This window comes from Homo sapiens, chromosome 12 (assembly GCF_000001405.40).
Source record: "Homo sapiens chromosome 12, GRCh38.p14 Primary Assembly".
Classification (NCBI taxonomy): domain Eukaryota; kingdom Metazoa; phylum Chordata; class Mammalia; order Primates; family Hominidae; genus Homo; species Homo sapiens.
The window spans coordinates 46,176,053-46,752,768 of NC_000012.12; the positions used below are offsets into that span (position 1 = coordinate 46,176,053).

A 576,716-nucleotide genomic window follows, 5' to 3' on the forward strand; every position below is an offset into this window, starting at 1 on the left:
ATTTTTTTGTAGGGGCAGGATCTCACTTTGTTGCCCAGGCAGGTCTCAAACTCCTGGGCTCAAGCGATCCTCCTGCCGATATTACAAGCATGAGCCACTGCACCTGGCTGATAGTATTCTTAACAAAAATAATAAGACAAAGGCCACACACAGGCAATCTGAAGTAGGATGGTAAAGCTGGTTCAAAGAACATTTTGAGGCCAGGTGTGGTGGTTTGCACCTGCAATTCCAGCACTTTGGGAGGCAGAGGCAGGAGGATTGCTTGTTCTTATATCTTCTTGTAAGTTAGTAAGACCCCATCCTTACAAAAAAAAAAAAATTGACAGGTCTGGTGGTGTGTGCCTGTGGCCCCAGCTACTGAAGAGGCTGAGGTGGAAGGATCACTTGAGCCCGGAAACTCAGGCCTGCAGTTAGCCGTGTTCTAGCCACTGTACTCCAGCGTGGGTGACAGAGTGAGACCCTGTCTCAAAGAAAAAAAAAAAAAATTCAGAGCATTTTGAAGAACTGGATGTTTACAGGCATATAGAAATAATAGAAAAATATAACAAGATTGTTAAGTTAGATACAAACCTTTGAGGTTATTTTTCTACTGGGCAGAAATCATTTGCATCTCTACCAGATAAAAATCTGAACAAACAAAAGTACATTCCTCTAGATAATTAAATAACCCTTGGCTAGGACTGGTAAATAATTTCCCAGTTTCATATTATATCTTCTCTTCATCTTAAGTTTGGAGTAATTTTTTAAAATAATTTTTTTAATTTAACTTTTAAATTCAGGGGTACATGTGCAGGTTTGTTACATAGGTAAAGTTTTGTCACTTGGGTTTGTTGTACAGATTATTTTGTCACCCAGGTATTAAACCATTGGTTATTTTTCCTGATCCTCTATCTCCTCCCACCTTCCACCCTAGAAGATTTTGAAAATATCTCTGACTATACCACTAGAGATTATGATTTAATTGGTCTGAGGTAGGGCCCTAGCATAATTATTTTTTAAAGCTGTCCTAAATTCATAAATTTCATAAAAACTACCCCTATCATTTTGAAACTGGCTATGCGGAAACAAACTAGAGTTGAACAGGGATTTACCAATTAATATTTTCTGATGCATATGGTCAAATACCATCTCTAGTTTCTATCTGTGGTAGGGAGCTGGGCTAACTGCGAGCTTGAATATGGAAAACAGGGCTGGGGCTGGGTTTAGTTAGGGGAAGTATAAATATAAGGACTGTTGAAGAGCTTATTGAAAAAACAGAAGTGGTGAAAGAACAGCTAGGAGGACTACAGAAACATAAAAGAAGAGAGGCTGGAATATGAACTGAGGTAAACAGACAAGATGTGAATCTGACATTCTATCGTTCATATGTTCTTATACCTTCTTGTGAGTTTAGAAAAATTCACAGACACAGAATTGATGGGACAAAAGTAAAGAGCACTTACAATATTCATAGATATTGCCAAATTGCTCTCCAAAAAGGTTGCAACAGTTTACATTCTCACCAACTGCATACACAAATGCCTGTTTCTTACATCCTTACCGGAACTATAACAGCAACCATTTTGGTCTTTGCCAATATGAAAAAGAAATAAAAAGGTATCATATAGATATTCTAATTTGCATGTATTGATTTAAGAGTTAGAGCGTTAGATTGAACACATCTCAAGTGTTTATTGTATTTCTTTTTCTGGTGGCTCCTTTTTTATTTTCTACAGCTTATTTTTTTCCTTCTTAGTGATTTTTAGAAGCTCTTGATTTATTAAGGAAATTAGCCTTATGCTACGTAGCCAAGGGCTGCTTAGGGAAACTTTAAGAAGCTTCTAGGTGCTTCTTTGTGAAGACAATTAGCCACTTTTAAACAAGAGAAAAGTCGAATGGCCCTTAAATTCTGAATAGCAGCCAAATTTTCTTGAAAAGGGGATTTTTAAAAAAGGAGCCAATCAGGCAAGCACCACTCCAAAGGAAGGATGTGACAGTGTTTCTGTGGTTTAACCTGAGTGCCCCAAGTCAGACATTTCTGCACCAAAAATTATTGAGTCAGGCAAAGTTGCAGAGGCACCAGGACAGCTCCTGGGAAAATAATATTGTCTCCTACTCAATTTTTTCCCTTTTGGGTTTTGCTACTTTTCATACTTCACTTGTGGATTAAGATAATCGTGGAAGGAGCAAGAAACAGTAAGAGTTCTACAGAGGAACTCACCATGAGGACATCAGGAGTAGAACCTGGAATCAGTATCAAGTTTCAACTCCCATGCGTTGGGGGAAAGTGAGAGGGTTGGGGGAAAGTGAGAGGGTTGGTTTTAACACAATGTACAGCTGTAAACAAAAGGCCCCCCTGAGCCAGACAGGGTGGAGGGTATGGATTGGGAGTGAGCTGGTGGCAAACTGAGGAGCCATTCCTTGCTTGGGCTCCGAAAGTGACAGCTACCATAGCACTGTGTGGATTGGGGTCAACCTTCCTCTGCTGCTTCAGCCCTCCTCAAGTTGTGGACCTATGAGGACATGATTGCAGCAGCAGACACAGATGTAACAGATTACACAGGGCCGGTGTTCAACAAGGACATCATGTGGCAGTGGCGGAAATGAATGAGGTGGGAAGGAAGCCTGCTGTGAAGCCTACATTCACCAGTTCTCTCTTTGCCTGGAGTTTGGAAGCAGACACCTCTGGGTTCTTGCACCATTTGGAAGTGGGAAAGAAAGAGGTGTTAGGCATCCTGGAAATTTGGCCAGGGGAATATTTTGAATAATTTGAACCTCAAACTGAAGAGGCAGGTCCCATCCATTGCAACATATGAGTGGCAAATATTAGTTTTGTATCCCATTTGGATTTTCAGATTTTTTTACATGTTAGCACTATTGTATGTCATACAGAGTTTTAAAATATTTACTGATCAATTACTTCCTCTGTGGCTCCTATGTTTTGTAACAAGAGAGATCTTCTGCACTCCAAGGTATTATCTATATAAGATATAGATATATATATTGCAAGAGAAAAATTGCAAAGGACTTTGAAATGGGCAAAACAGATTATTAGGTGACCTTTCAGTGGAATACCACGTGGTCCTTCAAGGTTATCGGTAAGGATACCTAAGATATAATGGATAACTATTAGTTACTGAGGTAAATTAACTACAACTTTTGGTCTTATTATCAAATAGGTTTCTGCTTCCTGAAACTAACCTTAGTCTCTGCTATTAACTACAAGCCAAAATTTGGTTCTTCAGCAAAGAAAGAGCCTCAGAGTCTCATGGAAGAAGATTGCACCAAGTACTTTAAACTATCGAAGTCTATTCAAAGAATAGACTCTTGGGTACAAACCCTGAGCTGATGGTATTTAGACAATTTTCAGTCTGTACCTGTGTAATGAGTATGAATTTACAGGAGTCTTTTCAATGCAGAAGCACATAGCTTTCTGAATGCAGAAATGCCAATCCAAAATTCAGCAAAACACAATTACAAAGGACAGAATGAGCTGATGAGGAAAATTTTCACTGTGGTTGTATTGATGTTGTTTTAAGGCTGTATTTGCTGGATATATAAGGAAGACATTTCTCTTTCTTCTTAGGCTATCTTCAGTCTACAACAATTCAGTAGACTCTGCTTTTGTAAAATAAAACTAAACATTTTCTTCCTGCTTTTCACTGAACTCTCCCCCACCCCGAGTTTAAACACTGTGACTGAGTTACCTTTTTGACAGCAATGTAGTTATTTGCATAGGTTCAACAAGAGTCTTTTTCTTTCCCGGTGCATAACTGGACAAAATTGAATGTCACCATGGCCTTACTTGGAAGATCATATGTGAGGATGATGGTCATTTAACAGGTATGTCAAACAACTCCAAGGAACAAAGGTTAATTTTATTTCTGTAGCCAATGCCTACAAAACCCTGGCTTAGTACCAACCTTCTAGGGTTGTAACCTAGAGCCTAGTACCTAAACTGGTCTATAGGATCCTATTATGATGGGTGGTGACAAAGAGCACTTCCTGGCAGGCCATGAACCTTAGTAAATTTAAGCGACCTCAAGTAGAAAGGAATTCATCCAAATCTATAGATGGTATAGGTGAATACGGTGGAGTCTCTCGGGCTTGCTTTCCTAGCCCTGAGCTAGCAAATGATGGAGACTTTTTCCCCCTCAACCCATAGAGACTTTTAAAAGTGCAGTTCTGTGGCTCCAGTAGCTGTTCAATAGTACATAGCTCTAGAATTGCAAACCAAATTCAAGGAAGCTTATGTGGTTAATTAACACCCTTGCCGCACCCATGCAAATAATCAGGCCAAGGCTAATGGGACCATTCTTTTTATGACCAAGAATAATCTTTGAGATTTTTATAGTCACAAAGGGGAAGTTGTTACGGAAACTGGAAAGACTTTAAAAGAAGCAAAAAAGATTACTGGGTGGGTGTACTTTCAACGAAATATTATATGCTGCTTCTGGGTTATCTGATTCTATAAGAGTTTTGCCTCGCACCCCCTTTTTTTGTTTTTTGAGCTACTTTATAACCCTCTAAATTGTAGAAAACTGAGAGATGGAAATGATTATTGTCCAGACATACAAAATAATTCTGTCTGATTAAGATGCAATTAATTAGATGACGAGTTAGTGGGTGCAGCGCACCAGCATGTCACATGTATACATATGTAACTAACCTGCACATTGTGCACATGTACCCTAAAACTTAAAGTACATTAAAAAAAAAGATGCAATTAATTTCCCCCTGTGGACAGGCCAGTTTTGCATCTATTAGCAAATTCATTTTAGAATTCCTGATTGCTGATATATGTATCTGTTCTTTGAGTTCTCCTTTGGACCAATTTTTAAACATATTACTTGTTCCTTAATTAATAAGCTAACTAAATTTTTTGACACATACTTTATTTAAGTCATGGTTTCATGCTTATAAAAATAGATATATTTACACATGTGTTATTTAAAGTCTTTAATATATCTAAGTTCTCTTTAGACATAAGGGGTAATATAGAAATCTGGTTTCATTTTCTTCAAAAACTATGTATTTTTTCCTATCATTTATTAAGTAACCTTTATTTTTCCCCATTGATTTGAAAGGCCACCTTTCTGGTATTTTTTGGATCATTTATGCATTCACTATTATGATCTATTTATTTATTTGTACCCAGTTCAATTCTAAGTGCTATGGCTTTATATAATTTGGGTAATTTGTCAGGTTATTTTGGTGGTGTACTGACTCTCCCAATGAGCAGATTATTCTACCAACTTGGATTAGCCTAACATGTAAACTAATAAAAGATTTTTAAAAATTGATATTCAAAAATTGGCCTAGTTATTTGGGCCTCATCCACCCTTTCCAAACTAGGTAGAACACAATTATAAATCTAGAAAGTAAGAAAACAGGACATCTGAGTTGCAAAGTTATCATTAAGCCCCGTGATGGTTAATATTAGGTGTCAACTTGATTGGACTGAAGGATGCCTAGATAGCTGGTAAAGTATTGTTTCTGGGTGCATCTGCAAGGGGGTTGCCAGAGGAGATTGACATTTGAGTCAGTGGACTGGGAGAGGAAGACCCATCCTCAATGGGGGTGGGCACCATCCAATAAGCTGCCAGCATGGCTAGAACAAAGCAGGTGGAAGAAGACGGGCTAAGCTGGCTTGCTGAGTCTTCTGGTGTTCATCTTTCTCCCATGCTGGGTGCTTCCTTCTATTCCTCCTGCCTTTGGACATCAGACTCTAGGTTCTTTGGCTTTTGGACTCTGGGACTTACACCAGGGGTTTGTTGGGGGCTCTCTGGCCTTTGGCCACAGACTGAAGGCTGCACTGTCAGCTTACCTACTTTTGAGGCTTTTGGACTCGGACTGAGCCACTACTGGCTTCTTTCTTCCCCAGTTTGCAGACGGCCTATTGTGAGACTTCGCCTTGTGATCATGTGAGCCAACTCTCCCTAATAAACTCTCTTTCATATATACATATATCCTATTAATTCTGTCCCTCTGGAGAGCCCTAATACAAGCCCATAGTTAATTCCATGGGAAAGGCAGAGAATAGCTCTTCCCTGACAATTCTGTGTAAAAAAGGACGGAATGGAACAGTATTAGCAAATACTCATGGAGGGAGAGTAGAAGGAAGAAGCCAGAACTATCAAAGGCACTGCAGGACTGGCCCTTTCAATTTGGAACAAAATCTGCTCAGATTCTCAATAGTCTTTTAACTTTTACCACTGCTTGAGTTTAAAAGTGCTAATTACTCACTCACACCCTTTGCCCTTGGGGTTTTGATCAATTAAGAAGTAGGCATAGGAAGCATGTAAGGATAAAAATATCAGCTTTATTCCTAACGAAGTTATATTGGAGAACATGACTTGGACTCCCGTACCCCAGGTTTCTACTTTGAGTTTTGCGTGTGTGCCACCGAGGCCCTACAGAATGCACTGCTGTCACCTGGGTAGGCCAGAAGAGTTCATCAAGGGGGTCTTCATTCCCAGCCACACCGTAAAAGACCCAGGCTATTCCTGTGCTAGCCCTGTCCACAAGAAGAACTTGGATATCAGACTTTGGCCATCTTGCTGGTCTGGTAAAGCCTTTCTAAGATGCTGGAGAGGAGTTGGTGATGGATAAAAAGACAAGGCTGCACTAGCTTTGACCCAATAGTTACTGAGAAATGAAGTGTTGATAGAATTTCTTCTTTTATAGGTGGCAGCAATGTGGGTAGAGGAAGACTCAACTCCTTCCTACAACACAGGGCAGAAATTAATACTTATAAAGGTAAACTTGACTTAAAAAAGAAAATATTATGGTGAATCTACTCTGATTATGAAGAATGGAGAAATGTGGTATATGTTTCAGACCAGATAGATTTCTATCAGAAGTATTTTTAAAAATATTTACGTTAGGGTGCTTAAATATATAACCTTCTATGATCTAGAACACTGACAAATATGTATAACCCTTCTCCAGCAATCCTGAATAGTGTATATAGTACACAACTGCCCCATTTTAGTATTGCATTGCAAAAGAACAAACACAACATTTTTAAATACTTTTAGTTCACATTTTTTAATGTTTAAAAACTATGTTAACAGAGCAGTTATAGAACAGAACTTCTTATATTTCTTTATTTACACCACACTCTGAAAAAAAAAACCCAGTTCTATTTGATTAACTATGAATAGCAAAGTTTTGTGACTTGTGACTCACTTAAATCACCCATCTGAAATTCATTTACAAGGTTTTTACATTAATAAAACAGTAGTGTGGTACATGTATTGGACTCAGATGAAGTCTAAAGTACACTGGACTCTAGAGAGTGGATTACATACCAACGACCAAGATTCAAGTGTTTGGGGAAAAAAATACCTTAGACAGTCTATGTTGGCGTCAACACTAAAATAAAAGGCAAACATGCAGGACTTTCAAAGCTTGATTAGATAATGGTTCTTTGTTTTCTTTCCTTCAAATTTGTGCTCATAATTAATATTCAGGTTCCCTCTCCCCGCTTTCATAGATCCCAAAGTTTGAGAAATGCAGCAATTCAATTGTGAAAAAAACATTCTTCTCCCCAGCTTCTGTTTTCATATGTACTGTGTAGTGGTATCAGTGTTAAAAATGGAAGATCATTATGAAGAAACAATTTGTCATTTGGGTATATCTGTTTCTATAGGACAAGGATTTGTGTCTAAATATTCCTTACTTGTATCTCAGAGGACTATCTGTTAAATAATTGATCTTAATGCCAGCATAAGAAATCAAGGGAACTATTTCTCAGACATTTCTTTCTCTAAATTAAGTAGGGTTTCAGGTTCCAAGTTTACATTGAGAGAACTATGTTACCTGGGAGAGAATGTAAATTTTTCTAATTCCCAAACAAAACCACTAATTTCTAGGAAACATTTATTGTTTATATGCAGATCCTAGAGACTTCTATTTCAGTGCAGATCAACAACTTCAAAAATATACAGCCTCCTATTTATTTACAATAATATTTACATACAAATGAAGTATTTCCTGCAATAAGCCTCAGCTGCATAGATTCTTCCTTTAAAAACGTAAATTTGAGCCTGTATACAGATGGGCCCAGTTTCATAGCCCTTCCTTAGATAAAAGCCTAAAGAAGGAAAATGTCTGCACCTTGTGAACTTTACATATTTTGCAAGAACTTTCTCTTTGAGATTTAGTGATAGTTTTTAGTTGTTAGACACCCCACCTTCAGCTTGTACCTGAAAGCTTTATCTCGTTATAAATAATTCACTGTAATTTAGGGGAAGTATGTCCTGTTGCTAAAGGATTCTCAAACCTGCCATCCCCAAGGAAAATCATGTATTAGTATTGCTAAATGATGGTCTGTATATTCTTTGTTTTGAAGGTGGCTAGATGTTTGCTGTAAACTTGAATGGGAGAATTATATTCTTAAAGTTTACACCCCCTATAAGCCTAAAGCCATTTAAATTGATAAACTGAGAGAGACTAATAGATTTTGCTCTAAGGTATAAAATCCATTATCTGATCATATTCCTGACCTCCCCCCGACTCCAACTAAATGTGCCATAGTCCAACACTGTGCCTCACTGAATTGGAACTCAGTATTTCATTCTTTTGAGAGCAGTTTGTAGCTCCTTAAGCAGAGCAGACCTTTCAGTAGAGAATTCGCTTTAAAAGGAGGACAGGATTATCACCACACGATTAACACAAACACTGGAGAACTTCTGACACAAATTCAGTATTTCTTCTAAGTCTGCATTTACAAAGGGTCTTTTATTTTAATTTCTTTCACAACTGCCTCGCCCCAACCAAAGCCTCACTTTCATTTCCTCACAGCTTTAAAAAATAAAATATTATCATGCCTCAGCCCGAGGTAACACCGAGTGCAGGCAGCCTGTGTTTAGGAATTTGCACCTGCGCTGCTATTTTCAACGAGAAGGGGATAACCAGGTGGCAGCGCTGGATTCACTCACTTTCTTGCCATTGCAGAGACCCCTGCCGCCAGGCTCCTTTCCTCCCCTCCCTAAAGCCTGGCTCCTGTATGTTGCACCATGAGTCCTAGGAATCATCTGGTGAGGGAGGACTAATGGGAAGTAAAAGGGAGACTCATTGGCTTAGGGTGGTTCTCAAACTTGATGCGCTTTAGAATCATTTGCTGAGTCCCTCCCTGAGAGCTTCTGACTTCACCATGTCTGGGAGGGGGCTGAGAATCTGCATTCTAATGAGGTCCCCGATGATGCTGATGCTACTGGTCTAGGGGCCACACTTTGAGAACCACTGGCTTAGAGGCATGAATCAAGCTCTAGAAAGCAGTCAGTTCCAGGGTAATAGTCTTAGGTGCTCGCCGAAGCACTGAGGAATCTTACCACAACCCTGTGTCCACCACAAGCCCTATCACCATCACCCATCTGGGTGCTTCTTTTTCTCAACAGGGTCTGTAACTGTAAAAAAGGAAAGTGGGTGGAGAGGTTTTTTTTTCCCCCTTTTTTCTTGTTTTCTAACCTCCCAGCTTATTCCTGGAGAGTTAAAACACAGTTACTAGCACTAAAAACATTAAAAGTGCTGCGCGCTGGCCTCAATGACTGGTACATTGGAGAAGCTATGCAGCAGCATCCTTTTCTGTGGTGGGCAGGGCAGGAGATGAACCATAGGAGCCAAAAGTCAGACAAACAGAAGAAGGCACACCAAGCCTGAACCCTCCGGACAACAGCAGAGTTACCAGCTGAGGGATGTCCCTGGAGGTTTCTGACCCATGAGAGGCCCCCTCACCCTCCTTCACCCTCCTCCTACCACCAAGCTCTCCAGCAGTCATGGACTTATTCCTCCCCGTTTTTACTGGACACCATGTTTCAGGCCAATCTGGTCACCTGTAGTCTGGTGGCATCTCTACCCCTACTGTCCAGTAGGTGGGATGTGGCTGGGATGGACAGTCCAGATTCTACTAACAGGCAACTCTGAACAAACACCCTCCCTGGAAACAATATTATATTTGATGGTTAGATTCTTTAGCAAACCTATTACATTATTCGATGTCAGCTAACCTATTGGTTTGATCATCTTTTCCAGCTGCTCTAGGGGCCTAACCACCATGGATAACCTGGTCTCTAAAGGAAAATACATTCCAGGTTGCAAACAACCAACTGACAACCTTTTGGAATATGATCTCCTTATACACTGGGGCTGCCTGTGCCTAAACACAGTAGATTTCCCTCCTGTGCGTATTTCATCAGCCCCACTTCCAATAAGTAACATTAAGTAAATTAGGGATTGACAGTATTCTGTGTTACAATAACTAGAGAACAGTTCTAAGTCCAAAGTGTGGAACTGGCACTGTTCACTAGTATAGAGATCCTACCTACCAAAGGAAAACGTGCTGCTCCCCATGCCTAGGGTATAGTATTCTTTAATCTACTAATTTAGCAGAAAAACTTCCATAGCACTTGACTGTGCTGTTTAAATTCGACCTAACATCTGTGATACATGTATTTTTGGCTACCAATTAACTATTCTGAATAAGAATAAGAGCAGTATACTTTACAGCTAATCTCACACAAAGGATGTAACTAATCAGTGATATTTGACGAATTATGGTAGGGTCTATTATATTCAGTCAACAACAAATTTAGAGAAACATACAAAGGTTTTTAAAAATATGGGTGGTGTCACACAGATCAACAACACTGTGCCTCCTCTAAATAAATCTATTTTAAATAAATATTCCTTGTATTGACACATGAAACCCAGAGGCCCAAAAATATCACTACACATCCCAGTTAATGATAAGGTTCTAAATTGACTTTGTGAGGGTAAAATGAATTGCTATAAAGTAACAAGGAAAATAGAAAGTAGCATAATATAGCTTGCAAACTAAATTATGTATTTTTAAAGGTACAGTCATCCCACTACCTGGCTATTTCATTACTTGGTGCTCTAGACAAGCTCCCAAGAACTGACTGGATCTTGGCTTGTTCTGTTTCTGTCATTGCTAATATAATATGGAAAACATTGCTGAAAAGAACAGAGATGGCCATGGATATGGCTAGGTTAGGTATTCATATCCAAATATCTGAACTCTAACCTAATGTGGATATGATTCTGTAGCATTATATTAAAAGCTATGATGATGCAATGCAGGAAATAACCTTTCATTCTCCCCCCTAGAGGATCACGACAGGTGCTTCAATGCCTGCCTTATCTATGGGACAGTAGTGTGATTCTCAGTGAGAGTGAAGGCCTTTGGGGATTTGAGTCAGGAAGGGAACATGGCTAAGTGCCTGGAAACTCTGCCAACAGTCTGCGGTTAGATTCTACTTGTCTCTGGATAAGAAATCTGTGCTCAGTGAACTTATGTGTTTGGAAAATTTAACCAGAATATAGAGGAAGCATAAGTCCTGTTTCAAGAGACCAGCTCACGGAGCATGCACATTTCTCACCATAGGCAAGCTATGGACAATTCAATCACATGGGATGGCCCCACTTAGGGGAATGCAGTTCTGGGTTTCCTTGCTATCCCTATTCTTTTTCAGCTACAAACTCTCTTCTTTTTCAGTCTCTTCAGTTTCCTTGTGCTCCCTTTAGGAGAGGGACAAGGGTAAGAGTACCAGGCAACTCTGTCCTCCTGCATGGACAGTTGAGACGGGCAGTAATGGCACAGTCCTTGGTTGGGGAAGAGAAGAGGAGACAGCACAGACACTGAGACCCCCTTGTCTTCCTCATCTGGGGGAAGGAAGGTACTCAGTGATTCTGTCAGAAGCTCTTCACAAAGACTATCTCTGAGGGTTTTTTTTTTTTTTTTTTCACAAGACTAGATGGAGAATTAATGAAGAAGAAATAGAAATGAGGCTTATTTAAGGTACAAAATTCTTGTATTTGTAATAACCTAGATTTATAGATATAAAACAAGTCTTTTAAAGACTTCCCTAAAATACTCAATATAAAACAGGAGTTACTTATCCTAGATCATCCTTAGTTAGGTACACATGATTCTCTGTGCAACTAGCTGGTGGACATGAATAAAAGCTGCTGGGCCTATAATGTACTAAAACATTTTTCTCCCTTCAGCAAGACAGGTAGGGTTGAAGGCTAAATGCATCAGAGGAGTATTTTCTTAGGCATTTTGGACAATCTTTTTGCAGTAGGTTCCATAGGTTTTCCCCAGCGAAAGTTGACTCAGACCAGAGTAACTCTGACACAAGTTGCCAAGAGGGAAAAAATACTTCATTTGCTAGATTACCCAAATGTGTAGCTTCATTTAATTACCAAGGTAAGAATCATCCCCAACCACTTTTCAGCTGAGAACACTTGCCAGAGAATGTCTCTGGATGGGAATAGATGTGGTACCAGCTAGGCCACTGGACTACCCGAGTTCAGCTGCCAGGAAATCAGAGCCACCTCAAATATTGGGCATGCTCTGATTCAGCAGTGGCAGTGCCCTATAACTTTCAGATGATTATCTCCATGTGCTATGTTAACCAAAATAGGCAAATTATTTACGAAACCATTTTTTTCTGTAAAGCAAAATAAATATATACAATTCAAGATTCTTTTCTCTTCTAAAAAGGTACAGATAGTGTGAGCTGAACATCAGTAGGAAAATTATTTCAGAATCTGGATGTATAATAAATAAACATTATTGTATATCATGTTTTCAAAGTTCTAAGAGACCGGGAAGCCACAAAACATAGAGTTAGATGGGTAAAAAATGATTGTGAAAAGTACTGGGAAATATGATTGTATGAAATTTGAAAAAAAAATTTCACAATCCCTAAATTGATCTCAAATCTTGGAGGGACATGAAGCATTATAGAACCATGTCTCTGTTTTGCAACCAAAAAGTTATTCCATTTTAAGTATCCTGTACATTTCTGTTTGCTTCTGTAAACTTGCAAAAGAAGTGGTGAGAGATTGCTGATGTGTGGGGACTTGACTGAGCAGACAACAGGGATGTTTCTTTTTCTCGGCGGGTTTCAGTGGCCTTCGTCACTACTCGATGAGCAGGCCCAGTCATAGATGACCAAGGGAATGCTGACCAAGGAGAACAACACCCCCAGGCCCAAGAAAAGGGCAGCCTGGAGCAAGAGAAAGGCAAGGGTTATTTTCAGTGCAGCAAAATTTTTCCACATGTACCTGGGGAAAAAAAATAGAACAGTTTTTCCTCTCCCTTTGTGTCCTCTGGTATTCAGAGTTTGTCACAACCATGGCTGAACTGTGAGAATCTTTCTAAAATTTTATGAATCTGATTCTGCAAGGATGGGAAAATAGGAAAAAAAAAAAACTAGCTAAGCAGAGTAGTCCTCTATGTCCCATTCTTTGACTTCATGGTCACCTCAAGTGTATGTATCCATTCTACAAATAACTGGGTATCCTTATGGCTTCTCTCAAACTAAGATTACAACCAAGGGGGAATAAAGGCCTTAGAAAATATCCAGGTCATTTTGTTATTCATTACCTACCAACTTAGCTTATCACTGGCAAGCAAACATTTCTGTTTGAAAAAGTGGAAAAAAAACATACAAAAGCAAAATAGATTTGATTAAGTGAAATAGGAAACAGGTGTCAAAAACTAAGTTACCTGAAGGGCTGATGAAGGCCATAGGTGGACAGATGATGATATGGTTTGGCTGTGTCCCTACCCAAATCTCATCTTGAATTTTAGCTCCCATAATTCCCACGTGTCATGGGAGTTACCTGGTAGGAGGTAATTGAATCCTGGGGGCGGGTCTTTCCCATGCTGTGCTTGTGATAGTGAATAAATCTCATGAGATCTGGTGGTTTTATAAAGGGGAGTTACCCTGCACATGCGCTCTGCCTGCCACCATGTAAGACGTGACTTTGCTCCTTGTTTGCCCTCCGCTATGATTGTGAGGCCTCCCCAGTCATGTGGAATTGTGAGTCAATTAAACCTCTTTCCTTTATAAATTACCCTGTCTCAGGTATTTTTTTTTATTATTATACTTTAAGTTCTAGGGTACATGTGCACAATGTGTAGGTTTGTTACATAGGTATACATGTGCCATGTTGGTTTGCTGCACCCATCAACTTGTAATTTATATTAGGTATTTCTCGTAATGCTATCCCTCCCCGGGCCCCCCACCCCACGACAGGCCCTGGTGTGTGATATTCTCTGTCCTGTGTCCATGTGTTCTCATTGTTCAACTCCCACCTATGAGTGAAAACATGCAGTGTTTGGTTTTTTGTCCTTGTGATAGTTTGCTTAAAATGATGGTTTCTAGCTTCATCCATGTCCCTGCAAAGGACATGAACTGATCCTTCTTTTATGGCTGCATACGATTCCATGGTGTACATGTGCCACATTTTCTTAATCCAGTCTATCATTGATGGACATTTGGGGTTCCAAGTCTTCACTATTGTGAATAGTGCCACAATAAACATACATGTGCATGTGTCTTTATAGTAGCATGATTTATAATCCTTTGGGTATATACCCAGTAATGGGATTGCTGGGTCAAATGGTATTTCTAGTTCTGGATCCTTGAGGAATCGCCACACTGTCTTCCACAATGGTTGAACTAATTTACACTCCCACCAACAGTGTAAAAGTGTTCCTATTTCTCCACATCCTCTCCAGCGTCTGTTGTCTTCTGACTTTTTAATGATCGCCATTTTAACTGGTGTGAGATGGTATCTCATTGTGGTTTTGATTTGCATTTCTCTGATGACCAGTGATGATGAGCATTTTTTCATGTGTCTGTTGACTGCATAAATGTCTTCTTTTGAGAAGTGTCTGTTCATATCCTTTGCCCACTTTTTGATGGGGTTGCTTTTTTCTTGTAAATTTGTTTGAGTTCTTAGTAGATTCTGGATATTAGCCCTTTGTCAGATGGGTAGACTGCAAAGATTTTCTCCCATTCTGTAGGTTGCCTATTCACTCTGATGGTAGTTTCTTTTGCTGTGCAGAAGCTCTTTAGTTGAATTAGATCCCATTTGTCTATTTTGGCTTTTGTTGCCATTGCTTTTTGTGTTTTAATCATGAAGTCTTTGCCCATATCTATGTCCTGAATGGTATTGCCTAGGTTTTCTTCTAGGGTTGTTATGGTGTTAGGTCTTACCTTTAAGTCTTTAACCCATCTTGAGTTAATTTTTGTATATGGTGTAAGGAAGGGATTCAGTTTCAGCTTTCTACATATGGCTAGCCAGTTTTCTCAGCACCATTTATTAAATAGGGAATCCTTTCCCCATTTCTTGTTTTTGTCAGGTTTGTCAAAGATCAGATGGTTGTAGATGTGTGGTGTTAATTCTGAGGCCTCTGTTCTGTTCCATTGGTCCATATTATCTGTTTTGGTACCAGTACCATGCTGTTTTCGTTACTGTAGCCTTGTAGTACAGTTTGAAGTCAGGTAGCATGATGCCTCCAGCTTGTTCTTTTTGCATAGGATTGTCTTGACTATGTGAGCTCTTTTTTGGTTCCATATGAATTTTAAAGTAGTTTTTTCCAATTATGTGAAGAAAGTCAGTGGTAGATTGATGGGGATAGCATTGAATCTATAAATTACCTTGGGCAGTATGGCCATTTTCATGATATTAATTCTTCCTATCCATGAGCGTGGAATGTTCTTCCATTTGTTTCTGTCCTCTTTTATTTCGTTGAGCAGTGGTTTGTAGTTCTCCTTGAAGAGGTCCTTCACATCCCTTGTAAGTCGGCTTCCTAGGTATTTTATTCTCTTCAGAGTAAATGTGAATGGGATTTCACTCATGATCGGCTGTTTGTCTATTATTGGTGTATAGGAATGGTTGTGATTTTTGCACATTGATTTTGTATCCTGAGACTTTGCTGAAGTTCCTTATCAGCTTAAGGAGATTTTGGGCTGAGACAATGGGGTTTTCTAAATATACAATCAGGGATCATCTGCAAACAGAGACAATTTGACTTCCTCCTCTCCTAATTGAATACCATTTTCATTCTTTCTTGTGCCTGATTGCCCTAGCCAGAACTTCCAACACTATGTTGAATAGGAGTGGTGAAAGAGGGCATCCTTGTCTTGTGCCAGTTTTCAAAGGGAATGCTTTCAGTTTTTGCCCATTCAGTATGATATTGGCTGTGGGTTTGTCATAAATAGCTCTTTATTATTTTGAGATATGTTCCATCAATACCTAGTTTATTGAGAGTTTTTAGCATGAAGCACTGTTGAATTTTGTCAAAGGCCTTTTCTGCATCTATTGAGATAATCATGTGGTTTTTGTCATTGGTTCTGTTTATGTGATGGATTACATTTATTGATTTGCATATGTTGAAGCAGCCTTGCATCCCAGGGATGAAGCTGACTTGATCATAGTGGATAAGCTTTTTGATGTGCTGCTGGATTTGGTTTGCCAGTATTTTACTGAGGATTTTCAAATCAATGTTCCTCAGGGATATTGGCCTAAAATTCTCTTTTTTTGTTGTGTCTCCACCAGGCTTTGATAACAGGATGAGCTAGCCTCATAAAATGAGTTAGGGAGGATTCCCTCTTTTCTACTGATTGAAATAGTTTCAGGAGGAATGGTACCAGCTCCTCTTTGTACCTCTGGTAGAATTTGGCTCTGATTCCTTCTGGTCCTGGACTTTTTTTTGGTTGGTAGGCTATTATTTATTGCCTCAATTTCAGAACCTGATATTGATCTATTCAGAGATTCAGCTTCTTCCTGGTTTAGTCTTGGGAGGGTTTATGTGCCCAGGAATTTATACATTTCTTCTAGATTTTCTAGTTTATTTGTGTAGAGGTGTTTATAGTATTCTCTGATGGTAGTTTGTATTTCTGTGGGATCGGTGGTGATATCCCCTTTATCATTTTTTATTGCATCTATTTGATTCTTCTCTCTTTTCTTCTTTGTTAGTCTTGCTAGTGGTCTATCAATTTTGTTGATCCTTTCAAAAAACCAGCTCCTGGATTCATTGATTTTTTGAAGGGTTTTTGTATCTCTATCTCCTTCAATTCTGCTCCGATCTTAGTTATTTCTTACCTTCTGCTAGCTTTTGAATTTGTTTGCTTTCGCTTCTCTAGTTCTTTTAATTGTGATGTAGGGGTGTCGATTTTAGATCTTCCTTGCTTTCTCTTGAAGGCATTTAGTGCTATAAATTTCCCTGTACACACTGCTTTAAATGTGTCCCAGAGATTCTGGTACATTGCGTCTTGGTTCTCATTGGTTTCAAAGAACATCTTTATTTGTGCCTTCATTTTGTTATTTACCCAGTAGTCATTCAGGAGCAGGTTTTTCAGTTTCCATGTAGTTGTGTGGTTTTGAGTGAGTTTCATAATCCTGAGTTCTAATTTGATTGCACTGTGTCTAAGAGACAGTTTGCTGTGATTTCTGTTCTTTTACATTTGCGGAGGAGTGTTTTACTACCAATTATGTGGCCAATTTTAGAATAAGTGCAATGTGGTGCTGAGAAGAATGCATATTGTCTTGATTTGTGGTGAAGAGTTCTGTAGATGTCTATGAGGTCCGCTTGGTGCAGAGCTGAGTTCAAGTCCTGGATATCCTTGATAACCTTCTGTCTCGTTGATCTGTCTAATATTGACAGTGGGGTGTTAAAATCTCCCATTATTATTGTGTGGGAGTCTAAGTCTCTTCGTAGGTCTCTAAGGACTTGCTTTATGGATCTGGGTGCTCCTGTATTGGGTGCATATATATTTAGAATAGTTAGGTCTTCTTGGTGAATTGATCCCTTTACCACTATGTAGTGGCCCTCTTTATCTCTTTTGATCTTTGTTGGTTTAAAGTCTGGTTTATCAGAGACTAGGATGGCAAGTCCTGCTTTTTTTTTTGCTTTCCATTTGCTTGGTAGATCTTCCTCCATCCTTTTATTTTGAGCCTATGTGCATCTTTGCAAATGAGATGGGTCTCCTCAATACAGCACACTGATGGTTCTCAACTGTTTATCAAATTTGCCTTTCTCTGTCTTTTAATTGGGGCATTTAGCCCATTTACATTTGAGGTTAATATTGTTATGTTTGAATTTGATCCTGTCATTATGATGTTAGCTGGTTATTTTGCTCGTTAATTGATGCAGTTTTTTCATAGAGTCACTGGTCTTTACCATTTGGCATGTTTTTGCAGTGGCTGGTACTGGTTGGTCCTTTCCATGTTTAGTGCTTCCTTCAGGAGCTTTTGTAAGGCGAGCCTGGTGGTGACAAAATCTCTCAGCATTTGCTTGTCTGTAAAGGATTTTATTTCTCCTTCACTTATGAAGCTTAGTTTGGCTGGATAGGAGATTCCGGGTTGAAAATTCTTTTCTTTCATAATGTTGAATATTGGCCCCCACTCCCTTCTGGCTTGTAGGGTTTCTGCAGAGAGATCGGCTGTTAGTCTGACAGGCTTCCTTTTGTAGGTAACCCAACCTCTCTTTCTGGCTGCCCTTAACATTGTTTCCTCCATTTCAACCTTGGTGAATCTGACAATTATGTGTCTTGGGGTTGCTCTTCTTGGAGTATCTTTGTGGTGTTCTCTGTATTTCCTGAATTTGAATGTTGGGCTGCCTTGCTAGATTGGGGAAGTTCTCCTCGATAGTATCCTGAAGAGTGTTTTCTAACTTGGATCCATTCTCCCCCTCACTTTCAGGAACACCAGTCAAACGTATATTTGGTCTTTTCACATAGTCCCATATTTCTTGGAGGCTTTGTTCATTTCTTTTCACTCTTTTTTCTGTATTCTTCTCACTTTATTTCATTAATTTGATCTTCAATCACTGATATCCTTTCTTCCACTTGATCGAATCGGCTATTGAAGCTTGTGCATGAGTCTCGAAGTTCTTGTGCTGTGGGTTTCAGCTTCATCAGGTCATTTGAGGTCTTCTCTACACTGGTTATTCTAGTTAGCCATTCATCTAACCTTTTTTTTTTCCACAGTTTTTAGCCTCTTTGCGATGGGTTAGAAGATGCTCCTTTAGCTCAGAGAAGTTTGTTATTACCAACCTTCTGAAGCCTACTTCTGTCAACTTGTCAAACTCATTCTCCGTCTAGTTTTGTTCCCTTGCTGGCAAGGAGCTGCGATCCTTTGGAGGAGAAGAGGTGCTTGTTTTTTGGAATTTTCAGCTTTTCTGCTCTGGTTTCTCTCCCCATCTTTGTGGTTTTATCTACCTTTGGTCTTTGATGTTGGTGACCTATAGATGGGGATTTGGTGTGGATGTCCTTTTTGTTGATGTTGATGCTATTGCTTTCTCTTTGTTAGTTTTCCTTCCCACAGTCAGACCCCTCAGCTGCAGGTTTGTTGGAGTTTGCTGGAGGTCCACTCCAGAATCTGTTTGCCTGGGTATCACCAGCAAAGGCTGCAGAATAGCAAATATTGCTGCCTGATCCTTCCTCTGGAAGCTTCGTCCCAGAGGGGCACCCACGTGTTTGAGGTATCTCTCAGCCCCTGATGGGGAGGTGTTTCCCAGTCCAGCTACATGGGGGTCAGGGACCTGCTTGGGGAGGCAGTCTGTCTGTTCTTGGAGCTCGAATGCCATGCTGAGAGAACCATTGCTCTCTTTAGAGCCATCAGACAGGGACGTTTAAGTCTGCAAAAGCTGTCTGCTGCGTTTTTTTCTGCCATGCCCTGCCTCCAGAGGTGGAATCTATAGAGGCAGTAGGCCCTGCTGAGCAGCGATGAGCTCTGCCCAACTTGTGCTTCCGGGCCTCTTTGCTTACACTGTGAGCTACTCAAGCCTCAGCAATGTTGGATGCCTCTCCCTGCATCAAGCTGCAGCGTCGCAGGTCGATCTTAGACTGTTGCGCTAGCAGTGAGCAAGGCTCCGTTGGCATGGAACCCACTGAGCCAGGCACGGGAGGGTATTACCTGGTCTGCCAGTTGCTAAGACTGTGGGAAAAGTGCAGTATTTGGTCAGGAGTGTACCGTTTCTCCAGTTACAGTCTGTCATGGCTTCCCTTGGCTGGGAAAGGTAAATCCCCTGACCCCTTGTGCTTCCTGGGTGAGGTGACGCCCCACCTTGCTTCAGCTCACCTTCCATGGGCTGCACCCACTGTCCAACCAGTCCCAGTGAGATGAACCAGGTACCTCAGTTGGAAATGCAGAAATCACCCATCTTCTACATCGATCTTGCTGGGAGCTGCAGACCAGAGCTGTTCCTATTTGGCTATCTTGGAAGCAACCTCAGGTATTTCTTTATTAGCAGTGTGAGAACAGACTAATACAGATTACTAAATCCAGAATCCAGAGAACACAAGATTATAAGTTCCTTGCGCTTGAGCATGTTCAGTGAGAGCGCTGCAGGGAGAAGGATGATGCATTCTGAGAGCCAACAGGGCTGGACTGGAAACTGGAGGAAGAGAAAGAGCTAAGGAAGGAGAGGAGCAAATTGGGGGTTGACATGGCTGCACATGGCATACCATCCTGGGTCCAGTCTAACTCCCAGTGGTCCTTACACAGATGGAACCCTTGTCTAATGCCATTTGGAAGACCCTACTACTAGTTTCATTATGGGACCAGGGTTGGAGAGGCTCAGAATTCATGGGCAGCAGGCCTCCACCATTTTCAGATTTAATCTGAATATATTGTCCTGTTGTGCCAGAGTGACTGTTTCTTCCTCTCTGTCCTCATTAAGCCCCTACAGATAAGGCTTGGAAGGATTTGGGAATTAAGGCTTCAGGGGTGATCATGTTGGGGAACTGGATGCTCTACTAGCATCAGTGCTGCTTTTCCTAAATGCACAGAGATGACCCTCCTGCCTACACCTCTCATCTGGATCTGTTGACTCAGGTAACAGGTACAATTGCAGTGCTTACACTAGCTGGGAGGGCAGCTGAGAAGCCTTCTCCAAGACCAAGCAAAATGGAGCTCCAGAAGGGACTCAGGTAGCAGCCACTTCACCCCTGCTTCCCTCACTGTCTCCAAGTGCACCACGTTCAAGATGCCCTTGAACTTCACCAGACCTGGAAACAAGAATCCCAATATAGAAAGGTAGTTTTTGAATCCAGGTCTGTTGTTCCAAAGCATATCTGTCAAATAATAAAAAAGACTATTTAAGCTAACTCAGACATTTTAATTAAGGCATTGCATGTTCCCTGGGCTGTAGGGAGGAGTTACATGACTAGAAATCATATGGAAACAGTGGACTGCATAACATCTGTGAGTCCCTCGTCACTTCCTCTCTTGCTGAAGACTAGACACTGTCCTATAGAGACACAGGAGGATGAATGTCCATTCTTCTGACTGGCCATGCCCTGGATCAGAACAAAAGCTGAGGCACAATAACAGTAAAACCAGAGGGCCGGGCGCGATGGCTCATGCCTGTAATCCCAGCACTGTGGGAGGCCGAGGCAGACGGATCATGAGGTCAGGAGATACAGACCATCCTGGCTAACATGGTGAAACCCCGTCTCTACTAAAAATACAAAAAAGAAAAAAGAAAAAAGAAAAAAAATTAGCCAGGCATGGTGGCGGGCGCCTGTAGTCCCAGCTACTCTCTGAGGCAGAAGAATGGCATGAACCCGGGAGGCGGAGCTTACAGTGAGCTGAGATCTGGCCACTGCACTCCAGCCTGGGCGACAGAGTGAGACTCCATCTCAAAAAAAAAGAGTAAAACCAGAAAAGATATTTGGAGGGATGGGAGAAGATTCTGATATGATATTTTAAATATCTCCCAAGTAGCAAAGCTACAGGGCTTCTGCCTCCTTTCAAGGCAACTGAAAGTAGTCTTGATAGAGAGGTGGACTATTTATTTTGTAAATTTAAATGGAAAACTAATCAGAAAAGTTAGAGTGGCTGGCAAGAGACATACCCAAATTCTTTGAGTTCCTTTATCTCCATCCTGGTCTGTGATTTTTAAATAAAGAGATGAAGGAAGAATGAAAATAAGCATGTTAGCAGATGTAACTCCTGTAAAATAAGACAAAAGAGAAAGTTTAGCATTGCTATTGTGAAAATTTCCCTGCAAACAGCTACTGTAGAATGACAAGCACAAAGTCATGAAGCCATACCTACGACTCCAAAAATATCCTTCATGGAGGGTATGAAGATCACCAACAAGTTGATAACAACCAAGAGTATGCAGGTAACCACGGTATGACGACATAAATTAAACTTTGTTTTCTTAGCCAGTTCAAATAAAGATGAACGAACCTGCAAGAAAAGAAAACAAAGATTCTGTAAGTGCCTACAGCATGCCAACATTGACATTTCTCTGCAGAGTAACTGATTTATTGGTGCACAGGAATTCATGAAATGTTTTGTAATGCCTAGTGAATTTATAGATAGCTTAACAGTTTTGGAAGTACGGGGGCTTGACTTAAGAGGGAAAGTATTTTTATTTATGAGTAGTAGAGTTTTCTTGTTGGGGGGTGTAATTTCTGTCTTTGGTTTATCTAAGACTTGAATGTTCATTTCTGTTCTTTTTATATTCTCTCTTCATGTCTACTGAGATTTGAACATTCTATTGTCATTTCTTTGGAAAGAACAGGGTCAGATTAATTAGAATGGAGATTCACTGCATCAGAGGCTCCCTGACGCACTGAATGCCACTTGCTTTTCAAAGAGCCTGAACCGAGTCTTGGGATCTTTCCCAGATGCAGATTCAATAACCCAGGAAAGTTACCTGGGGCAGGCTTTCTCTGCAACGGGCTCCTGCAGGCAGAAGGAAAGCCGAGACCTCAGCTTTTCTCATATTGCACAGAGGCCCTTACTCACCGTGAAAAATAACACCGGCACTGTGAGGATCACAGCAACAATGACAGCCAGCCGCACTGTCAGGATGAGAATGTCATCTTTACTCTGATATTTGTGAAGGAGGTCGGACTGCACGTTGTCTAAAATGAGGGAAAAGCAAGAGGGTTTTAAAAGGAGACAAAGTATATAGCTGAATGACAGTTTTTCTGAAAAACAAAGAATCTGTAAACTAAAGGGCAAGAAAAGCAATGTTTCGAAATGTCTATTAAAACAATCAGGTTGGAAAGAAAAATCTCTATGTAAGACATGCTCCACTGTGCATACGCGACTTAGCAAAGAAATTTAAAGTAATCACTGGAAGAAGCTACATGGAGTGGGAATGCTTAATTTAGACTAAATTAAACCTAGGAGTACACTGGGCTCGAGAATGAAACATACAGTTGAAACGCGAAGCTGCTCTTAATCTAGACTTTCCCTCCACTCTTCAAACCACACCAAACTGCCACAGGCTTGCTCAGGGAGGGGGTGGGGTGGGGAGAGCTACAAGCCACCTTGGAGCTTGTTTCAAACTCTTCTCTTGTTAAGTCAACTTCAAGTGGCCAAGCAGCAGAGACACTAGTTGAAATTTCACCATCAGGAAATAATTCCACTCTTTCATGTATGTTGTTCTTGTAAAAAAAAAAAAATTAGTTTATGTACTACTTTGTGTGTGTGTGTGTGTGTGTGTGTGTGTGTGTGTGTGTGTGTGTGTGTGTGTTGAGACAGGGTTTTGCTCTATCACCCAGGCTGGAATATGGTTGCCATAGTGCCATTTTGGCTCACTGCAACCTCTGCTTCATGGGCACAAGCAATCCTCCTGCCTCAGCCTCCTGAGTAGCTGGGACTACAGGCATGTGCCACCATGCTTGGCTAATTTTTGTATTTTTTTTTTTTTTGTAGAGATGGGGGTCTCATTATGTTGCCCAGGCTGGTCTCGAACTCCTGGGCTCAAGCTATCCACCTACCTTGGCCTCCCAAAATGCTGGGATCACAGGTGCAAGCCACCGTACCTGGCCTTATGTACTACTTTGAACTTTTTCTCAATCCAGAACTTCAGAAAGTGTTATTTCAAAGACTAACAAAGCTAGAATGGCAGTCACATAGAGTATGGAACTGCTCACTCTTTTGACAAGAGGTAATTTCCCCTCCTGTCTCCTGCAAGGGCCTCTCACTGCACCAGTCTCAAGGTCCTCAGCATGGAATTCAAATGCTAATCTGTACCATAGAGCTTAGCTTGGTCTCAGTTTCCAAAAAAGAACCATAAGTTATAATACCAATCTCACTAGTTCTAATTTCCTTAATTCAAAATAACTAACCACTTAAAAAATAGCTAATCCTTTTTCTTTAATCCAAGAGTAATAAAAGTGTTTGGTGTTCTATTCTATGTGAAAAATAATGCATCTACAAAGAAAAATTATAGCTTCAACAAGACAACAGTGAGACTTCAACTAACATTAAGTTCTCCGCCTCTCTCTCCCTGTACAACTCTGTATGCACCTTAGCAACACCATTTTTATGTAAAAATTAAATGTGGTATTTATGAATTCATTAGACAATGCCATTCTCTATTGCTAGTGAAAACAATAATAATATCTGTATAATCAGAGTAGCCTTTTTCTCCAGGCTGAATTAATACTTTTTAAATGTGTTTAATTTTGAGACATTTGTGTTTATGAAAAAAAGTCCCAAAGAATTATTATTTAGTAGAGAAGATTGTGAAATACATACATATATATATATATACACACACATATATATACACATATATATAGACACACATATATATACACATATATATATTTAAATTAGGTCCCCAATTATAAAGATAATGAAAGATATTAAATCAAGCTTCAGGATAATTTGAATAGGAGAGGATGAAGAAGCAGTAAACGCCGGTAAACTGTTCATTCAGGGTCAGTAAAAGTTACATATGAAAACTTGTTCCCTTTTTCAGATTTCATTTTTTAAAATTTTCTATCATTCCTTTGGATCTTTGCAAGGCTTCGACTTCCAGTGAACAATTAGAAGTTTCATTTTTAATTAACTCAGAGTGTCATGAGTGTAGCACTCTGCTCTTTCTCACTTTCAGCATCTGTCTCTGTCTCTCCATTCTATTAATGGAATCTGACCCAATTTGCGGTGTCAATTAGGAAAGCCTTCTCTGATGTAGTTTTAAACCTTCCTCAGTAAAGGTAGCATGCTTCTAAAATGCAATTTCTATTAAGGACACTGTTAGGAGAAAAAAATTATAAATATTGTTTGAGTAATTATTTTATTCGGCAGTCTGCATGAACATGAAAAGATCACCATTGCTTTAAGTCGAAGAAAAAACTAGAAAAACCAATGGATAGCTTTGTTGCTTTCTTTGCCTTTCATGTTAAAAGTTATTTCAACACTAATTTTTACTAATTTGTTTACAAATATTTATATTTATGTACCAGTAGAAATTACTTACCATAGAATGTCAAGTAGCCAAAAATGGCAGTCAAGAAGTACATAACAAACATGGCGAAAAAGGAGATGTTTGAAACCATCTGCATTTTTTTCTGTGATCGGCTAAAAACAAATAAATGTTAAAAATTAAAAATCATATGACTGAATTTAAGCACCAGTGTTAACATTGAAGAATACTAATTTAACTTTGCTTCTGTCAGGTTAGGGAAGATCTGAACAGCTGAAATTACCCCTGGCAGTTATGCCAGTTGAAAATAACCTCTCTTATACTGAATTGGTATTGAGGGTGAGATCTGTGGAACTACACTCCCGTTAGCGTTCTTCCCCATTCTTTTAAAAGAATATCGAGTTCTCATCGGAAGGGCAGACAGCATTTTTTTAATATTTGTGCTTGATATTATCTCCACACTAGCTGGGCAAAGGAAAAAAGGCAGAAAAAAATCAATGCTGTTCTCCTAGCTCCAGAGATTAGTGGCAGAGCTGGAACTTGACCTCAGGTGTTCTGTCTCTAAAGCTGCTGTTTCAGGTTCTGATTTTCCCATTGGGTGGCCTCAGGGATGCACCTGGAAGTCTGTAGGTCTCCAGCGCAGCAAGTGCCCAAGAGATCACAGCTGGAATGATGAAGGGCTCCATCTCTCAGGTCAAGTTCACTCTGGGGTTGGGATGACCCTCTAAGTTTCTTTAACTGCCCAAACAATTAATCTGCAACACTTGTATTCAATAAATAACAGACCACAGATAGTCATAACATTTGGTTATGTCAAGGAATCTAGGATGCCATAGAAGTATGGAAAACAAGAAAAACGGAGAAGTAGGCCCCGCGCGGTGGCTCACGCCTATAATCCCAGCACTTTGGGAGGCTGAGGCAGGCAGATCACCTGAGCTCAGGAGTTCAAGACCAGCCTGGGCAACATGGTGAAACTCTGTGTCTACAGAAAATACAAAAGTTAGCTGGGCATGGGGCATGTGCCTGTAGTTCCAGCTACCTGAGAGGCTGAGGTGGGAGGATTGCTTGACCCTGGGAAGTTGAGACTGCAGTGAGCTGAGATCACACCATAGCACTACAGCCTGGGTGACAGAGGGAGACTCTGTCTCAAAAAAAAAAAAATAAATAAAGAAAAATTGAGAAGTATACGCTTGAGAAAATTAAAAACTAAAACTAAAAGCTGAACTATTAAAAGACGCCAAAGATATATGAGTGGATTCAATGCTAAATGACATCAACTTTGTTTCAAACTGGAAATAAATACTGATATTGTCGATCTTTTCTAAGTTTTTAAGATACGCTATTGTGACTATTTTTGTTTATGTTTGATAACCATAGGCTAAAAAGAGACATGAAGAAGTTTATAAGCAGGCCTTAATTTTCTCAAAACCAGCAATCAAAAATAAATCAATAAATCCATAGAATTTTCTTAATAGTTAAAAATGAACAGCAATATTCTCTTTTCCTAGTTTGTGGTCTTAATATTGATTTCTTATTGTCTGATTTACTAGCCTTTTCACCCAAACCCACAGGCAAATCAGAGACGATGTATTTAGCAGTTTACAGATAAATCTGAAGATTATCACCCACTTGCAAAATACGCATACGTAATGGAAAGCAACACAAATACTTAAACTTTCCTCGGTGATACAATATTTGAAAAACCAAATTAATGAAAAAGCCCACATGGTTGGCTACTTTTTATGTTTATGGCCCCCCAAAATACTGCAAGTTTCTGATTTTTCTTGCTTTCTTGTTTCTTAAAATACAATGCTTGTTTAAGAATGGCACAATGTGAGTAAATGTTGAAGCTGGGTGATGAATCCGCTGACGTTCATTAGACAAGTCCGTTTATTTTAATTGCATACTTGCCTATTAATGAGGGGATGTAAAACGATTAAGATAAAAAATTAAACAAATTTCTTACTCTTTAAGCTCACTGTAAATTGGCAGGACTGACGGGTGGCAAACAAATGCAAATGCAATGGTGGGTAAAGCATACACGGTCTATTTGAGAGAAAAGAATAGACATTAGGAAAAACACTTTTACCATAAAAAGGACATAGCTCCAGTATTTCTGAGCTGTCTTTTTATCTGACAGCTCTTCAGAATCCCTGGATTATTCGGTTATTAGGGAGGTTTTGATCTCTAAAGTAGAAGCAGCTTTTCTAAGACAGCTTGTCTAGCTCGAGCCATTAGCCACTTGTCACAGAGGGACTTCGGATTTGGCTCACCTATGGTGTATTTTATATACTCCAGGTATACAACACCCCCTGTTTATACAGCATGAGCCAGTTACATGGCACTCTTCCTAGGATAGCTCGCTGGGTCCCCACAGCAATCCCAAGCAGTAGGCAGACTGTGGCTGTTCTCCTGGCTCCCTCCAACAGGTCAGGCGACTGGCCCAGCACTCCCACCTCTAGTTTACTGCTCTTCGCTCTACATCAGGTGCATGGAATCGGACTTAAAAGATACCCTCTGAAAAGAAAATCTGTTCCATATTGCACTACTTTGGCTATATCCTTACAATCAGAGAGAAGGAGAAAGATCGCGATCTATTTAGTTTTCTTAGATAAGGCTCTTTGAAACTCTCACACTCAATCTAACTTCCTATGCAAAAAGAAGTGAAAACTAACCTATCTTATGCCCTAACTCTGCTGATGCACTATGCCAGGCACATTCTAACAAAACCTTGTAAGATACAGAATAGAATACTTATTTTTACTCAAGGGGTTGGGTGACTTGCCTGAGGATTCAAATCCAAGCCTGACTGACTCCATAATCCTCTGTTTCCCATTGTATCAACAATATTTTAATAGTATGAGAGTTTTTTAAGTGCCAGTTTGTGGTGGCATCTATATTTCAACTGTGCAACCTGAGGAAGTCTGCAGTATTCCTTTCTGTCATCGCCAGAAGAAGGGAGCTAAGGATGTTGTTAGTCTGTTTTTGAAGTATCACCTAGCACTCTACACAGAAAAAGCTGAGACAATTATCCAGAATGGGATTTTCACAGAGAATGCTTAATGGTAAGAGAGAGTGTAAAATATAATATTTGTATATTTCTCAAGGATCTCTACATAGATGTGTAATCTGGAAGCAATGGTATCATGTGTTCTTTTGAGAACTAATACATTCAAACCAGTGCAATTACAAGCATGAGAAATAGAATGTCCTTAATAAAAATGCTTGTTTCATCTGCAAAGGATCAGGAAACTTACCTTTGAATTGAAGGTAACATATTTTGGCGTACACGTGTCAGCATTTGTTGAATTAGCACTTATTGTTGAATTTAGCTCTGGAACAATGCAGGGAATTTGAAATTTCTTGTAAATAACCTGGTATTAAGAAGTATAGTAGAAGCAATATGGACTTTAGTAAAGCCAATGAATAATTATTACATGCCATTGTACTATCACAAAACCAAACCAACCATTGCAATCAGCACTTACCACAATTAGGAAAAAAACCATACAGCTCAAGGAAAATCCACTAGTATAGCCAAGATACCCTTTAAAAAAAAGTAAAAAATAAATTATTTCATTTTTTTCCATTTTTAAAAATTTTGGAGCTACCCATCATAAACTGTTATTATTTCAAAATTCATCACCTCACTTATTTCAGTGCATTATTTGAAGCATATTTTAGAGATCCAATAATAAACATACATGCCCAAGTGAATACAAGATTTATTATTTGACAGTGCTACTTTATTTGGCAAAAAAATGGGGCTCTGAATAGAAACATTATATTACGTGTTTTGATTCCAACTCTCCCTGGCACACTAGAGAACACAGATTCCCAGAATCCAGCAGAAAAGAGCCTTCCAATTTTTGCTGTAAGTCTGTGTTGGTGGACCCTGATGGAGTCCTATGGGCAAACCCATTTACTCCTTGATCCCCTCAATAGCTCTTTATTATGCACTTATTGTGTGCATACTGAATGTCAGTTATAATACTTTTCTCCCCAGATGACAGAGAGTAGATGAAGCGAATTTCTAGTGGTAAATTGAGTATCTGGGGCTCTTTAGTAGCTCCCCTTAGAATGCCTGGGAGATCTCCAATTGCTACCATGACCTCCAGAAAGGTAGAGTTAAGTAGCCTCTCGGGACTGCATTATTTTCAACCCAGGGGAAGAGCTTTTCTCTACTTAACTGAAAAGAGCTACCTCTATAGGTACAGAAAACACAGAGGCAGAAACCAGAAAATTAAGTAGTTAAAAAAATCTATTTATAAACCTCACAGAACAACTACAGAGCTGTTTTGTTTTGTATCCAAAACAAAACAAAAAACTAAGGCTCATAATTATTGTTTGGAGAGCTTTTATCCAAACTTCTGTTTGAATTAGCCCAGAATTAAAGTAAATACATTTTATAGGTTTTTGACTAGATGGCAGTCTGGTCACATTATTCAATGTATGAAATTCCCTTAACATCAGGCATCCTTGTCTCCAAATACAAGCATAAAAACAAGTAGTAGATCAAAGCCAAATGGATATGACTTGGAGATTATCCGCCATTTCTGACTTTTGATTTCTCTCTCCCACTTCGAAGAGAAATAATTGAGGCTGGTCAGACTCTCTAAATTTATAATACTTGTGGGTATAAATCTAGGCAGCTTTCTGTCTCCATATTAGATTTGAAAATGTATTTATCTAAATAATGAGGGTATTTAAGACTTCGTATGAAGAGAATTGCATTTTCTGGACTTTTCTTAGAGTAGCATATAAGTTGTACTACTGAAAATAGCCCTGTCTGTCCTGGCCCCAGGACCTCCCTTCTCCCCTCCACAGCTCAGTAGAGGGATTGTTTAGGAGGTCACATACTGACTGTTATTTTTATCCCATATTAAAGTTGGGACCGATTAATACTTGCAATTTATCATGTACTTAATCTTTGAGTGCATGCAGAGGGGAAGCAGAGGGCAACACTGTCCATTTTTATTCAGTTTCTGATTCACTTGGGCACTGCAGAATATGATAAAAGCAAAATCTGTCCTTACCTAAGTTCTTCAAGAGACACAGAGGGAGAATTATGCCAAAGGTAACTATCACCACCAGAACGCGGCCATCCACGTACCAGGCTCTGAAAGGCATTTAAGTGATTAGGTTATATTTTTTTAGAAAGTGACTTTTTTCCCCTCCAATGTAAAATTTCATGATATCATGATATATATTTTTATTAATTTTTACTATATGCATTAATTTTTAAAATCATTATTCAGGTCTTATCCAAACACTTTAACCCAGCCCCTACTTATATACTACAGCTTCACTCCCCTGTAATGGAAGAGGGAATATTGGTTTTTTTTTTTCCCATTGGCTAAATGTGGCATTCTTTTGAATTATTTACATGGTTTCAAAGCTGAATGCACACATTTCATTCTGTCAGATTACAACTTGTCCTATCAATTATTTAAAGAGAAAGCTCCTTTTTGTTTTGCTGGGCTAGTATCAGTGAGAAACAAGTCACTACAGGTAGACATTTCTCTCTCCCTGATCCCTTGGATTTGACCTTGAATCCTGAGAACACTAGAGACTCTGGCTTCTACGATTCTCCCTTGAAAGAAAACAGAGAAACTAAGACTGACAAGAACTGTTAAACAAGAGGGAGTCAAAACACAATTGTGCCAAATGTAGCTGCAACATTTTCCAGGGTTATCTACATCTTTAATGAGGTTGGCTCATGTAAATTTCGCCCCCAAAATGCTATGTCCCTTCTTTAAGTAAGAGGCTAGGGTCTTAATTTTTGTTGCACGTTCCACTTTTGTGTTAAAAATACTGCATATCTGTTCTATTTCACAGAAACTAGATATAGATTTCAGGCTCTGGGGAAAATGCAGTATCTACCGCTCATAGCATGACAGACAAATCTACTTTTCAAATGTGCATATGCAAATGGCTCTCCTGCTTTTTTCCTTTATATAGCCCCAAAGAAATTTATTGTTGAAACAACAAACAAACAAAACGCAGCCTAGGAAAAACTTTCTGCAATATTCACAAGCAAGAATTTTGATTGGCCCATATTTAAATTAAAAACATTTTAGTTATATCATAAAAAAATGGTCTATAACTTACGAAAATGTCTCTTCCTTTCCCATTAGAAACTTTATGGCAGAGGGTAGTTCATTTTTTACGATGAAGAGGTAGCTCAGCATTGCTGAAGGAAAATGAGAACATTTTTAGAAAGAAGATACGAAGGCTTATGTTGCAAGCTACATAAAAAGTTATCAGCCCGTTCTTAGACCAACTGTCAGTAAGACACAAAGGCAACTTCAGCTACTCTAGCAGGATTTGTGGCTTTAAATAAGTGACTGCTGTCTCTGCTTTACTTTCCCTGTGCCATTTTAGCAATGAGGATGATAACTGCTTGAATTATGTTAAAATTCATGTGGCCGCTCATCCACCAGAATTAGTTTCAAGTTATGTAAAGAAAAGCATGTTCTTTTTACCTCCAGTGTTCTGTAGAGAGGTGGCTCCAAAGATTACGAACTTCCCTGTGGTGCCAAAGACTTGTTCCCCCAGCTTTTCATACACCATGCAGCCTATTTAAAAATCAAATTTGAGAACACAAGAAATGACAGGGTTCAGAAAGTTAAAATAGTCAAGATTTTGTCATTCTATTGACTGTTCCCCAAGTTACTATGTGCCTTTCTCAAACTCACACAAATAGTCATTTTGGCCTTCAGGGGTTAAGGTATCCTCATTACAAAACAAATTCTTAACATTTTAAAATGTGAGATGCAACCATCATTTCTCCTTTTTCAAGTTGGCTACCAGAGCATTACAATTAACCTATTAGGTCATAAGGCTTATTTTTAACTACCTCTATCTTACAAAGGGGAAATTCCTTCTGTGATCTTTTTCTTCAGGTCTGGTGTACACCATTAAAATACATATTTGATTTAAAAAGATCCTAATAGTTGAAACAAAAAGATTCCTTTTGAATTAATGACCTGAACTGATTAGGCAAACAAGGAATTATCTTAATAACATCCCATCAATGCCTCCACGTTCTAAATGTAATAACAAGCTTAGAAACATTTTAATAGCCACGACATACAAAACCTAATTATTCATAAAATGTAGTTCAAATACATGCAACTCACAAAAGAGAGCAGAAGACTAATCTGTCAAAAGCATAATTTGTCTGTAGCAAAATTTGAAAGTGTTCGACTAGCTCATCTCAATAAATACTGAAACTCTAAAGCATTCACTTTTTAAAAAGTGTTTATATTTCTTTATAACTGTTCAGTTCATGTTTTCAAAAGGTTCACGGAGAGCAATATGGGACAGGCTATAATTAAACCTTTGTTTAATCTCTCATAAGACTGGTGTTTAAACTAGACAATGGTTAGCTCCTCAATTTATTATAAAATGTTCCAGTTAAATGGAGTCATGTATATACAATAATAGTTGACCAATGTGGTTTTAGTTAATGTAAAAGTCAAAGAATTACAAACATAATCCAGTGTCCCAGAAATAGAAAATAAACACTTCAGGTATTACACTGCCCAGAGTACTTGAAGTCTCTTCATAGCTTGCTCACTCCCACATTGCCTCAGGAGTAACACTTTCTCCTTGGAATATGCACAAGAGAATGACAGGTCTGTTTACTTTTAAAACCTTGGAAGTTATAATATAAAAACATGGGATCTTTGTTCTGGATTTATAAAGACCTAAGGAAAAACAAGCTTTTAAAATGAAGTCATTTTAAACCAGAAAAACAGGTATAATTGAGGGTTCACTTTAAGTGACAACATTATTTTCTCATTGTCCATGACAATTTAATTTATATTTTGCTGCAACTGTTTCTCTAGATAAATACTACTATAGGTCTTCCAATCACTCTAGGTCAAAATAGTCTTTCTTTTTAATAATCAAATTGCTGTACAGAGAGAACATCATTGTTCCACAATGCTACCATAAAAATAATTCACCCTGGTTTTAACAAAATCAAACACGTCCTCAGCTTACCTGTTTCTTTTGAACAGATCAATAGGAGGTTTATTGAATATATAGACAGCAATGTCACTGAAGTCAAAAGTACCCTAAAGCAAAGAAAATAAATCTTATTGTAATATCTAGAAAAGAATATATTCTGGCATTACAGTTTAGAAGGGCAAAGGTTTATTTGTATGGTTAACACTATTTGTTAATAGTATCCAAATTTTGGAACCTATTAGTCATCCCTGCTTTAAAATCCTCAACAAAAATGTCCTACCAAATAAAGAAGTGCTCATTAGAATCTGAGTAACAGTTCAAATCCTTTATGTAATTCGAAGCCCAAATAGCTCTCTGGGAGCATTTCGGTTGAGATGACTTTAAAACAACATTATGAAAGAAGGCTTTTGTAGTCTATGTTGCACTCTCTGTTACATCCGGGTGAGAAAGTGTGAGAATGGGGTGGGAGGGGCGGAGGGAAAGGCTGGCAGTGACCTTAGGAGAATGACCACCTGACTTTGGGCAACTTGCTTAACATTCCCATCTCTGGATTCCTTGCCCATAATATAAAGATACAAGCCAAATGATGTCTAGGGTTCTTTTCATCTATTACTTCATGGCTATTTTAAAATCTATATATTGGGCTACTAATGTAATTCACTTTTTTTGCACCTGGTTCCTCTTAGATGAATAAGCACCACTTGGTAACCAGTGGGAAAATTTGACAATCAAGTATAATGAAAAGACTTTTTTGAATGATGAACTCATGTTTTTGTTTTAGTACATCTGGGTCATTATCACACCCTTCTCAAGAAAAAGTGCAGTTAAAATGATGTGGGAGATTATATAGATGATTTCTGAAACATTTGGTTAAAACAGACATGATAATTGAAAATAAAGCCTATTTATTAAAAAAGAAGAAAAAAAATCCAGTCCCCAGATGAAACCGCTCACTTCCTGATGTGGGAAAATATATCCCTAGAACAATACATAACTGCAATTGACTCTATGTTTGAGTCATGAAAGGCAATTATTTTTCCACCAAGTGCTGTTGAGAGGCACTTGGCACATCATGCCGTTCGCTCTGCGTGGGCTGCTTCCTCCTGGCCCTTCCCCCTCCCAGCACACCTGTTGAAGGCTGCTCTAGGCCCCAGCTCAGATGCCAACTCCTCAGTTGCCTTCCCTGGCCCCAGGCAGAATGACTGCTCCTCAGCTGTCTATGATCCTACAGTGTTTTGTTTCTCCTGCATACGGGGCAACCATGAGGAGATAAACCAGGAGTACAGAATGGTCAACAGCAGAACAGATGAACTGCCAGAAACTGGCCAGCAAACAAAAGAGGGGCAGAGCTCAGCAGAGGCAAAACAAACACTAGGAGAAAGAACAGACCTAACACTTTGGGTAGAGGCCCAACTGATCTGCCAATAAACAGGAATTTAGGTTAAGATATGATTGGTAAGGAAGTACATTCAGATCTATACTTATTTCCCTAAAATCCTTGAGTGAGGAGGCTGATTGATATGGTTTGGCTGTGTCCCCACCGAAATCTCACCTTGAATTGTAACTCCCATAATTTCCACGTGTTTTGGGAGGGACCCGGTGGGAGATAATTGAATCATGGGGGCAGTTCTCTCATACTGTTCTTGTGGTAGTGAATAAGTCTCATAAGATCTGATGGTTTTTTTATAAGGGGAAACCCCTTTCACTTGTCTCTCAATTCTCTCTTGTCTGCGGGCAAGTAAAATGTGTTGTTCGCCTTCCGCCATAATTGTGAGGCCTCCCCAGCCACGTGGAACTGTGAGTCTGTTAAACCTCTTTTTCTTTATAAATTACCCAGTCTCAGGAATGTCTTTATCAGGAGCATGAAAATGGACTAATACACTGATTAAGAGGGTAGGTCTCTTATCTCTTCAGGTTGAGGGATGTGAGAAACGGACAGCAAGCATTTATTAGCCAACCCAGTAGTTCTGAGATACGTAATGGAACAGGATTTGATATGCTCTGCCACAGAATAAGATATGGGACCTAATTGTGGCATGATTTTTTTTCCCGTCAAGTAAGATAAGCAATATTTATGTCAAAGAAGCAAGCTTTCGGTTTCTTGCAGAGTTCACTTGTTTTGAGGGACACAATGCTAAGTAGCCACTTCTACACGAACATGTGACAGGCCCTAGAGGATTTCCGTGTGGCACAGAAGAGCACAGGCTTCCTAGTGGAGTAAAATGAGTGACATCTTAGGATGAGCCAGATGCTATTCTGGAATGACTATGTGCCCTGTTGGGTCTACTCTGCTAGGACCAAAGGGATTTTCCCATGGGCCCAAGGCTAATGTATAAAGAGTATGACCTTGTAGGAACTATCTATGTGCCTAGCAGGAGGGGATAATTATGAATATCTACACAATTATTTACAAAAGGCCCTAACCCTGGAGAACTTGGTATTTATTAGCAAAAGAAACATTCTAAGGAAACATTTGCTGTGTTCCCTCAGTCAGTAGCCTCTGCAACCACGCGGTTCTTGCACATGGTTGTGTCTTAACACAATCTATGTGTTGAATCTCTTTGCAGATGATGCTCAGTGGCATCTGGCCCTTTGAGCATCATAAACTGCTATCCCCCCTTTTCAAGCCGGAGAAAAGTGTTGATTAGGGAAGATTTTAGTAGTGTTCACTTATCTTCTTCCCCCCACTTAAACACAACAGAATGAGGTGCTCCCACAGTGGTGAAAACAACCCCCTCCCATGTTTAAGAGACGTAACATTGCACCCCAGAGTACTTAGAGTCTGATAGTTTTTGCCTTTAACTGTCTGATCTGCAAAGGATCTCTTCTTAGTCCTTTCCCAAATGTAGATCTTCTCTTCCAAGACTGAAAATTAATATAAAGCAAAACCCCCTTTTCTATCAGATCACTAAGAGGCAAACTGTAAAAGTAAAATTCTAAGAATACTTTAGCCTATACAAGAATCTGGCATTAATAGGATTAAAATTTAGAAAAGTATACCTCCTTGTTCAGATTCTTAGAAAGAAGGAATATGTTGTCTAATTGACTCTAATAGAACCTAGAAAGGGTTAGAAAAATCAAATCATAAATGTCTTGAGACACAGAAACCATGACATCTAAGAGAAAGAAGAAAGAGGAATAACTGGAGAGAAGGTGTTGACTTGTTTGAACACTTCTATTTAGAGCATGATTATGCCCCTAATTGTCCGGGTAGATATTTGTACATATAATTATGGTTTCCTGGAAGAGAAACACATGCTGGGATTCCTGTGTTAACACAGAGGAACACAAGTGATTCCTTTTTAAAATTTCATCTGGATATAATTTAAGCTTCAACATTGTTAACCACTGACCACAAGTATTAATATGGCTGGGACAAAAACTGGTTGCTAAAAAAGGCGTACTTACATGGGGACTACAGATCAGCAATTGATAATAGGGCTGCCAAGGTGTTGATATTTCAGACTTATGTTCATCTTTGAGGAGAAGATCTAGAGCATGTAATTGTACATGGGTCATGGGGAAGGGGTGGCAAGAGAGTTAGAATTGCGAATAATGTGGTCAGGAGCCTTCAAGAGTCTTTGAGTCAGCAACATTATGAAAGATGTGGTTCAGGACATTCTAGTAAATTTTGGAGTCTCCTGAGAAGAAACTTAGAATTCTAGACTCCTGAAGCAGGGAGAGACTTTCAGAGAGAACCTAGTCCAGCACAGCATGTTTACCCAGGACAGGAAACCTCTATGCTCCATGCCAACACACAGGCATCCAGGTCTGCAAAGTGTCTTTTAAAAGGGGACATATTATGCAACCCATTCTGTTTCTGAAAAGTTCTGTGCTTGGAACTGAGGCTCAGCTGAAATCACTGTCGCTACTTCTATCCTTGGGTCCTCATTTTACCTTCTGGACCTATTTGTATCTACTTGAAATCTAACACCTCTCCTACCTAACAGTCCTGAGGGTGCTCATTTTAAGATTGTGCTCTTTAACTCAAACATCTTTAATTCTTTGAACTGTTCATCTTGTGATGAAGTGTTTGGGCTGTTTACATCTCAGTCATGGTCCAGTTCCTCAACCATCCTTTTTAAAGGCTGTGTGCTGAGATGAACACAATGCTATAACATCAGATTTGGTCCAAACAGCGCAAAGCATGATAGGATTTTTAATTTCTCTGAGTCAGACATCTTTCTTCTTTCAAGGTAATCTATTTTGGAATTCATTTTTACGGCAACCACACACTTTTCATTCTTTTTGAGCTTCTGGTGTGAATGCTACTAGGCTGTCTTCCTGATTCTATCTTGTGTACTTTTTTTGTCTGTTTCTGAAGCTAAGTGCCAGTCCTATATTTATTTACATTACATTTTATCTTTCAAGTCTCATGATCTCTTCTTAAATTGTTGATCCTTTTTACTTATATATCAACCACTGCATCTAACTTCATATCTTAAGTGTACCTTCATCCAAGTCACTGGCATCAACCTTGAATAGAACAAGACCATCTGGAAATGGCCCATTGTCCAGCCAACTGCTTGAAGCCTGGAAGTCGACCTTATCTCTCACCCATTCCCTCATCCTTTATATCTAGTTCATTGGCAAGTGCCCTATCATTTCTATCTCCAAAATTTATCCCAAATCCATAGGCATTTTGTTCCCATCTCCACTCTAGTGTGAGCCATCGTCCTTAATTTCTGGATAACTGTGATCATCTTGTCTCCTCACATCCGTCTTCCACCCAGCAGCCAGAGTAATCTTTTTATTTTATTGCTTTATTATGTGTCTCCATCACTAGACTGTAAGACAGACAACGACAGTTTAATTCAACTATTTACCTATTTACCTTCAACATCAAACACACACATAACAGAGTCTTCGCTGAGAATCAGTGAATTTAGAAACATTAGAACCTCATTGGCAAGTTATGTGAGACTATGCCAAATATCTTAACTAAAATCAAGACTCCCTCTATGAAGATAGTCCCATGATCTACTTAGCTCACTGTATCTCAAAAGATGATATTAGTTTAGTGACTATTTAGAAAAACTTTGTTGGTTTCTACAGAGTAATCTTTTCTGCAGTCATTGCACATAAACAAGCTGTTTAATAATTTTCTCTACACTATTCCTTGGCATCTACTTTTTGCCATTTTTGAAAGTTGGGATTAAATTAGCCTATTTCTAATCCTCTGGGGATACTCTTGCTTTCCATGATTTTTAAACAGATTCCTGAGAGTATCTTAGACAAAGTGGCATGAGCAAAAAAAGAAAAAATGAAAAAGATTTGTCACAGTGGTCCTAGATATATTTACTCTTTTTGCTGCAAGAAAATTTTGACTCATCTTTTAAACAACGAACATCTAAACATCGATTTGAAAAACGTTATTTGTCAATGTTTTGAATCATATTAACAGAATTGTAATTATTTGGTCTTCCATAATTTACCCAAAGATTATATGAATAATGTTATTATTTTCATATTTAAAAGTACCATATGCTAATAAAGTGGAAAGCTGTGACAACAAATAAAACCAAAACATTTAATGTGATTGAAATGTTCTATACCATGATTGTGGTGGTGATTTCACAACTGTATTTGGGTAAATTTAACAAACCTCACCCTTTAAATTGGAGAATTTTATTGTATATAAAGTATACCCCAAAACAAACAAACAAAAAAACAACCAACAAACAAAAACCAACCTCAGGACACTTTAAGGGAGATAAGACTATATTTTAAAAGCCTAGCTACACAGCAACAAATCATATGACATCCTCCCAACACAGCATCAGAACCTTTGGTAGGGGTGGAGGTAAAGCAGCCGTCACTGCATCAGATCCAGAAATAGCTCAGATGGGGGTGTTTGGGGCTGCCTTGCAGCTGAGTGCTTTCAACTTCTCCAGGACCCATTCCTCCCAAAAAAAGAGAGAACCGTTGCCAGCCCTCCCTAGCATGACTCTCCCTTGCAAAGTTGAAAGCAGCTATTCTCAAACTTTAACGTGTGTGCAAATTAGGATCTTGTTAAAATGGATGGGTCGGGACCTGAGATTCAGCATTTCTAACAAGTTGCCAGATGCTGCTGCTGCTACTGGTCCACTGACCTCCCTGGAAGCAGCAAAACTGAAAGCCCTAAGCTCTGGCCTTGTGGTGTATACATTCCAGTTCTTTCTGTTTCTCACCACACTGTGCTGTGCATCACCCGCCACACTGTCTGTGGTGAGGTGCTGTGCCAACACTGCAGCTCAGTTACCTGTAAACACAGACCCCACGGCTACCCAAGTAAGGTGACAGTGACGAAAAGCACTTACAACTGAATCATTCTCATTGCTGTGGGATGCTGACTAGCTTCCAGTGTGAAAAGTAAGATCTCATCTGCTTCCTTTGGTTGACTTCCTCAAGCATTACTTTTTTTTTTCTTGAGACAGAGTCTTGCTCTGTCACCCAGGCTGGAGTGCAGTGGCACAATCTTGGCTCACTGCAACCTCTGCCTCCCAGGTTCAAGTGATTCTCCTGCCTCTCCTGAGTAGCTGGGATTACAGGTGCATGCCACCACACCCAGCTAATTTTTGTATTTTTTAGTAGAGACGGGTTTCACCATATTGGCCAGGCTGATCTCAAACTCCTGACCTCAGGTGATCTGCCCACCTCAAGCATTATTTACTTCAGCAGGACATATATTTAAATTCTATTTTCAACCTCCCCTCCCCCATGTTTCACTCCTTCCAAAAGGGATCTGAGGCTTACTAAACTATGTAATTCTTCCTCTTCTAGATCCAGTTAGAAGTATAAAACTTTTACTATCCTCAATTAAACAAGCAGGCTAGTACATATAAAAACTCCTTGAGCTGGGGTAAAAGTGGTCTTTATTACTAGTCCTCCTTTGATCTATCACTGTCTCCTAATAACCCACAGCCCTCACTCCAAAACTTACAGACATACTGCTTGTTGAGGCAGAGTATTTACAAGAAAAATTTAAAATCCAGGACAAGGAACTTAGACAAACCATAGGAAATGCATCGGTTCTGGGCTAGCCTATCTTTCTCCACTCCTTTCTGCTATTGCTGGCCTCTCCCTCACCCTCTTCTACCTCTTACTTCTAGTCTACCTTTCTCAAGGGTCTCAACCCTCCTGCATCTTCACCTTGCACTTTCCCATTCATCTTTCATCTCCACCAACTCTCCCTGCTTCTCCATCCCCACCCCCAATTATTCTAGGGGAAATACCTGTATAAAGATTTGAAAACATTGTTGAAGAGACTAGAACACTAGCTGAAAATGATGGAGGGGCTGGACTGTGGGGAGGACCCAACTGAGAATGCAGACCAAGAACTTAGTGTCGCCGTGTCTGTGTGGTTGGAAAGCACAGCTTCAGGGGTTTTCCAGGCAAGTGTGACAGCCAGCCAGTGGAAACAGGAAGTAGGGCATGAGTAGAAGGTTTAAGTGAGGGACCAGAGGCTCTCAGTGAGGCTCGAGGACAGGAATAGTGGTTTCTGGCCTAGGGAAGCAATGCCAATGGAAGACTTAAGTGGTGAGGAAAGAGACACAGAAGAAGAATCCTGGCCAGGCGCGGTGGCTCACACCTGTAATCCCAGCACTTTGGGAGGCAGAGGTGGGCAGATTGCCTGAGCTCAGGAGTTCGCGACCAGCCTGGATAACATGGTGAAACCCCGTATCTACGTTATCTACTAAAATACAAAAAATGACCTGGGCATAGCGGCGTATGCCTGTGGTCCCAGCTACTCGGGAGGCTGAGGCAGGAGAATTGCTTGAACCCGGGAGGCGGAGGTTGCAGTGAGCTGAGATCATGTCACTGCACTGCAGCCTGGGTGACAGAGTGAGATGCCGTTTCAAAAAAAAAAAATCCTTTGTTTAATGAGAGCTCAGATGGAAAGAGGCAGGCCCAAAAGCAAAGAGACAGGGACAAGGTGTTCTGAGTCCCTAAATTCATATGAAAATGTTAAATATTTTGAAAAATTCAAAATGATCTTTTATATGAAAATGGGTTTTGTCAAGCTCTTTAATTTACCTTAAGGGATTCAATATAATTAATAAAACACTTTACTGATCATTAATAGTACCAAATGTTGGGGTATTCATTATATATCAGGCCCTTTCTAAGCACTTTTTAAAATACTTCACTTATGAGTAGTACTATTACTATCCTTATTTTACAGATAAGGTAAATAAGGTAACAAGGAGGTTAAGTATTTTGTCTAAGGTCACACAGCTAGTGTCAGAGCACTCAAACCCTGGTAGTATGACTCCAAAGTCCCTACCCATCACGTTGCATTGTCTATCAAAGTCAAACATCCAGAGTGGAATAACACTGTAAAAAATAAGACCAAACAAAAATCTTAGAATGAAATACATTGAAATGTTAATGGAGCTTGTCTAAGGTGAGCCTGAACACTCCGAACAGAGAGACTTTGCGTGTTTTCTTTATACTTTATTTCATTTATTTTATGCATTTTCAAAATGGTTTAATGGTTATCTTAGTTTTACAATAAAAATATAAAGAACTTTTCAAGTGACAGTATTATTATTTTAACCCCTTTTTAGGGGAGAGTTGCATTTGTTTAAGTCTTAAGCTCATTAATAGAATCCCTGTTTGATTAAGGAGCTCACAAAATACTTACAGAAAGGAGTAGAAACATAATTATTCAGTCCTAAAGTGGACTTCTTAGTCACTAAATTCTGATCAAATTTCAAAATTCTGAGGGTCAGAAGACCAGCACACGGTGACCTTGTAGCATGTGATCATGTATAATGCTTACAAATTAGATTAGGGAATTAAACGGGTGGTTTTAAAAGGCCAGGCAGGAAACAGGTGGAGAGCAATTATTTGTACCGTTCTTTCCATTTCTTTCCTTGTAGGTAAATCTAAGCTCTGTGGTGCAAAGCTTTTCTTAAACTAGCCTCACTGTCAGTTAGGTATTTTGTTTTGTCTAGAAAAATAAATATGCATTGCTGATGGCCAATTCAAATAGTATCTAATATAATCCTCAAAAGAAAGAGGAATCTAAAAGAAGTATCCCAGTAAAAATAGAATTTTAGTTTAGTTGGTTCTTTGTAAAAAAGTTAAAGGGAGGTCTGAGCTTAAATGAGGATGTTGTACCAGTGAGAAAGAGCGCCATGTACCACTACCACTTCCTGTTTTTAACCTATAGTGGGTAGAGGGCTGTGGGTTTTGTGGGCACTCCATTTATAACTCTTGACACTCTTGATGTGTCCTCGTTCCTCTTTTCCCACTCCACAAGGACAAGTCGTTTCCCTTCTCCTCAAACCTAGATCCCTACTCTTTATCATATTCTAAAGATGTTAACTCTTGAGTGACAGAAAAATCCCATGTGACTGTTGAAGTAAAGGAATATGCTGTTCTCGGTGGGTATTTGGGACTTTTGTTCCGGTAGAAAGGTGGATTGGGGGCTTCATTCATATTTTCCCATTCTGTTTTTGTGGTAACAAGACACATTTAAGGAGAAATAGGCGGTTTAAGAGGAGCACCCAATGGACTTGTTGCTCTCCTCCCCACAGATGTCAGTCATCTTGGGCAAGTTGCTTAGCCTCCGTTAATTTTAGTTTTGTAGTCGCCCAATGGGTTCACCTTGCCTGCTGCCTAGACAGAACCACTTTATTGAGACAGGGGAATTGCAATGGAGAAAGAGTAAGTCATGCAGAGTCAGCTGTGTGGGAGACCGGAGTTTTATTATTACTCAAATCAGTCTCCCAGAGCATTCGGGGATCAGAGTTCTTAAAGATAATTTGGCAGCTAGGGGCTTGGGAAGTGGGGAGTGATGATTGGTTAAGTTGGATATGAAATCATAGGGGGGTGAAGTAAGATTTTCTTGCTGTCTTCTGTTCCTGGGTGCAATGGCAGAACTGGTTGGGCGAGATTACCAGTCTGGGTGGTGTCAGCTGATACATGGAGTACAGCTCTGCAAAATATCTCAAGCACTGATCTTAGGTTTTACAATAATGATGTTACCCCGAGGAGCAATTTGGGGAGGTTCAGACTCTTGGAGCCAGAGGCTGCATGACCCCTAAACTGTAATTTCTAATCGTGTAGTTAATTTGTTAGTCCTGCAAAGGCAGACTGGACCCCAGGCAAGAAGGGGGTCTTTTTGGAAAAGGGCTGTTACCAATTTTGTTTCAGTCAAACCATGAACTGAATTCCTTCCCAAAGTTAGTTCGGCCTATGCCCAGGAATGAACAAGGACAGCTTAAGGGTTAGAAGCAAGATAGAGTTGGTTAGGTCTGATTTCTTTCACTGTCATAATTTCCTTGGTTATAATTTTGCAAAGGCAGTTTCAGTTTCTTTATCTATAAAATGGGGGTAATTAACAGGGTTGTTATAAAGATCTCATGGAACAATGTACACTTTACAACTATCTTTTCTTTTTTAAAGTCCTTTATAAAATTAAAAGTCAATCTTACCTAGCCAGCCACACAAAAGGAGGCTGCGGGTGGCTTTGGTCTGCAGGCTGTCCCTTGCTGACCCCTGATATAGATGCAGATCTTTGAAATCATGTGCCTGACATAAGGTAAAGTCTGTGGCCAGAGAACAAAGCAAAACTAACTGGCCCACAAAGGAGTAGTTTTCTAATTAAACCAACTACCACTCTGTGAGTAATAAAAGTTCAAGCTAACCTTGAAAATCCAACTCTCTGCACCACACTTAACCTGCTCTACTGTGATAACTCCAACCTGGCCTACTGTAAACCAGATGAGTGAGCAGAGAAGGCATTCTACCAATCATGGAGGTAAATAATGCTGTAAAACCATAGCCAGTATAGTTAAGTTGTCTGTTGCAGGCTAAGAAAAATACACTGTACCAAAACAGAGATCACACTGCTGTCCTTGGATAGGACCAAGGCACCTGAGGCAACTCAGCATAAATAGGACTGAGTGAACTCAGGGTATACACTCTAGCGCATGTGCGCGCACACACACACGCACACACACCCCTACCTTTCTGGGGCTAAGAGAATTGAATTCTTAGAACCCCCTTATCAGATGCATCACAGACGACTCATAAACTAGCAATAGCTGCTCAACTTCTAAAAACAATGAGTGGGACTCATCTCCTACACATGCCAACTATTTCTGTTTACAAAATAGGCACTCATTGTTAACGCAATGCTAACCACTTTCCCATTTCCCTATTTCTGAAAAGCTTCTTAATCCAGTGGATTTCAATAGAGTTCAATGGCACTGCCACTGTCCCTTTTCCATGTATTTCAAATGTTGGCAAGCCTGAATGTGCCATTTCTCCCTCTCCCGGGTTATTACTCCCAAACAACAGACTCTGATGTCAATGATTTTTGCTGCCAGCCAAAGGACAATTTTCTCTTCAAATCATTTCTAAGGAACTGTGACTATAACTCAAAGAATTCTAAAAACAAGAAACTGATTGGCAAGAGGAAAGATGAATGTGACTAGTCCGATGGACCTCCTAGGATCATCCGGAAGAGTAGGGTTTCCTTATTGACTTCCTCTTAACTGCTCTGTCTTTAGATCACAAGATCCAGTTTGGTATTTCCTAAGGAGGCAAAGAACTGCTCACTTAGGAATGCACAGAGGAGATGACTTACCATTTATAAGGAATAACTTGATAAATAGCACACAGACCATCTTCGTTGCCACTGAGAGCAAAATTATTATCTTGGTAGGTGTCATTCAACCTTTTTGGCATATATGTAAAGTAATAAAGCAACGATAGCTTAAGAGCAGGCCAAGTTTGTATAAAGGTATGCTGCAATCTCACTGCAACTTAGTAGAATTTGCTGAAAAATATTTAGAGACATCAGAAAGTGATGCTGGTGCAATTGGTTAAGAATATAATTCTCCCGATAGAATGAGAAGACTATTTTTTGTGATGGGATAATAATGATCAAATTCCCATAACATACAAGCAAGGACTTAGGGCAACGTGCTGATGGGTCTATACTTTTACTTCTATTTCTATTTACTCCTTATGTAGGCTCAATTGTAAAACACTAAATTTAAAGAGAGAAGGGACCTGGTAGTCTGATCTCAGTTTACAGAGACCCTTATATTTTTCGACTTATCCTTACTGGAAGGGGTACTAACTGATTTGTTTGTAAACATGGATCATAGACAATACAATGGTGCATAGTTTTGCTGGTAGGATAATTACAAATGGCCCACAAAGGAGAATATTGAGAGACAGACAGAGAGACAGGGAGGGAGAGAGGGCCAGAGAATTCACCTACAATTAAGTGAACAATCCACCAAAGTGAAGATAATTGCTGTAACTGACAATGACAATTACTGTCCTTTTCCCAAACAGCAATTTAACAACAAATGCCCTTTTGCAATACCAACCTCATCTAGTATTTCTTAGCAGTCTCAGAACTATTTTGAATTTTCAAATGAAGGAGGCATTCCTAGGAAAGTAGACAATGAGCAGCCAGTCCCATGCTGACTCTGTGATTATTATCACATCTCCACAGCCTACTAAAAGTCTGAGGGTGAACTAAACCTTTCAGTTGATCTTTTTTCTCTCTGATAAATTTGCAACAATAATGAAAGCCACTGTTTTGCCCTAAAGCCTTGTTTCTGGTTTTGCAAAATCTAATTCTTACATATCCATTCACTTATTTCAGTAAAACTTTGCTGAGGAGCAGCTACGTGCAAATGCTGTTCTAGATCGTGTTAGCGGGAGGAAGATGATTTCAACAAGGAAGAATTTGGCATTAATCCTGCCCTTGTAGGGCTCAGCATTCAATAGGGAAGGTAAAATGTATGCTTAAATAATGGAAGTGATACTTACTATTAGAAAGATACAAATGACACTGAAAAGGAAAGGAAGAGAGACCTCCCTTCCACCTGGGAGGATCAGACAAGCAGTTTTGGAGGAGATAACATCTGATCTAGGCCTTCCAGGACCATGAGGATTCAGAAGACAGAGATGAGACAGGGTACGGGTGGGCTCTGGAAAGACCAAGGTAACAGTTTTAAGGCAGGCAGCCTCTACAGAAAAGGGAAGGTTAGTGTGGCAGAAGCTGAGGTCATCTGAAGGGAAAAGAGGTTGAAAATACAGTCTGGAACAAGTGGCACAGCATTGACAGAGTCCTCATTCTAGCTTCATGGTCTAACTATCTACACCAAAAATATATTTTCTCTCTCAAGTTTTTAGCAGGTAAGAGGAAAAAGAAAAAGTCTTACTGCACTGGTGTTAAGTTCTTCAAAAAACCAATTTTTTCAACTAGCTTTTTTTTTTCCTCTAAAAGCAGGTTAAAAATAAATTCAAAGAGTCTAAACTTTCCATCTCCACTCCACCTCTAGACCCTTTCTCACTCTCCAGAAGTAACCACTGCCAACAGTTCTCTTGTGTACCCTCCCCAAATATTCTGGGCAATATAATGTATACATATAGACACACCCTCCTTCCATGCTCACTTCCACCCAATATTCAGTTTGTATTCATGTAATAGTACTATGCTACACAGTATTAATAATACTATGCTACGCAGTAACATAGTGCTACACACTATGTTCCCCGTTACAACCTAGGAGATTTTTCCTCACCTGCCCATATAAGTCTATTTTACTCTTTTAAGTAGTAGTCTAATACTCTATTTTATGAAAGTACCATGGTTATTTAACAAGTTTCCTAGGGTTAAACTTGGTATTATTTGATTTTGCTATCACTTGGTGTTTAATTCTTAATAACAAAATGTTTAGTTACTTCTTTCAGGAGTTCAACAGCTCCTGAAAGCAATGGGAAATCTTAAATTGCACATGCAGGAACCCACATGACAAATATGAAGCCACTGAGAGGTTTATTGGTTTCACAATATACTTTAAGCATACATTTTACTTGTTGTGAACAGGAACCTGACATCCTCGGTCTACAGTTTGGTACACTTGATATTGCCAAGCTGTTTTCATGACAGTAAAGGGGATGGTTATTGGTGGAACACTAGCAAGATAATTCAGGAACACTGGCTGATTTTATAAGGTGATTTTAAAGGTACATTATATTGGAAAGTAAAAGGTAAGTACTAACTTGCAAGCATCCGTTGATAAAAATAAAGTTTTTCTCAAGTTGTAGAGTAATAATGCAACTTTGGTGTCTGAAGAAGGCATCACCAAAGGCGGTATGGTGTTTTAGATCACGCTGGCTCTAGAGTCAAGCAAGCCTGGATGGGACGCTGGCTCCCCTACTTTCTAATGTGTGATCACAGGTAAGTTATTAAGCCTCAGTTACTTTATCTGTAAAATGGGGCTAATACCTACCTCATAATGTTGTTGGTGGGGATTAAGATAGTGTAGCATATATAGATACTGTTCAGTAAATGTTAGCCATTATTTAGTGACTACCTAATACTAACTGTAGTATTTTAACAAATATCTACAGTGTGTACTATGCACCACGCACTACTATCACTCTCTCCATCTCTCTTTCTCTCTCACATTCACACACACACACACACACACACACACCCCACTCATTTATTCTTCCTAGTAGCTCTATGCGTTGGTACTAATAAAAGTCTCCTTGCATGCCACTTTTCAAAGTCTGTTTTTAGATAAATTATCTTTTTCACTCCCACAACCACAACACAAATGAGATAGAAAATGGAAAAAAAGAATCCAAAAGGTCTGGTATTATAATCAACCAAATAAAATTTAAACTATTGTTTTACACACATTGTACTTTTGTTTCACAATTAACATTTCAAAGAGATTGTTCACAAACTCAGTGTTAATAATAAACTGATATCTCAGAAGTGTCGTGAATTCTACTTTTGTTTTTCATGGTTTTCAACTTAAGGACTACATTATTAAAATAAAAATAATAATACATGTTAAGAAGTTATGGAAAAATAAAAAGCATTTATTGCTTTATCAGATTCTGTGTAGTGTAATAAACATCATACTTACCTAGTACTATGAGATGTGTTCTAGAGATTAATTTCCTGTAAAATGTATGCCTTTAATAGAAATCTTCAGAAAATGTAACAAAATGTAACAAAACAAAACCCACCATTCTTCCATGTCAATATTGATTTCTAATTCCTACTTCTGCTATGATGGAGTTATGGGTAAGACTCAGATAAAGAGGAAGTTATGGTGGCAGGAAATTCCTTTAGCATCTATTGCCTTTTATTTGGGTCCTCACTCCCAGGAAAACAGCTCAACAAGTACTCTTTACCCTGAGGTACTTGTGCCTCAGTACATCCCTGACTTGCAGCCTCAGGGTCCAGCCTCACTTTGTTACCCATAGAGGATATATACCTGCAGAACTATGATAAATCGAGAGTGCCCACCAGCATCCTCAGAATTCAGAAAAATGCAAAATCCAGCACCATTCTTACAACAGGACAGGACTCACTGAATCTAACTGAATTAGAGTGTGTTAAACAGGGATGACAGCCATTATGGATAGGTTAAAAAAAAATGAGCTGCAAACTCATCCAAGAAAAAGAAATCGCACCAACAAGTTTCCAGATGACTGCAGAGAAGGCTCCACACCCAGCCTCAGGGAGACACTAAGGAGCCTTCCCAGCTGCTGGTCCAAAGAAGCCTGGACAGTCTTGGACTCCTTTCCTGTGTTGGCCAATGTGAGTCTGGAATGGAGCCCTGTACCAGATGAAATATCTTGATCCTGCCAACTGCTTCTTGGCTTTGAGCAGTTGTAGGAGCAGCTGGTTTTACAAGAGTCACAGAGTGAATCCTTGTCCTGAGGTAGGAGAGTCCTAAGTTTAGTGAGAAACTTAAAGTTTGAGCCTTTGTACAACTACCTTCATGAGATTTAGCTGAAGACTTGGTGTGTTGCGCTTGTTATCCATGAATCTTACAAATAACTAAATGATCTATAATAGTTTCATCCAGGAAAAATCTTCCTTCAACTACAAAAGTAAATTTTTCCACTTCCCCGCTTTAATCAGACACTAAAGTGTCATGAGATAGGAGGTCAATTATCCCTCAGCCAGTATAGTTAAAAATCAATTGAATTCTAGGAATAGTAGATTGAATACAAGGACTTACTCCCTCTCCCTTGATATCCCAGTAAAAAGATTTTTTTTAAGGCGTAAAGCTGCTAGGATAAAATATAATAGTAGACAATAATGAAATTTTGAAAGCTGGAAAGCAGACAGACCTGAACCATAAATCGGCAGTGGAAAAAGCCAAGACCAACTCAGTTTACCTCAGAGAATCTCTAAAAGGCACTGCTGGCATGACTGAAAGTTGGGGATAATGGAAGGGGTGAGCTAAAATAGTGAGGATCTGTTGAACTTTTTTCAAGAAATAGCTAGATTCCCCAGACCAGGTCCTACTCCATAAAGCTGACTGGTTGGTCCTCCCCTATCCTGGCAACAATCTGAATATATGTTCTCTGGAAAGTATACAATATATGTTTCTAGGTGAGAGACTAGGCACAATTTGTGGGCAAGAGGCATACTCTAATGAAAATTGGGAACTGAGTGAACACATGCCTGCTGGGATAATCATTCCAGCCCTTTCCCCCTACTTGGTTCCCAGAAAGATGGCGGTGAGGTCTAGGCCCCCAGAACAGGGGATTGGGAGCTGTTCTCTGGGTGATCTGAACAGCCAAAGAAGAGGGTCTTAGACAAATGACCCTGGTGGTTCCCAAGTAAAGGAACATCTTAAGTAAATAGCATCTTAAGTGAAGCTATTGCGAACAAGCCCCACTCATGTGCGCCAGGCTCAAATCAGCCTTGTTTTCCCCCCATTCTTGAAGACAGCAGATAAAGAGGAACTATCTGACATCTGGGCAAAGAGTCTAAGGTGAAAGACCCCAAAACAAACAAAAATCAGCTTGTACCTCAGGGATACAAACAGCAAAATCCAGATTGTGGAAAACTTTACACAAATGGCCCTGTTTCTTAAATAAGTGGCACAGAATAAAAGGAAAGAAATGGGAAAATATAAATTAAAAAAGACTTAAAATACATATCAACCAATTGCACTGTGTGAACCTTATCTGAGTACTGATTTGAACAACCCATATGTTTAAAAACATAACATAATCAAAGCAATTTAAATACTGATTGTATATTTGATGATATTAGGGAACTGTTGTTGACTTGTTTCTAGGTATGACATATTGAGTTAAAAGAGTCCTTATGTTTTAGAGATATATACTAAAATATTTAGGGATGAAATAATAAAATAGCTGAGATTTGCTTCAAGACAATCTTGGTGGGGGACTGACTAAAACAACCATCCATAGAAGGAAGGAAACATACAAATCTTTTTCTACTATTCTCTCTACTTCATGTTTTAAATTTTTCATAATGCAGAAAAAAAACTATCATTAGAATCCTCAGAGAAGATATTGAAATCATGAAACAGAACCAAAATAATATTAAAAAGAAACATTCTTAGAGTTTTTAAGCTCCTATAAATATAGTAACAGAAATAAAAAATTCAATAAAGAGGGGAAAAATTGAGGACATATCCCAAAAATTACAGTGAAACGTTATAGAAATGAAAATAAAGGAAAGATTAAAAAAATTAGAGGACTAGTCTAGAAGGTCCAAAATCTGGGGGTAATAGGAATTCATCAACACAATAATGTAAAAAAATTTCCCAAACTGAAGGTCATGGATTTCCTTTTTTTTTTTTTTTTTTTTTTTTTGAGACGGAATCTTGCTCTGTCCCCCAGGTTGGACACAATCTCGGCTCACTGCAACCTCTGCCTCCCGGGTTCAATCGATTCTCCTGCCTCAGCCTCCTGAGTAGCTGGGATTACAGGTGCCCGCCCCTACACCCAGCTAATTTTTTGTATTTTCAGTAGAGACGGGGTTTCACCATGTTGGCAAGGCTGGCCAGGCTGGTCTCAAACTGCCAGGTGATCCACCGGCCTCAGCCTCCCAAAGTGCTGGGATTATAGGCATGAGCCACTGTGCCCGGCCAAGGCCATGGATTTCTAAAAGAAAAGATTGCACCCAATGCCTGACACAATTGATGAAAACAGGCCCACATCAAGGCACGTCATTGTGAAACTGCAGGATACTGGGAACTAAGAGATTTGACAAGTTTCCAAAAAAAAAAAAAATTAACAAAACCTGGCTATATATAAAAGATCAGGAATCAGAAGCATATAGGACTTCACAACAGAAAAAAGCTAGAAGGAAATAGAGCAATACCTTCAAAATTCTGAAGGAAAATTATTGCTAGTATAAAGTTCTATATCCAACCAAACTACCAATCAAAGGTAAAAGTAGAATAAAAATATTTTTCAGAAATAAAGGTCTCAAAAATTTTATTTTCAGTCACCTTTTCTGAGCAATAACAGCACATAAGTAAATCCAGAAAGAATAATAAATGGAATATAGGAAACAATGGATCTAGCAAAGAAGAGAGGTAGAGGAAATCCTCAGAAGGGTGATCAAGAGAGATTCCAAAATTAAAGCTACCCTTTATGCCTCAGTTTCCTTATCTGTGAAACAGGAAATTAATGATAGCAGCTACTTCATAGAGTTATTGTAAGGATTCTGCATAAAACACTTGGAATAATGCCTGGCACTACCAGATACTACTTGTATCTCTTGTAGAGATACAAGAATTACTGTTGTTACAACCATCAAAGAATTGACTTTTTACACTAGGTTAATTTATAACTTGACATATTGCAATAACTTTTAAAAAAAGAAATCAATGTAATACACATTCTGAAGTGAACATATTCCCAGCTTTGGAATGACTGAAAATAGTCACAGAACCATAGCGTTTTGGAGGTTGGCCTGGTTCTGAAATTTTTCTTGCACAATTTCCTTGTTTTGAAGAGGAAGGAACTGAAGCTCAGAGTGGCTAAGAAACTTGCTTAAAACTACATAGCCATTTAGAAGAGGAGTTGGGAGTAGCGCTCAGGTGTCTCATGTAAATGCACTGAAAACCAGAAGTGTAGCTCCTCAAGCAGTCTACTATCCTCAGAGAGTCAGAATTTCACATATACTCAAAAAAATCACCATAGAAATATGTTGTCCAATTCTGCCATATTACCCTAAAACCTGGCACTCAGCTCAAGCGGAAAGGCAACTTAGAAAGATGCATTCAGAGTGATCAAGAGAGGAGGCTAGAGTTAGGTTCACTGAATTAGGCTGACAATATGGAAGACAATGTATCGAATTCACCATCTTACACAGTCTTTTAATTTTAGAAAGGACATGTTAATTTACACACACACAAAATTAATGCCTAACACAGGGCAGCATGGATGGGCATTTCTGTTCCTGGAGTAATGGAATGGGCAGTAATATTCTTTTATCTCAGTTTTTGATGTCTTTTTTGAAAGGATATCCACAGTTTGTAGGATTAGTAACCATTTCGGTCACTGCTTGTAAGGAAATGATGCTCCTGTCAAAAGGACATGGCAACAAGGACTATCTAGCCAGGCCAATGAAAAGCGTGAGTTTCAAGTCAGGGAACAAAAGGCAAGATCCTCGGAGAAGTGCTTTCTCCCTCACCTCACCACTGACACTCGTGTGACATTTGAGAGGGAATCAGGCTGGGCGAGAATTTTCTTAGTACAAATTCTATCATCTCTCTTAATCTTGTTCCAACTAAAAATAAGCCCTCCATACATTTGCAGAAAGTCCCATTCAACAGTTTGAGATAAAGTTATTTAAAAAGAAAATTGCCCATTTTCTTTTCATTGAATCTCAGTGGGAAAGTACATGCTAATTTCTCATCTTCAAAACACTGAAAATTTCTATGCTTCTTGAATATTTATTACAAACAAATTTGTAATTGCCCTTTGATGTAGTACACGCTTCACAGCAATCCAAATGCCAAAGTGGTGACTGGCTGGGGTTAAACACCTCTTAATATTTTAACTGAGATTTAAAGTCACAGGTAGACTCCAAAAATACCAAAAAAAGTTATTTTCAAATGTTTTAATCCTTTTCACAAATGCTTATTTCAGTATTTTTGATTAATAAAAAGATTTTCTCCTTCCTCTTTGTTGTAAGCATTAGGTACAGTTTGGAAAATCACTCAAGCAATAAATATCAAAGTATGTACTTGTAACTTAGCCAAGTTAATAAAAAAACTATTTATAAATATTTCACATTTCTTCTATGTAATAACAGAAACATACAAAAAGTTCAGTTTTAAAATGGAAAGTACCGGCACGTCAATACTCACAGAAAAAGTAGGATTCCAGTGTTTGCCAGGGCAAAGGCGAGTCCCAAAATCCCACTGCCCATAATGGCGTTGCTTAGGTTAAAAACAGACATGCCTAAGGAGGTTGTACCTGGAATCTGAACAAAGAAACAAACATTGACACTAAGCAAAATAATCCCCAAGAAAGTTCATCAAGCCAAAGCCTTTAATGCACTCTCAGGAACCAATATGGAAGTAAAATTCAAGAAAATCCATTCTTAGTTATCTAGTTATTTCCTTGAATGGATTTCAAGAGAAAATACATAAGGTATGAGGAATATCCTGGTGAATACAGGTAGTTATGCTTTTGGTACTATGCTACTTGAATTAAAAAGATTTGTCCCAATTTATATGATTAAAAAAATAAGCATACTTCATTATAATGATACTTACATACTCATCACACTTCTTTTTTTCCAAATGGCTGTTTGTGAGACTTCTTCTACTTTCACGATCAGAAATAAACTTGCTGTAAAGACATGCGTAATATATTTAACCTTATGATAATGATTTGAAGCTTGACATCTTTACTAAATGATATGTTACTCATCAAAACATACATGAACAGTTACCAATCAGCTCTCTAAGAGTTTACAGCCCTATTCAACCACCAACTCCCCCCACCTTTTTTTCTTTTGCCATTATGAGTTGTCTATATTCTCGTTTTACCAAATAAACTATAAGTGCCCCAAGGGCAGGCACTTTGCCTCATTCATTTTTATATCCTGCACTCTACCTTGTACAAAACAATGCCAATAACAGGTGCTCATCTTGAGATGAAATGAAAGACAACCGTAAGTCAAAAACAGCTATACATTTTGAATCATTTTAATAATAAATTTAAACACTATATGCAACATAAATTAATTTTTGTATAGTTTTTCCCTAAGTGGAAAATTAGATAATATCAAGACTACTATAAACCTGGTATTTAAAAGGATACTAGAGGCAAGTTTTCTTTTGAGCTCAGGTTCTTGGACTACAAAATTGTTAAATAGAAATTCCCTCTCCCTTGCAGAAAAGAAAAGAACTGTTTCACCGTCAGACATTCCTTCAGCGCCTGCTATATGCAAGTCACTGGAACAGGCACTGGGGAGACACGGGGGTAGGTAATAAGTGATGCAAACAGGAGGCTACAGGAGTTCAGACTAGGAAATTACGGTGGGAGGCAAGGCATATGGTCGATGGTGAGGGTCAGAGCCAAGGCTTTGAGAAAGCAAGGGACTTAGAACTTGAATTCAAATCCTCACTATCTCTGAGGGCCTGAGCATGCTACCCTAGTTTCCTCATCTGGGAAACAGAAGTTAACACTATTACATCATCTTATCAAGTTATTGGGAGACTTAAATGAGAGAGTACATGTTAAACATCAGTCCAGCACCTGGCACAGAGTAACAGCAATAGATGTTAGACAGTCTTCTCCATGGGGAAAATAGGACTTGAGATGGGAACAATTCAGCCAGGCTAAATGGAGTAAATGATGTACAAATATACAGAAGTAAGAATTTAAAATGCTTTCTTTAAGAATCATCAAATATATTCAGGGTGAGTATCAAAACTTTATAGCCTAAATTTCTAATTTAAAAAAATTATCCAACAAATGATTTTGTCAAAGAAAACTCCAACAGCAGATGTTGGCGAGGATGTGGAAAAAAAGGAATGCTTATACACCATTGGTGGGAACTTAAATTAAGACAGTCTCTATGGAAAACAGTATGAAGATTCCTCAAAGAACTAAAAATAGAACACCATTCCATCTAGCAATCCCACTACTGGGTATCTACCCAAAGGAAAGGAAACTATTATATCAAAAAAATACCTGCATTCATATATTTATCACAGCACTATTCACCATAGCAAAGTCATGGAATCAACCTAAGTGTCCATCAACAGATGACTAGATAAAGAAAATGTAGTGTAGATGTATACCACGGAATACTATGTCACCATAACAAATAATAAAATCATGTCTTTTGCAGCAACGTGGGTAGAGCTGAAGGTCTATATGAAATGACTCAGAAACAGAACATCAAAACCTGAATGTTCTTACTCATAAGTGGGAGCTAAACAACGGGTACACGTGGACATAGAGAGTGAAATAATAGACACTGGAGACTCCAAAGAAGGGGAAGGTGGGAGGGGGCAAGGGATGAAACACTATCCAATGGGTACAACGTTTACTATTTTAAAAGCCCAAACTTCACCACTATGTATTATATTTGTGTAACACAACTGGACTTGTACCTCCTAAATCTATAAAAATAAAAAATTAAATGAAATTAAAAGTCCAGGCATAGGCAAACTGCTGCATATATTAGTAAGATATGTTAAGGATGCTTTTTGGCTCTTCTAGTCTGGAAATTCAATTACCTGATCATGGTTAGAACAAATGACAGTGAATTTTGCATTAATAAATATAAAACCACTTGAACTGGACTAGTTTAATGAAGCAATGATGCATGCCTATTTAAACTGTACATTAGATTTTAATAAACTTTTTTCTGAGACAGAGTCTCACTCAGTCACCCAGGCTGCAGTGCAGTTGTACAATCTCCACTTCCCAGGCTCAAGTGATTCTAGTGCCTCAGCCTCCCAAGTAGCTGGGATTACAGGTATGCACCACCACGCCCAGCTAATTTTTGTATTTTTAGTAGAGACGTGGTTTTGCTATGCCAGCCAGGCTGGTCTTGAACTCCTGGCCTCCCAAAGTGTTGGGATTACAGGCATGAGCCACCGCACCCAGCCTCATACACTTTTTTCAATGATGCTATATTTCACAATAAAACATTTTTAAATGAAACATATGTATCATTGATGTTGATTTTATTCATTGACGTTTTTCATCTTTATCCAAGGGATCTGGTTCTTTCAGGCATTATTTCTCCAAGTTTGTGTTATTTCAAACAAAATAACCAAAGTTAGGCAATACACTTACTACAAACTTACTCTGGGATCATCAGTTGGTATAAGCTATACAATCTGCAGACACTGCTTTTGGCTAGGACCTGCTGGGGACCAAAAGGATGTGGAAGAAAAACCTTGGTCTCTTGAAACACAAGAGCTGACATTCGGACAAGGAGAGACCATACCAGGTAACACCAGTATAGGAACGTCAGGCTGTGCAGATTAAGATGAGGTAAGGAGTCCAGAGAAGGAAAAAACCAGCACAGACTGGGATTAGCCAGAGGAAACTAAAAGACAAAAGCCTAAGAAATAATATAGAATGTTCTTAGCAAGAGATTGACATAATAAAAGCAATATATTTGCAGGCAAACTCTGGTGGTTGTATATAGCATTGCTGCTAATAACTGCTTTGGCTTTTCTTTTGTCTTTAATGTTTTGAATCTTTCCACAGAACTAAGGTTTACAGATCTGGCTGCAGAATGGCAGGGGAAAGCAGCCTTCCCTTTCACACAGGCTGCCCTAAGAAAAGTGGGGACTGGACTTTCCAAAATGAAATTGAGTCAAAATATTTAAGTGTTGTTGTCAAAAGACTGTACAGTGTCCCTTGGTATTTGTAGGGGATTGGTTCTAGGATACCCCTCTCTCTTCTGAGATACCAAAATCCAAGGATGCTCAAGTCCCTAACATAAAATAGTTATAGAATTTGCATATAACCTATGCATATCCTCCTGTATACTTTAAGTCATCTCTAGACTACTTATAATACCTAATACAAATGCTAGGTAAATAGTTGTTATACTATATTTTTAAATTTGCATTTTTTAAATTGTTGTATTGTCAATTTGTGTTTGTTTTCTCAAATATTTTCAATCCTGAGTTAAATCTGCAGTTGCAGAACCCAAGGATATGGGCAGCCAAATGTATTTCGTCAAGCTAATTTTATTATTATTATTATTATTTTAGAGACAAGTTCTTGCTTTGCTGCCCAAGCTGGAGTGCAGTGACACAATCATAGCTCACTGTAACCTGGAGCTCCTAGGCTCAAGTAATCCTCCTGCCTCAGCCTCCCAAGTAGCTGGGACTACGGGCACACACCACCACACCCAGCTTATCTTTTAAAAAAAATTGTGTAGGGATGGAGTCTTGCTATGTTGCCCACGCTGGTCTCGAACTCCTTGGCTCAAGTGATTCTTCCAAACTCGCCTTCCCAAAGTACTGGGATTACAGGTGTGAGCCACTGTGCTTGACCTAATCTGGCTAATTTTCATAACCAACTCAAGTCTACTAAGTCTATCCAGCAGTTTTCCTTTGCCTTTCTTGTGGAGGGACTTGTTTTCCAGAGAATTTCCATTATATTTAAATTAATAGAAAAGCAAATATTTTCAAACAAACCAAACAAAACACCAATAAACTGCCCGTTATGGAAGATCTAAATTCCAGGCCTGGTAACACTCCCCTGGGTTGGTAGCAAAGCATAGGTGAGCAGAGAAGAAAGAGATCCAGGCACTGTGACATGAGGGGGCATTCAGCCAGGTCAAACATTGTACAGTTGAAGCAGATAAAGAATAAGTCCCTGTATGACTGCCAGCTGTTTCCTGCAGAACTTCTGCATAATGAGAATAATGATACTGACAGAGCTATTTTAATGAGTAACCGTTAAATAGCACATTAAAACACATTATTTGTAGAGTGTCTCCTTGGTTCTGTCTCTTTCAGTCTACTTTCTGCAACAAGACTTAATAGGTTTTCCCAAAAATCTTCACTGCCTCACCCACTGAATTAGCTTCAAGCACAAATTCCTCACCCTGCAATTCCAGGTACTACTTAATTTGCTTTTGCCTCAATGTTCCAATCTTAGCTCCCCCTGCTCCTCCTGAGGTGCTGAGGGCTGAGATACAATCAGTGCATTCTGAGAGCAGAGAATGAAAAACAAGATGGCAGTAGGAATTCACTTTCCCTTGAGGAGGTCCTCTTTCTTCCTCTCAGCCAATCTTTCCCTATCAGTTCAAAACCCTCATCATCCACAAGTCTTCCACACTCTGGTTTGGAATTTTTGGACTGTGACCTACTTATTACTTTATCTGTACTACACTCTGTCAACACTGAACTCATCTTGAATTGTGGTTGTCCAGTGCTGTCTCTCAGCTCCTTCTAATATGTACCTAACCACACATTAGCAACTCAGAGGAGCTCTCCATAAGCTGAACATGCATCTTCTGTTTAGAAATTAGGGAGTAGCTTAAGCTGGAGGGAAATTTAGCTCAATAAGAATGAAGTACTTAAAGCGTCCCTATTCTCTTTATGGTGTTTCAACTTTTTCTTCTCTTTAAGTCTTTACATCTTTGCTTTGTATTTCTTTTTTTCTTTCTTTCTTTTTTTTTTTTTTTTGTTGAGACGGAGTCTCTGTCTTTCGCCCAGGCCGGACTGCAGTGGCGCTATCTCGGCTCACTGCAAGCTCCGCCTCCTGGGTTCACGCCATTCTCCTGCCTCAGCCTCCCGAGTAGCTGGGACCACAGGCGCCCGCCACCGTACCCGGCTAATTTTTTGTATTTTTAGTAGAGACGGGGTTTCACCGTGTTAGCCAGGATGGTATCGATCTCCTGACCTCGTGATCCGCCCGCCTCGGCCTCCCAAAGTGTTTGCTTTGTATTTCTATACATTTAAAAAATACATAAAACTAACTAACTTTTTGTAATGGAAAATTCCATTCAAAATAACTGGGTCAAGCAGCGTATCACAAGTTTCTGCTGTCTCACCATTTAAAAGATGCACTTGCTTGTTAAAAAACACGACCTCTGGCAAAATAGTTGATGTAATATTTCTCTTTATTGACTTTAAATATGCTATGGAAGAAGGTGCCTTTGACATGTTATCTCAGGATGATAAAATATTATTAAAAAAAGAGTTCTCATTGGGTGTGTCTGTACCCATAAAACAGAATTTAATTAACCATTAGGTAGCCAATTGCTCTGTGAACAAACAAAACAAAACAAACTCCACAATGGGTGATTGGGTGACCCTGAACAGACAAAGCCTTAAAAAATGATGTAAGCTGTTATACTAAGGTACATTGTGAAGAGAGGCAAGAAACAGAGAGGCAAGAAACAGAGAGGTTCTGTTATTTAAAACCAGAAACAAATCAACAGTAACAATCTAATTAAGGATGAGTTGTACAACAGAAAGATAATCTTCCTATTTTAATCAGGTTCTTACTAGATTATACTGTTTCCTCTGAGAATTCATAACATAAAAGAGATGAGTGGTTGAACTTAAATGACCTTTCCTACTCCTTTCTCTGAAATGCTAACATTGTATTAAAAAGGAGAATAAAATGAAAGGGAAGAAGCAAGTAACAAAGATATTGGAAAACATGAAAAGGGAGAATTGAAGAAACAGGAATCTAAAGAGAAGAGAAGACTGAGAGGTAAGCAAAGCCTTATTTGATGGACAAATTCCACTGAAAATAGGAAAAAAAGACTTTAATTGTAACAGGAGAAATGAAAGCAAGAGAAGAATTTTCTGACATGAAAATTGAATACAGAAAGAAGTTATGGAATCTTCTTCCCTAAGGTATAGAAAACATAGAAGAAGAGGGATAACTTTTCAAGGGTGCTCTCAAGTGATAAAAATTTAGCCCACAAACTCCAAAAGATATATAAAGACAAGTGGGTTCAGGGTGTAGTGACAAGAGTTGCCTCGAATTCTTTTAAAAACAAATCTTAATGAAAAAATCTCAAATTTTGTTAAATAGTTCCTGGGTCATAATAGCAATAAGTATACAGAAAGAACAATAGCAGATAAATATTAAAATACAAGCATATTTGTCTGGGTACACCTAGAATAATCTACTAATGTTTCACCAAATTTAAGGTGGCAATAACCAGCAATCATCCAAAACCTAGAGCAATGTCATTGCTTCTTGAGGTGAAGAAGAAAGAAGTGCTTGCCAAAGAAAGGGGACTGCATTTTTACCGATAGACTTTTCTCATACTAAGAGGCTTACTATTGCCAGACACTGTGCCAAGTACTTTACATGAATTTCCTCATTTATTTTCACAATAATTATATGTGGTTGGTATTATTTTTAGCCCCAGTTTGGAAAAATTAAGTAACTTGACCTAAGTTACATTACTATTAACCCATTTATGCCAGGGGTTGCAATTTTTTATGTGTGAAAAATTAGACCTTGGCAATGACCTTGAGCAGTAGGATATAAATAAGTCCCACAAGCTTAGCGTTCCAATAATGGAACACTAGGCATAAATGGGCTAACTAACCTGTTGTGGCAGGATTTGAATATAAGCAGGCTAAGTGCAGAGCCTATGTTCTTAACCTACAGATAATAGTGCATTAAACATTCCCCAACAATCCCATGAGGAAAGGTATTATTATTATCCCCATCTTAAAGGGATGGGATTGAGGCTCAGAGCACAAGATCAATAAGATCTATGATAGAGCTGGGATTCAATGCAAGTCTAAATCCAAAGCCATGTACTTTACTCTCTCTCTCAGTCAACACATAATTTGTAATGTCCACCCTGTAGACATTACCTAGACACTAGGATAGGCAGTCCACCCTGCCTAGACACTAGGATAGGCAGAAGGAATATAAAGATGATTAAGACAGTCCCTTTTCACAAGAAGTTCACATTTAGAGGAACAGTCTAGAGCTTTCTACTCAAAGTTTGGTTCATGGATCAGCAGTTATGGGCGTCACCTGGGAATTTGCTAGGAATCAGAATTGCAGACCCCACCCCAGACTTACAGAATCAGAATCTGCATTTAACAAGGTTTCCAAGTGTTTCATACACACATTAAAACACCAGTTGGCAGCACTGGTCTAATGGATATTTTAAAAGGTATTGCCATTCCAGGTATAGGTTTCTATGACTACAACCCCAAAATTTGGGCATGAAATAAAACAACTGAACTGGAATAACGGCAGATGTCTGAATGCTCAAATGACTCCACTTTTATTTTCAACCAAACTTAAAAGAATAAAAGGTTCTTATTGTATCCAATTGCAAAGTTTCCAGGCGGAGCTATCAGCTAGATGCCAAGTAACACACCATCAATGTTTGTTTTCAACATTTTCTCCAGCTTCCTAAAAGTTCACTGTTTGGGGAGAAGTGGTTTTCTTAGATTCATATAATTGGACCTACCTTCCTCCCACAAATTTGAGAAAGCCGCAGGAAGAATGAGGGGTATTTAGGTGTAGTTTTTGCAGGAATCATGGACTACTAAAATATGCCAATACAGTAAGCCAGATAACCCAGTAGGGACCTTCAATAAAATTGGCAAGGGTCTTTTTCTTTATTAGCTTCATGCTATAACATGTTGTTTTTAATTGTGTTAGAGCGAGAAATGAAGCAAGAGTCATGAACTGAGTCAGAGAAGGAGGGGAAATAAAGAAAAACAAACAAACAAACAAAAACTCATCACACTGCATTTGCAATACAGGAACCAAAAGCCAACAGACCTCCCTCTGTACCAACGCTTGCCCTGGTTGGAGCCTATAGGGAAGTGAGCTCATCCAGGCAAGGTGCCTAAGTTGCGGGTGAGAATAGATGTTTCTCCCATCTACTGCAAGTGGTAATCATCTAAAAACTTGACATTTTTAGTAAGTGACACTTTTAAAAATCAAGTTCAGATTCTAAACTGACTATTATAAATGACTCCCACCTTTAAGGCCCTTGAGGTTTGGATTGCTTTGATAATGGATTGCTTTGATAATTTTATAAAACCACAATGTCCTACTTGTGGTGAGAATTCCTTCCACTGTTCAGTGGAGGTCAGCAGGGACTACTGAACTGTCCAGGAGTACAGCACATAAAATGGCCCTGGTAGCATTTAATAGAACTATTAAAGACTAGCTTTTTACCAATGCCCAAGCATTATAACCAGAGGGAGGAGGGTAGAGTAAAAATACACAAATTTTAGACAGACCTGTGTGTACCCTTGGATAAGTTATTTTCTTCCTCTGAACCTTAGTTTCCTTATTTGTAAACGGAAACTTTACATTTTTCTCACTTGCAGAAGAATACTTGTGCATGGCAGTTATTAAGGATATGTGGTAGCTTATGTAAAATACCTGGCACTCAAGAAATGGGTATTATTATTAAGAATTACTCAAAAAAGATGAAAGAAGTAAGTACACTTGAGCCCCATAGTAAGAAACATCACCTAGCACAGTTGACCGTACTTGGATAATAATGAGGAAAAGTGTCTGAGTTGGGGACTTAACCTCTTAAGAACATTTAAAGGAGGAAAAAAGGAGAACATCTGTGTTAATAAATGATGGTAGCTAAATCCTATGCTGGGCTTTTAATCACATACTTTATCAGAATGTAGGCCATCAGAAATGATTTCTACAAAGATGCCTGGTTAGTTGACATAATGTTCTTATCCTCTTCCATCCCAATTTCCTTTTGACCCTCCCAAAGTATAACATTGTAGGTGTTCTAACAGTCCTGCATATGTCACTCTCTTCTCCTAATCTTTCAGGAGGCTGTGCCGCTAACTCCCAAGCTGGAGGCTTCCTGCTAAGCCACCTAGACAATCAGTGGGTCTAAGAATGCCACAAATCATTTTTTTAAAAAGACATTTGGTTCTACTCTTGTGATGTAAGCAATAAAGACCCAAGGGTTGGAAGGACTTGCCTGAGGACACAGCTAGTGGCTGGGAGCTTCCAGGCCAGCACTCTTCCTACCCTGACCCTCTACTTCTTCCCCATTGCTTCTCTCCTCAGTTGTGGTCGCTTTCCTTCTCTTTTTCTTTTATGTACTATGTCTCTATTATAGTTCCTCACAGAGTCATTTGGGCTCAACCATTATTATTATTTAAAATCCATACTACAAATGATGCTTATAAGGATGACACACTTGTAGTTTAACACAGATTCATTAGCAAATGCAACTTTGACCATTTCTTGATTAAAATATGTACAGATGACTGTAGTACACATTTGGATATGGGATGCAGTGAAATTCCAGTAGTCTGTTTAATTCATAACACAGAGCTTGGTTGGGGTTCAATGTATTCATACATTTTTATTAGTCTCAATTGAAAGATTTTAAAAGATGAATAAATTACTTTCCTATTTGCTTCATTTGCTATTGCAGACTATGCCCAACAGATGTCACATAAGAAATTCAAATTATATCTTCAAATGGAACATAACTTTAGTAATGAATAATTCAACAGAATAACTAAAAACCAGAATAATTTTTAAAACCATTTCTTTTTCTTTACTTTTTTTTTTTTTTTCTGAGACAGAGTTTCACTCTGTCATCCAGGCTGTAGTGCAGTGGCATGATCTCGGCTCACTGCAACCTCCGCCTCTCAGGTTCAAGCGATTCTCCTGCCTCAGCCTCCCAAGTAGCTGGGACTACAGGCATGCACCACATGCCTGGCTAATTTTTTGTATTTTTAGTAGAGACGGGGTTTCACCATGTTGGTGGGTTTCACCATGTTGGTCAGGCTGGTCTCGAATTCCTGACCTCAAATGATCCACCCACCTCGGCCTCCCAAAGTGATGGGATTACAGGTGTGAGCCACGAGCCATTTCTTTCACTGGATAGAAATGTTAGTGGAAAAATACTCACCTATTTATCTGACCATTTTCTACTTCGGTGAAATCATTGGAGTCATTGCTAATGTTATCATCCTCGGGCACTGTCATGTTTTGCAACTCAGTTAATTCGAGTCCACTTTTGAAATGCATCATGATTAGAAAGTGTCTGTAGTTTGAAAATTAGTCCAAATTTCTCCTGTTCTGAGTGTATTTAGAAGTAGATACCAAAATGGAAGCTTGACACCCCTAAAATATAGCAAAATAAAAAAATAACTAAACATATGAAACGCTACTGATTAAAAATAAATTACCACAAATAAACAAGTAGTTAATTTACTGATTATACAATTTTACATGTTGCTACTAGATGCATTAAAGCAATCTTTGTCTATCAAGTTATGGAGGTGTATCTAAATTTTATGCCTTTTATAGATTTCCTTCCATTTTTAACTATACAGTGAATCATGCCCCATAATCTTACTGATCAGGTTTATAAGAATATCATGTTAGCTGTAGGTAACAGAGACCCCCTTTTATGATATGAAGCAGTGTTGTTGTTGTTCTTTGAGATGGAGTCTCGCTCTTGTTGCCCAGGCTGGAGTGTAATGGCACAGTCTCGGCTCACTGCAACCTCTGCTTCCCTGGTTCAAGCGATTCTCCTGCCTCAGCCTCCCAAGTAGCTGTGATTACAGGCATGCGCCACCACGCCTGGCAAATTTTTGTATTTTTAGTAGAGACAGGTTTCTCCATGTTGGTCAGGCTGGTCTCAAACTACTGACCTCAGGTGATCCGCCCTCCTCAGCCTCCCAAAGTGTTCAAATTACAGGCGTGAGCCACCGCACCCGGCCTGAAGCAGTGCTTTTAAAATGAAAGTGATTCAGTTATTTTAATGTGTCAGATCGCAGAGCACACACATAGCTGGTACAGACTGCACAGACACAAAAGCACCTTCGGTTTAGCAATCCCAGCTTAAAGAAAAATGCAAATCCTGGGATCAAGCACGCAACCCTGGTAGTCAACCAGTAAACAACAAATTTATGTTTTGAAATTTTGCAAGTAGTGTATCCATCAACTGCAAGAGATTAAATCAATCTCTTCAATGAAATCACTTTATGTCAGGGAATTAGGGAATTAAAAACTCATACTCAAAGGATTTGGTTTAATCCAACTGCTACTATATTACTCATCAGAAATGAAAAACCTCCAGAGTTCACATTTTCTCCCATATGGATGACTGTGGTTTAAGTTTCTGAGGGATCACCCATAGTAAGTAGGGAGGGAGAAAAAGAATTTTGGGGGCACAGCAGCCTCACGAATTAAAAAGCAGATGGCTTGTCTATGGCCATGCCACCCTGAATGTGCCCAATCTTGTCTAAAAAGCAGATGGCCACAGAGGCAAATGCAACTTCAAAAGCAAGGCGTATAATGCATGGGGAGCCTCACCGTGATACTCTCAGCAAAGTGATGGGGACCATGGAATCAAGCAGAATGTCAATGAGCTGGTTTTTTTTAAAAAAAATGTCATTAGCAAATCCCCTTGGACAATGTTTTGAATTTTGTCTGATCCTAAATTCCATAAGATGGCTATAGCCTAGTTAAGGGTCAAACCTCAATGCGCCCAACTAAGTAATATTTCAAGAAGCATCTTACTAATTTCTATTATTTTGAAGACCCACAGAAAGTGCCTTAGAATGATAACTTTTCCAGGTATCCCCCTCTTTTCCTCTTTCCACAGCCAGGCCACACATTATTCTTTTCATTCACACAGTCTCCTATCTAGAATAAAACTTCCCTGGTTTCAGGATCCTGTAATGTGCCATAATATACACATGTTTATAACATCTCAGATTCTAGGAACCTTGTCTTGTCTTCAGGGCAAGGCACTTCCTCAAGAAGGAGGAGAGCCAGGACAGGGAGATTTGACCTCATGACTCCTGGTCTGAGGCTGATTCCTCTAACCACAGTGGTGGTGCTAGAGACGGCCCATTTCTGATTGTTTCTGGTACCTTCATGCAGTGGTGATGTTTTACCATCTGCCTTATGTTGCAAAAGCTGAAATGAATTAAAATGGTTGAACCCCACTCTTACCCCTTGGCCCTCTTTGATGAAAGCTGTCCAAATGGGCTAGACTGGGTAATTTCTAAAAGTCTTGCCACACTGACTCCCTCTTGTGTGACTACATCCCAGGCTACTGAAGTGATATTACAGGGCTGATAGAAAGTTAATTCAGCGGATGGCATTTCCAATCTGGGTTAAGGAGACTTTTCTCTCTACAAAATGGAAGGAAATAGGGCACCAGACAAAAAATTTTCTGCGGTAAGAAAGGATTGACTAATAATAGATCCCGAGTCTACTGTTTAAATTTTCATATTAAAAATACATATGTATGTATATATATGTGAGTGTGTGTATGCATATCACACACGCGTGCACGTGTGTAAAACTAGTAAGAAACAGAGAAGAAGGCAAAAGAATGAAAACAACAGATGAAGTCCTGGTCACTAAAATTAGGTCAATATTATGCAAATACTAGTACAAATTAATCACAAAGAATAATTTTTTATTATTATTAAATAACCTCTCTGAAACCTAACTTGTTCTTGAAAATCAAAATGGAAATTGAAGAGAAAAATTAACAAAATTAATGACACCTATCACCAAGGCCACACTTGCAAAAATAGTATCAGTTCAACTTATCATATATTTATTGAGCACTAAGTGATGAAGGGATTGAAAAAGCTTAAAAAATGTTAAATGCAGGGATCTCAGGCAGCTTCATAGAAAAGTCACATTTGGATTGGACCTTGAAATTTTTTTTTCCTAATTCTAAAAGTAATACAATGGCTGGGCATGGTGGCTCATATTTGTAATCTCAACACTTTGGGATGCCCAGGCAGGCAGATCACTTAAGCCCAAGAATTTGAGACAACATGGCAAAACCCCGTCTCTACAAAAAACAAACAACAACAAAAAAACAAAACAACAACAAAAAATCAAAACAAAACATTAGCTGGGTGTGTAGCACGTGCCTGTGGTCCCAGCTACTTGAGAGGCTGTGGTGGGAGATCATCTGAGCCTAGGGAGGTCAAAGCTCCACTGAAATGTGATCATGCCACTGTGCTCCAACCTGGGCAACAGAGTGAGACCCTGTCTCAAAAAAATAAATAAAAGCAACACATACTCACTGTAGAATCTTTAGAACAGATATTGTAAAAGAAATTCTACCACCCCCAAATGGGCCACTGTTAAGATTTTTCTTCCTTTTCTCTTTTCCTTTCCTTTCTCTAGCTCTAGCTCCTCTTCCTTCTCTTTTTTAAGTTTAGCATTGGTGATTTTAGATTGTTTTTAGCCTACTTTTTTCATTGAGTATCATATTGTAAGCATTTTGAAGAACAGAAGTGATTATTCTAAAAAATATTAGTTATTTATTAATAAATACTAATTTATTAAAAAATAAATGAATTAATTAATTAACTAATATAGGTTTGGTAGAAAAGTTAGAAAATACAATTTTTCAAATGGAATAAAATGAGCAAAAAGAAAAAAGTTCACCTGTTAGCTCAGCAAGCAGAGACGATCACTCTATATATATTGTTGTATGGCCTTCCAGGGTTTTTCTATGCACATAGATATAGTGCCTGGCACACAGTAGACACTCAATAAATATCTGTCAAATGAAAGAATGAGCACAAATAAAAAATATATACACATTTACAAAAATGGAAATGATACCAAACATTGAGTTTTTAAAACATTTTTTTCACTTAACAAGATATCATTTCCTATCCTGAGTTATGTCAGTAAGCACAGGTCTACACCATTACTGTTGATACTTGGTTAACTCTGCCAGAAATTGACATCTAACTGGTTATTGCTGGACATTCAGACTGCTTGGTGGAGAGAAGACTGACAGATGGAGATGGGGCCTGAGCTGAGACTTCACAGTGGAGGGAGAACATGGTCAATGGCACAGAGGCAGGAAGTGCAGATTGAGTTCAAGAAACAAAGAACTATAGTTTCACTGAAAAATAGAAATAATCATCAGGCTATACGATTAATTAAAAGGCAGACTAGGGTCATCATGTGAAGATCTTGGTGTTAACACAACCGTAATTACTATCTGTCAACATTTATAATAGGTTACGAATTACAATTTATTTAGCACAGAACATTTCTGATCCTTACCACAACCTTGTGAGGTACTTAAGGAAGGCATCAATTTCTTGTTATGCTTATTGGTACAATTTATTAATAGTACCAATGTAAAATACATAATCTTGCTATTTATACTGCATGGCGTTATAGATCAAAGGAGAGGATACACAAAGAAACTTATCTGGCCTTAAGTCAATTAGAGCCTATTTAACCAAGCAAGACCAACCCATCTAAAATGACACTGTACCTCAAAACAATTGCATGATATAGACTAAACTACATGGCAGAACGAAGAATAAGTCTGGTTCAGAGACACACATACCTACACAGTGCATACATGCATGAAGGAGGGAAGGAAGCAAGGAAGGAAAGAAGAAAGGAAAGTAGAACGGTGGAGAAATCAATGAGGCCAGGAGAGATCAGGTAAGTCTTAATTTAATAAAGAGATAGGACCTGAACTGTGTCTAACAATAGGTAATATTAGACTGGGGGAGAGAGAAGACTTTCCTTGTACCAAGGACAGTACTGGCAGCCTAATTGCTAACACTTTGTGGTGGATTGGTCCACTCAATATTTGTTCCCACCTCTTTTCAGTCCAGTTCTATAAAGGACAGAAAGTTGAAAACTACATTTCCCACACTCCCTTGCAGCTAGGTTTCTAGATATAATTTAGATTCCACCAATGGGAGAGTGGTGGTGGCCAGAGCAAGGCATCCACTTTACTGGTACCATTCTAGCAGGTGCTGCAGCAGCAGGTAGCCCTGGAGCCAACAGTTGTGGCTATGATTCTTGATCATCAGATTTGGCTCAAGTGATGTGTTCCTCTAGCATGCACTTGAGATAATGGCTTCCTGATTTCCAGACTTCCTGAAGGAGGCACAGATAGCATTTAACCTTAGCAAGCCAGTTGAATGTGTTATGTTAATTATTCCTAGAGGCCCAGCCTAGGGCCTGCACTGCCAGTAATTTTAACAAATTTTTAGGCACTGAATTCCCTGTATTAAATCTGTTTTCCTTAGCGTAAACAGATCTCTGTTAAATGAAACTAAACCCTGACTGATATCCTTCATTTTATTTCTCCCTTAAAATTTTTTTTATTACTGGAAATTTTAAACACATGTAAAAGTAGACAATGGTATAATGAACTCCCATATACCAACTTCAATTATCAATTCAGGCCTGTCTTGTTAGATTTTTTTATGCCCACCATCACCTGGAATTATTTTGCAGCAGGTCCTTGATAACATATCATCTATAAATATTTCAGCAAGAATCTCTAAAAGGCAAGAACCTCCTTCTTAAACAATACCACTGCATCACTATCAAACCCAAAAAATAACAAAAATTGGGTAGCACTACATATCTTGCCACATACACTTAATTCTAAAACTTGTTATGAATCATCATTGGTTTTTTATTGTGAAGAACTAATATAATCAGACCTCTGCTAGCTCAACTCCTGAGAATCAATTATATAAGCTAGGTCAGTGGTTTTGAGAAAGTATTAGTAGACATTTCTCCAAAGAATACATAAAAATGGCCACAAGTATGTGAAAAGGTGCTCAACATTATTAACTGTCAGGGTAATGCAAATCCATACTGCAATGAGCTATCACCTCACAGCTCTTAGGACAGCCATTATCAAAAGTCAAGAGATAACAAGTGTTGGCAAGGGTATGGAGAAAAGGAAATCTTTGTACACTGTTGGAGGGAAGGTAGTTTGGTGCACCATTATAGAAAACAGTATGGAGGTTCCTAACAAAATTAAAAGTAGAACTTTACTGTTTCATATGACACAGTAATCCCACTTCTGGATATACACCCAAAGAAAATGAAATCACCACCTCATAAAGACATGTGCGCTGAGCCTGGGGAGGTCAAGACTCCACTGAGCTGTGATCATGCCACTATGCTCCAACCTGGGTAACAGAGTGAGACCCTGTCTCAAAAAATAAATAAAAGTAACACATACTCACTGTAGAATCTTCAGAACAGATATTGTAAAAGAAATTCTACCACCCCCAAATGGGCCACTGTTGAGATTTTTCTTCCTTTTTTATTTTTATTTCCTTTCTTTAGCTCTAGTCCCTCTTCCTTCTCTTTTTTAATTTAGCATTGGTGATTTTAGATTGTTTTTAGCCTACTTTTTAAATTGTGTATTGTATTGTAAGCATTTTCAAGAACAGAAGAGGATCTTTTAAAAAATATTATTTCTTGATCTCTGTCACGGTCCGTTCAAAGAGGGCCAAATAGGAACAGCTCCCTTCTGCAGCTCCCAGCGTGAACAAAGCAGAAGACAGGTGATTTCTGCACTTCCAACTGAGGTACCTGGTTCATCTCATTGGGACTGGTTGGACAGTGGGTACAGCCCACAGAGGGTGAGGCGAAGCAGGGCGGGGTGTTGCCTCACTCAGGAAGTGCAAGGGGTCTGGGAATTTCCCTCGTCAGGCCAAGGGAAGCCGTGACAGACTGTACATGGAAAAACAGGACATTCCCACTCAAATACTGCGTTTTTCCAAAGGTCTTAGCAAACAGCAAACCAGGAGATTGTATCCTGCGCCTGGATCGGCAGGTCCCATGCCCACAGAACCTTGCTCGCTGCTAGTGCAGCAGTCTGAGATTGACTTGCCAGGCAGCAACCTGGCAGCGGAAGGGGTGTCCACCATTTCTGAGGCTTGAATAGATAAACAAAGCAGCCAAGGAAGCTCGAACTGGGTGGAGCCCACCACAGCGGAGCAAGGCTTGCTGTCTCTATAGACCCCACCTCTGGGGGCAGAGCATAGCTGAAGAAAAGGCAGCAGAAACTTCTGCAGACTTAAACGTACCTGTCTGACAGCTCTGAAGGGAGCAGTGGTTCTCCCAGCATGATGTTTGAGCTCTGAGAACAGACAGACTGCCTCCTCAAGTGGGTCCCTGACCCCCGTTTAGCCTAACTGGGAGACACCTCCTAGTAGGGGCTGACTGACACCTCATACAAGCAGGAGCCCCTCTTGGACAAAGCTTCCAGAGGAAGGATCAGGCAGCAATATTTGCTGTTCTGCAATATTTGCTGTTCTGCAGCCTCCACTGGTGATACCTGGGCAAACAGGGTCTGGAAAGAACCTCCAGCAAATTCCAACAGACCTGCAGCTGAGGGACCTGACTGTTAAAAGGAAAACTAATAAACAGAGGGGAATAGCATCAACATCAACAAAAAGGACATCCACACCAAAACCCCATCTGTAGGTCACCAACATCAAAGACCAAAGGTAGATAAAACCACAAAGATGGGGAAAAAATGGAGGAGAAAAGCTGAAAATTCTAAAAACCAGAGCGCCTCTTCTCCTCCAAAGGATGGCTACTCCTCGCCAGCAATGGAACAAAGATGGACGGAGAATGAGTTTGACAAGTTGGCCAAAGTAGGCTTCAGAAGGTCGGTAATAACAAACTTCTCCAAGCTAAAGGAGGATGTTCTATCCCATCACAAGGAAGCTAAAAACCTTGAAAAAACATTAGATGAATGGCTAACTAAAATAAACAGTGTAGAGAAGACCACAAATGACCTGATGGAGCTGAAAACCATGGCACGAGAACTATGTGATGTATGCACAAGCTTCAACAGCCAATTCGATCAAGTGGAAGAAAGGGTATCAGTGATTGAAGATCAAATTAATGAAATAAAGTGAGAAGAGAAGTTTAGAGGAAAAACAGGAAAAAGAAATGAACAAAGCCTCCAAGAAATATGGGACTATGTGAAGAGACCAAATCTACGTTTGACTGGTGTACGTGAAAGTGATGGGGAAAATGAAACAAAGTTAGAAAACACTCTTCAGGATATTGTTCAGGAGAACTTCCACAACCTAGCATGGCAGGCCAACACTCAAATTTAGGAAATACAGAGAACACCACAAAGATAGTCTTCAAGAAGAGCAACTCCAAGACACATAATTGTCAGATTCACCAAAGTTGAAATGAAGGCAAAAATGTTAAGGGCAGCCAGAGAGAAAGGTCGGGTTACCCACAAAGGGAAGCCCATCAGACTAACAGCAGATCTCTCAGCAGAAACTCTACAAGCCAGAAGAGAGTGGGGGCCAACATTCAACATTCTGAAAGAAAATAATTTTCAACCCAGAATTTCATATCCAGCGAAACTAAGCTTCATAAGTGAAGGAGAAATAAAATCCTTTACAGACAAGCAAATGCTGAGAGATTTTGTCACCACCAGGCCTGCCATACAAGAGCTCCTGAAGGAAGCACTAAACATGGAAAGGAACAACCAGTACCAGCCACTGCAAAAACATGCCAAATTGTAAAGACCATCGATGCTGTGAAGAAACTACATCAATTAACGAGCAAAATAACCAACTAACATCATAATGACAGGATCAAACTCACACATAACAATATTAACCTTACATGTAAATGGGCTAAATGCCCCAATTAAAAGACACAGACTGGCAAATTGGATAAAGACTCAAGACCCGTAATTGTGCTGTATTCAAGAGACCCATCTCACGTGCAAAGACACACATAAGCTCAAAATATAGGGATGGAGGAAGATCTACCAAGCAAATGGAAAGCAAAAAAAAGTAGGGGTTGCAATCCTAGTCTCTGATAAAACAGACTTTAAATGAACAAAGATCAAAAGAGACAAAGAAGGCCATAATGGTAAAGGGATCAATTCAACAAGAAGAGCTAACTATCCTAAATATATATGCACCCAATACAGGAGCACCCAGACTCATAAAGCAAGTCCTTAGAGACCTGCAAAGAGACTTAGACTCCCACACAATAATAATGGGAGGCTTTAACACCCATTAGACAGATCAACGAGACAGAAGGTTAACAAGGATATCCAAGACTTGAACTCATCTTTGCACCAAGTGGACCTAATAGATATCTACAGAACTCTCCACCCCAAATCAACAAAATATACATTCTTCTCAGCACTACATCGCACTTATTCCAAAACTGACCACATAGTTGGAAGTAAAGCACTCCTCAGCAAATGTAAAAGAACGGAAATCACAACAAACTGTCTCTCAGACCACAGTGCAATCAAATTAGAACTCAGGATTCAGAAACTCACTCAAGGCCAGGTGCGATGGCTCACGCCTGTAATCTCAGCACTTTGGGAGGCCGAGGCGGGCAGATCACGAGTTCAGGAGATCAAGACCATCCTGGCTAACACATTGAAACCCCGTCTCTACTAAAAATACAAAAAATTAACCAGGTGCGGTGGCGGGTGCCTGTAGTCCCAGCTACTTGGGAGGCTCAGGCAGGAGAATCGCTTGAACCTGGGAGGCAGAGTTTGCAGTGAGCCAAGATCGTGCCACTGCACTCCAGACAGGGTGATAGAGTGAGACTCCGCCTCAAAAAAAAAAAAAAAAAAAAGAAACTCACTCAAAACCGCACAACTACATGGAAACTGAGCAACCTGCTCCTGAATGACTACTGGGTAAATAACAAAATGAAGGCACAAATAAATATGTTCTTTGAAGCCAATGAGAACAAAGACACATCATACCAGAATCTCTGGGACACATTTAAACCAGTGTGTAGAGGGAAATTTATAGCACTAAATGCCCACAAGAGAAAGCAGGAAAGAGCTAGAAACAACACCCTAACATCACAATTAGAGGAACTAGAGAAGCAAAAGCAAACAAATTCAAAAGCTAGCAGAAGGTAAGAAATAACTAAGATCGGAGCAGAATTGAAGGAGATAGAGATACAAAAAAACCCTTCAAAAAATCAATGAATCCTGGAGCTGGTTTTTTGAAAAGATCATCACAATTGATAGACCACTAGCAAGACTAATAAAGAAGAAAAGAGAGAAGAATCAAATAGATGCAATAAAAAATGATAAAGGGGATATCACCACCAATCCCACAGAAATACAAACTACCATCAGAGAATACTATAAACACCTCTACACAGATAAACCAGAAAAATCTAGGAAAAATGGCTGAATTCCTGGGCACATACACCCTCTCAACACTAAACCAGGAAGAAGTGGAATCTCTGAATAGACCAATAACAGGCTGTGAAATTGAGGCAATAATTAATAGCCTACCAAGTAAAAGAAGTCCAGGACCAGACAGATTCACAGACGAACTCTACCAGAGGTACAAAGAGGAGCTGGTACCATTCCTCCTGAAACTATTCTAATTAATGGAAAAAGAGGGAATCCTCCCTAACTCATTTTATGAGGCCCTCATCATCTGATACCAAAGCCTGGTAGACACACAACAAAAAAAGAGAATTTTAGGCCAATATCCCTGATGAACATTGATGTGAAAATCCTCAATAAAATACTGGCAAATAAAATCCAGGAGCACATCAAAAGCCTTATCCACCACAATCAAATTGACTTCATCTCTGGGATGCAAGGTTGGTTCAACATACGCAAATCAATAAACCTAATCCATCACATAAACAGAACCAACCACAAAAACCACATGATTATCTCAATAGATGCAGAAAAGGCCTTCGACAAAATTCAACAGCGCTTCAGGCTAAAAACTCTCCATCAACTGGGTATTGATGGAACGTTTCTCAAAATAACAAGAGCTATTTATGACAAACCCACAGCCAATATCATACCAAATGGGCACAAACTGGAAGCATTCCCTTTGAAAACTGGCACAAGACAGGGATGCCCGCTCTTACCACTCCTATTCAACACAGTGTTGGAAGTTCTGGCCAGGGCAATCAGGCAAGAGAAAGAAATAAAGTGTATTCAATTAGGAAAAGACAAAGTCAAACTGTCCCTATTTGCAGATGACATGATTGTATATTTAGAAAACCCCTTCATCTTAGCCCAAAATCTCCTTAAGCTGATAAGCAACTTCAGCAAAGTATCAGGATACAAAATCAATGTGCAAAAATCACAACCATTCCTATAAACCAATAACAGACAGACAAACAGAGAGCCAAATCATGAGTGAACTCCCATTCACAATTGCTACAAAGAGAATAAAATACCTAGGAATCCAACTTACAAGGGATGTGAAGGACCTCTTCAAGGAGAACTACAAACTACTGCTCAACGAAATAAAAGAGGACACAAACAAATGGACTAACATTCCATGCTCATGGATAGGAAGAATTGATATTGTGTAAATGGCCATACTGCCCAAGGTAATGTATAGATTCAATGCCATCCTCATCAAGCTACCAATGACTTTCTTCACAGAATTGGAAAAAAAACTACTTTAAAGTTCATATGGAACCAAAAAAGAGCCCACATTGCCAAGACAATCTTAAGCAAAAAGAACAAAGCTGGAGGCATCATGCTACCTGACTTCAAACTATGCTACAAGGCTACAGTAATCAAAACAGCATGGTACTGGTACCAAAACAGATATATGGACCAATGGAACAGAACAGAGGCCTCAGAATTAACACTACACATCTACAACCATCTGATCTTTGACAAACCTGACAAAAGCAAGAAATGGGGAAAGGATTCACTATTTAATAAATGGTGCTGGGAAAACTGACTAGCCATGTGTAGAAAGCTGAAACTGGATCCCTTCTTGACACCTTATACAAAAATTAATTCAAGATGGATTAAAGACCTAAGTGTTAGACCTGAAACCATAAAAACCCTAGAAGAAAGCCTAGGTAATACCATTCAGGACATAGGCATGGGCAAGGACTTCATGACTAAAACACCAAAAGCAATGGCAACAAAAGCCAAAATTGACAAATGGGATCTAATTAAACTAAAGAGCTTCAGCACAGCAAAAGAAACTACCATCAGAGTGAACAGGCAACCTACAGAATGGGAGAAAATCTACCCATCTGACAAAGGGCTCATATCCAGAATCTACAAAGAACTTAAATAAATTTTCAAGAAAAAAACAAACAACCCCAGCAAAGAGTGGGCAAAGGATATGAACAGACACTTCTCAAAAAAGACATTTATGGAGCCAACAGACACATGGAAAAAATGCTCATTATCACTGGTCATCAGAGAAATGCAAATCAAAACCACAATGAGATACCATCTCACTCCAGTTAGAATGGCGGTCATTTAAAAAGTCAGGAAACAACAGAGGCTGGAGAGGATGTGGAGAAATAGGAATGCTTTTACACTCTTGGTGGGAGTGTAAATTAGTTCAACCATTGTGGAAGACAGTGTGGCAATTCCTCAAGGATCTAGAACCAGAAATACCATTTGACCCAGCAATCCCATTACTGGGTATATACCCAAAGGATTATAAATCTTGCTACTATAAAGACACATGCACACGTATGTTTATTGTGGCACTATTCACAATAGGAAACACTTGGAACCAACCCAAATGTCCATCGATGATAGACTGGATTAAGAAAATGTGGCACATATACACCATGGAATACTATGCAGCCATAAAAAAGGATGAGTTCATGTCCTTTGAAGGGACATGAATGAAGCTGGAAACCATCATTCTCAGCAAACTCTCACAAGGACAGAAAATCAAACACTGCATGTTCTCACTCATAGGTGGCATTGAACAATGAGAACAGTTGGACACAGGGAGGGGAACATCACACACCGGGGCCTGTCACAGGGTGGGGGCCTGGGGGAGGGATAGCATTACGAGAAATACCCAATGTAAATGACGAATTAATGGGTGCAGCAAACCAACATGGCACATGTATATATATGTAACAAACCTGCACGTTGTGCACATGTACCCTAGAACTATAATATATATACCCTAGAAGTATAATAAAATATATATATTCATTCTTTATTAATAAATAAATGCTAATTAATTTATTTAAAAATAATTACATGAATGAATTAATTAATATAGATTTGGTATAAATGTTAGAAAATACAATTTTTCAAATGGAATAAAACAACCAAAAAGAAAAAAGTTCACCTGTTATCTCAGCAAGCAGAGATGATCACTCATATATATATATAATTGTTGTATGGCCTTCCATGGTTTTTCTATGCACATAGAAATGTTCTTTCTATGTTCGTTGCAGCATTATTCACAATAGCCAAGATATGGAAACAATCTAAGTGCCCATGGATGTGAATGGATAAGAAACACAGGCACATATAAAATAAAATGTTATTCAACCTTAAAAAAGAAGGGGATCCTCTCATTTGCCACAACCTGGATGAATCTGGAGGACATAATGGTAAGTAAAACAATCCAGAAACAGAAAGAAAAATACTGCATGATCTCATGTATACATGGTATCTTTTTTTGAAAAAAAAAAAAAAAAAGTCTGATACACAGACATAGAGAATAAAACAGTTGTTATAAAGAGTTTGGGGAGGAAATGTGGAGATGTAGGTCAAAGGATATGAAGTTGCAGATGTGTAGGATGAATAAGTCTAGGGAGCAAATGTACAACATGAGGACTGTAGTTAATACAGTTTGAGTATTTCTTATCAAAAATGTTTGGGACCAGAAGTGTTACAAGAAAGGGGTCCTGATCTGGACCCCAAAAGAGGGTTCTTGGATCTCAGGAAAGAAAGAATTCAGGGCAAGCCCAAGGTGCAAAGCAGAAGCAAGATTATTAAGAAAGTAAAGGAATAAAAGAATGGCTACTCCACAGACAGAGCGGCCCCAAGGGCTGCTGGTTGCCCATTTTTATGGTTATTTGTTGATGATATGCTAAACAAAGTGGATTATTCATGCCTCCCCTTTTTAGACCATATAGGGCAACTTCCAGATGTTGCCATGGCATTTGTAAACTGTCATGGCACTGGTGAGAGTGTAGCAGTGAGGACGACCAGAGGTCACTCTCATCACCATCTTGGTTTTGGTGGGTTTTAGCCAGCTTCTTTACTGCAACCTGTTTTATCATTAAGGTCTTTATGACCTGTACTTTGTGCTAACCTCCTATCTCATTCTGTGACTTAGAATGCTTTAACCATCTGGAAATGCAGCTCAGTGGCTCTCAGCCTCATTTTACTCAGCTCCTATTTAAAATGGAGTTGCTCTGGTTCACATGCCTCTGACATTTCCCCCCTCCCTTTTATAAGAGAACCCTTAATCCTAAGGGCTGCACAGGGATGAAAATCCATCTTTAGTAACTTCTTCAGGCTGAATAGGGGTGATGGTATTCCTACCTAACTATGAGAATATCTTGTGTTCAGGGTAGAGACGCGCTCAGTCAGAAAGCATCAGTATGGTGAGGGACATTTATGACTCTTAAGTTCTGACAAAAAGTAATATTTGGAAGATGAATAAGTGTTCAATTTAAGAAAACATTGAGTAAGCTTATCCTTATGCCTATACAGAGTGCCATAGCAATGTATTCCACAAGAGTAAAGCAAAATAAGTAAAAATTATCTCAAGTAAACTAAATTATAAGAAGTTCCAAATTATAAGGGCAACTGTTGGAACCAAGCTGATATGACATTGCTAGATGATTCCAATATGTCCAGAATTGGAATATTGATCCAGATTTTTACATTACTCATCCCTCTTGTTTCTTCTGAGCAGCAGCTAGAGATCACTGGTTGGTTCACAGGAATAAATTGCAGCAACTAACTTAAAAGCAACTGATGAGACTAGAATTTAATAACAAGTGTAGCATAATTCTTGAAACACAGTTTCTCTCTCCAGTTTCCCATTTTTTACTAAAGACAAATCATAGTAACACTGATTTGCTTTATTATACTTGGCCTGATTTTTTGTATAAAGTGCAGCAAGAATAATTATTTTTCACATAAGCCTTTTGTAATTTCGCTTTGATGGAACTCTGCTCCATAGAAGGAATCTCAGATAAGACTTTTTAGAACCAAGCCTTGCAATGAGTTTGAACCCTCAAATACCTATGAGTTGGGTAAATTTCTCTCCTTTTGAGGTCTGTGTAGGCAAGTATGAGGCCAATTCCCCAAAGGGATTTGCTTGGCTTTACAAGTCAGGTTTGATTCCTTAAAGGAAAGCATGCTGTTCCAGTCAAAGCCTTGGTAAAATAACCAGTTTCTCCAATTGTGTCCTGTTACAAAAGAAAACAGATTCTTATTGCACTTATGCAAATAACTATATTGCTAAAAGTTGAGAATACTCACAGATAGTTTCCAGATTCTGGGGAAATCAGGTAGAGAGAAACAAACATGCTCCAAATTTTGTTCAGAGGAGTATACTTTACATAATTGCTACAAGCTGTAAATAGCTCAAAAGTTTCCTTGACTCTGAAAAACAAAACAAAGGGTCAGCAACATTTTAAGCAAAGTCAAAAAGATTACTTTAGTCTTCCATTGTTTCGGTTAATTTAGTTAACCCCTGTTCTTGATATTCATGAACATTTCACCTCTCTGTGAGAGTTCTGAAAGTTTTTCTTCTATTCTAATGTCACAATTTCCAAAGTTATCAGAAGCTTGCATTTTAGAACATCTGTCAAAGTCCTATTGTTGATTATAAAACCACCTTTTAAAGAGGATTAAAACAAGAAAACGATTGTCTGTGGATAACAAAATCTTTTAGGACAGCCACTATTAAAGCCACGATTGACTAGGAAATTTGGGTTACCTCTGTGCACACAGTAATTTTATGTAACAATTATAATTATTAATAACATACAGATCATGAGAAGGTTTTTCCTCTAAGAAAAACCTGTTGTGCTTTTACTCCAATGTCTAACTTATGGAAAAAATGAATAATACCCCTTTAGTTTTAGCCAATGTCCACATACAGAATCCTTTTTTACAAGATTAGTTTTTTACACTTTCCATAACTTGCTTAAACCTTCAGCTTTATTCTATCTAACTGAAAACAATTCTTTAATCCTTTAATTTGGGCAAGAAAAATCCACATTCCCATACCTTCTTATAATCTTTCACCAAAAACACATTTCACTTTTCTTACACACTTTGCATGTAGAACTGTTCTTTCAGTAGTCTTAATTATATGTTACAATGCTAACTCTTTTACTTTTGATGAAAACCTTGGTAAGTTTGGGATTTTAATTATGTACTAGGTGTGCAGCCTAGGATAGCACACAGAAGTGCAGATAAGGACTGACTTTTTCCAGCATAGCTACGGGGTGTGGCTAACTCCACATGTCCCTGGCCTTATCTAGAATCTAATGCTCCAAAGTAGCCAAAGTAGGTAAACTGAACAATTTTCAAAAGTCAAAGGGCTGGGTGTGGTGGCTCAAGCCTGTAATCCCACCACTTTGGGAGGCCGAGGCGGGTGGATCACAAGGTCAGGAGATCAAGACCATCCTGGCTAACATGGTGAAAGAAACCCTGTCTCTACTAAAAATACAAAAAATTAGCTGGGCATGGTGGCAGGCGCCTGTAGTCCAGCTACTTGGGAGGCTGAGGCAGGAGAATGGCGTGAACCTAGGAGGCAGAGCTTACAGTGAATCGAGATCACGCCACTGCACTCCAGCCTGGGCAACAGAGAGAGGTTCTATCTCAAAAAAAAAAAAAAAAAAAAAGTCAAAGCAGCAGTTTATGACCTTAAGGCATTTAGCAAACTTAATATCTGACCTGCATAATTTAGACCAAATGTCTTTATTTTACCAGTAATCTTTAAAACTGTTTTTATTTCCCAAAGATTACTTAAGTCACATGAACTAAAAGGCATTACACTTTTTACTTATGTGACAAAATATTTGATTTAAGCTTATTATTATTAAAGCAATTAATTAAAATTCTTTTATATTACACACACATACTACATATAAATACATAGACAAACAGAAGACAAAGGATGATCCCTTAAGCTGGGAATTCAACCCCGAACCCGGGCTGCCATTGTGATGGCAGAGACCAAGAGAAAGTACTGCCACGTGGTTGCAAGGTCAAGCTCCCAAGGACATGACTGACCGGAAGGAAACCTCATCCAGTTTGCGCGCGCGCGCGCACACACACACACACACACACACAGAGAGAGAGAGAGAGAGAGAGAGACCAGAAGTCTGGCTGGTAAGAAATTCTTACCCTTTGGCCAGCATGCCAGGCTTCTGGGTTCCCTCTCCCTGAGACCTGGCTGGCTGCATCACAGCCCTGGGGGCCAAGCTGCAACACAAAGGAAAATTATCTTTTTCCATCTGGCCAGAACAAAATATGTGTGACAAAACATAGACATTACCACTGTGCTTAACACCCAATATCAAACTGGCAAGGCTCAAACTTGCCCCCATCATTGTTAATCCAACCTCCAACCAAGAGTTTCAACATGTGGTGTCTGGGTAAGATGGTCACCCTGAGTAATAGAAAAGATAATAAAGGGAAAGGAGAGAGAGAAAAGCATTGCCTGTGGCAGGGTGGAGAAGGCGAAATGCTCAGGGAGGCCAGAAAAAGACCCACCCATTGCAGCACCACTGAAAAGTTCAGGCGGCCACTTGTCAGTCAAGAAGTGATCTTTTCCAGCAGTCCCATCAGCTCTCAAGTTTCCCCTTTTAGGGAGGAAAAAGCATTCCGTGTCCCAAGATTCTGTACATGCCTAATCCTGTCACCCACAGCCATCAGCAGAGACTGCCAGGCAGATTAATCCAAAGAGAATAGCAGTTAACAGGCTGTAGTACCAAGCCCATTCTTAGCCAAGAGGGATTTTATGAGAAGGACTTTACTGAGAGGGACTTCTAACCCCCTAAATCTTGGAAGGATTTCTAACACTCCTAATTTGGGCCTCTAACCCATTTGGGTGTCCTTGTCTTTTATCAAGAGGAGGCTTTAACCCTCTCTGTCTTAGGAGAAACTCTAACTCTCCTAAGTTGGGCCTCTAACCCAATCCCATTCTTTACCCAGGTACCCCACCACTTACCCCAAGTCGGCTGATCAATCTATTGCCTTTGGGTTGGGAGGCTTCTTCGGTATTGTACCTTCCGGGTTTGGCAGAAAAATGTTACCAGACCCCACCACTTACTCAAAGTTAGCTTTTGAGTTGGGGGTTTCCTCACTAGTTGCTTCTGCGGTGGCCAGAAAGATGTCACAGGACCCCACCACTTACCCAAAGCTAGCCTTTGGATCAGGGGTTTCCTCACAATAGTCGCTTCCACAGTCGCCAGAAAGATGTTACAAGACCCCAACACTTACTGCGGGTTTCTGCACTATAGCCCCTTCGTGGTTGCCAGAAAGATGTTACAGGAAAAGGGTCCCAATCCAGACCCCAGAAGATGGGGTTCTTAGATCTCGCACAAGAAAAAATTCAGGGTGAGTCCATAGAGTAAAGCGAAATGGCTACGCCATAGACAGAGCAGCTTCGAGGGCTGCTGGTTGCTGATTATGATTATTTCTTGATGATTTGCTAAACAAGGGGTGAATTATTCATGCTTCCCATTTTTAGACCATATAGGGTTCCTGACATTGCCATGGCATTTGTAAGCTGTCATGGTGCTGGTGGGAGTGTAGCAGTGAGGACGACCAGAGGTCACTCTCATCATCATCTTGGTTTTGGTGGGTTTTAGCCATCTTCTTTACTGCAACCTGTTTTATCATTAAGGTCTTTACAACCTGTACTTTGTGCTAACCTCTTATCTCATTCTGTGACTTAGAATGCTTTAACCATCTGGAAACGCAGCTCAGTGGCTCTCAGCCTCATTTTACTCAGCTCCTATTTAAGATGGAGTTGCTCTGGTTCACATGCCTCTGACAGAAGTAGTTCAGATTTTTGATTTTTTGGATTTTGGAATATTTGCATACATATTATGAGATATCCTGGGGACGAGACCCAAGTGCAAACTTGAAATTCATTTGTTTCATATACACCTTACAAACATACCCTAAAGGCAATTTTACATAATATTTTAAATAATTTTGTGCATAAGACAAAGTTTTCACTGCATTTTGACTGTGACCTATCACAGGAGGTTAGATGTAAAATGTTCTACTTGGGCATCGTGTCAGTGCTCAGAGTTTTAAGTTTTGGACTTTTGTGGGTTTTGGACTTTTTAAAATGTGTTTATTTATTTATTTATTGAGATGAAATCTCACTCTGTCACCCAGGCTGGAGTGTAGTGATGAGATCTCTGCTCACTGCAACCTCCGCCTCCCAGATTCAAGAGAATCTCCTGCTTCGGCCTCCCGAGTACCTGGAATTACAGGCACATGCCACCATGCCCAGCTAATTTTTATATTTTCAGTGGAGATGGGGTTTCACTATGTTGGCCAGGCTGGTCTTGAACTCCTAACCTTAGATGATCCACCTAACTCAACCTCCCAAAGTGCTGGGATTACAGGCGTGAGCCACTGTGCCCAGCCAGGGTTTTGGATTTTTGGATTAGGGATGCTCAACCTGTAATATTGTATTATATATATGGGATTTTTGCTAAAAGAGTGGATTCTAGGTGCTCTTGCCACAAAAAAGAAGTGACCACGTGAGATGATGGATATATTAATTTTCTTGACTCTAGTAACCATTTTACCACGCATATGTATACCAAAACATCACGTTGCACACCTTAAATACATATAATTTTTAAAGCGGAGAAAGTGTTAAGCCTAAGGTCAACAATGGTTCTATAATTCCGGGCCAGCTAGTCCCATAACTGACTGTGTCTGTTTACCCACTTGGGGTTCTTGGATCCTCAGGGTTCATAGATGATAGTGATAAGGATCTAAGAACTAACATGGATCTATATTTCAAAAGGCCTCAAACAGGCTAAACAGGTTAACTAAATGGTGAGGTATCCATACTGTTAGCAAGGCTTCATTAACTTGATGTGATAATCCTAAATTTGATTGGCAATTTTATATACCTTTGAGTAATAAAAATGGGAAATGAATTAATATATTAAAGTCAACACTCAAAACTCATTAAATAGTATACTTAATATCTGGACACTGCATTGCATATAATTTATACTTTAATTAAAATAAAAAATTAAAGCCGATCATCAAAATCTTTGAAAATCTGGGGCTTTTGGAAGGTGGGGAATAATAAAAATGGCCTTTGGTAGTGAAAAACCTGGGAAGCTAGTAAGTGGTCTCAGAAAAATAAGTGGTTTTACTCTCTTCTTGCCCAAGACTAATGGTTTAACCTGTGCTTAAGGTCCTGGCTCTTCTGCTAGGACCTTGTTTCTCTACTTCCTCTCTCTGCCTTCCCTTCTTGACATCCATCATCCTCAGAGCTCTTTATCTGGAACATAACTCTGTCTAGAACCTTGAACTATCATCACACCCCTCTCTTTACTGCTAGCAGTCTCTAAACTACTTGCTCCTGCCACCACTCCCCTGAAATCATGCCTGATTAGGAAATTCTGGCTCCACCACTTAGAAGCTGTGTAGCCCCAGGAAAGAAGGTTAACTTCTCTTTGCCTTAGTTTCCTCATCTGTAAAATGGACTTAAAGCAATACCCATCTGATACAGTCATAAAGATTCCATGACTTGGTCCATGTGCAGCACTTAGAACAGCGTCTGGCCCGGGTTTTGTAAATTATTGTGACCATTGTTCCTGTTTTCTGACTTCTCCCAAATAACTCCACACTGCATCCTCCCAAGACCTTCTTGGTCTCCTCTGCCAGATCCCTCCTCCTCCCAACTTTCTGTGTAGAAGTAGCTCTTTGGGCCTCGACTCTTCTTGCTCCACATATTCCAAATTCTTTCCTTTTTAGGGCTTCAGGGCTGTAGTGTCAAGTTTCATTCTACAAAGGCATCTTTCAGATCTTTCTTCCCAGTCTTTTTCACTTTATAAAACTAGAATTCCTTTGCGTTATGAAATAGGATCTCCCTCATAAATACAACTTGATCATGATCATGCCACTTAACATGTCACATGTTTCTTCATCTGTAAAATGAGAGGGCATGAAAGAGAGGTTATCTCTCAGGTTCTTTCCTTCTCAGAAACATTTCCATAAATTCTTTTCAGACTCCTGCTGCCTTCTGGACTGCTCCATTAGGATGTTTATCATTACCTCAGATTCCACATGCCTGAAGCAGAACGCATCACCTGACCTCACATGCCAGCATTCTATTTCTGTTAAAGATATAATGCACCTTCTCCTTGTCACTCAGACTTGAAACTTGAGTATGGCTTTCATACAACCTCATATCTAATCAGTTGCCAAGTCCTGCCAACATTCCTTCACAAAATCCTTTTCCTTTCCCTTATTCCTTACAGTTTCACAGCCTGAACTTTGCCACAGTCACTCTCCGCCACGCTACCTCCTGCTTCTTGCCCTCTCCCACCTATAGAGGCAGATTCTTCCTGAAAAGACAGTCTTGCACATTCCTCTTTCTGCCTTGCCAATCATAACTGTTCCCTCTACAGGATGAGGTCTAATCTCTAGAACCTCAGACAGCTTTCTCTTTAATTTATGCTCCCACTATATTCCTTCTAATTTTCCATTCCTGCAATGGGTCTACTCTTATGCAGTTTTCTGCTTTGTTCACACCATCCCCCTGATCCTGGACACACCCTCTCCACCTTCCCATGAAGCCTATGCTAACTTAAGTATGACCTTTCTTTCAAAGCCCAGCTTGCTTGCTTTTTTAAAAAATTCAAGCCAACTCTTCTGTGATGCCTTTCTCCAATGACCAACGCAGGCATTGCCAAATACCTCCTGGGGGCAGGGAGAGGGACATAATTGTTCCAGTTGAGAACCTGCTTGACTGTTTACCTGTGATGAATTCTTACAGCAGTTTCGTGTAGATTACTCACTGGCTTATAGCAAGGGGGCTCATATTTCAGTAATCTTTTTATTTACAATTTCAATTCCTTGGGGACAAGGACCATACATCTCAAAGGTCTAGTATATGGTGACAGTAAACACATGTTAACAATAAAAATGAGGACTAAATTTAAAAAGAAAGCTATGATCACCTGCCTGCAGACAATATATTCAGTGAGCATCACAAACACCATCTTCCCATGGAAAACAAAACAAAAATGGGAACATGAAGCAATGTGGATAGCCCTACCTCATAGTTTTCATTAAGTTTACCACCTGATCTCCTTTACATTTGATCTGGGCGTGTGGGATTTATGTAAAAATGCATTTAGTATTGTAAAGAACTATATAAACGGAAGGTATTTATCATTACTGTCCCAGCCACTATGCTTGGAATGTTTAAGAATTCTTGGCATGATTTCTAAAAGTCCAGAGAAGGAGTTGTATTAAAGAAGTGGTTCTCAACTGGGGACAATTGTGTCCCTCTCCCTGCCCCCAGGAGGTATTTGGCAATGCCTGGAGACATTTTGGGTTGCAGTAAGTGAGGGGGTGCTGCAGGCATCTAGTTGAGAAAGACCAGGGATGCTGGTAAACATCATACAATGCACAGGACAGCCACACACAACAAAGAGCTGTCTGGCCCCAAATGCCAGTAGTGTGAAGGGCAAGAAGCCCTGTGTTACAGAAGCTCACAGGGGATGAGTATGGACCCCCTCTTTGTGGGGCATGGAGATGAACCGCTAACTTCCTTGGACAAATTGCCCAGTGCATCCTATCTTAACAGGATCCCAAAACCTGCTCTTAATCGTTCCATAATTCCTCTTGTCTTCAAGTTCCCATATGATCTTTTAAATGTCTGTTATCAACATGACCAGCTTATGATGTTGGTAACTAACCTATCTATATCAGAAATTTTGAAACAATTCCAATTTATTCAAGACAGAAAAAATAAACTCTAAAGTTAATGAAGTCAACCTATAACTGGATATAGGAGGACAGACTGTATATTACATTTAAAAAAAAAACACCAAAAGAATTGAATCTTAATTAATTAGAACAGTGAGTGTATATGAGTAGTGTGAATACCAACAAAATTAAAAATATTTCTTGTCAATTGAAAATTAATGGATTTAAATAATTACTAAAAACTCATGCAGTTGAAAACAGCCTGGAATATTTCAGCCCTTGAGAAAAATCTCTTTATTTGCATATATGTTTTTTGTTCTAAAGATATTTCTGATCAAGGATTGCTATTGTACTAAAAAAGATGGATACAGTTTTGTGTGTTTGTTTTTAAGCCCTAGCTAAGTTATGACTCCTAACAAAATACTCAAGGAAAAACAGAAATAATAAGAACTTTAAAGCATCACAAAGTGCTGCATATAAAGAGGATCATTTATAAAAAGAAATCTTAAAAATAGACTTTTATTTGAAAAGAGAAAATGTAATAAAAGACACTATATAATTCAATACCAGATGATGGTTACAGTCTCAGAACAATTCCTTTCTCCTCTCTGGGTCTCTGTCTCCTCACCTTAAAATAAGAAGATTGGATTAATGGCTGCTCTCTCAAAGACCTCTCCCAGTTCTCTGAATTAATGATTCTATACACTATTTCTTAATGAATCACTTCCAAAGATAAGAAGGTGGACTTGTAGACAAATCTCTTGAATAGTTGCCTTTGTAGGCCAATAGGCCTCAGTTCTAACAGGACATTGGAACAAACTGGGGAGCTTTAAAAAAATAAAAGTGATAAGGGGACACTACACACACAACAGTCTCTGACTTAATTGGTATAGGACAGGATCCAAGCATGGTTATTTTAAACGCTCTCCAGAGGAGAGCATTCTTATGTGCAGCCAATGTTAAGATCCCCAGATTGAGAATAAAAGTTAAAACAAAAGAAGCTAGTGCTCAGGTAGGTAAGATAAATGGGCAAAGCAGACTGGGCATAAGGAACTAGAGAACACATGTCCCATCTATTTCCCTCCAACTAGTGGCAGGAATGAGCCTGGTCTTTTTATTTTTATGTTTTTCAATAAATGCCAGAAATCAAAATTCTAAGTGAAATTCTGATATTTAAGAGTTGGCAACTAATTTCAAATAATTTTAAAAGAAAGCGTAAGTCACATAAAATATGCCCACAAGCTTAATTTGGCTCTCTAGCCACCAGTTTGCAACCTAAACAAAACCGGTTCAATAAATTAAACACAGTGTTTTCTCTGTGCTCTGACCTGTCTGTCTCCTGCTCAGAGCCTCTTTCTCCTATACCTTGGTCCATAGCCTATCCCTTTCTTTTTCCTTTCCATTGTCGCTTTCTTTTCCAACCTTCGCCATTCCTAAGAGATGGAAACTGAGATCTACACATTAAATCTTCATGTGGCTCTGGCTGTATCACTGGACAGGCGTCTATGCCTGGGAAAATTCAGGTTATAAACTGTAACCTGAGGCTGTGGCTCCATGATGTCAACAAATGGTTGGTTTAGTAAAATCAGGGGGAAAAGTCAGTCAAGCTCATAATTTCACACTACTAAGACTAAGACTTTGTCAAGCAACATATGGAGGTCCTCATTTAATTTCTGATGTTTGTTTTGTTTTCCTTGCTTTAAATCTAAACCAATGCATATCAAAATCACCCCTGATATTTTCTAAGCTCCCATATTTGGGCTCCATCCCAGGCCAACTAAATCTGAATCTCTGGAGTTGAAGTCTTGGCACTGACAGCTTTTAAAACACCCTAGATGAGTCTAATGTGAAGTCTGCTCTGAGACTCACTAATCTAAAACCATCACCTGACCCTGAAGATTAGCAGCATGCTTAATGCCAGATGACTATCATCTTGAATAGTTTTTTTAAACTTGTTCAAGGACTTTCTCAGCTCTGCTCTCATTGTATCTTCACAACTCTGAGGTACGCAGCACTGATACTATTATTAGCATTGGACAGATGAGAAAATGAGGCATAAAAATGTGAAATGAGTTGCTCAAGGGTACCCAGCTAGTTATTGCCAAAGACACATTGTAACCTCACTTGAAACAGAGTTACTTACTAATAGTAGAGGAATTCAGTGATTGGGAAGGTAACATGGTTAGGGGAACTCCTCTGTTATTAGTAAGGTTATCACTAGAAAACAAATATGTGATCAATTTTCAGAAATAAGTACAACAATATTTTTAAATTTAAAATCTTATTTTAAATCTAGGGTCAGTGTCTTTTTTTAGGTTATTGAAGTTAATCTTTTAATTTTACTTAAAATTTTTTTATTTCAATAGATTTTGGGGTATCAGTGATTTTTGGTGGTTATATAAATGAATTGAAAGTGATGAAATCTGAGACTTTAGTGCACTTGTCATCTGAGTAGTACACATTGTACCCAATCTGTAGCTTTTTATCTGGCATCCTCCCTTCCAACCTCTGGCTTCTGAGTCTCCACAGTCCATTATATTACTCTGTGTGCCTTTGCATACAAGATGTCTTTTTCGAAGTCTGTCACACATTCTTCAAAGTACTTCTGTGCACATACTTCTCCTACCTCCTCACCACCTTTCATAGATGTATATTCTCCCAGAGACTAAAAAGATCCAGGTAGTTTCCATCAAGATATATTTTCAGAAAAGTATTTTTAAAAGATTACATAGTCACAGAATTTCAGAGGTAAAGGGAACTTTACTGATCAACTTTCTCTCCCTCCTCTGGTAGATATGTTTAATTCAATACATATGGAATGCTAACACTATACCAAATACTTCACATTCATTATCTTCATTAAATCTTTACCATCACTCAGTAAAGTGGGTACCACCAACACTACCACCAGCATCATCATTCCCATTTAGCAAAAGAAAAAACTGAGGCTTAGAGATGCCAAACACCTTGCCCAAGATTCCTGGGTGAGTAAGCTGAGGCCTGATATTTATATTTGACTCAGAGCCTAAGCCCCTATTCACCACCTTCCATCACCTGGAGTAACAACAGTCCAAAATGTGAAGGATAAACAAATACTTATGAAAATGCCAGTGAGGTGATCAGTGAACACTTCTCCCAAGAGGTGGAAAAGTGGCATCAGGGATAGGCCATCACAAGTACACAGGATTTCAGTAGGCATTCTGGACTGGAATCCAATCCACACAGATATTGAAGCAGAAAAGTGATAGGGAGGGAATAGGGTGAACTGTGAGAAAGAAAATATCAAGAGAAAAAATTGGAAAGAGATGAGAAGGCAGATTGTGAAGGGTCCTAAGTGTATGGCTAAGGAATTTAGACTGTATTTGTGTGCAATGGAAACCCTCAGAGGTTTTTAAAAGCAAGGTCCTTTAACAAAATGTGAACTGAATTTTAGAAATATAAACCTCATGAAAGAATGGAGATTTAATTAGGGGAGCATAACTTGATATGGAGGAGAGACCAACAGGAAAGCTGTTCCACCTCAGTAACTGGCTGTTTCACTCTTAACCATATGTTGTGCTTGCATTTTTCTCCACCGCCCACTCCCACTGCCCCTAGGTTGTTCAAGGCACCTCTATATCTGTTTCATATGTCTCCAAGTCTAGGTAAGGTGACAGGGACCTGAACTTGGGCAGTGGAAATGGAGACAAGAGGACAAGTGTGAGGGGTATTTTCAAGGGCCTGGTCACTGCTCAAAGTGGGAAGGGCAGTACGAGAAGGAGAAGCAGAGAAGAAAAAGACTCTCATTTTCAAACTTAGGAGAAGGGGAACAGATGAGATATAGAACGGAAGGGATGGCCAATAATATCACAAAGAGATGAACAAGATGGCCTGATCAAGGTCTCAAGGTCTCGATCCAACAAGTATTTATTAAGCAGGTACTATGTGCTGGACATTAGAGGAACAATGAGTAAAATCGGTTTTTGTCCACAAGCATCACCCAGAGTAAAGAAAAGAGTAGCAATAGTCAGATATCAGAAACATGGTGCTCCTTTCATTAAATGGCCTTAATTCATGAAGCATCATAAAAAATATACATAAACAACATACATATAGGTTTAAAGCTCCAAAACACCTTTAAAATCTATTCATCTATCTGTTCAATTATATTACAGTCAAAGAAGAGTGCAATAAGTACTTGCTGTTCCTTCTTCCTGTTCCTTCCGCTGGCCTTCTTCCCTCAATTATGGAAATAGCTGATCCCTTTTCATCATTCGGGTCTGAGGACAAATGTTATACCCTCACACCGCCCCTCCCGGTGAGTCACTCTATTTCAAGCATCCTCCCCCATCACATGATCCTGTTTTATTTCTTCATTGCACTAAGAATACCTGAAATGTATATGCCTACATTTATATAGTCTATTTCCCCCTGAGAACGGAAGCTTCATAGAAGGTGAAACAAATCTTGTTAGTTGCTGCCAGTCGCACAGTAAGCCCTCTGTAGAAAATGTTTATTGGCCACATTTTTTTAAAAAGCGAATAAACCTCAAGATTAAGACCTCAAACCAAACTATTCCAGTTTCCAATTGCTTACAGCGACATACTGAGAAATCGAGTGACTCTCAAGAGAAAGGCCATTTTGAGGCTGGGGTCGAACCAAAATCCAGGGGGTCCACACCAGGTCAGTACCCCGGAATTGGCTGTTTTGCAAGATTTCGGGAGTACCAAATTGGCATGAGACATTTGACAACGAGGCCAGCCATGCACCGAGCTCAGGTTTTATTTCCGTTGTCCTTCTGACGTCAGAAAAAGCACGAGTTGCTGCACAGTTTCTTTTATCAAGGTGACAAATTACACCCTCGCTGGGCCCTGCATTCTGCAAACCATAAATTTATTTTCCTCCTCCCCCTTATATTGAAAAATGTAAAAACCCACTGCAGAGAGGTCAAAACCCCTTCCAAACGCAAATAAATACCGTTTTCTAGCAGAGGCGTCTTTTTTCACTTTTGCTACACACATCACCGCGGATTCGTCCGAGAAAGTACGTGATCCTGGCGGCAGTTAGGTTTCTAACAGAGAACGAGGGTTTGTACAAACCCCGGGTCCGCGCCGCAGAGCAAGACAAAGGACTCTGAATTGTAGCACCACCTTCCCCAGCCCAAGGCAGCCTGTGAAAGGCACTGGGAGCGGCGTGACGCGGGTACCGCGAAATTCCTTTTGCTGCCATATGCACTTGTGCCTTCTCTAACTACAGTTCAGCACAAACCTCAGGCGGGCGATTTGGCAGGCAAACGGTGCCCAGGCAGCCGGGTAACCTACTGGGTCCCAGTGGGTGCTGGGGAGCCCCATGCGCCAGGAGGTGGATAATTTAGGGGGCAAGGGGCTCGCACAAGGGCGAAGATGCGCTCTCCTCCCGGCACCGACCCACGCGTTTAAAGGCCTCTGCGGCAACGTTTAGGGACGCGAACTAGGTGCCGGGGGTTGGGGAGGAGGTGGGACTGGAAGCGAGAGCAGTCTGCGCCCAAGACCGCGCAAGAGGTGGCCTTTTGTTCGCTGGCTCCAGCACATCCCGGCTCTCGAAAAAACACTACCTCTGTCCCCTGCCACCCTCTGCATTTTAGAAAATCCTCTTCAGGGCAGGAAAGGACAGTGAGTCACTGCAAGCATCCTTTAGTAATTTCTCCCCGCGCCCTCCTACTTCCCCGCGTTACAGAGGGGCAGAGCACCAGGAAGGACGGCAAACATGCCCCGGTTTAGTGGTGGTCCGCGGCCGCTACCCAGCCGGCCGCACGCAGCACCCCCCGGACATCACACGATCTCCTCTGGGCCTTGCGGACACAGGAAATTTTCACCAAAGGCCGGGGATTCAAACACTCCCAGAACACGGTCGCGCCCTCGGGTCAGCTGCGCTCTCCCTCCAGACGTGCGTGGTTCCTGGCTCTCGTAAAAATGGAACCAGATCTGGTACCACACTCTGCCACAGCCACAGGAAAACACACCAAAGTCACAGGAAAACAAACCAAAAAGTAAGCCACAGCCCACGCAAAGGTGAACTCGGGGGCCCTGGCGCTTCCTCCCGCTGCCGCGTGCGTTCGGGAAGCACAGGAGACCTGGACTTTTCCTCTCCTAAAAGCAACATCCGAAAGCATCGGGCACAGCCGAGCTCTCTCTGCTTTCACGCCCGCAGAGATGATTTCTACGTTACCTCCTCCTCCGACATCTAAATCTCCCCTTGCCGCTCGCCCAGCCCTCCCCGGGAACGGATAATCACCTTACCTCCGGAAATAAAGGGAAAGGTGGCAAAAGGCGATGTGGAGGTGTCCGCCCTTCCGGGGTTTTTACCCTCGGCAGTTTGATGTCCTTTGTGTCAAGGTCTGGCTGCGGAGGCCGGGAAAATGTGGCCCCCGTCAGTAAGGGTTGGGCAGGGAGCTTGGCGTGGCCTGGCGGATTTCGGAGGAAGGTGAAGGGCGGAGGCTCCTGGCGACCTTCTGGCGGAGTGGCGTGGCCGCCCCAGTCCGCGCTCGCCTGGCTCTCCTCCTTTCCGGGCCGATTGCATCAGAATCTCCCCTCACCACCAACCCCCACTCACACTCTGCTCGCCGGCCTCGCACTTACATCGACATGCACCGGCGCTGAGGGTCACGAATCGGAGTCATTCTCCTACTGGGGGACGCGTGGCCCTTCCGCAACCATGGCTTGTGATGGTTTAACGCGGACAGGCCATTCCTCCCCGTCCCGCGCGCGGTCTCCTCCCCTCCTGTGCGCCCGCTCTTTAACCAAAGCTGCGTGTCAGTGAGCCGTGCCGGTCACATGGTGTCACTGCTGGCGGCCGCACCTTGCTGCCTCCCTCTTGCAGCTCTCTGACGATGCAGCGACCGCGGCTGGCGGAGATTGAGCAACGGGGAAAGGGTGAGGGAGGGGTTGCGGGGCGCGCGTGTGCCCGGCGCACTGAAGCTGGCACCGGGAGCAGAGGCTGCGCGCCGCCCTGGCACCTGCCCCTCTCCCTCCCGGGGCCCGGCGGCGTGTTCGGAACCCAGCTGCGGCTGCAGCTGGAGAATGAGAGCCCTTAGGGATGGGGGTGGGGCGGCTAAAGGGGCACCGGCGGAGGACAGGAGGGCTGTGCGTTCCGCTGGGGCCTGCATTTTGGGTACGCCAGAGCCCCGCCGGGGCCGAAGGAGCGAGGGAGTTGCATTGTGGGAAGGGCGCAGCATGAGGATGGCCGCGGGAGTGGCAGGTCCGAGCGCAGCCCGGAGAGCCGCGGGCAGCGCCTGGGACTACGGGCAGCGTTGGAGCGGAGGGCTGGCCCTGGGCACAGCCTGCAGATGGCCCGGGTTGGCGGGAAGGGGACCGAAGTGGCAGGGGCGGCGGGGAGCTCGGGCACCTTTAAAAACCCTTTGTCCCTAACCTGAAGCGGGAGGCACCTCCCCTCTTCCGGATCCAGCACCCGCAGACCTGGTCAGCCCTTCCTGAGATCTGCCCTGTGGAGCTCTGCTTTGGGGACTGGGTGTGAGGTGAACCAGAAGGATTTGCTGAGCACCGAGAAAGCACCGGCCTAGGCGCAAAGAGCCGGGGGCCAGCTCTTGGAGGGCCTGGAGACCCCACGTGGTCCCGACCGAAGGACCTGGTGCGTCCAGGTTAACGGAGCTGGGGCGCTCCAAGTCCGGGGGACGAGGGAGCGGCATGGAGGGGAGCAGGGGCAACTGGGCCTGGTTCCCTTTTTTCCCGCTTACTCTTTGTTTCAGACACAGCCCCCTTTCACTGGCTGGGCACTTGCTTGCAGAGGAGTTGTGTCTTAAAATGGCGACAGGAAATCCCACCTGCGCCTCAGCCAATTAGACTGTCATAGCGCGAATTTGCAGGGTGGAAACGCGAGCTTTTTATTGATAGGGAAGGTTCAGTCTCCTGTTCATGGTTCATCAAAACAGGAAAGGGAAGGTGAATCATAATTCAAAAATTAACTACCTGGAGCGTTTCAAGTAGACAGTAGTCATTGTATTTGGGTGAATTTTGCTTTTTCATCACCACTGGAAAAGCAAGATGATAACCAAATTTGAAACTCATCACGGACTAAACTTCTTATTCCCTTCGAATGGCAGTAAATGGCCTTTATTAGTTCAACAGTGGCTTCCTGAGAATCCTATTTAGAAGGCATGCTCTTGAGAAATACTGAAAAACAGAAAGTTCAGAGCAAACCAAAAGGGCAAACACATGGGCAGCCTAGCTCAGACAGACCTGCATTCAATTTCTTCCTCTGACACTTACTGCTTCCCTCATCTGCTTTACTTTTGTCCTAATCCTGTTTTCTAAATTTGTGAAAAAGGGGAGAAGAGTACACACAACATAGCAATATTCTATAGGTCATCAAAAAGTTGGTTCTTTCTACCTTACTAGAGGAAGCTAATTTATTGTGAAATTAATGATTTTAAGTAGTGTGCACCTTGCCTGGCACAAATAATTCTTATCAATAAGGTAAGAAATCTGAATAGGTAAAGTAGATGAACTGTGAGCCATAGCTTAATAGGCCTGTTGGAATATTTACCTTATTAAAGGCAGAATGTGTATTCATCGCTGTTTGGAGATTATCTGAACCAAGCTTGTCTTTTGGTTCCAATTTTAACTTACTTGCTAGTTTCTGTATATCAAAACGACTGCAGTTATTTAGCACTTTTTGAATTGGAATCAACAGTTATGAACTGAGCTCCTATGATATGGCAGCTATTGTGCTAAGGACTTTACATGTAAATATCTCATTTAAAGCTTTCAATCCCTCAGTTGGGTATTATCCTCTTTAAGAAAACAAGTACAAAGTTGAATTGGCCATGTTCACCTAAGACAGTAATTAGTGAAGGGGAAGCGATTCCCTTTCAGGTCTGAATTCAAAATCCGTGCTCAGTCTTCACAGTGGTGCTACAACCATTTGCAATCAGACATTCTTGGGCCTAGAGTTAGAAGGATCTTCACCCCTTCTCTGGATTTTAGTTGACAACCTAGAACCAGAGTAAACATCAACATGGAGGCTGCTGTTTTCTCAAATTGAGGCCAGGGATGTCTAGATGATTCCTCTATTCACTGTGTGCTTACTGAGAGACAAACAGCAGGTTAAACACTTCACAGATGGTCTCTCGTTTAATTCTCATGACATTCCTGATAGGGCAGCCTATCCTAATCCCTGACTCAAAGGTTAGGGAATTTATCCCAAGTCCACACAGCCCTAAGTGGCACATCCAAATCTTGCATCCAGAGCTGACTGGTAAGCCAGTTTTCTGTGGCTGGATCTAAAACGTTCCCTGATTCTGGAATAACCATCTTTGGAGGGTTAGTGGGTGGAAGGGGTCTCGGGCCACTCTGTCTCTGAATAGGAACCACTGCCCTATTTCAGTAGAGTCCAGGGAGTTAGTTTTCTCAGTAATAGGGTTGTGAGGTCCAAGAGACTTGTCGATAGTATCTAATGTTATTTGTGGACCTTTCCCATTTGAACAGATTTCCAATGTTATTAAGGTATTCAGGACACATTACCAGGTTTGACTGCAGACTGCCCTATGGAACTGAGAAAATTCTGTATCTGCTCTGAAAGTGATGCCAGGGAAGGAATTTGTACTATGAAAATAGAATTGGGTAGCTTTAGGTCACCTGAGAGTTTTCTTGTAGCCCCCATAGCTTGTTTTTGTATGGTTCCAGGAAGGTGGGGCAGCTTTGTGAAGAAAAATCAATTATACCCCAAAGAGGATTCAGCCTGAGCTTAAGCCACATCTGCTCTCATCCCAGCTTCACCCTGTACTCACCCGGGTTGCACTTGCTCCCTACCTGGGTTGCCCAGTAGGACAGCTGCAGAAGGGGCCACTACCAGCTGTGCGCTTACAGAGAATATGTGTTTTCCTGCACTGGTGTTCAAAGCTTTCCAAATACATCTGGTTTGATACCAGCAGTCTTCTTGTATAAGAATTTTTGGGTAATAAGATCAAAACTATTTTCTGAATACAGTGTTTTTTAAAAATCTGTGAAGGACTATCAGTGGAAAATCTGATTTTTAACGATGATGAAAAAGTAGGAAAGTCAGCTGGTGAGATTATCTCAGAACAAGTGTCCTGCATATCTCCTACTTGTAACAGAAAACACTGCAGCTGTTAGATGAACAAATCCAATCTCACTAGAAAATAAATTGTTTATTCTGCAGTCTTTTGTTCCTATTTATAGGGTCTACCCTAAACAACAAATGGTCTTTAAGATTACTGGTTTTCCTTGACTTTCACATTTCTTTGCCTGATTAACCCTTTTTATCATCCTTGATGTTCTTTGAATCTCATCCATAGATGACAATATTTTGACACTAGAAATTAGTAAAGCAGCCATAGGAAAAAGCGCATTTGCAATTAAAAGAGCTCCCAAATTGTGTTGGTCAGCCTTCTGCAGATACATGGCACTGTGTGCCCTAACATTCCTTGGTGGGTAGCACTGTGTCAGGGGCAGTTGTTGCCTCTTCCACCATTGAAATGAACATTCTACCTCACCAGATTGAAAATTGGTTCTTGCAAGAGGTCAAATACCCCCACTGATTCTAAACTGAAGTTAAATTAAAATCCCAGAACAAAACTATCTTTTATTATCTTATTAGTTAATTAATTTTAGAGACAAGGTCTCATTCTGTTGCCCAGGTTGGAGTGCAGTGGTTCAATCATAATAGCTCGCTGCAGCCTCAAATGGAATCAGGGATCTTCCCGCCTCAGCTTTCTGAGTAGCTGGGACTACAGGTGCGTGCCACTATGCCTGGTTATTCTTTATTATTATTATTGTAGAAACAGATTCTCATTTTGTTGTCTAGTCTGGTCTCAACCTCTTGGCCTCAAGCCACGCTCCTGCCTCGGCCTCCCAAAAATACTAGGATTACAGGCCTGAACCACCATACCTGACCCGAGATGCTTTAAAAATGTCTGCTGTCTCTGATTTTGGCCTGAGTCATATTTGTAAGGTCACTTATTTATTTTTTATCTGTTAGGGGAGCTGGGAGTGGAGTTTATTAGGAATTGCAACTGTATGGCAATACTGTGACATTTGTTCAAGTTAACTAAAGACCCAGGACCAAATAATCAGTCCTGGAAGTTTAATGTCTAACTTGTCTGATATGCAACATTCTGCAGGTCAACTGTGAGTGCAACTCCCTAGCTTGTTGCAAAATGGGGGAAATGATATGGACATAGTTTGGACGTGTGTCCCCACACAAATCTCATATCGAAATGTAACTCCTAATGTTGGAGTAGGGCCTGGTGGGAGGTGACTGGATCATGGGGGCAGATTTCTGATGTATGGGTTAGCACCATCCCCTTGTGTGCTTTCCTCATGATAGTGAGTGAGTTCTCTGGAGATCTGGTTGTTCTCACTCTCTGGCTCCTGCTTTCACCATGTGAAGTGCCTGCTCCTGCTTTGGCTTCTGCTACGAGTAAAAGCTCCCTGAGGCCTCCCCAGAAGCAGATGCTCCCATGTTTCCTGTACAGCCTGCCGATCTGTGAGTCAATTAAACCTCTTTTCTTTACAAATCACCCAGTCTCAGGTGTTTCTGAGACTGGGTGATTTATAAAGCAATGCAAGAATGGACTAATACAGATATCCATCTGGTGATCAGATGACTCAATGCCTACAGAATACCTAAGCACAATGCTTGGTATATAATAAGTGTCCAATAAATGGTACCTGTTATTATTTTGCACACTTTGCAGAAATAAAAATGGGGCAATTAAGTTTCAAAGTCCAAGTTTATAGGCACAAAATATTCTATTATGTTCACTTCATGCTGAAACAGCTGTTAAGCCCACACCTCCACTCCCATTTCTCCTACAGTGGGAATGAGGAGAGAGAAGGTATTAAAGAAGAGTTAGGCCTCCAATTCAACTCTCAATCTTAACTTTAAGGTGGGAAAGATAAGTTTTGAACCTATAAGAATGTGTTAATTAAGAAGTAGAAGTGGGCCGGGCGCGGTGGCTCATCCCCGTAATCCCAGCACTTTGGGAGGCTGAGGCGGGCGGATCACCCGAAGTCTGGAGTTTGAGACCAGCCTGACCAACATGGAGAAACCCTGTCTCTACTAAAAAAATACAAAATTAGCTGGATGTAGTGGTGCATGCCTGTAATCCCAGCTACTCAGGAGGCTGAGGCAGGAGAATTGATTGAGCCCAGGAGGCAGAGGTTGCGATGAGCCAAGATCACGCCATTGCACTCCAGCCTGGGCAACAAAAGTGAAACTCCATCCCAAAAAAAAAAAAAACAGTGGAAGTGTTCCAAAATGGAGAATAGCATTTGTATTTACTAATGGTGGCAATATAAATTGGTACCACTTTTTGTGAGGTAGCAAATTTAGGGGTTAAGAATGTGGGCTCTGGGGCCAAATTTGCTGAGTTCTAATCTTGGCTCTTACAGCCTGTTAGCTTTGTGACATTGGGCAAGTTACTTAACTTCTCTGTGCTTCAGTTTCTTCATATTTAAAATGGAAATAGACAATAATACCTACTTCATAAGGCTTTGTGAAATATATATGTTAATACATGTAAAGCATTAAAAATAATTAACAATATATCTTAAGTATTCAGTCATTAATAATTATTATTACTGGAAATCAGTTTGGCAATAAGTAGGAAGAACTTAGATACCATTGGTGTCACTTCTGGGACTCTATACCCTAAAAATTATGCACAAAGTAGTTTCCTAATAACACAGGATCTACAAGCACAGGCTTTGGAATGAGTCAAGTAAAGGTAAACAGCATGTTTAAAATGTTTCTCCAAAGCAAGTATAACATAAATCCATAAATTTACAGTCCAAATTAAATATGCATTTGAGTAGACTTGAGGGCAGCTGTAACACTTCCATAAGCCCTTAGAGATACTTTGAGAAATAGGATACAGGGCTGACTGTTCCTTAGTTCTGATCCTGTGTGATAATCCTTACTTTCTCATTTATAAGTGGACATCCAAAGGTGATACAGCTGGAAAAAGGATCTTCATCCAAGACAAAGAGAAACAAAGTCGATAGGAAAGTGATGAAAGGCATCAAGCAAAGTGAAGATGCAAATGAGAAAACAAGATCAGAAGACAGGAATATCTGAAACAAGTCACAAATGCATAGTATGACCTCTCAGGTAAGGACCAGGGCTGGATCATCCCAGGATGTTCAAGGCATACTCTCAGGGGGCGCTGTGTTATACTGAGATCTTGCTAGGCAAAAACATGGTTTTTGTCTTTTCTGTTGAAAAGGTACCTTTTGGGAGGCCAGGCGCGGTGGCTTACTCCTGTAATCCCAGCACTTTGGGAGGCTGAGGCGGGCGGATCACCTGAGGTAGGGAGTTCAAGACCAGCCTGACCAACATGGAGAAACCCCTTCTCTACTAAAAATACAAAATTAGCCAGGTGTGGTGGCACATGCCTGTAATGCCAGCTACTTGGGAGGCTGAGGCAGGAGAATCGTTTAAACTCAGGAGGTGGAGGTGGCGGTGAGCCGAGATCATGCCATTGCACTCCAGCTTGAGCAAAAAGAGCAAAATTCCGTCTCAAAAAAAAAAAAAAAAAAGAAAGAGAAAGAAAGAAAAAGAAAAGAAAAGGTACCTTTTGGGAAGAAGCATTAAAAAAATTTTTTTTTTCCGCTGGCAGTATTTAGGAAGAAGAATTCTATTTATTACTTCAGTAGAGTAACATGCTTTACTAAAATAAGCTTCCATTCTACATGGTTTTTTTTTTTTTTTTTTAGACAGAGTCTCACTCTGTTGCCCAGGCTGGAGTGCAGTGGTGCGATCTCGGCTCACTGCAACCTCTGCCTCCTGGGTTCGAGTGTTTCTCCTGCCTCAGCCTCCCGAGTAGCTGGGACTACAGGAGTACACCACCACACCCGGCTAATTTTTGTAATTTTAGTAGAGACGGGGATTTCACCATATTGGTCAGGCTGGTCTCGAACTCCTGACCTCAGGTGATCCACCTGCCTTGGCCTCCCAAAGTGCTGGGATTACAGGCATGAACCACTGCGCCTGGCCCATGATTGTTCTTAAAATAAGAAACACCACATAATATTCAGTGTTCCTTATTTTGAAGGGCTCTTTATTTGGTTATATTTTAGGCATATGAAGCTATTTCATAATCCCAAAAGGGGTATTTAATGAGATTTAGAATTGATAGTCTTCTGTTGATATATATTTATAGTTATTTATACACATATTTGTATGTTCTTAAAATAAAATGTTCAAAGTTTTTGATTCAAATGTAACATGTCTAAAATTGAAATCATTGTTTTTTTGTTTTTTTTTTTTCACAACTCAAACCCTCTTCTTTTCCCATAAACACCATATTGGGAAATGGCACCACCATGGGCATAGTTGCTCAAGCTAGAAGGATGGGGGTATTTTGGCTCATCCCCTTCACTCTTCACATCTAATTAATTCCCTCTTTTGAGTAACATTTACTAAGTGCCAGGCCTTCTGCTAGTCTTTCGTGAAGCTTGGAGTTAGAGTGAGAGACCGATATTACTCAAATGATCTTGCCAGTGAATGTACAAGTTACAGGTGGAGATAAGTGCTCTGCAGAAAGGAGCATGACTCTTGTGAGAGAAACAGAAGACCATGTTCTGAACTGGGAATCAAGGAAGACTTCCCTGAGGACGTGACCCTTGTTTGGACTCTATTCTGTTTATGCTAAGGATTTTAATAAGGAGCAGGTGATGGACATGATCCAGCGTACATTTTTAGAGGAATATCATGAGTCCTATCACTTCATCTCCTAAATATTTCTGACATCTGTTCTCTTTCCTCCATCCTCACGACCTTCACTGGCATGGGCCTCCAACAGCTCACTGTGGGGGAAGTTTCCCTCAAAGGGCACTGATAACACATCTTATTAAAACTATACCACATCATTATACCTCCCCAACATAATATGTACATGTATGTATTTGACAATAATATATATGTATTACTGTCCTATTTATTATATACATTAAAAACATTCACAAAAAATTAAAAATCCAAATGGTAAGATTTTACATTTTTGATTTGATAACAATACTTTATTATATTACTAAACATATATTCCTAATTGTCACTAAGATATTATCATGTTAGAGAAATTTGCTTCACTATACTATATCATTTTTTTAAATCTTAGTTTAATACTCTCTGATACAGCAATTCACAAGTCTACTTCCAACTCTGGCTTATTTTGATTCTTTCATGTAATGGCTGTCATAGCTGAAAAGGGACCTCACAGAGACCCAATGGAGGCAGTGTCCTATTGGCTATACTTCCCAAATCAAGCCATTCATTTCTCAATCCCATTCACTAATTTACAGAGATTTACTTATTTTTCATTGCTAGTCTGCAAATGTACACTTAAATGAAGGTCATCCTTAATAATTATGAATGTGAACCCATGAAACCTACTTCATAATTCTGAATTTGTTTTGACAGATTCTTTTCCACAGTTAGAGGGCCATTGCTATACCTGACATTGTGGCTGACAAAAGAGCTCTTATTAGGACTGGAAGTGTCAGTTCTACTTTTTCTTCTTTCTTTATGCTCATGTTATTATTATTTTTTAAATCTGAAGTTTAGAGGAATCTTTTAACTCTACTTGTCTATTTGGGAAGACACACTAAACTAGATAATATAATTTATAAATTCCCTCAACTAAGCACACAGAACTGTAATACATTGAAATCTGCCAAAGAGAACAAATCAGTGAGGGCACGACTGTATTCCTTTGTGTCTTTTTCAAGACACCTTGAGTACTGTAAGTGACAGGGAGCCATCTGATGTACAGGCTGAAGGGGGCCACCATCAACCTAGTAACCTAAACAGAAGTTCCAATATTTTCACCCTGCAGTCCACTTTGTAACCTTTTCTTAGCCTTCCACAAGAGTCTCCTAACTGGACTCCCTCCATCCACTTCTGGGCACCTAATGTCTCTACTACAGATTAGAAATTACTTTCACAGAAGGCCATTTCTGAAACCCAAACTAGCTTATGTGTTACCCTACATTGAAATTATTCAGACGCTGTCTTCCCCAGTAATCTGCAAGTTTCACAAAGGTAGATGCCATGTTCTTAATGGTTTCCCAGCACATAGCACATAACAGAAGCTCAATAAATATTTGTTGAATGAATAAATGAGTAAACAGAATATTTTTACAGTTAAATACCTTTAATTCTTTTATTTTTTTTAAATTTCAAGTCCTTAGAGGAGGAAGAATTGAAAAAATATGAAATATCAAATATACATTTAGCTAAATTTTTAAAGTTTAGTAGGCTATATGCATAAATCAAATGAATAGCAATATTTGGAACTGTAACTATTTTTGGAATCTTGTATGAATAAATTACAAGTTTAAAACATCAAGAGTAAGTGCCTATTGAATGTCATTTTTAAAGGAAAAAAGAAACCTCAGTCTGTATTTAAAAAGTAACATACCTCATTTAACAGTTTTCTAATTTATGCAAATTATCTGGAAAATTCAGAACCCCAATCACCTAAAGATTACCTTCCTTAAGAGTAAGTGTGGTTTTTGCTTCCAGAATCGTCTGGATAAGTGTCAGCATTCTCCAAGTCACTTTCTTGGTATGAAATGAACATTTGTGGCCAGGTGCAGTGGCTCACACCTGTAATCCCACCACTTCAGGAGGCCGAGGTGGGCGGATCATGAGGTCAAGAGATCGAGACCATCCTGGCCAACATGGTGAAACCCCGTCTCTGCTAAAAATGCAAAAATTAGCCAGGCGTGGTGACATGTGCCTGTAATCCCAGCTACTTGGGAGGCTGAGGCAGGAGAATCGCTTGAGCCTGGGAGGCAGAGGTTGCAGTGTGCCGAGATCGCACCACTGCACTGCAGCCTGGTGACAGAACGGGACTCCGTCTCAAAAAAAAAAAAAAAAAAAAAAAAGAAATGAACATTTGTAAATGGAGTCTAATTAAATTTTGTACTTTAAAAGAAAAGTTACAAGTTAATTTGTTCTGTTGTTTCTCCTTGCTATTTTTATAACAATTAGTATTTAGGAATAACACTGTGGTTCAGATATGAACTATTTCACAAAATCAACTTAATAATGAAGTCAACAATTATTTCTCTTTATTCAATCTTGTCACTTAGCTCAAAAAAGAACTGCACTGCTCTTTCCTTTTCAGTGATGAAAAGGAACAGAATGCTAGAAAACCATCTTACAGCTTGGCATTTTTTCATTTGTTTATTTATTCATTTATTCAATGAATGTATTCCAAGCTAATTCCTTTTGCAACATTCTTTATCTGATTCATGTCTCCTCTGAAAACTTCCTCCTTTTATTTATTTTTTGCTTTTATATGTTCATCCTCATTTCTATTGACTGTAAAGTAGTCAAACCTCTCATTAAAAAGGAAAGAAAGAAATGGGGAGAAGAGAAGAAAGGGGAGACAAGAAAAGAAAGAGAGGAAATATCCCTTGATTTTACATTTTTCTCTATGGCTTTTGTATTTCTTCTATTTAAGAGCCAAGATTTTCCAAAGAATAGTTAATAATATAAGTTTCAAAACTTTTATTTCCCATTCACTCTTTAAGTACCCACACCAACTCGCAAAATTAATTTATTCTCACTGTAGAAAACTTGGAAAATGCAGCAAAATGTAAAAAAGAAAATCAAAACCATCTATAAATTTATATACTGCAGTTACCATTGTTGATTTTTAGTTCATTTTGTTTATATGCATGTCTTTTTTACATTCAGAATCATGTCCAATTTCAGATTTGTATATGACATTAAATTATGATCATTTTATTATATCATTAAAATTTTTCAAAAACATAAATTTTAATAACTACAAAATATTCTACCATATAGTTTTACAATAATTATTAATTTCAGATTTTCATTTTGTATAAGTGTGTGTAATACTTTGTCCCTGTCTCTGATTATGTCCATAAGATAAATTTCTGGAAGTAGAATTACAGGGTTAAAAGAGCAACATTTAAAAATACCTGATACGGAGGAGTGGCTTCTAGATGGCTGACAGAAGTACCAGGTACTCACCTCCTCCTAAAGAAAGGACCTAAACAGCAAGTAGATAATCACACATCAAACAGCGTGTCTATGAGAGAACACTGGAATTCATCAGGAAAGTGACAGGGAACATCTGAGGCATCGAAGGAAAGAGAAGCAAGGCAGCTGGTCCGGCTGGCATCAGCTGGGAGCCAGGAGATGCTCCTCGGTGCAGCAAAAGGTTAAGTGAGAGACTCCCAGTGGTCCACATTCCCACCATGGACTACTACAGTGCTAGCCATAGGAAAGCCCCTCAGCCCTCACAGGCCCTGAGACTAGTGTAGGGAACTGCCTGAGGTCCATACCACAGCATTGTTCCAGACAGATAGTTCGTGCTGGGTCCCACACATCCCTCAAAACCCAAGCAGCTAGCCAGGTGCAGTGGCTCATGCCTGTAATTCCAGCACTTTGAGAGGCTAAGGTGGGCAGATTGTTGACCCCAGGAGTTTGAGAATAGCGTGGGCAACATGGAGAAACCCCATCTCTACAAAAAATACAAAAATTAGCCAGATGTGGTGGTGTGCACCTGTAATCCCAGCTATTTGGAAAGCTGAGGTGGGAGGATTGCTTGAGCCCGGGGGATCGAGGCTGCAGTGAGCCATGATTGCACCACTGCACTCCATCCTTAACAACAGGTGAGACTTTGTCTCAAAAACAAAAACAAACAAACAAAAAAACCCAAGCAGCTGCAGCACCATGCCATTTTGAGAGCCCAGCCCCCACAAGACTGCATCCTGCCCTGGGATCCAACAATCCCTGCATCTCCGCATTCATGGAGCCCTACTGACCCCCTCCCAAGTCTGCCTAGAAGGCTGCAGTGGCACAATGCTGACTGGACCCAGCAGTGTGGCCAGGTCCCTAGCACTCTAGCCCACGGTGTCCTACACCCAAGAAAATGGGCAGCATAGCACACCAGAGAAGTTGCCACCAGGACAAAAAGAGCTGAAGTTTGCATTCCCCAGAGTCTAAGGCCATGGCCACTGACAGCAACTCTGCTCTGCCACACCCCCAGTAGTGGGCCTGCCATGCACCTGCACATGCCTGCAGTGGGCCTGAGGACTGACCTGCCCAAATGCCATCCTGGGGCCTGAAGACAGGCTTACGCTGCTCACTGCCACCACCACTAGGTGCCTAGGGATTGCCTTGCTCTGCCCACCAAGCCTGGCCTATGTGCACCATTGGGGTACCTGAGAACAGGCTTACCCTGCCCTGTGCTACCCTCTACAGTGCCTAAGTGTTCAGGGCCCTAGGGATCAACCTGTCCTGCCTGTCATACTGACACATGCATCTGGGGGCCTAACACAGGCCCAGACTGCCTGCTGCCAGCATCCAAGCATGCAATGCCATAGAGGAGCCTGAAGAATGCCCAAACCCAGCCACCACAGTTGCCCCTGTGTGCACCATTAAGGGACCTGAGGACAGCCCACTTCTATCTGACATAGCTCCCTGCATTCCCTGAGTGTGGCATCTGGGGGCCCGGGGATCAACCTACCCTGCCTGCCACTTCTGATATGTGCCTACACCATCAAGGGGCCTCATAACAGGCCCAGACTGCCTGCTGCCAGCACCCAGGCATGCTATCTGAGGGGCCTAGAAATCACTTCACCCTGCCCACCACAGCCCATGCCTGAGCGCATTATCAGGGGCCTGAGGACAAGCCCACCCCACATGTACTACTCAAACCCCCACCTGCACAAGCATGTTGTCCAGAGGGATGGGGATTGTCACATCCTGCATACCACCACTACATAGACACACACACACACACACATGCACTCACACATCCCAGGGGCCTGAGGATGGGCCTGCCCAGCATGTTGCCACCACCACCACCAGCACCCACCTGCACCATACCACAAGGGCTGAGAACAGGCCCACTCAGCCCATTGCTGCCACCATTGAAGCTAATGTATGCTGACTGGGAGCCTAAGGGTTGGCCTGCCACCACTACTGCAATTGCTGATGCCATGCATACTGTCCAGGGGCCCAAGAACCTGCCCACCCACCCAACTTACCCCTGTCATTGCTGGTACATAAACAAGCAACCTTGAGGCCCAATAATTGTCCCCCCAGAACCAGCTAAAACTGTACCCAAGAGCTCAAGGAAAGGCATGTTGGCCTACTTCCACCACTACTGGGGCCTTAGAACAGGTCCATTTGGTATCCCCATCCCCAGCAAAGCCTCATTACAGCCTCCACTAACAACTGTAGCCTAAGCCACTGAGGAAATCACATGATGCTGTCTACAGCCAAATAAATCATACAGAGATTACACTGCTGCATCCACCCAGAATCAAAGCTAAAGTGCCCTACCCAACCAACACTATAGATACATCTACAGGAAAAAATATTTACCTGTGAAAGCCAGACCAAAAAATTAGATGAGGTGACTGTCATAACAGATTGAGTAGATATCAATGTAAGTACAAAAATGAAAATGAAAAGCCACAAAACAAGATAAATTCAGAGAAACACAATAATTCTCCAGTAGCAGGTTCCATCAAAAAATTTATGAAATGCATGAAACAGGATTTAAAATAATAAAGAAGCTCAGTGAGATACCAGAGAACACAGATAAATAACATGAAGAAAGCAGAAAAACAATTCATTATGTGAATAAGCAATTCACCAAAGAGATAGATGTCATTAAAAAAGAAAAACAAAAACAGAAATCCTAGAACTAAAGAATTCAATAAATAAAATAAAAAATACAATTGATAACCTCAACAATAGACTAGATTAAACTGAAGAAAGACTTTCTGAACTTGAAGACAAATCTTTTGAAATAACTCAGTCAGACAAAAAAAAAAGAAGAAAGGAAGAAAGAAAAGGAGTGGAAAATCATAGACACCCTATGTGACATGTGGGACACCATAAAGTGACCAAAAATCAAATTATAATGTTCCATAAGAAAAGAGATGGACAAAGGCACAGAAAATCTATTTAACAAAATCATAGGTGAAAAATTCTCAAGTCTTGCAGAGATATAAACATCTAGACACAAGAAAGTCAAAGAACCTCAAATAGATTGAACTCAAAAAGGTCTTTTTAAATGCACATTACAGTCAAACTGTTGAAAGTCAAAGACAAAGGAAGAACTCTTAAAAACAGCAAGAAAAAAGTGTCAAATCACAGAAAAGGGAATACCAATCAGACTAACAGCAAATTCTCAGCAGAAACTTCACAGGCTAGGAGAGAATGGAATGATATATTAAAGAGCCAAGGGAAGGCCATTCCAAGATGGCCGAATAGGAACAGCTCCAGTTTGCAGCTCCCAGCGTGATTGATGCAGAAGAAGGGTAATTTCTGCGTTTCCAATCAAGGTACCTGATTCATCTCACTGGGACTGTTTGGACAGTAGGTGCAGCCCATGGAGGGCAAGCCAAAGCAGGGCGGGGCATCGCCTCATCCGGGAAGTGCAAGGGGTCAGGGGATTTCCCTTTCCTAGCCAAGGGAACCCGTGACAGACTGTACATGGAAAAATGGGACATTCCCACCAAATACTGAGCTTTTTCCAATGGTCTTAGCAAATGGCACACCAGGAGTTTATATGCCACACCTGGCTTGGCAGGTCCCACATGTATGGAGCCTTACTCACTGCTAACACAGCAGTCTGAGATTGACCTGTGAAGCAGCAGGCTGGAGGGATAGGGGTGTCTGCCATTGCTGAGGCTTGAGTAAGTAAACAAAGCAGCCATGGAAGCTCAAACTGGGCGGAGCCCACCGCAGCTCAGCAAGGCCTGCTGCCTCTGTTGATTCCACCACTGAGGACAGGGCATAGCTGAACAAAAGGCAGCAGGAACTTCTGCAGACTTAAACGTCCCTGTCTGACAGTTCTGAAGAGAGCAGGAATTCTCCCAGCATGGTGTTTGAGCTCTGAGAACAGACAGACTGCCTCCTCAAGTGGGTCCCTGACCTCTGTGTAGCCTAACTGGGAGACACCTCCCAGTAGAGGCCGACTGCCACCTCATACAGGAGGATGCCCCTCTGGGACAAAGCTTCCAGAGGAAGGATCAGGAAGCAATATTTGCTGTTCTGCAGCCTCTGCTGGTGATACCTGGGCAAACAGCGTCTGGGAAGAACCTCCAGCAAACCCCAACAGACCTGCAGCTGAGGGACCTGACTGTAAGAAGGAGAACTAACAAACAGAAAGGAATATCATCAACATCAACAAAAAGGACATCCACACCAAAACCCCATCTGTAGGTCACCAACATCGAAGACTAAAGGTAGATAAAACCACAAAGATGGGGAGAAACCAGAGCAGAAAAGCTGAAAAGTCTAAAACCCAGAGCACCACTTCTCCTAAGGATGGCAGCTCTTTGCCAGCAACAGAACAAAGCTGGACAGAGAATGAGTTTGATGAGTTGACAGAAGTAGGATTCATAAAGTTGATAATAACAAACTTCTCCAAGCTAAAGGAGGTTGTTCAAAACCATTGCAAGGAAGCTAAAAACCTTGAAAAAACATTAGACGAATGGCTAACTAGAATAAACAGTGTAGAGAAGACCTTAAATCAGCTGATGAAGCTGAAAACCATGGCACAAGAACTACGTGACGCATGCACAAGCTTCAATAGCCAATTCGATTAAGTGGAAGAAAAGGTATCAGTGATTGAAGATCAAATGAATGAAATAAAGCCAGAAGAGAAGGTTAGAGAAAAAGGAGTAAAAAGAAATGAATAAAGCCTACAAGAAACACTGGACTATGTGAAAAGACCAAATCTACATCTCACAGGTGTACCTTAAAGTGACAGGGAAAATGGAACCAAGTTGGAAAACACTCTTCAGGATATTATTCAGGAGAACTGCCCCAAACTAGCAAGGTAGGCCAACATTCAAATTCAGGAAACACAGCAGACACCACAAAGATGGTCCTCAAGAAGAGCAATCCCAAGACACATAATTGTCAGATTCACCAAGGTTAAAATGAAGGAAAAAATGTTAAGCACAGCCAGAGAGAAAGGTTGAGTTACCCACGAAGAGAAGGCCATCAGACTAACAGCAGATCTCTCAGCAGAAACTCTACAGGCCAGAAGAGAGTGGGGGCCAATATTCGACATTCTTAAAAAAAGAATTTTCAACCCAGAATTTTATACCCAGCCAAACTAAGCTTCATAAGTGAAGGAGAAATAAAATCCTTTACAGACAAGCAAATGCTGAGAGATTTTGTCACCACCAGGCCTGCCTTACAAGAGCTCCTAAAGGAAGCACTAAACATGGAAAGGAACAACCAGTACCAGCCACTACAAAATCATGCCAAATTGTAAAGACCATCAATGCTAGGAAGAAACTGCATCAACTAACGAGCAAAATAACCAGCTAACATCATAATTACAGGATCAAATTCACACATAACAATATTAACCTTACATGTAAATGGGCTAAATGCCCCAATTAAAAGACACAGACTGGCAAATTGGAAAAAGACTCAAGACCCATCAGTGTGCTGTATTCAGGAGACCCACCTCATGTGCAGAGACACACACAACTTCAAAATAAAGGGATGGAGGAAGATCTACCAAGCAAATGGAAAGCAAAAAAAACCAAGGGTTGCAATCCTAGTCTCTGATAAAACAGACTTTAAACAAACAAAGGTCAAAAGAGACAAAGGAGGCCATTACGTAATGGTAAAGGGATCAATTCAACAAGAAGAGCTAACTATCCTAAATATATATGTACCCAATACAGGAGCACCCAGATTCATAGAGCAAGTCCTTAGAGACCTACAAAGAGACTTAGACTCCCACACAATAATAATGGCAACCTTTAACACCCCACTGTAAATATTAGACAGATCGAGACCGAAGATTAACAAGGATACCCAGGAATTGAACTCAGCTCTGCACCAAGCGGACCTAATAGACATCTACAGAACTCTCCACCCCAAATCAAGAGAATATGCATTCTTCTCAGCACCACATTGCACTTATTCTAAAATTGACCACATAGTTGGAAGTAAAGCACTCCTCAGCAAATGTAAAAGAACAGAAATTATAACAAACTGTCTCTCAGACCACAGTGCAATCAAATTAGAACTCGGGATTAAGAAACTCACTCTAAACCACACTACTCCATGGAAACTGAACAATCTGCTCCTGAATGACTACTGGGTAAGTAATGAAATGAAGGCAGAAATAAAGAGGTTCTTTGAAACGAATGAGAACAAAGACACAACGAACCAGAATATCTGGGACACATTTAAAGCAGTGTGTAGGGGGAAATTTATAGCACTAAGTGCCCACAAAAGAAACAGGAAAGATCTAAAATTGACACCCTAACATCACATTTAAAAGTACTAGAGAAGCAAGAGCAAACACATTCAAAAGCTAGCAGAAGGCAAGAAATAACTAAGATCAGAGCAGAACTGAAAGAGATAGAAACACAAAAAACCCTTCAAAAAGTCAACGAATCCAGGAGCTGGTTTTTTGAAAAGATCAACAAAATTGATAGACCACTAGCAAGACTAATAAAGAAGAAAAGAGAGAAGAATCAAGTAGATGCAATAAAAAATGATAAAGGGGATATCACCACTGATCCCACAGAAATACAAACTACCATCAGAGAATACTATAAACACCCCTACACAAATAAACTAGAAAATCTAGAAGAAATGAATAAATTCCTGGACACATACACCCTCCCAAGACTAAACCAGGAAGAAGTTGAATCTCTGAATAGACCAATAACAGGATCTGAAACTGAGGCAATAACCAATAGCCTACCAACCAAAAAAAGTCCAAGGCCAGATGGATTCACAGCTGAATTCTACCAGAGATACAAAGAGGAGCTGGTACCATTCCTTCTGAAATATTCCAATCAATAGAAAAAGAGGGAATCCTCCCTAATTAATTTTATGAGGCCAGCATCATCCTGATACCAAAGCCTGGCAGAGACACAACAAACAAAGAGAATTTTAGACCAATATCCCTGATGAACATTGATGCAAAATTCCTCAATAAAATACTGGCAAACTGAATCCAGCAGCACATCACAAAGCTTATCCACCATGATCAAGTGGGCTTCATCCCTGGGATGCAAGCCTGGTTCAACATACACAAATCAATAAACGTAATCCAGCATATAAACGGAACCAATAACAAAAACCACGTGATTATCTCAATAGATGCAGAAAAGGCCTTTGACAAAATTCAACAGCCCTTCATGCTAAAATGTCTCAATAAACTAGGTATTGATGGAACCCACCACAAAACAATCAGAGCTATTTATGACAAACCCACAGCCAATATCATACTGAATGAGCAAAAACTGGAAGCATTCCCTTTGAAATCTGGCACAAGACAGGGATGCCCTCTCTCACCACTCCTACTCAACATAATGTTGGAAGTTCTGGCTAGGGCAATCAGGCAAGAGAAAGGAATAAAGCATATTCAATTAGGAAAAGAGGAAGTCAAATTGTCCCTGTTTGCAGATGACATAACTGTATATTTAGAAAACCCCATTGTCTCAGCCCAAAATCTCCTTAAGCTGATAAGCAACTTCAGCAAAGTATCAGGATACAAAATCAATGTGCAAAAATCACAACCATTCCTATCCACCAATAACAGACAGACAAACAGAGAGCCAAATCATGAGTGAACTCCTATTCATAATTGCTACAAAGAGAATAAAATACCTAGGAATCCAACCTACAAGGGATGTGAAGGACCTCTTCAAGGAGAACTACAAACCACTGCTCAACGAAATAAAAGAGGACACAAACAAATGGAAGAACACTCCATGCTCATGGATAGGAAGAATCAATATCATGAAAATGCCATAGTGCCCAAGGTATTGTATAGATTCAATAACATCCCCATCAATCTAGCAATGACTTTCATCACAGAATTGGAAAAAACGACTTTAAAGTTCATATGGAACCAAAACAGAGCCTGCATTGCCAAGACAATCCTAAGCAAAAAGAACAAAGCTGGAGGCATCACGCTACCTGACTTCAAACTATACTGCAAGGCTACAGTAACCAAAACAGCATGGTACCGGTACCAAAACAGAGATATAGACCAATGGAACAGAACAGACACCTCAGAAATAACACCACACATCTGCAACCATCTGATCTTTGACAAACCTGACAAAAACAAGAAATGGGGAAAGAATTCCCTATTTAATACATGGTGCTGGGAAAACTGGCTAGCCATTTGTAGAAAGCTGAATCTGGATCCCTTCCTTACACCTTACACAAAAATTAATTCAAGATGGATTAAAGACTTAAATGTTAGACCTAAAACCATAAAAACCCTAGAAGAAAACCTAGGCAATACCATTCAGGACATAGGCATGAGCAAAGACTTCATGACTAAAACACCAAAAGCAATGGCAACAAAAGCCAAAATAGACAAATGGGATCTAATTAAACTAAAGAACTTCTGCATGGCAAAAGAAACTGCCATCAGAGTGAACAGGCAACCTACAGAATGGCAGAAAATTTTTGCAATCTACCCATCTGACGAAGGGCTAATATCCAGAATCTACAAAGAACTTAAACAAATTTATAAGAAAGAAACAACCCCATCAAAAAGTGGGCAAAGGATATGAACAGACACTTCTCAAAAGAAGACATTTATGCAACCAACAGACACATGAAAAAATGCTCATCATCACTGGGCATCAGAGAAATGCAAATCAAAACCATAATGAGATACTATCTCATGCCAGTTAGAATGGTGATCATTAAAAAGTCAGGAAACAACAGAGACTGGAGAGGATGTGGAGAAATAGGAACACTTTCATGCTGTTGGTGGGAGTGTAGATTAGCTCAACCATTGTGGAAGACAGTGTGGTGATTCCTCAAGGATCTAGAACTAGAAATACCATTTGACCCAGCAATACCATTACTGGATATATACCCAAAGGATTATAAATCATGCTACTATAAAGATATATGCACATGTATGTTTATGGCGGAACTATTCACAATAGCAAAGACTTGGAATCAACCCAAATGTCCATCAATGATAGACTGGATTAAGAAAATGTGGCACATATACACCATGGAATACTATGCAGCCATAAAAAAGGATGAATTCATGTCCTTTGAAGGGACATGGATGAAGCTGGAAACCATCATTCTGAGCTAACTATCACAAGGACAGAAAACCAAACACCACATGTTCTCACTCATAAGTGGGAACTGAACAATGAGAACACTTGGACACAGGGTGGGGAACATCACACAGCATGACCTGTAGTAGGGTGGGGGACTGGGGGAGGGACAGCATTAGGAGAAATACCTAATATAAATGATGAGTTAATGGGTGCAGCAAACCAACATGGTGCATGTATACCTATGTAACAAATCTGCACGTTGTGCACATGTACCCTAGAACTTAAAGTATATAAAAATAAATAAATAAATATAAGTGCCAAAAGGAAAAAAAAGCTGTCAGTGACGACAACAAAGCTGTCCTTCAAAAATGAAGGATAAATAAAATCTTTCCCAGATAAGCAAAAACTGAGGGAATTTATCACCACTAGAACGATCCTACAAGAAATGGTTAAGGGAGTCCTACATCTGGAAGCAAAAGGACAATATCTACATTTATGAAAACACACAAAAATATAAAACTCACTAGCAGTGTAAAACTCACAGAGATACAAATGAGACAGAGAAAGAATTCAAATGTTACTACTAAAGAAAATCACCAAACTTCAATGATAAACAACACAACAAAAATAAAGGGAAAAAAGATACACAAAACAACCAGAAAACAATTAATAAAATGACAGAAATAAGTCTTCAGCTATAAATAGTAACCTTGAATGAAAATGAATTAAATTCCCACTTAAAAGAGATAAATTGGCTAAATGGATTAAAAAAAAAACTTGACTAGATGCTGCTTACAAGAAACTTACTTTAGGTGTAAAGACATATATAGACTGAATGTAAAGGGAATGGATAAAAATACTTCACACAAAGGGAAACCAAAAGCAAGCAGTAGATATATTTACATCAGATAAAACAGGTTTTAAGTATAAAACAATAAAAAGTGACAAAGAGTATCATAATATTGTGTTAAATAGATCAATTAGCAAAAGGATACAAAAATTCTAAATATATATGCACCCAACATTAGAGCACCATGATATATAAAGCAAATATTATTAGTTCAAAAGGGAGATAGGCTCCAATACAATAATAGTTGAGGACTTTAATAGCCCACTGTTAGCATTTGACAGATCATTTAGACAGGAAATCAACAAAGCAACTTTGGATTTAAACTGCACTTTAAACCAAATGGGCCCATGAATGGAGCTGGAAGCCATTATCCTCAGCAAACTAACACAGGAACAGAAAACCAGACACCACACGTTCTCACTTATAAGTGAGAGCTGAATGATGAGAGTACATGGATACATTGTGGGGAGGAACACACACTGGGCCCTGTTGGATGGGTGGGTGGGGGAAGGGAGAGCATCAGGAAGAATAGCTAATGGACACTGGGCTTAATACCTAGATGATAGGATGATCTGTGCAGCAAACCACCATGGCAACATTTACCTATGTAACAAACCTGCACATCCTGCACATGTACCTCTGAAGTTAAAAAAAAAATGGACCTAACAAATATTTATAGAACATTTTATCCAACAGTTGCAGAATACATATCTTCTCATCAGTGCATAAAGCATTCTCCAGGATAGAACATATGTTAGAACATGAAACAAGTCTCAACAAATTTTTAAAAATAAAAATTATGTCAAGTTCTCCTCAGACTACAATGCAATAGAGCTAAAAATCAAGAACAAGAGGAACTTTGAAAACTGTGCATATACATAGAAATTAAACATGTTCCTGAATAACCACTGAAAGCACAGCTAAGAGCTTATTGCTATAATTTTATGGCAATAAATGCCCACATCAAAAATGTAGAAAGATTCAAATAAACAACCTAACAATCCACACCAAGGAACCAGAAAAGCAAGAACATCCAAACTTACAATTAGTAGAAGAAAATAAATAACAAAGGTCAGAGCAGAACTTAATGAAATAGAGACTAAAAAACAATGAAAAAAAGATTAAGAAAAGTTGATGTTGGTTTTCTGAAAAGATAAACAAAATTGATAAACTGATAGCTACACTAACCAAGAAAGGAGAGAACACCAATAAACAAAATCAGAAATGAAAGAAGAGACATTACAACTGATACCAGAGAAATACAAATTATCATCAGAGACTATTATGAACAACTATATGCTAACAAACTTGAAAACTCAGAGGAAATGGATATATTACTGAATACATATAATTTAACAAGGGTGAATCAGGAAGAAATAGAAAATATGAACAGAACAATAATGAGTAATGAGATTGAATCAGTAATGATAAGTCTTCTAATAAATAAAAGCCCAATACTGATGACTCCGCTGATGAATTCTGCAGAAATTTTAAAGAAGAATTAATACCAATTCTTCTCAAAGCATTACAAAAAAACTAAAGAGGGAGTTCTTCTTAACTCATTCTAAGGGCCAGCATTACTCTGAAACCAAAACCATACAAGGATACAATAAAAAAAAGAAAACTACAGGCTAACATTCCTAATGAGCATAGATGCAAACATCCTTGATAAAATACTAGCAAACCAACTCCAACAGCACATCAAAAAGATAATACACCATGATCAAGTAGGATTCACCTCATGGATGCAAAGATGATTCAACATACGGAAATCAATAAATGAGTGAACCAAGAGTAGAGAACCTGGATGTAAATCCACATGTTTTTGACAGCTCTATTAGTTTTCATGCTGCTGATAAAGACATGCGCGAGACTGGGAAGAAAAAGAGGTTTAATGAACTTACAGTTCCACCTGGCTGGGGAAGCCTCACAATCATAGGAGAAAATAAGGAGGAGCAAGTCACATCTTACATGGATGGCAGCAGGCAAAGAGAGAGCTTGTGCAGGGAAACTCCCCCTTATGAAACCATCAGATCTTGTGAGACTTATTCACTATCACAAAAACAACAGGGGAAAGACCCACCTCCATGATTCAATTATCTCCCACCAGGTCCCTCCAACAACACATGGGAATTGTGGGAGCTACAATTCAAGATGAGAGCTGGGTAGGGACACAACCAAATCATATGATTCTGCCCCAGGCCCCTGCCAAATCTCATGTCCTCACATTTCAAAACCAATCATGCCTTCCCAGCAGTCCCCCAAAATCTTAACTGATTTCAGCATTAATCCAAAAGTCCACAATCCAAAGTCTCATCTGAGACAAGGCAAGTCTCTTCCCACCTGTAATCCTATAAAATCAAAGGCAAGGTGGTTATTTTCTAGAAACAGTGGAGGTACAAGTATTGGATAAATACAGCCATTCCAAATGGGAGAAATTGGCTAAAACAAAGGGGCTACAGGCCCCATGCAAGTCTGAAATCCAGCAGGGCAGTCAAATCTTACAGCTCCAAAATGAGCTCCTTTGACTCCATATCTCACATCCAGGTCACGCTGATGCAAGAGGTGGGCTCCCAACATCTTGGGCAGCTCTGCCCCTGTGGCTTTGCAGGGTACAGCCTCCCTCCCAGCTGCTATCACAGGCTAGCATTGAGTGTCTGCAGCTTTTCCAGGTGAACAGTGCAAGCTGTTGGTGTATCTACCATTCTGGGTTCTGGAGGAAAGTGGCCCTCTTCTCACAGCTCCACTAGATGGTGCCCCAGTAGGGACTCTGTGTAGTGGCTCCAACATTTCCCTTCTGCACTGCTCTTGCAGAGGTTCTCCATGAGGGCCCTGCCCCTACAGCAAACTTCTGCCTGGGTATCCAGGCTTTTCCATACATCCTCTGAAATCTAGGCAGAGGTTCCCAAACCCCAATTCTTGACTTCTGTGCATTGACATTCTGTGGCTAAACACCACAGGGAACCTGCCAAGGCCTGGGGCTTGCATCCTCTGAAGCCACGGACTGAGGTGTACTTTGATCCCTTTTAGTCATGGCTGGAGCAGCTAGGACATGGGGCATCAAGTCCTAGACTGTACACAGCATGGGGACCCTTCCCAGCCCATGAAACCACTTTTTTCTCCTAGGCCTCCAGGCCCGTGATGGGAGGGGCTGCTGTGAAGACCTCTGACATGCACTGGAGATATTTTCCCCATTGTCTTGGGGATTAACATTTGGCTTCTCATGAGAAGCCAAATAAATGTACTTATGCACATTTCTGCAGCAGCTTGAATTTCTCCTCAGAAAATGGGATTTTCTTTTTTATCACATTGTCAAGCTGCAAATTTTCTGAATTTTTATGCACTCCTTTCCTTATTAAACTGAATGCTTTTAATAGCACCCAAGCCACCTTGAGTGCTTTGCTGCTTAGAAATTTTTCTGCCAGATATCCTAAATCACCTCTCTCAAGATCAAAGTTCCACAAATCTCTAGGGCAGGAGCAAAATGTCACCAGTGTTTTTGCTAAAACATAACAAGGGTCACCTTTGCTCCAGTTCCCAAAAAGTTCCTCATTTCCATCTGAGACCACCTCAGCCTGGATTTTATTGTCCATATCACTACCAGCATTTTGGGCAAAGCCATTCAACAAGTCTCTAGAAAGTTCCAAATTTTTCCACATTCTCCTGTCTTCTTCTGAGCCCTCCAAACTTTTCCCTCCAAATTGAATCATGAAGGGTGGGGAAAGATCTGCCCCCATGATTCAGTTACCTCCCCCCGGGTCCCTCCCATGGGAATGTGGGAGCTACAATTCAAGATGAGAGTTGAGTGGGGACACAGCTAAACCATATCAACAGCCAACTTATTTATTTATTTATTTTTGGGACCAGGTCTCACTGTCTTGTCCAGGCAGAAGTGCAGTGGCACAATCACAGCTTACTGCAGCCTTGACTTTCCAGGCTCAGCTGATACTTCTGCTTCAGACTCCCAAGTAGCTGGGACCACAGGCATGGACCACTATGCCCAGCTAATTTTTAAATTATTTGCATAGATGGAGCCTCCCTTTGTTGATCAGGTTCCAACTGATTTTTGACAAAGGCAAGAACATACATTGGGGAAAGGACAGCCTCTTCAATAAAAGGTGATGGGAAAACTGGACAACGATATGCCAAAAAAGGAAATGAATTTCCTGTCTCTCACCATATAAAAAATCAAAATGAATTATAGACTTGAGGGTATGATTCAAAACTGTCACACTACTAGAAGAAAACATAAGGGAAATGCTTCAGGACATTGGTATAAGCAAAGATGTTGTGGCTAAGACCTCAAAAGCACAGACAACAAAAACAAAACTAGACAAATGGGACTATATTAAACTAAAAAGTTCTGCAAAGCAAAGGCAACAATCAACAGAGTGAAGAGACACCTGCAGAATGAGAGAAAATAGTTGCAATGTATTTATCTGACAAGGGACTAATATCCAGAATACACAGGAATTCAATTTAACAGTGAAAAAAACAATATCAAAACATGAGCAAAGGATATAAATAGATATTTCTCAAAAAAAGACATACAAGTGGCTCATGCGTGTAATCCCAGCACTTTGGGAGACCGAGGAGGGTGGATCACGAGGTCAGGAGATTTAGACCATCTTAGCCAACATGGTGAAACTCCGTCTCTACTAAAAATACAAAAATTAGCTGGGTATGGTGGTGTGCATCTGTAATCCCAGCTACTCGGGAGGCTGAGGCAGGAGAATCGCTTGAACCTGGGGGGCAGAGGTTGCACTGAGCCGAGGTCGTGCCACTGCACCCCAGCCTGGTGACAGAGCGAGACTCCATCTCAAAAAAAAATCAACAGAACTAATCATCAAGGAAATACAAATTAAACTACAATGATATATCATCCCACCCCAGTTAGAATGGCTATTATAAAAAAAATTAACAAATTCTAGCAAGGATGTGGAAAAGAGAACTTACCCACTGTTGGTGAGAATGTAAATTACTACAGCCATTATGGAAAATAGTATGGTGGTTTCTCAGAAAACTGAAAATAGAGCTATCATATGATCCAGCAATCCCACTAATGGGTATTTATTAAAAAGAAAAGAAATATCAAAAGAACACCTGCACACCGTGTTGACTATAGCACTATTCACAGTACTTAAGATATGGAATCAACCTGTGTCCATCAACAGATGAATAAATAAGTAAAATGTGGTATATAAACATAATGGAATACTATTCAGACATAAAAAAGAAATCCTGCTATTTGCGGCAACATAAATGGAACTGGGAGTCATTATGTTAACTGAAATAAGCCAGGCACAGAAAGACAAATAACAGATGTTCTCACTCATATGTGAGAGCTAAAACAGTTGATCTCATGGAAATAAGAGAGTAGAATGATAGTTACCACAGGTTGGGAAGGGTCAGGGTAGGGGGATGAAGAGAGATTGATTAATGGGTGATCAACATTAGTTTGATAGAATGAGTAAGTTCTGGTGTTCAATAGTACAGTAGGGTGCCTATAATTAACAATTTATTGTATATTTCAAAATAGCTAGAAGAGATTTTCTATGTTCCCTGTACAAAGCAATGATAAATGTTGGAGATGATGAATATCCTGAATACTCTGATTTGATCATTACACATTGTATGGATGTATCCAAATATCACATGTACCCCATAATATGTACAATTATTAGGTATCAATTAAAATTTTTTTAAATAAAGAAAGCAGACTCGAATCAGGCAGTCTGGTTTCAAACCTAGGCTCTGCCCCGTGCTGGCTGCATGACCTTGGGCAAGTTACTTTACCACGTTGTCCATCAGTTTTCTTGTCTGCAAAGTGGGGATTAAAAGAGTTCTTGCTCAAAATGTCCTTGTGAAAATTGAGTTAATGTATGTAAAGCCTCTAGAATAGCACCATATAGAAACAGCCAAATGAATCTTAGCCATCATCATTATCATTACCACTTGGGTAGTTAAAGATATATGCTCCTCTGATCAGTTGAAGTTGCAAAACACACAAGCTCTCAGGCACACCTGCACACATTGGTATGTATACACACACACACACACACACACACACACACACACACACATGCTACACATAGTCCAATTGGCTACAGCTCCTTCTCTGGGGAAACCATCAATGCACTACTCTCCTACTAAAATCCTCTCCACCTCAGCTCTTTCTCTGAGAAAGGGAGATAACTCCTGTAACAGAATCTATGGGCAAGATAACACAAGAGGAAAGGGCAACCTGTGGCACAGCCAACTCTGGACAGAGTATCCTGGTGCCCTCCTTACCTCCCTTATCAGCCTATTTCCTTCGTTGTGCCACTCCTACCCTCCACTGCCACTCCAGGGCCTCCCCTATGTCCAGTGCCTGGATTCAGTGAATTTCAGAAGAGTCCCTGCTAAAGTATGAACTTTGATTAAGGTATTTGCTGATAAATTCAACTAGGAAACCTCACAGGGGAACTTTTCCTTTTTTAGAGGAGGAAGGAGCAATGCTTGCTTCATGGCTTCCCTGCCTCCAGTCCTTCTGCTTTTCCTCAATACCTGTCCCCATTGTGGTGAGAGCCCACAGCAAGTGGAGCAGGGGAACCATTCCGACTCTACCTGCCACTCCTCTGGAGGGGCTGGGGTTATATATGCTGGGTTAGGGAGACACAGCCCACATCAGCTGTGGGCTCTGTTACCAGATTATAAGTCAAAGCAGGGCTTCTTATATTTAGCTTAGAAAATGTTATCACCAGACATCTAGTCAGTCTCTGTGACTTCTGTTCCACAAGAAACTTTCACATTTTTAGGTGGAGAAAAGGAGAAATGGGCCAGAGGGCACACTAAAAAGAGGAAGGAGGGTGGGGTGCGGTGGCTCACACGTGTAATCCCAGCATTTTGAGGCTGAGGCAGGTGGATCACTTGAGGTCAGGTGTTCCAAACCAGCCTGGTCAACGTGGCAAAACCCTGTCTCTAATAAAAATACAAAAATTAGCCGGGTATGTTGGCAGGCACCTGTAATCTCAGCTACTCAGAAGGCTGAGGCATGAGAATAGGTTGAACCCGGGAGGCGGAGGTTGCAGTGAGCCGATTAGGCCACTGTGCTCCAGCCTGGGCAACAGAGCGAGACTCTGTCTAAAAAAAAAAAAGAAGGAGAAAGAGATTTACTTATGGGGTTGAACCTCTCAAGAAGCTTGCAAAGTCCCTGAAAAGACTAGACTTACCAGTGGCAACGCAGGTGTCAGCTGAATAAGTGGCCAGATCTTGAAACCATCATAGAAAGACAGCAATCCAAGCTGGGATGCTGGAATTTTCTTCATAATATATTCCTCCATATGATAATTTCCTATAATCACTTCCTGATAAATAGTCTTTCAGCTCCTTGGACTGGAAATAAACAGTTATTTCATGAGATGACACATACTCCAGATATTTGAGGTAGCTTCTCATGTATTCTCTCTGCAATGCCCTTCCCCTCTCCTTCCCTGCCAATCTGTCTTTTTTCCGTCTTCCTCAGCCTAAGTACCTCTAGTCTCCTCAACTATTTTCTATATGTGTGTGGACGATGTGTCCCATGCTTTAAATTTTCAAATATATGATCTGTGCTCACTTTGGCTATTCTATTGTCAGATCATTGGTCCCAGATTTTGTTTGAAGATGTTTCTCTGGACCATCACCTTACTTCCAAAAATCTCTAATTCTAACTCCTGATCTTGTTCTTTTCCTCCCGCTTCATCCCATTACAACTTCCTAAATTCTTTGCACGTTTACCTATAAAAAGTTCTGACGTCTAGAGGCCTTTAAACATTATTCTAAAGCGCTAGTGGACATGGAATGCAGGAGTGACCAGAAAGTGCTAGGAGACAGTGCAGATAATAAATCCTATGTGACGGAGAGGTGCATGAGAGGCGTGCAGAATTTGGATCTAAAGTTAATATAAAAGATGAAAAGTACATCCAGTCAAATTTATTCCTGAAATCCCTTAAAACTTTGGGTCTTTCTATTCCTTGACAAATATTTGTCATTTGTAGGTTACTTTTGCTTTTTATCTCTTTATTAGTTAGTGTTTTTCTATGGTTCTCGATTAGAGTTTTTCCATTTTTTCCTTGAGAATGTCTCCTCAACCCTTGCTACTCAAGAATCAACAGCATCAGCATCATCATCACCTGAGACTTTATCAGATATGCAGAACATCAGGCTCCACTCTAGGCCTGCAGAATCAGAATCTGCATTTTGAGCAGTTCCCTAAGCGATTTTAACCAGTTCCCTAAGTGATTTTAGCCAGTTCCCTAAGTGATTTTAGCCAGTTCCCTAAGTGATTGCTTTGCACACTGAAGTCTGAGAAGCTTTAAACCATCACTGCCAGCTTGGCCACCTCAGCCATCTAAACTATGCTTCTCTGTCAGTGGCTGGAAAAATCTTAAAATCACAATGTCTTGTTCCAAAATTTCACCAACATATACCAATCATTTTATCTTTGACCACATGCATTGATTCTTTTTAAAAAGGTATCCATAGTTAAATTAGGGACCTTCAATGTGAGTGAAGTACTCCAAGAAGTACAAGAACAGAGTATTTCACTGCACTTCTAGAAGAAGGTGAAGATTTAAATCTTTTCTTATGATAGAAAATGGTAATAAGGAAAGGAAGGAGCATGAGCAAAATAAAAAGGAACCTCAGGACTGGAGCTGAGAAGGCAGAGAGATAGATTTGGAATGGCTACGTTGTGTTGCAGTGAGAATGAGTTAACAGACACTAACCCAATATCTGTGATTGGAAAACTGAAGTAAGGTGTGTGAGAGTGGTGTGTGCAGTTAATAGAATATCTTAGGGACATTTGAGCAAAGAAATCATGTGACTAAAATGGATGTTGCAGTTTTTTAATGAAATTGTAAAAGATGGATTGTAATTTTTTTCAAGTCTGTTTTCCCATCTGTAAAACGGAGCATAATATCTAGTGGACAGAATGTTGTAAGGAATAAAAATAAAACATGTATTGAGCTTAGGCACACAGGAGGCAAACAGCTGGCAACAGAGGTCACTATAGTTATTCTTGTGTGTGAGTTGAGAGCCTAAAAGCAGAGAAAACATTGAGGGAGCTCCTCCAGTAGTAAGAACAATAGCAATATTGGTCAAGTGCTCACTGTGCTGGGCACTATTTTAATAGTGCATTACAGAAAGTAACACGTACTCCTCACAACAGTCCTATGAAGTAGGTACCATCATCCCCATCTGTCAAATTGGAGGCTAAGGGACAGAGAGGATAAATTATTTGCATAAGTTGCCACAGACAGAATTCAAAAGCTCAGCATGACTTCAAACCCCACATTCTCTATCACCATGTTATTCCACTGCAAGTGTTCCAATGAAGACAAGGAGGAGATGAGTGGTGGGAGAAGTAGAAAAAAAAATGGAAGAACAAAAACTCATCAGTGAGAAGGAGATGACAATGTGTGAGCAAACAGCTCTGGATGAATAGAAAGAGTCAAAAATAACTGAGCTGATAAGTAGGGCCAGGAGGAGAATGGCACTATCACCAGAGGTGGAGGTTTGTTTTGTGTTTGGCTTAATGTCCTTGAAATGTTTAAGATTTGATCAAAATCTCTTTTGTTCATTTTGGAGCTATAAAGCTTATTTTGAAAAATAGGATTGCTTTTGCTTTGTGAACAAAGAACACTTAGCACCCATCATTCACCTGAAGCTTGTGTGTCCAGTGATTAGTTCTGTACATAGGTAAGCATTTCTTTCAAGTAGCACATATTTAAAGAGCATAAGTGCCTTTTTTTCACACCCCATTTAATTTACACTGGTTTTACCTTCCTGCACAGATGGCCTGCTTTTCCTTTTCCTGTGCTTAATTCTCACTGAAGCCAGAGAGTGTTAAATGCCCATGAGGATACAGTGGAGTTAAGGAATACAGGAAGAGGAGTCAGATGGTGCTAATATTACAACAAAACTGTAGGGGGAATGGTTTCTAAAGTTATGATATTATGCATAACACATTAAAAATGTAATTTTGCAGCTTAGTTAATAAAATGGGAAGATCCAAGTAATGTTAACTGAAAATAAATTAGGAAACTGGTATATGCAGTATGATTCTCAAATGGCAGAATTTAAAAGTGCATGTAAATGTATGTTTTTGAAAAATACATATAATCACATAGTTTTTAAAGGTCAGGATTCTTAAAAATATGTATATTATTAGAGGCTATTTCTGGGTGAAAGCACTTACGGTGATTTTATGTTCTTTAAACTCATTTTCATTTTTGCATTTTTCTACATGAGGCATTAATTTTATAATCAGAAGAAAATTATACTTTTAAAAAAGAGGAGTGGCATTTAGAGTTTGTTTTCCCTGTTAGGTGTTTTAAGTCTGAATTAAAGCTACTGTTTTGGCCAGGCGTGGTGGCTCACTCCTGTAATGCCAGCACTTCGGGAGGCCAAGGCAGGTGGATCACGAGGTCAGGAGATCGAGACCATCCTAACATGGTGAAACCCCATCTCTACTAAAAATACAAAAAATTAGCTGGGCATGGTGGCAAGCACCTGTAGTCTCAGCTACTCAGGAGGCTGAGGCAGAGAATCGCTTGAACCCTGGAGGCAGAGGTGGAAGTGAGCCAAGATCGCACCATTGCACTCCAGCCTTGGCAACAAGAGTGAAACTCTGTCTCAAAAAAAAAAAAAGCTGCAGTTTCTGCTGAGATTTTACCCAGTGGGGGCAATATTTGTCCCCCAAATTTCTGCAGTTGCATTTATGTTTGTGAGAGCCTTAAGTGCGGGGAAGAAGTCAGGTGCCGCCTCTTTCACCAGCTGTTAGTTGTTTAACAACAGTAAGTAGAAGTGTTCTTCCTATTAAGTGGGAAAGGGAAGCCGGCCTGCAGGGACAGGCAGAAGTGGGGGGTGATAAAGAGGAATCTTCAAAAGGGCCTTCCTCTTCAGCATTTTTCAGTGATGATTATTTGAGAGATTTGAACAGCTGCATCCTGCAGCTGTGTTTCCAGCTGTGCTAAGTGGGGTTGAGCAAAGCACCCCAGTGGCTTTTTTCTGGGACATGTAGACTAGCCAGTAAATACAGTAAATATGGTAGAGCTGGGACTTCATTGAGCCTTGAGGGAATTAGCTTTCTGGACAACTTTCAGAAAGTTGAAGTTCTAACTTTCAGGCATTGGAAAGATCAAGTGAGCCAATGTACATAAAATAAAAACCTACACAGCACTATATTGATGAGTTTCTGTGAGATTATCAATATTTCTCCCCTTAAGCTCTAAAGCTTCAATGCTTAATCACCATTACTTTCACATATGTTGTGGAAAACATTTTTAATTGCTTAGCATATTTTTAAAATGTGAAAACATTACAATGACCATGATGAATGTTTTAGAGCAAGGAAAGAATGATTCATCATTTGAGAACCCAAAAATTTTCATTTTGGCCTTAAAATATTTAAGCTTATAAGAATAAACTATATTACAAAAAAATTTTGAAAAAATTAGCATCCCATTACCCTAAAACAACTGTCATCAATCCTGTGTATTCATTTCCAAGATTTTTTCTAAAGGCAACATCTGTCAAGTTTAAATTGTAGTGGATATAATAATTTTGTAATCTAATTCCTTTTTGCTTTTCCGTTTAGTATCATATTAGATAGGAGACAGTTTAGGATAGTGGTTAAACTCCCAGGCTCTGGAGTCAGCTATGAGCTTCTATAAGGAGTTCTCTTTTCATCAAGTGGAAAAGGAGACTAGCTAGATAGGAAGAGGGAAGCGAGCATGAAGGAAGAACCTTTAAGGGAGCCTTAAATAGGCTGGGAGCGGTGGCTTATGCCTGTAATCCTGTAATCCCAGCACTTTGGAAGGCTGAGGAGGGAGGATCACACGGTCAGGAGCTCAAGATCAGCCTGGCCAACATGGTGAGACCCCGTCTCTACTAAAAAAACACAAAAATTAGCCAGGCATGGTGGCATGCACCTGTAATCCCAGCTACTCAGGAGGCTGAGGCAGGAGAATTGCTTGAACCCGGGAGGCAGAGGTTGCAGTGAGCCAAGATTATGCCACTGCACTCTAGCCTGGGCGACAGAGCAAGACTCTGTCTCAAAAACAAACAAACAAACAAAAAAAAAACAGCAACAACAAAACGAGAGAGCCTTAAACCCTGCTTCCTAGGGTTATTGTGAGACAGAAAGGAAGTAATATCCATACATATCTAATATACAGCTTGGAACATAGTAAGCATTTAATAAATGGTAGCTATTGTACCATGCATATATTGTAACATAGACTTTATGTAAATTATTTTAATATCAACATAGAATTCCATTGGATAAAGGTAGTATAATATCTTTAATCTATTATTGGCTTTTAATTCTCTTTCTTTCTTTCTTTCTTTTTTTTTGAGACAGAGTCTCGCTCTGTCGCCCAGGCTGGAGTGCAGTGGCGCAATCTTGGCTCACTGCAAGCTCCGCCTCCCGGGTTCACGCCATTCTCCTGCCTCAGCCTCCTGAGTAGCTGGGACTACAGGCGCCCACCACCACGCCCAGCTAATTTTTTTGTATTTTTAGTAGAGACGGGGTTTCACCGTGTTAGGCAGGATGGTCTCGATCTCCTGACCTCGTGATCTGCCCGCCTCGGCCTCCCAAAGTGCTGGGATTACAGGCTTAAGCCACTGCACCCAGCCAATTTTCTTATAATTTTTAACATTATAAATAATGCAGGACATATCTGTCCCCACATTTTAGATGATCTTTTGAGACCACATATAGGTTAACAGAATTACTACGTCAGCAAACATTTTTTAGAATTTTTGATACATTTTACTATATTGCTTTCCAAATACGTTCCAATATCATCATCAATATTTGAAAGCAACAGTTTTACTGTACCATTGCCAGGATTGAATATGAAAGTTAATTTGTGTGTGTGCATGTGTGCATGCATGTACACACATGCCTGTGTTTGTGTATGCTTACTAATTTGGTGGGAAGCTAATGATGATGTAAGATTATTTTTTGCTAAGCCAGAGCAAAGTCTCTGATAGGCTGGCCTGTGGAACTAGGAAGTACTGCCCCCTAGAGGTCATCTGCATGATCCTGGCTGACTGACTTCCTAACTGTGTTAGAAAGTTCCAGAAATTTAACTCCCTTGGAATGTTGTCGCTAGATGTTCAGTTTTATCTCTCAACTTACAGTGATCCGGAAACTCAGGGTAAATGAACTAAATAGAATACAGCTCGCAAATGGGGCTTACGATGTGTAGAAAGTTTTAATGTAAAAGAGAGAACCTCCCCCCAAAACAAAAATCATTAAACTTCAGGAAGAGGCAATTGAGCCTTTAAGGAAAAATCATCTTAGTATAAAGATATATATTGCACAGAGTGGTTCAGGCTTAACTGCAGAGTCTGGGCTGCTGGAAAGAGTTGGTGTTCTGCGGGTTTAGAAAGAGAAGATGGTGATTAAGGAGTAGAGGAAGGAGAAGAACTGTATCATGTGTGGCACATCTCTGCTGTGGTTACCTTTCTCTGAAATGGCTGGTCTCCAACTAGGAAAAGCAGATGTCTCTAACCAGCTGCAAAGTGAGAAAAGATCTAGAGTGAATAGGACAGGCAGGGGTCTGTGGGTAGTAGAGCAGTAGCCCTCGGTGGAGCAGGGATGGCTCCAACAGCAGACACTGAGGCAGGGAGAGCATTGCTCTAGGCACCACTAAGTATATGTGAGGCAGTGGGCCTGCTCATTAAAGCTTACTTTCCTCCTTCTGAATTGCTACTTCTGATCTACTATAGGCTTGGATACCAGATACTTAATCTTGTCAGAATTGTGTGTAAAATAACAATAAAAGTTCCCTGAAAGGAGGATTCTGGGAAAATGGCAGAATAGGAAGCACCAGAAGTGTGTCTCCCCACCTACACAACAATCACAATGGCAGAATCTGGCTAATGTAACTATTTTGGAACTCCGGAGTATCTTCAATGCTTGCAACTTCCAGGGAAAGGCTCAGAAAGTAAATTACAGTTTCTTTTGGTCCATTTCAGTTCTTGGCACAGTAACAACTACCTCAACCCTCTGGCAGGCAGCTGTACACATGTTCCTGGAGCAGATTGCACACAGCTTGAGGGAGCTAGAGAGGGCAAAAAGGACCCTGTCCTAATGTTTGGGACCTGTTTGCTGATCGCTGCTTCTGATTACAGAGATATAAACAAAGGGGCAGGAAGCCCCTATTGTTGCACCTCTCTCTATTATTCGAAGTCCCTCTTTCTCTGGCTGAAGTGATTTTCAGAGCATTTAAATGGCTGGCACATTTTTTCCCCTTCATTTTGTCTTTTTCCTCTTTGGGGACAATACATTAAAAACTAGAACGTCCAAAAGCGACTACATATACAGAGAAATTAGAAAGTCGTAGTGCCTGCCCAGGGAAAGGCAGAGGCTCAGAAAAGGACTGAGAGGACTTTAGGTTTATGCCTCAGGCTGATCCTCAGCACAGAGATAGCCTACAATAATCAATAGACAAACAAAAACAAAAACCAAAACCCTGGAGAAGGGGGAGAATCTGATATCCAGAGTTACTACATTATTCAAATGTCCACTTTTCAACAAAAAAATCACCAGGTGTACAAAGAAACAAGAAAGAAAGACTCATTCAAAAGAAAAAAATAAACAATAAACCAAGAGAAACTGTTCCTGAAAAACACCTAATTCTGAATGGACCAAAAACTTTAAACAACCATCTTAAAAATGCTCAAATATTTAAAGGAAGACATAAGGAAAGTCAAGAAAACAATGTATGCAAAAATGGAAATATCAGTAAAGAGACAGAAAACCTAAAGAGAAACCACAAAAAAATTCTGGAGCTTGTAACCTTGAATATAGGACAAAAGAAATTATCTACTCTGAGGAACAGAAGTAAAACAAATTGAAGAAAAGTGAACATAATGTAAGGGACCCATAGAACGCCATCAAATGGACTGATCCATGCACTGTGGGAGTCCAAGAAGAAAAATGATAAAAAACAGAAAGAATATTTGAAGAAATAGTGGCCAAAGCATTCTAAATTTAATGAGAGACATGATTATAAACATCCAAAAGCTCAATGAACTTTGAATAAGATAAACTCAAAGACACTGATATGGTTTCAATCTGTGTCCCCACCCAAATCTCATGTTCAGTTGTAATCCCCAATGTTGGAGGTGAGGCCTGGTGGGAGGTGATTGGAGCATGGGATCAGATTTCTCATGAATTGTTTAGCATCACCCCCTTGGTGCTGTTCTCCTGATAGTGAGTGAGTTTTCGTGAGATCTTGTTGTTTAAAAGCATGTCACACCTCCCCACTCACTCTCTCTCTTGCTGCTCTGTGCTTGCATCCCCTTCACCTTCCACAATGATTGTAAGTTTCCTGAGGTCTCCCCAGAAGCCAAGCAAATGCCAGCATAATGATTCCTGTACAGCCTGCTGAAGTCTAAACTTCTTTTCTTAATAAATTACTCAGTCTCAGGTATTTCTTTATAGCAATGCAAGAATGGACTAATACAGACACCCACACCAACACATACTGTAATTAAACAGTTGAAATACAAATATAAAAAGAGAACGTTGAAAGCAGTGAGAGAGAAGTAACTAATCACATACAAAAGATTCTCCATAAAAATATTAGCAGATTTCTTATCAGAAACTTTGGAAGCCAGAAGGGAGTGGACTGATATATTCAAAGCGCTAAACAGAAAAAAACCTGTCAATGAAAAATCCTATACCTGTCAAAATTATCCTTCAGAAGTGAGGGAGAAATTAAGACATTCACAGATAAATAAAGCTGAGGGACTTTGCTCCCACTAGACCTGCTCTACAAGAAATACTAAAGTAAATCTTGTAGGTTTAAATTAAAGGGTACATAAGTTAAGAGACTAGTGCATTTAAAAAATATTAGTTTATGTTTTGGAACACACAATGTATAAAGATGTGTCACATCAATAACTGAAGGGCATGGATGGAGATATAAAAGATAATTTTTGTATGTCATTGAAGTTATAAATTCAAATTAGAGTGTTATAACTTTAGTGTGTTAAATGCAATCCCCATGGTAACCACATAGAATTAGCTATAGAATATACACATAAAGAAATGAAAAAGAAATTTAAATATTTTACTACAAAAAAATTGATTAAACACAAAAGAAGATGTAATGCAGAAAATGAGGGACAAAAAAGCTGTAAGGCACGTAGGAAACAAACAGCAAAGTGACAGAAGTAAGTCCCTCCTTATCAATAATTACTTTAAATATAAATGGATGAAATTCTCCAGTCAAAACACAGAGATTGGCAAAATGGATTAAAAAAGAAACATGATCCAACTATATGCTGTCTAAAGAAACTAACCTTATATCCAGACAAACAGATTGAAAGTGAAAAGATGGAAAAAGCTCCTTCATGCAAATAGTAACCAGAAGAGAGCTGGGATGACTATAACTAATATTGGAGAAAATAGACATATCAAAAAGATTACAGGAGACAAAAATAACATTATATATGCATAAAAAGGCCAATACAGCAAAATGATATAACAATTATAAATGTCTGTGCACCTAATAACAGACTATCAAAATTTATGGATCAAAAATGTACAGAATTGAAAGAAGAAATTGAGACTTCAATATCCCACTATCAATAACAGTGCAACTAGACAAAAGATAAGTAAGGAAATAGAAGATTTAAACCACACAATAAAACAACTAGATCTAGTAGATGTATATAGAGCAGTCCACCCAACAACAAAATGCACATTCTCCTCAAGTGGACATGGGACATTTTCTGGGATGGACCATATGTTAGGTCACAGATTAAGTCTGAATAGATTTTATTATTTTATATATATATATATTTATTATACTTTAAGTTCTAGGGTACATGTGCACAACGTGCAGGTTTGTTACATATGTATACATGTGCCATGTTCGTGTGCTGCACCCATTAGCTCGTCATATAAATTAGGTATATCACCTAATGCTATCCGTCCCCACTCCCCCCACCCCCCCATCCCACAACAGGCCCTGGTGTGTGATGTTCCCCTTCCTGTGTCCAGGTGTTCTCATTGTTCAATTCCCACCTATGAGTGAGAACATGCAGTGTTTGGTTTTTTGTCCTTGCGATAGTTTGCTGAGAATGATGGTTTCCAGCTTCATCCATGTCCCTACAAAGGACATGAACTCATCATTTTTTATGGCTGCATAGTATTCCATGGTGTATATGTGCCACATTTTCTTAATCCAGTCTATCATTGTTGGACATTTGGGTTGGTTCCAAGTCTTTGCTATTGTGAGTAGTGCCGCAATAAACATACGTGTGCCTGTGTCTTTATAGCAGCATGATTTATATTCCTTGGGTATATACCCAGTAATGGAAAGGCTGGGTCAAATGGTATTTCCAGTTCTAGAACCCTGAGGAATCGCCACACTGTCTTCCACAGTGGTTGAACTAGTTTAAAGTCCCACCAGCAGTGTAAAAGTGTTCCTATTTCTCCACATCCTCTCCAGCACCTGTTGTTTCCTGACTTTTTAATGATTGCCATTCTAACTAGTGTGAGATGATATCTCATTATGGTTTTGATTTGCATTTCTATGATGCCCAGTGATGATGAGCATTTTTTCATGTGTCTGTTGGCTGCATAAATGTCTTCTTTTGAGAAGTGTCTGTTCATATAATTCGCCCACTTTTTGATGGGGTTGTTTGTTTTTTTCTTGTAAATTAGTTTGAGTTCTTTGTAGATTCTGGATATTAGCTCTTTGTCAGATGAGTAGATTGCAAAATTTTTCTCCCATTCTGTAGGTTGCCTATTCACTCTGATGGTAGTTTCTTTTGCTGTGCAGAAGCTCTTTAGTTTAATTAGATCCCATTTGTCAATTTTGTCTTTTGTTGCCATTGCTTTTGGTGTTTTAGACATGAAGTCCTTGCCCATGCCTATGTCCTGAATGGTAATGCCTAGGTTTTCTTCTAGGGTTTTTATGGTTTTAGGTCTAACGTTTAAGTCTTTAATCCATCTTGAATTAATTTTTGTATAAGCTGTAAGGAAGGGATCCAGATTCAGCTTTCTACATATGGCTAGCCAGTTTTCCCAGCACCATTTGTTAAATAGAGAATCCTTTACCCATTTCTTGTTTTTGTCAAGTTTGTCAAAGATCGGATAGTTGTAGATGTGTGGTATTATTTCTGAGGGCTCTGTTCTGTTCCATTGGTCTATATCTCTGTTTTGGTACCATTACCATGCTGTTTTGGTTACTGTAGCTTTGTAGTATAGTTTGAAGTCAGGTAGCATGATGCCTCCAGCTTTGTCCTTTTTGCTTAGGATTGTCTTGGCAATGAGGGCTCTTTTTTGATTCCATATGAACTTTAAAGTAGTTTTTTCCAATTCTGTGAAGAAAGTCATTGGTAGCTTGATGGGGATGGCATTGAATCTATAAATTCCCTTGGGCAGTATGGCCATTTTCACGATATTGATTCTTCCTATCCATGAGCATGGAGTGTTCTTCCATTTGTTTGTGTCCTCTTTTATTTTGTTGAGCAGTGATTTGTAGTTCTCCTTGAAGAAGTCCTTCACATCCCTTGTAAGTTGGATTCCTAAATATTTTATTCTCTTTGAAGCAATTGTGAATGGGAGTTCACTCATGATTTGGCTCTCTGTTTGTCTGTTATTGGTGTATAAGAATGCTTGTGATTTTTGTACATTGATTTTATATCCTGAGACTTTGCTGAAGTTGCTTATCAGATTAAGGAGATTTTGGGCTGAGACGATGGGGTTTTCTAGATACACAATCATGTCATCTGCAAACAGGGACAATTTGACTTCCTCTTTTCCTAATTGAATACCCTTTATTTCTTTCTTCTGCCTGATTGCCCTGGCCAGAACTTCCAACATTATGTTGAATAGGAGTGGTGAGAGAGGGCATCCCTGTCTTGTGCCAGGTTTCAAAGGGAATGCTTCCAGTTTTTGCCCATTCAGTATGTTATTGGCTGTGGGTTTGTCATAAATAGCTCTTATTATTTTGATATACACTCCATCAATACCTAATTGATTGAGAGTTTTTAGCATGAAGTGCTGTTGAATTTTGTCAAAGGCCTTTTGTGCATCTATTGAGATAATCATTTGGTTTTTGTCTTTGGTTCTGTATATATGCTGGATTCCATGTATTGATTTGCGTATGTTGAACCAGGCTTGCATCCCAGGGATGAAGCCCACTTGATCATGGTGGGTAAGCTTTTTGATGTGCTGCTGGATTTGGTTTGCCAGTATTTTACTGAGGATTTTTGCATTGACGTTCATCAAGGATTTGGTCTAAAATTCTCTTTTTTTGTTGTTGTGTCTCTGCCAGGCTTTGGTATCAGGATGATGCTGGCCTCATAAAATGAGTTAGGGAGGATTCCCTCTTTTTCTATTGATTGGAACAGTTTCAGAAGGAATGGTACCAGCTCCTCCTTGTACCTCTGGTAGAATTCAGCTGTGAATCCATCTGGTCCTGGACTTTTTTTGGTTGGTAAGCTATTAATTATTGCCTCAATTTCAGAGCCTGTTATTGGTCTATTCAGAGATTTAACTTCTTCCTGGTTTAGTCTTGGGAAGGTGTATGTGTCGAGGAATTTATCCATTTCTTCCAGATTTTCTAGTTTATTTGCATAGAGGTGTTTATAGTATACTCTGATGGTAGTTGTATTTCTGTGGGATCAGTGGTGATATCCCCTTTATCATTTTTTATTGCATCTACTTGATTCTTCTCTCTTTTCTTGTTTATTTGTCTTGCCAGCGATCTATCAATTTTGTTGACATTTTCAAAAAACCAGCTCCTGGATTCATTGATTTTTTGAAGGGTTTTTTGTGTCTCTATCTCCTTCAGTTCTTCTCTGATCTTAGTTATTTCTTGCCTTCTGCTAGCTTTTGCATATGTTTGCTCTTGCTTCCCTGGTTGTTTTAGTTGTAATGTTAGGATGTCAATTTTTGATCTTTCCTGCTTTCTCTTGTGGGCATTTAGTGCTATAAATTTCCCTCTACACACTGCTTTAAATGTGTCCCAGAGATTCTGGTATGTTGTGTCTTTGTTCTCATTGGTTTCCAAGAACATCTTTATTTCTGCCTTCATTTTGTTATGCACCCAGTAGTCATTCAGGAGCAGGTTGTTCAGTTTCCATGTAGTTGTGTGGTTTTGAGTTAATCTCTTAATTCTGAGTGCTAGTTTGATTGCACTGTAGTCTGAGATATAGTTTGTTATAATTTCTGATCTTTTACATTTGCTGAGGAGTGCTTTACTTCCAACTATGTGGTCAGTTTTGGAATAGGTGCAGTGTGGTGCTGAGAAAAATGTATGTTCTGCTGATTTGTGGTGGAGAGTTCTGTAGATGTCTATTAGGTCCACTTGGTGCAGAGCTGAGTTCAATTCCTGGATATCTTTCTGTCTCATTTGTTAACTTTCTGTCTCATTGATCTGTCTAATGTTGACAGTGGGGTGTTAAAGTCTCCCATTATTATTATTTGGGAGTCTAAGTCTCTTTGTAGGTCTCTAAGGACTTGCTCTATGAATCTGGGTGCTCCTGTATTAGGTGTATATATATTTAGGATGGTTAGCTCTTCTTGTTGAATTGATCCCTTTACCATTATGTAATGGCCTTCTTTGTCTCTTTTGATCTTTGTTCGTTTAAAGTCTGTTTTATCAGAGACTAGGATTGCAACCCCTGCCTTTTTTTGTTTTCCATTTGCTTGGTAGATCTTCCTCCATGCCTTTATTTTGAGCCTATGTGTGTCTCTGCACGTGAGATGGGTTTCCTGAATACAGCACACTGATGAGTCTTGAGTCTTTATCCAATTTGCCAGTCTGTGTCTTTCAATTGGGGTATTTAGCCCATTTACATTTAAGGTTAATATTGTTATGTGTGAATTTGATCCTGTCATTATGATGTTAGCTGGTTATTTTGCTCATTAGTTGATGCAGTTTCTTCCTAGTCTCGATGGTCTTTACAATTTGGCATGTTTTTGCAGTGGCTGGTACTGGTTGTTCCTTTCCATGTTTAGTGCTTCCTTCAGGAGCTGTTGTACAGCAGACCTGGTGGTGACAAAATCTCTCAGCATTTGCTTGTCTGAAAAGGATTTTATTTCTCCTTCAGTTCACTTATGAAGCTTAGTTTGGCTGGGTATGAAATTCTGGATTGGAAATTCTTTTCTTTCAGAATGTTGAATGTTGGCCCCCACTCTCTTCTGGCTTGTAGAGATTCTGCCGAGAGATCAGCTGTTAGTCTGATGGACTTCCCTTTGTGGGTAACGTGATCTTTCTCTCTGGCTGCCCTTAACATTTTTTCCTTCATTTCAACTTTGGTGAATCTGACAATTATGTGTCTTGGAGTTGATCTTCTTGAAGAGTATCTTTGTGGCATTCTCTATATTTCCTTAATTTGAATGTTGGCCTGCCTTGCTAGTTTGGGGAAGTTCTCCTGGATAATATCCTGCAGAGTGTTTTCCAACTTGGTTCCATTCTCCCTGTCAATTTCAGGTACACCAATGAGACGTAGCTTTGGTCTTTTCACATAGTCCCATATTTCTTGGAGGCTTTGTTCGTTTCTTTTGATTCTTTTTTCTCTAAACTTCTCTTCTCACTTCATTTCATTCATTTGATCTTCCATCACAGATACCCTTTCTTCCAGTTGATTGAATCAGCTACTGGAGCTTGTGCATTCGTCACGTAGTTCTTGTGCCATGGTTTTCAGCTCCAGCAGGTCCTTTAAGGACTTCTCTGCATTGGTTATTCTAGTTAGCCATTCATCTATTCTTTTTTCAATGTTTTTAAACTTCTTTGTGATGGATTCGAACTTCCTCCTTTAGCTTGGAGAAGTTTGATTGTCTGAAGCCTTCTTCTCTCAACTCGTCAAAGTCATTCTCCGTCCAGCTTTGTTCCATTGCTTGTGAGGAGCTGTGTTCCTTTGGAGGAGGACAGGCACTCTGATTTTTAGAATTTTCAGTTTTTCTGCTCTGTTTTCTCCCCATCTTTGTGATTTTATCTACCTTTGGTCTTTGATGATGGTGACATACTGGGTTTTGGTGTGGATGTCCTTTTTGTTTGTTAGTTTTCCTTTTAACAGTCAGGACCCTTAGCTGCAGGTGTGTTGGAGTTTGCTGGAGGTCCACTCCAGACCCTGTTTTTCTGGGTATCAGCAGCAGAGGCTACAAAACAGCGAATATTGCTGAACAGCAAATGTTGCTGTCTGATTGTTCCTCTGGAGGTTTCGTCTGAGAGGGACACCTGGCCGTGTGAGGTGTTGGTCTGCCCCTACTGGGGGGTGCCTCCCAGATAGGCTACTTGGGGGTCAGGGACCCACTTGAGGAGGCAGTCTGTCTGTTCTCAGTTCTCAAACTCCATGCTGGGAGAAACACTACTCTCTTCAAAGCTGTCAGACTGGGACATTTAAGTCTGCAGAGGTTTCTGCTGCCTTTTGTTCAGCTATGCCCTGCCCCCAGAGGTGGAGTCTATGGAGGCAGGCAGGCCTCCTTGACCTGTGGTGGGCTCCACCCAGTTCGAGCTTCCTGGCCACTTTGTTTACCTACTGAAGCCTCAGCAATGGCAGGCACCCCTCCCCCAGCCTTGCTGCCACCTTGCAGTTTGATCTCAGACTGCTGTGCTAGAAATGAGCAAGGCTCTGTGCCTCTGAGCCAGGCATGGGATATAATCTCCTGGTGTGCTCTTTGCTAAGACCATTGGAAAAGTGCAGTATTAGAGTGGGAGTGATCCGATTTTCCAGGTGCCATCTGTCACAGCTTTGCTTGGCTATGAAAGGGAATTCCCTGACCCCTTGCGCTTCCCAGGTTAGGTGATGCATCGCCCTGCTTTGGCTCATGCTCAGTGTGCTGCACCCACTGTCTGACAAGCTCCAGTGAGATGAACCCGGTACCTCAGTTGGAAATGCAGAAATCACCCATCTTATGCATCGCTTAGGCTGAGAGCTATAGACTGGAGCTGTTCCTATTCAAAGTCTTAATAGATTTTAAAAGCTAAATATTTTACAAAGCATACACTACAAACACAACACAGGACCATATGTTAGGCCACAAATAAAGTCTTAATAGATTTTAAAAGCTAAATATTATAGAAAGCATATACTACAAACACAACATAATGAAGTTAGAAATCAATAAGAGACGGAAAACCATTCACAAATTTGTGGAAATTAAAACAATTATATTTTTTTTGAGATGGAGTCTTGCTCTGTTTCCCAGGCTGGAGTGCAGTGGCACAATCTTGGCTCACTGCAACCTCCGCCTCCCAAGTTCAAGTAATTCTCTGCCTCAGCCTTCTGAGTAGCTAGGATTACAGGCACCTGCCACCACACCCAGCTAATTTTTTTATTTTTTTTATTTTTAGTAGGGACAGGGTTTCACCATCTTGGCCAGGCTGGTCTTGAACTCCTGACCTCATGATCCACCTGCCTTGGCCTCCCAAAGTGCTGGGATTAGAGGCATGAGCCACCACACACAGCCTAAACAATACATTCTTAAACAACCAATGCATTGAAGAAGTGACAAGGGAAGTTAGAAAAAACTTAGAGATTAATGAAAATGAAAGGACAACATACTAAAACTTATGAGATTCAGTGAAAGCAGTGCTAAAGGGGGAAATTATAGCTATCAATTTTTTTCATTTTAAAAAAAGAAAGACCTCAAGCCAACAACCTAACTTTAAAACTTAAAGAACCACAAAAAGAAGAACAAACTAAACCCAAAGCTAACAGAAGAAATGAAATTGTAAAAATTAAAGCAGAGATAAACAAAATAGGGAGGAAAAAATGACAAAATCAACAAAACCAAAGTTAGTTTTTTGAAAAGATCAACAACATTAACACACCTTTAGCCAGATAAACTAAGAAAATGAGAGCGAAGATTTAAATTACTAGACTCGGAAATGAAAGTGAGGACATTACTATCAATTCTACATAAATATAAAGGATTATAAGAGAGTAAATGAACTATTGTAGGGCAAAAAATTGGTTACCCTGGATGAAATGGACAAATTCCTAAAAACACAAAATCTTCTAAGGCTAAATCACTAAAAAACAGAAAATTTGAATAGACCTACAACTATAGCTTCCGTATCCCTTACCTGAAATACTTGGAACCAGAAGTGTTTCAGATTTTGAATTTTGGAATATTTGCATATACATAATGAGATATCTTAGGGATGGGACTCAGGTCTAAACATGACATTTATTTATGTTTCATATACATCTTACACACATAAAGTGAAGATAATTTCTCCACTATTTTAAATAATTTTGTGCATGAAATAAAGTTTTGACTGAGTTTTGACAGCAACCCTCACATGAGAGTCAGGTATGAAATTTTCTACTTGTGGTGTCAAATGAAGGGTCAAAAAGTTAGATTTTGGAAGATTTTGAATTTTGGATTTTCAGATTAGGGATGCTTAACTTACAGTAAGAAGATTGAATCACTAATCAAAAATTTTCACCAAAGAAAATCCCTGGACCTCATGGCTTCACTGTTGAAATTTACCAAGACTTTTAAAAAGAACAAACACCAATACTTGTCAAACTTTTCAAAAATTTGAAGAGGAAGAAGTACCTCCTAACTCTTTCTTTTCTTTCTTTCTTTTTTTTTTTTTTTGAGACAGTTCCTCACTCTGTCACCCAGGCTGGTGTGCAGTAGTATGATCATAGCTCACTGAAGCCTTAAACTCCTAAGCTCAAGCAATTCTCCTGCCTTAGCTTCATGAGTAGTTAGGACTACAGGTACGTGCCCCCTCACCTGGCTACTTTTTAAGATTTTTGTAGATACAGGGTCTCACTTTGTTGCCCAGGCTGCTCTCAAACTCCTGGGTTCAAGAGATCCTCCTGGCTTGGCCTCTCAAAGTGCTGAAATTACAGGTGTGAGCCATTGTGCCCAGCCCTAACTCATTTATTGATTCCAGCATTACCCTGATGCTAAAACCAAAGACATTACAAGAAATGAAAACTACAGATTCATATTTCTTATGAACATGGAAAAATTTTCAACAAATTACCGGCAGATTGAATTCAGTAGCATATTGAAAGGATTATACACCATAACCAGGTGAGATTTATTTGTGAAATGCAAGGATGACACAGCATATAAAAATCAATCAATATAATACAGATCTGGTGTAATATACCATTAACAGAATGAAGGAAGGAAACCACATAATCATGTCAATTGATACAGAAAAAAATCATTTGATAAAAACATCTCTTCATTATAAAAACCTTCAAGAAACTAGCAATAGAAGGAAACTACTTCAACTTAATAAAATCCATGTATAAAAATCCACAGCAACCATTGTGCTCAATGGTGAAAGATTGAAAGTTTTCCTCTAAAATTAGGAACATGGCAAGGATGCTTGTTTTTGCCACTTTTATTCAACATTGTACTGGAAGTTCTAGCCAGAGCAATTAGGCAAGTAAAAGGAATAAAAGGCATCCAAATTGAAAAGAAAGAAGTAAATTATCTGTTTGTAGATTATATAATCTTATAGGTAGAAAACTCAAAAACTCTACCAATAAATGTTAGAACAAATAAATAAATTAAGAAAATTAGCAGGATATAAATTCAACATACACACACATATACATACACACAAACAAAAATCAGTTGTATGTCTATATACTAAAAATAAACAATCCAAAAATATTAAGAAGACAATTCTGTTTATAATAGCATCAAAAGGATAAAATATTTAGGGATTAACTTAACCAAAGGGGTGAAAGACTTGTACAATGAAAACTATAAAACATTGCTGAAAGAAACTAAAGAAGGCAAAATAAATGGAAAGACATTCCATGTTCATGGATTGGAAGACTTACTATTGTTAAGATGTCACTACCACCCAAAATGATCTACAGAGTTAATGTAATTCCTATCAAAATCCAAATGATGTTTTTTGCAGAAATGGAAAAACCCATTCTAAAATTTACATGAAATCTTGAGAGACCTTGAATAGCCAAAGCAAAAAGAACAAAGAACAAAAAACAAAGCTGGAGGACTCATACTTCCTGATTTCAAAACTTACTACACAGTGGCAGTAATCAAAGTACTATGGTATTAGAATAAAGACAGACATATTAACCAATGGAATAGACTAAAGAGCCCAGAAACAAACCCTTGCAAATATGGTCAAATGATTTTCAGCCAGGGTGCCAAGACAATCCAATGGAGAAAAAGATAGTCTTTTCAACAAATGGTGTTGGGAAACTTGATCTCCACATGGAAAAGAATGAAGTTAGACCTTTACTTAACACTGTATGCAAAAAATAACTCAAAATGGGCTCATGATGTAAAATGTAATGCCTAAAGCTATAATTAGAAGACATAGGGCAAAAGCTTTATGACATTGGATTTGACAATGATTTTGCCAAAATCATTGAAACACAGGCAACAAATAAAAATTAGACAATTGGATTTCATGAAAAAATTATAAAATTTGTGCATCAAAAGTCATTATTGGTGGTGATGCACAACATTATAAGTGAATTTAATGTCATTGAACTGTATACCTAAAAATTGTTAAAATGGTAAATCTTGTGTGTATTTTGCTACAAAAAAATGGAAAAAATGGCAATATTATCAGAGTAACAAAGCAGCCCATAGAATGGGAGAAAATATTCATAAATCACATATCTAATAAAGGATTAATGTCCAGAATACATAGAGTGCTTCTAAAACTAACAACTTGATTCAGATATAGGCAAAGAACTCGAATAGACATTTCTCAAGAGACAACATTACAAATGACCAATAACCACACAAACCGCTCAACACTAGGAAAAGGCAAATCAAAGCTAAAATGAGTGCCAACTCACACCCATTAGGATGGCTACTATTAAAATAAATAAATAAAGTTTTGGTGAGGATGTGGGAAAATTGAAACCCTTGTGCACTGTTGGTGGTAATGTAAAATTGTGCAGCCACTGTGGAAAACAATATGGCTACTTTGCAAAAACTTAAGAATAGAATTACCATATAATCCAATAATTGCACTTCTGGTTATATACCTAAAATAATTGCAAGAAGGGTGTTAAAGAGATGTTTGTACACACATATTCATAGCAGCATCATTCACCATAGCTGAAATGTGGATGCAACTCCTTGTGTTCGTGGATGGATGAATGGATAAGCAAATATGCTCTATACATACAGTGTTATAGTATTCAGCCTTAAAAACGAGAACATTGACATATGCTGCAACATGGAAGAACCTTGAGGATATTATGCTAAGTGAAGTAAGCCAGTCATAAATGACAAAACTGTATGATTTCACTTATATGAGGTACTTAGAGTAGTCAAAGTCATAGAGACAGAAAGTAGAATGATAGTCGCCAGAGGCTAGGGGAAGAATATATTAGGGAGCTATTGATATAGAGTTTCAGTTTTGCAAGGTGAAAAGAGTTTCCGAGATGGAAGGCAGTGATGGTTGCACAGCAGTATAAATATACCACTGAACTGTACACTTCAAAATGGTTAAAATGATAAATTTTATGTCATGTGTCTTTTACTGCAATTTTTAAAAACTATCTGAGAGGGAATCCGAGAAATTTTCCTGTGAGCAATGAGTGTGAATTTTAATGCATGAAGTTTATAAAATCTACTTGGACTATTTATACATCCTTTTTGTTTCTTTCCCGATTCCCGGCTCTATTTTATTCAAAGAAGCTTGCCAAATAGTTGAGTCCTAAACAGATGAAATTCTTTCACAATTTGTTTTCCAGGTTTCTTTGCTCTTATCTAGATTCATAACATATAAAGTTACTATAGTGGAATGGGTAAAAACTTACGCTCTGGGGTTAGATCTGAAAAAGTCGGAAAGACCTGGGTTTGAATCTGAGCTCCACAGGTGACTTTGGGAAGTTAGGCAACGTCTCTAAGCCTCAGTTTGTTCATTTGTGAAATGAGGATAATGTTTCCTTTGTGGTCTCTTGTGGGTATTGAAGACAAAATGGATATGTAATGATAAAATGCACAGTGTCTGAAACCAGTAAAAGATAATGCACGTTGTTATACTGAGAAGCCCCGGCAGGAAGTGACAGTATTGACTCGGTCTCTTTCTGTCTGCTGATGAGTTGATTTTGTCAGTATAATATAGCCAGCTCGCTTTGCAATGTGAATTGGAAATTTTGCCCAGAGCATTGTTCTATTGACTATAGACAAAAGCAACAGAACAAGAATTTTGTAATAGGCTTTATAAAAGCAAAAACAATTTAGCAATTAAATTTACAAAATAAGCAAGTAGAAAGTATCTTTATTTCACTTGAGTTTATCCTATAAAACTGGGCCTGAGTGGGTATATGGTTTCTTAAAATAAGGGTAAAATAAAACCTTTCAAGACCTAGTTGTATAAAGTTGGTTTTCTCAAAAAGGCCTAGAAATTAGATATTCAAAAGAGATACTTTAAAAAAAACATTAATGTATAGATATGAAAATCTTCTTTACCAATTACTTTTTATTTGCTTTTTGGATAAAGCCTGTACATACACATATACATATACACACTTATGTATTATATATATATATATATAAAATATATAATATGTATATTATATATAAAATATATAATATGTATATTATATATATAATATATAATATGTATATTATATATATATTATATATAATATGTATATTATATATATAATATATATAATATGTATATTATATATATAATATACATATAATATGTATATTATATATATAATATATATATAATATGTATATTATATATATAATATATATATAATATGTATATTATATATATTATATATATAATATGTATATTATATATAATATAGATTATATATACATACATTATATATGTATACTATATATATTCATATGGGTGTGTGTGTGTATTTTTAGTTTGCTTACTTACATTTTTTTCACAGAAAAAAGAAGAAATGTGCCATTATAAGACAATTGTGGTGAACTCACCCTTGATTCTACATCAGAAAAAGTGTGTTTGGGGTTTCAAACCCCTCTTCCTTTCACCTGCCCCCATCCCCAGTACCTTCTCTCTTCTTTATTCAGGCTCAAAGACAGCATATGAGAGTGTAAATGATTATGAAAGTATCTTTCTCACTTCTGAAGGCACAGAGAAGAAAAAAAGCATATCAACAACCTATGCACATGTGCATTTAAAACATGACTGGGATTGAAAACATATGTCCAAAGACTTGCCCAAGAATTTTCACAGCACCATTATTCATAAAGACAAAAAAGTGGAAACAACCCAAATGTCCATCACCTGTACATTATAAATAAATAAAATGTGGTATATCCATATAATTAAATATATTTATATATAAATATGTGCATATTTATATTGAGTATATTAAACTCTGTGAATATACTAAAATCCACAGAATTGTACACTTTATAAGTATGAATTTTTATGGTATATGAATTATATCTAAATGAAGCTGTTAAAAAGAAAAAGAAAAACACAACTGGCTTCTGGCAGAACAATTCTAATTTTTTATCATATAGATATTTAATTTCACCATAGAAGAGTTATAGCATTTTAATAAATGATCCTGAGGTTATTTATTAAAATTTATGTATTAAAATAACCCTGGGGTTATTTATTAAAATTGCATAAGGCTGAGGCAGGAGAATGGAGTGAACCCGGGAGGCGGAGCTTATAGTGAGCTGATTTCGCCTCACTGCACTCCAGTCTGGACGACAGAGCAAGACTCCATCTCAAAAAAAAAAAAAAAAAAAAAAAAAAATGCATGAAACCAGTAAATTTTTTTCTGAAAACATCTTTACCTTAGAAATCAGAGTTTTCTAGGAATAGCGGGGAACGTTAACAATAAATTTGCTTAAACCTTCTTGAAGGATTATGGTTTGCACTCTCTATTCACATTCACCAGTTGAAGCTTCTGAGGCATTGTTTGTTTTCTGAACGTTTAAAGCTTCCTAGAGAGGTTGAAGAATTCTTATTCTTATTAAGAGTGATGCCAAAACAGCCTTACACAATTGACAGGAAGAATTAAAGAGAATGACTAATGAAGTTCTAGAAAAGCTGTTTCTAAATTCTACCTCTGCTCTCTACCAGGATGAATAAGCCTTGTTTTCCTATGGCCAATTTATTTAAGCAACACATTATTCCAGAAATTGAGAAACTGGCAGGCAGTGATAAAAGTCCACTCTAAAAACAAGTTTGAGTTTTTTATTGTTTTTCCGTTTGATCCTCTTTAAGAATTAAAATGAACAATGTCATTAATATGCTAAAGTAAGGGAATTGGCTGAATAATATTACAGGCTTCAAGTTATGCAATATTCTAATCTCACAAGTATGGAAACTGATATTTTGGGGCTAGGGATCATTTCTTAATTTTCTATAGTAAAATTTCTACACACAAAAAAATACATAATGTGATCAGATTCAAAGTTTATTTGGATCACACATTTAATTATAATTATTGAGAAAAACTTATAAAACAGATTAGCAATTACTGCACAAATCTCCTTGGCCTGCTAACCATTATTACTATTAGTTATCAGAAATTATCTCTAATACTCAATGTGCTAATCCATTGCTAGTTCCTTTAAAAAAAAAAAAAAAAACTTCCAGCATTAAACAAACATTAATTAAAAGAGAGATCAAGACAGAATCAATCCTTGGCAACTTCTTTAAAGCCAAAAGATGATTCCTTCCTGGGTCCAAACAGCCCTCTTTTCTGCTGCTATCACCCAAGAATTCCATGCATAGCAATGCCTGAGGGCTATCGTGGAAAGAAGGACAAAGAAGCACTACTTGGTCAGTAACTAAGGAATAGCTGTACCCACTTCTGATACCCTGGGACTCACTCAAGTCAACTTCATTTTCATCAGGTCTGCTCCTATACCATTCTAACATTTGTAGTTCACCAGTGATGTACTGTTCTTCTTTACAGCCTGTGCTTCTATTCTCACTACCTCTATTTTGCTTGTCAAGGCATATTTTTTCCATCCATGGACTTCACCTCTCCATTACCCACTTTGCACGCCAGTTTTGAAGAATATTTTCAAAGCTTTCTAGTATCCACTCACCACTCTCAGCCTGATGGAACATGTTAACATGGTCATCACATGGTAGATCTTTCACTTGCGTCACGTCTGTGTGAAGAGACCACCAAACAGGCTTTGTGTGAACAACAAGGCTGTTTATTTCACCTGGGTGCCAGTGGGCTGAGTCCGAAAAGAGAGTCAGTGAAGGGAGATAGGGGTGGGGCCGCTTTATAGGATTTGGGTGGGTAGTGGAAAATTACAGTCAAAGGGGGTTGCTCTCTGGTGGGCAGGGGTGGGGGTCACAAGGTGCTCAGTGGGGGAGCTTTTGAGCCAGGATGAGCCAGGAGAAGGAATTTCACAAGGTAATGTCATCAGTTAAGGCAGGGACTGGCTATTTTCACTTCTTTTGTGATTCTTCACTTGCTTCAGGCCATCTGGACGTACACATGCAGGTCACAGAGGATACAATGGCTTAACTTGGGCTCAGAGGCCTGACATTCCTGCCTTCTTATATTAATAAGAAAAATAGCATAAAATAATATTGAAGTGTTGGGGTAGTATGGAGAGATAATGGGCGATGTTTCTCAGGGCTGCTTCAAGCAGGATCAGGCATGGCATGGGAACCTAGAGTCAGAGAGGTCAAGTTGAAGGAGGATTTTGTGGTAAGGGGTGATATTGTGGGGTTGTTAGAAGGAGCATTTGTCATATAGAATGATAGGTGATGGCCTGGAATGGTTTTGGATGAATTGGGAAACTAAATGGAAGATACAAGGTCCAATTAAAAGAAGGAGAAAAACAGGTATTAAAGGACTAAGAATTGGGAGGACCCAGGACATCCAATTAGAGAGTGCCCAAGGGGGTTCAGCATAATTACTTGCTTGGTTGGTGAGTTTTTGGGCTCTATCATTGAGTTTTTTTATGTCATCATACACCAGGCCAGATTGATTTAGGTAAAAACAACACCTTCATTTAAGAATATACAGAGTCCTCCTTTTTCAGCAGTGAGTAAGTCAAGGCCTCAGCCGTTTTGGAGGACAACTGCAGCTAAAGAGTCAACTTGGGCCTGGAGGACTGACAAAGTTTGTGATATGTCTGTGATGCTAGCAGAGAAGTCATTAGAGAGGCTACGGAAGGTCATGACAGAGGTTGAAATGCCTGCTATTCCAGTACTGAGAGCAATAATGTAGGCAGAAAGTCCTAAACTGACAAGCAAGGGAATTAGTGGCATAACTCTTTTTTGTCATGTCAGTGTTATGAGGGGAACAGGGAGCTCTTCGGTCCCATTTGCAAATTGAATTTTGGGAGTAAGGAAAACTAGTGTGCATGTGGCTGTCCAATTAGCAGGTAGACACATGTAGGTAGAGGATCCAGAGAGGAAGAAGAGATCTTGTGCGAGGCAAAACTGGAGATGCAAAGTAAAAAGGTGAGAAGGAGTGCTGAAAGAGGTGTCTTGTACCCAGACTCCTAGGGATCCAGCTAGGGCGGCAGCCATCAGAGGTTGTAATGGGGACTGATGGGGTAACTGTGTAGAGGGGGAGGTTCGATTTTCATGGTGTATGAGAAAATGTTGAGTGTCTACAAGCAAATTTTCACTGTTATTTATGGGGCTGGGTATAAGTAAACAAGAAGAGGACCTGGGAGCAGGGTCTGATGAGCAAGGGGAAGGTAGCCAAGGATGGAGTGAAATACAAGGTAAGTGTCTTCTTAAGCAATAATTACTGCTAATGTTTTTAAGTTTGCCAGTATTGATAGAGGGCTTGTCTGTAATACGGAGCTGGAAGGCTCCAATTGTTTCAGTGATGTGTGTAGTTGGGCTTTGGAGATGAAGAGTGAAGGAACATCGAGAAGGTGAAAGGTTACCTAGGGGAATGCCAGTGGGTCTTTGCTGAGAAATACATAAAGGAGCAGCCACAGGAATAGTAGTTTTTGGTGTGAGGGGTCCAAATATGGGGGGAGTAGAGTTGATATAAGAAGAAAGGTTTTTTAAGTATGTGCAGAGGAGGGTGGCAGCTTGCTGATGTGAAATGTCTGGAGAGGTCTTGCTGGACCTGTCTAGAAAGTAAAGAAGTTCTTCAGGAGGGTAAAGGTGAGGGCTGTTAAAGAAGTTCAGAGGTGTAGGGAGACAGGAGATGTTGCCCAGTCTGTATGTAAGGCAGGGACAGCTGTGTAGGGGCTGGAAGAAAGGGAAATGCAAAGCCAGCAATTGTTCACGAAGGAGGGATTAAAAATGGCTGGGGAGAGGTAGAGGGTGACATAAGAATGAGAATGAGAATAAGAGTGAGTATAAAAGTAAAGAATAGAACTTCATCAGGGTGAAAGTATTGGAGGGTGCCCTGCCAGCAAAGATCACCTATCCACCCTAAGAGGGAGTTAAGAGTGGTGGTTTGGGGATAGCACCAGGAGATATCAGCTGCGATGGCTTGGAGAAACAGTGTAAACCAGCAGTGTAAACAAGAGTAGGGCATTTATGAGTAGTTGAGAACAATGAATAGGAGTATGACTAGAAAGAAGATAGTAGGGATGACTAGGTTTTCGGGGGGCTCAGTCCAAGTAGTGGGGGTGACTGCGTAAAGCCCTGTTGCAAAAAGTAGGGTAAGGATGAACAGACCTAATGGAATGAAGGGATGTATTAGGCTCATAAGTGCTATTACTGTTCTTCAGAAATGCGAGTGAGTTTAAGGGAAGTAGGGGAGAGTACTTGAGACTTCCAGGAGGAAGAGGAGAGATTAGGCTGTCTGTCTGATGGACACAGCTTTATTCTGGAATGGTGAACCCAGTGGGTAGGATCCTGCAGGCAGATAGCAATTGGGGTACTATAGATGACTAAGTAGGGTCCAGTCCATGGAGGTTGCAGAGTTTGAGGGGTCAGATTCTTAACAAGAACTGATCGTCCAGCTAGGGTGTCTTCATATGGCTGGGAATCTGGAGTAGGCAAGAGAAGATTAGCAGCCTGGTGAATTTCCTGTCTAGCGTGCTTGAGGACTGGAAGATAGTTGCCTAGAGGGCTGGTGTCTGGGATGAGGTTGGGGCCGAGCAAGAAAGTGCGTCCATAAAAAAGTTCAGATGGACTGTATCCTGTAGCATCTTGAGGACAGGCTGTAATTCTGAGAAGGGCAAGAGGTAAAAGTACTAACCAGTCCTTTTTAAGTTGGAGGCTGAGCTTGGTGAGGTGCATTTTTAAAAAAAACCATTAGTCCTTTGTTCCTTTCCTGAAGGTCAAGGACGGTAAGGGATATGAAGGTTCCACTGAATACCAAGAGCCTGAGAAACTGCTTGGGTGATTTGACTAGTAAAGGCCAGTCTGTTATTGGACTGTATAGAGGTGGGAAGGCCAAACTGAGGAACTATGTCTGACAGAAGGGAATAAGTGACCGTGGTTGCCTTCTCTGACCTTGTGGGAAAGGCCTCTACCCATCCAGTGAAAGTGTCTACCCAGACCAAGAGGCATTTTAGTTTTTTGACTCGGGGCATGTGAGTAAAGTCAATTTGCCAGTCCTGGGCAGGGGCAAATCCCTGAGCTTGATGTGTAGGAAAGGGAGGAGGCCTGAACAATCCCTGAGGGGTAGTAGAATAGCAGGTGGAGCACTGAGAAGTTATTTCCTTGAGGATAGATTTCCATGATGGAAAGGAAATGAGAGGGTCTAAGAGATGGGCTAGCAGCTTGTAACCTACATGGAAGAGGTTATGAAATGATGACAGAGCAGAATGGTCCTGTGAGGCTGGAAGCAGATATTTTCCTTGGTCTAAGAACCATTTGCCTTGTGTGGGAAGAGATTAATAGGAGGAAGTTTCAGCAGAGAAGTAGGTGGGAGTGACCAATGAGAAGGAGGAAAACTGACTGTGAGGGACAGAAGTTGGAACACTAGATGCTTCTTTAGCCACATTATCAGCATAAGCATTGCCTAGAGCAATGGGATCTGATGCCTTTTGATGGCCCTTGCAGTGAATGACTCCAGCTTCCTTTGGAAGTAAAGCGGCCTTGAGAAGAGTTTTTATTAAAGAGGCGTTAATGATAGAGGACCCTTGTGTAGTGAGGAAACCTCTTTCTGCCCATATAACAGCATGGTGGTGCAGGATATGGAAGGCCTATTTAGAGTCAGTATAAATATTGACACCTAGTCCCTTTGCAAGAGTGAGGGCCCGAGTTAAGGCAAAGAGTTCGGCTTGCTGAGAGGTAGCGGAGGGGGGCAGAGCAGTGGCCTCAATGATAGATGTGGAAGATACTATAGCATAGCCTACCTTTGCTGGTGAGTAGTGATTAGGCCTGGTGGAACTGCCATCAATAAACCAAATGTGATCAGGGTGAGGAACAGGAAAGAAGAAAATATGGGGAAATGGGGTGAATGTTAGGTGGATCAGAGAGATACAGTCATGCGGGTCAGGTGTGGTATCTGGAATAACGTGGGAGGCCAGATTGAAGTCCAGGCCAGGAACAATGGTAACTGTGGGAGACTCAACAAAGACTGAGTATAGCTGGAGGAGCCAGGGAGCAGAAAGTATGTCAGGTATGAGGAAGAAAATAGATTTTGGAAGTTATGAGAGCTGTAGAGAGTGAGTTGAACATAGTTTGTGATTTTGAGGGCCTCTAAAATATTAGGGAGGCAGCAGCCACTGCATGGAGACATGATGGCCAGCCTAAAACAGTATGGTCAAGTTGTTTGGACAAAAGGGCTACAGGGTGCAGTCCTGGTCCTTGTGTAAGAATTCCAACTGCACAGCCTTGCACTTCAGCTGTATGTAATGAAAAGGGTTGGGATGAGTCAGGGAGAGCTAGTGTGGGGGCAGTCTCTAAACCTGTCTTCAAGGAATGGAAAGAGGAGTGGGGAAAGGATTTAAGATCTATGGAGTCAGCTAGGTTTCCTTTTGTGAGTTTATATAATGGTATTGTTAGGATGGCAAAACCAGGTATCCAAAGGTGAAAGTATCCAAACATGCTTAGGAAGGAAAGGAGTTGTTGTTGTGTAGAAGGTGTTGGGATTTGGGAGATCAGTCAGAAACAATCGGCAGGAGAGCACATGTGTTTTTATGAAGAATTATGCTGAAGTAGGTAATGGATGGAGAAGAAATTTGAGCTTTGGAGGGGGATACCCGATATCCTTTGGAGAATAAATGTTGAAGGAGCAGGTGGGTGTCTTGTTGAGAACTCCTAAAAAAGTTAAAAATAGAGTGCCATATGACCCAGCAATTCCACTTTTAGGTGTATGTCCCATATGGCACATGGAAAATTGTACATGGATATTCACAGCAGCATTATTTGTAATAGATAAAAAATAGAAACTACCCAAATATTTACTAGCTGATGAATGGATGAACAAAATATAGTATATCCATACAAAGAATATTATTCAGCCTTAAAAAGGAGTGAAGTATTGAGATATGCTATAACATAGATGGACCTTAAAAACGTTAGGCTAAGTGAAAGAAGCCAGTAACAAAGGGCCACATATTGTATAATTTCACTGATGCAAAATGTCAGAATAGGCAAATTTATAGAGACAGGAACTAGATTAGTGTTTGCCTAGGGCTGGGGAAAGAAAGGCATGGGAAGTGACTGCTAATGGGTATGAGTTTTCTTTTTAAGGTGATAAATGCTCTAAAATTAGATAGTGGTAATGGTTGTACAACCTTAAGAATTTGCTAAAAATTACATAATTATATACTTTAAAAGAATGAATCTACGTTATGTGAGTTACATATCAATTTTTTAAAAAAGATGTTAGATTCCTGGTGACATGTTGTTCAGCTCTAGCACCTGATTCACTGAGAAGATTTTGGGCAATAAGGAAAAATGGAGCTCACCTCCAACTGTAAGAAAGCTTTAGAATGCATTAGTCCTACAAAAAATTAAGACTGTCCATCCATGATCTGATGAACCAGAAAAGTACCATCCTAGACTGACGGAAGTTGCATCCATGTAAAAGTCAGCTGTGGATGACAGCTCCTGTCTTGTACATTTGCTCATCAACCTTCCCCTTTTTCTCCTCAACCCACCTGTGCTGATTAGTCTCCATTTGCCCTACTCCCAACCTTAGTCCATTATGTTATCTTTTCCACCTTGAACTATGATTCCAGAGAATAATTTTCAACAGTGCATCTCCTGGGCTCCCCTACCTTTTGGAGTCCAGTTGGGTTTGGCCAATGGAAGGAATCAAAGGTTTGATTGGAGGGTGAAAGCAAAGAGGTTGAGATATTTATTCTCCTGTCTTCTCCCTGCTCCCCTACTCCCAGTGCTTGCCTCCTTACCACCCTGGCAATAGCTTCATTCCTCTGCACTTATGGCTCCTGTCAGGCAATCCCCCTTCCACATCTCCAATGTTCACCAGGCTCTACTTTTCCCTCCCTTTGCCTTTTCAGACCAAGGAGTGATAAGGCTTCCTCCTTGTCATTTCCTTTCCTGCCCATGTCAGTTTCTTGTTGTAACAAAGGCTGATATCCTACCCTTTTCTCTTTGTATCTCCCTGACTCTAACTCTAAGGCTTCTTGAGAAAACTGCTGATACTCACTTCTGAGCTCCTTGTTTATTCTCTAGGAACAACCACATTGATGGACGGGTGAGTGAGGAAAGGATTGCATATTTATAATTCCTTTCCTTCTATGTTATTCTTCAAATATAATTGAGAGATGGCAGCTACCTGGGACACAGTGCAGGATTTGCTCTATCCAGGGTCTTGGTGTCTTAAAGATATGGAGACAGGAAAGGGCTCACTGGGCAGCTTGGCCATGCACCAATGGGATTTTTAGAGATGGCCTGGTACCCAAGTTGCCCTGAAGCATTTAAGACTTCATCTTTCAGCCATTGTTATTTCTAAACACGATTGCCTTTGTGAGTGAGAATTCATGTTATATGGGCCAGCTAGTTTCAAGCTAAAATAGTTTAGGGTCAAGGCAGAGCCTGAAAAGAACCTATAATTATTTTATTATATAGAATACAGAACTTCTGACATCAAAAGTTTATAATGAGTTCAGTCTGTCTGAGTTTGTTCAGGCCAAAACCACTAAAAATGAACCTTTTGTCAGGCAAAATCAGATATATTGACCCACTGCAATAAGGGAGACACACATACTAGAGGAACCATGAAGCATCTCACCAAAGGGCAAGATAGAGTTAGGATAGATAGAATTGGGAAGAAGAGTAGAATTTAGGTGAATTTCAATGCAGGAGTGTTTTTGTAGGCTCAAAGAAAAACAGGGCTGTGTAAAGTGGTCAACATCACATCCAATCTGCAAACTAGACCCAGGGTTTTGTTTCCTTGGAAGAAAAGAAAGTTAAGATAGATGTGGAATTTTGTGTGCAGAAACCCCTTATCTGAAGCTCTGCACCTGGGTTGTAAATGGCGACTATTTCTATGTGTCAGAGTAACTTAGGTCTCCAAGGCAGCATGGATTGTTTCATTTTTACTGATATACTTTCAAACAACAATTTTAATCAAATCATTTAAATTTCTGAAAGTCTCAGATTTTAGAGAACAAAGTTTCTCAGTGCCTAAGAAAATAGTAGACACTTAAAGAAGGGGGTTGTTATGACAGCTTCAGTGTGTCCTTGGGTGAAAATATTGTTTCCTGTTAACTTTGCAGCTGGTTTTATCTGTGTTTTTTTATTCCAATCTGAAGAACAGTAGGGCAGATTTTTATAATCTGAGCTAATTTTTACTTTCATATTACCTTGATGAATTGCACTAGACATGGAGCATAAGCAAGAAATAAGCTTTTGTAAAATTAAGATGTTGAGTTTCTGAGGTGTTTTATTTGTTTTTGTTTTGTTTTGTTTTGTTTTGTTTTATCATAGCATAACTAAGCCTACTCTGTATGTCACATAAAATTCTGTTTTAGTTAAATTTCCATAAAATGAAGTACTGGCTTAGGAGCTGGCAGCATGTGGCAGAAAACTGTTATTGGAGGATGAAAAGATGTATATCCATTATTACACAGTGGCCAAACATTTGGTAAAACTTGGAGGACACATCATGTTCCTCATAAATTTGTAGCCTTAGAAGAAGAGGTTGAAAAATAGAATGTTGGTAGCCTGTACTGGCTGCTGATGACTATGTTTGGCAAGGTAATATAAGAAATAGATGGACTCAGAAAAGAATTGGCTAATTTAAAAGCAGGAAAGAGAATAGAAAATGTCCACAAACTTGGAATTTTATAGGGTTGCAAAAGGCAACCATTTCTGAGCCCCAAGCAATGAAAAATAGCATTAAGAAATGCCCTGATTACAAAGTCTGATTAAAACTTATTGCTGGCTGGGCATGGTGGCTCATGCCTGTAATCCCAGCACTTTGGGAGTCCGAAGTGGGTGGATCATGAGGTTGGGAGATTGAGACCACAGTGAAACCCCGTCTCTACTAAAAAACACAAAAAATTACCCAGGTGTGGTGGCGGGCACCTGTAACCCCAGCTACTCGGGAGGCTGAGGCAGGAGAATGGCATGAACCTGGGAGGAGGATCTTGCAGTGAGCCAAGATCACGCCACTGCACTCCAGCCTGGGCGACAGAGTTAGACTCCATCTCAAAAAAAAAAAAAAAACTTATTGCTGAAGCAAGGATCAAATCAAGGTAAAGCCAGTGGACATATTGTTAAAACTTCCATATGGATTAAGATAGTACCTGTGATATCTTTTTAATCGGCTGAAATAGTTCAGGGTAAAAAACTAAAGATGCAGCCCTCCTACCAAAGACATTCCCAAAGTAACTGCAACTGAGAGAGGGAGAGGAAGAGGCATATATAAAGCAAAGAAATATAGCAAATTGCAAAGAGAAATGAAAACGTATGTTCATACAAAAACTTGTACACAAGTATTTATAGCAGCATTATTTATAATAGCCAAAATGTAGAAAGAACCCAAGCATCCATGAACTGATGGATAAATATAATGTGGTATATGTATACAATGGAATATTATTTGACAGTAAAAAATATTAAGTACAGATATGTGCTACAACACGGATGAACCTTAAAAACATTGTGACTAAGTGAAAGAAGCCAGTCACAAAGGCCATATGCAGTATTGTATGATTCACTTTATATGACATGTCTGGAATAGGCAAATCCATAACAGGAAGCAGATTGGTGGTTGCCTAGGACTGGGGATAGAATGGGGTGAGGTGGGAGAAGGTGGGGAGAAATGGAGAGTGGTTGCTAGTGGATATGCTGTTTCTTTTTGGGGTGACAAAAAGGTTCTGTAATTGGTGGTGATAGTTACACAATTATATAGTCACGTATCACTTAGCAATGGGGATATGTTCTGAGAAATATGTCATTAGGTGATTTGGTCTTTTGGGGACATCATACACTGTAACTACACAAACCCGGATTGTATTCCCTACCACACACCTACACTATATCACATAGCCTATTGCTCCTAGGCTACTACAAATCTGTACAGCAAGTTACTGTACTGAATACTGTAGGCAATTATAACACAGTGGTAAGTATTTGTGTATCTAAACATATCTAAACATAGAAATGTTACAATGAAAATACAGTATAAAAGATTTAAAATGGCGCATCTATATGGGACATCGTATTAGTCCATTCTCATGCTGCTAAAAAGAACTGCCTGAGACTGGGTAACTTCTAAAGAAAATAGGTTTAATTGACTCACAGTTCTGCAGATCAGTGGAGGCCTCAGGAAACTTACAATCATGGTGGAAGGGAAAGCAGACATGTCCTTCTTCACATGACAGCAGGAAGGGGAAGAATGAGAGCTGAACAAAGGAAGAAACCCCTTATAAAACCATCGGATCTCATAAGAAGTTACTCACTATCATGAGAATAGCATGGGGGAAATCACCCCCATGATTCAATTACCTTTAACTGAGTCCCATGACGTGGGGATTATGGGAACTACAAATCAAAATGAGATTTGAGTAAGGACACAGCCAAACCATATCAGGCACTTACCATGTTGGAGGTTGCAGGACTGGAAGTTGCTCTTGGTAAGTCAGTCAGTGTGTGGTGAGTGATTGTGAAGTCCTAGGACATTACTGTACACTACTGTAGACTTTACAAACACTGTACACTTAGGCTACATTAAATTTATTTAAAAACTCTTTTACTTCAATAACAAATTAACTTTCTGTAACAGTTTTACTATATAAACTTTAATTTTTTTTTTCTTGAGACAGAGTCTTGCTCTGTCACCAGGCTGGAGCGCAGTGGTGCAATTTTGGCTCACTGCAACCTCCAACTCCCTGGTTCAAGCAATTCTCCTGTCACAGCCTCCCAAGTAGCTGGGATTACAGGCACATGCCACCATGCCCAGCTAATTTTTGTATTTTTAGTAGAGACAGGGTTTCACCATGCTGGCTGGGGTGGTCTCGATCTCCTGACCTCATGATCCACCCACCTCGACCTCCCCAAGTGCTGGGATTACAGGCGTAAGCCACCACACCCGGCCTAAACTTTAAAATTTTTTAACTTTTGACTCTTTTATAATACAATTTAGCTTAAAACACAAACACATTGTACAGCAATACAAAAATATCTTCTTTCTTTCTTTCTTTTTTTTTTTGAGACGAAGTCTCGCTCTGTCGCCCAGGCTGGAGTGCAGTGGCGCTATCTCAGCTCACTGCAAACTCCGCCTTCTGAGTTCACACCATTCTCCTGCCTCAGCCTCCCGAGTAGCTGGGAGTACAGGTGCCCACCACTATGTCTGGCTAATTTTTTGTATTTTTAGTAGAGATGGGGTTTCTCTGTGTTAGCCAGGATGGTCTTGATCTCCTGACCTCGTGATCTGCCCGTCTCAGCCTCCCAACGTGCTGGGATTACAGGCATGAGCCTCCTTGCCCAGCCTTCTTTCTTTATACCTACATTCGGTAAGCTTTTCTCTATTTTTAAATGTTTTAATTTTGTTTTACTTTTTATACTTTTTTGTTGAAAACAAAGACACAAACACATTAATGTAGGCCTACATATGGTAAGGATCATAAGTATCACTGGTCTTACACCTCCACATCTTGTCTTACTGGAGGGTCTTCAGGGACAGTAACACATAGAGCTGTTACACCTATGGTAACAATAACTTCCTCTGGAAGACCACCGGAAAGACCTGGCTGAGGCTATTTTGCAGTTAGCTTTTTATTTTCATAAGTAGAAGCAGACTCTAAAACAATGAAAAAGTATAGTATAGTAAGTGCATAAGCCAGTGACATAGCATTTATTAAGTCTTACGTATTTTATATGCTAAACTTTAATACAACTGGAAGCTCAGTAGGTTTGTTTATACAAGCATCGCCACAAATATGTGAGTAATGCGTTGTGCCAAGACTTCATGACAGCTATGATGACACCAGGCAATAGTCATTTTTCAGCTCCATTATAATCTTATGGGACTACTGTCATATATGTGGTCTGTTGTTGGCTGACAGCATTATGTGGCACATGGCTGTGCTAAAAACCACTGAATTGTACACTCTAAATAGATGCATTGTATGTTTTATGAATTATATCTAAAAATTAAATGATACAATTACATCTAGAAAAGAACTGTAGATGTGACTATTGGCATATAGAACTGACTGGAATCAGATGAGAAGATTATTGAATTTTTGAGAGAGTTAAACTGCTAAAGGGATCACTAGCTTAGAAAAAAAAGAAGCTGACTGCACAGAATTTTACACAAGCCTTAGCCCCAACTTTCTGTGTAGGAAGTGGGCTAAGATATCTTTCTAACCTCTAAAGAAGATATTCATTAATTCCCACTTCTGATGAGGCCAAACACGATATCAGAAAAAGAAGAATCTTACAAAAGGTACATGCAAGGGCTGTGGAGATAGGTGGATTGAGGAATCCCTTGTGGTGGAGGGGGCAGAATTGGAGCCTAATAAAGGAATTTATCCCTCTTCAGTGTAGGAAGTCCTTCTAAGGTTGGCCCAAGAGGGCTTTAGAATTGCTACAGACCCTGACTTCCAAATGGCAGCATTTAGGGCACGTATCCTACCCTGATCCACTACTGTATGATATATTGAGGGCTGATAACTTGTCTTTTTAGCTTGTTGGACTTGGAGCAAAAGGCGTGCCATCCAGACGTTATGTAGACATAATGGGGTGTCAGCCCACGATGCAGAGAATACCACACATCTCCTAGGGGAGCTAGAATTTAAGTTTAATACTGAAGAGGAGACTTTTGGGTTGTCTCCCTCGGGAAGAGTGTATTTTAAGTGCAGGTGGGAGAGGGAACCAAATATTTGGTGACTAGAAAGGTGGACTGTGATGTCATCAGTGATTTTCAACAAATACTCTGGTTCTCCCTGCTTCCTGCCACATGTTGGGATCACAGTTCTCAGGTACATTGTATAAGACCATACGACTTATCTCATTGCCAATGAAATGCAAGCAGAAGATATGCGTGTATTTTGCAAGAGAAATTTTAAGAACCAGTGCACAATTCACCTCATTCTCTTCCTTTTTCTAAAGTGGTAAGCATGAGCTGAGATGGAGCTTCAGTAAGCCTGGGTCCACCCTATTGTCACACATTGGATATATCACATGAAGGAGAAAGAAACCTTAATTGTGTTAAGCCACTGAGATTTGGAGTGTTTTGTTACACAGCATAACTTATACTGTCTGATATACATAGTAAGATCAAATGCCTCAGGTAAGCAAAGTGCATGCTGCCAGGTGTACCTTATATTATTAACTAGATATCAATAACTAAACTGCCTCCAATACAGGTTATTTATTTTCTTTTATTTCATTCCATCACAAAGTCATCTAAGCTTTCCTCTAAGCAGAACCAGTGGAAGAAGTGTATCCATACTCGTTAAACTACTCACATACATACGTAAAAAGACTCATCGACGTTTGATGCATTAATCTTTGATACATTGTGCTGCCATATGACTGTGACTTCAGGTAGTCCAGGAATGCTCTTCTCCACTTGCACCAATGCCTATAGAATTCATTTGCACATTAAAATTTTGAAAGTGGAGACAAGGCATGAAGTATCGATTTAACTATTTATCATTTAGTTTTGGAGATTAATTCACTCTTTCATTTAATAAATATTTATTGAGCATATAATATAGGCTGCTCCAGAGATATTTCTAAATATGAATCTCTTATTGTCAGCCTCCTTTTAAAAACCCTTTTGATGATTTTCCAAGTACTGCAGCAAGATGTATTTTATTACTAGTGCAGGATTTTGCAGCCTGGAATCCAATTATAAAAGTATATGCAAAATGTAGTGTATTTGGATTGTTCTGGGAAGAAGATATATAGCACATCAGATTGTCAGCTCAGACACCTCTGCGGGCTGCCTCTCCAGACACTCTTGTTGAGTTAGCTAACCCTCTTTCACATTCCCTGGGAACCCTATGCTTCTCTCTACTGCAGCTTCTATCACACTGTATGGTAGTTGATGGCCCACTTATCTGTTAGCCTCACCAGAGTGTGAGTTCTTTAATTTTAAATTTTTGTGGGTACATAGTAGGTATATATATTCATGAGGTATATGGGATATTTTGATACAGGCACATGCAATGTGTAATAATCACCTCAGGGTAAATGGGGTATCTGTTACCTCAAGCATTTATCCTTTGTGTTATAAACAATCCAGTTATATTATTTTAGTTACTTTAAAATGTACAGTTAAATAATTATTGACTACAGTCATCCTGTTGTGCTATCAAATACTAGATATTATTCATTCTTTCTAACAATTTTTGTACCCGTTAACCATCCGCAATTCCCCCCACCACCCCCCTACCCTTCCCAGCTTCTGGTAGCCATCATTCTACTCTGTATTTCCATGAGTTATACTGTTTTAATTTTTTAGCTCCCACAAATAAGTGAGAACATTTGGTATTCTTCTTTCTGTGCCTTGCTTATTTCACTCAACATAATGACCTCCAGTTCCATCCATGTTGTCGCAAATGACAGGATCTCCTTCTTCTTCATGACTGAATAGTACTCCCTTGTGTATATATATCATGTTTTCTTTATCCATTCATTTGTTGATGGACACTTAGGTTGCTTCCAAATCTTGGCTATTGTGAATAGTGCTACAATAAACATGGGAGTGCAGATATCTCTTCAATATACCGATTTCCTTTCTTTTGGGTATGTACCTAGCAGTGGGATTGCTGGATCATATGGTAGCTCTATTTTTAGTTTTTAAAGAACCTCTACACTGTTCTCCATAATGGTTATACTAATTTACATTCCCACCAATGGCATACAAGGGTTCCCTTTTATCCACATCCTCACCAGCTTTCACAGTTGCTTGTCTTTTGGATAAACCATTGTAACTGGGGTGAGATAATATTTCATTGTAGTTTTGACTTGCATTTCTTTGATAATGAATGATGTTGAGCGCCTTTTATATGTGTTTACCATTTATGTATCTTCTTTTGAAAAATGTCTATTCAGGGCCGGGTGCAGTGGCTCATGCCTGTATTCCCAGCACTTTGGGAGGCTGAGACGGATGGATCACCTGAGGTCAGGAGTTCGAGACCAGTCTGGCCAACATGGTGAAACCCTGTATCTACTAAAAATACAAAAATTTAGCTGGATGTGGTGGTGCATGCCTGTAATCCCAGCTGCTTGGGAGGCTGACACTGGAGAATTGCTTGAACCTGGGAGGCAGAGGTTGTAGTCAGCTGAGATCACGCCATTGTACTCCAGCCTGGGCAACAAGAGCAAAACTCTGTCTCCAAGAAAAGAAAAAAGTCTATTCAGATATTTTGCCCATTTTAAAATAAGATTATTAAATGTTTCCATTTTCCTACAGAATTGTTTGAATTCCTCATATATTCTGGTTATTAATCCCTTGTCAGATGAATAGCTTGCAAATATTTTCTCCCATTCTGTGGGCTGTCTCTTCACTTTGTGGATTGCTTCCTTTGCTGTGCCGAAGCTTTTCAGCTTGGCGTGATCCTATTTGTCCATTTTTGCTTGGCTGTGGGGTATCACTCAAGAAATCTTTACCCACTGTTAATGTCCTGGAGAGTTTCTCCAATGTTTTCTTTTAGTAGTTTAATAGTTTGAGGTCTTGGATTTAAGTCTTTAATCCATTTTGATTTGATTTTTGTATATAGCAAGAGATAGGAATTGTTTCATTCTTCTGCATATGAATATCCAGTTTTCCCAACACCATTTATTGAAAAGACTGTCTTTCCCCCAGTGTATGTTCTCAGCACCTTTGTTGAAAATGAGTTCATTGTAGATGTATGGATTTGTTTCTGGATTCTGGATTCTGTTCCATTGCTCTATGTATCTGTTTTTATGCCAGTTTCATGCTGTTTGGGTAACTATAGCTCTGTAGTACAATTTGAAGTCAGGTAATGTGATTCCTCCAGTTTTATTCTTTTTGCTCACAATAACTTTGGTTTTCTGCTCTTTTGTGATTCCGTGTATCTATTAGGACTATTTTTTCTATTTCTGTGAACAATGTCATTGGTAGGTTGATTAAGATTGCATTGAATCTGTAAATTGCTTTGGGTAGTATGAACATTTTAACAATATTGATTCTTCCAATCCATGAGCATGAAGTATTTTTTAAATTTTTTTTGTATCCTCTTCAATGATTTCACCATTGTTTTATAGTTTTCCTTGTAGAGATCTTTCACTTCTTTCCGTAATTCCTAGGTATTCCATTTTATTTGTAGCTATTATAAATGTGATAACTTTCTTAATTTCTTTGTCAGATTGCTCTCTATTGGCATATAGAAACGCTACTGATTTTCATATGTTAATTTTGTATCCTGCAATTTCAGTGAATTTCTTTGTCAGTTCTAATCGTTTTTTTGGTGGAGTTTTTATGCTTTTCCAAATATAAAATCATATCATCTGCAAACAAGGATAATTTGATTTCTTCCTTTCCAATTTAGATGCCCTTTCTTTCTCTTGTCTAATGGCTCCAGCTAGGACTTCCAGTACTATGTTGAACAACAGTAGTGAAGATGGCCATTCTTGTCATGATCCAGATCCTAGAGGAAAGTCTTTCAGTTTTTCCAATTCAGTATGATACTACCTGTAGGTGTGTGGTATATGGCTTTTATTATGTTGAAGTATGTTCCTTTTATACCCAGTTTTTTAAAGGGTTTTTACATGAAGGGATATTCAACTTCATCAAATGCTTTTTTGGCATCAGTTGAAATGATCATACGGTTTTTGTTATTCATTCTGTTGACAGGATGTATCATATTGATTGATTTGGATATGTTGAACCATTCTTGTAACTATGGAATAAATCTCACTTAGTCATGATGAATAATCTTTTTAAGTATTGTTGAATTCTGTTTGCTAGTATTTTGTTGAGGATTTATGCATCAATATTCATCAGAGATATTGGCTTGTAGTTTTCTTTTTTTGATATATCTTGGTCTGGTTTTGGTATCAGGGTAATACTGGCCTCATAGAATAAGTTTGGCTATATTACCTCCCCCACCATTTTTTAGAATAGTTTTAGTAGGATTAGTATTAGTTTTTCTTTAAATGTTTGATAAAATTCAGCAGTGGAGCCATTGGGTCCCGGGCTTTGCTTTGCTGGGACACTTTTTACTGCAACTTTCATCTTGTTACTTGTTATTGATCTGTTTGGGTTTTTGATTTCTTTGTGGCTCAATCTTGCTTAAAAATTTATCTATTTCTGGCCAGGCGTGGTGACTCACTCCTGTAATCCCAGCACTTTGGGAGGCCGAGGCAGGCATATCATCTGAGGTCAGGAGTTTGAGACCAGCCTGGCTGACATGATGAAACCCCATCTCTACTAAAAATACAAAAAAAAATTAGCCAGGCGTGGTGGTGGTTGCCTGTAATCCCAGCTACTCCAGAGGCTGAAGCAGGAGAATCGCTTGAACCCAGGAGGTGGAGGTTGCAGTGAGCCAAGATCACGCCACTGCACTCTAGCCTGGGCGACAAGAGCAAGACTCCATTAAAAAAAAAAATCATTTCTTCTAGGTTTTCCATCTTATTGGCATATAATTGCTCATAGTAGCCTCTAATGATCCTTTGAATTTCTGCAATATCAGTTGTAATGTTTCCTTTTTCATCGCTGATTTTATTTATTTGGGTCTTCTCTCTCTTTTTCTTAGTCTGGCCAAAGTTTGTCAGTTCTGTTTATGTCTTCAAAAAAAAAAACTTTTTGTTTTATTGATCTTTTGTATCATTCTTTTCAAATTAGTTATTTCTGCTCTGATTTTTATTATTTCTTTTCTGCTACCAACTTTGGATTTGATTTGCTCTTGCTCTTCTAGTTCTTTTTTTTTTTTTTTTTTTTTTCTGAGACTGAGTCTTGCTCTGAGGCCCAGGCTGGAGTGCAGTGGTGCAATTTCGGCTCACTGCAACCTCTGCCTCCCGAGTTCAAGAGATTCTCGTTCCTCAGCCTCCTGAGTAGCTAGGATTACAGGTGTGCACCACCACACCTGGCTAATTTTTTTGTATTTTTAGTAGAGACAGGGTTTCACCATGTTGGCCAGGGCTGGTCTTGAACTCCTGACCTCATGTTAACCACCCACCTTGGCCTCCCAAAGTGCTGGGAGTACAGGCATGAGCCACCACTCCAGGTCCACTCTTCTAGTTATTTAAAATGGATCGTTAGTTTATTTATTTCCAGTTTTTTTCTTCTTTTTTGATGTAGGCACTTATAGTTAAAAACTTCCCTCTTAGTACTAATTTTGCTGTATTCCACAGATTTTGGTATGTTGTGTTTCCAGTGTCATTTGTTTCAAGAAATATTAATTTTTAAAATTAATTTCTTCATTGACCCACTGTTCATTCAAGAGTATATTGTTTAATTTCCATGTGTTTGTATAGTTTCCAAAATTCCTCTTGTTATTGAGTCTTAGTTTTATTCCACTGTGGTTAGAGAAGATATTTGATATTATTTCAATTTTTTGAACTTTTTAAGAATCTTCTGTGACCAAACATATGGTGTATCATTTAGAATGATCCATATGCTGAGGAGAAGAATGTGTATTCTGCAGCTATTGGATGAAATGTCTGTGAATATGGATTAGGTCCATTTGGTGTATAGTTCAGATTAAGTCTGATGTTTCTTTATTAATTTCCTGTCTGTAAGATCTGTCCAGTGCTGAAAGGGGGTTATTGATGTCTCCAGCTATTCCTGTATTGGGGTCTATCTCTCTCTAATAATATTTGGTTCATATATCTGAGTGCTCCAGTATTGGGTGTATATGTATTTACAGTTGTACACCCTCTTGCTGAATTGACCCCTTTGTCATTGTATAATGATCATCTTTGTCTGTTTTTATAGTTTTTGTCTTAAAATCTGTTTTGTTTTATGTAAGTATAGCTACTTCTGTATTTTTTTGGTTTCCATTTGCATGGAATATCTTTTTCCATCCCTTTATTTTCATGTGTGTCTTTTGTGTATTTTATTTTTATTTTTTTATTTGTTATTTCCATAGGTTTTGGGGGGAATGAGTGGTATTTGGTTATATGAATAAATTCTTCAGTGGTGATTTGTGAGATTTTGGTGCACCCATCACTCGAGCAGTATACCGTGAACCCAATTTGTAGTCTTTTGTCTCTCACCCCCTTCCCCCCTTCCCCTAACCAGTCCCCAAAGTCCATTGTATCATTCTTATGCCTTTGCATCATCATATATTGGCTCCCACATGTGAAGTGAGAACATACGATGTTTGTTTTTCCATTTCTGAGTTGCTTCACTTAGAATAATAGTCTCCATTCCCATCCAGGTTACTGCAAATGCCATTGATTCATTCCCTTTTATGGCTGAGTAGTATTCCATTATATATATATATATGGTGTGTATGCATATATACATATATATATGGTGTGTATATATCTATACCATAGTTTAGTTATTCACTCATTGATTGATGGGCATTTGCACTGGTTCCATATTTTTGCAGTTGTGAACTGTGCTGCTATAAACATGTGTGTGCAAGTATCTTTTTCGTATAATGACTTCTTTTCCTCTGGGTAGAATACCCAATAATGGGATTACTGGATCAAATGGTAATTCTGTTTTTAGTTCTTTAAGGAATCTCCACACTCTTTCCCATAGTTGTTGTACTAGTTTACATTTCCACCAGCAGTGTAGAAATGTTCCCTTTTCACCACATCCATTCCAACATCTATTATTTTTTGATTTTTTGATTATTGCTATTCTTGTGGGATTAAGGTGGTATCACTTTGTGATTTTGATTTGCATTTCCTTAATCATTAGTGATGTGGAGCATTTTTTCATATGTTTGTTGGCCATTTGTATATCTTCTTTTGAGAATTGTTTATTCGCGTCTTAGCCCACTTTTTGATGGGATTTTGTTTTTTTCTTACTGATTTGTTTGACTTCCTTGTAGATTCTGGATATTAGTCTTTTGTCAGATGTATAGATTGTGAAGATTTCCTCCCGCTCTGTGAGTTGTCTGTTTACTCTGCTGACTGTTCCTTTTGCTGTGCAAAAGCTCTTTAGTTTAATTAAGTCCCACCTATTTATCTTTGCTTTTGTTTTGTTTTGTTCTGTTTTGTTTGCATTTGTTTTTTTGGTCATGAAATCTTTGCCTAAGCCAATGTCTAGAAGGGTTTTTCCAATGTTATCTTCAATAATTTTTATAGTCTCAGGTCTTAGATTTAAGTCCTTGATCCATCTTGAGTTGATTTTTGTTTAAGGTGAGAGATGAGGATCCAGTTTTATTCTCCTACGTGTGGCTTGCCAATTATCCCAGCATCATGTGTTGAATAGGGTGTCCTTTCCCCACTTTACATTTTTGTTTGCTTTGTCAAGGATCAGTTGGCTGTAAGTATTTGGCTTTATTTCTGGGTTCTCTATTCTGTTCCATTGGTCTAGGTGCTTATTTTTATACCAGTACCATACTGTTTTGGTGACTGTGGTCTTATAGTATAGTTTGAAATCTGGTAATGTGATGCCTCCAGATTTCCTCTTTTTGCTTAATCTTGCTTTGGCTATGTGGGCTGTTTTTTGGTTTCATATGGATTTTAGAATTGTTTTTTCTAGTTCTGTGAAGAATGATGGTTGTATTTTGATGGGAATTGCATTGAATTTGTAGATTGTTTTTTTATTTTTGTGCATCTCTTGTATGTTTTTATATTTGAGATTACCATGAGGCTTACAAATAATATATATAACCCATTATTTTAAACCGATGAAAACTTAACATTGATTGCATAAACAAAGAAACTAACAAGCAAGCAAAAGGAAAACTAATAAAAACTCTCTCCTTCAACTTTGTCTTACCACCTTTTAACTCTTTGTCTTTTCTATTTATATCTTACTGTACTAGGTCTTAAAAAGTTATAGTTATTATTGTGATCAGTTCTTCTTTTTGTCTTTCTACTTAAGATATGAGTAGTTTATATACTACAATTACAGTGTTTTAGTAGTCTGTGTTTTTCTCTATACTTACTATTACCAGTGAGTTTTGTATCTTCAGATGATTTCTTACTGGTCATTAATGTCCTTTTCTTTCAGATTGAAGTACTTGCTTTAGCATTTCTTGTAGGACAGGTCTGGTGTTGATAAAATCTCTCAGCTTTTGTTTGGGAAAGGCTTTATTTCTCTTTCTTGTTTGAAGGATGTTTTTGCTGGCTATTCTTTTGTAGGATAAAAGTTTTTTCCTCCTTCAGTACTTTCAATATGTCCTGCCACTCTCTCCTGGCCTGTAAGTGTTCTACTGAAAAGTCTGCTGCCAGATGTATTGGAGCTCCATTGCATGCTATATATTTCCTTTCTGTTGATGCTTTTAGGATCCTTTCTTTGTCCGTGACTTTTGGGAGTTGAATTATTAAATGCGTTGACGTAGTTTTCCTTGGGTTAAAGATCCTTGGTGTTCTATAACCTTCTTGTACTCGGATATTGATATCTTTCTCTAGGCTTGGGAATACCTCTGTTCTTTTCCCTTTGAATAAATTTTCTGCCTTTATCTATCAACCTCCTCAGTAAGGCCAATAACTATTAGATTTGCCCTTTTGAGGCTAGTTTCTAGATCTTGTAAATGTGCTTTATTCTTTTTTCTTTTTTCTCTTCTGACTTTGTATTTTCAAATAGGCTGTCTTCAAGCTAACTAATTCTTTCTTCTGCTTGATCAATCCTGCAATTAAGAGACTCTGGTGTATTCTTGAGTATGTCAGTTGCATTTTTCAACTCCAGAGTTTCTTCTTGATTTTAAAAACTTATTCTATTTCTTTATTAAATTTATTTGATAAGATTATGAATTCCTTCTCTGCATTATCTTGAATTTCTTTGAGTGTCCTCAAAGTAGCTACTATGAATTCTCTGTCTGAAAGGTCATGTATATCTGTCTCTCTGGTATTGCCCCTGGGTGCCTTATTTAGTTTGCTTGGTGAGGTCATGTTTTTCGGGATGGTCTTGGTGCTTATGGATGTTTGTCAGTGTCTGGGCATTGAAGAGTTGTGTATTTATTGTAGTCTTTTCATTCTGGACTTGTCTGTACCCGTCCTTCTTGGGAAGGCTTTCCAGATATTTGAAGCGAATTGGGCACTGTGATCTAAGTTTTTGGTCACTGCAGCCATATCTGCATTAGGGGGCACTCCAAGCCCAGTAATGCTATAATTCTTGTAGCCTAGTAGAGGTACTGCGTAGTGGTCTTGGATAAGATCTGCAATGATTATCTGGATTACCAGGCAGAGACTCTTGTTCTCTTCCCTTGCTTTCTCCCAGAGTCTCCCTCTGTCTATGCTGAGCTGCCTGGAACTAGGAGTGGTTGTAGTAACACAAGCACCCCTGTGGCCTCTACTACTGGGACTGTGCTGAGTCAGAACTGAAGCCAGCACAGTGCTGGATCTTGCCCAAGGCCCACTGTAATCACAACCTGACTACCACCTATATTTGCTCAAGGCCCCAAGGCTCTACAATCAGTAGGTGGTGAAGCCAACAAGTCTTATGTCCTTCTCTGCAGTGCAGCAAGTTCCCCCTGGGCCCTGGGTGGGTCCAGAGATGTTGTCCAGGAGCCAGAACCTACAGTCAAAAACCTTAGAAATCTACCTGATGCTCTATTCTACTGTGGCTAAGCTGGCACTGAAACTACAAGACAAGGTCCCTTCCACTCTTTTCTCCCCTTTCCCCAAGCAGAGGAGTCTCTCCCTGTGTCCACCAGCACCACCACAAGCCCAAGGGAGTACTGCCATGGTGCCACCAATGTTTACTTAAGGCCCATGTGGTCTTTAGTCCGCTCTTATAATAAATGCTGCCAGGCCTGTGACTCACCCTTCAGGGCAGTAGTCTCCCCTCTGGCACAGTGTAGGTCCAAAAATGTGATTCAAGAGCCAACACCTGAAACTGGGGACCCCAGCACCCCAGTTGGTGCTTTTCTCCACTCTGGCCTATCTGGTACCTAAGATGCAAGACAAAGTCCCCTTTATCGTTTCTCTGCTTTTCTCAAACATAAAGTATCTCTTCTTGTAGCCACAACAGCTGTGAGTGTGCTGTATCACACCTGAAGCCAGTACATCTCAGAGTCTCACCCATGGGCCACAGTGAGTACTACCTGGTTACCACTGCTGATTATTCAGAGGCCAATGGCTCACAGTCAGCAGGTGATGAATTCTTCCAGACTCAGTCTTTCCCTTCAAGGCAGCAGGCTCTCTTCCGGCCCAGTGTGTGTCTAGAAATGACATCCAGGAGCTAGGGCTGTAATGGGGCCTCACAACTCTGCCTGGTGCCCTACCCTACTATGGCTGAGTTGGCATCCAAGTTGCAAACATGAAACACAGGCCTTTTCTTTAACTTTACCAACCATCACCAGCATAAAGCAATTAAAATGACCTAAAAAGAAACAAGCAGTAGGTTTCTTGCAGAACAACAAACAACATAAAATTCAGCATTAACCAGAATATCTCTGACAGAATACATTAAAAACTGCCAATAGCAGTTGCCTCTGGAGAACGGAACTAGAGGTTGGGGGATTATGAGTAAAAGGTGGGCTTTTAATTTATACATGAGCTTATATTGCTTTTCTCAAGGAAACAAAATACAATTTTAAAAATTGTTTTAAAAGTATTACTGAAGTTTGTTCTTCTTAAAAGTTGCTTGACCAATCATACTCTGAAACATTTCCTCTGGCTACCTCTTGTAGTATCACTTATAATAAGTATCTCAGCTTCCTGCTGTGTAGCTGGGCCCTCTCCTTCCATCCTACTACTTCTGCCCTCAACTGTCATTTTTTTTTTTTCTTTTTGAGATGGAGTCTCACTCTGTTGCCCAGACTGAAGTGCAGTGGCATGATCTCGGCTCACTGCAGCCTCTGCCTCCCTGGTTCCAGCAAGTCTCCTGCCTCAGCCTCCAGAGTAGCTGAGATTAGAGGCACATGCCACCACACCCGGCTAATTTTTGTATTTTTAGTAGAGATGGGGTTTCACCATGTTGGCCAGGCTGGTTTTGAACTCCTGACCTCAGGTGATCAGCCTGCCTCAGCCTCCCAAAGTGCTGGGATTACAGGCTGGAGCCACTGCTCCTGGCCTCCTCAACTCTTTATTCTCTACAATCCCCACCTCTTTTTTGATTCTTCCTTAATTTTATCCTCTTCTCCAGCTTTCCAAACCATGCCCAATAGGGGGTAAAAAAGGAAGCTTTATCTTTCATGTCCAAAGAGGTCATCCATCTTCTCCATGAATTATGCCATCAAATTTAGGAAGGTTCAGTTAGTTCTTATTTTAAATCATACCTCCTAGGATGTCCATAATTAAAAAAAAAGACAAGTGCTGGCAAGGAGGTGGAAAAATTGGAATCCTTGTGCCTTGCTGGTAGTAATGCAAAATGATGCAGCGGCTATGGAAAATAGTTCAGCAGTTTCTCAAAAGGGTAAACACAGAATTACTATATGACCCGGCAATTCCACTCCTAGGTGTATATCCCAAAAATTGATAGCAGGGACTCAAACGGATATTTGTATACCAATGTTCATAACAGCATTGTTTATAATAAAGTGGAAACAGTTCAGTGTCCATCAACAGACGAATGGACAAATTATAACTTATACATACAACGGAATATTATTCAACCATATAAAGGAATGGAATTTTGAAACATGTTACCACATGGATGGACCTGGAAAACACTGCTTAGTGAAATAAGTCGGACACAGAAGGACAAATATTACATGATCCCATTTATAAAAGGTACCTAGAAGAGACAAATTTATAGAGACAGAAAGCAGAATAGAGGTTATCAGGGCTGAGGGGAAGGGGGTAAGAGGAGTTACTCTTTAATGAGTACAGAGTTTTTGTTGAGGATGATGAAAAACTTTTGAATATGGATAGTGGTGATAGTTACATGACGTTATGAATGTATTTAATGCCACTGAACTATATTTTTAGGAATGATTAGAAAATGATAAATATTATGTGAGATATATTTTACCACAATACTCCCTTCCCCCAAAATACCATGTTTTTTCTAATTGCTATGTATTATTTCCCCTATGCAGAGTTTTATTTTCTTATTTTTTATGCATTTTTTTCTAAATATTGTATGTCATAAATTAAATGGATAATTACATTTAAAATCTTAAAATAGGCCGGGTATGGTGGCTTACACCTGTAATCCCAGCACTCTGAGAGGCCAAGGCGGAAGGGTCACTCCAATCATGATTTCGAGACCAGACTGACCGACATGGCAAAACCCCTCTCTACTAAAAATACAAAAAAAAATTTTTTAAATTATACTTTAAGTTCTAGGGTACATGTACACAACGTGCAGGTTTGTTACATATGTATACATCTGCCATGTTGGTGTGCTGCACCCATTACCTCATCATTTACACTAGGTATATCTCCTAATGCTTTCCCTCCCCCCCTTCCCCACACAACAGGCCCTGGTGTGTGATGTTCCCCTTCCTGTGTCCAAGTGTTGTCATTGTTCATTTCCCACCTATGAGTGAGAACATGTGGTGTTTGGCTTTTTGTCCTTGTGACAGTTTGCTGAGAATGATGGTTTCCAGCTTCATCCATGTCCCTACAAAGGACATGAACTCATCCTTTTTTATGGCTGCCTAGTATTCCATGGTGTATATGTGCCACATTTTCTTAAGCCAGTCTATCATTGTTGGACATTTGGGTTGGTTCCAAGTCTTTGCTATTGTGAATAGTGCTGCAATAAACATATGTGTGCATGTGTCTTTATAGCAGCATGATTTACATTCCTTTGGGTATATACCCAGTAATGGGATGGCTGAGTCAAATGATATTTCTAGTTCTAGATCCTTGAGGAATCTCCACACTGTCTTCCACAATGGTTGAACTAGTTTACAGTCCCACCAACAGTGAGAAAGTGTTCCTATTTCTCCACATCCTCTCCAGCACCTGTTGTTTCCTGACCTTTTAATGGTCACCATTCTAACTGGTGTGAGATGGTATCTCATCGTGGTTTTGATTTGCATTTCTCTGATGGCCAGTGATGATGAGCATTTTTTCATGTGTCTGTTGGCTGCATAAATGTCTTCTTTTGAGAAGTGTCTGTTCATATAATTCACCCACTTTTTGATGGGGTTGTTTGTTTTTTCTTGTAAATTAGTTTGAGTTCTTTGTAGATTCTGGATATTAGCTCTTTGTCAGATGAGTAGATTGCAAAATTTTTCTCCCATTCTGTAGGTTGCCTATTCACTCTGATGGTAGTTTCTTTTGCTGTGCAGAAGCTCTTTAGTTGAATTAGTTCCCATTTGTCAATTTTGTCTTTTGTTGCCATTGCTTTTGTTGTTTTAGACATGAAGTCCTTGTCCATGCCTATGTCCTGAATGGTATTGCCTAGGTTTTCTTCTAGGGATTTTATGGTTTTAGGTCTAACATTTAAGTCTTTAATCCATGTTGAATTAATTTTTGTATAAGGCATAAGGAAGGGATCCAGTTTCAGCTTTCTACATATGGCTAGCCAGTTTTCCCAGCACCATTTATTAAATGGAAATCCTTTCCCCATTTCTTGCTTTTGTCAGGTTTGTCAAAGATCAGATGGTTGTAGATGTGTGGTATTATTTCTGAGGGCTCTATTCTGTTCCATTGGTCTATATCTCTGTTTTGGTACCAGTACCATGTTGTTTTGGTTACTGTAGCCCTGTAGCATAGTTTGAAGTCAGATAGCATGATGCATCCAGCTTTGTCCTTTTTGCTTAGGATTGTCTTGGCAATGCAGGCTCTTTTTTGGTTCCATATGAACTTTAAAGTAGTTTTTTCCAATTCTGTGAAAAAAGTCATTGGTAGCTTGTTGGGGATGGCATTGAATTTATAAATTACCTTGGGCAGTATGGCCATTTTCATATTGATTCTTTCTATCCATGAGCATGGAATGTTCTTCCATTTGTTTGTAACCTCTTTTATTTCACTGAGCAGTGGTTGTAGTTCTCCTTGAAGAGGTCCTTCACATCCCTTGTAAGTTGGATTCCTAGGTATTTTATTCTCTTTGAAGCAATTGTGAATGGGAGTTCACTCATGATTTGGCTCTCTGTTTATCTGTTATTGGTATATAAGAATGCTTGTGACTTTTGCACATTGATTTTGTATCCTGAGACTTTGCTGAAGTTGCTTATCAACTTAAGGAGATTTTGGGTTGAGACAATGGGGTTTTCTAAGTATACAATCATGTTGTCTGCAAACAGGGACAGTTTGACTTCCTCTTTTCCTAATTGAATACCATTTATTTCTTTCTCCTGCCTGATTGCCCTGGCCAGAACTTCCAACACTATGTTGAATAGGAGTGGTGAGAGAGGGCATCCCTATCTTGTGCCAGTTTTCAAAGGGAATGCTTCCAGTTTTTGCCCATTCAGTATGATATTGGCTGTGTGTTTGTCATAGATAGCTCTTATTATTTTGAGATATGTCCCATCAATACCTAACTTATTGAGAGATTTTACCATGAAGGGCTGTTGAATTTTGTCAAAGGCCTTTTCTGCATCTATTGAGATAATCATGTGGTTTTTGTCTTTGGTTCTGTTTATCGGCTGGATTACATTTAATGATTTGCATATGTTGAACCAGGCTTGCATCCCAGGGATGAAGCCCACTTGAACATGGTGGATAAGCTTTTTGATATGCTGCTGGATTCGGTTTGCCAGTATTTTTTTGAGGATTTTTACATCGATATTCATCTGGGATATTGGTCTAAAATTCTTTTTTTGTTGTGTCTCTGCCAGGCTTTGGTATCAGGATGATGCTGGCCTCATAAAATGAGTTAGGGAGGATTCCCTCTTTTTCTATTGATTGGAATAGTTTCAGAAGGAATGGTACCAGCTCCTCCTTGTACCTCTGGTTGAATTTGGCTGTGAATCCATCTGGTCCTGGCCTTTTTTTGGTTGGTAGGCTATTAATTATTGCCTCAATTTCAGAGCCTGTTATTGGTCTATTCAGGGATTCAACTTCTTCCTGGTTTAGTCTTTGGAGGGTGCATGTGTTGAGGAATTTATCCATTTCTTCTAGATTTTCTAGTTTATTTGCATAGAGGTGTTTATAGTATTCTCTGATGGTAATTTGTATTTCTGTGGGATCGGTGGTGATATCCCCTTTATCATTTTTTATTGCATCTATTTGATTCTTCTCTCTTTTCTTCTTTATTAGTCTTGCTAATGGTCTATCAATCTTGTTGATCTTTTCAAAAAACCAGCTCCTGGATTCTTTGATTTTTTGAAGGGTTTTTTGTGTCTCTATCTCTTTCAGTTCTTCTCTGATCTTAGTTATTTCTTGCCTGCTTCCCCTATGCAGAGTTTTAAATTTAGGTCTAGGAAAGTAATATTCTCAAGGCCGCACATCTAGGAATGCATTGCAATTTAAATCCAGGTGTGGATTCAAGCCTACTCTCTGAATCCTATACTACACTAAATCATTATTCCATCATTTACTGTACTGCTTTATGATAGCACTTCTAAATTTAAGTTATAGTTAACTATTTTTCCCCTACCTTGATTGTGAACTTCTTAAAGGACAAAAAAAGCCTTCTCTATTTTTGGGTGCTTAATGTTTATCTCAGGGTCTGACACGTACAGCCATCTGAAAGTATTGCTAAGGGTTGGGGTAAGACTCAGCTGAAGGCTTGGTCTGAAATGGGGCTGTAATGGTTTCCATCTAGTAACTCAGCAAACATTCATGTGGCCGCTATTCCTGGCACTGTTAGGTGCTGGGGTACAGGAAAAAAGAGCACACAGTCTCTGACCTAGCTTCAGTCTAGTGGGTTAGGTGGACAGGGATAGTCTCCCACTAGCTTTAGTCTAGTGGGTCGGGTGGACAGGAAGACAAAGTCAAACATGTGCTTGGCTAGAGCACAGGAAACCCTGGGAGCCCACGAGGAAAAACACAGGCAGGATGTTAGGGGAGGCTTTTTGCAGGAGGTGGTGCTTGATTTGTGTGTTGATTAAAAATGGGTATTACCCAGCAGAAGAGCAGGAAACAGCATTCCAGGCAGAAGACAAAGCATGTACAAAGGCATATACAAAGGCATGGAGGTGTAAGAGGATGGTGTGTCCAGAGATCTGCAAACAATTCTTTGTGATTGGGACATGAAGTAAGAGGTGATAAAATGCTATGATGCAGAGCTGGGGAGGAGGGAAGAGTCCTGGTCATGAGTGCTGTGAAGATTTGAAAGTTTATACTGAGAGATACAGGAAGCCACTTTAAGATTTTAATAGAACTGACATGATCACATGTGTTCCATGGAAAAAATCAGCCTGACTGCCATAAGGGAAATGAATTGGAAGGGGGCAAGGCTGGAAGTCAAGAGTAGATTGTAGAAATGCCAGTGGCCTGAAACTAACTGAACAGGGTTGCAAGCCAAGGGCTACAGGAAGGGTCCTGTCTACAGATGCCAGAAATGGAAACAGCCTCAGAGGTCAAAGACAAGGTCTAGGAGTAAGGCTGACTAGGAAGGCAGAAGTGGATGCCAGTATGGAGTATGGATTTCAAGATTAGGTCCTTGGAGGGGCTGCAGAGCCTTTAGCATCTTAGAGGAAACCTCAAAGCAGTAAGGCATATCTCCTCGTCACAATGGACAGGACTAGAAGGAGCCAGCTATTTGGGTCTGTGATCTTTTCTTTCTTTCTTTCTTTCTTTTTTTGAGGTGGAATCTTGCTCTGTCGCCCAGGCTGGAGTGCAGTGGTACGATCTCGGCTCACTGCAACCTCCGCCTCTCCAGGTTTAAGCAATTCTCTGCCTCAGCCTCTGGAGTAGCTGGGATTATGGGCACGTGCCACCATGCCTGGCTAATGTTTTGTATTTTTAGTAGAGACGGGTTTTCACCATCTTGGCCAGGCTGGTCTTGAACTCCTGACCTTGTGATCCACCTGCCTCGGCCTCCCAAAGTGCTGGGATTACAGGCGTGAGCCACCATGCCCGGCCGGGTCTGTGATCTTTTCTAATATATTTCTCTGTCCCTAGACTTCTGAACCTATTCTTTATCTATTGTAATCTTTTTCTTCTCTCATTGAACTACTTTGAGATTTTGAGTGATCATTGATTCAATAATTATTCAGCATGCTAGATGAACCTGTCACTTTGATAAAACCTTTGGGACTCAGGCCAATAATTAGTATTGGGATTGGAAATCACCTATCTGACTCATAGCCCACATTGGGGAAGCTGATGGGTTCAGGGCACTGTGGAATTATGTAGGCACCTCATTATATCAAGCAAGCTAGAGAAAGGGTCAATAGAGGAAACCAAAATTTATTAATACATATCAGGTCAAACCATATAAAATTTCATTTGATAGGTCAAAAAATGACAGAAAATTGGAAATTTCTTATGATTCAGGCTGAATAAAAGTCACTTTTTTGTGGACTTCAAAAATACATAATTGGAGTAATCAGTCTGCTTCACAGCACTCTCATGATTGGTCCACATGGGTCCTCTTTTGTGTGTCTATTTTTCTCCATCTTTCCCCTAGGAACACCAACAAACTACAACATTGACAGTAACTTGCATCTGCCTACGTGCTCTCCCACCATACCCTTTCTCTCCCTCTCCAAACTAACCACTATCTTGAATGCTGTGTACATCATTCCTTTGCTTTTTTCTGTAATTGTTGTATCAAATATATAAGTATACTAATAAAGATATCATTTCATTTTAGTTGTTTTGAAATTTACAAAAGGATATAATACTAGACGTTTGTGTTATTGTGGGACTTGATTTTTTTAAAAATTTTGTTTATTACAAAAATGAACTGTAGTTCACTCATTTTCAGTGCTGTATAATATTCCATTGTGTGGTATACACAGTTAAAGCTACTTTTTGGGTTACTTCATTTAACATCCAAAATAACCCTGAAAATGGCTGTTTAATATTCATACTTACTTTTATTTTTTTGATAATTTCTTATTTTTATTTTTTTAATCTGTAGTCTTTTATTCCTCACTCCCCTCCCACCCTTTCCCCCAAGTGCCCAAAGACCATTGTATCATTCTTATGCCTTTGCATCCTCATAGCTTAGCTCCCACTTATAAGTGAGAACATATGATGTTTGGCTTTCCATTCCTGAGTTACTTCACTTAGAATAATAGTCTCCAATTCCATCCAGGTTGTTGTGAAAGCCGTTATTTTTTTCCTTATTATGACTAATTAGTATTCCATGGTGTGTGTGTGTGTGTGTGTGTATATATCTCCACTCATTGATTGATGGGCATTTGAGCTGGTTCCATATTTTTGCAATTGCAAATTGTAAAGTAAGTGGATTAAGAGCATGAGATAAGGACTAGGGCTTTAGTTTCAGCTGTACTGCTTTCTAGGCAAGTTACTTAACCTGTTAAGGTTGAGTCTCTAACCTAAAAGCTTTAGTTTCTTCTTCAGTAAAATGCAGATTAAAAAAGTACCTGCCTTAGGGGATTAAGGTGATTACCTTCTGTGCAGTACCTGAAGCACTAAATCATGTGAGTTACATTAAATTTTATTACAAAGTGAAGCAACTGAAGCATGAGTAGGTTAAGGAGCTTGCTGGAGATCACACAACTGATAATGGCAAACCAGAGCTTGAATCCATCTCTGCACAACTACAAGATCATTCTCTTTCCCCACGAAGGGGAGAGCTTTCCAGAAATAGTGTGGCATTGTGAAAACTAGTGTGGAGCAATTACTGGCATTGTAGATAATTAACTCCTTTGCCATAAATATTACAGTAAAATCTGTGATAGTTTATTGGGAATTATAGGCTTCCAAGTGTATCATTGTTTACATTTTTTTTTTTTAAAAAAAAGAAAGAATGCTTGTTTAAAATATAATTCACTGTCTCTCCCCCACAAGAATGAAGCAATGCTCTCTTGCTCCATTGCCTTCAATATAGGCCGTAAGTACTAAACATTTCTTTTTGGAGCAGTTTATGAGAGAAGAATGTTTCCAAATTTATGAGGCTCTCATGCATTTTGAGAAGAGATTTTCATATTCCACATATTTCCTTCTTTGGATCTTTCTATTTAGGGATCAGTTTAAAAATACAATTCCTCTATCTGAAGCAGAAGGGTTGTGAACCATGAGTTCCACATCTCTTGAGACTTTCAGTCACTTTAAAGGGAAATACGGAGAAAATGAAAGGAAATAAAAAGAAATACAGTTTATTTTTGGTTTAGAACATACCATGATTCCATGATAAGATATAAACTGGTGACACTGGAAGAAAATTTATCATTTACCAAAACTTAAGGGGCATATTTCCCATTTAGAAAAATAAATAGGTCATGCATGGTGGTTCATGCCTGCAATACCAGCACTTTGGGAGGCTAAGGAGGGCAGATCACTTGAGCCCAGGAGTTCAAGACCAGCCTGGGCAACATGGCAAAAAAAACCCGTCTTTACAAAAAAATACAATAATTAACTGGCTGTGGTGGCATGGGCCTGTGGTTCCAGATACTTGGGAGGCTAGTGTGGGAGGATTGCTTGAGCCTGGGTGGTCCAGGCTGCAGTGAGTTATGACTGTGCCAGTGCACTCCAGCCTGAGCAACAGAGTGAGACTTTGTTTAAAAAAAAGAAGAAAATAAAAATAAATAGTTGCTTGTTGGAATTGTATCCTTAAAATGGGCATCCTTGATATATTATTTGGCTTCTTTCATTGCCTTATTGACCAGATATCTCTCTTTAAAAAATGACTGGTGTGCAATTTTGCTACATTTTCAGGAAGAATATATGATAACTTTGAAAGTTCAAGTTGCACATTTAGGACCCAGGAATAATTCCCCACATCCCTGAGAAACAAATGATTCAGTATTGGTTTATGATTACTTGTCATAAACCATTAAAGATCTTCAGAAATGAATCTAACTGAAGGTCAACACATTCTTCTTTAAGATGTCTTCCCTTTCCTATTTAAAAAGACCATCACTGTTGACTAGGGAACAGGAGGTAGATTACATGACATCTGTGTCTATTTTCCACTTTGACTTCTTCACTTGCCCTGCTTTGGAGATACCTGGAAAAACTTGAGTATCTACTCAGCAACACATCTGCAGTCCAGGACACCTGGCCTCTATGTGAACCTCACGTCAATCTTGAGGTTAATGCGTTATACCGAGCTAAAGATAATCGTGTTGTATAGGGAGGCTAAGGCCACCATCCTGTCAGTAAGGAGAGAAAGAGGCTGTTCTCAGAAAATGGGGACTCAGAAGCTAAACGTCAGGCTGGTAGGAATCTTATCATCATGAGGTCTTGTTCTCTTGAAATAATTTAGAGCCATGTTTTTCAAATCACATTCCATAGAGGCCCAGGTTAAGGCAGCACCTCATGGACCATTATGGGTAAATGGAGGGATGAAGCAGGTGAAAAGCAGTTGGGAGGCTGAGTTCTCAGTCTCTAGATTTCACTCATAACCCTGTTTCAACAAGCAGAGCTCTCTCTTCACCTACTTTTTAGATTAGGATCTACTGTAGATATTTTTAAGGTAATCTGATGAAAAAGTTGAATTTATTTACCAGAGCTCCTTTTAGAAAAAGTACTGTAAGTTGCTAGATAAACAATACTTAGAAAAGTCATTTAGGAAGGGTTGGAGTAGAAGTGAGGTCTTCAAGAGCAGAATGGAAACAAAAATGTATGGCCAGTAAACTCTCATCTCAGGAAGGTAAATTCTGATAACTTCAAAGCTTTTGTTTTTCTGAGAAGAATAGGCAGATTTGAAGGCAGAGTCGAACTACCCAGAAGAAGAGGGGACAGGCCATAGATGGTGTGGGAGGAAGGGCAGACAGAGACAATCTCTAATTCACACCACCAGAGGGACTTGGAAGATCTGTCAAATGGGATTTTATAAAGTTGCATGCAGTAAGGTGTGCAATGTAAAACCCTCCTTTGCTATCTAATCCTCCTGACCCCCAGTATTATTTAATAAAACTTGCACGGTAATGCTTGGAGCTTTTACTGAGGATAGATTCTTTTTGGAGAAGCCAAGAGGCACTGAGGTTTCTAAACTGATGGTGTAGAGAAAAAACAGAAACTACACACATTTCATTTGCTGATTCGCCAGGACTCCCACGGCTCAGTAGCAGGTAATACTCACTGCTAAGATTTATCACAGGAAAGGATACAGAGTAACAGGAAAAATATATGCAACTGTGGAGTCTAGAGAGGTCCAGCACAGGCTTTAATACCTTTCTTATCCAAGATCATACAGGTGTGTTCTTTTTCTAGCAGTGAACTATGAGGAAATGTGTGGATTTTCTCTGCTCAGCGAAGCCCAAATAAGTCTCAGGGATCCATGTTTTTGGAAGGGTAAGGAGGTGGGGTGCTAGTTAACATAGGCATATCCAGCTGTGCAACCATCCTTGGCCACCCAAAATCAGGACCCCAACAATGAAACCAGGTGTACATGATTAACCTTGGTGTTTGTGCAAAGCAAACTGACAAACCAGTTCAGCATGGTCCATTGCTCCAGGTGAATATAATAAAATCATCAGTCATTAACATAAAGAACCTTCTGAGGGCCACATTCCCAGGAGTTAGTCAAGGGTCACTCATGGTTCCCTTGAAGACATAGGAGGGAGCCACCGGACTTGCTGTGTTAACTCTTTCCTCACAATATGTAGAGCAGAACCAAATCTGGCTAGAATTTGAAAAAGGGATTTCACTGCCACAAAATCACTTATGTGGTAGAGGTTAAAGATGGCTTTGCCATCTGGAGGCCGATCACAGGTGAACTAAGAAAGCCTTCCTGTTGTGGGCCTCTGGTTGAAGGTAAGTGAGCGATATTATATCTTTTAAGTCAAAGTGTCTAATTTCATGTCACATGCAGTATTTATCTTGCAAGCGTTTAGTAAATTCTTGCTTAAAAGTTTGAGCCTCACCTCCACTATACTATAAGAAACTATAAGAAATCAAGGGTACCTTTATTCCAACAATTATATTGAGTACCTGTGTACCATTTGCTAGATACTGTTCTGAGTGTTGGGGATAATTTTTTTGTTTGTTTGTTTGTTTTTGAGACGGAGTTTTGTTCTGTCACCCAGGCTGGAGTGCAGTGGTGCGATCTCGGCTCACTGCAAGCTCCACCTGCTAGGTTCATGCCATTCTCTTGCCTCAGCCTCCCGAGTAGCTAGGACTACAGGTGCCCGCCACCACGCCCGGCTAATTTTTTGTATTTTTAGTAGAGAGGGGGTTTCACTGTGTTAGCCAGGATGGTCTCAATCTCCTAACCTCTTGATCTGCCCACCTCAGCCTCCCAAAGTGCTGGGATTAGAGGCATGAGCTACCGCGCTCGGCTGTGTTGGGGATAAATTGATTAAAAGATAGATGTCTGTTCCTATGAAGCTTATAGCTGTTGTGGTGGGGAAGTCAGAAAAAATGTGATTTGAGGAAGCAATCAACCATTGAATTGGGGCAAAGTCATAAAAGAAGGTTAGTGTCCTGCATGGAAGCCTAGAGAAAAGAAATCCAAAGAAAATAAATGTATCAATATCTCTGGACTGTTTCATTAAACATTTTGGGGGTTGCCTTCTTAGCTAGGGTTACCAACCATTCCCAGTTTGCCTGGGACTGTGGTTTCCAGGATGCAGGACTTTCAGTGTTAAAACAGGACAGTTGGTCCCAGTTTTCTAGCCTATTTCTAGTGCATGACCATTGTACCTCTCCTCTGAAAACTATTCTGCCCACCATATGGGTAGGTCCTGGCAGCTATTTGTACTGTGTTACCCTGCCCACCAAACTACATTTGAGATTAGGGTGGAATCTTGACCCATTACTGGCCGATTTGTATTGAGAAATTGAACTGAAAACAAGAAGCTCAGAATCTAGTTGCATAGTTCTATAGTGAAATTTCACACATTTCTGTCATTGAGGTCTCTAAAACAAAGACAGTTTTTGATTTTTGGAAGCTGTTTATCTTTTAATTCTCTGAGGCATCCCAATCTTTTAAGGAGTTCTCTCCATCTGCCATTCTTGCTTAAACTAATTTAAACGGATTTTTTTGTTATCAGAAATTTGACTAAGCCAAATGTCCAGGTGTATTTCTAAATTTCTACGTCAAGACAAACAGCTCTGGTTCTTTATTTAGAAATGTTCCTAGAATATTCCTTAAGCTTAATGGAAATCTCTCTGGAATAGCTAGCTCCCTGGTTAGAGTACCGTATTTTTATATTCAGTGGACATGTCAACCCAATTTCTTTCCTTTCTCACTCCCTTCCTGCCTTCCTTCACTCCCAATTTTTTTTTTTTTTTTTTTTAACAGGGTCTCACTCTGTCACCCAGGCTAGAGTGCAGTGGCATGATCACGGCTCACTGCAGCCTTGACCTCCCTGGGCTTCCAAGTGGCAGGGACTACAGGTGCACACCACCTGGCTGATTTTTGTATTTTTTTGTAGAGATGGGGTTTCACCATGTTGCCCAGGCTGATCTTGAACTCCTGGGCTTCAGCAATCCACCCTCCTTGGCCTCCTAAAGTGCTGGGATTAGAGGCATGAGCCACCACGCCTGGCTTCACCCAGTATATTTCTAATTGTAGATAAATAAATTTGCATTCTGGTTCACTTTGGTAATTTTTTGTATTTTATTTATTTGAGACAAAGGGTTTCACTATGCTGTCCAGATTAGTCTCAAGCTCCTGGGCTCAAGTACTGCTATTGCCTAAGCCTCTGGAGTAGCTAGGACTACAGGTATGTCACCACGACCAGCTGGTATCATTTTTTTCTAAAAAATAGCACATTTGAAAGTGTATGGATTTTGTTAGAACTCGTCTGACACATAACCCTACCCTCTTTCCAATGAGCATGTTAGTTGCATATGGTAGGTGTTCAGTTAGAGCTTGCCTATGAATACTTGAAAATTCCACAAGTCATTCTTCAATTGATTTGTTGCAAATTCTGCTGCCTTTCCTAATCCTTCTCATTTGACCATCATTAGTAACTGCATATTAAGTTTCTTGGAGACGTTTCCTGACTTTGGAACTACCATCAGGCATACTTGACTATCCCAAGGTGTGGTCTTTTCTGTTTCAGCTCTGGTTATTTCATTTCACAAGCCTCAAGCTTTTCGGACTTATCAGTAGGCCATACCTAAACTAGCCTGTGTATCTTAGTAACCTTCCCACTTCCACTGTTGCTCAAGTAAAACCATGCTGTTACACGCACCAGCTTGTCCATTAATTCCTCTTTTCCTGTGACTTTTTCACCAAACTGAACATATCCCAACTTCTTTCCAGGCCACTTGATTGCTCCTGGAGTTTGTGCATCATTATCACCCGAGTGGCCTTCTTAAGTAAAAAACCAGATCCTGGGCTACCCTACAGCTGGACCTTTGCAATCAGACAAACTAGGCACGTTTCAGAAAGCTGTGGTTTTAAAAGGCTCTCCAGTTGATTCTGATACATTATTGACCTATTTATTTCCATCAGCAGGGCTGAGCCTGGGCTCTTATGATGCATTTTAGCATCTTCCCCCAACTCTCCAAGACTTTCCATTCCTTCTCACTTTGGAAACTTAGAATCTCTGGGAACCTAAACTTTTTTTCCTGACCATTCATCACAAACATATGGACACCTACTAGGTGCTAGGTACTGCAGTTACAATGCAATTTGCATTAGACACTGCCTATCCCATTACCTGAAAAAAACAAAACAAAACAAAACAAAAAACACTGCTACTCAGGATTAAGCATGTATTTATTTTAGTTCAGTTAAAACAAACATACATTGTTTCATTGAAACGGTGTAGCACTCTTTGCCAACAAGCCATACTAGAATTGTTGGCCTCTAACAGTACAGTGGGGATATTTACACTATATACACAAAGTTAATACACCCAGGTTCTCAAAGGTCTTCCATTACACTAGATCACATTTTATTTCATTACACTAGATCACATTTTGATTACTGCATTTTGAAAATGTATTCCTTATTTAAATTTTAAATAAGAGATCTGAATTTGTACCAAGATTTCATGAAAAAATTTGATGTTGTTTATTGCAAATACAATTTAAACAAGTTTTTTTTAGTGTTTGTACACAATTTGTCAATTTTTCAATATTCAATTTTCTGTACAGGTACTTTTGGGACAATTCTTATAGTTACATAATGTGAATTCATCAAAATGCAGTTAAGAAACTTACAGGAATATATACACTTGAACCCAAGACCCAAACCTGACATTATATACAACCTATTTACAAATACATATGGACAGACAATATATGTACATAGATTATCATAAATATTGAAAAATAGGTTAGCTTTAATGGATTAATGTTGTTCTATAAATAACATTACAGTTGTAACTGAAACATCCACGGAAGACAGTAATGCAAAATGAGGTGACAAGACAGTGGTTTTAATACTGAAGACTGCTCATTAATGGGAATTCATTGTTCAGGAACCTCAAGGTAGACAAGATAGCTCCCAGAAAATCATCCATTGGAATTTTCCCTAGGCACTTGATTTTGAACCTTAAATAGCCAGAGGATTGGAGGAGCTTCCTCACATTAATTTGCTGTAGAGAAAAGAATTTTTTTTCCATTCCTTCCTGGTTGCCACAGTATCTTCTCCCATACAAAAAAAAAAAAAAAAGTCTGTAGAAACAACTCTTGGTATTCCCTGGCAGGTCTTAGATACAAAGTCAGCAACTCTTTCCAGGAGCTCATGCAAATTTGCCAATTCTTGGTCTCAACTAGAGGTGAGGTTCTGCATTCGAATGGAGTGCCTAAAGCCCAATTAAATGAAAGCAGTGCCGTAGAATCTGTCTTCCCACTGCCTTTCTATTTCTAGATGGCCCCCAATTATTTTATCTTCATAGAAACAGACAAAAATGGACCAACGGTTTCACCCAATGTAGCACTACAAGACGTCTTCCAGTTCCATAAGGGTCTTTAATTACACATGTATCTTGTTTGTAAATTTAGTCACATATAATACAAGAATGCGTAACAAAAACCATGTCTCCACATTTCTGGCCCTTGCCCCAAACAACATTTTTAGTTCAAGGGCAAACCTTACAGCCAGATGACCAATTGACAATTCCATTATTTGCTTCCTTCAACCACTTAATGGAATTATGTATATTAGATTTTAGACATTATGCCTGATGAGCGAAGTACCACATTATTTAATAATATATTCACCATACACTGTGACGTACGATAAATGTGCTCTTAAAGCCAAGTTTCAAAGTAATTATTTTCATTTCTAACTGGGATTGAAATGGAAGGGTTGACATGCAGTTGGACCAAAATGACTACTAACACTCAGTTTGCACTGTTTTCCCTAGCTAACCATTTGTTGGATGTAAACAAGTAATTCTACGTTGTACAAGAATGAGATGACAGTCCAGTGCAAATGAGTTTTTATAAAGCTTACTGCATGAGAAACCCAGTGGCCTACGCAAAGAGAACTTATATCATATCAAACATAGGTGTAACCTGTGGATTAGACCTCTACTGTAGACAAAACATGAACACAACTAAGCCATACATTGTCAAGTAATTCACACTTCCAGTAGGTGAGCATTTTGAAAAAGTGTACTCTCTGGACACAATAATTTTGGCCTATTGCCATCAAATGCCCATTTTCCACTGCTGGAAGCAATGTCAAAAAAGGGCTGGCCCAAAAAAAGACCCAGAGCTGTCAATACAACACTGGAGACAGATGCAACTGAATAAACCCTGTTTTACCCAATTGCACTATTTGGTACCTCAAAATTAGTTATTTTATTTCCCACAGAAATATCTGCATTATCTTCCATTCTAATAAGTTGAAGACACAAACATTTCAGTCTGAATGAACCAAATTGTTTGGGGACAGAGAAGAAAAGTGATGAACAGAGTTCATCTGATTTGGTATAGCAATAATCAATCATCTTTTAAGTAATGGTGACGTTTAAATGGAAAAAACTATGCTCCTAATTCATGGTACAATTTTTCATTACATCATTTTCTCTAAAAATTATTTTGGGTAAAAAAGTATTTGGCTTATTATGCCTACAAAAAGGCAAACCATTTCATTATATTAATATTCATTTTTAAATACCAATGACATTATTTTATGGAATTTATTGATAACTGCTTCTGAATAAAGTTCAAAAAAGCAATTTCTTAAAAGTAAAAGAGTGCTTCTGAGGTCTTTAAGTATTTTTGGTACAAAAAATAATAGTGTTTTTGTCAATGGTTATTCAATATTTTGCTGTAAATTAAAAAGAATTGTTTCTCACATCAAATGGTTCCATTAGGCACATTCAAGTAAAATCATAAAATATCCAAGTTAAACAATGACACAGCCAAGCATGTGGCTTGATAAAAGTTAAGAGTTTGTCCATTCTCTGGAATGGAATAAAATTGTCACTTCCCTTAACCCGAGACTCGTGGTTTTGTTGTTCATATCCATTTCTAACATACAGATAAGTTTCTTAAAAAAACAAAACAAAACAAAAAAGTTCACTTATTCTGCACTCAGAAGAACCAGCGAGGAATCTGCACTTCAAAAGGAAGTGAAACTGAAAACATTAGGTGAAATTTCATAGTAGTTGAGTTTACTCAACACTGGCATCAGATGGACTGAGTTTGAGTTTGAGTGGTGCCAATTAATGGCCACCTCCAGGTGCATTGTGTACCCAATCCAAAACAATCAAGGCCATGCTTCCGGTCATCACCAGTACACCACTTAACAGGAAGAACAAAGCCTGCAAAGAGCATAGAGAAAATTGATCAGCAAGTAATAAAACATATATGCTAAACATTTCTTCTATTTTTTGAAATGTGCTTTAATTACTAAAATCTATCCACTATATAATCTATAGAAAGAATATTTAACTTGCTAAATATAAACTCCTAAGTGATCAGTATGTTATCTGCAGTACACAATAACTACCTTTGAGGCCTTCTGAACTTTTTCACTTTTTCATTCCTTTGTCTCAAGTGACAGGGAATTTTCTTGCTAAACAAACTGCTTCATATAGAACTGGACTGGATTTTTTTTTGCAATTTTTTAGAATGAAAGTCAAGTCACAAAATCAAACCCAAATCATCCTAAAATGCAGCAAAAGTCAAAGCCAGAGGTCTTTCCAGGAAATACTAATTCCTAAATCCTACCCTTCAATACTGCCACTATGTAATTTAGAGTAAAACAAGATGACAGTTGTTGGTTTATAAACAATTCTAGTACTTTAATCAGAGCAGAATGAAGGAGAAAATAATGACTAAAAAGCAGTCTTTTTCCTAAATATCACCACCAGGATTCTGGTTCTAGGAACCACATCATTTGTGGTTAGCACATCATTCTCTGTCACCAACTGGTACTACACTTTAGAGTAGATACATAATAGTAAACACCATGAAGAGACGGCCTCCCTGAGAGCTTCGCTCTGAAGATGGTCAGTCTCATTCAACTAAACAGCCCTTCCTTCTCTTTTATATATTCAATGCCCATTTAAGTGCCTGTCACACAGTAGGCAGTCCAGTGAAAACTGGTTGAACAAATGTTGAAAGCTGAGTATCTCATCTAGTCTTCATCCCTATTCCTATCTCCAAAGTATCTAATAACTTTATTGCAATTAATTTAAGTGTTCATTAGATGGCAAACTATCTTTCCCCTTCCCTCTGCAATCTTCCATCTGTGAAGTATACCATTACAGAAATGTTTGCTGGAAACTTAAAAGTGAAACCATAACAAATAACAGCTATGAGAATAAAATTAAAATCAGTTGGGGAAATTTATGATATTATTACTGTTTCTATGGTTATAATCTTTCACTCACCCCAATCTTTTGTACAGATTTCATAGGTTCTTTCTTCACCAACTTGATATAGAAGGCAGAAGGAAGAATAAAAATCAACATAGAAGCTGCAGATGCACCTGTAAAACAACATTTATGTTTCTTGAGGATTCAATGAACCACTCGTCATTCATTCTTTAAATCTTAAAATCCCTGATGTTTGAATCCACTTGGATACTTTCTAAAACTTACCAATAAAACCAAAGATATCCCTAATAGTTGGGACAAAGATGACAAGTAAATTGGTAAATGCCAAGATAGACACTGTAATGAGACTATGACGCCACCAACTGAAATCTTTTGATGCACACAACAAGTGAGTTACAGAACTCCGGATCTGCAAAAAAAATAAATAAAATGTATTTTAAAAATAGCAGCAATATAAAATTTAAAAATCCAGCTTCAATGAATGAAAAGAATGCCCAAGTAACAAGGAATCTATCCAAAATAGTAACTATTTCTAAATAAAACTGTGCCTCTTTCTCTGCTGTTTCCTGAACATCTGAACACTTAAAGATCATTTTATATCTTATGGTGAAAAAAATGTCCCCAGGGTATTTTGAAAATATACACTGTATTTTTAAAAAGCCCCTTCAAAACCACCACCAACTTAGTATTGTTCTACTGGTGTTTCCCTTCTTCCAGAAGATGAAAATCTCACCAATATTCACATGTCTAAAAACTCCTTCCTACTGAAAGCAGAGCAAGTGATTACTTACTGGGAAAATAACTACTGGTACTGTCAGGGTCACAGCCATTAACACAGCCAGACGGACAATGAGAAGAAGAATATCAGTTCCCAAGATAGAAGAGTAGGTATGAAGCAATTCTGACTCAACATGTTCTACAGGGAAAGACCAAAAAAACTTTGATTGGCTGTTTTCATTGGACACCAAGTAGAAAATTTAACAGCAAAATGTGCACCAGTTATTTAGCTACTCACAAAACGACTATAAACTAAGAGGCTAATAAGATTTGTTTGGAATTATAGTTAATGCAATTAAAGTAACATTGAAGGAAAATTTTTCTAAATACCACAGAGATTTAGCCACATGACTCCCATTAAAAACAACAGGAGTTAAGCAGCTAAATCTCCTGGCTTGGCTTGCAATTTGTGTTTGTGTTACATAGTCTGAAGGTGATGGGAGAGGAGACAGGCAATATGAACTCAGAGGCTGGCATATCATACAAATATGCCATCAAATGATTAATGATATTTTCAAACCTGGATTCTAGAAATTACTGATTAAATACACTACAGAAAATTCTAAGCTCTAAATTTAATTTCTCATCACAAATATGAAATATATTAAAACAGACTATTTTTAAAGTGATGGAACTACACATAGAAAACTAGCAGCTTCATTTCAATAAGCGTTTTTTTTTGTTTTTGTTTTTGTTTTGGTAAAGGAGGCGTTACTTACCGTAAAATGTTAGGTATCCAAAGAGGGCGGCAAGCAGATACATGAGAAACATAGCAAAAAATGAAATCTTGGACACATTCATCATTCTTCTACGGCTGCGGCTATGTAATTCAAGAGAAAATTCAAATATATATTTCAGCAGCAGTTACAGCAATTGTCTAATATTTTCTCAAATTTATGTAAAAATGAAATACTCACTCTTTCAGTTCTTCATAGATGGGAAGAACAGCAGGATGACAGACAAATGAAAAGATCAGAATTGGCACAGCATAGACAGTCTGAAAGAAAACGTAAAAATCTACTTAATCTGATGTAACGAACTCATGCTGTCACATTTCCGCAGCATATATTTTATGTAAACAATCTTAGAATCAAAGCCTAAGTTTCCTTTGTGTAATTAGCTTCCATTCTTCTAATCTGTTCATGAAGTATGATCAATATCCTCACTTCTGAATGTGTCAATTATTAGCACCATATGATTATCTCAATTCTCAATCTATTTTCAGATGTAAACCAAAACTTTCTTCACAGTCCTCAATAATTAGCTAATCACATGTTTTCTATAAAGCACCTATTATCCTCCTCCCTTTACCCTGGGAGTGAATAGCTTCCCTCTTTTCTTCCCTAAACTCTTCTTTTGAGAAAATAAGCATATTTAGTTACCTGTGAGTTGAAAATAAAATAGTGAGGTCTGCAAGAGTCATTTTCAGTCACGTTATGTGACAAAGCAGGTACAAGAGCTGTTGGCTGTGTTAAGGTGGTGTTTATTGTTTCGTTAATTATCAAAGCAGCTTCCACAGGACACGGAACCTGAAATTTCTTGCAAATGACCTAAAAATATATTATTTTGCATGTGTTAAACTAAGTGACATGGCAGGGCTTATAAAAAATTTTTTCTAAAAAAAAAATCATACCCACCACAATCAGAAAGAACACCATACACAACAAGGAAAGGCCACTGGTATATCCCAAATATCCTATAAGGAGGGGTGGCAGGAATCAGTATTAGTTTAATGAAACAGATTTAAGGCAAATATCTTTTTCCCACTGAATAACTCAATTCTGCTGGGAAGACTTTAGGCACTAAAGTATGTGTATAGCACTAAATTTCTAATTCTTATGATACTAAATTATAGATTTATTTAAATATACTTGTCATAACCCAAGCTAATAAAAACTATCATTTGCATTATTTCTTACAAAGCACAACATATAGTGTCAATTAAATATTTTGGCTCCTAAATTTTGCATGCTGTAAGTCCCAAAGATATACCTTTCTACTTTCTAGGGCTTTTTCATTCTGATTAATTTCTATTCAGAGAAAGCCCAACTAACTGGTGAGAGGCTCATTTCAATTCTCTTTAGAGATGAGTTTGCTCACCTAAATTTCTAAACAGCGACAAAGGAAGAATGACCACCAATGACACCAACAGAACCAAATAGTTCCCGTTCAGATACCACAATCTAAAGAAAACAGAAACAAGGTCAAAACAGTCACAAATATCCTCTGAAAAATATACACATCTTCTAACAGGACTCATTTCATAGGAATACCATGAAAACAAACACACAAAAAAGACATGTTTGGAAAAAGTTTCCCCTGTTCAAGATAGGAATAACTTTTTAATTTTGTGTGCTAGATGAACATTTACTCAGGTTAGAAGTCGGGTATAAAACAGTGTAACTTTTGTCCCACTACTTGCTCTGGGAAGGCTGCCAGCTGATTCATAACACAAAATGCTTCTCAAAGACTTGATACTAATGCAGGGAACAAAGCTTGTTTGTTAAGCCAGTAATCTTATCTTTAAGCACTTTCAGAAAAATTGTACACCAACTTTGGTACAGCTTTAGCATGTAATTTCTAATGCTGGAAACTAAAAAATTTTAAAACAAGTTTTTTTCCAGATGCGTTAGCAAATATTATTAAATATTTCAATGAGGAAACGTTTTCATAAAATGCACAGGCAAACTGCCCCCCCCATAAAAAAAATTATAAAACTCAGTCCCCCAAACCAGGACTTATTCCAGGTTATCAGAGTATGTTGTGACATCTTGACCCACCTTTAACTCCAAAGACAGCCAAAAATATCCCTTTTGAACTTTAGAAAACATTATGTATATCCTCTAAGCCTTTTTCTTTTTAGGTAAATCATGAATTGCACTGTCTTCTAAATCACTATTTTCAAATTCTAATTGCCTCATGAATTCTGTTCACTTCAGCAGTAAGCACTCTGCAGAACACCAACACTTAAAGATCAGCTTAAAAAATTAAATTTCTAAAGCCACATCTGAGATAACAGCACTTCTCTATTTTGACGTAATGAGCTGCACATAGGGTGGGAAGTAAATTATCCTTCCCCATGTTTACTTTAGATAAATACCTGTGAGTTCACTGGGATGAGTAACTTTGCTAGAAGAAAATGGTTTCTATAGCATGCCCAAACATTTTCTGGCACATGTTGAGTATCCCTTATTCAAAATGCTTGGGACCGAAGTGTTTTGGACTTTGGAGTACCTGCACATACATATTTGAAGTATCTTGGAGATGGCACTGAAGTCTAAACACAAAATTCACTTATGTTTCCTATACACCTTCTTAAACCCATAGCCTAAAGGTGATTTTATACAGTATTTTAATTAATTTTGCACACCTGTCACGAGATCAGGTGTGGATTTTCCACTTGTAGTGTCATGTTGGCACTCAAAAAGTTTTGGATTTCAGATTAGGGATGTCCAGCCTGTATTTTGCATTGAACAGATTAAGTCTTAAGAATTCCAAACTTACAAAAATAAGACGGATTAATTTTTAATGTAATTCAAAGCTTCAGTCCTCACTTAGGATATATATTAAAAACACCTATAACTTCTTTAAGTATGAACATAAAGACAGAAAGCAAGTTCTAGAAAACCTGTTTTAGAAATTAAGATATCCAAAATTGTAGGGCTAGCTACTATCTTTCGGCCTTTCCTTCTCCAAAGTTCGAATCAGTTTACGGGGATGGGGGGCCTTCTTGGTCAGTTTCAAAAGGAACATTTATGGATAATTAACTAATCATTTTGTATACAACTTTGATAAAAATGTATCTAACCACTTTTGACTATAATTGTTTCTTATGAGTAACCTTACTTAGCACCTACCCAGTTTTATCTTCAATGTTCGTTAATGCCTGGATCACCAAAGGCAACTCATATTTCACTATGAAGAGGTAGCTTGACATAGCTGGAGGAAAACAAAATTATACCATTACAAGTGCAAAACGCGGCACGTGACACTAAAACGCATGTGTCACCATTCTGTGCTCCACAATGAGCATAAAGTCTACCCAAATAATCTTTTGAAAAATTCTTACCTCCAATGTTCTGCATTGTAATTGATCCAGATGCTGCAAGCTTTCCAACTAATCCAAATGCCTTATATCCCAATTGTTCATATAATAAAGACCCTACAATTTGAAGACAGAAGCATGAAGCCAAGGATTTTAAAAGAGAAATAAAATGATAGGTATACATTGTTTTAGAAAAATCAAGAATGCTATCATACCTCCTTCATTGGCAGTCTTCAAAAGGAGATGAACAGAATACAGGGAAAATATTGACACAAATGTCAAGAGAATTCTGGTGAGAGAAGGAAAAGGCATAGGGTTATAAATAAGCATGGCTATATTTAAAGACAACTCTTTCTGGATGTTTAAATAACATTATGTGTGCAACTTGTCCTATTTGTGTCAAAATGCCCTGAAGAACTGGCATTTCCTCTCCTACTAACTGGAATGGCAACACTGTCTCTTGGCTGGCAGTAAAAACTTGCATCATTTCTCAGGTGATAGTTCTACAGCATTGGTTAGGAACAAGGATGTCTACCCACTGAGCCAAACATAGCATGAGACACTGGAAAGCTCAACTTCCCAGTGATGGAGTTTGAAACTTGTATTTTGATTCTGGCACCACAATAATGAGCTGTATGCTTGCCACCTTTCTGCATTTCAGTAGTTCCCCTTATCTGTAAAATATTAGTAATATCCGCCACTAAACCCAGCCCACAAGGTTCTTGGGAAATTCAACTGAGACACGTTCAGGAAAGGTTTTAAGACCACATGGACCGTATACACAAAAACAGGAATGACAGGCCAGGTGCAGTGGCTCATGCCTGTAATCCCAGCACTCTAGGAGGCTGGGGCAGGATGACTGCTTGAGGCCAGGAGTTCGAGATCAGCTTGGACAACATAACATAGGGAAGCCACATCTCTACCGAAGGAAAAACAAAAAGCCAGCTGTGGTGGTGTACACCTATAGTCTCAGCTACTCAGGCTGAGGTGGGGGTATCACTTGAGCCCAGCAGTTTGCCACTGCACTCAGCCTGGAGGACAAAATGAAATACTGTCTTTTTAAAAAAAAAAGAAAGAAAAGGAAAAGAATGGTAAGGGGGAAATGACACTAACATGATACTAACATTTTAAGAGGCACTACAAGCTTTACTAACAACTGGGCACAAATCAGAGAACTAACCATTGTGATGACATACTACATTGCACCCCATGGCAAGGAATACAGGCCCACTATTGTCACAGTTAAACAATGTCTGTGCTAGAACAAGTAGGCTATCAGCTTGACTGTCTCTAAGCCTTTCCTCCCTTGACCCTTTCACTTGGATTGAGCAACAGAAAAAAAATAAATAAATAAGGTAACATAGAGTGACTAAAGGGACCCTAATGTCACCTAATTTTCCTTTAGGGTAAGGGTTCTCCCTCATTCCAGCTTTACTTTCCTTCCACCTAGGAGAGCCCAGAGATACAGACTAATTTTTTAAAGAAATTAAATAACAAAACAGGGAAACTCATAGAAAACCTTGCAAAGGAGAAGAGTTACATGTTTTTTAATTCCGTATGAACAAACTGCACGCAGTACCATGTAAGGTGCTGACAAAGAAACTGATGTCTATTAGTTAAACAGAGGAAGTGGCTTTACACTACCATTCTAAATGCCAGAAGTTTTACAGGACCTAGTCTGAAGTGACACTATCAACCTCACTTCTAACTGGAGAAAATATGTTGGTTTAATTAAAAACAAACCAAATTAAGTCCTTCCATGTCTTATACTGAAATGACAAGGGATGAATAGACTTTATAACCTTTGAGGTCACTTTCAACCTTCAGATTGATTCTACTTAAACAGGTTAGCTACAGGGTTGCTGAAGTGCACCGTGGCAGCCATGTGGTTTTTGGCCCATTTTCCTCTATACCTCTAAATATAAAGTAAGTACTGATGAATAAAATCACACTTTAGCAATCTTATTTAGCCATTAAGCAAAATGGTAAATCAATGACATAAGCACCTATTAAAGTATAATTCCAAGAGTACAAGGGTTACATCAGAATTTGACCTTCACTTATGAAACAGAGGTGCCATTTAGTATCATTTCAATTCTTACTTTAACTACACTGGCTGCACTCTAAAACTGCCTCCAGTTTTTATACCAAGTGCTAACAAGGATTTCAAATATTCGACAGTGATGCCATTCAGGTTCTCCACTAAGAACTCCTGAGATTCTAGGATTCTACGTAAATCGCTGGTCCTTCACCTTAGTAAGAGTTCTCTCAAAAAGCCTCATCCTAATTGAAGCAAGCCAGAGTGAATCCTAGCATCTAGTACTCAAAGCCAGGCTTAACCTCAGTGTGGAATTTCACAAAGCAGAGATTTGCAAAGGTCTGCTTTTCTTTTCATGAACATTCTATCGTGCTGGAGAAAATAACTTGAGTAGAAGGCACCAATCAGCTAAGTAAAACACATCTGTCACAAAGGGACAATTCCATGCTATATACATATGGTTTCCTTATCTGTACAATGAAGGTATTAAGTTACACAATCCTCCACAGAAATTGCCTTAGCCAGGGGTCCACGGGTACTTAAACTTAAGGGCTATGACACAAACATCACTGAAAAATACATGCTTAAGATTGCATGTATTTTTGTTTTGTGCTTTTTCCCTGGAAATAAGATCCACATTTTTCTATCATATTCTCCAAGAGTCAGTGACGCAAAAATGGCTAAGAACCACTGCTCTGAAGTCTTCTGTACCTCCAAGAGTCTATCCACGTATTTATGCTGGAAAGCACAGAAGTAATTAAGTCTAACTGTGCAACTGTGGGGGGAACCATTTAAAAATAAGTACTTACTAAAGTATTCATTTTTTGCCACAACATGTGGCAATCGAACAGGTCTGACAAAAGCAAACATTAAAAAAACATGTATGGATTGCTTTTCAGGGTCCAGAAAATTATGACCTCCTCGTCTTAAAACAAACATGTTCCAGGCTGGGTAAATACCACCACACCTTGTATGTTTAGAGAAATTTTCTTTTCCTTATTCACGTAAGGGGCCACAGGTCCTTAAGAACTGTGTCGATTTACCAAAATGATTTGGAGCTTATTAGGATTTTCAGCTTCTGATTTGCCAAAACAAAATTTATACCTACCCTGGCTTTAGCCATAGTTTTTTTAATATCTACCATCTGTTACAATTTTGTTTTAACTATTCCCACTGACTTAGAAGACTTCTGGCTTAATTTGTCAGTTTTAAGGACTGCCCTATTTTTTTCTAGTTGGCTTTCTTGATATTGTGCAGTATGTAGTAGAATAAAGAGATTTTTTGGGGTTTCTCATACTTTTAATTTTAAGCAAGTAACTTTTGAGTCAGCTACTCCAACTGTAAATTCAGTTTCTGGAGCCAAAATATGTTTTACCATAGTAACTGCCCTGCATGGCAGACTCACTACTTACACATACTTACATAAAAAGAGCAATTCCAGTATTAGCCATGGCATAAGAAAGCCCAAGGATTCCACTGCCCACAATCGCATTGCTCAGATTAAATACTGACATTCCAAAGGAAGTAGTACCTGGATGCTACATAGAGGGAAAACGATAACCAAACATATAACAATAATTAAATGGAGAAAACCAGCTTTGGGCAAGTTAGATTTGAATTCTAAAAGTAAAACTATTCTTTTACTCCATAAAGCCACTGACAGACAAATTACTATTTTTAACTTACAAATTCTGTTTCATACTTCTTCTTCCCCAAATTCGATTCAAGTAAAAAGTTCTGGTTTTCAGGATCTACATCTGCATAATGGCTGCAAAAAATATAGACATATATAATTGTAAACTGGATTGAAATATCTATCATTACACACAAGACTGCTTTAACATAAAATACCCTCCAACAGCATAGCTCTGATACAACATCTTTACTTAATGTATAAATATTAACTAGGAGTTGACTTTCACACCAGCTATCTTGTCATTACAACAAGATAATCGGATACTCTTTCAGAGATTACGCACCTTCTCTAAATGCTATAGCAAATTAAAGCAATGGAAGCAGAGTCCTAGGTAACTCCCTGAACCCAACCCATGCAAGCCGTTTTTTCAAAAGTGTCACAACTTCTCCCACCTTTTCAGAGCAGCTTGCTTGGTGGGGTAGGAGTAGTTGAAGTCGCTGTTGGAACTGTAGCTGCTGCTGTCTTCATCCGGGGAAATACTGAATCGTCCCATTTCGGCCTTCTTCATGCTAAGCACTGGGAGGAATCGGGTGCAGCTAGTAGCGCTGGGCTCCTTTTGTCCTTGGCGGTGGGTGCAGCGGCCCGCGAGTCGGCCTGCGAAAGTAGAGGCGGCGCGTCAGGACCGCAGCGCCAGCCCGCCGCGGTCACGTGACGCCGCCCGGAGGCGCAGCGCGGCTGATTCATCCCAGGCCAGGCGAGTGGAAAAGTACCAGCCGCGCGCGAGGGGCGGGGGCGCGCCGAGGGGCGGAAAAGTACAGACGGCGGAGCCGCGGGGAGAACAAAGATGATGCCACCGCTGTGTTGCGGCCGTCGAGGCCCCCTACTCCGGCAGATTTCAGTATTTCACCCTCTCTATTGTCCCTCGTCGGAGTGGAGGGGGCGAGGGGGGGTTCTGTTTTGCTTTTTCCCAGTCGCTCCAAACTTGCACAGGCACTCAGGGCACACATCCAGCCCCGACCCTGGCTCGTGTGCATGCAACCTAGGCGCACGGCTTTCCGTTTCTAGCATTTGGAACAGCAATGCTGCGTAATCTGTCCTTTACTGCCCGGAGTCCCCACACGGAGAAATGCCTCTGCCGCAGACAGCCTTCCCCAGGAGGCGGAAAGGGCCGACACTACTCCTCTCTCGAGGGGGGCGAACGCCCGGGCCCCGGGAGCTGGGGGTTTGTTTACACACGCGCGCCAGTGCCCTCAAGCACACCCGTCCACAGGCAGCTGGCCCGCGAGTGCTACGCCCGCCCAGCCCCTCCTATGTCCGGAAAGAAAACTGATGCAATATCGATCGTCGATTGTCAAATGTTCCCAACTCGTCTTCCCCAATCTTGGCCTCTCCTGTAATACATGCCCAAGCCCACCTCCGCCGCCCCCAGATTCCTGGCTCCCTGGACTTAATTTTTTTTTTTTATTAAATGCAAATCAGTCACAAGACTTGCCGCAGCAGAGCCGCTGGCCGGGCTAGCTCCCCTCCCCCTAATGGGAAGATGCGGCTCCGCACCGTGCAGGCACGCGGCCCCCGCCCAGCGCCCGCTCTCCTACCCACGTCGCGGGCGCGACACCCGCGCGGCGGGCCAGGGTGGAAGGCTGGCCAGCCCAACCGACAACGCCCGCCTCGAAAGGAAACGGACCCCGCGGCCGCCTTCCCGCGCGGCCCCTCCCGGAAGCCCCTCCCCCACTCTCGCCCGGGCCCCGCGCCCTTCCCACAGACGCCCCCCCGCACGCGTTACCTCGGTGGTCTCTATTCTCACGCAGACGTCTTCAGTGGGTTTCTCTCAGTCAAATACAAATCATAAAAAACAAACAAAAAATTTCCCCAAATCCAACAACAGGCAGGAAAAATAATTTTAATAAAAAAGGAAAAGACAAATTGCCGCCCCAATCCTCCGGCGTCCGCCGTGTCAAGGGAAAGGCGCGAGCGTGCGGTAACGCGTGGTCGGGCTGCTGCTAGCAGTACTGGAAAGGCGTTCTAAGGCGGCGGCGTCGCGCGGCTGTGGAGCAGCCCTGCGAGCGGCGGGTTATAGCGGCACCCCGGGGACGCGTCAGTGGGCGGGACCGCGGCCGCCCGGGCGCCTTCTCTTTGTGTATCAACACCACCTGGGCCCCGCCTCCGACCCGCCCAGACCTAGGCCCCGCCTCCCTGCCCCTCCCTCTGCGGCCCGCGCCCGCGGCCCAGCCCCGCCCGCAGGCGCCCCCAAGACTCTCCCGCAAAGCCCAAGCCCACTCTCTCCAGCTTTCTAGATAGTCTGGAAAGACCCCCAGATGCTTCCCCTGCCTATCCTTTTCAGCCAGGGTTGGTGCTCAACACATGCGGTTGTCTTTGAGGAGCCATCTCCTTAAAATTTTCTCCTGTCCGAGTCACCAGCAGTCCTTGCTTTCGGGGGACACATCAAGGCTTTTGGGGGACACCACCCTCCCACCAAACACTTTCTTGATTGTTATTTTTGTGATTTACAGTGAAGTTTTGTCTCACAAACTTGGGCCAAGGCAGCAAGGTTGTCCTGATGGTTTGTTGTTCTTTCTTTTCCACCTAGACCTGCTTTCACTCTTCAAAACTAGCCGGAGGTCGGCGAGCAGCTCCTTTTCGGGATGTGCTTTTTGTACGGCCATGGAAACTGGACTAGCGGAAAGGCTACCTTTTGGCCAGCAAGCCAGGCCCCTTAGAAAGAGGCCCCAGTGGGGAGCCCGGCGCTCCTAAGGCCGTTTGGGAGTCCCCAGTTTTCCACTCGCTGACACGTTGCTTCTCTTATCCCACCACCGCCGCCCCGGGCAAAGGCACTGCCTTGTCTGAATGCGGGTCTGAGGCGCTTTCTGCGGAGCCTGGTCCTTTCCCTTCAATGGTGATGTGTGTGGTCTTGCTGAGCCAGGCAACTAGGGGGACCCTTCGCTGTGGAAAAATTGGTGCTGCGGGAAAGGCAAGACTCACTCCCTTGCAGGAAACAAAGACCCCTTAGGAGAGAGAAATGTTCATGGAATGAATGAATAAACAAGTTTGACCTACTGCTCTCTTCCTTTTGGGGACTTGGGAGAAATTGGGCAGGGCATAGAGGAAAGGGCTGGGTGTGATCGCAGTTTTTGCTTTCAATGTTTTACTGAGGAAATCCGTACAACTGCCTATTTCCGCCGCACGTGAGGCTTCGGGTGCCCTCGCCTGCACCAGTGTTTATGATTGACAAGCGAGGTCCCGATTTCCCCCATCACACTCCTGTGTTCCCTACCCCAAACCTTCTACTCTGTTCAGGCCAGTCTTCCCTACCGCAAACCTTCTACTCTGTTCAGGCCAGTCTTAAATAATAGCCATTCTTGCTTTGGTGTCCAATCTCCTCTCATCCCCTTAAATGCCGCTGTCATGCAAGGCTTAGTCTTCGAGCCACAGGAAAGCGCCCCGCATGCCTTAATCCCTCCGTACTCAGCCCTCTTTTTGCAGGTACTATTTTCTAAAACAATATGGTGACGGACTTTTAAAAATCCGTGCTGTCATGCACTCAAAATCGTTCCAGACTATTTGTAGTATCATCTGCCCAAAGATTGTGAACTCCCCAAGGGCAGGTTTGGAATTTGACACACAATTAGGGCTGAAAAAACTATCTTCCTTCCACATACATTCCCCAATAAAATCAATCAACTCTTCTTGTCACAACAATCTTGGTAGTGGTAGGTTAGAGAGGAGTCCCAGGAAGTTTCTTTATATTAGGTTTCAACTGATAACAATCAAAAGGTCTTAAACCACTTTTTCATTCCAGATGAATCTCTGGTCGTTTCCTCTGCCCAGTTAGAGGTGCTAAGGAGGCCCTCAGGGTTGGTAGTTATGGGTGGCAAGTGGCACTATAAGTAAATCTCATGTCTTTTGGACTTTTTGGTGGTTTGTATTGCAACACATATTTAGGAGAAGCACAATACCTGTACAGCTGAGGGCAAAGTGGAGGGCAGGGGCGGGGGGGGGAGCTGCAATATTGATCTGGTCTCTGTATGATCAGAACTTGAACAGTAAATGACAAAAAAAGAAGGGTGGAGGGGTGAAACTTCCATGTTTTTATTGCCAGTTTGATTGGTCTTTTCGAGGGCCAAACTGAGGCATGCCTGCTAACTCCATCAGACTTCCAACTGAGGCCTGATGTGCTCTGAGCAATTGCTGTTATGCTTTGGGCTTGAATGCATTGGACACAGTGTCCTCATTCAATTTCTGGGAAACGATATTGCCAAATACCTATTGGTCAGTGCGCTATAATTTTGTTTGATTTCTAAGCTAATGTTCTAGAAGAGCAGCATTTTTTAAACTTTCAGAATGGGACCAAGTGGTGGATAGTGATGAATTCAGTGGATTAGTACTAGCTTTCTATTTTCTTCAATGCAGTAGAATAGAATAATTTTTTTTAAAAAATCAGTATGCCATATGTACTATTATTCTGTAAATCTTTTATCTTGATTATGTGTATATATATGTGTGTATATATGTATACATATGTATACATATATGTGATTATGTGTGTCTGTATATATATGTGTGTGTGTATTATGAGTTGTGATGTAAAACAGGGGTCCCCAACCCCTGGGCAGCAGACTGGTACCAGTCTGAAGCCTGTTAGGAACTGGGCTGCACAGCAGGAGGTGAGTGGCAGTTCAGCCAGCATTTGGCCTGATCAGTGGTGGCATTAGATTCTCATAGGGGCACGAACCCTATTGTGAACTGCACATGTGAGGGATCTAGGTTGCATACTTCTTATGAGAATCTAACTAATGCCTGACAATCTGAGGTAGGACAGTTTCATCCTGAAACCATCTCCCCCAATTTTTTTGTGGAAAAATTGTCTTCCACAAGACTGGTCCCTGGTGCCAAAAGGTTGGGGACTGCTGATGTAAAATGTATGTCTTGCTGTGGTTTGGGGGGGGGTCAAAGAATTTTGAAAGCTACTGAAATTGAATCTTATTTCCTATCCTAAGACAGAAAAACTGTCACAAAAATCAGTTATCAATTCTGGATTTTCAGGAATGCATTGTCAGGATAGATTGTTAGAACTATTTATTGAAGGTAGGTAGCTATGTTCTGTACAATTTTTTGACCATTATTTCCTGATAAAATAGAGTGGTTCTGTTTCCTGGAAGCTGTCATTGGTTGACATTTTCTACTTGTTGTTAAACAACTGGTTTTTAAGATGACCCTCAAAATTCTATTTATCCAGCACTACAATTTGCCAAAAGTGGGCTTACACATAAAATTTGCTTTTCTCTACCCTCCATTTCCAACTGTATAGTTTCATTCGCAGATTAGCTTCTATGGCTTTCTTTTATCTGTCCCAGCCCATATTTCCAATCTTATTTCCCATTATTCCTTGTGGTAGGCAGCTTCTAGGATAGGCCCCAATAAATCACCACCTGCTGGTATTCATACATATTTGTAATCCCCTCTCCTTGAATATGGGCTGGACCTAGTGATGCACTTCTATGTGGCAAAAGTGATGGCATGTCACTTCTGAGGCTAGGTTACAAAAAGACAGACTGGGCGTGGTGGCTCATGCCTGTAATCCCAGCAATTTGGGAGGCCGAAGAGGGTGGATCACCTGAGGTCAGGAGCTTGAGACCAGCCTGACCAACATGACGAAATCCCGTCTCTACTAAAAATACAAAAATTAGCTGGGCATGGTGGTGCATGCCTGTAATCCCAGCTACTCGGGAGGCTGAGGCAGGAAAATGGCTCGAACCTGGGAGGCGGAGATTGCGGTGAGCCGAGTTCACGCCATTTCACTCCAGCCTGGGCAACAAGAGCGAAACTCCTTCAAAAAAAAAAGAAAAAAAAGGACTGTGGCTTCTATCTTGTTCTCTTGTTCACTTTCTCTGGTTCACTCCTTCATCTGCTTTGAAGGAAACAAGCTGCCATCTTGCGAGCTGTCCTATGGAGAGGCCCACATGTCAAGGAATGGGTGTTTCTGGCAACTACCAGGTAGAACCTGTGGCCTGCCAATAGTCATATGAGTAAGTGTGGAAGCAGATTCCACCCATTTGAACTTTGAGATGACTGTAGTCCCAGCTAATACCTTAGCCAGAGGACCAGATAAGCTCAGCCCAGATTTCTGACCCACAGAAACAAGTGATAACAAATGTTTATTGTTTTAAGCCACTACATTTTGGCACATTTTATTACTCAGCCATAGATAACCAATATATTCCCCTTCATATACCCTATGCTTTTGCCAATATATGTTGCTCAGTGTTCTCAATATAAACTGTTTTCCATTTAAACCATTTCTGCTACTCGGAATGTTCTTCATACCTCCTCTTCCCTGCCACTATATATTTAAATTATATCCTTCCTTTGAAGCCCAGCTTAAATATCACAACTTGTATCAGCTCCTCTTTATTTGGTGATCCCATTTGAAACCGATCTCACTTTACTTTCAACTTAGTGCTTTATAAATATCCTTTTTTTTTGGTGACACTTCTTTTCCTGTTGTCTACATATTAGATTTGATGTTAGTGTCTTTGCAGGGCAGCCTCTTGCTAATTACACCCAGTCCAGTTACTTGTAAAAATAAGGCACTTTTTGAATATATAAATGAATTAAATACTTTTTTCTTTATAGTACTTATCACCACCTGAAATTATGTTAAATATGTTTATTTATTTACTTTTTCATTGTTTGTCTCCCTCACTAGAACGTAAGTGCACAAGGGCAGGGATTTAATCAGCTTTGATCACTGCTAGTTCCAGCACCTGAAATAGCTCCTGACAATACATGTGCTGAATGAATAAATACAGGGTAAATAGTTTTGAGTTTCTCAAGAACCAAGAGAAACCTATTATATGTTATGTTTAAAGGGCATCTATCCTATCCCTTACTGCCTAAAGCAGAACTCTTGATTTCTCTATCAAAACTATTTTTCCTCGAACCTTTCCAAGTCAGAATAACACCATGATTCATAAGGGAGCTCAGGCCCCAAACCAAGGAACCATGTTGAGTCCTCCTTTTCCTCAAATAACCAACCCATCACCAAGTCATGAGGGCTCTGCCTCCACATATATTCAGAATTCTGTTGCTTCTCACCATCTGCATTGCTCTGGCCCTAGTGAGACTATCATCTCTCTCAAGACATCTCCTGAATCATAGCCTAACTCATGTGTGGGTTTCCATTCGTGGTGCTCACACACAGTCCATTCTCTGTGAGTCATTTAGTAGCCATATTGGTAATCGGATTGAAAAAACAGTACATAAAGGGTTTGGTACTATCCGCAGTTTTAGGCATCCACTGAGGGTCTTGAAATGTATTTCAAGCAGATAAGGGAGAACTACTGTATCTTTATGCAGCTCCCTTCTTATCATTTAGATCTTATCTTAAATGTTACTGACTCAAAAAAATCTTCTTTGGCCATTCCAGCAAAAGTTGCTCCTTGGACTCAAGCTCCATTCCCCACTGTCCTATTTTATTTTTTAGTGCAATGTGTGAAAACACATTATTTGTTTGTTTGCTTATGATCTTCTGCAACATTAACTCCATGAGGAAAAGACTGGTTTGGCTCATTATTAAATGAATCTTCAGTGCCTAAAACAGTGCCTGATACATAAAAAGTGTTCAATAAGTGCTTGTTGATTTAGTACTTTCAACTTTTTCCCTCAATGCCTAGCACAAAATAAACTCTGAATCCATATTTGTTGCAATGCCTTGATGATAGAAAAGACAGTATTTTTTTTCTCAGACCCAGTCTTGTCTTGTCTTTTCCTTCCCTCCCTCCCTCCCTTTTTCTTTTTTCTTTTCTTTTCTTTCCCTTTCTCTTTTCTTTTCTCTTTCTCTCTTTCTTTCTTTTCTCACTCTGTTGCCCAGGCTGGAGTGCAGTGGCACCATCTTGGCTCACTGCAACCTCTGTCTCCTGGGTTCAAGCTATTCTTGTGCCTCAGCCTCCCTACAGCTGGGATTACAGACATGCGCCACCATGCCTGGCATTTCAGACCCAGTCTTTTGTAAAACACAAGCATGAGGATGAATTCCAAGGCTTGCTTTCTAATGGCTTTTTTTCACCTAATTAAATGCCCCTTTGCTATGCACACAGCCTCACTCCTTTGTCTTAGGACAGTGTTATTCAAAATTCAAGTATGAACACTGGCATTGTGGAGAGATAGTGAAATTACTTTTTCTTTCCTCCATCTCCCTTCAAACCACACCCTTCCCCTTATTCCAATGACTTCCATATTTTCTTACTGCTTTTTTTTTTTCTTTCTTTCTTTTAAGAGACGGAGTCTCACTCTGTCGCCCAGGCTGGAGTGCAGTGGCGCGATCTCGGCTCACTGCAAGCTCTGCTTCCCAGGTTCACACTGTTCTCCTGCCTCAGCCTCCTGAGTATCTGGCACTACAAGTGACCGCCACCACGCCCGGCTAATTTTTTGTATTTTGAGTAGAGACGGGGTTTCACTGTGTTAGCCAGGATGGTCTCAATCTCCTGACCTCGTGATCTGCCTGCCTTGGCCTCCCAAAGTGCTGGATTACAGGCACGAGCCACTGCGCCCAGCTTCTTATGTATTTAACTTAATTTTTTTCCTCAAATAGTGAAGACTGGAGAATAATTAAATGTTTAAAATTGGCTAATAAAAATTGTATCTATCATGTACAACACGATGTTTTGAAATATGTATACACTGTGGAATGGTTAAATCGAGCCAAATAACATAGGCATTACCTCACATACTGATTTTTTGTGGTGAGAACAGTTAAAACCTATTTTCTTAGCAATTTTCAAAATACAATACATTGTTATTAACTATAGTCACCATGTTGTACAATAGAGCTCTTGAACTCATTCCTCCTATCTAACTGAAATTTTGTTATCTTTTGACCAACATTTCCCCAAACCTCCTCCCCTCCACTCCCTCAGTCTTTGGTAACCATCATTCTATTCTTTACTTCTATGAGTTTGAGTGTTTCCGGTTCCACATACAAATAAGATTATGTGATTTGTCTTTCTGTGCCTGACTTTTTTCCACTTAGCATAATGTTCTTGAGGTTCATCCATGTTGTTGCATTTCCATATTTTTAATATTAATCTTTCCAGGTGCCTGAGGAAATTCTTGTCTCAACTCTTTTTTTCTTTTTATCATTTTGTATATATTATTCTTGGGATCATATTTAGAAAGTGCTTGATAAATGAACGGTTGTATTCAATCTTGTAAGATAGCTCTCAAGTCTAAAGCAACAGTACGGACTCTGGGAGTGCTTTGCTGACTTTGGCATGTTTTTCTGGTGTTGACAGATACTCTATTAGATATCAATTGCTATGTAACAAATTATTCCAAGACTTAGTGTCTGAAAGCAACAATAATTTATTATCTCTCGAAGTGTCTATGAATCAGGAATTCAAGAGCAGCTCTGTTGGGTGTTCTGGCTTTAAGTCTTTAATGAGGTTGCAGTCAGCTGTGAGAGGGCTCTAGTCATCTGATGGCATGACTGGGGCTGGAAGATCTTCCAAGGTCATTCACATGTTGGTAAGTTGGTGCTGGCTGGTTGCTTCCTCTCCAAGAAGGTGTCTGCACAACCCTGACTGAATGTCTTCATGACATGGCAGCTGGCTTATCCCAGAGCAAGTTAGCAAGAAAGAGCAAGGCAGAAGCTGCAATGCCTTTATGAACTAGCCTTGGAAGTCACACTTTATCATTTCTACCATATTCTATCAGTCACAAAGGCAAGCCCTGATTCAACATAGAAGGGGACTACACAAGGGAGTGCATACCAGGAGGTAAGCATCACTGGGGGCCATTTTGGAGGCTGGCTACCACAGAGAAGTTGTCAGCAGCAAGAATATTTTTATTTTATTATTTTATTTTATTTATTTATTTATTTATTTATTTATTTATTTATTTATTTTTATTTTACTTTGAGACAGGGTCTCACTCTGTCGCCCAGGCTGGAATGCAGCAGTGTGATCAGAGAGCCCAGGTTCAGGTGATTCTCCCACCTCAGTCTCCTGGGTAGCTGGGACTATAGGCACAGGCCACCACGTCTGGCTAGGCTAATTTTTTGTAGAGACAGGTTTCAGCCAAGTTGCCCAGGCTGATCTCAAACTCCTGGGCTCAAGCAATCCACCACCTCAGCTTCTCAAAGTGCTGGGATTATAGGCATGAGCCACTGTGCCCAGCCAGAAAACATTTTATGGCAATAAACACAATATGCAATTGAAAGTGGCTTAAATAATGACACTATCTCACATAATAAGAAGTATGTAGAGAGCACAGTTCTGGGGTTAATTCTTGGCCCTGATACCTCCCTCCAAGACAAAGAGCTCATTATATTTTCACTTTGCTTTCTTCAACATGCTGGGGATCTCTCCCATCATGGTCACATGTTGGCTGCAGTGGTTTTAGGGGTCATAGGCAGACAGGACCACATCCATTGCAAAAGAAAGGAGCGTCATTTTGTGAGTTAATTTTATTTTGAGAGATAACATTTCCTGGAAATGCTGTTATTGTTGTCTCAGATCCCACTGGCCAGGACTGGAAAACATAGTAATGCCTAAAAAATATATTATATTGTAAATCCATATATTTGCAAGCATCAGTATTTTGTAAATGCATACCTCATTTTTCAGCAAGAAAAAGAAAATTAAGGGGCCCACAGAAACTCAGTCTTAAAAAAATTTAGAAATATGGCTGGGCGCGATGGCTCATGTCTGTAATCCCAGCACTTTGGGAGGTCGAGGCAGGCGGATCACCTGAGGTCAGGAGTTTGAGACCAGCCTGGCCAACATGGTGAAACCCCGTCTCTAGTAAAAATACAAAAATTAGCTGGGTGTGCTGGCAGGCGCCTGTAATCGCAGCTATTTGGGAGGCCAAGGCAGGAGAATTGCTTGAACCTGGGAGGCGGAGGTTGCAGTGAGCCAAGATCGCGTCATTGCACCGCAGCCTGGGCGACAAGAGCAACACTCCGTCTCAAAACAACAACAAAAAATTTAAAAAAATTTAGTTTTACAGATACTTTAGTACAAACATACCCAATTCTGTCAAGACTGAAGAACTTTCCAGGGACCTAGTATCAGAACTCTGTTTCTCCCATCTCCTTCCCAAATAAAAGAGGGGAAATAACGGCTTGACTAATGACCTTCTTGTGATACTTACCTGTTGGCCTTTTCATTTGACCCTGGAATGGTCTATTTTGCTAGGTGTAGTATATGCCAATGAATGTGAAAGAAAACAATGGCAGAGAGATGAAGGATTTATAGACAATGGTTCTTTGGCTAGGTAAACTGACACCTGCTAATTACCAATAAGTGTCTTGGAAAGTGAAATGTGAAAGCAAAATCACAGATACGATTCTCATATACATGCTTAAGGTTATTCAGAATGTGGTAAGGTCACAGCAACAATCAAGAATTAAGCTAAAAAACAAGCTGTGTATATTCTTAGTAAAGAAAATAGAAGTTTTATTGAAGTGCTCCATTGTTTTAAAAAATTAAAAATTTCAGATCCTTACAATTTTCCAAAACAGGATCATTAAAAAATACCTTTATTTTAATACTTGTTAGGGGTCTTCTTGTCTAAAGAGAAATGACAGTGACTGAAAGAAGGTGTGCTACCCAAAGCACTCGTAGGCCACGATGAACCTACATTCCTGGCCTTCAGTCAGTTTCCGGATCTTTCTTTGCCCAGGGCTAAGATACTGAAATAACGATTTATTAAAATTAACACACCTGCAATTCTGGTTCTTAGATGGGAACCATTTAATATATGGGCTTGGTTCTGAGATCTTTACTCAATAAAACTCCCAACTGTTTTGACTGACATCGTTGGCACTTCGTGACTGATTAAGGCACCTGCCTCCGGTTCCATGTCACTTCGTCTTGGGACACGTGGCGCTAATGCCACTTTTCAACCCCCCACCCCATTCAGCGACATTAACCCGGGCGACAGTCCAGGGCTAAACAGTTGCTGAAACAGTTAAATGTGTGTTTTATTGAGGTGAACCACGTACACAACAACCCCCTTTGAGTGAAACAATTTTGTTGTGTAACCATTTGTCACTTCTACATGGATGAGGTCAACGAAATCCTCAAAGTTGCTGTCTCAGGAATAAATTTTGTTCGTGGTTGGGAAAACGAAGTGGAGAATGTTATGGGATAGAGAAAATAGCTTATTTTCTCAGTGGTTAAGTGGGAGTGGGTAAAACACAATTGGCCTTGCATGTGCTTTGTTTAAACGGCGGTGCAGTAATTCTAAATGAGAAGACAAGACGCCCATCGTCACCGTCTTCTCCCTTTGTCTCACATTCCGCCCGGAGATGTGGGGGGTCTCACTCAATGCGGAACGGAGGTGGCGGGGGTGCGGCGCCCCAGAGGCGAAGGCGGAGGCGCCAGGACGCCGCTCCTGGCCTCTCAGGATACCAGCAGGCTACACGCAAGGTCGGGGGCAAGGCCGCGTGGCGGCTTGGAGCCGCGCGAAGGAAGCGAGGGCTGGCGGCCCCAGGGCAAAGGGGTCTGGCGGCGCCAGCCTGGGGCGCTGCAGCGGGCGGGGCGTGCGCAGCGCCGCTCCCCGGAGAGAAAGGAACCTCCGCAATGTCGGGGCCCGGCTGCGACCGGAAAACGGCGGGGGAAGAGAGAAAAGGAGGAGGGAGGGGGAAAAGGAGGTGGGGATACGAAGGAGCGGGGAGGCGGCGGGCGGGGCCTGCGGCGCGCAGCCCCAGTAGATCTCCGGAAATTTTCCACTAACGCTCCGAGCGCCAGAGCCGCCCGGGCGCAGCCCGCCTCTGCGCGCCCGCGACCCACGTGACGGTGATTCATTCGGCACCGCCTCCCCAGCCCGCGCGCGGACTTGGAGCCAAGAGTGGGAGCAGGGGTCGGGGGGAGGAGAAGGTGGAGGAGGAGGCGAAGAGGAGGCGGGGAGGAGGCGGGGAGGAGGGGGGAAGGGTTCGGGGAGAGGGAGGAGGGGAAGCAGAGGGGACGATGAGGTGCGGAGGCGTTGGCAGGTACCTGGGCCCCGCCGCCCGGGTGTGTGGGGGTCGGGTCGGGGGTCCAGCAAAGCCCCATCCAGTCGAGCCTGGGCAAGCTGAGAGGCTGTCGGGTGCGCTCCAGTTACGCTCCCCTGCGTCGTGGAAAACCTAGAGAGCCCTACAGCGTCAGGGCTAATCCCGGGACGCCTCGAGGCCCCGCGGAGTTTTCGCGAACGCGCCGGGCGGTGCAGGGATGTCCTGCTTGGGAGAGTGCAGGGTTGGAAGCGGGCACGCCCTGTTGGCAGCTGCCGGCGCTTGTGTACGTGGCTGCTGACGTGGAGAACTGTAGCTGTGGAAAGCCTGCGCCCCAAGGAGGGACGCGGGGGTGCAGTCGCGGCCCATTATCTGTGCCCGGGAAGTCCTGAAGGCTCTAGGAGCTGTCAGATTAAACCCCCAGACCCACAAGAAAATCCCTGAAGCTTCGGTGAGCGTGGGATTTGGCGTGCAGTTGGTTCCGTATGGTTCCCCATTAAGACTTGGAAGTCGGCTTACCAAGATTTCCTCTTACCCTTCGGCTGTGTTGAGTAGATATTACACAGACACCCCGCCCATGACTCTGCTCTTGCAGGAAAACATTTATTTCAAAAATACTGCAACGGTTTCATCTCTCATGTCCTTTTAGGTTCTTTCTAGTAATTGTGAACTTTTCCTCTCAAGTCATTCCATCAAAGTCTTGGAAGCAAATGAAAAAAACATACTACCCTGAAATAGAGTTCACATCTTTCTTTACCAACTTGCCTTTCCCAGGAAGACATCGTGGTGGGTTTGCAGTTCAGGTTTCCTCACAGCCTCTCCTGGGGGTCTTTTTCCCTCTCTGGTACCTTGAGGCATAGGACAGAAGGGAGCTGCTGAAGTTTCTGGATGTCGCTTATTTTTCACATTTGTTTTAACTTCTTTTGGCCAGAACTGTGTATTGTTTTCGCATAGATTTCTGCAATTAGAATTATTGTAATTAGAAAGAATAATAATCTTCATATAAGGCTTAGGGTACGCACTACTTTAAGGTCTTTGTAAATGTGTGCATATTCATTTCTCTCATCAACTCTGAGGTAGGGGCTATTCTTACCCCATTATTGACCTTTTACAAATGAGGAAACTGATGCTTGGAGAAGTTAGATAACTCGCCCAAGGCCATTCCTTCTCTAAGAGGAGGAACTGGAATTTGACCCCAAACTGTCAGGTAAATCCAATGCTTTGTTCACTATGCAATAGAAATTCTTTATTAATAAATTTAATTGTGTTGAAATATTAAGTTTACATTTTGGTGGGATTTTCCCCCTCGTTTTATTAAAGTGGCCTTCCTGAATTTTATTGTGGAGGGATGTTTAAAGTTAGTTTGGGTAGAAAGCCACACACAATTGTAAAAAGGAAGTCTTATGAAGAAATCATGCATTCCAAGGCAGTGTTACATTTTTCTTAAAGGGTAGATTATTGAAATATTTGACCTAAGAACTCATTTTTTTTCTCAGGAGAAAGGTTTGTCTTCATACACCTTTAGCCCCGAGCAAATGGTGAATCCTCCAGGAGAATGACGATGAGGCTTTTTAGTCTTCAGGGTTCGATAAATATATATCGATTGAAATGTATTCAAAAAGTGAATACCCTTGAAAGGACGATGACATAATGCCAAATGAAAAGGAAATTTCCCAAAGAAACCTAAATAATGGATAGATTTGATAGCAAGATACTACTGGTTTTTTCCTTCTGGAACCTTCTTTTCTGCACTTGAAACCTTCCCTGTCCAGCCAAGACTGGGTTAGAAGCTCCTTTTGTGTGTTCGTGTGGCACCCAAGGTCTGCCCCTGTAGTGGTACTGACCACGGTGTATTCTCGTGGCCTGTTCACCTGGCTGTGCTTCCCAGGAGAGTAAGTGCCTGGAAGAGCAGGCATTCTGTCAGGCTCAACAGAGTGCAACAGCGTGTCCCCAGGGCTCAGGACAGTTGTTTGTCCTAGAGCTATGGGAGTTATTGAGCTAAGCAATACTTGTTAAAAGCATGAGCTTACACAATTGATCAGCCATGTCTTGTTAGGATGTACTGAATTGGAATTTAGCAGAAACTGGGAGAGCAATGTCCCCGTCAGGAAATGTCTGTTCAATCTTGGTCTGTGTATATCCTACTTACCCACATGTTATTTTGCACATAATAGTTTTTTTGATGTTTATTAAGAACAAAAACAGCCTCTTTAAAATTGTGTGTTCAGTTAGCTAACTGTATTTCAGCATCCAATTAATAATCAGAGGTTTAATAACTACAGCCTTAATTCTGGCCTCACAATGATAGAATGATAAAATCATAGGTTTTTTTTTTTTTTTTTTTTTTTTGGCTGAAGGAGATCTTATAACTGCTCTGTCCAATACACAACCACTGGCCACATGGCTATTTGAATGAATTAAAATTAATAAAATTGACAATTAAGTTCTTCAATAGGGCATTTTAATTGCTCAGTAGCCACATGTGACTACTTAAATAAAATTAATTTTATTAATTCATTCAAAAATGGACAGCACTGACAGATAGTTCCATTATTGTAGGAACTGTTATTGGACAGGGCTGATAAGTTACCGAAGGAAAAAAAACAGGTAAAAGAAGATATTTGAGATAGCTTAGCATTAGCATTGTTACATACAAAGAACATTACACTCATATTCAAAGTGTCTGCTGTTAGGTTGGTGCAAAAGTAATTGCGGTTTTTGCCATTACTTTTAATGAGGAAATATTTCGTATATGATAAACAGTTTTCCTTAGCAGTTGTACCTAAATTAATGCACATTTAAACATATTCAGGAGAATGAATGGTTCAAAAGGATTCCTTTTTGCATTCCTTTAAAGTGAATACTCATTCCAGTTGATCCTTTGTGAGTTCTATTTTTTTTTCTGTTTAAACATACTGAAATCAACTTGAGTCACTACACAAGTTTGACATTCATTAGATTTGGCTGTGCTTTTTAAGCTCGCATGATTGAGAAACTAAAATACTCAGTAATGTTGGTAAAGGACAAATGCCAGATAGTTTTGGACAGACCAAATATATATTTAATGACATCACACATGCAATACAGACAGTTCTCAATTTACAAACACTCTTGAGAAGCAGCCATAGGTTAAATATAAAACATACTGGGTGTACCTTCTTTAAAATCCTCTTAAGAACAGTACCACCTGGATATCCATTGTATGAACAAATTAGTATTTAAAAATAATAAAAATAAGTCTTAGAATTAGAGAATGTATAGTTTTGAGCTGTGGAGGCAATAAAGAGGCTGTGTAAAACTCAGGGGGAGTTAGTTGAGGTTATTTCCACAGTAGAGCAGATTTGCTTAAGTAACCCCCTGACAAAAATAGCTTAGTTCCGCCTCCCCGCAGCATGCCTGCCCCTCCCTGCTGTGTGCATTTCCCCCAGTCCTTCAGTCGTTAAAAATTTTCCCATTTCATTTATACTCCAGTTTCAGTTCCGTTGATTCAAAGTTTTGGGACTTAGGACAAGTTTGCTAGCTTCTCTGAGCCTCAGTTTTTTAAACCGTTAAATAGGAATAACAGCATGCTGAGTGCCAAGAATTAAAGAAAAATTTATGTGAAAATATAGATTAGAAAGAAAACTAATATAAATGCAGGGGATTATGATCATAATACTCATAAAACTTCAGTACTCCCTGGGAAGATCCAATGGCCGTCAGTCATGTGCACGTGATCAGAATCTGGGCCATCATATTTTTTTAAGCAAGTTGATGGCCTGAGGGTTCTTGGCCAGGTGGGAGGAGGCTGCTCTGGGATGTTGAAGAGAGATTTTAAAAAGGAGATGGAAGGCTGTGAAAACATAGTTCAAATTGGAGGGAGCTTGGGCAGATACCACCTTTTCTTTTAAGGAATGAATGTAATTGCTTGCATTTTGTCTCTACTTCCTTCCTCTCATTGATTTATTCCGAAGGCTAGAGTTTCTACTTTACATTCTAATTCATCTGACATAGCGTGTTTTTAAAAAACTTAGCATTGCTTGCTTTGATTTTCCAGTTGACTTTTGCTGATGGAGCCTCTCTGAAGGGCAAATTCAAAGTACAGCTGGGTGCTGCAGCACTGGAGTGCGAACTTGTGGCTGTGGTTATGAAGGAGCCTCGTCAGCTATGCCTTTAGCCCCTGGTGAAGCAGTGCCAGTCACACTTTGCCAGTCAAACGGAGAGGCAGCAGTAGTAAGACCAGACCAAATCAAACCAAACCAAGCAAACCACGGGGAATGGAGGTAGGTGAATAGCGCCAAAGAGAATGATGGCTCACAACACTTCTAAGCATGGTGCATATATCAGTTCATTTAAGCCTTATGATGACCCTATGGGGTCAGTACTATTATCGTTATTATCCCCAACTGAGGCACAGAACAACTGTGTGACTAAGCGACTGTACTCAATGTCACACCACTGTTAAGTGATAGAAGTGACATTTTAACTCAGGCAGCTGGATCTGGAGTTTGTCCTCTTAACTACTACATTAGCAATTCTCAAACTTTTGGTCTCAGGACCCCCTTGCAGTCTTAAAAAGTATTGAGGACCACAAAGAGTTTTGTTTATGTGGACTATATGTGTTGATATTTATAGTAGAAATTAAGACTAAAAACTTAAAAGATAGTCAATGTATTTAAAAGTAATAACCAACTCACAATATGCTAATATAAATGACATTTAAAAGTGAAAATAGCTATGTTTCTCCAAGTGCAAAAGGTTGAGAATGGCATCGAAGAATGAAGAATCAAAGAATGGTATCATTTTATAGTTTTGCAAACTTATGCACCATACTGTACCTCTTTTGGTGTGACAGTGGTTAAGAAAAGAGGAAATGAGAGAGACTAAAAGGTACAAGTGAGGGGAACTCAAGACCTGTCTCAGTGAGCCCCTCACACTCTTGTATGAGGAAGAAATGATAACTAAAGAATCGTCTGTAAAGTGTACAGCAGCATCTGGATTTTCATGCCTGGTTTAATCTTCGATAGATTGTCTGGATTCATTCTCTCTCTGTGTGGGTGTGTGTGTGTATGAGCATACACACACATATTTGAGGTTAGGTAAAAAACTTTGTCATAAAATATATGTAAACTGGAAAGGATTTTAGAGATTATCTGACAGTTCTTTTTTTATGGATGAATGCATCTGAGGCCAGACAGGAAAATGACTTATTGCTGGTTGAATTGCTGATTAGTGGCTGGATTGGAGGTAGAACCCAGATCATCTGCCTCTTCATTCTACTCATGTCCTGTCATGGAAATTAGTCAATCCAATTATTATTATTATAGAAGTCTGTTTTCACCAGAAAGTTTGTGAACTGACAACCGTAAAATCTGTGGTAAATTCACAGGCTTCATCAATGACACTATGAAATATTGACCCTCAGCTTCCCAGATTGCAACTCCCCAAGTCTTGGTCTGTTTGCTGTTAGGATTTGTTACAACTTCTTCCTTATTGCCTTTTGTTACACAAGCAGTGCTGAATATGGGCTGGATATTGGAAAGAGGGCAAGAAAATGAGAACCCACAGTTCTGTGACGTGACAACACTGATTGGCCAGTCACTGTTATCTGCAGGATGTGCTTTTCTTAAGGATGAACATATTTTGGTCCACAAGTTTCCAAGACAAGCACATTCCTGCCAACATGATCCTTGGACAAACTGTTCTGGAATTTGAACTTGCTACTGGAAGAGGGTTAAGTCCAGGACACACACACACACACACACACACACACACATTTCAGTGGGGGGCAAGCCATAGTTGGTTATGTTAGCACCTCATTATACAACAGTTTCAAGATAAAGTGATTCCAGATGTGCTCTCAGTAAGTACCTAGTACTTATGTTTTTAACCCATTAGGCTAAAAATCTACTTTCAGAATTTTGGGGAAGCCAGAGTTAGTTAATTAACTAGTCATTCCTAGTTACTTCATAAAGTTGATTCTAAGTCGACTATAATTTGCAGTATGTTTCATGTTAGAGGATACCCATTATAACCATATGAAACATACATATTTATAGACACATATATGTATTTTCACACAGACTTGCCTTTGACAATGATTAGAAGTTCATCTGAAGTACTGGTTTAATGATCATTAGGTTCCTTTGTCCCGGAAATTTCATTTAGAAACATTAGGAAGATATATATCTAAGAAGTAGTATTCTAGTTTCTTCTTATTAATGAAGCTGCAGTGATAGTCATTGTGATTCTGAAGCATAAATTTCATGAGTAAGTCCTGGTTAAAAGGCTCCCTCCCTTGTTTAAAAAACCAAGATTTGAAATTTTTTGCTTTGTAACTTAAATTTACAAAAAAGAGTTAAAGAGAAAAGATGATGAATGTTTTCCTTGATAATTCATATTATTGTTAGGAATATGGAATTTTTGCATCACTTGGCCCTAGAAGGTGGAGAGCTAAAGGTGAACATTTCATTTTGCTTTCAAATATTTTAAATTTGTCTGCAGAAATTATGTTTTCTGCTGAATACAATGGAAGCCTTCTTAGCTGGTCTTACTTGAGAATATTGCATCTTAGTATGCTCTTTTGATTTTATTTTGCTCTACAGTAAATTTTTAAAAATTTAGGTATGATATCTGGCATCAAGGACAACACCATTTATTTGCCAAAGGCTGTAACCTAGGGCATTATACACTAAATGGGAATATTGGCAAACATACTGTTCAGAGGTACCTGTTGTGCTGTAGGGCAGTACCTACAGCAAAGCAGTCTGGGTATGATGGACTCTGGATCCAGACTGTTTGGTTTCATTTCGCTTCTGCTTTTTACTAGCTGTGTGCTTTAATTTCATGAATGTGAAAGATAAATAATAACTCATGAAGATTTAGTTAAGTCTGAACTTGTAAAGGAAGCACTTAGAACCATGCCTGGCATATGTTAAGTACTTCTCAAGTGTTAGCTTAAACAAACAAACAAATCTCAAATTTTGTCTTTGTCATGTCAGAGAGGCTAACATCAAGTGATGGCTGAAGCAGCAAACAGCTAGTTAAATTTAAAAGAAAAATGATCTTTGGGATTAATCCTATCTTGTGAAAAGTTTTCTAGAGCTTCCATCCAGCTGTGGCTAAAGCTAGAGGACAAGAAGGTGAGGAAAGTGTGGCAGAGTGAATGCCATTGATTAAAGAAAGGCCAGGACCTTGCTGTATAACAATTGTTTCTATTATTTCTATTTTGAGAGAAAGACCCTTGATGTTACCCGTCAGCAGGAGATGGATGGTAGTCTTTGTGTGGATTGACAAACATTGGTAGTTTAACAATGTGAAGGGCTTCCTTTGCAGGAAATGAAAAAGTTGTGATTTTCCATAAGTCATTTAGAGAGTCACTATTGAGCCAGCCAGGCTGGGCCCGCTAGTCTATACAATGGTTTTGTGACAATTAGCCTTGTGCTGTTGCAGCATTTCAGACTCATGGAGCGTTTTGCTTAGAAGACCTCTCTTCCTTCTGGCTGACACAGCCCCATCCCAGGGTGCAGGGCCTGATAAGTGGAGTACAGGCTGGATTTCAGCCCTAACCACCCGCTCCCCCCAGGACATGGTACAGTACACAAATGGCACATTGAAGGTGGTAGCCATGAAGACAGGTTTTTGAATTTTACTTTCTGTTCTTCAGCTCAGGAAATATGTTGTTTATTTTTGTTTTTCAGTCATAGTCTACTTCAATAGCTGGAACTGGGGAAGAGATGGTTCAGTATTTTTTGTCATTGAATCCAATGGTTGATTGTTAATTATTACTTAAGATAATCCACAAACATCCTGCTGACAGTCCAAGACTGTTTTCTATCAGAGGTTTTATGAAGCCACTTAATTTAGGGTTAAGGTCCTGCTGAACCTTACAGGAGTCTAAAAGCAAGGAGAAAGGCATCAGAATATCACACCCTTTTAGCTATAAATCATATTTCTGTAATGCTGTTGCTACTTTTTTTCTATGTGCTCTTGCAATTTAAGATGATGCATTTTATTTCCAATGGTTTGCAATCTGTAACTGAAAGACAGAATGCTCGGAAAAGCCTCTGGCTAAAAACCAGTCTATTGACATAGAATCATGTCAGGAGTGGCCCCAGGAGATTTGTGGGTTTTGGCCTGTCTTGTTTCTCATCCAATATTTCTTTTCAGTATTATCACAGTTAAATTCCTCATTGGATATGCAATAGATTAAAATCACATTAAAGTTTGGACTTAAATCAAGCATAGCAAAAAATGATTCTTTGACATTAGCTCCCAAGATTCTTCTATTATGGTTTCAGTGGTCCTGAACTTTGGAAGATGCTGATCAGGTAATAACTGTTCTGTGCCCTACAAGGAGGATGCCACCTGTAAAAAGGCACTGAGAAGTTTTATTGTCTCAAATATATTTATTCTGATTCTTAAGAAAACTTGAAATAACTTGTGTTGTTTTGTTCTTATTTATTTTTGTTTAGAAATCTTTAATTTTCCTTTCCCTGCCCTGAGTCTTTCCCATTCTGAAATGAGTACAAACTGCTTTTTAGCTCACACATAGGCTCTAGAAACAGTTATTTCGATTATTAAATTTTTATCTGACAGTAAGTAACATGCACTTAATACATTATAGTTTATAAAGTACTTTTTCGAATGCATTACACATTTAATATCATGATGTTTTGAGATGGACATTAAAATTTTCTCCTTTTCTGCAACCTGGGAAACTAAAGCTCAGAGATCCGCATACTGTGCTACCCAAAGAATATAGGAAGAGAACCCGACTTTTTACCTTTTATTGATTAAAAAATGAGACGTGTCCTCACAATTTCCATGTGATTAACCAGTCCTAAAATTATAAGACATCCTTTCCTCACTTAATTACATGTAGTGTTGTTGCGGGACTTTTCCTTAGTTCAGCTGAAGATGGGGTTCTTGTCACAGGGCATTGAAAATTTAGGCTCGCAGACAATTTAAAGGGTGACTAAGGCAGGGTTTTATTGGGTGAAAAGGAAGACAAGGGGAAAGGGAGACTATCAGCAAGGCGAAAGAGTGTGCTTCTTGCCCCTGGGCTTCCTGCCTTGCAGATTGAATCCCAGGTTTCACCCAGAAAGAGGAGGGGCCAGGCTCCTCCCTGCAGACTTCTGTGGCTCCACCCCAGTGTGCAGGCCTGTAGGGGTTTTGCCGAGTAGCCTTTCCCACGTGACTGTCTCAGTGTAGTACATGTGATGTGGCCTAAATTGGGAAATACCTAAATTAGTAGCTACCTGTGAATTTGTCCTAACTTAGAGAATCTTTTGAAATGACTTAAAATTCTTTGGGTTTTCAGCTCAGACCACACACACACACACACACACACACACACACACACACACACGAATTAACAACCCTCAAGCAAAATTAATGGTAGTGCATCTGCAGCTTTTCAAAGTAATTGGAGAACCTTGAACCCCAGCTAATTTGACATTTTCACCTTTTCTAACTTTTTTTCAGAGTGTGTTGACATTCAGGTCAATTTTGAGCTGCTTTTAAGAGTACCCAGTGCCTAGTATAGTATAGGCATTTAATGCCTTTCAAATAAATGACTGAATTGTTCACTATATGGGCAAATGACAATTTGTAAATAATATCCCTAAATGCAGAGTACCTAAATGCAATACAAATAGTAGTCACATTATGTTTATTGTTTTAAACTAGAAGGTTTTGGCGTAGTCTGAAATGATATTATAGAAGGAGCAAGAACTTTGGAATCTGAAAAGATCTAGAATTGAATCTTTACCTTAACATTTACTGCTGGTTACTACACCTTCCTTAGGCATTCCACACAACTTCTCTGATCTTCAGTGTCTTCACCTGTAAATTTGGGATTATATTATCTACCTTACAACATCTCTGGGAGGACCATCTAAATTAATATATGCAAGGTACCCTGCACAATGCTTAATTCATAAAATGTGCTCAAAGTTCATGCATTTTTAGAATTTGTGTATACAACTTTGTAGCCAATTAACAGAGCCCCCAAGTAACAGATTGTGTGTTTTCTGATTAACCTTTGTATATAAAAATCCAGCTGTATAATCTGTAGTATAAAAGACCCATGGTGATAGTAGCAGTTCAACATGCCTGTTCTAAACTCTATACAAAGAGTAAAGGGCCAAAAATAGTTAAGATAATTTTGAAGAAGACCAAGGTACAGGTTTTTACATTAATAGATCTCAAGACTTATTATGAAGCCATAGTAATCAAGGAAGGGCAGTGATGGCAAAGGCATAGACATATATGCTGATGGGACAGAAAGGACAGTTAGGAAACAGACCCACACACAGATGGAAACTTGTTATATATAAGAAGTAATATAGAAGAAGAGTTTGATGATTCAGTAATGGATTCTGGTACAACTAGTTATCCATATGGGAAAAAGTAAAATTATATCCCTATATCATGCCTTGTACAAAAATTAATCACAGGTAGGTTGAAGACCTAAATGTGAAAAGTATAATTTTTAAACATCTGAAAGGAAATCTTGTATCACCTTTGAATACCTAAGAATTTCTTAAACAATGTACAAAAACATAAACATTAAAGAAAAAGATGGATAAACTTGACTGTGTTAAAATTAGAAATTTCTGATGTTAAACAATACCTAAAGAAGTGAAAAGTGAGAAAGAGATTTAAACATATAAAAAATTTTATACACACTGTGTATAAAGAACCCCTATAAATCAATGAGGAAAAGACAACCCAATAGAAAAATGGGTAAAGGATATAAACAGGCAGTGGACAGAAAAGAAAACCTGAATGGCCAATAACCATAAACATAGTGATCAGGGAAACACAAAATTAAAACCACCAGAAAGTAGGATTTTACATTCCCCAGAGATCAAGTATTGGTGAGGATGTAGAGCAAATAAATTTTATGCACTGCTCATGGGAGAATTTCACTGACATCACCACTTTGGAAAACAATTTAACAAAATCTAGTACAGTTGAAGATGAGCCTATTGTATCATCTGCACCTCTACTGCTGGATCTAGTCCCTACAGAAAGTCTCCCAGTACCTGCCACGGTTCCTAGTGCCAAGTAAGAGCTCAGTAAATAGATGTTAAAAGAAGGAAGAAAGGATGGAAGGAAGGGAGAAAGGATGATAGCAAGGAGAGAAGGAAGGAAGGAGGGAAGTAAGGAAGAAGGGAGGAAGGAAGGATAGATATAAGAATATTTGTGTCATTGACTTCTTTTTGCTTTGTTTTGGGTGTTGTGGGACTGCTGCTTTCTTGTCTGTATGGTCTCAAACCACCCTAAAGGTTTGTCAACTCCAGTGGAACTTTGGGAATCTCAGACGATTCACCTCTACCTCTCAGATTTTACTATGAATGGCAGTAAGGATTTTCATAACCGATAAATACATTCTGTAAATGCATTTCCTTACAGAATTCACAATGGTACTTCTTTAAATGGTAAGCTCTGATTGCATATTTGAAGTGAATCTATGTAAGGTGTAAAATGAGATGTACTAGTATATTATGGGTAGCATAAAATATTAGTTATTACTGGATCTTTAAAATTCTATTGGCAAAGAAAGATGAGGACTGATGCCCTGAAAAGATAAAATATTATGTTTTTTTCAGGCATATGAGTAATCAAAAAGCATTTCACTGGTTTGTGAAGAAATGGGTATTCTTTTTAAATAGTAAATAGTCATATGCACTAAGCCAATTTTTAAAATAACATATATTCCCTAGAGCATAGAAAACATGGCAGCTCTTCCCATAGCTGGAAGAATGTGTGGTTACCCTGGCAACACCATTTTAGTTCCTGCTTCCAAGTACCACCTGGTGATTTAAAGTCTTAACAGCTGTGCAGCATCTACATTTCCATTGAGGAAATAAAACGCATTCATGCATCATCTAATGCAGAATTTAAGAAGAAACGAGCTTGCAAATTTGGGGAAGGAGGGAAAGAAATAGCACACATGCCAGCAAAGCCGACTGAGGTTTAAAAACCCTAGCTGCAGTCTTGGAAGTATTCCTGAAGCAGCTAAGTCCACTGCATTAAGGATATGGGATTATAGGCCGATTTCCCATCAGAACTCTAATGTACACATAGTCTCAGTAGCCTATGAACATTTTGTTATCCCATACGCAAAATATGTATTTGTAAGTGGAAATTGGCACTCTCCATCCTAACAGGCATTTTAACAAAATGGTTGTGTCCCCATCACTGTGAGAGGTAGAGAAATATAAAGAAAACAGTGTCCTCAGCTTCATGTTTGTTTCTCAGTGCTTCTAATTTCACCCAAAGTTTTGGGACCTTCCTTAGATCTAGTCATATTGAAAAAGCCAGATCCTTCAATAATTTCCAGTAGAATGAGTTTTTAGGTACTTGAGTGCTGTGGGGAGGAATGACATTGCTGGGCTGTAAGGAGGACAAGGGGCTAGGAAATAGTTTTCCTCTCACAAAATAGAAACTAGGAATAAGCAGTTTAAGGTATATAAAATTATTACTTTCCATTTTTCTCTTTGATTATTGTGATTTATATGTATATTATTAAAAGTTTAGAATAGAAGAAATATATAAACAGGAAAATCACTGAAGATGCTGACATTAATATATTGGGAAATTTCTTTTTTTTTTTTCTTTTTTGAGATGGTATTTCGCTCTTGTTGCCCAGGCTGGTGTGCAATGGCATGATCTCAGCTCACTGCAACCTCCGCCTCCTGGGTTCAAGCGATTCTCCTGCCTCAGCCTCCTGAGTAGCTGGGATTACAGGCAGGCGCCACCATGCCCGGCTAATTTTGTATTTTTAGTAGAGACGGGGTTTCTCCATGTTGGTCAGGTGGGTCTTGAACTCCCGATCTCAGGTGATCCACCCGCCTCAGCTTCCCAAAGTGCTGGGATTACAGGTGTGAGACCCCTGGGAAATTTCCTTTAATCTTGTTTATGTATTTTTTTCACCTTTATGCATTTTAAAGGAGCTACTCAAGTTATCTGTCCACATCACAATTGATTTTCTGCAGTACAAATGGTCTTTACTGCTTGAAAGGAGTACTTTAATTCTGGTATGGCATTTTGTTTTTCCTTGTGTTTTTTTCTTATTCCAGTGGCTTCATGTTCTTTTCTGTTTTCATTTTAGCCTATTCGTTTTTGAATTTTTTTCATCTTCATAGAAATGTGTTTTCATACATCTCTGTTTAGGGCACCAAACAGATGTTACTTAAAAGTTTCTATGGTATTGTAGAATCTTTTCAGAGATACTGTGGCGGCTGTGTCCTACCTTACCCTGGGACAGGGAGCGGTCTTTCCAGCCTAATATAAATAGGGTGTACAGAATGTCCCTAGCACTGTCCACTTGTATTCTGAGAACTTCGCCTTCTCTGAAGCAAACATTGAAGGCTGGTTACGTGCCCATACTCTGTTCAGTTTCCAGGACTTAGGATTCCTTCCCTAGATCGCTCCATAAATACTTGACTTCCTACTATGTGCCAGATAGTGTTATAGGTGCTGCCAATATGGCAGTGAACAAACCCAGCTTATATAAAATAAGTAAACCTGTGATTATATAACATAGATTATAATATGAAGCTCCTGGAAAGGGACATAGGAGGGAGTCTAGGGAGGCAATTAATTAATTAATTAATTAATTTTTATTTATTTTTGAGATGGAGCCTCGCTCTGTTGCCAGGCTGGAGTGCAGTGGCGTGATCTCGGCTCACTGCAACCTCCGCCTCCCAGGTTCAAGTGATTCTCCTGCCTTAGCCTCCCAAGTAGCTGGGATTACAGGCATGCACCACCATGCCCAGCTAATTTTCATATTTTTAGTAGAGATGGGGTTTCACCATGTTGGCCAGGATGGTCCCGATCTCTTGACCTCGTGATCCACCCACCTTGGCCTCCCAAAATAGGAGGCGGTTATTTTATATGGACATTAGGGAAAGACCCACAGGCTGATAAGGTCATATTTGAGCTAATAGAATTGAGGGAATGAGTTCTGTAGTTATCTAGAGTAAGAGAATTCCTAGAAAAGAAATCAAAGAAAGCCTTTTGAGCCATTCTAAGGCTTTGGTTTTTATTTAGAGTGAGATGGGACACCATTTTGGGGTTCTGAACAGAGTGATGGCCTAGATGCCGAGTGCTTTAAGAAAGAGGGAGTGCTAACTCATTTTATGAGGCCAGCATCATCCTGATACCAAAGCCTGGCAGACATACAACAAAAAAAGAGAATTTTAGACCAGTATCCCTGATGAACATCGATGTAAAAATCTTCAATAAAATACTGGCAAACCGAATCCGGCAGCACATCAAAAAGCTTCCCCACCACGATCAAGTTGGCTTCATCCCTGGGATGCAAGGCTGGTTCAACATACGCAAATCAATAAATGTAATCCATCATATAAACAGAACCAAAGACAAAAACCACATGATTATCTCAATAGATGCAGAAAAGGCCTTCGACAAAATTCAGCAGTCCTTCATGCTAAAAACTCACAAGAAACTAGGTATTGATGGGACGTATCTCAAAATAATAAGAGCTTTTTGTGACAAACCCACAGCCAATATCATACTGAATGGGCAAAAACTGGAAGCATTCCCTTTGAAAACTGGCACAAGACAGGGATGCCGTCTCTCACCCCTCCTATTCAACATAGTGTTGGAAGTTCTGGCCAGGGCAATTAAGCAGGAGAAAGAAATAAAGGGTATTCAGTTAGGAAAAGAGGAAGTCAAATTGTCCCTGTTTGCAGATGACATGATTGTATATTTAGAAAACCCCATCGTCTAAGCCCAAAATCTCCTTAAGCTGGTAAGCAACTTCAGCAAAGTCTCAGGATACAAAATCAATATGCAAAAATCACAAGCATTCCTATACACCAGTAACAGACAAACAGAGAACCGAATCATGAGTGAACTCCCATTCACAATTGCTTCAAAGAGAATAAAATACCTAATAATCCAACTTACAAGGGATGGAAGGACCTCTTCAAGGAGAACTACAAACCACTGCTCAAGGAAATGAAAGAGGACACAAACAAATGGAAGAACATTCCATGCTCATGGATAGGAAGAATCAATATCATGAAAATGGCCATACTGCCCAAGGTAATTTATAGATTCAATGCCATCCCCATCAAGCTACCAATGACATTCTTCACAGAACTGGAAAACAATTCTTTAAAGTTCATATGGAATCAAAAAAGAGCCCACATTGCCAAGACAATCCCTAAGCCAAAAGAACAAAGCTGGAGCCATCACGCTACCTGACTTCAAACTATGCTACAAGGCTGCAGTAACCAAAACAGCATGGTACTGGTACCAAAACAGACATACAGACCAATGGAACAGAATAGAGCCCTCAGAAATAATACCACACATCTACAACCATCTGATCTTTGACAAACCTGACAAAAGCAAGAAATGGGGAAAGGATTCCCTATTTAATAAATGGTTCTGGGAACACTGGCTAGCCATATGTTGAAAGCTGAAACTGGATCCCTTCCATACAGCTTATACAAAAATTAATTCAACATGGATTAAAGACTGAAATGTTAGACCTAAAACCATAAAAACCCTAGAAGAAAACCTGGGCAATACCATTCAGGACATAGGCATGGGCAAGGACTTCATGACTAAAACAGCAAAAGGAATGGCAACAAAAGCCAAAATTGATAAATGGGATCTAATTCAACTAAAGAGCTTCTGCACAGCAAAAGAAACTACCATCAGAGTGAATAGGCAACCTACAGAATGGGAGAAAATTTTTGGAATCTACTCATCTGACAAAGGGCTCATATACAGAATCTACAAAGAACTTAAACAAATTTACAAAAAAAAAAACCCATCAAAAAGTGGGCAAAGGATATGAACAGACACTTCTCAAAAGAAGACATTTATGCAGCCAACAGACACATGAAAAAATGCTCATCATCATTGTGCATCAGAGAAATGCAAATCAAAACCACAATGAGATAACCATCTCACACCAGTTAGAATGGCAGTCATTAAAAAGGAAACAACAGGTGCTGGAGAGGATGTGGAGAAATAGGAACACTTTTACACTGTTGGTGGGACTATAAACTAGTTCAACCATTGTGGAAGACAGTGTGGTGATTCCTCACGGATCTAGAACTAGAAATACCATTTGACCCAGCGATCCCATTTCTGGGTATATACCCAAAGGATTATAAATCATGCTGCTCTAAGGACACATGCACATGTATGTTTATTGCAGCACTATTCACAATAGCAAAGACTTGGAACCAACCCAAATGTCCATCAATGATAGACTGGATTAAGAAAATGTGACACATATACACCATGGAATACTATGCAGCCATAAAAAAGGATGAGTTCATGTCCTTTGTAGGGACATGGATGAAGCTGGAAACCATCATTCTCAGCAAACTGTCGCATGGACAGAAAACCAAATACCACATGTTCTTACTCATAGGTGGGAACTGAACAATGAGAACACTTGGACACAGGAAGGGGAACATCACACATCCGGGCGTGTCGTGAGGTGGGGGGAAGGGGGAGGGATAGCATTAGTAGAAATACCTAATGTAAATGACAAGTTAATGGGTGCAGCACACCAACATGGCACATATATACATATGTAGCAAACCTGTACATTGTGCACATGTACCCTACAACTTAAAGTATAATAAAAAATAAATAAATGAAAAGAAAATGCAGTGAGCCATGAGCATACTGTTGCTCTCCAGGCTGGGCAACAGAGCAAGACCCTCTCTCCAAATTTTTTTTGTTTTAAAAGGAAGAAAGTTTAAAAAAAAAAAGACGGAGTGATGTAGTGTGCCAGGTACTGCTGACAACGTGAGGGAGAGGAGGCCTGAGAACTGACTATTGGATGTAGCAACAGGGAGGTCATTGATGACTTTGACAAGAACTATTTTGATGAAGTAATGAGGATGAAAGCTATTTGGAATGGATTCCAGAAGGAATGGGAGTAGTTGGACTGGAGGCAGAGTAGAGACTACACTTTAGAGGAGTTTTACTCTAAAAGGGAAGAGAAATAGGGTCATATCTGAAGGAGGATGTGGAGCCAGGAGAGTTTTAAAGAATCTTTCAAGTGGAAGAAATTATGACAGCACATTTGTATGCTGGGAATGATCCAGTAGAGAATAACAACTTGATGATACAAGAGCAGGTGGACAATTGCTGGAGCAATGTCTTTAAGTCGGTAAGAAGGATGGGCACCAGTGCACAAGGGGCAGGATGGGTCTTAGCTCAGAGCCTGAGCTATTCAACCATGGCTACAGGAGGAGACACGGTAGGTGTTTGGACACAGAGATATATACATGGATTGGAACATAGGCACCCACTCTGGCTCATCAGGCCTCTTGCTGGCAGTTAGTACATTTGACAGATGAAAGTGTGGTCCGTGGTTCTTGTGCCATGTGCACCAGTGTGCTGCATGAAAGGCCAGCCCTCTCACTCTCCCCTCATGGGCACACACAGACATGGGCTCTTTCCAGGCCTTTCTTCTTGTCCTCACCACTTTCTTTTGGTAACATAGCATTGCATTTATGTCCATTCTGCAGTTTAAAAAATCTTGAGCTGAGACCAGCTTAGCCATTAACATAAGGTCACACACTGATAAATGTTAGATCAGTCTCTTCAGAGATTTGATGTCCATTCAGGTGCACAGGGTTGCCTTTTACCAGATGGAGGGGAGCTCCAGGTGTGTACAATGTGCACATGGCCTTTGCCCCATTTGCTGAGAAGGGGCTTGGAGCACTGGGGAGCCTTCTCTCCTCATAACCTTTGAGGGACCGCACTCTGACCACATTTTGCTGTCTGCTCATCCTCCTCCATCTTTAAGTCAGCACTCCGCTTTTCCCTTTTGCTCATTATATTTGGGGAGAAGCAGGGTTTATGTGCACATTCAGTTGCCCCAATCAGAGACTTTTTGAACCTGGAAAAAGCCATTGTAGGACTTCTGGGCTAATCCTCTCCATATCTACTCCACCTTCTTCATTTGCCTATGTTGGCATCTCAGGCACTATCTACTATCTACTTCTAGTACTTTCTACACTCAAAACAGAAAACATACACACATGTGTAGGGGCGTATACACACACACACACACACACACCCACACACACACGCAGAGCTGCTTTGTTCCCTTTTGGAAGGAGCTGTAAGAGAAAAATTGTGAGGGTTTAGCCTGAAAACAACTCTCCCTGCTGTTCCCAGGGCTGTCATTGCAATGATTATTTGGGCCGCTGGAGGCGGGGCTTTGGCATGCATCTGGCAGTCACTGTAAAATGCATTCCCCTTAAAATCTGCTACTTTATATTAGGTGAGCTGTACACTCCAAGTAGTAGGTGTTTTCTGTTATACATACATAGTGTATTAAGTCTCTGTAGATGATTGTCATGTTATGGCTAACCAGTCTGAACTCTTAATTATAATGAGGCATTATTAAAAAGGTTCAGAGGTATATAGATGGATGAAAATGGTGTTTCACATATTGAAATAGGAATCACTTAACCAAAGAATATATTTCGATGAATCTTAAACTTGCCTTAAAAACAGAAGAGGTTAAAAAGAATTTAGAAAAAATAAAGTTTTAGAGTGTTTGAGAATGTGTATATAAAATATTTTCAAAGCCATAATATGGATGCTCTTATGGCTCAGAAGCATGCCTACTAGAACACGTCTCGGAATGAGAGATGTTTAATTCTGTCACCTCCCAGAAAGTTTTGCAGGGTTTCTCACTTGAATTTGCTTCCCTTTGCAACCTCTTGTCCTGAAGGCCCCCTTCCCACCTGGAAATGCTGAGGCATGGGTGTGATAAGAATCAGTCATTTTGAAGAGAATAAGATGATGACTTTATTAACATTTCCATATATGCTGATTGTGTGTGTGGCGGGGTGGGGGCTGGGGTGGAGGCTTAAGGCAAAAGCTAGAATTAGTCATATGAATTATGGGCTTGTTTGGAGACTGGGCCGCTCCTGTTCCCAATCAGTGCCAGTAAATCCTGCAGACAGCTTCAACACCACTACTCTGTTTCTATCCCACTCATAAAATTCCATGCCAAGGTAAAAACCACAATCCTCCCTTTCTTGGTTTTTCATGCAAAAACTATTTTAGAATAAATTTAAATGTCAAACCTTGAAGAACTTTGAATAGTGGAGGCTTCAGCTCATTTAGTTCACAGCATAGCTAAAAAATTTGAAAAAAATAAGGATGAAAGTACTAACATTTTAGAGGCCTATATTTTTCACCGAATTTCAGTTCCAGAGGAAGACAAAATTGCTATGTTGGAAGAATAGGATAAAAGAAGAAATACTGAGAAAAGCATAAATGTCAACAGCAGCACTTTCATGCTCGGGAGAAGCCCAGAGGCCCCATGTGTGAATAACATTGCAATGGCTGCTTTATGCAGTATGTAAATAAACACAGTCCCCACACCATTTAAAGTATTCAGCACTGACCTAAACAGGCCTAGACATAAAATGCCAGTCCAGACAGACGTTTGTGAATATACACACATAACACATTGCAGGAAGAACTTGGTGCCTTTTTCCAAATATTTTATTATGTACACATTTCAGATTAGAAACACTTTCAGTGTTCATAGTCTGAGCAATGGAAAACATTTTTAATCAGTCCTAGACAGCAGGAAAACTTCCTGCAGGAGTTCTACAAGGTTTATTCTTCATTTAACAGATGTTTGTTTATAGTAGAAGGCAGGAAGCTGTATGGTATGTCTCTAGCTTCAAAGAGCTTAAAATGTGGTAGAGACCTTTAGGGGAGTTTGGTCATCAGGGAATTAAAGATAACTTTCATACAGCTATGTGAGAAAAGTATAAAATCATAAAGAACAAAGAGGAGGCCACAGTTATGATTCCAAAATGACAAACTAAAGAAGAACGCCCAGGCAAGAACCAAGAACCAACAATACCATGCAATAATTATTCTGGTGTCTCCTATGTTACAGAATGTGTTCCAATGAACTTTGAGAATCTAATGAAAGTAATGGGCCCAGAATATCCATATATCCTCAAACATTTGCACAAAATGTCAGGGATTTTATGTCCTTGACAATGTCTGAGTCCATGGGCTTTGTATTTTAAATCTTTTATAGTTACATTTACCATGGTTAATGTGTTACAACTATTTATACTCCTGTCTCCTCCACTAGAGTACAAGCACTTCTAGCACAGCAGTACATTATGTTGTATATTTTATCCACACCCCTTTCTGTTTTGCATTGTGCCTGATGCATAGAAGGTAGTAAAAATGCTGACCACTCACTTGCCTACCTACCTCAGTGTTCAGGTGTTAGGTTAATGCAGCATCTTCCAAATATCAGTCATTTGAGTAACACCCTCACAATTTTTGCAGTAGTTGCTTACCACCTGTATTATTTTACAAGATAATGGTTTTTGGTGATAGACAGCATTAAATACTATCAAATTTCAAAGTTGAGCATGTTATTTTCATTCCATTTCCTTTTAGCTTAACTCACACCAAGGAGGCAGTCCTCATTTAGTTCTGGTGTATCTTTAATATCTCTCTGACATTTGGGGATATTCCTTTGGAAGGAACACAGAGACTTTTGTAGGCAGGAGTATGGCTAGAAGTAAATAACATTACTTTGTTTCTTCTTTCATTGTGGTTAGTTTTATGGAAAGTGATAGTAATTTTCTATTTATGGAAGTGAGAAAAAATTTTTTTAACACTGACTTAAGTTTAAAAAAATGTTTTAAAGAAAGGCATCACATCAGCTATCTGTTGCTGTATGGACTACTTCCAAAACATACTGGTTTAAAAAACAATGACTTATTTTGATTCTATGGGTTGGCTAGGCTCTGCTAGGCAATTCTTCTCTCCATGAGGTCTGCTGGGGTCATTCCTGTGGCTCGAGAGTTTGGTTGAGGCTGGAAGGACCAAAATAGCTTTATTCATTGCTGTGGTCTGAATGTTGGTGTCCTCTCAAAATTCAAATGTTGGAACTGAAGACTCAATGTGAGAGGTGAGACCTTTAGAAGGCTCTGCCCTCATGAATGGAATTAGTGCCCTTATAGGAGAGGCTTGAGGGAGCCTGTTTGCCCCTTCTGCCACGTGAACATGCAGCAGGAAGGCTCCATTTATGAAGCAGAGCCTTCACCAGACACTAAATCTGCTGGTGCCATGATCTTGAGCTTCCCTGCCTTCAGAACTGTGAACAATAGATTTCTGTTGCTTATAAATTACTCAGTCTAAAGTATTTTGTTCCAGGAGCCTGAATGGACTAAGACACGTACATGTCTGGCAACGTAGCTGAGGTGGCCAGAATGGCTGCAGGTGGTCAAGCCTCTCCCTGTTTAGTGGTGTCTCATCACTTCCCAGTGATGAGAGACCACGTGGAGCTTTTTAACATCATGGCTGGCTCCAAAGACAGTAAAAAAGAAAAGTACAAAGTCTCTTAAGGCCCGGACCTAGAAGTCACAGTGCATTACTCTGGCTACATTTTGTTGATCAAATCAAGTAACAAGACGAGTCTGGATTCAAGGGGAAGAGAAATAGACTCAACACCTTTTTGGGGGTTTAATGACACATATGTTCAGAAATGGGAATAATCTTTGATAAAGATTTTACAAACAATCTACACAAATGGTTAAGTAAATAATAGGACAGGTTGTAGCAGATATGGCAAAAATTGTGAGGGTGATATTCAAATGACTATTTGGAAGATGCTGTCTTCACCTAACATCTAAATATTGCAGTAGACAGTAAGTTGATGATTTTTAGTACCTTGTGCTAAGCATTATACACAAAGGAGTTTTATGAAAAAGATAACATGGTACAAACTTGTCCTAGAACTTTTTACATTCTAGTGAAGAAGACAGATATATAAATAAATATAACACAATTACCATGATGCATGTTACAGTAAAGGGTTTGAAATATAGAGTGCTGTCATTTTATGTAAAAGTCTGAGTGCAAATGGATTTTCTTGGGCCCATGATTTGTAGCAGATCTCAAAAAAGTGTGAAACCCTAAAAGGACCTAAAAACACTGAAGAGACACGATGGTGTGAAGCACAGAGATCAAAGCTACTAACAGTAGTGGTAAGGAAAAGATTTCACGGAAGTGGTAACATTTAAAGGTAGGAAAGCGGGAGGATTGAGGAGGAATTGGCACGAGTTGGACGCCAGTTAGATGTGGGGAGGTGAGATGGATGTAGAGGAAGGAGAGGAAGAATTAGGAATGTGGGGGAATTGAAGAAAGGGAAAGGGGAACAAGTAATTAAAGGATGACAGTTTTCTAGCTGGGGAAAATGGTAGATGGTAGAAAATATAGGAGGAAGAATGGGTTTTCTAAGTACAGCTTTCCAGAATTCAGTTTTGTCCAAGTTGTGATTGAGATGCCCATGTGATAAACCAATAGACAATTGGGCATGCAGGTCTGGAATGTACCTATCTTGTGCCAGGCACTTTTATAGGAATTGCATATAGAGCCGTGAATATCCTAAAGATATTCACATTCTAGTGAATGTGAATACAAAATACAAATGTTATCAGAATTCTTAGATTCTAATGTGGTTGGCAGGGAGTGGGGGGTGGGCGGCGTGGAGACAATTAGTGTGGAAAAAAGCCAATATAAATTTTACCCAACGTTAAATACTAAGAATAAAGTAAATTTAATTAATGGGATAGAGAGGGTTGGGGAAGCTACTTTATCTAGAGTAGTATGGAAACTGAAGGCAGCTTTTTGAACTACAACTTAAAGCTGGGAAAGAGGCTGAGCCTCTTTAGCTTGATAAGGTAGGACAATTGTACCAGCAAGAGATTAACCTTTGTGATTTAACCTGGTGTCCCTCAGAGACCACATTGTTGTGAGGAACCCTTCCCCCAGCACCTCCACCCACAGACATCTTAATCTTCCCCATCTAGCAACAGAACCATGTGGAGCAGATAATGAGTATAAATAAAAATCCATTCATGTGTCCAGGACACCAGAGGAGTGGAAACTTCAGGGAGAGAGGAACTATGAGAGATAAGAAGAGAATGTAAGGAAGAAAATGGCAGGGGGAAGTCACTCACTGACCTCTGATGGTATGGACACAGATATGGGGCTCCCAAAAGTCTGGGATTGAGCCCCACTCCCATAGTTAGTATCGAGGAATGAGTTAGTCTAGAGATAACACTCCTCACCACACTTTGGATGTTGTACAAGATGGATTACATCACTGTCTGAGATGGGTTACCTCACTTGAACTTGAGTGAAGAGACTTGAGTGAACTTAGATTGTACAATATTCTGGGTTTTGGGTATACTGATTTGAGGTAGTGATAGGACACCATCTTCCCTCCCCACCCACTTGCACATGTCTAGACCCCTCCACTGGGGAAGATAGGGTGAGAACAGAGTTGTCTCTGGACCAATATACCACCAGGAAGACTTTGTCTCCTGACATCTCCCACTTCACCCATACTAAGGTAAAGGTATTCAATTTTTAAATAAATTGTTTATTATAATATTATTCTGATTTTCCAGTTATTTATGAAGATGCGTGCCCCCACCCCATGAAGAATGTGCACAGTGTTAAGTAAATCATTCTATTTCAGTGATTCTGACCACATCTACCTTGCCTGGTCCAACAATGTCTCTAGATTTAAAGTGAACAAGGATAAATTAGTTCATGATATGTATTGAAATGAAAGAATCTCATAAAATAAAACCTTCAGTGATTGGAACATATCATTTTAGAGCTTGTAAAGTTGTCAAATATTGGGCAAAAAATAATTTAAATGATTGGATCTATTATCTTTTTTTTTTTTAACCGTAGGTAGAATATTAGTTCAACACCACAGCCTTTGAGTATTACTGGATATTGTGGGCAGAAGTGAGCGATGTGGTAGCTTACTCATCACAGCTCTACACCTCTTTCTGATAGAAGAGGTTTGGGTTTGGGAATATTTTAGACCATTATTTTTCTGCCATTTCCTGTTGTCACCCTGATTCAATCTGTAACTGGGGTGTTATTCAAAATATATATGTTATCAGAGAGGAATTAATTCCTCAAACATAGGCACTCTATAGGACTCTAAAATGCTAAAAAGTACATATTAAAGAAAAGTTGGAGAAAATTCAGGATTGTTGGTATGGTGCTGCTGTTTTCCTTTAGCCCATTATTTGTGACCTTGACTATCTCAATTATGATGTAAATCCATGGAATCAAATCACTGACATGTTTATGATTCTTAGTTGCATTTGATAGTTATTTATACTGTAGAGGTGGCAAGGACACTTTTCCACATAGAGTGCCTCCTGTCAAGAGAAAATGAAAACCTTCCCGGAAAGTCTCAGAGCACTGGCAGGAGGCTTTGTGAAGTCCAATGGGGCTCTTAAAGTGGGAATCAGAACCATACTTTCCAAACTTAGTGAAGTGAAAAGATAAGGGAAAGATAGTAGTGTTGGGATCCCTTGTGTTGGTGAGAGAGAACGCTACTACTACCAGCAGTAATAATAATACACCCGGTGTTTCCTGTATTCTGGGGACTGTTCTAACACATTCCATGCATTAACCAATTCAATCTTTGCAACAGCAATTGATGTCATTAGTGTCTTCTTTTTACTGGTGAGGAAACTGAGGCCCAGAGAGGTCACACATCTACTAAGTGGAGAAGCTGGGATAGGAGTGAGTGCTGACAGGTGAATGTTACTGATTGTAAAAGTGAGGAAGATAGGATTTTTCTGTAAGTGAGAAAAATCACTTGAGAGAAGGTTGCTCCCCTGCTGAAGCCAATGTTGGCTCTGAGGAGGGCAGATGCCAGCCTCCTAGCCCCAGGCCTTACAGCTGCCGGGGCTGGGCCTCCAAATCTGAGAAGGGGCTCCTGACTAGGATAGAGGCTGCAGGGGCTGCTCCTGAGACTCCTGTCATCTCCAGCCTCATACATCCCAGAATTAGAAAATGTTTGAGCTGGAAGGATGCCTAGGGATACACTGAACTCCCTATTTTGCAGAAAGGGCCCCAAAGCAGCGCATAACTTTACAGGGATTATTTTTATTCCTTTGGTCCTGGGAAAGGAGGCTTTTTCAGGGGGGGGTTGCGATGAACTGAGCAACATCTGGAGCCCCGTTTATTTGTACCTCTTGTCCTTGATGGACAGGAATCACAAGGATAAAAGTTAAGATAAAAGGAAAGAGATACTACCAAGTTTTATGGAGAAACGTGAACAGGAAGGAGACCTTCAGGCAGGATTTATTTATAGTTCTGTGGGGACTGTATGGATCTGTGTTTATGGGTATGGAGCATTAGGAACTGTGAAGTTTCAATTTCTTTAATGTTCTTAGTTGGTGCCCAGGAGGATTCATTATTTTAGTTTTCATAATGATGCAATTAGGAAAAGTCAGAAACATCAGAATGTTTCATTTGCTCCCAGAAATTCTTGTTGCCACCTCTTCATGAGTGTGGCTGTCCTGGGCATTCCTTGATGTTCCACATTTTGGACGTGGGAGCATGACTATGCCCTGGACCCTTGGTGTGGACTGGGGCTCCACTCAGGCACATTGGAGAGAAGGCAGCTTCCATTGCTGCTGGATTTCATCTCAGCCCTGTTATTACTGTGCCCAGGAAATCATTCCCTTTGCCACTTCTTAATTATGCCTCTGGGTACTTTATGGTAAGGGTGACATTTTTCTCTTGACAGGCAGTATTATAGTATAGAACTGTCCTTGTCACTCTTTGCTGCTTTTAATAACCACGAAATCTCTTACAAGATGTCTGGAGCTTCATAAACATATGTTTATGGCACCATTTTATCCATCCTGAAATGGTCAAGGTCATAGATAATGCACCAGAGGAAGGAAGACAATGAACACACTATTATAAATAGATGTGTAGCTTGAAAATGACCCTTTCAGACACGGGGACATTAGTTGGCAATAAGAAAGGAAGTGATGAAATGTAATAATAATTTTATTTTATTTAGGAAAGTCTCCAGGTGTATGCCAAATGCTTGCTATTGTGTTTAACTGATTGGCATTTTAGCGTGTTAGAGGTTTAAACATGTATTACAGTTATTTCATTACAATGAAAAGTGAATTAAAAGATAAGAATGAAGCAGAAGTGCAGTTTGAATAGTCAAAAATTAGCATATGATACATAATTTTATTTTAAGAAATCTAAGTGACACATGTAAGAACAGTGTACCTTTCATTTGTTATTCTGAATTTTTAAAAACTTAGGCATGGGGGATCATTTTAGTTAGTACTGAATCCCATTTCTTTTTCTCTTCCTCTCTCATTCATGCTCAACAGAAATATTTTAATAATGAAAGATCTAAAAGGTATATCAGCTTTGTTATTTGGTGCTCAAAAATGTTCCCATGACATTGGTTTACACTTGCCAGTATATGGGTGGATGGTCTGTGCTTATTTGATCTTAGAACTGCTAGTATCTGGGGAGAGAGAAAAGCAACAAAAACAGTATCATGCTCAGCAACATCAAAAGCGATGACAATAGCATTAATTGGTGTGTCCATATATGTTAATGTTAACCCTTTCAATACCTTGTTTAGGCAGTTATTATTATAGTAGTAGAAAGGGTCAAGAGTTAAGGCATTGAGGTTAAACCTTGGGAAAGTTAACTCCTCTCAGAATTTCAGTTTCTTCATCTGTAAAGGAGGACTACAATTGCAGTAGTAATAATCATGAATACTGCCCATTACATAAATAATGCATGTAAAGCACTTTGCACAGTGCTTGTTTTACGATTACTAGCTGTTACCATCATCATCCTCATCCCCATTTTTCAGATGAAGAAGCTTGGTGCACAGATTAATAAAGCTCTGAAATGAAAAGCAGGAGTTGAGCAAAGAGTTACCTGACTCCTAAACTCTTGCTGTTGTTGAAATCCCACCACCTTATTGCATTAGGGAATATTGCTTTGTGAGAAAGGAGGGTGTGGGAGTGAGGTTTAGCCTTCAGGCCAGGAAGCTAATTCTAATTTTAGGAAGAGGTGACAAGGACGTGAGGAAAAGCAATTATTTATAGTCAGGCCACAAGGGCCTCGGATTTTGCCTCTGATTGGCACTTGTCTCCTTCTGCATTCCTGCTTTCTCCCACTGGTGTTGTCCTTTCCATGCATCATGATTTCCCAATGCCGGGAGAATGTTTAATTGGGTAATTACCCAGGTTCAGTTCTCTGAACTTGCTTAATTCCCTGGATAACAAAAAAAAGGAAAGAGGGGTAACTTACCAGTCAGATATCTACTCCCTTTTTTAATGTTATATAGACCTGGATGCTTAGCTTGTTTGTGCAACCCTAGTCAATTTGCACAGCTTCGTTTGTACCATTTTTTTTGGAAGAGGCAAAATAAGTTCTGTTCTCAAAATAGAGTCACCACAGGTGGAAACATAACACTTGTAAGTAGTTCCTCTGGTTTTCTATCTATTCAGTTACTTTTGTGCTAAAGAGTAGACGTTTGAGTTAACTATAACTTATTGTATATTTCAAAATCAAGATTGGAATTGAAATGTTCCTAACACAAATATTAAATGCTTGAGGTGATGAATATACCAATTACCCTGATTTGATCATTATGCATTGTAAGTTATCAAAACTTTACATGTGCCCCATAAATATGTACAACTATTGTGTATCTATAAAAATTAAATAAAAATATACTGAGCCAAAAAATAAAGAATAAGCATTTGTACTGTGCAATTCCCCACCCTGTGCAAAAACTTGAGAGGAGAGATGCTCTTTGAGCTTGAGGATTCCTTGCATGACATCCAGTGAAACTTAATTTGCACTTTGGTCTTCCTAAGTGTTCTTAGAAAAAAATTTCTCTGTAGTATAATTTCCTGGTAGGGATTAGTGAAACTATCTCCTCATTGGCATTTAGTTGCTTTTCCCTCTGTGTTCCTATCTCTTGTATTAGATTTAGTTGTTTGCATGCTTGTTTCCCCCCTTTGGAGTGTAGACTTCTTGCAGGCAAGGATGAAGGCTTCCTCCTCTTCGCTTTCACTGCATCTAGTACAGAGCACTACTCAGTAAATATCAGAGCACTTAGATAAGTTGGTTAGTCTACACTAACTTGGATTAAACCTTTTTGCTGCCACTACCTGACGAATGAAAAGGAGAAGGGAACAGAAATAACTTTACCAATTGTGGTATCTTTGGCAGTCATTGACAGAAGCATAGGGTGTGGAAGGGGTGGAAAGGGAGAAAAAAGGGTAAAAGAGCAGAAAAATACAGAAAGAAACTGAAGATAGAAAAGGGTAGGCTAGGATAGGGAATATATTTTGCATCACCAATTATTTCTGGTACAACCCATCTTGAGCCAGTATACCCCGCTATTACCCCAGCCACAGGTATCTTCTTCTTTTTTTTTTTTTTTTTTTTTTTTAAGCTTAACCAAGATAATGGATTTCAGTGGGCTCTCAAATCAGAAAGAAATGGGGCTGAAACATTTAGGCAGTGAAAAGTGTGTCACTATTTTTCCTTCCTGTAACCAGGTCAAGAGTTCCGGTAGGAACATGGAGCCTGAGCTGGTAAATTTGAATATCTGATCTTCCAGGCTCGGAGCAATGAATAGTGGTTATAGGGAAAGGAATCGCAGGAGGTAAGATCAATTATGTAATGAGGGGTAATTATGCAACAGGTCATACATCAGTTTGGGAGAGTTGTACACATTTTATGCAGAGCAAGGCTGGGTAGACCTACTACTGCATAGGTAAATGTAAATTACCCAGTTGACTTCAGTGGGTAGAGTTCTTGTCTGAGCACTGCTCGGTTCTCATAAACCTTTCTTCTTTCATTCTCCTCTGATGTCTTCCTGGATTAATAGCAAGAAGGAGAACAGGACAAAGGAATACTTGGTCTTTAAAAGAATAAGCAATTTTCTATAGGTAGGCAGCAAAGTGTTAACCTTTGGTCCTTTCACCCTAGAAAGAAAGAAGTCCTCAGACTTTTGCCATTCATGATGCTTTTAGCAATACTTTTATTTAAATCCAACTCAGTTTCTGAATTATCATGACTTTAATAAAGAGTCTGCATTGGGGCGCTTAAGCTTTATGGTAAACGAAGTAACTTTGTATCATAGAGGTTACAGAATTTAAGTGTCAATTGGATGAGTTCCATGTATTTCCATTCTAGAGACATCTCCAAAGAGAAAAGAAGGTACATGAAAAGAAAGAGGAAAAAATAATGAGCAATAATGACTCAAGTTAAGGGGAAACATTTTTTAAAAAGCGAAACACTAATGGCAATTGATAGATTTGATTTTTATTTTAGTGGAAAGTCCATGAGCTTCTTCTTAATCTCAAAGGATAGTACAATTCATTTGGATTGTCTTGTATACACAGTGATGGTCCACTCTGGTCTACTGCCAGCATTTTGTTGCCAACTTCATTCTTGGATGGTGGGGATGATGAACAACGCGGCATTCCACTCCTGTTCCCAGTGTGGTCCATCTGTGGCACTTTCTGTCATTCAGTTTCCAATTTGCTTTAAATAGTTTTATTTACTCTAAACGAGGATGGTGCTATGTTGCCAGTGACAGGCTCTTCACCTCCATCATCACAGAAAATGTTGTCAATATAGAATTAGAGAATAAAAAAACTAACAGGTAGAAGTCAGATAAAGCCAGTGACTTGCACAAATGGCAGCGTGAAAATCTTAACTTTATTAATTTTGAGTGTGCTTTGTATTTCCAGACTTTTGCTAATGTGGTACATAGCTTCTTAAAAGCAAGGCTCATTTTCTCCATACTCAAGGAAGAAGTAACTCTAGTATTTTATTTTAGTGGTTTAGTTTCAGCATTTTAAAAAATCCTTCCATATTATCTGTTACCCAATTTGCTAAAGAATAGCACAATAGGTACTAAAGTTCAGTGAACTGGTCCAAAGTTTCAGTTCACCTCATGTTTATTGACTCTTCTTATTGTGTTCTGACACTGGGGTTATAAAGACGACAAAAGTGTAGTTCCTGACCTCTCTCACCAAGCTCGTAGCTTAACCAAGAGAGACACAAAAAAAGAGACAGTCCAAGTTGAGACATTGTTTATGCTTCATAATAATTTTGGAAGAAACAAATCAAGTGCTAGATTTCCTCTTGGCAAGAAAGAAGGAGATGGAAAGCCACAAGAGTAAGTGGGAGAGGGGAAATTTGGTGGTGGGTGCTGTGTTAGAATTATAGGAGAGTGAAGTTTTATAGGAGAGTGAAGTTTTTTTAGCATTTTTTTTTTGCCTTCAACTTTATATATAGGAAAATTTCAGGCTTACAGGAAAGTTAGAAAAATAGTACAGTGGGTACCCATATGCCCTTTATGTAGCTTCAGCAGTTGTTAACCTTTAGTCACATTCATTTGCACTATCCCTGGGTATACTTTTTTGAACCATAAAAATAAGTTGCAGACATCATGACTTTTCACCCCTCAGTTGTTTAACGGCATCATTACACTTATAAAATAAATAATAATTCCATGATATCATCTAATACAGAATCCAGAGTTTGGATTTCTCTTATTGTTTCAAATATATCTTTTATAGTTTTTTTCCCTCCCTGATTCATGATTTGACCAATATTCTTACATTGTACTTAGTTGTTGTGTCTCTTAGTCTTTTTGGATTTATGTTTTTAGTTTCCTTTGTTTTATGACATGGAATTTTTTGAGTCTATGCTGGTTGTATTGAAGAATGCCCCATATGTTTGATTCATCAGATTATATCTTCATGAATAGATTCAGGTTAAACATTTTTGGCAAGAATCCCACAGATAAATGTTGTAGTACAACAGCTATAAATTTTAAATTTATGGACTTCATGGTTATATGTGTATGTATATGTCTTCTACTGGGGAAAAGGTTGTAGTTCTTACCAAATTTCCAAAGATTCCATAAGACCCCCAAAGGTTAAGAATTAGAGATGGAGTAAGTTGTTATTAGTGGGAGGTAAGTAGGTATTTAGTCTACACTTATATCTTAAATCATTAGATTTTATTTATTTTTAAACACGGCATTTTTACTGGTAGGTTTTTTAAAAAAGTAATTCATATACATGATAAAATTCAAGTAATACAAAAATATTAGAGTGCAAAATGTCTTCTGACTCCAGTTCTCCAGATTCCTTGTTGTTCTTGGCAAAAATAACCTGTATTTCCAGTTTCTTGAATGTACCTCCAGAAAAATCTGTGTATAGCTGGGTATATTTGTGGATATGTGTTCTTTTATTTATTTATTTTACACAAATAGGAGAATTTTACAGTGGAGATGTTCTATAGGTGAATTGACTTATATTATTGTAATGCATATATGTGACAAAACAAAAATAGTATAAAACAAAACAAACCAAAGCAGGAAAGAATCAATGCTGCTGATCCACATGACATTCTACTTGATGACTGAGCAGGAGACAGTCACACCAGCATGTTGCTCCTTTAGCTGGACTCACTCTTAGCATGCACAGCCCTGAGCCTGGGGTGAGGCTAGCTTTTTTTTTTTTTTTTTTAAAGTGTATTTTACTGTGGTAAAAACATTTTTTAATCTTTCTTTCTTTTTTTTTTTTTTTTTAGAGACAGGGTCTTGCTATATTGCCCACACTGGACTCAAACACCTGGGCTCAAGCTATACTCTTGCCTCAACCTCCTGAGTAGCAGGGACTACAGGCATATGCCATTGTGCCTGTAGGTCTCACATTTAATGTGAGATTTGCTCTCTTAACAGATTTTTGAGTATACAATACAATACAATATAGGCACAGTGTTGTACAGCAGATCTCTAGAATTCATTTGTCTTATATAACTGAAGGTTTATACCTATTGAGTAGCACCTCACAATTTCCCCTTTCTCCCAGCCCCCAGAAACCCTTCTGCTCTCTGTTTCCATGAGTTTGACTGGATACTTCATATAAGTGGAATTATACAGTATTTGGCCTTCTGTGTCTGGCTTAATTCACTTAGGATAATGTCCTCCTGGTTCATCCATGTTGTAGCAAATGGTTAGATTTCCTTCATTTTTAAGGCTGGATAGAGGCTAACTTTTAAAGACTGTATTTATCACAAACGTGGTCCCTGTGCGAGCCAGCTTCATCTGGTGTGCAAATGAAGAAATACAAGAGCCTTTTAGTGCCAAAGGAAACACTAGCTCTGTGCAACATTTACTGAGGGAGTGTTCGTAATGCTTCCAAACTGGCATTACCCTGGGGGATCTTTGAGGGACATTAGGATTATATTAAATTTTAGCCTTACACACTGACTCGAGAGCCCCTGGTAAGGTGCATTCCATGGCTCCTTGTTCAGCTCCATGCTTTTTGAAAGTTAACAAGATATCTTGGTTCTTCCACATCAGCACACAGAGATCTACTTTATTTTTTAAAATAACTAAATGGTATTCCATTGCATAAATGTACCAGGATTTGTTCAGAATCTGTCCTCCATTGATGGATATTTAGGGTTTTTTTTTAGACTTTTGCTGCTATAATTATAATGCTACAATGAATGATGTGTCTTTTTATAATACATTTTGGGGATTTTGTATGACCAAGTGACCACAGGAGAACAATTAGAATATTTTTGCTATATTTACTTAAAAATATAAAATTTATTTCCTTTTTTCGTTACTTTTGAATTGAAACTTTTGGTCCTGATTCCTATAATTTCAGCTTTTCAAAATTGAGTTTAAAAAATAATACTAATTAATTACCTTTAAAAAAATCCCACATATTAGCATAATGTCTAAATCCATTCAGTGGCATTAGGACTCCAAAAGACAATTTACCAAATATCTCTACTACTTACTATTTATTCAACAAATATTTCTTGAGTGCGTGCCTCTATGTGCCAGGGATTATATTAAGGATTTTAGTAGATTTTATATTTCCTAGTTTTATTAAAATTGTGCTTAATTTAAGATTAAAAGCTACTTGTTAGTTGTTCATTTATTCCATTTATAATTGCTCATTTATTCCGTTAAGTTAACGAGGTATTTGTATATCAGTGAGGTGGAGAGGAGGGGAAAGGTAATATATTTATATTAAAAAGTTCACTTAATGTATTTCCTAGATAGCAGTTATAAAAGGTAGGGTTTCTTTTTTTCTCCTTTCCCTCCTTCCCTCCCTCTCTTTGTTCCTTCTCTGTCTCTCCAATTTTAATAATTGGTATTATCAGTCCTTCCTCATTCATCTTCTTATTTTTCCCTAGATGCTTTTTCCTGGCTCTTATTGCTTTTTTAGATTTACGTAGGAACTTTAAAATCAACTTGTTTAATTTGAAAATCCTACTAATAATTTTGGGGATGTGATTCACAATAGAGTATTTATAAAATAGCTCTGAAAGAATCAACATCTTTTTTTTTTTTTTTTTTTTTGAGGTGGAGTCTTGCTCTGTCACCCAGGCTGGAGTGTAGTGACTCCATCTCGTTTCCTTGCAACTTCTGCTTCCCAGGTTCAAGCAATTCTTCTGCCTCAGCCTCCCGAGTAGTTGGGACTACAGGTATCCACCACCACTCCTGGCTAATTTTTGTGTTTTTAGTGGAGACTGGGTTTCACCATGTTGGCCAGGCTGTTCTTGAACTCCTGACCTTAAGTGATCTGCCCGCCTCGGCCTGCCAAAGTGCTGGGATTACAGGCATTAGCCACCGCACCGGGCCTAAGATGCCAAGTCTTTAAAATGAAAAACATAATTCAATTTGCTTCAGTCTTTAAAAAAATTACTGTTAAGTTTGTCTCTTGGAATTTTTTATCTTTTTGCCCTCTTTGTGAATAGAATGATTCCTTCTATTATGTCTTCTGGTTGTGGTTCAAATGTAAGAATAGTATTGATTTTTCCATATTATATTTCTTACCTGGGCCCCATGCTGGATTCTTTCACTATTTGTAATAGTTTTTCAGCTGATTCTCTTGAGTTCTCCAGCTAAGCAATCATTTTATCTGCACATATCTCTAAACAATATTAAATAATGGTGATGCTAAGTTGTATGATGAGGTTAACTTTTTTTTTCTTTAGACAGAGTTTCACTCTTGTTGCCCAGGCTGGAGTGCAATAGTGTGATCTTGGCTCACTGCAACCTCTGCCTCCTGGGTTCAAGCAGTTCTCCTGCATCAGCCCCTGAGTGGCTGGAATTACAGGCGCCCACTACCACAGCTGGCTAATTTTTTCTATTTTTAGTAGAGACAGGATTTCACCATGTTGGCCAGGCTGGTCCTGACCTCAGGTGATCCACCTGCCTTGGCCTCCCAAAGTGCTGGGATTACAGGCATGAGCCACCACACCTGGCTGGCTAGGTTAACTTCTTTATGTGCACATTCTCTAACAAAGTCTCCCTGGCTAATTGCTTGACCGAAAGCAGATATAAGCTGTTAAACATGAACACAACCAAACCTGTCACTACAACAAAACAGAACAAAACAAAACATGCAAGTAAAGAAAAACTGTTCTCCAAAGGCTTTGAGAAATATGGGATTATGTAAAGCAACCAAATCTGTAACTTATTAGCATTTCTGAGAAGAGAAGGTAAGCAACTTGGAAAACATATTCAAGGATATAATTGAGGAAAATTTCCCCAATCTTGCTAGAGAGATCAACATGCAGAGACAAGAAATCCATGGAACTCCTCCAAGATACTATATAAAATGACCATCCCCAAGGCACATAGTTATCAGACTACGCAGGGTCATGGAAAAGAAAAAAATCTTAAAGGCAGCTGGACAAAAGAGTCGTATTACCTGTAAAGAGAAATCCATCAGACTAACAGTGGACTTCTCAGCAGAAACTTTACAAACCAGAAGAGATTGCAGGCCCATTTTTAGCATTCTTAAAGAAAATAAATGCCAGCTAAGAATTTCATATCCCACCAAACTAAGCTTCATAAATCAAGGAGAAATAAAGTCTTTCCTTGATCTTCAATCGCTAAGGGAATTCATCACCACCAGACTGGCCCTACGAGAGATCCTTAAAGGAATTCTAAACAAGGAAACAAAAGAACAATACTTGCTGTCACAAAACCAGACACAAGCACATAACTCATAGATTCTATAAAGCAACTACACAATTGTGATTACAGAGCAACTAGTTAACACCAGTGTGACAGGAACAAAACCTCACCTATCAATATTAACCTTGAACATAAATGGCATAAATACTCTATTTAAAATATATAGAGTGGCAAATTGGATTAAAAAAAAAAAAGATGCACCTTTCTAGTGTTTTTAAGAGACCCATTTGACATATAATGATGCCCAGAGTCTCAAAGTAAAGGGATGGAGAAGGATCTATCACACAAATGGAAAGAAAAGAGGAGCTCTTCTTGTATCAGATAGAATAGACTTTAAACCAACAACAGTAAAGAAGGACAAAGAAGGGCATTACATAGTGATAAAGGCTTGAATTCAACAAGAAGACTTAAGTACTCTAAATAAATAGGCACCCAACATTGGAGCACCCAGATTTATAAAACAATTACTTCTAGACCTAAGAAAAGACTTTGACAGCCACATAATAGTAGTGGTGGACTTCAACACCCCACCGACAGCATTAGACACTCATTGGGGCAGAAAACTAACAAATTCTGGACTTAAATTCAACACTTGACCAATTGGACCTGATATATACATCTACAGAACACGCTACCCAACAACCACAGAATGCATTCTTCTAATCTGCAGATAGAACATACTCTAAGATTGACCACATGCTTGGTCATAAAGCAAGTCTCAATAAATTTTTTTAAAAACCTGAAAATCAAGCCAAGTATCTTCTTAGATCTCAGTGGAATAAAAATAGAAATCAATACCAAGAGGAACACTCAAAACTACACAAATACATGGAAATTAAATAACTTGCTCCTGAATGACTTCAATGAAGTTAAAGCAGAAATAAAAAAATTCTTTGAGACAATGAAAATAGACACAACATACCAAAACCTCTGGCATATGGCAAAAGCAGTGGTAAGAGGAAAGTTTACAACACTAAATGATTACATCAAGAAGATACAAAGATCTCAATTAACAACCTAAACTTGCATCTAAAGGAACTAGAAAAACAAGAGCAAACTAATCCCAAAGCTTAGCAGAAGAAAAGAAATAACTAAAACTAGAACAGAACTAAACAAAATTGAAACCCAAGAAAAAGTACAAAGGATCAATGAAATGAAAAATTGGTTTTTTGAAAGGTTAAACAAGATTGATAGACTGCTAACTAGACTCAAAAAAGAGAGAAGATCCAAATAAGCACAATTAGAAATGAGAAAGGTGACATCATCACTGATTCCATAGAAATACAAAAGATCCTTGGAGACACTATGAACATCTCTATGCACATAAACTAGAAAATCTAGAGGAAATGGAGAAATTCCTGGAAACACACAACCTCCCAAGATGGAAACAAGAAGAAATAGAAATCCTAAACAGACCATTAACGAGGAATGAAATTGAATAAATAATAAAATACCTACCATGCAAAAAAACCCCTGGACCAGATGGATTCACAGCTGAATTCTACCAGAAGTACAAAGAAGAGCTGGTTCCAATCCTTCTGAAGCTATTCCAAAAAATCAAGGAGTAGAGGCTTCCCCCTAACTTATTCTATAAACTCATTATCATCCTGATACCAAAATCTGGCAAAGACATAACAAAAAAGAAAAACTACAGGCCAATATCGTTGGTGAACATAGATGCAAAATCCACAATAAAATACTAGCAAACCAGATCCAGCAGCGTATCAAAAAGTGAATTCCCTGCAATCAAGTGGGCTTTATTCTGGGGAATGTAAGGATGGTTCAACATATGCAGAATTAAAAACATGTAAACAATTAAAAACCAAAATCATATGATCATCTTAATAGATGCAGAAAAAGCGTTTGATAAAATACAACATCTCCTTTTTTTAAAATTTTTTATTTTTTTATTATTTTTTTATGTTCTTTTTTTATTATTATACTTTAAGTTTTAAGGTACATGTGCACAATGTGCACGTTAGTTACCATATGTATACATATGCCATGGTGGTGTGCTGCACCCATTAACTCGTCATTTAGCATTAGGTATATCTCCTAAAGCTATCCCTCCCCACTCCCCCCACCCCACAACAGTCCCCAGAGTGTGATGTTCCCCTTCCTGTGTCCATGTGTTCTCATTGTTCAATTCCCACCTATGAGTGAGAATATGCAGTGTTTGGTTTTTTGTTCTTGTGATAGTTTACTGAGAATGATGATTTCCAATTTCATCTGTATCCCTACAAAGGACATGAACTCATCATTTTTTTTTAATTTTTTTTAATTATTTTATTTTTTTATTTTTTATTTTTATTATTATTATTATTTTTATTATACTTTAAGTTTTAGGGTACATGTGCACATTGTGCAGGTTAGTTACATATGTATACATGTGCCATGCTGGTGCACTGCACCCACTAACTTGTCATCTAGCCTTAGGTATATCTCCCAATGCTATCCCTCCCCGCTCCCCCCACCCCACCACAGTCCCCAGAGTGTGATATTCCCCTTCATGTGTCCATGTGTCTCATTGTTCAATTCCCACCTATGAGTGAGAATATGCGGTGTTTGGTTTTTTGTTCTTGTGATAGTTTACTGAGAATGATGATTTCCAATTTCATCCATGTCCCTACAAAGGACATGAACTCATCATTTTTTATGGCTGCATAGTATTCCATTGTGTATATGTGCCACATTTTCTTAATCCAGTCTATCATTGTTGGACATTTGGGTTGGTTCCAAGTCTTTGCTATTGTGAATAATGCCGCAATAAACATACATGTGCATGTGTCTTTATAGCAGCATGATTTATAGTCATTTGGGTATATACCCAGTAGTGGGATGGCTGGGTCAAATGGTATTTCTAGTTCTAGATCCCTGAGGAATCACCACACTGACTTCCACAATGGTTGAACTAGTTTATAGTCCCACCAACAGTGTAAAAGTGTTCCTATTTCTCCACATCCTCTCCAGCACCTGTTGTTTCCTGACTTTTTAATGATTGCCATTGTAACTGGTGTGAGATGGTATCTCATTGTGGTTTTCATTTGCATTTCTCTGATGCACAGTGATGGTGAGCATTTTTTCATGTGTTTTTTGGCTGCATAAATGTCTTCTTTTGAGAAGTGTCTGTTCATGTCCTTCGCCCACTTTTTGATGGGGTTGTTTGTTTTTTTCTTGTAAATTTGTTTGAGTTCATTGTAGATTCTGGATATTAGCCCTTTGTCAGATGAGTAGGTTGCGAAAATTTTCTCCCATTTTATAGGTTGCCTGTTCACTCTGATGATGGTTTCTTTTGCTGTGCAGAAGCTCTTTAGTTGAATTAGATCCCATTTGTCAATTTTGGCTTTTGTTGCCATTGGTTTTGGTGTTTTAGACATGAAGTCCTTGCCCATGCCTATGTCCTGAATGGTAATGCCTAGGTTTTCTTCTAGGGTTTTTATGGTTTTAGGTCTAACGTTTAAGTCTTTAATCCATCTTGAATTAATTTTTGTATAAGGTGTAAGGAAGGGATCCAGTTTCAGCTTTCTACATATGGCTAGCCAGTTTTCCCAGCACCATTTATTAAATAGGGAATCCTTTCCCCATTGCTTGTTTTTCTCAGGTTTGTCAAAGATCAGGTAGTTGTAGATATGTGGCATTATTTCTGAGGGTTCTGTTCTGTTCCGTTGATCTATATCTCTGTTTTGGTACCAGTACCATGCTGTTTTGGTTACTGTAGTCTTGTAGTATAGTTTGAAGTCAGGTAGCGTGATGCCTCCAGCTTTGTTCTTTTGGCTTAGGATTGACTTGACGATGCGGGCTCTTTTTTGGTTCCATATGAACTTTAGTTTTTTCCAATTCTGTGAAGAAAGTCATTGGTAGCTTGATGGGGATAGCAATGAATCTATAAATTACCTTGGGCAGTATGGCCATTTTCATGATATTGATTCTTCCTACCCATGAGCATGGAATGTTCTTCCATTTGTTTGTATCCTCTTTTATTTCATTGAGCAGTGGTTTGTGGTTCTCCTTGAAGAGGTCCTTCATGTCCCTTGTAAGTTGGACTCCTAGGTATTTTATTCTCTTTGAAGCAATTGTGAATGGGAGTGCACTCATGATTTGGCTCTCTGTTTGTCTGTTATTGGTGTATAAGAATGCTTGTGATTTTTGTACATTGGTTTTGTATCCTGAGACCTTGCTGATGTTGCTTATCAGCTTAAGGAGATTTTGGGCTGAGACAATGGGGTTTTCTAGATATACAATCATGTCATCTGCAAACAGGGACAATTTGACTTCCTCTTTTCCTAACTGAATACCCTTTATTTCCTTCTCCTGCCTGATTGCCCTGGCCAGAACTTCCAACACTATGTTGAATAGGAGTGGTGAGAGAGGGCATCCCTGTCTTGTGCCAGTTTTCAAAGGGAATGCTTCCAGTTTTTGCCCATTCAGTATGATATTGGCTGTGGGTTTGTCATAGACAGCTCTTATTATTTTGAGATACGTCCCATCAATACCTAATTTATTGAGAGTTTTTAGCATGAAGCGTTGTTGAATTTTGTCAAAGGCCTTTTCTGCATTTATTGAGATAATCATGTGGTTTTTGACTTTGGTTCTGTTTATATGCTGGATTAGATTTATTGATTTGCATATATTGAACCAGGCTTGCATCCCAGGGATGAAGCCCACTTGATCATGGTGGATAAGCTTTTCGATGTGCTGCTGGATTCGGTTTGCCAGTTTTTTACTGACGACTTTTGCATCAATGTTCATCAAGGATATTGGTCTAAAATTCTCTTTTTTGGTTGTGTCTCTGCCTGGCTTTGGTATCAGGATGATGCTGGCCTCATAAAATGAGTGAGGGAGGATTCCCTCTTTTTCTATTGATTGGAATGGTTTCAGAAGGAATGGTACCAATTCCTCCTTGTACATCTGGTAGAATTCGGCTGTGAATCCATCTGGTCCTGGACTCTTTTTGGTTGGTAAGCTATTGATTATTGCAACAATTTCAGAGCCTGTTATTGGTCTATTCAGAGATTCAACTTCTTCCTGGTTTAGTCTTGGCAGGGTGTGTGTGTTGAGGAATTTATCCATTTCTTCTAGATATTCTAGTTTATTTGCGTAGAGGTGTTTGTAGTATTTTCTGATGGTAGTTTGTAGTTCTGTGGGATCAGTGGTGATATCCCCTTTATCATGTTTTATTGCGTCTATTTGATTCTTCTCTCTTTTCTTCTTTATTAGTCTTGCTAGCGGTCTATCAGTTTTGTTGGTCCTTTCAAAAAATCGGCTCCTGGATTCATTAATTTTTTGAAGGGTTTTTTGTGTCTCTATTTCCTTCAGTTCTGCTCTGATTTTAGTTGTTTCTTGCCTTCTGCTAGCTTTTGAATGTGTTTACTCTTGCTTTTCTAGTTGTTTTAATTGTGATGTTAGGGCGTCAATTTTGGATCTTTCCTGCTTTCTCTTGTGGGCATTTAGTGCTATAAATTTCCCTCTACACACTGCTTTGAATGTGTCCCAGAGATTCTGGTATGTTGTGTCTTTGTTCTCATTGGTTTCAAAGAACATCTTTATTTCTGCCTTCATTTCATTATGTACCCAGTAGTCATTCAGGAGCAGGTTGTTCAGTTTCCATGTAGTTGAGTGGTTTTGAGTGAGTTTCTTAATCCTGAGTTCTAGTTTGATTGCACTGTGGTCTGAGAGACAGTTTGTTATAATTTCTGATCTTTTACATTTGCTGAGGAGTGCTTTACTTCCAACTATGTGTTCAATTTTGGAATAGGTGTGGTGCTGAAAAAAATGTATATTCTGTTGATTTGGGGTGGAGAGTTCTGTAGATGTCTATTAGGTCTGCTTGGTGCAGAGCTGAGTTCAATTCCTGTGTATCCTTGTTAACTTTCTGTCTCGTTGATCTGTCTAATGTTGACAGTGTGGTGTTAAAGTCGCCCACTATTAATGTGTGGGAGTCTAAGTCTCTTTGTAGGTCACTCAGGACTTGCTTTATGAATCTGGGTGCTCCTGTATTGGGTGCATATGCATTTAGGATAGTTAGCTTTTCTTGTTGAATTGATCCCTTTACCATTATGTAATGGCCTTCTTTGTTTCTTTTGATGTTTGTTGGTTTAAAGTCTGTTTTATCAGAGGCTAATATTGCAACCCCTGCCTTTTTTTGTTTTCCATTTGCTTGGTAGATCTTCCTCCATCCTTTTATTTTGAGCCTATGTGTGTCTCTGCACGTGAGATGGGTTTCCTGAATACAGCACACTGATGGGTCTTGACTCTATCCAATTTGCCAGTCTGTGTCTTTCAATTGGGGCATTTAGCCCATTTACATTTAAAGCTAATATTGTTATGTGTGAATTTGATCCTGTCATTATGATGTTAGCTGCTTATTTTGCTCGTTAGTTGATGCAGTTTCTTCCTAGCCTCGATGGTCTTTACAATTTGGCATGATTTTGCAGTGGCTGGTACCGGTTGTTCCTTTCCATGTTTAGTGCTTCCTTCAGGAGCTCTTTTAGGGCAGGCCTGGTTGACAAAATCTCTCAGCATTTGCTTGTCTGTAAAGTATTTTATTTCTCCTTCACTTATGAAGCTTAGTTTGGTTGGATATGAAATTCTGGGTTGAAAATTCTTTTCTTTAAGAATGTTGAATATTGGCCCCCACTCTCTTCTGGCTTGTAGAGTTTCTGCCGAGAGATCCGCTGTTAGTCTGATGGGCTTCCCTTTGTGGGTAACCCGAGCTTTCTCTCTGGCTGCCCTTAACATTTTTTCCTTCATTTCAACTTTGGTGAATCTGACAATTATGTGTCTTGGAGTTGCTCTTCTCGAGGAGTATCTTTGTGGCGTTCTCTGTATTTCCTGAATCTGAATGTTGGCCTGCCTTGCTAGATTGGGGAAGTTCTCATGGATATTATCCTGCAGAGTGTTTTCCAACTTGGTTCCATTCTCCCCATCACTTTCAGGTACACCAATCAGACGTAGATTTGGTCTTTTCACATAGTCCCATATTTCTTGGAGGCTTTGTTCATTTCTTTTTATTCTTTTTTCTCTAAACTTCTCTTCTCACTTCATTTCATTCATTTCATCTTCCATCACTGATACCCTTTCTTCCAGTTGATCGCATCGGCTCCTGAGGCCTCTGCATTCTTCCCGTTGTTCTTGAGCCTTGGCTTTCAGCTCCATTAGCTCCTTTAAGCACTTCTCTGTATTGGATATTCTAGTTATACATTCATCTAAATTTTTTTCAAAGTTTTCAACTGCTTTGCCTTTGGTTTGAATTTCCTCCTGAAGCTCTGAGTAGTTTGATCGTCTGAAGCCTTCTTCTCTCAACTCGTCAAAGTCATTCTCCGTCCAGCTTTGTTCCATTGCTGGTGAGGAGCTGGGTTCCTTTGGAGGAGGAGTGGCACTCTGCTTTTTAGAGTTTCCAGTTTTTCTGCTCTGCTTTTTCCCCATCTTTGTGGTTTGATCTACTTCTGGTTTTTGATGATGGTGACTTACAGATGGGTTTTTGGTGTGGATGTCCTTTCTGTTTGTTAGTTTTCCTTCTAACAGACAGGACCCTCAGCTGCAGGTCTATTGGAGTTTGCTAGAAGTCCACTCCAGACCCTGTTTGCCTGGGTACCAGCAGCGGTGGATGCAGAACAGTGGATTTTCATGAACCGCGAATGCTGCTGTCTGATCGTTCCTCTGGAAGTTTTGTCTCAGAGGAGTACCTGGCTGTGTGAGGTGTCAGTCTGCCCCTACTGGGGGGTGCCTCTCAGTTAGGGTGCTCGGGGGTCAGGGGTCAGGGACCCACTTGAGGAGGCAGTCTGCCCGTTCTCAGATCTCCAGCTGCGTGCTGGGAGAACCACTGCTCTCTTCAAAGCTGTCAGGCAGGGACGTTTAAGTCTTCAGAGGTTACTGCTGTCTTTTTGTCTGTCTGTGCTCTGCCCCCAGAGGTGGAGCCTACAGAGGCAGGCAGGCCTCCTTGAGCTGTGGTGGGCTCTACCCAGTTCACGCTTCCTGGCTGCTTTGTTTACCTAAGTGAGCCTGGGCAATGGCAGGTGCCCCTCCCTGAGCCTCGCTGCCACCTTGCAGTTTGATCTCAGACTGCTGTGCTAGCAATCAGCGAGACTCCGTGGGTGTAGGACCCTCCGAGCCATGTGCGGGATATAATCTCCTGGTGTGCCATTTTTTAAGCCGGTCAGAAAAGCGCAGTTATTAGGGTGGGAGTGACCCGATTTTCCAGGTGCCATCTGTCACCCCTTTCTTTGACTAGGAAAGGGAACTCCCTGACCCCTTGTGCTTCCTGAGTGAGGCAATGCCTCGCCCTGCTTTGGCTCGCACATGATGCGCTGCACCCACTGTCCTGTGCCCACTGTCTGGCACTCCCTAGTGAGATAAACCTGGTACCTCAGGTGGAAATGCAGAAATCACCTGTCTTTTGTGTGGCTCACGCTAGGAGCCATAGACCGGAGCTGTTCCTATTTGGCCATCTTGGCTCCCGGGCACATCTCTTTATGATAAAAGCCCTCAACAATCTAGGCATTGAAGGAACATACCTCAAAATAATGAGCCATCTATGACAGACTCACAGCCAACATCTTACTCAATGGGAAGATGGAAGCATTGCCCCTTAAGAACTGGAATAAAACAAGGATGTACACTCTAACTACTCCTATTCAACATAGTACTGGAAGCCCTAGCCAGAGTAATCAGACAAGACAAAGAAATAAAAGGTACCCAAATAGGAAAAAATAAGTCAAATTATCTTTCTTTGCTGACAATAAGATTCTATACCTAGAAAATCCTAAAGATTCTCCCCAAAGACTCCTAGATCTGATAAACAACCTCAGCAGTCTCAGGATACAAAATCAATGTACACATATCAGTAGCATTTCCATACCCAATGACATTCAGCTCAGAAGCAAATTAAAAATGCAATATCATTTATGGTAGCCACACACACAAAAAATAAAATATCCGGCAATATATCTAACCAAGGAGGTTAAAGATCTGTACAAGGAGAACTGCAAAACACTACTGAAAGAAATCGCAGATGACACAAACAAACGGAAAAACATTCTATGCTTATGGATTGGAGGAATCAGTATCGTTGGAATGTTTATACTGCCCAAACACATCTACAAATTCGATGCTATTCCTATCAAATTGTGAGTCACTGTTCACAGAATTAGAAATAACTGTTCCAAAATTCATATGGAACCAAAAAAGAGCCCAAATAATCAAGACAATTCTAAGCAAAAAGAATAAAGCTGGAGGAATCACATTACTTGACTTCAAGCTATACTACAAGGATGCAGTAACCTAAACAGCATGGTACTGGTACAAAAATGGACACATAGACCAATGAATAGAATAGAGAACCCAGAAATAAAGCTGCACACCTACAACTAACTAATATTTGACAAAGTCAACAATAACAATGTGGAAAGGACACTCTATTCAATAAATGGCTAGCTATACACGGAAGAATGAAACTGGACCCGTACCTCTCACCATATACAAAAATTAACCAAGATGAATTGAAGTCTTAAATGTAAGACCTCAAATTATAAAAATCCTAGAAGAAAAACTAGAAAATACTTTTCTAGACATTGATTAAGGCAAAGAATTTATGACTAAGTCCTTGAAAGCTAACATGACAAAAACAAAAATGGACAATTAGGTCCTGATTAAACTAAAGAGCTTTTGCACAGCAAAAGAAACTATCAACAGAATAAACAGACAACACACAGAATGGGAGTAAATGTTTGCAAACTATGTGTCTGACAAAGGACTAATATCCACAATCTATAAGTAATTTAAACAAATCAACAAGAAAAAACAAATAGCCCCATTAAAAAGTAGGCAGAGGACTTGAACTGACACTCCTCAAAAGACATACAAGTGGCCAACAAATAAAAAAATGTTCAGCACCACTAATCATAAGAGAGACACAGGCCAGGTGCAGTGGCCCACGCCTGTAATCCCAGCACTTTGGGAGGCCGAGGCAGATCACCTGAGGTCAGGAGTTTGAGACCAGCCTGGCCAACATGGCAAAACCCCATCTCTACTAAAAGTACAAAAATTAACCGAGTGTGGTGTGGTGGTGCATGCCTGTAGTCCAAGCTCCTCGGGAGGCTAAAGCAGGAGAATTGCTTGAACCTGGGAGTTGGAGATTGCAGTGAGCTGAGATCGTGCCATTGCACTCCAGCCTGGGTTACAGATGGAGCGAGACTCTGTCTCAAAAAAAAAAAAGAGACACACACACAAATGTAAACCATAATGAGATACTATCTCACACCAATCAGAGTGGCTATTATCAGAATTTCAGAAAACAACAGATACTGGCAAGAATGAAGATAAAAGAGAATGCTTATACACTGCTGGTGGGAATGCAAATGAATTCACCGCCTGTGGAAAGCAGTTCGAAGATTTCTCAAAGAACTAATAATAGAACTACCATTCAACCCAGCAATCCCATTACTGGGTATATACCCAAAGGAAAATAAATCGTTCCACCAAAAAGACACCTGCACTGCTATGCTTACCATGGCACTATTCACAATAGCAAAGACATGGAATCAACCTAGGTGCCCACCAGCGGTAGACTGGACTAAAAAAATGTGGTGAATATCCACCAGGTTCACAATGCAGCCACAGAGAAGAATGTATTCATGCCCTTTGCAGTAACGTAGATGCATCTGGAGGCCATTATCCTAAGTAAATTAATGCAGAAACAAAACCAAATACCACATGTTCTTACTTTTAAGTGGGAGCTAAACATTGGGTACACTTGGACACAAAGATGGGAAAAATAGACACTGGGGATTCCAAAAGGAGGGAGAGACAGAGGGAGCAAGGGTACTATGTTCACTACTTGGTTTATGGGATCATTAGAAGCTCAAACTTTAGCATCAGGTATTATACCCATGTAATAAACCTGCACATATACCTCTTGAATTTAAAATTAAAAGCAAATAAATAAATGAAAGAATTGGGCATAACCCTCAAAAAAATTCCAGAATGTGGGGCACTACTCTGGTCTCTTCAGGTCAGTGGGATGGGAAAAAGAGCAGGTGATGGGGCACAGGGGGAGCTATATTAAGATAAACTAAACTTGAGAGATGTAAACATGAAAACAATGTGTAATTCCGTATTGGATCCTGTTGGGAGAACAAGTTTGAGGGACAATTGGGATTCTGAATAAGGACTAGATATTAGAATTATTATTATAGGAATCCCTAAATTTTTAGGAGTGATAATGGTATTGTGGCTATGTTAAGAAAACTCCCTAATTTTTAAAAGATGCATGCCAAGAGGTTTACGAGGGAGGCATGCTATTATCTATAATTTACTTTGAAATGGTTCAGTAAACAAATGAAAAATAGAAGGATGAATGGATGGTTTGATGAATAAATGGAATAAATGTGGCAAAATATTAAAAAACTGTTCTCATATGCAATTGCTTATGAATCAGACTTAGTTTAGTAAAAACCAAACAGCAAGATAAAATAAATTGGATACTGAGGTTATTTTTAGATTTGTTATTACTGTCATGAATAATCTTCAATTTCAAATTTATGTTCCTTAAAACTTATTGTTACCATTGATTAATCTTATAATATATGTTACAAAGTTGAACTGATAAAATATTCTAATAAAATATTTATTTTGCTGTCTTTTATGTTGTAGATCCACATAAGGTATTCTTTGAAAACCCAGTTTAGTTCACAAGAAAAATGGAAAACAGATTTAGTCTTCTTGCCTTTTACGTTGCAGACATAGAACTTGTCATTGTAAATGCAGTGTCAGTAGGTCAATGACCCAAAAGTCCCCGTTCTTTGTGCTGAAAAATATCTGCAGAGAGGGAATGTTAGATTTCTGTAAGTGAAATTCTGAACAATACTAATTGTTTGCTTACCTGCAATGTATGGGTTGTTAAGATAAAACAGGGTGGGAACCTGATCTACCCAGGCATATCTTTCATGTGAATGTGAAGGAAATGATTCATTGACAACCCCAAAGACCTTGCTGGGAAAACACAGCTCAGTATTGCATCATCAAGCATTTGAAAACAAAGTGTCAGGAAACAGTTTAGAAATCAGTCTCTATCACTTTCTCTTATTAACTAGTTGTTTGTATTAATAAGAGTAACCACCACTTGTGTTTTGTTTTGTAGTTTATTAAGTGTATTTGTGATAACTTTTGGAAGTAGTAAGGTAGGTCTCATTACTCATTTTTCAGGTGAGGAAAATGAGGCTCCCAGATTTTCAGTGACTTGTTCAGGATTACACAGGCTGAAAGTGGAAGATCCATGTATTACTACATCTGGGTCTACCTAGGAAATGGGAGGGCATCAATTGTGTAATATAATCTCATAGAAACTCGGTTTTCTGAGCTCTAAGGAGGGCATAATGCTTATTTTACAGTATTGTTATAAAAATAACATGAAATTATATAAAGAAGACATCTAGGTCAGTATTTTCATATACATGGAGTTCGGTACATATTTAGTCCTTTTTTTTTTTTTTTTTTTTAGATGGGGCCTTGCTCTGTTGCCCAGGCTGGAGGGCAATGGCACAATCTCAGCTCACTGCAACCTCCACGTCCCAGGTTCAAGTGATTTTCCTGCCTCAGTCTCCTGAGTAGCTGGGATTACAGGCGCCCACCACCACGCCCAGCTAATTTTTGTATTTTTGGTAGAGATGGGGTTTTCCATGTTGGCCAGGCTGGTCTTGAACTCCTGACCTCAGGTAATCCGCCTGCCTTGGCCTCCCAAAGTGCTGGGATTACAGGCGTGAGCCACTGCGCCCGGCCCTTTTTTTTTTTTTTTTTTTTTTTTGAGACAGGGTCTTACTCTGTTGCTGAGGCTGGAGTGCAGTGGTGTGATCTCGGCTCACAACAGCCTTGACCTCCTGAGCGTAAGTGATGCTCCCACTTCAGCCTCCCAAGCAGCTGGCACTACAGGCACATGCCACCACACCCAGCTAAATGAGGCACCTGGCCTCATTTACTTTTTAGTGCCATGTTTATAGTCCTGTAGCTGTAATCTTAATCTGTACCTTAAATTTTCCACTGTCTAATTCCTTATATACCATCTTAGTAAGTTACAGTATTGCTATATTGAATCTTCAGTATAGTACTTTTCCAGGAGACTAACTGACAGCAAGCTTCTCTTGCTATTTTAGTTACTAATTCCTTCCCCCACTTTTGGGCAAAAGGCCAAGAGTATTTTGAGGAGATTAAGATGAACCTACAATTTATTGAATCATACCATTAAATAGAGTCAGAGTGAAGTTATAATACATTTGCAAAGTGACATATCTAAAGGGGCAGTAAGCAGCAGACGTAAGCAAAGTCATAGAAATCCATTTATCTGCCAACACATTTATGTAAGAAATTACACTACTGGTCAGGAATTTCCTGCTGTATGTCATTTTTTTTTTTTCTTATGGAACTTTTCAATAGCTTGTAATGGGCTGTTGTGCCTCCTCTTCAGGCTTGGCTGTTATCAGTGCCACTCAGATATCCCTTCCTATTCAGTGTGGAGTGCTTTGTGACACTTATGAATGGGTGCACCTATTTTTTAACTATTAGAATGTTGATTTATATCACAGAAGACTCATCATTTCTGCTTCCCTACACATAGGCCTGTTGTAAGAATTTACTGGTTTCAAACATGTATTAATTATATGAACTTGCAGGAAAAGAATGCCATAAAATTGAAAGCTACATGTGAGTTTTATAAGAGATAATTTTCTACCAAAATAATATGCAAAGGTAATAATTGGGGAAAATTTCTAGGCAGATGGGGAAAGAAATTCAAGTGTTTCTAATTATGTAGATAATGCTGAGTGAAAGGAAGAGCACTGTAGAAGGAATACTTGATGTGTAGCAGAAAACCAGAGTTTGAGTCTAGGCTCTGCCGTCTGCTAGATGAGCGTGGGCAAGACACCTAGGGCTGCAGTCTCATATACTTCAGCTGTAGAAATGGCCACTGAATCATATTTCTTAACCTCTGTTTTATTTTATTAGGAAAAATGTAACACCCCAGGAAATTTTAGTTTGCAGACGTGGTGTAAAACTTTACTTATGCAGCCTTATTTCAGTACGCTTGCGTATACAATCGAAGTATTTAGCACTTCAATGTTTGCAGAGATAATTGGCAAATAGAAAGTAATATAAAATAAATAAGTAGATTTAATGTTTTCTAATTTTCAATGGAGAAATATGGTTATATATATTTTTAAATTAGATTCAGCAGTAGGAGATTCAATGAATTACTTAGCCTCCTAAACATAAATCAGCTTCATCCTTCTCCTTTTTTTTTTTCAATTTTATATCAACAAACTGCCAGGAATGAGAGAAAAATTAATATTTCCTGAGAATGACTTTTGCATCAGTTGCATGCAACTGTTGTAAATTGTATCCTATCAGATATTTTGATTCACCTGAATTAAAACTTCTGATATATTATACCGGCCTAAAGATTAAAAAAAATTTTCTGACTTTCTTTCAGACCTTAAAAATGGATTTAATTTCCAGAAATGCAAGTGTGGGTAAATACAGAGATTATAATGAAATGCTTCATTGTGCTAATGGATAAAAGGGGAAAATCAACTAGAAGTATGTGCTTTTGGGAAGGAAAGGACAAAATTATTACTCTCAGTAGGTGATACAATTGTCTATTTAGTAAAACTACAAAATCAATTGTAATACTTTTTGAAACAATAAAAAATTTAGTAAAAAGACAAGTTAAAAGTTAAAATATATGAAACTCAATAGCTTTCTTATATACCAAACATTACCAATAATAAAATATAAAGGAAAAAGAAATTTATTCTCACTAGAACATACACTGCATGAGGACAGAAACCATTTTTTTTTCACAGCTGCATCCCCAGCTCCTATAACAGGGTCTGACACATAGTAGACACCATAAACATTTGTTGTGTAAATGAATTCGTGGTAACAAAATATCACAAAATTATTAAGAATATTCTTAATATGAAATTCATAGGATCTTTAATCCTATATTTCATGGAAAACTGGTATGTGAATTGAGTTGGTGAATTCTCAGAAAGAAGGATAGTGGTTATATGTAGAATGTTTTTCTCCACCAGACATGGATTCATTCAATAAATATGTTTGGGGATCTACTCTGTGCTTGGCGGTGTTCTAGCCACTGTTCTAGGCACCAATAGACAAAAATAGACAAAAATCTCTGTTGTCATGGAACTTATCATCTCATTTGGAGATATAAACAATATGCAAATGAATAAGTAAAATAGATAGGATGTCAGATGGTGCAAAATGTTAAGGAGAAGAATAAAGCAAAGAAGGGGCTGTAGAGTTCCAGGGTTTGGACAGGGGATGGAAGTAGACGGAAGTGGCAGCTGTGAATAGGGTGCTCAGGCAAGATCTCACAGACAAGGTGGTATTTGAGTAAAGACCTGGAGAAGGTGAGTCATGTGGCTATCGATATTAAAAGCTACAGTAATTAAAACAGTGTGGTCGTAACTTCAAAGAGACACAGAAAAATAGAACAAAATATTGAGTTCAGAAATTGGCTCAAATATATGTGAAGATTTAGCATGTGATAAAGTGGCCAAGAAAATGGACTGTTTTTAAAGAGTGCTGGAACAACTTGCTAGCCATTTTGGGGGAAAAAGGTAAGTTGGGATCTCACCTTATCCAGACAAAAATTACAAATGGATAAAAAGTTTTCATGTTAAACCACACACATTAAACAGCTGAAGAATGTTTAAGTATATATTTTTATACAGCCTTTGACTAGAGAAGGCCTCTTAAAGCATAATAAAGCCAGAAAATGAACAGAATGGTCCACAGATTAGACCATATAAAAGTTTGAGGTGGCAAAAATAAAACAAAATAAATAAAAAATTAAAATCACCACCAATAAAAGTTAAAAAAATACATATTACAGAAATACTATATTTCCTTATTCTAGTCCCCACTCTCTTTCAAAAAATGAACAGAATGGTCCACAGATTTGACAATATAAAAGTTTGAGGTGGCAAAAATAAAACAAAATAAAAAATTAAAATCACCACCCATAAAAGTTAAATTAAAAAAATACATATCACAGAAATACTGTATTTCCTTATTCTAGTCCCTGCCCTCCTTCTGAAGTTAGTGTATACATTTAATGTGGTGATGTCTCTTTCTCCTTGCTCTTAGGAACTATTAAATTGATAGTATATATTCTAATAAACTGCCTGTTAGAGAGCAGACTAAGGTATATAGAAAGCTTTAAAAAGCAACATATTTTTGCATACTCAATAGCAAAAGTAAAAAGCCTATGAACACAGTTCACAAGGAAAGAAATGCAAATAACTAAAAAAAGGGAAGAGATGTTAAACCTTTTGGGTAAAAAGGAAAGGTCAGCTGAAATTGCATTGATATGCAATGTTTTACCCATTGGATTGGTAAGCCCTAAGAGGATTGTTATGGGAGGCAATGGGAATATACAACATTCTCATTTACTGCTAATGGGAGTGTGAATTTGTACAGCCTTTCATTAAAACTGAATATGTTTATGCCTTTTAAATTTCCTTGGATTTTTTTCCCTAAAAGGATATAATTGCACAAGTGTTCAAAGATAAGAATGTATGTACAAAAATGTTTATCTCAGCATTGTTTGCAATAGTAAATAACTGGAAATGATCTTGATGTCCATTAATAGAGAAATGGTTAAATAAGCTACAGTAGAATGCTATGCAATGTGGAATGCTATGGAATGCTATGCAGTTATTATTTATTTATATGGGAAGATGCCCACAATAAATTGTTTATCAAAAGGCAGATTACTACAGCCATTTTGGAAGACAGTTTGACACTTTCTTACAAAACTAAGCATCCTCTTATCATATGATCCAGCAATTGTACTCCTAGGTATTTACTCAAACTTAACTTCACACAAAAACCTGTACATAAATGTTTGCAGTAGCTTTATTCATAGTTGTCAAAAATTGGAAGCAACCAAGATGTCCTCAAGTAAATGAGGATAAAACAAACTGAAGTATATCCAGATAATGGAACATTATTCAGTTATAAAAATAAATGAGCTATTAAGCCATGAAAAAACACTGAAGAATCCTACATGCATATTGCTAGGTGAAAAAATAGCATTTGGCATTCTAAAAGGCTACATACTCTATAACTACAAGTATATGACATTCTGGGAGGGGCAAAACCATGGAGACAGTAAAAAGATCTGTGATTGGCAGGGATTGGAGGGAAGTCAGGGAGGGATAGATAAGTGGAGTGCAGAGAATTTTTAGGGCAATGAAACTATTCTGCATGTTGCTGTAATGGTGGATACCTGACATCATACATTTGGCAAAACCCATAGAGGAATGAATCTTAATATACATTTTAGGTAGTAATGTATCAATATTAGTTTATCAATTGTAGTAAATGTACCACACCAAAGCAAGTTGTTAATAATAGGGGAAATTGGTGGTGAACAGAATGGGAATATATAGGAACTCTCTACACCTTCTGGTTAATGTTTCTGTAGTCCTAAAACTGATCTAAGAAATAAAGTCTGTTAGTTAAAAAAAATGCATGTATGATCCTCTTTTTATAGTTTGTGTGTGTGTGTGTGTGTGTGTGTGTGTGTAGGGGGATGTGTAGAAATAAGTTTGGAAGGATAGCATCAAAATGTTAAGAGTGGTATCTTCCAGTGGTGAGACTGTGAGAGATTTTCACTTTTTAATTTATGTCTTTTTATACTGTCTACAATGTTTTATATTCTTATGATCAGAAATAATACAATTTCATTTCAAAAGCAAAAACATAAGACAACAGCACCAACTAAAAAAGAGAAAACTAACAAGAATAAAGTAAAATGAAAAAATAACCCGTAATTCTACCATCTAAAGATAACTACTATTAACATTTTGGTATATATTTCAGGTTATTTACAATAAATTATGTAATATGTGAAATATATAGATAGATAGATACACACATTAAATACAATTTTACAACACAATCATAGTTTATATATGTTCCACAGTGAGCACATCTATAGGGACCTATCCCAAAGGCTTAAAAGTTATCCAACTGAAAGTTGACTTATACATTTTTCATTTACAAAATACAAGGCTCCTAAGTTGTCTAACTTATCCTGTGATGACTAGTGGCTGCCAGGATTATGCAAATATTTTCAGAAAAACAAATATGCTTAATACGTCTCTTCAAGGTAAAAATGACATTTTAATAGTGAATGAGAAAGCAACTGCTTTTCTAACTTAATTTGCTGTTTTGAAAATGGATGTGGTAGCAGCCTCTGAGGTTGCTGCCACTGATCCCCTCTTCCTGGCATCCATGTCCTTGTCTAATCCCCTCCCCTTGAATATGGGCTGGACCTGTGACTCTAACAAACGTTTGAATGTGACACAGGACTTCAGTTCGTTTCAGCATTTCAAACAAAACAACTTCATATTCACATAATATTTCATAAAATTCTTTCCTATGCATAGTTCCATTCAAGCATCCCAACCTCTTGAAATAAAGAAGAGATATAATATTTGTTTCTGTTTTAAGTGAGAAAATTAAGGGCTCAGAGAGATATTAAATGATTTGTTCAAGGCCTGTCTGACCAGACGGCTTGTACCACAATTCAAATCCTGCTCTGCTGACTTTAATTCTCAGTCTCCTTCATTCTAAAGGACGATTCTACTCTTCAGTCTTTAGACTTTCCAGAGTGGAGTAAAAAAGTGGCTGGCTAGGCTTTTGTGGTCTCAGATTCTGGTACCTGTGTCACTATAGCACAATATTCTAGTCTATATAGAGTGATTCCTCAATTGATGTTTGTTGATAATATGGAAATTTCATTCATAGCAAATTGTGGTGGTGTTAAATACTGTCATTACTTTACTTATCCACGTAACTCTATGTGAGATTAAGATTTTGGTAACTATCTGGCTATTTTGATCAAGGCAGATACCTGGTAATTGATATGTTAAGGCATTTTTCTCCCTGAGTTATTGGATGATGAAATCATAGAAAATTAAACCTAGTAGCAAACATTAGATGTGCATATTTGAAGACAGATTTTTTTTATAGCTGTACTATGAGTTATTTTTTTTCTGTCAAATATTATTTATGAGGAATGTTGAGGTAACTAGAGAGGAAAAATGTCATAGAAAACAGTTCCCTTCAGATGATCTAAGAGGTTCATGTTGTATACAATGCACCTCTTATCAGAAAGTTATTGGTGATACCATTTCTTTTCCGGTAAAGCAAAGCAAGTCTTCATTTTTACATATTTGACATCTCTGAGTTACTTACTGATGTCAGAGAGGGCATCCTTGATGTATGTTTATTCATATATTTTCAAAAAACAGTACAGAAAATTTTCCATTACTGAAGAAATAAATCCACAAAAACCAAAGGCTTGAGAATATTCCTTTAAAAAGATAATTTATTGACTTTTGTGCATTGGGGATTAACCAAATCTGTAACTAGAGATTAATCTGGAGAAGGGGGAGAGAGGAATAGAATGTGAATGGGACAGAGGCAGAGGAGGGAATGTGAGGGAATTAGGGCATTAGTGCTGCTGGAAGGGTGTGAATATGACTTGTTGAGGCTTTCTGAGTTTCAGGCTCTGTGCTACGTGCTCTGCATATATATCTTCTTCTTAATCTCTGTAACAGACCTATGAGGTGACAGACATTATTATCCACAGTTTTCAAATGAGGAAACTGGCTCAGAGAGGTTTCAATAAATGACCCAAGATCACACAGCCAGTAAATAGCAGTCAGGATTTGAACTCACAGATGTTTGTACTTCAAGTCTGTGTGCTTTACCGTACTGCATACGTCTGTCTACAGAGTGCTGATTTTACAGATATTTTCCCCAACTTGGCTATTGGTTAACTGTCCAGATTTGTTTTTACATGAGTAACGCATGCTCCAGTTTATTTTTATTCAAAGATAAGTATATATAAAGAGATGTAGATCCTTTTATGGTTTGCTGAAATTTATTTTGAACTTAGTTCTCGTGCATCAGAAATACCTTATTAATTGAAAATAGACCCATTAATTACTGTGTGGGATGTGAAAAAATGCATTCTTTGTAAATTTCTAGTTTTTCCTTTGGACTATGGTAATTTGCATTTGTCCTATGCTTTTGGCAGTAGCCACAGATTTCAAGTATTAAACATAAGTGAAATACTGTATGTGATTTTCTATATTGTATGGGAGGAAAAAAGTCAATCTGGGGGACAGATCCAAGTGATGTGAGACTCCAGCTGAAGGCTCAGGTCCCTCTAGGGAAAGTCACAGCAGCCTGACGGTGTAGGAAAATGGCACTCTGCTGCTGTCAGTTTACTTGGCAGTGCCTGGCAAAGAGCACAGGAAAAACACCAGAGCAGCAATGAGCAGTTTTTCAGCTGCCAGAGAAAAAGTTTCACAAACTGGGAATTTTACAAAGGTACACTAATGTCTGATACTAATTTATTCATCAAATATTTGTTGCATAGTATATGCTGAAAATACAATGCTGAATTAGTCATTGTTCCTGCTTTCAAGGAACACACGGGCCAGACGGGAAGACAGTCTATAAATTTCAGTAAAGGGCGTCAAGGGCCATAGTCACAGGGCCTTATGTGAGCACCTAGGAGAGGTACCTGGTTTCGCCGGAAGTATTGGGAAATGTTCCAGAAGAGGGAATATCTATTCTAAGCCAGACTGTCTATATAATTTGCGGAGTCCAGTGCGAAATGAAAATGTGGATCATTTGTTCAAAAACTATGAAGAATTTCAAGATGGTGACAGCTGAGCATTAGATAAAGCACAGACACTTCTAATTGAATTTCCTTCTACTTAGACTGTAATACCCACAATGGGAAAATTCGAAACCATTGTTTAACAAAATGAACCCACTCTGGGCATTTATGCTGTTTGTTTCCTTTGAAGTATTACTACATAGCAAAAATCTAAGGGTCTACAATAATGTATTTAAATCAGCCTGGTGTGGCCATGATAATTTTGGAAGAACAATATTAGAATGGGTCATGAATGTTTAGTATTTGTTGCATTTCCCCCAGAAAAGGAAAGTTTCTGGGAACTTCAGGGAATATTTAAATACTTTCTCCAGCAGCCTGTTGCCTCTGAAACAAATAATTTATGGAAATGATAAAAAGCAAGTGTTAGTATGTTTGTTGGAAACGAAAACAGAAACCCTACCTGTTGATTACAAAAGCAGAGAACATGGTATCCATGGAATATTGTATTACAGTATTTTTCACAACTACTCACTGTACCCTTTAAAGGTTGTATAATGCCTGCTGGTAGCAAGGTAGCCATACGATTTATAGTAATTCCCTGAGGAAGGACTCTATCTATCCTTCTCACTTGGCCATGTGACTTGCTTTGGCCAATGGAGTGAAAGGACGTGATGTAAGCCATGTCTGAGTAGAAGTTCCAGGCAAATGCTTTAAGGGCCATGGCAGTTGGCACTCTGCTTTCCCCCTGCCACAAGTTCAGCATGTTCCCCGGAGGAGTTCTTTCTTCAAGCCTGGATCCTGAAAGAAAAAGCCATGTGGAGCACAGTCATGGCCAACACATGAAATGTGAATGCGAAGTAAACCTTGGTTGTTAAAAAGCCAGTGAGATTTTTTGGGGTTATTAATGACCATAACTGGGTGAAAATTGGCTAACACAGTGTTTTTATTTATAATAGGGCAATGAGTCACAAATACATCATTTGTCTAAAGGACATTCAGCGATCTCACTCCTCTGGGGAATGACACTGCTCTAATAATGATGATCATATAGGTTTTTCCAGAGGCAGATACACTGGGAATTCTGCTAATGGTAATCTGATCTGCTGGGAAATCAAGCTGAGTCCTCCAGGCATGAGTTGGGTCTAAATGGCTAAACCCCTGTCCTCACTTCCCCACCTGGTCCAGCTGCTTGCTGCCTACTTGATCTTAGACAAGTTGCTAAGCCTCAATTCCCCAATTTGTAAACTTGGAATAGGACTATTTACTTCATAAATTTGTTAGGACAGGGTCAGCTTCTATTTCTTCTGTATCAATGCCATTTTCCCACACAGTTTCTACCCCTCTGATTAAATTAGCTCTTGTTTGACTTTGTCTATCATTTTTAATGTAAAAGAAGTAAGACATTTGTAGATTAATATTGAGCTTCTCTTTGTTTCTCCCCAAGTATCTATTCTTTCTTCAGTGACAACAACTACCTCATAAAGGGTATATACTTTATTTTGATATTGGATATATATGCATATACATACATAAGTTAAAATATGCATAAAACCATGTTCTGTACACAGGAAAAATTTAGGATAAAAGAATTAGTGAAATCTTCTTTTCTTAAAAGGATTATGGTGGGGGAAGTGGGTTCACTTCTCCCTATGAAGCTGTTAATTCTTTTATGTTACTTGGCAAAGCTTGCTTGCTTTCTCTTCCTTTTTTCTCTCTCTTTCTTTCTTTTTCCTCTTTCCTTTCTTTCTTTCTTTCTTTCTTTCTTTCTTTCTTTCTTTCTTTCTTTCCTTTTCTCTTTCTTTCTTTCCCCTCCCTTCCTTCCCTCCCTCCCTCCTTCCCTCCCTCCCTCCCTCCCTGCCTCCTTCCTTCCTTCCTTCCTTCCCTCCCTCCCTCCCTTCCCCCCCCTCCCTCCCTCCCTCCCTCTCTCTCTTTATTTTTTTATTTTCTTTCTCCTCTCTTTCTTTCTTTTTTTTCTTTTTGAAGCAGGGTCTGGCTCTGTCATCCAGGCTGGAGTACAGTGGTGTGATCTTGGCTCACTGCAACTTCCACCTCCCAGACTCAGATGATCCTCCTGCCTCAACCTCCCAAGTAGCTGAGACTAACAGGCATGTGCCACCAAGCCCAGCTAATTTTTGTATTTTTTGTAGAGACAGGGTTTCGCCATGTTGCCCAGGCTGGTCTTGAACTCCTGAACTTAAGCAATCCGCCTGCTTCATCCTTCCAAAGTGCTGAGATTGCAGGCATGAGCCATCGTGCCTGGCCTGGCAAATTTTTCTAATTGTCACTATCGGTCAAGTCCTGTCCTACGAACTGAGAATAAAGAGTGGAACTGGATAGAAAAAGGCCTGCTATCTTTTAGCTTACCTTCTAGTAGGAGGAAGCAGACAATAAACAATTAAGCCAATAAGTAGACCCAATAAAAGGCCAAAAAACATGAAGTAAGAGTCCTTGGGAGAGCTCTCTACTGAATGGATAAGAATAATGTGTTAATTTATAGCTGTTTCAAGGAAGAGTAGCAACATTTATTGAGCACCTGCTAAGTTTCAGCTAGTTTATCTGTACTCTTTCATTTAATAATTGTAATAACCCTGTGAGTAGGTCCATTTTATAGGTCAAAAACTGGACATTCACAACTAGAAAGTCAACTAACTTCCCCTCAATTACCCAGCTGATAAATTCAAGAGTGGACCTCTAATTCTTACCTCCTACTTCTTCCTCAAGCCCAGTAATCTCTTTTAAGTAGGAAAAACATATCTCTTTCTGCTTACCCTCACCTATATCCTCAGTTAGGCTTTTTTAGATTATAAGTGATATTTTTCTTAGAATAAAGTTAAATTTCAGCTTTCCCTGCATTTACAGGAAATATTCTTTAAAAACAGAGCACTGGACTTAAATTCTGGAGAACTACCTTCAAACTACTGTCCTGCTACTCAATACCCATGTGGTTTCCGGCAAGTCACTCAACTTCTATGAGCCTGTTTACTCATCTGTAACAGGAGATAGTGCCAGGTATAAGGTTTTATGATCCCTAGTTTTGAACTAGTGGGGTCTGGCTTCACAGATTTTACTATACTTTGCACACTAATATTGCACACTGACATAGAGTCTCTCTCTGGTGATGTGCACAAGGATTTATATAACTCAGATCACTTCCACAGCACAGTGACTCAGAGCCCCTGGAGTATGAAAGACTGAATCCCTAAGTCTGGCTCACGAGCAGTAAGATCTCCTTTTCCTCTGCATTTTACCTAAGTGTTTTTTTTTTTTTTCCAGGCTGGGAGAGTTTGCCTCTGGCGTGCCTCTGCTCTTGAGGGTGAAATGGGCTCAGAGTGACTTTAAAGGCTGCTCAACAAAGGCAGGAACACCAGAGAATTATCATTTTCTTTTTCTTCAGCTGACTGGATAAGTGTAGCTGTAATAGAGTATGGTTCAGGAGGGCAAAACCACTTTGGAAGAAACCTTGAAAGTGATTCAATTTCAAGTCACAAGATCAATTATGTGAGGTTCTAGAACTACTGATACTGAGTTTTACAGCAGATTCATGGCACAGGTTCAGAAGGTGATTCAGGATGTCTCTTTCCTTGGACATTAAAGCTCATTACCTGAAAATTACTCAGCCTTGGCCCTTAGGGAAATTTTAAGTGCCCAGCCCAAACGGCATAATCCTATTTAAAATACCAAGATTGCATGATAATGAACAACATCGAAAGAAAACACTTGTCTGGGTCAGATCTCATCAATTAGACAATTTCCAACAGAGAACACATCTCTAGATAACTACATGTCTGTCATATAAGGGATATGTGGACTTCCGGCTATGTGCTTACAGTAAATTATCTCAAGAAAACTAGGCAGCAGGTAGAAAAAGAGCAATGCAATCCCACTTTTTTAATGCTCTTGCCTATAGTCTTTGATGGACTGAACTTCATTTGATGACCATTTCTATTCTTGCCTGCAATTTGGGAATGTTAAATCCTATCTCATAGGAGTGTGTATGGGTAGCATGAACTAAGGTAGATAAAGGCTTCACGTGGTGTTTGGCATGGCGTAGGTGTAGATTGGACCTCAGTTTTCTGCCCATGTTTGCTCTTCACGTACCTGTCTGGTATCTGTATGTGCTAAGCTCTGAGCCTTACAAACCATAGGGAGAGATATGCAAACTTGCCCTCAATGAGCATGTTGTCTAGCGAGGAAGATGAAATGCATAGACAGACAACTAGAGGTGGGGTTTGAGGGAGCCCAAGAAATAAGCACGCTTTTCCTGGCCCAGTTGCTGACAAGGAGATTGAGAGAGGGTCCCAGAGGTCAGTGGATTCTGGAGAATGTGGCATGGATGTGTTAGCTCAGGGGACTTGCCAGTCCTTCAGTCAGGCAGTAAGAGGACATCCCCAGTTGCCAGTCATTGGAAACCTAAAGAACTACAGGCTTCCTGGGGTAGGGGGACAGAATGGGTGCTGCAGGCTGGTCTGCAGAGGGCAGGCAGAGGTGCTGAGCAATCGCACTGGTTGAGAGAGGGGAGTATTGCTATTGTGGAACCTTCTCCACATGGACACATGAAACAGCAGAAAGGGAGAAGGAAAAAACCCTAATAAATTTAGCTTGCAATTTAAATTGAAGGGCTAAGAATAACTGACATTAATACTCATGCCTCATTACTGGTTGATTTATTTGGTTCTCAAACCATGGCTGTGTGTCAGAATCACTCGTGGAGATTTAAAAAATTACAAATACCTGGCTCCACCTGTTGGAGATTCTAAACCAGAGGATTTGGGAAGAGGTTTAGATATCTACATTTTAAAATCCCACTACAGGTCATTCTGATGGGCATCCAGGGTTTTGACCCACAACATTAATTAAGCAACGGTAGGCTTGGTTAATCTTTAAAAATACAACAGTCTTTAAAAAGGACCAGTGCTAATTGCATTATGCTTCTGTGTAAAAAAAATACAAAACCCTCAGATTTATTTGTCCTTTCTGCCAAAACAGAGATAAGAGAAGATCAAGGGAGTAGACAGATAAAAAGGTAAGTCCTGTGTCTTCTGTCTTAGGTTTTCATAGAAGTAACCAGAAGATATATATTTTTTTGCTTATCTTTTTTCTATAGTTAGTATGATCAAAGCTAACATTTCAAAAGCTGATCTTCCCTGGAAACATGAATAGGAACATAATACATTCAGTTGAAATTTTATCTAACTTTTAGTGAGTGCCTACTGTGTGCTAGAACTATGCTTGGCAGTTTCCTGTGTCTTCCCAGGTGAGGAGGTCAGGCCATAAGTGTAGTAGGATTAATGACGGCATTCTGAGCTAGTGAGAATGTTTAGGAACCATGACTTAAACGTTTATCTGCATATGATTCTCACTGCTGATGAAGATATGGTGATGCTGCAGCACGTATGTATTGTGGAGACACTGAAATTTAATACAACTTTTTGAACAAAAATTTGATAATGTATCCTAAGAACCAGATCTATATAAATGTTCTTAACATTGCACCCATTATTTCAATTTCTGAGAATTATCTTAAGGAGATACTTTTTTAAAGTAACATGTTTCAGGTAAGAGGAGAATAATTATAATGTATTTTAAATGTAGCTATATCTGGAAATTACATAAATTTTAATCATTAAGGAAATGATAGGTGAATTATTGCATAATGACTTTTAGACACTTAAATCTGGTCATTATAAAGCCTCTGGAGGAACAGGTAAAATGCTTAAGACAAAAAGCCAAAAGAAAAAATATGTACCAGGATAGTAATTAAAAGTTATTCATTAATGTTGGAAGGAAGTGTGAAGATGAGATGTAGTTTGTGTGTGGTAGTAGAATTCTGAGCATGTTTTCCTTTTTGGATGTGGTGGATGCACATTGTCCGGTCTTCCCAGCATCCCTTCCCACCCTATATGCAGCTAAGAGGAAAGGAAACCTTTCACCTCTGGCCAGTGAGCTGGGATGCAGTTTGCTTGCAGTCATTTGCAGCCTTTCTCCCCCTTTTTTTTTCCACTGCCAAATCAAGGAAACTTGCCCGTAGTAAGAGATAAAAAACTAAAAATCTAGAGAGAGGCTGGAGTCAGAGGGATGAACAGATGTGTGGAGAAAGGGGTAGAGAGATGGACGGGCCCACCTGAAGAGACCTTTAAGTTGGCGAGACAGTCTTCTAAATTTGGCACCTATGTGACACCGTACAATTTCTTTCTTATACTAGTTAATCTTGTTCTAGTCTGCTGACAATCAAAAGAATTCTGACAATAGAATTGGTTTAATTTTTAAAAGTTTTTAATTCTATGTTAGAGTCTGCCAAGGTTGTTGTTTGTTTTTAAATGAACCTTCTTTACTTTCTGAAGTACTAGAACATTTTGTACTTGTGTGTAAATACTGCGTTTATGAATCATTTCCCATTATTTTACTGATAGAATGTTGGTCTTTATTGAACTGTCATTTCCTTTCAGGTCTTCTTCTCAGCTTTTCCTGCAACATAACCACATTAACTGTTTTTCCACATCCTGATTCTGACAATAGCCATCCTGAGAATGCTTTTGGAAAGGGTAGTCTGAAACTACAATGTGGATTCAAATCTGTATAAGGCAGAAATGTATGGGGAATTCTGAAATCAATCAACAAACAGTAATTGAGCACCTATTATGTGCCAGGTTCTAGGGCTACAATGAAAATAAAAGTAGACAGAGCTCCTGTCCTTAACATGCTTATCTCTGTGTGTGCTGTGTGCATTCACTGGAGGTCCAGGGAGGCTTAGTCTGGGAGTATATTTAGCACTTAATATTTATTTAATACATCTGCAAAACGTCAACAGGATAACAAGCAACATTTATGGACCTTTAATAAGATAAGGTCTGTGCCATATCTTATTTTCCCCATTTTACCAGATGAGGAAATGGAGGTGCAATGAGGATATTTAATATATCCAATATTACAGAGTTAATAGGTGCCAAAGGTGGATTTAACCTGACACAGTCTGGCTCCTTACCATAGGATATTGCTGCTTACACGGTTGTAAGAAATCTGCTCAGAAATGCTGAATCTGTTACTTAAATTAATTTTTAATTTTTTTTGGAAAAATAATTATTAAGTTAAATGTTGGTGGTGAGATATACAGATATCTGACTGGAATAAGACAGGAGATTCCCTTTTCAACTTGCTATAGTTTGAGCCACAGGAAAAAAGTTCTGAAAAAATTAGTTCATCCATTAATTCATGTATTCAACAGCATTTTCAGCATACTACCTGCTACTAAGCAAATTTTGTAGAAAGCCCTTGGTTTGTTAAGGGTAAATGGAACAGAAACAAATCCTTAAAATATAACATAGGATGGTAAGTTCTGTAATAAAAGGGTTAAAAAGGAACTTTGAGAGCATTAAGAGGTGAAAGGAGGGGAAGGAGGGAGGAAATGTTATGAATTGTTTGACAAGTAAGCTAGGCGTTGAAATATGAGGAGGAATTCTTCCATGGACTTGGGAGTGGGTATAGGAGTAGTGGTGTAGAAAGGGACTTCTGCAACAGGATCTGCTTCTAAGCTCAGTCAATCGTGTCCTGAGAATTGCAAGTGGCTCTAAGACCAGGACTAAAAAGATAGGTTGTGCCAACTGAGGGAAAGCATTTGGAATTGTCTTTGAGGTCAGGGCTATATAAACTCTTTTAATTGCATACACCTACCAGTAAAAATAACTTGAGCATATACTCTTCAAATATGTGTTTATTTGCATATATTTATTTTTATATATACACTATCAGATTAGTTTCTTATATCCCTTCGGAAATACACACAGATGTAATTAAATAGGAAATATTTAAAGATAATGTTAGTTTTTGCTCCTATAAAATTTTCTTAAACATTAGAATGAATAATGTGTTTGAAAATGCAGATATGTTTTTGAAAAATTTGATTTAACACTTTATGATGGGGTAATTTAAAGGACTGGTTCTAAGTTCAGTTTATTTTGATTTCTAGTTTTAATTAAATCAAGACACTTCACAAATAGTGAAGTGCAGTTCCGATTGAAGGAGTGTTTGTTGGCATTATAACTAAGTCATAATGCAGTTTTTGCAGTTTTTTTTTTCAGTCTTAAACACTGTACTTAGGTTTTTCTTGAAATGTAATTAATAACTTTCTGTTTTTCCTGATATCATTTAGTCATTCTTGTAAACTCTTTGGAAGATGTTGCATTTTAATATTTTTAGTAGTTGGTTCAAATTCATAATCTGAATTATTTAGACACAGGCTAGAAAATTCTGTTTCTCATCTTTTTTTTAATGTGCAGATAGGAAAGGTTTTTTTGTTTGTTTTGTTTTTTTTTTTTTTTTTTAATGAGACACAGTCACATTACTTTTAGCCATTAAATCAATGATGAGGAAACATTTCCCCAATTGTATGAGTTATCTCTTGCTGCATAACAAATCATCCCCACAATTAGTATGGTAAAACAACAGACATTTCTTTTCTTTTCTTTTTTTTTCTTGAGACGGAGTCTCGCTCTGTCGCCCAGGCTGGAGTGCAGTGGTGCGATCTCGGCTCACTGCAAGCTCCGCCTCCCGGGTTCACGCCATTCTCTTGCCTCAGCCTCCCGAGTAGCTGGCACTACAGGCACCCACCACCATGCCTGGCTAATTTTTTGTATTTTTAGTAGAGACGGGGTTTCACTGTGTTAGCCAGGAAGATCTCCTGACCTCGTGATCTGCCCGCCTCGGCTGGGTTTACAGGCATGAGCCACCGTGCCCAGCCGACATTTCTTATCTCATAGTTTCTGTGGGTCACAGATCCCAGGAGTGGCTTAGCTGCATTATTTTGGGTCAGAGTCTCCCACAAAACTGTGACTGAGGGGTTGGCCGGCCTTCCAGTCAGCTCAAGGCCAAATTGACTGAGGCTCTGCTTCCAAGTTCCCCCACGTGCCTGTTGGCATGCCTCAGGTCCTGGTCAGCTGTTGGCTAGAGGTGGTAGTTCCTTGCCATGGGCTTCTCAATAAAGAGAGAGTAAGAGAGGGTGAATAAGATATAAGTCTCAGTCTTTCTGTAACATAATCTCAGAAGTAACTCTTTACATAATCCTATTTATTAGAGTTACTAAGTCCAGTCCATATTCTAGGGCAGGGAATCACACAAGGACATAGATACCGGGAAGAGAAGATCAGCAGGGGCAACCTCAGAAGCTGCTAGCACACCCATTTTCAAAGCAACAAATTAATTTAGAAAAGCAGTTACTTTCTTATTCACTATTAAAATGTTACCTTTACCTTGAAAAGACATTAAGCATATCCGTTTTTCTGAAAATATCTGCATAATCCTGGCAGCCACTAGTCATCACAGGAAAGGTTAGACAACTTGGGAGCCTTGTCTTTTGTAAAAGAAAAATGTGCAAGTCCACTTTTAGTTGGATAACTGTTAAGTATTTGCTTACAAAATAACTAGCCAACTAGTAAGGACAGTTAATTTGATACAATTAAGCCCTTTATAAAGTAGGTTCTTGGCAAGTCTTTTAAGTTCAATAAACTTTTTCATCAAACTTAAAAGACTTGCCAAGAACCTTCTTTATATATAAAGGGCTTAATTTTATCAAATTAACTATTGATAACATCCTCTAGCATGTAGAATGCAATTCATTCCAATATTCTGAGAGTGAAGAAATAAATGTGGATCCCCCCATCACCTCTCACTTGTGGGACCCTTTAAGAGTTCTTCCTTCAGGGAAACTCAGCTGGGTTAGGTGAGGGCATCAGTATCATTCCATACACTCAACATGCATACATTTAAATTACTTTCTAATTATTTTCTTTTTAGTTTTGCTAAAGAGTAGGAATATGGAAAAATCGGAATGCTAACATTGTTTTTCTATACCATATGTATCATCTGGTGCTTACCCCTTTGGAGACCTCTGCTCTAGGCCAAGGGTTCTTAACTCAGGATTTATTGCTTATGGGTGATTTGTTTTCAAGGGATGAAAAAAAGTGACCAAAGCTGTAATCAGATCTCCAAGAAACCATTAAGAACCACTGCTATAGGTAATGAATAGATAATGAAAAATGGTACAAAGGAGAACATGAAGGGATTTAAAGTTTAGGATGCTACTTGGGTGGCAGAATGGAGGGTGGCTTGGAGAGACCAATCCTGGAGGTAGGGCAGTGGGGTGTTCGCTCCCTCAGTGAGGCAAAAGGTGACAAGGGATTGAACCCAGGCATTGTGAGTGGGATGGAAAGGGGAAACTTGTGGCGCATAAAAGTCAGCATGTGCCACAGTGAAAGGCTGCAGGATCGTGAAGCCACTAAGCGGGTGTTCATAAAGGCAATTTATAAAGAAAACATGTCTACAAGAGGAAGTCAGATCTCAGATCTAAGACATTTCAGGTCTTCTGTCCCCACTTTTTTTTTTTAAACCACACTGTTCTTTCTTTTATTTTTTATTCTTTTGTTATTTTTTTCCCCTGGAGATTCAAGCTGAGAGAGAAAGGAGAGATTCAGTGACAAGTTATCAATATTTTCTAAAAGAAACCTAACCATTTAGTAATAGAAGAAGGGTGTTTGGAAAGAGGGGCTGTGGAATAATATTGGAGCCCCAAATAAATCTGTGATCTGCTAAACATCTTCTGGGTTAGAAAATAGAATTGATCTGAATTCCACAGTTGTGGCTTATTTAAGAAGGGTAAGACGTTTTAAAGTCCACCCTCTGCCACCCCCTCCCCCCGGCTTTCTTCTGGAATTTTGATTTCTTTCCTTCTATTGTGATGAGCATTGCTTTGGTTTTGTCTAGGCTGAGCTATGTCTCCTGATCAGTCTCCTGTTTCTGCTTATATCATAAAGGCACATTTCTGTAGTGCTTCATACCTTACCCAGCCTCTTCACATAGGCTTTCTTATTTAACCAGCTCCTTGGGCATTGCTCTAAGTGTCCAATTCAGCTGAAAATATCATCTGCATGGCATTGCTGTTACAGTGGATTCTCAAAGTTGTAGTTGTCATTTTTTGGAGGTTCAGATAAGAAGATGAGTGGGGCACAGGAGCAGTGCACTTCCCCCTTGAAGTAGTGTGGGGAAAGAAAAGAGGCAGCTCCATTTCAACAAGAGCCTCTTTCAGTCCTTGCATGGCCTCATGTTCCCTGACATGCTAACCAGTCCAGAAATAACAATGTCAGTGCAACTGGCCTTTCCCCACTGCTTCTGTAGAGGCTGATGTTGTTCCTGTGGCCCAGCCAGGGCACCATCCTAAAGAACACGGAGCCAGTGTGCTGTGGGAGTTGAGGCTGCTGTCAAAGTTGGCCAGTTCCTTTCCAGACACAGTCACTTCCCACTGGAAGTGAGCCAAGCTGGGGGATGGGCAGGGACAGGGTAGGTGTTCTGTACAAGATCTACCTTTCTAAGTGGCAAGAGGCATTGTGGATTGTTGCTATGAGATTTTGTTGACTGGTAAGATTTCTTTTATCAGTGGCAATAAAGTGAGACCTTATGCTGCAATTATTTCCAACCTGGTTGATTTTCTCTCTGTAGCAGAACTCCTGGCACATGGCTGCAGGTGTGTAGGTAACCCGAAGATATCTGACTCAGTGATCACTGTTTTTTGGGAAATGGAGAAAAAGAGCTCTTAGCTGGCTTCAGAGTCTGGTTTCAATCTTGTGTGGTGACTGTTGGGACTTATTTACTGGATATTTAATTTTTCATTTGAAAAACTATTGTAGAGGTCTATGAAGACGGTCCCTCCCTCCCTCCCTCCCTCCCTCCCTTCCTTCCTTCCTTCCTTCCTTCCTTTCTCCTGCTCTCCCTTCCTTGCTGGGAGAGAAGGGAGACATTCATTGATGAGTTACCAATATTTTCTAAAAATATCCAGTAATATATAGTAATAGAAGAAAAAGGGTGTTTGGAAAGAGGTGCTGTGGAATAATACTGGAGCCCTAAAAAATCTGTGGTTTGCTAAACATTTTCTGGGCTGGGAAATATAATTGATTTGAATTCTCAGCTGTGCCTTGTTTAAGAAGGGTGAGTTGTTTTTATGACTTTTTTCCTCCCTTTTTCTAGATCTATCTATCTTTCTCTCTGTGACTCTCAAAATTTGAGGTATAGTTCTCTTTTCCCTCCCTCCTTGTCTCTTTCTCTTTTTTTTTCTTTCTTTCTTTCTTTCTTTCTTTCCTTCCTTCCTTCCTTCCTTCCTTCCTTCCTTCCTTCCTTCCTTCCTTCCTTCTTTCTCTCTTTTTTTCTTTCTTTCCTTCTTCTCTCTTTCACATTAGGTAGAGCTGGACTGTAGTTTCCTCTCAGTGACATACTAATTGTGTGCCTTGAGGAAGTTGCTTCTCTTCTCTAAGCCCTTGTTTTCTCATCTGTAATGACATCTGCTTTATCATACAGTGATATTCATTAATCATCAAGGATTGGAAATGATGAGTAAAGCACTAGAATAGTGCCTGTCACATCAAACGAGCTCGCTAAATGAGAATTATTATTTTCCTATATAAATTTCACCGATGTGGCCTGCAGTGACTTTGTAGAGGAGCAAATCAAGGTTTCTGAAAGGGATATGTGTGAGTGTCATGACTGTAGTAAGAAGAACAGCCAAGTTAGTCAACAAATGTTTATAAAAGTATCCATTGACAACATGGTGCTGTTGTATTAAACGCTGTACAAAAAGCAAAAATATAAACTTTCTAGTTATTAAAAACTTGCCGTCATATGTGGCAAGACATGGTAACAAAAACATTTAGAATTAAAAAAATAAGTATTTCTGTAATTTTCTAGATCCTCTTCTTATAATTTTTAATAATTTTTAAAGAATCCTGTCATTCCTAGATGTCTCTAACCTTTCAGAGATCTCTATGGGGCCAATAATTCACTTCTGGACCTTTGAAGTTATATGTTGGGGTTTGGCTTTGGAACATTCTCATTCCCATTCGTGATAACCGTGAACAGAAAGCTGACTCATTACCTGATGAATACAGATAAACAAGTAATGGGGAGAGAATGCAATATAATTCACATCTGCCTTAATAAATCAGTTTTATTTAACTCTTTGGTTTGCTCTGACTGTGTGAGTACTGCAGTGTTCTGGAGGAATTTGCAAATCCCCTCACCTTTGCTCTCTGCTCTTAGAGGGTTACTTTCCCTGTTATCTCCTGACATCCCTGCTTTGTTATTTCTTTTCAAACCTGAAGCCACCTCTCTGTTCATCACCCACTGCCCTTCAGAACTCTTCCCTTGAAGTCTTTCCAAACAGGTGCTGTCCTGCTTCATTTCTGACCAACATTCTACTAACTCTTGTTTCTTATAGATGTTCTCCCTCCTGAACACTAACGTGCCTGTCTTTATATAGCCCTAACTGCCTTTATGTTTCCATGTTCACTACTTGGTGTTTACCAGTATTTATTCTCCCTCCTCCAGGAGAGCTTGTGAGGGTAAGGATCCCGTGTTGCTTTTTAATGTAATGCCCTACATTGTTATAAGTTAAATGAATTATAAAGACAATGGATAAAGGGCATATCTAGGAAAGCTCTCAGTATACTTTTTTGTTTTTTAGTGTAGCAGTTTTCATCTTAGTCTGATAATCTTACTATTAATAAAAACTTATTAGGCAAAGGTTCCAAATTATATCTTGCAGGAACGTGTACAAGTTTGGACTGGTGGATGACTGATTGACTCTGAAGAATTAAATAGCAGTGGTTTACTGAGATAGCCTGAGAAATTGAGAGAGAGAGATTGAGAGATACTAAGTCCTGCTGCAGGCAGAACCCATTAAGTGAGGCATTCCTGGGCCCCTTGTAACTTACCAATAACTCTCCCCATTTGTGTGGTACAGATGGCAGGAAGGTGAGGACTCTAGGCTATCTGATGGGAGAATGAAGAAAAGGGACCACAAGTACTCCTCCCTCTGTCAGCCTCATGTCAGCCAGTAGTAGTGGTAATTACCACCATTGCTGAGCCCCTTACTAGAGTAATAGCAGTATAGTAATAGTATAGTCCAGACACTATGGTATTTTAAGAAAATAAAGGCTATCACATTTAATCCTCACAAACCACCTCTGAAAAATTTTCACAAAATTTTATACAAGAGAACACAGAAGCTCAAGGTCACACCATTAGTAAAGCATAGAGTCAGGCTGTGTGTCCAGGTCTGTCCAATCTTAAAGCCTGTGCTAAGTCTTGTCCTCACCTATTTACCTGTTTATTTTGACTATTTTTGTTGTTGTTGTTGTGTTTCCTTTGGGAAGGGGGAGGATGGAATCTTACATTTTTTTGACTTATATCCGGGACTTAGCATGTTAGGTGTGTTCTCAGTACATTTTTGCTGAGTGAATGGGCGAGTCCAGTCCAGTTGCTCTATGATGGAATGTGGAACTGAGCAGTGTGGTGTCTGGGAAAGGGCCATGTTGAGGAGGTAGGAAGGAGGCCTAGGTCCTAGTTCATTCTCTCTTACTAACACATGATCTTGGGCAAGTCACATACATTCTGTGGGCTTCAGAGTGTTACCTGTGAAACATAAGGGGGCTGAAGAACAACGTAATTTCTCCAGTGCCTGATTCTTGTGAGGCATGGAGAAAAGGCCACTAGATCGCTTCAAACATGTGTTACAGAAAAGAGGCCGATTTCATGCTTGGGATCAGGAATTCTGCTCTCTCTTTTTATCTTAGAAACCTATATTTGTGATTTATGATAAACTCTTTGATTTTCCTGTGCCATTCCTCCCATTTGCTGATGAAGATAGAGCAATCCCTGCATCCTTCCTGGCTATTTCATGATCTTAAAGTTTTATAGAAGACAAAAATTTAGTAATAATGTAGCAATAATATGATTAAGCACAATAATCATAAAAAAGACCACAAATATTATCTAATGAAAACTCAGCCTCCTCTTCCTTCAGCTTCCTCTTCCTCAACTAGAGAAATGCTGAATTGGGATAGCATTTAATGTTCTGGTTTAAAGACAGGTATTTTAATATCATGTAAATATCAGTGCTTATTGCAGTTGAAGAAAAGTATCAAGAAAATAACAGATTATTCAGACTTAGACTGATATGCTACACAATTACCCCAAGTCTACATTTTAACTGATTTCGCTGATGATTCCTACATTGAAATAATTTTCAATCACAAAATTACTCTTGTTTCTTAAAGTGAATTATTTTGTGAGAGGCTAGATTTCAGATATATATATATATATGGCTATGTATGTGTCTGTGTGTATATACATATATACATGTTTATACATATACAGATATACATAGATACATTTATTTAAAGTTAATCCTCTATAAGTCAGCCAACATAATGTTAATAACATAAACACACACACACATATATATGAATATTATTAACACTATGTTGGCTGACTTATAAAGGGTTGACTTTAAGCAAATTGAGTGTTGAACTTGATGGCCTTGACCATCTCTTGGATTTTTCCTGGGCTCATAATGATCAGAATATACATATTCCAGAAATAAAAATGTCCTTAGGGAATGACATGAAACCTTTAACACGAGTGACCCGTGGAAATGTTGATTATTGATGCCTTCCAGGTGCAGGAGGAAGAGAGACAATCTGCCAAGTGCCACATTCCGACATTAGTAGGTTTTTATGAGGGAGAAAGCAGGTAGAGAGCTGTCGAGTCACTAACACAAGGCCACACAAATGGCAAGTGGCAAGGATGAAATGAAGGCCCAGGTCCTTTGAGCTTCTTCTTCTTTTTTTTCTTTTAGACACAGAGTTTCATTCTGTCACCCAGGCTGGAGTGCAGATGCAGTGGCATGATGATAGTGCACTACAACTTGGAACTCCTGGGCTCAAGCCATCTTCCCTCCACTGCCTCCAAGTAGCTGGGGACTACAGGTGAACACCATCCTGCCTGGCTTTGAGCTTCTCTTTAACTACTTGCTCTCTCTACCACACGCTGACATGGTTTCCTGTTTCTATAAGAGCTGACAACCCTTTCTTGGATTTGCAAGGTTAAGATAGAGCATAACAGAACTTTGCCCACTGCTTAAATAGTTATTAAGTGGGACTATCACTTCATCCACTGATGGGAGATGGTAGGAAAGGGGTGATGCTTTTGAGAAGCTAAGTAGGGTGAAAAGCTGTGCTGGAAGAAATTGGTTTCTGGCATTATATTCAGGAATATAGCAATTTATTTGCAAAACAAGTGTTAGTGGGGTGTCGTAGAGGGCAGGGATGAGAGAACTTAAGGGTTGGATTTTCTCTCAAAGGTGCTTCGTTTGGCTGAAGCCTGTTTCCTCCCAGATAATTTTAGTATTGGACAGGCTCGTGATGGATATATTTCCAGGTGTCTACTTTAGAGATCTATGTAGAGATCTACTCTTTTTCCTCCAACATGTTCTGAAGTTCTCCAGTCTATCAGACCAGCATTCTTTCTGCTGCAATTTAAGCTTACTTCCTCTCCTACTTCTGTTTAAACTGATAACCTTGCCCAACACTGGTTAATCCCAAGAAAGATATTGGGACAAAGGTATCTATTGGAACACTCTCTTTTGGCTTAGTTGTCTTCATAATTCCTCTTGTAGGTGACTGGTTATCTTGATCTCTCCCACAATTGGTTTGGAAGCCTGCTCAGCAGCCCCTGTCACTCAACTCTCAAAGATCACTTTTGTTTTCAAGCAAATACTAAAACAGGTGGAACCTGCCACCAGTAATATGACCCACTGAGTAGAGAAGGTGACTCAGTCTTGGCAGCTCAAGTCAGGCTTGGGAGAGGTGACTGTGGGAATCCAAATGAACGGCTTATTTCCAAAGAATGTGCAAAATTCCAGTGTCAAAAATGTGAACAATTCAGTGCAACTGGACACACCTGACACACCTCTGCAGTCTTCCTCACACAAAGCCACCTGCTCTAAGTCAGCTTCAGGAGAATCTTGTTTTCTAGCACCCACAGGAGCAGTTCCTACAACTCAAGGGAGAGTTCAGATGGAAGGAGTGTTTGCTCCAAGGCTTGATATGCAGCTCAGAGTTGGAAGAAGAGTTTCCAGTGAAGCCCATGATGAAAGTTGATTATGAAACACTGATGTTTCTCACTTTTTTTACACTTTCATTTTGCTGACCTGTTATCAGTAATTTACGTGTTCCTCAGTGTCAAAAAACATGAATAGTTCTTATAGCCTTGCTTCCCTCTCTTCCAAGTCTCAGAGCTTCTGCTGGGTCAGGTTAACCCAAGCTCAAAAAAATCTTGGAGTTTTTCCAGGTAGTCAGTTCTTTCTGCTCAGCTGCCACCATGACTTCTTAAATTTATATAAAGGAAGAATAATCTAGTGGGGAAAAACTTGGCTGTATTAAGAGAAGACATGAGTTTGAAGCCAAGTTTCATTAAGTTGATAATTATGTGACTTTATCTCCTTTGAGAAAGCTGCTTTGTCTCCTAGTACATCTGGTTTTAATTTTGTATGATACAGATAAGATACTGGTCACATGGTGATGTACAAGGATGCTCTGAAAATGAAATAAGGCATACTAAGCTCCAAGACTCTTTTGATATAAATCCTACATAAAGTCAGCAGATTGAGGTTATCATTATAATGATGTAAGTGGTTGTAAATGCTCACCAAGGCTTAACTACATAAACACAGGGAAGAGGAAGAGAGACTTTTTTTTAGTTAAAAAGAATAAGTGGCCAACACCCCAACCCCCTTTTTTTATTTTTACGGTGTGTGTACATTAACATTTCTAAATTACTCAATTCCTTCTTGTGAAGGTTTTGCTAAAACCTGTAAGTTTAGACTATCTGGTGAAAAATCATATCCTCTTGTTATTGATGTTTTAAAACTTTTAAGTATTTTGACCTAAATGCTAAAGAACAAAGTCAATTGTTCAACTAAAAAGGCAGAATGTAAATATTTATTTGGCTTAGGTACTCTCGGAGCATCTATTTTCACAATCAAAATACTTCCTCCCAAATATTTGAGAAAGAGTTATAATATGGCTCTTTGAAAAGCGTGGGAAATTAAGGATGAAATAAAAACGTGACTATAGACTTCCTCAATTTTGAATAAGATTTCAGTGAGGGTCTCTTATGATTGGATGTTGATTTTATTAGCTTTTTATGTGACTTCATACTGCTTACTTTTGAAAAACGTTAATTGCATTTAATAGAGACATGGTTTACAGTGAATTAAGTGAAATATTGAAAAACAATTCTTAGAAAATAAAAAAATGTTGCTTTCCATTTTATTCCTTTTTTATTTATTTATTCCCAGGCTCTGCAGATTAATTTAAGTTTCATAATTTTGTTTGCTTTCATAATTTTGTTTGTTACATATTCTTTTTTATTTGGAGACGGATTCTCACTCTGTTGCCCAGGCTGGAGTGCAGTGGTGCGATCTCTGCTCACTGCAACCTCTGCCTCCCCGGTTCAAGCAATTCTCCTGCCTCAACCTCCTGAGTAGCTGGGACTACAGGCACATGCCACCATGCCCAACTAATTTTTTGTATTTTAGTAGAGATGGGGTTTCACCATGTTGCCCAGGCTGGTCTTGAACTCCTAAGCTCAGGCAGTCCACCTGCCTCGGCCTCCCAAAGTGCTAGGATTACAGTTGTGAGCCACCGCGCCCAGCCACTAGTTATTCACTTTCTTGTTTGAACTTTTGATCGTTTATTCCTTTACTCGGCTGCCCATTCATTTGTTAATACACTTATGAAATATTCAATGACCTAATAATTTGTGCCAGTCGCTGTTCTAGCGACAATTACATTTCATTAATTTAAAGGCATATATTTTCATTTAGGTGTATTTCTTTTATATTTGGCAAACTAATTTGTTTTGAAGCACATTGTAAACACTAGAAAGAAATTGATGACTTAGTGTGGTAATAAGGGAATGTCTACAGTTCAGGTTTTTGACCAGGTCAGGGCAACAGCAGTAATGATAACAGCTTACACCAACAGAACCCTACCATGTACCAGGTGCTATTCCAAGTGCTTTTCATGAATAAATGAGTTGAATCCTTAAAATAACTGAAGATTAAAATAAGAGAGGAGGAAACTGAAGTAGATGCCTCACTTTAAGTGATGCTGTTAAAGTTACAGAGCCTAATAAATGCTGGTGCCAAAAGGACAATATTACAAATCTCAAAGTGTTTTTCTGAGGATTAAAATAAAAAAGTCATGCAACGTGTTTATATCTCAATAATCATTAGGGAAAAACCCCCAGATCATAGAATAATTGTTTTTGTGATTGCACCAAGTGACTCATTTAAAATGCAGTCTCTAGGGTGGACTTAACTCTGTCACCTACTAGCTGTGTGACCCTTCAAAAATTGTTTTACTTCTCTGTGCCTCAGTTTCCCATCTGTAAAATGAGCATAATTCCTGCACTATCTAAGTAGGTAACTATGAGGCTCTAGTCTAGGAGATAGGTTCATGACAGTGTGTCGCAGGCCATGAAGAACTCTGGGAGTGTAGGAATTTTGCAGCAGTGTCTTTTTTTTAACGGTCCTACCTGCTGGTAGGACACCCCCCTTTTAAAAAAAATGCGTAGTCTAAATAGTACACAAATCAACTTTTACCTCATTAGCATTTTTTTTTCCATTAAACACTTCTGGATTCTTGGTAATTCTTTTGTAAACCACTTCCTCCTGTTGAAATCTTGAACTAATTTTGATATAGAAACTAGCTGTTGGGGTGATAGTACATGAGCCAGTTTATTAAAATCATCACCTGGTCTTTGGAGAATGGTGGTCTCTTCTGATTCTTTGTCCTGGATTACAACTCCCTCTTGTCACCTACCCTCATCATAGAAACTCATCTTTAAATACTCTTAATTGACCACATCTCTCTATTCTGTAATTCTAGTTTGCAGAATAAGCTCTCCTAGATATATCATCTGATGACTATTCCAGTTTGCTGTGCTTTCTATTTTTCACATCTTGTGTTATTTGAAGACGTTTATATTTACCTAATCCCCCTAGCAGCCCCAGGGGAAAGCAGGATGCCATGAGGCTCCGAGCACGCTGACTGTCTACATTCATTGGTCAGAAGGAACAATATTCACTCCTCTTTGGTTTTCACACAAGTCACTACTTTCTTGACTCAACCACACATCCCTTCCTTTGTTATGCTTGTATTTGAGTCATTGCTCCTGCTGATAACCAAATGCTGTTTTGCCATGTTCTTTTCTTTTTTCTACTCTTTGGAAAGTCTAACGACTTGCTCCTTTTCTGTCCCCTACAGAGAGGGCAATGGCTCATGCCTGTAATCTCAACATGTTGGGAGGCTGAGGTGGGCAGATCACATAAGGCAACAAGATCGAGACCAGCCTGGCAAAACTCCATCTCTATTAAAAATACAAAAATTAGCTGGGCATGGTGGCGTGCACCTGTGGTTCCGGCTACTTGGGAGGCTGAGGCAGGAGAATCGCTTGAACCCGGCAAGTGGAGGTTACAGTGAGCTGGGATCGCTCTACTACACTTCAGCTTGGGTGACAGAACAAGACTGTGTCTCAAAAAAAAAAGTAAAAACTAATATTAAGTTGACCTATTACTGTGGATTTAACTAGTACAGTTAGTGTGTTTTCTATGCAGGAGGGGGATGGAGGAGGGAGGAAAGCAGCTGTTATTATAAAACTGTAGTATATGTTTTAAAAACAGTTATAATTTTTATCTTTTTTCTATTCTTAGAAGCAATACGTCTCACACTTCAGGGCTAAAATGTACTTCTCTTCCTCTTCTAAAATCCTGGATACAAATCCTTGGTCTTAAGTTCTCTTTTCCATTCCAGGACACTTTCTAGCCAAAAGTGGAGGTTGCGTTGATCAGGAAGGGTTAGGCAACCTTTGTTGTTGAAGGACAATTTTGATGGAAGGATCCTGTCCCAGTCCCTCCCCTCCCCTCTTCTTCCTCTTCCTCCCCCTTATGATTTGCTGAGCTCTTCAAACACTTTGTCCCTGGGATCACCCTCGCCTCTGGGATGGAGCGCTCCATTGTGGCACCCTTATACCTTGCAAGTGCCTTCAGCAGTGCTTCCGTCAGCCTTGGAGGGTATAATCTGGAGCTGGAGGTTTCTAAGCAGTCAGGCTGCTGTGAGCATGATGTTTTGGTGTGTTTGCACCAGCTTCCTGTTGCAGAGTTTGGGAAGTGAATCTGGTAACTGCCTGAACAGAAACACTTCCCCTTACTTTCTACATCAAAGAGAAGTTATGAAGTTACCTGACATTGGTGTCACTTTTTAGGAGTAAGGACAAAGCATTGTGTTTTAAGGAGACTACATAAATAGGGAAAGGACCTCAGCTTCAGCTAAAAGAGGTCACACAATTTCTTTTAGCCTCAGTTTCCTCTTATGTAAGATGAAGTGATACTATGCCCCTTGCATGGTTGTTATGAGAAGGCAATGAGATAATTTAAATGAAGTGCCAGGTACCTTGCGGGGGGCACTTAATAAGTGGTAGCCATTTCTGTTATGGAGAATAGGTTCTGTTTTGTATAAGTGTTGTGGACTATGTCTTCTGAAGTTTGTTTTGTGAGTTGCAGTCATGTGATTCATATTTCCAGTATAGCCCCTGTACACTGTGTAGGTGTTTATACCCACTTTTGCCAGTGGAGTGAGAGCTCCTGCAGGAAAGAGAGGCATGGTGTGCTTGCTTATCTACGTGCTGGGGTAGAGAGGCATGGAAGGAAGGGCCAAAGAGCTCAGGCTGGAGCTAGGCTGTCTGAGTTTAAATGCTGCTGCTAAGTTAGTAGCTGTGTAAACTCAGGCAAGTTACTCAGCTTCTCTGTGTTTCAGTTTCGTCATCTGTAGAATAGAGACACTACTGTATACTACCTCATAGAGAGGTTGTAAGAATCAAATGAAAAAATTCACAGATATATGTAAAAGGCTTAAAACAGCATCTGGCTCAGGGTATACTGTTACTATGTACAGCATACATCAGACTCACTGTATGGTGAGTGCTCCCTAAATGCAAGCTTGCAAATGAGTGGGAAGTAGAGCATCCCTCTTTCTCTGTGTTCTATAGGGATCCCAAATAGAGGTGTGAACTACACGTGCTTATAAGAGATAGAATATCAAGTAGAATTTAGATTCCTGTATATGGGAGAACATTCCTCTTCTGCTGGACTCTGTTTCTGCTGCACCCTTGATTTCCCTCCCGTTTGGTATTCCCAGGGTTCCTGTTCATATCTCTTTGGTCATATCTCCTGGTCATATCTCTGGTGGTCAGTTCTGTGGGGACAGCACTATGTCCAACTTGTTTAATGTTATATCAGTAACTCCTAGCCTCTGGCATGATAGATTCTAAAAGCATGTTTAACAAATGATACATGGAACACTAGAAAGTGCTATTGAATGTAAGCAGTTTCCAAGAGACACTATTTGTGCACTTAGTAAGGTCAGTACACTGGGCCAGGGCGGGGACAGGAATACGTGAGAACACAAGTGTAGTGGGAACATACTGTTAATTTACAACCACAGGAAAAAAACAAATATGCAGGGTCATAAGCCTTGATTTAGAAAATAGTCCCATTATATATAGTGGTAACCCCAAACCTCGGTATTTAGTTTAGGGTAGAATCTGGGAAGAGAAATTGAACGGGAGATTCAGCCCGGAGGAATCACATGATAAAGACTGACTAAATATTGTAAATTTTTCTCAGAGCAAACTTTTATAATGCATGTTTCTCAAATATTAATTGATGGTCTAGTGTCTAAAAGAAATAAGCCCAGGAAGGCTATGCCATTGTATTTTTAGAAGTACTTAAGTGACCTCTAGCCACTCTAACAACTCCTTGAGAGTTATGGCAATATCCAGGATGTTTTGTGTCTTTGTCAGGCATATGATATATTACTGTCTGCCTGGCCCAGTGTCTTTTAAGGAATTCTGTGGATCAAGTGTCAGGCCATGGCAGGAGACTTGTTCTAAAACAATCATCAGCCTGGTTGAAACAACATAAAAAAAAGTTTCTAAGTTTACTATGAGTGTTGTTCATTGCACCTCACTGCAAAGCTATTTTCCTTTGCATCTTGCAGTTGTTTTCATGGTGGCAACTCCTGCAAAGCATATATGACACCCGACAAAGGATGTCATGGCAGGTTGAGTGTTCTATCTGTAAGCCTTTCTAATTTAGCAGTAAAATTTTAAAGCAAAGCCCAGAAAATCCTTGTTGATGTTTGACTCTATGCCCATTAAAGTCTTTTATGCCCCCAAAGAATTGAGATCTTCAGATAAAATGTGAAGTGCAGCACAAACGAAAACACGTTTGTCAAGTATTAAAACATGCTGGGACTTGGAGGCGTTGCAAGACCTTTTACAAACTGCATATAGTTTTATAAATTTAACAAATGACATGAAATTTTATCTTTATAAGTGAAACTCCCAATTCTTGTTTTTCTTTCTCAACTGGAGGCAACTAGAAAAAGAAAGACTATTTTTGCTTTAGGATTGGATTTATTTTAGGGCTATTTGTTGATTTTTGGATGTATTACAAGCCCTGGTGGGAGAGGGAAGTTCTGGAGCCAGAAGGACCAAGTTTTTTATTCTGCCTTTGGCATCAATCAGGCACATACACTGGGGCAAGTCTCTTAACTTTCTGATGGTCAGTTCCTCATCTGAAAAAGGAGTAACATACCTACCTCACATGGTAGTGTCCAGCACATACTGGGCAACATTAATTTTAAAATCTGAATTTAGGTTGCTTTTTAAACATACATATCGGTGGAAAGAAAACTGGGCTTAAGCCAGAAAACCAGTCTTTGTCCTGCTGCTTCTTAGTTTTCAACAAATTAACTCAGAAACAGAAATTTAGAACTGAAGGGATTTGGAGGGAGCCCAGCCCTCTTGACTTTCAAATAACAAAACTGAGGACCAGAAAAATGATAAGCCTTGCTTAAGGCCATGCAAGCTAGTGACAGGGCATTGAACATAAACCAGCAGTCAGGGTGCCAGGTCCCAGCCTTCTTCAGTCCTACGGCCCTGTCTTTTGGTAAAAAGCTACACAGATTTGTTATGATTTAATCACGTTTGTTTCCAGTGTCAACCTAATTTGATATTCTTAGTGCCAAAAAGACTTCTTCAGACTAAAAGAACAAAATGACAACCATGACTATTTGACCAGAAGAGAATTATAGAGCAGAGGATCTTAGAGTTCTGACATAGCTCAGAAAGTTAAAGATCAGGACGGTGACTATCGGCCTGGACTGATGCATGGACATGCAGTGTCAGAACTCCTCAAAGATTCTCAATCTTTCCCCCCCATATCACAGCTGACTTATTCTGATGGGAAAATAGAAAGGTACCTCTTTGAGGGAAAAGCACATGTATTACATATTGTTTGAAACCTCCACAGGGGCTTGTACAGTGCTTAGCACCCCATTGATTTCTTTAAATGCCTTCTAAATAGTATGGACAATGAAAAACTACTACTAGAATTTTCAGTATAGGGTATTGATGGGATTTACAAACTGAATGCACCTGTGCAATCAGCACCCTGATGTATACATACAGAACATTATCAGCATTCCAGAAGCCTCCTCCATGCCCCCAGCAGGGGTACCTCAATCCTTGCTTCTAACAGCATAGATGAGCTTTCTCCTGTTTGTCTACATTTTGTACAAATGGAATGATACAACAGGTACTCGTTGCTTTTGGATTCTTTTGGGAAATATTCAGATGTTGCTTTGGATCCACAGGAAGTAGGATTCCAAATTGGGGGCCCTCAGTGGAGGACAAAAGCATTTTGCATATTGCAGTTTCATTTTAATGATGGAAAGTGGTATCAATATAGCAGTTGATTAGTAAGAGTGTGTAGGTGTAATTAGGTTAAAACTTGTTCTTATTGCCAAGATCAAGATTTTTGTACCTTAAATGATTCACTACATTTTACAGCAAAGTATAATTTTAGTTAGGCAAATTGATGTAAATAATACAAAATTGAGGAGAGTGAAAAATAAAACCCTTTCCCTTGTGTGCTTTCCTTTGAAATTGTTTTTAAGCAAATTTTTATTTTTTATGGAATGTTCAGAAAAGAATGATAAATTTTCTAAATAAATAATCCAAATAAAAAGAAACTCTGAATGATGAACCCAGATCATTCTGTCTTCATTATCTTTATATTCCTATTATACAACTAAATGTCTGACACATAGTATGCATTCAATAAATGATGACTGCTAGAATAAGTGAATGATTACGTTAAAACATGATGACAAACAAAGACATCACAACTTTTTCTAGAGAATATGTACCAGCAGAGTAAACAGCAATACTGGGAGACTTAACACTCTGTACATAAATGAAGACCATTTGGAAGCAGTTTTGCTTTTCAGATTTGGAGTCATGCAGTTGTAATCCTCCAATTCTCATGGTGGAAGAGGTTGCTAATTATGTCTCAGTGTCCCTTTTCTTCTTCTTTTAGTAATAGAATTCCTGACTATTAGCAAGGCACATGGCTACTTGACTAGATATAATATTTCACAGCATCCTTTGGAGCAACAAGACTAAGTCCTTGTCAATGGAAAGTGACAAGAAGTAATGTAGGCATTTTCTGGATTTTACTTTTAAAAAACAATTTCTGCTGGCTGGGAAATGATAACAATAGAACAGCTGAAGAGAGTCCATAAATGAGTCCCATATCTGTAGTAGAGTCTCTGCTCACCTCTGGATTGTTAGGTAAGAGAGAAACAAATTTCTATGTTATGAAGACATGATACTTTGGGGTGGGGGTGGGGGTCTTTTTTTTAAAGAAGACCTTAGCGTATACCCTAATTAATATAGAAATTTGAACCAGAAGTGGGGCGTTGCCATAACAAAAAGCTAAATTTTGTGTCATTGAATAGCAACAGGCAGAGGGTGACATGGGCATGAAATTTGATCTAGAAACATTGGTAATACTTGTTATTCTGTGATACGTAATTTGCTAAAACAGTTGCCTATCATAACTTGGAAGACATGCCATACACCTGCTGACCTTTAGCTCAGTGAGAAAAACTTTGCATATAGATATATATTGGCTAGTCCTCACTACTTTTAACAATGTATTATAAGAAGCAATGGAAGTTATGGAATTATTAGCCAGCAAGCAAAGATAGAAGAGAATATAGCTCTGATAAGGGAGGTTCTTATTACCTATGGCTTGTAATCTAATGTGCTTGAAAGATTCAGTCATGCAGAGTTGGAAAATCTGTTTGTATTGCAAACAGCAGTAGATAAGTTTGATGATGGTGGCCTTTTCCATGTGCCTTCTGTTAAGTATTCAACTGCCAACTATTCAGTGCCTTCAGTTAGCTGGACAATTGAAGCCAGTCCAGAGCAAAGATTACACTGAAGATGCTGCCTTCCTGTTTCACATGGTTGCCACTAAAGTTAGCCAACATTAAATGAAAGGAAAGAGAGACAGGCTGAGCACAGAGACCAGTAGATAAAAGAGAAGACTTGGCTTAAAAACTGTGACCAGGGACAAACTTTGGCTATTCTGACTTTCACATAGAAGCCAATAGATTAGAATCCTACTCAAAGATAGGGGTGACTGTGGTGTTTATTTGCAAAAAGAAGTGTGTACATAGATATTGGGAGGAGGGGTAGACATGGCAGAAGTGGATAATTTACCCTAGTAACCATTCTTGCTTTCTTTATCTAACAAAATGCACCCCCCACCCACCTAGTTTTAGCAGGATGCATGGTTACCTACCTAGTGACTATATTCTCTTAGCCTTCTTTGTGACTAGGGATTGCTCTGTGACTCAGTTATAGCCAGTAGTACATGAATGGGAGTTTTTTTTAAGTATTGGAACATCATTGGGTATTTATTCCACTTCCCTTTCTGCAACTGGCTGAGAAATAGCAAACAATTGGAGTTGCCTTGGGCCAAAGAGAGATGTTGCATATTGATGACAATACAGCCACTCCACGTCTGTGATACCACCCACTTCTGTATTGTTACATAAAGAAGCATAAATTTCTGTCTTATTTAAGCCACTCTATTTTTTGAGTGTCTTTGTTTCAGCAGCTTAACTGTAGTCTAATGAGCATATAGGCTTCTGCACACTCTCAGGTTCAATATAAGAAAAGATAAACAACTTTAAGTATTTGAAACGGAAAGATATTTTACAAAACTGGCCGACCAGGGGAGCTACCAACTCTGAGACCAGCAATGGAGCTATGCCAGGGTCAAGAACCTAATGCTGCTACTATTGTTGCCATGGCTTCTGAACACTGGGTCCTGGGACGTGGTGCTAGGAGCCTTACCCTGTTTGTCAGCAGAAATAGCCAAGAAGGGATAGGAAGGTGGTGTCTGCCTTCTATATCTTCATGCCACACTTGTGTGTATCCACCTTTTGGGACCCAAATTCCTTCCAGGACTCTAGCTGCAGGGAGATCTTGAAAATGTTGTTTTTGTCTTTGCAACCTCACCAGTGAGAATGAATGGAAATTGAGTGAACAAATCCATAGTTCCAGCACTCATCTCATCGTTAAATGGAGGTGGTATGTTACCCACTTCAAAGGGCTACTGGAAGAATTAGATGAGATTTAATAAATGGGAAGTACATATATATGTTTGGTACATATTAAAAATTAAAAAAATACAGATACTATATTATAATATCATTTAGTTACTTAAAATATCATGCCTGTTTGCCACATTCTTGTCTCTTTCACAAAAATGATTGGCTGGCTAGGGACTGTTAAGTTTGATAAGAATCGCTTTTTCTGTATAATAATATAAAAGTAGCAACATCTCTATTATTACAAAAACTACCACTTGAAGGTAAATTTTTTTTTTTTTGTGAATGCTAAATAAAGGAAGTGAGAGCCCTCCATGGTTTAACAATAGAGGAGTAAGACTAGAGAAAGCAGCAGGGGTGCAATCATTTTTACCATCTTCAAGAATCAGCATTCTGTTTTGGAACAATGGAAATCTATGGAAGGATATTAAGTTGGGGAGAGGCATTATCAGATTTGCCTTTCAGGAAGCTGTCTCTGGTGAAATGGAGAATACATTAGAGGAGGGATGGTTAGTGGGCAGTTGCAGTAATTTAGGCAAGCAATGGTGGTAGCTTAGACCACAGGAGCAGTGGCTCTGGGAGGGGAGACAAGCAGTTTGGGAGGTGTTCTCAGCAGAACTTGGTGATTGCTACCTCTGAATCCCGTCAAGGAAACTTTGGAGTAATAGAAAAATTTATGTTTCTCAATTAATATGTGCACAATGTCTGTAGGTGCCTTTGGATACTTATTACCTGGTATGAATGAAAAGCCTGATTCTGATTCATACAATTAAATGAGAATAAAGGAAGATGATGTCGTCATCTTTTGTTGGTTTACAACTATGAAGGAAGGAAATATTTTATAAAGTTTTCTATGAACTGGGACCAAAGTTATTTAATGTCTGAGTGTGAAAGGCTTTGAAAGCATAATTATGCTGCACTGTTAAGTGTTAGTGACCAAAGTGTTGATAAATTGCTTCATGTTAAATGACCAGACATTTTAATGATTTAGACATTTTACTCAGGCTACCCTCACAAGATACCTTGCACAGGGAGGCCCCATGTTAAAGTATAGAGAACGATCTGGCTGCATATACTGCAGATAATCTTCCTAGAGCCTCATTTCACCAATCTGTTTGGATCTTCAGTCAAGGGTAACAGCATTATGATAGTATTCTTATGGTTCCTTTTTTTTTTTGGAGATGGAGTCTCGCTCTGTCACCAGGCTGGAGTGCAGTGGTGTGATCTCGGCTCACTGCAACCTCCGCCTCCCGGGTTCAATCAATTTTCCTGCCTCGGCCTCCTGAGTAGCTGGGACTACAGGCGTGCGCCACTATGCTCAGCTAATTTTTGTATTTTTAGTAGAGACAGGGTTTCATCATGTTGGCCAGGATGGTCTTGATCTCTTGACCTCGTGATCCACCCGCCTTGGCCTCCCAAAGTGCTAGGATTACAGGTGTGAGCCACTGTGCCCGGCCTCTTACGGTTTCTTTTAAGTGGAGTGGATTATAAAGTGTGGCATACCCTGTTTTAAAATGGGTGATGTCTAAAGTAATTATAGGACATTGCAAAACTACAGGGATAGATATCAACTCAAGTGAAAAGAAGCTGTTCAGTTCCGTAGCAAAGAGTTCCTGTCATCTCTATCCCCACGTCACTGGTGGCGAATGTTGGCATTGCTGGTATCATTACAGGTAAAAGGTCAGTCACATTCCAACTTCCTTAGTCTTTAGTATTTCCTGTGCAGACTAAAAATATACTGGGAGAAAGTTGGCTGAGTTCAAAGGGTAGGAGAAATCTATTTCGTCCTGAGGAGCAGTGGCTGCACTTTTTTCAGTGTTTAATAGTGGAACATTAAAATAAATGAAATTATTTAAACAACTCCAGACTGTTTAATTCAATTAAAAAGCATTCATTGGATTTTTGCTTATGAAGATGTTCCTGATTCTTTTCTGCCTGCTCTGATAATCTAAGAGTTGATTTCCATCCTCCCAATCCTTCTTGAATCTAGCAAAAAAAGTACAATTAAGAATAAATCTGGGTCTTTGAAAGAGTATCTTTTTAGCTGTTACAATTTTTAGAAGGTTAATTGTTAAATATGTCATTTGTCTGTAAGTGTGGCTAGTAATTTTACCAATTTTATTTATTTACTATATATTTATTGAATGCCTACTACGTATAGGACTCTCTTGAGCAGTCAAAGTTTTTCAAGGACGTACTCTGCTGAGGACAAATTTTTCTAAATTCTCACAGTCCCTATTTTACATATAGGGAAACCGACTGTTCTCTAGTCAGGAAAAAATGAGTTACCCTTGGTGACAGAGGGATCACCTGATCAGAGATCCACGGATGAGCCAGATGAGTTGTTTCTCAATCTACCCCTCTTCATTAATTTTCATGTCATGTGTGATTACATGACTTAGAATAATGTAAAATAGCCACAACACATAAAATATTATTTTAAATAGGTATTCTTAAATAATTTTAAATAGGTATTCTTAAATAATTTGACAATAATCTTATGCTTTGCCAAGTCTTTAAAAAAATACAAGTTTAGATTAGATTCTTTAAAATAATATGCAAAGAAATAAGAGATATAATTTAAAAAGGCAAGCTTATTTCTAAAGATTTTCAACTTTTTGTGTGTTGTTATTAACAATGAATAGTTTATTAAAGTTTTTAAGGAATCTATTTCCAGCTTAAAATCATAGAAAAAACAAGTAGGAGAATTCAGGAGTGTGATTCAGAGTTGCTTAAAGAGCATGCTAAAAGTCAACTTTTTTATTCCTTAGACTTGATATTCACAACACATTTCCTTAAATGTCAGCATTTTAGTTCAATTTATTTTTTCCATTCATAGTTTATTTTTCTTTTCAATTGCAAAGTAATACATGTCCAGTCTCATGATATAAAAATGGATAATATAAAGTATGTAGAATAGAAAACACCATAATAGCAACCCCCCGTCTCCCCCATCTTTCTACCAATTCCACCTGGGAACTCTTTATTGTTTATAGTTTGGGGAGTACCTTTCCAAGGCTTTTGTCTGAATTTGCAAGTAATTCTATTTCTAAAATGCGACTGCATTTTGTGAAGAGAATACTGCATACCCTCATCCCACTTTCATGAGAAAGACCCTGCAGGTGAAATAAAGAGTGGAAGGTAAGAGCAAATTCATATTGGATTAAATAAAATCTCCTCAGGTCACTTTTGTTTCTGGGATTAGCTTTAGAGTATTCTCATTGTCTGCATTGTCTGCTATGGGCTGAATTGTGTCTCTCCAAAATTCATATGTTGAACCCCTAACCCACAATGAAACTGAATTTGGAGATAGAGCCTATAAAGTAATGATTAAGGTTAAATGAGGTTATAAAGGTGGGGTCCTGACATGAGTGCTTGAGCTCTCTCACGCTTTCTCTTACACAAAGGTCATGTGAGCACACAGCATAAAGGCAGCTGCCCACAAGCCAGGAAGAGAAGCATCATCAGAAACCGACCATACTGGCTTCCTGATCTCAGACTTTCAGCCTCCAGAATGGTGAGAAATAAATTTCTGTTGGTTAAGTCACCCAGTCTGTATTTTGTTATGGCAGCCCAAGGTGACAAATATTGTTTCTCCTTGATGGCTGTGCATTTGGAGGGAGCCTCTGTGAGCCCTGACTTTCCTCTAGGAGCAGGTTGGGTAGGAAAGTAACATCGACCAGCTGAGTGTAGTTCATACAGATGTGGACCAGACAGGGCGTGAAAGGTGGAAGGAGAGGACTGGTCCCAAAGGCCAAACACCAAGACTGAAAGGCAAGCTTAGGAGAAATCGACACTGTTAGGAGGAATTGACAAAGTAAATCTTATGACAAATTTCAAAATTAAAAAATTTAAAAACCCTAATAGAAATAAAACGTCTCATTTGGATAATGTTTTAAATCTTCTAAGTGCTTTTCTATCTGTCTTCTCATTGGATCCTCAGATTAACGTTTGAAGTTAGAGTTTATAATTATTATTTATCTAAGCTTGTCAGATGAAGAAACTAAGAGCCTAATAATTTAATTAAATGACTTGCGTAAGTTTTAACAGCTAATTTGCAACAGAGTAAATCTTATGAAAATTTCAAAATTAAAATATTGTCATAATAATGCAGAAAGTCTATTTTGGGAAGGCTGGCCAAAATTATAATGGAAATTTTTTTTATTTAAAGGGGCCCTTATTAATTTGCAAGGCTTTGCTATGGTTACCCACATGCTAAAAACTCCCACATGTCCATCCCCCTCTGACTTCGGTGAGCTCCAGGCTCATATACCCAGTGCTTATTTGAAGCTCCTCTTGTATTCCTCATAGGCATCATAAATGGAATGCAGAGTTAGCCAGGACTGAAGAACCCTCAAAAAAGGCTGTGGAAGAGTCCCCTTGCTATTGCACTTCCCCTGATTCTTCTGACCCCAACCCTGGGCATGGTCACCATGGCTCATAGACATGAGTCACTGAGTGTATAGGTGTGGATCTGAGGGATTTTGGATTGGTTTCCAAGCTTGTTTATAGATTTGACTTCATAATGGTGATTTGTGTTTATTTCAGTGCTTGAGTCAGGAGGTTTGCCTGACATCCTGAAGACCAAGGTCTTCTCTGTGGAGAACTATCTAGCACATGTGACAGCTCTGAGAGTGTTTTTAAGAACAGGTTGATGTGTATGCTCTGTATTAATTTTTTTTTATAGATTTGAGGGTGTGTAGTCATCCATGCTCTTTTTGATCTTTGGATCTTTTGCTGCATTCTTAGTTAAGTTTGTAATCTACATTAATGGCAACAGAAGGGTAAACTGACTAAGAGGGTTATTACACACTGGTTTGTATTGCCAAGGGAGGCAGCACAATCCATTTTCCTGACGGTTTTGGCACGATCCTTCCTGGCACCTCAGAGATGGGCAATGTGATGTTATATACACTCTTGTGCTTGGTTATTAATCTGGGTGTTTTGGATGAACATAAAGTAAAACATGCAGGGAACCATTAATGTATTGTATGGGGAGGTGAGGTGGTAAATCATATCTCAGCTTCTCATCCATAGTGATTCATTGGGAACATTTTTCCCCATGCTTGGTTCCATGAGCAAATGAATGAAATTTCAGTCTCATGAAGATTTCCACCCATGAGCAAAATTTTATTAATTTTTTGCCTGTTCCAAATTACAAATTAGCTTTATTATTCTTGTTACTATTCAAATAGAACACCATACAATACATTCAGTTTCTCTACTTGATCCAATTTCTTTGAAAATTTAACAAATATAATCAAATAGACTAAGCATAACAATTTTTATCAAATTCCACATGGTATTTATTTGGATTGGTGTGTGTTATTTGGTAGGTCTCTATTTACCTATTTTGGAGGAAACCATTATTTCTTCCTTTTATTTTTATATATGCAATGTCCAATTTCAGAGTCTCATTTGCCTGTGAATTGAGAGAGTTCAGTGGACTCATGGAAGACTTGGGTTCTGGCTTTCGACTGCTTTTTTGCTTCCATGCATCTCTGATATTCTTACTCCTAGTAAAGATATCCTAGTAAAGATAACCTCCCACTAAGAGTCAGCAAACAATCAGCAGAAAAGATTGAGTTTCTCCCTTTCCAAAGCCAGTTAGTCAGTCAACAAACAATTCCTAAGTGCCCACCAAGCATTGAGCTCACCCTGGAGACACTGAGGCAGACAATCGTGATTGTGCAGAATCAGTTGGAACGAGGTTATCTGGATGGTGGTAAGGGAGACAGAATGAGAGGAAACAGAGGATTTGCACATAATTGATATTTTCAGTTAGATGAAAAAAATACATTTGAAGTTTGGGATTCAGCATCCCAAATCTAGAATAAGGGACCAGGAAGGCCCCTGCGTGCTTTATGAAGATCACTGATAGATTGTTACCGTGGGGCCCATGGGAGTATCAGCAGGAGGGCAAGCCACACAAAAATAGAAAAGAGAAAAAATGTCCCCAAAGTATGTATATAATTGCAGTTTTACACTTAAAAAATTTTTTCTATATATGCAAAGAAGGTATGTTTTAAAAAAGATTGATGATTGTTAGAGCCAGAAGTGACTTTAGGAATGCTTGGATTTAGGAATTTTCTAACTTTGGTGTACATCAGAATATCTTGGGAGTTTGTAAAAATAAATACCAATGCACAGATCCTAACCTGATGGCCAAGATCTGCTTTCCTAGGTAACTCTAAAATATACTGAGGTTTGAAAACCACTTATTAGTCCAGTTTTTATTTTACAGAGAAGAAAACTGGCATCCAGAGGGGTTAATATACTCACCCACGGTCATATCAATTCCCTTCCTAGTTTAATCTCTATTGGCTGTGTGCCCAGACAAGAAAAAAATGCATCCACTTTGGGAATTGTCCAGAGATAATTTTTTTTCCTGTCTTATGATAGAAAAGAAAGGAAATGTACAAGCAATTTGGGAAAAAATTACTACATATGTATTTGTGAGTATAGTTGCTAGACATATAGATATATATTGCAATCAGGTAGCATAGATTCAAGTTGCCCTGAATATACACTCCCCTTAGATATCTTTTATGGCTATAAAATTTTATGATAGATGAAACTATTAATAGATATTTTCTATTTTCTCATTTTTGCCTACAATTAAGAAAAAGATATTTATTTTTCGAACTATCCACGCCAGGGATTATACGGTGTTAGGCATAGTTAACTGAATTTCATCATCACCCCTAATATAGGTAAGTATGCCAGGCTTATTGTTTTAGATGAGGAAACAAAGAGAAGTGTCATACTTATCACATTAAAATATTAATAAATTTATTAGAATTATAATGGAAATGGAAAGTTCCTGACACTCTTGTTAGTGCTGGGCCTACAACCTCAGTTTTCATAAAAGATCTAGAGTTCAAGGTACCAAATTTTATCAAAATAAGTTTGGGTTTAAGTTCACCAACTCGCCTGTGGCCTACTCGTCCTTTCTGGCAATGATTAACACTAGTGTTTAATGCACGTTTTAAAGTGTGTTCTTTAAACTCTTTTACCAAACAGAACTTCCTTTTTATGTAATGAGTCAGCTCTCCGGGTATTTGTAGCCCGGGGAATTGCCTCTCCAGTGGTGGAGATACGGAGCCCAGCTGCCAGGGTAAACAGCCACTTCCTAATATAATTGCTCAGAAATGCTGGAGGAGAAAATGTAAGAAAAGAAATTGCTCTGTCTTGTAAACAGTCAACTGTGTTTTACAATAGCGTACCAGCACTCCAAATCATTCATCAACTTGAGTAACATGGCTGGATTTCACTGTTAGGTTTACTTGGTAGTCACATTAATCCTTCTCTTCTACATAATGTGCCAGATTTCTTTGATGACAAACAGTACACCAAGGGTCTAAATATGGTTTTAGGAGCAAGCTTTTAACCAGACTCAAACTTATCTCAGAGGCCATTTTCGCTTTCTCTCTTCTTGAGTGGGGCCAGAGCTCAAGTTTGACTCAGGACCATTTAGGGACTTTTTTCTTTATTTTAATTTTTCTAATGATATCATTACAAATTATTTTTTAAAATAGCAGTTAATTAAGATGGGAACTAAGCCAGAATCACATAATCATGGCCTGCAAAGAAGCTCCTAGGTTCATACATCAGTGATTTGAATTGTTCTGTTCCTCTCCGCAGGAGCAATGGTGCTGTTACCACTGTATGTGTGCTTTCTGTGCACACAAGAATGTTAAGCGTTCATCCAGAATTCATATTTATTTATTTATTTTTTCTTTTTTGAGACGGAGTCTGGCTCTGTCGCCCAGGCTGGAGTGCCATGGCTTGATCTTGGCTCACTGCAACCTCCACCTCCTGGGTTCCAGCGATCCTCTTGCCTCAAACTCCCGAGTAGCTGGGACTATAGGCATGAGGCACCATGCCTAGCTAAGTTTTGTATTTTTAGTAGAGACAAGGCTTCACCATGTTGGCCAGGCTTGTCTTGAACTCCTGACCTCAGGGGATCTGCCCGACTCGGCCTTCCAAAGTGCTGAGATTACAGACGTGAGCCACTGTGCCCAGCCCAGAATTCATATTTAGAGAAAAACTTTCGGAGGTGATTTCAACTGATCATTGATCAGTCTTCCCACAGTTGTATACTGTTAAGTGAGCTTTATGTGTATGTGAGTTGGCGGTATCTTCATTTAATTTGCTGGATATTGATATTTTTAACTTGTTAGCAGCTGTTAAAAAATTCAAAATGTGCACATACAATATGTTGAATACAAATATCCTTCTTTCTTTTATTTTCCAGCCATCTTATTCCTTTCCCAATCACTGTTACTCGTTTCTTATATATACTTATAGGGGTATGTTGCATATTTACAATCATATGCATATATAAGGATATGTGTATATATTTTTTAATACAGGTGATCGCATACTCTATACACTGTTCTGAACCATACTATTTTCCCCTTAACCATGTCTTGGAGATCTTCCCATCTCAATATTTAATAATATTGTCTTAATCTTCCACCATGGGACATTTAGTTATGTTTAATCTTTTGCTATTACAAAGATGCATTTTCATCTGTGGGAATATATTTATGGGATAAATACCCAGAAGTCAATTTCTGGTTCCAACAATATGTGTACTTTAAATTTTAGTGATTATTGTCAAATTGCAAAAGGTTACAATAATTCATATTCCCACCAGCAAAGCAAGAATGTGCCTGTTTCTATAAATACTTGCCAACACAATTTGTTAAATATTTTGATCTGCTTAAATTTACATCTTTTTTATTATGAATAGTATAGTGCCTATTTATAATCTAAGTCATTTGTTTTTTCCTTTTCTGTGGGTATTCCAATCCTTTGCCTTTAATTTTTTTTATTGATTTATAGTAGCTCTTTATTCAGGGAATAAATTAGTCCTTAGTTTGTCATGTAAAGTACAATTTCTTTTGATCTTACCTATGATGTTTTGAGGTATACAGAAACTTTTATTTTTTATGTAGTCAAATGCATTTAATATTTGATATTATAGCTTCTGAATTTTATGGAAAAATTTAGAAAGGCCTTTTCCACTTTTTTGAGGTTATGAAAAAATTCTTCAATCTTTTCCCCTCCTGGTACTCTTATAGCTTTATTTTTCCATTTTAAATCTTGGTGTTACAGGAAAGGGGTCCCGATCCAGACCCCAAGAGAGGGTTCTTGGATCTCACACAAGAAAAAATTCAGGACGATTCCACAGTGCAAAGCAAAAGCAAGTTTATTAAGAAATTAAAGGAATAAAAGAATGGCTACTCCATAGACAGAGCAGCCCTGAGGGTGCTGGTTGTCCATTTTTTTGGTTATTTCTTGATGATATGCTAAACAAGGGGTGGATTATTCATGCCTCCCTTTTTAGACCATATAGGGTAACTTTCTGACATTGGCATGGCATTTGTGAACTGTCATGGCACTCGTGGGAGTGTAAGCAGTGAGGATGACCAGAGGTCACTCTCGTGGCCATCTTGGTTTTGGTGAGTTTTGGCCAGCTTCTTTATTGCAACCTGTTTTATCAGCAAGATCTTTATGATCTGTATCTTATGCTGACCTCTTAGCTCATTCTGTGACTTAGAAAGCCTTAATTTGATGCAGCCCAATAGGTTTCAGTCTTATTTTACCCAGCTCCTATTCAAGATGGAGTTGCTCTGGCTCACATGTCTCTGACATTGGTGTAGCTGGAATTTTGGGGGTATGTAGAGTGAGGTAGGGATCCAGCATTTCCCACCAGATGGTTGTGAGGACCTTCAGCATGTCTACTGAGCTCTATATTTAGGTCAGCCCTGGGCTAGGCAGGGTGTGGCTGGAGAGCAGGTGTAACCCTGCCTTGTAGAGCTACACTGGATTCTGGAGGGCACATTCCATTGCCCGTGTGTCTGCAATAAAGGCACTGGGGGGCTCTGCAGAGATGTTAGGGGACTTATGGGAAGAGGAGAATATTGACTTATTGGAACAGAGTGGGGGTGAGTGGCTATGAGCATGGTGGTATAAATGGAGCAGTCAAGCATTTCAGATAAAGAAAAATAAGAACCTGCTTTTGCCATTGGGAATGAAATTAATGTCAATATTTTGTATCCCTGTTACCTCACTACACAGTGATAGAGGGCATTTAAAAATTTGATTTAGGACAACTCTGAACAGGTTTTTGAGGGTTTATGTTTATCTAACTTCAAATAAATCTAGTAATACTAACATCATCTTATGCACCTATAAATACAAGATTGGGAACTTCCAACAAATGCATAAGGCTCAAATGAGGGTGGTGCCAAAAGGCTACAACTTTGCTTTAGATTTTATACATTTGAAGGTCCAATAAGTCCCATAAAATGGCTATGTTTTTGTATTTTTCTTTTAGTCTGTGCTGGATGTTTGTTTCTTTCAGCTTTAAGTGTTCACAGGAGGGATGAAGTAAGATTCTTATTACTGAAGTCCTGATGTGTTAAACAGCCCAATTAGAGTAAGAGATTCTCCAGTCATTTCCAGGACATTTGCTGACTGGTGTCACTAGAAGTTCATGGGCTCCACCTTCAACTGGATCCTCTGTGCTGCCCCATAATCCGGCTTTCCTGGTCCGCTCCCTCCTCTGTTCTCACCTGACTGGAGTACGTATCTATCAACATTTTGCTTTTCCATTCCTGCGGTGCCCTGTGATGGAGAGAAGTTTTGGCTTTCTGATTTTTGGAAAACTAGGAACAGGCTTCTGAGGGTTTATGCTCATCCAAATGTAAATACAACCTTGTTTATTTTTTTTTTAATGGAGGCAATTCCACACATTCCCTACCCTCTCTTCATTCACAGCACAAGCTCTCCTTCTGTGTCTTAGAGAAAAAAGAGGCCATCAGAGAGGAGCTCTGGCAACATCTTGCTATAGAGCCTTGTAGTTTGTCTCTGCATTTACCTTTTCTCCCTTTCCCCCTCATTAAACAAGAGAGCATTCCTTCCTTTATCCAAGGCCAATCACCCCACCTCTTACCTGGATTTTGTCACCTCTCATCTTCTCAAGAACCCTGCTCCTTTAACTATCCTCTCTCAGTATATCAACTTTTACATCAGTATATAGTCACCCTCAGAATGTCCTATCTTACAAGTAAATAAATAAGCAGAAACATTGCCTTGACTGTGTCTTCTTCCCTCTGATTCATAGCCAAACTTCCTGAGAGTTGTCTATATTTACCTCTCCTTTACTCTCAGTCCTCAGTGTTCTATAAGTTCACTGAAATGATTCTTGCCAACATCTTTAACAAATTTTCAGTCTTTATTCTTCTTGAAGTTTGGGCCTTTTCACAACTGGGACCTCTCCCTCCTTCTTGATGTGCTCCTTTTCCTTCCCAAGACTCCTCTCTGGCAGCTCCTCTGGTGTCTCTGAGACTCTTCCTCCTGTGCCCATCTTCCAACACCAGGCTTCTTCGGGTTCCCTCCGAGCTTCTCATTTCTCCTGACATTATGTGAGCCAGCCTATGTCCAGTGCTTCAAGAACAACCCATCTGTGGTTAAGATCCTTGAATTTAGAGCCAGCCACATTTGGATTTTACTCTCAATTCCTACTCTTACATGTTTTGTTATCTGGACAAGTCACTTAACCCTTATAGTCTTAGTTTTCTCATCTTTAAAATGGGCACAACAATTCCTACTTCACAAGGCTGTAGTTGGGGGTAGATTTTATTAAATCAAATAAATTTTATAAAATCACTTCATTTATCCATTCAACAAACACATTGGAGTCTATATTATATTACAGGTACAGGTACTTTTTTTTTTTTACTGTGACATACAATAAATAATACAATTTATAATGCCACCTAGGACACACATACACAAGCAAATTTTCATTAAGAAATTCCTGGCTAGGTGTGATGGCTCATGCCTGTAAACCCAGCACTTTGGGAGGCTGAGGTGGATGGATCACCTGAGGTCAGGAGTTCGAGACTAGCCTGGCCAACTTGGCAAAACCCCATCTCTACTAAAAATACAAAAATTAGCAAGGTATGGTGGTGGGTACCTGTAATCCCAGCTACTCGGGTGGCTGAGGCAGGAGAATCACTTGAATCCGGAAGCTGGAGGTTGCAGTGATCAGAGATCATGCCACTGCACTCTTCAGCCTGGGTGACAGAGTGAGACTCTGTCTAAAAAAAAAAAAAGTGCTGAGCAAAGAGGGAAAAGCCCCTTATAAAACCATCAGATCTTGTGCAAACTCACTCACTATCATGAGAACAGCAGCATGGGGGTAACTGCCCCCATGATTCAATTACCTCCCACCAAGTCCCTCCCATGACACATGGGGATTAGGGGAATTATAATTCAAGATGGGGTTTGGGTGAGGACACAGCTGAACCATATCATTGGGCCTGATTAATCACCTTATTGCTGAATATTCCACCTGAGAGCTCTGTGGGCATTTCAAACTCAGCTTATCCTGTATTGAACATTCAAAGGTTGTTCCTCTTCTGTGCTTCCTATTTCAGTGAGTGGCACTACCATTTAACCTGATGTTCATTTTCCACTCCTTTCTCTCCCTCATTCTACCTTCCTATCAATTGCAAAGTCCTGTCATTGTCATTGTCCCTTCTAGATATCTGTAGAATATGTCCACTGGTCTACATCCTTGTAGGATATCTGTTTAATTCATAGACTCATAGTGGTTTCTTTGCTTAGTCTATTTTTTTTTACGCTGCAGCCAGAGTTATTCTAAAACATAAATACATCCAAACCACTCTTTGGCTTGAATCTAACCATGTTTCAGGTAGTTCTCAGATTAAAGTAAAAACTTTTTTAACAAGAACTTGCAAAACCCCTTTTTACCAGACTTTGTGCCATACGCAAACCTATTTTCTGCAACTTGAGAATGCCTTGCTCTCTATTCTTCAGTTATCTGCAAATAGTATTTCTTCTGCATAGGATTTTCTTTACTCCATCCTCCCAACCTTTTGGATGACTTCCTTGATCCGTAGCTTAAGCATCACTTCTTCCAAGAAGCCTTCCTGACTCCCTGGGCCATGTTTGATTTTCCATCCGGTTGCTCTCAGTGCACTCTGAACTCTTCCCATGGTAACATTTATTATGCCATACCATAATTACCTATTTACAAATATGCACAAAGATAGGAATCAGTTTACCATGTTCATTTGTGCATCCCCAACTTCTAACACAAATCCTGTCATCAAGCAGATGCCCAATTAATATTTGCTGGATGAATTAAAGAGAAATAACTTGGATTCAGGTATTAATGATAATTGATTATTATTAGCTATTGGTTCATATGAATAGTTGGTGTTCGTTGAGCATGCTTAACATTTTATTCTATCTCTTTCATCCTTAAAACAACCAATTAAAGACCGGCAGTATTATCCTCACATTACAAATTAAAATCTGAAGCCCCTGAAAGTTTAGAATAACTTGCCCAAAGTTATGTAACTGCTAAACAACAAAATCAAAATAACCTGGGGCTACCTAAGTGAAACACTCATTCTTTTAATTTCTATACCAGGTATGATGAACTTTCTGGATCTCTTTGTTCTCATAGAGCCTTCACAGAAGGTGGGTAACCAGAGAGGGATGTTGCTTAAGTCAGAGTCATCCTGAGCTGAGCCGTTATCTGTTCACCTATAAGGCCAGCTTCCATTTGCTGGGCCTGAAATGGAGCTCAAGACTTCAATATTTTCTTCAGTTTGTTTGGATGTATGTCAAAAAGCTTTTCTGAGAGTAAGCCTCCTAGTAGGTGCTGACCGAATGCTCCAGCAGTGGGCTCCTGTGTACCAAAGGGACATTGATTGATGGTGTCCACAGAGAGAGGGACACGAGGAGTCTGGAAATTGAGGTGTTGATCATGCTTTGTCAGGAGGCATTTTGCATTCTCTTTGTGATTACTAATCCATTTGGGGAGTGGCCTTGTTTTTCATAATATTTCAGGAACTACCACAGTGAATTGTGATCCTGGGATTTACATTATCATTGTAGCTCAGTGGAAATTCTGATAGACTATTGTTTCAGGACATTTTGGGGATTCATAGTCTAGTGATTTGATGTGACTTTAGGGATTTTGATTATGCCATTTTGGCCTGTGCCAGTCATCTTTATGATGGGTTGAACAGTTAAATAGAATGTCTTCCTCTTGTAAAACTCCAGACATATGCCAGATTTCATCTCATGTATTCTTCACTGCATCCGTCTTGGGCAAGAGAGTGGCAATTGTTCATTCTTTTACAGTGAGAAGGACAATGGGGGCCAGAGAGGTTAATTGGCTTACCTCATTGGGACATCCAGATTACAGTAGCTCAACATCATGAGTTTATGTTTCTGAATCAGACTATTTCATCTTACTGGAAGTGAAATGCACACTTTATATTTAAGGGTCCACAATTCTTCCATATATTTGCATTCATTCATTCATTCATTCAATGACTATGGAGAAACTACTCTATGCCAGGTACTGAGGATAGAGCAGGAAATAAGACAGACAAGCTGTTAAGGAACTGATATTCTTATTGAACAGAGGGAACAGAAAACATCACGTAAACATATTTAAATTTTTCATTTCAAATAGTAATGTTCTATAGATAAAATAAAAACAGAATAACAGGATAGAAGGTACCTGGGATAGATGAAGAAACAATCACCAAAAAGCTTCCATTAGTTGGTATCATATGAGCTAACAGCAAAAGGATGAAAAAAGCCAACCTTGAAAAATCTAGAGGAGACCATTTCAGACAGAGAGAACAGCAAGGGCAAAGGCCCTGAGGGTAGAATGAGACTAGCATGGTCAAGGGCCAAAGAATAGAAATGCCAGATCTTACAGACCATGGTTCAGAGGGATACCTTAGAGGATTTTTAAGCAGAGAAGTGATGGGGAGTTCATCTTTGTTATGACAAGATCTCTTCGATTGCCATGCAGAGGTGGACTGAAGGAGGCAAAGTATGAAACAGAATAGGAAGAGATTATTGCAGTGGTTCAATGGAAGATCATTTTTTATTTTTAGTACTTAATTATGTGTCAGACATTGTAAGTGCTTTCCACACGTTTCTTATTTAATGCTCACAAAATTCTACAATGTAATTATCTTCATTTTTTTAGATAAAGAAATAGAAGGTTCAGAAGTTTAAATATCTCATACAAGGCCACTTAATCTAAGTGGCAGAACCAGGATTTAATTTCAAAGTCTGTACTGTTAAATGTTCTTTTCTAGCCCTGGCATATCTTAATTGTCTGCTGGGCCATTCCCCATGGATGTCCCTAAGACACTTTCAACCTATTATATCCAAAATCAAACTCATTGTCTTCTTCCCTAAACCAATTTTTTCCCCTTAGTTCCTCAATTATATTAATGGCATCACTCAGACTCAGTAATCCAGGCTAGGAACACTAATGTCTTCTTAACTGTCTTCACACTGTGCTTTTCTTCATTAATCTGCATCAAATTTGTTGCATCCTTTTATCCATTTAAAGTATTATCTATCCCATTTCTATTCTTACCCTCATTGCCTTGGTTTGGGTCAGTTCAACAATTCCAATTCCAACTGACCCAATTGGGGAAATTTATTAGTTCCCCAATTCCTATTTCTGTCCTCTGTAATCTATATTCATCTTGCCTTTGGGTTTAGTTCTTATCCTAAACCCAAGTTACATTATCCTCTTCCTTTTCAAATTCATTCCCCATTGGTCCCCATTGCTCTTAGAATGGAATTCACTCTTTTTAGCATGGCAGTCAATTTACTAATAATGGGTAGTTCATTTGTTGCTCTGAAGATTGCTTATTATTTTAGCTTTGACTTACTTTTTTTTGCCACTGATAACTCTCACCACATATAACCAGTCATGCAAAGAGGAAGGTTAGGAACACGCAGTCCAGCAATTCCTGATTGAACTGTTTAGATGTCCAGCATGAGCTATGCTAACCAATGGATGAGACACAGTGTTCAAGGGCCAATAGGTGTTTCCATAGCCTCCTGGTAGAGCTTGTTGACCTAACAGGTCTGGGAAGCCACTCAACTGGATGCATTTTTGTTGGATTGAATTGCATGGAAGGTATACAAAGAAAGACCTGAGTTTTAATGACACACCAAAAAGAAAAGGCAGCCAATTCTTATGGATAGGAGTCCTTTTATTTAAAAAGTAAATGGAGATTTCTGGACAGCAGGAAATGCCCATTGCGTGTGAGATTTATCCTAATTCTATATTCAGTTTTGTTTATAGGCAACAGGTCCCTGTGGGTTTAAGTACTGAATAGAGGGCTAAGAAACAGGGGAACTGTGTGGTTATTTTCTGAGTTGAATTTTCAGACTTATAATTTAGGGATTTAATTCTGGTTGTTAGAAACCAGCCAGCATTCTCTGTCTTTAAGCACTGGTAGTCACCAGGCAAATATAAGGTGAAGTCTTTTCTGGCTTAACCCCAGTAAAGATTTCTCAAATGTATGGTGGTTTTTTTTTCAGAGATGTTCTCTGGCCTACTAGATAATGAGAAAGAACATTTAATAATAAGTTATTTTGTTCTACCATTTCTCATTAAAGAAATAAGAATTTTTAGTCTGTTTTCAGTGATGCTGAAGGAGATAAATTGTTTTCTGCTAGTTTTAAGAACTGTGCTAGCAGTTGTTCCCTTTTTTATTTCACAGAATAAATAATAGTTTTTAAAGATAAGGTAGCAAAGCTCCGTATTTTCTATATTTGATTTTAAGGTGGAGGATAATTTTTTAATGTCTGTAGTATAAGTGAATTATAATTTTAAGCAAAATATACATGTTTAGCTGACAATCTTGTATTGTACAAATAATACTATAACAACAATAACAGAAATCAACCAAGAAAAAAAGAAAAGAGAAAAAAGTCTCTTATCTTGCCATTCTAAAATCAGCTGTTTTAATGTTTCCTTCCAGTTACTGTCAATATGTTATCTAATTTTCACATAGTTACAATCTTAGCATAGACAAGACTTTATAATCTTTTTTTTGCGTCTAATGTTACATAAGCCTTTTTTTTCCACACCCACTTCACATTTTTAAACCCTAATGTGCTTTTGTAATAAAATTGCTAGACAATAATAGATTTCTTCAAAAAGGGTCACTAAGTTCTGGAAATGAAAGGTTTTCCTTGGATTTCTCAACATTACCATATTGTGGTGAATCACACTTTACTGTTTCAGCTAAAGACAACAGTCTGCCAGGGGTCAAACAGAGCTCCTAAGATAAACAGTCCTAGGACACAAAGGGCCATAACATCATCTGTGAATGCTGAGACCTCAATTCTCCTTACCTGTTCTAACAAGAGTACAAAGCTCATTAGATTTTACCCTTATGTCATTGAAGCTACTGCCTAATTTAATGGCAAGTAAAGTAAATGCATCTCGGGCCTTTGGTTTGCTACATTTACTAGGTACTCAATAAAATAAAGGCCATTGATAACTTTAGCATAGATTCTAATGACAATGCAGAACCTACTGTGCATTCAGTCTTCCCAAAGCTCCCAAGCTATTCCACCAAGGGAAAGACCGTTTTGTCATTAGAGGCAAAGGGAGGGTTTTTTCTTTTTTTTTAAGAGACAGGGTCATGCTCTTTCACCCAGGGTGGAGTGCAGTGGTGTGATCATGGCTCACTGCAGCTTTGAACTCCTGGGCTCCAGGGACCCTCCCACCTCAGCCTCCTGAATAGCTAGGACTGCAAGTGCGTGCTAGTACTCTTAGCTATTAGTACAGGCCTGGCTAATTTTTATTTTTATTTTTTTTTGTAGAGATGGGGGTGTGAAAGGAAATGAAATCTTGGGACCCTAAACTCATTAAGCCAAAGGGAAAAGCTGGGCCGAGAACTGGATGATGCAACCTGCTTCCACCTTTTTGCTTCCTAAATAAGATGGCTACAAGATGAAAAGCTATACATCTCTGCCATATTTTGCCCACAAGGAAATTCCTAGTGAGCTTCAAGATCTTTTAAGGTGTTTCTGTTAAAATTTCACAATTTCGCCATTGCAATGTAAATTTATAGCTTATCCTTACAGGTGCAGTCATCTCCCTGCCCACCAGACACAAAGGCATATCTGATTGTTCTCCTGCCCCATTTTGTCTATGTTATCTTATGTAAAATACAGATACCCTGCATTTTTCCTCTGCCCCATTTGTCTATATCACCTTATATAAAAAAATGCAGAGTCACTGAGCCGGACAAAGGCATGAACGACTATTTTTCCCTACCCCCGCTCTTACATGAAAATTGTGTACTTCTGAATATCCTGCCCTTTCCCCTTTAAATTTGGAGCCCTCAGAATCATCTTCAGAGAAAGGCATAGACCTGTCTCCCGGGCATACATCCTTAACTGTGGCAAATAAACCTCCTAAAATGATTGAGACTTGTCTCGTCATTTTTCTCGATTGATATTGGTCTCACTATGTTGCTCAAGCTGGTCTCAAACTCCTGGGCTCAAGTGATCCTCCCACCTCAGCCTTTCAAAGTGCTGTGATTACAGGTGTGAGCCACTGCACACGGCCAGGAGATGTTAATCAAAGGGTTTACATGCTGTAAAGGCGATGTATAAAGAGTTATAGGGATCTTTCGTTTGCTTTTCCTCATATTTGTTGAGAACTGTGTAGGAATTTCCCATGGATTTGATATTTGCCCATTAACAGACACCAAGAGAAGTAGTCAGAAAACATTCCCTAAAATAAAGTGTGAGCCAACTCAGTGGTCTTCTTTGGAAGAGACCTGAGGGGAGGGAAGGTCACGTAGTGATAAGCAGGGATGCAGACTATGGGGTCTGACTCATGAACTTCATATGTCACAGTTAATAGTCAGAAGACCATGGAAGGTCACATCCAGGCACAGGGACCTGGTGAGGCGTGTGTGTATGTATCTACAACACAGAAATTAAGATGCGCCAAAGAGAGCAAGTGACAGGGCTCTCTCCCTATTTCTCACTTGGCATATGAGATGACCTTCAGGAGCTTCTGTTCTGTATGTCCCATTTATTAGACCAAAGTGTTCTAGAGTTTAATGTGCTAATATTCATAAGCTTTGTTAATTACAACATTATCATCTCTGCTGTCATCATCTTCATCAGCCTCAGCCAGGGAAGACCGAATGTCCTTGGCCAACGAGGCCTGCAAAAATATGAATTTTACCTCAGGCTCGCCTAGTTTTTAAAAAATAAATATTGCTGATAATGATTTACTGGCATTCATAGATGAGATGACAAACTGCTCATCAGGCCCCCACTAATGCAAGGACGCAATGGCCAAATGACCAAATACTGGGCTGTTGCTTACAGGACAAGCTGGATATGCTTACTTCCACTCTAACCACAGCTGGGCTACTGTGGTTTGCTCATTCATTCATTCCTTCATTGAGGAAGTACTGGTAGAGTGTCTACTCTGTGTCAGGTATTGTGCTAGAGGCTGGGCTCTCTGCACGAGCAAAGCAGGCGAATCCTGCTGTCAATGAGCCTTCTGGTGGAGAAGACAGGTGTATTCTAAAAATCTCATACGTAAGTGCAGAAGTAAATCTGTGTTGGGTGCAAAAAAGGAGACTGCGGGTGCAGAGGAAGGGGTGGTGACCTGGGCAGAGGCTTCTTCATGAAGTGATGATTGACCCATGGCTGGAAAAAAGATTAACAAAAAATTGCAGACATTTACGAAGTGGGCATTATGTGCCAGTCTCAGATTTTAGTGCTTTCTATGAATAATCTCTGTGAAGTATGGACTCATGTTAACATACAGGTGAGAAACTTAGGCTTAGATACAGTATATAACTTGTTTAGGACCCCCCAGTGGGTGAGTAGAGGAGTGGGTTTTGGAACTCAGTTTGATTCCAAAGCCTGGGGTCCTAATCACCATGATATAATGCTGTCTTCTATTCTCCCTGAAGTAGAAGTTAACCAGGTGGAAAGGATGGTGGGAAGGAAGTACCAGGCAGGTGGAACAGCATGTGCAGAGCCCAGAGGTGGAAGAGAACTGGAATTATGTGAGGAAGCACAGAGAAGACACACTAGCCAGGGCATGTGGGTGGGGGAGAATGTGGGGTGAGGCAGGGAGGTGGGCAGAGCCAGGCCACATATTGCCTGAACAGTCAAGTCAGACTGTGGCCCTGCCCAAGAGGAAGTCACTGCAGGGATCTAAGCAGGAGTGACCATGATCAGAGTTGAGTTTTGAAAAGGTCACTCTAGCTGCAGTGCAGAGCTTAGAAGGGGGCAAAAGCAGATTTGAGGAGACAAATTAAAAGCCCTTTGGTTGGGGGTGAAGTTGAGAGCAATAGAGGTGTAGAAGCAAGTCCTGACTTTTGAACTTTGGCAGTTTTGATGGATAATGATATCATTTATCGGGCAGGGAACAGTACAGGATGACACTGTTTGGAAGAAAAGGTCATGAATTTGATTTGGGCAGGTTGAAGTTGAGGAGCCTTGAAGGTATCCACGTGTTTTCTAGTAGGTAGTTTTATATATAGCTTAGGAGCTCAGGAAGAGGTTAGGGCAGCAGACAGACAGACATTTGTGGGTAATTCCAGGAGAGGCGGTAATTGTGCCCATAGGCATGGGTGACAGGGTCTAGGGAGAGAATCTTTGTATTTTCACTGCCCCTTCCTATGCTTTCTTCTTTCTAATTTGCTTCTGAGGAGTATGTGTCCTTTTTCTTTGTCAGGTTAACCCCTCTAACTGCCAGCCTGATTCCCTTGACCTTTCCCCATCAATTCTTCCCTTGTCATTTCCATCTTCATTCTATAATCCTCTATCAAACTCCCTAAAGTCCATTTCTGTGCTGTGTACCTACTCATTTTTCACTATCTTGAATGCTGACTTTTCTATTCTCAGCCCCACTAAAGTGTCTTTTTCAGAGGCAACTGTTGACCTATGCACTGGATCCAAGTGCTCATCTCAGGCTATGCGTCTCTGGCTTCTTCTTAGCATTTGATTGTTGCTTCTCTCATTTAAGCATCCCCCTCTCTGCTTCCCTGGCATTCTTTTCTCAGTTCTCCTTTCTCTTTACATACTTCTCTTTCTACTTCTCTATACATGTACGTGTCCTCCGGAATGTTTTCTTCTTCCTGCTTCTAGACCTACACTTGCTACCTCAGCTATCTTGTTCAATCCTGTGGCCTTAACCATCACTCCCATGAGGATAGTACTCATATGTATCTTTCTTGCCAGGACCCGAGTACCTCAGACCCGAATATCCAACTGATGGCTAGACACCAATGGCATCTCAAACTCAGCATGGCCCATACCAAATATTTTCTTTTCCTCTGAAACAAGTCAGTGTTCTACACTGTCAATTTCAGTTGAGTTCCTCTTTTTTCATTAATTCTCTTGAGTGCTACCATACTTCCTTTTACTTCTTACCATATTTCCTCTTACCTCTTGCCTGGGTGCTTTGCAGTTGTCTCGAAACCAGTCTTTTTCCTTATTCGATTTTGCTCTGAATGAATTGTCTCTCTCTCTCTCTCTACACACACACACACACACACACACACACACACACACACACACACACACATATATTTCTTTTTTTTTTTTGAGATGGAGTCTTGCTCTGTCACCCAGGCTGGAGTGCAGTGGCATGATCTCAGCTCACTGCAACCTCCGCCTCCCAGGTTCAAGCGATTCTCGTGCCTCAGTCTCCCAAGTAGCTGGGACTACAGGCATGCACCACTATGCCTGGCTAATTTTTGTATTTTTAGTAGAGACAGGGTTTCACCATATTGGCCAGGCTGGTCTTGAACTCCTGACCTCATGATCCGCCTGCCTTGGACTCCCAAAGTGCTGGGATTATAGGCGTGAGCCACCAAGCCCTGCCGAATTCTATATTTTTACTTTAAATGAACTGTATACTCAATCCAGATGATATTACTCCTTAGCCTAACAACTTTAATGATCCTCTATTGTCACTGAATTAAATACTAACCCTTAGCCTGTTTTTAAGGACCCTCTTAACATGATGCTGGCATAGCCTCCCACCTTTATCTCCTAATACCATCTGACATATATGAGCCACATATGGCAGCCTTTCCTACAGACTGTGTTACACTTGAAGGCAGACATCTGTGCCTCAAAATCCTTGTATCACCTATACTTCACACTTAGAACACAGTAGTTACTCACTAAAGTTTTGTTGTGTGCATGGAAAATTATGTACTAGTTCATATGACTGTCTGATAATTCCCAGTCCTTGTGTTTGCTCGTGGGGTGCTTCTGACATGGAGGGACCTCACCTTTTTGTATGCAAAAGTGGATGATGTAGGCAAAAGTGTCATTTAAAATTGTGAATTTATATCTGTATCTATAGCTATATTACCAGTTTATTAAAAGTCTGCTCAACCTTTGACTTAAGAGCCATTCCATTTTGGGAACTTCAAAGTGCCTCTCTTTCTTACTTTAAAAAAAAATTATTTTAAGTACTATAGAGCAAGAAAATTTCATGTGGTCCCTAACCTTATATCTGTGTTGTATTTGATCATGAGGTTTACTTCTGTTAGACCTTTGATTCTTAAGAGTAATTTGAAGACTTGCCATCCCCTCTGGTTCCCCACAATCTGTTTCTGATCCCTAGTTCCCTGCAGTATTTCCCAGCAATCGGCCACTTCATTTAGCATTTTGTGAACTGGGGTTGCGTCTTGCTCAGATTTAGGTCCCTGAAGCACTTAACATGATGGCTTACCCATAGAAGTTTCTCAATATTTGCGGATCTGAATTAAGTGAAATGATATATATGGCTACCAATATCTTCCATTCTAAGTGAAAAATGAGTCAAAGATTCAGACCTATGTTTATTTTGTTTTCAATAGCCAGAGAAAAAGTGACAATGATCTTCTCATGGAATTGGCAAAAGGAGCAATGTAACCATGTGTACCACAAAGAGTAGCTGTCTCTGCCATTTGGTTTGGAGAATAAATGAAATGAAGCCATTATGAGGGCGGAAACATAAATATTATGCAAAAACAGGCATGTTTCGGTGGAGTTAATCTCTGTGCAATCCTTTCCTTCCAAGCCCAGCAGCTCTGCTGGATTCTAGTTACCAACCAAGCCCTGGGCAGGCCCTTCAAATGCATCATGGCCTTGTTTCTATCCCCAGGCTGGTAAGTCAGTTACATAAAATTACATGTTGTTTTCAGGAACCTGTATTTGTGATTTGAAGTTGGTCACTCCTTAATTGGCTAACAGGTATAATTCTAGAATTTTCCTAATTATTCCCATGAATATAAAATGTTTTGAACCTTGTAGGATTTTTTTTTTCCTCTGGGATGTGATTTACTCCTGGCTGCTCTTTTTCAAAAAATAAACTGGATGATGGCCAGAATCATAGGGTGAAAAAATAGCCCTGATGAAAGTGTTCTGGACAACTCTTCCAAAGCAGCCACTGGATTATGGGAAAAACGTTTACAGGGAGAAACCACAGAGCATGGTAAGCAGGTTCAGATTTGGTCATCAATAAGTCTATTGTTCTTATCTGGGAACCTTTTTGTTCATGGAAGTCCTTCAAAAGGGCCACACCCCTTCAGTTCTGTAGAGGTTCCCAGACAGTGACTTGGGGTGGAAAATAAAAGGAGGACTTTTTGTTTCTGACGGGGAGCTTCGCCAGGCCTTACTAGGGACTGATCTTACTTATAGCAGTGAGGCAGGCACATGGTCGATGTGCATATGAGCTGCAACGCAGAGGTCACTCCCAGGCTGGGTCAGGTGTCATCTGAGTTAGGAGATCCAAGTGTGAGGACCAGCAGCTCTAAGTGGGAAGCAAGTTATTTTATTTAGTCCCCAGGATATTTATTTGTAATATGAGTACAATAATTCCTGGGTCTAGCCTCTTTCACAAAGTTGTTACATTGATCAAATCAGAAGTGAGAGAAATAAAAAAAAAGGTAACATTGTTATCACAGCATTTTGAGATGCTGAGAATGTTATAGAAATATAGCATGCTCTTATACTTTTATTTCATTTTGAAAGAGGCAATACCCTTTTATCTTTATTAAGTGCCCTCAGAGATTAATGAGAGATGTTTAAATGAGTGTGAATATGTGAATTCACAGCCTTTCTCCACTGCAGAATGGTGAAACGATTCCAAGATGTTCTTCCTGGGTTTGAAGTCTTTGCCTGAACACAATTATGCAATGATTTGAAAGTCAGTTCCAAGATCTCTTGAACTGCTTATGAGACATTTTGTTTATTAAATAATTTTCTGAAATTGACTAGGTTTTAGTGACTCATGGATTCATGCAAACATATGCATGACATTTAGAATTATAGAACTAGAGGGGAAGAGATCAGCTAATGCACCCTGTGTTTTACAGTAAAGGAAATGGTGCCAAGAAGTCTAAATGACTTGCCCAGAGCTATATGAAGGTGTCCATGAGAAAACTGGGGCTAGAACCCAGACCTCCAATTCCCGGCTCGGAGTTCTTTCTTTTGAACAGATTTTCCGTGAATATTCTGATTACATATGCTATTTCCATGGTCAATGCTAAGCCCTTGGAAAAAAACAAAAATGACATTTTGCCCCCCAGTGATCTCAAGGTAAGATAAATATTTTATAATTGTAATGCATGGTGTCTTTAAAGAATGTACAATTCTCTGCAAAATTTATAACCCAGAAATGCTTTCAGGTACATTTAATCTTTACAATTCAGGTAAAGATTGTTATTTAATTAATTAATTAATTTTTTGAGACAGGGTCTCACTCTGTTGCCCAGGTTGGAGTGCAGTGGCATGATCATGGCTCACTGCAGACTTGACCTCTCGGGCCCAATTGATCCTCCCACTTCAACCTCCCAAGTAGCTGAGACTACAGGCACAAGCCACCACACCTGGCTAAGATTGTTATTTATGCTATATATGGAAACTACCAAGTAAGAGAGAGTGGCTTGGTCAAGGTTTCTAAAAATTGAAACAGACTTAAAAAAGATTGGGTTTTCAATTCCATTCTTGGAGTTTTTAAAAATGCAACATGAAAATTGATATTTAAGTATTTTTAAAAATGAGTATTAGTCATGGAGATAAGACTGTCCCTACTTCCCTCCTTTGTTTGGCTCTAAGCTGATGCTGGACTCTGCCCTAGTGTATCCTTAAAAGCTGATGTTCATGTCACGGCAACATTCCAATCCACAATGGATTGAGTTTTCCAGTTCATCAACAAAATCTCACTTACTTGAGAAAGGCTTGTCTGAAATCAGTAGTAGTGGTAGTAATAATAATAATAATGATAATAAACAATTGATATTTATCAAACACTGATTGTTTCCAGGTTCTGTTCTAGACACTTTACAGGTATTAACTGATTTGATCTTTCCGGCAAGCCTATGAATAGACACCATTATTATCTCAATTTTGCAGATGTTGAGACTGAGGCACAGAAAGCTTAAGTAACTTGCTCCACGTAACACAGTTAGCAAATGGCCGATAAGTTACATTTCGATTTTTGTTGTTCTTATTAAAAATGTTTACAATGATCATTTTTATATAATAACTCTAGTAGTTCAGTTATTTGTTTTGGGGCAAAGATTCTCCTTGAACCTCAGTTTTCAACTCTAAAACAATTGGGTTGAAGTGGTTGACCTTGAGGGTTTGCTCTAGTTCTACATGGTTACCAATTTATCACATCCTCTCACATCCTTCTTATGCTCTGTGGACCTAGGCTGTCCTGTCACACTCAGTTCCCTTCCTTCCCTGCCTTGCTCGATTTCCAGGGATAAACAAAAGTCACACATTTTTATCAGTTTTATTTGTATATAAACATAAGATGAGCTAGTCCTTCAAGACTTTTTAACTTGGGGAAAAACAAGGAAACTAAATAACCACTCCTGCTCTCCCTCTTTTCTCTCTCCCACTTCTTAAAATATTTGTTTTAGCAAACCCGTTTATCAAAGGTAATACAAAGTCCTCCACTAAGGAATATGAGGTCCAAAAATCCTACAGTTCTTTCCTTTATCCCAACATGTTTATACAGACAAAACCAGGTTAAAATCGACACAAGGTCAACTTGAAATGGGGAAAGAGGAAGGTGACGTCACAAAATAAACATGAAGTCTTGTGTACAAGCATCTGCAGAAGAGTTCAGCCTCACCACTTGGGTAATGCTGTTGGAATGTGGTCTGGGTTCACTGTATTTGAATGTAGGGCCGTTTAATATCAGCTAGTTCAGGACCACCCTTCTCACCCCCCATAAAGTGTGAGTCCCAGAAATTCTGCCCATATGTGAGTTTAATGGTAGGTTTGGGTACGGTTTGAAATGGAATCATCAGAAATTGTAACTTCCTTGACTCGGAATCAATGAGCTTTTCAAATAGTTACAGACATTGGAATTTGTAACTTTTCATATATAAAACTATCTTATGAGGTGCATATTTACCAAGCCTTGAAACAAACCCAAGTACTGAGATAAAAGTTCAAACTATATCGAGTGCATTGATGCTGAAAGGAACAGAAATAATTGTTTATATGTGTATTTGACATTCCACCCAGAAGGGGTTAAATCTCTGCTCTAGTTGATGTATTTTCTTCCTTATGAATTAAACACTAAAGTATGTCCATTTCATCACTTTCTTTACACACCTAACTCTCCCTTTATTGTGCCTTGTCTCCACTTGTCTGCAGAAAGATCTCTCCATATTTTGCTTCTGACGCCAAATAACCGTGATCACTTACGATGAAAGAGTATTGGTTAATAAGATTGTTGAGAAAGTTCTGTTTTGTTTATAAAGTCATTCCTATGTTTTTCATAATGTATCTTTTATCTTTGGACCAAGAGCATTGATCCCACATCTTTTTTTTGCTGAGTGTTTTCATTTGAGGTTGATTGTAACTATTTAAGGACATATGGTAACTACTTAAGGGCTTAATTATTCAATCATGGAGAGTTGGGTGGAACATGGGGACACAGAGGTTCGTTGGGAGATAGATGGAGGTTTCTCCTTACTACCTATGTGTCTCCCACAATCCTTTTACAGAGGGAGAGTGGTGAACTGTCTCCTGGAAAAGAGAAAGATTTATCCTTACATAATTTACCTATGTTTGTGCACTGAGCTGACATGTACCTCTGTATCAATGCTAACATCATTTCTCCCTCCCTTTTAGATAGGACTTTTATGAATCAGAGCGGGATTCTGTTAATTAGAAAGATGTGTGTGTGTGTTGAGCTTGGCACACCCTCTTTTCATTAGTGATAGAAGTGCCCGATAAGGGGCGGGGTGGGGGGGGGTCATGATGACCTTAACCTGGGTTCTAGTTCAATCCATAACCCAGAGGCAAAGGTAATGACGTGTGTATAATCACCACTTGAATTTTCTGCTCCACTGTATTTACATTAGAGGGAAACAAATCTTGTAATATGTACGTGCTTTCCATTAAGGATGCAGCACAAATATCAACAGTGTCCTTCTAAGTCAATATTTGCTAGGAAAAGCACAGGATGTTCTTGTTGTCATCATGGTACCAAGGCTTCACAAACTAATAAAAACATTGAAATTGTTACATATTCATACACAAGTACTATGAAGCATAACAGGAAAAAACAGGTCTACATTTTCATAAAATTAAATTCACACATGCTCTGATAGGCAAAAAGTTTTGTACTTACATAGATCATGGATGGAATTTCTGCTCTGTCTCTTGTGGGGTAAAGCAGCTTTAATATTTTATTGGAAAATAAAATTTCTTCTTTGTTGGATTCTCTTCAGATGAAACTGAATAGATGAATAATGTATATGTTTTATGACAATTAAAAAAAAGCCCTGTAATTTGTACAACTATGAGTGAGAGGAGTCAATTGACATTTGAAGCAAAAAAGATAGATAATGAGAGGATAAATGGATGGAAAATTCCACAGCTCAAAATCCCAATGGTTTCTTCAGGACAAGATTGTTACTTGAGAAGGCTCTGCTGAATTTTTGGCATTCCTGCATTATCTCACTTTGAAGATGGAATGTAAACTATGGTTTTCAGCCAGTACCACTGTTCTCTGAAGTAGATTCAATTTTATTTGCTGAAAGTTTTTGGTAACACCGATTTCTCTAAATTTAAGTAAATAGTTAATGTTTCAAAGGCCATTATTAGTCTCTCTTAGTGGAAAAGAGCAGTCTCATTTTTGGGAAGTCCATGGCAAATTTCCTTTCATGGGACTCTTACCATTAACCCAGAGACTCACTTTTATCTACAAAGGCTTTGTTGAAAATTTTGGCTACTTGTATATTCTACTGCAAATCCTTATGGGATATTGTTAAAAATTCATTTGCTATAGAAATCAGGAGGATTGCCAACAGGTATGCTCAGTGGAGGCTGGGGAAGAATCCGGTGCTGATGGTGAAGATGAGTTCCTTTGTCCATCATCCTGAGCAGAGCAGTTTCATGGATACATTTGGTGCCACTGATAACACACAAGACTTGCAAGTTTAAGTTACTTTTACTACTTTCTGCTGCAGTGTACGATTCGATAATTTTCTAAGTATCTTAAGCATTTTCAAATCAAAACAAAAATACCAAAGGAAACATCTAATAAAACTTCAATGTCTTCTTACTTGCATATTTATTAAAAATAAATAGAGGAAAGATTTTCATGAGTTATTATTTATTATTTTACTTTATTTTATTTAATTTTAATTTAATTTTATGTTTTTGAGATGGAGTTTCACTCTGTCGCCCAAGCTGGAATGCAGTGGTGTGATCTTGGCTCACTGCAGCCTCTGCCTCCTCTGCCTCCTGGGATCAAGCGATTCTCCTGCCTCAGCCTCCCCAGCAGCTGGGATTACAGACATGCACCACCATGCCTGGCAAATTTTTGTATTTTTAGTAGAGACGGGGTTTCACCATGTTGGCCATGCTGGTCTCGAACTCCTGACCTCAGGTAATTCACCTGCCTTGGCCTCGCAAAGTGCTGGGATTTACAGGCGTTTAATGGGTTTTTTAAAAAATAAAATATTCACTCATACATGCAGAAATAAAATTTTTCTTCTTGTGTTTGTATCAATAAATATCAGATACTGAAAGTTATCCTTAAACATTGGTTGTTAGTAAGATTATTTCAACTAACTAGGGATTTTGATATATGATGCAAAAAGGTCAGTTTTAAGGACACTTAAAAGATCCTTTAGCATCAGTAACATAAAAGTATAAACTGCATATATGGTAGAATAATACATTATTAGAGACTTTTATACTCCAGAATTTAGAAACATTTCTTATTGGCTTACTACTGTGATTAAATTATAAAATCAAGTTTGCATGTATATATATATATACATATATATATAATATATATATATACATATATATATATTATATATATATACATATATATATAATATATATATATACATATATATATATTATATATATATGCAATATAAAATATATAGTCATGTGCTGCTGGGTGCAGTGGCTCATGCCTGTAATCCCAGCACTTTGGGAGGCCAAGGCAGGTGAAATACCTGAGTTCAGGAGTTCAGGACTAGCCTGGCCAACATAGTGAAACCCCATCTCTACAAAAAATTAGCCAGGTGTGCTTGTGGGTGCCTGTAATCTCAGCTACTTGGGAGGCTGAGGCATGAGAATTGCTTGAACTAGGAGGCGGAGGTTGCAGTGAGCCAAGATTGCACCATTGCACTCCAGCCTGGGCAACAGAGCGAGACTGTCTCAAAAAAAACAAAAACAAATACAAAAACAAAACAAAACAAAATATACATATATATATATATATATAGAGAGAGAGAGAGAGAGAGAGAGAGAGTCGTGCTACATAATAATGTTTCAGTTAAAGTCAGTCTGCATATTATATGATGGTGGTCTTTTAGATTATAATGGAGCTAAAAAATTCCTGTGGCCTAGTGGTGGTAACATCATAATGTAATGCATTACTCATGTGTTTGTGGTGATGCTGGTATAAACAAACCTACTGTGCTACAGTTGTATAAAAGTATAGCAATGCGATTACATATAGTGCATAATACTTTATAATGATAATAAGCAACTATGTTACTGGATTATATATTTAGTAAACTATACTTTTTATTGTTATTTTAGGATGTACTCCTGCTTATTTAAAAAAAGTTAGCTGTAAAACAGTCTCAGGCAGGTCCTCAGGAGGTATTCCAGAAGAAGGCATTGTTAACATAGAAGGTGACAACTCCATGCGTGTTATTCCCCTGAAGACTCTCCAGGGGATAAGGTGTGGAGCTGGAAGACAGGGATATTGATGATCCTGTCCCTGTGTAGGCATGGGCTAATGTGTGTGTTTGTGCTTAGTTTTTAACAAAAAAGTTTAATAAGTTAAAAAATTTAAAATAGAAAAAAGCTTATAGAATGAGAATGTAAATAAAAAATATTTTTGTATAGGTATGTAATATGTTTGTGTTTTAAGCTAAGTGTTATTACAAGTCAAAAAGTTAAAACAATTAAAAAGTAAAAATGTTACAGTTAGCTAAAGTTAACTTATTATTGAAAAAGGAAAACTGTTGTTTAATAAATTTAGTGTAGCCTAGGTGTACAGTGTTTATGAAGTCTACAGTGGTGTGCAGTAATGTCCTAGGCCTTCATGTTCACTCACTGACTTACCCAGAGTAACTTCTAGTCCTGCAAGCGCCATTCATGGTAAATGCCCTATACAGGTGTACCATTTTTAATCTTTATTTTACTTATTTTATTTATTTATTTATTTATTTCTGAGACGGAGTCTGGCTGTGTCTCCCAAGCTGGAGTGCAGTGGCGCCATCTCAGCTCACTGCAAGCTCAGCCTCCCGGGTACATACCATTCTCCTGCCTCAGCCTCCCAAGTAGCTGGGACTACAGGCATGCGCCACCATGCCCGGCTAATTTTTTTTGTATTTTTAGTAGAGATGGGGTTTCACTGTGTTAGCCAGGATAGTCTCGATCTCCTGACCTTGTGATCCACCCGCCTTGGCCTCCCAAAATGCTGGGATTACAGGTGTGAGCTACTGCCCCCGGCTTCCATTTTTAATCTTTTAGATTTCTTTTACTATACTTTTTCTATGTTTATATCTGTTTAGATACACAAATCATTAGCATTGTGTTACAATTGCCTACAGTATTCAATACAGTAACATGCTGTACAGATTTAAAACCTAGAAGCAATAGGCCATACCATGTAGCATAGGTGTATAGTAGGCCATACCATCTATATTTGTGTAAATATGCTCTATGATGTTCTTACAATGACAAGATTGCCTAACAAAGCACTTATTACCATATATCCCTGTCATTAAGGGACACATGACAGTATATATTGTTTCTCAATCTAGAAAGGATTCTGAGAAAATGGTTGGTATTCAAAGCATGGCTGGCCACTGCTGGAAGAACCTGATGAACTGCATCATAGGCTTTTCACTTAGGACTAGGTTGTATGTTACGGATATATATATATAGAATTGCTCTATTGGCATGAAAGATCCTGTAGTTCCTTCAGTCTACTTTCTTCTTCTACAGTTTTGTTAGATCCAACAGCATGGTACCTAAGAAAATCATTAAAGTGGGACTTCAAGGTGTATTGTCTTCCTTTACCTTTGAGAAATTTGAACCAATAAGGAAAGTATAATACTGATAGTTTTCTATAACACTGCTGCTACGTTAGTTAAAGAGTTTCTTTTGGTGAGAAGTCACAGAAAGTGACCTTAAAAATAGGGAATTTATTAAAATGATCTGGAAGACTCTCATAGGATCTAAGAAAGAGTTGAATAGGTAGGTCTTGGGAACGTGAGATGCCATGGAAATGTACAGACCATGTCAAATGACTCAGCTCTAGGGGTGCTGGGTCTTTTAGCAGCAGATTCCCAATTCTTCTAGGAGAAAGTCTGATTGAGCCAATGTGGGTCACTTTGGATCAAAGAGCTATGGTGAGAGGGGCACTAACGATCATGTAGCACATACCATTGTGGGCTTGGCCCGAAGAGGAAGAAGGCATATAATTTACTATAGCTGGGCAGCCACCATGTTAATGAATTTAGAAATTATAGCTTCCAAGTTCTACATGAAATGTTTATACACATGCACACATACATAATAAAAAAACCTCATGGTTTCTTATACATTCAGGAGCTATAGTTAGCATGTTTGTAGGGAGAAATTATTGCAATATCAAGTAAGTAGTTTCAAGGAATATTATCTTCACTAGCATAGCCACGCCATTTCGTCAGAAGCTTACCATGAAGTCATTGGAATAGAAATGTAGGAAATGAGAAATAGCATATACTGTAACACATATTGAGTAGGTAAACACATATACAAGTCAAAATGCCCCGTGACAACAAAACCCCAATCTATATGTGTCCTTGGCTTCACCCATGGGGACTCAAGAGTACTTGTTAATTTATTCACTGAATTGATTTATCTTTCTTTCATTTTCATTTTATTTTATCATGGTAAGAACACTTAATATGAGAACTACCCTCTTAAAACATTTTTAAGTGTGTGCAATACATTACTGTTGACGATAAGTAAAATATTGTACAGCAGATTTCTAGAGCTTATTCATCATGCTTGACTGACACTTCATGCCCATTGATTAGTAACTCCCTATTTCCCACAACCCCCAGTCCTTGGCACCACAATTCTGCTCTCTGATTCTATGAATTTGACTATTTTTAGATACCTCATATAAATGGAATCATGCAGTGTTTGTTTTTCTGTGGCTGGCTTATTTCACTGAGCATAATATCTTTAAGGCTTACCCATGTTGTTTCACATTGTTGAATTTCCTTTATTTATAGATTGAATAGTTTTCCATTGTGTATATATACCACATTTTCTTTATCCATTCATCTGTCAATAAACATTTAGGCTGTTTCCACATCATGGGTATTGTGAATAGTGCTGCAGTGAACATAGGCGTGCTAATATATCTTTGAAATCCTAATTTCAATTCTTTTGGCAAAAATACCCAGCCAAAAGAAGTGAAATTAGGATCTCAAGGATATATTGGCCAGGCATGGTTGCTCACACCTGTAATCCCAGCACTTTGGGAGGCTGAGGTGGTCAGACCCCCTGAGCTCGGGAGTTCGAGACCAGCCTGACCAACATGGAGAAACTCCGTCTCTATTAAAAATACAAAATTAGCTGGGCATGGTGGCTCATTCCTGTAATCCCAGCTACTTGGGAGGCCGAGGCATGAGAACTGCTTGAACCCGGGAGGCGGAGGTTGTGGTGAGCCAAGATTGCACCATTGCACTCCAGCCTGGGCAACAAGAGCGAAACTCTGTCTCAAAAACAAACAAACAATATATTAGCACTCCTAAATTTCTCAAAGGTAAAATACCCAGAAGTGGGATTTCTGGATCATGTGGTAGCTCTATTTTTATTTTTTTGAGCAACTTCCATATGGTTTTCTACAGCAGCTGTACCACCTTGCGTTCCACCAGTGGTGTGCAAGAGTTTCAGTTTCTCCACGACCTCACCATTATTTGTAGTCTTGTTTTTTCATAATAACCACTCTAACAGGTGTGAGGTGATAGTCATTGTTCTTTTGATTTGCATTTCCCTGATGTTTAGTGACATTGAAAACTTTTTTTATACCTAATGGCCATTTTTAAGTCTTCTGTGGAGCAATGTCTATTCAAGTCCTCAGCCCATTTAAAAAATTGGGTTATTAGTTGGGGTTTTTGTTTGTTTGTTTTTGTTTTACTCTTGAATTTTGAGTTGTAGGAATTCCTTATGTATTTTGGATATTAACTACTTATCAGATATATGGTTTGCAAATAGCACTCTGTAGGTTGGTTGTTCTGTAGGTTGCCTTTTTTCCTCTGTTGATTGTTTCCTCAGATATGCAGAAGCTTTTTAGTTTGGTGTGCTGTTTATTTTTGTTTTTGTTGCCTGTAGTTTTGGTGTTATATCCATGAAATTATTGCCAAGACTAATGTCTAGAGACTTTTCCTCCTATGTTTTCTTCTGAGAGTTTTACAGTTTGGGGTTTTACCTTTAATGTATTTTGGGTTGATTTTTGTGTATGGCATATAATAGGAGTCTCATTTTCTTCTTTCGATTGTGGATATCCAGTTTTCCCACACCATTGAAGAGACTGTCTTTTCCCTATTGTGTATCTTGGCACTCTTGTTGAAGATCATTTCACTGTATATGCATATATTTATTTCTGGATTCCCTATTGTGTTCCATTGGTTTATATGTCTTTTTTTATTCCAGTACCATACTGTTTTGATTACTGTAGCATTGTAACATATTTTGAAGTCAAAAACTATGATGCCTCCAGCTTTGTTTTTCTTTCTCAAGAATGATTTAGCTGTTTATGGTCTTTTGTAGTTCCACATGAATAAAAAAAATTTTCTATTGCTGTAAAAATGCCATTGGGATTTTGATAGGGAGTGCATTGAATGTGTAGTTTGCCTTGGGTAGTATGAATATTTTAACAATATTAACTCTTCTAATCCATAAACATGGAGTGCTTTCCAGTTGTTTGTGTCTTGTTTAGTTTTCTTTCATCAATATTTTGTAGTTTTCAGTATAAGTTTTCCACCTTGTAGTTAAGTTTATCTTTATGTATTTTATTCTTTTTGACACTATTATGAGTGAAATTGTTTTCTTAAATTTCTTTTCAGATATTTGTTGTTAGTGTATCAGAATGCTATTAAGTTTTGTATGTTGACTACAACTTTACTGAATTTATTACTGTTAACTGTTTATTCTAACAATTTATTTTGTTGTTGGTATATAGGAATACTACTAAGTTTTGTATGTTAACTGCAACTTTACTGAATTTATTTATTATTATTAACTGCTTATTCTAACAGTTTTTTTTTTAAAATTGAGTCTTTAAAGTTTTCTCTATATAACATAATGTCATCTGCAAATAGGAATAATTTTACTTCTTCCTTTCCAGTTTGAATCTTTATGTTTATTTTTTCTTGTCTAATTTCTCTGGCTAGGACTTCTAGTGCTATGTTGAATAGAACTGGCAAGAGTGGGCATCCTTGCCATGTTTCTCATCTTAGAGGAAAAGCTTTCAGTTTTTCACCATTGAGTATAATGTGAGCTATGGACTTTTTATATATGACCTTTATAATGTTGAAGTAGATTCCTCCTATACCTAGTATGTTGACAGTTTTTTTCATGAAACAATGTCAAATTTTGTCACATGCCTTTCCTGCATCTATTAAAATGATGATGTGATTTTATTTTTTATTATGTCAATGTAGTATATTAAATTACTTGCTTTTTCGACATTAAGCCATCCTTACATCTCTGGGATAAGTCTCATATGGTCATGGTGTATAATCCCTTTAATGTGCCATTGAATTCAGTTTGCTAGTATTTTGTTGAGGCTTTTTTGCATCTATATTCATTGAGAATATTGGCCTGTAGGTTTTCTTTCTTGTGTTGTCTTTGTCTGGCTTTGGAATCAAGGTAATGCTAGCCTCATAAAATAAGTTTGGAAGTGTTCTCTCCTCTTTAATTTTTTGGAAGAGTTTGAGAAGGAGTGGCATTAATTCTTCTTTAAATGTTTGATAGAGTTTACCAGTGACTCTACAGGTATTGAGCTTGATTTTTGGGGAGGTTTTTGATTACTGATTCAATCTCCATACTAGTTATGTGTCGGTTTTGACTTTATATTTCCTTATGGTTTAGTATTGGTAGGTTATATGTTTCTAGGAATTTATCATTTCTTCTAGGTTATCCAGTTTGTTGGATATTGTTCATAGCAGTCTGTTAGGATCCTTTTTATTTCTGTGGCAAGAGTTGTAATGTTTCCTCTTTCCAGTTCTGATTTTATTTATTTGAGTGTTTTTTCTTAGTCTAGCTACAAGTTTGTCACTTTTATTTATCTTTTAAAAAACCAACTCTCAGTTTCATTGATTTTTTTCTATTGTTTTTATATTTTCTCTCTCATTTATTTCTGGGTAATAATCTGTTATTTCCTACCTTCTGCTAACTTTGGAACTAATTTATTGTTTTTTCCTAGTTCCTTGAGGTATAAAGTTAGGTTGTTTATTTGAGACATTTTGTCTTTTGTAATGTAGATGTTCATCACCATAAACTTCTCTCTTACTACTGCTTTTGCTATACCCTATAGGCAGTGGTATGTTGTGTTTTCATTTTTATTTGTATTGAGATATTTTCTAATTTCCTTTTGATTTCCTCGTAACTCAATTGTTGTTTATAAGTATGTTGTTTAGTTTCCATATATCTGTGAATTTTTCAGTTTTCCTTCTGCTACTGATTTCTCGTTTCATTCCATCGTGGTCAGAAAAGGTTGACCATAATGGTCAATCTTTGGTAAGATTTCAATCTTTTTAAATTTGTTGACTTATTTTGTGACCTAACATGTGACCTGCTCTGCAGAAAGAATCATGTGTACTTGAAAATAATGTGTATTATGCTGCTGTTGGATGGAATGTTCTGTACATGTCTGTTAGGTCCATTTGTTTTATAATGCGATTGAGGTCCTCTGTTTATTGATCTTCTGTGTGGATATTCTGTTCATTATTGAAAGTAGGGTACTGAATTCTACTATTATTGTATTGCTGTCTGTTTTTCCCTTCAGTTTTGTCAATATTTTATATATTTAAGTGCTCTTATATTGGTATTACAGCCTATGGACTGACCCTTTTCATCATATAATGTCCTTCTTTGTCTCTTTTGACAATTTTTGACTTCAAGTCTATTTTTCTGATATAAGTACAGCCACTCCTACTCTCTTTTGATTACCATATGCATGGAATACTTTTTTCTTGGCTTCAGTTTCAACTTATGTGTGTTTTTATATCTAAAGTGAGTTTCTTGTAGGCAGCACATAGTTGGGTCTTTAAAAAAAGTCCATTACTCACTGTTTGTCTTTTGATTGGGGGAATTTAATCAATTTACATTTAAAGTAATATTGATAGGAAAGGATTTACTATAGGCATTTACTAGTTGTTTTCTCTCAGTCTTGTAGTTCCCTTTTCTTTTTCTCTCTTGCTGTCTTTCTTTATGTTTTGTAAAGTTTTTGCATTAATATGTGCTATGATCTGAATGTTTGTTTCCCTCCAAAATTTATATGTTGAATCCTAATACCCAATTCAATAATATTAAAGTGTGGAGCCTTTGGGAGATGATTGGATAATGAGGGCTCCACCCTAATGAATGGATTAGTGCCTTTGTAAAAGAGGCCTAAGGGAGCTTATTCACCCCTTCTACTATGTGAGGGTGCAGTGAGCAAGCATCATCTTTGAAGCAGAGACTGACACATCACCAGACACTGAATCTGCTGATGCCTTGATCTCAGACTTTCTAGTCCGCAGAACTGTGAGCAATAAATTTCTGTTATTTGTAAATTGCCAAGTCTAAGGTATTTTGTTATAGCAGCCCAAATAAACTAAGATAATATGCTTGATTTTATTCTTTATTTTCTTTGTGTAATTTCTATAGGGACTTTATTGTGGTTACATAAAAAATCTTCTTTGTGGTTACATACATACTTTGGGGCTTACATAAAATATGGTTATAGCAGTCTATTTTAAGCTGATAACAACTTAAGTTCAATCACATACTCTACACTTTAACCCCTCATATATTATTCTTGTCACAATTTATGTGTATTCATATTGTATATCTTTTATCATGGTTTTAGTTATATTTATTTTTCATACTTTGTCTTTTAGCTTTTATGCTAGAATTAATGGGGTGATTTTCCACCCCATTACAGTAATGCAGTATTCTGTATTTGTCTACATATTTACCTTTACCAATGAGTTTTCTACTTTTTCTTATGCTATCATGTTACTGGTTAGTGTCCTTTTGTTTCAACTCTAAGAACTCTACCATTTCTTGTAAGGCAGGTCTACTGAAGATGAACTCTCTGAACTTTTGTTTGTCTGGGAAAGTCTTTATACCTACTTTTATTTTTTTCAATTTTTTATTGTGTTAAAATCCATGTAACATAAAATTTACCTTCTTAACCATTTTTAGTGTACATTCAGTGGTATTAAGTACACTCATATTGTTGTACATCTATCATCATCTATTCATTTCCAGAACACTTTTAATCTTGCAAAACTGAAACTCTATACCCATTAAACAATAACTCCCCATTCCCTTCACTCCCTAGCCCCTGGCAACCACCATTCTACTTTATGTCTCTATGATTTTGACTACTTTAAATACTCCATATAAATTGAAACCTACAATAGTTGTCTTTGTGACTGGTTTATTTCACTTAGCATAACGTTTTCAGGTTGATTTATTTTGTAGCATATGTCAGAATGTCTTTTCTTTTAAAAAATATTTTAATTAACAAGTAAAAATTATAAATATTTATGGTGTACAACACTATGTTTTGATATATGTATTCATTAGGGAATGGCTAAATCAAGCTATTGAACATATGCATTACCTCACATACTTATAATTTTTTTTGTGATGAGAACACTTTAATCTCTTAGCAATTTTCAAGTATACAATATATTGTTATTAACTGTAGTCTCTGTGATGTATGATAAATCTCTTGAACTTATTCCTGCTGTCTCACTGAAATTTTGTGTGTTTTGACTAACATCTTCCTAATTTTCTCCACCCCTCAGCCTCTGGAAACCACCATTTTACTCTCCGTTTCTATGAGTTTGACTTTCTTACACTCTACATATAAGTAATATCATGCAGTGTTTGTCTTTCTGTGACTGGCTTATTTCACTTAATGTAATGTCTTCCAGCTTCCTCCATTTTATTACAAATGATGTAATTTTCTTCTTTTTAAGGCTGAATAATATTCCATTGTGTATATACACCATATTTTCATTATCCATTTATCTACTGATGAACACTTAGGTAAATTTTATACCTTGGCTATTGTGAATAGTGCGGCAATGAACATGGGAATGCAGATACTCCTTTGACATACTGATTTTCTTTCCTTTGGACATGTACTCAGTAGTGGGATTGCTGAAACATGTGATCGCTCTGTTTTTAATTTTTTTAGGTCTCCATATTGTTTTCATAATGCCTGTATTAATTTGTTTCCACCAACCATGTAAAATGGTTCCAATTTTTCCACATCCTCACCAACACTTGTTTTATATATATGTGTGTATATACATATATATATATATATATATTTTTTTTTTTTTTGGATAATAGTCATTCTAGCAGGTGTGAGGTGACATTTTAATGTGGTTTAGTATGCACTTCCCAGATGATTAGTGACATGCCCTGGAAGTCACTTTATCCAGAAAGGATGGGGCTTGCAACAATGGAGGGAAGTCCAACAATAGCCACTACCTCCTTGTCTACGCTGTTGTGATCAGAAGCAGCAATCAGAAATCACAGCACAGATACCAGATATTTGGTACCATGACTCCCAAAAGCTTTGTGAAAGTTACTCCAGGATCATGTGCTGGCTACCTCCCACGGGGAGAGAGTATGGGTGGAGATGGGTAGCTGTTACTGTGTTAAGAGCTGAAATTGACTGACATTAACCATATTTATCATCCAAACCTTCTGCTGGAAGTTGCAAGCCTTCAATGAACTTTGGAGTTCCAAAATAATTACATTAGACAGATTAGTCCAGGGTAATTTTTGTGTAGATGGGGAAACAGATTACTATTCCTAGTGCTTCCTACTCTACCACCTTTCCAGAATCCTCCTACTCTGTGTCACTTTTATAGAAAAATTTTTTGAGTATAGTATTCTTCACTGACAGTTTTTTTTCAGCATATTGAATATATGATCCCACTCCCTTCTGACCTGAAAACTTTCTGCTTAAAAACCCACCGGTAGTCTTATAGAGTTCTCTTGTACGTGACAAGTCACTTTTCTCTTGCTGTTTTTAAAGTTCTCTTTGTCTTTGACTTTTAACAACTTGATTACAAATTTGTATGTATTTCTTTGGGTTTATCTTATTTGGTGTCTTTTGAATTTCTTAGATCTGAATGTCCATTTTCTTCCCAAGATTTGGTAAGTTTTCAGCCATTATTTCTTTGAACAATCTTTCTGGTCCTTTCTCTCTCCTCCTTCTAAAATATCCCTAATATGTATGTTGGCCCACTTGATGGTGATCCATAAGTCCCTTAAGTTTCTCCATTTTTTCTTTTAATTCTTATTGTTTCTTTGACTGAATTATTTCTAGTGACCTGTGCTTGGGTTCACTGATCCTTTCTGCTGCATGATCTAGTCTGCTGTTGAACCCCTCCAGTGAATATTTGGCTCATCTATTATGCATTTCTATTTCTATTTGGCACTTTAAAATATGTTTTATCTCTCTGTTGAAATCCTCACTTTTTAAATGCATGTTTTACTGACTCAGTCCACATCTTCATGAAGTTGTAACTCCAGTTCATTAGGGTTAGTCTTTGGAAATGTATCTTAATTCCCTTTTTAAAAATATCTTTGCCCAATTATTTAATTTCCTTGACTCCCTGTGTTGATATCCGAGGGTTATTAGACAAAACAGGCAGCTATCACAGTCTTCATGAACTGGCTTCATACAGGAAAATACACCCCCAACCCCCCATCAGCCCAGCCAGTGATTCTTATGGACATCTACTACCTCTTTACTTCCCCAGGGAGAAGCAGGAGCTATGGCTTTGTTCACTCTTTCTGTGCTGAGCTGGAGAGTGGAGTGGGGTGGTCAAACTATAGCATCTACCAACCCAAATTGGCATATTTGTTCTCTCCTGGGTAGTTAGACTGTACTGCACACATCAGAGCTTCAAGACTGGTGAAACAGATGCCAATAGTTTGAGCAGCCCTGGAGAAGTTGGAGCTCTGGTTGCACAGATCAGCTCTTTTCCTCCCTGGGGGAAGCTGAGGGCTGAAAGTTTTCATCTGCTCACTCTGTGCCAACTGGAGTTGGGGGAGAAGGAAATCAATGTTGTCTACCAACCCAAGCCACCACCTCCATTATCCCCTGGCCAGCTAGACTATACCAGACCCATTAGAGCACCAGGTCTAGCAAGAAAGAAGGCAAACCTCTGGGGACTCCCTTGGAAATGTTGGGGTGCTGAATGTGCAACCAGCTCCTTACCTCGACTGCATGAAGCTGGAAGCTACAGGGTTTCTTCCTGAATGTATGGCCCTGCACTGGGGGCAAGGGTCTCTGACAAGACAGTATCCTGAATCTGTCCACAGGCTTTGCTATGTCTGTTTTTATGCTGTTCCAGAGTGCAGGAGCTTTTTAATTAGTTTTTGATTTCTCACAAAGGGAATTTGTCCATAAATTGTTGCTGAATTTGTGTTTGTAGGTAGAAGGAGGGTCCAGGGCTTCCTACTCTGCCATCTTACTGATGTCATTCTCTTTTGATTCATCTTTCTTGATGTCTGATTCTGTGCCATCCTGTATGTTAGTCATCAGGAAATTAACAACAAACATGTCATGGTTCACCTTCCAAAGCATTTACAGTCAGTTCAGTGGGTTTGGGCTACAATATTGGGTAAGTCAAGCACCCTATGGGAGTAAATTTCAGAGACACCAACACAGATGTAGTCCTCTAGGTATCAGGGAGGATTTTTTTTGCAAGAGTAAGCAGGAAAAAAGGAAAGTGGAACTGGGAGAGAGCACAGATAAAAAAGACAAAGAATAAATATTTTGGCCAGCATGTGAAAAATTCCAGAGGCAATAGAATTTTTTTTTTCCACTGGGAGAACTACAATTGGAATAGTATGGATTATGGACAATAAGGTGGGGAGTGTCACTATGTGAAGCTGGAGAGATGAACAGGTCATATAATGAAAGCGTGGTGATTTATGTGAAGGACTTTATTTGAAGATAAAGGGGGTCCTATTAAAGTGCTTCAAATGGAGGATACATACTCAGATTTTTAAATTATAAAAATGACTTTGGAGACTGGACTAGAGCAGGTAAGACTAGAAGTGGAGACACTAATTGGGAGAATAGCAACAATCCAAAAGAGAGCAGTGGACTGAACCAAAGTAGTGCTAGTGGTGATTGAAAGAAGTGGATGAATACAAGAAGTCAGTAGGGCATTATGGGGTTATTTCATAGGAAATGAAGAGTACTGAATAAAGAATGAGGAAGAGGATGGAACCAGTGAACAATGCGGCTAGTCACCGAGAATAGAAAGATCAAGGTGGGGTAGAAACAGTGAGTTCAGTCTATGGCATGGTGAACTTTAAGCAGCCACATGACAGTCACATAGAGGTGTCCACCAGTCATTATAGGTCTGGTGATCAGGAGAAGGATCTGGGATAGAGATGTATATCTGGGAGTCAATGAGAGTAGACAAGAGTTCTCTTAGAGAAGCGTTAAAGAAAGCTATTATTTCTCTCAGTTTTATTGGGATGCGTAAGTGGTCATGTCATAAAGATACAAGGTTATCATAGTTTCTTTAGGGGAAAGATGTTGAGAGGTTCTGTTATCGGGACCTTTGAGAACAATCACTGGTGAAACTGAAGCAAACCTAAACTACGGAGGAAACCCTTCCTCCTCTTCCAACCCAAACCACCATTATCCCCTGGCCAGCTAGACTATACCAGATCCTGCAAGGCAAATTTCTGGTGATGCAAAGACAGAAAAGAGATTTCTTTTTTCTTTCCAGGTACTATGTGTGCTCAAATGAGTGATTAAGAGTAAAAAAAATCCCTACTGGTACTCTTTCCTTCCACACGTGTAAACATTTGATTTATTATCTGGACACACTCTGATTTAAAGGCTAGAGCAGACATAGCTGGAAGGCTGATAAAGTGGCAGATACTGGCTTAGTGTCCTGTGCTACCTAATGAAATCACTGATGTCAGAGATTACATTTTATATTCATCTCTACACTCAGTTCCTTGACCAGAGCATGACAAAAGGCAGGTGCTCAGGAAGTATTCACTGATTATATTGAGGTTTATTGTCAGAAACCCCTCATATTTTAGCAATTCCTTCCTATTTCTTAGAATGGAATGGAGATATCCAGTAGGGCAAAGTCCAGATCTTAAAGCTCATACTTTTGTGAGGGTGAAGTATTTGGAAGTTTTCTGGCATTTGTGGTCCCAGAATTGCGGAAGAGACCTCTAAATTTTTTTTCAAAATATTTAAGGTTTGGAGGTACATATGAAGGTTTGCTATGTGAAAGGAAAATAGATCTTTGGGCCCCCACATCACTAAGCTAAAGGGAAAAGTCAAGCTGGGAACTGCTTAGGGCCAACCTGCCCCCCATTCTATTCAAAGTCACCCCTCTGCTCACTGAGATAAATGCATATCTTATTGCCTCCTTTGGACAGGCTAATCAGAAACTCAAAAGAATGCAACCATTTGTCTCTTAGCTACCTATGACCTAGCCTCCTCCCTGATTTGAGTTTTCCTGCCTTTGAGTTGTCCCATCTTTCCAGATCGAATCAATGTCCATCTTGAATATGTTGATTGTTGTCTCATGTCTCCCTAGAATGTGTAAAACCAAACTGTGCTCTGACCATCTTGGGCGTATGGTGTCAGGACCTCCTGAGGCTGTGTCACAGGTGTGTGGCCTCAACCTTGGCAAAATAAACTTTTTAAAATTAAATGAGACCTGTCTCAGGTTTTTGGGGTTCACAGTTACATAGATAAACACATGTCACAGGGGTTTGTTTGTTGTTGTTATGTCACTCAGGTATTATATTATGCTTAGCACCTAATAGTTCTCTTTTCTGCTCTTCTCCCTCCTCAAGTAGACCCCAGTATTTGTTGTTTCCTTCTTTGTGTTCACAAGTTCTTATCATTTAGCTCCTACTTATAAGTGAGAACATGCAGTATTTGGTTTTCTCTTGCTGCATTAGTTTGCTAAGGATGATAGCTTCCAGCTCCATCCATGTTCCCTCAAAGGACATAATCTCATTCTTTTTTATGGCTGCATAATATTCCATGGTGTATATCTACCACATTTTCTTTATCCAATTTGTCATTGATGAGCATTTAGGTTGATTCCATGTCTTTGCTCTTGTGAACAGTGCAGCAATGAACATTTGCATGCATGTGTCTTTATGGTGGAATGCTTTATATTCCTCAGGGTATATACCCTGTAATGGGACTGCTGGGTTAAATGGTAGTTCTGCTTTTAGCTCTTTGAGGAATCACCATACTGCTTTCCACAATGGTTGAACTAATTTACACTCCCATCAACAGTGTGTAAAGGTTCCCTTTTCTCCACAACCTCACCAGCATCTGTTATGTTTTGACTTTTTAACAATAGCCGTTCTGACTGGTGTGAGATGGTAGTTCATTGTGGTTTTTATGTGCATTTCTCTAATGATGAGTGATATTGAGCTTTTTTTCATATGTTTGTTGTTTGCATGTATGTCTTCTTTTGAGAAGTGTCTGTTCATGTCCTTTGCTCACTTTTTAATGGGGTTGTTTGTTTTTCTCTTGTAAATATCATTAAGTTTTTTAAAGATGCTGGATATTAGACCTTTGTCAGATGCATAGTTTGCAAATATTTTTCTCCCATTCTGTAGGTTGTCTGTTTACTCTGCTGATAGTTTCTTTTGCAATGCAGAAGCTCTTAAATTTAATTAGATCCCATTTGTCAATTTTTGCTTTTGTTGTGATTTCTTTTGGTGTCTTTGTCGTGAAATCTTTGCCTATTCCTGAGTCCAGTATGCCATTGCCTAGGTTGTCTTTCAGGGTTTTTATAGTTTTGGGTTTCACATTTAAGTCTTTAATCCATCTTGAGATGATTTTTGTATATGGCATAAGGAATGCGTCCATCTTCAATCTTCTGCATATGGCTAGCTGGTTATCCCAGCACCATTTATTGAATAAGGTCTTTCCTCCATTGCTTGTTTTTGTCAGCTTTGTTAAAGATCAAATGGTTGTAGATGTTCAGCCTTATTTCTGGGCTCTCTATTCTGTTCCATTGGTCTGTGTGTCTGTTTTTGTACCAGTAACGTGCTGTTTTGGTCATTGTAGCTTTGTGGTATAGTTTGAAGTCAGGTAATGTGATTCCTCCTCTGCTTAGGCTTGCCTTGGCTATTCAGGCTCTTTTTTGGTTCCATATAAATTTTAAAATATTTTTACTAGTTCTATGAAGAATGTCATTGGTATTTTTATAGGAATAGCATTGAATCTGTAAATTGCTTTGGGCACTGTAGACATTTTAATACTATTGATTCTTTCTATCCATGAGAAGGGGATGCTTTTACATTTGCTTGTGTCTTCTCTGATTTATTTGAACAGTGTTTTGTAAGTTTCATTGTAGAGATCTTTCATTTTCCTGGTTAGGTGTATTCCTAGGTATTTTATTTTGTGTGTGTGTATGGCAATTGTGAATGGGATTGCCATTCTGATTTGGTTCTGTTTGGTTGTTGTAGTTGTATAGGAATAATAGTAATTTTTGTACATTGATTTTTTTATCCTGCAACTTTGCTGAAGTTGTTTATCAGTTGAAAGAGCTTTTTGGGCTGAGACTATGGGGCTTTTTAGATATAGAATAATGTCATCTGCAAACAGAGATAGTTTGACTTTCTCTCTTCCTATTTGGATGTCCTTTATTTCTTTCTCTGGCCTGATTACTCTGACTAGGACTCCCAATACTACGTTGAATAGAAGTGGTGAGAGAAGGCATCCTTGTCTTGCGCCAGTTTTCAAGGTGAACCCTTCCACCTTATGTTTATTTTGTATAATGTTGGTTGTGGGTTTGTCATAGATGGCTCTTATTATTTTGAGGTTTGGTCCTTCAATACCTAGTTTGTTGAGAGTTTTTTTAACATGAAGGGATGTTAGATTTTATCAAAAGCCTTTTCTGCATATATTGAGATAATCATGTGGTTTTTGTCTTTAGTTCTGTTTATGTGATGGATCACATTTATTGATTTGTGTGTCAAACCCACCTTCCATCCTGGGGATTAAGCCTACTTGATTGTGGTGAATTAGCTTTTTGATGTGCTGCTGGATTTGGTTTGCAAGTGTTTTATTGAGAATTTTTGCACTGATGTTCATCAAGGGTACTGACCTGAAGTTTTCTTTATTTGTTGTGTTCTGCTGGGTTTTGGTATCAAATGATGCTGGCCTCATAGAAATAGTTGCAGAGAAGTTCCTTCTCCTCAATTTTTTGGAATGGTTTCTGTAGGAATAGTACCAGCTCTTCCTTGTACACCTTATAGAAATCGGCTGTGAATCTATCAGGTCCTGGGCTTTTTTTTTTGTTGGTAGGCTATTACTGATTCAATTTCAGAGCTCATTATTGGTCTGTTCAGGGAATCAATTTCTTCCTGGCTCAGTCTTGGGAGGGTGTATGTGTTCAGGAATTTATCCATCTCTTCTAGGTTTTCTAGTTTGTGTGTTTAGAAATGTTCATAGTAGTTTCTGATGATTGTTTGCATTTCTGTGGGGTCAGTTGTAACATTTGCTTCATTACTTCTAATTGTGTTTATTTGAATCTTCTCTCTTTTCTTCTTAAGTAGGCTAGGTAGTGGCCTATTTTATTGATTTTTTTTCAAAAAAACAACTCCTGGATTTGTTGATCTTTTGAATATTTTTCTGTCTTGATTTCCTCCAGTTCAACTCTGATTTTTGTTATTTCTCATCTTCTGCTAGCTTTGGGGTTAATTTGTTCTCGCTTCTTTGATTCTTTCAGTTGTTAAGTTGTTAATTTGAGATTTTTTTTTTAGCTTTTTGATGTGGGCATTTAGTGCTATAAATTTCTCTCTTAACCCTGCCTTAGCTGTGTCCCAGAGATTCTGATATGTTGTATCTTTGTTCTCATTATTTTAAAAGAGCTTATTGATTTCTGCCTTAACTTCATTATTTACCCAGAAGTCATTCAGTAGCACGTTGTTTAATTTCCATGTAATTGTATGATTTTGAGCAATTTTCAGTGTGTTGACTTGTATTTTTATTGCACTGTGGTCTGAGAATGTGTTTGGTATGATTTTGGTTCTATTTGTTGAGGATTGTTTTATGTCCAATTATGTGGTTGACTTTAAAGTATGTGTCATGTGGTGATGAGATAAATGTATATTCTGTTGTTTTGGGTAGAACCTTCTGTAAAGGTCTATTGGATCCGTTTGGTCCAATGCTGAGTTACCATCCTGAATGTCTTTGTTAATTTTCTGCCTGGATGTTCCATCTAATGCTGTCAGTGGACTGCTGAAGTCTCCCACTATTACTGTGTGGGAGCCTATGTCTCTTTGTAGGTCTCTAAGAGCTTGCTTTATAAAACTGGGTGCTCCTGTGTTGGGTGCATATATATTTAGGATAGTTAGGCCTTCTTGTCGAATTGAAACCTTTATCATTATGTAATGCCCTTCCTTGTCTTTTTTGATCTTTGTGATCTGAAATGAGTTTTGTCTGAAAGTAAGATTGCAACCCCTGCTTTTTTCTGTTTTTCATTTGCTCGGTAGATTTTTCTCCATCCCTTTATTTTGTCATTACATGTGAGATGGGTCTCTTGAAGACAGCATACATACCATAGATGTTTCTTTTTTATCCAGTTTCTCACTCTATGCCTGTTAAGTGGGGCATTTAGCTTGTTTACTTTCCAGGTTCATATTAATATGTGTGGATTTGATCCTGTCATTGTGCTGTTAGCTGGTTATTATGTTGGCTTACTGTGTGGCTGCTTTACAGTGACACTGGTCTGTGTGTTTACATGTATTTTTGGATTAGCTGGTAGTGATCTTTCCTTTTTATATTTAGTGCTTCTCTCAAGATCTCTTGTAAGACAGATCTGGTGGTAATGAAGTCCTTCAACATTTTCTTATCTGAAAAGGATCTTATTTCTCCATCACTTAGGGAGTTTAGTTTGGCTGCATATGAAGTTCTTGGTTGAAGATTTTTTTCTTTAAGAATGTTAAATATAGGCCCTCAATCTCTCTGGCTTGTAGGGTTTCAGCTGAGAGGTCCACTGTTAGCCTGATGGGGATCCCTTTGTAGGTAACCTGCCCTTTCTCTCTAGCTGCCTTTAACAGTCTTTCATTTTGACCTTTGAAAATCTAACAATTATGTGTCTTGGGAATGATCTTCTTGTGTAGAATCTTGCAGGAGTTCTCTGTATTTCCTGAATTTGACTGTTGGCCTCTTTAGCAAGGTTGGGGAAATTTTCATGGATGATATCCTGAAATATGTTTTCCAAGTTGTTTGCTTTCTCCTCCTCCCTTTCAGGGATGCCATTGATTTGTGGATTTTGCCTCTTTATATAATCTCATACTTTTTTGGAGGTTTTGTTCATTCCTTTTTAGTTTTTTTTTTTTCCTTATTTTTGACTGTCTTGTTTCAGAAAGCCAGTCTTCAAGTTCTGAGATTCTTCCCTTAGCTTGGTTTATTCTGCTGTTAATACTTGTGATTGAATTGTGAATGTCTTGTATTGTGTTATTTAGCTCTTTCAGACTCATTAGGTTCTTTTCTTATACTGGCTGTTTTATCCTTCAACTTCTGTATCACTTTAATGTGATTCTTATTTTCCTTGGATTGGGTTTTGCCATCCTCCTGAATCTTGATGATCTTCATTCCTATCCATATTCTGAATTCTATTTCTGTCATTCCAGCAAGTTCGAGCTTGCTTGGTTAAGAGCTCTTGTTGGAGAACTGGTGCTGTTATTTGGAGGATGTAGGACGCTCTGGCCATTTGAGTTACTAGAGTTCTTGCATTGATTCTTTCTCATCTCTGCATGTGGGTGTTCCTTTAACTGTAGTGTAGATGAATACAGTCAAATAGACTTCTTTTCTGGATGTTTTCACTAGGCCAAGGCTTTGTGAGGGTCTTTATTTGAAGCTGACTTCTTGTCTCTGGTTTCAGAAGGGGTTATGTTAGTGAGATATTTTTGGTGTTGAAGCTTTGGAGTGTGATCCAGAAGGTGACACTTAGGCCTATTGGTCAGTTGGTAGACTCTTGCTTGGTTGGGTGGTTTCCCTATGTTTCCTCACAGTTGGAGCTGTTTTACCTCTTAGTGCTCTGAAAGTGTGGATACCTCTCCACCCTTTAGTTCTGGCTGTAGTTCGTGACTTGGCACTTCTGGGCTGCTCACTGCAGCTCTGGGGCAATCTCAGTGTTTATATTCCTTCCTCAGCTTAGAGGCCATAGAGGAAGAGATCTTAGTGGTGGTGTGGCCAAGGGTCATTTTATTGACTCCTGGGGGCTCCACCCCAGGAAGATGCAGGTTAGCAATCACTCAGTACAGTCAGCCCAAGATGGAGGGTCTGTGCTGTGAGCCCAAGCCAGAGATTCCCTGTCTGGTGACTAGCCATGGAGGGAGGATGGTGTGGGACCCGTGGGAGACAGACTGGCCTCTCCTTGGATTAACTGCAGCTTGTTGGAGGTGTGGATAAGGCACTTAGGGTCTTTCCTCCTTTATTAGTCTGAGGGTAGCAAGGGCAGTTCTCTACTGAGAGGCTTTCAGTTGCTCCTGGAGGGTCTGTCCAGGGAGTTGCTGAGTTGGTGCTGGCTTGATTAGCTCTGACAGGAGGTGGCTGGAGGCCCAGGCCTGGAGGACCTGCATAGTGAAGAGATATGGAAACAGTCACCCATGTAACAGTCTGGCCACTTTTCCATAGGGCTGCTATGGTATGCTTCAGGCCTGCTCCAGTTCCTAGTCACCTTGGATTTCGCAAAACCTAGAGGTGTCACCAATGAAGCCTGTGAAACAGCAAAGATGGTAGCCTGTCCCTTCCCCTGGAAGCTTTATCCCAGGGAGGTACGAACCTGTTGTCAGCCCAAAGACACTTGTAGGAAGTGGCTGGGGACCCTGGTTGAGAGGTCTCACCTTGTGAGGAGGAACAGGATTGGGACCCACTTAAAAAAGCAGTCTGGCCTTGTTTTGATAGAATAGCTGCATTGTGCTGAGGGTTCACTTCAGCCCTTGGTCACCTCAGGTACTCTGAAGCCCAAAGGCTGGAACAGTTAAGTTGCCCAAACAGCAAAGATAACAGCCTGCCCCTCCCTCTGGGAGCACCCTCCCAGGGGGAATTCACAGTTCTTTTGGCTGGAGAGCTCAGGTGGGAGTGGCTGGAGGTCCTGATTGGGAGGCCCCACTCGTGAGGAGGAACAGGATCGGGCACCTGCTTAAAGCAGCAGACTGGCCATGTTTTGGTAGAGCAGCTGTGCTGTGCTAGGGGATCTCTTCTGCCCTGGATTGGCTCAGACTTTCCAAAACCTGAAGGCTGGAACGACTAAGGCACTCAAACAGCAAAGATGGCAGCCCACTCCTCCCCAAGAAGCTCCTTCTTAGGGAGGTGCAATGCTGCTGCTGGTAGCCGGCTGGAATTTCAAGCCAGTGGGTCTTAGCTTGTGAGGTGGTGAGGATGTGGGGCCTGTGGACTGTTCCTGCTCAGCCCCCTGGATTCAGCCTCTTTCCTAAGGGTAGGTACAGGAATCTAACCTCCGATTTTGCCAGAGCTGCAGCTACTTTTGCCAGAAAGCCCAAGCACCTAAACCTCCACGTTCTCCACACATGCCTGAGTGGCTGTTCTGGTGAGAATCCAGATGGCTCTGTCAGACTGAAGACTGAAGGCCCTGGTGGTGTGGGTTCACAGGGAGATCTCCTGAGCCAAGGGTTGCAAAGATCTGTTGGAGAAGCGATCCCAGGGTCACTCATTCACTCACTGCTTTCTAGGACTGGGGAGGATCCCCTGGCTCTGTGCTGTTCCCCAGTGGGCCGTTGTTCAGTGTCCTGCTTTTCTTTGTTTTCTGTGTGTCAGGTTGTTTCCTTGGTTAATCCTAATGCGAGTACTTGCATGTTTCAGTTGAAGGTATTGTTTTTACTCGCCCCTCTATTCCTCTCCGTGAGAGCCACACATGCTAGCTGCTTCTAGTTGGCCATCTTGGCCACTCCACCCCCACTACATTTCTATGTAGCTTAAGCCTAGTTTTCAATAGGGCTTAATGACATGCCTTGGAGAGTTCCTCTCATCAGTTTTGTTTCCACTACCTCTGGGTTGGTTTCATTTTCAGGTGATCTTTCTCTCCTGGTTGCAATATAGTTACTAGAAACCATAAAAGCCTCCCAAGCTGAAATGCTGCAGACAAAATTTGAGAGTCTTTGGTGTGGCATCCCCCACTAAAGTCTTACTGCCTCTAACTGGATTATTTGAGTATCCATAAAACTATCATTATGATCAAGAAAATGTGAAATATTAATTAGATTAGACCTGGTTTTATTCTCTACTCTAAGGTTAAAGTATGAACTAGTTTGGAAGAGGGATTACTTCAAGGGGGACCAGTAGAGGGGGCAGTGTATGACAAGTGGCAAAAACAGTTGATGGCATGTGATTATTTTTCCCTCTGCATGCATGGCAAACATGAGAATCAATTATAGTACTTTTTTTCTCATTGTACCTGGACATGGCTTCAGCAACTTTGTCAACGTAGGGCTTTAGTCAGCCACTAACAATCCACAGGAGTTGGCAACCAAGATAAACATTTTATACCATCACTAGCCTAAAAGCAGAAAATACATGGAAATCCTTAAAGGAAGGCATGCTTTTACTCACCAGTAAATCAAGGAAAATGCACACTAAAAGAATTCTATAGTAAGACCAAAATTGATCATTGATGAATGGAGCATTTTTAGTTACTCCTTCCTTTGTGGGGTGTGTGTGTGTGTGTGTGTGTGTGTGTGTGTGTGAGAGAGAGAGAGAGTTTATTATGAAATATTTTGTTTATAGTTTCTGAAAAACTCTCTGAAGTTGTGAGACAGTGATAAATTTGTTCTTTTCAGGGTGGTCATTAAAAGCATTGGAAAACATTCTGTGATTTCAGTGGCATAATGTGACCAAAATAACTCTTTATTTTTCTACAAGAAAAATGCAAAACATAAGCAACTGAAATCAGATGTAAGCAGATTGGCTTCCTTTGAGGGCCCAGTGGTCAGAATTTTAGAAATTCTTAGCCTGAACCCTGACTTTGTGTTACTGGCACCCAGGACTAGCATGTAGATAGCCACCCATGTGACCAGGGGAGTCCCAGGAGGCCCATTCCTTCCTGTGCCATCCTCCCAAATGCTCCCAGCATTTGCTAACTTAGGCCAGAAATTCCAGAATTAAATATTTATTTTTGTGACTTGAAAACTTTGCTTCTTTGTTCTCCTTTTAAAATGACCCTTAGAAGGACCCTATGAAGAATGGACCATTAAGTTCTACTGGCCCTTTACAACACTATCAGGAGTGTCAATTTGTCTTTTGAAGGCAGGTTTTATTATATGAGAGGTGGGAAAAATATTGGGGGATGGGGTACCAAAAAGGGACAAAAGTGTCCAGAAAGAGGAGGCTGAGAAAGCCAAAGACAGATGTGTTCTCTCACTTTGTTGTAATGCCTTAGCTGCAGCCTTGGGGATGTGATTCGAGAACCTCCAAATTTCACTGTGTTTATTCTGTCCATCCATTCCACGTTAATTTCACAACATTGTTTACTTGCTATGCTGAAGGCACTTACAGCAATACAGGGACATAGTTTCTGACTGAAGAATCCTAATTACTTAATCACATGTGGAAAAATAGTAATGTCGCTCATTTTGTGTAGTGTTTCAAAAGTTTTCAAGTTAATGATCCTAAAATTGCTATGTGATTATTTGTACCCTCCAGTCTAGAAAAGTATGTTATTTTCTCAATCACAAAATGTACTTTCTCAGTGTTCTTTTGGGGTTTAGCAAGTAAGTCAACATGATAATACTGAAACATTTCACTTTGTCAATTCTGTAGTATATTTATACACTGTTCTCAGTCATCTTTTCTTTTCTTTCTCTTCTTTCCTCTTTTCTTCTTTTCTTTCCTCTCCTCTTCTCTCTCTTTTGAACTCCCTCTGTCCTCTTTCCTCTTCTCCCTCACTCCTCTTCTGTATTACACCCTTTCTCTTCTTTCTTCTCTATAACCATCTCTCTGCCTCTCTTTCTATAACCCCTGTCTCTTTCCTTCTCCTTCTTTCCCTCTCTCTAAACCTGCCTCTTTTTCTTTCTTCTCCTCCCCCATCACCCTGTCTTTCTCCTTTGTTGCCTCTTTTCTGCTTTTGGAATTTGACCTCATTTGCTCCCAGTGCACACAGACTTTTGTGTGGTGAGGAAAAGGAGGAGTTTGACCCCAGGTAGCTGTAAGTTTACACCAGCCCACCCTTCATCCTACAGAGCATGAAAAGAATGCCACTTTTTAAATGTCCATCTATAAGTTAACTCAATTAGCTGGCTTGAGTTGTGTCTACTTTATTGGGTCAGTCACGTAGACCAGGGGGATGAGTGCCATGATGGAGCCCATCCTGGTTGTGGGCCCATCCTGGCCAACCATAGTTACTGTGATTGGCAATTCCACTAGAACTAACTGGGGATAGGGAGTGTAGTCTCTGCCCAAAGTGGGAGTGTTATTATCAGAAGAAATTGGGAAAGAGACACTGAACACAAAAAAGAAAAACAAAACAAAAACAAAATAAAAGGCATTATCTGTCTCCCCACCCCTATGTCCAGAATGCAATTTATACATCATAGGAACTAACAACGTCACAGGTAATTTTGTCTCTAAAAAATTCATGAAATACAAGCTAAAGGCTATGAATATTTATTTTCCTGCAGTCCTAAGCTATTCTCTCCTGTTGAATGTGGTAGCTAATATGTTCTTTAACACCTAGTGACATTCACTCTAATATAAAGAACAGTCCGTTACCATATTAAAAAGCAGCTTGTGAAAGCATCACAAAACATTTAAAGACCTCTAGAATAAACTAAGGGATCAACTCAGTTCAGCCCAAATATTTGTTGAGTGTATATTTTGTCCTAACATTACCAGATTAAATTATAAATATGTCAGGAAGAAAATAATAAAATGAATAAATGATACACATTTGAAAAGGAAGAGATTTGCTAAATGTATCTACAGCGTAAGTCCTTAGACTTCGGGTCCAATGCTGAGGAGTGGGAGAGTGGACATCCTCAGAAGGGATGAGCTCTGCACACCCTCCCTTGGTGTCTGAAGGAGGTGGTGGTGGTACCCCTTGGCCACCATCTTATATTCTTCCTCCTAGCCCTTCATATGTACCATGGTAACAAGACCTTACCCTCTCGTAGTTATCACAGGGCTGTTCAGCCAATAAAATGCTTTTCTGTGCACTGTCTCACTTGGTTCCACATCACTGCCCTGTGAGGGGGGCAGGAGAATCAGCATCAGACCTAGTGAAAGAAGGACATCCAGGGAAGTAAAGTGGCCTGTCCAATGTCACACGGATTATCAGTGAGAGAGCTAGGACTCCAATTGAACTTTTCTTAGTGCAAGATATGAATTTCGCCCACAATATGACTATAAAGCTCTCTTTCTCAGGAGAGGAATGGTGGAGAACCACGTCTTCCTTCCTCGAGTGCCCTTCCTCCCTAACTTACACTGGAGTGGTCTTATCAGAACTCTCTTTCACTGGTTCCTGATCTTCCCTGGCCTTCCACGTGCAGGTATCATTTAAGGCAGTGGGGCTCAAAGCTCATTAATTGTCACAATTCCCCTGGTGAACTTTAATACCTCTCCCAAACCCTCTTCACCTCTAATAATGGCAGAATCCTGGTCCCAACCCCTTCTTGACTTTGGCTAATATTTTGACCCTGTTGCAGGTCAGGATCTCCAGAAGGCAGACTCTGAGACATAGTTAGGACTGCAATAGGTTTATTGAGAAGTGATTGCGGTGAAAGAAAAAGAGCAGGATTGGGCACAGGAGCCATCAAATGGCATGCAGATCTGATAAAGTTCCTGCCAGTCCAGTGAAGAGTCCTGTAGCAGAGAGCCTGTTAGAGGAGCACTCATTGGGTGTAAATGGCCAGGTCCTGTACTACTGCCTTGCTCAGTTACTGTCTGGGCAAGAGTGTGACCTTGAGAAGAGTGTGACCTTGGCTTGCAAGCTGAAGAGGCTAACAGCTGGAGGTTGTCTGTTCCCCACAGCCCTGACAGATGGGCAGTGACTCTTCTCTTAAAAGCAGGTCTGAGCTGTACCTCTCCATCCATGCCACAGACGTCTTTTAGTACATTGATTAGTGTTGGTTAATTGTTTTATGTTTTTAGGTCTTACTCAGTAACTACAGTAAAACCTTAAGAGTCAGGACCATTAAAAAAACTCATTCTGCAAAGCAGCGCAGTAGATTTCCTATTAGGTTATAGGTTGAATAGGAGAAAAAAAATAATTGAGTGCCTCTGGAAAAAAAAAGATGTTGATCTTCAAAACATCCACAGAAGAGAGATAAATATTACCTCTCTTGGTAACTTGACATGTTGCAACTAAGAACAAATGATACACATGAGCTTTATTTAAAATTTAGTTAAGCTTCAGGCTTTTTGGTCTGTTAGATGGCAAATATTTAATGCACTAGTGGAAACAAATTCTTAAGGTTTATACTTTGGAAGATGAATAGGTCTAAGTCAGTCACAACTCTCAGATTTAGATTTGATTGACTAACAGGTACAACCTTGCAAAAGAAGCTGGCTGTGTTCTTGGGTGATGGGCTGGTCGTGATGCAGGTTACCAGCCCTTAGGCTTTTCTTTGTTTCCATGAGGGCTGCCACAGAACTGGCCCTAAACACTTCTGTAGCACTCTCAAGCTCAGGGAATGAATTCAGGGTCTGATGAGTGCCATCAGAAATACATCTTGCAGGAAGAGATAGTAATTGGAATAGTTGTGAATCTAGCCAGATACTTTGTATCATCCTTGTGCAGTATTACCACATGTTAGATCTTCCTGTCGTTATTTAGAAGTAACAGCTAAAGCAATCATTCCTACACACTTCATTTTGACAGTGCAAAAGCTTTAAAATATGTTTCCCTGATGGCAAAATATGCTTGATAACCAGAGAGAACTATCCTTTAAAAAGCAGTTTTTAGTGCACAAACAGCTGTCTTCCATTTTTGGCATACAAAGGGAACAACTAAAATGACTAATCTCACTAAGTATTACAATAAAAGTGCTGACAAAACCTTAACTATATACTTCACATCTTTAGTAGCCCTGTAATTACAGCTCCAGTTTAAAAAAAAAAAACAACAAAACAAAACCACAACAACTTCTAGAGCACATTTAATTGCTATTTGCACTTATCATTGTCTTTCTTCCCATAGGAGGGTTATACACTGACCCCCAATATCAGTCATTTATCTGTCCCGGAAAGGTAAATGTGTTATTGAATACGACATCTTTTTTTAATGTCATTTCTATTATCCTAGCAGATACTCTGGAGGATAACTAATAGTGCTTGATCAGAATTGGGGCTTGGACAACTTAGTAAATATCATGCTGCCATCTATACTTTATTAACTGTCAACCTGCATTGATTTTTATCTTTTCCTGTACAAATAAGTTTTGTGAATTGTGTATCAGTGAAGCAGAAGCCTAACAATAATCTCCAGGACATTATATTTAGAAAATGTTCATTTAAAAATATGTTTAGGGTTACCAAGGGATAAATAAAGGAGATTTTTTTTTTAAATCAAGTTTACCTCTGTATTACTTAATATATTTAGGAATTGTTCCTCAAAAAATCATCAGGGCTGTAGGTAAGTTTGCAGTCACATCTGCCTTTCCTAACATGTTTTCTTTTTTTCTTTTCTTGCTTTCTTTCTTGCTTTTTTTTTTTTTTTTTTTTTTTAGGTGGAGTATGTTGCCCAGGCTGGAGTGCAGTGGCGTGATCTCTGCTCACTGCAACTTCTGCCTCCCAGGTTCAAGTGATTCTCGTGCCTCAGCCTCCTGAGTAGCTGAGATTACAGGAGCATGCCACAGTGTCCAGCTAATTTTTGTATTTTTAGTAGAGAGGGGGTTTCACCATGTTGGCCAGGCTGGTCTTGAACTCCTGACCTCAGGTAATCCGCTTGCCTCGGCCTCCCAAAGTGTTGGGATTACAGGCGTGAGCCACCGCGCCTGGCTTCCTAACATGTTTTCATTTTCACATTTCCTCTTGGAATCCTGTAATGAGCTGGAGATGGGAAAAGGGATTTATGCTTCTGATCTTTTTTGAGACCCACTGGTGGGAGAGTAGGTGTTGTGACCAGTGTCTGTGGTGGCCTCTATAATTCTTAGTCCCACCTTGGACATCCTTGTTGGTTTACGGCATTAGGATGTTGGCCCCTCCCAGGAGGGCCTGTGGAGCCTATAGCCACATTCCTGCAGGTTGCAGCTGCAATGCTTAATCCTGCCAGTCTGACTGTACAAAGGACAACATCCTAAGGATAGTTAGGAGCACAGAGTCAGATGCTGGGTCTCCCACTTAGAAAGTGCATGACCTTGGGCAATTTTGCATAGCTTTTCTAATTCTTAGTTTTCTTACATGTATAACAGGGATACTACTACTACATCGCTATGAGAAAAAATGAGATAATATGTATGAAGCTCTTAGCACACTGCCTGGCATAATGAAAGCATTCAGAAAGTGATGGCTATATTTATTATTTTGACTAACAGGAGACTCAGACTACAATGCAGCACGTCCGGAAAAATGTTTAGACACAGGAAGCTATTCTGGAGAAACTGCTTACATTAAGATTCTTTTGACTGTAAAGAAACGAAACCTTGTTTGAACTAGCTTCCGCCAGAAGGAGACTGAATGAAAGTCATAGGGCAAAGATGAAAGGTAGAGTAAGCCTCACAGGGTGGGGCTGGGAGCTAGAAGGCACAGCTGGGCTACTCTATCTTTTCATATCATCGTGGCCTTCCCATCTCTGCCTCTGTCTATGCTTCTGTTCCCTCCCGCCCCGTCTTGACCAAATTCCTCTGCTTACTCACCTTGCGTATGACTCCAGTGGCCTTCCCGACAGCACTGATAGCAACTGGCTTGTGTGTGTCTTGATACACAATTTGTGAGGGTCTGATTGGCCCAGCTCATCTGTTTGAGCTGGACCACATGAGTCATAAGCCACTGTCTAGCTAACGGATTGAGTTCTCTTTGGTCAGTTGTTCATCATGATCCAGTCATGGCCCATGCAGTTAAGATCATATGGGAGGATAGAGCTGCCTCTTTCAGACCAGTGGGCAGAGCAGGTTTTCTTGAAAAGATTAGGAATATCTAGTACAGTTTTCCTGAGAGACTTGACCACCCTGCTGCTGGCAGTTTTGGTGATTTAGTCCTAATGACAAGGACCCAATTATGGAGAAGTAGAGAAGTCCTAAAAACTGGTGGTGTCTCTACTTGTCTCCCCAAATGTGGCTGCTGTCAAGGTAATTGCTCAGTGAAGAAGTGTTTCTCCATCTGTGCCTTTCAGGGCAGAAGGTCAGAATGGGAAGGACTATGCCAGATTTTTCCAAGCATAGGAAAGAGCAAGTAAAGAGACTGGGGATGGAGATGGGAGGAGGCTAGGGGTAGGAGATAGTTCATGTGGGTAAGGATGCTAAATCAGTGTGGCTAGCTTGTTGAGGAACTGTGACTCCTCAGGGAGGTCAGAGAAAAGCAGGCGTGGGAAGTCCTTTAGGCTCAGGGAAGTGGCTGACCCAAGAGGGGGAATACATTCTAAATTCCTCTGGCACAGAGCCCCAGGGGCCTGGTGTTTCTCTCTGTTCTGACAAGGGAGGTGGCTGTTTGCCTGGCGGAGCTGCTCACTGCAAGCTGCAGCTGTGCCTCATTCTCCCATGTGACATTGAGTTCTCTGGAGAGCTGGACCAGGGCAGCTGGAACAGGTTAGTAAAGACAAGGATTCCCCAGATGTGTAAATCCTAAACCAGACAAGGAGTTCTTCATGTTCTCCCCAAGGAGGAATGGTTTGGAGTCACTGACTACAGTTAAAATGCAAAAGAAGGTCTGTTGCTGTGGAGATATCTGGAATAGGGCCTAGCCCTTGAAGTAATTGATAAACACCTGAAGTCCTCGCTCCTGGTCTTGCCCAAAAGTCTTCACATTTTCACTTTGGTTGGGGGAGGTGGTAGCTTGATTATGACAAAGTCTCCTGGTCTCATTTAGTTGCCTTTTAGCAAATAATGTGACCCATTGTGCCAAGTGGATGGGAAGGGAGCTTCTCTTATTCCCTGGGCAGTAACCAAATGGTCTTAGACAAGAGAACCAGCAATTCAGGTTTTGGATCAGTGCTTTTGTGCCCCTTACAGAGAAGGGAGAGGGTGATGGACAGCAACATGGCGAGGAGGGGAAGTCCACAGAAAGCAGTCGCCAGCAGATTGAAGCAATGATAATTAAAGTAACAACAATAAGAGGTACCATTTATTTAGCACCTACCATTAGGCCTTTGCACACATTTATTTCTCCACAAGCCCTGCAAATTAGCTATTAAAATATCTGTTGTACAGATGAAGGAACTTAAAGTGATTAAATAACTTGCCCAAATCCAGACAGTGGCTAAATTGGAGTCTGAGACTCAGTCTATCTGACACCAATGTCCATGGAAGTTCTGCTACCATTCGCTGATTCTCCAGATTGAGATGCTAAAAATAATAAAGAGGATACAAACAATTAAAAAATGAAAGAAGTTTCACTTAGAGGTCTGGATGAGAGAAAGAAAGAAGACGAGACACTAAGCCAGAATGGGAAGAGAGAGGCACAGGAAGGGCAGCCATGGTCCGGGATTTGAGGATAGCATAGATTCACTGAAAAGTTCAGGTCGTCTGGGTTGTCTGGGCATGTGGGTTTAGGACCCCTTTGCTAGGGAAAAGAATAAAGCTCAGTTGGAGGGTGCCAAGAAAAGGTGGAAAATAAATCCATATACTTTTCCCAGGATTGTCTACATTCCAGAAAAGTTGAAAAGGAGTGTTCTTTAGAGTCCAAGAAGAAAAATCAGCAAGAAGAAAAATGCCTTTGGGCATTTTTTTTTTTCAAAACTAAAAAGCAATGTATTTATCTTTGCCAGCATTCAAGTAACTAGAAGTATTCTGGATGGGGCCACATTTCAAAAAGCTCTGAGTAGGCGCACAGGTGCAATGCCAAATGCAACAGCTGAGAGGCCACCTCCCCACCCCGCTGGCCCTACCCCCTGCTCTGTCCCCTCCAGAGTAGCAATGCTAACAGCTGACCTACCGAAACATGCAAATCTAATGTTACATGACAGGGACTAATCCATGTGTGAACTTCTGAAAAGTGAACTCTTCTCTTTTGGGCACTTCAGATTTTCATTGGAAAAATCATATTGTGTTGAGAAAAATTTCTAGAGACATCTTTGTGTTCTGCTAATTAAGTAGAAAAGTCCTAAATTTCTCTATTTGTCAATCTTTATGAAGGTTTCCCCAGAATATAAGTCTCTCCATTGGGAATACAATAAGTGAGGAGAGCTCAGGGACTGAAGTTTTCATCATAAAGAGTGATGTCTTACTACAAAGAGTGTCAGCAAAATCTTAAAACACGTTGGTTTATTTTTAATGGCAAGACAGTCTCTATATATGATCATGACGCCTCCAACTGTATGAATTGCTACACAATGTGCCATGTTCCTTTGTGACTCCAGGGATGAGCTTATTGAGACATGGAGCAGTGTACAATGTGAGGCACATCATTTTCTAAACTGTATTCTGTAAAAACTACTCCCAAGATAAGTTCTTTGAAAAGAGGGTATCATAGTTAAATCAAATTGAGAATTGCTGCATATAAAAAGATAATCTCTTGCAGGTTCATGATATGCCCTCTTTTCCACAGAGCCTAGACCAGGTCTCAGAATTCTTTCAACGTAGTGCTCTAGTAAGCTCTACTAATTGACTGGTTTTGGTAGAGGAATGGAAACTACTTACCGTCCTTTTTCTACTCTGGCCTAGTAAGTTTAGAAGCACTTAAAAATTGAATGAGGGCAAAATCAGGGGCTGCTCTGTGGCTTAGGACACCAGGGAAGCTATAAAAGAGAGTGCTAGCCCTTTTGTCTAAAGTCTTGTGTGGGAGAGTATTATTTACCAACTGAATCTATAATAGTAGAAGTTTTGTTCTGATAATGGGTTAGATAACAAAATGCCTTTGGGTGTTCCTGGGTACAGAGAGAGCTGGGCTTCTTAGCAAAAGCAGTTAACCAGGAGACAGGTAGACAACCCAGCAGGTAGTACTGCTACAGAATGCAATGTATGAATACAACTTTTCTCCAGGAATTGTATGGAATACTGCCACATCAACACACTAAGGAAGAAAAATTGCATAATTATGTCAATAGATTCATAAAAAGCATTTGACAAAATCCAACAGCCATTCATGATAAAAACTCTCATAAAACTAGGAAGAGAAGGAGAACTTCCTCAACTTGATAAAAAATACCTGCAAAATCCCTACAGCTAATGCCATACTTCATGCTGAGAAACTTAAGCTTTCCCACTGAGATCAAGAACAAGGCACGGATATTCCTTCTCACCACTGCTTTTCTCAATATCATATTTGAAGTCCTGGCTAATGCAATAAAAGAAGAAAATGAAATAAAAGATATATGGATTGATCAGGAATAAATAAAAGATTGCTCACAGATGATATGATTGTCTGTGAAGGAAATCTGAAAGAATCAGCAAAAAATAAAAATAAAAATAAAAAAAATCCTGGAACTGAGTGATGATAGTAAGGTTGCATGATGCAAGCTTAATATTCAAAAGTCAATTGCTTTCGTATATACTAGCAATAAACAGATGGAATTTAAAATAAAAACACAATACTATTTACATTCGCATGCAAGGAAATGAAATACTTAGATATAAATCTAACAAAATATGAACAAAAGCTCTATGAAGAAAACTAAAACTCTGGTGAAAGAAATCACAGAAGAACTAAATAAGTGGAGAGAGATTCCATGTTCATATAGAGAGCCCAGAAATAGACCCACATAATACAGTCAACCAATCTTTGACAAGAGCAAAGGCAATACAGTAGAGCAAAGATAGTCTTTTCAACAAATGATGCTGGAACCATGAACATCAATATGCAAAAAAAAAAAAAAATGAATCTAGACACAGTTCTTACACCCTTCACAAAATAAACTCAAAAGAGATCACAGACCTAAAAGTAAAATGCAAAACTCTAAAACTCCTAGAAGATTAACACAGGAGGCAATCTACATGACCTTGGGTTTGGCAACAATTTTTTTTTTTATATATACACCACCAATGGCATGATCTATAAATGAAGGAATTGGTAAGCTGGATTTTAGTAAAATTAAAAACTTCTGCACTGCTAAGAAAATGAGAAGACAAGTCACAGACTGGGAGAAAATATTTGCAAAATACATCTTTGATAAAGTACTGTTATTCAAAATATACAGATATATTTTAAACTCAGCAATAAAAAACAAACACCTCAGCTAAAAAATGGGCCAAAGAACTTAACAGACACCTCATCAAAGAAGATATACAGATGGCAAATATGCATGTGAAGTGAGGCAGCACATCATATGTCATCAGAGAAATGCAAGTTAAAACAACAGATACCACTACACGCTTATTTAAATGTTCGAAATCCAGAACACTGACAACACCAAATGCTGGTAAGGATGTGGAGCAACAGGAACTCTCATTCATTGCTGGTGGGAACACAAAATGGTGCAGCCACTTTGGAGGGCAGTTTGGCAGTTTCTTAGTAAACAAAACATACTTTTACTATACAATCTGGCAGTCACTGTCCTTGGTATTTGCCCAAAGTAGTTGAAAATTTATGTCCACACAAAACTCTGCATAGAGATGTTTGTAGAAGGTTCATTCATAATTGCCAACACTTGGAAGCAACCAAGATATCTTTTAGTCGGTGAATAGGTAAATAAAATGTGGTACATCTAGACAATGCAATATTGTTGAGTGCTAAGATGAAATGAGCTATCAAACCATGAAAAGACATGGAGGAATCTTAGATGCATATTACCAAATGAAAGAAGCCAATCTGAAAAGGCTACATACTGTATGATTCTAACTATATGGCATTCTGTAAAAGGCAAAACTATGGAGATAGTAATACGATCAGTGGTTTCAAGGGGTTAGTGGGGAGCATGGGATGAATAGACAGAAAAGAGAGGATTTTTAGGGCAGTGAAACTACTCTGTATGTTGCTATCATAATGAATTCATATCATACATTTTTCAAAACCCATAGAATGTATAGGACCAAGGATAAACCCTAATATAAACTATGGACCTTGGGTGACAATGTAGGTTCATTGATTGTAACAAATGTACCACTCTGCTGGGGGAACGTTGATAGTAAGGGAGTGCGTATGTGTGTGTATAGGGGAGGAGGGAATATATGGGAAATCTCTGTATTCTCTGCTCAATTTTACTGTGAACCTAAAGCTGTTCTGGAAAATAGTCTATTTAATAAAAAAATATATATTTAAAAATATAATTATTATTCTCATACACATTCTTTGTCCTGTTTTCTCATTTCTTTTTCTAGCAATCCTACTAGTCAGGTATCGAACTTCTTAGCTTAACCTTCTAATTTTATTTCCTTTTCTTTCCATTTCCCATTTTTTTGTCTTTTTGTTTCACGCTCTGGGAAGTAGCTCATTACATTCCAAACTTCTATTGATTTGTTTCCTGTAGTATTGTAAAATTTTCATAATAAATAAAAAACATCTCTGAGTTTTTTTTCCCTCACTCCCTGTGTCCCCTTACACAGATTCTGTTTTTCATTTCGTGGTTGCAGTATCTTTTCTTATGTATATATGTTGATGTTTATCATGGTTTTATTTTTATGTTTCATCCTTTTTCCTGAAATATCTGGGATTCTGTTAAGTTCTAGTTTTTAATGTCTATTTCTTTTTTACATTTCAAGCTTTCCTTCTATGTCTGGAGTTTTTGTCTCTCCATGTATAGTTAAGAGTGAGGCACCATAAAGCTGGCTGGGAACTAAGTTCAGAGTATTATTGTAGATGATAGTGATGGCAGCTGCAGGCTGCCTGGAGAGGCCACTGCTATCACACCAGTGGCTGCAGGGAGGGCACGGGGAGGTGGTGGACAGCCGTCCTGCAGCCCACAGCACTGGAGGCTACTGCTATGGGGCTCAGCTGGGTTGCCTGCTTGTGGGGGAGCAGCGTGGCAGGGGAGAAGTGTGGTTGGGCAGACGGGGGCCCTGAGGTGGAGGTGGGCCCGGGGCGGTGCCATACTTGCACATGGAGTGTGAGAGTCGGCCCTCGTGTGTGGAACTGGGGTCATGCTTTGGAGGCCCAGGGTGGGAAGTGGGAGTGGTACCTGCTTTGGGGACCTGGCCAATGGTGCAGCCACTGTGCCCACCCCGTGGAGGGCGCCGGGTTCCTGTATCTCGGGAGGAGGCTCTGTTCAAGGCCACCCAGGTCTGTATCCCCAGGGTCCACCCCCCACTGGGTGACTGCCGAGCCTGACACTCCCAATGGCTGGGCCAGGGCTGCAATCCGCTAAGCCCTGGGCCACCCCTGAATGCTGCGGGAATCAGGGAGCTCATGGCAATGTGGCCCCTGCCCCCAATGCTGGCCAGGGCACAGTGAGCACCTGGAGTGCCCACCCCAGGCTGTTAGGGGCTGTGGCTGTGGCTGCATGCCCACTGAGCTGGAGGGGGCTGGGATCAGGCAGGAGCCTTCCCCCCATCCCCTGCAGCCCCCCACCTCTGGGTTGTTGCAGCCTCCCAAGTCCTGGCTGTGGACTGGGCCTTTTTGCACTGTTGGGGGCCCAGGAAGGCCCCCACCTTGCCCTTGCAGGCCCTGAGGTGCCTGCTCCCACTGCCTGGCCTCTCCCCACTCCCAGCGCCCTCTCAGATCTTGGAGAGTGGTTGGGGCTGAGCCTGGGCACTGTAACAGTCTAGCTAGGTGGGCGTGTGCTCAGGGAAGTGCTGACACAACAGCCCCCTGCTGTCTTGGCCCCCTCTGGACTTTGACCGCTGACAAGCCTGAGGGCAGGGAAATCGAGGGGGTCACTGAAGGTGGCTGGGAGCTGGCTTGCAGGTGCCCATTGGTGTGAGCAGCCTGGGTGCCATGGACAGTGGCAGGAAGCAGACAGCCTCCTGGATGGAACAGGGCAGGTCCCCAGTGAGGCCCCACCTTCAGGCCTGGGAGGGCCTGAAGGCTGGGGACTGGGCTGCCAGTCCCACAGACTGGAGTGGGGACTTGTGGTGCCTTTTCTGGGACCTCCCATGGCCACCCATGGACTAATTGGCAGGCACTCCTCTGAGGCCCATAAAAGCCCTGGGCTCAGCCAGAGTAGAGCAGAGCAGATGACAGAGAGACGACAGGATGACCATCTGCAGAGAGGAGCTACCCTCTCTTCTAGGAGATGAACACTCGTTGGGAGACCCTGGCTGTGGAAAGGAGCTACCCACTGTGGTTCCCCTCTGAGCTGTTCTGTTGCTCAATAAAGCTCCTCTTTCTCTTGCTCACCTTCTACTTCTCTGTGTAACTCATTCTTCCTGGTTGCAGGACAAGAACTCAGGAGTGGTGAGGTTAAAAGAGCTATAACACAAACAGGGCTGAGACATGCCCCTTGCTTGGCATGTTGCAGGTGAAGAGAAGGAGAGAAGAGCTGTGGCCCTTTGGGGTGCCCAGTCCTGGGGGCTCCCGAGCCAGTGCTGTGACCCCTTCCTTGGGACCCTGGTGTCTCCAAGCTTCCAGGTGCCACCATGTTCCCTGGTGCCAGCCGTGGAAGCTGCTTGTGGTTTGTCTGGTCCAGCTGTAGCCTGACAGAGAGCCGGTGCCCATGCTGGTACTTGGAGCTGCCCACTCTGCTGTAGCAGCTGCACAGAGGTTTCCAGCCAGAAAAGTGCTGCCCCAAAGATCCCATAACAATAGGACAGAGAGTTAGCTTTTCTGTTAGTTGGGCCACAAATATTAGTAAAAATGGCTTTTTAAGTATGTGGGTTTATTTAGTTTTGTTTATTCATAGAAGGATTCTCCAATTTGTTACCTTGCAGGTATCAGCTTAGTTGCCAGTGTTCTGATGGGGGCGGGGTGTGTGTGGTGGGGTCTCATCTTTTTATTTACAGACTTTCACTCAACCTCCCAGTTTTAGTCTCATGGGTCATCGTTAGCCTCTCTCTTGACCTTTGCTGGGCTGGGCAATTCCATGGCTAGGAGGTTCTCTGGTTTATTTTATCCAAAGAATGAACAATCTATGTTTTAGGGGGTGAGAAGGAATAGTCAGTGGGGCTTGGGCATCTAATCCTATGCAGATTTGAAGCCAGTCCTTTTCTGCTCCATATCTCATCTCCACTTTCTGTGGAACTCTTTGGAGAAGATTCTGGAGTGAATTTTTTGTATCTAGATAAAATCCCCAGCTGTAGAGACTGAGTTTCAGCTTTTTCTGTTCTACTAAGGCAATCACCATGCTTTCATCTACTTTTCATCTTGAAAAAAAAAAATGACATTGCCTACTCTTAAATTCTCTTTGTAACTTTTCGCTTTTTAATAGGAGACAAAGAAGATGAACACATGATTTCATCCACCATGTTTAGCCATGGATAATATGCTTTCAAATCTATATAGTTTTTAATGTCAAGGGAAAATGCTCAGTTTGTGAAAAAGTTAAAAGAAAAAACTGTGAAAGGAAGCATACCAAGGTTTATTTCTGGGCTGTGAAATTATTAGTGATCAGTTACTATTTTGTTTAAAAAATCTTTTCTGCATTTGCTAAATTTTCTATAATAAGTAGATAGGCACTTTCATGAGAAAATAACTTAAAAATACATTTACAAATCTATACTGATGCTTACATTAGCTCAGCAAGGTCAACTTTAATTGCAGTGACCTGAAGAAGGAAAAAATGTTTATTTTCTTCATGCCAAATATTGAAAACCTTTAATAATAATTAAATGTATGTGGTAAACAAGCTATAATCTTTCAGATAAGAAATGGTGAATTTTCTTTTCACTATTAATGTGAATTCAATTTCTATAGACAATGGTTAGCAATATATATTTTAAGATTATATAACTGGTAGATATTAAAGATCTAATGTAAGAATGTACTCCATACGTATGGTTACTTTGATATTAGAAGGTGCTTTACAATACCTGACTATAATCTAAGAGTATTCCAAAATGGGCTATAGGAAATATCAGCTCCATCTGATTCTCTGCAAAGAAATGTTTGCAAATTGTTACGTAGTATTTTATTTTCCTGGAGCAATAATTCACATTAGGGAACTGAAGCCTTGGAGTATACTGTGGTAAAGAAACGTGGCCAATTTTATCGATTTAACTGTTTGAATAAGAGTTTTTGAAACTTATTTTGACTGTGAAACCCTTTCTCCCCCAACAAAATCCCTCCCTGTAATCCTGGCCATTATCATTATTATTGTTATTATTATTGCCACTTAAATTTAAATGTCAGTGTTTTATTCATTTCAGGCAATAATGATGTCCTTTAGGCAGAGAGATTATGAAGCCACACTTGACTTTTCTGGTTTGGTAGACTCGAACCATTCAATTTATTTAGTGACTGAGTAAAGTAAAAGTAACTATGTTGGATAGGTCCTCCATTGCTTTAGGCAGGAAGCAGGAAAATATTTTACTGCTCTTGTGTTGTGGGTTGGAGTAATTTCCTCATTTTGTTTTCCCTTGTTCTTGGATAAGGCTTAGAAGGTCAATGGTTCCAAGTTGTTTCCCAGCAGCCATGGCATTTTGTAAAGCCTGAAGCATCTTGTGGGAGTGTATTTGCTGAAATATATCTGTAGGTGCTGGTTATTGTCAAATTGTACGTCTGGAGCCCTGAGATATGAAGGTTTATTGTCTAATTTTCAAGTAAACACAATTTTAATGAAAGTAATCATTTAGGGATTTTCTTTAGCACATTTGCTTTGTATGTCTGGACTCCTTTTATTAAAGGAAATGGGAAAATAATTTGGGAATCTAAAATAAATCAGACTTTATCTGTTGATACTGTTAAACTGGACTATCTGAGCATAAAAATGGTGGGATTTACAATAAAATAAATTGCTTGGAAATAATTGGCTCTTCTAAAGCAGTTTTTCAAAGCCTCACCCTCTAGGTAGTCCTTTCATAGTGGGAGGCCACTGGGTTTATTACAAAGTTTGAGCGTCTAGACAGACAGGTTGCAGTTCCACTACACAGCTCTGAGATATTACTATTGGTACTATTAATAGCAACTTTTATTGAGGGCTTAGTGTATGCTAGTTATTGTGCTACAGGCAATACATGCATGAGCTCTTTTAATTTTTACTACACTGCATCAGAGAATTGGACTAGAAGGCTCCCTATCTTTCTTCCAGCACTAAATATCTCAGGAAATATGTCTCAGCTGCCAGACCTTTGTTCCACTCTGGGGAGATGGGGAAGTCAGGAAGCAAAGGAATCTTATCCTCACTCAAAGGGGTGTGTAGACAAACTCAAGAGGCTGAGTTGGAACTCAGAACCATTTTCCATTCCAAACCAATACATAATCTAGTATAACATATATTATAATCAGATGGCTTAAGTGGGCTTTTCTGGTGGCCCAAATGTCTGATAGCTATTAAAATTTATATAGCATTGTTTTCTTGAATCATACTCTGTTTCAATTGGGTAGGGGAAGAGGTGGCTTGTATTGGGATTCACGGGGCCATTCTGTCATGAGGGTAGCTGGGCAGACAGAATTCTGTTTATATGTTTTAAACACAAGTTATTTCATCCTACACGTAAGAAAATTGGGCAGTGTGTGTCACTCCCAAGTGGGTCACTCCTTCTTCTGATGTGTAGGCACGATAGAACTCACCATCTATCCTTTATCTTCCTAAAAAGGTCTCTTACAAAACACTCAGAGGGAGCTTGCAGAATTCGTAGGAAACTGAGCTGAATATTTATTGAACTCTGTTACTTTTCTGATATCATCTTTTTTTTACTGTCACCGTTTGACTGGTTATCTTCTGAAAGACTACTGGAAAGAATTCTTTGCTCAGTTCCTATTAGGGTTTTAATGATTTCTTTCTTACCCCATTAGGAAATATTAACAACTGCATGTTAAATAGTTAACCAAATAAGAAAGATAAAATCAATCAGTGTTTAAATTACATCTGCTGAGTTTAAATCATTTAGTAGGTAAAGGCTTCCTTATCTTTCAAATGTGAAGCCTTATTAGAAAACCAGATATATTTTTTTCAAGCAGCTTCAATACTTTGGCAGTTCTTGGAGATTGGCTGGACCGTTCAGTTTGAAGCAGACGGATTTACTAGGGCCCCAGATCATACAGCCAAGGGTTTATAGAGATTCTGGCACTTCTAACAATCATGAAAAGGCAGCCCTACACAAAATGCCAAAGTGTGAGCAGAGGGACTGTGACAGGGCCTCTTACAAGGCTAAAGAAATCCGACAATCAGAGATCTATTATTTTGGCTTATGATTTTGTCACCTAGTAAATTGTAAAAACCCTGTGTGAGAGTCAGCCTTGTGAGTTTATCAAAAACTTTCCTGGGAGCAGCATTTCATGTTGATGATTAGGACAAAACTGGACAGCTAGGGCTGGAGACAGGGAATTGACAGTGGTCGGCACATTGGTGGGAGGAGGGAGGGAAGGCTGAGAAAAGGCAGCTGATGATGAGCGGAAGGCTACAGACAAATTTTACCTATTTCATTCATTTCTTTATTCGACAAATATTTATTGAGAATCTACTGTGTGTGAAGCACTTTGTTAAGGGCCAGGGAAGAAATAATTGGGCTTCTGGAAGTTCTGACTGTGGGAGAGAGGCAGCCCTGTCAACAGGTACTAACGGCAGTATGTAAGAAGTGTCACAGTTGGAGCAGGCAGCGAGAAGGGGAGGATCCCAGAGGAGAATGTGTGTGTAGCAGGGTCACAGGGAGCCATCTCGAGATGGTGATGTCTGAATTTTTTTCTTAAAACATAAATAGAAATGTTTACCCAGATGAGAAGCCACTGTAGGCTGAGAGACAGCCTGGGCAAAGGGCACTGACTGAGAGGTAGCCCGGTTGTATTAGTCTGTTCTCACAATGCTATAAAGAAATACCTGAGACTGGGTAATTTATAAAGAAAAGAGGTTTAATTGGCTTATGATTCTGCAGGCTGTACAGGAAGCAAGGCAGCATCTGCTCAGCTTCTGAGGAGGTGTTGAGAAACTTACAATCATAGCAGAAGGCAAAGGGGAAGTGAGGCGTCTTACATGGCAGGAGCAGGACCATGAGCATGGAGGGGGTGCTACATGCTTTTAAACAACCAGATCTCACTGGAACTCCCTATTGTGATGACAGCACCAAGGGGGGATGGTGTTAAACCATGAGAAACCGCCCCCGTGATCCAATCACCTCCCACTAGGCCCCACCTCCAACACTGGGGATTACAATTGAACATGAGATTTGAGTGGAGACACAGAGCCAAACCATATCCCTGAGCAAAGGTTGCGGGCGTAACAAAGAGTTTGCATGGGGGTTGAGGCTGAAACTCAGGCCGAAACACTGTGGAAGACCCTCTTCTTTAGGGATTTAGGACTTGATTCTGTAAGCAATAGGGAGGTTCTAACCAAGGAAGGGGCCTGACCACATTTGTATTATTGAGAGATGGCCTTGGTCACCGTGAAATCTATGGATTGGTGGGAGGGAGTGCATAGAGAGTGATCACAGGGGCAATGGTGCACAGTTTTGACCATCTCGTGTCTCTGGCATGTCCTAGTGCTTGAGAGTACCCTACAAAGAGGACTGTGTAGAAGCTGTGTCTCTATAGCTTGCAAGAACCTCAAGCAGATATTTTCTTGTGTCTGCATTTCAGATGTTTGTTTTTTAAACTATAACTCAAAGCCAGGAAGACCTATTAGCATCAGGGAATGCAATGATCTAAGTCTTGGATAATTTAGATAGGATTATGCATAAGTGCTATTATTTGTATATTCCTATTGAACATTTTCAGGATATTATTAACTCATTTGAACAGCCCATCAACACAAGAACTAAGAATAAGGTAAAATTTTGTTAAACTCCAGTCAAAAGTAATTGCTATCCTATTACTGAATCATAATGTTGGTATTTTTAAAGGTCGCTTTCAAAGGCACCAAATGATAGGCTTTAACTTTACTAAAACCTTGGTCTCAATATGAAGCCTGTGTTTTAGATGCAGTTTCACAAAATGGTTTTATGTTCGAACCCAAAAGACACACTGATCTAAGGCCCCCATTGTTTTCAGAAGGAAGAAAAATCCTGCTGAATCCAGGAGCTCTTGCTGTCCCTTTTGCCCTCACATGAAACGTCTTTGTGGCTCAGACTCAATGAGCTATGGACCTGTGGACCCTGGTGGCAGTCACACAGTGTCAAGGGTAAGAGGCAGTAATGTTTCAGAGAGAACAACCTTGCAAAAATGAAGACAGAAAGGCAAGCCAGATCTTCTTGCTTTGATTGTGAGATAAAGTTCCAACAGGTGCTGGGACTTAGGTCAAAATTATTAATAGAATGGAAACTCTAATGAGAATAGCAGAGTGATGCTGGGAACTAAGACATGGCTAGCGAGGTCTATGCAATCTCAGATGGCATGTTTTTCACGAGGTCTTTCCTGATTCTCCAGCTGTGATTTTCTTTCTTTCTTCATTTATATTTCACTTCAGGCAGCAATTTTCTCTGCTTTGAATAATATTTGATTTATAGCCCTCAATATGTTATAGGTCTAGAAGTTAAGAACTTCCAGAACATGACTTTTTATCATCTGAGTGCAGGACTGTGCCACCATGCAGTGGACTCAGCAAGGAAAGACTAAATCTAGTGACTGACTACTCCATTACATCTACCCATGTATTTACTTATCCCCTCTCTTGTGCCAGATGGGGTTTATGTTGGAGTTACATGATAAGCCCCTGGAGGATGGGGCAGTGTGTTGTTTACATTGGTTTCTTATAGTCCAGGGCCTTCTATATAGTAGCTGCTCAGTACAGGATGGCTGATGAGGAGTTGGCTTCTAACAGGTTTGATTCCTGCTTCTGTGCTCACAGCATGTGACCTGAGGCAAGGAGTTTAAGCCCCTTTAAATCTCAGATTTCTTACTGGGTTTCTTCCATTAAATAAATTAATGTATTTTTTAAACCCCAGTACCTAGCACCTAGTATGATTGCTACTGTCTACTATTTAATAATTGCCCACTATTATTATAATTGTCCTTAGCCTCAAGATTACAATACACTGTGAAAATTTTATTCCATTTTATCACATCTATATTGGATTACCTTATTTTTACAAAACGGGAACAAAGTACTCTAAAGAATTAACAACATACTAGATATAGCATGCATTCAAGAGAATACAAAATCATGATTATACTAGCCACAGAAATGTTGAAAGAAGGAAATGATTTTTTAGACAAGCTGACAAGTTCACTGGAGTCATACAGAGTCCCATCTTAGACTGTTAGCAATAAAAAAAATACTGCCTATTTGTATTTTTCAAAGCACTTTCACATTTCTCAAAGTCTCATTATTTGATGGCTGGCAAGATCTGAATTCTCTAGGGAATATCTACAATGTAGTTGACACACAGGCAATTTTCTTGGTGTCCTTGACTGCTAGAAACAAGGGCATTCTCAGTCTGAGCCTTAGGCTCCCTGTGCAATTTCAGAGAGAATCTACTTTTCTTCAGTCGATCCCAATGCTTCCTCAGAATATAAGGACCACAGAGTGATTAAGAATGTGGGCTCTGAGATGACCTACTCCCTGCCCCGGGACCTTACCAGTCCCTGGACTAAAAGCTTGTATTCATTTTTAAATTTGGATTTCAAACCAGCTATCAAGATGGTAGGTATTATATTCCTCCTCTTTCTAAGAAGGGAAACTGAGCTCAAAGATGTGAAGTAATTTTGGTAACATGACATGGGTCATATGTGGAAAGGCTGGGATTTGAACCCAAGTTGGTCTTACTCCAAAAGCTAGCTCTTAACCAACATGCAATGCTGCCTCCTCTAATACCAATCACCAGCTGGATGATATGGGCAAGCCATTAAATCTCCCTGAGCTTTGCGTTTCTCATGGGCAAAACTGAGATAATATCTATGTTACAGGATAGTTGTGAGAATAAATTTAGATGACATTTATACACAAGTATTTCTATCTAAAGTAGTCAGACTCTGCTCCCACTTTCCCATGATACCAATATCACAAAACAGCAGGGGACCGTGCATTGATAGCCCATGTGCATCTAACTCCCAGCTCAGTGCACTGCACAGAATCAGTGCTCAGTAAATGTTTGTTGAACAAATTGAATCAACATTTATATTAACCACTTGCAATGCAGCAAGGTACAGTTTCTCACTTCAAGAAACTCAGTTCTAAACAGAAGGAGAAGGACAAGTATGTAAAAAATGAAACAATGTAGAACATGAATGAGGAGTAAAGAAGATTCCTTGGAAAAGAACTCTGGGAGCCAAGTCTTAAAGAATGAGTGAGAGTAAGTAATGTAAAGAAAGGAAGGAAATTTGCATGTTCAAAGGCATGTGGACATGAGGGCTCTTTTAAGAAGCTCAGATGGCATTGGGAGAAAAAAGTGCATAGTGAATGGAAATGGTGTGCAGGACCTTGAAAGCTGTGCTGAGGAATTGGGATTGCAGAAATAAGGTGTGGAATCGCTGAGGGATCATTTTTTTTAAAAATTATACTCTAAGTTCTAGTGTACATGTGCACAACGTGCAGGTTTGTTACATATGTATACATGTGCCATGTTGGTGTGCTGCACCCATTAACTCGTCCTTTAAATTAGGTATATCTCCTAATGCTATCCCTCCTGCCTCCCCTGACCCCACGACAGGCCCTGGCGTGTGATGTTCCCCGTCCTGTGTCCAGGTGTTCGCATTGTTCAATTCCCACCTATCAGTGAGAACATGCGGTGTTTGGTTTTTTGTCCTTGTGATAGTTTGCTGAGAATGATGGTTTCCAGCTTCATCCATGTCCCTACAAAGGACATGAACTCATCCTTTTTTATGGCTGCATAGTATTCCATGGTGTATATGTGCCACATTTTCTTAATCCAGTCTATCATTGTTGGACATTTGGGTTGGTTCCAAGTCTTTGCTATTGTGAATAGTGCCACAGTAAACATACGTGTGCATGTGCCTTTATAGCAGCATGCTTTATAATCCTTTGGTTATATACCCAGTAATGGGATGGCTGGGTCAAATGGTATTTCTAGTTCTAGATCCTTGAGGAATCGCCACACTGTCTTCCACAATGGTTGAACTAGTTTACAGTCCCACCAACAGTGTAAAAGTGTAAAAGTGTTCCTATTTCTCCACATCCTCTCCAGCATCTGCTGTTTCCTGACTTTTTAATGGTCACCATTCTAACTGGTGTGAGATGGTATCTCATTGTGGTTTTGATTTGCATTTCTCTGATGGCCAGTGATGATGAGCATTTTTTCATGTGTCTGTTGGCTGCATAAATGTCTTCTTTTGAGAAGTGTCTGTTCATATCCTTCACTCACTTTTTGATGGGGTTGTTTTTTTCTTTCTTGTAAATTTGTTTGAGTTCTTTGTAGATTCTGGATATGAGCCCTTTGTCAGATGAGTAGATTGCAAAAATTTTCTCCCATTCTGTAGGTTGTCTGCTCACTCTGATGGTAGTTTCTTTTGCTGTGCAGAAGCTCTTTAGTTGAATTAGATCCCATTTGTCAATTTTGGCTTTTGTTGCCATTGCTTTTGTTGTTTTAGACATGAAGTCCTTGCCCGTGCCTATGTCCTGAATGGTATTGCCTAGGTTTTCTTCTAGGGTTTTTATGGTTTTAGGTCTAACATTTAAGTCTTTAATCCATCTTGAATTAATTTTTGTATAAGATGTAAGGAAGGGATCCAGTTTCAGCTTTCTACATATGGCTAGCCAGTTTTCCCAGCACCATTTATTAAATAGGGAATCCTTTCCACATTTCTTGTTTTTATCAGGTTTGTCAAAGATCAGATGGTTGTAGATGTGTGGTATTATTTCTGAGGGCTCTATTCTGTTCCATTGGTCTATATCTCTGTTTTGATACCAGTACCATGCTGTTTTGGTTACTGTAGCCTTGTAGTATAGTTTGAAGTCAGGTAGCATGACGCCTCCAGCTTTGTTCTTTTGGCTTAGGATTGTCTTGGCAGTGTGGGCTCTTTTTTGATTCCGTATGAACTTTAAAGTAGTTTTTTCCAATTCTGTGAAGAAAGTCATTGGTAGCTTGATGGAGATGGCGTTGAATCTATAAATTACGTTGGGCAGTATGGCCATTTTCATGATATTGATTCTTCCTATCCATGAACATGGAATCTTCTTCCATTTGTTTGTGTCCTCTTTGATTTTGTTGAGCAGTGGTTTGTAGTTGTCCTTGAAGAGGTCCTTCACATCCGTTGTAAGTTGGATTCCTAGGTATTTTATTCTCTTTGAAGCAATTGTGAATGGGAATTCACTCATGATTTGGCTCTCTGTTTGTCTGTTATTGGTGTATAAGAATGCTTGTGATTTTTGCACATTGATTTTGTATCCTGAGACTTTGCTGAAGTTGCTTATCAGCTTAAGGAGATTTTGGGCTGAGACAATGGGGTTTTCTAAATATACAATCATGTCATCTGCAAACAGGGACAAGTTGACTTCCTCATTTCCTAACTGAATACCCTTTATTTCTTTCTGCTCTCTGATTGCCCTGGCCAGAACATCCAACACTATGTTGAATAGGAGTGGTGAGAGAGGGCATCCCTGTCTTGTGCCAGTTTTCAAAGGGAATGCTTCCAGTTTTTGCCCATTCAGTATGATATTGGCTGTAGGTTTGCCATAAATAGCTCTTATTATTTTGAGATACATCTCATCAATACCTCATTTATTGAGAGTTTTTAGCATGAAGGGCTGTCGAATTTTGTCAAAGGCCTTTTCTGCATCTATTGAGATAATCATGTGGTTTTTGTTTTTGGTTCTGTTTATATGCTGGATTATGTTTATTGATTTGTGTATGTTGAACCAGGCTTGCATCCCGGGCATGAAGCCCACTTGATCATGGTGGATACGCTTTTCGAAGTGCTGCTGGATTCTGTTTGCCAGTATTTTATTGAGGATTTTTGCATTGATGTTCATCAGGAATATTGGTCTAAAATTCTCCTTTTTTTGTTGTGCCTCTGCCAGGCTTTCGTATCAGGATGATGCTGGCCTCATAAAATGAGTTAGGGAGGATTCTCTGTTTTTCTGTTGATTGGAATAGTTTCAGAAGGAATGGTACCAGCTCCTCCTTGTATCTCTGGTAGAAGTCCGCTGTGAATCCATCTGGTCCTGGACTTTGTTTGGTTGTTAGGATATTAATTATTGCCTCAATTTCAGAGCCTGTTATTGGTCTATTCAGGGATTCAACTTCTTCCTGGTTTAGTGTTGGGAGGGTGTATGTGTCCAGGAATTCATCCATTTCTTCTAGATTTTCTAGTTTATTTGCGTAGAGGTGTTTATAGTATTCCCTGATGGTAGTTTGTATTTCTGTGGGATTGGTGGTGATATCCCCTTTATCATTTTTTATTGCATCTATTTGATGCTTCTCTCTTTTCTTCTTTATTATTCTTGCTAGCGGTCTATCAATTTTGTTGATCTTTTAAAAAAAACCAGCTCCTGAATTCATTGATTTTTGAAGGGTATTTTGTGTCTCTATCTCCTTTTGTTGTGCTCTGATCTTAGTTATTTCTTGCCTTCTGCTAGCTTTTGAATATGTTTGCTCTTGCTTCTCTAGTTCTTTTAATTGTGATGCTAGGGTGTCAATTGTAGCTGTTTCCTGCTTTCTCTTGTGGGCATTTGGTGCTATAAATTTCCCTCTACACACTACTTTAAATGTGTCCCAGAGATTCTGGTATGTTGTGTTTTTGTCATCATTGGTTTCCAAGAACATCTTTATTTCTGCCTTCATTTCATTATGTACCCAGTAGTCATTCAGGAGCAGGTCGTTCAGTTTCCATGTATTTGAGCAGTTTTGAGTGAGTTTCTTAATCCTGAGTTCTAGTTTGATTGCCCTGTGGTCTGAGAGACAGTTTGTTATAATTTCTGATCTTTTACATTTGCTGAGGAGTGCTTTACTTCCAACTATGTGGTCAGTTTTGGAATAAGTGCGATGTGGTGCTGAGAAAAATCAATAGATTCTGTTGATTTGGGGTGGAGAGTTCTGTAGATGTCTATTAGGTCCACTTGGTGCAGAGCTGAGTTCCCTGTATATCCTTTTTAACTTTGTCTCGTTGATCTGTCTAATGTTGACAGTAGGGTGTTAAAGTCTCCCATTATTATTGTTTGGGAGTCTAAGTCTCTTTGTAGGTCTCTAAGGACTTGCTTTATGAATCCGGATGCTCCTGTATTGAGTGCATATATATTTAGGATAGTTAGCTTTTCTTGTTGAATTGATCCCTTTACCATTATGTAAAGGCCTTCTTTGTCTCTTTTGATCTTTGTTGGTTTAAAGTTTGTTTTATCAGAGACTAGGATTGCAACCCTTGCTTTTTTTTTGTTTTCCATTTACTTGGTGGATCTTTCTCCATCTCTTTATTTTGAGCCTATGTGTGTCTCTGCACATGAGATGAGTCTCCTGAATAAAGCACACTGATGGGTCTTGACTCTTTATCCAATTTGCCAGTCTGTGTCTTTTAATAGGAGCATTTAGCCCATTTACATTTAAGGTTAGTATTGTCATGTGTGAATTTGATCCTGTCATTATGATGTTAGCTGGTTATTTTCCTCGTTAATTGATGCTGTTTCTTCCTAGCATCGATGGTCTTTACAATTTGGCATGTTTTTGCAGTGGCTGGTACCGGTTGTTCCTTTCCATGTTTAGTGCTTCCTTCAGGAGCTCTTCTAGGGTAGGCCTGGTGGTGACAAAAATCTCTCAGCATTTGCTTGTCTGTAAAGGATTTTATTTCCCCTTCACTTATGAAGCTTAGTTTGGCTGGATATGAAATTCTGGGTTGAAAATTCTTTTCTTTAAGCATGTTGATTATTGGCCCCCACTCTCTTCTGGCCTGTAGAGTTTCTGCCGAGAGATCAGCTGTTAGTCTGATGGGCTTCCCTTTGAGGGTAACCCGACCTTTCTCTCTGGCTTCCCTTAACATTTTTTCCTTCATTTCAACTTTGGTGAATCTGACAATTATGTGTCTTGGAGTTGCTCTTCTCGAGGAGTATCTCTGTGGCATTCTCTGTATTTCCTGAATTTGAATGTTGGCCTGCCTTGTGAGGTTGGGGAAGTTTTCCTGGATAACATCCTGCAGAGTGTTTTCCAACTTGGTTCCATTCTCCCTGTCACTTTCAGGTACACCAGTCAGATGTAGATTTGGTCTTTTCACGTAGTGTCATATTTCTTGGAGGCTTTGTTCATTTCTTTTGATTCTTTTTCCTCTAAACTTCTCTTCTCACTTCATTTCATTCATTTGATCTTCAGTCACTGATATCCTTTCTTCCACTTGATCAAATCGGCTACTGAAGCTCGTGCATTCATCATGTGGTTTTCGTGCCATGGTTTTCAGCTCCATCAGGTAATTTAAGGAGTTCTTTACACTGGTTTTTCTAGTTAGCCATTCGTCTAATCTTTTTTAAAGGTTTTTAGCTTCTTTGTGTTGGGTTCGAACTTCCTCTTTTAGCTCGGAGAAGTTTGATCGTCTGAAGCCTTCTCTCAACTCGTCATTCTCCATCCAGCTTTGTTCCACTGCTGGCGTAGAGCTGCGTTCCTTTGGAGGGGGAGAGGTGCTCTGATTTTTAGAATTTTCAGCTTTTCTGCTGTTTTTTCCCCATCTTTGTGGTTTTATCTACCTTTGGTCTTTGATGATGGTGATGTACAGATGGGGTTTTGGTGTGAATGTCCTTTCTGTTTGTTAGTTTTCCTTCTAACATTCAGGACCCTCAGCTGCAGGTCTGTTGGAGTTTGCTGGAGGTCCTTTCCAGACCCTGTTTGCCTGGGTATCAGCAGCGGAGCCTGCAGAACAGTGAATATTGCTGAACAGCAAATGTTGCTGCATGATAGTTCCTTTGGAAACTTTGTCTCAGAGGGGTACCTGGCCGTATGAGGTGTCAGTCTGCCCCTACTTGGGAGTGCCTCCAAGTTAGGTTACTCAGGGTTCAGGGACCCAGTTGAGGAGGCAGTCTGTCGGTTCTCAGATCTCAAACTCCATGCTGGGAGCAACACTACTCTCCTCAAAGCTGATAGACAGGATTATTTCAGTTTGCAGAGGTTTCTGCTGCCTTTTGTTTGGCTATGCCCTGTCCCCAGAGGTGGAGTCTACAGAGTCAGGCAGGCCTCCTTGAGCTGTGGTGGGCTCCACCCAGTTTGAGCTTCCCGGCTGCTTTGTTTACCTACTCAAGCCTCAGCAATGGTGGGCGCTCCTCCCCCAGCCTCACTGCTGCTTTGCAGTTTGATCTCAGACTGCTGTCCTAGCAATGAGCAAGGCTCTGTGGGCATGGGACCCTCCAAGCCATGCGCGGGATATAATCTCCTGGTGTGTCATTTGCTAAGACCATTGGAAAAGCGCAGTACTAGGGTGGGAGTGACCCAATTTTCCAGGTGCCGTCTGTCACAGCTTCCTTTGGCTGGGACAGGGAAGTCCCTGACCCCTTGCGCTTCCCAGGTGAGGTGATGCCTTGCTGTGCTTCGGCTCACACTCGGTGGGCTGCACCCACTGTCTGACAAGGCCCAGTGAGATGAACCTGGTACTTCAGTTGGAAATGCAGAAATCACCCGTCTTCTGCGTCGCTCATGCTGGGAGCTGTAGACTGGAGCTGTTCCTATTCAGCCATCTTGGAACCACATCGAGAGATCTTAACTGAGTGTCAGGAGCACATTTCTATTTTTGAAAATTCACATTTGGGAAATGTGCAGAATAGTGGAATAGGAAGAGGTTGGATATACCAGTAGAGTTTAAAGGTTATAATGGTAGTTCAGGGAGGGAAATATATGGGCCTGAGCTATTAAGGCAGTGAGAGAGAGGAGGAAATGAGTTCAGCTGTGTTTAGGTGGTAGAATTCACTGGACTTAAGATCAGATTGACTATGGGGAAAAAAAGGAGGAATGATGTCTAAGGTAGGTGACAATTTTGAGTAACTAGATATATGGTGGCTCCATTAATAATAGGTACCATTTATTGAGTGCTCATTATGTACCTGGCGTACTGCTAAGTGCTTTGCATGCATTATTTTATTTCATCCTCATATCAATCTGCAAAATAGTTATTTTCTCCATTTTATAGATGAAGAAGGTGAAGCTCAGAGCAATTAGGAAGTCTGCCTAGTGTCTCAGATGGAGTAAGTGGTGGTGTTGAGATTTGTACCCAGGTAGGCTCCCAAGCCCATGTCAACAATTACTGTGACACACACAGGCTCTTCCTGTGTTGAGCACCACAGGAAGAGAAGGTTTGGAGAGGGAAAGGAGGAGATGGTGATCACATAGTATTATGTGTTCTACTATCCAACTATTTTGGGTTTTGCTTGCATGAAAATGCATGGGAGCAGCAGTGCTTCCTTCTTATCTGGAGGAATTGGCAGGGTGGGAGGTGGAAGAGGGAGCCTAGAAGGTACCCTTTACAAGCATCCTGTTGACCTCATGGTGTTTCTCTCCTGCCCCCTCCAGAGTAGTTGCTGATAAAGGAGATATAAAGGAGCAGGGTTCTTCAGGTCAGAGTTTCTAGCTTTAGTGGGAATGCCAACAGAGAAAGGGACCCAGTGTCTGAAGCCACAGGCAAGGAAGCTCAGGGCTCCATAGAGGTGGACAGGCAGCTTACATCTCATCTCATGGCTAAGCACATTAACCACATAAGCTTCCTCTAACTGCTGAACTCACAGCAAATAAACACACGCCCACACAACCAGTAAGTAAGTATCAGTGGAGCAGATGCAAATGAAATACAAGTGATGAACTGCTGTCAGTTCTTGGGGTATTTGGCACCTGCGTCAACTCCAGAAGGAATGTGACCTCTTGGGTAAGGAGGGCATGATTTCAGAGGCACCAAGAGGACCTTTCCACCAAATTCAGCTTTTTAATTTTTTTTTTAAATCTGAAATTCTACAATTATAAATTCATTCCTCCCCTTTCAAAATGAAGCACTTTATACTAAAGAAGAACCCACTTAAAGCTTCATTAATTATTTCTTCCCTGAAGAAGAATCAGTCTTTTGGGTTCTATCTTGAGAACACATTTTGAGAGTAGGGCAGGGAAGGAATGAAATTTCTGTCAGCAGAGAGATGAAGAAGGCTGGCCTGAGAAGGCAGGAATATACAAACTAACTGATGAGGGTTAACCAGTATGCCATTTTTATGCAAGTCAGTACAGGTTTCTCAGTAAAGTACGGGCAAATAGAAATGTAATTTATGAATATTTCATCATTCTTTGTCATATAGGCCAGCCAGAAAGGGCAAAAAGAAAAAGATATTCAGAGATGTGACTTCTTGGTGTCCTTCTGCACTTGACAGAAGCTACCCCTTTGGGAAAAACTGGATAGTTTGTAGATCTGCCACAGAAAATTCAACATCTCTAAAGGCATACTAGTGCTAAATGGACATATTATTACTTTTGCTATCTCACCTATTGGCATGTGCTTGTGTGTGAGGAGGGATTATGGACAGGATGGGGAATAGGAGAGTGTCAAGAATGAATGGGCATTGCCCAAGAAGGTGAATCAGCTGACTGTTCAATCTACCTGGAAGTAAAAATAACTGGGGAGCAGAAAATCTTATGCATATTTTAATTACCTTGTCTAGAACATGAAATGACAAGAATGTGTACTATATTTATTGGGCTACTGAATTCTCTATTTCATGCCCCTAGGCACTCCCAGAAGTCTGATTCTATTTCCTTGAAAAAATACCAAGCATTTCTCCTTCAAGAATGATTGAGGGGTTGCCTTCTGTTGTTGCTTTACTAACCACCTCCCTCAACCAAACACCCACAGGCAAGTTGCCTCTCATTCTCCAATCTAGGCAAAGAGTGAATCTTTTGTTGTTATTTGCAGGAAATGGGACACAGGAAATGAGCCAATCAGAATCAGCATTAGGCCATTTTTTTTCCCTTGTCCCTCTTTCTCAATCTTTTTAATTGGGAAAAGTACTTGTTTTAAAATCTAGTAAATATGATACAAATTGAACATCCAACTATAAGAAGAATCATCAGAAAAAAAATCAGGATTTCTCTTCAAAGTTTACAGAGACTTAATATAACTCCTTTTCTTAATAGTTATTTTTCTTTGAATTAGGCAGTGGTAACTAAAGCTAAAACAACCACCACCACAGTGGTAATAAAGGCTAAACGACCTTCCACTGCCCTTGTTTATGCTTTTCTCATCAGTTGAGCTTTCCGTTTCTTCAAAGTCCCACAGAAATGGCTGGCAATTTTCAATCATCAAATCAAAGCCCTTTGTTGGAATTGTTTCTTTGGTGTAACGCAGGATATGCTGCCAGTAATTTGATCAGTTCAGTCATTTCCATAATTAGAACAAGAGCACGTCTTCCTAAAGTATGTGCTTATTCCATGGTCTGAAGTCACACAAAAGGGAATGTGCAAAGCCCTTATGTTGTGTGGTTCTAAAATAGCAGCTGTTTTTTATATATTTACCTCTTAACAATTTGCCCACCATCCTAGGTAGACAAACTTATAGCTCTGCTCTATCTGCTGATGACTGATGAAATGCAAGTCAGAGCATTTCACTTTAACTATATTGTTTGTCTGTTTAATAGGTGTGGCATGCATACCCACTCATATAAGACTCATTCAAAATCTTCCTGGGTTCCTCAAGAGCAGAGGGAAGGCAACACTTAAATACTTTGAGTATTCTCTCTTCATATTATTTGTGTACCTGTAGAGCTTTATGCCTATGACAACCTTGGTGTAATGTGGTAACAGTCTCATGGGATTACCAAGGTTGTAGGTTCCCTACCCTCACTTTAAAGAAGGGGAATTTTGGCCGGGTACGGTGGCTCACGCCTGTAATCCCAGCACTTAGGGAGCCCAAGCTGGGCAGATCACGAGGTCAGGAGTTCGAGACCAGTCTGGCCAACATAGTGAAAACCCATCTCTACTAAAAATACACAAAATTAGCCGGGTGTTGTGGTGTGTGCCTGTAATCCCAGTTACTTGGGAGGCTGAGGCAGGAGAATCGCTTGAACCCAGGAGGCAGAGGTTGCGGTGAGCCGAGATCGCACCATTGCACTCCAGCCCGGGTGACAGTGTGAGGCTCTATCTCGAAAAAAAAAAAAGAAGAAGAAAAAAAAAAGGAGGTGGGGGGTGGGAATTTTGAGCAGTGGGTGCATTTATCTGAGACTATTTGTGGGGTAGTTGAGATAGCTGTGCTCCAATGCTCAGCTCACACCACATCCAAATGTCTTTCTCATTGTCATTTCACTGTCTTCTTGTGGTCTCCCTGTTCTGTTCTCTCTTTCCTCTCAACCATCCTCCACACAGCAGTTAGAATAAACTTTCTCACATCCTTTCATCATGTTACTCCTCATTTTCTAACTTGTAAAATTCAGACATCTCAGCTTACCCTTCCTGACAACTATCTTTGTGTTATGGCAGACTTGTTTAACATGAATTTCTCTGGTACCATGAAGATATGTTCCAAGGCCCCCAGTGGATGCCCGAAACTGCAGTTAGTACCGAACCCTATATATGCTATGCTTTTTCCTGTACATACGTACCGTACAGCACCAGCGTACTGGACAAAGGGATGATTCATTTCCTGGGAGGGGTGGAATGGGATGACACAAGATTTCATCACACTACTCAGAATGGCGTGCAATTTAAAACTTATGAATTGTTTATACATTTTCCATTTACTATTTTCACACTGCAGTTGATCCTGGGTAACTGAAACTGAGAATAAGGAGGTGACTATTGTGCATACTTTGAAATGCTGAATTAACTGTCTTGTCACTGCTCTGATGACTTCTTTCTCCTCAAGGCCAGCATGAAACCCTCCTTCCTTCTGAAACGGTGATGAAAAGTGCCTTTATCCAGGAAGTCTTCCCTGATGGATTTCAACACCTTTCTATCTAATTTAAATACACTTTACCTAATTTTGCAACAAGATAAAAGAACTTTCTAAGTGTCCTCCATAATCCTACCACCCTAACACAACTTCTTGAACTTCTCTGTTTCCTTCCAAGTCTCTCCTACCTGCATATAAACTTTTCATGGTTGTGATGTATACAACTTGTATGATTTTTGTCATTTAACAATATTTTGTAACTTTCCACACCACTATACTACCTTCATTTTTAGTAATGATAGTACATTTTTTATGGGTAGTGAGTGATAGTAGAGAGAGGGAGAGAGTAGAATTTGTAGCCAGCATATGTGTAACCTTGGGCAAGGTACATAAGCCCCTTGGAGCATCAATTTGTTCACCCGTGAAACGGGGATGAAATGTATGTAAAGCACATCATACAGTACCTGACATTTGACAAATACTGGCTGTGATTCGTTACCAAGTTTAATTAAGCCATATGCACTTGTTTTTTATGGTTTACTGCTTTGAAAATTTTTGTGACGATTTCATGGGCAGTTCCCAGACAATTGATAAGCTCCTCTAAAGATGGGAACTTTTTTTAAATTTTGTATCACTTCCTAGGTCTTCTGTTAAAAGATGGAGGTCTCCCTCAGTGGACTGTCAATCGTTCAATGCAGTGGCTGACTGCATTTCATTCTAAATAATTTTTCTCTTCAAATTGAAACCTAGTCACTAGGTTTCTGTGCTCTAAGCCCTTTAAACCTAGTTATACGTTGACAAAATAGAAGTAGCTTTGGTATCCTTTTAATTCCTACATCATCCCTATCCCCTTTTCAGCTGAGTAAAGCTGAGTCTTTTGCTCTAACCTCAGTACCTTAACTCTAAAAAGAAACCAACCAACCAACCAAACAAACAAACAAACACTTGGACAAACAGCTTCGCCTTCATCAAAAGGAGTGTGTCAGGCTGGGCGTGGTGGCTCACGCCTGTAATCCCAGCACTTTGGGATCAAAAAGAATCTCACTACTGTTAAAAAAGTCAAAAGGCATTCTTCAGACTAAATTGGTGTCTCTTTTGCTTTGTTGCTTTTTCTTCCTTTCTTGAAATCTTCTGGAATGATTGAAACCTAGGAAGCAGCATGATTTGAGATGACAAGGGTTTAGTCATCAACACACCTTCTGTAGATGCATTTCTAGCTCCAAAATGACATGGAGATAGAGCAGGGCCAGTTCAGGTCTGATTTTTCCACATTAATTTATATCCTAAACTTTAGACTAAGGGCACCATTTCACATAGTGCTGTACCAAATTTTAGGAGAATCATTTCCTTCACAGTAGAATGTCTATCAAACCTATGTGCAATGTACTCTGCAATAATAAAGAAGCATTTTGCTAAAGCATGAGGAACTGAGCCTCTTGTTTTTGAAAAGTAGTTATGAAATCATCTCTTTTTGTTTTAAATCCAAGTAGACTAAATTTCTGATTGAAAAGAATTGAAGGTTTTGTTTTGCTTTGTTTTGAATATCACTCCCACCAGGAATTATCAAGTAGAATTTATTCTTAGAATATGAAAAGGGGTAGAGATATATTTTCAACATGCTCTCTAGATCATTGAACCAAAAAACCATAATTTTTGACATGTTTCAGCAGAACAATGGTACGAATAAGAGGCCATAGAACATGGTGGATAAGAGCACAGACTGGGTTTGCATCCAGGATCTGCTCCAGGACCTGGCTGTGTGTAATCCCTGTGTACCTCAATTTCCTCATCTGTAACATGGCGATAATTTCACTACCACTAACACTACCTATCTCAGAGGGTTATTAGAATGATTACACAAGTTAATATTTATAAAGTGCTTAGAACATTACCTTGGCGTATGTAATGGGTAAGCTGTTACTATCACCACAGATATAGGATTATTTATTTAATTGATGAATAAAAGTGGTATATATTTATGGTGTATAACATGATGTTTTGGGATATGTATACATTGTGGGAAGGCTATATTGAGCTAAATATATAATGTATATATTACCTCACCTACGTATCCTTTGTTTTCTGTGGTGGGAACACAAAATCTCTCTCAAGGGTACAATATTTTGTTATTAACTATCATCACCATGTTGTAGAATAGAGCTCTGGAACTTGTTTTTCCTGTCTAACTGAAATTTTGTATCTTTTGACTAACATCTCCTGAATCTTCCCCTCACTCCTGCCTCCAGCCCCTGGTAACCACCATTCTACTCTCTGCTTCTATGTTTGACTATTTTATATTCCAAATATAAGTGAGGTTATGCAGTATTTGTATTTCTCTTCCTGGCTAATTTCATTTAATGCTATGTCCTTCAGGTTAGATGTAGGATCTTTATATTAAAAAGACTGAAAGACGGTTTTCCTGTAAATATGTCCCATGTTCTTCTAGGAAAAGTCCTTTAGGTCTTGTCTTCCTATCTTCTGGTTTTAAATTTGTACCAACATTTCCTCTGTTTCACTAAATGAGGACTCAGTTTCATCTGGAAATCTCAATTCTAATCATTATCTAAAAGCCTCAACTTACAAATAGCATGCTATACTGGAAAAGTATTTTTCAGGAATCCCTCGATGATTAAAATGAACTGATATACAAATTAGAGAAGAAACAAAAGCATTCAATAGTGAAAATACAGTATTTTCCGGATCATAATAATTATGTGTTGTAATTCTATACGTATCAGTTTGTAATTTTCTGTTTTGTGATTATTCAATCAACCCTTGTCTTCATTTTTAGACTTTAAATTCCACAAGGATAGGGACTGTGCTTCGGTCATTATTAAATTCCAGCACCCATTCTCTGATATATAGTAGGCATTCAAACATAATTGTCAAATGAATGAATGAATACATACATGGCTTAGTAATAAAAATGATCCTTTGCAAGTCAATGTTTTTATGTAATAGTCTTTTAATAAGTTCACCTGTACTTAATAGGGTTATTCATACTCTTAATATTTCTATTAAGAAAGTAGAAGACTGACAGAGGTTAAAAGCGGCTCATTAACTTAGCAGAGAGGCAGGCTTGAGGAGGAGCCTCCAGTCTTCTGAGCCCCAGTTTGGGTTTGTTTCCGGTAAGATGACAAAGGATTTGGAGAATGAGGAAATGCCACCTTATTTCCCTTGTTAGTAGTTTTCCTTTCTTTCCCCCTGCAATAGTTTCATAACTTGCAACCTATAGATGCAGAAAGAAGAAGGGAGAGCATCTTCAAACAGTTAGTTAGGACTCTCCTTCTGGGAGGAAAGTGGATATCAAAGTACAGGATTGTTATATCCTCATGACTCAGAGCCCTGCATCCCAGGGGTGGTGACAAATCTGAAGCTCTGATGAAATTAGAACATACTGCTCACCCCCAGGCAGGTAGGTGTCTTGAGTATCAAAGGGTTAGTATCAACAGTGACAGTATTTAAAACGAATGTGCTATCTTACTGAGAAATTAACATGTAGGCAGATGTATAACTTTTAATTTAGTTATTTACTAAATAAATAATGTTTTATTTAGTGCCTGAAAATATCATACATAGAAAGATAGTTTTGACCATCTGGAAACTATTTTGGGGAAATTAAAAGTTTGGAGCTCAATTCTATCAATAATCCCCTCCTGCCTTTATTATTATTATTATTATTATTATTATTATTTCCCTGTTGCCTTGTCCTCAAATCAGATCCTAAAGCTTGTTTCCTATAAAGCAGTTCCCAACAAATTTGTAAGTCAGACTCTGTCCAATGTCCTCTGATATTTAGACATTCCTCTCTGATTTTGCTCTGAGTCACATGAACATATCACAGACATAAATGTTCTTGCTTTTTTGCTACTCTTAGAACATGTGGATATGATTTACTTCCTAAAACAGGATTCTTTGAACACCTACTTTCTACAAAATCCAACTCCCATGAAATCTGAGAGAGGTTTTCCTCTAAAGTATAAACCACAAGCATAACCAAATGAATTTTTTTTATTATACTTTAAGTTCTAGGGTACATGTGCACAACGTGCAGTTTTGTAATTTTTAAAAATCAAATTAGGCCATTAGAATAATGTTCTGTATCACTGGGATGGGAATTTAATGCTAGACAATTTAGGGTCATTATTATCATGCCAGGCACAACTGTCTTCAATTAGTTATGTCAAGGTGGGGATATAATTGTTGGACATGTTGGCTTCTTGTTTCATTCGGCTTCCATGCTGCATGAAGATTCCAGAAAACCATGATTAACTGGAATATTTGGGGAATGAAGACTTAAGTTTTATTTAATTTTTTAGTCAGCTTAAGTTTAAGCAGAAAGCACTTGGCTTTAGTTTTTGTTGAAAAACTTTCTAAAATAAGTTTATTTTCTTGCATCAAAAGGATAGCACAGTGGAAAGCTGTTTTCAATAGTTAAGAACATTACGAGTCCCTTGGGATCATTTTCTGACTCTTATAAAATGTTAACAGAGAGAGGGTTTTGAGATGAAAATGGATATGGAAACTAGTTAACAACTAGGCCCCTGGGTCAAACAGCTAGTTATCTCTGACTTTAAAAAGTGGACGATAAACTATTTATTGAGCACCTGCTATTTTACAGGGCATAGACTTTTCCCTTTAGGAGCCTCAATTCTGATGGGGAAGAGAGGGGTGTGTTTAAAAATAATTACTCTACAATGTTGTAAGTGCTTATGAAGGTATACAGCAAGTGCTATTGTAGCTCAGGGCAAGGAACTACCAATGGCCTAAAGGAGTCAAAGGCCTTCCTTTGGGAAAAATGATGGTCTGGGCCTTGACACACACATGAGTTAAATGGAGAAGAGGATGTAGGACATCCTTGATGTAATGAGTGAAACCTATGTAGGGCATGGTGTGTATGTCTTTGTGACAGGGCAAGGAGAGACTGGTAGCAGATGAGGTTGGACCAGCAGCCTGGGGACCATTTATACAGAATTCAAGCACTATTTTGCAAGTAAGGTATGACAGTGGAATAAACAATCTGACTTGTGTTTCAGAAAGATTACTCTTTTGGTGGTGGGAAAGAAGGACCGGAAGGAGGAAGCGACAATTTTGATAAATTATCCAGTTAATATTTCAAAAGAATCTTTTTACTGTTTGTTTATTGACCTAAATTATAGTTTGTATTTTTTATTTACCTTTAAGTAAGAAAACATTTCAGTTCTCTTCTCTTACTTAGGTGCTATGTTATTATCATCATTCTCAGTATTGGGAAACTGAGGCACAGTGGGCATGTGACTTCCCCGAAATTCTGAATTGAATCAACCGAGAAACTGACTCAAAACCAGTCTCGAAGTTTCTTCCAGCAACTACTAGACCACACTCCCCACTATTACGGCATATTTATGATATAATTAACTTTCAGAAAGCCATATGGCTTTCATTACAAAGACTAAAGGAATGTGCTTTTCATAACAAATGGCATATGGCCTCCAATAGCTCTTTGCTTGCATGTTTTAACAAAATGAACATGTACATGAATTAGATGCCTCAGGTCAGTTAACAAACTGAAGTTGATTTTCTTTTGCTCTCCCTAATTACAGCTGCATTTCTGACAAATATCAAGGAGTTTTTTGGCAGCCTGTAGGTGCAAAATACATAGCACCTTTTTCTCTTATGGCATTGCTCCTTTAAAGAGTCAACATTTTTCTCTTATTCACAGTGGAGTGTGCCGTTTGTGGAAATGGAGTATTTTTGATGAAGCTGCATGCTTTCAGAATGGTGGAAAATTTAATTGACTTAAATGATACAAAAGGCAAAGGAAAAAACTAAATGAAAATCATTGAGACAAAAGTTGACATTTATCTTTGGTCACTTACATGATGCAGAGGAGAGAGTACATGATAGATGCTCACATGCTGAACTAATTTAACAGCAGTTAAGCGTGAGGGCTCACTCTTAATCTCTTAGAGTTATTTAGAAGCCTTTCTATTTTAGGTAACATGCCTTAAAGTTCTGCTCCCTTAGTTCGCACTGTGCCTCATCCTATTGTTTATTTAGCAGGTTTTTTAATAGAGTCTGAGAATGAGCTTCTTGCAACTTTCACATTATCATATTACAACATTCACCACTGATTATCTGTACTCAAGGTCAATGACATTATCTCATTGGAATTCCCTGGACTCTGGATTTATAATAAGATAGTCCAAAATGCTCTTGTCTGTGATGGAAAAATACAACACAATTACTGTAAGTCAGTTGGTTCTTAAAGTGTTTGAGTTTCAAATTTGGCTACTCATCATATTGGCAAATTGCTTACTTTTCTTTTAAATGCTTGTACTTATATGACACCAATAAAATTTTCTTGATTAATGAAGTGGAAATATATCTACTATAAAAGGAAATTTAAAACATATATATTTCTGAAGTAACTAAAGAAGTAAAAATACATTTTAATTAATATTAAAGTATTTAAATCCTTCTATTCAAAAGCTCATTTCCTTAAGAACAAAGAAAACACATAATTTAGGATGATTTACTCATTAAGAATAAACCAAATGTTTTAAATAATCAATTAAACTTTTAGTCTCTTTTTTTTCCCATCTAAAATGACTCACTCAAATCCTATTCATACAAAAGGAAAGTGTTAATTTGTATCCTAATTCACCTTATATTTACTATAATGTATATTTCTTCTTTGGACAAGTCATAGCTTCTCCTTTCATAAAATAATATCTTCCATTATGTTACAATTACAAACTATGGCTCATAGGACCGGTGAATCATAGGGTTGGATGGAATAAGCCCTTCAGCAGTCATTTTCACCTCCAGGGCATCTCTAAACCATGAGTTGAACAACAAGGCGAGTGAGTAAGGTACACTTTCAGTCAGAAATACAGCTTTGGCTAGATGGAAAAAAAAAGAGTAAATCTGGGAACTCTTTTTCTCTTTAGCAAAATACGTCTTTCTTTCTTTTTGTCAAAGTGAATCTTATTTCAAACTGATATCATTAGAATAATAACCCCACGACAAAAATTGTTGTGTGAGACCATTTAGATTCACTTCATATGTGAGAATCGGATGCTAGCATCTGTAAGACATGAGATAAGCAATGTTTGAAGACAGCAGATTCTGCCCCCACCTATGTCAGCATAATTTATTACATGACTACAAAATACAACAACAGTGCATAAGTATAAAATGTGTAAAAAAATTAATGCTGCATACGTCTGTAAAAAGCCAAACAACAATTTAGAAGAGAAGGCAATTAGGGTAACACTTATGTACTAAGAAATCATTTGAAGTTGGGATACAATGTTATTTTCTTAACTGTCACAATTCACTCATGTTAAGACACTCCTATCTTGCTTTTATCCTCCATAGCATGTAAGGATAGTTACATTGGAGGGAAAACTTCGAGATGCTGAGCCAGGGTGGCTGACAGTGTGAGGAAGTCAGGAAAAAGTTTCAATCGAACCTGATCTCCTTGATCTTTATATGATGGTCTTTTCACGATTAAGCAACCATGAGCACGAAAGGAGAGACATGACTCACTCCAATAACCTTGAATAGTTGGGTTAATTTGAAATTTATATTCTTAAAAAGTTGTGATATGCAAAGACATAAACAACTGGTTTCTCCAGATTTTCAAATCCTGCTCCAAATTATTTTAACAAACACATATGTTATCATTTAAATGGGGGAAATGGCCAAGACCAACCCCAACTGGCTTCAGAGGAAGTTGGATACTGTAAACAGAAGATATGTTTTGGTCTGCTGAGCACCATTTTGGATCTGAATATGGTAAGGTAGTCTTAGTACTAATTTTTGTGGTTGGATATGCAGAGATTTCACTGGAATTGGGAAGATATATGAAAGAAGGGGTAGAGAAGGAGAAATGTTCATGGAAGGGGAGAGGAGCAGAATAGCCAGGGAGATGATGCAATACTGGGAAATCACAGAGGGTAAAGGCAGTGAGTGAAAATACAGGCGTTGGGGTGTCTGCAGGATTATTCAGCACTAGAATGTTTAATTGTCAATCAAGTGGTGTCTGTTTCTGTAATTGTAATGTATTCCAACTCCTCAAACTTTAGTAAAGTCTGTCATAAGAACCCATTTTTTGAGGGTTTTCTTTTGTTCTTGGATTGAAAATTATGGGAAAGGTTTCCTTCCATGTTGGGTGGAATAGGGTCAGCACCAACAGGAAGAGTGGTAAATGAGTAAATTAAGCAGAAGCAGGCATTTGGAGCCAAGGAAGTACCAGCTCTTCCTTCTCCAGCTTTCCTTCCCCCACAAATGTCTAGATATTTTGGAGAGGGTTTTGGTCTTTTACAACCCATGGGATGGATGTTTGAATCAAGGAGAGAGTAGATCCCAGATGATATTTATGCTATATTTATAAAGTCTGAAAATATAACAGTTCATTAAGGGAGAAAGTAAGGATGGAAAATTTTGATCTCTAGCACTCCTTTTTCTTTCATAGTGTTAACAGTGTAACACATGATATTGTTGGCATTTTCTTCTACAGACATACCAGACATTTAGCATTTATTTTTTATTTTTTTTAGTCAAGTCTGAGCTAGTCAATTATGTGTCTGGTAAACCAAAAGATATTACTGAAATCCGTGGCAACAGTTCAGGAACCATCTTGTGCACTTGCATTTATTGGAAGTATAATGGTAGGTTGCCTGTCTCTGTCGCATTCCTCATGGTACGCAGGGAAATTTGCTTGTATGTGAAAATATTTATAGGAAGCAGTTTTGTTTTGTGAGGCATGCAGACTGGTAGCTACATGTTTGAAGATACGCCCATTTTTCTGGCCCTTATCACTTATGAATAATGGCCGTGGGATAGAGTGAAAAAAGTATTAATAACTTAATGCTCAAACTTACCTTTTAAAAGGGCAAATTTCACATATATCTGAAGTGAAAATAAACCTGAAATATAATTTGTTTATGTTAAGTTAGAGTTTTTATGCACGTGCCTCCACTGTATTCTGCTACATTGGTAGTGGCAAAATATGCACATAAATGGATGAGAGAGAAATAGAGACAAAAGACAAAGGAAAGCAAAGATGTTTTAAGATATGGCATAAACAGCAGGTCTAATTTCTTTATTTGGTAAGTCTCGCATACTCTCTGTTTAACAGATGTGCCTCTCACTGCTGTAGCTTGATGTTCTGAGAGGATTCTCAAATAAAATTTATTTGATGGAGCAACACTCATATCATATATCTTGATATTTGAGAACCTTCCAGAAAAGACGAAAGTGTTCTAATAGAACAAGCTCCTTGTCTACGTATCTACATTTGGCCACAACAATGCTATTCTCATAGTTATGGGAAAGGCTGAAGGCCAAATTCGTGTCTGGTTTTGTATCTGGTCGAGTCCTTACATGCTTACATGAAGATTCAGGGAAAGGTTTAATTTTCCCAAGGCTCACAGAGGCAATTGTTTACTGGCACCAAATTATATTTCTGCTTAAAAAAAGATGACACAAACAGATACCATAGAAATCTAAAATGGCAGTCAAATATTAAGTGATTTTAATCCAAACAAATATAACCATAAAAACCTGAAGATTGTTATTAAATCTGGAAACATTATAACATTTTTTTTTGCTTTTCAAGATGAGTCTAGGACCACTTAGACCACAAAAAATCCACCTTGTTTTTGAGTTTGGAGGATATATCTCTGTGTGTGGCTTCCAAGGCTCCAAGTTTGTTCTAAAAAATCTACTCCTGTCCTGCGTCCTCCAATTCCTATTCACATAGGGCTGTGTGTGTGCATGTATGTGCTTGAACAATATTTTACACTTGCACTTAATGAAATTTACCCTCCTAAATTAGGCTTATTTTTCCAGCCTATCAGAATTCAGTAGCATTCTCATTTCTGCCTGGTTAGGATTTATTCTTCCCTGATTCTTTTCATTCACAAAATAGCAAATGTATCATATACAAATTCATTGAATCACTGATGAAAATGGAGAAGAAGGCAGGACAAAGAGAATCCTTTTATGGCACTGGTGCCCACCCTTCAGAGTGACATTGATCTGTTAACCGTCATTCTCTGGTGTGGTTGTTTAACCAGTTTAAAAATCACTTACTCCGCAAACATATTGAATGCTCCCTGAGCCAGGCTTTGTGCTGGGTGGTGGGAAAGACAAATGATACTATCCCTGACTTCAAGCAGCCCAAGGGAAGAAAGACATGAAAATGAAGAGCTGCAGTGAAGTGTGATAATGCCAGAGGTATATATTAGGCAAGGCACTTAAAAGCCAGCCTAGGATTTTCTGAAAAAATAAACTGAGGAGAGTAAGAGGTTTTCTGAGTTTGTTCAAAATATATAGAATTTATTTTTTCAGATAAATTTTAGCAACAGTTCATTACCAGGAAAATCCTATTAAAATTTTGATAATAATTGCATTATACTTTTAACTTAATTAATTCAATATCCTTATGCAGAACCATGATATGTATTTCATTACATCCCCATGTATTTTAAAAGGCAGTTTTTAGGATATTTTGTTTTTTGTTGCTTTTGAGAATAGGGATTTTTTTCTCATACTTTCTAAATATATTTTTGTGGGTTTCCAAGAAAGCCATGGGTCTTTGGCATATTTATCTTATGATTAGCTATGTTTCTGGACTCATTATTTCTAATGTTTTTCAGTTGACTCAACTGAGGTTTTTAAACCAAAAATCATTGCTTATAGATAATGATCATTTAATTTTTTCTTTTTAAACTACCTATTTGGTTGTGTATTTCATCACACTTTTGACTTTTTAGAATATTGTAAAGTAAAACCTTTGGTTTTAGTCACATACACTTGTACTTCAAGCACTCACAGTCCAGCTTCCGATGACTCTGCAGATGTGGGTTTCAGCAGCCAAGGTGTATTGCACCTGCTCATAGACCTTGGGAGTGTAACTTTCTCTGTTTTTACAAGATGTGCTCACTGCTTAATGATATCACAGATGCTGTTGCATTTTATTTCTAGATTCCAAGTTATTTTCTTGAATGTGTGAGAAATATAATTAGAAAATTAAATATTTTTGAAATTAAGAATAGAAATAAGTGGGAAAAAATGGACTGTAAAAAAAGAAAGGACTATTCTGTGAGACCAATTTATGACAGAGGTGATTTAACTTATAAATGCTTCATCACACTTTACCCCTAGGCGGGGTTGCCAAAATCATGAGCATGTTAATGTTAGCTGGTGCTTTGTGTGCTCAGAAGATATCACTAAAGAAGCCGAACACGGTGGTGCATGCCTATAGTCCCAGCTATTCAGGAGGCCAAGACGGGAGGATTGCTTGAGCCCAGGAATTCAAGACCAGCCTGGGCAATATAGCGAGACTGACCTCATAAACAAAACAAAACAAAAAACAACCAAAAAAAAAAAAAATAGATATCACTGTGAAAGGAAAATAAACCCCAGGAGCCCCAAATCACTAAGCCAAGGGAAAAGTCAAGCCTGGAACTACATCAGGCAAACATGCCTCCCATTTTATTCCTCAATAATACAGCTACAGGCTGGGTGCTGTGGCTCATGCCTCTAATCCCAGCACTTTGGGAGGCTGAGACAGGTGGATCACCTGAGGTCAGGAGTTCAAGACCAGCCTGGCCAACATGGCGAAACCCCGTCTCTACTAAAAATACAGAAATTAGCCAGGCGTGATGGCAGACGCCTGTAATCCCAGCTGCTTGGGAGGCTGAGACAGGAGAATTGCTCTGTTCTGTTGAATTTCACCCTGGCTATGGAAACCAATAGCTTATCTTCACAGGTGTGGGACAGAAAGTCATCCCTATGCTCATCTGAGACAAATGCATACCTGATTGCTTCCTCTGCCCTATTGTTTATGTAAAAATGCAGATTGACTGAGCCAGATTACATTGTGTATTCAGTGAAAGGCTGATGAAGGACTCAAAAGAATGCAACCTTTTGTCTTTTACCTACTTATGACCTGGAACCCCAACCCCCTACCAGAACCAATGACAATGTTACATATGCTGATGTCTCTTATCTCCCTAAAATATATAAAAGCAAGCTGTACCCCCACCACCTTAGGCACATGTTGCCAGGATCTCCTGAGGTTGTGTCATGGACGTGTTCTTCACCTTGGCAAAATAAACTTTCTAAATTGGTTGAAAAATAAATAAATAAATGCTTCATCAGTGATACATACGGATGTTACCAGAGTGATGTAATCTTGGTCAACAGATATTGCATGTCATTCAGTTCCTATTTTATGTTCTTTCCATCTACGTTCCTATTTCCTGGAATAGGAGTTGCTACAATGGCAGCAGCAGGCATCTTTAGTTTAGTTTTTCAGACATGAAAGGTACCTACACATATTTGTATCTTAGAAAGGTCACTCTGATAACACATTGAAGGATAGATTAGGGTAAGGCAAAACTAACAATAGCAAGACTAGTTAGGTGCTAAAGTAATACTGGAAAGAATGAAGAAGTGGGGCAGATCTGTGAGGTCTGAGGAGGTAGAGTCAGTTATTCTTGAAGAATGAGATGCAGGGCTGAGTAGATGAGAAATCAAGTATAGCTCCCCAGTTTTTTGATTTGATGATTGAGATACAGGGCAATACACCATGTGCTGCTGGAACCCACATCTGCGGTATCTTGGGAAGCTGGACTGTGGTTGTTTGAAATACAAGTGTCTGTGACTAAAGCCAAAGGTTTTACTTTACAATTTTGATGCCAATATAAGTAAAGAATAGAAGAGGAAAAGTAGGCATGGGAGAGAAGACAATGCATTCAGTTGTGCAATACTTTGAGTTTCAGATGCCTGTGTGACATCAAGTGGAAACGGTAGTTGATTCATGCATTTGGCACACAGGAAAAAACACAAATGCAACAGGCTTTCTATTCAGTCTCTTTCTTTCTCTGCGGCGCAAGGAAATAATGAGGGGCAGGAACACAGCAAGAACACAAACAGAACACAGTAAATGACTTCTGTATGCACTCAGTTGAGACTCTTCTACGGAAGTTTTATGTTTTTCTTTATTATGGTAAAATATACATAACATAAAATTGGTCATTTTAACTGTTTTTAAGTGTGCAGTTCAGAGGCATTAAGTACATTCACATTGTTGTGCAACCATCACTATCATCCCTCTCAATATTTCTTTTTTTAAAATTTAATTTTAAATTGACATATAATAATTGTACATATTTATGTGGTACATTGTGATGTTTTGATATATATATAATGTGTAGTGATCAGGTCAGGGTAATTAGCATATTCATAATTTCATTTTATTGTGTTGAGAACATTTAATATCTTCCCTCTAGCTATTTGAACCTATACATTATTGTTATCTATAGTCATCCTATAGTGGTATAGAGCACTAGAACTTATTCCCCCTATCTAGCTGTAATTTTATATCTTTTAACAAATCCATGCATGTCCCCACCTCTCCCTACCCTTGCCAGACTCCAGTATCCTCTGTTCTACTTTTTACTCCTAGGAGATCAAATTTTTTTAAATTATTATTTATTTATTTATTTAGCTTGTGTGAAAACATGTAGCCTTTATCCATTTATCTGTTATTGGATACCTAAGTGGATTCCATATCTTGGCTATTGTGAATAGTGTTCCAATAAACATGGAGGTACAGATTTCTCTTTAATATATAGATTTTGTTTCCTTTGGATAAATACCCAGTAGTGGGACTACTGGATCATTTGGTAGTTCTATTTGTAGTTGTCTGAGGAGACTGCATACTGTTTCCATAATGTCTGTACTGTTTACATTCACACCAACAGTGATTAAGAGTCCCTTTTCTCTACATTCTCACCAGTATTTGTTTTCTTGTCTTTTTGACAATAGCATAATAGCCATGCTAACTGGGGTACCTAATTGTGGTTTTGATTTGCATTTCCCTAATGATTAATGGTGTTGAGGATTTTTTTTCAAACACCTGTCGGCCATTGGTATGTCTTCTTCTGAAATATGTTTGTTCAAATCATTTGCCCATTTTAAAATTAGATTGTTTGGATTTTTTTGCTGTTGAGATGTTTGAGTTCCTTGTATATTCTGGGTATTAATTCCCTCATAGAAAAATAGTTTGCAAATATTTTCTCATATTCTGTCCATTGTCTTTTCACAGTGTTATTGTTTCCTTTTATGTGCAGAAGCTTTTTAGTTTGATGTAATCACATTTGTTAATTTTTGCTTTTGTTGCCTGTACTTTTGAGGTCGCAGCCATAAAATATTTGCCTAAATCAATGTTCTGGAGTGTTTCCACTGTGTGTTCTTCTAGTACATTCATAGTTTGGGGTCTTACATTTAGGTCTTTAATCCATTTTGAGTTGATTTTTGTATGAGGTAAGAGGTAGGGGTCTAGTTTCATTCTTCTGTATATGGATATCTAGTTTTCTTAGCATTGTTTATTGAAAAGACTGTCCCTTCCCCAGTGAATGTTCTTGTTGTCTTTGTCCATACCATTTGCCTATAGATACGTGGATTAGTTTCCGGGTTCTCTATTCTGTTCCACTGGTCTATGTGTCTGTTTTATACCAATACCATGCTGTTTTGGTTACTATAGCTTCATAGTATATTTTGAATTCTGGTAGTATGATGCCTGCAGCTTTCTTCTTTTTTCTATTGGCTGTTCTGGCTATTTGGAGTCTTTTTTGGCTCCATACAAATTTTAAGATTTATTTTCTATTTCTGTGAAAAATGCCATTAGTATTTTAATAGAGATTTCAATGAATCTGTAGATTGCTTTGGGTAGTATTATCATTATAAAAATATTAATTCTTCTATTATGAGCATGAAATGTCTTTCTATTTGTTTGTATCCAATTTGATTTCTTTCATCAGTGTTTTGTAGTTTTCCTTATAGTGTTCTTTCACCTCCTTGGTTAAATTTATTCCTAGGTCTTCTTTTTTCCATAGCTATTGTAAATGGGATTGCCTTCTTGATTTCTTTTTAATTAGTTTGCTCTTTGTGTATAGAAATGTTACTGATTTTTTATGTTGATTTTGTATCCTGCAACTTTAATGAATTTATCAGTTCTAAAAGTTTGTAGAGTCTTTAGTTTCTTTTCAGTATATAAGATTATGTCTGCAAACAGAGATGATTTGACTTTCTCCTTTTCAATTCAGATGCCCTTTATTTCTCTCTTGACTAGTTGCTCTGGCTAGGACTTCCAGTGCCATGTTGAATAAGAGTGCTGAAAGTAGGTATTCTTGTTTTGTTCCAGTACTTGGAGGCAAAGCTTACAGTTTTTTCCCCATTTAGTATAATGTTCACTGTCAGTTAGTCATATATAACCTTAATTATGTTGAGGTACTTTCTTTCTATCCTAAGTTATTGAGAATTCTTATTATGAAGGGATGCTGGATGTCATCAAATGCTTTTTCTGCATCTATTTTAGTAATCATATGGTTGTTGTCCTTCATTATGTTGATGTGATGTAACACATTTATTGATTTGCATATATTGAACCATTCTTGAATTCCTGGAGTAACTCCCACTTGAACATGGTGTATAATCTTTTGATATATTGGTAGATTAAATTTCTGGTATTTCATTGAGGATTTTTGTATCTATGTTCATCAGGAATATAGGTCTGTAGTTTTATTTTTTTGTTGTGTCCTTGTCTAGTTTTCAGATGAGGGTGATGCTGGCCTTGTAGATGGAGTTAGAGAGAGTTCTCTTTGCTTCATTTTTTTGGAATAGTTTGAGAAGAATTAGTATTAATTCTTCTTTAAAGTTTTGATAGAATTAGCAGTGAAGCCATCTAGTCCCAGACTTTTCTTTGCTGGGAGGCTTTTTATTACTGATTCAATCTCATTATTGGTCTTTTCAGGTTTTTTATTTCTCCTGGACTCAATCTTGGTATATTGCATGTGTCCAGGAATTTACCCATTTGTTCTGGATTTTCTAATACATTGGCATATAGTTGTTTATGGTAGTTTCTAATGATCCTTTGTATTTCTGTGGTATCAGTTGTAATATGTTTTTATTTCTAATTTTATCTATTTGGGTCTTCTCTCTTTTTTTCTTAATCTAGCTAATGGATTGTTGATTTCGTGTATCTTTTCAAAAAACCAACTTTTTGTTTCATTGATCTTTTGTGTTTTTTAATCTCAATTTCACTTATTTCTGCCATGATCTTTATAATGTTTCCTATTCTACTCATTTTGGGGTTTATTTTTTCTTTTCTAGCTCCTTGATATTCATCATTAGGTTGTTTATTGGAAGTCTTTCTCAATTTTTGATGTAGGCATTTATTGCTAAATATGTTTCTGATTAGCACTTTTGCTGTGTCCTGTAGGTTGTTGTATGTTGTGTTTCTTTTTTCAGTTGTCTCAATGAATTTTAAAATTTCATTCTTAATTCCTTTTTTCACCCAATCATCCTTCAGGAACAAGTTGTTTAATTTCCATGTGTTTAATATAAAAAATTAGCTGGGCATGGTGGTGTGTGCCTATAGTTCCAGCTACTCGTGAGGCTGAGGCAGGAGAATAGCTTGAACCTGGAAGGCAGAGGTTGCCGTGAGCCAAGATCACGCCACTCCACTCCAGCCTGGGCGACAGAGTGAGACTCTGCCTCAAAAAAAAAAAAAAAAAGTACATATATTTGTATAGTTTCAAATGTTTCTCTTGTTATTGTGTTCTGGTTTTATTCCACTGTGGTCAGATGAGATACTTGATATAATTTCAAGTTAAAAAAAATTTTTGAGACCTGTTTTGTTTTTGTTTTCGAGTCCTGAAGAATGTTCAACATGCTGATGAGGAGAATGCGTATTCTGTAGCTATTGGGTAAAATGCTCTTCATATGTCTCTTTAACCCATTTGATCTACGGTGCAGTTTAAATCATCTGATGTTTCTTGGTTAATTTTATATCCACATGACCTGTCCAAAGCTGAGAGTGGAAGAAGGTCCCCAGCTATTATTATATTGGAGTCTATCTCTCCCTTTAGAATGAGTACCATTTACTTTATATATCTGGGTGGTCCTGTGTTGGGTTCATGTATATTTACAATTATTATTTTCCCTTGTTGAATTGATCATTTTATTACTATATAATGTCTTTGTCTATTTTTATGACTTTTGATTTGAAGTCTGTTTTATCTGATATAAGTATAGCTATACTGGCTTGCTCTTGGTTTCTGGTTGCATGGAATATCTTTGTCCATCCCTTCACTTTCAGTCTATATGTATCTTTACAGAAGAAGTGAATTTCTTGTGGGTAGCATATCTTTGGGTCTTTTTTTCATTAAAAAAGTCAATTTAGCCCATCTATAGCTTTTAACTGGGAGAATTAAATCTTATACCCAAGGTTACTATTGATAGGTGAGAACTTACTCCTATCATTTTCTTGATTATTTTCTAATTGTTTTGTATAGTTTTTGTTTCTTGCTTCCAATTTCATGTTTACTTTTGTGATTGAGTGGCTTTCTGTGGTGACAAGATTTGATTTTTCTTTTGTGTATTGGCTGTATCAGTAAATTTTATTGTTTTGCTTTTTTTTATGATGTTGGTTTTCATTTTTTTCACTTTCAGATATAAGACTCCATTGAATATTTATTGTAATTCTGGTCTAATGGTAATGATTCCTTTAGTTTTTGCTTGTCTGTAAAATATTTTATTTCTCCTTTATTTTGAAATGATAGCTTTGCTGGGTATAATATTCTTGACTGACAGTTTTTTTTTTTTTTTTTTTCCTTTCAGTACTTTGAATATATCAGCCTATTCTCTCCCAGCTTGTATGGTTTCTGCTGAGAAACATGCTGCTGGTCTAATGGGGATTCCTTTATATGTGACTTGACACTTTTCTTTTGTTTTCTAGAATTTTTTTTTGTCTTTTACCTTTGAAAATTTGACTATAAGGATCTATTCAGGTTAAATCTGTTGGGGTTCTTTGAACTTCCTGGATCTGGATGTCCATTTCTCTCCCAAGACTTGGGAATTTTTTGGCTATTATTTCATTAAACATGATTTCTACACATTTTCCCTTCTCTTTTCCTTCTGGAACACTTATAATGAGAATATTTGTTTGCTTAATGGTGTCCCATAAATCCTATAGGCTTTCTTCATTCTTTTTATTTTTATTTTTGTCTGCCTGTATTATTTCAAAAGATCTATCTTCAAGTTTAGAAATTGTTTCTTCTGCTTGGTCTCTTCTGTTGTTGAAGCTATTGATTTTCAATATTTCATTTGTTGAATTCTTCAGCTCTAAGATTTTTTTTTTTTCGAGACAGAGTTTCACTCTTGTTGCCCAGGCTGGAGTGCAATGGTGCGATCTCAGCTCATCACAACCTCCACCTCCCGGGTTCAAGCAATTCTCTTGCCTCAGCCTCGTGAGTAGCTGGGATTGCAGGGATGCACCACCACACCTGGCTAATTTTGTATTTTTTAGTGGAGATGGGGTTTCTCCATGTTGGTCAGGCTGGTCTTGAACTCCCGACCTCAGGTGATCCACACACCTTGGCCTCCCAAAGTGCTGGGATTACAGGCGTGAGCCACTGTGGTTTTTAAAAAAATCATATATCTCTTTGTTAAATTTGTCATTCAAATCATGAATTATTTTCCTGATTTCATTGATTTGTCTATTTGTATTTTTTTGTATCTTACTGAGTTTCATAAGATTATTAATTTGAACTCATTTTGTGGCATTTTATATATTTACTTATGATTGTGTTCTGTTACTTAAAAATTATTATATTCCTTTGGAGGCATTATGTTTTCTTGCTTTTTTATGTTTGATGTGCTCCTACGTTGATTTTTATGCATCTGGTGGATCAGTTGCCTGTTCCAATTTTATAGAATAGATTTTATAGGGAAAGACTGATTATGAATGGGACTTGGGGTGCTGGTTCGATGGGGTGCATTGGCTTTGGTTTCAGGTGGATGTAGTAGTGTAGTCTCTGTGTAGTTCCTTCAGCCATAATTCACGCCAGTGACATTTGTGACTTTCTCAGTGGCCTAGGCTGAGATTTTGTGGTGATGGTGGTGTGGCTTTGCCATGGTGGGCTAGCTTATTTCTCAAGTCAAAGGAACATGTGTGCACATGGTGGCCAGCTTGAGTTCTGGCCACTAGGATTGGGAATGTTACTCCGGCCAGGGGCACAGGCATGTATTTGCTTCGCTGGCCTGGGGGCGTGTTTGCTGGGGTTGGTCTATAGGCTGTTTCTAAGGCCAGGGGCATATGCACACAGCTTCTTTGCTAGCCTGGGGGGTGTGCCCACCATGGGAAATCTGTGGAGCTGTTTCTCAGGCTCAGGATGTGGGCCACAGAGATGTTCAGCTGGCTTGGGGGAGCATTGCTAGGGGCTGTCTATAAGACTTTACTGAGACCCTGGTTGTTGGTGTGGGGACTTTGGGTATGCCAGGGGCATGTCTGGAAGGTGCCATGAGGCTGGTTCTCAGGCCTTGGATGTGGGTATGCAGCTTTACCACTAGCCTATGGGTATGCTGTCTGCTTGGTGACTCAGGGACCCCTCCTGATTGGGAGAAATGGCAAGCATTAGTTTGGCTGGCTCTAGGGTGGGTTTGCCCTGGGTAGGACTGCCAAACTGTTCCTCCAGCTGGAAGTGCAGATAGCAGGAGTTGCTGTGCAGGGCCAGAGTTGCAGCTGATCCTGGGCCTATGCTCTGCAAAGCTGGGTTTGTGGTGTTCAGCCACCCTTCTGAGCTTGCTGGAATAAAGATGGAGCCCCAGTGATAGAGAAGTGCACTGGCTACTTGATCCCAGAGGCGCGCACGCCTGAGAGGTGGCTCTGATCTCAAGGTGGTATGGTGATATAGCAGTTTGACTCACAGGAAGTGCGTGAAGGGTGGGGAGTGCGCATCTTACCCTCCCAATCCGGAGCAGTGCAGCTTTGTGAATTTCTGGCAGCTCTCCAAACCGGGCTCAGGGCTTGCAAGCACGGTGGGATTCTGTAGTAAGAACTGTAGGTGTCTGCGATGGCAGTGGGGCCTGGTGGGGATCTTCTGCTTACCTTTTCCCCAAAAGGGGAAGTCTCTCCTATCTACAGACTGATCAGATGGGGGTGAGGGAGATGAGGTTGCAGACTTTGCATCCACACTTTCCTCTGTGCTTCCAATTACCACAGCTGTCTCTCTACATCCCCACTGCCCTCCAGCACTCTCCTTTCAACACTCCATTCAAATCTTAGATGTTTTTTCACTGCTTTGGTCCTTTCTTGTTAGGGGAATGAGGGCCAGGTGTCTGTAGCCAGCCATCTTACTTATGTCACTCTAGAAATTTTTTTTTTTAATCTCCTATAATTGTTAGTGATGTTGAGCATCTTTTCATGTGCTTATTGGCCATTTATATATATTGTTTGGAAGAATGTCTATTCATATCCTTTATCCCATTTTTAAAATTTTTATTTGTATTTTAAGTTCTAGGGTACATGTGCAGGATGTGCGGGTTTGTTGCATAGGTAAACATGTGCCATGGTAGTTTGATGGACCTATCAACGCATCACCTAGGTACTAAGCCCAGCATACATTAGCTGTTTTTCCTAAGGCTCTTCCTCCCCCTCACCCCGCTCCTCCGACAGGCCCCAGTGTGTGTCGTTCCCCTCCCTGTGTCTATGTGTTCTCTCTGTTCAGCTCCCACTTATAAGTGAGAACATGTGGTGTTTGGTTTTCTGTTTCTGTGTTACTTTGCTGAGGATAATTATTTGTTTTTCATTGTTGAATTGTAAAGAAAAATTTTAAACCCTAAAGAGTTAAAGTCTGACCATTTACCCAATTGTGATTTTCATTATTTGTAACTAATAATTTTATTCATTTAGAAAACAGCATACGAAGCATTGAATTAAAATGTGATTAAGTAGAATGAATTTCAGGTACATTTTGCACAGATCTAATATTTCTAGCTATCTTTGCCTAGCTAGATGCTTGAGATGATTTTTCCACATAGTGAATCAGTGTGTATCCTTTTTGCCCACATTCACAACTATTTCTGTACTTGGCTAAAAGTTCTAAGAACTATGCTCAGACTCTTGTCTTGCTTACAAAAATGCTAGATAAATATATGCAAATGACAGTGTGTTTTCCACTTTCAGGATATATTTGGCATTAAACTCGGGACAAAAGAAGACACAAACTTTATCTTGTGGTTTGGGTCCTCCAATCCTCATAAAAGTGTGGTTTCACCTGTTACCTCATAAAGGTGCCATTGCTGTATGCACATCTGAATCTGTTTACAATTTGAGAATAGAGGTGAGAAAGAATGATTTTCTATTTTGTGACATTCGTATGGTCAAAATTTTTATGAAATCTCGCCATGAAATTTCCCTTTTCTGAAAATATAACATGAGAAACTTTTTTAAAAGAGTAAAAAACTATTTAATTACACTCGTGTGCTCCAAAACAAACCTGCACTCAATTGTTTGTAATTGGCTTAGCAGACTGATTTAGGGGCAGTAAATTTTAATAGATTTCGATGATATTCAGCTATTTCTACATTAACGAAGGGAACTATATTATTTAAAAACGCCCCAGAGTATAAAGTATTGTTTATAGAAGCATTCAGTAAAATGTTGCATTGTAAATGACCTAAAATTGTTTTCATATGTTACCATTTATTTATCCCCAGGCAGATTGTAAGCAACTCAAAGGAGCTGTTTTTAATCCCCTTTTATTGCATAATATCATGGTCCATGTACAGTGCTAGCTAAATAAGTGTTGCTGACTGATTGATCTGGGACTTGAAACTTTTAAATTTGCTATTCAAAAGTTGTTTTACACTTTGGGTGGAAGAAAAAGAGGCTTTAAGACTTACAATGTTTTGGTTAGACAACCAGTTTTAATACATTCTGAAGAATTCAAATGTGGGTAAGTGGACTCATGTGCTGTATATTCCAAGCATTCAGAAATGTTCTTTGGCTGTACCCTATTCAATTTCATTTACCATTCAGTTTTTTTTTATTATTATACTTTAAGTTTTAGGGTACCATTCAGTTAATGAAGTCAATATTTATCAGCCTGTGGTAGACAACTCTTTTTTTAAATCCACTTGCTTCTTATGTATGACCCTTTGAGGCTTTCCAAACAGCATCTTCAATTTTGTCTGTCATGGCACTTGTTTAGAACTAGAAAAATCTTTGGTATAAGCTTGGGAGAGGACTTCTCTCATGTCTTGCAAATTGAAGAGCCCCAGCTTTTTCTAGACCAACAAAGTGAAATATGTATTTCTAAACCTTGAGAAATACACTTTACAATACCACTTGAAATGTGGTTAACCTGAAATAAGGTATGCTATACATGCAAAAGACAGTGGATTTTGAGGAGTTAGTACCAAAATAATTAGAATATAAAATACTTGAATAATTTTAAAATATTGATTCCATGTTGAAATTATAATATTTTGGATATATCAGGTTAAATAAAATGTTATTAATTTAATTTCCCATTTCTTTTTTTCTATATTTCACAATAAAACAGAAATTTTAAAAAGACATATGTGGCTCACATTAAAATTTTACTGGATAGTACTGTTTTTAGAGCAGGGTCCCTCAATCTCAGCAGTATTGACATTCTGAGTCAGATAATTATCTGTCAAGGGTTGTTCTGTGCATTGTAGGATGTTTAGCAGCATCTCTGGCCTCTACTCGCTAGATGCTAGTAAATCTCATCCTCCTCAGCTGTGACAACCAAAAATATCTCTAGACAATTTCCAAATGTCCCGTGGTGCATAAAATTGTTTCTGGTTGAGAACCATCCTTGAGACTGTAAAGTAGTGCTTGTAGAGACATTCACTAGAATGTTGCTTAGACATGTCCTAAGGTCTTTTTCATGGGTTTCAGGTTGTTTTACCCAATAGATTACCTGCAGTGTATGGAGCATATGTTAAGTTCATTTTGCTGCATAATATATAGTGTTCCATGCACAGTGAAAAGTAAATAATTACTCTTTACCTCTTCCACTTTTTCATTCCCAATTTTCACCCACCCCCAACTCTTCTAGGCAGTTAGTTCACAAGGCAGAATGGGCTATCTGTCATACATAGTGTTTTAAAATTTTGGCATTTAGCAATCACTGTCAACAGTGTTGTTTTTCTGTACACAAGCAGTGCTGTGAGTCAATTAATCATACCAGACTTATTGCAGGGACAAACTCTGCAAATTAGCTGTCAGTATATTAACTGTCTGGGGAAGTGCTGAAGAACAGCCGGGACCCCTCCCCTGCAAGAGCCCAAAGACACTATAATAGAAGCACACTAATTTTAGAAGAAATGATATTTGTTTTGGCCACAGCTGTTGGCATTCCAATGGGCTCTCATTCTGTCTGTTGAAATGAGGAGGTAGGTTCTTTTAGAGGTTTGGTTCTGTCTGAGGATTTGGTGACATCATTTAGAGAATTACTAGGCTGTCAGCAAATATATTTTATGTATAGTGAATAACTATTTAAAACTGGTTTATAAGAATTAAGAATAGGAATTCTAAAAGCTAAGCAGGGGTTAGTTCTTAGAGGAAAATGCCTCGTTTATGAGAGCACTTTCCGAAATTGAAGTGGAGAGATTGCTTTTCTGGAGAATTTCCAGTGTCATTGGCCACCAATATAAATGAATATGCTGAGGGCAACAGCAGGTTTGCTGGCCCCATGGTTATATTTCCAACCTTCTCTTTTCCTCCTCAAATTTCATAACTTGCTAACAATTTATGTAGTTAGTTACAATGGTGGCACTATCTATTGAATACCACTGTTGTGATATAGAACACACTATTGTGACTTAAGAAAGCCCCTCCATCTGCTGCCACAAACTTTGTAGATTTTGCATTGCTTTTTGCAGGGGCCCTAAGGACTTCTGTCTCATATTGGACAGCAGGTCAATTTCTAGCTCACATTCTGGTTTACCTCCAGGTATGTTTAGCAGCTACTCTAACAGAGCTGTGATCATTGCCTATTTGTTTATCATCATTAAATGTATCGGTAATTGTGGTAGAACTCAGATCAATTTAGCCCATATTTAAAATAACAATTTTCCTAAGAAGCTAGATTCCTTGGCTTACTAGACCTTTCTTCCAAAATATATGTTATTTCCCTTTTTCTTAATATGCAAACTGGGTTTCTTCAATATTCATTTCCAGGGCTTTAAGTGTAGCTATTTAACTACTGATCTGTGATGTATACTTGGTCATCTTGTGTAGAAAGATGTTTAGGGGCAACTCTACCCAGAATACAATCATTTTTCACTTGGAATTTAGAAGTTTGAGAGTTTCAAACTTGGGTCACACCTAGCAGTTGCGCTTTAGATTATGATCTTAAACAATTAGTGTATCGGTTTCTGTCAAAAGATTATAAGTGCAGTAAGGGAAGGAAGCATGTATTTAAGGAACCAAGCATGCTGAAAAGTGTTTAAAATAAAAATGTTAAAGTATCAGAAAGCAGTAAGTTTTTTGTAGTAGTGGAAAAAGATGAAACTGATGGAGAGAAACCAGATTCCATACAAAAAAGTTCTAGTTCTTAGAATTGTTGATTATAAACCATAATGCCATCCCTCAGTCCTGGCTTTTAACAAGTGTTGAAAACATAATAGCAAGCCCCATCCACTTGACTCCATTATTAGAAATACTTGAATTTACCTCTTTTTATAAACTAAATCTTGGAAATGATGTTCTGACCTTAGGAAAAAAAAGGAAGAAAAGATTAAGAAAGCAAAAACAAAACAGCTTCACTCATACTCTGCCCTCCCACCAAAAAATATTGTTTTCATTGCCGTTTTAACTATATGAATAAGGTAGTTTAGAAACCATTATTGGAAAACAGTGAGACTGGAAAATTTAATCAAGTAAGTTTAGTGTCAGGCAGTCTGCAAATTGGCTAGGTCTAAACTTGGACATAAATCCAACGCATTTGGCAGTCACTTTACTTGGCTACATAAAATACAATTTTGTGTAATTTGAATGCTTTAGTCAATATTAACCTGTAACTGCCAATATGAGTTTAAATAACAAGGTTACATCAAAGTTTCAGGGCCACAAAGTGCTATTTTACTCCCAGTTTTAGTAAATTATAGAGTATTCTTCTTTGAGCAAGCAAGTAGATAAGCAATAATAGAGACACTGTAACCCACCTTATTTTGATTATGTATATTCTACCATTTTTCTAATTTTTCTTGGTCCTTCTCAACTTCCACAAATTTGTTTTTCAAAAACTCTGCTTGCTTAAAGAAGAATTTACTTTTCAAATATGCCTACTAAGTACAAAGCACATTCAGGTTTTTGAACTGTGATACCCTGAGCCACTTGTTTTGCCTTAAACTTTTGTCTTGCATTGATTGCTTTGCTTTACATTGCAATGGGCCCCTTCATATCAGCAAATCTTATTTTCACTCCACCTCCATGGCTTACTGAGATATAAAGCACCAGGAGATCAGTACTCAGTAACATTTATATTGTTAGTATTCCCTATGGTGCTACAAAGGTCATTCTAAGCACATAGCCAACCCAATGATATTGAATTGCCAATATTAATTTTATAAAAATGGGTTGTTGCTGTGTTTTGTTCTGTTCTATCTTTGATACTTATAACAACACCTGGCATACTATAAGTATTCAGTTAATAATTTTTAATAAATGAATTAACCCACAATGATAATTTATACTAGTTAGACCTTTCTAAAAAATACAGAGAATAGTTCATTCTAGCACGATTGTTGAGATTTGGGAATTCTAGACTTTTGGGAATTATTCACCCCTTTTTAGTATACTGATTTGATGGGCTTTTTATATCAATATTTTTTAAATTACTTAAAACACCCTCATGTTTATTTTCGCATTAGTGTGGACCTGGTCTTAGAATCTTCACCACAAAGAGCGTTCCAATCAAAGAAAGAAGAAGGAAATATTCCACTATGGGGGGCAATCAAACAACTAGCACTGCCCTAGACAGGAAATTAGGAAAATAAAGATGGGCACTAGCTGTAATTTAAACAAATTATATTTTTCTTTATGTGATAATGGGAGATAATTATCTCCCAAAGTTCTATTGGGTGAAAGAAAGCTGGTTTTGGTATTTTCTTATCTATTTGTCTATTAATCTTTCTGTCTATTCTATCTCTCTCTCTCTCTCTCTCTCTCTCTCTGTCACTTATCAAAAGAGGGCCAAGAATTGGACTTGTTCAGTGATTGTAGGGTCTGTCTTTTAAGCATATATCTGTTTAATATATTTTTGTTCATGCCACCCTTTACATAATTATAGCTAAATTTATTGAGTTCTTAATATGAACCAGCCATTTTAACTTGGAAAATGGAAAAAAAATCATTTAACCCCTAAAAAATCATAATGTTGATACTATTTTTATATTACTTCTACTTTACAGGTGAGGAAACTGAGGTTCGGAGTAGTCAATATCTTTGCTGAAGGTCCACAGGCGAATACATGACTGAAGTGGGATTTAAACCCAGTAGTTATTACTCCGAAGTTCGGTCTTTTAATGTTAGGATAAACTGCCTTAACAGCTTTTATATTATTGTTTGTGATGTTTTTTGTCTCTCTTACTTGATAGTGAGATTCTCAAGAGCCTAAACTGGGTCTTGTATATTTTTATACTCCTCACAATACTTCTTACAGATTAGTACCTTGAACATAGTAAGTGACCAGTACCAGATGGAAAGCAATGTTCGTATAGTTGAGAGTTGGAAGCCTAGGTATCATGGCAATTAAGAAACAACTTAGGGTCCCTGTAAATCTCACAGGCTTATGTGCATTTATATATATGTATCTTTTATTTTTTGCAAATTGAAATAATGCAAAAAATTAAGAAGAAAAAATAACTAGAATGCTAAAAAATTCTATGATTCAGTTTCAATCTACTGTTTTAGTCAATGCCCCACGTTTGATATTCTTTTTTTTTTTTTTTTTTTAACAGCAAGGACTTGTGAAACCAACTTGGAGTAGAGGTTTTCCAGGAATATTTAGTGAAGACTTGGGGGGAGTTGTTTGCTTTTGACTTGGAGAATAGAATCTGCTGCCAGTGATTAACTTGAGTGCTCTCCTGGAAGATGAGCTTTGACCTGGGGGTACTCAAAGGGAAAGTTCACTGTTGCTATTGTTCCAGAGTGGTGTAAATATCCTGCCAAAACTCTGGGTGAGCTAGACTCAGACACATTTTCTCTTTGACGTTAGAGTCAGACAGGCAGGAATTGGCCAAGGTGGTTTGTGCTTAGTGGCTTTCTCCAATCTGAACCCTTGCCAGTAAGGCCCTAAGGCAATCTCAAGTTAAATTCATATATTGATTTCAGATTTCCCATGTCTTGCACCATAGTTACACTATATACACATCTTATACCATGTTCACTGATGGGCGAGGTCGCTGCCTTAAAAGGCAATTCATATTCATGAACATACTCTTCTATTCTGCCTCTGTCCTTCTATCTCTGAGAGAGCCAGTTAAGCCAAGGTCTTTTGTATAGATTCAACAACTCTCCCTGGAACATGTCTGAACATGATGGTTCTCAGGTTTTGATTTGTAATGAGAAGTAGAACACTTATTTAGGCCTGGTAAGGTAGCTCCGCCAAGTCTAAGACAGAAAGCTCTTTGCTTTTTGCATCTAAGGCCTTTGACGGACTTTTAGTAGGATGGGTTCATTGGCTGTTTGGTTCCTCAGGAGCATGTAGGGAAGAGGGTGGGTTGATAGAATGGGATTTGAGTATTTTTTGGTTCCTGGTTATCATACTATCTAAACTGCACCAATTTATCTTTAACCTCAACAAATACTGTCAAAATTTATAACATTATCCCGAAAATTTCAGGGTTAATAAAATATAGAAAGTTCTATCTTAACACATGTTGATAAACAATAATGTGAGTTATGTAATCACACAAGAGTAGTTAGGCAAGCACAGACTGTAAATAAAATAGGTTTTTGGTGGATGGATTTATATAAATATAATTAATTTGTTGTTTAGCCCACGGGTATTTTTCCTCCCTTTGTGAAGTTCTGTTTAATGGAAACAGAAAAGTTCCCTGTTTAAGATGCATTTTAGGATTGAAATTTGTCATTGATTATGGAATGTGGTGAGGTGGAAAGAGAACAGGTCTGAAGGCCAAAAATCCCAGGTTTCTCACATCAACTTATTTTGTGAATTGAAACAATGGGCAGCATCACCATCTGTAAAGTAGAGGAATTAGCTGTGGTTTCTACACTGCTTTCCCCATCCAGCAAGCTATGTTCAATGTGTCCCTGTTTGAAAGGGAACACATCTTAGACTGAAATATGCTTGCTGGAAAACCTTGGATTTCAGAAATAGAAAAAAATTATTTATGGCTCCGAACATTCCCTCACCCCTCCTTCTCCTTTTGGTAAAATGTGGATGGCATAGTAAGGAGACTATGACTCAAGAGTAATGTCCTCAGCTTCGTGGAAATCATTTCTCATTTTCTTCTAAGGTTAGTGCCATTGGCTTAACACACTTTCCTCTTCCATTCTCAGCCTCCCCTTCAATTAATATCTCAGTAATAAGCTAGTTTACTGTCAAAAATCCCAGAAATAGCTTAGTCTTAGTTGCAACTCCATGGGCAACAAAGACAGTTTTAGGGGCCTGATTCCTCGGGGCCAAGCAGCCATGATGTACAGCACAGCATGTGTTCCTGCTGTGAGGACCAACGACAATGTGAATAGAAAAATGGTTAAGTGCATGTTCAATTTGAGACATGAAAGTCTCTCCAGAAATAAGTGCTTGTGGCTGGCTTTAACTAGGTATATGCTTCTGAGGTTTGTTCAGAGCCCCTTGGTGGAAATGCTGGACACTTAAAGAGACTGAGCCCATATATCCTGACCCCTTCCTCTCTCATTCTGTTTGTAAAAATAGCCTTCAGACTTGGCAATAATCTCAGTTAGTCCTCATTTGTCCTTTCTCTTGTTCTATGAGCTATTATTTATTCTGTATAATTTTTAAAAACTCATGTAAACAGGGTAAATAATGAAGTTTTATTTTAAAATGACCACACAAACTTTATAGAAATGTGTACCCACATTTAAATCTGGCCTGGCATATCCCCTTCCTCCTGCCTCAGCTGAGATCCTCCCCACCTGCTTCTGTTGTGTTAGTAGAAGAAAACACCTGGCATGGTTTCTGGCAGTGGAGCATGCAAATATAGTTAATTTCCAATTTTGGTCAATTTGGAACTTCTGATTTATTTTTCAATAAGAAACAAGCTAGCAAATCAAAACACACAGGTTTTTTTTTTTTCTTCTTCACAAGGAGAGAGTGTTGAAATAAGAGGTATTTTTCAGATCTCTATAAAATAGACTTTTTCATCTCCATTTGATTTTCAATTCCATGGAGGAGCAATCTCATTTTCCTGTTTGTTGAGTAGATTGTCCATGGTCCCATGACAACACCAGTTCAAGGCTAATGTTCCATGAGGGGACACAACTTCAGTCAATAATCATGAGCACATGTGGCTCCAGCCTAAGGCACACAAGCCTTCTGGTGGCTTGGGGAAATAGGAAGACCACAGTTGAAAGTGAATAAAAGTAAGAGAGCTCCTGAGATTTTCTAGACAGTCAAATATTTACTGTAAGTCTTTCTGGATATGGTGTTATGCTTGTTGCAAAGTAAACAGCTCAAGGCCAGGCTTGCACTAACCTCACAGAGTGGAACATTTTCCTTATGATGCAGTTCAGTTCAACAGGGATTTATTGAGCTACTCACACTGTTATGGAAAATATAAAAGTATAGCAATTGAAGGCATCATCACATTTCTTGAGCAAATTTTGATCTACTTGGGGATACAAGACTTAGCAATAAAAGGTACAGTATTGAATTTATTTTGAGGTGCAGATACTTAACTTTTTAACATTTTTCATATTATGGTACACATAGAAAATAATCATATTTAGTTAGTATATTTATAAATTTGGAAGTAATTAGGATTAATTCCAGTATGGCATTTGGTAAAAAAATGAAACATTCTTATACTGTATAATAATGATAAGAAAGATGTAACAAAAGGTATTAGAGGATAGATATGCTAAATAGTGAATTTGTAAATAAAAAGAACTTCCAAAAAATCTTTTCGAATGTTTGAAGGAGAAACTTGAAATGTTACGAATACATTTTTTTAATCCTATGCTTGAAACAGCTACATGCAATTCCTGATCAAGACATTCTAATGATGATCTCCTTAAAGTCTTAAGAACCACCATTAATGAGAAAATTTGTCCAAATATGTATCTGATAGAACATGTCAAACAAATTTTAAGATGACTGAAAAGTTTGCAGTCATTGAAATTACATTTAAAAACTAATAGCTCTTTCCTTCCTTTTACTGACAAATGTAATTTTTCAAGTTTTTCAAATAATGGTGAAGCTCTAATGAGTAGAACTTGTATGGTGTTTTTTTCTTATATGAAATTCACATAACACACAGTTAACCATTTTAAAGTGTACAATTCAGTCATATTTAGAGCACTCACAGCATTGTGCAATAGCTACCTCTCTGTAGTTTTAAAACTCTTTCATCACCCCAGAATAACACCTTATACTCATCAAGCACTCATTCCCTGTTTCCCTCTCCATCCATACCCTAGCAAACACTCATCTGCTCTCTGTCTGTATGGATTTGCCTTTTCTGGATATTTCATATACAAGAAATTATACAACAGGTGACCTTTCGGGTCTGGCTTCTTTCATTTAACATAATTTTTGAGGTTCATCCAAGTTGTAGCGTCTATTAGCACTTCATTCTTTTTTGTGACCAAATAATATTTTTTTGTGTGTAGCACAATTTGTTTATCCATTTATCCATTCTTGGACATTTGGATTGTTTTCCCCTTTTGGCTATTGTGAATGTTATGAATATTCATGAGCAAGTAGTAGTTTGAGTCCTGCTATATATATTTTTTTTACTTTAAGTTCTGGGGTACATATGTTGAACATGCAGGTTTGTTACATAGGTATACATGTGCCATGGTAGTTTGCTGCACCTATGAACCTGTCATCTAGGTTTTAAGCCCCACATGCATTAGGTATTTGTCCTAATCCTCTCCCTCCCCTTTCCCCAGACCTCCCAACAGGCCCCGGTGTGTGATGATCCCCTCCCTGTGTCCGTGTGTTCTGATTGTTCAGCTTCCACTTATGAGTGAGAACATGCAGTGTTTAGTTTTCTGTTCCTGTGTTAGTTTGCTGAGGATGACAGTTTCCAGTTTCATCCATGTCCCTGCAAAGGACATGAACTCATTCTTTTATTATGGCTGCATAGTATTCCATGGTGTATATGTGCCATGTTTTCTTTATCCAGTCTATCATTGGTGGGCATTTGAGTTGGTTTCAAGTGTTTGCTATTGTAAGTAGTGCTGCAATAAACATACGTGTGCATGTGTCTTTATGGTAGAATGATTTATATTCTTTTGGGTGTGTACTCAGTAATGGGATTGCTGGGTCAAATGGCATTTCTGGTTTTAGATCCTTGAGGAATCACCACACTGTCTTCTACAATGGCTGAACTAATTTACACTCCCATCAACAGTGTAAAAGTGTTCCTATTTCCCTACATCCTCTCCAGTATCTGTTGTTTCCAGACTTTTTAATGATCACCATGCTAACTAGCATGAGATGGTATCTCAGTGTGGTTTTGATTTGCATTTCTCTAATGACCAGTGATGATGAGCTTTTTTTCATATGTTCGTTGGCTGCATAAATGTGTTCTTTTTAAAAAATTTTTTATTATTTATTTATTGTTTAACTTCTAGGGTACATGTGCGCAATGTGCAGGTTTGTTACACAGGTATACATCTGCCATATTGGTTTGATGCACCCATCAACTTGCCATTTACATTAGGTATTTCTCCTAATGCTATCCCTCCCCCAGACCCCCACCCCCTGACCAGCCCTGGTGTGTAATGTTCCCCACCCTGTGTCCATGTGTTCTCATTGTTCGACTCCCACTTATGAGTGAGAACATGTGGTGTTTGGTTTTCTGTTCTCGTGATACTTTGCTTAGAATGATGGTTTTGAGCTTCATCTATGTTCCTGCAAAGGACATGAACTCATCCTTTTTTATGGCTGCATAGTATTCCATGGTGTATATGTGCCACATTTTCTTAATCCAGTCTATCATGGATAGACATTTGGGTTGGTTCCAAGTCTTTGCTATTGTGGATAGTGCCACAATAAACATACATGTGCATGTGTCTTTATCATAGAATGATTTATAAACCTTTGGGTATATGCCCAGTAATGGGATTGCTGGGTCAAAAGGTATTTCTAGATCTAGATCCTTGAGAAATCGCCACACTGTCTTCCACAATGGGTGAACTAATTTACACTCCCACTGACAGCATTAAAGCGTTGCTGTTTCTCCACATCCTCTCTAGCATCTGTTGTTTCCTGATTTTTAATGATTGCCATTCTAACTAGTGTGAGATGGTATCTCATTGTGGTTTGATTTGCATTTCTCTGATGACCAGTGATGATGAGTATTTCTGCATATGTCTGTTGGCTGCATAAATGTCTTCTTTTGAGAAGTGTCTGTTCATATCATTTGCCCACTTTTTTATGGGGTTGTTTGTTTTTTTCTTGTAAATTTGTTTAAGTTCTTTGTAGATTCTGGATATTAGCCGTTTGTCAGATGGGTAGGCTTTCGTATCAGGATGATGCTAGCCTCATAAAATGAGTTAGGGAGGATTCCCTCTTTTTCTATTGATTGAAATAGTTTCAGAAGGAATGGTACCATCTCCTCTTTGTACCTCTGGTAGAATTCAGCTGTGAATCCATCTGGTCTTGGACTTTGTTTTGTTGGTAGGCTATTAATTATTGCCTCAATTTCAGAACCTGTTATCGGTCTATTCAGAGAGTCCACTTCTTCCCGGTTTAGTCTTGGGAGGGTGTTTGTGTCCAGGAATTTATCCATTTCTTCTAGATTTTCTAGTTTATTTGCCTAGAGGTGTTTATAGTATTCTCTGATGGTAGTTTGTATTTCTGTGGCATTGGTAGTGATACCCCTTTATCATTTTTTATTGCATGTATTTGATTCTTCTCTCTTTTCTTCTTTATTAGTCTTGCTAATGGCCTATCAATTTTGTTGATCTTTTCAAAAAACCAGCTCCTGGATTCACTGATGTTTTTTTGAAGGGTTTTTTGTGTCTCGATCTCCTTCAGTTCTGCTCTGATCTTAGTTATTTCTTGCCTTCTGCTAGCTTTTGAATTTGTTTGCTCTTGCTTCTCTAGTTCTTTTAATTGTGATGTTAGGGTGTGTCAATTTTAGCTCTTTCCTGCTTTCTCTTGTGGGCATTTAGTGCTATAAATTTCCCTCTATACACTGCTTTAAATGTGTCCCAGAGATTCTGGTATGTTGTGTCTTTGTTCTCATTGGTTTCAAAGAATATCTTTATTTCTGCCTTCATTTCGTTATTTACCCAGTAGTCATTCAGGAGATGGTTGTTTAGTTTCCATGTAGTTGTGCATTTTTGAGTGAGTTTATTAATCCTGAGTTCTAATTTGATTGCACTGTGGTCTGAGAGACTGTTGTGATTTCTCTTCTTTTACATTTGCTGAGGAGTGTTTTACTAACAATTATGTGGTCAATTTTAGAATCAGTGCGATGTGGTGCTGAGAAGAATGAATATTCTGTTGATTTAGGGTGTAGAGTTGTGTAGATGTCTATTAGGTCCACTTGATCCAGAGCTGAGTTCTAGTCCTGGATATCCTTGTTAACTTTCTGTCTCATTGATCTGTCTAATATTGGCAGTGGGGTGTTAAAATCTCCCATTATTATTGTGTGGTAGTCTAAGTCTCTTTGTAAGTCCTGAAGGATTTGCTTTATGAATCTGCGTGCTCCTGTATTGGATGTATATATGTTTAGGATAGTTAGCTCTTCTTGTTGAATTGATCCCTTTATCATTATGTAGTGGCCTTCTTTGTCTCTTTTGATCTTTGTTGGTTTAAAGTCTGTTTTATGAGAGACTATCATTGCAACCCCTGCTTTTCTTTCTTTCTTTTTTTTTTTGCTTTCCATTTGCTTGGTAGATCTTCCTCCATCCCTTTATTTTGAGCCCATGTGCGTCTCTGCATGTGAGATGGGTCTCCTGAATACAGCATACTCATGGGTCTTGACTCTTTTTCCAATTTGCCAATCTGTGTCTTTTAATTGGGGAATTTAGCCCATTTACATTTAAGATTAATATTGTTATGTTTGAATTTGATCCTGTCATTATCACGTTAGCTGGTCATTTTGCCTGTTAATTGATGCAGTTCCTTCATAGCGTTGCTGGTCTTTACAATTTGACATTTTTTTTTCAGTGGCTAGTACCAGTTGTTCCTTTCCATGTTTAGCGCTTCCTTCAGGATTTCTTGTAAGCCAGGCCTGGTGGTGACAAAATCTCTCAGCATTTGCTTGTTTGTAAAGGATTTTATTTTGCCTTCATTTATGAAGCTCAGTTTGGCTGGATATGAGATTCTGGGTTGAAAATTCTTTTCTTTAAGAATGTTTAATATTGGCCCCCACTCTTTTCTGACTTGTAGAGTTTTTGCCAAGAGATCTGCTGTTAGTCTGATGGGCTTCCCTTTGTGGGTAACCTGACCTTTCTCTCTGGCTTCCCTTAACATTTTTTCCTTCATTTCAATGTTGGTGAATCTGCCAATTACGTGTCTTGGGGCTGCTCTTCTTGAGGAGTATCTTTGTGGTGTTCTATGTATTTCCTGAATTTGAAGGTTGGCCTGCCTTGCTAGATTAGGGAAGTTCTCCTGGATAATATCCTGAAGAGTGTTGTCTAACTTGGTTCCACTATCCTCATCACTTTCCATTACACCAATCAAATGTAGAGTTGGTCTTTTCACATAGTCCCATATTTCTTGGAGGCTATGTTTGGTTTTTTTTTCACTCTTTTTTCTCTAATCTTGTCTTCTTGCTTTATTTCATTAATTTGATCTTCAGTCACTGATATCCTTTCTTCCACTTGATCAAATCAGCTATTGAAGCTTGTGCATCCATCACGAGGTTCTTGTGCCATGGTTTTCTACTCCATCAGGTCATTTATGGTCTTCTCTACACTGTTTATTCTAGTTAGCCATTTGTCTAACCTTTTTTCAAGGTTTTTAGCTTCCTTGTGATAGGTTACAACATGCTCCTTTAGCTCGGAGAAGTTTGTTACTATCGACCTTCTGAAGCCTACTTCTGAAAACTCAACAAATTCATTCTCCATCCAGTTTTGTTCTGTTGCTGGCAAGAAGCTGTGATCCTTTGGAGGGGAAGAGTTGCTGTGCTTTCTGGAATTTTCAGCTTTTCTGCTCTGGTTTCTACCCATCTTTGTGGTTTTATCTACCTTTGGTCTTTGACGTTGGTGACCTACAGATGGGGTTTTGGTGTGGATGTCCTTTTTTTTGATGTTGATGCTATTTTTTTTCTGTTTGTTAGTTTTCCTTCTAACAGTCAGACCCCTCAGCTGCAGGTCTGTTGGAGTTTGCTGGAGGTCCACTCCAGACCCTGTCTGCCTGGGTATCACCAGTGGAGGCTGCAGAACAGCAAATATTGCTGCCTGATCCTTCCTCTGGAAGCTTCGTCACAGATGGGCACCTACCTGTTTGAGTGTCTGTTGACCCCTACTGGGAGGTGTTTCCCAGTCAGGCTACACAGGGGTCAGGGACCTGCTTGAGGAGGCAGTCTGTCCATTCTCGGAGCTCGAACGCCATGCTGAGAGAACCACTGCTCTCTTCAGAGCTGTCAGACAGGGATGTTTAAGTCTGCAGAAGCTTTCTGTTGCCTTTTGTTCTACTATGCCCTGCCCCCAGAAGTGGAATCTATAGAGGCAGTAGGCCTTGCTGAGCTGCGGTGGGCTCCACCCAGTTCCTGCTTCCAGGCCTCTTTGTTTACATTGTGAGCTACTCAAGCCTCAGCAATGGTGGACACCCCTCCCCCCATCCAGCTGCAGCAAGGCAGGTCAATCTCAGACTGCTGCACTAGCAGTGAGCAAGGCTCCGTGGGAGTGGGACCTGCCAAGCTAGGCACAGGAGAATATCTCCTGGTCTGCCAGTTGCTAAGACTGTGGGAATAGTGCAGTATTTTGTCAGAAGTGTACCGTTTCTCCAGTTACAGTCTGTCACAGCAGCCCTTGGCTAGGAAAGGGAAATCCCCTAACCCCTTGTGCTTCCCAGGTGAGGCGACACCTGCCCTGCTTCAGCTCACCCTCCATGGGCTGCACCCACTGTCCAGTCCCAGGATGAACCAGGTACCTCAGTTGGAAATGTAGAAATAACCAACTTCTCTGTCGATCTTGCTGGGAACTGCACACCGGAGCTGTTCCTATTTGCCCCTCTTGGAAGTGGAGTGTATAAATGTCTTCTTTTGAGAAGTATCTGTTCAGGTCCTTCACCCACTTTTTGATGGAGTTGTTCATTTTTTTCTTGTAAATTTGTTTAAGTTCCTTGTAGATTCTCGATATTAGCCCTTTGTCAGATGGGCAGATTGCAAAAATTTTCTCCCATTCTGAACAGGTTGCCTGTTCACTCTGATGATAGTTTCATTTGCTGTGCAGAAGCTCTTTAGTTTAATTTGATCCCATTTGTCTGCTTTGGCTTTTATTGCCATTGCTTTTGGTGTTTCAGTCATGAAGGCTTTGCCCATGCCTATGTCCTGAGTGGTATTGCCTAGGTTTTCTCCTGGGGTTTCTAAAGTTTTAGGTTTTATGTTTAAGTCTTTAATCCATCTTGAGTTAATTTTTGAATAAGGTGTAAGGAAGGGTCAGTTTTCTGCATATGGCTAGCCAGTTTTCCCAGCACCATTTATTAAATAGGGAATTATTTCCTTATTGCTTGTTTTTGTCAGGTTTGTTGAAAATCAGGTGATTGTAGTTGCGTGGCGTTATTTCTGAGGGCTCTGTTCTGTTCCATTGGTCTATATATCTGTTTTGGTACCAGTACCATGCTGTTTTCATTACTGTAGCCTTGCAGTACAGTTTGAAGTCAGGTAGTGTGATGCCTCCAGCTTTGTTCTTTTTGCTTAGGATTGTCTTGGCTATGCAGGCTCTTTTTTGGTTCCATATGAAATTTAAAGTAGTTTTTTTCTAATTCTGTGAAGAAAGTCAACAATACCTTGATGGGAATGGCATTGAATCTATAAATTACTTTGGGTAGTATTGCCATTTTCGTGATATTGATTCTTCCCTTCCATGAGCATGGAATGTTTTTCTATTTGTTTGTGTCCTCTCTGATTTCCTTGAGCAGTAGTTTGTAGTTGTCCTTGAAGAGGTCCTTCATTTCCCTTGTAAGTTGTATTCCTAGGTATTTTATTTCTTTGTAACAATTGTGAATGGGAGTTCACTCATGATTTGGCTCTCTGCTTGTCTATTATTGGTGTATAAGAATGCTTGTGATTTTTGCACATTGATTTTTTATCCTGAGAGTTTGCTGAAGTTGCTTGTCAGCTTAAGAAGTTTGTGGGCTGAGACGATGGGGTTTTCTAAATATACATTCATGTCGTCTGCAAACAGAGACAATTTGACTTCCTCTCATTCTATTTGAATGCCTTTTATTTCTTTCTCTTGCCCAATTGCTCTGTCCAGAACTTCCAATGCTATGTTGAATAGGAGTGGTGAGAGAGGGCACCTTTGTCTCGTTCCAGTTTTCAAAGGGAATGCTTCCAGCTTTTGCCCATTCAGTATGATATTGGCTATGGTTTTGAAATAAATAGCTCTTGTTATTTTGAAATATGTTCCATCAGTACTTAGTTTATTAAGTTTTTAGCTTGAAAGTGTGTTGAATTTTATCAAAGGCCTTTTCTGCATGTATTGAGATAATCATGTGGGTTTTGTCATTGGTTCTGCTTATGTGATGGATTACGTTTATTGATTTGTATATGTTGAACCAGCCTTGCATCCCAGGAATGAAGCTGACTTGATCATGGTGGTTAAGCTTTTTGATGTGCTGCTGGATTCAGTTTGCCAGTATTTTACTGAGGATTTTCACGTCAATGTTCCTCAGCGATATTGCCCTGAAATTTTCTTTTTTTATTGTGTCTCTGCCAGGTTTTGGAATCAGGATGATGCTGGCCTCGTAAAATGAGTTATAGAGGATTCCCTCTTTTTCTGTTGTTTAGAATAGTTTCAGAAGGAATGGTACCAGCTCCTCCTTGTACCTCTGGTAGAACTTGGCTGTGAATCCATCTGGTCCTGGACTTTTTTTGGTTGGTAGGCTATTAATTACTGCCTCAATTTCAGAACTTGTTATTGGTCTTTTCAAGGATTCAACTTCTTCCTAGTTTAGTCTTGGGAGGGTGTTTGTGTTCAGGAATTTATCTATTTCTTCTAGATTTTCTAGTTTATTTGCATAGAGGTGTTTATAGTATTCTCTGATGGTAGTTTGTATTTCTGTGGCATCGGTGTTGATATCACCTTTATCATTTTTTATTGCGTCTATTTGATTCTGCTCTCTTTCCTTCTTTATTAGTCTGGGTAGTGGTTTATATATTTTGTTGATATTTTCAAAAAACCAGCTCTTGGATTCATTGATTTTTTGAAGGGTTTTTTGTGTCTCTATCTCTTTCAGTTCTGCTCTGATCTTAGTTATTTCTTGTCTTCTGCTAGCTTTTGAATTTGTTTGCTTCTGCTTCTCTAGTTTTTTTAATTGCGATGTTAGGGTGTGGATTTTAGATCTTTCCTACTTTCTCCTTTGGGCATTTTGTGCTATAAATTTCCCTCTAAACACTGCTTTAACTGTGTCCCAGAGACTCTGGTGCATCAACCAGTAAGTTGATCTTATTGGTTTTAAATAACTTATTTATTTCTGTCTTTTTGCATTATTTATCCAGTAATCATTCAGGAACAGGTTGTTCAGTTTCCGTGTAGTTGTGTGGTATTGAATGAATTTCTTAATCCTAAGTTCTAATTTGACTGCACTGTGGTCCAAGAGACTGTTATATTTCCTTTATTTTCCATTTGCTGAGGAGTGTTTTACTTCCAATTATGTGGTCAATTTTAGAATAAGTGCGATGTGGTGCTGAGAAGAATGTATATTCTGTTGATTTGGGGTGGAGAGTTCTGTAGATGTCTATTAGGTCAGCTTGATCCAGAGCTGAGTTCAAGTTCTGAATATCCTTGTTGATTTTCTGTCTCGTTGATCTGTCTAATATTGACAGTGGGGTATTAAAGTCTTCCATTATTATTGTATGGGAGTCTCTCTTTGTAGGTCTCTAAGAACTTGCTTTATGAATCAAGGTGCTCCTGTATTGGGTGCATATATATTTAGGATAGTTAGCTCTTCTTGTTGCATTGATTCCTTTACCATTATGTAATGCGCTTCTTTGTCTTTTTTTATCTTTGTTGGTTTAAAGTCTGTTTTATCAGAGACTAGGATTGCAAGTCCTGTTTTTTTTTTTTTTTTGGCTTTCCATTTGCTTGGTAAATATTCCTCCATCCCTTTATTATGAGCCTATGTGTGTCTTTGCACATGAGATGGGTCTCCTGAATACAGCTCACTGATGAGTCTTGACTCTTTATCCAATTTGCCAGTCTGCATCTTTTAATTGGGGCATTTAGACCATTTACATTTAAGGTTAGTGTTGTTATGTGTGAATTTGATCCTGTCATCATAATGCTAGCTGGCTGTTTATTAGTTGATGCAGTTTCTTCATAGTGTCATTGGTCTTTTTATTTTGGCATGTTTTTTCAGTGCCTGGTACCAATTGTTCTTTTCCATATTTAGTGCTTCTTTCAGGGGCTCTTGTAAGGCAGGCCTAGTGGTAATAAAATCCCTCCGCATTTGCTTTGTATGTAAAGGATTTTATTTCTCCTTCACATATGAAGCTTAGTGTGGCTGGATATGAGATTCTGGGTTAAAAATTCTTTTCTTTAAGAATATTGAATATTGGCTACCACTGTCTTCTTGCTTGTAGGGTTTCTGCTGAGAGATCCGCTCCTATTCTGATGGGCTTCCCTTTGTAGGTAACTTGACCTTTCTCTCTGGCTGCCCTTAATATTTTCCCCTTCATTTCAACCTTGGAGAATCTGATGATTATGTGTCTTGGGGTTGCTCTTCTCAAAGAGTATCTTAGTGGTGTTCTCCCTATTTCCTGAATTTGAATGTTTGCCTGTCTTGCTACGTTGGGGAAGTTCTCCTGGATAATATCCAGAAGAGTGTTTTCCAACTTGGTTCCATACTCCCTGTCACTTTCAGGGACCCCAATCAATTGTAGGTTTGGTCTTTTCACATAGTCCCATATTTCTTGCAGGCTTTATTCATTCCTTTTCATTCTTTTATCTCTAATTTTGTCTTCATGCCTCATTTCAGTAACTTGATCTTCAATCTCTGATATCCTTTCTTCCATTTGATCGATTTGGCTATTGATTCTTGTGTATGCTTCACGAAGTTCTCGTGCTGTATTTTTCAGCTCCATCAGGTCATTTATGTTCTTCTCTAAACTGGTTATTCTAGTTAGCAGTTCCTGTAACCTTTTTTCAAAGATCTCAGCTTCCTTGCATTCTGTTATAACATGCTCCTTTAGCTCGCAGGAGTTTGTTATTACCCACCTTCTGAAGCCTACTTCTTTCATTTTGTCAAACTAATTCTCTGTCCAGTTTTGTGCCCTTGTTGGAGAAGAGTTTCGATCATTTGGAGGAGAAGAGGCATTCTGGTTTTTGGAATTTTCAGCCGTTTTGCACTGGTTTTTCCTCATCTTCATGGATTTATCTATCTTTGATCTTTGAAGTTGGTGACCTTTGGATGGTGTTTCTGTGTGGGGGTTCTTTTTGTTGATGTTGATGTTATTGCTTTCTGTTTGTTAGTTTTTCTTCTTACAGTCAGGCCCCTCTTCTGCAGGACTGCTCCAGACCCTATTTGTCTGGGTATCACCAGCAGAGGCTGCATAGCAGCAAAGATTGCTGTTGCCTGCTCCTTCCTCTGGAAGCTTTGTCCCAGAGGGGCACTGGCCTGATGTCAACCAGAGCTCTCCTGTATGACGTGTCTGTCAATCCCTGTTGGGAAGTCTCTGCCAGTTAGGAGGCACAGGAGTCAGGGACCAACTTGAGGAGGCAGTCTGTCCTTTAGCAGAGCTCGAGCCCTGTGCTTGGAGAACCCTCCTTCTCAGGATCTGTTGCTCTCTTCAGAGCCAGCAGGCAGGAATATTTAATTCTGCTGAAGCTATATCCACATCTGCCCCTTCCCCCAGGTGCTCTTAAGCAGTGAGATGGGAGTTTTATCTATAAGACCCTGACTGGGGCTGCTGCCTTTCTTTCAGGGATGCCCTGACCAGTGAAGAGGAATTTAGAGAGGCCGTCTGACCACAGCTGCTTTGCCATGCTGCATTGAGTTCTGCCTAGTCCTTGGTAATGGCAGGGGAAAACTGCTTACTCAAACCTCAGTAATGGTGATGCCCCTCCCACTACCAGGTTGGATCCTCTCAGGTTGACTTCAGACTGCTGTGCTGGCAGTGAAGATTTCAAGCCAGTGGTGTTTAGCTCGCTGGGCTCCATGGTAATGGGACCCACTTAGCGAGACCACTTGGCTTCCTGGTTTCAGCCCCCTTTCCAGGGGAGTGAATGGTTCTGTCTTGCTGGGGTTCCAGGTGCCACTGGGGTATGAAAACAAACAAACAAACAAACAAACAAACAAACAAACAAACTCCTGCAGCTAGCACAGTGTCTGCTCGAACAGCCACCAAGTTTTGTGCCTGAAACCCAGGGCCCTTTTGGTGTATGCACACAGGGAATCTCCTGGTCTGTGAATTGCAAAAATCATGGGAAAAGCATAGTACCTGCGCTGGATAGCACAGTCCCTCACTCGGCTGCGGAAGGGAGGCCCCCAACTCCTTGCACTTCCTGGGTGAGGCGATGCCCCACCCTGCTTCTGCTAGCCCTCCATGGGCTGCACCCACTACCTAATCTGTCCTCTCAGTTGGAAATGCAGAAATCACCCATCTTCTGTGTTGGTCTCGCTGGAAGCTGCCAGACGGGGCTGTTATTCAGCCATCTTCAAGTCTTGCTTTCAAATGTTTGAAGTATAAACCTAGAAGTGAGGTTTCTGGGTCATAAGGTAATTCTGTGTTTAACTTTTCTGAGTAACTGCCAAAGTGTTTTCCACAGCAGCTGCACCATTTTATATTGCCACCAATGATGGATAAGTATTCTTTTTTCTCCACATCCTCAACACTTCTTATTTTGTTTTCTTTTAATAATCATCCTGGCTAGGCGCAGTGGCTCACGCCTGTAATCCCGGCACTTTGAGAGGCCAGGGCGGGCAGGTCACGAGGTCAGGAGATCAAGACCATCCTGGCTAACATGGTGAAAACCCATCTCTACTAAAAATACAAAAACTTAGCTGGGCATGGCGGCACCCACCTGTAGTCCCAGCTACTCGGGAGGCTGAGGCAGGAGAATCACTTGAACCTGGGAGGTGGAGGTTGCAATGAGCCAGGATCACACCACTGCACTCCGGCCTGGGTGACAGAGCGAGACTCCATTTCAAAAAAAAAAAAAAAAGTAATAATCCTAGTGTGTGTGAAGTGGTATCTCATCATGTTTTTTCTTTTTTTCATTTACTATACTTTAATGCTTATGACATAATTTTTAAAGAGGAAAATATTAGTTGGGACAATGGAAGGAGTCAGATTTTTAGGTAACACTGGAAAATTTTAAGAAGAAACAGCAAGATGATACATGAAATTATATAGACCTTATGCCAAATCCTTTACTCAGAGGACAAAACTTGTTACATACAGATACAAAGCTTGTTTTGTACTGACTTGGAAATCCCAAACTTTTTCTGTGAACTTAATTAGGTGGTCCACCTTGCCTGTTCTGACACCTTTCTCAAAGACATAGTGAGGTATTGTACAACTATGCTGCTGAGTGGTGGTCCCATTGCTGGTATTTTTTTACTCTTTCTCTAAGATCATTTCATCCATATGTGCAATCCCATCAGCTCAGGGGAAGCATAAAGCATTTCCCACCTGCGTGTCTCACCTCTCAAATATGTCCTTATTTTATTGTAGGAGCACAGGATTGTACCTTAGTTTTGCTGCTACCCACAACTCATGCTCTAATGCAACTGCCTCAGTGAGGCACACTGTGGTTAAACCCTTACTAAACGTTTTCATCTTAAAGTCAAGTAATAAAGACATAAAATGAGCTCTGAAAGTATTCTTCAGAGGAAAGCAATGGAAGCATCATTTTTCAAAAAGTGCATGTGATTTTATTGTGGTTTTGATTTACATTTCCTTAATGATCAATGATGTTGAATGACTTTTCATGTATTAGCCATTTGTACATCTTTGGAGAAAAGTCTTTTCAAAATCCTTTGCCCATTTTAAAATTGGATAGTTTGTCTTTTTGTTGTTGAGTTGTAAGAGTTCTTTATACATATTTTTATATATTCTGAATACTAAACTCTTAATCTGATATATGACTTGCAAATATTTTTTCCACTCTATAGATTGTCTTTTCATTTTATTTTTGTGTTAATATCTTTTGATGTGCAAAAATTTAATTTTTATGGAGTCTATCTCTTTTTCTTCATTGCTCATGCTCTTGATGTCAAATCTAAGAATTCATTGCCAAATCTGTGGTCATAAAGAGTTAATACTTTGTTTATTTTTAGTGACTTTAGAGTTCTTATTATTCTATTCTCTTTTTTGTTCATCTCTGCTCTAATTTTTATTACGTCCTTCCTTCTGCTAGCTTTGGATTTAGTTTGCTGTTCTTTTTCTAGCTCCTTAGATGTAATGCTTGGCTGATTTATAATCTTGTTTTCTTAATAAAATAGGCATTTACAGCTACATATTTTCTTCTAATCATTGTTTTAGCAACATCCCTAAGATTTGGTATACTGTGGTTGTTTTTTTTTTTTTTTCATTTATTTCAAAGTATAATTTCTCTAGTAATTTTTTCTTTGATCTACTGATTATTTAAGAGCATACTGTTTAATTTCCATATATTTCTATATTTTTCAGCTTCCTTCTGTTGTTGACTTTTGTCTTCATTCCATCATGGTCAGAAAACACTTTTTGTATAGTTTAATATTTTAACATTTATTGACAGTTTTTTTATAACCTCACAGAGTGTCAATCTAAAAAATATTCCATGAGGATTTGAAAAGCATATCCATTTTGCTGTTATTGGGTAGACTGTTCCATGTATGTAGATTAAGTTTAATTGCTTTATAGTGCTATTCTTTCATCATTTATCATCTGTCTAGATAGTCTATTGATAATTAAAAGTGAGGTATTGAAGTTTCTAAATATTGTAGAACTGTCTCTCTAATTCTGTCAATGTTTTCTTCACATATTTTGGGGTTATGTTATTTGATGCATGTATATTTATAATTGTTATATCTTATTGATAAGACCTTTTAAAAATCAACGTACAATGTCCTTCTTTGTCTCTTTTAACTTTTTCTTAAAATTTATTTTTTCTGCTATTAGTATAGACACTCTAGCTGTCTATTGGTTACTAATTGCATGGAATATCTTTTTCATTATTTCACTTTCAACCTATTTGTGTCTTTAGGTCTAAACTGAATCTCTTGTAAACAGTATATAATTGGATCATTTAAAAATCCATTTTGCCAATCTGTCATTTAATTGGTGAGTTTAATAGATTGACATTCAAAGTGATTACTGACAAATGGGAACTTATTTCTGCCATTTTGCTATTTTTAAAATCTTTTTTATTCCTCAATTTCTCTGTTACTGCCTTCTTTTTTATTTGAATTTTTTCTTAGTTTACCATTTTCATTCTCTATTTACTTCCTTTTCATATAGTTTCATTGAGTTATATTATTAGTGGTTACTATGGTCATTATAGTTAACATCCTAAGTTTATAACAGTCTAGTTTGAATTGGTACCAACTGAGCTTGAATAGTATACATTAACTCTGCTTTTATCATATCCAGTTCTGTCCCCCTCTCAGGTTGTTATTGTCACAAATTACATCTTTATACATGGGTAACAATTAACATAGATTTATAATTATTTGTATTCATTTTTGTTTTAAATCACATAGGAAGCAAAGATATAGTTGTAAACAAACAATATAAAATACTAACTTCTATATATGCCTATACAATTATATTTACCATTGATATTTATTTCTCCCTACAGCTCAAGTTACTATGTAGTGTCATTTCATTTCAGCCTGAAGGACTCCCTTTAGCATTTTTTTTCTTTTTCTTTTCTTTTTAACTATACGCTAAGTTCTGGGATACAAGTGCAGAACATGCAGGTTTGTTACATAGGTATCCACGTGCCATGGTGGTTTGCTGCACTCATCAACCCGTCATCTACATTAGGCATTTCTCTTAATGCTATCTCTCCCCTAGTTCTCCATCCTCTGACAGGCCCCAGTGTGCGATGTTCCCCTCCCTGTGTTTATGTGTTCTCATTGTTCAACTCTCACTTATGAGTGAGAACATGCAGTGTTTGGTTTTCTGTTCCTGTGTTAGTTTGCTGAGGATGATGGTTTCCAGCTTCATCCACATCCCTGCAAAGGACATGACCTCATCCTTTTTTATGGTTGCATAGTATTCCATGGTTTATATATGCCACATTTTATTTATCCAGTCTATCATTGATGGGCATTTGAGTTGGTTCCAAGTCTTTGCTATTGTAAATAGTGCTGCAATAAACATGCTGGTGCATGTGTCTTTATAGTAGAATGATTTATATTCCTTTGGGTATATACCCAGTAATGGGATTGCTGGATCAAATAGTATTTCTGGTTCTAGATCCTTGAGGAATCACCACACTGTCTTCCACAATGGGTGAACTAATTTACACTTCTGCCAACAGTGTAAAAGCATTCCTATTTCTCCACATCTTCTCCAGCATCTGTTGTTTCTTGACTTTTTAATGATCACCATTCTAACCAAAGTGAGATGTTATCTCATTGTGGTTTTAATTTGCATTTCTCTTATGATCAGTGATGATGAGCTTTTTCTTCATGTTTATTGACTGCATAAATGTCTTCTTTTGAGAAGTGTCTGTTCATATCCTTTGCCCACTTTTTGATGTGGTTGTTTGTTTTTTTTCTTGTAAATTGGTTTAAGTTTCTTGTAGATTCTGGATATTAGCCCTTTGTAAGATGGGTAGATTGCAAAAATTTTCTCCCATTCTGTAGGTTGCCTGTTCATTCTGATGGTAGTTTCTTTTGCTGTGCAGAAGCTCTTTATTTTAATTAGGTTCCATTTGTCAATTTTGGCTTTTGTTGCCATTGCTTTTGGTGTTTTAAAGTCTTTGCCCATGCCTATGTCCCGAATGGTATTGCCTAGGTTTTCTTCTAGGGATTTATGGTTTTAGGTCTTACGTTTAAGTCTTTAATCCAGCTTGAGTTAAATTTTGTATAAGAAGTAAGGAAGGGGTCCAGTTTCAGTTTTCTGCATACGGCTAGCCAGTTTTTCCAACATTACTTATTAAATAGGGAATCATTTCCCCATTGCTTGTTTTTGTCAGGTTTGTCAAAGATCAGGATGGTTATAGATGTGTGGCATTATTTCTGAGGCCTCTGTTCTGTTCCATTGGTCTATATGTCTGTTTTGGTACCAGTACCATGCTATTTTGGTTACTGTAGCCTTGTAGTATAGTTTGAAGTCAGGTAGCATGATGCCTCCAGCTTTGTTCTTCTTGCTTAGGATTGTCTTGGCTATACAGGCTGTTTTTTGGTTCTATATGAAATTTAAAGTAGTTTTTTCTAATTCTGTGAAGACTGACAATGGTAGCTTGGTGTGGGATAGCATTGAATCTATGCATTACTTTAGGCAGTATGGCCATTTTCACAATATTGATTCTTCCTATCCAGGAGCATGGACTGTTTTTCCATTTGTTTGTGTCCTCTGTTATTTCCTTGTGCAGTGGTTTGTAGTTCTCCTTGAAGAGGTCCTTCGCATCCCTTGTAAGTTGGATTCCTAGGTATTTTATTCTCTTTGTAGCAATTGTGAATGGGAGTTCACTCATGATTTGGCTCTCTGCTTGTTTATTATTGGCATATGGGAATGCTTGTGATTTTTGCACATTGATTTTGTATCCTGAGACTTTGCTGAAGTTGCTTATCAGCTTAAGGAGATTTTGGGCTGAGATGATGGGGTTTTCTAAACATACAATCATGTCATCTGCAAGCAGAGACAATTTGACTTCCTCTCATCCTATTTGAATACCCTTTATTTATTTCTCTCGCCTGATTGCCCTAGCCAGAACATCCAACACTATGTTGAATAGGAGTAGTGAGAGAGGGCATTCTTGTCTGTGCCGGTTTTCAAAGGGAATGCTTTCAGCTTTTGCCCATTCAGTATGATATTGGCTGTGGGTTTGTCATAAATAGCTCTTATTATTTTGAGATATGTTCCATTGATACCTAGTTTATTGAGAGTTTTTATCATGAAGGGGTTTTGAATTTTATTGAAGGCCTTTTCTGTATCTATTGAGATAATCATGTGATTTTTGTCATTGGTTCTGTTTATGTGGTGGATTATTTTTATTGATTTTCATATGTTGAACCAGCCTTGCATCCCAGGGATGATGCCAACTTGATCATGGCGGATAAGCTTTTTGATGTACTGCTGGATGCGTTTCCCAGTATTTTACTGAGTATTTTCGCATTGATGTTAATCAGGGATATTGCCCTGAGTTTCTTTTTTTACTATGTCTTTGCCAGGTTTTGGTATCAGGATGATGCTGGCCTCATAAAATGAGTTAGGGAGGAGTTCCTCTTTTTCTACTGTTTGGAATAGTTTCAGAAAAAATGATACCAGGTCCCTTTTATATCTCTGGGAGAATTTGGCTCTGAATCCACCTGTCCCTGGGCTTTTTTTTTTTTTTTATTGGTTGGCTATTAATTATTGCCTCAATTTCAGAACTTGCTACTGGTCTATTCAGGGATTCAACTTCTTCCTGGTTTATACTTGGGAGGGTGTATGTGACCAGGAATTTATCCATTTCTTCTGGATTTTCTAGTTTATTTATATAGCGGTGTTTATAGTCTTCTCTGATGGTAGTTTGTATTTCTGTGGGATCAGTGGTGATACCTCCTTTATCATCTTTTATTGTGTCCATTTGATTCTTCTCCGTTTTCTTCTTTATTAGTGTGACTAGAGGTCTATCTATTTTGTTGATTTTTTCAAAAAACCAGCTCCTGGATTCCTTTTTTTTTTTTTGAGATGGAGTCTCCATCTGTTGCCCAGGCTGGAGTGCAGTTGTGCGATCTCGGCTCACTGCAACCTCCACCTCCCAAGTAGCTCGGACTACAGGCACATGCCACCACACCTGGCTAATTTTTGTATTTTTAATACAGACAGTGTTTCACCACATTAGCCAGTATGGTCTTGATCTCCTGACCTTGTGACCCATATGCCTCTCAGCCTCCTAACGTGCTGGGATTACAGGCATGAGCCACTGTGCCCAGCCGGATTCATTGTTTTTTTTTGAAGGGTTTTTCCTGTCTCTATCTCTTTCATTTCTGCTCTGATCTCAGTTATTTCTTGTCTTCTAGTATGTTTTGAATTTGTTTGCTCTTGCTTCTCTTGTTCTTTTAATTGTGATGTTAGGGTGTCGATTTTAGATCTTTCCCGCTTTCTCCTGTGGGCATTTAGTGCTATAAATTTTCCTCTAAACACTGCTTTAGCGATGTCCCAGAAATTCTGGTATGTTGTGTCTTTATTCTCATTGGTTTCATAGAACTTATTTATTTCTGCCTTAATTTTATTGGTTACCCAGTAGTCATTCAGGAGCAGGTAGTTCAGTTTCCATGAAGTTGTGCAGTTTTAAGTGAGCTTCTTAATCCTGAATTCTAATTTGATTGCACTGTGGTCTGAGAGACTGTTTGTTATGATTTCCATTCTTTTGCATTTGCTGAGGAGTGATTTACTTCCAATTATGTGGTCAATTTTAGAATAAGTGTGATGTGGTGCTGAGAAGAATGTATATTCTGTTGATATGGGGTGGAGAGTTCTGTAGATGTCTATTAGGTCAGCTTGGTCCAGAATTGAGTTCAAGTTCTGAATATCCTTGTTAATTTTCTGTCTTGTTCATCTGTCTAATATTGACAGTGGGGTGTTAAAGTCTCCCATGATTATTGTGTGGGAGTCCAAGTCTCTTTGTAGGTGTCTAAGAACTTGTTTTATGCATCTTGGTACTCCTGTATTGGGTGCATATATATTTAGGATAGTTAGCTCTTCTTGTTGCATTGATCCCTTTATCATTTTGTAATGCCCTTCTTTGTCTTTTTTTATTTTTGTTGGTTTACAATCTGTTTTATAAGAGACTAGGATTGCAACCCCTGCTTTTTTTTTTTTTTTTTTTTTTTTTGCTGTCCATTTGTTTTGGTAAATTTCCTTCGTATTTTTATTTTGAGTCTGTGTGTGTCTTTGCATGTGAGATGGGTCTCCCGAATACAGCACACCAATGGGTCTTGACTCTTTTTCCAATTTGCCAGTCTACGTCTTTTAATTGGGGCATTTAGCCCATTTACATTTAAGGTTAGTTTTGCTATGTGTGATTTGATCCTCTCATTATGATGCTACTTGGTTATTTTGTCTGTTATTTGATGCAGTTTCTTCATAGTGTCGATGGTCTTTACAATTTGGTTTGTTTTTTCAGTGGCTGGTACTGATTGTTCCTTTCCATATTTAGTGCTTCCTTCAGAAGCTCTTGTATGGCAGGCCTGGTGGTGACAAAATCTCTCATCATTTGCTTGTCTGTAAAGGATTTTATTTCTTCTTCTGTTATGAAGCTTAGCTTGGCTGGATATGAAATTCTGGGTTGAAAATTCTTTTCTTTAAGAATGTTGAATATTGACTCCCATTGTCTTCTGGCTTGTAGGGTTTCTGCCGAGAGACCCACTGTTAGTCTGATGGGCTTCTGTTTGTGGGTAGCCGGTCTTTGTCTCTGGCTCTCCTTAACATTTTTTCCTTCATTTCAACCTTGGTGAATCTGACAATTACATGTCTTGGGGTTGCTCTTCTCAGGGATTATTTTAGTGGTGTTCTCTCTATTTCCTGAATTTGAATGTTGGCCTGTCTTGCTAGGTTGGGGAATTTTCCCTGGGTAATATCCTGAAGAGTGTTTTCCAACTTGGTTCCATTCTCCTCGTCACTTTCAGGTACTCCAATCAAACGTGTGTTTGGTCTTTTCACATAGTCCCATATTTCTTGCAGACTTTGTTTGTTCCTTTTCATTCTTTTTTCTCTAATCTTGTCTTAATACTTTATTTCATTAAGTTGATCTTCAATCTTTGATATCCTTTCTTCCACTTGATCAATTTGGCTATTGATACTTGCGTATGCTTCATGAAGTTCTCATGCTGTATGTTTCAGCTCCATCAGGTTATTTATGTTCTTCTCTAAACTGATTATTCTAATTAGCAATTCCTCTAACTTTTTTCAAGGTTCTTAGTCCTTGCATTGGGTTAGAACATGCTCCTTTAACTCAGAGGAGTTTGTTATTACTCACCTTCTGAAGCCTACTTCTGTCAAGTCATAAAACTCATTCTCTGTCCAGTTTTGTTCCCTTGATGATGCGGAGCTGTGATCCTTTGAAGGAGAAGAAGTGTTGTGGTTTTTGGAATTTTCAGCATTTTTGCGCTGGTTTTTCTTCACCTTTGTGGATTTATCTACCTTTGGTCTTTGATGTTGGTGACTTTTGGATGGGGTTTCTGTGTGGACGTCCTTTTTGTTGATGTTGATGCTATTCTTTTCTGTTTGTTAGTTTTCCTTTTAAAAGTCAAGCCCCTCTGTTGCAGGTCTGCTTGGCTTTTGCTGGAGTCCACTCCAGACACTGTTTGCATGGGTATCACCAGCAGAAGCTACAGAACAGCAGATTGCTGCCTATTCCTTCCTCTGGAAGCTTTGTCCCAGAGGGGCACCTGCCAGATGCCAGCCAGAGCTCTCCTGTGTGAGGTGTCTGTGTACACCTGCTGATAAGTGTCTCCCTGTCAGGAGGCATGGGGGTCAGGGACCCACTTGAGGAGGCAGTCTGTCTCTTAGCAGAACTTGAGTGCTGTTCTGGGAAATTCACTGCTCCCTTCAGAGTCAGCAGGCAGGGACGTTTAAGTCTGCTGAAGCTGTGTCCACAGCCACCCTTTCCCCCAGGTGCTCTGTCCCAGGGAAATGAGAGTTTTTTTCTATAAGCCCTTGAGTGGGGCTGCTGCCTTTCTTTCAGAGATGCCCTGCCCAGAGAGGAGGAATCTAGAGAGGCAGTCTGGCTACAACGTTTTTGCTGAGCTGTGGTGGGCTCTGCCCAGTTCAAATTTCCCAGTGGCTGTGTTTACACTGTGAAGGGAATACCACCTACTGAAACCTCAGTAATGGTGGACACCCCTTCCCCCACCAAGCTGGAGCATCCCAGGTCAAATTCAGAATGCTGTGCTAGAATTTCAAGCCAGTGGATCTTAGCTTGCTGGGTCTGTGGGGGTAGGATCTGCTGAGCTAGACTACTTGGCTCCCTGCCTTCAGCCCCCTTTCCTGTGGAATGAATGCTTCTGTCTCGCTGGTGTTCCAGGTGCCACTGGGGTATGAAAAAAAAAAAAACTCCTGCAGCTAGTTTGGTGTCTGCCCAGATGGCTGCCAAGTTTTGTGCTTAAAACCCAGGGCCCTGGTGGTGTAGGCACTGGAGGAAATCTCCTGGTCTGAGGGTTGTGAAGACTGTGGGAAAAGTGTAGTACCTGGGTACTCACGCACCGTTTCTCACACAACAGTCCCTCACAGCTTCCCTTGGCTAGGGGAGGGAGTTCCCCGACCCCTTGTGCTTCCCAGGTTAGGCAACGCCCCACACTGCTTTGTCTTGCCCTTCGATGGCTGCACCCACTGTCTAACCCGTCCTAGTGAGGTGAGCCAGGTACCTCAATTGGAAATGCAGAAATCACCCACCTTGTGCATTGATCTCCCTGGGAGCTGCAGACTGGAGCTGTTCCTATTTGGCCATCTTGCCAGCCACCTCCTTTAAGCATTTCTTATAGGAAAGGTCTACTGTTGACAAACTGAATTTTTTTTAAAGCTAGAAATGTCTTAATTTCACCTTCAGTTTTGAAGGATATTTTTTGTCAGATATAGAATTCTTGGCTGGCCTTTTTTTTTTTTTTCTCTCAGCACTTTAAATATATCATTCCATTGCCTCTGACTTCTATGGTTTCTGTTGAGAAATTTGTTTCATGTTCCTGAGAAGGCACTTTTTTTCTTGCTGGTTTCAATGTTTCCTCTTTGTTTCAAAAATTTGATTATATCTCAGTATGGTTCTTTTTGAGTTCAGCATGCTTGGAATTTGTTGAGCATCTCAGAAGCGTAGATTTATATTTCCCATAAAATGTGGGCAGTGTTCTACCATTATTTCTTCAAATAAGCTATCTCCTTTTCTCTCTTTCTTTGTGTCTCTTCATCTTGCTCTCTTTGTTTTGCTCCTCTGAGACTCTGAAAATATGTATGTTAGTCTGCTTGATAGTGCACCACAGCCCCCCTTATACTTTGTTTACTTTTATTCATTATTTTTTCTTACTGCTCCTGGGATTGGGCACTTTCAATTGCCCTATCTTTAAGTTCACTTGTTCTTCTGCCTGCTCCAATTTGCTGTTGAAACCATCTAGTGAAATTTTCACTTCAGCCATTGTATTTTTTAAGTATCAAAAATTTTGTTTGGCTACTTTTTGTAATTTCTACCTCTTTGTTCGTAGTCCCTGCTTGTTTATACATCATTCTCCTGATTTTCTGTAGTTCTTTGTTCCTGGTTCACTCAGTTTTTTGATTACATTTAAGAGAGTTAATTTGAAGTCTTTGTCTAGTATACCCAATGTCTGGGCTTCCTTAGGGATAGTTTCTGTCAACTTCTTTCACTTTTGAGTGAATGGGCCAAACTTTCCAGTTTGTTTGTATGCTTTACAATATTAAATTGAGAACTGGACATTTTCACTATTGTAACATGCAACTCTGGAAATCAAATTCACCTCCTCCTTGGGGATTGCTGTTATTGCTTGGTGAGGGATGGATGCTGTTGTTATTTGTTTAGAAAATTTTGCCTGCATTTTTTCCTGAACTATATTCCTTGTGATGTGTAGTCATTGAGTTCTCTGTTCCATTTTCTTGTGATCAGCCATTATTCTGATAGAAATTTCCTTAAATTCCTAGATTCAGTAGGAAAAGAAAAAAGAAAAAGAAAAACCCTGAGTAATTTCTCGTTAAATTATTTTGGGAAGAGGGAATTCAGGATGGCTAACTAGAGGCATCCAGCACTTACCTCGTCCACAAGGAATAACCAAAATAGCAAGCAGATAATCACACTTCCAAGAAAGCATCTAAGAGAGAACACTGGAATTCAACAGAGAAATTACAGGAAACACCCAAGGCATGGACGGAGAAGGAAGCAAAGTAGCCCAGCTCAGCCTTTGATCAGCTGGGATCCCAGAGTCACTCACCAGTGTGGGGAATGGATAAATGAGAGATACCCAGTGGTCTACATTTCCACCATGGACTCCTGCAACCCTAGCCATTGGAGAGCTCCTCAAGCATTGCTGACCTTGGGACTAGCAGAGAGAGCTGCATAGATATCACATAATAACATTGCTCCAGAGAGGGAGTTCACACTGTGCTCCAGACCATCTTCTGAGTCCTAGCAGCTGCAGCACAATGCCACTTTGAGAGCCTAGTCCCCACTTGCCTGCATTCTGCCTTGGGGCCCAGCAGCCCCTGCATCTACACATCCTTGAAGCCACACTGACATCCTCCTTTGTCTACCTGGAGGTCTGCAGCAGTGTAACACTGGTTGGACTCAGGGGAGCAGTAGGGTTCCCAGCACTCTAGCACACATAATGTATTGTGTCCTGGAAAATGCGTGGTGCAATGCATTGGGAAAGCTCTCCTTGGGACAAACATGCACTTATCAGAGCCCAAAATCCACTTGCCTGGGGCTATTGCCACTGACAGGAACCCAGTCCTCACCAACAATAGAGCTTCAGTGCCCTTGCACATGCTCTGAGGAAAAGCTCTCTCAGCCTACAACTGCTGACACTGCTGCTGCTGGGGGCAAAGGTGTGCACAACTGGCAGCAACCCCTTTACCCCCAGCAGCAGGGATGCTGCACACTGGCACGCACACTGAGGGCTGCTCTCCCTGCAGCTACCATTGCCACCATCAAGGCTACCATTATTGGGGGCTGAAGCATGCCCTCCCCAGAGCCTGACTGCTGCTTGCCTGTGGCTGCTGCCACTGGTAGCAACCCTGTTTCCCCAGCAGCAAGGCCATAGTGCACTTGCCTGTGCCCTGAGGTGGGGTCTCCTTGTTCACTGCAGCTGTTGCTACTGCCACCCAAGCATTCCACTGGGGAACCTCGAAATAAGACCATCTTGCCTACCACAGCCTGTGCATGTGTGCACCACTAGGGGACCCAAGGATGGGTCTATCTGGTCTGGCACTCCCCCTGTTCCTCAGTGACTAAACACAATTTCCAGGAATCTGGATATTGCTCCCGCCATCCACCATTGTTGGCATCTGTGCACTTCTCCTGGGAGCTTGAGGATGGCTCCACTTAGGCTACTGCTACCATTATAGCCGGTATCCATCTACATCTACCACCTGGAGGTCTTAGTACTGACACACTTAGCCTGTCAAAGCAATTCTAACACAAGCCTGTGCCCATTGGTTGTCCTACCACTGCTACAGCCATCACTCACATCACACATGCTGCCCAGGGGCCAAAAGACCCACCTACCTGCCCAGCTATTGTTGCCACTACCAGCACCTGAGCAGCCACCTGGAGGCCCACGAATTGGCTTACTTGGACCCAGTAACATTGGTGCTTGTGTACGCCACCGAGAGGCCCAAGGACAGGCATGCTTAGCATGCTGCCACCACCACTTGGACTCAAGGACAAGTTCACCTGGAGTCCTTATGCCAACAAAACTGCACTACGGACTACACTGACAACCATAGCCTGTGCCACTGAGGAAGTCACAGACACTACTGATGCTGTCTAGAGCCAAAGAAATCATACAACGACCAAACTACTGCGTATACTCAGAATCAAAGCTAAAGTGTCCTACCCAACCAAAACCATAGATACATCTTCAAAAAAACATCATTCCCTAAAAAAGCAAATTCAAAAAATCAGAAGAAGCAACTGTTACACTGGATGGCAGATACTAACATAAGAGCACAAGAAATATGAAAAAGCAAGGGCATATGACACTCCCAAGGCAGAACGTTGGATACCCTTTGCAACTTTGGGCTTGTGTCTCATCCATGATAGATGGTAGCTGATGTAGATGACCTGGCAGTAAAGGACCCTCTTCCCTATACTCAGCATGTTGAGTAGAGCAGCAAGTACTAGAAACAATTCATCATGTTGTCTCTTGTGGGAACCAAGGAACTGTTCATGGCCAGAGGTGGTGAGCCTGGCAGACTTTAGCCACCCGACTTGCCTCAAGCTCTATCTGGTTACCCCAAATATTGAAGAGACTAATTATGACCAATATAATCCATTGTTAGACTGCCAGAGAGCTCAGAATACTCTTTGTGAGCCTCTGAGTTTGTCTATAAATGCTATAAAGGTTTTGTTTTGTTTTGTTTTAAAGCTAAACATTATATGAGTATATATGATCTCACCTCATGGATAAGTAACCCAAAAGCCTGTAAAGAGCAGATTTTGGATCCAGATTTGTTTGACTTTAAAACCCTCATTTGTCACCTCTTTCTTGTGTTGCCTCTATTTTTATGAGAAGAGGTATCAAGTGATCAAGCAGGACTTCTTTGAGGAGTAGTATAGGGTTCATGCTGAGTTTTGAAGGCCTAGCAGAATTCGGAGAAGCAGAGAACAGGGGAGCGTGCATCTCATGTAAGGAAAACAGCAGATGTTTCCATAGACACTGAAATGGTTTTCTAAAAACAAATTTGGGGAGAACAGTGAAGATTGTGTGTAATCGTTCTCCATTTGAGTGGTTGTCTTTAGCTGATGTCTTATGACTTTTTTAAAAGTATGATTTTAAATTTTTGTGGGTACATAGTAGGTGTATATATTTATGGGATACATGAAATGTTTAGATACAGGCATGCAATGTGTAATAATCACATGATGGAAAATGAGGTATCTATCACCTCAAGCATTTATCCTTTGTGTTACAGGCAATCTAATTATAGTCTTTTAGTTATTTTAAAATGTACAATTAAATTATTATTGACTGTAGTCATCCTATTGTGCTATCAAACACTAGGGCATATTAATTCATTCTATTTTTGTACCCCATAACCATCCCCACCTTCCCAGCCTCTGGTAACCATCACTCTACTCTCTATCTCCATGGGTTCAACTGCTTTGATTTTCAGATCACACAAATAAGTGAGAACATGTGATGTTTGTCTTTCTGTGCCTGGCTTATTTCACTTAACAGTTGCATCCAAGTTGCAGATGACTTAATCTCATTCTTTTTTATGCCTAAATAGTACTCCATTGTGTATAAGTATCACATTTTCTTTATCCATTCATCTGTTGATGGCCAATTAGATTGCTTCCAAATCTTGGCTATGGTGAACACAGCCACAACAAACATGAGAATGCAGATATCCTTTTGATATACTGATTTCTTTCTTTTGGGTATGTAACTAGCAATGAAATTGCCGGATCATATGGTAGCTCTATTTTTAACTTTTAGTTTTTGAAGAACCCCCAAACTGTTCTCCATAGTGATTGCACTAATTTTCATTTCCACCAACAGTGTATGAGGATTCCTTTTTCTGCACTTCCTTGTCAGCATTTGTTATTGCCTGTCTTTTGCATAAAACCCATTATAACTAAGGTGAGATGATATCTCATTGTAGTTTTGATTTGCATTTCTCTGATGATCAGTGATGTTGAGCACCTCTTCCTATGTCTGTTTGCCATTTGTATGTCTACTTTTGAGAAATATCTATACAAATCTTTTGTCCATTTTTTAATTGGATTATTAGAATTTTTCCTATAGAGTTGTCTGAGCTCCTGATATATTCTGGTTATTAATCTTTTGTCAGATGGGTGGTTTGGAAATATTTTCTCCCATTCTGTGGGTTATCTCTTCACTTTGTGGATTATTTCCTTTGCTGTGCAGAAGCTTTTTATGCCATCCAATTTGTCCATTTTTGCTTTGGTTGCCTGTGGTTGTGGCATATTACTCAAGAAATCTTTGTCCAGACCAATGGCCTGGAGATTTTTCCCAATGTTTTCTTGTAGTAGTTTTATAGTTTGAGGTCTAAGATTTAATTCTTTAATCCATTTTGGTCGATTTTTGTATATGGTGAGAGATAAAAGTCTAGTTTCATTCTTCTGCATATGGATATCCAATTTTCCCAGTATCATTTATTGAAGAGACTGTCTTTTCTGCAGTGTGTGTTCCTGGCACATTTCTTGAAAATCTCATCACATTTTTTTTTCTCACCAAATTGATAAATCTGTTCCTTAAAGCAGAAAGTCCAAACAATGGAAGGAAAGTGCCCTGAGCAGAGTCAGACGACTAGATTCTTGGGCTGGCTGTGTGATCTTGGGCAATTTATACAACTTCTCTATTAAGGTATACCTTTGACACTCAAATTCAGTTCATCTGCTTCTCAGAGTAATGGACACCAAACAGCCCTAAAAATCCTTTTGTGGACTGACTGCTGGGGCTATTCATTGTATTGATTATAGTACATCAGCCTTGGATGTGTAAAATAAATTAAGCCAATCAGGGCTACAAATGACAGAAGTATAATTTTCTAAAAGTTATTCCATTATTTCAAAATCCTTACAAATAATCCTCCTCTTTTAAGTAGTTCATTAATTATTAAAAATAATGTTGGCTGGGCGCAGTGGCTCACATCTGTAATCCTAGTACTTTGGGAGGCCGAGGCAGGTGGATCACAAGGTCAGGAGATCGAGACCATCCTGGCTAACACGGTGAAACCCCGTCTCTACTAAAAAATTAGCCGGGCGTAGTGGCGGGTGCCTATAGTCCCAGCTACTCGGGAGGCTGAGGCAGGAGAATGGCGTGAACCTGGGAGTTGGAGCTGGCAGTGAGCTGGGGTCATGCCACTGCACTCTAGCCTGGGCAACAGAGTGAGACTCTGTCTCAAAAATAAAAAATAAAAAATAATAATGTTGGTGCACTTAGCCATTGAAGGGTCTATTACTAAAACCATTGTTTGTTTTAGAAACACCATTCTTAATCATTCAGGATATAAAATTTTATCTCAGAATTCTCTTGATGTGTACTTTTATGTAGTCTCCTAAGTGGGCTCCTCCTTACCAAGAATAGAGGCTTCTCGGATGGGGCAGTTTGAATAAATGACCGCTCTGAGAGTGTCTCCTTTTTTTGTTGTTTTTGCCCTCTGTCTCTAAAGATGGCAACTCTGACTGGCCAAAGAGGCTTTATTAGCAATAGGTTAAGGTACTGCAGTGAAAAGGCATGTAATTGCTGGAAGGCCTAAGCTTTGGGAAAGTTTCTGGCCACAGGAGGAAGTTCTGCTCCTTTTATTGCCTGTTTTAGGAGAATTGTTATGATCAGTGCAATGAATAGTTTTGGTTGTAGTAGAAAGCCAGGAAAAGTGTGTTCTAAATTAGAATCAGATGACTAAGGGTGAGTGAGTACACATTTTTAACCCACTTTCTTCATTGAGATGGAGCAGATTATACATATGTGTTTTGGGAAATCAAAATAATTTTTAGAAATTGATCAAACCTCAGTATTTAAACAAGATCACATGACAGTTGTTGCTTAGAGAGCAAGAATGTAGCTAATTCTTGATTCCCTCAGAAATGAGTAGCTGCCTTTCTGGTTTCTGTGGATTATTCCTGCTATTGAATTCTCCCTGCCATCTCCTTATACTTGGGCTTTTGGGCCCTTTACTTGCTTATAACCTCCTCTACCAAAAAGGACTGGCAGCCAGGGCTGGGGAAAGGCAGGACAACAACCCCCAGTTAGAGATTTGGTTTCTAATGTTCAGTTCTGGCAAAAGTTCTGTGGTAAAGGAGACAATGCTTGTAGCCATAAAATGTGGTTTGGGGGCTGTCCATGTTGTCCTTCCTTCTCCTTCCTCCTTACCACACATAATCAGGAATTGGCTGTCTAGCAACTCTCCTACGCTCTAGGAAAAAGCAGTCTGAAGGTGGGTGGGGAGGAGGAACAGGACTGCTTTCCCCACTTTCTTGATGTAGATTCTATTCTTAAGTGTGCAGCGTTCTCTCCACTGAGCTATTATCAGAGGACCTGCAGTTTTCCTCTTCCATAATTGCAATGCAAACAACTGCAGGGAGAACACACTGAGATTTGGAGAGCTGTTGTTGTTTCATTGTAAAATGGTAGCTGTCTTAGGAGATGGGACCACAGTTTCCTGTACTAGCTTGTGGCTGAACTTTGGCTCCTTAGTTGTGAGTTATCACTTTATCTCTAACCAGAGGTGTTTTTCTATTCTCATTTTTGCCTATGAGAACTTCTTTTTTTAAAAATAGAAATTCATCTTCATGTCTATGGGTACATTTAAGTGACTTAGGGGTTTGTGAGTAGATTGGTCATTGAGTCACAACTTTGCAGATTGTCTTTAAATATAGTGATAATGTTGATGATGACAACCATAATGATAAAGGTAAATTAAATCTACAATCCAAGCTAACCTCTTTGGAGCCTCCCATTCACTGGAAGTTATTGAGCCTGAGCGGGAAGAGCATTGTTGGAGAGACTGTAGTGTATGGGGCCAGACAGCCTGCTTTGGCCACTAGCCATCTCTATGGCCTTGGACAAGTTATTTAACCTTACTAAACATCAATATTCTGGTTTGATAAATAGAGATAATAATAGTGAGGATATTTACAGTGGACATTTGCCATTCTTTTTGGTTGTCCAGTGTGTGGAGTCTCCCTCCTGTGACTCAGGAATGCGTTCACTATATAATGTCAGCTACTTGCTCTCCCAGCCTCCCTTGTAATTATGGTGTGGGCACCTGCCCCAGAGCTGCAGTTAACAAATGACTTCTCACAGTGGATGGTGGTAGAAGAACCAAGTTCAGGAGCAGCAGTGGTGGCAGGGATGGTAGTCCCAGTGGTTAGCACTACAGGATGCACTAGCCAATTCCCAGAGTAGCAGTGGTCACCTCACCAAAATGGTTCAATTGTGTGATTTTTAAGCGGTACTCCAGCCTGTAGAGCCTCAAAAGGGTTCTCCAGCCCTTCCATAATCCTATAAGCTGCCTGATATCCTCCTTAAATCAGCCCAAATTGGTTTCTATAGCTTGCACTGTAAGTCCCAATTGGTACAGTATCTCAGTGAGGTGAATATTAAATGAGATAATACAAGGAAAGTGTTTGGCACGGGGGCATAACACCTAGTAGATGCTCAAGGAATACTATGTTAATAATAGTAATAGTATTAATAGTAAGAGCAACCAGAGATTAGACTGAAAAGAGACCTAAGGTGTTGTCAGCTTTGTAGGAAGAGAGTTTAAAGGTTAACTGCTGGATGGAATCTATCAATGTAATTTTGGTTATCATAGAATTAACTAGACTTAGCCCAGCTTCCTTTTTTATTGATAAAGAAGGTTCAGGGGCATTGGGTAAATTACTCAGTGCCAATAGCTAGTGAATGACAAAGCCAAGCTGGAGGCTTTTGTACTGTCTGTTCTCTACTCCACTGCTCCATGCTATTTAAATTTAAAAACTTAACAAACACATGTGTATGCATGGATTAAGATCTGTGAGGAACTAAGAAAGAACTATGGTTGGTACCTGGAATTGTTCAACGCCATCTCTCCTGATCATCATTGAACCTGGTGAAGCAGAACACGCACATGCCCAATTAGAGAACAGAGTGAAAAAGCACAGTGCGTGCTGGGCCCTGTGGCTAAAAACCACAGACAGGACAGTCACTATGGCTAAAGTCAGGGAAGATCTCATGGGAAGGTGAGAATTGAAGCTGATGTGTGAAGTGACTTTTACCACCTAAATAAGGTGAGGTTTATTTTTTTTTTTTAAAAAGTGTTAGGGCAAAGCCAAAGTTAGACATTTACTGTGGGTTTACTTGTTTGTTTTTGAGAGGGCATCAGGGTAGAACTTTTAAAAATACCATGGAAATTATAGGATATAAATTATAATGTGTAAATTTTAAAAAGTCTTAAAATCTCTGCTGAAAACAGAGGGCTGTTTTGTTGGTTCTTAACCATCTTTGGAAATTTAAGCCATACTCAACATGTTTAAAAGATTAATAAAAATATATTTATGGCATTTTTATATCATTTGGTGGCATTTGTGTTTTGTTTCGTTTCGTTTTGTTTTGTTTTCGAGATAGAGTCTTGCTCTGTCACCCAGGCTGGAGTGCAGTGGCGCAATCTCAGCTAACTGCAGCCTCCGCCTCCTGGATTCAAGCGATTCTCCTGCCTCAGCTTCCTGAGTAGCTGGGATTACAGATGCCCGCCACCACATCTGGCTAATTTTTGTATTTTTAGTAGAGATGGGGATTTCTTCATGTTGGCCAGGATAGTCTCGAACTCCTGGCCTCAAGTGATCCACCTGCCTCAGCCTCCCAAAGTGCTGGGATTACAGGCATAAGCCACCACACCCAGACTCATTTGGTGTTTTTAAAGCACATTTATGGGCATGATCTTTGATCACAGAGACAACAATGAGAGTTGGGTAGAAATGTTTTAAATTTAAAGAGGGGAAAACTGAAGCTCGGAAGGCCTAAATGGCGTGTTTACATCATAAAGTTGGTTTATTTAACAAAATTAAGTTCAGATTTCTTGACTTTGGGTCTAAAATTCTATTTGCTAAGAAACAAAAAGTCCTTGTGTCAAAAAGCAACTTTAGAAACATTGCATATTTTCATAATAGCCTCCAACTTTAGTTTGCTTGGATATGCTTCTCTCAGTATCTGAAAGCTGCTTTACCAGTGAATATAAAGGAATTTCTACACCATTGCCAATTCCAGATTGTCTAAATTGTGTTCGTAAACTGCATCTATTGGGTTTCTGATTGCTGAGGACTCCAGGCTGTAGCGACGTCATGAACCGATCTTACAGGACTCAAGATGCTTGCAGATCCTGACAGTTCCTTCTGGAATAGACTGCCAAAGGTAGTCGAAGATTTTTGTTTTGTTGTTTTTTTTTTTTTTAAAGCTAGATAATCCCACATTTAGAATTTTTCTCAAGGGAGAACGTCGATGTATTCCAGTCTGTCAAAAGGTAAAGAAAGTTATTTTCTTCTTACTAGCTAAAGAAGATAATGAAAAGAGGAATCTGAAATTTGAAATCTCCAATCCATAGGTAGATGAAAAGAGGAATCTGAAATTTGAATCTCCAATCCATAGGTAGATGAAAAGAGGAATCTGAAATTTGAAATCTCCAATCCATAGGTAGAAAGTGCCAAAAATCACACTTCTGGGTTGTTTTGATTTATTTGTCCTAAGAAATTATCCTTCCTCCCCTCCCCTCCCCTTTCCTTCCTTCCTTCCTTCCTTCCTTCCTTCCTTCCATCTTCCTCCTTTTCTTTCTTTCTCTCTCTCTTTCACAAATAAGACTCTCCTTAGCTGGAAACTATATCCTGCTATGAAATTGTGTGTTCATCCAGTTTTCATTTTACTTGAATTTTCAGCAGCATTGAACACTATAGCCCCACTTCCGTAATCTACACCTTTTTGAAACACTATTTTCTTCTGGCTTTCAGCCTCTACTGGTCTTTCAACTAAATTTTCTCTCTGTTCTTCCTTAATTCCCTTTCAGACTCATGCTACTCTATATGACCATTAAATATCAGAATTCCCAAAAACCCATTCCTGGGCCCTGTCCTCTTCTTGCTCTATACTTCTTCCTCAGGCAAACTCTATGATCAGGATTGAATTCCTGCCCACATGGCCATGACTTGGAAATGTGTATCTCCAGTCCATGTCTTTCCTTTGAATACCAGGTCAAGCATGTCCTCATGTATCCACTTGGTCATCTCAAAAACATCTTAAATTCAACATGAACAAAACAAATTCACCATGTTCCCTCTACTAACCCTGACCAACACTCACTATTCCCAAATCTCAGTGAACATAACGGCATCCTGCAGTTGTGGCAACTTGGGCATCATTCTCTCTCAAATCCTGTATCCAATCCATCAGCAGCTGTGATATTTCCCATATTTCCCATCCACTTCTCTCCATTTGTGCTGTCACCACTGGTCCTGACTTCCATCGCTTTTCACCTGGATGGTTGCTGGAGCCTCCTCACAGCTCTGCCTACATCTTTTCAGCATTCTTCCACCATCACAGATAAACAGTGTAGTTCAAGTTGTGATGATATTGACATAAACAGCCTCCAATATACTAAATCCAGGCACCTAGTAAATATTTGTTGGCTGTTGTTTTTTTTCCTGTAAGGTGGGATGCTTATGGCCTGGGATCTGAAACAGGAAAAGATCATCATATGATCATTACCTCTAACTTCAGTCTCTTTCTTCCCCTCCTTCAAACCTCAGAGCAAAGGCCAGAGAAATCACGTTTTTGCAACAATATCAGGGACAAAATAAGCTGAAAGAAACAATGTTGAGAACAGGCTGAAATAATCAGTGATACATAATTTCAATCTTAGCTCAAAAGATTGGGGGAGGAGGAGAAGAACAATTATAGGAGTTTTCATCAAAAGGTACAAATACAAAGAAAGACACATACAATTATGGGTGTACTTATGCACACCAATAATACACACACACATACACACGCATACCCTGTACCCAGTGCTTTATCCATGCTGGTACATAGTAAATGAATGTTGAACAAATGAATGAAACAAAGCCAGCTCCTTATCAGGTTTGGATAAAATATTGGCTGCTTGTTTTTGTAGGTCACCAGAAAATGAACCGAAAACAAAATAAATTTACTAGTTAAGATGCATTCTTAAATAATTCTTTTTCAAAATTATTCTAAAAAATATTTATCCCCCAAAGTTCTTAGAGCTGAATAAGACTACATGTCTTTAATTCTTTTTTTTTTTTTTTTGAGATGGAGTCTTGCTCTGTCGTCACCCAGGCCGGAGTGCAGTGGCTCAGTGGCTAGATCTCAGCTCACTGCAAGATCCACCTCCTGGGTTCACGCCATTCTCCTGCCTCAGCCTCCCGAGTAGCTGGGACTACAGGTGCCTGCAACCATGCCTGGCTAATTTTTTGTATTTTTAGTAGAGACGGGGTTTCACCGTGTTAGCCAGGATGGTCTCAATCTCCTGACCTCGTGATCCACCCACCTTGGCCTCCCAACGTGCTGGAATTACAGGCGTGAGCCACCACGCCTGGCCCTTTCATTCTTTTACTTGACTCTATCCCATATTTATACCCTCTCTAATATTTCAGTTGTGATCCTCAGAGGTAAGTATCCCATTTTCCCACTTTATAGACTAGGAAACTGAGGCGTATGCAAAAGTAACTTCAGAAAAAGGTACATAATTGCACAACAGAATTTCCCTTAAAGTATGATCTTCCAATACTAGTAATGTGCCCTTGAATCAATAATTTTTTAAAAAATACACAGTAAACATTGAATTTTCTTAAGAGTTCAATTCTTCCTAAATTCATCTATAGATTCAATATATTCCAAATCAAACTGTCAGCATGCTAGTTTTTAGAAATTCAGAAGCTAATTATAAAATATATATGAAAATGCAAATTACTGAATAAATTTAAAAAGAAGAACAAAGTTGGTGGTCTTATGTTACCCAATTTCAAGACTTTATATAGTGTTAAATAATCAAGACTGTATGGTAGTAGTGGAAGGGTAGATATATAGATGCATGGAACAGAAAAACCCAGAAATAGACTCTTATATTTATGATCAGTTGATTTTTTACAAAGATGGAAATTTGATGGGGAAAAGAAAGTTTTCAACAAGTGATGGTGGAGCAACTGGATGTTTGTAAGGAAACAATGAATCTTGATTCTTACCTCAGATACAAAATGAATGTTGTCATTCATTCAAGAGATAATGAGTGTGCCAGGTGAGAGGGGGTCTTGTTGGATAATCTCCAACAAGTCTGCCCACTGGGAGGAATGCACATGGGGGTGGAACCTTGGGAAGTTTGTGCCATTTGCAGTGGGGAAGAGCCCGGCCCCTCCTCTTCCTGTGTGGAACCTGGGACTCAAGCTGCGTGTGGCAAGTACTCTAGCAGGGACTCTGGCCTTGCGAGAGTCCCTGTTTGCCCCTTTTCTTCCTTTTCACCTAATAAAACCCTGTCCTACTCATCATTCAAATTGTCTGTGAGCCTGAATTTTCATGGCCATGGGACAAAGAAGCTCATCTTTAGCTGAACTAAGGAAAGGTCCTGCAAAAGGATTTCCTATGTACCAGCAAAAATGGATGGTAAATGTAAATTTAAGAACCAAAATGATAAAAATTCTAGAGGAAAACATAGGAGAAAATTTCTATGTTCTTGAAGAAGGCAAAGAGTTCTTAAATGCCCAAATAATGAACCATTAAAGAAACAATGATAAAATGGACTTTGTCAAAATTAAAATCTTTTGCTCTTCAAAAGACACCTTTAGAAAAATAAAAAGGCAAGCCATGGAATTGGAGAAAATTGTTGCAATGTTACGTGTTAGTTATCTATTGCTCTATAAAAAATTACCCACAAAACTTAGAAACTTGAAACAACAAACAATTATTATCTCACAGTTTCTGTGGGCCAAAATCTGGGAAATGGCAATTAAGCTGTTGGCTGGGATAAAGTCATCTAAAGACTGAATTTGGGGAAGATCCGCTTTCAGGCCCTCTTATGTGGCTACTGGTAGAAGATCCAGAAGATTACCTCAGTTTCTGGACACATGAGCCTCCCATAAGGCCTCTTGTCTGTCCTCAGGACATGGCAGCTCCCTTCTCCTTGAGTGAGTAGCTGAAGAGAGAGAAGTGAGTGAGTGCACTAAAGATGGCAGCTGCGGTCATTTTATCATCTACTCTCTGGAGCAACATCCCATAACTCTGTGATGTTCTATTTGTTAGAAGTGAGTCCTTAAATCCAGCCCATATAAAAGGGAAGCTGAATTAAGCTCTACCTCTTGAGTGGATGAGTATCCAAGAATTTGTACACATAACTATAAAACCACCAGAGTATATAGCTTACAAAAAAGTTTGTATACAGAATAGACAGAGAACACTACAACTCTATAATAAGAAATTCTATGAAAATGGTAAAATCGTGGAATAGACACTTTCAAATGAAGATATTCTTACGTTTAATAAACACAAGAAAAGATGCTCAACATCATTGGTCATCAGAGAAATGTAAATGAAAACCACTATATGTCTACCAGAATGGTTAAAATTAAAAAGACTGAAAACTTTGACTAAATGCTGGCAAGCATGTCGAGGCATTGGAATGCAGCATTGCTGGTGGGAATGTAAAAGAGTGTAACCACTTTGGAAGATGTCAATTTTTTAAAAGTTGAACATACGCTTTACATACACCCTAACCATCCCACTCTGAGGTATTTACCCAAGAAAAATGAAAACATATGACAGCATAAAAGTTTGTATACATATATTCACAGTAATTTTATTTGCTGTAGCTATAAGAACTGGAAATAACCCAAATGTCTTTCAACAGGTAATGGAGAGACAAAACGTGGTGCAGCCATATAAGGGGGTACTACCCAGCAATACAAAGGAATGAGCTACTAACACACAAAACATCATGAAGGAATCTCAAAATCATCATGCTAAGGGAAGGAATTCAGACACAAAGGAATCTATCTGAATATGAATTTAGTTATATAAAATTGTAGAACACACAAGCTAATCAATAGCAACCAATGCAGATCAGTTTTTGCCTTGGGGTGTGGGTAGAGGGAATAATAGAGTACAAGGGAACAGAGGGTATCTTTTGGGGATGGTAGAAATCTTCTGTTTTTTGACCATTGGAGTGGTTTCAAGAGTGTACACATCTCTCAAAACTTCTTAATTTGTGTACCTTAAATAAATGGAGTTTTCCGAATACAAATTATAATCCCAATAAAGTTGACTTTAAGCAGGGGAGTGGAGGAGAAACTAAAAGTCAATAATTTTTCATCTTTAAAACTGTTGAATGTCACTTTGTATGAGTACATTCACCATTTGTGTAACCTGTGAGTTGGTGAGGCATTTGAATGACCTGATTAGCAGTGTTTTTGTCTGTGAAATGTGTGTATTTGGCAGAGTTGTAATCAGGCAGGAGAGGGACAGAGGGTTTGTCATGATGCATTAGGACATCTCTGAGGTTCCTCCCGTTGTTGCATAATTCTGTCTTCTGTCCCTACGTGGACAAGAGCCCAGGCCTTGTAATTCAACAGACATGCATTCAATTCCAGCTCAGCTATTTCTAGCAGTGTGACCCTGGGCCAGTTACTAAGTTTCAGTTTCATCAGAGGTAAAATAAGGATAATATACTTACATAGAAATGAGCTGTCATGAGTGGAGCCAAGATGGCCAAATAAGAACAGCTCCGGTCTACAGCTCCCAGCGTGAGTGATGCAGAAGATGGGTGATTTCTGCATTTCCATCTGAGGTACCGGGTTCATCTCACTAGGGAGTGCCAGACAGTGGGCACAGGACAGTGGGTGCAGCGCACCATGCACGAGCCGAAGCAGGGTGAGGCATTGCCTCACTTGGGAAGCACAAGGGGTCAGGGAGTTCCCTTTCCTAGTCAAAGAAAGGGGTGACAGACGGCACCTGGAAAATCGGGTCACTCCCACCCCAATACTGCACTTTTCCAATGGGCTTAAACGGTGCACCAGGAGATTATATCCCGCACCTGGCTCAGAGGGTCCTACACCCATGGAGCCTCGCTGATTGCTAGCACAGCAGTCTGAGATCAAACTGAAAGGTGGCAGCGAGGCTGGGGGAGGGGCGCCCGCCATTGCCCGGGCTTGCTTAGGTAAACAAAGCAGGCGGGAAGCTCGAACTGGGGGGAGCCCACCACAGCTCAAGGAGACCTGCCTGCCTCTGTAGGCTCCACCTCTGGGGGCAGGGCACAGACAAACAAAAAGACAGCAGTAATCTCTGCAGACTTAAATGTCCCTTCCTGACAGCTTTGAAGAGAGCAGTGGTTCTCCCAGCACGCAGCTGGAGATCTGAGAATGGGCAGACTGCCTCCTCAAGTGGGTCCCTGACCCCTGACCCCCGAGCACCCTAACTGGGAGGCACCCCCCAGTAGGGGCAGACTGACACCTCACAAGGCCGTGTACTCCTCTGAGACAAAACTTCCAGAGGAATGATCAGACAGCAGCATTCGCGGTTCACGAAAATCCGCTGTTCTGCAGCCACTGCTGCTGGTAGCCAGGCAAACAGGGTCTGGAATGGACCTCTACCAAACTCCAACAGACTTGCAGCTGAGGGTCCTGTCTGTTAGAAGGAAAACTAACAAACAGAAAGGACATCCACACCAAAAACCCATCTGTACATCACCATCATCAAAGACCAAAAGTAGATAAAACCACAAAGATGGGGAAAAAACAGAGCAGAAAAACTGGAAACTCTAAAAAGCAGAGTGCCTCTCCTCCTCCAAAGGAACCCAGCTCCTCACCAGCAATGGAACAAAGCTGGACGGAGAATGACTTTGACGAATTGAGAGAAGAAGGCTTCAGATGATCAAACTACTCCGAGCTTCAGGAGGAAATTCAAACCAAAGGCAAAGAAGTTGAAAACTTTGAAAAAAATTTAGATGAATGTATAACTAGAATAACCAATACAGAGAAGTGCTTAAAGGAGCTGATGGAGCTGAAAGCCAAGGCTCGAGAACTACATGAAGAATGCAGAAGCCTCAGGAGCCAATGCAATCAACTGGAAGAAAGAGTATCAGTGACGGAAGATGAAATGAATGAAATGAAGCGAGAAGGGAAGTTTAGAGAAAAAAGAATAAAAAGAAACAAACAAAGCCTCCAAGAAAAATGGGACTATGTGAAAAGACCAAATCTACGTCTGATTGGTGTACCTGAAAGTGACGGAGAGAATGGAACCAAGTTGGAAAACACTTTGCAGGATATTATCCAGGAGAACTTCCGCAATCTAGCAAGGCAGGCCAACGTTCAGATTCAGGAAATACAGAGAACACCACAAAGATACTCCTCAAGAAGAGCAACTCCAAGACACATAATTATCAGATTCACCAAAGTTGAAATGAAGGAAAAAATGTTAAGGGCAGCCAGAGAGAAAGGTCGGGTTACCCTCAAAGGGAAGCCCATCAGACTAACAGCGGATCTCTTGGCAGAAACTCTACAAGCCAGAAGAGAGTGAGGGCCAATATTCAACATTCTTAAAGAAAAGAATTTTCAACCCAGAATTTCATATCCAGCCAAACTAAGCTTCATAAGTGAAGGAGAAATAAAATACTTTACAGACAAGCAAATGCTGAGAGATTTTGTCACCACCAGGCCTGCCCTAAAAGAGCTCCTGAAGGAAGCACTAAACATGGAAAGGAACAACCGGTACCAGCCACCGCAAAATCATGCCAAATTGTAAAGACCATCGAGGCTAGGAAGAAACTGCATCAACTAACGAGCAAAATAACCAGCTAACATCTTAATGACAGGATCAAATTCACACATAACAATATTAACTTTAAATGTAAATGGACTAAATGCTCCAATTAAAAGACACAGACTGGCAGATTGGATAAAGAGTCAAGACCCATCAATGTGCTGTATTCAGGAAACCCATCTCACGTGCAGAGACACACATAGGCTCAAAATAAAGGGATGGTGGAAGATCTACCAAGCAAATGGAAAACAAAAAAAGGCAGGGGTTGCAATCCTAGTCTCTGATAAAACAGACTTTAAACCAACAAAGATCAAAAGAGACAGAAGGCCATTACATAATGGTAAAGGGATCAATTCAACAAGGAGAGCTAACTATCCTAAATATATATGCACCCAATACAGGAGCACCCAGATTCATAAAGCAAGTCCTGAGTGACCTACAAAGAGACTTAGACTCCCACACAATAATAATGGGAGACTTTAACACCCCACTGTCAACATTAGACAGATCAGTGAGACAGAAAATTAACAAGGATACCCAGGAATTGAACTCAGCTCTGCACCAAGCGGACCTAATAGACATCTACAGAACTCTCCACCCCAAATCAACAGAATATACATTTTTTCAGCACCACACCACACCTATTCCAAAATTGACCACATAGTTGGAAGTAAAGCACTCCTCAGCAAATGTAAAAGAACAGAAATTATAACAAACTGTCTCTGAGACCACAGTGCAATCAAACTAGAACTCAGGATTAAGAAACTCATTCAAAACTGCTCAACTACATGGAAACTGCACAACCTGCTCCTGAATGACTACTGGGTACATAACAAAATGAAGGCAGAAATAAAGATGTTCTTTGAAATCAACAAGAACAGAGACACAACATACCAGAATCTCTGGGACACATTCAAAGCAGTGTGTAGAGGGAAATTTATAGCACTAAAAGCCCACAGGAGAAAGCAGGAAAGATCCAAAATTGACACCCTAACATCACAATTAAAACAACTAGAAAAACAAGAGCAAACACATTCAAAAGCTAGCGGAAGGCAAGAAATAACTAAAATCAGAGCAGAACTGAAGGAAATAGAGACACAAAAAACCCTTCAAAAAATTAATGAATCCAGGAGCTGCTTTTTTGAAAGGATCAACAAAGTTGGTAGACCGCTAGCAAGACTAATAAAGAAGAAAAGAGAGAAGAATCAAATGGACGCTATAAAACATGATAAAGGGGATATCACCACTGATCCCACAGAAATACAAACTACCATCAGAAAATACTACAAACACCTCTACACAAATAAACTAGAAAATCTAGAAGAAATGGATAAATTCCTCAACACATACACCCTCCCAAGACTAAACCAGGAAGAAGTTGAATCTCTGAATAGACCAATAACAGGCTCTGAAATTGTGGCAATAATCAATAGCTTACCAACCAAAAAGAGTCTAGGACCAGATGGATTCACGGCCGAATTCTACCAGAGGTACAAGGAGGAACTGGTACCATTCCTTCTGAAACTATTCCAATCAATAGAAAAAGAGGGAGTTCTCCCTAACTCATTTTATGAGGCCAGAATCATCCTGATACCAAAGCCTGGCAGAGACACAACCAAAAGAGAGAATTTTAGACCAATATCCTTAATGAACATTGATGCAAAAATCCTCAATAAAATACTGGCAAACCGAATCCAGCAGCACATCAAACAGCTTATCCACCATGATCAAGTGGGCTTCATCCCTGGGATGCAAGGCTGGTTCAATATACACAAATCAATAAATGTAATCCAGCATATAAACAGAACCAAAGACAAAAACCACATGATTATCTCAATAGATGCAGAAAAGGCCTTTGACAAAATTCAACAACCCTTCATGCTAAAAACTCTCAATGAATTAGGTATTGATGGGACGTATCTCAAAATCAGAAGAGCTATTTATGACAAACCCACAGCCAATATCATACTGAATGGGCAAAAACTGGAAGCATTCCCTTTGAAAACTGGCACAAGACAGGGATGCCCTCTCTCACCACTCCTATTCAACATAGTGTTGGAAGTTCTGGCCAGGGCAATTAGGCAGGAGAAGGAAATAGACTGTATTCAATTAGGAAAAGAGGAAGTCAAATTGTCCCTGTTTGCAGGTGACATGATTGTATATCTAGAAAACCCCATTGTTTCAGCCCCAAATCTCCTTAAGCTGATAAGCAACTGCAGCAAAGTCTTAGGATACAAAATCAATGTACAAAAATCACAAGCATTCTTATATACCAATAACAGATAAACAGAGATCCAAATCATGAGTGAATTCCCATTCACAATTGCTTCAAAGAGAATAAAATACCTAGGAATCCAACTTACAAGGGACATGAAGGACATCTTCAAGAAGAACTACAAACCACTGCTCAATGAAATAAAAGAGGATACAAACAAATGGAAGAACATTCCATGCTCACGGGTAGGAAGAATCAATATCATGAAAATGGCCATACTGCCCAAGGTAATTTATAGATTCAATGCCATCCCCATCCAGCTACCAATGACTTTCTTCACAGAATTGGAAAAAACTACTTTAAAGTTCATATGGAACCAAAAAAGAGCCTGCATTGCCAAGTCAATCTTAAACCAAAAGAACAAAGCTGGAGGCATCATGCTACCTGACTTCAAACTATGCTACAAGGCTACAGTAACCAAAACAGCATGGTACTGGTACCAAAACAGAGATACAGATCAATGGAACAGAACAGAGCCCTCAGAAATAACGCCGCATATCTACAACTATCTGATCTTTGACAAACCTGAGAAAAACAAGCAATGGGGAAAGGATTCCCTATTTAATAAATGGTGCTGGGAAAACTGGCTAGCCATATGTAGAAAGCTGAAACTGGATCCCTTCCTTACACCTTATACAAAAATGAATTCAAGATGGACTAAAGACTTAAACATTAGACCTAAAACCATAAAAACCCTAGAAGACAACCTAGGCATTACCATTCAGGAGATAGGCATGGGCAAGGACTTCATGTCCAAAACACCAAAAGCAATGGCAACAAAAGCCAGAATTGACAAATGGGATCTAATTCAACTAAAGAGCTTCTGCACAGCAAAACAAACTACCATCAGAGTGAACAGGCAACCTACAAAATGGGAGAAAATGTTTGCAACCTACTCATCTGACAAAGGGCTAACATCCAGAATCTACAATGAACTCAAACAAATTTACAAGAAAAAAACAAACAACCCCATCAAAAAGTGGGCAAAGGACATGAACAGACACTTCTCAAAAGAAGACATTTATGCAGCCAAAAAACACATGAAAAAATGCTCACCATCACTGTGCATCAGAGAAATGCAAATCAAAACCACAATGAGATACCATCTCACACCAGTTAGAATGGCAATCATTAAAAAGTCAGGAAACAACAGGTGCTGGAGAGGATGTGGAGAAATAGGAACACTTTTACACTGTTGGTGGGACTGTAAACTAGTTCAACCATTGTGGAAGTCAGTGTGGCGATTCTTCAGGGATCTAGAACTAGAAATACCATTTGACCCAGCCATCCCATTACTAGGTATATACCCAAAGGAGTATAAATCATGCTGCTATAAAGACACATGCACACGTATGTTTATTGCGGCACTATTCACAATAGCAAAGACTTGGAACCAACCCAAATGTCCAACAATGATAGACTGGATTAAGAAAATGTGGCACATATACACAATGGAATACTATGCAGCCATAAAAAATGATGAGTTCATGTCCTTTGTAGGGACATGGATGAAATTGGAAATCATCATTCTCAGTAAACTATCGCAAGAACAAAAAACCAAACACCGCATATTCTCACTCGTAGGTGGGAATTGAACAATGAGAACACATGGACACTGGAAGGGGAACATCACACTCTGGGGACTGTTGTGGGGTGGGGGGAGTGGGGAGGGATAGCTTTAGGAGATATACCTAATGCTAAATGACGAGTTAATGGGGGCAGCACACCAGCATGGCACATGTATATGTATGTAACTAACGTGCACATTGTGCAATATATCCTAAAACTTAAAGTATAATAATAATGAAATAAAATTTAAAAAAAAAGAAATGAGCTGTCATATAAAACACTCAGCACACAAAGAAGAAGATACAGAAAAGGTATTTGATAGGTATTCAGCTTTTCCCCTTCCTTTTCCAGAAAAATCTTAACACTACTATGTTTGAAATTATGGGTTCTAAGAAAATAACTAATTTTCAGGAGCATTAAAATATCAGCAAAATCTGTATCTTTTGCCTATATAGGCAAAATATAAGTGGGAAAGTGGTTAATAAAGACATGTAAAGGGGAAAGTAAAATAAGAATTAAATCTTTCCTTTGTTTTGAATCAGTACTTTAAATTCCAAAGACACAAGTTACTTCTTCAAAATGCATTGAAATTGCACTGTAAGTAATTTTTTATATATAATCACATTATTAACAGCATAATTTGAAAAATGGAAGCTATAGGACAGCAGAGGATTAGGCCCTTAATCCACAAAACTATATAAGGAAACCTAAGCACACACCCATTGCTAGGCTCAAAATAAAACAGAAGTTCAGTGACAGTTACACTATCCATTTAACCTCCATTGCTGTTTTCAGTTAAAAAAAATTGGTAAATATTATCTATGCCTTTCCTGCTATAAAGTAAATATGAACTGTGTGATGTTCATATTGGAAAAGCAAGTATTATATGTAATGTGAAAATGCAATAAAAATAATTTAAAAACAGAAAGTTATCTTCCTGCCTTATTTAAAAGAGAGAGTCAAGAAAAGAGGGTAATTTGCTTGTGTGTGTTTAAATTATTTTGTTTTTATTGCAGTCTGTTGACTATTTTACTCATGAATTTGAAATGCTAATTAGGAATGTTGTTTTTTCATCTCATCAATCAGAGCATGCAGTCAGAAGCTTGTTTTTGCTAGTTGGTGCAACAGCTTATTGTTGGTTCTAGGAAGACACACTTAAACTAAGTAGGAGTAAATGTTTCTTAAAGGCAAATTCAGCTTTCAACAAATAATGTAATTAAGGAAGTGAATATTGAATGCCTACTTTGTGCAGTTTGTGATTGACTTGATGTCTCCCTGTTTCTGCCCCATCTGCCACTTCTTTTTCATGTCATTTCCTTTTACACATTTTCTTTTCTAAATCGCATGCTTCCTGCTGGTAGGAGTTGGCACTTACATTGCCAATGGATACCTGCACCTGTGAATGCTCTAGACACCAGTGGCTTTCGGTATGGAGTGACAGCTGGCTAGAAGTCTGATTCCTTTTCATATAGAATATTTGAAATATATTGTGTTTCATGTCTTCTTATACCTCTCCTTCCCATCTATATAGACAGGTGAGAGATGCCAGAAATGAATGCAGGTAGAGTTTAGGACCCTGCCTAGGGCACACGAACAGGTAGTAAATACTTGTCATTTAAGGCTCCAACTGCTTAGAATTTCCTCTGCTTGTGAGCACAACCATAGTGGTGAATGCCAATGCACCAGTGGCCTCTTGTAGGTTTCAGGGAGCTGTTTCTCCCTGAGTTCAGAGCAGGAAAAAAAATGCATGTTCACACTAAACCACCCTTGCCCTTTATAGCTTTTCCAATAGAGTGAATGAAAGTTATATCCTGGCCCAATCACCTGAAACACTGAGAAGGAGTTCAGCAGCTTAGCTCCACAAAGATGTAAATTTCCCTTTCTGATGTTGAAAATGGAGTGGCAAGGCTAGAAATTTGAGCTTTGTGATGTTTGCCTCAACTTCTAAGAAACATGCAATGAGCTGGGCATGGTGGCTCATGCTTGTAATCCCAGCACTTTGGGAGGCCAAGGTGGGCAGATCACTTGAGGTCAGGAGTTGACGATCAGCCTGGGTGACATGGTAAGACCTCGTCTCTACAAAAACTACAAAAAAAAAAGCAGTCGGGCATGGTGGTGCACGCCTGTGGTCCCAGCTACTTGGGAGGCTGAGCTGGGAGGATGGCTTGAGCACAGAAGGCAGAGGTTGACGTGAGCTGAGGTCATGCCACCACTGCACTCCAACCTGGGCAACAGAGCAAGACCCTGTCTCAAAACAAAACAAGAAACATGCAATAAACTCTCTGTAGATAGAAAGCTGAATATCTTGTTTTGTCTGAGATGGCTTAGGTGTGGAATTGCCTAGAAATGAGAGAGGTAGACAAAGTGACCCCCTCAGATTCTCCTAGGAGCCTTTTATTTATGAGTCCTTGGCAGGACATTCTAGCTTCTCTCCAAATTGTCTCCATACTGTCTGCCCAAATTTGTGAATCTGGTTCTCCCATGTAAAATTTCTATTTCTGTCAACTGATATTTTAATAATAGCTCTTCTTCAATCCCTTTGTCCTCTATATGATTTATTTATTTCTTCAACAAATATTTACTGGGTACTTACTCTGTGCCAGGCACCGTTCTAGGTTTTGGGAATCCAGTAATAAACAAAACAAACAAAATTTCCTGCTTTAGGGAGTTTACATTCTAGTGGAAGAAAGAAAAAATAACAAAGATAAATAATTAAAATATAAAGTAGATTAGGTAGTGACAAATACTGAAGAGAAAATCTAAAGTATTTAGATTTTAGGAAGAGGTAATATGAAATTTTAGGGGGTGGCAAGGATTGACATTTTGGATAAGGTAGCCACTGAGAGGGTGGTGTTGAGTAAAGACCTGGAGAAAGTGAGGGGTGAGCTATATGCATATCTAGGGGGAAGCATCTCAGTCAAGGGAACAGCAAGTGCAAAGTCCCTGCAGTGAGGACATACCGTTTTGTCTCTGTGCCTTTGCCCTCTTCACACTCCTGTCGTGTTATACCCTTCTCTTCCAAATTGCACTTCCTTCATTGTCTCTTCTGTGAAGACTTCAAGGTCTCTTCTCTCACTTTCTCTCTCTCTCCCTCCCTCCCTCATTTTGTGTTTTTTTTTTTTTCATAAGGGCTTCGTTATTCACTATGGGATCTCTTCCCACTCCAGATTCTTGAAGTACGCTTTTGATTTGTACTGATCCTGTAAGGCTTAGGATAGACTCTCTTCTTAATTTTGTCATCTGTTTGTATTTATGCCTGTATCTGTCTAATCAACTATGTGTAACCCATGAAGGACTGGGGCCATGTGCATCCTGAAAAGGACAACAGAGAGCAGGGGTTCAACATGTTTCTTGATATCATTGCTGCTTTTAAAGATATTTTTACCTCACATTTAGAATTATGGTTGTGTTATATTTGGTAAATAGCCTCTTTTAGAGTTTTCAGGAGTGTGTCCAAAGGTCTTAGATCATTCCCTTGATGATGCCTCCCTCTTTTATTATCTGGCAAATTTTAAACAATGATTGGAAGTGAAAATCTAGAAAAGTTCACCCCGGGAACAATTTTGAGCTGACTGTGACTTTCTAGAGCAATTCTTTGAAAAAAATTCTGAAGCTTTTTAATATGGAAGGTTTTTGGTAAATTAGTATGCCACTAGGATTTGTTTTTCAGTTTAACATTTTACTCTTCCTTGATATATTGATATCTATTTCTCTCGCTCTCTCTCTCTCTATATATATATACACACAAACACACACATACATATATGCATATATTTTTAATATATTTTATATGTGTGTATTATATATGTTATGACATAATAGGTATTATAACAAATTATGTTGGAATAAATAAATAATAGTGGCATAATAGTATTAAAATTAGCCACAAACAGACTGAACTCAATCATCAGGCAAGGACTGTTAGATGCACTATTAAACCATGCAAGCTACTATAATGAAATACTAGATGTATTTTTGATAGTTTCATATTATTCTTAGTGAAAGAAAATTTAAGTTTAAGAAAAAATCTTTTTTAGTTTAAGACATAGATGTTTGATGGTTAAAGATTCAAGTCTGGGCTTCTCATATCTTCAGATAAGTTTCAGATCTTTTCTTTCATGACAGCCATTGCTGCCACTTATTCCTCCATGTGGCCTTTGTGAATGGTCATTTTTGGGGTGAGCCCTCTCATCACTGCAGCTTTGAGCTAAACATCCATCAGGAGAACCCCTTTCCACAGCCATGATAGGAAAATCCTATTGGGACTTTCAAAATTTTGTGCCAGTTACTAAAAAAAAATCTTTGGATAGGTAAAGATATTTTCCGCTAAATGATTCCTAAGATTGGATGCCCAATTGAAGCTATCTGAGTGATGTCATGTGAGGAAATGAAGCATATCAAGTTCAACCATGTGCTTAAGACTGCTTCATTGTTTCTACATTGGATTCCTGGAGCATTATCTCACACCAACTAGTATCACTTCATTACTACTTCATTTGTCTCTCTAGTTATCCTTTAACCTTGTCTTTTGCCTTCCCTGCAGTGAGAGGGTGCACTGGTCTTATTAACTTCATTCATTCATTTAACCAATATTTATTTGCACTTACGATATGCACTGGGGCTATGATGAAGATGAAATGACAGTTTCTGCTCTCGAAGACTCATAGGTGCAGGAGAGATAGGCAGGTAATTCCAATGCAATATCAGGGCCACTGTGATGAAGGAGATATGACTAATGAAAGCAGAAAGAAAAGAATGCTGTATGCCTGTATAGGGGGCACCCAGGGAAGGCTTCCCCAGAGAAAGCAGTGGTTAGCCAAAACTAAAAGTAACTAGGAATTTTCCAAGTGAGAGAAACTTTGGATGATAGGAAATTTCCTTCTAGGAATTATGGGCTGGCTTATTCAAGGAATAGTGAGGTGTTTGGGATGGCTGAGGCTTAGCATGTGGGAAAGAATGGTAGAAGATGAAGCAGGATGAGTGGGCAGTTACTCCTTTTTAATGGCAAAGTATGTTTAGATTTTATCTTACAGGGAACATGAGTAATGGAAAAATTTTAAGAAGGATAATGGCAAGAACATATTTGCATATGAGAGATAATTATTTTAGCATTTGGAAGATGGATTTTTAGGAAAGGGTGAGACTAGAGGCCAGACAATTAATAGATGACCGATAATAGTAAGTGCTGCCGCCAGACTAAAATCCAGATATCCTGGCTCCAAATCAGGAGGTCTCAACCACTATCTAGGTTGCCTTTCTTGTGCAGAGTTCATGAATAGAGTTCAGGAGGCAGTTTACTTGGGTTCAAAACCCTGTTCTGACCCTTAGGGGTGGTGAAATTATTGAAGGATCACTTAATCTTTCTTTGTTTCAGTCCCCTCATCTGTATAATGGGGAGAATACAAATATAGTACAACCTCATGATGTGTGTGTGTGTGTGTGAAGATTAAGTGGATAAATATTTATAAAGTTCTAATAATTGTGCTTGGCAAATAGCAACCACTGTGTAAATGTTGGCAGTGATGATGATGATGCTGGTGGTGATGGTGATGATGATAATGATGTAGGCAACTTTGTCCCACAGCAGGTCCTAATGGAGGGAACTCAGCGGGATGTCCATTCCTGGAAACTGTGAGAACTGATCAGTTACTCTGGATAGGAAAGAGATAGGAATTCTCAAATTCTCACTATGACCTTCACAGTCTATTGGCAGTGAGGTCTTCAGTGAGTTTCCAGATCTAGGTCCACCCATATCTAGAAGCAAGTTGAGCTTTCTCAAAAGGCAATACAAATGATTACTGACTATCTCCTGTTGCAGGGTTCTCAAACATTGGAATGCATCAAAAACATCTGAAGAGTTTGTTTAAACATAGATTTCTGCATTCCAACTCCAGAATTTGTGATTCAATAGATCCAGAGTAGGATCCAAGAATTTGCTCTTCTAACACATTTGAGGGTGATGCTGATGCTGCTGGTCCTGTCTGGGGTCCACACTTGGAGAACTCCTGCCCTGTTATGTGCTCTACTACCTTGCATTAAAGAAAATGAATAAGACTCAGTGTTCCTGGCTTCCTGCTTCCTCCCAAACTGTCTGCTGAGCAACCCCTGATTTCCTCACTGTTTCAGAAGCACTGGCTCTGTAGGCTCCCAGGATGTGTGTGCTGCATGGATCTCTTCTCATCTGTATAACCTCATCCGTGTAACTAAGAGATTGAACCAAATCCCCAGGCCCACTGAATAAGAAATCAGAGTTAAGGCCCCCATGGGAGAGGTGGGTACCTCAGAAGCCAATCTCGTGTGATCCTGCCTTTCATTTCTCTATTGCCCCACTGGAATCATTTGTTGTTGAAGTGTCTATGGCTCTGTGTTTGTGAAGAAAACAGGCAACTCTCTCTGACATTTTCAGCTGTGATTTTGATTTTCCATTCCATAGTTAACTAGTTTAAAGGAGCACAAACCAAAGGTTGTCACCATCGCTAATCTTTGCAATGATTAACTAATTAACATAGTGATTGCAAAATGAACTATTTTCACAACTCAGTGATTCTGATAACTGTGGTTAGCTTGGGTATCATGTGTGTGTGTACATATGTGTGTGTGTGTGTGTGTGAGAGAGAGAGAGCGAGAGAGAGAGATTCTCTAACTCTGATTTCCAGGATTGGCTCCTGTCACTTGGCACCCTTGCTGACTGCACCTGTTTGCAACATTGGGCTACAGGAGGAGTCCTGGAATGGAAGCCTGATGAAAATGACTGGGTAATTCTTAGGATGAAATAGAAGAAGAAATGTAAGACATTTGGAGTTGGCAAGCAGGCACCCTACCAGTTTTGAGATGGGGCAGGTAGGATTTCAATGGCATGTTACATAACCATCCTCTAAAGGGACAGAATGTACATTTCAGTGGCAGAAAAAGAAAAGCACTCTGTTCTACTATGGTTAATTGTTATTAATAATTTAAATGTTGCTTTATCATATTACATATTTCTGCTTACATCCAATGACTTACATAAAAAAATCCTTAGATCCTAGATTTTTGGACTAAGTAATCTTTTTTTAAAAAAAAAAAAAAAAAGCATAAAAGCTCTAATTGAATCCTAGCAAATTTTTGTATTGGGATTTATTACACTGTCTCTTTTTGAAGCTTTCAAATATATTAGGATAATAAAAATAAATATTAATCTTAGCAACATACTGGTGATGGTGGCAGACCATCTGTATTTAGTAGTGGCAAATACCGAGTTCCTACTAGGTCAAGGTATAGCACTAGGTCCTGGGGTGGTTAAAAAAATGTTCTTGCCTTTTTACCAGTTAATAAAGAGATTAAACAATTACACATTTGTAATGCAAATTGAATATTTAAAATATCCAATAGATACATAATGCTATGGAGGTTGAGCAAAGGCAGTGCTTTTATCTGATTGTGAGGATTTGGAGGAATCCTAGGGAAGGGTGTGGAGTACAGAGTTTTGACAGGAGTGACTGGAGGAGGGGCCATCTATTCTGGAGTAAAGAAAGGTGATATTTTGGCTCTGTGCAGAGTCACTGAAGGACAATTATGATGAAGCTGGTTCTTGAAATACTTCTTGTTCCCACCAGAGGCTGTCTAGTGACTCCCACAGATGTCTTGTCTTGGAAGATGTGTTATACCAGGCCGGGCATGGTGGCTCATGCCTGTAATCCCAGCACTTTGGGAGGCCGAGGTGGGTGGATCACCTGAGGTCAGGAGTTCGAGACCAGCCTGACCAACATGGAGAAACCCCGTCTCTACTAAAAATACAAAAATTTAGCCAAGTGTGGTGGTGCATGCCTGTAATCCCAGCTACTTGGGAGGCTGAGGCAGGAGAATCGCTTGAACCGAGAGGTGGAGGTTGCAGTGAGCTGAGATTGTGTCATTACACTCCAGCCTGGGCAACAAAAGTGAAACTCCATCTCAAAAAAAAAAAAAAAAAACAAAAAAAGAAGATGTGTTATACCTTAGAACTCACTCTGTGTGAAATGACTGTCACATAGTGAGAGGCTGTCACAATGGCCAGGCTTCAAGATGGGTTCATTTCCTCCATTCTCTTGTGCTCTCCTTAAATCATTCCAAGTGTCAAAATTAGTGTTTTCAGAGGAATTGACATGTCAACTGGTAGCTTATTGAAACTGGTTGTCATTACAATAAACGTTGCTAGCATTACAATAAGCCTAGAAATACTGGGCTTCTGCCATCTCTCAGAATGAGAGTCAGGTAGGTGTGAAAGTGATTAAGAAAGCTTTGTATTTAGGGCTGGGGAGGCATTGGCCATACAGTGCAAAGAAAGTATAAGTGAAGGGATGTGAGATATAGAGGTCATCAGGGTTGAAGCTGAAATGTTGGTGTTGCTTTTTAGAAGTGAGGTTTGTCTGTGGTAAGCATGTTTTTTATGACCAACATTTTTGCTATGTAAAGCTTAGTAAAAGCTTTTCCTACATAATATGTGAGTGAGATCACTTCAGAAGTAACTCAGGAAATTCTTTTTCCCATAAAAGTTGGGACTGAGATTGTTTCTGGCCATTCCCCACAAAGGAGTGATGTAGTTTACAGAAGAAATGGTTTAGAGGATAACTATAAATCCCCACAAAACTTGTTGTTTTCATCCATATCACCAGGAAGACACTCAGCAGCACATTTCTGCCTTGAATCAATTCCCAGTAGAGTTAGAAGACCAAACTACTGCAGGCTGAAAAGCACCTGAATGGTGGACATTGTGTCAAGAAAGGTGGTGAACCCTACTCTCGGACTGAGGTGGAGGCAAGGATAAGTGTGCATTCTTCAGAAAAGGCTCCAGGGATCATCTGGAAGAAGAGAAGTTATGGGTCATACTTTACCATCTCAGGCTTGTGGACATTGCTCATATTTATGTAACAAAGTCTTTATATCAATATTAGCTTTTCTATGTACCAATTTGTTTCTAATTTAAAACAAGCAAGTATAGAAACTTATTATTGACTAGTCTTGGCTACTAAATATGTCTTTAGGTGCTCTTCATGGAGGTAGAGTGAGTAAGAAACAACAACAACAACAACAACAACAACAAAAGATGGGGCACTACCAGACACCAGTCTTTCCCATTAACTCTTTCTGCACTTCACCTTAAGGCTTAAATGTATTCTCTAAGCTTCACTTAATTTTTTTAATGCAAACATCCAGTGTTGGTGCTTCTTTTTACTAATTTGATAGTGATGTTAGAAATTATTGTGTATCACTCTAAGATACTTTCTTAAAAGATAGACTAGTTTTAGAGTAGTTTTAGTTAGGTTGAGTGGAAGATACAGAGATTTCTCATATACTCACTGTCCCCACATATGCAGTTTCCTCTATTATCAACATCCTCTCTGCATCCATCCACAGGGTACATTTGTTACAATTGATAAATATACATTATTATCACCCAAAGCTCATAGTTTACATTAGGGTTCACTCTTGGTAGTGTACATTTTATAGGTTTGGGCAAATGTATAATGACATGTATTTGTCATTATAGTATCACAATGAGTAGTTTTACTGTCCTAAAAATCCTCTGTGCTCTGCCTTTTCATGCCTCCCTCCTCCCTAACCATTGATTATATTACTATCTCCATTGTTTTGCCTTTTATAAAATGTCATATAGTTGAAATCTAACAGTATATAGCCTTTTCAGATGGGTTGATTGATGGCTTGTTAAATCAATCAATAGACCTATGTTGATCTTTAGATTCTTACATCTCGACAATATTGAGTTTCCCTATCCATGAACATAGAATGTCTCTCCACTCATTTAATTCTTTGATTTCTTTCATCAGAGTTTTATAGTTTTTCTCAAATAGATCTTGTAAATATTTAGTTAAATATATATCTAAGTATTTCATTTTGGGGGGACCACACTGAATATAATTCCTTTATCTGGATGTACCACAGTTTATTTATTTATTTATCTACTTAAGGAAATCTTGGTTGCTTCCAAGGTTTAACAATCATAAACAAAGTTTCTGTAACCAGCCATGTGCAGGGTTTTGTGTAGACAAAAATTTTTAACTCCTTTGGGTAAATACGAACAAGAGTGATTGCTAGATCATGTGGTAAGAGTATGTTTAATTTTGTAGAAAACTGCCAGACTGCCTTCCAAAGTGGCTGTACCATTCTGCATTGCCAACAGCAATGAATGAGAGTACCTGTTGCTTCACATCCTCACCAGCAATTGGTGTTGTCAGTGTTCTGGATTTGGGCCATTTTAATAGGCATGTATTGGTAGCTCCTTGTTTGAATTTGCATTTTCCTGATAACATATAACGTGCAGCACCTGTTCATATGCATGTTTACCATCTGTATATCTTCTTTGGTGAGGTGTCTGTTCTTGTCTTTGGCCCAGCTTTTAGTTGGGTTGTTTTTTTTGTTATTGTTAAGTTTTAAGAGTTCTTTATATATTTTGGATAACATTTCTTTATCAGATATCAGATATATCTTTGCAAATATTTTCTCACAGTCTGTGACTTGACTTTTTATTCTCTTGACAAAGTCCTTCACAGAGAAGAACACTTTAATTTTAATCAAGTTCAGCTTATCAATTCTTTATTTTGTGGATTGTACTTTTGGCATTGGGATACAAAGTGGTGTTTAGATAAAAAGTTATCACCAAACCCAAGGTCATCTAGATATTTTCCTATGTTATCTTCCAGGAGTTTTATGGTTTTGCATTTTACATTTATGTTTGTGATATGTCTTGAGTTCATTTTGTAAAGGGTGTAAAGTCTGCATCTAGGTTATTCTACTTCTTTTTTTTTTTGCATAGGGATGTTCAGTTTTTCCAGCATAATTTGTTGAAAAAATTATCTCTACTACACTGTGTTGCCCTCATCCATTTGTCAAAGGTCAGTTGCCTATATTATATGGGTCTATGTCTGAGCTCTCTATTCTGTTCTGTTTATCTATTTGCCTGTTTTTTTCTCCAATAACATATTCTCTTGATTACTATAGACTTATAAGTCTTGAAGTCAGGTAATATCAGTCCTTTGACTTTATTATTCTCCTTCAATATTGCATTAACTCTGCTGGATGTTTTTGCCTCTCTATATAAACTTTAGAATTAGTTTGTCGATATCCACAAAATAACTTGCTGGGAGTTTAATTGAGATTGCATTGAATCTGTAGATCAAGTTGGGAAGAACTGACATCTTGGCAATATTGAATCTTCCTATTCATGAATATGGAATATCTCTCTATTTATTTAATTCTTCTTTGATTTCTTTTATCTGAGTTTTGCAATTTTTCTCATACAAATCTTGTATATATTTAGTTAAATGTATACTTAAGTTTTTCAGTTTTGTGAGTGCTACTGTAAATGGTACTGTGTTTTAAATTTCACGTTCCACTTGTTCATTGTTGATATATGAGAAAGTGATTGTGTGTTACATTTGTGTCTTGCAACCTTGCTATAATCACTTATTAATTCCAGGAGTTTTGTTAGTTGATTTTTTCTGATTTTCTACATAGATGATCATGTCACCTATGAACGAAGACTGTTATACTACTTCCTTCCTAATCAGTAGTATACTTCTATGTCTTTTTCTTCTCTTATTGCCCTATCTAGAACTTCCAGTATAAAATTGAAAAAGAGTGGTGAGGGGAAATATCTTGCTTTGTTCCTGACCTTAGAGGGATGCTTTCCTCAAAGTTTCTTAGAATTAAGGGTAATGGGAATTGTGGTTCCTTGTAGAAGTTCTTTACCAAATTGAGGCTATTCCCCTCTATTCCTTGTCTATTGAGTTTTGTTTTGTTTTTTGGTATGAATCAGTGTTGGATTTTGAAAAAATGTTTTTTCTACATCTATTGATATGATCATGTGTTTTTTTTCTTTAGCCTTTTGATGTGATGAATTGTACTAATTGATTTTTGCACATTGAACCAGCCTTCTATGCATGGGATAAATCCCACTTGGTTATGGTATATAATTCATTGCATACATTGTTGGGTTTGATTTGCTAATATTTTGTTGAGGATTTTTGCATCAGTGTTCATGAGATATATTTTTTTTCTTGTAATGTCATTATCTGTTTGGTATTATGGGAATGCTGGCCTCAGGAGTTAGGAAAGATATATTAGAAAAGAAGACAGACCTAACATCAATTATCCAAGCTGTCACCTTAAGGAACTAGAAAAAGAAGAAAAAATAAATCCAAAATAAGCACAAGAAAAGAAATAATAAAACTTATTGCATAAATTAATGAAATTGAAAACAGAAAATCAATAAACAAAGTCAATGAAACTGGAATCTATTTCTTTGAAAACATTAATAAAATTGATGAGCCCCTTGCCAGGCTAAGCAAAAAGAGAGAAAACATAAGTGACTAATATCACAAATAAAAGAGGGACATAGCTGCTTCTATCTTCTGAAAGAGATTTTTCAGAATTGGTTTAATTTCTTCCTTAAATGTTGGTAGACTTCACCAGTAAACCCATCTGGGTCTAATACTTTCTATTTTGAAAAACTATTAATTATTGATTCAATTCCTTTAATAGATATTGGCCTATTCAGATAGTCTGTTTCTTCTTGTGTGACTTTTGACAGATTGTTTCTTTCAAAGAATTAATCCATTTAATTCAAGTTATCAAATATATGGCCTTAAAGTTCTTCATAGTATTCTTTGATCATCCTTTTAATGTCTGTAGGATCTGTAGTGATGTCCCTTTTTATTTCTAATATTAGTAATCTGTCTTTCTTTTTTATTAGTGAGCCTGGAAGAGGCTTGTCAATTTTGTTTATATTTTTAAAGAATCAGTTTGGGTTTATTGATTTTGTTTATTGATTTCCTGTTTTTAATTTCATTGATTTATGCAATAATTTTTTATTATTTCTTTTTTTTTTTTTTGCTTATTTTCAATTTAATTTTCTCTTGTTCTGGTTTCCAAAGGTAAAATCTTAGATGGTTGATATTAGAATTTTCTTCTTTTAAAATATTTATTAATACATTTAATGTCATAAATTTATTTGCAAGCTGCATCCCATACATTTTGATGTTATGTTTTTATTTTTATTTAATTCAATTTTTAAAATTTTCTTGAGATTTCTTCATTGTACCACATGTCATTTAGAAGTGTGTTGTTTAATCTCCAAGTACTTTTGGACATTCCAACTATCTTTCCATTGTTGTTTCTAGTTTAATTCCATTTTGATCTGAGAGCAGATATTCTGTTATTTCTATTCTTTTAAGTTTGTTAAGCTGTGTTTTATGGCTCAAAGTGTGATATATCTTGGTAAATGTTTCATGTGAGCTTGAGAAGAATCTGTATTTTGCTGATGTTAGACGAAGTAGTCTACAGATGTCAATTATATCCAGTGTTGTTCAGTTTGACTATGTCTTTACTGACTTTCTGTCTGCTAGATCTGCCCATTTCTGATAGATGGGTGTTGAAGTAGATTTATTTATTTATTCTTGCAGTTCTATCAGTTTTTGCCTCATGTATTTTGATGCTCTGATAGATGTATACACAATAAGAATTGTTATTTGGAGGTGGCAAAGATGGCCGACTAGAAGCAGCTAGTGTGCGTAGCTCTCACAGAGATGAACAGAAGGGGTGATTAAATACAGGATCTTCAACTGAAACATCCAGTTACTAGCACTGGGACTGATCAAGGAAACAACTTGACCCATGGAGAATGGAGGAAAGCAAGGCAGGACAACAGCCCACCTGGGAGTGATGCGGGGCCAAGGGAACCTCCCTTGCCCAGGGAAGCAGTAAGTGAATGTGTAACCCGGGAACCCACACTTCTTTCATGGATCTTTGCAACCTTTGGGTCAGGATATCCCCTCATGAACCCAGTCCACCAGGCCTTCAGTCTGACATACAGAACTACATGGAGTCTCTGCAGAGTAGCCATGTAGGCACTTGCAGAGACCTAGGAGCCTTAGACACTTGGGCTCTCTGGACTTCCCAGAGCAAAAGTAACTGCAACTCTGGCAAAGCTGGCAGTTAGACTCCTGTACATACCCCTAGGGAAAGAGGCTGAATCCAGGACACTCAGCAGTGACAGTCTACAGGCCCCACTTCCACAGCACCTCATAGAATAGGACCCACAGGCTTGGAATTCCAGCCAGCCACTGGTAGCAGCATTGCACGTCCCTGGGATGGATCTCCCCAGGGGAGGAGTGGGCAGCCATCTTTGCTGTTTGGGTGACTTAGCCACTCTAGTCTTCGGGCCTTGGGGAGTCCAAGCTGACAAGGGATGGAAGGGATCCCCCAGAACAGCACAGCTACTCTACAAAAATGTGGCCAGATTGCTTTTTAAAGCAGGTCCCCAATTCTGTTCCTCATCACCATGTGGGGCCTCCCAGTTGGGGTCTCCAACTACCCCACCAGTGTTCTCTGGCTAACAGAGCTTTCTAACCTCCCTGGCATGGAGCTCCCAGAAGTAGGGGCATGCTGCCATCTTTGCTATTTAGGTGACTTAGCTATTCTGGCCTTTGGGCTTTGGAATGTCTGAGGCTACCAGGGGCTGAAGCAGACCCTCAGCATAGCACACATGCTCTATGAAAACGTGGCCAAACTGCTTCTTTAAGTGAGTCCCCAATTCCATTCCTCCTCACCGGGCAAGACCTCTCAAATGGGGTCTCCAGCTACCTCCTACAGATGTGTTCAGGCTGGCAACAGGTCTGTACCTCCCTGGGATGGAGCTCCCATCTTTGGCTGCCATCTTTGCTGTTTTGCAGCCTTCACTGGTGATACCTCCAGGTACTGGAAAACCACAGGCAAGTAGAAACTGGAGCAGGTCCCCAGGATACCACAGCAGCCCTATGGAAAAGTGGCTAGACGGTTATGTGGGTTCCTGTTCCCATATCTCCTCACTGGGAAGGTCCTTCAGGCCTGGACCTCCAGCCACCCGCTGCCAGAGCTATTAAACTAGTAACAACTTGACAACTCCCTGGGCAGAGCTTCCAGGGGCAACTGAAAACCTCTCTGCCACTGCCTCTGCAGTAGAACTGTCTTTGCTACCCTCAGACTAACAAAAGAACAAAGACCCCACGTGCTTTATCCACACTTCCAACAGGCTGCAATCAACCCAAGGAGAAGAAGCCAGTCCCTCTCCCATGTGCTCCACACACCCTCCACTGCTCATCATCAGACAGGGACCCCTGGCTTGGGCCCACAGCACAGACCCTCCATCCTAGGCTGATTGTACCAAACAATTGCTGACCTGTGTATCTCTAGAGTGGAGTCCCCAGGAGATGAGCAAGGGACCCTTGGCCATGACCACTACTAAGGTTCCTTCCTCTGCTGCAAACAAGCTGGGGAAGGAACATAAACATTAGATTGACCACCCAGAGCTGCAGTAGACAGCCTAGGAGTGCCAAACCACTGTCTACAGCCAGAACTAAAGGGGGAGAGGCACCCACACTTTCAGAGCATTGAGAGGGAATGTAGCTGCAATTGTGAAGAAACAGGGAAGCCACATGACCAAGAAAGAGTGTACCAACTGACTAATAAGCCTAAGTGCCACCTACTGAATCACACCCCAAAGCTTCAACACCAAAAATACCTCACTAACATACCCACTCTGAAACCAGAGACGAAAAGTCAACTTCAAATAAAGACCCTGCACAAAGTCTTTTTCCCGTGAAAAAATCCAGAAAAGAAGTCTATTGACTGTACTCAATTTACACTGCAGTTAAAGGAATACCTCATGTAAAGATGAGGAAGAACCAGTGCAAGAATGCCAGTAACTCAAATGGCCAGAATGTTGTATGTCCTCCAAAAGACTGCACCAGTTCTCCAATGAGAGTTCTTAACTAGGCTGAACTGGCTGGAATGACAGAAATAGAATTCAGAATATGGATAGGACTAAAAGTCATCAAGATTCAGGAGGATGGAAAACCCAATTAAAAAAAATGAGAATCACAATAAAGCAGTACAGGAATTAAAGGATAAAATAGCTGGTATAAAAACAACCTAATGGATCTGACAAAGCTGAATAACATAATACAATAATTTCACAATGCAATCACAAGTATTAACAGCAGAATAAACCAAGCTGAGAAAAGAATCTCAGAACTTGAAGACTGGTTCTCTGGAAAAAGACAGTCACAAAAATAAATAAATAAGAGTAAAAAGAAGTGAACAAAACCTCCGAGATGTATGGGATTGTGGAAAGAGGCCAAATCTACAAATCATTGGCATCCCTAAAAGGGAGGGGTAGAAAGCAAACAACTTGGAAAACATATTTCAAGATATCATCCATGAAAACTTCCCCAACCTTGCTAGAGAGGCCAACAGTCAAATTCAAGAACTACAGAGAACTCCTACAAGATTAACCAGAAGATCATCCCCAAGACACAAAATCATTAGATTTTCCAAAATCAAATGAAAGTAAGAATGGCAAAGGAAGCTAGAGAGAAAGGGCAGGTCACTTAGAAGGGGAACACTATCAGGCTAACAGAAGATTTCTCAGCTGAAACCTTATAAGCCAGAAGAGATTGAGGGCCTATATTCAACACTCTTAAGAAAAGATTCTTCAACCAAGAATTTCACATCCAGCCAAACCAAGCTCCCTAAGCAAAGAAGAAATAAGATTCTTTTCAGATAAGCAAACGTTGAAGGAGTTCATTACAATCAGACGTGCTTTACAAGAGATCTTGAAAGGAGCACTAAATATAGAAAGGAAAGACCACTACGAGCTTATACAAAAACACACATAAACACACAGACCAGTATAACTTTAAAGCTACTACACAAACAAGTCAACATTATAACCAGTTAACAACATAATGACAGGATCAAATCCACACATATCAATACCAATCTTGAATATAAATAGATAGCCCCACTTAAAAGGCACAGAGTGGCCAGGAAGATTTAAAAAAGCAAGACCTGATGGTATGCTGTCTTCAAGAGACCTGTCTCACACGTGATGACACACATAGGCTCAAAATAAAGGGAGGAAAATCTACCAAACAAATGGAAAACAGAAAAGAGCAGGAGTTGCAATCCTAATTTCAGACAAAACAGATTTCAAACCAACAAAGACCAAAAAAGACAAAGAAGGGCATTAGATAATGGTAAAGGGTTCAATTCAACAAGAAGACCTAACTATTCAAAATATATATGCATCTAACAGAAGCACTCAGATTCATAATGCAAGTTCTTAGAGACCTACAAAGAAACATGGACTCCCACACAATAAAGTGGGAGACCTCAACACTCCACTGACAGTATTAGACAGATCATCAAGGCAGGAAATTAACAAAGATATTTAGGACCTGAACTCAACATTGGACCAAATGGATCTGATGAGTATCTACAGAACTCTCCCCCTCAAAACAACAGAATATACATTCTCATTGCCACAAGGCACATACTCTAAAATTGAACAAATAATTGGACATAAAAACAATCCTCTAAAAATGCAAAAGAATAAAAAAATCATAACAAACACCCTTGGACTACAGTGCAATAAAAATAGAAGTCAAGACTAAGAAAATAGCTCAAAACCATGCAATTACATGGAAATTAAACAGCATGCTCCTGAATGACTTTTGGGTAAATAATGAAATTAAGGCAGAAATGAAGAAATTCTTTGAAACTAATGAGAACAAAACTACAACATACCAGAATATCTGGGACATAGCTAAGACAGTGTTAGGAGGGAAATTCATAGCACTAAAAGCTCACATCAAAAAGTTTTTAAAAAATCTCAAATTAACAACCTCACAACTGAATGAGTTAAAGAAGCAAGAACAAATCAACCCCAAAGCTAGCAGAAGATGAGAAATAACCAAAATTAGAGCTGAACTGAAGGAAACTGAGAAACAAAAAGCCTTTCAAACAGTGAATGAATCCAATAGTTGGATTTTTGAAAAATTTAATAAAATAGGCCATTTGCTAGAGTAATAAAGAGGAAAAGAGAGGAGATCCAAATAAACACAATCGGAAATGATGAAGGGAATTTTACCAATGACCCCGCAGAAATAAAAGCAACCACCAGAAATTACCATGAACAACTCTATGAAAACAAACTAGAAAACCTAGAAGATGTGGCTAAAGTTCTGGACATTTAGATCCTCCAAAGAATGAACCAGGAAGAAGTTGATTCCCTGAACAGACCAACAATGAGCTCTGAAGTTGAAACAGTAATAGCCTACCAACCAAAAAAAGCCCAGGAGCTGATGGATTCACAGCTGAATTCCACCAGATGTACAAAGAAGAGCTGGTACAATTTCTGCAGAAACTGTTACAAAAAAATTGAGGAGAAGGGACTTCTCCCCAACTCATTCTGTTAGGCCAGCATCATCCTAATACCAAAACCTGGCAGAGACACAACAAAAAAAAGAAAACTTCAGGCCAGTATCCTTGATGAACATCGATGCAACAATTCTCAACAAAATACTTGCAAATCAAGTCCAGCGACACATCAAAAATCTAATTCACCACAATCAAGTAGGCTTCATCCCTGGGATGCAAGGTTGGTTTGATGTACACAAATAGATAAATATGATTCATCACATAAACAGAACTAAAGACAAAAACCACATAATTATCTCAATATATGAAGAAAGGCTTTTGATAAAATTCAACACCTCTTCATGTTAAAAGCTCTCAATAAACTAGGTATTGAAGGAACATACCTGAAAATAATAAGATTCATCTATGACAAACCCACAGCCAACATTATACTGAATGGACAAAAGCTGGAAGCATTCCTTTTGAAAGCTGGCATGAGATAAGGATGCCCTTTCTCACAATCCTATTCAAAGTAGTATTGGAATTCCTACCCAGAGCAATAAGGCAAGAGAAAGTAACAAAGGGCATCCAAATAGGAAGACAGAAAGTCAAACTATCTGTGTTTGTGGATGACACTATTCTGTATATGGAAAACCTTATAGTCTTGGTCCCAAATTCCTTCAGCTGATAAATAACTTTGGCAAAGTTTCAGGGTACAAAATCAATGTACAAAAATCACTAGGATTGTTATACATCAACAGCAGCCAAACCAAGAGCCAAATCAGAAAGGCAGACCCCTTCACAGTTGCCACAAAAATAATAAAGACATAGGAATACAGCTAACCAGGGAGGTGAAATATCTCTACAATGAAAATTACAGAACACTGCTCAAAGAAATCAGAGATGACACAAAGAAATGGAAAAACATCCCATGCTCATGGGTAGGAAGAATCAATATCATTAAAATAGCCATACTTCTCAAAGCAACTCACAGATTCAATGTTATTCCTATCAAACTACCAATGACATTCTTCACAGAACTAGAAACAACTCTTTTAAAATTCTATGGAACCAAAAGAGAGCCAAATAGCCAAGGCAATTCTAAGCAAAAAGAGCAAAGCTGGAGTCATCACATCACCTGATTTCAAACTATACTACAGGGCTACACTAACCAAAACATCATGGTAATGGTACAAAAACAGGCATATAGACCAAGGGAAGAGAGTAGAAAGCTCAGAAATAAGGCTGCACACCTACAATCACCTGATCTTCAACAAAGCTGACAGAAACAAGCAATGGGGAAAAGACTCCCTATTCAACAAATGGTGCTGGAATAATTGGCTAGTCATATGCAGAAGACTGAAGCTGGAACCCCTCCTTACACCACATACAAAAATCAACTCAAGATGGATTACACTTAAATGAAAAACTCAATACTATAAAAACCCTGGAAGACAATCTAGGCAATACCATCCTGGACCTAGGAATGAGCAAAGATTTCATGACAGACACCAAAAGCAAACGTAACAAAAGGAAAATTGACAAGTGGGATCTAATTAACCTTAAGAGCTACTGCACAGCGAAACTATCAATAAACAGACAATCTACAGAATGGGAAAAATATTTGCAAATTATGCATTTGTCGAAGGTCTAATATCTAGCATTAATAAGGAACTTAAACAAGAGAAAAAGAAACAACCCCATTAAATAGTGGGCAACGGACACGAGCAGTCACTTCTCAAAAAAGACATGCATGCGGCTATCAAAAAATAACAGATGTTGGCAATGTTGCAGAGAAAAGGAACACTTATACACTGTTGGTGTGAGTGTAAATTAGTTCAAGTATTGCAGAAAGCAGTATGGCAATTCCTCAAAGAGCTAAAAGCAGAACTACCATTCAATCCAGCAATCCCCTTACTGGATATATACCCAGTGGAATAAAAATCATTCTTCATAAAGACTATTGAAGTGAATATTCATTGCAGCACTATTAACAATAGCAAAGACATGCAGTCGACCTAAATGCCCATCAGTGACAGATTGGATAAAGAAAATGTGGTAAATATACACCATGGAATACTATGCAGCCATAAAAAGAATGAGATCATGTTTTTTGCAGGAATATGGATGGAACTGGTGGCTATTAGCTTCAGCGAACTAACGCAGCAACAGAAAACCAAATATTGCATGTTCTCACTTATAAGTGGGAACTAAATGATGAGACCTTATGAAGACAAGGAAGGAAACAACAGACACTGGGGTCTTCTTGAGGGTAGAGGGTGGGAGGAGGGTGGGGAGCAGAAAAGATAATTATTGGGTACTGGGCTTAATTCCTGGGTGATGAAATAATCTGTACAACAAACTCCTGTGACATGAGGTTTCCTATGTAAAAACAGTTCACATGTGCCCCTGAACCTGAAATAGAAGTTTAAAAAAAGAGGATTGTTACTTATTCTTGGAGAATGGATCCCTTTATTTTTCGTAATTTTCCTTTCTTCTCCTGATAACTTCCCTTGCTATGAATTCTGCTCTGTCTAAAATTAATATAAATACTCCCATTTTCTTTTGATTAGTATTAACATGGTATATCTTTAATCATCCAATTACTTTTAATTTATGTGTGTTTTTATTTTGACGAGTTTCTCATAAACAACATATAGTAGAGTTTTTATTCATTTTTATTTATTATTGTTATTATTATTTTTTGAGACAGAGTCTCTCTCTGTCACCCAGGCTGGAGTGCAGTGGCATGATCTTGGCTCACTGCAACCTCCGTCTCATGGGTTCAAGCGATTCTCCTGCCTCAAGCCTCCTGCAGTAGCTGGGATTACAGATGTGTGCCACCACGCCCAGCTAATTTTTTTTTTTTTTGTATATATATATTTTTTAGTAGAGTTGGGGTTTCACCATGGTGGTCAGGCTGGTTTTGAACTCCTGACCTCAAATGATCCGCTTGCCTTGTCCTCCCAAAGTGTTGGATTACAGACATGAGCCACCATGCCCTGGTGAGTTTTTATTTTTTTAAATTAATTAATTAATTAATTAATTTTTGAGATAGAGTCTCACTCCATCACCCAGGCTAGAGTGCAATGGCACGATCTCAGCTCACTGCAACCTCTGCCTCCCAGGTTCAAGATATTCTCATGCCTCAGCCTCTGAGTAGCTGGGATTGCAGGTGTGTGCCACCATGCCTGGCTAATTTTTGTATTTATAGTAGAGATGAGGTTTTGTCATGTTGGTTAGGCTGGTCTCTAACTCCTGGCCTCAAGTGATCCAACTGCCTCGGCCTCCCAAAGTGCTGGGATTACAGGCATTCAGTCACCATGCCTGGCTATATAGTTGAGTTTTTAAAATCTATTTTGACAATATCTGTCTTTTAATTGGTGTGTTGAGATAATGAGTGTTCAACATGATTATTAATATAGTTGGGTTAAAATATGTCATATTTGTTACTGTTTTCCATTTGTTTCCCTTATTCTTTTTTTCTATTTTTTTGCACTATTTTAAAAAATCAATTGTGTTTTTTTTTTTGTTTGTTTTTTGAAACAGAGTCCTGCTCTGTCGCCCAGGCAGTGGCACCATCTTGGCTCACTGCAACCTCCACCTCCCAGGTTCAAGTGATTCTCCTGTCTCAGCCTCCTGAGTGGGATTATAGGCCCATGCCACCACACCCGGCTAATTTTTGTATTTTTAGTAGAGACATGGTTTCACCATGTTGGCCAGGCTGGTCTAGAATTCCTGACCTCAGGTGATCCACCCTCCTTGGCCTCCCAAAGTGCTAGGATTACAGGCGTGAGCCACTGTGCTTGGTCCAGTTATGGTTTTAATTAAGCATTTTATGTGATTCAATTTTCTGTCCCTTCTTAGCATATCAGCATATCAGTGATTTTTTTTTCTCCTTGACTGCCTTGAAGTTTGCAGTATACATTTGCAACTAACATAAGTCCATTTGCAAATAACACTTTACTGCTTCATGGGTAGTTCAGTACCTTATAATAACCAATTCATCTCATTTTTCATTGCTGTCATTCATTTAATTCATGCAGAAGCATACATATATATGCATATATAATTGATTACATTGTTGCTCTTATGATTTTGAGAAAACTGTAATCTGTTAGATCAATTAAGAATAAGAAAAATGTTTTTAATTTTACCTTCACTTATTCATTTATGAATGCTTTTCCTTTCTTTATGTAGACCTGAGTTTCTGACATATATACTTTTTCTTCTGAGGAACACTTAAAAGCCATTTCTTGTCAGACAGAAATACTGGCAACAAATCCTCTCAACTTTTTTTTCTTAGAAAGTCTTTATTTCATCTTCACTTTTGGGTGAAAATTTCACAGTGTGCAGAATTCTGGGTTGGTGTTTTTCTTCTTTTTTTAACAGTAGTATTTCATACCCCCCACCTTCTTGCTTGCACGGATTCTGAGAAGTCAGATCTAATTCTTATCTTTGCTCCTGTATAGGTAAGGCATTTTTTCCCTCTGGTTTTGTTCAGAATTTTTTTTCATTTTTGATACACCATAGTTTGAATATGATATGTATACATGTTGTTATTTTGGTGTTTATCTTGCTTGCTGTCCTCTGAGCATTCCAGATCTGTGGTTTGGTATGTGACACTACTTGTGGGAAATTCATAATCATGTTGCATTAAATATTTCATCTTTTTCTTTCTTTTTTCTCCTTCTGGTATTTCCATTATGCGTATGTTATATGTTTTATAGTAGTCCCACAGTTCTTGAATATTCTGTTCTTTCTTTTAGTCTTTTTTTCTTTTCAAATATTCTTTTTTCAGTAATGTTCAGTCTACACACAAGCCCATCAAAAACATTATTTATTTCTAGTACAGTGTTTTTATATGCAACATTTCTTTTTAAGTGTTTGTTAGAATTTTCATCTCTCTGCTTACATTGTCCATCTCTTTTTGCATGCTGTCTATGTGTTTATTAAAGCCCATCAAAAAGCATTCTTTATTTCTATTATAGTGTTTTTAATGTAACATTTATTTTTGAGTCTCTCTTAGAATTTTCATATCTCTGCTCACATTGTCCATCTGTTTTTCCATGTTGTCTATGTAATTTACTAGAGCCTTAACATTTTAATCACAGTTGTTTTATTTTTAATTCACAGTTTGATAGTTCCAGCATTTCTGCCATATCTGAGTTTGGTGCTGATGTTTACTCTGTCAGCTCAAACTCCGTGTGTGTGTGTGTGTATGTTTTTTGTTTTTTTGTTTGTTTTTGCTTTGCTTTTTGGTATGCCTTGTAATTTTTTCTTGATAACCAGACATGATTTACTGGGTAAAAGGAACAGCTGTAAATAGGCCTTTAGTAGTGTGGTGGTCTGATGTTGAGGGGAGGAAGCATTTTATAATTCTATGATTAGGTCTCAGTCCTTAGTAAGCTTGTTCCTCTGGACTGTGAACTTCACAAATGCTTCTTAGTCTCCCCTCCCCACACTTAGGTTGATGTATTAGTCTGTTCTCATACTGCTATGGAGAAATACCTGAGACTGGGTAATTTATAAAAAAAAGAGGTTTAATTGACTCACAGTTCCGCATAGCTGGGGAGGCCTCAGGAAACTCATAATTATTGAGGAAAGTACCTCTTCACAGGGCGGCAGGAAAGAGAATGAGTGCAAGCTGGGGAAATGCCAGACATTTATAAAAACAATCAGATCTTGTGATACTCACCCATTATCATGAGAACAGCATGGGGGAAACCAGTCCCATGATTCAATTACCTTCACCTGATCCCACCCTTGACATATGGAGATTATGGGGATTGCAATTCAAGGTGAGATTTGAGTGGGGACACAGAGCCAAACCATATCATTCTTCCTCTGGCCCCTCTCAAATCTGGTGTCCTCACATTTCAAAACACAATCATGCCCTTCCAACAGTCCCCCAAAGCCTTAACCCATTCCATCACTAATCCAAAAGTCCAAGTCCAAAGTCTCATCTAAGACAAGGCAAATCCCTTCTATCTATGAGGCTGTAAAATCAAAAGCAAGTTAGTTACTTCCTAGATACAATGGGGGTACAGGCATTGGGTAAATACATGTATTCCAAATGGGAGAAATTGGCCAAAATAAAGGGGTTACAGGCCCCATGCAAGTCTGAAATCTAATAGGGCAGTCATTAAACCTTAAAGTTCCAAAATGATCTCCTTTGACTCCATGTCTTACATCTAGATCATGCTGATGCAAGCGGTGGGCTCCCATGGCCTTGGGAAGCTCTGCCCCTGTGGCTTTGCAGGGTACATCCCCACCCCTGGCTGCTTTCACAGGCTGGTGTTGAATATCGGCAGCTTTTCTAGGCATACAGTGCAAGCTGTCAGTGGATCTACCATTCTGGGGTCGGGTAGATGGTGGCCCTCTTCTCACAGCTCTACTAGGCAGTGTCCCATCTGGGATTCTATGTGGAGGCTCCAACCCCACATTTCCCTTCCACAGTGCCCTAGCAAAGATTCTCCATGAAGGCTCTACCCCTGGAGCAAACTTCTGCCTGGACATCCAGACATTTCCATACATCCTCTGAAATTTAGATGGAGGTTTCCCAACCTCAATTCTTGACTTCTGTGTACCTGTAGGCCCAACACCACATGTAAGCCACCAAGGCCTTGGGGTTTGCACCCTCTGAAGCAATGGCCTGAGCTATACCTTGGCCCCTTATAGCCATGGCTGGAGTTGAAGCAGCTGGGACACAGGAGACCATGTCCCAAGGCTGCACAGAGCAGGGGGGCCCTGGGCCCAGCCCACAAAACCATTTTTCCCTCCTAGGCCCTAGGACCTATGATGGGAGGGGTTGCTATGAAGGTCTCTGACATGCCCTGGAGACGTTTTTCCCATTGTCATGGTGATTAACATTTGACTCCTCGTTACCTATGTACATTGCTGCAGCAGGATTGAATTTCTCCCCAGAAAATGAGTTTTTATTTTCAATCACATTGTCAGGCTGCAAATTTTCCAAACTTTAAGGCTCTGCTTTCTCTTGAACACTTTGCTGTTTAGAAATTTCTTCCACCAGATACTCTAAATCATCCCTTTCAGGTTTAAAGTTCCATAGATCTCTAGGGCAGGGGCAAAATGCCATCAGTCTCTTTGTTAAAACATAGCAAGAGTGACCTTTATTCAAGTTCCCAACAAGTTACTCATTTCCATCTGAGACCACCTCTGCCTGGACTTCATTGTCTATATCACTGTCAACATTTTGGTAAAAGCCATTCAACAAGTCCCTAGGAAGTTCCAAACTTTCCCACATCTTCCTGTCTTCTGAGCCCTCCAAGTCTCTAGGAAGTTCCTAACTTTGCCACATTTTTCTGTCTTCTTCTGAGCCCTCCAAACTATTCCAGCCTCTGCCTGTTACCCAGTTCCAAAGCTGCTTCCACATTTTGGGTGTCTTTATAGCTGTGCCCTACTACCTCGGTACCAATTTACTGTATTAGTTTGTTCTCATGCTGCTATGAAGAAATAACTGAGACTGGTAATTTATAAAGAAGAGAGGTTTAATTGACTCACAGTTCCACATGGCTGGGAAGGCCTCAGGAAACTTACAATCATGGTGGAATCATCTCTTCACAAGGTGGCAGTGAAGGCAACTCTTCACTGACGGCAGGGCATGGTGGCTCACGCCTGTAATCCCAGCACTTTGGGAAGCCGAGGTGGGTGGATCACAAGCTCAGGAGATTGAGACCATCCTGGCTAACATGGTGAAACCCCGTCTCTAATAAAAATACAAAAAATTAGCTGGGCGTGGTGGTGGGTGCCTGTAGTCCCAGCTACTAGGGAGGCTGAGACAGGACAATGGCGTGAACCTGGGAGGCGGAGCTTGCAGTAAGCCGAGATTGCCCCACTGCACTCCAGCCTGGGTGAAAGAGCGAGACTCTGTCTCAAAAGAAAAGAAAAAAAATCACCCACTGACTGGGTCCTCCTGGTGTCCTCATCCTCATGGTGATGAGTGAGTTCTCACTCTATTAGTTCCCGCAAAAGCCAGTTGTTAAAAAGAGCCTGGCACCTCCCTTTTCACTCTTGCTTCCTCTCTCACCATTTGAGCTCTTCACACACAGGCTCCCTTTCACCTTCCACCATGAGTGTGAGCAGCCTGAAGCTCTTGCCTGTTGTAGGTGCCCAATCTTAAACTTTCTAGTCATCAGGATTATGAGCTGAATAAACCTTTTTTCTTTGTAAATTACCTACCCAGCCTCAGATATTTCTTTTTTTTAAAATTTTATTATTATTATACTTTAAATTTTAGGGTACATGTGCACAATGCACATAGCAACACTAGACAGACTAAGAGATCTAAGAACTGTTGATGTTTCAGTTGGTTCAGCTTTTCACTTTTTGTTAGGTCAAAGTGGTAACTTTCAAGCTTCATATGTGCTGGAAGATGCTGCTATGTTTTTAAAATAAAATTTTTTTCAAAACATAGTTAATTTTATGGTAACATTCTTGAAAATAGGTAACTCTCTCTGATAGTTTTCAGTTGTAATTTTTCACACCTCATAGTTAACTAGTTTAAAGGATTACAAAAAATATTTAACAATATCATTAGTTAATCTGAATAATGGATGCAAAAGTAACTATTTTGACAACTGATGATTTTGATAACTATGTACCTCTGAAAAGCACTTTGGTCAGTGATCATAAGAAAGATAGTATGGAGAGTTTGGTGAAGTGGAAATGTTAAACTATTTTCTAGCAGTAGAGTTGTTGCTTTTTCATTAACTAGCACTTGTTCTTACATCAATTCTTTTTTATATCCTCAAAATCATAATACCTGAGTTCGGCAGTTTGTTCCAGGGAAAATAATTTAATCTGTTTTAGCCAAATAGAATGCCGTCAGTTACCCTTATTTCTCTGAATTTAACAGGCATGTGAAATTGAATCCCATGAGCTACACACACTACTTTCTGATATTTATTATCTTGCTGAAGGTGAGCAGAACAACAGCTTTGCTCTTGTCCTATGATTTTAGAGATAATATCTGGTTGGCAACTGGCTTGGGCACTAGTGCTTTTGGAGGTGGTGTGTTCATCTAGTTGGAACCAGGGGCAGAGATAGCATCATTCCCACTGCGCCTGATTTAACTTGGCTTTGGATGATATCACAATTGGGGTTGGAACTTTCCACAGTAGATTATACAAATTTAACCATTATTTCAAGATTTTATCTTTTTGTTTGAACAACTCAGCTCCGGAGATAACATTTTATAGACTTATGCTCCTTCTAAACTAATGTTACTGTCGTTTGTATCTATTCTGATGTCTTTCCCATAGACAATGGATTTTTCTGAGTCATCCTTGGTCTATTTTTTTCCTGATCCTCACTGGGTTATTTGTGAGAGAGCTGGGGCCACTAGTAAAATCTCTGATTCTTGGTTACTGATTTTATCTGTGCAAAGCAAACCAGAACAGATGGATGAAGCCATTGACAGAACCTCTTACTACTATGCTGCGAAGCAGAGGCTCAGACTGTATTAGAATGATTAATGTACAGGTGGGGGTTTTTGTTTTGATCCTGATTACATCTTCAGCATTTTTGGATAGGATAAAATCTGTAAAGTAATGTTTATGGAAGTAAATAGCTGATTGATAAGACAGTCTTGGTTAGCCCTTTCAATCAGATGTCTGTACATCAAGTAATAGAGCTAGGCTAGGCTATCACCCTTGAGTTCCAGATGAAAGGAAGCCATTTTTTATTCCTGAGATTGTGTTCATTCCATACTTCTTATTTGACAACAGAATATAACACCCCTGGATCAGTAGAGCCAGAGCAATTTGGAAGGTCAACATTCAACATACTTAGAGCTAGAAGGGCCAATTTAGACAATTTAAGCAAAAAGATTATTTTCTTTGAGTATAGACTGTCTGTCCAAGAAGACTCAAATTCTGTTCATGGCTATGCTCTAGTGTTTTGGCTGGCGGGTTTAGAGGTTCTGGTGTTTTCCCACCTCTCCAAAGTAAAATATTGACACAAATGAATTCAATGAGTTGATGAGGGAAGAAGAATTAGTTGGATGAGATTGAGCAGATTCTGAGATTTTGTAAACATCTTGGTGCTTTGGGAGGACTTGGGCATGATTTGATGTCTTCTGATGGGAAGGTGAAGCATTCTGGGCAGCTGGTGGAACTCTACACTTCAGATTTGCTCTCTTGTTTTCTCCTCTAGAGCTGAGGGCTGTGCCCTGCCACCGGGCCACAAAGTGTCACAGGTATGCCCAATGCCCAGCCAGCACTACATTCTGGTTCTCACAAGGGATCCTCTTCTCAGTGATGTCCTTCAAAGCTAGCTGGGGCTTAGGTGTGCACCCCTTCCCCCAGGACCCAGAAAACATGTCAGGTTGTCCTGGCTCCCCAACCAGCCCAATCCAACCCTAAATAAAAACCTGAGCTTAAAAGAGGGGCAGATTTCTGTATACCAGTGGATTATGCAGTTGAGAAGGAAATTAAGAAACCTGAGTTCTCTCCCCAAATATGCTCTGGATTTGGGCTCTCAGCTTTCAGAGTGCTGATTTATTGTGTTACATTGCACAGCTTATTATAAAGCTAACTCTTATTCTTACTATAACCCTCCTGCTTAATTAATTCAAGAACATTTAGTTCCAGGTACTAAGATTAGGGAAGGCGGTCTGAACCTCCTTGGCCTGAGCTTCCTATTTCCACGTGAAAAGACCTCCACTAGTTTCACCCTCCAGGCACTCCCACCTAATAATACTGAGATAAGAGGCTGGTCAGCCAGGTGTGTCTCAGCCCCTTCCTCTTTCCACAGATTATTGCCTGCTCCTCCAAGCCCTTCACTGTAGAATGGAAGCCTGTGATTTTCCTGGCATCATGCATGACTGAGAAGGTCAGTGTGGCTAATTCTGAGCTTCAACATCAGGAAACCCGTAGTTCTTCACACTGAGCCGCCTCCTGCAGCACAGTCATCCTTGGTAATAAAGCTGATATTTTAATCAATATCTGTCTTACTCTTTCATCTTGTCCCTCATTTGGTTTAGAATTCAGGTGGGGAAAACAATTGTTTACTTTATCGGACTCCTAACCATGTGCTTGGCAGACACAGGTGAATAAATACAGTCTCTATTCTCAGGAAATTCATAGAGCAATGGTGGGAGGTGGGTAGATGGAAATGGAAGCAAAAAAAACAATGTGAATTACTGTAACTAGGGAAGTGGTGTAGTGGAGTTCAAGAGCTTCAGTTCTGGTCTCATTCAATCTTAGATGCATTCCCAAATGTGCCATTTAATAGATGAGTGACCCTGGGGAAGTAATTTTACCTCAGTGCCTCAGTTTTCTCATCTATAAAATGGGAATTATAATACCCACCTCACAGATTGTAAAGATTCAATGAGATAATACATCTAAATTGTTCAGCACAGTGCCAAGCATGAAGAAAAATCACCCTTTTGACCATTGTTATTATTAGAAGTGTGACATATATGCTGTGTAATCTACAGGAGGGCACCTGTCTCTTCACGTGAGTGCTATTATCCAAAGAGAGGTAGAAAAGAATTCTGTCTATATCATAGAGCAATGATAAGCAAAGCAACCCCAGACTGTAGCTAATATATATTTTGGGGCATCACTCTGTAGGTTCTAGTTTGCTTTTCAGTCTGTCAGTTGGGTGGTAGCTACTCTCCAGCCTGGCATCAGGCACCCAGCAGAGAGGGACCGGCAATCACCAGGCTAGTGCAGCACGAATGTATATTGGTTTATGAAAGCAGCTACCTCCCACATGCAAGAGAAGAGTAAAAGAGAAGAATAGAAGAGGAAAGAGAAGAAAAAAAGGAGGAGGCGAGGAAAAGGAGGAAAGGGGAGGGGAGGGGAGGAAAGGGAAGAAAAATGTATAATTCAGTTCCTTCCAATAAATATGGCTGTGCAATAGTTTACATTAATATTACCAAAGTGACCAAATTAATGTATGAACTCACAGAATAATAATTCAAAATTGATACAAGGAAGTCACATGTAAATTAGGATGGACAGAAGACACATGGAAAGAGGGATGTGCATAAAAGATGCAGGGGAAAGCCTTCATGAAAAAATATGGAAAGGAAATAGAGAACTGTACTACTATCCTCCTCTATCTGTCAATTTCTACTAAGAAGTTTTATACCCTTAAAAAATCATAAAGTTCACATATACACTTTCTCATCTACACTGTCTCTACAAGATACTCAGTCTTTATGAGATGACTTTTTTCATATCCAGTTCTTGCTCTTGTTTTAATGTTCTGGTACTTCAATCACTTTGCAGCAGGAAGAAGGAGACCCTTTTTTTTCCTTTTTTTTTTTCCTTTTGAGACAGAGTCTCGCTCTGTCACCCAGGCTGGAGTGTAATGGCGCAATCTCGGGTCATTGCAACCTCTGCCTCCCAGATTCAAATGATTCTCCTGCCTCAGCCTCCTGAGTAGCTGGGATTACAGGCGCGCACCACCACGCCCTACTAATTTTTTTTTTTTTTTTTTTTTTTGTATTTTTAGTACAGACAGAGTTTCACCATGTTGGTCAGGCTGGTCTGGAACTCCTGGCCTTGTGATCTGCCCACCTTGGCCTCCCAAAGTGCTGGGATTACAGGTGTGAGTCACTGCGCCCGGCCAAGACCCTCCTTTTCAATACCATCATCCAACCGTCTACTTATGACCACACCCCGCCCACCTCCATCCACCTGGCTACTTATTCCAGCTGCAGCAGCCTCCCTCTCGCTCTTTAGCATTTGAGGTTCCTCTGGCTGGGATGTCCATCCCCCTGACTTCCACACTGCTTGCACCTTCACTTTCCTTAGATCCTACTGATACTACCTTATTGGGAAAACTTTCTCTGGCCACTTTTTTTCAATGAGAACTCTATCTCCCCAAAATACTCCTTCCCTTTTCTCCTGCTTTATTATTCTCCAAAGCCATAATCTCCATCTAACATGGTATATACCTTTACACGTTTGCTGGCTTATTGTTGTCTTTCCTTCTGTCTTAGGTTGGATTTCCTAGAAACAGAACCTGAGAGAAGAATTCAGGTGCATATTGAGGGAATGCTCTTCAGGAAAACCTGTAAAGGGAGGGAATGATGCAGGATAGTGTGAGTGAAGCAGCCGGGCAAGGGTGTGCTTCCAGGGAGGTCTAGCCATGAGAAAGAATTTTTCCGGTGCACTAATTGCATCTGGAAGCAAGAGGCCCACTCTTTGTACCCTCCTTTCAGTCGTTGGCTGTGTGCTGAGTTCGGGGCATTGCGACTTCCTGGCTGAGGCAATGCCCTTGCACTGAGGTCAATTCTCTTTCGAATGGGACAGATGGGAGCCAACATGCATAGAAACTGGGAGCAGAAGTGTTGGCCATGTAAAAGGGACCCAAGACAGGCAACTAAATGACATCTAACACTTCCATTACAGTATAATCTCCATGGTATTTCAGACTCTCTGGTTTGCTTTGTGCTGTATTTCTAGCACACAGAACACAGCCTGGCACATAGTAAGTCTTCAATAAATATTTATTGAATGACTTAATAATCTTAGTGAACTAGTGTAATGTGTATGCCAGGGGACAAAATGGTGAATGAGACAGACATGGTCCCTGCCCTCGTGGAGGTATGGTTTAATGGGAATGCAGACATTGGCAATTTAAACACAGTTTGAACAGTTCTATCATGAGAAAAGCAGGGTGGGCTAAGAACACACAGTAGGGACACTTAAACCCCAGAATTTGGAAAGGGAAAGTACTACAAACTTTGTGGTATGGTGAAGGTCTGTGTTTTTCATTGTAATTATTCACAGAAAGCAGAGGGCACATTGATAAAGTTGGGAAAATATTTGCAAGACTGCAGAATTACTATGAAGATTCTAATTCAGTTTTGTTTCAGCCATGATTTCTGTCACAGATAGAAAGATCAAAGGTTGAACAACCTGAACCAGGACTTCTTACATTTGCCCCGTGGTCTGTCTGTTGTCCCATCTTCACAATGAGAGGGTTGAACTTGAATTTCCTTCCTCGGGTCTCTGGAGGGGTCTGGGTATTGGGCTCTGCCCATTCTGTGGTAGGAAATGAGGGAGTGCCAGCCAGTCAACTATTAGTGCCAGCCAGTCAGTATTTCCTGGGATTGAGAGATTCCCTTGGACATTTGAGAATTGGCATAGTTTTCCTTTAAAAGTATCAGTGTGGTATTTATTAGGTGGCTTAGTAATTAGGTCCATTTAAAAAAAGAGAACTCAGTTCCCCTGAGGATTTGATGATGCCTTGGCCTCAGTTGGTGCTTGGTAACCCCGGTAATCAATCAATTTACTTGTATAGTCTGGTCTGTCTAGGGGATTCTATACTGCACGGATGCAAACTGCCTTCCCCAATTTTTCCCAATTTGGTTTATACAGCTATGTGTAGCATCCCACATATTTGGGGGAATGTGTGTGTGTCTGTGTGTGTGTGTGCATGCATGCACGCAAGAGCTTGTGAATAGTTGGGGAAAGGCCATACGAGTTGAACTGGGGCAGTGTCTTCAACTACAGCATGACTGTTTTGGAGAGAGGATCTTGCTCTGCTGCCCAGGCTGGAGTACAGTGGCACAATCACAGCTCACTGCAGCCTCAACCTCCTGGGCTCCAGTGATCCTCCTGCCTCAGCCTCCCAAGTAGCTGAGACCACAGATGTGAGCCACCAAACCCAGTTAATTTGTTTTGTACTTTTTGTAGAGACAGGGTCTCACTATGTTGCCCAGGCTGGTCTCAAACTCCTGGACTCAAATGATCCTCCTGCCTTGGCCTCCCAAAATGCTCGATTATAGGTGTGAACCCCTGCGTGCAGCCTACAGCATGACTTTTAATGTTTGATAGTCATGTGCCTTTAGACATTTTCATAATTCATCCTGGAGAATGGTAAAAAATAAGTTTTGTTGAAATATAAAAAGGCCATTGAAATGTCACAGAGTGGTTTACCTAACAGTAAATTATATAAGGCCTGAAGGTAGGGGTGGGAGAGGGGATATTAGTCAGGAATTTCTAGTAATTTGAAGCCATGCAAAAACAACAATGTTCTCAGGCATTATTGTGTTTGTTGCTAACTTTTGGCCGAGCGATTTTGAGAGTTTTTAGCTCTTCCCAGTCTGGGCAGTCACATTGGGCTTGTCACTTCTGCCTCTCACTTGTGCTGTGTTCATGCCCTGGATGGGTGCTCTTGATTGGCTGCTGCCTTACCCACCCCTTGGCACAGCTGCCTTGAGGTCTGCCATGTTCATTGGGGCCCACTCTGCTAATTTATTTTGCCAGCTTTGTGCTTAAATTTCTTCTAGATTCAGAGCTTTGATTGAAGGAATATAATATGTCACAAAAATAGCTGGTTTCATTTACCAAATACTAATTTTTTGCAAGATGATAGTTCTTTAGAAGGAGATATTTCCTGAATGCTAGTTAGTTATAAAATTTGTTTTACATAAGTTTGTTGAATGTTGTAATATTTGTGAAAATAGAGGTGGGTGCATAATGTCATGGTTTGTTAATTGAATGCTGACCTAAATAACGATACGATGGTGTAATGGGAGGAGTCCTGGACTAGCAGGCAGGAAAGGTTAGCTCTTGGTACTGCTTGGTTGTGACCTTTGGCAATTCCCTTGACCTCTCTTGGCCTCAGTTTCTCTACAGAACTAGATAATGCATAAGGCTCCTTCTAACTCTATAAGCAAAGTTCTAAGTCTATGTAGCTGGAAAGCTTGCAAAATCAGCAAGGGTGTGTGTTTTTATTCACATATCTTAAACTCATCTCCTAGAACTTTGGGTCAAAATTGACCTTGTGAAAAATAAAACCAAACAGTTGAAGGCTCTAGCTTATCTGACACCCTAACTTAATTTTGATCAAATGTTGTTTTTATATGAAATAGATTACTAAGATAATAATATGCTTGGGTAAAAGGTATTGGCTCTAGACAAAGGAATTGTTTTTTTTAGCTCTGCCAGTTCTTATAAGGGAAAGCTGATATTTTCATCAGGAATGGGGTACAGTCTCCCTTGGGAGAGCTCAATGCCATGTAAGCCAACACATATATTGCCCCAGGACTTAAACAATTCTATGCTGGAGATAATCAGAAATATGCACATATTTCTTTTTTCTTAAGCAATACCCAACAAATTCAGAAAGTTGTCATATTTGAATTGTTTTCCTTTTCAGAGGAGGGATGTGCAATACTGAATAAGGAGAGAAATACTTTTCTAGGAAGTATTTTTCGTTTTTTGTTTTTTTTTTTTTCAGAAAAAAACCACTTTTGAGGCACAATTGTCATAAAATGTCACTTGTAGCATGAAGCAAATATAGAAACTCTGTCCCTTTGCAGATAGGACTGCCTGTTAAGTGATGGCCGGTCAGACTTACTTGATGACTCAGTACAGTGAGAGACAAGCATTAGAGCTGTTAGTTGTTACTAACACTAAGCAGAATAACAGAAAACAGGCAAAATAGGGTCAAGTAGAATTGTCAATTTTTGCCTTTCAGAGTCATTAAAGGGAAGAACTGGGGCTGAGTCGTTAGAATAGGTTAGTTGTTTGAGTTATTCCATCAATCCGAAATTAGAATTACCTTCATACCTTCCTTGCCTTTCCAAACTTCTGGGCCATGTCACTGAGAGTGGCCAGGACTCAGCTGATCTGCAGCAGGGAAACCACCCCCAATCTGTGGCTACTCCTATACTTAGGCTTAAACTGGACATAAGGCCATTTCATACAATTTCAGATGTTTGTGTTTTGTCTTTGCAACATGATATATATGGTTAAAATAATATAATTAATTTTTAATATTGTAGCTTATTGAAAGATAAAAAGTGAGCCTTGCTGCTTTTTTAGCTATTCTTTTGGACACAGCTACTACAAGAAGAGAAAATATTGGCAAGCCAGGGGTTAAGGTACTACAAGGAGGGAGCAATTTTCTCTCACCTCACGAGGAGGAAAAGACCCAATAATGGATTTTACTTCCCTCCTCGATGTATTAGATTTTACGGGAAATTTAACATGGTATGTCTTTTGTATCAAATCACAGAGTGAGGGCTTTTCACTTTGAGGAAATCCTATACACTAAAAAAGGAATTTAGCAGTTAGTAGGGTAAAATTCACACAAGCAAAAGTTTTATTACTTTACAAAAGGCTCTTTTAGTGAGCCAATCCCAGTGCTTTAAAAAGAACATGTTAAGTGAGGAGCATAAGCCTGTTTCCTGAGTAATGACTTCAGTTAAATTGACACACACATAGCCAAATGTTCTTTGTGCCTGGCAGGACCCAGGAGAAATCACCTAATTTATAACTATAATGCCCATATACACTGGCATCAAAATTTCCACCCCACTTGGATGCAAAATTGTACTTTAGTGCTCAAAAAAAATTTTTTTTCTTAACTGCCTCTATGCCTTTGTATAAGAGACTCTTGTAGCTAACACCTTTTTATTTATGAGAAAAACATTTGCAAGTCTTTTATTTTTTGTTTAATTTAGTTTTTACCAGAAAATAAGGGGCCGTGTACAGCATATTCATGGAGACTAAATTAACTAATAGGGTTTAACTGTCGGTTGAGTGTTCTGAGAAAATGTCTGGGAAATGAACTTATAAACAGAAGGCCAGTGTTCAGGGTCCCTAGAGAAATAATGATGGGTCCTGCTCACTGAACATTTTGTGCCTCAGAGCGGCCAAAAGTGGGAGAAGAGGGAAAGAAAGCGACTAAGTGTGTGGAGAAGTTGGAGTGGTGTTTTTACCAACGGTGTGCTCAGGATTTTTTTAAACAACGATATGTGCAAGTCGTTATTTAGAACAATGTACGAAAGCGTATAATAAACATATGTGGATGATTGGGGTTGGCTATTAAGGGAAATACAGAACTGATTTTCCAAATGCCTTGCAGACTGCCAGACTCTGGAATGCTGGTTTTAAGCTGCTCACAAGAGCTACTACCTAATTGGAGCTCTGTGTATCTCTGAGCTTACAACCCTGGGGGACTTTTAAAAAAACTGTTGTCGTTAGAACCTTCTATTTTGAACAAATGGGCTAGTAAGAACAAAAGTAGAAGTGTCTCTTGTACAAAAAAGAGAAGACTTAGCTTAGAAAACCTAAACACACTTAAAAAAAATACCAGGAGGCTTTGATTTTTATGTTTTACTTTTGTGTTATGCATATATATCATCTGCCACCTAAAGTGATCAGGAAGGAGTCTGAAGAATGAAGATAATTTTTAAATAACAAATATTCCAATATTTGTTTATTCTGTGCCCAGGAGGCAGAGAGAACAACAAATGTGGTCCCTGTATTTTGTCTTCTCCATACTCTTTGCTCTGTGACTTCCTTTCTACTTCCTTATTTAGTCTGAATTTTAATATGTAGTATTCAAGTGGGCTCATAATGCTCATTTCCTTTCAATGAGATTTTCCAGTAAATATACTGACTCCACTGTTCACAGGAAATTACCCGGTTGGTGAGCACGTGTATAATTTTACCTCGATATATAACCCGGGGTATCTGCCTGTCTCCATGGCAGGATCCACCTCCTCTGCTGACAGGCTCTGTCTCTCTGTTTCTGCATTCATATTAAACACACAGAAGCAACATTTTACCTTTTAGAAGACATTAATTGAACAATTGATATGTAATTTTCCTTCTTGCAAAAATAGATTATAACTATTGTTTAGAATAGAAAACTAGCAGAAAAATTTTTGGAATTATAATAACATAGACACATTTTTAAATAGAGAAGACAAAACAGTCACAGAGAGAAGATAAGAGTAATTCCACAGAGTTTGCCTGGGAGGGGAATGGGTCTTGGAAGGAAGTCTTTAGAAGAAATATTGGTGCCAAAGAGACTGCTTAAAGAAAGGGCTCACCAAGGCTTAGAAATGAGAGAGAGCGAGCAAGAGAGAGAATACTCCACCCATCTGCAAGGAGGCAGATACTAACTTGCCCTGAGAATCAAGACAGCCTTGTTTGTACAGAATAAGCACAAGTACTTCTCATGTAAAGATATTTTCTAAGATGAATGTTTTAAAGGTAAAATGTTAAGATTGTATATGTCTCAACAGTTTCTAAACACAATTAAGCATGAAGTGATCACAAACTCATCAATTTATGCCCCTCTGTCATAATCATTATGAGCATCCCCTTTCACTCTAAAAAATGGCTCCGACTGCATAATAAATTATATGGTTGTGCTGATCAGGAGGAGCATTTGGAAACAGGACCTTTATTGAGTTGTTACGTCATAGAATTCTATCTTTGCCGTTAAAGATTTTGTAATCTCAAGCAGAAAACTCTGAAATAATATTCAGTGTAGAGGGAGGGTGAATGTTTCTGTCTTGTGTTAAAGAAATATGCAAGGGGTGGCCTCAAGTTCTCATTTCTGACTTCCTTTTCTGGTAATGCCGGCCGGAGCATCTCCAAGAAGTTTAATCTTCCTTTGTACAGGGTTAAGAAAGGAACAAAGGACAGGATTTTTCTAAACAATGATATGTGCAAGTCATTATTTAGAACATGACATATGTACAAACATATCTTTCACATGAGCAAGGCAAATACAACTCACTTGGATTTTCCTGCTAAACGTATACAATGGGCTGCCAAAAGTTTCAGTCTCAGGAAATTAGAAAAAACACCAAGGGAGGTCTCTGACCACTTGATTAAGTCTAGAACCTGCCACTAATAGAAAATTCAGTGGAGAGATTCTTATCTTTCTGTGGCTGTTGCAACAATGAGGAGACATATATGTAAATACTAATGTTGCTACCTAACCACAGCATTGAAACAGAATTCTTTCCTTATAGCCTTGGACTGCTTAGTCATCCTGAGAGAGTACCCCTCTCTCAAATGCTCCCTCTACAACAGTGAGACTGTGATGAGAACAATTGCAGTTCAACAATCTGTTGAAGGAGGGAGAAGCCAGGAGCTCCAATACTGACTGGTGTATGGATCTCCTTCAGTCTGATTCTTTCTTAGTTTCTTGCTAGTTCAGTGTCCCCTAGTGGTAACTGGCCTCATTAATGAACAAGCTGGTCACAGGAAATAGACTGGGAGACCTGTATAATCATGGTCTCTTTCATTTGTGTTTTATAATGAACACAAATTCTTAGGACCTACTAAGTGCCAGGTAGTACATCTTCTCATTAACTCTCTGAGTAGGAGATTAGCAACATCTAAAATAAGAAACAGAGGTTCTTATCTACAGAGATAAGAAAACGGAGGTTCAAGGAGCCTAGGTGGCATAGCCAAAGATTGGTATGTTGTAAGAGTCAGAGCCAGGATTTGAAACTAGGATGTTTGATCCTTAGTCCTAATGTTGTTGTTGTTGTATTTGTTGATTTTTAACTGTATTCTCATGTTTCATGAGTCCAAGATGACAGACATTTTCTAGACACAAATACAGCATAGTGGCAATTAGGAAAGGAGCCTCAAGATCACTGAATCTCTTCTGCCTCACCTTGGCTGCCTCTGACCTTTCTGACTTTGTGAGGGTTGGGAGGGCACAGGATAGAATGAACAAAGAACTGGCCTTATTTGGACACACCTGGGTTTACATCCTAGCCCCACCACTCCACCATTCACTCAATAAATATCTATGGAGTACCAACCATACTCTAGGCCCCAGAGACACAGTGATACAGAACCGAGAAAATATTCTTCATTGTATTTCTCTTTCTTTCTGATCCCCAGTTCTGTCAACTCTAAAATTGAGGTGGGTATACCACTGAATATTTTTGGAAGGTGAATATTAAAAGTTATCTAACATGTTATGAAAAGAAAGATAGCTGGTAATTGAGGGCAAAATAGTAATACTGATGGCCCAGTGCAAGGCAGCTTTTGCAAGCTGAAGACAACTGATTGGTCCAATATTCTTAGAACCCTCTTTTGAGCTGGCTGTCTTTAGATATAACGAAATCTGTGTACCATCACATATTTTACTTAGCCAAGTCCTGAATTCTGTTTGTGACATTAAAGGAATGATTTATCTCTTCATCCACTCCAAGCTACGGAGGTGACAGTTCATAATTGTGGAGTTGGGTGTCCAGTGTTGCCACAAAAACAATGGAAAAACTGATATGTTTCCCAGACAAAGGTTGGTGTCTAGATATTTGAGATGATGTCTTTTGAGGAATATATTTAAAAGACTGAATGGTAACATGTTTTTCGTGAGCAATATTTTATGTTATAGTGATGCTAATATAATATTTACTTAGAACTTTGGGTATCTCAGAGCATATTGTTCCTTAAGGAACTTTGTGTTCCTTTTTCTAATACAATAATTGAGAAAACTGGCTTAGGAAACTAAGAAATCACTGAATGTTAGAGCATGAGCATAACTTAAAGATTTTCTAATTCAACCTCCTCATTTTACAGACTGGAACGCAAGTGAGATTATGTATCTTATTCAAAGTAATTCTTTAATTAATTCAACACATATTTATTGTGTGTCTTTCATGTGCTCGGTACTATTGTTCTACATGTTGGGATTACAGCAGTGAGCAAAACAAACACAGTCACTGCTTTCATGGACTTTTATTCTAGTGGGAAGGGGGATATTTAATAAAAATTAAACAAATATATACAAGGTCAGGTAATGCTAAATGTTAAAGAAAACGTAATCAAGCAAGGTGAGGGCTAAAGGGTGATGAAAGGGAGTCCTCTCTTAGAAAGAATGTTCAGTGAAGGCAACATTTGAGCACAGTCCCAAATGAGGTAAGGGAGTGAACTGCACGGATATCTGGGGAAAGAATATTGCAGGCAGACAGAACAGCAAGTGCAAAGCCCTGAGGTGGACTCCCACTTAAAGGCCAAGGTGGCCAGAATGCAAAAGTGAAGGGCAAGAGGGGCAGGGAATGTGATCTGAGAGCAGGGAGTGGAGGAGGCACATCCCACAGGGCCTGGTGGGTGTGGTAAGGGCTCTGAGCTTTTAGGCCCTGGAGGGTTTTGAGTTGAGAACAGACATGATCTGATTTATGTTTTAGAAGGATGACACACAAGCCAAGATCAGACTAGAGTCCAGGTCTCTTTAAGGTAGAGCCCATAAGCCTTCTTCCCACTGTCACATGAAATACTGTATACTGGCAGCCAAAACTAAAGAGCAGATCTGGGAAATTTTTAGAAAATCTATATATTCATAATATTACCAAGATTGATGCTTTCAATCAGAGTTTAGTAAACACAAAGTAATAAAAATTATGCTCACACCTTCTTTCATCTCTCTGAAGGAGAAATGACAACATTTTGATACTTTAACATCCTTAACATATTTTAACACATCTTCACCAACTTCCATGACTAAAATAAACTAGGGAAAAGAAAACTGTGCTTCTTGCTGAGAAATCACACACCTCTGGCTTAGGATTTAAGTGAGTGGAGAAAGAAGCTGCCCTCTGAGATCATTTTGTCTGTTCTTGGACTGTGACATGCCTTTTGCACATTACGGGTCAAGCTGTGTTTGTTTCTAGCCAAGGTTTATCAATTTATACTCTCGATTGTGAGATTTAAACAAACAGTATTTAAGTGATTTTGAAATGTGCAAAATTTAAAAGGATTCTATACATGTGAAGAAAGAAGTTTGATATTGTTCCTTAAAGTTGAGACTATTATTCTCTTTTCATTCCTTACTTGAGCAGTATTTTTCTTTCATATAAGGCAGTAAAGTTCATCAAGTTAAGCTGAGTTCAGAATTTCATTATTGTAACTGAATTATTATGTTTCAGACATTCTCTGATGGTAATAATAATAGCTGCTGTGGATTGAGAATTACTTTAGGGCTAGATGCTTTGCATGCGCTACCTCAAATCTATCCACACTCCTGCAAGGTGCATGCAGTTATCCCCATTTTACAGGAAACTGAGGCTCAGAGGGGTTAATTGATTAGTCCACATCTACTCAGTCAACAAGTAGCAGAACCAATATTTGGACCCTGTCTGGTGTCACAGCTGGTTAGCTTTTTATTCACACACATTATGGCTGTGATTCATGGAGAATTTCCACTAATAAGGATGATTAAATAGAGTTGAGATATCTGGTGTGCACTCACATTCTGCTACTTTTAAATACTTGTTTTAGAATTAAGGAATCATAGATTTCAGGATTGGGAGAGACTTTATAGGTCATTTAGCCTAAACTCCCTGTTGATTCCTGCAAAAGCCTTGTCAAGCAATTTTTTTCCAGCTATGCTTCTGCACCTCTAGTGATGTGGAAAGCCTAAGGCAACATTTCCATTATTAAGCCGTTTGAAAATTACAAAGTTCCTCTTTACACTGAGTCAACATCAGCCTCCCTTTTAGCTTTTGAAGCCACATAGAACAGAGGCAGCCATATAACTGGAAGACAGTAATCATACTCCCATTTCAACTTCCATAATAGAATTCCTTATTTACTTGATTTTTCCCTCATAGCATATAGTTTGAGGTCAGGTTTCCATCCTAGTTAATTTCTTCTGCACACTTTTGAGTTTGTCTCTATCTCTTTTAAAGGGAAGCATTCAGAACCTAAGACTGTTTCTGTTTTGTTTTTGATTGGGGTCAGACCGTATGTCTGCCCCTGTCAGATCATGTTACTACTGACTCATGGTGAGGTTACCACTGACTCAAGCCCTGCTGTTTACCCACATTACTGCTAATAAAGCACGTTTCCTCATCCTGGGCTCATACAGTTTTTATCCTGTTTGTCAGCATTTACCTTTATTAGTAAAGATACTTAAAAAGATTAAATCCCTTGCTCAAGATTTGCAAGTTATTTTGAATCCTAATGTCAAGGCAAACATCTCTACTTACAAGAAAATCACTTTGCTTCGTGAACACATTTTTATTTCTTTTGCATGATTTCATGTATCTTCATTATGCAAGTGATGTTTTGTAGCATAGGTAGAAATTTGTGTATGTGTTATTTTAAACATTGGGTGCTGGGCTTAATACCTGGGTGACGAAAGAATCTGCACAAAAAGTCCCCGTGACAAGAGTTTACTTATGTAACAAACCTTCACATGTACTTCTGAACCTGAAATAAAAATTAAAAAAATGATATGTTAGCCTATCTTCACAGTGGATAGGCTGAAGATACAGGCCTATAGACAACCTATGACTCCTGGCAGATTGGTTTGCAGCAGTTTGTTACCTTGATCTTGGCTTGCAGCAAAATGTTGACTGTGAAGGAACCTGGGCTCTCAAAGGAGATGTCAAATTCTTATGAGCCAGGCCAATGTCCCATCCGACTGTGAATTTTTCCAATTTTTCAACTATTTGGAACAAGGATGGAAATGGAGCTTTGTACAAAATGATGAAGTTCGTTTAGTACCTGAATAGTGACTTAATACCAAGACAGAAATCCTGAAAAGGGCACACTGAGAATAAATACACAAATTACCTAAAACTGAGGCTTAACCATTGACAAAGGTAGCAATTTCTGAGGCTCCAGGATAGACAAATGTTACTGACCTTTGTTCCAACTGAATTTTTTCCCAAAATCTGAAATAGACTTTTCTTCTCCTTCTCCTTCTTCTTCTTCTTTTTAATTTGAGACAAGGTCTTGATCTATCAGCCAGGCTGGAGTATGATGGCATGATCATAGCTCACTGCAGCCTTGAACCCCTGGGCTCAAGAGATCCTCCCACCTCAGCCTCTGGATTAGCCGGGACTACAGGTGCAAGCCACCATGCCCGGCTATTTTTTTTGTAGAGACAAGTCTCACTAAGTTGCCCAGGCTGGTCTCAAATTCCTGGCCTCAAGCAATCCTCTTGCCTCAGCCTCCCAAAGTGCTGGGATTATAGGCATTTTGAGTCATCACACTGGGCCCTGTAATAGACTTTCATAACACCTTTATTTCATACTCAGGAAAGGAATATATCGCAAAGAAAATATTGAATAGGGAGATATTTTCTGTATGCTTTATTATTACCAGCAATACTTATATATACAGGTCTAGAGTAAAAGTCCAATAAAATTATACAAGTTTACCGTTTTTAAATCTAGATATGAGCTTAAATATTATCTAAAAATATTTTAAAATTGAAAATTTCTGAGGATTAAGAAGAAGGAATTTGGTAAATGTTGACAGTATTTGAATTAAGCTAAGGAAAGAAATTCCGTAGGTTAAAGAACTAATAGCTTGTAGTCAGGAACTTAGATTTAGAAAGTGAAAGATTGTTGGCAAAAATCACAATATAAAAGATATCTTCAAGTTTATCTAATTAAGCTACAATTTAAAAATGTGGTTGTCCATTAGAAATAATACTAGAGATTAGATGAGAAGGAGAAAGACATTGTTTTCATTGTATGTCCTTGTATATTATTTGCTTTTTTAAAAACAACAATGTGTATATATGATGAAAATGTATGTAACAATGAAAATATCATTATAATAAATATAAATACAAAATAATTAATGAAAACTGAAAAAAGTTCATCTATTAAATTTGTAATGGGTTTTTGAGCATCCAAAAGTGACTCTACTAAGAACGACAAAGATGTGTGTTTCTATTGTTTTATTTCTACACCATTACCACACGGTTTTTATTACTCTTGCCTTATAAGTGTATATTTTAGTGAAATACTATATGATACTATAAGTCCCCTTATTATTTTTTTAATCTAGTCTATTTTTCCTGTTTCTTTTTTCAGATGAAATTTGTAATTATTTATACCAACTTCCAAGACAGTCTTTATTAGGAAATTGAGTGGAATATCATTAAACATTTAAATTTTAATAATTTTAATCTGAAAGTATTGGCAACTCCAGAATATAATGTCTTCTCATCAAATTAAATGGAATTTATTTATAATTCTTATTTATTTCATGTATTCAGATAATGTTTTTAAGTTTACTTCAAAAAATAGCTACACATTCCTGTTGAGCTAATTGCTGTGTAAGTTAGGTTATATGTCTCTAATGAAAATAATCTTTTCTATTATATTTTCTGGGTTTTGTTCATATATAAAAAAAGCACTTTATTTTATAAGTGATCACCTTTATATATTTCTATGATAATTTTCCAGTTAATTCTCTTGGGTTTTCTAGTCCAATAACCTACTGGTAATTATAATTTGGTCTACCTTTTAATCATACTTCACAATCTCTTATTTGCAATTCAGTTTGAAAATGGAAAGTTTGTAAGTTTGGCACCAAAAGCTGACTTGAGAGGATGTGAGGCTGTTTATAGTCATAATGATTCAACTTTGTGTGAATACTCATACATTTTAATCTAGAAGTATTACTGATTACAGAATGCTGCCCCAGTTTCTGTTGTTACAAGATATATAGTAAATTAACATTTCTAAAACCAGAAAACTTCTAAATTCTGAAATACATCCAATCCCAGAGACAAATAAGGAATGTAGACTATACTTATATACCTTTTTTTAACTTTTCTTATTGAGCTAGCTAGAATTTTTTTCTGTGTTGAATAAGTGATAAGTGATTTTTACTCTTTTTTACTTTAATGAAGTGTAATAATCTAATGCCTTAGAGTTAAGTATGATATTGACTAAAATCAAAATGGGCATTCTTTATCATGATGAAAAAGAATGCCTTTTTAAAATGATGCGAATTTTTCTAATTTTCCAACTATTTGGAAGAAGTATAGAAATGGAGCTTTGCACAAAATGATGAAGTTCCTTTAGTACCCGAATTGTGACTTAATACCAACACAGAAAATTCTGAAAAGAGCATACTGAGAATAGATACACACATTACCTAAAACTGAGGTTTAACCATTGACAAGTGTAGCAATTTCTGAGGCCCCAGGGTAGGCAAATGTTAGTGATCTTTGTTTCAATTGATTTTTTCCAAAATCTGGATTAGACTTTTCTTTTTTTCTTCTTTTTAATTTGAGACAAGGTCCTGTTCTGTCACCCAGGCTTTGTTTGCTGAGAGAAATAGATTTTTGTTTCAAATATATATTCCGTATTACTGAGATGAAAATATTGTTTTCTACTTTGATTTTGCAGTTTGCATCATTGGTTCTGTGTTAGTTCGTTCTTGTATTGCTATAAAAGAATACTTGAGACTGGGTAATTTATGTAGAAAAGTGTTTTATTTTGGCTAACCATCCTGTAGGCTGTACAAAAAGCAAAGAGCCAGCATCTGCTTCTGGGGAGACCTTAGGAAGCTTCCAGTCATGGCAGAAGGTGAAGGGGGAGCAGGCATATCGCATGACAAGAGTTGGAGCAAGGGAGACAGGGAGGAGGTGCCACACTCATTCAACAGCCAGATCTCTGTGAACTCATAGAGTGAGAACTCACTCATTGTCTCAAGGACAACACCAAGCCCTTCATGAGGAATCTGTCCTCATGACCCAAATACTTCCCACTAGACCTATCTCCAACATTGGAGGCAACATGTCAACATGAAATTGGGAGGAGACAAATATCCAAACCATATCATTCCACCCCTGGACCCCTAAATCTCAAGTTCTTTTCACATTACAAAATACAATCATCCCTTCCCAATAGTCCCAAAGTTTTAAGTCATTCCAGCATTAACTCAAAAGTTCAAGTCCCAAGTCCAAAGTCTCATCTGGAGGTGAGTTTCTTCTACCTATGATTCTGTAAGACCAAAAACAAGTTATTCACTTCCAAGATACAATGGAGTTACAGGTATTGGGTAAACATTTTGATTCCAGAATGGAGATATCAACCACAAGAAAGGGGTAACACGCCTCAAGCAAGTCCAAAACCCAAGAAGGGAGTCGTTAAATCTTAAAGCTCCAAAATAATTTCCTTTGACTCCATGTACCTACCTTGAGGGCACACTGGTACAAGGGGTGGGCTCCCAAGGCTTTGGACAGCGCTGTCTCTATGGTTTTGCAGGGTGCAGCCCCAGTGGCTGCTCTCACAGGTTGGAGTTGAGTTTCTGTGGCTTTTCCAGGTTCAGGATTCAAGCTGCTGGAGGCTCTACCATTTTGAGGTCTGGAGGGCAGTGGCCCACTTCCCAGAGCTCTACTAGGAAGTGCCCCAGTGAAGACTCTGTGTGGGAGCTCAAACCCCAAATTTACCCTCAGCACTGGCCCAGTAGAGTATCTCTGGGGACTCTACCCTGTAGCAAGCTTCTGCCTGGGCACCCAGTGTTTTTATACATCCTTTGAAATCTAGATGGAAGATGCCAAGCCTCCTTCACTCTTGCATTCTGTGCACCTGCAGGCTTAACACCACATGGAAGCCACCAAGACTTATGACTTGCATCCTCCTGAAGAGTGGCTCAAACTGTACCTGAGGCCCTTTGAGCTGCAGCTGGAGCCAGGAGCTGGGACGCAGAGAGGAGTGTCCTGAGGCTGCAAGGGCAGCAGAGCCCTGGGTGTGGCCCCCAAAACCATTCTTTCCCCTAGGCCTCTGGACCTGCAATGGGAGGAAATGCCTAAAAGATCTCTGAAATGCCTTTGAGGCCTTTTCCCATTGTCTTGGATATTAACACTTGGCTCCCTTTTAGTCATGCTAATCTCTCTAGCAAGTGGTTGCTCTGCAGCCTTTCTGGATTCTTTCTCCAACAAAATGCCAGACTGCGTGCAAATTTTCTAAACTTTTACTCCCTGCTTCCCTTTTAAATATAAGTTCCAACTTTAAGTCTTGTTTTTGCTCCTGCATCTAAGCATAGGTAGTTAGAAGCAGCCATGCCACATCTTGATTGCTTTGCTTCTTATAAATTTCTTCTGCCAGATACCCTAAGTCATCACTCTTAAGTTCAAAACTTCCACATATCCTTAGGATGAGAAAATGATGCAGCCAAGTTCTTTGTTGAGGCATAACACAGGTAACCTTTACTCCAGTTTACACTATATTCCTCATTTCCATCTGAGATCTCGTCAGCCTGGATTTCACTGTTCATATTTCTATCAGCATTTTGGTCACAACCATTTAGAAAGTCTCTAAGAAGTTCCAAACTTTGCCCCATCTTCCTGTCCTTCTGAGCTCCCCAAACTTTTCCAACTTCAGCCTGTTACCAAGTTCCAAAGTTGCTTCCACATTTTTAAGTATCCTTATAGCAATGTCCCACTCCTCAGTACCAGTTTTGTGTGTTAGTCCATTCTTGTATTGCTATAAAAGAATATCTGAGACTGGGTAATTTATAATGAAAAGTGATTTATTTTGGCTCATGGTTCCACAGACTGTACATGAAGTGTGGTGCCAATATCTCCTTCTGGTGAAGACTCAGGAAGCTTACAATGATGGTGTAAGGTTGAAGTGGGAGAAGGCATATCACATGGCAAGAGTGGGAGCAAGAGAGAGAGAGGAGGCGGGTGCCAGGCTCTTTTAAACAACCAGGTCTCATGTGAACTAATTGAATGAGAACTAACTCATTACCATGAGGACAGGCCAAAGACATTCATGAGGGACTTGCTCCCATGATCCAAACACCTCCCACTTGGCCCATCACCAACATTGGAGGTAACATTTCAACTTGAGAGTTGGAAGGGACACACATCCTTCCATATCAGGTCCTAATTTTTCACCCCTCTCATGTGACTTTACAGTTCCTCCCATTTAAAAGGGAAGAGTATTATTTCTCCAACCCTTGACTGGATTCAGTCTTATAACTATTTTTGGCCAATAGAGTGAGGCAGAAATGACAGTGTACCAGTTCTGAAACTGTGCCGGCAGAGCCTTTGAATGTTTTTTTTGTCTCTCACACCTCTGCCATCATCATGAGAAGAATATGGCTTTGCTAGCTCCAAATCTGGGCTCGACATTCTTCTGCTCCAAAGAAGATGAGAGAGCCATGTGGAGCAGAGCCTCTCCAGATGAGGCCAGCCTAGGTCAATGAAACTCCAGCCAACACACTGACACTCAACAAATGCTTTCTGGTGCATGCTGCTGAGATTTTATAATTGCCTGTTATACAACATTGTAGCATTAGTTGGCTGATGCAAATATATTATTAGCTAATTATATTGATTGAATTTCTGGTATTAAACTATTTTACATTTCTGAAACAGAATTGTTTATTATTATTTCAACACAGGACTGAATTCAGTCTGCTTAATTGTTCATTTAGAACTTTCTGTTTGCATTCAATGGTCATCTTAGTCTATTTTATCTTTCTCAGGTTGGAGCATTAAAGTTATGTTATCATCATAAAACGTACTGGGATATTCCCCTAACTTCAACCTCAACATACAGCAGTATACAAATGCTGATTCCTAGAAAAGTTCTCATGATTCCCTGGTATAATGAAAAAAAAAAATAAGGAAGATGCAATGGGTTTTATAACGTCATTTGATTTAAAGAATAGTCCTTAATTCTGATCTTATGCACTTCCCATATTCTCAATGTTAGATTATTTATTCTTTTGCAAAATGATTCTGCTGATAAATGGTAATAAAAAAGAATGTTTCTACTACAAAAATTAAAACCTGGCAATCCCATGTTGGTCTCTCCAACTTTTCCCCTTAGCTCTCATAGTTTTTGAAATCCAAAGTTTGAAACCGTTTGTCTAGAACAATTTAAAGAGCATGTAATTAAATATAAAATAATTTGTGCCTTGAGAATTGGAGCTATTCTGAAGCAGTATGAAAGAGTGGTAGAGAATAGGAACTTTGAACCGTGTGGCCTCTAGCAGTCACTTAACCATTCCAAGAATCATTTTACTCCCTTGTAGAACAGGGCTAATAAGTAGGTACCTTTTAGGTCTATTATAAGGTCATATGTTATAAGATACTTAGCATAATATTGTACATATAGTAAGTACCTGATATGGCTTGGCTCTGTCTCCACCCAAATCTCAACTTGAATTGTATCTCCCAGAATTTCCATGTGTTGTGGGAGGGACCTGGGGGAGGTAATTGAATCACGGGGACCGGTCTTTCCCGTGTTATTCTCGAGACAGTGAATAAGTCTCACGAGATCTGATGGGTTTATCAGGGGTTTCCACTTTTGCTTCTTCCTCATTTTCTCTTGCTGCTGCCATGTAAGAAGTGCCTTTCACCTCCCAATATGATTCTGAGGCCTCCCAGGCCATGTGGAACTGCAGGTCCAATTAAACCTCTTTTTCTTCCCAGTCTCGGGTGTGTCTTTATCAGCAGCATGAAAACAGACTAATACAGTACTCAATAAATATTAGCTATTTTCATTACTAGTATTTTGATATTTTTCTCTGAATATATTTTGTTCTTAAAATGTTTTCTGTTCTTGATTTAATTTTTAAAACTTTTTGAATTGAAGTATAACATATATATTTAAAAATGCAGAAATCAAAGTGTATTACTTAATATTTAAAACAAATCAAACATATCCATGTAACGACCTAGGTCAAGAAATAGAATATTACCAGCATCTCAAGAATCTCCCATACAGACACATACAAGCACCCTACCAATGAAAAGTATCCATTATATATAATTCTCCTCAAAGGTATCCTTATTTCTAACACCATAGATTATTTTTCTGTTTTTGAAATTTTTATAAATAGAAGTATACAATATATAATATGTAATTTTTTTTGGTCTGGAATCCATTGCCTGAAATCGTATTTTTAAGAGTCAAGTGTGTTGGTGTGACATGTTTGGCTCTGTGTACCCACCCAAATCTCATCTCAAACTGTAATCCCCATGTGTCGAGGGAGGGACCTTTAATCTCCACATGTCGAGGCAGGGAGGTGATTGGATCAATGGGGGTGGTTTTCCCCATTCTGTTCTCGTGATAGTGAATAAGTTCTCATGAGATCTGACGGTTTTATAAGTGTTTGGAAGTTTCTCCCTCACTCTTTTTTCTCTCCTGATGCCTTGTGAAGAAGGTGCCTGCTTCCTCTTCACCTCCCACCATGATTGTAAGTTTCCTGAGTCCTCCCCAGCCATGTGGAGCTGTGAGTCAATTAAACCTCTTTCCTTTATAATTTTCCCAGTCTTGGGTGTTTCTTTAAAGCACAGTGAAAATGAACTAATACAGTGCATGCAGCTACAGATTTTTCATATTAATGTATAGTATCCAATTGTGTGATTAGAACACAATTTATTTATTCATGCTAATATTGATGGATTGTTTCCAATTTCATGATATATCATCAAAATATAATCACATTATTGGTCTTTTTAAGAACCAACTTTTGGATTTGTTAATATACTACTGGCTTTATGCTAGCTAATTAAGATCTGCTTTTATCTTTATTAACTCATTTGTCCTTCTTCCTGGCAGTTTTCTTTCCTAAGTTTAAGTTGAACACTTAGTTTATTTAGCTTAATTTGGTGAAGATGCGTTTGCTTGTCCCAGATTTTTCATGAGATGAGATTTTTCATGAGATGAAGTCTCTTTTTCATGAGATGAAGTCTAAATGCGTTAGGAGGCAAAACTTGGGTGTATTTTTCTGAACACAATTAAATCGCTTTTAAATGTTAGTTTATGATGTTGTGAGTTTTTGTTTTTTTCTTTGCACTTATTTTAGTGGGAAGTTGCACTAGGCTCCATAATTGCTGTCAACCAAATCCTGTATGAAGCTGGAAGTCTGTACTATGGAAAATCTGCTAATTGTATCCATGCTCCCATCCATCCATCCATCCATCTACCCATATATCCATAATTTTATGTGAAATACACCACGAGGTGCTAGAAACATTTAGGTGAACAGATAGAAAGGTTTTCTTAAGGAAGGACAAGAGGGAGCTGCAATTAAACAGGGACTGACAGGATCAATTTGCATTTTAGAAAGGCAATTCTGATGGCAATATGGAGAACAAACTGTAATTCAGCAAATTGGAATGTAGGAGCAGCTCTTCAGAAGAATGGATGACCTTCAGGTGCTCACTGTTCATGAGGAGCTGGTGAGGTGTGGCAGTGGTGCCAGGAGGGAACATTTTTTATTATATAAAGTCTTCATGATGCAACAGATCTATTTTTTTTGGCACACGAATAAGAAACTATGCCCTTAAAGAAGATAAAGTCTCCAATTGTTTCTTTTTAAAAGTTTCTTATCCTAATGTCTAATAGGAATCATTAGAAATTAATATTTTTCTAACTAGAGGCAAGTGATAATGTCTCAAAATTTCCACAGCTGTTTCAAACGAAATCTTAGCATTAATCTATTTCTTTTTCTGTGACATTTTAAATACTAATGTAGCATTCATAACACCTTTCCAGAATCCAAATTATATTTTATAGGAAGTAAAAATGTCTTTGAGCCAGGCTATTCATCCAAAGCATTAAGAGTTTCAGCTAGATAATTAGAGACTGGTTAAAAAAAAATGTGAATATGAAGTAGCAGAGCTAATTCTAATGAACCACCTAGGACGATTAATCTTATAAGTTTAATGTTCTGTCACTTAATATTTAAAAAAAATTTTGGAAATAAAAGACACCATCACATGATGACTAATCGAAGCTGGAGCATTTGAAAGTGATTTGAGAGGGAAAGTGAGAGGTACCTCCTGGTGAATATACTAGCTTAAGGAGCAATGTGGTATTTGGGTTTCTGAACCTGCAGGTTCTACAGCCTTGTGCTTATACCGTGACTCGTGAAGGAAAGGAGGCTGACACAGGTAAAGAAAATACCAGAAGTGTCATAAAAGAGGATTTGGTAATTCAGCAAAGCTCTGAGTCAGTAACTACCACAGGTCTGGCATGGCAATTGCAGGCCATGGATTATTAAAACGGCCTTGTTTGAAATGAAATTTAAAAATGGAGGTCTTAGCCCTGGATCTCCTTTTTGTAAATAGCATTTTTAGAGAACTGACCACAATGCTTGAAAAAGGTTACAATTCATCAACCTAAGCCACCCATTTATGGTTTGGTGTTGATGCTTTTCTCTACTCACTCTCTAAGGTTAGTTAAGATGTTGTTAGATTGTTTTCTCACCTTGATTTAGAAGAGAATGATGGTCCCTGGCTGGACAGGCACAAGGATATCTCTCTAGGGTGGTGAGGGGTGAGGAATGAGGGCAGATTGGGGATGAGGGAAGTGGAGGGAGAGATGGGAGGAGGAAAATAGCATGTGGAATTAAACACATCCAAAGTTTTTGGTGTTCCTTAGATGACATTTATCAAAACAAATAAATCGTTAAATGGTATTTAGTTGAGCAAGTACAGTAACTGAAAAAAGTAAATGAAGTATGAGTCTACTATATAATCAGAGTTTTAAATTCTTATTTTACTTTTTCTTCAATATGTAGTCTTAAGAATTATATGAGAGATGAATTCTTTATAAAGAATGAATAAATTCCGGAATCAAGATAAAAGCATTGTAAAGTTATAGTTGAAAGCAAAGGGTGAATATTGGAATTTTCAAAAAAATTTCTAATGCTCCAGCAAGGGGTTTTTAATTTATTTTTTAAACCACTGAATACCAATAGCTTCCAGGAGAGGGGGATAGAGAGTCAATTGATTTGACTGAGGCTCTATTAGAAAATCCAGTTTTAAAAGTTAAACCAGCCTGGCGCCGTGGCGCATGCCTGTAATCCCAGCACTTTGGGAGGCCGAGGTGGGCGGATCGCTTGAGCCCAGGGGTTTGAGACCAGCCTGGGCAACATGGCACTACTCCATCTCTACAAAAATACAAAAAAGTGGCCAGGCGTAGTGGCGCACGCCTGTGGTCTCAGAAACTCCGGAGGCTGAGGTGGGAGGATCACATAAACTCGGAAAGTCAGGGCTGCAGTGAGCTGAGATGCCGTCACTGCACTCCAGTCCAGGCACAGAGTGAGACCCTCTCTCAAAAGAAAAAAAAAAAAAAGAAAGAAAGAAATTCTAGTCTCTCAGGGCAATATTTCAGAACAGCCCTCCTTGTATATTTGCCATACCTAGTTCTTTCTTAATTTCTTGACTTAATGGCTTTGGTAGGCATGTTTGTATAATTAATACTCTAACCCACTGAAATACATCATGATCGACTATCATTCCAGAACACTAAACAATATTAAATGTAAGGATGGTGCATGTAGCTTCACATGCACAGCTCAGTGAACACTGCTTCAATCATTCCTCCAAGCTTTTCATTATTTCAACCCGGAGTCTACATTCATCTAAGTCACTACATGCCTCTATTCAAAATCCATATTTAGTTCACAAAGTAAATATCTGTATAAGTATGAGCAATTTCAAAACCACACAAATGCCACTGTTTTATTCATTACAAGTCTTCATGAAATATTGCCCTCAGCAGAAATGAATGAATGTCTTTACCTGAAAAGGAATCAGGAAAAGGAATAGTTTCAGCATTGCCAAAAATGAGATAGAAACTTGTCTTATGACAGATAATCCTTAGATTATGAGATAAACTGCCTTCTTCATAATACTCCTGACACTTGTGACACCTTTGACTTTTTAATGTAGTTCTAATACAAAATGATATCTTAGAAGGGTGTTTCTGAAATTTAATTGTTGGTAAGAGTCAACTAGTGGAAATAACCAGTGCAAGCTCTTCGGCCACATCCTAACTAACTGAAGATGGGATCATAATAGCTGTAGTATGAACTCTGCCCACTCCTAAACTCTAGTCACGCCTGGGCGTGCCTGCCAAGCTTTGTAATGGCTTGCAGAAGCCTGTTTCTAGGAGGCTGAGGAGGTTCCTGGGAGAGAGGCAAAGAAGATAGATCCAGTCACAAATGGTAGATTGGTCTGAATAAGGACTAACTTTTTGATTTAAGATGAGAAACTAGAAGAAGGTACAATGAGTGGGCTTTTACACAGAAAGCATTGAGTGAGAGGGTACAAGCGAAAACCAAGCAAATTAGATGATGTCGCCTCTAGCGACTCAGCAAGAGCAACAGTAGCTGCCCAGTCCTGATACTTCCATCTGTCCTGGAAAATAGCCATTGGGTCCCCTCTGTTCAGGAGCCAGGCATTTGTAGGCTGGGCCACCCTGGCCCGAGGAACCTGCCAGGACTTGAAATCTATAGAAACAAAAGGCAGTTGTTTTTATACATTAAACACAATATCCAAGTCAATAATTGCTGGTTTAAAGTCTAGTGCCCCAATCAGCTGTATATTTAAGGATATTCATACAACAAATTTAGGTGACAGTTTGGTGACCCAAAGAAAGGTTTTGTTACCACATTCCAAAGGGGCCTTTTTCCAGAGGCTCTATTGAGACCAAAGGGAGAGGCAGTTTTTGTGATCTCACTGAGTGTATTGCTGCGATTTATCTCCAAGCCCAGCCCCCACAACATGAATACTTCAATACTGTTGTGAGGAGAGAACAAAGTAAAGACTGGAAGGGCTATTTCTCTAAATTTAAGACATTAGTGCAGTGGCAGCTTGGCCTGAATAGTTCTTTAACAGATTATGACCCCAAAGGAGGCAAGGCGATTACCCACCTCTTTTCCAAGAAAACACTGTAAAGTGCAGCTATCTCCTCTCTGGTGGGAGAGAGAAGTACCCATGGAGCATGGTGTTGGCTGGAAGATGCACTGGTAGAAAAGACAGGAGAGAGTGGCAGTAGCAGACACCAGGAGTGGATTTGTTACTAAGTATAGGTGAGCCATCTACTGGAGGATCCCCAGAAATATTTGTAGGGTGGTGGGGATTTTGTAGGAGCCTGAAACTTCTACATTAGCAGTTGAGTCTATGAAACATGAATTACAACTGCGTCTTAACACCAGACATGTGTATAAACTGGGAAGATAGGTTAATTCTGGTGCTTACAGTCAGTGAAGATGAATTAGCATTCAGAGCGCTTGAGGTTCCTCTTGATGTCTTTGACAAAAACTGCTTGGATCATACTTGAACTGAGACATTATAATGCAGAGGTGTTTTTTTGGGGGATTACTAATTGTCTATTATATTTTCAGCACTACCTGGATGCTATAGAGGATGCAAGAGAAATATGACTATTCCTGTCCTTAGGGTGTCATGGTCTAGTGGGGGAGATAACACAAGTACACAGGCAACTTAGAAACAAAGTAAAAGTGGGAGTTAGGAAGATGCAGATATTTGGTTCATTCTCATAACTGTAATTGCAGTTAGCCCAAGTTGGTGGACCTAAGCTGAATAATTTCCCTGGGCTAACCAGAAATTTTAAAAACCACAGCAGATATACAGCTCTCATTTAATCCATCTTCTAAATTCCTTCTTTCTTTACTTGGATTTTATGCTTAACTGTTACTCTGCGTAATCACTGTACAAGTTAAGACTTGCTGAGCTTAGTACTACTGTTGCTTACATTGACTCAGCTTCGCATTTACATGGCCAGTGCTTCAACATTTCTTTATGAGTATGCCAACTTCCTGATTTCACTGCCTTCTGAATCCTTTTGTTGGATAAATTAAATTTATAAACAATAACTTTTATATTATATACCATCGAATCTAAGAAACCATAGATAGTAAAATGTACCATTATTTTATGTACCACTAAGAAAAAAACCTGTCACTATACTTCCATATCACTTAGAATTTTAAATTGATACTTATTAAAGGAGATCTCTAAGGCTTACTTATACAGAGAATTTTATCATATATCCTCCTTATGCATAATAAAAAGAAACATATAAGCAAAATAAATTGCTTAAGATATTCCTAAAACTTCACATTCAGAGTCTAACTCTTCCAAGTCACTTTTTAACCAAGAGTTGTTGGTGCTTTTCCACATAATACCTCCTCCGTGCATCAGAAATATTGGTTATGTATCATTACTTCTTTTAAAACTTTTTATTGAAGAAAGAGTGCATATTACATGAATGTACAGCTGAACCAGTTATCTCAAGGTAAACATCCATTAAACCACAACCCAGTCAAGAAAGACAACATCATGAAACATCCAAGGAGCCCCCTTTGCTTCCTCTCAGGCACTATCATTGTTCCTCTACTGCCACTGCCATTAGTATGTCATCACAGATTAATATATAGAATAGATTGCTTCTTTGTGGCATTTATATAAATGGAATCATTCAGTATGCATTCCTTTGTGTCTGACATTTTTTGCTTAACATTAGGTTATGAGCTGTATTCTTGTTGTATGTAGCTTGGTTCATTCATTCTTATTGCTATAAAAGACTTTATTATACGAATATACATAATTTTATTTCTCCATTTTCCAGGTGATAGAGAATTGAGTTGTTTCCGTTTTATTTTGTTACAGATAATTCCACAATGAACAATCTTTTGCACGTCTCTTTGTAGTGTAGTGTGTGTATATATGCACACATATATAGGTATTATTCAAGAGTGGAAATCCTGTGTATTTTCAGCTTTAGTAAATAATGCCAACAGTTTTGCAAAGTGGTTAATAATGCCAACAGTTTTCCAAAGGGGTTGTGTCGATTTCCTGTTACAAGAGAGTATCAATTTAATTAAACGATCAGAATTCCTTCAAGTGTGTTATATCAAACGTCAATGTCCTGTGAAAACAATCTTGTTATTATTGTTTGACTATTTGGATTTAAATAGACATCTAGGTACCTGTTAAAAGAATGCTAAAAGTGTGAAATATGAGAATGGCCAGTAACTATTTTTAATTGATGACATATTCAGCTTGGGTTGATGGGTAACTGATCTACTGATGTTCTTATACTAATATAAAAATAATGAGTAGGAATGGGTCAGGTGTACACACACACACAGGATGGTATACAAGAAATAGCTTGAAGTTAAAGAGGATGAAAAGGATTAAAAGAAGCCTGATCTCTGGCTTTTAGCCGTAGGAAGTAAAATCCAAAGATGGCAAATTTGTTAATTTTCCTCTTTAGATGTATTTTATACACATAGTGTTTTGCCTACTGAATCAAAATCTTAGGTCATTTCACTTTTGTATTGACTAACATTGAAGCACAATCTAAAGACATCTCTGTGGCAATAGTAACTACTCCCAAAGCAATGTGTGTGCTGAGGAATGGGGCTGTGGGAGCCTCAGAGGAGGAACTGGAACAATAGAAATAATGTCTAGAGCTGTCATTCTCTAAGGTGACCCTTCTGCATGGTGGAAAATAATTTGCAAAATGATGGTTTAAGAGACGGCAGCAGTGCTTATCAGTATGTCTTTATTTGACACTGAGGGGAGGAACTTGCTTTTGCCAACTGAGTAGTTGCCAGTGATTTTTATTTTAAGTGTATTATATTTGCAGGTACTCTCTTTTCTTCCCCACCCTGCTCATAATTTTGAAATGCTTTTGGTCCTTTGGGTGAGATTAGTGAAGAAACATTCACAAGAGATCTGGGCATTTGAAGGAGGAAGGCAGCTGAACCTGCAGGATGATCCATTAACAACTGGAAAAATAGCCACCATCCAGGACAGAGAGGATGTTACAGGAATAATAGGCATCAGACGTTCCCTGTGGTTAAAGGTATTTCCTGTGAGAAAAAAAAAAAAAAGAAGCCTAGTAGTTTTGGAAGGATCCTCCCTAAAGGGGTGCAAAACTTTTCCTTGCAAGTTGGAAATAGAATGGGTAAAGCAATTTGTTCAAGAAATGGGTCTAAATGCCCTTTCATTTCTCTGTGCCTTATTTTCCTCAAGCAATCAGTAGTATAAGCAGGTGGAAAGAGCATGCATGTCTTTTGTTATTCACGAGAATTTAAGGTGGTATAATGTCACACGGACTCCTTGAAATTAGGGACCATATCCAAAGTTTTTTTTTTTTCTGTATCTTTTACAAATCCTGGCATATAGGAGGCATTTAATAAATAAGTTCTGAATATACTATTTTTAACTGACATTTATTCGTAACTTTCTCATAATTCTTTTCTAGGGTATCAACGTACCCTAATATAGCTAGCCAATTTCATTGCCTTGTATCTATTATTTTCTACACACTTTCCAAAGAATCAAATGCCTGAATCATTGCACTAGTAAAAGCTTTACCCCAAAGTCATAAACAGTAAAATTTTTAGCAACTGAGCTATCATTTTGTACTGGGGGATATATGAACCTCACATATGGCAAGATGGACTTTTCTTGGTCTTTTTAGTCCTGTGAGGTTTTTTCCTTTTTTTCTTTTCAATCAGTATCTAGAAAAAAAATTACCTTGAAATCTAGATACTTTGAGTTCATGTAATATTTTTATTCCTATTCAGTTCCATCTTCCTTCTGCATTAATTATAATGCAATGAAAACTAAATCAATAAGTTTAGTCTCCAGGCAATTAAGAAAGTATCAGTCAGGCCGGGCGCGGTGGCTCACGTCTGTAATCCCAGCACTTTGGGAGGCCGAGGCGGGCGGATCACGAGGTCAGGAGATCGAGACCATCCTGGCTAACGCGGTGAAACCCCATCTCTACTAAAAAAAAAATACAAAAAATTAGCCGGGCGTGGTGGCGGGCGCCTGTAGTCCCAGCTACGCGGGAGGCTGAGGCAGGAGAATGGCGTGAACCCGGGAGGCGGAGCTTGCAGTGAGCCGAGATCGCGCCACTGCACTCCAGCCTGGGCGACAGAGCAAGACTCCGTCTCAAAAAAAAAAAAAAAAAAAAAAAAAAAAAAAAAAAAAAAAAAAAAAAAGAAAGTATCAGTCAATGTAGCTCTAGGTAGAGCCTTTAGTAAACCTGAATCTTTAAGACCTCTGAACTTTTTTTAAAAAATGAAAAACGTACCCAGATTTTGAACATTTGTTTTGTTTAATACTGTTTTGTACTGTAGATACAGTACCAATCAATTTAGCTCAAGGGTCTGTTTGACAAATGTCAGAACCCTGGCGACCATGGTGCATAGAATTATGTCCAAGCTTCACATGTCCACCATGAGGCCATCATATTTTTGACTGGGGTAGAGTTCTGGAACAGCTCAAGATGGAGTCTCCAAAAAGGTGCCCAGCTTCTGGTCATCACTGAATGTTGTGCCTAAGCCAAAGTCAACTATTTTTATGTTGTAGTTGGCATGTAGAAGGAAGTTCTAGGGCTTCGGGTCCCTGTGGATGATTTTCTTTTGGTGGCAGTATTGTACAGCAGATATAATTTGCCTGAACTTGCTTTGGGCCTCTTCTCCTTCATGGGCCATGTTCTAGGATATAGTCAAAGGGCTCTCCACTGCCATTGGACTCCAGGACTAAATACAAGGTGTCCATGGTGTTGATCACTTGAAAGAGCTTGATGACATTGGGATGATTTAGAGCCTTCATAATGCTGATCTCTCACTGTACACTCTGGAGGCTGGAGGATCTCTGCTGACCTTTCAAGATGACATTCACAGCCACCTGGGTCCCTGTGAGAATGTTCCGGCCCAACTTTACCCTGGTGAAGCTTCCTTGGCTGATTTTCTTGAGGAGCTTGTAATCCTTAATAAGGGTCTTGTCATCAGCAGAGTTGGAGGCCAAACTGTGTCACATAGGTCACTGGCAATAGTGATCTCCTAGCTTTACTAACTATAAATTATAACTAGGAATGCTAACTACAACACTAACTATACAAACTATGCCACCTACAAATACTAATGAACACTGTTGGAGTTGCTCTGCTGATATTTGTAGATGACCTTTATGGCCACTTTGGTGCTGGTAATAATATGCTGGGCCAACTTCACCTTAGTTGTACCTGGGTGCTGGATGATGTCACCAGGAATCACCTCTCCCAACCTCTGGCTCTGCCTACTTCCCTGTGTTAGAGACATTCTCAAGCCCTGACCAGATGCTGATCCAGGGATCACCCAAACTGATGACATCCCTGTCCTCAAGGAGCTGATACTCTAGCAGGGGCAGACAGGCCGATTGGGAAGATGGACTGAAATTGACAGTGGCTCTTGGGTAGAACAGAGACCCCTGATGTAACAGATGTATTAGGAGAACATAGAGAACTCAAGAACGAGAATGGAGTCGTTGGACTTCCGAGAAAACTGGAGTCAGCATCTGGCAAGTCACCAGGAATCAAGTCTGCTGCATTTCTTCCACTGTCCTTGGGCCACATCATCTCTCATCTGCTTCTGTCTGCACATCACTACCTCCTCATATCTTAAAATCTGTTGGCTCTTCTCCATTTCCATTGCCCTGATCCTAGTCTTAAAGTAGTACTCTTTTATTCTTGCCCAGAAAACTGAAATGGCCTCCTAATTTTTCTCCCCAAATCCACTCTCTCATGCCTGTTTTCAATTTATTTTCCTTCTCAATACTAACAGATTGGTAAAAAGTAGAAAATGTTGTCAATTGTTTTCCAGTGCCCTTATGAGATAGACATCAAAACTTATGATGTGGAACGGGAATACTGCTCACCCCCTCAGTGCCTTTGGACATACTGCCTTCTTTGTCAGAGGGTCCTGCAGCCCTATCCTTGCCTTTCTCAGGCATGGGCAAAGGATTAGCTGATGACAAGTGAGGGAGATGTGGGCACACTGTAAACACCAGCACTGTAAGAACCACTTTTCTTTTCTTACTGCTGTGACCAAGGTGACGTTCCAGATAAAGCCTGCTCAGTGAGCCTGAGTCCAGATCCAAGAGGATGCAGAGCAGAGCAATGGTGGCATATAGCATGATAGATGAATTACCCTGACTGTTGACCCCTACTATGTGGGGTCATTTGTTACTCAGCATCACCTAGCCTGCCCTGATTGATGTATGTGGTTTATGAGCTCTTGCTTTTTGCCCTATCTCTTGCTGAGGACTCTCTGGCTTTTCAGTAGTTTGGTAGTTATACATGTTGCTCTTCCCACCTTAGACATTTCTCTATGTTATTCTCTTTTGTTGGAAAGTTCTTTACACCATTTTGTTGTAGTTGTTGTTGTTGCTGAGTTCACATTTCCTTACCAGTGAGATCTCAGCTTAAGTTTGACATTATCAGGAAAGAATTGTCTGGCCTGTGTATAAGGTACCTAGAATTCACTTTCTTTGTCATCATGTCTTTCACTAAACTATAATTTCCATGAAGTCGATGTATTAGTCTGTTTTCATGCTGCTGATAAAGATATACCCGAGACTGGGCAATTTACAAAAGAAAGAGGTTTAATGGACTTACAGTTCCATGTGGCTGGGGAAGCCTCACAATCATGGTGGAAGGCAAGGAGGAGCAAGTCATGTCTTACATGGATGGCAGCAGGCAAAGGCAGAACTTGTACAGGGAAACGCCCCCTTATAGAACCATCAGATCTCATGGGACTTATTCACTATCATGAGAACAGCATGGGAAAGACCTGCCCCCATGATTCAATTACTTCCCACTGGGTCCTTCCCACAATATGTGGGAAGTCAGGATGAGATTTGGGTGGGGACACAGCCAAACCATATCAGACAGAGACCATGTATTTAGCTCAGACTTCTTTGAGGCCCTGCTTCCTCCCCACTATGGGCCAAGTTCTGTGCTGAGGGCTGGAGGTAATGCAGTGAGTCAGTCATGAGCCCTGCTTTCACAAATCTGTCCCATAAAAGGAAAGGCAGACATGCAAGCAGCAGGATTTGAACCCACTGTGTGTTCTAACAGGTAATGAGGATAAGTGATGCAGGGCAAAGGGAAGGCAAAGAAGACTGCCTTGAGAAGGGAGTGTCTAAGAGGGTTTAAAGAGGGAATTGGAATCATCCAGGTAGGGAGCTTGCTGGGATGGCATGGGATGGGGATGAGGGGTTGTAGAGCAAGGAGACAGGGTGGATAAAGTTTTCAAGGCTTCAGAGAAGATGAGCCTGGGAACAGCAGGGACCAGAGTGAACCTCTGGCATCTTTGTTCTTGAGAATCCAAGCATTCTTGCTTCAGTGCCTTTGCAAGTAAAAAGTGGTAGGTGGTGTTTGCACACACTGTGAGAACCAGAACTCTATGTCCTGAACATCTAGAGGAGGGGTAATTACTTCCCATTGGGGAGGAAGGGAGCTGGGGCAGGAGCAATGGGGAAGATTCTTCTCAGCTGAGGCTATAAGGGAAAGGAAGCTGGGCTGACCAGGTTTGGGGAAGAGGAGTAGCTCAGCAGCAAAGGTAGGAGGCCTGCCTCTGCAAAGGTAGTAGAAGGAATGCAGTCTGTTCTGCCTGCTTAGCATAAGTGGGGGTTAGCTTCCTGGGGACCAGCTGGCTGTGTAAGATCATATCGCACAATGGGGCCATTTTCTGTAGGTCCCCCCTGGATTAGAGGGTGACAATGAGCCCTGCCTGTCCTCTGTGCTAGTCATACTGTTTTCAAGTGTGGCAGAGTTCACCAGGATAGGGCTGCCAGGAGCTTGTCCACTCAACTGATTGGAATAGGGAGGCCTGGGCAAATGATAGCTAGACAGTGGGGCTGGGCCAGCTGCAGGAGATGGGAAGCTGCAGAGGTGGGTGATGAAGAAGCTGAGGCTTTACATTTCCAGGTGTCAGGGTCTCTGGCCTGGGCCAACTCCAAGTCCCATGGACTCCTTCCTGGGGGGCAGCTAGGTGCCTAACGTCTGCTGGCTGAGCTTCCAAACTCTCAGACTCAAACTGGATGGACTCTCTGGATCAGCAGCTGGGTGTCATTTGGTGTGCCATGGCTGACCCATCAGCCCTGGCAGCCTGCAGTGCCAAGCTGAGGAGTCCAAAGTTGTCTGTGTGCTCTGTGAGAAAAAGTGCTGTGATCTATTAGCCAGGTCTGCAGTGGGTGATGAAGGCGAGACCTATGATATGTGTGCCAGCCATTTGTCATCCCTGGTAGGGTTTACACCTTTATTTTGTGTATAGAGAAACTGAGGCTCAGAGGGAGGAATGCCTTCTTCCAGTTTGAGGTCCTTCTGCCTCCCGCTCTAGCCGCCCCACAGCCTTCTGTGTTCCCATAATGATGCATAATGAAGACAGCACTGTTTGTACAGGGAATCCATGCATACTGGATGTGTCTGGACCTACATTGTATTCCTCCTGTTTTTTTTTGTTTGTTTGCCTATACCTTCAAATATTTAATGTGTCTTGTACATTATATTTGTGTGTTTTAAAGGATAATAAAACATCTGTGAACCAACCATTCAGCTCCAGGGCTAGAACATTCCCAATAATTTGCATCCATGTGTTTGCAATTTGTCCTACCCCAGAGGTCACTGCAATCTGGAATTTTGTCATTCCCTTGCTCATAGAATTACTATATATGTCCAAAATGTATACGATTTGGTGTTTGTCCAGCTTTATGAAAATGATATGCAATATGTAAACTTCTAAGAATTGCATTTTTTTACTCAATATTTTAATGATTCTAAGCTTTATCCATGCTGACGTATGTAGCTATATTTTATTTTTACTATTATGAAAATGAATAATGTGAATATTCCACAGTTGGTTTTTGCATTCTATCAATGGATATTTGGGTCATATCCATTATTTTCTATTCTTAACAATGTTGCTATGAGGAAATAAAGAAAAGTCATTTGGTGCAAATTACGAATAACTCCAGACCCCTTAAGGACAATACATATTTAAGAGAAGGAAAATGTAGTGCTTTTGTTGGAAGAGGCCAGCTGCTGGATTTGGTGATGACATATGTAGAAGTGGGCTCCTGTTTAGCAGTTCTGGGGGTGGGGCCTCACAGAATAGACACTGTTAAGGTTGTCTAACTACAGTACAGTCACCAGTTTTAAAACATTCCCCAGGTGATTCTAAGTAAAGTGTGGCTAACATGGGCATATAATGTAGGTTTTCATACTTTCCAAAATATTTTTGGTTTGCCATATGTATACAAGACACTATGTTAACACTGATATTTGGGGAAAATTTTGCAAATTTAATTCAATAAGTACTTATTATATATCTACTCTGCTAGGAAGTTCAACGGGGAACCAGTTAGAGGATTCTGTGTCTTAAAATGTGATTCATGCACCACCTGCATCATAATCATATTTTGTTTTAATGCAGATTCATGAAGTTTAGCCCAGACTCTCTGAATCCAGTATTCCTGTGGATGTGGCCTAGGAATCTGCACATTCAACAGGCATCCTCGGATGCTCTTTTATACATTAAAGATTGAGAAACATTACTTCAGGACTTTTTTTATTAAATGAGGTTGTAAAATATTTTATGGAATGCAAGGGAGGAAATAACTTCTTTCACATAGGGAAGACGGGTAAGGATTCCCAGAAGGGTATGTGAGATTTTAAGCAATGAATGAAATTACTATGGAAAGAATGAAGGAAATTCTAGGAAGAGGGTGGAGCACGTACAAAAGTAAGGAAGCATAGTCCAGGAAGAGAGAGTGGCTTTCTGTGGGGAAAGGTGACAGAGATGAGAGAGAGAGAGGGAAATGCAAGAATGGAGAAAAAAGGAGCAGAGTAGGTTGTCACAGTGTTTGGTAAAATAGTGCTCATTGAAGGGCTGAGGGCTGGTTTACAGTCCTCATGTCGACCTCCTTCAAGTTCCCAACACACTCATGCTGTTCTCTCACTATCCCAAATTTCACTTCTAATCTCTTAATAGTGTCCATGATCTGAATCTGCTTTAATTTCTTCCTTTTTAAAAAAATGTACCTAGGATGTCAGTGGAATGGATGGGTAAGAACCCTGGAAAATCTATCCCTCCATAAAAGCAATGAGACCAAGGGGGAAAAAATGGTGAAAATCTACTTTTTCAGAACTCTGGGTATTAATCAAAGGCTTGCCACAGTCTGAAGACCTTTTTTCCCCGCCCCCCCCCCCAAAAAACAATGGCCAAATCTGAATAAGAGCAGTGAGATTTTTAATATTGTAAATTGCCTTATTCCCATCCTCTTCTCCCCAGCTGAGAGGCTTGAAAAATCAACATCTCTGTAATCTCAGGTGGAAACCAGCAGCCTAGTGGGCAGAAATGTTTGGAGCTGGCCAAAAGAACCATTCTCAGAAAATTGTCACTATTTGATCAATCTGGAAGTTTCCTGGAAATGCCCACTCACAAGGCTTTTCTTTGTTTGACTTGTCTCAGAACTCTTTCTATGTGTGCAGCCTTTTCCATGAGGGTGTTGCTTGAAAATAATGAGCAGAATTATGTTAGCATTGAAGCTATCTAGGTCCAATAACAGTTGGGAAAAACAAAAAGCTGACCAAAGTGATTAAAAGGGAAAGTTGGGAAATAAGATGTCCATAGGGGAATTTGAAAAGTTCCAACATATTCTAGAAAGGCCATGCACATGTCCAGGGCTGTGTGCATGTCCAGGGAAGACCTAAGAATGCCCTAAGCTCTCTAGGATCTCACCTCTGACTGACTTTCAGACTCTGTGCAATCTAAAAGTAAAGACTAAGTCAAGGTTGTACATTGCTTGCCTGAGTATTGAAGGTGTGCCCAAACATGCACACAGATCCCCTTGTCAAAGGTTTATTGGTTGAAATAACTTAAGAAAATCTCTGTCTATATATGAGCTGACCACTAAACTGACTGAGCAGAAAATTCAGAGGCCACACATGACCAAAAAGTAGATACGTCATTGACTTAAGTAAGGAAAGTCACTCAGCAATCAACACTAGCAAAATCAACAACAATAACAGCAACAACAAACCTTGGGGATTCTGATTTCTGAGGTGCCACATTATATTATTTAAAATATCCAGGTGAATACAAAAAGTTATAAGGCATACAACAAAACAAGGAAGTAGACTCATGCACAGTGGAAAAAAGCAATCAATTAAAACTATCCCTGAGGAAGTCCAGATGCTAGATTTACTACTCAAAGATTTTAAACTGACTATTTAAAATATGTTCAGAGAACTAAGGAAACCATGTCTAAAGAATTGAAAGTATGAGAATGAGGTCCCACTAAATAGAGAATATCAATAATGAGATATAAAAAATAACCAAATAGAAAGTATGCAGAAGAAAATAAAATAGCGCAAATGAAAAATTTACTAAAGGTGCTCAACAGATTTGAGCTGGCAGAGGAAATAATCAGTGAATTTGAAGCTAGATCAATTGAGATCTTTCAGTCTGAGACAGAAAAAAAGAGTGATGAAGAATGAACAGTCTCAGAAACCTATAGGGCACCATAAAGTGCATCAACATACCCATACTGGGAGTTCCAGAAAAGAAGAAGAGAGGGAAGGGACAGAACATTTGGTAAAGAAACAGAGGACAGGCCAGGTTTAGTGGTTCATGCCTGTAATCCCAGCACTTCAGGAGGCTGAGGTGGGTGGATCACGAGGCCAGGAGATCGAGACCATCCTGGCTAACACAGTGAAACCCCGTCTCTACTAAAAACACACAAAAATTATCTGGGCATGGTGGCACGTGCCTGTAGTCCCAGCTACTCGGGAGGCTGAGGCAGGGGAATTGCTTGAACCTGGGAGGCGGAGGTTGCAGTGAGCCAAGATCGTGCCACTGCACTCCAGCCTGGGTGACAGAGTGAGACTCTGTCTCAAAAAAAAAAAAAAAAAGAAACAGTAGACAAAACTTCCCAAATTTAATGAATAACATTAATCAATAAACCAAAGACACTTAATAAACTCTTAAGTAGGATAAGAAAAGAGATCCACACCTAAACATATCATTATCTGTTGAAAACTAAAAACAAAGAGAACCTTAAAGCAAGAGAAACAACCTACCATGTAGATTAACAGTTGATTTCTCATTAGAAACCATGGAGGCCAGAATAGGCATATTCGAAGTGATAAAAGAAAAAGTCTGTCAACCAATAATTCTACAAACAACAAGACTATATGCCAAAAAAGAAGAAGACATTGAGACTTTTCAAAACAGAGACAGAGAATTTGTTACTAGCAGACCTAACCTACAAGAAATGCTAATGGGATTACTTCAAGCTGAAGTGAAAGGACACTCAACAGCAACCTATATCTATTTGAATAAAGAGCACTGCTAAAGGTAAATAAAGAGCACTGCTAAAAGTAAATATATATGAAATTATAAATATTGTATATAAAAGACAGCTGAGGAAACCACACTATAAATCTTAATTTCAATAGCATACAAACACTTGCTTCCATAAAGCTCCATTCCCTCCCCCCATTTGTGATATATTATCATACAAATTACATCTTTATACCTTATATGCCCATGAACACAGATTTAACATTTTACCATGAAAACAAAACATACCAAAACTTATGGGACGCAGCTAAAGCAGTGAGTAGAGGGACATGCATAACTTTAAATGCCTATACTATAAGATCTCAAATTAACAACCTAATCTACCACCTTAAGAAACTGGAAAGAGAAAAGTAAACTAAACTTAAAACAAGTAGAAGCAACAAAGCAGCAATAAATGAAATAGAAAATCAATATAAAAATCAACAAAACCAAAAGTTAGTGCTTTGGAAAGATTAACAAAATTGACAAGCCTTTGGCTAGACTGGCTTAGAAAAAAGAGATACAACTCAAATTAATAAAAATTAGTAACAAAACAGGGACATACTGACCTTACAGCAATAAAAAGGGTTATACGGAAATAATTGTATGCAAATAAATTAATTAACATTGATAAAATTGACAAATTCCTAGAACACAAACTGCTGGGACTAAGAGAAATAGAAACTTTGAAAAAAAAACTATAGTAATTAAAGAGATTGAGATTGAATAGTAATCAAAAACCTTCCCACAAGGAAATGCCCAGGCCCAGATGCCTTCACCAAATGTTAATTCTACCAAATGTTTAAAGGAAATTAACATCAAACTTTCACAAACTCTTCCAAATAAAAGAGGAAGAGGGAACATTTTTCCATTAATTATATGAGGCCAATATTACCATGATATCAAAACCTGACAAAGACATCCCAAGAAAACTACAGACCAATATCCCTTATGAACATAGATGCAAAAACCCTCAACCAAATACTAGCAAACCACATATAACAATATATAAAAACGATAATACACCATCACCAAGTGAAACTGATCCCAGGAATGGAGGGTTGGGTCAACATGTGAAAATCAATAAATATAACACACAATATTAATAGAATAAAGAACAAAAAAATCATCTCAATAGATGCAGAAAAAACATTAGACAATATTCAATATCCATTCATAGTAAAAACAGTCAATAAACTTGGAGTATACAGGAACTTTCTTAACATAATATAAAGCATGTATGAAAACCCCACAGCTAACATACTTAATGATAAAAGACTGAAAGCTTTCTAAGATTAGGAACAAGACAAGAATTTCTACTCATCACTTCTTCAACATTGTTCTGAACATTCTAGTCAGAGAAATTATTTAAGAAAGAGAAATAGAGGCATTCTAATCTGGATGGATCAGAAAGGAAGAAATAAAATTATTTCTATTCACAGATGGTATTGTCTTATGTAAGTAACTTGCCAACAAATACCAAAGAAAATGATTGAAATAAATAACTTCAGCAAAGTTGAAGAATACAAGATTAATATACAAAAATCAACTGTATTTCTGTGTAGTAATAGTGAGGAATCCAAAAATGAAAATAAGAAATTTCATTTACAATACCATTAAAGAACAAGATACTTAAATTTAACAAAAGAATTGCAATACTTGCACACAAAAAACTGTAAAGCAGTGTTGAAAGACATTAAAGACCTAAGTAAATGGACAGATAACCCATCTATATGGGTTGGATTACTGAATAGTGTCAGGATGGCAATATTCCCCAAAGTGACCTACAGATGCAATGTAATCTTTATCAAATCCCAGCTGTCTTTCTTTTTATGTAGAAATTGACAAGTTGTTTGTAAATTCCATATGAAAATGCAAGGGACCCAGAATAGCCAAAACCATCTTGAAAAAGAATAGAGTTTTGAAAGTTCCTAATTTCAAAATGTATTAAAAAGTTACAGTAATCAAGACAGTGTGTTAGTTGCATAAGGATAGACTTATACATTAATGTAATAGAATTGGGAGTCCATAAATAAACTTAACATTTATGGTAATTGATTTTTCATATGGATGTCAATATGATTCAATGGGAAAGAAGAGTATTTTCAAAAAATGTTTCTGGGACATATGGATATCCACAAGCAAAAGAATGAAGTTGGACCCCTATCACATTATCATATAGAAAAATTAACTCAAAATGGATCATAGACAAATGTAAGACAAAAAATTACAAAACGTTTCAAAGGAAACATAAGAGTAAATTTTTTCATGCTTTTGATTAGGCAGTGGTTTATTACCTATGACACCAAAGTATGAACAATGAGAAAAAATTGATAAATGGACTTTATGAAAATTAAAAATATTTTTGCTTCAAATGACACCATCAAGAAAGTGAAAAGACAAGTCACAGAATGGGATAAATGTTTGCAAATTATATATCTGATAGAAGATTTGTATCCAGAATACATAAGAACTCTTATAACTCAACAATAAAGAAAACCAAATTTTTTAAATAGGCAAAAATCTGAATAGACGTTTCCCCAAAGAGGAAATACAAATGGTCAATAAATAAATGAAAAGATGCTTGACATCATTAGTCATCAGGGAAATGCATATCAAAACCCTATGAGATACCACTTCACATCCATTAGGATGACTGTAATGTTTTAAAGGAAAGCAACAGGTGTTAATGAGAATATGGAGAAATTGGAGCCCTCATACACTGCTGATGAGACTGTAAAATGATGCAACTATTTCTTTTAATAGTTGAATGTTTCCTTAGAATGTTAAACATAGAGTCGCCGTATATCCTTGCAGTTCCAACACTAGCTATATTCCCAAGAGAACTGAAAACATATGTCCACACAAATCTTGTACAGGAGTGTTCATATTAATAGCAGCCTTAGTTATGGCAGCCAAAAGGTGGAGACAACCCAAATGCCCATTAAGTGATGAATAAATAAATAAAATGTACTACGTTTATGTGATGGAGTATTATATTCCATAAGTGAAATGAAGTACTGATACATGCTACGACATGGATGCACCTTGAAAACATTATGCCAAGTGAAGGCGCCAGGGACAAAAGGCCACATATCACATGATTTCATTTGTATGGAATGTTCAAAATAGGCAACATCATAGAGCAAAATTGTGGTTGCCAGGGATTGAGGGGAGGGTGAATGGGGAGCAAGTAACTGCTAATGAGTATGGGGTTTCTCTTTGGAGTGATGAAAATGTTGTGCAATTAGATAGTGGTAATGGCTGTACAACTTCGTGAATAAGTTAAAAACCACCAAGTAGCACATTTTAAATGGGTGAATGTCATGTTATTTAAATTGCAATTTTTAAAAATGTATCTGGATTTTGTTTTGTTTCCTGGGAGCCTTGCCCATTGGATACCCACTGGGAAAATTATTTAACTTCTGCCTAGAGAACAGAGTTAGAATAATAGAACAAATATTATAAGAAGGAAGATTTATGTCAGTATCATTCAATCACTCAAAAACATATTTAATGATTTTCTCCTGCTAGACACCAGGAATGTCGTTTGAGTAAGACAGAAATGGATCCTGCCTTAAGTGTCATACAGTCTAATTGGAGAACTTCCTACAGTTAGAGTCGTCCAATAATGAAATGATATCCCTCCAGAGTTATTAAGATGACCTTGCAACACTGAGGTGTTCAAGAATAAGCCAGATAATCACCTGTTGGGTTGTTGTAGATAGAAGTCCTGGGAAGTTCCATGTCTTCTAAGGCCTGAAATTAGACCTGAAATTCTGATCCACTTGAAAGGCCTCAGTAATGTGTCAGTAGTTAGTAGTTTGATTTTAGTGTTAAAGAAAGTTAAGGAATGCTTCTGGATTTTGGTCCTATTTTTAAAAATACTTAGTTGGAGTCATTGACAAAACAATGCATATGGTCTCTACTGCAATTATAACTACCTAACTTTTCCTTTCTTGCATACTCTCTGTTTGTGCCCAGACTGCTCAGTATATGTCCAGGTTTCATTTTTTTTCTGCCTATATGACTTGCCTGCTGTTTAAAATTCCTTGCAGTAGTCATGATACAATAGAAAGAATGGTCAGGGTTCAAGGATGTCTTCCAAAAGACGTGGGACGCTCAGGATGTTTTTTGAATAGGCTTAGAGTCCAACTGAACTCCAGAGTGGCACAGAACACATGCCAGAAAATGCTTCCCTTCATATCTCAGGAAGGCCCTTCCAGCACCATGTTCCGAGATGGCTGCCTTCTGCACCTAAGAGTTGTCTGAACTCGAAAGAATCTCTTAACCTCTCTAAGCTTCAGTTTTATGTCCATAAAATGGAGATAATAGAGATCTGGCTTACCTCACAACTTTGGTGGGAGAATCAACTAAATAATGTATTTGAAAATGTTTTATAAGCTATAAAACACTACAGAAACACAAGAGTATCTTTCTTTCAAATTCATATCATAAACTTTTTTAGAACAGGAAGGTTTGTTAAGAATATTCAAGAGAATGTAAACAACAGATGTATGTGCATGTTTATACCAATAAGAGAAGTGGGCAGAATTTCTTTCTCCCACACCAAGGGAATTTCCTGATTATTCTTTGGGCTTGGGTTTAATGAATATTATATACTTTGTACGTACCAGTGACGTTTTATAACTTCGAGATGCCTTTGATTAATTAACAAGTGAAGTGAATAAAGTGAAACGGGGAAGGCCCTCTGGGCTATTTAATTGCTGAAGGATAGAGAGCACACATAGAGCTTGTGTTTCTCATGTGTTGTTCTCATAGATGGATCCAGCGATTTTTGTACATGGGAAATAGAATGGTAATGGGAGGTTTGGGGGTAAAGATTCTATAAAGGTATGTGATAAAATGGAAAGAATGTGATTTGGAGCCAGAAGACCCAAATGTGGTCCTGATTATGCCATTCACTGGCTGAGTTATTTGGGACAAGCCATAACCCTATGAGAATCAGATTCCTCCTCTGTAAAATGGGGTTTTTGTAAAAAAATCAGACTTCTCCTCTGTAAAATGTTTTTTTTTTACAATAGCCATTGTAAGGCTATTGTAAAAGAAAATGGGAAAATTATTTGTAATTCTAAATTGCTATAGAAATATTAACCATATGGCTTTGATAAGATATTTGAATCACATCTGAATTGATGAACAAGAAACCACTGGAAAATTCTGATTATATATGTCTCCACCAACTTCTTGACCTTATTTTTTAGCATTAAAAACACATAAAAATATAATACAGCAAAAGCACATAAAATATATAATATACCATGTACAAAAATAACTATTATGTGGAATTCAATATCATTTAGTTTAAGGTGGATGTTATAGAAATCTATGTCTTTATATTATTGACCCCTTACAGTACGGGGTGCATAGACGTCTGTTAAGAATGATTCTACTATGAAACAGACATAAAGGAACATTCTTAAAAGCCTGTAATTTCTAAATAAAAGTCAGTGAACCTCTTTCTTTTTTTCTTTTTTTAATTTATTTATATATATATATATATTTTTATTATACTTTAAGTTCTAGGGTACTCTGCCGTTAAGACCCTATATCTATAGACAAAACAAATCCTAACTGGCAGCGTATAAAGTACTCTTTAATTCACACAATGTGTTATATTTCTGGAAAAGATAGTCTCAGGAGCAGTTTAATCTGACACGTGTACCCATAAAAATGGAATTAAACTCAGCCAGGTGCGGTGACTCACGGCCTGTAATCCCAGCACTTTGGGAGGCCAAGGCGGGCCAATCACGAGGTCAGGAGATTGAGACCATCCTGGCCAACATAGTGAAACCCCGTCTCTACTAAAAATACAAAAATTAGCTCGGCGTGGTGGCGCATGCCTGTAATCCCAGCTACACAGGAGGCTCAAACAGGAGAATCGCTTGAACTTGGGAGGCGGATGTTGCAGTGAGCCAAGATCGTGCCACTGCACTCCAGCCTGGCAGTAGAGCGAGACTCTGTCTAAAAAAAACAGGAATTGAACTCAAACTTTTCAAGTTTCTGAAAAGGAACTGATTGCCCAGCTTTTTATAGAATGAATCACAAACCTCATTTTTACCTATAAATAATATTGCTTTATTTTATATAATAATCACTGGAATTTTTAGAAAGTGTTAGGAAGGAGTTGTTATAATAATCAGTTATATATAACTGAATTTAATGATTCAGCCTCATGCTAAACTATATATAATTCTTAATTTCAAAAAACTTTTTAGTATAATAAACATGAAGGTAAAAGCCTGCCTTTGTAAGTTTCTAAATGTGAATCCAATAATGTATTTTTTTTCTTGCGGTGAATTTCAAGATCGTTTGTTGGCCTTCTGCTATGCAAGGGGTTGGAATTCATTTTCTCTGCAATGATGATGAGCACAAAACATATAGAGAAGCCATCTTGTTCAAGTGAAAGCTGGCATGGTAAAATGGGAATGGTTTATTAAGAACTAGTATAAGTGGTTGATTGGATAAGAACTTAGAAAACAAAACAAATAAATAAGGCTCTAAAACATTTGAAAGTCTCAGTGGCAACTTAGGAAAATAGATATGACTCAGATTATAATTTAAATAGTGCCTATGCATTTGGATCACTAAAGTTATATGGTCAACTAGGGAGAAAACCTAAAGATATCAATAGGTCAGATGAATCTCTTAAAGGATGACTTATTAGAATCCTTTCTACAGTCTTATTAGGCCCTAAATGTGGAGGTGACACATGATCCTTAGGCATGAATCCAGAAAACATACCACGTAGTCCCAAAATGAGGGTTATTGCAACGCAATTCCCAAAGTTTATTGATGCAAGAGAGTTGTTTTGTAATAACCTGGACAAATCCCTTTAGAAGATGGGTTTCTTTATGTCCAGGCCAAATTTAGCTTTGTGTTTTCATGGCCATGTTTATATATATATTCTTATATTTGGAAACACTATATTTATAGACTCTTCTAGAAATCTCCACTTATCCAAATGACATATTTTTGCTCATCTATTCTTTTTTACAGCAGCCCTATAATTCCTTAACTTTCACTTCTATGAACTCTTTCTAGTATAATTATAATTGTTTAGTAGTGACTGAGGTGTTCATCTCTTTTCTTCCTTGGGAAATGGAACAAAGATGAAGGTGTTATTTATTATTATTATTCTCTGTATGATAGATTATTAAAATGACTACAAATTCCTTGCGTCTGCCTCCACACTCTTATTAGGTGATGTTGCAGATCTTTCCTTCAAGAGGGTTGGTCTATATCCCCTTCCTTTAAAGAATAGGCTGGTCATGTGACTTACTTTGGCCAATGGGACATTAGCAAACAATGCAAACAAAGGCTTGAAAAGCACTTGTGCATTGGGGTTCGCTTTCTTATTGGGCTTGGAATTCTGAGACAGGCCACTGAGTGGACAACATGGGCTAACTACTGAAAGATGGAAGAAAACTGGGGTCTTGTCTACCAGCCAGCCAGCCATCAAGTTGGGTGAGGCCATGCAAGATCATGCTGTCACCATCAAATACACTAGCTTACCACAGATGCAAGAGAATGTTCAGAAAAGATCAGATAAACTTGCCCAGGCCAAAACAACTATCCAATTGACTCACAGAATCATAAGCCAGATCATGAGGATTAAAGAAAGTTCCCACGCTGTATTACTTATCTATTGCTGTGTAATAAATCACCCTCAAACTTAACAGCTTAAAGTAACAAACATTTATTATCACATATCCTATATTCTATAGACTATATATCTATAGGATATTTTATATCTTATCTCCTCTATTCTATAGGTAGGAATCCAGGCATAGCTTATCTGGATGTCTCTGGCTCAAGGTCTCTCATAAAGCTGAAGTCAAGGTGTTGGCTGAAGCTGCCGTCATCTCAGAACTTGACTAGGAAAGGATCCAGTTCCAAACTCACTCACATGACTTTGGTGAACTTCAGGTCCTCTCTGACTGGGCTGGAGATATCAGTTCCTTGCCACATCCCCTCCTTGCCTTGGCCTCCTGCCATTGAGCTGCTTATATCATGGCAACTTGCTTCCCCCAGAGAGAAAGATCCAAGCAAGAGCAAGTGAAAGAAGCCCTGAAGGCAGAAGCCACAGTCTTTTTATAACCCAATCTTGGAAGTGATATTTCATCACATCTGCCAAATTTATTTGCTAGAAGCAAGTTACTAATGCAGCCCTTATTCAAGGGAAGGAATTATCCAAGGGCATCCTAACAGGAGCAGGTATCACTGAGAGTCATTTTTAAGTCTGCTTCTTAGAAAAATAAAATTTCTGGTTTTTGTATAGCCATAGTGACAGGTAGCCACCATACCAATTTTAAACACATTAAATAGATCAACTGTAATGTGTCTCAGTGAACATGCTTTTGCAAGCCCAACCAGTCAATATTAACCCCTCATTTCTGTAAATCCATCAGTCAGGAATGTATTCACCAGAAGAAGCACATCTCTGAGTATGCCAACCAATCAACTAAAGTCTCACCCAAGTAACTGTGGTTCAACAAGTGATGTCAACTCACTTGATGACAATGAGTTTCAGATAATGACCCTGAAAATCCACCAATCTCTGAACTCCATGTATCCCCCAAACATTCTATGAGGTCAGCAGTCTGCTCAGCTAGGAGAGATGGCTTGATCAGCACTGTCCTTCCCTACCATGTCAGCGATAAGTTGAGCCTTGTGTTTTTTGTTTGTTTCACATATTGATAATGGTCTATCACCTTCTAACAGTTCAATAGATGTTGTTTTTAGCCACTAAGTTTTGGTAGCAAGCTGTTAGGCAGCAAAAGTTAACTGATATACTGGCAAATAGCAGATCCTTCAGAAGTCATTCTGTTTTTCATCCTCAAAAGAATGGAAGCTCAGCTCATTTGGCATGGAAATTGGGAAATATAGATTGTCAGCCATTAATGGGAATAATGGCTTATAAAAGTGGGTAAGAGTTAAAGTTATTATTGTCCTGAATTCAGATTAATTTGTGATTCAAGACATTCTGTCACTCCTTTTAAAACCTAATTATAGATGTCTTAAGTGTTTCTGGAAAAATCTGTTAAATTCCTTCAGTGGACTTGACTTTTCCTCTTAAAATACTAAAGATGTTGGTGCTGACATTGTGAAGGCACATACTCTCACGTAACTGCAAAATAATTTCTGAGAAGCTGGTATCTGTAAGGTAACTTTTAAAGGCTCTGATTTATTTCTGTGGTTAAGAAAAGAGGAATTATTAAGAAATTGTTGGAAATGTGCCGTGGCTAGGTTTTTCCTCCTCATATTTGTAGGCTTTCATGTGAAGCTCCCTTAGCTCAGCATTGGTCAAAACATGTTTGTTCCATAGTATCTTGTGCTAATTTTCTAGAAGAACAGTACATTAAAAAAAAAAAAAAAAAAAAAACAAACCTGGAGGTTTGTCACATACTGGTCAACAACCAGATGATCGGTAATCCCTACGAAAGAAGAATGTGGCAAGAAATAATCTAAAACATAAATTATTATTTCCCAAACCAATTACATTTAAAGCATTTTAACTTAAAGCACATCTCAGTGTATATAAAGAACTGGTGTTGAAAGGCTGTAATTGGAGATAAAATCAAGGTCGAATCTAAAATACTGTAATAAAGAATTCCAAGTACAAGTTGAGAGTACAGGGAGTTTTTGAGATAGTTTAAATACAGCAATGACATAATCAGAGCCATGTTTTAGGAATATAAATTTGGTATATGTGTAGGGTAAACAGTAGTGGGGAGAAAATAGATGGAAGCAGACTAGTTAGGAACCATCACAGCCCAGGTCATGGGCATTAGTGCTCCTCTACCATCCACACACCAACCACCTTAGAAGACACCTAACAGTTGTACACCAGTCTCTTATCTATAAAACAAAGTGAGGTTAAGCTACATGATCCTTAAGGTCCTTTGTAAAACATAAAAACAAAAACAAAACTCCTTAACTTTCTGGGGTCTTAGGAAGCAACATTAAAGCCATGGAAGAGTTTGGGCTATTAAAAGAGCAAAAACCAACCTTGGTTGAGTGTTGGTCAAAGATAAGCCTCCTTTGCTTACTTCAACCACATCCCAAAGCAGAAATCCCACTTACACAATAGTTGACAGATGGTCTTGAGTCTCTGCTTCAATACCTCCAGTAATATAGAACTCACTCTTATGAAAGAGATCACTTCATTTCTGGGCAGCTCCAACTGTGTTTTCATGTCCTTTGCTACTGAGGTAAAATCTGTTTGTTCTTATTAGTTCTGCTCTCTGGCATTACACAGAAGTCCACTTTTGCTTTTGTGTGACCACTAAACTTGAGCCCATCCCTCTAAACTAAACACTCTAAAGTATTTTTAACTGTTTTTAGAGGATGTGATTTTTGGACTTTTCACCATCTCAAACACCCAGAAGGAAAGTGTCACAGCTTATGTGAATCCCCAAATGCTGCTGTGACAGTTCCCGGCTCCTTCTCAATCCACCCTTGCCCTGGCTGTCAGAATGAGAACACAGCTCATACACTCTCCCTCCAAGATTAAAACTCATGGTTCTCTAGTGTGTGGGCTCCAAGGATGAGGTTTGTGGAATGACTCCAGAGTGATCTGTGGATTAATAAACTGACTGGGACTGAACATCCCTCATTCCCAGTGGGAGGGGCTGTACCTGAGCCCAATTTGCCAAATAAATGGTGACCTCTTGATTGGTGGCTTCTTTCCCACAGCTCAAGGGGCTGTGAATTCCCATGGGCCCTCAAAGTCCGCCAGACCAGGTCAGATGGCACTTCTCGCCACTCCCCTAATCAGCAAGCACTTAAGTTCAGCCTGCTTAACACCTGAGTCTGAAGATTCTTGCTCTCCCAAATAATCCACTTTCAAGTTTATACCATAAGGTTTGATAGCAGGAGTTCAGGGTCCTTTCCCCGCAATGCAAATTCACTGTGTGTCTGGCTACACTGCCCTGGGTTCCAACTCCTGAGCCTCAGGGGTTCTGAAAACACACAGGTCTCCAAACCTCTTCTTTCTGATCCTTGGGTTACATATTTCCCCAATAAATCTTGTACCATCTGCCTACTCTGAAGTTGTGAAATTCATAGTCATCCATTCTACCAAAGAGTTATAGTACATGCACATATACATACACACAGAATTTACACAAATGTACACATTGTTTCCCTCTTAATTTCTTCCTTTTGCTGGGAGATTAGGTCTGGTGTTCACATTGAATGTATTATTGCTTCTGTAAGCCATGTGGATTGAATTTCTCTCATAATGGATTTTCTGAAAGCAAAAGTATTAATTCCAATTACCTGTTTATTTCTCAAGTGGCAATACCTGCTCTTAACCCAAAGGGCATAATGTTACTGCACAAATATGCCTATCAGCTGAAGATAATATCTCAGGGGAGGTTGCTCAGGAAGTTTCCAGGCCTCCAGATAAGCTCCTTATTTGGGAGGATCCTCCAGACAGCCAGCCTCTGGAGTGCAACCAAGCAGGGATCAGGGGCTAGGGTTTGTTTACACAGATCTCTAATCCCTGAGCCCAGGGTCTCTGGTAGTTTCTTTGTGAAAGCAAGGTTTTTAGTTCACAAACTTGAACCATTGTTACTCAAGCTTGTCTTTGGTCACTCAGTCATCTTTCCACCCAGCATTATATAAATGCTCCTCCAATCATCTGCAAGCAGGAAGGGGTAATGTTAGCTATTGGCTGGGAGTTCCAGATGGTCACTGGGGCAAACTGGAGACCTTTATGGAGTTGAGGAGACTCTTATGGAGTTGAAGGGGCTTGCAGGTATGATTTAAAGAGCAGGAAGTCTAAGGGAGGAGTTCACACCTGTTCTTTATCTTTTGCTAAGAAACCTCCATATTATGGCCATCAGGTAAAGAGGCAGGCCATTTCTCAGATTAGAAAGAACCATTTTCCATAGTAAAGGCAGACCCAATTTCCTCTGAATGGTATGCACTCATAGCATGCCTTCTGGCCATGAGACTTCATGATGAATATTTCAGCCTGCTCATAAGAGCTGGGGAGGATCTATTGGGTATTAATATTTACTATGTACCAGGCACAGTTCTAATTGTTTACAGATTTTAACCCTTTTAATCCACAGGAGAGGAATCTGGCAGAGATATTCTTATTAACCCCATTTGATAAATAAAGAAACTAAGGCACAGGGAGTTAGTAGCCTGCTCTGTGTTTCACGGTGAAAAAGTGTGGCAGAGGCAGGATTTGGACCCAAACAGTCTGGCTCCAAAGTCCAGGCTTCACGGGGGCACATACTGCCCTTCCAGACATCTCTGTCCCCTCAGGGTGACCCCCAACTTATCCTTCCAAGTCCGTCTCCCTACTCCTCTGTAGTAAAACTGGAGTATTCACTCTTTTCTGAACAAAATCTGTTTTCCCCACCTGTGTGTCCTCTCATGCCCATCTCCACACCCCATTCCCACCTGTAAATCTCTCATCAGTTTTGGGGAGAGTCCATCTCAAAGATACTATCAAAACAAAAGAAACTAACATTTGCTAAGCTCCTGTTACCTTTTGGGTTTTGTGCTGAGGAAACTCACATAAAATATTTTATTTAATTGTCAGTCTAACTCTTTGACATAGGATAATTTCCTCATTTTCCAAATAAGAAAAAGCTCTCAGATGAGTACCCTGCTCAGCTGTAAAGAGCAGTACTGGGCTGACTGCAGCTGTCCACAGTGGTGCCTTAAGCATTAAGGGTGTCCTCCCTTTAGCTTGGTCCTCCCACGTAGCACTTTGTGCAGCTCTCACGACACTTCTTTGTACCTTATAGGTATTTGTGGAATACTCCTATAATACGACTTCTGTAGCAGGAATTGTATCATGCTCCTTTCTTCCCTGGGGTGTCCAGCCTAGTCCTTTGTACCTAGGCTAATTAATAAGTATCTGTGTAACTGAATGAAACTGGATGGAGGATTAGGGAGGCAGGCATTGTGGAGGAGACAGGCTCAGTCTTGCCAGCTTCAACACTTCTTCCAAGTTCCTAAATAATGAGCTGTCAAGTTTCCTTGAGTTGCTAAGCCTTTTGGGAAGGAAAAAGTGAACTGAAACAAGCAGCTACGTGCCTCAATCCACCAGAATAGGAAGCTCCTGCTTTCAGACATGACGAGTCTCCAAAATATGTGGTGTTAACTCCAATCGCGCACATCTAGCACAACTTGTGACTGCACAGGCGTGTGCAAACGAGCTCAGGAGTAGAGACATTCTAACCCAAATGTGACAGAATACATTAAAACACCACAAAAGCAACTTAACTTGAATATTACATGGCTCCTACAAAAGAAAATAATTTGCCTGGTAACTTTCTTTTATCAAATGCCATGTTTTTACTTAAATGTGTCTATTAATTAGCCTCAGTTTGTTGTATGCCAGTTGTGTAAGTTATTAGCTGAGGAGTGCAAGGTACCATGTCTGTTCCACCATTGCTGGATCCTAAGTTCCTGAAAATGAACAAAACAGGACAAAACAAATATTTCCTTTTCTATTTCTGCTGCCTTCTTCTCTCTCATTCTGAAGCAGGGGGCTGAGAGTTATAAAGATAATCCAGCCATTAAGCAAAAATAGTTTTAAGTACCAGCCCTCTTTATCTTGCTCTGATTCCAAATGGCTGAAAAACAGGAGAGGCTTTAAAATCCATAAAGTTGATGATACAGTTGCCAATAAAGTACTGGAGAAAGAGAAGAAATAACTTAGCTTACATTTTATCCTCTATATAAAAATGGTTATAGGGCAGTCAAGGCAGCATGGCGTGGGAGAAATTGGATTTCAATTGATCAAAAGGCTGGATCATAAATTTGAAAGGGGAAATACTGGATGCAGGGAGACCAGGAGATGAGTTATGGCAGTAGTTTTATAAAAGATGATAAGGACACCCCAAATCAGTGTTAGAAGGAATTATCATTTGGGAGGTGCTGGGAAAGGGTTGGTAGTCAACTGGATGAGGATTGGTGAGGAATCAAGGGCCATTCCCTATCTGACTCTTGGGTGAACAGTATCACCACCAATCGACTCCAGGGTAGCAGGAGGTGGAACAGCTTAGAGTTGCTTGCTGCAGTTTCCTGGTAAAGTAGGGAGCAATGTCACTGGCTACTAATGAGAGGAGAGCAAGTATGTTAGGTTCTTGAGGATAGTGGAGGTCTACAATGGTAACTGAATACAGAGAAGTTACTGACCAAAGGAAACGAAAAGAGAGAAGGGCAGAACCGGAAAACACACACTGGTGGAGAAGTATGACTTTCTAGCAGTGTTCCATTGGCCAGCTGTAAGAAGAGAGAGAGCAGAGTGTGACAGCAATAAATACAGAATAAGCTTCATTAAAGGAGATCTGTCAGATGACCTTGATGTTTACTTGGTCTAACATACTCTTGATTGCCAAAGTCTTTACTGAGATAGTCAGATAATAACTACTCAGGCCAGATACTGACCCACACTATTTGTGTTTTCAACTAATCAGTGTATAAACTAATACATTTAGAGTAATCAACGTGAGAAGGATTTGAGGGAGCTAGGACTGGAAGCAAGGAGACTAGCCAGGGGCAGTCCATGCAAAAGATAAAGTTCTGATCCAATGCAATATTAGTTGGGACATAACTCAGGATTTTATGAAGCCAACAAGAATGTTTTTTGTTTTGTTTTGTTTTGTTTGTCTGTTTTAATGTATGACTGAGTCCCCAAAAGAAAAGTGAAGACATAGCATTTTTTTTATTATACTTTAAGTTTTAGGGTACATGTGCACATTGTGCAGGTTAGTTACATATGTATACATGTGCCATGTTGGTGCGCTGCACCCACTAACTCGTCATCTAGCATTAGGTATATATCCCAATGCTATCCCTCCCCCCTCCCCCCACCCCACAACAGTCCCCAGAGTGAGATATTCCCCTTCATGTGTCCATGTGATCTCATTGTTCAATTCCCACCTATGAGTGAGAATATGCGGTGTTTGGTTTTTTGTTCTTGTGATAGTTTACTGAGAATGATGATTTCCAATTTCATCCATGTCCCTACAAAGGACATGAACTCATCATTTTTTATGGCTGCATAGTATTCCATTGTGTATATGTGCCACATTTTCTTAATCCAGTCTATCATTGTTGGACATTTGGGTTGGTTCCAAGTCTTTGCTATTGTGAATAATGCCGCAATAAACATACGTGTGCATGTGTCTTTATAGCAGCATGATTTATAGTCCTTTGGGTATATACCCAGTAATGGGATGGCTGGGTCAAATGGTATTTCTAGTTCTAGGTCCCTGAGGAATCACCACACTGACTTCCACAATGGTTGAACTAGTTTACAGTCCCACCAACAGTGTAAAAGTGTTCCTATTTCTCCACATCCTCTCCAGCACCTGTTGTTTCCTGCCTTTTTAATGATTGCCATTCTAACTGGTGTGAGATGGTATCTCACTGTGGTTTTGATTTGCATTTCTCTGATGGCCAGTGATGTTGAGCATTTGTTCATGTGTTTTTTGGCTGCATAAATGTCTTCTTTTGAGAAGTGTCTGTTCATGTCCTTCGCCCACTTTTTGATGGGGTTGTTTGTTTTTTCCTTGTAAATTTGTTTGAGTTCATTGTAGATTCTGGATATTAGCCCTTTGTCAGATGAGTAGGTTGCGAAAATTTTCTCCCATTTTGTAGGTTGCCTGTTCACTCTGATGGTAGTTTCTTTTGCTGTGCAGAAGCTCTTTAGTTTAATTAGATCCCATTTGTCAATTTTGTCTTTTGTTGCCATTGCTTTTGGTGTTTTGGACATGAAGTCCTTGCCCATGCCTATGTCCTGAATGGTAATGCCTAGGTTTTCTTCTAGGGTTTTATGGTTTTAGGTCTAACGTTTAAATCTTTAATCCATCTTGAATTGATTTTTGTATAAGGTGTAAGGAAGGGATCCAGTTTCAGCTTTCTATATATGGCTAGCCAGTTTTCCCAGCACCATTTATTAAATAGGGAATCCTTTCCCCATTGCTTGTTTTTCTCAGGTTTGTCAAAGATCAGATAGTTGTAGATATGCGGCGTTATTTCTGAGGGCTCTGTTCTGTTCCATTGATCTATATCTCTGTTTTGGTACCAGTACCATGCTGTTTTGGTTACTGTAGCCTTGTAGTATAGTTTGAAGTCAGGTAGTGTGATGCCTCCAGCTTTGTTCTTTTGGCTTAGGATTGACTTGGTGATGCGGGCTCTTTTTTGGTTCCATATGAACTTTGAAGTAGTTTTTTTCCAATTCTGTGAAGAAAGTCATTGGTAGCTTTATGGGGAGACAAAGACAAAAACCACATGATTATCTCAATAAATGCAGAAAAAGCCTTTGACAAAATTCAACAACCCTTCATGCTAAAAACTCTCAATAAATTAGGTATTGATGGGACGTGTTTCAAAATAATAAGAGCTATCTATGACAAACCCACAGCCAATATCATACTGAATGGGCAAAAACTGGAAGCATTCCCTTTGAAAACTGGCACAAGACAGGGATGCCCTCTCTCACCATTCCTATTGAACATAGTGTTGGAAGTTCTGGCCAGGGCAATTAGGCAGGAGAAGGAAATAAAGGGTATTCAATTAGGAAAAGAGGAAGTCAAATTGTCTCTGTTTGCAGACGACATGATTGTATATCTAGAAAACCCCATTGTCTCAGCCCAAAATCTCCTTAAGCTGATAAGCAACTTCAGCAAAGTCTCAGGATACAAAATAAATGTACAAAAATCACAAGCATTCTTATACACCAACAACAGACAAACAGAGAGCCAAATCATGAGTGAATTCCCATTCACAATTGCTTCAAAGAGAATAAAATACCTAGGAATCCAACTTACAAGGGATGTGAAGGACCTCTTCAAGGAGAACTACAAACCACTGCTCAAGGAAATAAAAGAGGATACAAACAAATGGAAGAACATTCCATGCTCATGGGTAGAAAGAATCAATATCGTGAAAATGGCCATACTGCCCAAGGTAATTTACAGATTCAAGACATAGCATTTTTAAGAGGCAGTGTGACTTTACAGGAAAGAACACTGGCTCTGGTAAGTCAACTCTCTCAGTTCAAATCCCAACTATATTGCATACGAATTGTGTGACAACTCTTATGAGGCACAATAATCATTTCCATTTTACAGATGAGGCACAACCAGGTTTAGGTAACTTGTTCAAGTTACACAGTTGTAAAAATTAAATAGATTAATACATGCAAAGGGCTTGGTAAAACTGCCTGATACCTATTAAGAACTCAGTAAACATTTGTATTATTATTATGTATATTTAACCCAAATATTGTCCTCACCTCAAAAAAATCATCTTGTTCTTGATATTAAAATCAAAATGCTTAAAGGTTCCATCTACAGTGCCCTCTCTGAGATTTGTGTACATTCCTGTAGATTGCAGCAGTTCTTGTTCAAATTTTCTTTGCTCATGAAACTCTTCAATTCACTTCTCGTCTCCTGTGGCTGTTCTGTTTTTCTACCTTGTTTTGGTTCAAACGTAGAGCACAGCCTCCTCTCCTAGATATCTGTAAAGTGCTTCCATCACAACGCCGTTAGAAAAATTTTGCCCAAAGTTTAGAGGGTGATAGAGTGGCAGCTTATACCATAGCACAACAACTTAACATGGAATATTAGACACCTTTGTTTTCGCAAGTCCATTGGACATATCCATTGTCAGGAATGTATACTAGTGATTTTCTTGCCTCACATGACCAAGTTGCTGAACCTCTTGCTCTCTCTTTCAGCCTCAACTTCTTTATCTTTCTTCCTTTTTAGCCTAATAGCCTCATGTCTTCTTTTGGCTGCCAAAGGAACTCCGTCTTTTTCTTTATTATTTGCAGCAGTTAGCTTTCTCTTTGTTTCACATCTCCGCCTTGCAGAACCATGATCTATCAAGGTGTTTTGTCAAACAAAAAATAATACTTTCCCCGGGAAAAAGCTACTGTTAACTTTTAAAGTACATTTTCCTCATTAAATGTACTAACATTCACAATTAAAAAATGCAACATAGTGTTGTTCTAATATAAGTGTCTAGTTACTCTATATGATTCACAAACCCAAGTAATGAAAAATCCCTTTTTATTCAATTTGACAATACAGTATTTTGTTCAGGATTTTTGCATCTTTGTTCATGAGAGAGATAGATTTGCAATTTTCTTTTTTGGTAATGTTCTTTTCAGTCAAGGTTATACTGGCTTTAGAAAATAAATTGGAAATGCATATTTTCCTTTTTCTCTTCCCTGGAAAAGTTTGTATAAAAGTGTTATGTCTTCTTTAATGTTTAGAAGAGATCACGGGTAAAACACTGGGCCTGGATTTGTGTGTGTGTGTGTGTGTGCATGTGTGTGTGTGCGTGCGCGCGTGTGCATGTAGAGTTCATTGAGGAGAACTCAAATTGTTTTTATTTTAATGTTTCTTACATGTGTTAAAACTACTCCATATGGCCCATAGTTTCTATACAAATATAAGAACAGAATCAATTTACCTGCTAAAGATAAAGCTGTGAAACCTAGTAACTTTCAAAGTTAACAGTATTCTCTGATGTAATGAATAATTGATTTTCATGGGCTAGGTTGCAATGTGAAATGTGAATGTGGTATTGTTTGGGTCTTCTGTTGTTGCCATACCTAAGTTCTCTTGTGCCATGAGATGACTCAAGTTTCCCACCCCTTTTCTTTATTCAAATGTGAGAAATTTATTTTCATAAGGCTGACAGTGACATCATTTGGTCTTCATTTAGCAGAAATGCCTGATTTATGCATTAAATACTCAACTGTTCTTTTTATATTAGCCTGTAATCATTAGAATACATGCTCTCTTATATTACTTGGTGGCAGGAGGTTGTTTTATGTTGTCAAATCAATTTCATTTATCTACTAATATAAGAAATTGAAATTGCATTCTATGGGAAAGCCTTTTAATTGAAAACAATCATTCAAAAGAGAAGTTGCATATTCATAACTAGGAAAAATAATTCAACTCTAGCATAACTGGGAACAAGGGAAGTTGTTTATGTTCTAATATTAAGACACCTAACGTCTGGCTGCTGACCCTGACATCAGGCAAGCATGTTTCCAATGCATTAAACTTAAATATAGTCACTTAAAGTAATTCCTCAGGACTACTGCAAACACAAATTCAGAAGTAGAAACTAAAATTGCATGATAATATTTGAGGATAAAGTGGTTACATAGATGGCTACAAATGTGTTTATATTGTCTTTGAGGATTATCATTGAAAAGAAAATACACACTCACAGAATTTCTATACAGAACAGGTGGACCTTTGAAAATGCATTTAAAGACCCTCACAATTCTAATAACCCTAGTGAGAAACACTATTCCATACTAAACAATCAATTTTTTAAAACTCTACTTTTGTCTGGCAGCCTATTCATTCATCATTCTTATTCTGTTGTCATTTTCTGTGTGTGCTCTGTTCTTTTTGTTCCAAAGCCAGTGTCTACATTTAAGAGGGTCCATACTATACGGGCAGAAAGATTTTAAGCTTTGCATCTGCACATGCAAAATTTACTCTAAGTATTGAGTTCTTTGCTGTCCTGTAAGAAGCTCTGTTAAGGTGTGGCTGAGTAATATTAATTCTTATGGCTTTTGTTGTTTGTGTATTTGTTTATGCTGTGCCCTTACCCTCTTTGGGCTGGACTAGACGTTTTTATTGCTCCAAGAGGAAATCACCATGGCAGAACTGGAGGATATATGCATTAACTTCTTGATTTTTAAGTGTGAGAAAGCCTGTCCTGTTGAAACTGCTGAGCCAGTTCACTAGCACCTCTGCTCCCAGCAGAAGAGGGAGGAGGGGTCTCGGTCGGAGTTAGGAGATGATTTAGAGTAGAGGCGGAGAGTTCACTGATGGTGAGAATCTCTGCACAGGTGTGCTGTGCCCTGCTTCCTTGCTTACTTGTTAGCTCCAAACTTGGGGAGGGTGGGTGGTTAAAGAAACAATTCTCCAAAATGTGAGAAGAAGAGATAGGCACACTGTTTTCTCTCTAGAGAAATAGAACAAGAATAGAATAAGAGACAGCTGCATGGGGAGCAGGACTGGAGAGGTGTGAGGCAGCCCATCAGGTTTTCTGTTTAACAACAGAAATGGGGTTGGTAGCAGAGTAGAATTTTCTATAGCCCTAAGAAAGGCAGCAAGCCGGCTGGGCGCTGTGGCTCACACCTGCAATCCCAGCACTTTGGGAGGCCAAGGCGGGTGGATCACTTGAGGTCAGGAGTTTGAGGCTAGTCTGGCCAACATGGTGAAACCCCATCTCTACTAGAAATATAAACGTTAGCCAGGCGTGGCGGTGAGTGCCTGTAGTCCCAGGTACTTGGGAGGCTGAGACAAGGAGAATCACTTGAACCTGGGAAGCGGAGGTTCCAGTGAGCAGAGATCACGCCACTGCACTCCAGCCTGGGCAACAGAGCAAGACTCCATCTCAAAATATAAATAAATAAATAAATAAATAAATAAATAAATAAGAGGCACCAAACCTTGCTAAGAGCACACTGGCAGACCTGAGGCTGAGGTATAGACAGTATGTCTAAAAATCACTGAGAGTGTGACCTCTTAAAAGATGTCAGCATGGAGGAGCAATGCCAATAGCCAGGTGGAACAATGACGATTCATGGCAGTGAATACCAGTGTAGACAGATGGCTAAGGACTACACGCCTCCCTTGATGCCATGTTGGCACATGAACCCCAAACATAGATGCTACCTTATAGTGAAGGAAGGGCAGGGGACAATCCCCAATGACTGAACCTATGACGACTACTTATAAGAGAACATCTGGTATTTGACTTATAAATGAGAACACATGGTATTTGACTTTCTGTTTATGAGTTGTCTCACTTAAGATAGCAGCCTCCAATTCCATCCATATTGCTGCAAAAGACATGAATTGATTCTTTTTATGGCTGAATAGTACTGCATTTGTATATGCAATACTATTGCATATTTTATTAATCTAATCATCTGTTGATGAACACTTAGGTTGATTTTATATCTTTACTATTTTTCACAGAATTAGAAAAAAATCATAAAATTAATATGGAACCAATAAAGAGCCTGAATAGCCAAAGCAATCCTAAGCAAAAAGAACAAGCTGGAGGCATCATATTACCCAACTTCAAATTACACTACAACACTATAGTAACCAAAACAGAATGGTACTAGTACAAAAATAGATACATAGATCAAGGGAACGGAACAGAGAATCTGAAATAAAGCCACATATCTACAGCCAACTGACCTTTGACAAGGTCAACAAAAACATACACTGGGGAAAGGATACCCTTTTCAATAAACTGTGCTGGGAAAATTAGATTGCCATATACAGAAGAATAAAACTGAACCCCTTTCTCTCACCATATACAAAAGACAATGCAAGATGAATTAAACACTTAGATGTAAGACTTGGAACTAGGAAAATAGTAGAAGAAAACCTAGGGAGAACTTTTCTGGACATTGGTATAGACAAAGAATTCATGACTAAGAACTCAAAAGCACAAGCGTCAAAACCAAAGATAGACAAATGGGACTTAATTAAACTAAAGGGTTCTGCACAGCAAAAGAAATAATCAATAGACTGAACAGACAACATGGAGAATGAAAGAAAATATTTGCAAACTATGCAACCAATAGGGGACTAATATTCAGAATTTATAAGGAAGTCAGACAACTCAACAACAACAAATACCAAATAACCCTGTTAAAAAGTGGGCAAAAAAACATGAGCAGACATTTTTTTGAAAGAAGTCACAAAAAACATATGAAAAAATGCTCAACATCACTAATCATCAGAGAAATGCAAATTAAAACCACAATGAGATATCATCTTACACCAGTTAGAATGGCTATTATGAAAAATACAAATAAAAAAAAGCAGATGTTGGCAAAGATGCAGAGAAAAGGAATGCTTACAGACTGTTGGCGGGAATGTAAATTAGTACAACCTCTGTGGAAAACAGCGTGGATATTTTTCAAAGAATTTAAAATAGAACTACTATTTGATTCAGCGATCTCACTACTGGGTATCTACCCAAAGAAAAATAAGTAAGTTTATTTTTAAACAAATATCTGCATTTGTATGTTTATTGCAGTATCCTTCCTATCCTTTATATTATCTTTGTCTAGTATTTAATTCTATACATATAGCAATTCCCACAAGGCATTTTTATAAATGCTTTGAAGAAATAATTTTAACTTAAATTTCCTCCCTCTAATACCCTTCATTCTTCTCTTCACCTCCATGTTTCCATCTTGGATCATTTTTTTTGAAATCAATTTTTTTGAAAAAATATCTTTGTGAGTTTTTTATTTCTGTAAAGGTTTACTGGCATGAGTTCTGTCCTTTTTTTGTCTAAAAACTATCTTTATTTCGTTTTCTTTTTTTAAAAAATATTTTTTCTACCTGGGCACAGTGGTGCACACCTGTAATCCCAGCAATGTGGGAGGCTGAAGCAGGAGGATCACTTGAGCCTAGGAGTTCGAGAGCAGCCAGGGAACATGGTGAGATGCTATCCCAAAAACCTTTTTTTGTTGTTGTTGACTTAAAAATATATTTTTTATTTTATTTATTTGTTTTTTATTTATTTTTGTTTGGTTTGGTTTGGTTTGGTTTTGAGATGGAGTCTCTCTTCGTCACCCAGGCTGGAGTGCAGTGGTGCGATCTCGGCTCACTGCAAGCTCTGCCTCCCAGGTTCACACCATTCTCCTGCCTCAGCCTCCAGAGTAGCTGGGACTACAGGTGCCCACCACCACGCCCAGCAAATTTTTTGTATTTTTAGTAGAGATGGGGTTTCACCGTGTTAACCAGGATGGTCTCGATCTCCTGACCTAGTGATCCGCCTGCCTCGGCCTCCCAAAGTGCTGGGATTACAGGCGTGAGCCACCATGCCTGGCCCTATTTCATTTATTTTATTTTGATTCAAGGGATGCATGTGCAGGTTTGTTACATGGATATGTTGTGTGATGCTGACATTTGGGCTTCTAAAGATCCTGCTGCCCAATTAGTGAACATAGTACCTGGTAGGTAGTTTTTCAACCCTTGCCCCCACTCCTGCCATCTCACTTTTTGGAGTCCCAGTATTTATTGTTCCCGGCTTTGTGATCATGTATACCAAATGTTTAGCTCTCACTTATAAGTGAGAACATGCAGTATTTGGTTTCCTGTTTCTGCATTAATTCACTTAAGATAATGGCCTCCAGCTGCATCCATGTTGCTTCAAAGGACATGATTTTGCTCTTTTTTATTGTTGTGTAGTATTCTATGGTGTATATGTGCCACATTTTCTTTATCCAACCCACCATTCACTTGCACCTGGGTACCATGTCTTTGCTATTGTGAATAGAGCTGTGATAAACATATGAGAGCAGGTGTCTTTTTGTTAGAATGATTTATTCTCCTTTGAGTGTATAACCAGTAATGAGATTGCTGAGTTCAACAGTAATTCTATTTTTAGTTCTTCAAGATATCTCCAAATTGCTTTCCACAGGAGCTGAAATAATTTGCATTTCCACCACCAGTGTATAAGCATTCCCTTTTCTTTGGAGCCTCATCAACATGTTACTTTCTGACTTTTAAAACATTTCCATATCTACATACATTTACTGAAATCCATGATTTCACACTATCTCCAATATCAATTCAACACCACAGTATTCATTCTAATTTTCTCCTTTTCCTCTCTTATTTTTTTAACTTTTATTTCAGGTTCAGGGATACATGTGCAATTTTGTTTTGTATATATATAATATTTCTATTGTTAAGTCAGCTCTCTTCTCTATTTCTCTCTCTCTCTCTCACTCTCTCTCTCTCTCTATATATATATATATATAAGAAATTGCATGTCACAGGTGTTTGGAGTACAGATTATTTGTCACCCAGGTAATAAGCATAGTACCCAATATGCAGTTTTTTTATCTTCACCCTCCTCCCACCCTCCACCCTCAAGTAGGCCCCAGTGTCTGATGTTGCCTTCTTTGTGTCCATGTGTACTCACTGTTTAGCTCCCACTTATAAATGAGAACATGTGGTATTTGGTTTTCTGTTTCTGTGATAGTTCACTTAGGATAATGGCCTCCATCTCCATTCATGTTCTCACAAAAAACATGATTTCATTCTTATTTGTGGCTTCATAGTATTCCATGGTGTTTATGTATCACATTTTCTTTGTCCATTCTACCACTGATGGACACTTAGGTTGATTCCATGTCTTTATTATTGTGCATAGTGCTGCAACAAACATACACATTGCTGTTTCTTGATGGTTTATGGCTTGCATCCTCACGAGTGGTGGTCTGAGCTGTATCTGAAGCCCTTTGAGCCAAGGCTAGAGTTGGAGTGGCTGGGATGTGAGGAGCAGTGTCCTGAGGATAAGCAGGGCAACAGTGCCTTGGCCCCTGAAACCACTCTTTCCTCCTGGGCTTCTGTACCCATGATGGGGAGGGCTGTCCTGAAGACTTCTGAAATGGCTTTGAGGGCTTTTTCCTCATTGTTTTGGATATTAGCATTTGGCTCCCTTTTGATCATACTAATCTCTCCAGAAAGTGTTTGTTCCACACATGCTTGGATTCTTTTTCTACCACAGAGCCTGACTGCAAATTTTCTGAACTTTTATGCTCTGCTTCTCTTTTAAATGTTACAACTTTAGGTCATTTCTTTACTCCTGTACCTGATTATAGGTTGTAAGAAGCAGCCACCCTACTTCTTGAATGCTTTGCTGCTTAGATATTTCTTCCACCAAATACCTTAAATCATCACTCTTAAGTTCAAATTTCCACAGATCCCTAGGACGTAGACACAATTCAACCAAGTTCTTTGCTGAGGCATGACATGGGTAACCTTTGTTCCACTTCCCAATAACTTCCTCAATTCCATCTGAGACCACATCAGCCTGGACTTCACTGTTCATATCTCTGTCAGCATTTTGGTCACAACCATTTAACCAGTCTATAAGAAGTTCCAAACATTCCCTCATCTTCCTATCTTCTTCTGAGCCTTCCAAACTCCTCCAACCTCTGCCCATTACCTAGTTCCAAAGCCACTTCCACATCATCAGGTATCTTTATAGCAATGCTCCATTCCTTGGTACCAATTTTCTATATTAGTCTGTTCTTGTGTTGCTATCAAGGAATACCTGAGACTGGGTAATTTATAAAGAAAAGTGGTTTATTTTGGCTCACAATTCTGCAGGTGAGACTGCATGGTGCTGGCATCTGTTCCTGGTGAGGGCCTCTGAAAGCTCACAGTCATGGTGGAAGGTGAAGAGAGAGCCTGCATGTCACATGACGAGAGCAAGAGAGCAAGGGATAAGTGGCACACTCTTTTAAAACAACTAGATCTTGCATGAACTAGCTGAGCAAGAACTCATTCATCACCAAGGGGATGGCGTTAAGCCATTCATGAGGGATCCACCACCATAATGCAATCACTTCCCACCAGGCCCCACTTCAAATATTGGGAATCACATTTCAACATAAGATTTAGAGGGGACAAACATCCAAACCATATCAGGGGCAGAAGCAATATTTTTGAATTTTCCCAAACTGACCAAAGATATCAAAACACATATTTTAAAGCCCTATGAGTCTAGGATAAATAGAAAGAAAACCACACCTACATGTACAATAATCTAATTGTTAAGAATCAGAAAGTTTTAAAAGCAGTTCAAAGAAAGACACATTACCTTTAAAGAAATGAAAATAATCCAAAGAGCTGACTTAACAATAGAAATAATGGAATCTGGAAGACAAAGATAACATTTTCAAAGTGTTGGTATCAAGTAAAAGCCAAACAAGTTTTATACCTAAAAAAAAGTTCTTGAAAGAACAAAGCTAGAGGCATGATATTAACTCACTTCAAACTATACTGCAAGTCTACAGTAACCAAAATAGCATTGTACTGGTACAAAAACAGACACATAAACCAACAGAACAGAATAGAGAGTCCAGAAATAAAGCTGCACACCTGCAATTATCTGATCTTTGACAAAGTTGAAAAAAATAAGCAATGGGGAAAGGACTCCCTATACAATAAGTGGGGCTAGGATAACTAGCAGTCCATATGCAGAAGAATAAAACTGGACCACTTCCTTACACCATATACAAAAATCAACTCAGGATGGATTAAAGACTTAAATGCAAAAGCTAAAACAATAAAAATCCTAAAAGATAACCTAGGAAATAGGTCCTGGCCAAGATTTCATAATGAAGATGCCAAAAGCAGTTGCAACTGTATTAGTCCATTTTCACACTGCTGATAAAGACATAACCAAGACTGGGCAAAATTTACAAAAGAGAGAGGTTTAATAAACTTACAGTTCCTCGTGGCTGGGGAGGCCTCACAATCATGGTAGAAGGTGAAAGGCACATCTCACATGGCAGCAGACAAAAGAAGAGAGCTTGTGCCGGGAAACTCCTCCTTATAAAACCACCAGATCTTCTGAGATTTATTCACTATCATAAGAACAGCATGGGAAAGACCTGCCCCCATGATTCAATTACCTCCCACCAGGTCCCTCCCACAACACATGGGAGTTCAAGATGAGATTTGGGTGGGGACACAGCCAAACCATATCAGCAACAACAAAAAAAAATTGACAAATGGGGACCTAATTAAACTAAAGAGATTCTGCACAGCAAAAGAAACTATCGACAGAGTAAATAGACAACCTACAGAATGGGAGGAAATGTTTGCTAACTATGCATCCAACAAAGGTCTAATATTCAGTCTATAAAGAACTTAAACAAATTAACAAGCAACAAACAACCCCATTAAAAAGTGGGCAAAGGACATAAACAGACACTTTTCAAAAGAAGACATACACACAGCCAACAATCACATGAAAAAATGCTCAGCATCACTAATCATCAGAGAAATGCAAATCAAATCATAATGGGATACCATCTCACACCAGTCAGAATGGCTATTACTGAAAAGTCAAAAAACAACAGATACTGGAGAGGTTGCAGAGAAAGGGGAATGCTTATACACTGTTGGTGTGAATGTAAATTAGTTCAGCCAGTATGGAAAGTGGTTTGGAGATTTCTCAAAGAACCTAAAACAGAACTACCATTCAACCCAGCAATCCCATTACTGGGTATATATCCAAAGGAATATAAATTGTTCTACCACCTTAACTGTAATTTTTGTCTTTCCAGGAGGTGAGATTTCTGAAAGCCTTTATCTTCTAAGATTGTTAACCATTGCTTTCTGCTTAGCTAATGCTGCTTATGCAAAACAAATGCCTCAAAGGAAAAAGTAGGGTAGACTATTGGACTCATTTCAATGATATTGATTTCTCTCTGGGATTTTGATCTGCAAGTTTTGGCCTTCTGGATACTTCTGCAGTTTCAAAAAGAAATTTTTAAAATTTAGTCCTGCTTTGCTTGTTTTCTTTGTGAGATGGTTGGTCTTCAACAACTTTTATATTATTTTTAAATGTTTGAATAATCAAAATAAATAAATTTCTTTAAATGTTGTTTTAAAGTACAAATGTGTGTTACTTATTTTTTAGAAACAGTTTTCTTTTAAAAAATAGTTTTTGAATAAGTGAATCATGGTGGTTTGTGCCTATAGTCCCAGCTATTTGTGTCATTGAGGTGGGATAATTGCTTGAGCCCAGGAGTTTGAGGCCAGCATGGGCAGTATAGTGACATACCATCTCTTAAAAAATAGTTTTTGAATAGAACTATTAGATATGTCTACCAATGTAATAAGCCAATTTATCAGAAAAACGTATACATTTTCATGATTTCCAGTGCCCCCTTTCCCTTTCAAAACTATCCTCAGTTGGAAATACAGCATTGTATAACAAAAATAATTGTAAATCTTAAAAACAGATGCCTGATTTGAATCACTTTAGTAGAGAGTCACAGCCTTTTATGCAAGTTCACTGACCGATAGTCCCTTGAGGAAGGTCCTTGCAGTAACGTCACAAGTACATGCTATAAATATGCTTCTTAGCTTATCGTATAAGAACCAAGTGGAGTTTCCTGGAGCTCTTCTTCCATAACAAATAAGAAACATGAAGCAATATTGTGTCCATTTAACTCCCCTGTGTGACTGTGAAGTATCATGAGCTTAATCATGTGCCATCTCTAATTGCAGTGACTATTCCTGGTCCCTGGTATGTGGCTATTATTCTGGTTATCAGCACCTTCCTCATTAGTCTATAGATTCATTCTATGCTATACAAATTAATTTTTGCATCTCAATTAAACTGTAACTCATATTTTACGGCGATCAACCTAGGAAAAATTAGAATCACTCCTGACTGCTCTAGCTAGCATATTAAATCCAAAATCTCTGAGTGCACTCATATCATTAAATTCAGCCAAGATAAATTATATTCCTCTTGCTTCAGTCTACTCTAGTACAATTGGAATTAATTTTCTCATATTTTCACCAATTTAGTTTTGTTATTTTTATTTATCCATATATATGGTAGGTTAAAGGAATGGCTACAATTTCTTTGCACCATCTCTATTAGGAGGTGGAGCGTATTATCCCACTTTTTGAAAATGAGCAGGCTTCTGAGTAGCTTTAATGAATAGGATATGGAGAAAGTGATACTATAAAAGTATCTAGGCTTCAAGAAGTGTGGCAGCTTCTGCTCTCACTGGGAAACATTCCATTACCATGCGAACATACCCATGCTAGCCTTTTGGAAAAAGAGAGTGTTTGAATCCATTGCCATCCCAGCCATGCCAGCTAAGGACCCAGAATGTAAGCATATCCAGCCACGAATAGCTGATCCTGGCCCAGACCAGAAAGATGACCCAGCTCTTCTCAGCCCAAATTGATAAGATGAACTCATGAGCTAGATAAAATTTTTATTTATTTTATTCAAGCCAATAAGTTTTGGGGTGGTATGTTATATAGCAATAGATAAATTAGCAAAATTTTATAATTTTTTTTTTAGCATGTAAGTGTTCTCTTGGATTTGACTTTGTGATTGGTTTCCTGGGGCATTCTGGAGACAAATCATGTATTGCTGTAGTTAAAAGTCTAAAGGCAATGAGAGGTGGTGCAGGTGGAACATGAGGAAAATAGGTCTTTTTTCAAGAAAGGAAAGGAAAATTTCAGGAAGGGAATGACGACGTGATTATTCTGCAGTTAAAGGGTGTTCAGCAGTGTTTGGGAAAACCCATCCCTCTCAAATGTCACCATTCTAATTCTCATGGTTTCTCTCTTTCTTAGTCAATGCTCTGCTTTCACATAAGAGATGTTGTAAGACTGAATTCTCCAACTCACATGATGAAACTCTGTGTTTGAGTTTTAGCAGCATCATTATTATTTTATTTTTTGTTTTTTATAATTTCAACTTTATTAGTATTTTAGATCCAGGGGCACATGTGCAGATTTGTTACATAGGTATATCACATGATGCTGAGATTTGGGATACGATTGATCCCATCACCCAGGTAGTCAGCATAGTACCCAATAGTTTTCAACCCTTTCACACCTCTTCCCCACCCAACTAGTAGTTCCCAGTATCTATTGTTGCTATCTTTATATCCATGAATACCCAATTTTTAGCTCCCACTTGCCACCAATGTGGTATTTGATTTTCTGTTCCTCTGTTAATTAACCTAGCATAATGGCCTCCAGTGCATCCACGTTGCTGTCAAGGACATGCTTTTGTTCTTTTTTATAGCTGTATAGTATTCCATGGTGTATATGTACCACATTTTCTTTATGCGACCCACTGTTGATGAGTACCTAGGTTGAGTCCATATCTTTTAGATACCTTATTCTTGAGATGAGATAAGAAATTCTTTTAGGGTAACCTAAGACATTCCCTAGTTCTCTGACCATGTTTTGATCCAAAAATTGACAATGCTGAGCCTTGAATTCTCTTTAAGCTCTGAAGTGCAGTTAGGAGCATCCAACCCTTGGTAAAGTTCTCATATTTCTTGTGCTTCTCATACTGTGCTGTAGAAGTAACCTCTAGCTTCCAAAATCATTTCCTCAACAGGCACTATTTCTGTATGGCTATAGGTGATAGTTTCAGGAATTAATTTTCTGCTGCATATTGTGAATGATAAGTATTTCATTCTTCAATGGCAACTGAGTCTTCACTATCCTCCAACCCAACCAGATCAGATAACCAGTCCTAGTCAGTCAAGGTACTATGGTCAGAGTAGCACATAACAGAATCTCTTCAAGACAGTTTCAGCAGAAAGAGATTTAGCACAAGGGATAGGTACTTATAAAATTTTGAAGGCGGAGGAAGCAGACTATAGGCTTAGCTTCCAGGAATGACTCCCACAATGATACTGCAGAAATTGCCCACTAAGTGAGCTTTTGTCTCTTTAACAATCAGGAAATTGGGGGAACAAGGAGCTGCCATCATGTTTGCTTGTCCCCCCAAATCTTTGCCAGGATGTGGACTAAGAATATGGACACCCTGCTCCTTGCCTCTCAACAGCCATAAAGCTAGGTGTGGTCCTGAGTGACTGGCTTCTCCTACAGCTGATACATCAATACCTCCAAGGCACTGTTTTACAGAAGTAACAGAAGCATAGCTTTGACCCCACTTGATATCCTTGAATCTCCCAAATCTCATGCAGGTATATCAGTTTGGTCCAAGCTACGGAACTAGCTGTACTATAAAAGAATTAGCAAAATATAGTCTTTCACTCTTCACCCTCTATTTCCTGACTACACAAAGTATATCTGTGGCGCAGTGGCATTGACATCATCTATAAGGGAATAGATATCAGCAAGCTATTCTGCAGAATGTAACACAAAGGTTAAAATGCATGTAATATGCCTAGTACAGTGCCAGTAAGATAGCTTACTCTCAATTCATGTTCATTGTAATTATTTTTGTTGTTATTGCCTGGCATTGCTCATTGGTGGGAAAAAAAAAAAAGCAGACACCAAGTTAAGGGGAGCCTGGAGTTTCTTCAGGCCAGAATAGCAACACACCTTTCCTTTTTTTTTTTTCTTCTAATTTTGCTACCAGTGCCTTGCTTATAAAAGACTCCCAAAATACCAATGCTGGAAGGGGGTTAGGTTTTGATGAGTAGCTTTTCGTACTGTCCCCTCCTGGTTATTAACTCTCTTCATCAATTATATCCCTCATTGGAAAAAAAAAATCTCCTCTCTCTATTTATGTCTCTCAGCTCTCTGGTCTCTCTCCCATCTTTATTCTCCTTCTCTTTGTCCCTTTTTCATGTCTTAAGAATAGGATTTTTAAAAGATTTGAGCCCAGGTGCAGTGGCTCACGCCTGTAATCCCAACACCTTGGGATGCCGAGACAGGTGGATCACATGAGGTCAGGAGCTCAAGACCAGCCTGGCCAACATGGTGAAACCCCATCTTTACTAAAAATACAAATTAGCCAGGCATGGTGGCAGATACCTGTAATCCCAGCTACTTGGGAGGCTGAAGCAGGAAAATCGTTTGAACCCAGGAGGCGGAGGTTGCAGTGAGCCGAGATCGCACCACTGCACACCAGCCTGAGCAACAGAGCAAGAGTCCATCTCAAAACAAAACAAAACAAAACAAAAACAAAACACCCACATTTGATAGTATTAATTTTCTAGAGTAAAGCCCTTTGAATTCAATATAATGATCTAATATTTGTAAAGCACTTAAAATACAGCCAGGCACATAGTAAGCCATGTTCAGATATTTGCTTTTATTTATTTACTTTTTTAAAAATGGACGTAATTTAGGCATACTCTGGGGCCCATCTTGCTTTATAGTAATTTTCTTTTAGAACTTCAGGAATTAAACCACTTTGGATGGTATCCAAGATAGACCTATTTTATACTAAATCTTGCTTTTCAGTGAAAAATATGAGAGGCTGATTTCAGAGTTACCAAGACTGAGATACTAAACCTCATTAATGCTGCAGCTAATATCTTACGGGGGAATAATTTGATGCTGAACATTAAGTCTAATATTATATAACTAAACCTCAGCATTATAAATAAATGTAACTCCATTGTTTTAGAAGCTAAATTTTTTATTTTTTGTAACACCTGGTTTCACACTTACCTGTACTTCTGCTTAACAAGATTGGATAGTGGTTTTCCAGAAAAAAAACAAGGAATAATTGAAAGAAAAAGTGCACACATATTCATCATGTATGTATTTGTATTGGGGACAATTTTAATCATCACCTAAGTGTGGGTTTTTAAAAAGACCTTGAAGACAGCAAGAGTGCAGAGGCACACTGGCAGAGAACAGGCACTTGCTAGTCTGAGACGATATGCCAGAGGCGGTGTTCGAGGAACATTCTGGAAAGCCCAAGACTGGAATGCCTTGTTGATTGTGCTTTCATTTAAGACTGGCAGTGGGCAGGGGCAGGGGTAATGGGTGGAAAACCCTGAGTGTGACTCACCTGTGGTCTTCACAACTATTAGCTGCTTTCTTTTACTGAACTTCAAGCACACTTGGGCTTAATAAGGCTGTTTTATGGTCTTTTTGTCTGCTCATGCTTCCTAATGTTTTCTTCAGCTGTGACTGGCCCATGTGGACAATGTGTGCAGGGCTCTGAGATGGCCATTTTATCTCTTTGGTCCCTTCAAAGGAGGGTTTTACAACCTCTGCCTCTCAGCTTTTGAATGTGAGGAAGTGATCATTTTAAACAAAGGTGGAAATAGACCTCAAACTTGGCACCTTCCATGTTATATTTAACCACTTCAGGAGTAAACAGGATGGAAAATAGGTAAGAATGACCATTAGCAGAAACTTGATTTAAAAACCAACAAATCCTGATGTTTGCAAACCATACGATACACAGAAGTGCGTACATTGTAAAGTAAGTCTTGCAGGGATGGTGATGAAAACGTACAAATGATTTGTGGCTATGCAAGGATTCAGCTGTTTTCTCAGACCTGGCAGGGCTCCATCCAGTGCAGTCAGCATGACTGGCAGATGGCTGCCTAACAGGATGACCATTTAGCCCTATTTTCTGAGACAGTCCTGATTTGTGCATATTTCCTCTGCATGCATGCAGTTAATAGCCCCATTCACTCTCAAACATGTCCAGATTTGGATAAGACATCTTATGGCCAACTTATTTATAAACAAATAAGAGTCAGGAAAGTGTCACACTAGGATGTGGAACACCTGCTCTTACCCAATAGAGTTCCAGTAGTTCTGAGTTCTGAGAAATTTTTGTGATTTCTGCTAATTGAATTGGGGACTTAATTGAATCTTAGTGACAATGGCGGAGGGAGTAGGGGAGGAAGAGTCTCTTCTCACTAATCTGTAGCATCCTGAGCACTGTACCCTCCCTGCAGCTTTCCCCTAAACTATACAAGATCAGAGCATTGGCACCATTTTACTCCTTTCCTATCTCCGAGCTTCCTCTGCTTTGTCTTCTAGATCCTGTTGCTGCTGCTGCTCCTCTTCCTCCTTGAAAACATTGTTCCAAATTATTTTAAAATTATATTTTCTATTTTAGGAATCTTTGCTCAACCATTAGAATACATGTCACAGCTGCACCATGAGGAGTTATTTGTCTTAATTATATACTTTACTAATTACTTGTTCTCTATTTTTTGTATCCCATGTCCCGCTCTTTCTTGGATTACACTTTTATTTGAGTAATATTTTCAGAAGGATATGTGGGTGGCAAAACTTCTAAATTGCTTGCATGTTGGAAATGCTCTTCGTTTTGCCTTCAGACTTGAATGATAATTCAGCTTGTAGAGTTTCCAAATCCCTTTCCTTCAGAATATCTTGGCTGTTTCTTCAGGGTTTTCTAGCATCTCCTCTTGCTGAGCAGCAGTCTGGTGCCAGATTTATTCTAAGTCCTTTGTAACTTTCCTCCTACCCCTCCCCCTCTTTGAAAGGCTGTATCATCTTATTTTTAACCTTGGAATTCATAAAAATCACTAAAATGTGTTTCTTCATATTTGCGTGAAGCACATGGCAGGCCCTTTTGATCTGAACACATACTTTTTCTTTAGCAAATGAAAAGTTCTTCCATTATTTCTTTGATTTTATTTTTCCATCCACACTCATTTTACTAGGTAAATACTGGATCTCTGGATATAGCTTCATTTTTCTTAACTTTTCTCTCACAGCTTTCATTTTTCCTTTTTTTTTTTTTTTGACCGTGTTCTTGGAATAGTCCTTAAGAGTAAGCTTCCTGGTGGCTAAGTATGCCTTTAGCCCTCTCCATTCTTCAATTCAGTCCTTGTACTGAGATTTCATCATAGCAAACAGATTTTAACTTCCAAGAATTATTTAGTGTTCTCAGGCTTAAATTTCATACTATTTCTTTCTCATTTAATGGGTGCAATTTTCTTGAATTCTCAGAAAACATTTCTGTAATTAATTGTTAGGATTTATTTAATTTTTTCATTAACTGTGCTTTCCTTGTGGTTAATTTCCCTATTTATGTCATCTATTGGCTTGCTTTCTTTTTTTTCTCAAATGTCACAGCCAGGTTCTCTTGTTAGTGAGTGGGTCTGTGTCACTGGTGGGTTTCCTCTGAAGGCCAGAGAAGCTCATTTTCTTAGTTAGGGGCTCCCTGTCTATAGTGAAGCCAGAAGTGACTTGGAGCTTTACCTTACTTCTCTCTTCAGCCCCAGGGCTCATGCTGGGCATTCCTAGAACTAAACTCTATTATTTGCAGAGGTATTTTCAGGCCTTAGACCCCTTAGACTGGGAATAAATGCTATACATAACTGCTTAGAAAGTGGATTTCCTACAAAAATTAGCCAAGTGTGGTGGCACGTACCTGTAGTCCCAGCTACTCGGGAGGCTGAGGGAGGAGAATCACTTGAACCTGGGCGGTGGAGGTTGCAGTGAGCCAAGATCACACCACTGCACTCCAGGTGGGTGACAGAGTGAGACTCCATCTCTCAAAAAAAAAAAAAAAGAAAGAAAGAAAGTGGATTTCCCCACTCTATTAGGTTTTGCCAATACCCAAGACCATCTGTTTTATACCTTAGAGAAATTCCTTAATATTCTGGTCTCCTAATGGCACAACTTTCTGGTTTTCCAGTGCTTCTAAGATTTGTTCTTTTTCTTCTTCTTCTATGATGTTTAGAGAAAGCAGTAAGTTTTCTTTAAGACACACCAACTCAACAACTATGCTAATCCCAAGTAAAGTTTGCCCAAGGTTCAGATTACGCCTCTTGTAATGTGCTTCCATTTGTCATATTCTAATTGTATCTCTAATTTTTCTAATTTCGATTCATTTATGTTAGGACTTGTAATTCCTCCTCTCTCCCATGCTGCCTCTCCCCACGACACCTCCTGCCAAATTAGTCTGAGCTTCTGCCTAGACTTCAGCATGTTAAGTAGGAAAGTCATAGTGTTCAGGTTAAAATAACTCTTATGTCAGGATCCCAATTTCACTGCTGATTAGTTGTATAATTTTGGCTGTTTTTGAAATTCACTTTTCTTTTACATAAAAATGAAAGTAGTAATAAGTATCTCTCAGTGTTATGAGGAGTACATGAAAGTGAAATTGCTTGCCGCATAGGAGTCACTCAAAAACTCTTAGTTTTCTTTCCCCTTCCCGTGAGGACAGGATCTGTGTCTTCTGCTTTCCTTCTGTCTCCCAAATACTTAGCACAGTTCTGAAAATAACTGATTATTCAAAAAGTTCCTCTTTTCCAACAAAATTTAATATTTTAATTGCATATTGAATTTTATTTTTTAATTTTTATTGTAATTTGACAAATTATAATTGCATATATTTATGAGGCACAAAACATATTCCTCCTGTCTAAAATATTTTTATTCTTAATTGACAGATTGCACATATTTATGAGGTAAAATGTGATGTTATGATACATGCATACAATTAGAATAATTAAATCTAATTTACATATCTATCACCTCATGTACTTATCATTTTTGTGATGAGAACATTTGTAATTTACTCTCTTAAGAACATTGAAATATACAGTACAATATTATTAACTACAGTTACCACGCTGTGTGATAGATCTCAGAAACGTTTTCCTTCTGTCTGACTGAAACTTCGTACTCTTTGATCAACATCTTCCCTCTCCCCATTCAACCCATAGTCTTTGTTAACCACCATTCTACTTCCTGCTTCTATGAATGCTACTATTTTAGATTCCACAAAAAAGTGAGATGATGTAGTAGTTGTCTTTCTGTGTCAGGTTTATTTTATTTAGCATAGTGTCCTCCAGATTCATCCATCTTGCCACAGATGACAGAATTTCCTTCTTTTCTAAGGCTGAACAGTATTTCATTTAGCATATAAGCCACATTTTCTTTATCCATTCCTCCACTGATAGACATTTAAGTTGATTTCACATCTTGGTTATTCAGAATAATGCTGTAATAAACATGGGAGTGCAGATATCTTTTTGCCATATTGATCTCCTTTCTTTCCCCAGTAATGGGATTCCTCAATCTTATGGTTGTTTTCTTTTTAGTTTTGTGAGGAGCCTCCATAGAGTTTTACACAATGGCTATACTAATTTACATTTCCAACAATAGTGTACAAGGCTCTCTTTTCTCCACATTCTTATCAATACTTGTCTTTCATTTTTTATGATAAAAGCCATCCTAAAAGATGTGAAGTGATAGTTCATTGTGGTTCTTATCTCACACAAAATATAAAAATCAACTCAAAATGGCTTAAAGACTTAACCATACATCTGAAATTATAATACTACTAGAAGAAAACATATGTGAAAAGCTTTTGACATTGGCCTAGGCAATAATTTTTTGAATATAACTCCAAAAGAACAAGCAACTAAAGAAAAAGTAGACAAAAATACACAATGGGATTTCACCAATCTAGACAGCTCATGCATAACAGAGGAAACAATTAACAGAATGAATAGGCAACCTATCAATTGAAAAAAAAGTTGCAAACCATACATCTAATAAGAGATCAGTATCCAAAATACATAAGGAACTCAAACAGTACAATAGCAAAAAAACAAATAAACTGATTTAAAAATGGGGAAAGGGCCTAAATAGATATTTCTCCATTTCTTAAAAGAAGACATAAAAAAATCAAAAGGTATGTGAAAAAATTATTAACATTACTAATCATTAGTGAAATGCAATTTGAAACCACAAAAAGTACTTTTGACTGGTTGCCTCCAGTTGCCAGATAAAGTGAAAGGTCAGTGTATTATTCAGGGTTCACTAGAGGGACAGAACTAATAGGATATACACATACATATATATGAAAGTTTATTAAATAGTATTAACTCACATGATGGCAAGGTCTCACAATAGGATATCTGCAAGCTGAGGAGCAAGGAAGCCAGTGAGAGTCCCAAAGCTGAAGAACGTGGAGTCCAATGTTTGAGGGCACGAAGCACCCAGCATAAGAGAAAGATGTAGGCTGGGAGGCTAAGCCAGTCTAGCCTTTAAACATTTTTCTGCCTGCTTTATATTCTGGCCATGCTAGCAGCTGATTACATGGTGCCCACCCAGATTAAGGGTGGGTCTGCCTTTCCTGGCCCACTGACTCAAATGTTAATCTCCTTTGGCCACACACTTACAGACATATCCAGGATCAGTATTTTGCATCCTTCAATTCAATCAAGTTGACACTTAGTATTAACTGTCACAAATCCACCTCTTATCAACTTGAACCCATATATGTCTCCTGAGATCATAATCTTCAAATAGAGACAATAATAAGGTCATAATTACACCTAACATAATACAACTATCCTTCGTACCACCAGAAATGTACCAATCCCCAACCCAAATACTATTATATAACATTAACAATACTTAAATGCTGATATGAAGTCAATAAAACTTATGTCACATGATAAAGGAAACAGGAAATAAAATGAAGATATTTTCTTAGTACAAGTGTATACATGCAAAAAAATTTTTAACAAAAGAAGGTGGAAATACTTATGACAATTACAGTCCTTGTTTCTGCAGATGGTCACATGATCATAGCTGGTATTGATGACTACCTTCATCTACTACCCATTTTGTATTCTCTTGGCCTTCAGCAAACACCTCAGCAGGTCATTTTTGTTTTCGTTTTGTTTTTTTTTTCCTGGTGGAGTGATCCAAACCTTCATTCCTGAAGGGTCTGGGTTATTTGTAGCCTTGCCTGGAATAAGCTGCTGTAGCTTCCCATTGACCTTAATCACAGGGCATGGTAATACTAAGAGATGCCCTCATGGATCTCTGATATTCCATGTATACTCTTCCTTACCTTCGTTGTGGAGTAGTAGACTGATTTCATCTTGATAGTTCAGGTCAGTCACCTCAACCAGCACTTCTTAGCCTGTTGACTTAAAGGTAGGAGGAGCCCAAAGTGTTCAGGTGGCAATCTTAACTTCCAGTTTAATGAAATTGTTGTTGTATCTCCTAGTGGCAGCGTAACTCCCTCTGGAACTAAGACCTCTAGGCCAGCAGAATGGAATGTTGTTAGAACAGGAAGCAAAAATTTTGCTAGTGGATCACTAGGAGTGATGGTAAGTGGGGCCACTTCCACTTCCACCCCTTGATTCCTGGACCCATGAATCTTGGCTATGGGAGAAATGGTACCATATACTGGATGCTGATTCAGAACATACACGACCTTCTGGAGAACTTTGCACAGCCCTGCAAAGTATTGTCACCTAGTTGACATTGTAATTGTGATTTCAGAAGGCCATTCCACCATTCTCTCAATGCAGCTGCTTCAGCATGATAGCGAACATGGTAAGACCAGTGAATACCATGAGCATGAGCCCACTGCCACACTTCTTTAGCCATAAAGTCAGTGCCTTGGTCAGAGGCAATGCTGTGTGGAATACCATGATGTTGGATAAGGCATTCCATGAGTCCACGGATGGTAGACTTGGCAGAAGCATTGCATGCAGGATAGGCAAGCCCATGTCCAGATTAACTGTCTATTCCAGTGAGGAGAAACCTCTGCCCTTTCCATGATGGAAGAGGTCCAATATAATTCACCTGCCACCAGGTAGCTGGCTGATCACCCCTAGGAATGGTACCATATTGAGGGCTCAGTGTTGGTCTCTGCTCCTGGTAAATTGGCACTCAACAGTGGCCGTAGCCAGGTCAGCCTTGATGAGTGGAAGTCCATGTTGCTGAGGCCATGCCTAACCTCCACTCCTGCCACCATGGCCACTTTGTTCATGGGTCCATTGAGCGATGTCAGGGGTGGTTGGGGAAAGAGGCTAAGTGGTGTCCACAGAACAGGTCATCCTATCCACTTGATTATTAAAATCCTTCTCTGCTGAGGTCACCCGTTGGTGAGCACTCACATGGAATAAAGATATCATGACAGTTTTTGACCACTCAGAGAGGTCCATCCACATACCTCTTCCCCAGATTTCTTTATCACCTATTTTCCAATCATGCTTCTTCCAAGTCCCTGACCATCCAGCCAAACCATTGGCTACAGCCCACGAATCAGTGTATAATCACACATTTGGCCATTTCTCCTTCCAGGCAAAGTGCACAACCAGGTGTACTGATTGAAGTTCTGCCTACTGGGAAGATTTCCCTTCACTGCTGTCCTTCAGGGATGTCCTAGAAAGGGGCTGCAGTGCTGCAGCTGTCCACTTTTGGGTGGTGCCTGCATATTGTGCAGACCGTCTGTGACCAGGCCCTAGTCTTCTTTTCCTCGGCCAACTGACCATAGGGAACTCCCTTTGAGGCTATCGGTGCAGGCTCGGGGACAGAAGGGCAGGTGGCAGGAGTGGAGACCATGGACATTTGAGCCACTTTCTCATGTAACTTTTGCCTCCAGGACCTGCTGGAGCCTGATCACGTATATACCACTTGTGTTTGATGATGGAATGCTGTTGTGCATGACCCACTTTATGGTTAGATAGGTCAGAAAGCACCCAGCTCATGATAGGCAGTTCAGCTCATATGGTACTTGATGACCCATGGCCAAATGTCCAATTTCCACCTTAGCCCATTAACAGGCCAAGAGCTGTTGCTCAAAAGGGGGGTAGTTATCTGCAGAAGATGGCAGGGCCTTGCTCCAAAATAGAGGCCTCCACTGTGATTCACCTATGGGGGTCTGCCAAAGGCTCCAAATAGCATCCCTATTTGCCAATAACACCTCAGGCACCATTGGATCTACTGGGTCATATGGTCCAAGTGACAGAGCAGCTTGCACAGCAGCCTAGAACTGTTGCAGAGCATTCTCTTTTTGTGGACCCCACTCGAAACTGGCAGCCTTTCAGTTCACACAAATGAGGAATATATTGCCTTCAGAATCCAAATAGGGCTACTAGGCATTGTGCTAAAGATGCACAATGGTTGTAGAAGGGGCCAAATCCAGCAACTTATCCTTCACTTTAGAAGGAATACCTCAAAAAGCCCCACATCACTGGACCCCTTGAAATTTTACTGAGGTAGAAGGTCCTTCAATTTTAGTCGGATTTATTTTTTTTTCCTCTGTCATGGAAATGTCTCACCAGTCAGTCCAGTGTGTTTGCTACTTCTTGCTCATTGGATCTAATCAGCATAATGTTACCAATGTAATGGACCAGTGTGATATCTTGTGGAAGCAATAGGTGATCAAGGTCTCTTGGAATAAGATTATGACATAAAGCGGGAGAGTCGATATAACCCTGAGGCAGGACAGTAAAGGTATATTGCTGGTCTTGCCAGCTGAAGGCAAATTGCTTCTGGTGAGCCTTATGGACAGGAATGGAGAAAAAGGCATTTGCCAAGTCAATGTCTGCATACCAGGTACCAGGAGATATGTTAATTTGCTCAAGCAATGAAACCACATCTGGTACAGCAGCTGTAATTGGAGTCACCACATAGTTAAGCTTATGATAATCCACAGGCATTCTCCAAGACCCATCTGTCTTCTGCACAGGCCAAATGGGAGAATTGAATGGGGATGTGGTGGGAATCACCACCCCTGCATCTTTCAAGTCCTTGATGGTGGGACTCATCTACACAGTCCCTTTAGGGATGCAATATTGTTTTTGATTTACTAGGTTGAGGCAGCTCTAATGGCTTCCATTTGGCCTTTTCCACCATCATCACCCTCACTCTACCAGTATGGAGTCAATGTGGGCGTTCTGCCAGCTGCTAAGTATGTCTATGCCAATTATGCATTCTGGCACTGGGGAAATTACCACAGGATGATTCTAGGGACCCACTGGACCCACTGTAAGTCAAACCTGAGCTAAAAGTTTATTAATTGCTTGACCCCCTATAAGCCCCTACTTAACTGGAGGAACACAATGACATTTTGGGTCCCCTGGAATCAAAGTCAGCTCAGAGCCAGTGTCCAGTAGTCCCTGAAATGTCTGATCATTTTCTTTTCCCCAGTGCACATGTACCCTGGTAAAATGCTGGAGGTCTTCTGGGGAAGGATAGGAGAAAGATTAAGGGCATAAATTGTTGGTTGTGCAGTGGGGTCCTTCCTCAAGGGGACCTGGCCTCCCCTTCATTCAAGGGGTTCTGGGTCTGTAAACTGGCTCAAGTCTGGAAATTGATTGAGGGGTTGTGATTCTCTGTTTTTATAATTCAAATTAGTCTTTTGTCCATTTGACCTGGAAGTTTTCTGCTTATATAAATTAAGTAGGAATGCAGGGCCAGGAACTGCGGCTCACATCTGTAATCTCAGCACTTTGGGAGGCTCAGTTGGGCAGATCACCTGAGGTCAGGAGTTTGAAGCCAGCCTAGCCAACATGGTGAAACCCCATCTCTATTAAAAATACAAAAACATTGAACAATGAGAACACATGGACACGGGAAGGGGAACATCACACACTGGGACCTGTTGTGGGGTGGGGGGAGGGGGGAGGAATAGCATTAGGAGATACACCTAATGTTAAATGACAAGTTGATGGGTGCAGCACACCAACATGGCACATGTATACATATGTAACTAACCTGCACATTGTGCACATGTACCCTAAAACTTAAAGTATAATAAAAAAATAGAAAAGAAAAAAATACAAAAAAAAAAGTGGTTGTGGTTTGTGCACCTGTAGTCCCAGCTACTCAGGAGGCTGGGGCAGGCGAATTGCTTGAACCTTGGAGGCAGAGGCTGCAGTGAGCCCAGATCACACCACTGCACTCCAGGCTGGGTGACACACTGAGACTCCATCTCAAAAAAGAAATGCAGTAGGATTCCTATCAATTTCACTTCTAGGAACACCATGATTAATTAACCAATGCCGTAGTCTGACACGAGTCAGACTATTCCGATTGCTGCTTTGCCTGTGCTGTCCATTACAGTAGCTACACCCACCTTACCTTTGAAGGTTGACTGCCACCAATTGGCCCCTGCCACCTCTGGATTCAATTATTCCCATTGTATTTAAATTTTATAGTTCAGTGACTAGTTCCCAGTGTTAGATCTGACATAAGGAAAAGAGCAATTACAGGTCTCCTCAAAAATGCAGGTGCTGCTCTCACAAATCTATTTCGCAAAGCATTGGTTAAGAGTGTATCTTCTAGACCCTCCCAGCTGGGATGAGTAGGTCTAAAGTGACTGATTCACTCCACCATCCCAATCTCCCTAAGCCTTTGGATCCCTTCCTCTACATTAAATCAAGGGAGATAAGGCATTTCCAGCTCACTCACAGTGGGCCATCTTTTAATCCATATGACAGCTAACCAAGAAAATAAACTATTAGAACCTTTTTAAACCCCCCATGCTGCAATGTTAAATGCAGAGTCTCTACTTAGTGACCCCAAATCAATACATTTAGCCTGATCCAACTCTATTTTTCTTCCACCATTATCTCACACCCTTAATATCCATTCCCATGCCTGTTCTCCAGTTTCCTGCTTATATAAGTTAGAAAACTCAAACAGTTCTTTTTGCATGTAGCACACCTCCTCATGGGTCAGACTCTGAACCTCACCTCTAGGGGCCCTCCAGGACTTTAGTCTAGTTATAGGCCTAGAAGCAAACAGGGGTGTTGGGGGGTGGTTTCTGAGGAGAATCAACATTATCTTGCCTGGCAACTGCCACAGGGAAGGCCATCACTGTTGCTTCAGGCAGCCCAGGGTTTATCTCCTCATACAAAGGTGGAAAGGCTGATGGCAACATGGGTTAGGGAGAGGATGTTGCTGCTACTGGGGATGGGGAAGCCGTTTCTTCTGGTAAAAAAGGTTAATCAGAGTTCACAAACTCAGTGTCCCCAGCTTCATCAGGGTCCTCCCACATGTCCCCATTCCAAGTTTCAGGGTCCCATTCTTTTCCAATCAATGCCCTCACTTTAAAGTAGACACCTGGTGAGGCTGTACGTGCATCTTTCATTGCAGGTCAGCCACTCACATGATAAGAGCTTGTGTCTGTTTCCCCACAATTTCAGCTGTTTCTCTACAGCAGATAAGACTCTCACTCAGGGCAATCTTAGTAGATTTAAGACTCATATCTCAAGTATCTGCTTCTGAAGCTAGCAGTTAGAATCTCTGAATTCATCATTTTCTTTCATCACTTTGTTGAGTGAACTTAGGAGCAACCAACCAACTTTTCTTCTTCATTATGTTCCTTGGTTCTCCACATATATTCAAAGGCATTATGTATAGAGTAACTAAACTCCTTGTCTCTCATGAGTGGTGATTCAGGCATGTCAAATGCATTTATTTTGCATAACTCTCTAAACAGTTCATACCAAGGACTATCAGTGTTCTCCATACTATTAGAAGTAGAGTCCTTAGCATTTTTGGGTCTAATCATATTAAGCAGCCAACTCCAGAAACCCCAAAACCAATGAAAAAACTCCATCCTTAATATTCTGTTTCTCTAGAACCACTCTTGGTACCAAAATCTGTATTATTCAGGGTTCTCTAGAGGGACAGAATTAATAGTATACATAAACTCCTATATATATAAGAGTTTACTAAGTAGTATTAACTCACATGATCACAAGGTCCTACAATAGGTCATCTGCAAGCTGAGGAGCAAGGAAGCCAGTCTGAGTCCCAAAGCTGAAGAACCTGGAGTCCAATGTTCAAGTACAGGAAGCATCCAGCACAGGAGAAAGATGTAGGCTGGGAGGCTAAGCCAGTCTAGCCTTTTCACATTTTTCTGCCTGCTTTATATTTTGGCCATGGAGGTAGCTGATTTGATGGTACCCACCCAAGTTAAGGGTGGGTGTACCTTTCCCAGTCCACTGACTCAAATGTTAATCTCCTTTGGCAACACCCTCGAAGACACACCCAGGATCAATACTTTGCATCCTTCAATCCAATCAAGTTGACACTCATTATTAACCATCACAGTAAGCATTTTTTACAATATGTTTAGTATGTGCTAGGCACCATGCTGAGTACTTCACATGCATTGACTCAGTAATCTACAAAAAGTATTGTTAGCTAGAACTTACAGTTGAGGAATTTGAGGCATAGATAATTTGATAATTTAGGAAAGTTTTCCAAAGTTACAAAGGCAGTAAGTGGCAGAATCAGTATTCCAACTCCTGCAACTTCAGTTTATAGTCCTTATGTTTAACCTCTGCACGACACTGTTTCTTTTCTAGTCGATCAAATATGTTCATTTTTAACATTTTTTTACTAATTATTACCTCTATGCAGATATATGTACAAATTCCCTCTATTCCTGTCTTTCCTCACCCACCTCCCAGACTTACGCTTCTCAGCCAAGCTGCATCTTTCTCCACATCACTCAAGATTCACTTTTCATTTTTTTCAAAGATGGTGGATTAGAGGCTTTTAGCATTTTTCAGCCACCTGGAAACAGAAAAATAGTGCATCAAGATCAACTCTGTGAGCTTTCATTCAAGAAAAAAAAAATAGTAATCCGCTGGAATCATGAAGGACATCCTAGATCTTAGGGAGAAGAATATGGACAAACAACCTCCATGGCAGTGTCTAGCTGATAAAAAGAGTGTGTTGAGGCACAACCATCCTCACCCCACACCAAGGCAGATCTTCAGGCATTCAGGGCATCTGTTTATCCAGTTAACAGCCTGAGGCACCCCTCTCATCCTGTGCAGAGAATTTGGTGTAGTGTAGGAGCCCCCTACACTTCATGCCCAGGAAAATCTCCACACATCTGACGTACCCATTCTCCTGGATTTTGAGTTTAGGCTACCTTCACTTCCCATGCAGAGCAATTGGGGCCAAGGAGTTTTCCTAGCTTTATGCCTAGGCACATCTCTGGGTGCTTGGTGGCCACCCGCTGGATTCTCCTTCAGTACTAGTGCTTGTGACTTCCATCGGGGACCTATAGATGGTTCTGTCTGGTTCAGCCCCATCCATCTTGCCCCCACCCCTGGGCTGAGCAGGGTGCTCAGACCACTGTGCACTCCAGGATCAGCCCATTGCCTGAGGTAACAGAGAACTTCTTCCAATAAAGAAGGATCAAGTATGTACCCAACCCTATTGGCTGCAGCCAACTCTTACCTATAAGAATAATCTATGACCTCTAGGTCAAACTGCATAGCCCAATATAAAACTTGCTAATAGAGGTTTATAGGGCTATAGAAACAAAGCCAAAAGACCGTATCCAGAATTCTCTCCAGTTACACCCCCTAGGGAAGTGGGGAAAAAGAAAGAAAAAAATATTATATGGGAAAAAAGAAAGAAAAAACATCTTGTCCATATGAAAATAATTACAAAAATTAGAAGTGCCAGCATCTCCAGATGACAAGAAATCAGTGTAAGAATTCCAGCATCACAAAAAATCTGAATGTTGTGATACCACCAAAGGATCACACTAACTAGCCAATGATAATCCATAACCAAAATAGAAACTCAGAAATGACAGATAAAGAATTCAAAGCATGGATTGCAAGGAAGCACAACAAGATCCAAGACGAGGTTGAAAATCAACACAAAGAAACTTCTAAAGCAATCCAGAAAATGAAAAAAGGGATAAACATCTTAAAAAGAAATTAGTCAGAGCTTCTGGAATTGAAAAACTTACTTAAGGAATTTCAAAATACAACTGAAAGCTTTATCAATAAACTGGACCAAGCAGAATAAATAATTTCAAAGTTTAAGATTGATCTTTTAAACTAACACAGACAGAAATTTAAAAATGAGCAAAATCTTCAAGTAATATAAAATTATGTAAAGTAGCCAAATGTATGAATTATTGACATTCCTGAGAGACAAGGAGAAAAAGTAAACAACATGGAAACATATTTGAAGGAATAGTTCTAGAAAATATCCGTATTTTTGCCAGAGAGATAAACATCCAGATACAAGAAATCCAGAGAACACTTGCTAGATACTTTACAAAATGAGCATAACAAAGGCATATGGTCACCAGACTGTCTGAGGTCAATGGTAAAAAAAAAAATCTTAAAGACAGCTAGAAAAAAATGGTCAGATGACTTTTAAAGGGAAACTCTATTAGGCTAACACTGGACTTCTCAGCAGAAACCTTATAAGCTGAGAGAGATTGGGGGCCTATTTTTGGCATTCTTAAAGTAATTCCAACCATGAATTTTATATTCCATCAAACTAAGCTTTGTCAGCAAAAAGAAATAAAATCTTTTCTAGACAAGTAAATGCTAAGGAAATTAATTATTTTTAAACCAATAAACCAGCCTTACGAGTGATTTTTTTTTTTTTTTTTCTGAGACGGAGTCTTGCTCTGTCACCCAGGGTGGAGTGCAGTGGGACGATCCCAGCTAACTGCAATCTCCACCTCCTGAGTTCAAGCGATTCTCCTGCCTCAGCCTCCTGAGTAGCTGGACTATAGGTGCCTGCCACCATGCCCGGCTAATTTTTGTATTTTTAGTAGAGATGGGGTGAGTTCTAAGAATGCCACCACAAGACTCACCTAAGCACATAGCTCACAAACTCTATAAAGCAACCACACAGTAGAAAGTACAAAGCAACCAACTAACAACTTCATGATAGGATTCAAACCTCATATATCAATATTAACTATGAATGTAAATGGTCTGAATGCCCCACTTAAAAGAGATAGAATGGCAAATTGAATTTTAAAAAGACCCATCCATCTGCTGTCAAGAGACCGATTTCAGGTTCTGTTCCAAGATGGCCAAATAGGAACAGCTCGGTCTGCAGCTCCCAGCGTGATCAATGCAGAAGACAGGTGATTTCTGCATTTCCCACTGAGGGACCTGGTTCATCTCACTGGGACTGGTCAGAAAGTGGGTGCAGCCCATGGAGGGTGAGCCGAGGTGGGGTGGGGCATTGCCTCACCTGGGAAGCACAAGGGGTCAGGGGAGTTTCCTTTCCTAGCTAAGGGAAGCTGTGACAGACTGTACTGGGAAAATCAGGACACTGCCACCTAAACACCATGTTTTTCCAATGGTCTTAGCATACAGCACACCAGGAGATTATATCCCACACATGGCTCAGTGGGTCCCACAACCAAAGTGCCTTGCTCACTGCTAGTCCGAGATCGAACTGTGAGGCAGCAAGCCTGGCTGGGGGAGGGGTATCCGCCATTGCTGAGGCTTGCCTAGGTAAACAAAGCACCAGGAAGCTCGAAGTGGGTGGAGCCCATCGCAACTCAACGAGGCCCGCCTGCCTCTGTAGACTCCACCTCTGGGGGCAGGGCATAGCTGAATAAAAGGCAGAAGAAACTTCTACAGACTTAAACGTCCCTGTCTGACAGCTCTGAAGAGAGTAGTGGTTCTCCCAGCAAGGTGTTTGAGCTCTGAGAATGGACAGACTGCCCCCTCAAGTGGGTCCCTGACCCCCATGTAGCCTAACTGGGAGACACCTCCCAGTAGAGGCCAACTGAAACTTCATACAGCCAGGTGCCCCTCTGAGATGAAGCTTCCAGAGGAAGGATCAGGCAGCAATATTTGCTGTCCTGCAATATTTGCTGTTCTGCAGCCTATGCTGGTGATACCCAGGCAAACAGGGTCTGGAGAGGACCTCCAGCAAACTCCAACAGAACTGGAGCTGAGGGACCTGACTGTTAGAAGGAAAACTAATGAACAGAAAGGAATTGCGTCAACATCAACAAAAAGGATATCCACACCAAAACCTCATCCGTAGGTCACCATCATCAAAGACCAAAGGTAGATAAAACCACAAAGATGGGGAGAAACCAGAGCAGAAAAGCTGAAAATTCTAAAAACCAGAGCACCCCTTCTCCTCCAAAGGATTGCAGCTCCTTGCCAGCAATGGAACAAAGCAGGATGGAGAATGACTTTGATGAGTTGACAGAAGTAGGCTTCAGAAAGTCGGTAATAACAAACTTCTCCGAGATAAAAGAGGATGTTCAAACCCATCATAAGGAAGCTGAAAACCTTGAAAAAAGATTAGATGAATGGCTAACTAGAATAAACACTGTAGAGAAGAACTTAAATGACCTGATGGAGCTGGAAACCATGGCACGAGAACTATGTGAAACATGTACAAGCTTCAGTAGCTGATTTGATCAAATGGAAGAAAGGGTATCAGTGATTGAAGGTCAAATTAATGAAATGAAGAGAAGTTTAGAGAAAAAAGAGTAAAAAGAAATGAACAAAGCCTCCAAGATATATAAGACTATGTGAAAAGACCAAATCTACGTCTGATTGGTGTACCTGAAAGTGATGGGGAGAATGGAACCAAGCTGGAAAATGCTCTTCAGGATATTATCCAGGAGAACGTCCCCAACTTAGCAAGGCAGGCCAACATTCAAAACCAGGAAATACAGAGAACATCACAAAGATACTCCTCGAGAACAGCAACCCCAAGACACATAATTATCAGATTCACCAAAGTTGAAATGAAGGAAAAAATGCTAAGGGCAGCCAGAGAGAAAGATTGGGTTAACCACAAACAGAAGCCCATCAGACTAACAGTGGATCTATTGGCAGAAACCCTACAAGCCAGAAGAGAGTGGGAGCCAATATTCAACATTCTTAAAGAAAAGAATTTTCAACCCAGAATTTCATCTCCAGCCAAATTAAGCTTCATGAGTGAAGAAGAAATAAAATTCTTTACAGACAAGCAAATGCTAAGAGATTTTGTCACCACCAGGCCTGCCTTACAAGAGCTCCTGAAGAAAGCACTAAACATGGAAAGAAACAACCGGTACCAGCCACTGCAAAAACATGCCAAATTGTACAGACCATTGATGCTAGGAAGAAACTGCATCAACAAATGGGCAAAATAACCAGCTAACATCATAATGACAGGATCAAATTCACACATAACAATCTTAACCTTAAATATAAATGGAAAGCCCTAATTAAAAGACACAGACTGGAAATTGGATAAAGAGTCAAGACCCATCAATGTGCTGTATTCAGGAGACCCATCTCACGTGCAGAGCCACACATAGGCTCAAAATAAAGGGATGGAGGAAGATCTACCAAGCAAATGGAAAACAAAAAAAAAGCAGGGTTTGCAATCCCAGTCTCTGATAAGACAGACCTTAAACCAACAAAGGTCAAAAGAGACAAAGAGGCCATTACATAATGGTAAAGGGATCAATTCAACAAGAAGAGCTAACTATCCTAAACATATATGCACCCAATACAGGAGCACTCAGATTCACAAAGCAAGTCCTTAGAGACCTAAAAAGAGACTTAGACTCCCACACAATAATAATGGGAGACTTTAACACCCAGCTATCAATATTAGACAGATCAACAAGACAGAAGGTTAACAAGGATATCCAGGACTTGAACTCAGCTCTGCACCAAGCTGACCTAATAGACATCTGCAGTACTCTCCACCCCAAATCAACAGAATATACATTCTTTTCAGCACCACATTGCACTTATTCCACAATTGACCACATAGTTGGAAGTAAAGCACTCCTCAGCAAATGTAACAGAACAGAAATCATAACAAACTGTCTCTCAGACCACAGTGCAATCAAATTAGAACTCAGGATTAAGACACTCACTCTAAACCACACAACTACATGGAAACTGAACAACCTGCTTCTGAATGATTACTGGGTAGACAATGAAATGAAGACAGAAATAAAAATGTTCTTTGAAACCAATGAGAATGAAGACACAACATACCAGAATCTCTGGGATACATTTAAAGCAGTGTGTAGAGGGAAATTTATAGCACTAAATGCCCCCAAGAGAAAGCAGGAAAGATCTAAAATTGACACCCTAATATCACAATTAAAAGAACTATAGAAGAAAGAGCAAACACATTCAAAAGCTACCAGAAGGCAAGAAATACCTAAGATCAGAGCAGAACTGAAGGAGATACAGATACAAAAAAACCCTTCAAAAAATCCATGAATCCAGGAGCTGTTTTTTTGAAAAGATCAACAAAATTGATAGACTGCTAGCAAGACTAATAAAGAAGAAAAGAGAGAAGAATCAAATAGATGCAATAAAAAATCATAAAAGGGATATGACCACCGATCGTACAGAAATACAAACTACCATCAGAAAATAATATAAACAACTCATTGCAAATAAACTAGAAAATCTAGAAGAAATGGATAAATTCCTGGACATATACACCCTCCCAAGTCTAAACCAGGAAGAAGTTGAATTGCTGAATAGACCCAAAACAGGCTCTGAAATTGAGGCAAGAATTAATAGCCTACCAACTAAAACAAAGTCCAGGACCAGATGGATTCACAGCCGAATTCTACCAGACGTACAAAGAGGAGCTGGTACCATTCCTTCTGAAACTACTCCAATCAATAGAAAAAGAGGGAATCCTCCCTAACTCATTTTATGAGGCCAGTATCATCCTGATACCAAAGCCTGGTAGAGATACAACAAAAAAAGAGAATTTTAGACCAATATCCCTGATGAACATCGATGTGAAAATCCTCAATAAAATATTGGCAAACCAAATCCAGCAGCACATCAAAAAGCTTATCCACCAAGATCAAGTTGTCTTCATCCCAGGGATGCAAGGCTGGTTCAACATACACAAATCAATAAACATAATACATAATACATAAACAGAACCAAAGATAAAAACCACATGATTATCAAAATAGATGCAGAACAGGCCTTTGGCAAAATTCAACAGCCCTTCAGGCTAAAAACTCTCTATAAACTAGGTATTGATGGAACGTATCTCAAAATAATAAGAGCTATTTATGACAAACCCACAGCCAGTATCATACTGAATGGGGAAAAACTGGAAGCATTCCCTTTGAAAACTGGCACAAGACAGGGATGCCCTCTCTCACCACTCCTATTCAACATAGTGTTGGAAGTTCTGGCCAGGACAATCAGGCAAGAGAAAGAAATAAAGGGCATTCAATTAGGAAAAGAGGAAGTCAAATTGTCCCTGTTTGCAGATGACATGATTCTATATTAGAAAACCCCATCATCTCAGCCCAAAATCTCCTTAAGCTGATAGGCAACTTCAGCAAAGTCTCAGGATACAAAATCAATGTACAAAAATCACAAGCATTCTTATACACCAATAACAGACAAACAGAGAGCCAAATCATGAGTGAACTCCCATTCACAATTGCTACAAAGAGAATAAAATACCTAGGAATCCAACTTACAAGGGATGTGAAGGACCTCTTCAAGGAGAACTACAAAACATTGCTCAACAAAATAAAAGAGGACACAAACAAATGGAAGAACATTCCCTGCTCATGGGTTGGAAGAATCAATATCGTTAAAATGGCCATACTGCCCAAGGTAATTTATAGATTCAATGCCATCCCCATCAAGCTACCAATGCCTTTCTTCACAGATTTGGAAAAAACTACTTTAAAGTTCATATGGAACCAAAAAAGAGCCTGCCTTGCCAAGACAATCCTAAGCCAAAAGAACAAAGCTGGAGGCATCACGCTACCTGACTTCAAACTATACTACAAGGCTACAGTAACCAAAACAGCATGGTACTGGTACCAAAACAGAGACATAGACCAATGGAACAGAACAGAGGCCTCAGAAATAACACCACACATCTACAACTATCTGATCGTTGACAAAGCTGACAAAAACAAGAAATGGGGAAAGGATTCCCTATTTAATAAATGGTGCTGGGAAAACTGGCTAGCCATATGTAGAAAGCTGAAACTGGATCCCTTCCTTACACCTTATACAAAAATTAATTCAAGATGGATTAAAGACTGAAATGTTAGACCTAAAACCATAAAAACCCTAGAAGAAAACCTAGGCAATACCATTCAGGACATAGGCATGGGCAAGGACTTCATGACTAAAACACCAAAAGCAATTGCAACAAAAGCCAAAATAGACAAATGGGATCTAATTAAACTAAAGAGCTTCTGCACAGTGAAAGAAACTACCATCAGAGTGAACAGGCAGCCTACAGAATGGGAGAAAATTTTTGCAATCTACCCATCTGACAAAGGGTTAATATCCAGAATCTACAAAGAACTTAAACAAATTTGCAAGACAAAAATCAAACAACCCCATCAAAAAGTGGGCAAAGAATATGAACAGACATTTTGAAAAGAATACATTTATGCAGCCAACAGACACATGAAAAAATGCTCATCATCACTGGTCATCAGAGAAATGCAAATCAAAACCGCAATGTGATGCCATCTCATACCAGTTAGAATGGCAATCATTAAAAATTCAGGAAACAACAGGTGCTGGAGAGGATGTGGAGAAATAGGAATGCTTTTACACTGTTGGTGGGAATGTAAACTAGTTCAACCATTGTGGAAGACAGAGTGGTGATGCCTCAAGGAATCTAGAACCAGAAATACCATTTGACCCAGCCATCCCATTATTGGGTATGTACTCAAAGGATTATAAATCATGCTACTATAAAGACACATGCACACGTATGTTTATTGCAGCACTATTCACAATAGCAAAGACTTGGAACCAACCCAAAAATCCATCAATGATTGACTGGATTAAGAAAATATGGCACATATACACCATGGAATACTATGCAGCCATAAAAAAGGATGAGTTCATGTCCTTTGAAGGGACATGGATGAAGCTGGAAACCATCATTCTGAGCAAACTATCACAAGGACAAAAAACCAAACACTGCATGTTCTCACTCATAGGTGGGAATTGAACAACGCGAACACCTGGACACAGGACGGAGAACATCACACACTGGGGCCTGTCGTGGGGTGGGGGGTTGGGGGAGGGATAGCATTAGGAGAAATACCTAATGTAAATGATGAGTTAATGGGTGCAGCAAACAAACATGGCACATGTATACCTATGTAACAAACCTGCACGTTGTGCACATGTATCCTAGAACTTAAAGTATGATAATAATTTAAAAAAAGAGAGACCAATTTCAAGTGTAATGACACCATAGGCTCAAAGTAAAGGGTTGGAGAAGGATCTATCATGCAAATGGAAAATAAAAAAGAGCAAGAGTCACTATTTTTATATCAAATAAAACAGATTTTAACCCCACAATAGTAAAAGGACAAAGAAGGACATTACATAATGATAAAGGTTGAAGCCTCATTCAACAAGAAGACTTAACTATACTAAATATATATGTACTCAACAATGGAGGACCCAGATTCATAAAACATGTTCCTCTAGACCTACAAAAAGACTTAGACCACCCAATAATACAATAACCACACAGTAATAGTAGAGACTTCAACACCTCATTGACAGTGTTAGATCATTGAGGCAGAAAACTAACAAAGAAATTCTGGATTTAAATTTGACACTTGAACAATTGGACCTAATACACCTCCATAGAATACTTCATCAACCACAGAATACACATTTTTCTCATCTGCATACAGAACATTCTCTAGGATTGACCACATGCTTGGCCATAAAGTGAGTCTCAATAAATTTAAAACAATCAAAATCATACCAACCATATTCCTAGACCACAGTGGAATAAAAATAGAAACTAATTTCAAGCAGATCTCTCAAAACCACTTGATTATATGGAAATTAAACAACTTGCTCCTAAATGACTTTTGGATAAACAATGAAATTAAGGCAGAAATTTAAAAAAATTTTGAAGTAAATGAAAACAGAGACACAGCATACCAAAGTCTATGGGATGCAGCAAAAATAGTGTTAAGAGGAAAGTTTATATTGCTAAATGCCTACATCAAAAAGTTAGAAAGATCTCAAATTAAGAATCTGTCATCACACCTAGAGGAGTGAAAGAAACAAGAACAAACAAACCCCAAAGCTAGAAGAAAAAAAGAAATAACTACAATCAGAATAGAATTGAATGACATTGAGACACTGCAAATCTAGAGACTCAATAAAACCAACAGTTGGTGTTTTGAAAGGATACATAAGATTGATAGACCACTAGCCAGATTAACAAAGAAAAAAGAGGTTAGATCCAAATAACCACAATCAGAAACGAAAAAGGTGAAACAGAATACATAAGATCCTCAGAGCTTTTTATGAACACCTCTACACACACCAACTAGAAAATGTAGAGGTAATGGATAAATTCCTGGAAACACACAACCTCCCAAGACTGAATCAGGAAGAAGTTGAAACTCTGAACAGACCAATAGCAAGTTCTGAAATCGAATCAGTCATAAAAGCATACCAAACCAAAAAAGCCCCAGACCAGATGGATTCACAGCCAAATTCTACCAGATGTACAAAGAAGAGCTGAATTAATTCCGCTGAAAATATTCCAAAAAGTCAACAAGGAAGGACTCCTTCCTGACTCATTCTATGAAGCCAGAACCACCCTGCTACCAAAACCCAACAAAGACACAACAAAAAAGAAAACCACAGGCCGATATCCCTTATGAACATAAATGCAAAAATCCTCAACAAAATGCTAGCAAACTGAATCTGGCAACACATCAATAAGGTAATTGACCATAATCAAGAAGGCTTCATTCCTGGGATGCAAGGTTGGTTCAGCATACATATATCAATAAATGGGATTCACCACACAAACAGAATTAAAAACAGAAACCATATAATTATCTCAATTTATGTACAAAAATCTTTTGATAAAATCCAACATCCCCTTATGATAAAAACCTCAACAAACTAGGCATCAAAGATACATACTTCAAAATGATAAGGGCTACCTATGACAAACCCAAACCCAACATCATACTGAACAGGCAGAAACTGGAAGTATACCCCTGAGAATAAGGATGGCCACTCTCACCACTCCTATTCAACATAATATTGAAAGTCCTAGCCAGAGCAATTAGGCAAGAGAAAGAAATAAAAGACATCCAAATAGGAAAAGAAGAAGTCAAATTATCTCTCTTCACTGATGATATAATTCTATACCTGGAAATCCCTGAAGACTCAGCCAAAAGGCTCCTAGAACTGATAAATGACTTCAGCAAAGTTTTAGGATACAAAAATAAATGTACAAAAATCAATAGCATTTCTATATACCAATAAAATTCAAGCTGAGAGCCAAATCAAGAAACACAATCCAATTGACAATAAAATAAAACACATAGAAATACACACACAAAAATACAATACCTAGAAATACATCTAACCAAGGAGGTGAAAGAGCTCTATGAGAACTACATATGAAACACTGCTGAAAGAAATAATGAATGACGCATACAAATAGAAAAACATTTCATGCTCATGGATCAGAAGAATCAATATTGTTAAAATGACTATACTGCCCAGAGCAATCTACAGATTCAACATGATTCCTATCAAACTACCAACATGATTTTTCACAGATTAGAAAAAATTGAAGTCATATGAAACTAAAGAATAGCCTGATTAACCAAAGCAATCCTAAGCAAAAAGAACAAAGCTGAAGTCATCACATTACCTGGCTTCAAACTATACTACAAGGCTGCAATAACCATAATAGCCTGGTACTGGTGCAAAAACAGAAACACAGACCAATAGACAGAATAGAGGACCCAGAAGTAAGCTACATGCCTATAACTATCTGATCTTTGACAAACTGACAAAAATAAGCAGTGGATAAGGGACTCCTTGTTTAATAAATGGTGCAGAGACAGGTGGCTAGGCATATGCAGAAGAATAAAACTGGACACCTACCTCTCACCATATATACCAATTAACTCAAGAAGGATTAAATATTTAAACCTAAGACCTCACCTGTTAGAACCCTAAAAGAAAACCTAGGAAATACCATTGTGGACATCAACCTTCTAAAAGAATTTATGGCTAAGTACCCAAAAGCAATTGCAACAAAACCAAAAATTGACAAGTAAGACCTAATTAAACTAAACAGCTTCTGCACACCAAAATAAACTGTCAACAGAGTAAAGCCAACTTACAGAATGGGAAAAAATATTCACAAACCATGTATCTGACAAAGGTCTAATATCCAGAATCTGTAAGGAACTTTAACAATTCAAAAAGCAAAAACCAAATAACACTATTAAAAGAAATGAGCAAAAGAAATGATTGGACACTTCTCAAAAGAAGACATGCATGTGCCCAACAAACATATTTAAAAATATATAAAAATCGGCCGGGCCCGGCAGATCACGCCTGTAATCCCAGCACTTTGGGGAGGCCGAGGTGGGCAGAATGCATGAGGCCAGAAATTCGAGACCAGCCTAGCCAACTCGGCAAAACCCCATCTCTACTAACAATACAAAAATTAGCTGGCATGGTGGCAGGTGCCTGTAATCCCAGCTACTCAGGAGGCTGAGGCAGGAGAATCACTTGAACCCAGGAGGCAGAGGTTGCAGTGAGCCGAGATCCCGCCATTGTACTCCAGCCTGGGCAAAAGCGCAAGACTCCTTCTCAAAAAAAAAAATCGCTAATCATCAGAGAAATGTAAATAAAACCCACAATGACCTGTCATCTTAATGGCCATCAGTCAGAATGGCTATTATTAAAAATTCAAAAAATAGCAGATGCTGGTGAGGCTGCAGAGAAAAGGGAATGCTTATACGTTGTTGGTGTGAATGTAAATTAGTTCAGCCACTGTGAACAGTAGTTTGGAGATTTCTCAAAGAATTTAAAGCAGAACTACCATTTGACCCAGTAATCCCCTTACTGGGTATATACCTGAAGAAAAATAAATAATTCTACCAAAAAGACACTTGCATTCATATGTTCCTTGCAGTACTATTCACAAGAGTAAGGACATGGAGTCAGCCTAGGTGCTCATCAACAGTGGATTGGATAAAGAAAATGTGCCTATGCACACAAACTAGAAAACCTAGAAGAGATGGATAAATTCCTGGACACATACAGCCTCCCAAGACTGAATCAGGAAGAAATTCATTTCCTGAAGAGACCAATAATGAGCTCTGAAATTGAATCAGTAATAAATAGCCTACCAACCAAAATAAGTGCCCAGGACCGGATGGATTCACAGCCAAATTCCACCAGATGTACAAAAAAGAGCTTGTCCCATTCCTACTGAAACTATTCCAAAAAAATTGAGGAGGAGGCACTCCCCCACAACTCATTCTATGAGGCCAGGATTATCCTGATACAAAAATGGAGTGGGGAGGGATAGCATTAGGAGATATACCTAATGTTAAATGACGAGTTAATGGGTGCAGCACACCAACATGGCACATGTATACATATGTAACTAACCTGCACGTTGTGCACATGTACCCTAAAACTTAAAGTATAATAATAAAAAAAAACCTGGCAGAGGCAATAAAAAAAAGAAAATTTTAGGCCAATATCCCAGATTAACTTTGATGCAAAAATCTTCAACAAAATACCTGAATCAAAATACCACAATCAACTAGGCTTCATCCCCAGGATGCAATGTTGGTTCAACATATGCAAATCAGTAAAAGTGATTCATCACATAAAAAGAACTAAAGACAAAAAAAACATGATTTTCTCAATAGATGCAGAAAAGTCTTCTGATAAAATTCAACATTCCTTCATGTTAAAAACTCTCAATAAACTAGGTATTGAAGGAACATACCTCAAAACAAATCCACAGCCAACATCATACTGAATGAACAAAAGATGAAAGCATTCCCCTTGAAAACCAGCACAAGACGAGGTTGCCCTCTCTCACTACTCCTATTCAACATAGTGTTGGAAGTCCTTGCCAGAGCAATCAGGCAAGAGAAAAATAAAGGGCATCCAAATAGGAAGAGAGGAAGTCAAACTATTCCTGTCTACAGATGACATGATTCTATACTAGAAAACCCCATAGTCTCAGTCCAAAAGCTCCTTCAGCTGACAAACAACTTCAGCAAAGTTTCAGAATACAAAATCAATGTACAAAAATAACCGGCATTTCTATACACCAACAATAGCCAAGGTGAGAGCCAAATCAGGAAGGCAATCCCATTCACAATTGCCACAACAGAAGTAAAATACCTAGGAATATAGCTAACCAAGGAGGATCTGTACAATGAAAATTACAAAACACTGCTCAAAAAGTCAGAGATGACACAAACAAATGGAAAAACATTCCATGCTTGTGGATAGGAAGAATCAATATCATGAAAATGGCTATAGTGCCCAAAGCAATTTTCTATTTTGTTATTCCTATCAAACTACCAATGACATTCTTCACCTAACCAGAAAAAAAGCTATTTTAAAATTCATGTAGAACCAAAAATGAGTCTGAATACCCAAGGCAATCCTAAGCAAAAAAGAACAAAGCTGGAGGCATCATGTTATCCAACTTCAAACTATGCTATAAGGCTATAGTAACAAAAATGCATGGTACTGGTACAAAAACAGGCACATAAACCAATGGAATAGAATAGAGAACCCATAAATAAGGCTGCATGCCTACAACCATCTGCTCTTCAACAATGCTGACAAAAAAAAGCAATGGGGAAAAGATTCCCTATTCAATAAATGGTCCTGGGATCACTGGCTAGCCACGTGCAGAAGATTGAAACCAGACCTTTCCCTTACATCACATAGAAAAAATAACTCAGAATGGATTAAAGACTTAAACATAAAGCCCAAAACTATAAAAGCCCTTGAAGATAACCTAGGCAACACCATCCTGGACATAGGAATGGGCAATGATTTCATGACAGAGATGCCAACAGATATAGCAACAAGAGCAAAAATGGACAAGTGGGCTCTAATTAAACTTAAGAACATCAGTACAGCAAAAGAAACTGTCAACAGAGTAAATAGACAACCTATAGATGGGAGAAGATATTTACAAACTATGCATCTGACAAAAGTCTAATATACAGCATCTGTAAGGAACTTAAACAAATGTACAAGAGAAAAACAACCACATTCAAAAGTGGGCAAAGGAAATGAACAGACACTTCTCAAAAGAAGACATACATGTGGCCAAGTATATGAAAAAAAGCTCATTATCATTGATCATTAGAGAAATGCACATCAAAACCATCTCACACCAGTCAGAATGGCTACTATTAAAAAGTCAAAAAATAGCAGATACTGGTGAGGTTGTGGAGAAAAGGGAACAGTTATACACTGTTGTTGGGAGTGTAAATTAGTTCAGCCATTGTGGAAAGCAGTGTGCAATTCCTCAAAGAGCTAAAAGCAGAACCACCATTTGACCCAGCAATTCCATTACTGGATATATACCCAAAGGAATATAAATACCATAAAAACACATAGATGCAAATATTCACTATAGCACTATTCACAATAGCAAAGACATGAAATCAACCTAAATACTAATCAATGACAGATTGGATAATGAAAATGTGGTACATATACAACGTGGAATACTACGCAGTCATAAAAAAGAATGAGATCGTGTCTTTTCTGGGAACATGGATGGATCTGGAGCCTATTATCCTTAACAAACTAACGAAGGAACAGAAAACTAAATACCACATGTTCTTACTTAAAAGTGGGAGCTAAATGATAAGAATTCATGAATACAAAGAAGGAAACAACAGACACTAAGGTCTCCTTGAGGGTGAAGGGTGGGAGGAGGGAGAAGAGCAGAAAAGGTGACTATTGAGTACTAAACTTAGTAACTGGTGATGAAATAATCCGTATAACAACCTCTCCTGCCCGTCTCATGAGTTTATCCATATAACAAACCTGCACATGTACCCCTGAACCTAAAATAAAAGTTTAAAAAAAGAACAGTTTGGCACAAATTATACTGCAGCTAAAATTGTATTTGGTAGAGTTTGTCCAACATTTAATGGGTGAATATAATTAACCCTATCTGGTAGGTCAATTCTTTCATCTACCTATGAGAATACTCTTAAGGTAATCCACAATAATTGACCATTTTGTTTCCATTCTTCTAAAAACTAAAAATAAAAGTCAAATGGCCTTTAAAAATGTGTTACATATGCACTGTGGAATGCTACAGAGCCATAAAAAGGAACAAAATCATGTTCTTTCCAGCAATATGGATGCAGCTGAAGGCTATTATCCTAACCAAATTAACCCGGGAGTAGAAAACCAAATACATTGTGTTCTCACTTACAAGTGGGAGCTAAATATTGGTCATTCATAAACATAAAGATGGGAACAATAGACACTGGGGACAACTAGAAGGGGGAGAAAGAACAAGGGGCAAAGGCTAAAAAACTACCTATCACGTATATGCTGACTACCTTGGTGATGGGATCATTTGTACCACAAACCATCTCACACAAAATACCCATGTAACAAACCTGTACATGTATGCTCTGAATCTAAAATAAAAATTGAAACAAATTTTAAAAAGAATATATATAGGTAAGTATGAATGACAAGTGTCAAAATGGACTGCAACTGTCAAAAACAATTCTGGCAAAATCCATGTGGTAGGGAGTGATTTGGGTGGAGAACAACATGGAGCTGATATAGTAAAATTAAATAATAATTATCTCACTGGAATAAATTGAGAATTGAGGAGATAATGAAATCAGTTTTGGAACTGTGCAAAACTTCATCTGGTGAAGGATTGAAATCTGAGTCTCAATAAACAAAGACACAGCAGTCATAATATAATTTACAGAAAGAAAACACAAACAGCAAACAAATATAGCTTTAAAATGTTTAGCCTCTCTAGTGGTTTAAGAAATAAGAATCCAAATGATCTTAAGTTACTATTTGCTACTTATTAAAATAAAAACAATAAATATATAAAAACAAATATATTTATACATATTTATAAAAATATATTAAAAATATATACAAATATATATAAAAATTGTGTATATATAAGTAAACATATATGTATATATTATTTATATATGTATGTATATATTATATATAGTGTACATGTATGTATGTGTGTGTATATATATATTATGTGCATATATATATATACGATGTAGTGCTGACAAGCCAGAGGGAAAATGGTATACTCAATTCCCATTACTCACAATAAAAACAGTTACAGTTCAAAAACCAAATGAAAAGAAGGAAGGAAAGAAGGAAGGAAGGAAGGAAGGGATTGGTTCACTTTCCCGGGAAGGAGGGAAGGAAGGAAAGAAGGAAGGAAGGAAGGAAGGAAGGAAGGAAGGAAGGAAGGAAGGAAGGAAGGAAGGAAGGAAAGGAGGGAGGGAGGGAGGGAGGGAGGGAGGGAGGGAAGTGATTGGTTCAGTTTCCCAGGAAGTAACCTCTGGTTGAGAGTGGGCCCCACAGCACTTCTATGCTTATCTACACCTTACATTGCTTATCTTGTTACTCTTTAGTGCTATTAAGTAATGATCTGTGTGTGCTTTGTATTCCCTGAGTAGATGGCAATCTCTTCAAAGTAAAGCTCTGTGCTCTCCATTTATTCCACAATTCCTTCTCCAACTCAATTGTGACCATGATTAACTTTGTTCACTCAAAACATTCAATTACATGCTTGCTGAATAATAGGGGAAAATATTGTGTTATTTCCACTCAGATTTGGGAGGTAAAAGCCAAGGTAATATGGTAGAAGAAGAATTTGCTACATGTAAGAGTTTTGTATGGCAGAATTGGCATTTTCAAGTCAGAGAAAAAACAACTGATTACCTATGAGGAAAAAAAGTATGCTCAATCTTGATACCATATTCAAAAATAAATTACAGATAAAGTCCTAAATTTTTTTTAAAGTTTAAAACAATGTATTTATTTCCTTGGGCTTGGAAGAAAAATTAAAGTAGAAAAATGATGAATTAGACCACACCAAAATAAAAAGCTACTGTATGAAAAAAAGACATTTTAAAAGATGCTAAAAATCCAGGGACAGGCTTTAAGAAAGTATTTGTCATATATGACAGGCAATTATTATCCAGGATATATAAAAGTATGAATAGGTAAGAAACATTCTAGTTGGTCAGAATGTAAAATTGTGCAGGCACTATGAAAAACAGTGTGAAGTTTCCTTAAAAAATTAAAAATAGAATTACCATATGACTCAGCAATCCCACTTCTGCATATACATCCAAAAGTATTGAAAATAAGATCTCAAAGACATATTTGCACACCCATGTCCATTGTAATATTATTCACAATAGCCAAGAGGTAGAAGTAACCTAAATGTGCACAGATGAGTTAATGGATAAAGAAAATGTGGTATATACATACATATAATGGAATGTTATTCAGCCTTATAAAAGGACATCCTGTCATATGCTACAACATGGATAAACCTTGAGGACATTATGCAAAGTGCAATAGGCCAGTCACAAAAATGATAAACCTTGAGGACATTATGGAAAGTGAAATAGGCCAGTCACAAAAAGACAAACACTGCATGATTCTATTTATATAAGGTATGAAAAGTAACCAAATTCATAGAAGCAAAAAGTAGAATGGTGGTTGCCAGGGGCTGGAGATAGAAGAAAGAAAGGGGGAATTGTTCAATGGGTATAGAGTTTCAGCTTTGCAAGATGAAAAAGTTCTGGAGATCTGTTGCACAATAAGGTGCTTATGGTTAACACTACTGTACACATAAAAAGTGGTTAAGATGGTAATCTTTATACTATGTGGTTTTTTCCCACAATTAATAATCAGAGCTTTAAATCTCAGTTTGAGAGAAGTTTTCTATGTAAATACTCCAGGAAGAAGATAACATTTGGCTTATA

General features: G+C 39.1%; 2 protein-coding genes, 4 long non-coding RNA genes and 2 pseudogenes across 65 annotated transcripts, besides 42 other annotated features; 4 read left to right on the top strand and 4 right to left on the bottom strand.

Annotated features, from left to right (window-relative positions):
* Nucleotides 2,136–2,265: an enhancer, noted in NCBI's record as "active region_6237". NCBI's record gives its function as "activates an Ori minimal core promoter by ATAC-STARR-seq in GM12878 lymphoblastoid cells {active_cell/tissue: GM12878}" and the evidence as "EXISTENCE:reporter gene assay evidence [ECO:0000049][PMID:35858748]".
* On the bottom strand, nucleotides 7,011–92,991 carry SLC38A1 (solute carrier family 38 member 1). Of its 52 annotated transcripts, none has more exons than XM_047429591.1 (19): nucleotides 92,813–92,991; nucleotides 80,640–80,717; nucleotides 78,762–78,884; nucleotides 67,148–67,262; nucleotides 63,627–63,841; nucleotides 53,512–53,587; nucleotides 53,101–53,216; nucleotides 33,002–33,075; nucleotides 31,477–31,569; nucleotides 31,103–31,184; nucleotides 30,028–30,110; nucleotides 28,480–28,538; nucleotides 28,249–28,365; nucleotides 26,958–27,037; nucleotides 25,046–25,146; nucleotides 22,573–22,691; nucleotides 21,867–22,008; nucleotides 21,668–21,765; nucleotides 7,011–13,019 (listed from the first exon to the last, which is right to left on the bottom strand). In XM_047429591.1, the coding sequence occupies exons 5-19, from the start codon at nucleotides 63,746–63,748 to the stop codon at nucleotides 12,918–12,920; spliced, it is 1,464 nt and encodes a 487-aa protein (XP_047285547.1). In that variant the 5' UTR covers nucleotides 63,749–63,841; nucleotides 67,148–67,262; nucleotides 78,762–78,884; nucleotides 80,640–80,717; nucleotides 92,813–92,991; the 3' UTR covers nucleotides 7,011–12,917. The 52 variants fall into 52 exon arrangements, with proteins under 52 accessions (XP_047285547.1, XP_047285548.1, XP_047285551.1 ...); XM_047429592.1 differs by having other exon boundaries at nucleotides 92,474–92,991; XM_047429595.1 differs by lacking the exon at nucleotides 92,813–92,991 and adding an exon at nucleotides 92,403–92,475.
* Nucleotides 31,862–31,951: an enhancer, noted in NCBI's record as "active region_6238". NCBI's record gives its function as "activates an Ori minimal core promoter by ATAC-STARR-seq in GM12878 lymphoblastoid cells {active_cell/tissue: GM12878}" and the evidence as "EXISTENCE:reporter gene assay evidence [ECO:0000049][PMID:35858748]".
* Nucleotides 39,338–39,397: an enhancer, noted in NCBI's record as "active region_6239". NCBI's record gives its function as "activates an Ori minimal core promoter by ATAC-STARR-seq in GM12878 lymphoblastoid cells {active_cell/tissue: GM12878}" and the evidence as "EXISTENCE:reporter gene assay evidence [ECO:0000049][PMID:35858748]".
* Nucleotides 39,959–40,288: an enhancer, noted in NCBI's record as "active region_6240". NCBI's record gives its function as "activates an Ori minimal core promoter by ATAC-STARR-seq in GM12878 lymphoblastoid cells {active_cell/tissue: GM12878}" and the evidence as "EXISTENCE:reporter gene assay evidence [ECO:0000049][PMID:35858748]".
* Nucleotides 40,459–40,518: an enhancer, noted in NCBI's record as "active region_6241". NCBI's record gives its function as "activates an Ori minimal core promoter by ATAC-STARR-seq in GM12878 lymphoblastoid cells {active_cell/tissue: GM12878}" and the evidence as "EXISTENCE:reporter gene assay evidence [ECO:0000049][PMID:35858748]".
* Nucleotides 43,873–43,932: a silencer, noted in NCBI's record as "silent region_4381". NCBI's record gives its function as "represses an Ori minimal core promoter by ATAC-STARR-seq in GM12878 lymphoblastoid cells {active_cell/tissue: GM12878}" and the evidence as "EXISTENCE:reporter gene assay evidence [ECO:0000049][PMID:35858748]".
* Nucleotides 90,482–91,465: an enhancer, noted in NCBI's record as "H3K27ac hESC enhancer chr12:46660317-46661300 (GRCh37/hg19 assembly coordinates)". NCBI's record gives its function as "activates a minimal SCP1, AML or CMV promoter by ChIP-STARR-seq in primed H9 embryonic stem cells {active_cell/tissue: H9 hESC(primed)}" and the evidence as "EXISTENCE:reporter gene assay evidence [ECO:0000049][PMID:30033119]".
* Nucleotides 92,391–92,450: an enhancer, noted in NCBI's record as "active region_6242". NCBI's record gives its function as "activates an Ori minimal core promoter by ATAC-STARR-seq in GM12878 lymphoblastoid cells {active_cell/tissue: GM12878}" and the evidence as "EXISTENCE:reporter gene assay evidence [ECO:0000049][PMID:35858748]".
* Nucleotides 92,449–93,431: an enhancer, noted in NCBI's record as "NANOG-H3K27ac-H3K4me1 hESC enhancer chr12:46662284-46663266 (GRCh37/hg19 assembly coordinates)". NCBI's record gives its function as "activates a minimal SCP1, AML or CMV promoter by ChIP-STARR-seq in naive H9 embryonic stem cells {active_cell/tissue: H9 hESC(naive)}" and the evidence as "EXISTENCE:reporter gene assay evidence [ECO:0000049][PMID:30033119]".
* Nucleotides 92,571–92,620: an enhancer, noted in NCBI's record as "active region_6243". NCBI's record gives its function as "activates an Ori minimal core promoter by ATAC-STARR-seq in GM12878 lymphoblastoid cells {active_cell/tissue: GM12878}" and the evidence as "EXISTENCE:reporter gene assay evidence [ECO:0000049][PMID:35858748]".
* Nucleotides 92,671–92,770: an enhancer, noted in NCBI's record as "active region_6244". NCBI's record gives its function as "activates an Ori minimal core promoter by ATAC-STARR-seq in GM12878 lymphoblastoid cells {active_cell/tissue: GM12878}" and the evidence as "EXISTENCE:reporter gene assay evidence [ECO:0000049][PMID:35858748]".
* On the top strand, nucleotides 93,019–102,561 carry LOC105378248 (uncharacterized). Of its 2 annotated transcripts, none has more exons than XR_001749101.1 (2): nucleotides 93,019–93,106; nucleotides 99,149–102,561. It is a non-coding gene; the product is annotated as an uncharacterized LOC105378248 (long non-coding RNA). The 2 variants fall into 2 exon arrangements; XR_007063282.1 differs by having other exon boundaries at nucleotides 93,059–93,106; nucleotides 93,609–102,561.
* Nucleotides 93,181–93,360: a silencer, noted in NCBI's record as "silent region_4382". NCBI's record gives its function as "represses an Ori minimal core promoter by ATAC-STARR-seq in GM12878 lymphoblastoid cells {active_cell/tissue: GM12878}" and the evidence as "EXISTENCE:reporter gene assay evidence [ECO:0000049][PMID:35858748]".
* Nucleotides 93,441–93,540: a silencer, noted in NCBI's record as "silent region_4383". NCBI's record gives its function as "represses an Ori minimal core promoter by ATAC-STARR-seq in GM12878 lymphoblastoid cells {active_cell/tissue: GM12878}" and the evidence as "EXISTENCE:reporter gene assay evidence [ECO:0000049][PMID:35858748]".
* Nucleotides 104,784–105,595: an enhancer, noted in NCBI's record as "H3K4me1 hESC enhancer chr12:46674619-46675430 (GRCh37/hg19 assembly coordinates)". NCBI's record gives its function as "activates a minimal SCP1, AML or CMV promoter by ChIP-STARR-seq in primed H9 embryonic stem cells {active_cell/tissue: H9 hESC(primed)}" and the evidence as "EXISTENCE:reporter gene assay evidence [ECO:0000049][PMID:30033119]".
* Nucleotides 182,136–196,721, bottom strand: SLC38A2 (solute carrier family 38 member 2). 3 transcript variants are annotated; one of them, NM_018976.5, is made up of 16 exons: nucleotides 196,457–196,721; nucleotides 195,126–195,327; nucleotides 194,724–194,805; nucleotides 194,460–194,575; nucleotides 191,215–191,288; nucleotides 191,024–191,116; nucleotides 190,812–190,893; nucleotides 189,055–189,137; nucleotides 188,592–188,650; nucleotides 188,337–188,504; nucleotides 187,872–187,951; nucleotides 187,674–187,774; nucleotides 186,969–187,093; nucleotides 186,442–186,586; nucleotides 186,232–186,329; nucleotides 182,136–185,157 (listed from the first exon to the last, which is right to left on the bottom strand). In NM_018976.5, exons 2-16 carry the CDS (start codon nucleotides 195,239–195,241, stop codon nucleotides 185,059–185,061), a joined length of 1,521 nt encoding a protein of 506 aa, NP_061849.2. In that variant the 5' UTR covers nucleotides 195,242–195,327; nucleotides 196,457–196,721; the 3' UTR covers nucleotides 182,136–185,058. The 3 variants fall into 3 exon arrangements, with proteins under 3 accessions (NP_061849.2, NP_001294865.1, XP_047284975.1); NM_001307936.2 differs by lacking the exon at nucleotides 194,460–194,575; XM_047429019.1 differs by lacking the exons at nucleotides 194,460–194,575; nucleotides 195,126–195,327; nucleotides 196,457–196,721 and having other exon boundaries at nucleotides 194,724–194,811.
* Nucleotides 195,651–195,800: an enhancer, noted in NCBI's record as "active region_6245". NCBI's record gives its function as "activates an Ori minimal core promoter by ATAC-STARR-seq in GM12878 lymphoblastoid cells {active_cell/tissue: GM12878}" and the evidence as "EXISTENCE:reporter gene assay evidence [ECO:0000049][PMID:35858748]".
* Nucleotides 195,881–196,210: an enhancer, noted in NCBI's record as "active region_6246". NCBI's record gives its function as "activates an Ori minimal core promoter by ATAC-STARR-seq in GM12878 lymphoblastoid cells {active_cell/tissue: GM12878}" and the evidence as "EXISTENCE:reporter gene assay evidence [ECO:0000049][PMID:35858748]".
* Nucleotides 195,881–196,603: a biological region, named in NCBI's record as "NANOG-H3K27ac-H3K4me1 hESC enhancer GRCh37_chr12:46765735-46766438".
* Nucleotides 195,900–196,603: an enhancer, noted in NCBI's record as "NANOG-H3K27ac-H3K4me1 hESC enhancer chr12:46765735-46766438 (GRCh37/hg19 assembly coordinates)". NCBI's record gives its function as "activates a minimal SCP1, AML or CMV promoter by ChIP-STARR-seq in primed H9 embryonic stem cells {active_cell/tissue: H9 hESC(primed)}" and the evidence as "EXISTENCE:reporter gene assay evidence [ECO:0000049][PMID:30033119]".
* Nucleotides 196,231–196,430: a silencer, noted in NCBI's record as "silent region_4384". NCBI's record gives its function as "represses an Ori minimal core promoter by ATAC-STARR-seq in GM12878 lymphoblastoid cells {active_cell/tissue: GM12878}" and the evidence as "EXISTENCE:reporter gene assay evidence [ECO:0000049][PMID:35858748]".
* Nucleotides 196,461–196,540: an enhancer, noted in NCBI's record as "active region_6247". NCBI's record gives its function as "activates an Ori minimal core promoter by ATAC-STARR-seq in GM12878 lymphoblastoid cells {active_cell/tissue: GM12878}" and the evidence as "EXISTENCE:reporter gene assay evidence [ECO:0000049][PMID:35858748]".
* Nucleotides 196,631–196,970: a silencer, noted in NCBI's record as "silent region_4385". NCBI's record gives its function as "represses an Ori minimal core promoter by ATAC-STARR-seq in GM12878 lymphoblastoid cells {active_cell/tissue: GM12878}" and the evidence as "EXISTENCE:reporter gene assay evidence [ECO:0000049][PMID:35858748]".
* SLC38A2-AS1 (SLC38A2 antisense RNA 1) lies at nucleotides 196,731–197,726 on the top strand. The gene is made up of 2 exons (NR_187299.1): nucleotides 196,731–196,810; nucleotides 197,261–197,726. It is a non-coding gene; the product is annotated as an SLC38A2 antisense RNA 1 (long non-coding RNA).
* Nucleotides 197,221–197,280: an enhancer, noted in NCBI's record as "active region_6248". NCBI's record gives its function as "activates an Ori minimal core promoter by ATAC-STARR-seq in GM12878 lymphoblastoid cells {active_cell/tissue: GM12878}" and the evidence as "EXISTENCE:reporter gene assay evidence [ECO:0000049][PMID:35858748]".
* Nucleotides 206,988–207,495: an enhancer, noted in NCBI's record as "NANOG-H3K27ac-H3K4me1 hESC enhancer chr12:46776823-46777330 (GRCh37/hg19 assembly coordinates)". NCBI's record gives its function as "activates a minimal SCP1, AML or CMV promoter by ChIP-STARR-seq in naive H9 embryonic stem cells {active_cell/tissue: H9 hESC(naive)}" and the evidence as "EXISTENCE:reporter gene assay evidence [ECO:0000049][PMID:30033119]".
* Nucleotides 207,050–207,409: a silencer, noted in NCBI's record as "silent region_4386". NCBI's record gives its function as "represses an Ori minimal core promoter by ATAC-STARR-seq in GM12878 lymphoblastoid cells {active_cell/tissue: GM12878}" and the evidence as "EXISTENCE:reporter gene assay evidence [ECO:0000049][PMID:35858748]".
* Nucleotides 207,560–207,629: a silencer, noted in NCBI's record as "silent region_4387". NCBI's record gives its function as "represses an Ori minimal core promoter by ATAC-STARR-seq in GM12878 lymphoblastoid cells {active_cell/tissue: GM12878}" and the evidence as "EXISTENCE:reporter gene assay evidence [ECO:0000049][PMID:35858748]".
* Nucleotides 207,624–476,527, top strand: SLC38A4-AS1 (SLC38A4 antisense RNA 1). Of its 5 annotated transcripts, none has more exons than NR_125378.1 (4): nucleotides 207,624–207,661; nucleotides 211,695–211,920; nucleotides 278,960–279,089; nucleotides 476,338–476,527. It is a non-coding gene; the product is annotated as an SLC38A4 antisense RNA 1 (long non-coding RNA). The 5 variants fall into 5 exon arrangements; NR_125379.1 differs by lacking the exon at nucleotides 278,960–279,089 and adding an exon at nucleotides 294,101–294,210; NR_125377.1 differs by lacking the exon at nucleotides 278,960–279,089 and adding an exon at nucleotides 395,204–395,360.
* Nucleotides 210,189–210,690: an enhancer, noted in NCBI's record as "NANOG hESC enhancer chr12:46780024-46780525 (GRCh37/hg19 assembly coordinates)". NCBI's record gives its function as "activates a minimal SCP1, AML or CMV promoter by ChIP-STARR-seq in primed H9 embryonic stem cells {active_cell/tissue: H9 hESC(primed)}" and the evidence as "EXISTENCE:reporter gene assay evidence [ECO:0000049][PMID:30033119]".
* Nucleotides 219,223–219,724: an enhancer, noted in NCBI's record as "NANOG hESC enhancer chr12:46789058-46789559 (GRCh37/hg19 assembly coordinates)". NCBI's record gives its function as "activates a minimal SCP1, AML or CMV promoter by ChIP-STARR-seq in naive H9 embryonic stem cells {active_cell/tissue: H9 hESC(naive)}" and the evidence as "EXISTENCE:reporter gene assay evidence [ECO:0000049][PMID:30033119]".
* LOC124902923 (uncharacterized) lies at nucleotides 254,180–318,418 on the bottom strand. 2 transcript variants are annotated; one of them, XR_007063284.1, is made up of 2 exons: nucleotides 318,220–318,418; nucleotides 254,180–254,384 (listed from the first exon to the last, which is right to left on the bottom strand). It is a non-coding gene; the product is annotated as an uncharacterized LOC124902923 (long non-coding RNA). The 2 variants fall into 2 exon arrangements; XR_007063283.1 differs by lacking the exon at nucleotides 254,180–254,384 and adding an exon at nucleotides 261,964–264,084.
* Nucleotides 254,294–254,795: an enhancer, noted in NCBI's record as "NANOG hESC enhancer chr12:46824129-46824630 (GRCh37/hg19 assembly coordinates)". NCBI's record gives its function as "activates a minimal SCP1, AML or CMV promoter by ChIP-STARR-seq in primed H9 embryonic stem cells {active_cell/tissue: H9 hESC(primed)}" and the evidence as "EXISTENCE:reporter gene assay evidence [ECO:0000049][PMID:30033119]".
* Nucleotides 254,334–254,628: an enhancer, noted in NCBI's record as "tiled region #10514; HepG2 Activating DNase matched - State 5:Enh, and K562 Activating DNase unmatched - State 5:Enh". NCBI's record gives its function as "activates a minimal TATA promoter and a strong SV40 promoter by Sharpr-MPRA in HepG2 and K562 cells {active_cell/tissue: HepG2 | K562}" and the evidence as "EXISTENCE:reporter gene assay evidence [ECO:0000049][PMID:27701403]".
* Nucleotides 294,406–294,455: a silencer, noted in NCBI's record as "silent region_4388". NCBI's record gives its function as "represses an Ori minimal core promoter by ATAC-STARR-seq in GM12878 lymphoblastoid cells {active_cell/tissue: GM12878}" and the evidence as "EXISTENCE:reporter gene assay evidence [ECO:0000049][PMID:35858748]".
* Nucleotides 297,771–297,970: an enhancer, noted in NCBI's record as "active region_6249". NCBI's record gives its function as "activates an Ori minimal core promoter by ATAC-STARR-seq in GM12878 lymphoblastoid cells {active_cell/tissue: GM12878}" and the evidence as "EXISTENCE:reporter gene assay evidence [ECO:0000049][PMID:35858748]".
* Nucleotides 313,934–314,228: a silencer, noted in NCBI's record as "tiled region #10724; HepG2 Repressive DNase matched - State 6:EnhF, and K562 Repressive non-DNase unmatched - State 23:Low". NCBI's record gives its function as "represses a minimal TATA promoter and a strong SV40 promoter by Sharpr-MPRA in HepG2 and K562 cells {active_cell/tissue: HepG2 | K562}" and the evidence as "EXISTENCE:reporter gene assay evidence [ECO:0000049][PMID:27701403]".
* Nucleotides 340,862–340,911: an enhancer, noted in NCBI's record as "active region_6250". NCBI's record gives its function as "activates an Ori minimal core promoter by ATAC-STARR-seq in GM12878 lymphoblastoid cells {active_cell/tissue: GM12878}" and the evidence as "EXISTENCE:reporter gene assay evidence [ECO:0000049][PMID:35858748]".
* Nucleotides 341,102–341,191: an enhancer, noted in NCBI's record as "active region_6251". NCBI's record gives its function as "activates an Ori minimal core promoter by ATAC-STARR-seq in GM12878 lymphoblastoid cells {active_cell/tissue: GM12878}" and the evidence as "EXISTENCE:reporter gene assay evidence [ECO:0000049][PMID:35858748]".
* Nucleotides 341,362–341,541: an enhancer, noted in NCBI's record as "active region_6252". NCBI's record gives its function as "activates an Ori minimal core promoter by ATAC-STARR-seq in GM12878 lymphoblastoid cells {active_cell/tissue: GM12878}" and the evidence as "EXISTENCE:reporter gene assay evidence [ECO:0000049][PMID:35858748]".
* Nucleotides 373,913–374,062: an enhancer, noted in NCBI's record as "active region_6253". NCBI's record gives its function as "activates an Ori minimal core promoter by ATAC-STARR-seq in GM12878 lymphoblastoid cells {active_cell/tissue: GM12878}" and the evidence as "EXISTENCE:reporter gene assay evidence [ECO:0000049][PMID:35858748]".
* Nucleotides 409,213–409,967: an enhancer, noted in NCBI's record as "NANOG-H3K27ac hESC enhancer chr12:46979048-46979802 (GRCh37/hg19 assembly coordinates)". NCBI's record gives its function as "activates a minimal SCP1, AML or CMV promoter by ChIP-STARR-seq in primed H9 embryonic stem cells {active_cell/tissue: H9 hESC(primed)}" and the evidence as "EXISTENCE:reporter gene assay evidence [ECO:0000049][PMID:30033119]".
* Nucleotides 409,968–410,722: an enhancer, noted in NCBI's record as "NANOG-H3K27ac hESC enhancer chr12:46979803-46980557 (GRCh37/hg19 assembly coordinates)". NCBI's record gives its function as "activates a minimal SCP1, AML or CMV promoter by ChIP-STARR-seq in primed H9 embryonic stem cells {active_cell/tissue: H9 hESC(primed)}" and the evidence as "EXISTENCE:reporter gene assay evidence [ECO:0000049][PMID:30033119]".
* OR7A19P (olfactory receptor family 7 subfamily A member 19 pseudogene) lies at nucleotides 416,522–417,254 on the top strand (annotated as a pseudogene).
* Nucleotides 428,157–428,676: an enhancer, noted in NCBI's record as "H3K27ac-H3K4me1 hESC enhancer chr12:46997992-46998511 (GRCh37/hg19 assembly coordinates)". NCBI's record gives its function as "activates a minimal SCP1, AML or CMV promoter by ChIP-STARR-seq in primed H9 embryonic stem cells {active_cell/tissue: H9 hESC(primed)}" and the evidence as "EXISTENCE:reporter gene assay evidence [ECO:0000049][PMID:30033119]".
* Nucleotides 441,860–442,360: an enhancer, noted in NCBI's record as "H3K4me1 hESC enhancer chr12:47011695-47012195 (GRCh37/hg19 assembly coordinates)". NCBI's record gives its function as "activates a minimal SCP1, AML or CMV promoter by ChIP-STARR-seq in naive H9 embryonic stem cells {active_cell/tissue: H9 hESC(naive)}" and the evidence as "EXISTENCE:reporter gene assay evidence [ECO:0000049][PMID:30033119]".
* Nucleotides 493,596–494,269: an enhancer, noted in NCBI's record as "OCT4-NANOG-H3K27ac-H3K4me1 hESC enhancer chr12:47063431-47064104 (GRCh37/hg19 assembly coordinates)". NCBI's record gives its function as "activates a minimal SCP1, AML or CMV promoter by ChIP-STARR-seq in naive and primed H9 embryonic stem cells {active_cell/tissue: H9 hESC(naive and primed)}" and the evidence as "EXISTENCE:reporter gene assay evidence [ECO:0000049][PMID:30033119]".
* Nucleotides 494,283–494,783: an enhancer, noted in NCBI's record as "H3K27ac hESC enhancer chr12:47064118-47064618 (GRCh37/hg19 assembly coordinates)". NCBI's record gives its function as "activates a minimal SCP1, AML or CMV promoter by ChIP-STARR-seq in naive H9 embryonic stem cells {active_cell/tissue: H9 hESC(naive)}" and the evidence as "EXISTENCE:reporter gene assay evidence [ECO:0000049][PMID:30033119]".
* On the bottom strand, nucleotides 505,939–506,682 carry MARK3P1 (microtubule affinity regulating kinase 3 pseudogene 1; annotated as a pseudogene).

Excerpts from the sequence above, each read along its gene's own strand:
- SLC38A1 (NM_001278390.1), bottom strand. The coding sequence starts at position 63,748 with ATGATGCATTTCAAAAGTGGACTCGAATTAACTGAGTTGCAAAACATG. Across the intron at positions 31,570-33,001 it reads GATCTGTTCAAAAGAAACAG|GCTGCATGGTGTATGAAAAG; the intron begins GTAAGCTGAGGA and ends ATTTTTAAATAG. Across the intron at positions 30,111-31,102 it reads GGAAAGGAAGAGACATTTTC|AGCCTGGTACGTGGATGGCC; the intron begins GTAAGTTATAGA and ends AATGCCTTTCAG.
- SLC38A2 (NM_018976.5), bottom strand. The coding sequence starts at position 195,241 with ATGAAGAAGGCCGAAATGGGACGATTCAGTATTTCCCCGGATGAAGAC. Across the intron at positions 187,952-188,336 it reads ATTTTATTTTCAACTCACAG|ACTGTCTATGCTGTGCCAAT; the intron begins GTAACTAAATAT and ends GTTTTCTTTCAG. Across the intron at positions 187,094-187,673 it reads TGGATACCTAACATTTTACG|AACATGTTGAGTCAGAATTG; the intron begins GTAAGTAACGCC and ends CTTTCCCTGTAG.